The sequence below is a fragment of the Bos indicus genome, chromosome 9 (genome assembly GCF_029378745.1).
Source record: "Bos indicus isolate NIAB-ARS_2022 breed Sahiwal x Tharparkar chromosome 9, NIAB-ARS_B.indTharparkar_mat_pri_1.0, whole genome shotgun sequence".
Classification (NCBI taxonomy): domain Eukaryota; kingdom Metazoa; phylum Chordata; class Mammalia; order Artiodactyla; family Bovidae; genus Bos; species Bos indicus.
Genome location: NC_091768.1, coordinates 43536939 through 44092562, shown reverse-complemented (window position 1 = coordinate 44092562; position 555624 = coordinate 43536939). Strand labels below are relative to the sequence as shown.

The 555624-nt window shown below is 40.2% G+C and overlaps 4 protein-coding genes, 1 non-coding gene and 2 pseudogenes across 17 annotated transcripts; 3 read left to right on the top strand and 4 right to left on the bottom strand.

Moving 5' to 3' along the window:
• Positions 1-35878: 35878 nt before the first annotated feature.
• ATG5 (autophagy related 5) lies at positions 35879-188985 on the bottom strand. Of its 8 annotated transcripts, none has more exons than XM_070795544.1 (9): positions 188445-188984; positions 182079-182242; positions 168321-168448; positions 158596-158674; positions 150088-150250; positions 120464-120558; positions 91632-91749; positions 39233-39315; positions 35879-36088 (listed from the first exon to the last, which is right to left on the bottom strand). In XM_070795544.1, the coding sequence occupies exons 2-9, from the start codon at positions 182184-182186 to the stop codon at positions 35894-35896; spliced, it is 969 nt and encodes a 322-aa protein (XP_070651645.1). In that variant the 5' UTR covers positions 182187-182242; positions 188445-188984; the 3' UTR covers positions 35879-35893. The 8 variants fall into 8 exon arrangements, with proteins under 8 accessions (XP_070651645.1, XP_019822843.1, XP_019822845.1 ...); XM_019967284.2 differs by lacking the exons at positions 35879-36088; positions 39233-39315 and adding exons at positions 43664-55513; positions 56519-56683 and having other exon boundaries at positions 188445-188985; XM_019967286.2 differs by lacking the exons at positions 35879-36088; positions 39233-39315; positions 188445-188984 and adding exons at positions 43664-55513; positions 56519-56683; positions 188193-188335.
• Positions 39309-41965, bottom strand: LOC139184807 (small ribosomal subunit protein eS1 pseudogene; annotated as a pseudogene).
• LOC139184808 (small ribosomal subunit protein eS1-like) lies at positions 53480-64376 on the top strand (annotated as a pseudogene).
• Positions 188986-222270: 33285 nt separating the features above from the next.
• Positions 222271-454612, top strand: CRYBG1 (crystallin beta-gamma domain containing 1). Its single transcript, XM_019967281.2, has 22 exons — positions 222271-222501; positions 327560-327698; positions 401378-402972; positions 407590-409891; positions 413135-413182; positions 413270-413388; positions 415780-415948; positions 418249-418388; positions 426456-426582; positions 428247-428282; positions 428969-429126; positions 430019-430145; positions 430237-430382; positions 438694-438820; positions 439020-439052; positions 440229-440341; positions 441334-441463; positions 443984-444123; positions 445418-445541; positions 445962-446120; positions 449346-449508; positions 453163-454612. Exons 1-22 carry the CDS (start codon positions 222329-222331, stop codon positions 453249-453251), a joined length of 6357 nt encoding a protein of 2118 aa, XP_019822840.2. The 5' UTR covers positions 222271-222328; the 3' UTR covers positions 453252-454612.
• TRNAC-ACA (transfer RNA cysteine (anticodon ACA)) lies at positions 265410-265482 on the bottom strand. The gene has a single exon. It is a non-coding gene; the product is annotated as a tRNA-Cys (tRNA).
• Positions 454613-455937: 1325 nt separating the features above from the next.
• On the bottom strand, positions 455938-507645 carry RTN4IP1 (reticulon 4 interacting protein 1). Of its 3 annotated transcripts, XM_070795542.1 has the most exons (10): positions 507569-507643; positions 506934-507324; positions 502071-502222; positions 498150-498218; positions 496686-496810; positions 479044-479092; positions 469854-469990; positions 466602-466785; positions 463315-463407; positions 455938-456065 (listed from the first exon to the last, which is right to left on the bottom strand). In XM_070795542.1, the coding sequence occupies exons 2-10, from the start codon at positions 507205-507207 to the stop codon at positions 455958-455960; spliced, it is 1191 nt and encodes a 396-aa protein (XP_070651643.1). In that variant the 5' UTR covers positions 507208-507324; positions 507569-507643; the 3' UTR covers positions 455938-455957. The 3 variants fall into 3 exon arrangements, with proteins under 3 accessions (XP_070651643.1, XP_019822841.1, XP_070651644.1); XM_019967282.2 differs by having other exon boundaries at positions 506934-507644; XM_070795543.1 differs by lacking the exon at positions 455938-456065 and adding an exon at positions 456074-460740 and having other exon boundaries at positions 506934-507645.
• Positions 507646-507711: 66 nt separating this feature from the next.
• QRSL1 (glutaminyl-tRNA amidotransferase subunit QRSL1) lies at positions 507712-540633 on the top strand. 4 transcript variants are annotated; one of them, XM_070795541.1, is made up of 14 exons: positions 507714-507854; positions 509803-509975; positions 510301-510375; positions 518803-518962; positions 519426-519524; positions 520748-520844; positions 524684-524860; positions 526027-526071; positions 529534-529709; positions 529796-529908; positions 530786-530978; positions 531379-531496; positions 536182-536387; positions 538571-540633. In XM_070795541.1, the coding sequence occupies exons 5-14, from the start codon at positions 519515-519517 to the stop codon at positions 538786-538788; spliced, it is 1353 nt and encodes a 450-aa protein (XP_070651642.1). In that variant the 5' UTR covers positions 507714-507854; positions 509803-509975; positions 510301-510375; positions 518803-518962; positions 519426-519514; the 3' UTR covers positions 538789-540633. The 4 variants fall into 4 exon arrangements, with proteins under 4 accessions (XP_070651640.1, XP_019822466.2, XP_070651642.1 ...); XM_070795540.1 differs by lacking the exon at positions 509803-509975; XM_070795539.1 differs by lacking the exons at positions 509803-509975; positions 510301-510375 and having other exon boundaries at positions 507712-507854.
• The last annotated feature ends 14991 nt before the right edge of the window (positions 540634-555624 follow it).

The window sequence follows — 555624 nt, the reverse complement described above, 5'->3', positions numbered from 1 at the left end:
GGAGCCTGAGGAGCATTTTACCCATTGGTGGCATTATTTTTACTTCAGTAGCCAACACTCCACAGGGAACCATAGGGAATACTTCTGCATAGTTTTTCTGCCCTATGTGCTACAGTATTTTTTTCCCCTTCACATTTTAACTCAGGAAGTAGATTTGCCACTTGTGCAATTTAAAACAAATTTCAAGAAAGCTGTTTGACAGGCCTCTGGGCATTTTTAGTATGAAGCCCAGGAATCACAGTAGCCTGGCCATGTGGTCCCAAGGGTCATGTGTTGGGAATGGATCTACTTGTTTGTCCACTGACACTCCAGACACTAACCTTTCTCCAGTCACAAACAAAAAGCAAAATTTGAGTTTCACTTGGTAGACATGAATAGGAGAGATACTTATAGAAAAGTGTTAGTGCCCTCAATGAAAAAAAAAAACCTAAAAGCCCTTCACAAATGGTTTTCATGTTTGCCACTTCATCCATTAGCAAGTTCATGGTACCATGCATGTTAAGAAAATAATGTTGCTTATATTTAGACACTCAAAACTGCCCAGTGTTTTTTTTTTTTTTTTTAATGTTTCTTCTTTATAGTCACTTAAACATCTGTGCCAAGAATTTGAAATGCTGCCAGCATTTTACTGTGGAGTTAAGAAAACCAGACCCTATTGTCATAAACGTGCCAAATGGTGCTGGATGCACTACTAAATTCTACAGAACCATTGTGGTAATAATTTTTCAAAACAAAGCCCAATCAGATCCAGAGTATAACAGTTACTACCATTAATCATTGTTCTTTACTTGGCAAAACATACCTTTTTTTCTTGAGAGTTATATGTCTTGAGCACACTTGTGGACTTAGCTGTTTAATGAAACATTACATGAGAAGATATTCACTAGGAGCTCAAGTCTCCCCTGCCGTCATCTACCCTGCTGAACAGAGACTTCAGGCAGCTGTTTGTATGGCAAGGCAAAACCAAAGAAGCCACCTTTTTAAATCTTTCCTTAAAAGCCCTGTTCAGAAATGACACATTCAATTCTCTACTGTAAGAAAATACATAGAATATAGAGTTCCATGGGAGCTTATAAGGACATTTCTAAATTTTTTCCCTTGGGGGACAGAAAACCAATTTAGAACCTTTAAGTTTGTGTAAGTGAACTTATTCCTTTATGTGTGTGTGTGTGTGTGTGTGTGTGTGTGTGTGTGTGAAGCCTTCTTTAAAAGAAGATAATGGGAAAAGGCCAGAGCAGAGAAATGAAAGTAATTAGAGACACATGCTGGAGGATTTCTAATGTTTCTGGGATAATCTGGTCCACAAAGGAAGGCTGCACCACAGAGGGTGGCAGCTAAAAACGTTAATGAATAGAAGCGAAGTTACATAGAATGGGATCATTGAACCAACTGAAAAGACACTTCTATTTCCTTTATGAGACCATAGAGTTCTTTGTCCATAACATGTCTGTTTCATTATCAATGTCTGGCCAGAAGAAATCAGACCATTCTGAGCTCTTCTGGGTATCCAGCAGCTGCAAGAAATGTTTCAGTACACATAAGCCTCCCATCACATCCATTTCTAAGTTTCATGTCCTTAGGACTCCCAAGTCCTTTTGCTTAAAGTGCTGCTGACAGCTGCTCCTTCAATAAGTGAGAAGTGATTTTAATCTCAGTATAGCTTTAATCATGTAATTTAGGCCCAAAACATAGCAAAATTCCAAAAAGTTATTTTTAAGCTGATTTACACAAATACTCCTCATGCTCAGTTTCACAGAATACTATAACAAACCCTCTCCTGGTTTGTTCTTCCTTCCAGGTTTGATAAGTAATGAACCACAGTTAGTCATGTACACATTTCCTCCTCTGAATTTGAGACAGAAGCTTTTGTTCAGCATAAATGTGAGCACAACCACCTTGCAGTTTTCTACTACCCCCATCAAGAAAGAAAGAGGAAGTGACAGGTAAATGCCAGTGGGTGGTTTGGGTAAGAAATTCTCCAGTGTGTTAACAAAAGGAAAATTGTCCTCAGGGAAATGTGGCACAGCTTCCCATCTTTAGGTAATCTGAAGGATTTGTATGTGGGTTATGGCAACCAGTGTTCCTCCCTGGATGAGGGGCAGAGCAAAAGAAACAATTAAACCATTAACAGAAGGGACTTTGGTTTATATGATAAAGGTGAACAGCCACCTTTAAGGATGGTAACACAGTGGGTCCCTTTTGGGGGAGGGAGGAAGTAGTCTCCTTCCTGGGATGGCCTAGAGATGAAGAGCCAGCTTGTCTAAAAGCACAGGATAGGCAAGATGCCTGGCAAGCCCTTCCCATGCTTATAATTCAAAGACTTCCATAACCGTGTAAGTGACGGTGCACCCGGGGACAGGACAGAGCCAAGGCTCTGGTGGAGAACTTAAGTCTCCTTAATGTTCCGGAGGCCTCGGAGGAAACTGTGCATATCAATATGTAAAACTCTATAGAAGACAGATCTGGAGAGCTCGTCTCATCCAGAGGAAGAGTCCATGATACCAAGAAATGAACTGTGCTGTTACGTTTTGTGAAATATTTGAAAATGTATTTCCCATTTGAGTCCTTCCCAGGGATTCTGCGAGGGGGTGGAAAATAAGACAGTGCCACTGTGACCCGACACCCGGCGCTCTGCAGAGGAGCATCCAGGCTAGCAGCCTGCCAGCGCAGTCCTGTCTTGGGAAGAGAGGGACTATCTCCATCCTCCCTTCTTCCACAGCAAGGCGGCCCTGGAGTACTATTCCCGTCCATGCAGGCAAAGGAAGTAGGATGAAGCCTTATCCCTTTCCATGGAACACTTTCTTGCCGCCTCAGTTTTACGATTAACCTGACAGTGATCTGCAGTGAGACTCACCATCTAAAGATCACGAACTGGGTGACTTCAGTCCTTCTTCGGTGCTACCCAGGCCAGAGTCTAAATATACCCCCAAGGTGGGAACTGAGATTATGAGCTCCTAGTCTGCTGGAAAGAGTGAACCAGAGATTTTCCTAGTTCTAGTCCTGGTTCAGCTGCTACTACCTGAGTGCTCTCAAGAAAGTCCTAGAATTTCCCTGGGCCTCAGTTTCCTGATCCATAAAATGAAGGAGTCATTCCTGGGCTTTCTTTGTGCTCTTTCGGAAGTATTACATCTCTTAATATGCTAAGATTCCATCATTGTCTCTTTTTTCCTTTCGGTTTGTTTCCCTTGGAAGTCTGATTGTTGCTATAGGCAGTTATTTGTAATTTAGAGAGCAGATGTCAGAGGAAAATGGAAATGAGGGACAGGCTTGTACGGAAAAAACTATTGTGGCTTCTTTTGGCAAAAGAGATTCGGCTCACAAAGGTCCTGCTAATTTGTGAGAATCATGAACTTTCCCCAGGAATTAATATGCTCATCTGAAAGGAATCAAGATTCTTTTAATGGAAATAATGGCTTGTGCTTAAATCAAACCTCTGCTCAAGTGAAGTACCATGAATTCTAGGATGTTTAGTTTAGTGGCTTTTTGTTTTTTCTTCCACATCTTTTTTTTTTTTTTAATGCCAAGCCTTACTTGCATGAAGAGTAAGAAAGATTTAAGTTTGTTGCTGCAAAAAGGAAAGAAGATAAAAAATATGGGAGCTAAAGAAGACAAAGCCAACCAAGAGAATCCAAAAAGACGTTGAAAGGAAACATTCTGTTAGCAAAGCAATAGAGGCCTCGATACTGTTCTAACGGTTCAAGGTTTAAAAAAGGGAATAAAGACAAATGAAGCAGTCAGAGGGAGGAGAGGGAAAGGTTAAGCCAAGACAGAAACTGTGAGTAGATAGATGTGAAAGGGGCTGAAAATAAGTGAAAAGTGAAAAATTGCTTTATGAATAAACCGTTAAAAAATAGTGAGTGAAAAAGCAATCGTGCTTCCAGTTATTACTGAATCACCCGCTGGTGGCAGCCAGAGGCTGACCTGAGCTGCGACTCCACGCTTAACCTACATGCAGCAGTTGGTGCTGGGCTGCTCCTGTGGGCGGACACCGTTTTCTACTTGAGTGTCAGTTTCACTGTGATTACTTGCCGTCAAGACGCATGTGGCCCATTTTACCGCCTTGAACACCAAAAAACATGACTTGGTCATCTCTCCAACCTGCTGACATTACAAGGCAGGAGATACAGCCTCTTGGTACATTCAGGACACCAGCAAGGCAAGGAGCTAGAACCGAGGGATGTGAGGACAAGCAGATCTTCTACGGGAAGGTGATGGGGCGTGAAGGCTCAGCCTGCTTCTGTGTTTTTCTGAAAATGAGGCCATGAGTTTATACTCAATGATCCTTGTCATTCCTGATGGCGTGTCTGTCAGGGCAGGGACACAGCAACCATCCCACAATCTCTTCTGCGCTCGGAGTCCACATAATACTCTTCTCCCGAGCACATTCAGGCCAGCAAACAAAATGCCAATCATAGCAGACCCGCCTCCGCCCCTGCCTACTTGAGGAAGCACTGGAGCCCTAGGAAGTGAACCGGTTCCACCAGTTGACTCCGCCCTCCGAGCCGCCGGGAAGAGCAAAGACCGGAAGTGCTCGCACCCACCAGAAGATTGGTCAAGCATCACAAGGAAGGGCTAGTGCAGATGGTACAGGCAATTTCCAAAGCTGCAGGGTCGCCCTCCTCCTCATTCCAAGTGTAGAGCACACTTCTCTTTCCGAGCTGCCTGCATGCAGAGCTAACTTTTGATTCTCTGTTTCAACAGAAAAGAGGTGGGAGATGGGTGCTTACAAATTCCAAGAAAATTTTGCATGGCAGGGCTTCACTGGTTGTCTCTGGTGGACTGCAGGGAGGCAGGTGGCCCTCCGGTGTTCTAGGGCCCCGGGGAAGTCAGTTCTGGGGACCATTTGACCCAAGTGACCCATGGAGCAGTGAGTGAGCCCATGCACACAGATGGCATGGCTGTGAAATCAAAGAATGAGGCCCAGTTTTAATGAAACTGTTTCATTTTTAAGAACCAGGATAAGACTGTAGTTCTGTACATCTGGCCAGTTGGGGCTACGATTTCCTTCAAAGCTTCACACAGTTCTTGGTATCTGTTCTTGTTGTTGCTGCAAGAAGTACCTAGCCTTGTGCTGGTGGAAGGAAGGTTTAAGGTTTTCATCCTTGAGTGTTTTCATGGAGACAGGTAAGGATGGGCTTTGAGCATCTTCATTTTATAAATGGGTCTGTCAAAGCATGGAAGGTCAGGAGAGAGGCTCAGGCCACCTGACTAGTTCCTGCTGGGCCTGGAAACCGAATCCCAGCTTCCTGACTCTACTTCCACTTCTCACTTCCGAAGTCAGCACTTTAGAAGATGCTGCTATTGCCCAGCAGGCAGGGCCCACAGGAGTCACTGATGCTGTTTGTATTTAGGTCAGGCTTGCCAAAATGGCAGGGTTTCACAGCATTAATTGCTGTCTTTTGCCTGGTCAGGAACTTGACTGTTAACAAGTTCTGCAGACATTTCGGGAAAGCAAGGTGGGGATGGCTGGCCTTGGAGAACCGTGGCCTGCTGCAGCCCAGTATTATTCACCAGTTCGACACAATCATTCACATCTCTGAAACCAAGCTTCTTCCAGATGCCCCTTTACTGAAAGGCTTTCATCACTCTAGGGTGGCCAGTTCCCCTTCAAAGCGCCAGACTGAGCTGGCGTTTCCACGTGCATTCACAGAGGCAGGGGGTGTGTGTCAGGCTTCAGTGGTTCCGGGTCAGCCTCAGGTCAGCAGTGCTCCAAAGAGAAAACTGAGGAAGGGAGCTCCCAGGCCCCCATCAGGACATGCCTTGGGGGCCTGGCAACTGCAGCTGAAGAGCACATAGATGCTCAGACAGAAGGCACTGGGCATTTGCAAACATTCAGATGCTATTTTGGATAAAGTGGGTAAGTTCATTCCACTTGAAAAGCATGGGGGCGAGGGGGCATGTGTTTTCTACAAAGGAGAGGAACCGCATAAATGGACATCTTTTCTGCTTCAAGTGCACATAAAATTTTTTTGTTGCTTCTGAGTTTAAGGAGGTATGTTCTCTGTTTTAAATATTGCCCATACATAGTTAACCAGCATACCTGGACACAGAGTTGAAAGTTGAGAAAAAGCAGTCTGTTGTACCTTTTTGTTCCCAGGCAATGTAATCCCAAAAGGCACGATTCCTCTAAGAATTATCTGAAGACTTGCAGTTTACCCACCTGTTAGACAGCTTTTGCAACCAACAGAAACCTTACAGATTTATAGTCATGTTGCTTCAAATTGGTAGTTTTTGTCTTCTCTAGTTCTGACCTGCACGTGGATTCCAGACTGAAAATTACATTTATCTGAAGCAAACCATTCAGCCCATCTTAGATAGGTTACAGCTGTTTCATCCATCCTTCCAACTTTAGTGTAATAACCTCATATATTATGGTTCATCTATAGCCTGAAGAATTATATGCTCTTAAGAGGATTGGATGGGGAAAAAATAAGAAAGAAAAGGAAGGAAGAAAGGAATCTTTTAAGACTAGCTATATAACTCAGACATGAGAGAAGCATCTCTTAAATTCAGGTCCCAATCTTGCTCCCATCAGAGTAAGGAGTTAGAACGTGATCAGGTGGAGATGAACACCAGCTGGCAGGGATGCTGAACCCCAGCTCTCCGTGAGTTCTGCTGAGGGCCACAGGGCACCTGGTGGACTGCTCCAAAAGAGAGGCATATATTTCTTATAAACAAACAAAAAAAAGAGGCAGGGCAAAGTCTGTGCTGAAGGTGCACAGACTTCCTTCCTTCCGTACTTGGGTTTTTCTCCCTTCTAAGGGGTGTTTGAAAGTTTTTCCTGTGCTTCTAACTGAGCAGAAACCACATCACGTCTTTTGTCACTGTCTCTGCTCACCACTGGAGACCCTGGTGGTTAGAGAGGGAAAGTCCCTTTCGATGGGGGTAGAAGGTGTTGGGGGCCTGGGAAGGGGGATGGTGGGGAGAGGGGAGAGGAGAGGTCACTAGGGTTTCCTCCTGGCCTAGACAGTGTACCCACCCCGACTGGACCCTCCAGTCCTCCAAGCAGCAAAGCATGTCTTTTAATGCCCTAATCACCGTAAGTGATGGAGGAAGAGATCGTCCAGTGCAGGAAATATCATCCACTTCCAGAGCTCTGTGGTTATGGGAAGTCAGAAGAGTGGCCACAGGGACCTGTGTGTAGCCTGAGGATAGCTGCCACCTGACTCCTTAGCACTGGTCCTGACAGATGGGTGATGGACTGGGAGGACAAGGAGGGACGCTGGGAGGCTGGGGCAGAGCTGTATATTTGGTTTGAGTTGTTACAGGGCCGTCTTTGTAGTAACCATTCTTCTTTTTATAAATCTTGGTAAAAAAAATATATAACATGAAATTCACCACCTTCACCGTTTTTAAGTGTACAGTTCAGTGGTGTTCACTCCACTCGCATTGTTGTGCACAGATCTCTAAACATTTCATCTTGCAAAGCTGAAACTCTAAGCCCATGAAATAACAGCTCTCTTTTGGTCTCCCCTAAGTCCCCGCATAACGACATTTCCTGATCACGAGTGCTTTTCTTTGGTTACATCTATAAACTTGATTTCCGTACCAAAACCAGTGCCAAGTTCACGCACCAGCTACCCTGTCTGGGGAGCAGTTCAAATTCACTTGGCTATGAATATTCATCACTCGCTGGGGATCAGGTTCCCAAATGCCTGTCCTCAGCACTTTGACTGGGCTTTAGCAGCTTATAGAGTTGTTATTGGCACCACCAAACTGGTCAGGAATGAAAATAACAATCAACTCCTTAAATGTTTACAAGCCTGTTGGGCTATTGCTCATGTAATTTTCAGCTGCCATCTTGTCTCCTCTCGCTCAGTGGAATGGAATGTCTTCTCCAGCAGTTTGATGACTGCAGGACCATGGGGGAGGACAAGACCACTTGCCCGGTTTTCTAATGGAAACTGGGTTGCAGTCCTCTCTGGTGGCAAGTTGTTTGGGCTCTTGTTGCTGGGCACCACTTCCTCATACAAGTCACTTCTAAACAAATCCTCCCAGTAGGGTGTCCTCCAAGCCAGAGAAGGAGGCAGGGAAGTACTCTCACCCAATCAGCACAATCAATTTGTCATTCCCTGAAAATAGAGTCGTCTCTCCAGTCAGTCCAGTTTCCCACCCCCAGCGCTTGGTGGTGGAGATGGGGAGGAGGGGATAGGGAGGAGGAGATGGGGAGGAGGGCTGGCCTTGGAGCAAAGCCACATTCCAGGGGGAGGGTTCCTCCCAGCCACCACACTGGGCAGGCGTGTTGTGCCTCGTGCTTGCAGCCACCCTTGAAGTGTTGTTGTTACACAACAGTCATGAACTCTGGAATGTCTCTGGTCATTTACAGCATGACTGTGTCACTCCATAAATGACATGGTCAAGCTTCAAGGCCCAGAATGAGGTTGGCTTGTTTTTCAATAGGTCATTTTCTCCCGCCCAGAACAAAGCTTCCAGGCTTTTACAATGTCCTTCTTACCCTGAGACTCCTGAGAGTGGAAATTCAGGGGAAAGAAAATACAGGAATAGATTACAAGTCACACGCCAATAGTCCTACAGACGTTTTAAAAACATACTGAACAATTTGACCATCCTATCTGCAGATAAGAAGCTTTCTAGAAATTAGCTGGGCACTTCGTAGAGAAACTTTTCATCTTCTCTAACTCTTGCCTTGACTTTTTCCTTCTTTGGTTCATTTCCTTCATGAGATAAATGAAGATAGCAACAGATTAAGGTTCCAAAGAACATATGATTCATGAGTCATGTCTATTTTTCTCTACTGTATTCAGTTTAAATGGCATTGGTCCAGTAGAAGAAACAGAAAGTAAAATATGACTTTGGTGCTTCTGTAGTGCAATAATCATTATGAAAATAATGCCTCAATTTGATTTATACTGTATAAGTTACTGGGGTCTGTAGCCACCATTTTCTAATTTTATCTTTTGAGATGGGTTCTATTATACATACAAGGAAACAGAGGCCCAGAGAGATCAATTTGATATTGAAATATAAATTGGATAATGCAGGAAAAAAACACTCAACCCAGTGTGCATAGAAAAGTACTCTGAAACAGTAATTGTTCTTAAGTAACTTGCTTAATATCACCCAACTAATAACTATGATCAAAACCTTCCTAAACCATGGCCACTAACTTCTCTCTCTACCTCAGCATAGTAATCTTAGTCCATAGAATACAAGAGATTTAGTTTTAAACATTTTCTGGCATCTCCACTTTGTTATATAGAATTAGAGAGTTTGTTGAAGACTCACTAAATGTAATTCACACAGCCTTGTGGTTTTTAGACCCATTTCCCCCAAGAAAAAAAAAAATGCTTAGAAAATCCTCTCTACTGTTCCTCTTATTTTTAAATCATTTTATCAGAATGATTGAGCTTTGGGCGGTGGGGGGGAGAGGTTGTTTTAAACTGTGAGGCTTTCAACACAATAATGAAAGGTAAATCCAGCATTTTGACTATGCATTCAATCATTTGTTCATTCAACAATATTTATTGCCTGCCTATTATACTTTAAATATTGGGCCAGGCTAAAGTAGCACAGCTGGCCAAACCAGGAAGAAACCCAGGATCAGGTATGAATAAGACCAGACCCTGAGACCCCTCCAGAGATAGAGAGTGCATGCTACGTACAATTTGATTAATGCTATTGACCTCTTTCAAATAAATTAGTTCTATTAATAACTGTTAAGAGGGATCAGATTGAATTAGAAACATGAATTCCTAGGTTTCCTTTGAAGCATTTAGTTTTATAAGTATTTTGGGTATCTTCTGCATATAATTCATCTTTGGCTCAAAAACGATACTTTAAGTAAGAACAGTACATGTCCTGACTATATTTGAGTTTGGATGAATAACAGAGAATTTCCACGTTCCACTTGTTATATTTGTACTAGCCTCTATGGGGCAATACCAGAACTGAATTTCAACAAAACACATCGTTAAACCTGGCTATGCCCATAAGGAATTTTTTAATTTCAAAATTTTTGTTATAAATCAGTGATAATTTATTAGTAGGTGGTCAATAGGACTACAGTATCATTTCTACATTAGACCTTCAGAAACATGAGTTTCTGGATGAGACCATAAACAAAAAGAGCTCTAAGTTATTTGTTTTTAATATTATATAAAACACACTATGCTGAGATGTCCTAGGTTTAACTTTTAAATATCCAAGCATCTCATAAGGATTCAGACAATTCTGTCAGGTCATTATTTCCTTTCAGAAAGATGTATTCCCATTATAGCAATAATGATGGGAGGTCTTGAAACAAAATGAGCACTATGGGGTGGGAGAGGGAGTTGTGGGAGGTGGGGCAGGTCATCAAGAGACCTGGGTTCATTCCTGGTGTGGCCAGCTGGGCTACTTTCACAAGAGGGATAGCCTCTCCAAGTCTGTTTCTACATCTGTAAAAGGCAGTAGTAAAACCTCTAAGTCCATTTCTACAATTCAATGGATGTAAAGCTCCTTGCTCGTTTTAATAAAGCTGCGTTAAGGGAAACCTCAGCGGGTGGCCTCCATTCTAGCCACTCTGTGTTTAGCCAACACAGTGTTTTGGTCGGTCAGGTGGCAAAGGAAAACAGGGTGGCATTGCCCTGCAGCTCTTGGCTCAGAGCCTTGGGAAGTATTGATGATTCAGCACATGGCACTCTGCCCTGTGGTCAGGGCTGCAGGTGCCCAGGTGGGTCTTGTTAGGAGGAAGCTGCCAGCACCTTGGGGTGAGGCAGGCACTTGAAATGTGTACCATTTATAAGCATTCAGATTCCAGGACACTTTACTCAAGCTTAGGAGTGTCAGCCTGCATCCCTTCATCAAACTGCCACCTTGGATAATTATGCTCCTCAATTACTCTCGCATTGCAGCGCCATGTGGCATCCATACTCACTGTTCCCTGTTGTGCAGTTTTCTTGTTGTCACCGAATCCATAAACCTGAGGAGAAGGCTTTTATATTGCTCGAGGGTGGGAATAGGGTGAATTGGGATGTTCTTCCTAGACCCAGTGACTCTGCTCTTTCAGGTCACTATAGAGAAAAGAGAGGAAGAGCAAAGAAAATAACCCAACACTTCCCAATCTGAGGGCAAAGGAAACTTCCTCAAAAACGCTGGTGTCGATACTAGAGTCACCCTCGGCAGGCAGGGGTCTTGGAAATCCTAGAAATGCTCTGTAAAAATGAACACAACACTTATTTGTATGGAAAACTTTTTTTTTAAGGGGGTAATAAGTTGTGAAACTACAAGGCTGTATATATAATCTTTAAGCTATGAGATGTCGACATCATTGTTTTGAGATCAACCAATCAGACCACACATTTTGTGCTACGACGTTATAATGAGTGTTCATTAAATATCATGATAACAACACCCTCCTTGTTTGCTAACAAAGGGGCATTCTCTTCATGTATCACTAATGACAGGTGATGTGGCACAATTAAAGTCATCTACTCATTCCCTTTTTTCTGATATATTCCGGAGCAGTCAGGTGGTCAGAGAGCATTTCTTCTTCCTCTTGATTTTTCTCCTTCCTCTCCCCTTCCTTTTTTTTTTTTTTAACCTTCCTCTGGGCTGAACTAGAGCTCCTAATGTGAGGCAACATCTCCCTCCTGACCAGTCAGGCACTCTGGGAAATGCTTGACTTTTCCAGGTCACTGGGACACCATTGGGTGGACTGGAGCCAACATTTATGGAGTGAAATTCTAGCAGCTGGAGACACCTGCCTGCCTGCCTCCCAGGATGATCAGGGTTGCCAGAGGAGTTATTTACTCCCCTTGTAGAGCTGGCCAATGGAGCGAACTCTTCCATGTGTGCATGCAAATCTGGAAAACTAGTCTGCTTTTGGAACACATTTTAAATAGCTGCAAATATTTGCATCTATTTTAATTTATTCAACCCACTCCAGTACTCTTGCCTGGAAAATCCCATGGATGGAGGAGCGTTGTAGGCTACAGTCCATGGGGTCACAGAGAGTCGGACACGACTGAGCGACTTTACTTTACTTTTACTTTTAATTTATTCATGTGTCCTATGCCTGACTGGTTCTCTGATGTTAGGCAAGTCACTGAACCTTTGATTTACCATTTACTTATTTCTTAAGTATCGTTGATACAAACAAGGAACTTTAATTCATTCTTCCAAAATTTATGAAACCCAACTTTGTGCATGATGCTGCATTTTGAGTTTTCAGAGGCACAGGACAGCACAGTCTCTGCTGTTCTTCCCTAGGATTTACAATCTAATTAAAAAGATGGACATTTACACATAAAAATAGCACTAACCATATGTGATTATGTCCAGTAAGACAAATATATGTACAAGGATATTCACTGCAGCACTGTTTATTATAAGAACATTTTGGGGACTGTCTAAATGTCCATTAATATAGAAGACTGGTAGAATGAAGTATGATCATCTATACAACAGAATACTATGCAGCTAGTAAAAAAGAATGGGCTGGCTCTCCATGTACTAAAATGGAAGTGCTATAAAACACAGCTTTAAGAGAAAAAAGGAAGCGTAATAGTGTGTCTTGTGCTATGATTTGTGAAAAGAAAAAATAGGCATTTAATGCAAAGCATTATGTATTCATTGGATATCTTTGAATAGATATACAGGAATCTGAAAAAAGCAAATGGCTTTTGGGAAGAGATGGGAGGTCAAGGAATGGGGAAGGAGGACAATCTACTTCACCTTTAACATCCTCTTATCACTTGTGAATTTTCCAACCAGGTACATATAATATTAAATTTTACACAATTTGTACAATATTATCAAATTAAAAATAAATAATTAAAATGTGTACAATATTATCAATTTGTACAATATTATCAAATTCAGTTCAGTCACTCAGTCGTGTCCGACTCTTTGCGACTCCATGAACCACAGCACACCAGCAATCACCAACTCCTGGAGTTCACCCAAACCCATGTCCATCAAGTCGGTGATGCCATCCAACCATCTCATCCTCTGTCATCCCCCTCTCCTCCTGCCCTCAATCTTTCCCAGCATCAGGGGCTTTTCCAATGAGTCAGGTCTTCACATCAGGTGGCCAAAGTATTGGAGTTTCAGTTTCCACATCAGTCCTTCCAATGAACACCCAGGACTCATCTCCTTCAGAATGGACTGGTTGGATCTCTTTGTGGTCCAAGGGACTCTCAAGAGTCTTCTCCAACACCACAGTTCAAAAGCATCAACTCTTCAGCGCTCAGCTTTCTTTATAGTCCAGCTCTCACATCCATACATGACATTACCAAATTAAAAAATAATTAAAATGTGCCCTGGGACTTTCCTGGTGGTCCAGTGGTTGGGACTTTGCGTTACAATGCAGGAGCTGCAGGCTCCATCCCTAGTCAGGAGTTAAGATCCCACATGACTCGTGGCCAAAAAACCAAAACAGAAAACAGAAACAATATTGTAATAAATTCAATAAAGACTTTAAAAATGGTCAACATCAAATCTTTGGCTTCCCTGATGTCTGAGTGGTAAAAAAATCTGCCTGCAATGCAGGAGACACAGGAGATGTGGGTTCAATCCCTGGGTCAAGAAGAGCCCTTAGAGGAGGAAATGGCAACCCATTCCTGTATTCTTTCCTGAAAAAATCCCATGGACAGAGGAGCTTGGTGGGCTACATTCCAAAGGATTGTAAGGAGTCAAACACGACTGAGCACAGCACAGCAAATCTTAAAATCAGATAAAATTTGCCCTAATCCCTCCCTGGAAGATCTATTTCTCTGTCCTCCTCAAGTCAGTTCCCATCTGATGCTTCTAACATGGAGAGTGGGCTCGAAGGGATTTCTATAACCTAATACTCCATTAAACTTGGACTTATAGGGAACTGATTCAACGCGTGATGCAAAAGGATGTGGGACAACGTTGAGGGCAGAGATTTGGAGGATGCAGGAGAGCAAACTGGGTGTGCCCTGAGTGGAAGGATCTTTCTTCTCTGAGAACCTCTGCTGACCCTGCCACACTCTTGGGTGTCCTTTGTCACACTTGTGGGTGACACCTCTTGTCAAGGAGGGGACTGGCAGCCTGCCTTCTGTCATAATGGGGGTCACGTCTTCTTGCTTCTAAGTTCGCCCTGGCACATCCTGGAGGGTATGGCAGTTTATCAGACCTTTGTTCCCATCGGCAATAACATCTCCTAGCCCAGTAGAATCTCGGAGTCAGGAGAGACTCTAGAAACTCTCCCCATCTGTCTTGACTTTCCATCCATGGGGAAGACTGACCCGCCCGTGGACACCTCAGGCCTCAGGGGCAGAGCTGAGACTCTGCCCTAGCTCTTCTGAGTCCAGTGCTCTTTTTATGACACTATATACAGTCTCAGTCCCCTTGGATTTTCAGTTAAGGCAATGCTAAGCCCATGACAGATGTTCCTCCAAGTGTACTGAACACTATCAGGGCAAATTCAACAAGTCAGAGTCAGAGCTTCTCTTAGGCCAGGCTGCTCAGGCAAGTTTCAGGGTGGGAGTAAAGGGACCAGGGGATTCCCTCTTCCTGCTGGAGAGAAGGTGGAATGATCACACAGACTCCCAACCAATAGCCACAGGTACTCTTCAGAATGTATACCACCCCTCACCCCCCCCAAGATCAAGTCCAACCTAGAAACTGCAGCATCAAAAATCTTCACTCCAAAATGTAACATATCAATTTTCATCAGTGATTGGGTATATAACACCTCCTGTAGTCTCAGATCTAAAATGCATACTACAGGAGCAAAACAGTAAGAAAAATAGACATTTGTCCTTTTTTTTTTTTCTATAGGAAAACAAAAATAAAGTCTCAGTCCTTGGATAACTTAAAAAAAAATCTAATAAGGGCTGTTTGATACCACTTCTATTTTTGCTACTTGTGTGAGTCCCCTCTGTCTATGGGATCGAGCTGAGTTTCTGGGCATCAGAGCCCACAGGGTTAGGTTGGCAAATGCCTCATCAGCCCTGGACACTGACCTCTAACCCCACTCAGAGTCTCACCTGTGCTGCTCTGATGCCTTTTACTTTCTATTTACTAAAATAAATTTCCTCCTTTATGATGACTTCAGAAAATGGACTCCGGACTTGAGTTTATAAGGACAAGAACCAGCTTATCTCTGTCCTGGCCATGAATCACTGCCTCTTCCCACCCATTTCCACAGACACCTGAGTTAATTTAGTCTCATCTAATTCCGCCTGCTGTTCTCAGAGGGATTTCCGCCACCTCGGCAGCATGAGTCAAAACGGATCATCCAACTGCTTAACGAATGGAGCTATTTGTTTGGAGCTGAATGTTTACAACAAAAACCACCAACCATCTTGTTTTTTTCATGTTCTGACAGCCCGGAAGCTGAGCCCCGGGGAAAGGGCCTCTCCTTTCCTGCTTAGAAGACGGGGTCTTCTGATTTCTTGGCTTGTTTGGCTTTCACTGAAGCTTGGAAAGTTCTACCCAACATCCAGTGTCCCAGGTCTTGATGAATAAAAACGTGTCAGCACCTAAGCTAATCTTCGGTCTTCATTTCCAGCCACAGCTCAGGGGTTTTGGTGTCTGTCTTTGGATATGACTCAACTAACAGATTGGGGGGGGTGGGGATGGACTGCACCACTGATTAATTATGTTGCAACTTTAGGCTCTGTCCTTTCATTTACTGAATCGGTGTTTAACAACTCAAGACTGCACTTCCTCGAAGATGAGTTTGAGCTTCATGAGATCATAAAATTAAAGTCTACCGTGCTCACTGCTCACCAGTCCTTGGCCCTGGTCTGACCCCAGCAGCTTTCATTCCTGAGTCCGCCTTGGCACTCCCCTGTCTACAAAGTCTCCCAGAAGGGGCAGTGGGCCACTTCAGAGTGACCTTCGGAGCACCGTCCTTGTCACTTCTGTTCCCTTGACTCTTCACTCTCACTGTTCCTTTGTCTTCTCTGCATTTTTATTTGCCAGATACGGGCAGATGGTTGGGCTGCCTTCAGTGTTTACATTCAGTTCTGTTTTAGCTACTGGTCATTTTACAAAGACACAGTCATAGAGTACCTCCATGGCTTCTCTCCTTTGCTTCCTTTTTCGCCATCCCCTTTTCTCTCTTTTTTTTCCCTCTGCCTGAAACAAGAAGAATGTTGGCATTGGGGGCAGAATTTACTCTTGTTCTGATCTAGAACCAGTCTTCAGCCTGGGCTCATTTTTCTCCCTGCCTAAAAATAAAAGTTCACGTTTACTAAATGCTTTACAAATACCTACTCACGTAACATCCAGCAACTGTGGGCTTGTCTCCATTTTACCACAGAGGTAGTCTGGCTCTTCACACTGTGCTGCCCTGTCACCTCTTGACCAATTACAGTCCACACACATACATACACACCCTTAAATTTAAAAAGGGTGTAAAATCTGATGTAACATGGACCCAAATTTCACTACGTTGACATCTTTGAGTTTAGGCGTTGCCTACAGAGATGAAGTCTGGAGTGGAAAACACATTTAAAATGTTGATAAAGGGGAGAAAGAAAGCAACATAATGCTCAAAATATGACAGAAATATTATATTTACCAAAACCATATAAGTTATTTTGATGATAAGACCTCATACCTTCAAATTACTGGCCTCAGATCCACCAAAAAGGGTTTCAAAAAAGTTCATTGCTAAAATCCAGCCCTTGGCTTATTAGTTGAGCCCCCATTTAAAGTCTCTTCGATTCTTCTTACTCTGACTTTCTACATAATTCTAAAGGGGCCAGATTTCTTTCCAGTTCATAGTAACAGACTAGAGACCACAAATCAGAAGACAAAGCCAGAGAGAAAGATGCTGGGAACCTGCCTCCTAGAGTGGGTAGAAGAGGTAGGTGGCTGATACGAGAAGAGGAGGAAGAGGAGCTTTACAAAAGAGCAAACGTAAGACCATTTAGTGTAGGAGATGATAGCCCGTCCACAGCCACTCTGACACTGAGAAACAGAGTAACTGTGTTCGTCATCACATCCCTAAATCACCAAGACAAAGCAGACCATGACTGACTATAACGTGATGAAGTTCACAACTTTTTCAAGGAATTCTTATACATAATGACTAGAGTTTTACTGCCTGAAGGATATCAGTAACACCAAGAGAGCAAAAATGACTCACTCCCCAAGATTTCTGGTTGCCCAAGTTTTACTTGGTGTGTTTACATGCACGTTATCCCAGAGATAAGCCACACTGTCACTCTTAAACTAGTTTCTGACGACCATAATTTTATATCATCCAGTGACGAGTTCTCAGATTATGAAACAATCATTACCCTGAACACTGTGAGTCTCTAAAGCAAGCCTGACTATTTCAAGAGACCCTGCATTTCTGCTAGTACAGGTTTCATGAATGATTCTGGAGTCAGCCCGGCACTGTGGTTATTTTGCATACGTGAAAAGTCAGGTCATCGCTTTGAAGGGCCTGGACTGTGTCCAAAGATCCCTTCCTTTTTGCATAATGGGGCTTTACTTCCTGGATTACAAAAATATTATTTTACCAAAGAGAACGGAACTGAACTTGTGGCATACTTTTGTGCAATGATTTAACTTAATTCCCCATGTTCATAACACCTGTCAGTTACGAAGCGACTAAATGAAATCATGCATTTCAAAATCAACAGAATTTTTTTATTTACTCTTCCAACCTACATAGGGTCAAAAGCCCAATATCATGGCTACCCCAGTTTCTGGTTAAAGAGCATTCTAAGCCTTTCTATTATGGAAATTTTCAAGCATCTGTAGGAATAGAGACAAAAGTATAATGAATGTCCATGTATCCATCATCTAGTTTTAACTTTTGTCAGTCTTAAATAGTACACCTTAGTGGGCTGATGTGAAGCTCCCTCTATTTTAATTTTCTAGCAGGCTGGAAAGATTTGGGGTTGGCCTCCAGTGAAGCACAGCAGCCAGGCATCCAAGGACAAGGTGTGACTGGGAGCGTGTCAAAGGCTCTTTACCACCCCACCCATGACGGCTGTATCACTGGCACTAACCATTCCTGGTGCTAACCATTGTACACCCTCTCTCTCAAGTTCTGTTTTAAAATGCTCTCCTGCTAGGAAATTCCTAAAAATCTTAATAATTGATTTTTATCAAAGTAAGTTGGGTTTTATCAAATGATTTTTTTTTTTTTAAGAAGAGAAGACTTGGAAGAGATAGTCTATTATCCCTGTAGTCTGGAGATAGACAGGGCCCCAAAACAGAGAAAGGAAATAGAATGATGCAAGGTAAGAAAGACAAATTCACTGTGCTGTACGAGATTAGTCCTGGTAGTAGTTCCTTTAAGAGAATGCTCTGGAAAAATTCATCATCTAAACATTAGTATGACCAATAATCAGGGTTTGGGAGTGGTAGAAAGGATAGTCCTTTTATCACTTTAAAAATAGCTTGAATCCACACTATTTAAAAACACTTTTTAGTTAATGTGAAATGATATTCAAAAATTTCCAACCACCTCTATTGTGAGCAGCAGAGATAACTGGCCTGTTTCCTTAGTAAGAATCACTTCGGTGGTCCTTTTCGCTGATGTACAGTGAGAAACAGTTAGTAGGACACTGTGTGTGTGTGTGTGTGTGTGTGTGTGTGTGTGTGTGTGTGTGCGTGCGCATGCACGCGTGCATACGTGTGTCTTACAAAAGTGGTCCCTCTTTGGAAACTCCCTGGCAGTCCAGTGGTTAGGACTCAGCACTTTCACTACTGAGGGCCTGGTTCAATCCCTGATTAGGGAACTAAGATCCCACAAGCCATATGGGGTGGCCAAAGGGAAAAAAGTGGTCTCTCTTTGTACATATTTTAGGATATCTCTGCAGCAGGGAGTGGACACACTGTCAGAATTGCCAGAGGAGAGAGACTAAGTTCTTAGCTGTTGATCTTTGAGGTTCAATATTATAAGAACATTTCAGATGGACTGATGTAGCCCTGACTGAGGTCAGTTGGTGAAAAAGGAATGGAGCATCTGCCCTTGCCCACACTACCCCTGGCCTTGAAAACTCAGCAGGTGTGAGGGGTCTGAACTGGTGAGCCAGGCATGGGTCTGTCCTGTTCAGGACAAAGTGGGTCTGGCAGCAGACATATATCCCAACAACTCTGTATCCAGCAGCAACACCAGTAAGCCTCTTGGTTCTACAAATTATCACAGGAAGAGACAGACTCACAGGCAAGAAGGAAAGAGAGTCATAGGCAGGACAGGGACTCAAATCTATTAAAATTAAAAGAGCTGTGATTATTTTGTATTTAAACTGATAAAGCCTAGCATAGGTTTCTAGGAAAAAGATTCTAGGGAAGTTTATTCGTGGGTTAATTATTGTATCTATAGGGTGAGTTTGTGGTACATTTTTGTTTTTCCTTATTCTTTTTTGGCTATTTTTATTTTTAAACTTTACAATATTGTATTGGTTTTGCCAAATATCTAAATGAATCCACCACAGGTATACACGTGTTCCCCATCCTGAACCCTCCTCCCTCCTCCCTCCCCATACCATCCCTCTGGGTCGTCCCAGTGCACCAGCCCCAAGCATCCAGTATCGTGCATCGAAATCCACTTTTTTTCTGTAATAGAAAGGCATTGTTTTCTATTTAGGAAATGTAAGGACAATAAGAGTTTTAGTTTTTTAACCCAATTATCCTGCTAGAGTGTAATCTGCCTCTCCTACCAAGGCACCTGTCGGCTCCCTCCTCTCTCTCCAGGGTCTGCCACAGTAGAAGCAAGCCCCCCTCTCCTCCCAGCTCACCAGAGGTGGGCACTCACTACAGCAAACAACTCTAGAACGTTCCAGAGGACAGCAGGACGGCAGTTTTGGTGGCAGACAATAAGCGCTGAGGAATAGGGAAGCAGAGCACCATCTCGGGGCAGACCGGGGGCAGGACTGACAGCCTGGCAGGCCAGAGGCGGGGGGCGACTGGAGATTTCGTCCCCGGCTGCTCAGGCCAAGTGCAGATTTCTGGTTCTCACCCCTGACCTGGTTTGTAAAACTTGTGGCGAGGCCCAGGAATCCCCAGATGATTCTCTCTTTAAAAAGTGTGACAAGGCTGGATGAGTGCATGAAGAGGAAAACGCAAGTTGGGATTTCGTAACATGATGTTCACTGTAACTCAGGAACCTCCTCCAGCAGCAAGCAGAAAAAGTACTCCTCGTTCTGGTTCCACAGAAACTGCCTGTGGACTTGGATGACGTAATGCGGTGATGACGATGGTGTCATTCTGGTTCCTGCTCTACACGCTCCTGGCTCACAACCTGAGGGCCTGACATAGTGACTTTGACCGGCCTCACCCACCAAACTCCCCTGGTGAGACCTCACTTTCCTGACGCCTTCCGGGTGGGGCTTGAGCCACGCAAAGGGGAGGAGCCACCATGTCCCCTTCAGTGATCATCACCCTTCCCTTGGCAGGGGGGAAGGTATTGCTGGAAGATCTAAAGTATGTAGTTTTTAAGTGTAGCATCTCAATGTGCTCTAGTGAGTACAATCACCTCTGCAGGATTGGGTGAACTCACAGGAGGGGTCCTGCCATTGATGCTTTGCACAGAGCCTGGCAGGGGTCCCCAGACTCTCTCCTGCTGCTCTGCCAGGCATTTCTGAATCCTGAACCACTGAGGATAGATGCAGAGAACCACCGGGTCCCTGACTGGAAAGATAAGCTCTGCCTGGAATTCCCCGGGCACTCACACCTGCTGAGCCACGCGGTTGTGGGGAGGGGGAGGTGTCATTCTGGGGAGGTAACCAGCTGACTGTCCTCCAAGAGCAGTCCACTGGACCTGGCGAACACAGGCTTAAGGAGAGCTGAGATATATGCTTCTCTAGCCTTTGTACTTGACCTTCATAGTTTCCGGGAAAATCATGATTTGTGTAATTTCCTTGCTAGACAGTAGACTCCAGGGGGTACGAATGGAGTCTGTCTGTAACTTCAAAGCCTAGTAGAATGCAAGGTACATCCTTGCCTTCAATCCTGGGCTGAGAAATGAATGAAATGACCCAGCAGCTGGCTGAACCCTGTGCAGAGTGCTCGGCAGGGAAGTGAGAGGCACAACGAAGGGCCAGAGGTGGGGACTTAGACAGCAGAAGCTCAAGTTTCTGAGCAAGGGGTCACATGGAGCCTTCCACCTTTTGGGAGATGAACATGGGGTGAGGCTTGATGGACAGGAGGAGGGAGGATGTGCAGTGCAGGAGGCCACCCCAGGAGGAAAGCCTGGCCCCGGACCTTCTGCCTCCCCCTCCCCAGGAACTGTCACAGAGTCATGAGTCCCATAAGTGGGTTTCCAACCACTTCTGCATTAGAAGGGATAACACAACTGAAGCTGTTTCTGATACACCAAAGAAATCGGGTTGCATGACCACATCTGTGGTGATTTTGATATCCGTACCAGTGTGTTCATGCCTGTCCACCCCGGAGTTAACGAACCGTGGCTTGATGGTTCCTTCCTTCACATGAACTCTGTCAGAACTTCAAGACTTCAAGTATCCTTTAGTTCCTGCTGCTGCTGCTAAGTTGCTTCAGTCGTGTCTGACTCTTTGCGACCCCATGGATTGCAGCCTACCAGGCTCCTCCATTCATGGGATTTTCCAGGCAAGAGTACTGGAGTGGGGTGTCATTGCCTTCTCTGGTCCTTTAGTTCCTAGAAGAGCTCATTTTCCAAACACATGCTCTGGTGCCCTGAGTTAATGGGTGCACTTCTCACTCTCGTGGAATATTTTACTCACTCTGGTTGAACAGATGATTATTATGGTTATTATTAATATTGAGCCTAATAACAATCACAGTAATAAACATGTTTCTCAGGGGCCACTGCATGGATAGCAATTAAAGTCTAAAAGAACATAGTACCCAGGGACCCACAATACAAGCTAATCAGGCAGTTAAGGAGGATTTAATTTTTTTTTTACTTTCCCCCTTAATCCCATCTTCACTGTGTGGGTGGAAATCATCCCTTAAGGGATCAGCCTTAAGGCCACATTCTGGAGTTATTTCAAAGAGCCTAAGGAGGAAAGAAAAGGGAAAAAAACAAGGTTAAGGGGTGGCATTGTGGGCCCAGGAGCCCTGTGAAGTTAATGGCTGGTGCCTCACCCCAGATCAGTGCTGCCCAGTAGAAATGCAATGTGAGCCACAAGTGTAATTTTAAATTTTCTTATAGTCATCTCAGAAAAGGTAAAAAAGAAACAGGCTAAGGAAGTTTAGTATTTTCTTTAACCTAAAGTATCCAAAATATCATTTCAACATATAATCCATCCATTAATGATACTTGAGTTTCTCCGTCGTTGTTGTTGCTCTAAGTCTTAGAAGTCTGGTGTCTGTTTTAGCCATACAGCGTATTTCTCTTCAAACCAGCCACAGTGCCAGGGTAGCTACTGGCCACCACAGGGAAGGGCACAAATCAAGCCCCTCTGGGAAGATGCGGGTGTGTCACTCTGCTGGGGGCACTGCGGGTAGCTACATGAGGAGGCCCCTCTAGGGCACTCACCACAGGAATTCAGTACTGGGCACCCAAGCCAGGGAAAGCATCCAATGAGTGACCCGTCCAGCGCCAGCTGAGCAGGAAAAACACTCTTCTAGTAGAGAAGGGTCAGCGATGAAAGAAGGGTTGGGGCATAGAGAGGTGAAAGCCTCTGAGATTCTGAACTTTTGTGAATCCAAGTTGCGCTCTTAGGAGGCTGGGCGTTCAGAGACAGGCCCAGGCAGAACCAAGAGAAGAGGAAATGAGGGCGGCGGGAGGGGATTTGCTCCACCAGAATCTGGCCGGGAGGGATTACCGACTTTGGGGCTTCCTTAGAGATGATCCCGTCTACCTTGGACTGGAGAGCTTGCCAAGGGAGGAAGGAGCCACCAACTGCACCAGAGACTTATCCTGAGGGATGAAAGGAATGTCACCCAACAACCAAGAGGCAGAGCAGACTCTTGGGCCTCCTTTAGCACAAAGACACAGCTTGGCCAAATGGATGGTGCAGTTTCTAGCCATAAGGCCTTGGGGGACAGCGGGGGGTGAGGGGGAGGACATGTCCACTCTCCCCTCCAGCTTTCTCCCTAAATAGAATTTGAAGAAACATGTTGTAAAACGATCATCTGAATTATTATCAGATGATTCTAAGTCATTAAATGCGATGTGACAGAGAGGTGCGTAACAGGCAGTGGCTGCCAGGCTCCCCCACTGCCTGTATCACTGAAGTGAATCAACCTCGAGACTGAGTAATGCAGGGCAGGGCTGCCCCATTTGGGCTGCTGCTTCCTAAAGAGAACTGGGATCTTCCCCAAATTCCAAAGGTTCAGACCGGCGATCTTGTCACAGGTAGAAGGGCTACTTCATGGCCAGCAGCCATAGGATTTGCCTTCTGAGGCTTGGGATGAATTTTCCTCAAAGGCTACATGTGTGAAACGATGCTTTAGAGTCAGGCCTTTTCAAAGGAGAGTTCTGGGGTCACAGTAGACCATGGGGACAGAGACTTCGGGCCAAACGTCAGCTTACAAGCTGTGAAGACGGCACACTGGGTGGGCCTGGCAGGGCATGACCCACTGGGTTCTTCCAGAGCCAGGGCTCCATTAGCACATTTGGACAGCTGGAATGTTTAGGTGGCTGTTGGCTTTCCAGCCGATTTCTAAAGAAATAATACATTTTTAGGGTTTGGGATTAGAAAATGACCACATGACTGACTTCCTGTAGCCCCAACGGAGACTGCAGTCTTACAGCTTGGGGGGTCCCACCCAGAGGCCCACCCTGGCTGTGTGAGTGCTGCACCCATTCCAGGCCAGCTAGCTTGAAAACCACACATCTGGCAAACAAACAGGAGGGAAGTGTGTTTCTCCTGGGTCGGCCCCGCTCTCTTCTCTCTCACAGAGGAAGTGGCCTGCTCCCGGAGTTCAAAGCATCCGCCTGCTTGGAAACTAGGACAATGCGTACTGACGTCCTGGGTCCTTTCTGCCCCATTCTGAAAGTCTGGATGCCAGGGGACAGGTAGCTGCTCAGTGGTGGTGAAGAAGAAAATCTGAACTGACAACGAAGGAGCCAGGCAGAGGAAGGCTTGCTCCAGGGAGCCTGGCCGACCCGGCAATTATTTTTTATGACATGGCAGATATTATGTTGATGGTTTCATTTCTGGTTATTACCTTCTATTAAAAAGCATCTTGAGGAAGATGATTATGGGGGCATCTTCTTCCCGCCTCAGGAATCTACTCTCAAATTTTCAGTGAACTGTTGTTTTTCCTGGACATGTTATTATGATTGTTCTTGTTATGGTTGTCATTATGCAAACTGCTAGTTGTCAAAGGGCTCTTTTTATTAGCCATTGCTCACAACCCTATTGCTTTGAGGTAAACAGATGTAGAGTGATGTCCATACAGGGCACGGAGAGGTCAATCGCCCCCAGGAAGTCGTCTCCCGGTGAGGGCCTCCCTCCTAGAGTGCCAGCGTTTCGCCAGGGGCCAGGGATGCCCAAGGGAGCCCTCTCCTCCCTCCTCAACCTCCCTGCCAGCAGCACTCTTAGGACCTGTGAACAAATGAACAACACGCCCAGGGTGGTGTCAGCATTTCCCAGTTCTGGGTCCAGCCCTGATCCCATCCACTGGGCCATCCACGGGGCTGGAGATCTGCTGTGGGTCTCCGGAGCTTTTGACTGGCTGCATCCCAAATGAAGAGTCAGATCTTGGAACCACAGATGCCCTGAATCCCGAATTGGAACTAAAATGCCACTGTCACCTGGCTGTCCCACCAGTGACTCATCAGGTCTAAATCAGATGTATTATCTTACCCCCCAAGCCAAAACTTAGCGCCTACTGAATTCTTTCAGTGGCATCTCCCAGTTACCCAGGGGGAAAAAAAAAAAAACTTAGATTTTTTAATAATCTGATTTTTTAAATTACACACTTATTGCAAAAAAAAATGCAGAAGCTTATAAAACAACTGAAAATATGCCCCCCACACCCAACTCTCCATCCCCTCCTTCCAATATTGGTATGCATATTTCAAGACTTTGTTCTCTGCAACCAAGAACTGTTTTCTTTTGTTGTGGTTATTATCTTTGACCCTACCCTTGCCTGCCTTCTAACAGCCATTAGTCATCAACTCCCACTAATTTTTCCTTTATGTTTCTCACATCTGTCCAATCTTTCCATCTAAATTCCTACTGCCTTATGTTCAGAATATCACTGCTCCACAGTGAAACAAGAAAGGGCTTTGGAACTGAATGACGTAGCTCTTGGTTTCTTCACTTGAGCAAGTGATGTCCCTTTTTCGAGTCTCAGTTCATCTGCTGAAAGGGAATAATTATATCTGCCTTTTTAGGTTATCAAAATGAATAAAGCTGTTAAAATGCTAGGTGCTTAATAAACGTCCACTATTAATATTCTCTTTTAAGTGGCCTCAAGAACACACTCCAAGTTAGAATGCATACAGTGGTTAGATTAATCTTTCTTAAAACACTCCTTTTATTTTGAAAGTCACTTGCTCATAACCTTTAAAAGGCTTCCCACTGTTTATAGTGTGGGTGGCAAACAGTCTTTAACTCACACCTCAGTTCTAATTGATTGGTAGTGTCTGCTTACGAGGTTGCCCCGGGCTTGGTGGGAGAGTGCTGGGTTAGATTAGCAATGTCTGCTCTGAGAGCAGAGGTAGGGAGTAGCAGGCAGCCGCGACCTACAGAATAAAGTCCTACATTACTTCATTTCCTCTACCCCTTGGAGGGTTCCCCCCTTACAGGAGTCTTTCCTCCCTCTGGACTGGTCTCCTGATCTGCCATACATAATCATAGATCCTCGGCCAATGGAAATCTCCCCCCAGATCTTGATGCAGCTGGCTGACTTCCCATCACCTCAGATCACGTCTATTTCCCTAAAGAGGACAAGCACTCTTCTTAACACTGCCATTGGTTTTCTTCCGAGCACTTCTGTGTCTGAAGCAGCTCGGTTGGTTTCTTTTCATGTTTATTGTCTGTCTCCCCAACAAGAATCTGAACATCTGAAGGCAGGAACTTTCTCTTCTTCACTGTGTGTCCCAAAAGTCTAGACCTGGCCTGGCAGCATCAGGAGCTCAGCATTGGACAACCATGGAGCCCAGGGCTCCTTTGATGAGCAAATCCTGTCTTCCCAAGCAGACTGTGACTGGAGGCCAAGGACTGGGTCTGATTTTTCTTGGTGCCCTCCACATGTAGTCCAGCCAGGCATATTAACTTGCCCAATAAATCCTGGATTAGCTGATTGCTATGGCTTTCAGGAGGAATTTTACTAAGGCATATTTGCCCAGGAATTGCATCAGATTCTATGCTCAAAAGCTGTAGATCGCACCTGTATCCAACCTGCCTTATACAGGCCACTTTGCACATCTGCTGGTGATTTCTCTCTGGACTTTCTCCTTGGTAGTTTTCACAAAATCACTTGTTGCTGAGTTTCCTGTTTCCCAGAGACACCTGATAATGTGCGGGTTACTGTGCCATGTACATTTTGAATATTCTGGTTTTCTTCTTTCTGTCTTAACATCATGTGTCTACAGGAATGAAATGATCTAAAGGGCTTAGAATATTAAAATCCATCCTGCAAAGAATAGCATGGCCCTTAGGGAATACTGCAGAACAGGAATGATGGGTAACATGAAATGTGCAATCTTTTTTTTTTTTTTGCCAGTGTGAGCAAACTTCCAAAGAACAAATGATGAAAGATTATTAAGTCCCCTGTGTTTAAATATATTTTCATTGGTCATTTTTCTACTCCCAGACATCTTGTTTTAATTGAAGTTTTTTCTTCAGTTTATTTATGTCTGAGATCACATAACATCAACACTGAAGAGCACATTATGAAGGAAAAATGTTTTCACATTCTACCTCTAACAAATTGTTTTTGTTTCCTCCCAATCTTTCTACATATGCATATTTTTTACATAGTTATAATCAGACGAGGGCTTCTCAGGTTGCACTAGTGGTAAAGAACCCGCCTGACAATGCAGGAGACATAAGAGACATGGGTTCAATCTCTGGGTCAGGAAGATCCCCTGGAGAAGGAAATGGCAACCCATTCCAGTATTCTTGCCTGGGAAATCCCATGGACTGAGGAGCCTGGCAGGCTACAGTCCATAGGGTTGCAAAGAATTGGACACGACTGAAGTGACCGAGCATGCACGCAATCAGACATGTTTGAGAAAGATAAATGTTTTCTGCTAAAGCCAATAATAATAAATGTAAGAAAGCACCAAATAGTTTTACTTCCTGTAATAAAATGCTCATTCTTTCCCCAAAGTCTAGGTTTTTAATTGTTGACCTTGAGCAAAGTCCAGAGGTATAAAAGATCAAGGAAGAAAACGATGGAAATGTCTAGTAAAGGATGCCCATACCTATACAGAAAGACATTTACTTGTTCCTGTCCTAGACATATTCCTACAAGTTGCAAAAGATAAAATGCTTCACTCTGCCTCAGTTACCATAGAATTGGCTTCCTTGAGTTTTAAATGCCTGGAAATGATCTAAGTCAACCCTTATTATTTGCAGATTCTGTATTTGCGAATTCATCTACTTAATGTTTATTTGTAATCCCAGGATCAATGCTGGTGGTGTTGTAGACATTTTCGGACACACACATGTGCAGAGCAACAAAAATTTTGAGTCACCTGATATTCGTATGTCAGCTGAAGTTGAACAAGGCAATGGTGTCCTCTCATTTTGGCTCTGAGGCTGTAAACAAGTGACTTTTTTGCAGTCTATCTCATTCCACATTATGTGCCTCTTTGTGCTTTTTGTTAGTAATTTCCCTGTTTAAAATGGCCCCATACACAGTGCTGAAGAGCTGCCTTGTGTTTCTAAGAGCAAGAGGGGTGTGATGTTCCTTACAGAGGAAATACATGTTAGAGAAGTTTCATTCAGGCGTGAGTTATAGTGCTGTTGGCCATGAGTTCAGTTTTAATGAATCAATTTCTATTAAGTTAGGTGTCTTTAAAAAGAACCACACATAACCCAAAGTTGTGTATTGATCAGTTGATGAAAATGTTGTGACCAGAGGCTAGCAGGATCCTAACAGTCGTGTCCGACACTTTGTGACCCTATGGACTGTAGTCCAGGCTCTTTTGTCCATGGGGATTCTCCAGGGAAGAATATGGGAGTGGGTTGCCATGCCCTCCTCCAGGGGATTTTCCCAACCCAGGGATTGAACCCAGGTCTCCTGCATTACAGGCAGATTCTTTACCATCTGAGGGAAGCCTAGAAGAGAACTAATGCTGATCCTCTTGAAAAATCATGGGAATGTTTTCAAATGACTGCATGGGTCAGGTCTGGACGGTCCTGGCTGTCATTTTGGTCCATGTTAGTCCCAAGGGAAAGAAAACCCAGGGTGTTCTAGGCCAGGCAAAATCAGTCATGGTTCGTAGACTTGGAATGTGGAGGCACTCCGAACCAGCTAAGAACGGTATGTTTCAGTAACCCTATAGAAACAGTGCTCTCGTTCATTCCTGTCATGTACAGGAGGTGTCCTCTTAGTAAAGAAAAACCAGTATGTATAAACTAAGAACATAACAGCTGCTGTTCATTGAATGTGTATTAGGAACTAGTATTGTTGCAGATAACTCTTCAAACCATCCCAGGAGGGAGGGCATAACTAGTCCCAATTAACAGATGAGAAAACTGAGCCAGTTTTAAGAGATCAGACCATTTACCCAGGTGACCCAGCTCTAGCGGGAGGTGGGGATGGGACTGGAGCTCAGCTCAGCAGGACTAAAATGCCCACATTCCTAACCACTGCTCAGGAGGGTCATGACTTGCTTGCCCTGATCCTTCCCACCAAGTTCTGTAACCACGAGGAGCCCCAGTGTGCTGGAGGTGTGATCACTTTACTAACATCTGTTCTGATCACTTCTCAGAAGCCTATTAGCCACGGTGGAGAGAACTGTGACTCTGCACTCCAGAGCGATGAACTGTAACTCTGGTTCTTCTCATACTACATTGTGGTGGCAAATTCTAGGAGTTTCTAAAAATAGGTGGCAAATTCTAGGAGTTTCTAAAAATAGCATTGGGACTTCTGCTTTGCTACAGAAGGGATTATTGTGACCTTTCGCCTAACAAGGCCCACCTCCTGAGGGTGACAATTTCACTGCTTCGCATGACATTTGGTTTCCCTCACATGTGGCCTGTCGGATTATACTTACAGGAAGTCAGAGAGAACCTCTAACCTCCTGCTCTATTTTTTGCTTTTCATTCTCTTTCTCTTCTACTCCTCACCCTGCTTTTGGTTTCTTGAATCTTTGAGAATCTTCTTGAGACCCCCTCCCCCACCCCGCTCACAGCCACAGTAAGTGTGAGCTGGGGAACGTATGTCCTGGGGAGGGAAAGGTGGCCAAGTGACAAGGGCCTGGCTTCCACTCACTCTCTCTGTCTCTCACCCACTTCAGAGGTAGGACTGCCCCCAACCCAGCCCCAGCTTCACCAGGGAGGTGCCGCCTGAAGCAAGTCCTTTAACGAACGTTACCGCGCGCCTCCTGGCCCCAATCTGTAAAAACCGGGTGGTCACACCCGCCTTCCCAGTGCAGGTGCTGTGGGGATTAATTACTGTCTGTTGGTGCTTTGAGATGGTCGGATGAAAGTCTTTTCTGTAGGTGAGCCTTGTGCTTCTGAGATTCCCTGCTATCCACGCTCCACCAATGTGACTCTTCAGTGGGGCAGAATCATGTTGATGAGGTACAGGTGAAATAGGACCCATGTTCAGGGCAGAGCCCCAGATTCCTAACAGAGGTTATGCAGGGATGCCTTTTCTGGTGATAGAACATGCACATTAAATATTGCTGGGGGCGGTATGGGGGAGTCAGCCAGGTCCAGCTAAACATGACACAACAGCCTGCACATAACCTTTCAAACGTGTGGTGGCATTGCAGAAATCCCCTCTTTCTAGCATCTGTGCCTTAATGCTTGTCAAAACCACCTGATTAAAACAGAGGATTTTGATGGAAGTGGAAATGGTGTTCAAATCATGGGCAACTAACACCATTCTCCACGAGTCGTCCTCCATGCTGAGCCAGCCTGGCTCGCTGTGTCCTGGGGACAGGGGCTCCACACAGACACTCTGTTCTTCAGTAGTAAAGCTCCTCTGTGTACTTCCTCCTCTCACCAAGGGCACCATCCCTGGTAAGAAGCCCCCACCAGGCGACTCAACCAGCCCCCTGGCCTTTCTAACATCTCTTGGGCAATTCTTTTCGGCCAAGAGATCCGCAAATATTTTCTACTTCCACTGAAACTTCAGACTGAGAGGGCTGCCTTAATTACAGAGGAGTTGATGAGATTGTGGTCTGTAAACACCAAAAAGGTGAAAAGTCTGGGCTTCGGAGACAGGAGAACGCAGTTCAAATCCTGGTTCTACCACAAGCTATCTGTGCATCCTTGGGCAGGCCTCTTAACTTCTCTGTGCCTTAGCTTCCACATCTGTAAAAGTGTGCTCCTCACTCGACGTGAGGGTTAAACGGAAGACTATACATAATCGTACCCGACACACTATAAGTGTGCCAAAAAGGGAAGAGAGGGGGTGGTGCTGGGTGATGATTCTGGTTTTCAGAAGCTCATTTTTCTTTTGTATCACTTGGCCATGTGAATTATGCTATAGCTCATTGCAGAAAACTCCAAGGGGCGGGTTGACTTTTCTGGGATGTGCTTGCCTTACTTTAACCCTCAGCAGCGGGTCTGATGCCTCTTCCTGAGACAGACTCACCTCTGGCAGTTCTTCTCTGGATGCTGCCTCTCCTCTGCTTCTTCCAGATGCTCCCGAATTCTTTGGGATAAAGCATCTGCTCAGAAGTGCAAGAGGAGAATGGTATCTGCCAGCGGTGCCCACATCACCCACCCCTGGGCCCAGGGCTGTGGCCCCACTCACGGGGCTGCTGTGAACTGAGATGGGGCAGAGAGGGTGGAACCTGAGGCTTTGCCGGCTTCTCTGCTTTCTAGCTCACTCTAGGCCAGGCCTGCATTCTTCGTGCACGTTTGACCTTCGATGTATCTTGAAGCTGCAGTTTTTAAAAACGGAGCTACGTAATAAACTTACTTAAAAAAAGAAATCCCACAGCACCTCAGGCCACAGCGCTAGGCCACAGATCTTGGTTAAAAGCATGCATAGCGTGTGGTGGTAGTTGGATCTCAGTCATCGAAGGGCCCTTCAAAAGCTTTCTGAGGCTGTCATCACAGCAGCAATGGCCCTGTCTGGAGAGGCTGTGCCCCGGCTGTAGGTTCAGATCAACTGTCCCTCCCACCCCCAGGCCACATGGCCCCACCTTTGAGGGTGTAGACCTAGAAACAAGTACTAGGTCTGCTGGGACGCCTCCTTCGGCAAACTAAGCTGGGAGAAGACAACCAATGCCATGGTTTGAAGGTGTGTGTGCCCCCAAATTTGTATGTTGAAATCCTAATGCCCAGTGTGATGTTTCAGGATTGGGAGGTGCGTAGGTTGTGAAGGTGGAGCCCTCACGAATGGGATCAGTGCTGTTTAAAAAGAGGCCTCCAAAACCAGAACTGAGAGACACGTGTACCCCAATGTTCATTGCAGCACTGTTTACAATAGGTAGGGCATGGAAGCAACCTAGATGTCCATCAGCAGACAAATGAATAAGGAAGTAGTGGTACATATACACAATGGAATATTACTCAGCTATAAAAAAGAACACATTTGCGTCAGTTCTAATGAGGTGGATGAAACCGGAGCCTAATATCCAGAGTGAAGTAAGTCAGAAAGAGAAACACCAATACAGTATATTAATGCATATATGGAATTTAGAAAGACCGTAACGATGACACTATATGCAAGACAGCAAAAGAGACACAGATGTTAAGAACAGACTTTTGGACTCTGTGGGAGAAGGTGAGGGTGGGATGATTTGAGAGAATAGCAGTGAAACATGTATATTACCATCTGTGAAACAGATCACCAGTGCAAGTTCAATGCATGAAGTAGGGCACTCAAGTCAGTGCTCCGGGACAACCCAGAGGGATGGGTGGGGAGGGAGGTGGGAGGAGGGTTCAGGATGGGGGGGACACATGTGCACCTGTGGCTGATTGCATGTTGATGTATGGAAAAAACCACAATATTGTAAAGTAATTATCCTCCAATTAAAATAAATAAATAAAAAAAAATTTAAAGGGGGCCTCCACAGTGCCCCAGCCTCTTCTACCATGAGGCCACAAGTTTGCAGACTGGAGGACGGCCCTCATCTGACCATGGCGGCACCCTGACTGCAGACTTCCAACCTACAGAACTGGGAGCTGTACATTCCTGGTGTTTATAAGCCACCTAAGACTGTGGTGTTTTCTTATGGCAGTTCAAAGCACTAAGAAAACCAGCAATGTCTGCCCCCTCTGAGCCTCCACTGAAAGATCATCCATTCACCCAAGAAGAGTTCTGTGCTCAGGGGAGAGGAAGGCAGCGCTCCACACCCATGGTTATTCACTTAGAGCAATCATTTGCTTTCAGATTGTGTCTATTGTTTCAGAAGGAAAATATGGAAAACACAGAAAAGTACAAAGAATATGAAGCCACCTGAAGCCTCACCACTCTGAATTACAAATGACTACTGAAGAAGGAAGAAGCCTGGCCAAAGGCTGGCCTCAAGCCTCACTCCTTCACTGGCACTGTCATCTTAGACCAGTAATTTGACTTCTGGGGACCTCGGTTTTGTCATCTTTGAAGGGAAGCCATTACATGGATGAATTCTAAGGTCTTGTGTTGTGGAGGCTCTTCGCTGTCTCCTGGAACATCCTGCCAGATGTCTGGGGTCTGCTGCTGACGGAGGGCACTGCTGAGTGTGGGGTGCAAGAGAGCTGGGTGCACCTTGATCCCGTCACCAGGATCCAGAGGCCCCTGGCTCCTATGTCTATGAAATGGTGAAACCACCACCTGTCTTCTCCAGCACACAGAGCTGCTCTGTCAAATGAGCACATGTACTTAGGGGCATCTAGAGAAGAGTGCAGCCCTTAAAAATATGCAAACAAGAGAATGGTCAGGTCATGTGAACAAGTGAGTCCGGCCGCTAATGGAAAGTAGGGCTTGACTCTGGTATCCATCCTGTGTGCACAGAGATGTCCTAATCACCGTAATCAAGAACTCAAATGAACTTACCAAACAGGTGAATGGGAAACAAGAGAGGCAGTTTCAGAGCCTGGCTTTCGGTAAATGTTAGCATGACAGCCGCAAAGCAGGCAGTGCTTCGAGAGCAGGTGGGAGACGAGGAGAGGTTTCCTGGCCCCTGCCCTTCACCTTGGTCACTGACTCAGTGTGAAACAGCGCCTGCAGGGAGGAGGAGGGTTCTCATCCTAGTTCACAGATCAGCCTGCGGCCACAGTGGGGGCAGTGAGCTGAGTTCAAGGCCAAGGATGACTAAACAGCCTTCTCAGCATTAATAACAATAATACTTGGCATTTATCTGGTTCTTTATGCTTTCAAAGTGCTTTATAATCATTAATTAGTTAACTAGCACTCACCAGTACCCCTGCTGTCTGCCTGCTGTGCTGAGCAGACAAAAGAGCCGTGTGGGACCTGCTGGTTTGCAGGGGGGATTGCAGAGGCAGGGAAAGTGAGGGCTGGGGCTTGTGGGGTGAATGGGGGCTGGTGGTATCAGCATCAAGAACTAAATTTGGAAGAAGATGGTTATGAATCAGTGCAAACACATGTGGGCACATTCCTTGACAAGGATGTCAAGCACACAGGCAGGGATGTGACCTGCATTTGGACAATGGGATTCTGTCCTCGGTAGGTTAAGCATGGTGCTTTACTGGGGGCTTAGGATTTCCCTAAAATCAGACTGTTCCAGCCCCTGCTGAGTGAGATGACACCAGATATGGGATGCGTCTGTGCCCTTCTGTTCTTCTGGACATTCATGGACTGGGTCATTGCAATGCCCCAGTGGGTTCTAGGGTTCTGCACGTGGCCAAGATCCAAACCTGCTGGAACTGTTTATCCAACTTGCCCTGGATACGAGGAGATTAGCCTTCCTGCAAAGGGTTAAAAGCAGGGTGCCTCCTGGAGGCTCAACAGTGATCCTGATGCTGATCACTGTTGGCAGAAGGTGGGGTGAGGTGAGCTTTCTCTCCTTCACCCGCATCCTGAACTTTAAATAGTGGCGGGGAAAATCGCTATGAGGTGTCCAGGACTAGATAAAGCAGCAGAACCCGCAGGTGTAGTCAGGGGAGCTGTATGTACCAATTGTCAGCTCCCTGCTTACATGGAAATCTGATAACTGTTGTACTTAGAGAGTAGAAACCAAAGTCATAGGCCAAATAAGTGACCAGAAGAAAGCGATTAGTCATCTTTCTTCATGAGTGATCACAATACTTCTGAAGCTTCTCCACCTGTACCTTGCAATTTAGGGCCTTGTGTAATGACAGGGTAAGCATCTCTTATTGATCTCCAGACTCCTTAGTAAATTAAATGGCAGGTACACAAAGAGGTGAGGGACAGGAGTGTGGCAGCAGCCTCACAACACCTGCCCTGTTAGAACAATGTCCTGGTAAAGCCTGTGGGTCTCTGGGCTGCCCTGGAACCCCAGAACCGAAGCCTGTGGCTGGCAGAGCCTCCTGGGGCCAGTCCCTTGTGGTGAGATATGCATAAATCTGCTGACTAGCCTTCATTTATGGTCCTCCTCACTGCCTAGGGCTGTACCTTGTCAGATCTCAGGAACTAAAAGCGAGGCAAGGGCTTGGCTTCAACTTGGCTGGAAGACCCAGAAATGATAATAATAATTAACACAGCCCAACTTCCACTTGCACAATAAACAGTAATTAATGCACACAGCATCCCAGGGAGGTATCTAGATTTGGATTATGAGCCTTAGTTTTCAGACAGGGAAACTGAGGCCACGAGGTTAAATGGCTTTTTCAAGGCCACACGAGGACTGTGTATCATACTTGAAATAAAATTTGGGCTTCCCTGTCTCCTAGTCTGAGGCCTGGATCATACCTGTCAACAAAGGCTTAAGAAAATCAAACTTACACACACACACACACACACACACACACACACACACACACACACACTGCAAAAAAAGGCATTTTCCCAGAAGTTTAGGAAAAAATGATACGTGAAGTGTGGCACTGACAATATCTAAGCCAGATGATTACTGGAGGTGCTGTGTTCACTCTGTGAGGAAAGGCAATATTTCCTATATTTAACTGCATTTGAATGCATTTAACTGCATTTAATGTAAAGTACCCTGGAGGAGGCCATGGCTACCCACTCTAGTATTCTTGCCTGGAGAATCCCATGGACAGAGGAGCCTGGCGGGCTACAGTCCATAGGGATGCACAGAACCATAGACAGGACTGAAGCGACAGCACGCATGCGCACACACTATTAGTCTGATATACTTCCTTTCTTATTGGTAGTGTGAACGAAGGAGCTGATATACTCTCAGGTGATTCAAACACTCCCAGACACTGCCTCCTGAAGGCTCAAACCTCTGGATCTTCTCAACCAGTGTCTGTCCCCATTGTAGCGCCTGCACGCTCAGTCGTGTCCGGCTCTTTGAGACCCCATGGACTGTAAGCCACCAGGCTCCTCTGTCCACGGCATTTCCCAGGCAAGAATACTGGAGTGGGTTGTCATTTCCTCCTCCAGGGGTTCTGCCCCACCCCGGGGTTGAACCTGCGGCTCCTGCACTGGCAGACGGTTTCTTTATCACTCACGCTACCTGGGAGTTGACCGGGATAGTTAATATAATTGTCATAAACTAAAGAATTGAATGTTTTTCCAATAATTTGGACACTGCATGGGAATCACCTTTCCTCATGTTTACCTTGCCCTATTGTTGCCTGAGTATTATAAAATTTATATGAACTTAAAACCCCCAAATATCACTTGTATAATAATTCAAAATGGCCTCCTTTGATCTCTTCTACTCATTATATCTAATAATTGATAAATTCAGCATAGAATAAACAAAATACAACTACAAAGCCAGTTATTTTCTCAAGGAAGATATTTTCTAGTGCAGTTGTCAAAAGAATATCCTTATTCTAGCATCTTAGTTGTCAGTGACAGAAACTCCATTCGAATGGGTTTGGGTGGAGAATTCCAGGGACGGCTTCAGGTACGGTGGGATTCCTATAAGCAGTGTCACTGGCACCTGAGTTTCTCCATCGCAGCTTGGCCCAGGGCTCCTCTGCGGGGGTGACGGTGGCCACTTGGATTCAGGCTGACTTCTCCCGGTGGAGCAGTCCTGCACATAAAGTCCCTTCCTTACTGATAACACAGGCAAAAACCCTGGGGCTGACCACGGCTGGCCCACTGACCCGCCTGACCCTCTCTGGGATCTCTGTGATAGGAGGGCATGTCACTCTTGTCTAGGTCTAGGTGACATGCTCACTCAAAGAGCCAGGGCATGGGGGTGGCTTAACCCCATCACATACCACTGGGGTTAAGGATGTGGGAGAAGTGGTTCCCCAAAAGAGAACTGGGGCACTGTCTGCAAAAGAGGGAAGGATGTAAGGAAGCTGAAAGCAACAGGTCTCAGGAAGTCCCTGGCAGTCCAGTGGTTAGGACTCTGCTCTCACTGCCGAGGGCCCAAGTTCAGTACCTGGTGGGAGAACTAAGATCCCACAAGCCATGCAACGCAGCACCTCCCTCCCCACCCCCAACCCCCGCCCATCTCCAAAAAAGCAACAGATCTCTACTACCTCCTGTGTAGAAATTTAAAAGTCTACACTTTCCCACTCATAGCAACAGAATATTCTTCTAGATGCTATATCCATTCCCACTCATAAAACCCTGGCTGCGACCTCCAATACTATTGCTAAGGGACACCACCTGGAGGAACTTAAAAGCAAATGGGATTCGCCTACTAGTTCAAGTGTCTGCTTACATCCTATTTATTTAGGATGCTTAAGGTCATGGACTTCAGGACCACACTCTAGAATTGGGACAGGGAGCCAGTGCTGACAACAAGGCAGATACCCTGCCAAGCCAACAAGCGCCTCCTTGCCAAAGAGAGCTGACAAATAACATAGGCCTGGTGTGTCTTGATTTTAATATAACATTGGATAAAATGTTTTCCAGTTGGCTTCTGGATCATTTGGATTTTCATGAGGAATACAGATAACTTTTGTGATCAAAAAGAAACCCCGCAAATCTACAGAACATAAAGATGAAGGCAAGTGGGTAGGATGGGCAAGTGGGTAGGATGAGAAGAAGACAGCTAGAGTGGTGTGGGGCCAGCTGAATCCCCCAGGTATGAGTCTGCACCCAGAGCATGTTCCTTACGTGCTAATACTGAACGTTAAATTGGCAGTGTCTGAAAGATGTCCTCCTGTGGCTGAGCTCACGTAACCTGGACATCCCACATTCTCCGGCCCTTGCAGGCCACCCTCCCCGGAATAATCCATGTCAGAAAACCCAGCTGTGTCCCCAGTCCACCTCTTGTGTTCTGAGGACTCCCGAGGAGTATGTCCTGGTCCCCACATTCGTCTGGTCATTTCTTATGGTCTCTCACTCTCGGTCAGCACCAGCTGCCTCTGTTCCCTCCAAGGACCCTCAAGGTTCTCCAAAACACAGTGAAGACAACAACAGCTTAACAGCATCGACTGAGAACTCTGGGCTAACACGAAGGAATTACAGAGCAGAAGAAGAAACTTCAAGTGGATATCAGCTGCCCCACACATCACTGGCCTTCCTCATCATCACTACCTTTCCCAGCCTCCTCTCACTAAAGCACTGCCCCACCGCATGTGACCAGGATAGACCATCTCTCCTGGAAGGTTGTCCCATAACATCTAGCCCTATACCTGATACCTTTTTTAAAAAAAGAAAATCATCATCAAAGTGTTCCTTCCGGAACAAAGGACAAATTGACTCCAAGAGCTACTTTCCTTCTTTCCTAGAATGCAAAAGTCACCCACAAAATCAAAATGAAAATGTCTTTGTTTCAGCCATTTCAGGGTCCAGACTCAACCTTCAATAACAGGAAAACAATGGCAAATTTGAAAATAGAAGTTTTGGTCCCTGCCATGTTGGGTTTAAGACCAAGAAAGCACACTTGTCAAATCTGTGAAGAGCCAAACATGGAAAGGACTGCCTCTGTTCCAGAGGACAGAATAAAGATCTTGACAGATCATAATGAACCAAGTCAAAGACGACACACCATGTCTCCAAGCTGAAGAGATGAATGGCTTGAGTACAGACTGGGATAGACTGGGTTAATTTCAGCTTGAGTCGCTAAGTTGTGTCTGACTCTTAGCAATCCCATGGACTGTAGCCCTCCAGGCTCATCTGTCCATGGGGTTTCCTGGGCAAGAATACTGGATTGAGTTGCCATTTCCTTCTCCAGGGGATCTTCCTGACCCAGGGATCAAACCTGCATCTCCTGCATTGGTAGGCAAATTCTTTACCACTGAGTCACCGGTGAAGCCTGCCAGTGAAGCCCAACTTCAGTTTGGGATGGAACAAAGAACCATGGGGTGTAAGTGATCACAGGTTAGCATACGCCAACCATGTGGTCTATTACTAATAAATGACACTAGCAAAAGACTGCTGTTGTGGCAGAGGGAACAGGTGTGATCAGATCAGACCACATCTGAGGTGCCTCAGTATTTGTCCAAAGGAGGGTGCTCAGCAGATGAGGGTTTATAGATCCTGTCACGCAAGGTCTCAGGGTGCTTAACCTGGAGCAGAGAACTTGGGTTGAGGGGTAGGGGTGACACATGGGAGTCGTGTCAGATCTTTAAAGGACGTAAAACTTGCTCTGTGTTGACCCAGTTGAGTGCAGTTAGAAGCAGCTGCTGAAAGTTACAGGGATGAAGGCTTTCGCTCAAGGGCTCAATATTAAGAACTTGCTTATACTTAGAGGGGCTGCTTGGATCCCATGGCTGGAGGCAGAGACTGCATGATCCCCCTGGAGGTTGCCTTAGTGGGACTTCTGCCTGCACGGGAGGTGGCACAGATGACCTCAAAGTCTCTTCCGATGCCAGAAGAGTAACCCCCGAGGAAGAAAGTCAAGGCGGTGTGCTCCAGGCCCTCTCAGGTCACGCACAGGAAGCACAGTGCTAAGGCAGAGATGCTTCTGGGGAACTATGAAACTTTAACTATTTTTCTCACATTAAAAAAAAAAGAAATTTTTAGGGCCCACAGAAATCAATTAAATTTGGTCTGAAAGAGGAAAAAATGTTGAAAATTTTAGTTACATTTTAAATATTTTAATATTATTATGATGGGAGGGGCTGACAAAGGCCCCAGTGCCCAGGGCCCTCGGAGGTCACAATGTGGCCTGGGCCCCTGGTATAAGGCCCCAGCTCCCTCCAGGGGTCCCCTTTTGGCACAGGCCTCTCCAGCTATATGTTGTTACTTACAGCCGAACTCCTGACCTACCTACCATTCTGTGGATCTGGGGATGATCTCTGCTGTTTAAACAAAGGACATTCTCCGTGTCAGAGGCAACCACTTGGTCCCAGAAAACTAAAAGAAAACAGAAGATGGGTCTTAACCACACACATCTTTCCTTCTCTTCCTCCAAAACACTGAACAACAACCAGCTGCCAAATGTAGTGTTGACAAATTGGGAACACAGGGCTGTGTCAAGGCCTCTCCCTGGCCCACCTCTACTGTCCAGGCAGCAGGAAGTTGGGGGCTTTGCACTGGTCCTATGGACTTGCTTCCCCACCAGAGGGGACTCCATGATATCACATGCCCTGAGGCACACATATGTTCTCATTTTGCTGCACTGAGAATATTGGAAATGATGGTCCCAGGCTGCAGGACTGGACTGGAGTAAAGTGATGTCTCAATACTCTGTGTGGAACTAGCACAGAAAAAAAATGCTGTGCACTTATCTACCTTCCCCTGCCCTGTAGCATTTTCCTCTATCCAAATGTATGTCTTTCTCAGTGCTCTGTAATTGTCGTTTTTTAAAACTGTGGTAAAATACACATAATATTTAACAACAAAAGTCCATATGGTCAAAGCTAGGGTTTTTCCAGTAGTCATGTATAGATATGAGAGTTGGACCATAAAGAAGGCTGAGTGCCAAAGAATGGATGCTTTGCAACTGTGGTGTTGGAGAAGACTCTTGAGAGTCCCATGGACTGCAAGGTGATCAAACCAGTCAATCCTAAAGGAAATCAACTCTGAATATTCATTGGAAGGACTGATGCTGAAGCTGAAGCTCCAATACTTGGGCCACCTGATGTGAAGAGCTGACTCACTGGAAAATACCCTGATGCTGGGAAAGACGGAGGGCAGGAGGAGATGGCTGGATGGCATCACCAACTCAATGGACATGAGTTTGAGCAAACTCCGGCAGACGGTGAAGGACAGGGAAGCCTGGCATGCTGCAGTCCATGGGGTGATGAAGAGTTGGACACGACTGAGCCACTGAACAACAACAATTTATCATCTGAACATTTGTTAAGTGTACAATTCAGTGGTACTAAAAGTATTTATAATGTGGTGTAACCACCATGCTATCTACACCCAAACCTTTTCATCATCCCCAACAAACATTCTGGATATTACTCTGTTTCCATCAAATAATAACTTCCTCTTCCCCATTTTCCCAGCCCTTGGTAACCACCATTCTATTTTCTGTCTATGAATTTGCCCATGCCAGTTATCTTGTATAAATGGCATCATACAATATTTATCCTTCTGTGTCTGACTCACTTCACTAAGCATAATGTTTTCAGGGTTCATCCACATGCAGCATGTGTCAGAATGTCATTCCTTTTCATGGCTGAATAATATTCCATTCTCCGGATGTACCATATCTCTTTATCCATTCATCTGTTCATGGACACTGGGGTTGTTTGCACTTTTTGGCTATTGTGGGTAATGATGCTGTGTGTACGGGCGTGCAAGTATCTGTTCCAGTCCCTGCTCTCAATTCTGTGGGAAATATGCCAGGAATAGAATTGCTGGGCCATATGGTAGTTCCATGTCTAACCTTGTAAGAAACTGTCAGTTTGTCATCGTGGTTTTGTTTTTCACAAGATCTTTTATCTGTCATCATTAAAGGACTGCATTTTAAACCTTCCTGGACTTGTTCAACTTTGGCACTGGTCTCATGCCCAGTCACTTTTCCAGAGCTACTACCTTCCCCATGTAACTCCATGAGTTTTCCCCAAGTCACACTTGGGATTCTTCAGCATTTTTACTTTTCTAAAGAAGACATTGTGGAGTAAATAGACTGGCAAGTCTTTTCTATGTCTTTTCCAATGCTGTTTGGAATCAATTTACTGACCACCTCTTTGAAGTCATTTGCACCTCTCAGGTCGTGACTTCCATCACCTTTGTGTGCATCTGACGCACCTACTGGTGCTGGGCATAAGTGGTCTTCCAAATCTGACTGTTGCACTTTTTAGGAAAACCTACACAGAACAGATGAAGCAAGTAACCATCGGTAGGTAGCCTTGACATCAGTGTGAGCTTCAGTCATGGTCTGACATTTTTTGACCACGGAGCACATTTTGTCATGGGTAAGATCCATGTCATGGAAATTAATCAGGCAGTTTTTTTTTCCCTGAACCTCCTCAGTAATTGGCTTGAATTTCCTAATGCAACTTCATCATTCTGCAGATCAGCAAGACTCACTTCAAAAATATAACCCTTGAGGCCATCAGATGTGATTTTAATTGAGTTCCAGTGGCCAGTGTTTTCCCAGTATTTCTTATATTGAACATAGCTGGTGCTTTCACATCATACCAATCTTTCTTAGAAAATGGGTCAACCATTTTCTTCTTGGCTCCCTTTTTGCCTCCTTTAGTATGGTGCTTGTTCTTGACAGCTGCCATGGTACCCCGAAGAGAGCCAAAAGGGTGGAAGTACAACTCAAGTGGGAAGTTAGGCCCTGTAATCATGTTTTGATGGGAATGCTCACAGGTAGGTAGCTTTCTTGGGTAGAGATGATTGGGACATTTGACCTGGGAATAGAGGTGAATAATTGCTTTGGCATCCAGGACAAAGGACGCAAGAAAAGCCTGGCTATTCCTTAGGCACTCACTGGGCCACAGTGCTGACAGGCCACCCCAGATACTTTCCTTGTCAGGGTGGTTGTCACATGGATAGAAACTGGTAAACCATTTGACAAATGGAATTACTCACCATTGTCCCACAATCAGGCAAGCACAATACCACTGGCCATTACCCAGAACAGAGAAATGGCCTCCTTAGAATTCGGCATAAGGACATTCATTTATATTCATTTAATTATAAAATATATGAACATAAAAAGATAAGCACATATTAAATCATAACAAAATTATTGCCATCACATCTACCACTCAGCTTAACAAATAACATTACTGACACATTTGAAGTTCAGCGTTTACCTGTTCCCAAGCACATTTTCCTTCTCCACCTCACAGGTGACCTGAATTTAGTCTATAGCTTTCTTTTCTTTCTTTCTTTATAGTTTACCATACACACATAGAAGACTACATTATAATACATTGTCCAATTTTGCATGTTTCTGAACCTCACATAAGTAAAAACATCTGGATTTATTTTTCTGTGACTTGCTTTTTTCATGCATCATTATACTTTCAAGACTCTTCCATATTGAAATGTGTAGCTGTAGCTCATTAATTTTCACCGCTGTGTTGTGGGCTCCATTTTATGCCCATCCTTAATGTATTTATCTATTCAACTGGAGAGGGGCTGTTTTGGTTATTTCCTAAGAGCTCATTCTAATCAGGGTTTTTATGCTCACAGTAATTAGCACTAAAAGATTTTAATTGTCTTCCTACATGTGTAGGTTTTCCTCTAGATTGTTTAAGTATGAGGGAAACAGGTACAATGGCCCTTTTTTATTGTTGCTGGATTAATAAATGTTGAGTGGTCCTACCCCGTCACCCCACACTTTTTCTGAGCACTGGCTCTCTCTGAACCAGCAGCCATATTTATAACCACGACCCCATCTTCCCATCAGAGCTGATTGGACCAAAGTAGATACTTCTCTCAAGCTGGGCCAATCAGATGCTCTTTCTTCTGTTACCAGAAGAGAGTGGTCTTTGTTTCTTTGCTGGTTAGCCCTGTGAAAGTGGAAATCTGGGAGCCTGGATCAGCTCTGCTTTCCCCTGCATATGGAGGGGAAGGGGAAGGACAAGGGGAAAGGTTAAGGTATGGATGAGAGGACTGAAGAGGATGGACAGTTTTTTTAAGGAGAGACTATGAGGTGAATGGAGAGACCTAAAGCCTCCCAGGCCTCAGCCTCAGCACTTTGCAGAGACGTGGCCCTTGGGTCCCTTGAGGTCCCCTGCTGCATCTTTACAATAAGTTGATCTTTTTGACTTAAATTAGTTTCAGTTGTTTTCTATTACTTGTAATCAAAGACCTCTACTTTTCTATTCAATTTGCTTCTTCCTAGCCATTCAAAGGAACGGCAGGGCTGTCACAGACCTCTATTAACCTGAGTGAGTTAAATTCTTTCCCCGCCTAACAAGAGATAGGAAATTCTCCACTTTCAGAGTCAGTCAGCTTCAGGGAGCTAAACAATGGAGTGGACAGTTAGCTGCTTGCTAGTTTTATGTCAACAAGGTATAAAGTAGCTATGATAGTTTTATCTCGAGTTATTTTGACCAGCTCTTAGAAATGACTGAAGAATCTTGCTCTTAACTTCCTAAAAACAGGTGCTTGATAAACATACCCCACCCTTCCCCCATTATCCTCAGGTGCTCAAGAGGGTAACCTCGAATAAATGAAATTCTACAGATAATCCCCAAACCTTATCTAAACTCTTATCTTGGCCAAAAGCTTCCTCTTCTGCCTTTTAGCAGAGCTGTTGACAAGAAGCAAATGGACTGTGACAAGCTGGGTTTTTTATCTTTTTATTTCCCTCGAACGCCTCCAGTGGAGCTGTTGAAGAACAATGACAAGGAAGAAGAGACTGGTGGCAGGTGGGCAAAGAGAAGAAACAAAGCCTGGATGGTTTGAGCACTGGCAAGCCCAGGAGTTGTCTTAAATGGGCTGGGGGGAACACAGATCACTGAGGGGGAGGAAGAGAAGTGGCGGGAAGGGGAGCAGGCTCATGTGGAGGGGAGGGGGACTCCACTCTGTGTTTCACAAAACACCTTTCCCAAGTTGGCACAGTTGCACTTACAAGACAACACACTCCCAGCAGAGTCTTCAGTGAGATTTTTGAAGATGTGGGCCTCACTGAATGGAAGGGAAGCTCACTTGCCTCCCAAGCTTGGTTTTGCTTAAAATCTTCTATCTTCTTCTGTAAATCTTCTTTTAGGTACAGCCCCTAAAAAGGCACCATAGTTTTCACTCTAGCCTCTGCCACGTGGTGAAGCCAAGGGTGCACACCCCCCTGTCTCACTCTAGAGGTAGCCATTAGGCTTTGATGTGTAATTTGAGGCAAGCGATCTTCTGCCGCCCCTTTCTTTTTTCACTGAAAACCACTGTACGGCCACAAAGCTCAAGTTCAGAGGGGGGAGGATGACTCCTCAGCAGCGCCATCTTAGAACCGAGGGGAAGAGACTGTCGCTTAAACCTCAGCCCATTGAAACAGATCAGCCTTTGCTGTGATGTTTCAACTGTAACATTTCAAACTTGCTCTCGGCAGCTGTTAGGTACTCCTTGCTGAGACCTTGAATTTGGAGGACACTACCAGAACAGAAGCTCACCAGCAGAGGAGGACAATGGTGTTTCATTATTCATGGAAACATGCTGCTTGTGTGCTTCGGTCTGAGCTTTTGATGAACAGAAAATGCTCTGAACTTATTTTCCTTTTTGTGAAATCCTGACACAGCATTTCTGGTTTCAAAGGAAGCTGTATAAAAAAGACCAATAGAAAACCCCACAAAATGGGACCACCTTAAAATCAAGTTTACTGGCTAAATGGGATTAAACTAGAGTTGTGTTTTAAAAAAGAATAAACCAGAAAAAAAAAAAAAGTCTTTGCTGCATGGTGCCCACTTCTATCTAAACAGCTCTGAAGTCCAGATGCACGCTGTCACTGGAGCATCTCTGGAGAGAGCGTGGGAAGTTAAAAGTCAGTGTTTTTGATTAATTAATAATCATCCTCAGCTGTGTTGGCAAATGATAAAAACAAATTGTCTGCCTTTAAAGTAAGGGTGGAAGATGTGTGCTTACCCAGAACCGAGGGGGAAGGAGGAAGAGCCCTGTTGGCCTAGTCGGCCCTTGGCTGGTCTGGTGGTGGCTGAACAAAAGCGATGCTGTGTGTCTCTTAGCCGGTGTGCTCGTGAAAACAATCACAGCTCGGGTGGTCAGTCAGGGAGGTGAGTGAAGGAAGCCAGGGTCTCAGCTACCCAGTTGTCTTCTAGAACAACCCAACTGAGCATTTGCAGGAATAACTGTTTCTCCATGTTTGTCATTGTGGGGTTCAAGTCAGCCGGCTCCAGCTGAAGTGTGTATGTGTGTGCCTGTGTGTGGTGTGTGTGGTGGGTGGATGTGTGGGTGAGGGTGGGGGTGTGTATGTACTGGGATGAGATGAAGTTTCACTGGTAGTTAGAGGACAGATGAAAAGATCCTTCTCCTTTTAAATTTGCCACCTACAAGTTAAACAGTGACCCCACGTCATTGTCTCTCGAAGGCTCTGTGGCTGCAGCTGGGTACCATCTTCCTCCCTCCTGAGCCTGTAGTTCTTCAGCCACGCTTCTCTTACAGGACTTAACATTTGCCTCTTGGTAACACAGTCATATTTCCTCAAATGTCATGATGTTTGCCTTTGGGGCAGAATCTGGGACAGATTATTGGCTACAGGAGACATACAACACATCTTAAATACTGGAATGAGTAGAGGAAGGTGGACTGATGGATGGACCCACGGGATGCTATGTTTGTTTTGTGGCTCCACTGGTGGAATTTCTATCTTCTCCCATGACTAGGACATTCTCTCCTTTCTCTGTCCCAACTGCCAGAGTCACGATGCAGGCTCTGATTAACTTTTACCTCTTCTCCCACGGTCTGCAAACAATCCTCATTTCCTACCCACCTCTACTTTAATCCATCCTACATACTCAGCCTTGATTTTACCCACCCCAGCCTCTAAACTTTCTATGGCCCCCAATTTCTCACCAAGTCTCCCAAACACACTACTGCCAATGATTCAAGAGCCTTCACACATGGACCCAGAATACTGTTTCATTTCTAAATCACCTGATTTGTCAAATGTCCGACATACTATTTCTTTAAAAATTCACTCAATTTCCTACTTTCATCCCTAAAGTGAAAACCCCACTCAGCTTTCAGGGTTCAGCTCCGATGTCACTTCCTCTAAGAAGTTTTTGATTTCACATACTGGATATAACTTCCCTTGTCTTGATCTACTTTGTATTATACTCTTTATGTGATTGTTCAGTTACTAGATTAGAAGCCCCCGAGGGCAGAAAGGCCAAGTTCATCTTTGTCTTGCAACTGGCAGCAGAGTGCTAGAAACCAAGAGTCCCTCTTGTTGCTGAATTATATTCAGAGAGAACCAGGCAGCTAGGCTCTTGTGCTGGGAGTCTGCAATCTAAGTCTGACAGTCAACAAAGTGTGGCTTCAGCTGCTGACCTGAGATGCAGGTGCCAGGATAAATGTGGAGAATCCACAGCTCCAACACAATTCAGTATTCACTTATATTGGTTTTCTACAGCATCACAAAAATAACTACCAATTTACCTGCTTGGAACAATACCCATTTATGAGTTCACAGTTAAGTTCTATAAATCAGAAGGCTGGCACAGCATGCCTGGGCTCTAGGCACAGGGTGACGCCATGTTGAAATCAAGGTGCTGACCCTGCTGAGCTCTTGCCTGGAGGTTCTGGGGAAACAGGGCACTTTTAGTGCTTTCTTGTTGGTGCTAGAATTTGGTCACAGGACTGAGGTTCCTGTTATGATTAAGTCAGGGCCACTGGGATATAATCTCCCTTAAGGTCAGTGAAAGTGAAAGCTGCTCAGTCGTGTCCAACTCTTTGCGACCCCATGGACTATACAGTCCATGGAATTCTGCAGGCCAGAATACTGGATTGGGTAGGCTTTCCCTTTTCCAGGGAATCTTCCCAACCCAGGGATTGAACCCAGGTCTCCTGCATTGCAGGCAGATTCGTTACCAGCTGAGCCACAACAGAAGCTGCCCTTAAGGTCAACTGTGCTATAAAACATAATCTAATCACGTGAGTAAAATCCAATATATTCAAATGGTGTGCACACAAGAGGGGAGACAGGAAATCCTTGGGTAATTTTAGAATCTGGCCTATCACATTACCTTAAATGTAAATTTGAGCTATTAGTGAGAGTTGGGGCCAAACAAAGTTTGGAGGCAAATGGCAGCTGGAGAGACCACAGTGTATCTTCTGGGGGTACAAGAGGACATCGCAGAGAAGGGAACACAGGAGCTCTCGAAGAGCTGGGAGGGGCCTCAAACTCCTGAAAGAGCCTTGAAGATGCAGGAAGAGGAGGGCTTTCCAGGCAGAGAAGGAGACAAGGAAGAGCGCTCAGGGAGTGGCCCAAGGAACCAGAGAGACCAGTGTGGGCGGCCAAAGCTGTCAAGGAAGGAAACAAGGCTGGGAACCCCAGGTCAGGGCTGCATTTATGAGCCACTCTGTGTGGATAAGTTGCTGGCACAGCCAAGGCCAAGGGCACAGGGACCACCTGGTGGATGTGCTGGAGTGAGGAGGCCAACTGGGACGAGTATGTAAGACGCCAGCTGGAGCTAGACACTCCACAAGACAGCCAAGGGGAGGTGGGAAGGGAGGCTAGGGAAGGCAGGGCCTCTGGCTGTTGAGCAAACCTCAGGAGAACTGACGGCCTTAGGGCAGGAATCACAGAATGAGGGTCGCAAAGAACTCTTGCTATGGATGAAGCAGGAAACGTCTTGAGAGCACAGAAGCAGAGCCAAATGCTGGCCCAGGAGGCCAGGAGTCTGTGTCCTGGGCCCAGTCTTCTGCTGACTCACCCCGTGGCAGTGGGTGTCTTACTTGCTCTTTCAATACCTTTGTTTCCTGATCTATAAAGTGGAGACTAACAACAGCCCTGTGCTGTTCACTCTCATTAGTGCATAGAGATCACTTTCTTGGCACTGGCCACCAGGAATGTGCCTTTCCCACTCCAGCGCTCTGTGTTCAGCCTCTGCTCATGAATTGAGTGCACAATTCTGTGCTGGGAGAGCACAGCACAGGTGTAGCTTGGCGGGGTACAGCCACCCCTGGGTCAGACCACCTCCAGACTGGGTCCTGAGCTCAAGGAGTTATTGTTGTGTAGTCTCTAAATCATGTCTGACTCTTTTTCGACCCCATGGACTGTATCCCGCTAGACTCCTCTGTCCACGGGATTTCACAGGCAAGAATACTGGAGTGGGTTGCCATTTCCTTCTCAGGGGTATATTCCTGACCTGGGGATTGAAGCTGCGTCGCCTGCACTGGCAGGTGGATTCTCTGCCACAGAGCCATCAGGGAAGCCAGAGGAGATTCACTTCCAAATCCGGTTTAAATCAGATGACCAGTCTTCCTTAGGAGACTTGCTTTAAGCTGTGTAATCATCTCTTGTTAGATTCCTTTTTAGAGGACACCTCCCCTTCTAGGGATTCCAGGGCAGAGAAGTCTGCATGAGTCTCAATTAAATCACCACTCTAAACTCTGTCATTCTCTTTGTCAGGTGAAGCCCAAATGTCACTGCTGAAAATTCTGTCCAACTGTGAGGCTACCCAGAAGTCTCTGAAACAAGAGTCCAGCACCCTGTATGCCCCATAGACGTCCTCCAGGTGGCAGGAGAGATGGCAGGGGGCATCCACGGGCAAAGTCCGTTCCTACAATGGGTGCAGATCAAGCCTTAAAACACTCAAGACAACAGCAGGCAGTCATTGACATGTTTTAGAATTTTCTGGCCCCCCAAAAAAGTGCTTTGAAAGAGCTAGGCTGCCTTTTCAAGGACTTTGAAAGCAGGCAGAAGTTTGCACTGAGGAGAAACCCAAAGTGAAAGGGTTCGTCCACAGCTGCCACTTCCCAGGAGAAACCAGGACAAACCCCAGCAGAGGAGCGAGGCTGCTGAGGCTGCCTGACTACGCACCCATCGCCGGGAGCACGCAAACCCACGGTGCGGGGGAGGGGGCGCTTCTGCCTGCTGGGTACATCAGGGGCTCCTTCAGTCCAGGGCAGGGAGATCCTCCTGTGATACACATATCATGCGGTCTGAAGGTCTCCAATGCTGACAAGTGTCCCCTCAGGACTGGGTCTTCTTCATGTGGGGTTCCGGTCAAGCCAGGCAGTTGGGCAGTCGGGTCCCAACATGAGACTGCTCGCTGTGTCGCACCCCCCACCGCCACTCCTAGGACAGACCGAGGCCTGAGGGTTATCCTCAGAAATAGGGGTTGGTCTGGATCAGGTCCAGAATTATTTGGAGTTTTCAGGTAGATAGATCTGTTTCGATCCAGTCTCCTGTAGAGTCTTGAGGAATCTTTGGTGACAACCACAGCTTAGCAGGGATCTTCCTCTAGTCTCTCCGTCCAACCTGGAAGTTTTGGCATTTTTCTAAAATTGCACAATGTCTGGCCATATCTTCAATTTTAAGTGGCTTTGTCTGCAATAATTCTTGGCGCCTAATTTAGTTTCCAAACGCATACACACTGAACTCCATCTTGTCCCTGTTCTGTGAATAGCAGCAATTAGCCCTTTAAGAAAGGTCCTTCTACAGCTTGGGGCTCTGGTTTATTGTCTTGCTTGACTCAAGGACTGGTTTATAGGAAAGAATATTCCCAGTAACTCCACCAGTAGGTGCTGAGGGACTTTGGAGAAGTCACCGTGTGGTTTTGGACCTCACTTTCCTCATCTAGATAGTGAGGAAACTGGACTATATCAGATCTAAGGTGCACTGGGGCCCTAACACCTCATCATCTGTGATCTAACCATCCTGGGCTTCCCTGGGGGGCTTCAGTTATTCATTCAATTCATTTGCATTCATGAATATCATGTGATAACTTCTGTGCTAGACCTGTTTCTTTGTGGTGGCTGTTTCAGATTGAAGGGTAAATTTGGTCTTTATCATACCATATTGGTCAAAAGCAGAAGTCTCAGCAAATTTTTTTTTTTTTTGGCCACACCATTCGGCATGATGGATCCTAGTTCCTTAACCAGGGATCAAACCCTTTCCTCCCTACAGTGGAAGCACAGAGTCTTAACTTCTTAACTGCTGGACTGCCAAGGAAGTCCTTCAGCAAACATTTTTTAATCATATAATCCAATCTCCCTAGCCAAAAGTAGAACCTGAATCCCCATCAGATTTATATTTGTAAATGTTACACACATGTACTTGGGAATATTTATAGCAAATATTAGTCATATTATTGCTAGTAGTAAGAACAAAGCTTAATTCCTTTCCTCATTTCTACATTAAAACATAGATTAAACAGAAGTTAAAATATTTCCTTATTGCCATTCAGTCAGTGCATTATCTGTGTATACTACAGGTCCAGAGTAGAAGGTCTCAGAAGTTGAGCTCTGTAGACTTTCAAGACTGATTGAAACAGATATTCAAGATACTTCGTATGGGTAACATTATACATTTAGTTCTAAAATAAGAGTCAGAAATAGGAGATTGACAATCTGTGGCTGATATTGACTAAGGTTCTATAAAAAGAGTTATTTAAAAATAGAGTTATATTATCCAGCAAAGCCACTCCTGTACATATATATCTGGAGAAAACTATAATTAAAAAAGATATATGCACCCCAATATTCATAGCAGCAGTATTCACAATAGCCAAGATACAGAAACAACCCTACTGCCTATTAATAGATGATGGGTTTAACAAGATGCAGTGTGTGTGTGGTGTGTGTGTGTGTGTGTATATATAAATACATATGATGGAATACTACTGCTGCTGCTGATAAGCAGCTTCAGTTGTGTCCGACTCTGTGCGACCCCATAGACGGCAGCCCACCAGGCTCCCCCGTCCCTGGGATTCTCCAGGCAAGAACACTGGAGTGGGTCGCCATTTCCTTCTCCAATGCATGAAAGTGAGAAGTGAAAGTGAAGTCGCTCAGTCGTGTCCGTCTCTTAGCAACCCCACAGACTGCAGCCTTTCAGGCTCCTCCATCCATGGGATTTTCCAGGCAAAAGTACTGGAGTGGGGTGCCAAACTACTCAGCCATAAAAACAAATGAAATTTTGCCACTTGCAGCAACATGGACGGACCTAGAGTTTATCACACTGAGTGAAGTAAGTCAGAAAAAGAAAGACAAATGCCATATGATGTCACTTATATGTGGAATCTAAAATGTGACACAAATGAACGTATGTGCAGAAACAGCCTTACAGACATAAGACAACAAACTCACAGTTACCAAAGGGGAACGGAGGAAGAGGGAAAATTAGGAGTTTGGGCTTAACAGATACAAACGACTATATATAAAATAGATAAACCACAAGGACCTACTGTACAGCACAGGGAACTATATTCAGTATCCTATAATAAACCATAATGGAAGAAAAAAAATTTAAGAGTTCAAAAAATTGCATTCCTTGGTCCTATTTGGCAAAACTGCTATGATCTTTTCCCTTTCCCTTGGCCAGGCCTTATTTAAATGTCAAAAGGGCCCATAAATATTAAATGCATTCTCAGCACCATACCAGGCAATGTGGGTGAACATAAACGATCTCTGAATACAAATGTCCCACTTGAGTTTAGCCGTATCGCTTTCCTGCCTGTGTTATGGGTGAGATGCATGGGCGGGCTTTAACCCCTGGCACCGGGATTCAGCCCACATTGCCTTTCTGAGACTTGAGACCTGACTCACTCCTTTCTTCAACCAGCCTGTTCAGCCCGGCTTTCGTGTTTGGCTCCCACAGCAGCAGCAGAAAGGCAGCATGGGGAGGTCAGGCTGGAGAAAGGTGCTGCAGAGGCCGAGGTAGCTGTGGAGGCTGGGGTGTTAGTCACTTTCACTCGGGCCCTGCTGCGCCGGCTGCTGCAGGCTCCCCCTATGCTGCCGGCAGAGGGTCCATGCAGAAAACCCGCAGGAAATAGAATGGTCAGCAGAGAGTGTAAGAAAGAAACCTATCCTTTCTCAGACAGGAGCTTTTATTTCCCCCCTGGTCCACAGCTTCAAAGGGCAGCTGCCTCACAGGGAGAGTGTTTGCATGTTTGAAGTAAGAAGACCGTTTCTTGGTCTCTGAAACTGAGTTCGAGAAGGCCCGGTTCCCAGCAGCCGTGGCGCCCCTCTCCCCGCTTTGCGCCATGGTCCAGCGCGCTTCAGCTATGCTGGTCGATCCTCTGGGAAGGTAGATATGGCCAAGAAACAGCAGACTTGGCCTCCACTTGGATAATTCTGCAAACCTTTGTATGAGGACTAATTGCACAAGGCTGCATGGGTGAGGTGGAAGGAAGAAAAAGGGAAGAGCGTTTTCTGCTTATGACTGGGACCCTGTTATTCATTGGCTTGGGTGTTTCAGCTGAGTTCTGTGGATTAGGAGCCGAGTCATGTCAGCACTAGAAACCTCCCGGGTCTCAGTCATATGTGCTACCCCACCTCTTCCCCGCAGCCCAGACCATTCCTTTCAGAGAACCCTCCCTGTTTCGCGCTTTCACAGAGCGAAGCTGTTCTGAGTCTTGGGGTCACACCCAGCTCACATGTCCCAACAGAAGCTGAGGAAAGGTCTGGGGTCCTTCTCTGTGGCCTCCATCTTCAGCTCTGCCCTGCTTCCGGAGGTGGGCAGGAAGGAGGCCTCCCGGTGGGAGCTGCCCTGTGTCCGGCCATCGTGGAGCATCTGTCCTGCTGGTTTGGCTCGGCAGAGGGCATCCAAAAAGCCAGCGAGGCTGTGTAATGTGGGAGACAGCGAGGGCCATGTTCCCACACTATAAGTCATGATGACACTGGTAAAACAGTCTGGTGGGCGGGGGAAAGTGAAAGAAAAAGCATAGGGGGAACAGAAACCAAAGTGAGGCACACAGAAGGACCGAGCAAGAGCAAAGGCCAAGGCACAAACAGAGGCTGGGAAACGGGACAGGCCTGGAAGAGAATCGGGAGAGGCAGGGTGAGAGTGTGGGTGGGAGGAGAGAGACTGGACCAAGGAAAACACAACGAGACATGAAGGGAAGATGTGCTCATTTGTTTGAGGAAATGGCAGGTGATCTGCTAACACGTATGCCAACAGAGGGGTTGGAGGCCTGGTCCAAGGATGCCCCTGGGTATATCACCTTCAAAGCCCCAAATACAGGACAGATCAGCCCTGGCAATGCAGTCTACATTTACTGTAGTAATGCAGTAAATGCAGCAACATTTACTGCTTGCTCAAGGCCTACCTCCCACCAGGCAGAAAGGGCCTGTGAGATACTCAGGAGAAAGGAAAGAGGATGTAAGCTGAGGGAAAGGATGGGGGAGATCCACAGAGATGCAGTCACAGCCCTTCTGTGAGTTCATCCCCAGGCAGACCTGCCCCCAGGCTTGTGCAAAGAGAGGCACTGCAAAGAGAGGCAATGGTTTTCAGCTTCAAGAAATTCACAGTCTGAGAGAAGGGACAAGATGTACATATGCAAAGCAATGAACAGCAGCATTATTATTGGGACTGCTCAGACGAACACAGTAAAGAAGGGAACAAAGAATAAGATAATCAAAGAAATGAACTACAGAAAGGCTTTCTTGACAATGTTCCCAACGTGGAAATATTTTTACATGCAGGAATTAAGTGAAATGACGTTGGCTGAACTGGATGGAACATTTTAAACTGGGCCAAGAAGGTGGACCTGGGCTTGACTACAGCATAGCACAGGCTCCGAGTCAAAGCAAAGAGCAGGAGGCCTAACTGCCCAATCCAGTCTTCCAGGTGAGTTGGATCTACCTGACCTGATAGTCAATTCAACAGTCAACATTGCAAAACAGTGGTGCCCTAGGAGTCATGCTGTTGTTGTTCAGTCACTAAGTCATGTCAGATTCTTTGCGACCCCATGGACTGGAGCCCGCCCAGCTCCTCTGTCCATGGGGTTCTGCCGGCAAGAATACTGGAGTGGGCGGCCACTTCCTTCTCCAGGGATCTTCCTGGATCAGGGACCAAACCTGTGTCTCTCATGTCTCCTGCATTGGCAGGCAGATTCTTTACCACTGAGCTGCCAGGGAAGCCCATCCTAGGAGTCATATTTAGCATTAAAAGACATTAAGAAAAGATTGTTGAGATGACCCCAGAGGAAGTCATCTTTCTAGCATGGAAGCAAGATTTGCCCTGGTCTGAGACAGCTGTTGGAAGACAACTTGAGACCACGTGTATAATTGAGACTGGGGGGAGAACCAGTAGGTGGGTTGTACATGTGTGAGTTAAAGACGCAAGGGCACTTAATTTGTGACTGAAAAAAAGGATAGTGAAGGTAGTGATAATTATAACGAACATTTACTGAGTGCAAACTACGTGCCAGATGCTGGTCTACACACTGTACATGCGTGAGTTTACACAATCCTCACTGCCACCAATGAGGGGTTTTTAACCATTAGTGTTATTTACATTTTATATGTGAGGAAACTCATCTACAGAGAGATCAAGCAATTACACCACAGAGGTTAGCCCAGGACTCTAAATTCCACAACCTTCTTTCTCTGAAGCCATGGAAAATTCAGTGTCTCTGTTTCCTCATCTGTAAGCATTTGCTATCTAACCTGCTTGTAGAGACATTGTAGATGATGAAGCCTCTATCAGGACACTGGCTGTGGGGTCACTCTCAGAGTACTAGCATTACTAGGAAGGCCATGCTTTTTCCAAGAATGCTAAATGTATGCTCACTTTCTCATGTTAATACCACAAAGCCTTGAAGAAGTTTACAGAGACTCATCACATAAAAAAAACCTCCTCTGTGCTCACAATGGACAATAATGCCAAGTGAGTCCTGTCTAAAGAGGTGAAAGGTCTCTTTCTGATACCCCTTTACCATTATTATGCTTGGGGGCTGTGACTCTTTTTTTTTTAAATTAATTTTTATTGGAGTGTGGTTGCTTTACAATGTGATGTGTTTTTACTGTACAGCAAAAGTGAATCAGCAATATGTACACATACATCCCCTCTTTTTTGGATTTCGTTCCCATTTAGGTCACCACAGAGCCCTGAGTAGGGTTTCCTGAGTTAGGTCTCATTAGTTATCTATTTTATACATAGGATCAATAGGGGATGGGACTCCTGTTTCTTACGAAAATTTTCACACTGAGGAGAACAGCCAGGCTTTTGTCCTGGGCAAGAGCCTCTCCCATGAGGCCCAACCAGAGGACCACGCCATCTTAGAAATCAGGTTTTGAGTCTGAGAGGCAGCAGATAGAGAAGCAGATAGCAAATACATCTGTTTTTACAAGAGCCTGTTGTTCTCTGTACTAACTGCTATAAAAACGACTTGAAACTAGCCACATATTAGTTTTGGTTCTCGTGACTAAATCAAGGAATGGCATGATGGTGCTGTGTCATTAGAAATGAAACCAGTTCTTAAACAAGAGAATAGGGCCGACATTTTAATAACCTGAACGATTTCATAGAAAAATCAAAGCTGAAACTTCTACACCCCAGCTCTGAACACCTGCTGCTTAAGTTTGGTTCTGAACCAGTGAAACTTCTTTCTTGCGATGAAGACACGAGATGGGCCCTGACTTGCCCAACACTTGACGGCCAGGGAAGCCTTCCTTCCACCTGCTATTCTGCTAGGCTCAAACGTGGGCTTGATCTTGGCTTCTACAGGAAGGACTGTATTTGGCACTGTGAGAAAATACAGAAAGTACCTCATAGTTTATTTTTTCAAATATGTGACCTTATATATTTTGATATATATATATCAAAATATATGTGTGTGTGTGTATATATATTTAGATATGTGAATTTTACCTTCCCTGAGGTATTGTCATCCACATCTTCTCAGATAAAAAACTGAGACTTGAAGAAGTCACTCACCAAGAAGCAGGCAGAACTGGGGTTCTGAACAAAAGTTTTCTTGTCTATATCTGCATCACCTCCAATTGGGCCTTTATCACAATAATGATGCTGATGTAGTAATCATATATAGGTTGCCTCCCTAGTGTCTTTTCTTCCTTTTCCTGCCACAGTACCCACATTTTGCCTCGAGGGAACCACTCTCCTCACTGTCTCTCCATCTCTAACAGCTGGATTCATCCAGCTCCCAGGAGTAGCCAGAGTACCCATCACCTGGCCATGGTGACTGGCTCAGAGGTGGGCATACAGCCTGATTCAGGCCAATGGAACTTGAGGAAATGTTTCCTAGGGCTTCTGGGAAAAAGCTTCCTCAGCCCTCTGTGGGTTTACCAGAGGGGACAATCCCCCTTCTCCTGGACAGTATGTTAGAGAATACCAAGTTCAGAACTCCCTCAGCCATTTGTGTCACCAAGAGAAGGGCCAACCTAAGGATGAAGCCAACACACAGAAGAAGCAGGGCTATACACAAGACCGGCATGGGGTTGGTATCGTGAGGAGGATGTAAATTCTGGACTGCATGCTCAAGTTTTCGGGCTATAAGCTAATGCAATCCCTTTGTTTGCTTAAGGCAGTTTGAGTTTGTTATTCTGTCATATGAAATTCTTAACCAATGCAAACACCACTGGCATCATTCCCAGTAACATTTGATGGTTGCTTTGGTTTCTCAGTCAAGAGCATGAAACCCGTTTGACCAAAAGGACCAATCCTTCAAAATTCATCAGCATCTCTGGAGCACGCCCATCTCTGGTGCCCAACTTGCCAGAGAGGACTCACGTGTTTCTGTTCCTGGGGACTGGTTCCTTCTGTTTTCTGCTCCCTGTTGGCTCAGTCTAGGCCCGTCCTCTTCCCAGTCCCTCCACAGTGATGGGAGGTGGCTGCCCTCTGCCGAGGATGCCAGCAGCCAAGTGGGCAGCCAGCTGCAGACCTCAGGCATTGGCACTGTCAAGAAAAGGAGTGTCAAGAAAGGATTCTGCCACAAAGTACTTTTAATATAACATAAAATCAGGTGGGAGAAGGGTCTTTGGCACATAGCTAAATACAAAATTACCACCACCCCCCAGCCCTGACCCAAGTTCCCCGTCAGAGTGTTAAAACCCAAGCAATTCTGGCACCCCTCTGAGGATCTTTATTTGTTAGTGATTGATGTTCACAGAGCTTCAGAGCATCCAAGATTATAAAGTCTCGTGGGACTGACAATCTGCGATAAGAACTGGTTTTTGTGATTCTACAACAATCTGTTTCTCTTGAAAAATTCTGTTATTTCCACTTCTGGCCACTATGACTAAGCACACGGGTAGAAACACAGTCTGAACAGTTAAAGAACCTTGTAACTGCCCGACGCAGTCCAACAGCAGAGGAAGTAAGCATACGTGAGCACTGGCAGGTGCGGTGTGGGAGGGAGGGCGCCTACTCTCCCCAGTCCATGTCCCCCAGACCCAATCTGTCAGCAGAACCTTCCATTTCCCAAACATGTCTCGACTCAACCATTTCTCTCCACCTCTACTACAATCGTGTGATTTACCCATTCAACACATATACACCAAAGGGCCACTGTGTTCCAGGCATTGTTTAGTGGCTGGGAGAGCAAGACTGACTCTTCTTGCTCTGTCTTCTCTCTGGACGACCCTTCTTACTGACTGGCCCCGCTTTCCTCATTTGCTCTCTCCTTCCACTCTCCACACAGGAGCCTACAAGTTTTTCTTAAATATCAACACTTCCGTGTTTGAACCCCTCCAGTGACTTCCCACTGCTTCCTCATTAAAACACCAAGGCCTCCTCAGCCCTGCCGGTGGGCTGCGTGCCTCCTTGTGTCGTCGGCCTCTTCTCTAGATTCACTCCCTACTGGCACACCTACCTCCTTTCCGATCCTCAAGTATGTTATGGCTTTTTCTCTTTTCAGAGCTTTCATCTGCCTTTATTTCCTCCTAAAACAGTGGCTTCCAAACTTTCTTCTGACAATCATCCCTAGTAAGAAATATTTTATTTCATTAACTAGTAAACACATCAACCTACACATAAAGGGAACATGAGTTCCACATGATAATACTTCTAGCATGTTCTGTTCCTTTTTAAAAAAATCTAGCCGTACCCCACTAACCTGCAGTCTGAAAAGACTCCTCCCTCTACTCGTTGAAAGGCTGAATAGTTCTTATCCTTCAACTTTCCACCTGGATGTTAGCTGCTCACAGGGGCCTTCTCCAGCCATCTGATACAACCCAGGCCCCTGACATAGATTATTTTTCATCTGAGTCCAGCATGTATCAAAGCTATATATTTCTCAGCTGACATTTGCTCATTGTCTGTCTTGCAGGCCACATCACTAGCAGTTGAAGGCGTGGACCTGTCTGCGCTGTTCCCCGCTGTATAGTCCACATCTGGGTCAATGATGAGCACAACACAATATACGTCCATATTCCTTGAATGGCTGACTGAGTGGGTGAGTAAGCGATACTGAGGTCTGGATTGAAAAACAGGCCTCCCCAGTGGAAGGAACCAGGGCTCCTTGGAGAAATGATGGATTCTAGGGCTGGGGCAGGAAATCCACAGGAGTGCCAGAAAGTAAAGAAACACTCAAAAAACAAAAAGACGGGGTATGTTCAAGGGATATAGGAGTCAACCTAAAAAGAACACCCAACGGCCAAAATTGAAACAATCTGAGCCTAATTATCAGATGATAGCCCAAATCTTTAAATAAATATACATGAAAGTCCATACCGATATAAGAAGTTGACTAAATAAGTTCTTTCTTACAGAAGAACTTAAATGGTTAATATAAACACTACCCTGCAGGAGGCGGAGTCTAATTCTCCCCACTCCCTTCCTCCTTGAGGGCTGGAGGTACTGTACTTAGTGACTTGCTTCCAAACAACTGAGTAGGTAAGAGGAGAACAGGCTCACTTTCAGTGTGGAAACCTGGCAAACAGTACTTTGGCCAGGTGTTCAAGGTGATTTCACAGTCCTGTCATGTGGGTGGCACATACCCCCTGATACAATGTGAGGAGGGCACTTCCGCTCTGCTGGCTTCCTCCAATAGCCCACAACCCTGGTGTAACTGTGAAAGATGCATCAGACAAACCCAGTTAGCGGGGCATTCTACACAGTACCTAACTAAAATGCTTCAAATCTGTCAAAACTTCATGAGAAACATGACAAGAGACCATCAGACCAGAGGAGTTAAAGAGACATGACAACCACTTGTGATGTGGCATCCTAGGTGAGACCCTGCAACAGAAAAAGGAAATCAGTGCAAAAGCTAAGGAAATCTGAATATGGACTTAAGTTAATAATACGGTATCAACATTGGTTCCTTAACTGTGACAAATATACCACTGTGATGTCAGACGCTGACAACAGGCGGAGCAGGCTGAAGGGCATGTGGGAACTCTCTACATCCTCTTTACAACTTTGCTGTGAATAAAAAACTGTTTTAAAATGAAAAAGCTTAATTTTAAAAAAAAGTCAGCCTTAATGCCAAGAGCCAGGCCTTCATTCAGTTGATTTTTATGGAGTGCCCACAAAGTACGTCTAATCATGCTGGGCACAAAGAAGACATGTAGACATACAGGAGATGAAGAGATGCATATACATAAGGCAAGGCATCCAGGGTGACAAACCACAAGCAGAGCATGCAGTTTTGCAGGCTGACTGGAGAGGGGAGGCGTGTGTGTGGCAGGGGGGCAGGGCAGGCAGAGTAGGGCTGGTAATGAAAGCAATGATGAGAATGAGGAAGGAAGGCAAGGACCGGTTGGCTTTGGTGAGGTGAAGTTGGCTCTTCCCCACTGGAATGTCAACTCCCTGAAGGCAAGAACCTTGTCTGTCTACCCATCACTATACTCCTATGGCCAGAACTGTGCCTGGAACACAGTATATGCTCAAAAATGTGTATTGAGTAGATGAGAGACTGGACAAATAGATGAAGTCCTACTGAAACGTCACTTGAACTCAGAACCACTATTGTCATGGAAGGTCTGCCAGGTGCCCACTGGATGTGCATTTTTGTACATGGTGATGATTGCGCATCCTCAGAGGTCTTCCATGAAGCATGCAGATGTTAGCATTGGTTTGGAATGGCTCTAATGTTCACTCACAGGCATGGAAGTGCCTTGTAACATTTCTTGATGGTATTAATAGATAGGTCTGCTGATATTCAATGCTTCCTAGGTGGCTCAGTGATAATAGAATCTGCCTGCCAAATAGGAGACGTGGGTTGGGAAGATCCCCTGGAGAAGGAAATGTCAACACATTCCAGTACCCTTGCCTGGAAAATCCCATGCACAGAGGAGCCTGGTGGGCTTCAGTCCATGGGGTTGAAAAAGAGTTGGACATGACTGAACAACAGCTGCTGACCCCAAGGAGTGAATGGCATCTCCTCTTTGCTCTAGCATCTTGTTAAACCTAGCAGAGGCTCTTAGCATTGTAAGAATGGAGAGAGTTAGCGACGGCTTCAAACTTCAATACAGCCTCTACAAATACAAGGAAACAGTTTAGAGAGATGTTGAATTTCCCTGTAGGCATCTATTGACATTCCTCCTTAAAGGTTCCAAATACTCAATGTATTGTACTCACTTGCATATAACATTTTTTAAATGAAGAAAAATTTAAATTGTGGGAAAATGATGGGAAAGTCATACCCAACTATGAAGCTATTAAGAATAGGGCAGACTATATGTATTAATATGAAATAGTCTCCAAAACACACAAAGTAAAGCCACTCTTTGAAACAGACATAAGACCTCAGTTAACAGAGGGGAGTTCTGGGAAGACAGCACGGGAGGGATGAGAGAGACTTTCACTGAGTGTTCTCTCTTGGAACATTCTGAATTTTGCACATGTACAAAGTACCATGAATGAAAAAAACTTTAAAAAGTGATCCAAGAGGAAGAAACGTTTGAATTTTGTCTGCAGGTTATAATAATCCCCTTTTTTTTGATAAAAAATAGCCTCCTTTTTTGTTCTATCCTGATTATCTTGGAACCTCTGCTTTCTAGAGAATTTGATCCATGTCAGGTGATAGTCTTGGCTTCTGACATCATCGCAAATCAGCTTTTACATGAAGTGACAAAGGTACATAGATGAGACTGAAAGAGGAAGGCACTCATCATTTTTTATACATTCAAAATTAGGAATTAATTTAAAAACTAAGTTCTATAGTTATTTTGTAAACAGCATATTGAAAACTATAAGTAGTTTGGGCTTTTGGCTCTCTGAGCAGCACCATGATGATCAGCAAAAACAAGCATCTTACAAAAACGGCAGAAAGGGAGCCAAGAAGAAAGTGTTTGACTCACTTTCTAAGAAAGATTTGTATGCTGTGAAAGCACTGGCTATACGTCAATGTAAGAAATACTGGGAAAACACTAGTCACAAGAACTCAAGGAACCAAAATCACATCTGATGACTTTACAGATTATGTTTTTGAAGTGAGCCTTGCTGATCTGCAGAATGATGAAAATTGAATTTAGAAAATTCAAGCTAATTACTGAAGATGATGAGGGCAAAAACCGCCTGACTAATTTCCGTGGCATGGGTCTCACCCATGACCAAACATACTTCATCGTAAAAAAAATGGTGGATCATGGCTGAAGGTCATGTGGGCGCCACGACTACCAATGGGTATTTCCTTCATCTATTCTACTGTTACAAAATGTAACAGTCAGATTCAGAAGACCTCTATGCCCAGCATTAACAAGTCTGCCAAATCTGGAGGAGGACAATGGAAACCATGACGCAAGGGGTGAAGACAAATGACTTGAAAGAAGTGGTCAATAAACTGATTCCAGAAAGACATTTAAAAGGCTCTCTAATCTACTTATCTGCTCTATGATGCCTCTGTTAGAAAAGTAAATATACTGCAGAAACCCAAGTCTGAACTGGGAAACCTCATGGAGCATCACGGTGAAGGTAGTAGTTTTGGAACCTGCTGGGGATGAGACAAGTTGTAAAGCTGAATGAGTGACGGTTATGAGCCAGCAGTCCAAGAATCTATTTGGAATTCAGACTTTGAATGATGACAAGTAACAGATCTTATTTGTGGGGAAAAAAAGCACGTTACTTTGTTAAATGTTAACATTTTAAAAGTATCTCGAGACCATTAATAATGAATCACACTAATACCCTAAAAACATTTGAAGAAAAGACTTGAGAAGTCCCTTTGAATCAATAAACAATAGATCCCTCAAAAATAAATGATCAATAATTCATCTCAGATAAGTATTTCATCAAGATCACATTCTGCTTTTAGGCAATTTTCTTTTTTCTCACATTCCAAAACAATACAGTTTCAAATTCTGAAGTCAACTCGTTTCTGAGTACTGAGGACACTGATGTTTGAGATACACATGAGCATTCAGAGTTCTTTAGAACACATTTGTGAGAAGATGTATTTCAATCTTATTTCAGCTAATTTCAGAAGAGAGTTCAGTATTTCTCAAACATAAATTTCATTACCAAGGTAAGCCAATGTAAACTCTTTACATTCAGCTGCCATTACAAGAAGGGCTTCCCTGGTGGCTCAGATGTTAAAGAATCCACCTGCAATGTGGGAGACCTGGGTTGGGAAGATCCCCTGGAGGAGGGCATGGCAACCCACCCCAGTACTCTTGCCTGGAGGATTCTATGGACAGAGGAGCCTGGGAGGCTATAGTTCTTGGGGTCACAAAGAGTAGAATACCACTGAGTGACTAAGCACAGCACACAGCACGGCCATTCCATTAAAAAAAAAAAGAAAAAAAGCCTCCTGGAAGCAAGGATGGAAGGTCTAAGACAGCAACAAGCACATCCCCAGTGTGTTTGTTGGAAATGCAGACTCTCAGGCTCTGTCCCATCTCCTCTTCACAAGACACATTTAAATAGGCAGTGATTCCCATACTTCTTACAGTTTGACAAGCTGCCAGGCTAAGAAACCTTAATTATGTTCAATTCAGGTTATACTCTTTAGTGAATACTGATATAATCCTTAGTAATAGGACAATGTGACTCGTTTTTTGAGACCAGAGAGTAACATTTATCAGAAATTACTGTAATTAATAATTACTATTTCTACCCTCCTCCTCCTACCTGTGAAACATTCTTTCTCTTTTCTGAGTCCATCCCCTCCACCTGCTCCAAGACCATCTACCACTCCTTCCCCAGGATGACCACACTTTCTCAGCTGATTTCTCCCCTTTCACCAATGAACACACTGAAGTCTCCCTTAGACGTAACACACACACACACATTTTCTCTCCATCATGCTAACAGCTCAGCTACAATCTATTTTTTTCTTTCCATCACGGAAGTTTGCAAGAGTAGTCTGCAAGCAACCCGACAGCTATCAGACCCAAATTAGCTCTCTTGGAGGAGTCAAGTATTTAACTGCCAAATCGGAAGGCCTGGTCCCTGTTACTCCTCTAGATCTCTCTGCTATTTATGAATTCTTTCTCCAGCACTACCACCTCTGGCATCTGCCCTTCTTCCTCTTTTTGTCGCCCACGCCCCTGAGGCATTCCCCTCAGCTCAGCCCAGAGGCTTCTCTTCTCCTTCTACTCTATGTACCTTTGCTGTCCTCTTCCTTCCCTCTACCCACTCCTGCTTCAGAGATCACCTCCATGCAGAAAACTTCCCAGACGCCATCCTCAGCTCTGGTCTCTTCTCAGAACTCCAACAGCCTTGCATGGTTTTCATTCAGTTACTATTTATGTATATGTACAGAGCCTCTGATACACTGCTGCTCTGGTATGCTGCACTATGCTAGGCATCGGTGAACCCAGAAGACTCATCCCTACCCTCACGGCACCTATGGCCTGGCAGGTAACACAGATGTGGAGCCATGAATGCAAGTGCGATAAACACTGAGGAAATGTGAAGACTGATTATTCAGGGGAAGGGATAACCAAATCTAGTTGGGAAGCAGAATTTCCATTTAACATGTAAGATGTCCAGTTAAAGTTGAATTTCAGTGAAACAAATAAAATTTTTAACTATGCCCCATCAATAACATGGGATATGCTTATACTAAATACTAATATTTATATGGGACATACTTACACTAATACTAAAAATTATTTCTTATTTACCTGAAACTCAGCTTTAATTGGACATCTTATATTCTAATCCACTACATCTAGCAACCCTACCAGGAAGGGACTGGACAGTTGGGAGAGGAAAGTCCTGAGAACTGAGAGAAAGGATGAGTAGGAATTAGCAAAGAGGGTGTGGGAGAGGACATCCCAGGGAGAAGGGATAGTTGCAGTAAGTGTTTATACTGACAGAGAGCTTCATGCTTTTGAGAGCCTGAAAGAGGTGCATTACAGTTGGATCATGAAGAAAAGGAAGAGCATTAGGGAAAAAATCTTGAAAAGCCTGTATATGGTTAGGATTTTGGAGTCCCCTAAAGATAACAGGAAGTCATTTCAAGATCTCAAGCAGAGGAGAAAATGGACCTAAAATGCTTCTGTACCAATGTCAATGTCAGGGGAAGGGGGTGTCCCCACAACACCAATAAGCACTTTTCTGGATACCAGCAGAGTGTCCTACAATTCAACTCAATTCTGACAGCATCTGCCCAGAGGCGGCATCATCTTCCACAGCTTCGGGGGTTAGTTCCCCAAGACTGCTTTCCTCCCCCCTGCCACACTTCAGGCACCAACTCCAAGCCCAGGTTGCTGCCTGGTTTCTGGACAACCAGCAGTACATCAGGGGGTCTCATGACTCCCTCTTCTTTTAATTCACTGCAACAGCTTACAAAATTCAAAAGAATAATATTTTGTTTTCTACATTACCAGTTTATTATAAAACAATATAACTAAGGAACAGTCAAATAAAAGAGATACATGGGGCAAGCTATGTGGGAAGGGATGCCATTCTCCCCAAATGTCCATGAATTCACCCACCAGGAAGCTCTCAGAAGCTTTTGGTTTTTTATGAAGTCTTCATTAACTACACATAATTGATTAAGTCACTGACCAATGGTGACTGATTCAATCTCCAGCCTCTCTTCCCCTCCCTGGAGGTCAAGGCCAGGTAAGATTAAGAGTTTCAAACCTCTAATCACATGACTAGTTCTCCCGGCAACCAACCCCAATCCTTGGAAGTGGTTCAAACATCAACCATAACATGAGGAAAGATATCTTGATTGTGCTCCTCACTAGGAAATTCTCAGTTTTAGGAGCTCTGGGCTGGAAAGGGGACAAAGACCAAGTATATAGTTCTTATTATAAACCACAGTATCACAGGACCTGAGCTGACGCTTTAAATGATCTTTCTGGCTGCCAGATGGAGAGAGGAATTGCAGAGGCTACAGTGGATGCGGGAACTTTATTTCTGAGGTTACCATGATAGTCAAAGAGCTGTTAGTAACTCAGTCATTGCAGTCTTTCTCTCACTGGTCTCCTAGACTCAGTTCAGTTCAGTCGCTCAGTCGAGTCCGACTCTTTGCGACCCCATGAATTGCAGCACGCCAGGCTTCCCTGTCCATCACCAACTCCTGGAGTTCACTCCAGGAGACTCACGTCCATCGAGTCAGTGATGCCATCCAGCCATCTCATCCTCGGTCGTCCCCTTCTCTTCCTGCCCCCAATCCCTCCCAGCATCAGAGTCTTTTCCAATGAGTCAACTCTTCGCATGAGGTGGCCAAAGTACTGGAGTTTCAGCTTTAGCATCATTCCTTCCAAAGAAATCCCAGGGCTGATATCCTAGACTAAGACTGTACTAAACATCTACAAGATGGTTGATCTGAGTCGTCATCTCAAAAGGCTGCTTTACACATACGATCTAACTGCTAATGATATTTAGTGGTTCTTAGTGCACACCAAACAAAATCTCATTTCCTCAGCCAGGTGCTGAGGGCTCTCTATCATCTTTCCAGAATAGATCTTTTCTGTTTTATCTTTCCCTCTCCCCTGCAAGTGATTAAGCCCTGGGCTTTTATTCATATGGCTCTATCTGGCTGTGACTCACTTTCTTCCCTTCCTTCATTCCCCAATTGCTTGAAGACAGAATTTCCCTTTCTTCAAGCTCCAGCTCAAAAGCCTTCAATGAGACTTTTCCTAACTTACTCAGAAGCTGTAGAAACTTATACATTCAATAAATATTTAATAAGGCCCTGCCATGTGTCAAAGGTATGACTCTGACATAAAGTTGGTTCCAGTTGATACTTTCACGTGTTGTCAGTATCACTGGTAACTTTCTCTGTTACACTCAAATGTTAGTATCATTATGGTACATCAGAGACACCAGGATAAGCTAACATTTCGTATTATACGATACTTAATTTCAAAACCATGACAAAAAGAGCGATAGAAATATGGGCACTAAGATGACCAAACTCTTCAGGGAGGCGTGGTTGAGACTGCCTAGCCAGAGAAAGGCCAGTAGTCAGGGCATGGCATTTCTCCCTAGGCCTGCACGCAACAGCTCAAATACAGGTTATAGAGGTATGACCTGTTAGAGGTATGAGGATGAACAGAAGAATGTCCCTGCCCTCACGGAACTTACATTCTGTTGTGCAACCAAAAGTAAGCCAAGGCACCTGCAGTAAATGGGTGAGAGTGTGGACTAGGCCCATTCTGCCTGGTTTTAAATACTGGCTCGACCACCCACCTCAGGATGCTAGTAGAGAAACTTAATTGTCCTGTGCCTCAGTTTCCCTGTGGGGATAGTATCAGTAACTACCTCATATAGCTCTAAAATGAAATGAGTTAACACTTGAAAGCACTTAGAATAGGGCCTGGCAGCCTTCAGAATGGGAGAAAATAATAGCAAATGAAGCAACTGACAAACAACTAATCTCAAAAATATACAAGCAACTCCTACAGCTCAACTCCAGAAAAATAAATGACCCAATCAAAAAATGGGCCAAAGAACTAAATAGACATTTATCCAAAGATGACATACAGATGGCTAACAAACACATGAAAAGATGCTCAACATCACTCATTATCAGAGAAATGCAAATCAAAACCACTATGAGGTACCATTTCACACCAGTCAGAATGGCTGCGATCCAAAAGTCTACAAGCAATAAATGCTGGAGAGGGTGTGGAGAAAAGGGAACCCTCTTACACTGTTGGTGGGAATGCAAACTAGTACAGCCACTATGGAGAACAGTATGGAGATTCCTTAAAAAACTGGAAATAGAACTGCCTTATGATCCAGCAATCCCACTGCTGGGCATACACACTGAGGAAACCAGAAGGGAAAGAGACACGTGTACCCCAATGTTCATCGCAGCACTGTTTATAATAGCCAGGACATGGAAGCAACCTAGATGCCCATCAGCAGATGAATGGATAAGAAAGCAGTGGTACATATACACAATGGAGTATTACTCAGCCATTAAAAAGAATACATTTGAATCAGTTCTAATGAGGTGGATGAAACTGGAACCTATTATACAGAGTGAAGTAAGGCAGAAGGAAAAACACCAATACAGTATACTAACGCATATATATGGAATTTAGAAAGATGATAACAATAACCCTGTGTACGAGACAGCAAAAGAGACACTGATGTATAGATCAGTCTTATGGACTCTGTGGGAGAGGGAGAGGGTGGGGAGATTTGGGAGAGTGACATTGAAACATGTATAATATCATGTATGAAACGAGTCACCAGTCCAGGTTTGATGCATGATACTGGATGCTTGGGGCTGGTGCACTTGGACGACCCAGAGGGAGGGTATGGGGAGGGAGGAGGGAGGAGGGTTCATGATGGGGAACACAGGTATATCTGTGGCGGATTCATTTCGATATTTGGCAAAACTAATACAATATTGTAAAGTTTAAAAAGAAAAAAAAAAAAGAATAGTGCCTGGGACACTGTAATAAATACTCAAAAACTGTTAGCTAGATAGCCATGTACAGCAGGGAGTCCCCAGAGGGAGAATGATCTTGGCATATTTAAAGGAAATGGTGGGGAAGAAGATCAGTGCAGAAATAATAAAGTAGTGGAGGCAGAGAGTGATAAGGCCAGAAGCAGGGACCAGATTAAGCAGAGCTTGGTAAATTCAGACCTATTTTGATGGGCTAGAAAGACAGTGGAATGTTTTGATCAAAGGACTGCCATGATGTCACATGCTTTAATGAGAGACCAGAGGAGAGGCTACAGTTAAGTAGTCCAGTGAGACAATGGTTGCTTAGACCTAGGTAGAAACAGTGGAAGTGGTAAAATATACATATATATATTCTGGGCGTATTTTAAGGTAGAATCATTATGACTTGTTGATAGACTTAGGGATGTGAAGAAAGGAATTAAAGATTACTAGGTTAGGAGTAAAAGATACTAGGCTTTGGGGCTGAGTAGCACTTACTAAGATGGGAAAGAGTGAGAGAGGTACAGGTATGAACAGAAAATCAAGAGTTCTATTTTGAATAAACTTTGAACTAGTAGACATCTAAGACAGATGACAAGTAGGTAGCTGGGTGTAAGTCTGGTACTCAGGAAAAGTTAAGACTGGAGAAAAACACACCATGTTAAAAGCCATAAGATGAGCTCACACACTGAGTGTAGCTAGAGGAGAGGACATCAAAGCTTGAGGCCTGGAGCAACTGCAACATTTAGGAGTGAAGAAAAGAATCAAGAAAGAAAACCAAGAAAGGGGCTGAGGGAGAAGGGAAACCAGGAGGGTGTGGTGTCCAGTGAAGAAAGTGTTTCAAGAATTAAGGTGTGATCAACTGTCAAATGCTTCTGAGAGGTCAAGCAAGATACCATCTAGTTCACTCAAAGTAAATCATTTTCTCGGCTCCATTTCCCCATAGTGGTTTGTTTGTACTTTTCTCATTGCAATATCCAACTGTCTTGTTATAGTTACTCGTCTTCTCTCCTCTTACAGAGCCTCCTTAAGGTCAGAGACCACGTCTTCTTCCCCTCAAAACACCCACTATCCTACTCAATAAATTTTTGAATAAACAAATCATGTAGGATTCTATAAAATCTGGGAGCATATGCCTAGCACACAGTTAGCAATCAGAGTTGGCTTTACTAAGATATCCGAAATGCTCTAAGACTAATGTATGGGCTTTGTTCTGCCTAGAAAATGAAGAGGTCTGCAATGCATCTGAGTTGATCTATGGCCAACTATAGAAGGAAAAGAGGGCATCAGAGGATGAGATGGCTGGATGGCATCACCGATGCAATGGACATGAACTTGGGTGAACTTTAGGAGATAGTGAGGGACAGAGAGGCCTAGCGTGCTGCAGTCCATGGGGATCACAAGAGAGCTGGACACAACTGGGCGACTGAACACAAAGATCACAACCTATCTGGCATTTCTACTTTTTTACTTGAATGCATGGTACTATCCAAAAGGGACTTAACGTTTACCTGATTTGCTTAAATATATTCCTCCCCAAGCCCCAAGCTGGCTAGACCTCATCTGAAGTTGGCTCCAGTTGATGCCTTCACAGTATCAGCATCGTCGGTAACTTTCTTTGTCACACTTGAATGTCCGCATCACTACGGTATATTAGAATCATCAGGAAAAGCTGACACTTTGTGTGTGTGCTTAGTTGCTCAGTCATATCCAACTCTTTGCGACCCCATGAAGTCTAGCCTGCCAGGCTCCTCTGTCCCATGGGCGTTCTCCAGGCAAGAACACTAGAGAGGGTTGCCATGCCCTCTTCTAGGGGATCTTCCCAACCCAGGGATCGAACCCAGGTCTCCCGCACTGCAGGCAGATTCTTTACTATCTGAGCCACCAGGGATTACATGATAACTTCAAAACCATGACAGAAGGAGCTAGGAATTAATGAATTTTTAAGGAAGGCATGGTTGAGATGGCCTACCCAGAAAAAGTAGTCAGGGCATGATATTTTTCTTTAGGCCTGCACACAACAGATCAGATACAAGTCACAAGTTACTGAGTTACTGTCTCTGTAAAAGAAAGCTAAAATCCAACAGTTGTGAGTAACAAGAATATCAATACCCAAATTACGGATTTAAGCTTTCAGCAACATAACTTACCTGGAAAATGTGCACTAGACAATGCACGAAACCACTCGGCACTTCCCAACAGGTAAGGTAAGCCCTAGAGATGAGGAATGCTTGCCACAGGTGCCAGTGCCACAGAGCACCACCGCCCACAAGGCTGGCCTCTCCACTTCTAGCTCTAGTGATTATCTTCCTATGTTAAGTTGCTTCAGTCGTGTCTGACTCTGTGCAACCCCATAGACGGCAGCCCACCAGGCTCCGCCATCTCTGGGATCCTCCAGGCAAGAACACTGGAGTGGGTTGCCATTTCCTCCTCCAATGCATGAAAGTGAAAAGTGAAAGTGAAGTCGCTCAGTTGTGTCCAACTCCTAGCAACCCCTGGACTGCAGCCTACCAGGCTCCTCTGTCCATGGGATTTGCCAGGCAAGAGTACTGGAGTGGGGTGCCATTGCCTTCTCCAGATTATCTTCCTAGAATGCTGCATTTCAGCTCCACAGCTCTTCTGGCTACCTTCAAGGGGCCTCCCAGAGAGCAATTATTCACCCTTGATTCCTGCTTACTCTCATACCTAAACGTTTACCATTTGCCTAGTTTTTATATTTGGATGGAAATCTTGTAAAGAGAGCTTCTGGTTCCCAGCCCTTTCACTAAATCTTACTCTGAATGTGCTGTCAAATTATGGCACTGCTGAGCACCCAGACTGTCCGCCCGGTATTACCATGACAAATTCTAACCTATTGCATTTCTTGCACATAGCTTGGCATGTATAACTCATTACACACTCGGTGAATAAATTTCAAGGAGGAAGCTGACAAAAATGGAACACAGCTAAAGGATGGAATGAACAGGCTCAAGATATTTTGTTTGGAGTCAAAAGCTAAGAGCTACTTTCAAACAGAGTGTCAGAAGAGCAGGGATAAGCCTTATGCTCTAAACTCTAGGTTATCAGTATCTAACAATTTAATGTAGCATTTCCCAAACTAGAGTTCAATGTAATACGGTAGTAGGGGGAAGGGCTTCCCTGGTGGCTCAGCGGCAAAGAATCTACTTGCTAATACAGGAGATGTGGGTTCAATCCCTGGGTTGGGAGCATTCCCTGGAGTAGGAAATGACAACCCACTCCACTCTTCTGGCCTGGAAAATCCCATGGACAGAGAAGCCTAGCAGGTTACAGTCCATGGGGTTGCAAAGAGTCGAACATGACTTAGCTACTAAGCAACAACAAAACTAGGGGAAAAATCCCTATAATTAAGAAAATTTCAGAAATGCTCGATCAGATAGGTCTCTTAACTTTAGAACTTCTCAAAGCTTAATGTATCAATATGCTTTGGGATCTAAAGGGGAGGTATACTACACAGCCTTTTCCAAACTTTTATTCAACAAGTATGGAGTACAGTCCACTAAGTTCCAGGCACAGTAGTAGGTCCTAGAAAACAATCCTGAGCCAAACAGATCCACTCTCTGCTCTTATGGAGTCTGCTCAGTGTGAGGAACAAACACTACACAAATACTGACTGTAAACCACAGTAAACGTTACAAAGTATTCATCAGTATTTTCTAATACATGAAGAAGACACCTCTTCTACTTGAACACCAAATATTTCTCTTAAAGCTTTTCCATAAACATGGTTCCAAGAGTCTAGCTCAGTGTGAAGAACCCTGCTCACAGATCTAACACATTTCCCTTGCTAAAAATGTATTACATTTTCAGAAGTAAGGTCTATCGGCAAAAGCAAGACACAAACCACTCATTTATGAAAAGGCCAGAATTAATAAATACCTCCAGATGCTTGATGAGAATAGCTCCAACTTTAGGGGCTGCTTAAATTAGAGTGATGTTGAAACAGAAGATCTGTGCTGTGGTCTACACTAAGACTAAAATGAATGTGGACTGACGCAAGGATCTGATCCACAGTGGTTCCTACTGAAAGTCGCCAATTTGAGTAAGCAAGTCTTCACCAGTACTGCAAACCTGCACCCACTGCACTTTGTATACTGATTTCTAAACAACAAGGTCCTTTCTATTTTTACAGCTGGTATTTTTAACAGGAAAATATAACACCAATTTTAAAGTATCATTAAATAATCCTGTTAGTTTTTTTTATTTTTTATACATAGCTGCAAAGCACTAAGTATGTGCAAGACACTCCACTAACAATCATGGAAAACAAAGAGGAAAAAGCCTGGTTGTGCTTTATTTACTCTCCTGACGTGGGGGTGGAGAAGCTATAGAGGGAAAGCCAAATTCATCACTTTCAGAAGAATCAACTGGTATGTCAAAAACATGCTGACATTTTTAAATCTTCAAATTTATCTTTATCTCATTGGTGATCATTCCAAGATCACCATCATTGATGGTAAACAAGAATAGTTAAGTGTTTAAAATGTTTAATACTTAATGAAACACCTCAAGGACCTAAAAACAGAGTCCCTTTTCACTCTATGCTTCCTATGCTGAGACTACCAGATTCCAAGTAGTGTTACATTTGCCACAATGAGTGTGGAGAATCAAATCTGTAATTCACACAAGAGAATGTAAAGGATTCTTTCGTCAAATAAATCTATCTGGTAAATGAATTTTTATTACAAAAGTATCATTTCATCCCAAATTACTTGAAAAGCAGCATAACCCCCTTCTCTCCAACAGCCATGCAGGTTAATTTTTAATACTTCCAGACCAAGAGACAATTATATTTAAGAAAATACTTGAGTGGATGATGGAACTCAAGAGATAGGTAAGTATTTTGACTGATTCCACTCCAGTGACTGACCATGCACTGAATGGACTATAAATGCTGTTATACTTGGTTTTTTCCCTAACAAACCCCAAGGTGCTATACTTCTATTCAACTGCGTTGGCACATCTAAAAGGAAGGTCAACTTACCTCAGACCTAAATATCAACAGTACGGTAAGTAAAACATGAGAACATCACTCTTTGGCATGACCCATGTAAACCACATTTCTGAAAATTGAAAGAAAATAAAATATCATACCTTATATAGCCTATAATATATAAAGATATCCTAGAAAGATAATCATTAAACGTTAATGTCACTCAATATCAAATCTTGTACACTGTTTTCTTAGCAAACCATCAGTTTCCACCTGTTTTCCAGTGAATGGGGAGATGAACGTGTAACAGGAATAGTTCACTCCTGGGTTCACGTCAGACTGACTGGAATTATGTTCTAAACATCACCATTCTATAAAGACTGATAGATCAGTTTTAACTATACGCAGGCTATTTTGGGTCTCCAGATACATAAAAGTCCTTATCAATCCACTCTATCCATGAACCTGGATCATCCAACTTAAAAGCAACACTATGAAGGATGAAATCATTTTTTTAGGCTGAATTTAGTCCTTCCTAGTTAAACAATGACAGTGACTTAAGAACATATTTTCATTTTCTTAGGATGCTCAGTACCAAGGATGAGTTAAACAAGTATATTGAGATTTGTGCCCCTCTTCAGTTTTCGATCATATGTTCTCCTTTATGCCTATCTTTTATTTAAGAAACTTTTATAACAGGAACAAGGAAAAGGAAACTATGATGATTCCCTCAACAGGTAATTTGATTTATATAAATTCCATTTCCAACTTCTAGAAATAAAGACAGACACAAAATTAATTGAATTTTTTAATAAACCATAAAATTTAAATATTCAAATAAAAAGAAACAAAAATAGATATTTAAGCCCAGCACTAATTTCTGTTTTTATTCTTTCTCTGGGTATCATGGAGGCTTGACTTACCTGGGACTACAGTAGAGTAATACAGTTATGATGCTGGTGTAATGATGAACAAGTAAGTAAAAAAAAATGAGAAAAGAATGGTAAAATTTACTTTCAGATCTGGAAGTAAAGATCAGTAGCTCACTTGAACCCCCTGCAGAGACCTTACATGGGTCTTGTCTGTGGAAAACTACTATGGCTTACTGCTTGCTCTTACCACACTTATCTTCATCACAGCTTAGCACTCCTGGCATTTTGATCCTTTTGCTCACTGAAGCCCACATCAGTCTGTCAAAACATCAAGGGGGAAAATCCCCAAACTGAATAGATGAATAAACACTTTTAATGTGAACAATCATATTCAGACCAACTTCTTTTGAAAAAAATACAAGTCAGTGGGTTTTTTTTTAATCCTTAAGTAACTCAAATATTACTATTTTTTCTGCCTTACTAAAATGGCACTTTTCATTTTATTGACATTAGCCAATTATTTGCTACTCGCTTATATTTTTCTCTGATCACCTATGCTACCCTATGTTTTTCTTTTTGATTGAGATCTATACTTTCCATTCCAGAATATTTGATCTTTGACTAACTTTGTCTCATTCTGTGAATGTCTGCTACTGATTAGTGAAAAAATATCACAAAAGGAAAAAGGAAGCAGTGAGCACTAGCAGGATCTCACGTCAACATTTGTATTATTTTTTTTAATGAGAAAATATTTATTTTTATTTTGGAATCTAAAACCATTATTGTATGATACTGCCTTTTAGAATACTTAGGTTGACATTCAATATGAACGGCAAGTTAGCTCACAAGAAACAAAGTGTAATGCACAAGTTATGTTCAGCTGGTAGAAACCCAGCAGCATGGTAATAAAGTGCAGCAAAAATTTCCTTATTTGAGTAACAACTCCAGTAACCTCTGAATATTTTTGGTAACATTAAGGAAAAGCTACTGCAGTCTGGAGACTAGGTAATCTTCATACTTCAAAGACAGGCTACCAGGGACCACAGTGAAATATTAGACCTGAGGTCAATGAAAAACACTAATTTGAAAAGGAATAGGTTTTCCCCCCAAAATGCAAAATTATACAGATGCTTAAGATACTATGATTTGACAGATTTACAATGATAAAACAGCAATGATAAATGGTAACATTATTTCAGTACTTTTAGTGTAAAGAACACAGATTTAAAAATTGGCAGCAAGAAATTCTGACAGCTCCTGAGACAAGTTATCCTATGCCCAATACCCATTTCATGCCAATGATGACCAGTCTGAAGGGTAACACACAGAATAAAAACAGTGATCTACTGTAGGTGAGTGAGAAAGTACTGGAAAAGTGACAAAATTGTATGTTATTAAATGACAAAACATATTTTGAGGCTTTATTTAAAAATCTCTCACTGTTCATTATCAAAGTTACAAGATTGCATACCAGTAGACAGACTGTAAACATAGGAAATTTTCATTAAGGAAAGATGGGTTTACTGTAATTTGATCTTTTACAAAAAATTACTGAAAGTTATTGATAACAGAATTTCTCTTTTACTTTCTTAAGTCTAATTCTCTTGAAAATTAAACCAATGTTTCCACTCCCTCGAGCTAAAGTTCAACCATGGTCACCTTAGGAAATACCCTTGTTTATTTGTTAATCAGAAATACAAATTGAGTGGCACATATTTCCATTTTCTTCTTAGGCCGAAGGTTTCGGCTTCATTATATTTTACAAGAAAACAGAAGACTTGCAGTGGTCCTGTAAAGTCTTTCATGTCGCAGCTGAGGTTTAATGACGGCAGTGGAGTAAAGCAGTGGTGATGCAAAGTAAGACCAGCCCTAGTGCCCTTATCTGACATGGAATCTTTTTCCTGTTTGGCTTGCAGCAGTGTTTCTGGTCAGGGTGCCTCCACCAAACCTGATTGAAGCAGAAGGGTGACATGCTCTGGTAAATCCTATTTAAGGGCGATTCCATTCAGGAAAATGGTTGATCCTTCAATCTGTTGGTTGCGGGATGATGCTAATATGAAGAAAATTATCCGGGTAGCTCAGATGTTCACTCAGCCACTGCAAAGGTGTTTCCAACATTGGTTCAATTCCATGAATCATTACTTGGTTCTTTTTTTCCCCATCTATTCCAAGAAAGAAATCCAACAATAATCGATGAGTCAAAACAGTTGGAAGAAAAGAATAATCTGCTGCCTTTGAGAATCCTCAGTGAATCAAATGGATTTTACTGCTTTAACAGGTTAAACCTGGTCTGTTTCCTGAGCAGGAAATGTGGACATGGAGAAAGTTCAAATGTTGCAATATGTATCACCCAAAACAGAAACCTGAGGGTTACAATGAATTCTGATAAAAATTCTGTTGCTATATGTGAAAGTATTCATTCTTTCTTAATTACTGTGCTTACCTAAGATTGACGTTAATGAAACCATAGTGGAGAAAACAGCCCATTGTACCCACTGATCAAAATTTATTTTAGTTATACATAAAAAACTGTACTAATTAAAAATGACAGGTATATGAAGTAGGTCAACACATATTTAAAACATACAAAACAGAAATGTGTCTAGAAGTCATCAAAAATAAGATCAGGTTTTTTTTTAATATCAGTGTTGAAGATGTTTAATGAAACAGTTGGGAGTTGTAAGTTAATTTTCAGTAAAGCTGTTCAAATATGCATGAGAAAATTTTAGAGACACTATTAGAAGGGTTAAAATTTTAATGAAAAGGAACTAGGAGTCTGACTCAGGGATTTCTGTTTCAGAATCATGAACTCTGATTGATTTTTGTTGATGTCCATTCATTAATTAAAAGGTTGCTGCAATTCACACTTTTTTCCTAAGTTCAAATTTTGTTAAAAATTGAAGATTAGCTTTGTGTCTTTTATGATTTTGGTATAAATCACTGACAGTCTTTAAAGAAAACGAAGCATGCTTGGTTGCTACAGAAAAACACAGAAAGTAAAAAAAAAAACAAAAAACTTTTTTTTTGGAAAAAACAAAATAAAACAAAACACAGAACCTTTAAGAAACTGTATCACTCCTTTAGCACAATTCTTGGTTTGTCTCTTAAGTCTCTTCAATCTGCAACATCTAAATCTCTCAGCTTCCTGGACACAGAAGACAACAAGGGAAACAGGGAATTGATGGAACTGTATGAGAGGGAAATACCCCATTTTTCCCCTTTCTTCTCTGTTCAAAATGACGTTTGCATCCCTAGCGCTCTAATGTCTAGGCAAAATGGGCTGGTGATGTATGGTGATAATGGTGTGGCTGGCACCTGAAACAAGAGACCCTTTTAAAGAAATATTTAAACTTCCTGCTAGAGGCAGCACAGTCCTGGGAGGTGACAGTCAACAGACTGACAATGAGAAGACAAAACCACCAGAGAATTGCTAAAAGAATGCTAAAAATAAAGTCCTAACAAACATACTATCAGCCCCAAAGATTTCCAAATAAATGTCTCCAGAAAATGTCATAGCTTAGAACAATTCTGGAAAAGGCTCAAAATACTACTAACCTAAAAAAAATGCTTTCATTGTTTTGATTTGTCCACCGAGCTCTGCTGCATCTATACATACTTCTTACACAGTTGTGATCACAGTATTAATACAATGATTGGTTTTCATAATGATGTGAATCATTTATAACCAAAAGATTAAGCTATACGCAGAATACTAAAGAAAGCACAGTATTAGTACTTTGAGAAGATTTTAAAATGTTGATACTCAAATCGGATAAACCCTCAGCTATCTGGAATGATTCATTCTTTGTAAGTTCTAGATTGCCAAGGTTTTACTGTATTAAATCTTTCTTAGAATATTTAAAAACATTTCCGGTGCAGTTCTCTTTATAGTCTTATTATATATTTCTTTGAAATATCTTAATATTCTCAGAATCTTCCTCCTACTTAGCAGTGAGTCAAAAAAATGAAAGAGCAGTGGTGTTAAGAGTAAAAGTTCTTTATCTATAAAGTTCTTCCTTAAGCAGTGTCACCTTCGGATAGTATGGAATAGAGCTGAATATCCAGAATACTGTGCCTGTACCAGTACGTAAATGTGCCAGCAAATACAATATGACGCACAGCATGTCTGAAAGGGAGAAGACTAACACACGGAAGAGGACACAGGGAGTCTAAGAACGGTACAGCAGGAGCTAGAGAACATAAGCACAATTCACTCTATAAAACAAACCCAACAAATCACATTATCAGAAGCCTGAAGAGGCAGCACTGATTCTCTGGTTTAAACTGAGACCACTTTTGATCTGGAACATAAAAGTATCACTAAACATGGACAACTAAGGAAGTGGTCCAGGACTGTCATATCCTTCAACACAACAGCTTAAGATTTTACATATGTAATTTGGACATCGCCTACTTTTGTCCAAATATTTCACCTGTGTATATTTATCTTTCTGGTTTTCTGACTTCCTCTGATAACATAACTGTCACGAGAAACATTAGAATGGGACAGTAGTGCGCTTGGAACTATGAAGTAAAGTTTCTCTCTTATGTATCACTGCAGGCTCGTGCCTAGCATGGTGCCTGACAATAAATGTCTTCAGGGCTTAGATCATTTTGCTGCTGGTTAAATACACTATCAGAAATAATGTTTTGAAAATAGTGTCTAGTGGTTACCACTGCTATGGAGAATAAGAGCTTGACTGAAAAAGACTGCTTTGGTTATTAAAACAACAAAAAAGTCAGAATGCTTCTGAATGAGCCAAGATGTACATATGCCATCACCAAAATTCATGTTACCATAAATAACAACAAGCACAACAGCATATTTTGGCAATATCAGAACTAGCAAAATGAAGCAGTAAAAAATTAGCAGATTCTTTTTCCCCTAACAGAAAGGAAACGCTTGATGATACTGCTACTAAAGTAAATCATGTTTTTGGTAAATATATCTTTGTGTTTCAAAATGGGAATCTAGAATTTAATACTTGGGAATAAAAAATATATCACTACAAAGTAAATGACTCAGGAGAAAAATGTTACTCCACATCTCACCCACTCAGATTTTTAAAAACGTTAGTCTGATGCTTTAAAGTAGGCAAACGTTTGACACAGTAATCAAGTGAACTCGTTCCATATGAAATTCTCTCATACAGGGCACTTTTGAGGGGTAACTTTTTATTTGGATGTAATTTCAAACTTAGAGAAAATTTGCAAGAACAGCACAAGGACTTTCTCTTCACCCAGAGTCATCAATTGCTTACATTTTGCCCCCTTTGCTTTATCATTTTATGTATATATAATTAATTTCTGAATCATTTGAGAGTAAATTAGAAACACTGAGTCCTTCACCTTTAATTATTTCAGTGTATACTTTCTAATAAAAATATCCTTTTATATAATCATAGCACAGTTATCAAAATTAAAATATTAACACTGACACTATACTATTAAGTAATCACTTCAGAAGTTATTAACGATCCTAATTATTTTTTCTCCAGTCTAGGATCCAGTACAGGAATCATTCATTGCATTTAATTTTCAGGTCTCCGTACTCTCCTTTAACTTGGACGGCTCTTGGCCTTTCTTTGCGCTTTCTAACCTTGACAATTTTGAAGACTACATGTCGTTATTCTATAGAATCTCCACACAGCAATTAAAAAAACTGTTAATTCATGTTGTAAATATAAGAACAGTCATTCATAAATACTTGGAGTTTGTGAATTAAGGAAAAGGACAAATAAATGTCAGAGACAAGCATTTTCTTTGGAGAGAATAGTAATTAAATTCACGTTAAGAGTTAGATGTTAAATCTAAAGAGATCATATATCTATAAAGAGACTATCACAATAAAATTTCATTTCTTATACTCATCTTACTTATAAGCCCAAGTATTCTAAGACTCAACTCCATAGGTCAGTCTGTAGACCACTGTTCTAAAACAGAGGACTGGTAACATGTCTTCCAGTTCTAGTACATGAGTCTTTTATGGCTAAAAAGCAAAATATTTCTTTTTGAGTTTAAATCAGCATAATACACTAGTTCTGAATTCTCAGGCAAATCACTCAACCTTCCGAGTCCCAGTTTCCTCCTCCTACAGTGTAGATAAAGAATTCTCATCTCTGGGGTTGCATAGAGGATCAAAGGGGATAGCCAAATAAAGCACTCAGCACAGGGCCTGGACACAGTAGGTATTCAATAAAGTGAGGGATATACCAAAAGGTATATACAAACTGTGGATTCAATTAAGTCACCGGCATGCAAAGGGCTGTGAGAATGTGGCCTTGTGTTAATATCCACTCTGCATTACTCAGCCTCATTATTATGCAGTGTGGCACAGATTTTATGAATGTGTTAAGGAAAAAAAGAAAGAGATGGCAACAACAAAAACCCAAAGACTCAATCATTATGCAAACAACAAAATGAAATTTTAAAAATTCCTTAAGCACTCTAAGCCCTCTGGATTAATCTAGTAGTGCTCTCTATGTGTTTATTCAGCAAAGCACAGCCTGGATAAATCAAATGAGCCCTACTGCACTATGGTAAAGTTACTTAATAAACTTCAGATATGGTTCTCAGTTTATTTTGAAGATGAAAAATTCAAGGAGGGAAAACAAAGAACCTTCGAAAATCTTTGCTACACAAGTTAAAGTACACCATTATTAGAGAACTTAAGAGTAGGTGATGAATCTGCCTTTTAAAGATTTCTGTTAGCAATGGCTCGGGCTTCCCAGGTGGCTCAGTGGTAAAGAATCTGCCTGCTAATGCAGGAGATTCAAGAGCCACGGGTTCAATCCCTGAGTCAGGAAGATCCCCTGGAGAAGGAAATGGCCACCCACTCCAGTATTCTTGCCTGGAAAACTCCGTGGACAAAGAAGCCTGGTGGGCTACAGTCCACGGGGTCACAGTCAGACACAACTGAGCATGCATGCAAAGCAAATCAGCAATGGCTCACAGCCTTCCCCACCCAATCTGGTTTTTAGCCATTACTTTTAAGCCAATTATCAACAAGGAATATGACCTAAATGTCTTTAAAAACAGGTTATGTGAGATTCTAGAAAGATGCATGAGTTTCACTCTTACTGTTAATATGTGTAACTAAATATGTGAAACTTCTGAATTTAAAGGAAGCTAGAGAAATGGATGATGTATCTTTTAAGGGAAAGTGCTTTTAATCAGAAAATTTCAGATTAGTAACTTGTTTTTTAGTTCACACTTATGAATATGGAGTAACAGAAATTTAAGACCAGAGATTGTAAACACTGTGTTTAGATCTGTGGCTTCACATATATATTTTATAGTTCAGCAGAAAATGCCTCAGTTTGCTAGCTTGGAAATGTGTGTGATGCTGAAAGGTAAAACTTCTGAAAAATACTTGATCATTCTGAAAAACAGAGATGAGCTTTTTAGCTGCCACTGTTCTGAACAATTTTGTTCTGTCTGACAAATTCTTTAACCTCTGATATGTTCATTAGTAAAACACCAACTAATTGAATCCATTGACATGAAAAACCACAGGCTGAAATCTGAAATGCATACATCATACTGAAGGATTCTGACTCAGCCTCAGCGGTAATAGTCAGTGAGGTCAGGTCAAAGAGGGTTAAACCAAGCCAGGATATAGCCAAAGGAATACATCAAACGCTGATTTTAAAAGGGCAATTAATCTTAGACAGAAATGCTTCCTGGGGAATGAGATCTCAATCTTAAGAGCACACTACATGATGTAGCAGTAAAAATGAACATATACAAGCTTACAGAGCTTTTATCCTATGATCACAAACAGAAGGAAAGTGCTGTTTATCAGAGAAATACAAACCCATTTAAAAATACTTACATTAACTTCTTCCGGATCTATACTCACTTAGTAGTACAGGTTTTAATGAACATATCACAGTTAATATAGATCACATATCTTTTTCCATGCATAAATTTATATATATGTTAATTATGTCTGTCCAAAATATTGCCAGAGCTTTGATTCTTAACATATTGTATAAGATTTTCAAAACATGTCTATGATAATTCTTTCATTGCCCTGCTTATAACCTTTATATTTTTGAGGAAGTAATAAAGCAAATTTAAACTTAACCCCCCCAAATCAGCTATTATTTAAAAAGAACACTGTATTAAGTGACTTTAAGATCATTTAAATAAACTGATTAAATGTCTCTTAATAAGATAAAAGTATGGTATAAGTTACAAACTTAAACTTGCTCATTTCAAACCCCCCCACCCCAAAACCAAAATACAACTTTGAAAATATAGCTCAAATGTTTTTGACTTGCTTTCATAAAAGGATCCAGTAATTCTAGTTGGGTGTAATAGGGCCTATTAATATATGTCAGGTATGAATTACAGAACAGTTCAGAACTAATTGTTTTATTTAAAATATAGGCAATAATCATGCTGTTTATGTATGGTCAGATTAAGGTCTCACAGGACTTGCTTTAACAAAGAGATGACTTGCTTTTAATCTCCTGTATGTGCTATTATTTTGTTAAAGAAATTCTGTTTTCTAGTGCTAAAGATGAAATTTTTTTTTTTTAATGGCAAATAGATATCATTTTATTTTTTTATTTTTTTAATTTTATTTTATTTTTAAACTTTACATAATTGTATTAGTTTTGCCAAATATCAAAATGAATCCATCACAGGTATACATGTGCTCCCCATCCTGAACCCTCCTCCCTCCTCCCTCCCCAAACTGTGCAAGTATCTGTTCCCACTTTTGAAAAAGTCAGGTTAATTCATTTAATGTCTCAGGATCTAGATAAAGGAAATCAGAAGCCTCTCCTGACAGGCCCAGTAATCCTATCTTTGCTAATTGAGAATAATGAAAATAAGCAATTAATTATTTCTTTGATTTTAGAAAAGACATATGTCAACGGACTGAGTCATTAACAGATTTTGTACTACCAAAATCAGTTCATGGTACATATTGGGACAAACCACAGACATGGAGGGAGAATGACACAACGAAGAACAGAGTCTGATTCAGTTTAGAATTTGCTGGCATGATGACGAATTCAAGAAAATTACCGAGGTTAAAATAAGTCTCATAAGTTTCTTCTGTCTAAAATTAAATACAGTACATCTTTGTTAATGAGGGCTATGTTTGTAGAACTTCTTGTATTACCACTGTGTGTGACACTGTATCATTTCTTTTATATCCCGAGAGAGAAAACAGTGAAGAGCAGGCAGTGTTAGGCGGAGACTGCAGTTCAGTGACCATTCCCACACGGCAGGCTCACGGTGCCTTAGTAAGGTTACAAATGGGCCTTCCACAGTTTACTTGTAATTCTTTCTTCACTCATTTAAAATCTGTTTTCATCCCAGTATCCTTTTGTACCTTCACACTGTCTGATTTAGAAAATCATTTAGCAGTAGGTTTTTCTTTTTAATGGTTCGTACTCTATAAAATAGAAAGAATTACTGAAACTCAAAAATGATTATTATTCTTACTTCTAAACCCTCATCCTGATGAAGTCTGAAGGTTTTCTGTTTGTGTGGCATGAACTGGCAAGTCTGAAATGCCACCTCTTTGGGCAGTCAATGTCACCATGCTGACAAAAGTGCCAATTTGAAGTTCAAACTTCAAACTGAAGGGTCTGCCTCAGATGAATACTGTGAGGCTTGGATGTTTCTTTTTTCTAATGGCTTTAGGTATGAAAAAAGTGATTACAAACAAAGAGTTAATTCACTTTATAAACAATCTAATCATATGCTACAGAGCTAAGGAGAAAGAACATGAATACACCATCTTTTCTTAATTTTATAGAAACTATTCTGTGGTTTCTCATAAAGCATGTCAAAAACAAAACACTGTAATTTTCAAGTTAGATGACCTAGATGGGGTATTGTGACACCCTAGCCTCAGTTGTTAAAATTATCTTCTAATGTCCTAAGCAAGCAAATAAAAGATCAATCTTAGTCACTTAGTTCATCAACGCTTTCTCCCACATCTCTGACCTCACTAAAAAATCTTCTGTACTTTTATAGGAGACAAGTACAAAAACAAAGCGAGTCTTTCAGCAAAATAAAGTAGGGACATTTTAAATCAGCATTTCAGAGTAGACATTACCCCTCAGCAGCCTGCCCCTGGGTGAAGGATTCTACTTCAGTGGTCATGTGGTATGTGTGGCCTGGTCCCTCCTTTGCAACAATTTCTGCTCATCTTTTAAGACCTGGCTCAGTCTTTATTATCCACTACAGAATGGATAAGATAATATTCCTAATATCCTTTGCATATCTCCATTCCTATACATATCACTTTCAGTCCACTCCAACTGGACTAGTTTCTTAAAAGCAGGGATGCTATCTTACACATCTGAGTAACGCCAGTGTCAGAAGACAATATGATGTGAAGAAATTGACTGATGAATACTGAAAGCTACAACATCAAAGTGAACCCAAAAGTTCAATGGAAGTTGGGAAGGGGCTCAAAGAGTAAATAAAATCCTGGGAAGCAGGGCAGAAATGGAAAAAGGCAAGCAGCAAGAAGACTGCACTTGCTGGTAAGAGCGATGCTGGGAACCTTAACTCATCTCCTATCAAATGTAAGCCTTTCTCTTAACATACACTCCAGTTGTACAATGTCAAATATAAATTCAGGCTCACAACAGTCCAACTGCTACAGAAGACTAAAATAGACAGCCAATAAGAATTTGCTGTATGACTCAAGAAGCTCAAACCAGGGCTCCATAACAACCTAGAGAGGTGGGAAGGGGAGGGAGGTGAGGGATGTTCAAGCGGGAGGGGACGTGGGTAAACCTATGACTGATTCATGTTGATGTCTGGTAGAAACCAATAGAACACTGTAAAACAATTATCCTTCAATCAAAAATAAATAAATAAAAATTTACAACAACAACAAAGCAAGAATGGACACTGTTTTATTTTCATAATCCTAACTTACTAGGTTTTTATGCATTACATTAGACAACTGGGAAATAAAATATATTTGGGCAAAGCCTGTAAGTTTTTTGTATTCTTAAAAGAATACAAGTTAGGATTTTTAGATTTAAAAAATATTTGGTTATATTGTTTCTAATGGACAAAGAAATACTTCACTTCAAGTCTGCTATAGAAGCTTAGGTTTCTAAGTCATTTTAACTATTGCTGACATCACAGAAAAAATTTACCTGAGTTCACCTTTGGTTATTTCCTGTTACCCTGGCTAACTTCTCAAGCCACTTGAGAAACAACAAAAAAAGAATCACATAAAGCAGCTCATCATTAATTATAAGAAAAAAGACCTAAAGTATGTCTTCATGAGTATTAGTACATTCTACCTTCATATGATGAAACAAGGCAAAATTCCTTCATGCATGAATCACCTGTCATAAGGAGCAATAGACAATGCTGCCACATAACTTTTATAAGCACTTTCTCTTTTAATCATGTGATGACAGCGAGTTCTTATCCACACACACCCAATCTTTCAGTCTTTCGCTTTCAACTTAAGTTGGGTGCAGGTGTTTCAAAATGCTTCTTGGCTGACAATATTACAGGTGCTAAACCAGACAGTAAACAGTTCTTTACTGAAAGAATGACTTGATGTTTTGAATACTTCCCATAGATCCTGAAACGACAGCTATTTTCCAAAGAGGTGACAAATGGAAGAGGCAAATAAGAGTTTTTTCAAAGATAAGATATTGGTGTGAGAAACACAGCCTCCTCCTGAAATGAAAGGTACCATCAAGAGGACCTCAAAAGTAGAGGTACTATTTATAGCATTTCAGTGAAGTGTGTGTATGGTCCCTGATTGACACAGCATGCAAGAGTTTGGGAAGAAGTCTGTCACACAAAGATATTCACCTAAGAGGCAAGTTTGTGGATTAAAGTTGTGAGTGTCTACCTTACTGCCCTCTCTTAAAAAAAAGGTGGGGGGGGGTCATCTTGTGTATTCCTTAAGAATGGATGGGTAGGTAGGGCAGGTTAGAAATTTAGGAGAGAATAGTGTTTAAATGAATAAAAAAGCCTCACAAATGTATGTGCCATTCTGGTGTGGGATGACAATAACTTGTCTGTGCTGTGATCTGGGTGTGGGAATGAAGAAAAAACACGAAGGTGTGTTCTGACAGAACATGTCGGCTCAAAGCATATGACTGCTTTTCATCTACATGCTGAATGTCACAGACATCATCTTCATATCCAACAAAAAGAATAGCCAGAATTATACACAGGAACACTACAATAACAACAGAAGCTCAAGTCCCTAAGATCATACCAGGGGTAAGAGAGAGTACGGGCCATGCATGCAGGCCAGATTAGGTACTAAACACAAACCAAAAAGAGTTAAGAGAGAGTAAAGATTTCAGAATGTTATTTTAAAGTATACAAAAAAGTGAAAAGGTGAAAATGAAAATAAATGGCAGCACAGTAAAGTGGAAAAACCAATGGACCAGGAGATGGAGACTTGACTTCCAAACCTAGTTCTACAATGAACCAGCTAAGAAACCTTGGACCAATCATCTAAAAAACTAGGAGAATGAACTAAAATAACTTTAAGTTCCAACATTTACACAATTCTTTAAAGATGTCAAATACAAAATTAACATCCAATCAATTTCTCCTGCTCTCCCTCCATTAAGTTTCTTCCGTCTTTCTATGGATTTGCTGATAACTGTGCTGTCCATTGTGCACCTTACAGTACAACAGTTTTCAGATCTTGAGTCTCATTGTGATGTTCTCACTCAATAGTCAAAGATCTTATAAAGAAATATATTTACATGACACAATGTTTTGGAAAGTAGACTGTCAAAAAAATTTAAGGGAAGTACAATAAGATAGCCATTTCAATACTAAGCTTTAGCTTAAATTTCATTTTTTCAACAATTTTAAATTTATTTATTTTTTTAATTGCAGAGAAGGCAATGGCACCCCACTCCAGTACTCTTGCCTGGAAAATCCCATGGACGGAGGAGTCTGGTAGGCTGCAGTCCATGGGGTCGCTAGAGTCGGACACGACTGAGCGACTTCACTTTCACTTTTCACTTTCACGCATTGGAGAAGGAAATGGCAACCCACTCCAGTGTTCTTTCCTGGAGAATCCCAGGGATGGGGGAGCCTGGTGAGCTGCTGTCTATGGGGTCGCACAGAGTCCGACACGACTGAAGTGACTTAGCATAGCATTTTTTAATTGAAGGATAATTGCTTTACAGAATTGTGTTGTTTCTGCCAAACATCAATTATGAGTCAGCCAGAGGTATACATATGTCCCCTCCCTCTTGAATCTCCTTCCCATCTCGCTCCCCATCCCATCCCTCTAGGTTGTTACAGAGTCCCGGTCTGAGTTCCCTGAGTCATACAGCAAACTCCCATTGGCTATCTAATTTACATATGGTAATGTAAGTCATCTGATCCCATCACTTCATGGCAAACAGATGGGGAAACAGTGGAAACAGTGTCAGATTTTATTTTGGGGGGCTCCAAAATCACTGTAGATAGTGACTGCAGCCATGAAATTAAAAGATGCTTACTCCTTGGAAGGAAAGTTATGACCAACCTAGACAGCATATTAAAAAGCAGAGACATTACTTTGGCAACAAAGGTCCATCTAGTCAAGGCTATGGTTTTTCCAGTGGTCATGTACAGATGTGAGAGTTGGACTACAAAGAAAGCTGAGCGCAGAATTGATGCTTTTGAACTGTGTTGGAGAAGACTCCTAAGAGTCCCTTGGACTGCAAGGAGATCCAACCAGTCCATCCTAAAGGAGATCAGTCCTGGGTGTTCATTGGAAAGACTGATGTTGAAGCCGAAACTCCAATACTTTGGCCACCTGATGTGAAAAGCTGACTCACTGGAAAAGACCCTGATGCTGGAAAGATTGAGGGCAGAGGACAGAGGATGAGATGGTTGGATGGCATCACCGACTCAATGGACATGGGTTTGAGTGAACTCTGGTAGTTGGTGATGGACAGGGAGGCCTGGCGTGCTGTGGTTCACGGGGTCGCAAAGAGTTGGACACGACTGAGCGACTGAACTGAACTGAACTGAATGTAAGTCTGCATGTTACTTTCTCCATACATCCCACCCTCTTCTTCCTCCCCCACCCCTGTGGCTATAAGTCTGTTCTCTATGTCTGTGTTTCCACTGCTGTCCTGCAAATAATTTCATCAGTACTATCTTTCTAGAATCCATATATATGACTAGTACATGATATGTGCTTTTCTCTTTCTGACTTCCTTCATTCTGTATAATAGGCTCTAGGTTCACCTACCACATCAGAACTGACTCAAATGCATTCCTTTTTATGGTTGAGTAATATTCCATTGTATCTATGTACCACAGCTTCTCTATCCACTCATCTGTCAATGGCCATCCAGGTTGCTTCCATGTTCTAGCTATCATAAATAGAGCTGCAATGAACACTGGGGTACATGTGTCTTTTTCAATCTTGATTTCCTCAGGGTATATGCCTAGTAGTGGGATTGCTAGGTCATCTGGTGGTTTTATTCCTAGTTTTTGAAAGAATTTCCATACTGTCTTCCATAGTGGCTATATGAATTTACATTCCCCCCAACAGTGCAAAACACTCCACACCCTCTCCAGCATTTATTGTTTGTAGACTTTTGGGGGATGGCCATTCTGACTGGTGTGATTTCAATTTACTCTTAATTGATGAAATCATTTTTTAATTAAAATACTATAAAGTACTCAAAAAGAGAGAAAAATAGAGTGCAGAGAAGTGAGTAACTGAAGGCAAATGCTTGCAGTGGGGGCAGCCTATGGGTCCCATCTCTGTCAGCAATAAAAATGATTAATCTCGTAACTTCAAATGGGAAAACTAGTCTATATGCCCAAATCTTTAAGAATTTGGCAAAACAGACATTAAATAGATTAAAACACACACACAAACACACTCTTACAGTATGGAGAAAACGAACTGCAATGGTAAGATTATTCCTAAAGTTACTAGGACTATCCCAGTCCAAATTTCTACAACTTGAGTTCAAAAAATAAAAACTTTAACTATCCCTGTGAGGATTTACAGGAAGATGGCAACACTGGTTGTGTCTCTGGAGAGGGGAACCGAGTCAGGGTTTTATGTATAGGAGTTGAGATAGAGACTTTTCACTAAATTCTTTTATATACTTTTGGATTTTGGAACTATATAAATGTATCACCTACTAGAAAAAAATTTTGATTATTTAACTGAACACAATATGTAAAAAACCTTACTAGGATTTCATAAAAATAAAACATTTTTTACTCTTCAAAAGAAAATGAAAAGATAAGTCCCAGACTAGGAGAAAATAATCACAAATCATGTCTGGTAAAGGACTTAACAGGCAAAATATATAAATAACTCTCAGAACTCACTAATAAGATACAATGAAAATTAAGAAAAGGATTTACATGAGACATTTCATCAAATATATCCATGAATAACAATAAGCACATGAAAATACTCAACACAATAGTCTTTAGGGAAATTTTAAAAAGTGAGCTACCACTATACAACAAACACTAGGATGGCTATAATAAGACAAGAAAATATATACAACGGTGAGACTGTGAAGAAACTGGAATCCCCATTCATTGTGGGTATTAGCCATAAACATACCATACAACCCAGCCATTCCACTCCTAAGGATTTACTCAAGAAAAATGAAAATATATGCGTATATGGATGTTTACAGCAGCATTAGTCATAAAAGTGAAAAGGTGGAAACTCAAACGTCTATCAATTGATGAATAAACAAAATGTGTCACCCAACTGGAATACTATTCAGTAATAAAAAGGAACAAACTACTAATTTATACAATATGAATGAAACCCAAAAACATCAAATAAAAGAAAAAAATAATTGCAATTTTGTGTAACTCCCTTTATGTGAAATATCCAAAGGAAGTAAATTCTAGACAGAAAGCTGACCAATAGTTGTCTATAATTGGCAGCAGGAGCAGAAATTAGCTACAAATACACACGGGAACTTTTGAGGTGCTAGAAGTATTCTAAAACTAGATTGTAGTCATGGCTTATAAATTAAATAAAAATCACTGAATGGCAGAACATTACTTAAGGCAAACTCTTACTGAAAATGAAGACTAGGTAGCAATAAAAATAGATTAAGATTCTAAGATAGTATTACAATCAACTTACTGTTAATTATGTCATGATTCAAAGATTATAAATGATGTTTCAAGTAATGACACAAAGAACTCAGGAATTGAAATACTGAGTAAACACTCACCTAGCATTAGAGATATGAGGATGTGTATGACAGTAACAGAAGCTTTGCCTAGTACAGTATTCTTGTGTGCCTAGTCTCTCAGTCGTGTCTGACTCTTTGTGACCCCATCGACTGCAGCCTGCCAGGCTTCTCTGTCCATGGGGATTCTCCAGGCAAGAATACTGGAGTGGGGTGCCATGCCCACCTCCAGGGGACCTTCCCAACCCAGGGATCAAACCCAGGTCACCCACATTGCAGGTGGATTCTTTACTGACTGAGCCACGAGGGAAGCCCAGGAATACTGGAGTGGTAACCTATCCCTTCTCCAGAGGATCTTCCTGACCCAGGAATTGAACCGGGGTCTCCTGCATTACAGGCGGATTCTTTACCAGCTGAGCTACCAGGGAAGCTGACAAATGACATAGTAAGGCCTTTCTCTTTCTCTCTCCATATATATAGATATATATTTATAAATATATATTATATATATATATATATATATATATATATTTCATACATATATATACATATATATGAAACATGTTGCTTTTTCGTTGCACCACATGGCTTCTAAGACCTTAGTTCCTTGACCAGGGACTGAACCCATGCCCTCTGCAGTGGAAGTGCAGTCTTAACCACTAGATCGCCAGAGAACCTTACTCAATTTTCACAGCTTTAGGTAGTAGTCAATAATCTTTTTTATCAGTCCCTTCTGGAACTGGTTCTGGTGGTATTTAGATGTCCCTCTTCTTCCCTCCTATTGAGCCTTTGTGTATTTTCAAAGTGCTAGATACACATAGAAATGCCAGGAAAAGGAAGCATATTTGATTAACAGGCCAAACGGCACATATTCTGAGCTCTATATTCTTTGTTTAGTCTTTTAGGCTGAAATGTCAATATTCCTCCCAATCCTATTACTTCTAATTCTACTGAGTAGGCAAACCATTTCCATAGATACTAAACGCCTCTTGAACTATGTGATATAGTTACAAGTCATGTAAATAATACTGCCATCATCCCAGCGTAGGATATGTTAATAAGAAACACAGCATGATCTACTGAAGTATTTACCTTTGCATTTATTAATGCCTTACCTCTTACCATAAAAGATTTAAAGTGGTAAGTTTTTAATGTTTTTCTATATAACATATACAAGTCTAGGCAACATATTAACAAACACAGCACTATGCCACTGAAATTTCTCCTACAGCACAGTAACCAACAATAAGACAAGGCATTCAGTGATAGGGTGATGGTCAAATTATGGTACATAGATACCAAGGGCCATGGCATTTTAAAAAATAGCTCTAAAGAATTTTTAAGAACTATCATATTATATCATATTATATCAGGTGAAAAAAGGAGGACATATAAATTTATGCACATATACCCTCTCAAATATTCAAGTATATATCTGCATGTGTGTGTCAAGAGTAGTCTCTATGAGTTAGGGGTTTATAGCGTTTTCCCCCTAGTTTTCTGCATTTTCCTTGTGTTTCTTATGCTGCAATTAAGCGATTTTCCTATTTTTTCCTCTCCTGACAGGAAAACAATTTTAACCTAAGTTACAAAATAAGGACTATAAAACAGGACTTTTTGACCAGCCTTGTGAAATGTTAAATCCTAAGAGAATAATGTTCAGTAAAACATTAAAGAGCGGCAAAAACTTCAAATAAAATATGTATCCATTACTCAATAGTTTGAACTTTAAAATATCAACCAAATGTAAGACTTTTTTTAAAAAAAAAAAAACTATCTCATTTCTTTAGAATGACGAAACACAATGCAAGATTAAAGTTACAACGTTTACCAGAACTGAATTCACAAATGAAAAACACAGGGCCCCAAAATATAAGAGGGTGACTTTAAAATCATATTTCAGTTTGCTAAAGAGAATGTTTCTTATTCTGTTAGTGTCAATAACTTATGAAATAGTTAAGTATTAAGTGCTTCTGTTTCAAAAGATTTTTCCTCACAAGATAATGAAAATACCTTACTGAAGTAACTAATAAATATTATTTATAAATACAGAATTCTTATGTTACTTCAGTAACAAAGAGGAATGAAAGAAATGTTTTAATGTTGTCAATTATATTACCTTCAGGAGCAACTGCAGAAGGACAGACTTCTTTGAGGAGATCTCCTAGTGTATGCAATTGTCCATCTGTAGACACAGGTCGAAAAAGCTTCTGAATGAAAGGCCGTTCAGTTGTTGTCTATTTGAGAAATCAAAAAAGGGTCCAAACAATTAAGTCTCTATTGCTACAAGCTATGAATTAATACATTAGAAATTTAAAGTTGGCATGAGATGCCTTCTGATACAGATACAGTGTAATCAGAAGCATACAACATCACACATGTGGTATTATGGCTAAAAATGCTTAACACAAATCCAAGAAATCTAACCACAGGAGGCAATAAGGCAAATTCAGAACATGCAGCACTTTAAACACAGCTGACCTGGACACTTAAAAAAAGTCAGAGGCAGCAAAAAAAAAAAAAGATTAAAAGAGACTGACAAGATATCACAACTAAATACAAAACATAAACTCTGACTGAATACTGGATTGAAGAAAGGAATTTAAAAAGATCAGTTATAAAAGACATTTTTGAAATAACTGGGGAAATATCAGATGAACATTAGATAATATTAGATTAATGCTACATTTCTTAGGTGTGATAATGTTTATAAGGACAATATCCTTACTGTTAAGAAATTCATGATCAGATGTTCAGGAATTAGGTACCATGATGTCTGAAACCTACAATCAAATGGTTAGGGGAGGGGAGAGAGAGCGTGTGTATAGAAAAAGAGACAACAAATGTGAAAAACGGTTAATAACTGGTGAATCCAGGTGAAGGGTCTTACATGGTCTTGGTTGTTTTACTATTTTAAAACTTTTCTATAGGTTCAAAAATCAAAATAATAGGTACATTTCTTCTGATAACTGTTATTATTAGCACTGTCATAATTGACTGCTAACAGCTTCAACATCTTGCTCCTTCAAAAAATTAGGTTTAATTTTCTCAAACTCCCTCTCTAGAAGCAGAGCAACGATGATGGAAGCCTTCCCGTGACACAGCGCAGAGGCTCTGGAATCAGCCAGTCTATGAGTAACAGCACTGTCGTTATGAGTTCTATGATCTTACACCCAGTTTATTTGGAAATTTGGGACATTCCCCATCTCTGAAGTTTGTTCTAGGAATAATGGGAGACTTGTGCCAAGTATAAATAAATGATAAAGAGAATAACACCCATCACAACTCTTAACTGTTTTTTCATTTTAAGATGTTAAGTTTTTAAGTTTCTTGGAATGAAAAATCATGAAAATCTACAGGAACAGAGTAATACCTTATATTTTATAAGAAAATAATTTCAAATACCTACCCATTAAAAGTAACTTTTTTTTTTTTTTGGCTTGTTTATTTTTAAATCACAGAGGCACATCTCAACTTCTTCAAGATAACTTTAACCAGATTTGGTTAAAAAAAAAAAAAAAAGAGGAAAACCGATTTTAAGTATAGACATGAACTAAAATGTAAGAAAAGCTAAATGTGGTGCAAGTATGTGACTACGTCTCCTGGCTTTATACTGTGTGTTCAGTGAATACATAATAAATATCAAAATAATATTAAAATAATACAGTTGAATGTATAAGGAAAGCATGAGAAAAACTAAAATTTAATAAATATGCATTAAATATAATGCAATTCACTTCACTAATTGAACCCTTCATTTTTTAGAAGTATAACTGAACAGGGAACTCCACTCAATACATGATAATGGCCTATATAGGAAAAGAATAAAAAAACCCAGTGGATTTATGTATATGTATAACTGATTCACTTTACTGTATGACACTAACAGAAAACTGTAGATCAATTATACCCTACTAAAAAAAAATTTTTTTTTTTAAGTGTGATCGAAACCCTTCAATTTAGGAAGCTCATACTTTCCCCACAGGTGAAACTAAGAATATTATGAACAATCAAGGATTCACTATGTGAAGATGATACAGGTTTGAGGAGTTCAGAGAAGAAAGAAATGAATAGGGGACAGCAGTAATCATTTAAAATAGCCACCACCCACTTAGGGCTTTCTATCTTCCAGGCAATGAAGAGGCTTTTAAGACTTTTTAGCAAAGGAAGTGACGTGATGAAAGAGGCTTTTTTCTGAAGGCTAATGGAAAGCAGCACCGTGTACAATGACTTGGGGAAGAGGTAACATCAGGATGACAGGTGAGAGGCTGTCTGAATGATGCAAGCCTATGTGATGACAACTGGGACTTGGTCAGGAGAAAAGGAGGGGTAGGACTGTACCCCCAATCCAAAAACTGTTCAAATGTATCATCCACACTCTAGTCTGATAATACTAAGGCTTTCAGCAAAGTCAAATCTTTTCAAGATTCACTTGCCCCTTATTGAGTGACAGAATTATGAGGTGGCTTAGCTGTACTAATATACATTATAGTAATTTGAAAACAATATGTTAAACAGGAAAGGCCAAGTAATCTTAGCTATGTATTAAAAAAACAGCAATTCTCCTCTACTCACATTCCTAGAAAAAATGGCCTGCAATTTCTCTGTACTTCTCTTTTTTTCAACTCTTTCCCAAAATGGAGCAGTTATAATAAAGGTATAACTTCAACAGTCTTTATAATATTATTTGCTTAGGGGGAAGGATGAAGTTCCAGAACTATTAACATATATTCCAAGTAAATCCTACAGACTGTAACCAAGAAAACTTTCATCAAAGTAAATTTCTGTTTCTCATATAACAAAAAAACCTTATTAAAAGACAAAGACCTAAAATACTTCAAACAAAAAAATCTAACAAATATTTTTTGTTTAAATTTTGTTCAAGTGCCTTTAAAAGCTTATATTCTCATTCTTAGAAAACATTCAACTTTGAGAGCTATTTATTTTGAAAACAGAAGCTGGCCACAGACAGATTATGAATTCAAGTACTGTACAGAGATTCTGAAGGGCAATGGGAATGGAGGGTAAATTCATGCAAATTTCTTAAAGATCTCATTAAACCTAAATTTGAGTTCAGCAAAGACTAAATTATGCTAGGATATATTTAAAAGCTATCTTCATTTTGAATACAGCAAACATTTTTAAAATACGAAAATTCCATGAACATGAATTCTTTAAACTTCGATTTAGTATACACGAAACCAGACAATGCTAACAATATCCACGGTAATTTGAATCCTTGTCTGATAGATAAGAAAGCCACTATAATAGAACTACACCACAACACTTAATCTAGCCATATATCTGTAAATCTGCAAACTATTTTAGGGACTTCCAAGAAACAGAATTACTTTCTCATGAGAAATGACTTGGTAAAGTCATGTTTGAAACGGCTCCTGTTCGTTTTCAACTGTTATGTTAGTCCTTTCTTAAAACATCAAATGGAATATAAACCTGGGGTGCTATTGGCTGGCTGTGCCTCAGCCCTTCTCTACTCAGGCACTTTCACTACTGTAATAAGAATTTTCCCTTACATGCAAAAGTTATGCTGTGATTTACCTTGGAGATAAACTGAACAGAAGCAGCAAGAATCAAATTTGTAAAATATTTTAAGTTAAATTTATAAAATTTTAGTCAATCAAGTTTGAAAACATATGCTGAGTATAAATGGAGGTAATATCTGCACTGCACAGTTTTCAAGTTAATAAAATATGTACACAGTACAATCATGCTGAGCCACAAGGGAAGCCCAAGAATAGTGGAGTGGGTAGCCTATCCCTTCTTCAGGGGATCTTCTCGACCCAAGAATCAAACCAGGATCTCCTGCACTGCCGGCAGATTCTTTACCAGCTGAGCCATCAGGGAGGCCCTCATGGTACACGACTGAGTGACATGGTATACACACCCATCTAAATATACACTAAAACACACGCTACTACCACCACACCACCACCACCATGATCAACAGTTTTAGAGCACTATAATGAATATTTTAACTTAATACTATCCCAATTTAGCAAACTCATTTCCTTCTTTTTAATCTATTTTCTCTAAGTTCACTTGTCTAGTTATTAAAAGGTCCAGAATCATGACATTCAGGTTTTATACAGCAAAGTAAAAAAGGCAAAGTCACCTGAGGACTAAATTCGGAACTAATGTAGAACTTAATACCAAAAGCAAGATCCATAAAAGGAAATATTGATAAATTGGATCTTTATCAACAAAACATAACTTTTGCTCTGAAGGTGAAGACAAGACTGAAAGAGAATATCTGCAAGACTACATATCCCACAAAGTTCTTATATGCAGAATAAGAACTCTAAAAGTCCAACAGTAAAAAAACACAAAGAATTCAATCAGAAAATAAGCAAAAGATAACAATAGACATTTCACCAAAGAGGATACACAGATGACAAATAAACACATAAAAAGATGTTTGACATGTCATTAGTCATTAGGGAAATGCAAATTAAAACCACAATACAACATGAATACATATCTACCAGAATGTATAAAATAAAATATAGTAATAATACCAAACGCTGGTCAGCACATGGAGAAACTATCTCTCTCATACCATTGCTGGTAGAAATGTAAAGTGGTTCAGCTCTTATCGAAAAGAGTAAGGCAGTTTCTTACAAGACTAGACACACATTTACCATATGACTCAGCAATTGTACTCTTGAGTACTCCCAGAGAAATGCAGACTCATGTTCTCAAAAAAACTGTACACAAATGTACAGTTCGTACAATTCCAGTGTCATTCAACAGGTGAATGGATAAACTGTTTGTGGTATGCCCATACCACAGAATACTAGTCAGTAATAATAATGCAAAAACCTATTAATAACACATGCAACAAACTGTAGGGAGCTCAAGCGAATTACACTGCACATAAAAAGTCAATCTCAGATTACATACTATATAATTCCAGTTATATAATATGGAGTTTCTTACAACTCCATGTGAAGATTATACATGTTAATTCATGTAAAGCATTTACAAGAATGCCTCAGTTCAGTTCAGTCGCTCAGTTGTGTCCGACTCTTTGCAACCCCATGAATTGCAGCACGCCAGGCCTCCCTGTCTAACACCAACTCCCGGAGTTCACTCAAACTCATGTCCATCGAGTCGGTGATGCCATCCATCCATCTCATCCTCTGTCGTCCCCTTTGCCTCCTGCCCCCAATCCCTCCCAGCATCAGTCTTTTCCAATGAGTCAACTCTTCGCATGAGGTGGCCAAAGTATTGGAGTTTCAGCTTTAGCATCAGTCCTTCCAATGGACACCCAGGACTGATTTCCTTTAGAATGGACTGGCTGGATCTCCTTGCAGTCCAAGGGACTCAAGAGTCTTCTCCAACACCACAGTTCAAAAGCATCAGTTCTTTGGCGCTCAGCTTTCTTCACAGTCCAACTCTCACATCCATACATGACCATACATTACTTTGCTGGCAAAGTAATGTCTCTGCTTTTTAATATGCTATCTAGGTTGGTCATAACTTTCCTTCCAAGGAGTAAGCGTCTTTTAATTTCATGGCTGCAATCACCATCTGAAGTGATTTTGGAGCCCCCAAAAATAAAGTCTGACACTGTTTCCACTGTTTCCCTATCTATTTCCCACGAAGAATGCCTAGTACACAGTAATTGCTCAATAAGTGCTATTACTGTTATTAAATGTGATTTGACATGCAACAGAAATTTATTAAATACTAACATGTATTTTATATTCAGTTGTAATATAAAATAGGGATTATGATAAGAAGACATACTACTCTTGTTGTCTCCCTGTTACTACATAACATTAGGGTTTATTTTGCTGTTTGGGTCATATATAGTATATCATATGAATCAGAAATGTTGGTTTGTTAAAAATGGCAAGTTACAGCTGGAAGGATACACATCTGATTCAATGACCATGGAGTCAGTGACTGTAAAGAAGAGGAAGAATCATATCCATAGTAAAAGGAGATTCTATTCACTGAAAGGAAGCAATTAAAAGCTATGAAAGAGAAAAACACAAAAATTCAGAAAGCATACAACTTAAAAAGATGCACAATAGATGCACGATGATTCACTTGTTTGTGAAACTTATAAATGCCCTTAACTAAAAGGCCGGGGTGGGGTGGGGGGTGGTCTCTTACTGATACATCAGGTAGTACTTGATGATTAAACGGAACCCATTGGTTAGAATAGCTGGGACAGAATCATCCCAGTAGTAGTATCCAGGTTCAGGATTTTGATCTGAAATACTGAGGATATGAATTTGCACAAAGAAGATGGACAGAGTGGATATAAGGGATGTGGATATAAGGGATGTGGATAAACTATGTGATCTGCAGATAGATTTTTTCATTAATTCATTCATTTATTCTTACTTTAACTCATCTCTTTTACTGTATCAGGCACTTATAAAAGGTATTGAGCAGAAAATGAGCAGAGCTTCTGCAATCACAAAAATCTCTGACCAGCCCTGAGTAGCAACTTTAATACGCAACTCAAAAATTAGTCCCACCCCCAGTGAGTGCTCACAGCCTCCATCCAGAACCATTTACCCTACATCCTTTCAAATTCTGCTTTCTAGCCGGTTGACAAATCTCCCAATTTCTGATCACATCTTCTCTTCCTGACTGTGATTCCACTTCAGCCCCTTGTCAGTTCTCATCTCTGACTTTAGTTCTTAGATTCACTTTCTACTTCCTATTTTGAGAGAGTAAGGCTGACTTCATATGCTTTGGGTAAATTCTTGCCTATTCCAGTCAAGCCCAGTCGTCTTGGCAACTAGGCACAATCCTCATGGTTGCCTTCCTCCCCCCACATAACCCAGACTCAGACAGTAAAGAATCCAGCCATAACAAAAGAAAACAAACATCAGAGAACTATCCCTACAGTAGTACACAGGTCCAGGATTTCTAACAACCAGAGGGCAGGGGCAAATCTATCAGAAGTCATCACTCATTAAACATCTACTGAACTTTAATTCTAACACAGTGTTACAGATACATGTATAAGTGAGAACAGAAATATGTACAAAGTACTATGAGAAAATGTAACCCAGCATAAACTTGGCGGCTAGAGCAAAAACAAAAGTTTTTGCTACAACTGGTGACATAATTTCATTTTATAAGAGTGGAAGACATCAGTAACTACAAAGTACAATATGCTAAGTGCAGTAGAATGTAATGTACTAAAGTAAAATTGTAGGGAGTTTCCAAAGAAGATGAAAACAAAGTAGAAAACATAGGTCTTCAAGCTTTCATCTTGAAATACAGAGTATTTTTTCTTAAAACAGAAAAAGATAAGGTCATTTCAGGCATAGTACAGAAACACAATCCTTCCCTTTCATATGCCCTCTTCCCACTAACGCACACAGAGGCAGATGAAATGCAATGGTACCTGTCAGATATTAGTGGATAAGGGGAGAAAAGTGGGCTACAAATTTAGCATGTAAAGTGTAGAACGTCAAATGCAGTGGAATTAGCAAGGGCTTGGCTGGAATTCTAACTCACAACACAACTGACTGGGAACCTATGGCAAATTATATCAGTCTTGGAAGTATGTTTCTAAATCTGAAAAACAGGAATAATATACATATTTGAATGACTGCTGTAACAATTACATGAGATATACAAAACACCTAGTGCAACAGCTGTTTAACAGTGATTAATTCCTTTCATTCCTCTCTTTAAAACCACGGTTAAACGTGGAGCCAAAGAAAAGTAACACTATTTAGTCCTTACAGAACCCAAAACATAGAGAATAAAAAATAATTGGTATTCAACCATCAGTTGTTCCCTTTGAAGTCTTGTTAATCAGAATAAATATGGGGCACAAAGAAAAAGAAAATAGGGGTTTACACAGGATATGCTGCCAGACTTTACCAACAATGACACATGATGCGTGCTTCAAACTGTCACATGCGTATCTGGCCTGAGATATACTCATGCATGTCAAATTTTGCATCACATGCTTTTCAAAAGAAGCCTCATGTTAAAATTAGCTTAAGAATATACACATTACAATACCTCATTAAGTACAAAGAACAAACCATTTTCAAATGAATGCTTTTAGACCTTTACAGTAAACAGTCCTTTCGATGGTGGGAAGGAGGGGGACAGGGAGACAGCGAGAGGGGAGTCAGGGCCACTTAATCAGACCACTTTTATCCTTCATGTAGGGAAATAGGAGACTTGAAAATAAGCACTTTCTGTAGTTACGCTACCAGAGTCTGAAGTCCACTTTTAATATTCCCGACAACTCTAAAAAATAATAATTAACATTTGAAAAGCTGTCATTATTATAGTCAGGGACACTTAATCCTCAAAGCAGCAGTGTCTTAATTGAGACTATGATTAAATGAAAGCACCCATCAGAATTATATCCACAAATCAGGTTTATAGTTTATGTCTTGTCTTCTTTAAACTGTTATATTTATTATAATTCTGTCTAGACAATACCAAATATATTTTGCCACATAAATAATTAAGGCAAATTGTCTTCAAACATAGGCAACAGTGTGTGTTTTCCTCATATCCTTTCATTGAATAAAATGTGTTATAGGGAAGCACCATTTCCCTCCTGCTAAGGCCGAGAACAATTTGGTGCTGTTTATGAGCTGATTTATAAAATAAGTTATATTGCTTTAAAATGTTTTATTTGAAATTATTAGTAGAGTGGCCAAATTAGAGGCTTCCTATAAAAGTGCTAGGATTGATGTGTTTAGTAATAATTATCTTACTTCTAAGGTTTCTCCTGAAAAATCTCAAAACCATACCTGGGGAATCATAGTTTAAATTTCAGTATCTATAAAAACGTCTTTGCTAATTTTATCCAAAGCCATACTAAAAAGGTAAGCTACTATAAGAGTAATGGAATAAACTGTTTTTGACTGATGATTCAAAGGACATGTTTATATACAGATTATTTCTACCTTTATGGTATACTTACACAAAATAACTATGCAGCACTTTTAATTTGTACAAATATAGAAATCAGAGTAGCAAGAAGCAGCATCTGGGTAAAAGAGGTTGTGTCGACCTCAGAATTGAAACTCTGTTCTCCTGATGATCAATCGAGTGTCTTATCCACTAGAAAAGTGTTTCTACACTTGGGCCAGGAGTGACTAAAGCACCAAAGATCCTCAGCCCTTGTGTAAGGTCTGTAGGCTTTACAGTGAAAATGAAATAAAGTTTATAATATGAGGATGTTGATATTTTTGTTTCGATACTAATCATTTAAAACATTTATTCACTGAAGTATCATTTGAAGTAGATTTCATAAATTCCTGTGAGTTTTTTAGAAGTAGCAAATAAAAAAAAATGATAAATATTTTACAGATCTCACTGTTGGAAGTCATATGTTGATTAAGAAATTTAAAAAAAAATAGCACTTGACTACCCTAAAAAATATATGAAGAAAAACAATGTAGTAAAACTATACAACTCTTAGAAGAAAACATAGAAGGAAATCTTTACGGCCTTGGATTTGGTGAGACAACCTGAAAACACAAGCAACCAAAGAGAAAATAAGCTGAACTTAACTAAAATGGGAACACATGTATACCTGTGGTGGATTCATTTTGATATTTGGAAAAACTAATACAATTATGTAAAGTTTAAAAATAAAATAAAAAAAAAATCTTTGTATTTCAAAGGGCACTATGAAAATGAAAATAAAACCAAATATAGGAGAAAATAAATGCAGATCATGTATCCAATAAAGAATTAGTGACCAGAAGATATACAGGGCTCTTACAACTCAATAATAAAAAGAAAACCCAGTTTAAAAAGAGCAAAGGATTTGAAGATATCCTGCCTAAGATGATATCCAAATGGTCATTAAACATATGAAAAAATGTTTAACATCATTAGTAATTTGTAATATACCCCTTTATACCTCCTCAGATGGCTATAATTAAAATGATAGAAAATAACAAATGTTGGCAATGATGTGGACAAATTGGAACCCTTATACTTGGTGAGTGAAATGTAAAATGGTATACATACTTTGGAAAATAATCTGGCAGTTCCTCAAAAGATTAAACATAGAATTACCACATAACCCAGCAATTCCATTCCTAAATATCTACCCAAGAGAACTGAAAGCATATGTCCATCAAAACCTTGTACATTAATGCTCATAGCAGCATTTATTCGTAATAGGCAAAAGGTAGAAACAATCCAAACCACCACCAATCAGTGAATAGATAAACAACGTTGTATTTCCAAGCAGTGGAGTATTACTTGGCCATAAACAGGAAAGGAACAGAAACGTGCCATAACATTGATGAACCATGGAAATATAATCCAAGTGAAAGAAGCCAGACACAAAAGGCCATAAACTTTAAAATTCCATTTGCACAAAACGTTCAGAATATACCAATCTGGGGGGTTGGGGAGGCAGGGGAAGACCAGTAGTAGCCATGAACTGGAGGGGAGGGGGAATTTGTCATGGGCTGGAAGGAAGGAAGAATGAGGTGTGACTGCTAATTAGGGATGGGGTCTTTTTGGGGTGATAAAAATGTTCTGAAATTACATAATAGTGATGGTTCCACCAACTCTGTGAATATTCTAAAAAATCAATAGTACACCTAAAAGGGTGAACTTTAGGACTTCCATGATGGTCCAGTGGTTAAAACTCTGTACTTCCACCACAAGGAGCATGGGTTCAATCCCTGGTTGGGGAACTAAGATCCCGCTTGCCTTGCAGCAGAACCAAAAAGACAAAAGGATGAATTCTGATATCAAAGTTATATACTTCAATGAAGCTGTTAGTACAAAGTCCTCAAATGGGTGGAAGTAGAAGAGGCCTTCTAGAGTGACAACTCAGATTCATCACAGTCTGATTTATAACTATTCATCATTCTATGTTTATTTCATGCATTCTTAAGAAACAATAATTATATTCCACCAATTTAAAATTTCCAAATGAGGTCAAGAGCCTCCAAATAACGTTAGAGAAATATCCCTGCCCTCATCAATTTACAAAAATTATAGATTTTTCTTTAAAAGTTATATAGCATTATGGCAATCTGAAAGCTGTTTGTGGGAATTTAAGTAAGTTTCCCTTAATTTGTTTAACTCATTTAAAACTCATGTTCTGATACTTAAAATGAAGTTTCAAGTTTTGAAATTATAAAACCTAAAGTGGATTCAGAATTTAACAATAAGGTGTTATATAAAATAGAACTAATGTATCATACCACATACAGTGTCTGGATTATAAAAAAAATGTCCTTATTGATCAAGGACAACTGCCCAGCTTGTAGACTCTTTATGTCTACTATTTCTGAGCTTTCCCAGAACCCTCCCCACCAGTCAGGGCAGCAGAGAAACAGCCTCTCCTTCCTCGGAGAGGAACGTCTGATTCCAACCCACATTACCATGACCTGAACAGAAAAGAGGGACTCTTCCTCTCATAGTTTCTTGACTTAAGACTTTATTAGAATGATAAGGAATGCTTTCTAAAATGCAGGTCAGGGTTTACAGTATCAATATCATAGTTCAATTTCATTACTAATTACATGGCCTATCCTAAATTTTTTTTTTTTTTTACTTATAATAACAAGGCCTATCGCCTTTACAAATTCAAATTTTTAGAACACAATATGTGAAGAGAGTACTGTCTATAGAAATCCAAAACAGGCTAATATATTCCAACAGAATTTTAGTTTAAGATAATTTTTCAATACCACCAATATAGCAAGTAAAAATTACAGGTTTCTTTCCACTATGGAGGTTTTAAAATCACATAAACATTTTCTTATTTAGTAGTACAGTGAAGCGGTGATTTTTAAAGTAAGGTTCTAAGAGGGCCATAGACAGTGAAGATTAATTCTTGGGTAACTTAGTGACAGCTTATCCATCTGAGAAATGGAAGACTGTGATGAGGCAAAAGAAGATACACTGTAGCTAAAAGATATCGTCACTACAGTTATGAAGAGTTATCAGCCAAACTATAGCATGAGTGTATTTCAACTTAAAATACAGCTCTTTTATGTAAGGAATTTTATCTATCATTCCAAAAGCAGATCATTATTCTCCAGGATTAATTACAATTAAAGGAAACCTTCTTTGCACCAAGCATGAAATAGAATGACATTTAATGTGGATATTGTTAAAACATTCCGAAATAATAAAACTATCCACTTGTATGTGCTATGGCTTCAGAGGACATAGAAGAAAAAAGGTTTTAAAGCTTTAAAACGATAATGTGTCAGTGGGAAGAACAAATTTGTTAGTTCTACTCCATTAAGGATTCCTTAAGCAACGTAAAAACCAGAGTTCAAGTTACACTTTGATGTGTAGATCCTTTTGAAAGCTACTCTACCCTGTTTTATATGAAGCATCTGTAGCTAAAATGAACACCTAGTGAAGAGCACGAATGCTGCGTTACATAAGCAGACGTCAGAACTGTCCCCAGCTGATTCTAAGTCACTTTAAACGTGGATGCAGAGTCAGAAATTAGCTATGGCTTACTTCTTAGAAGTAACAGATAATTACCCTCATCATGATGAAAAGGATTTTAAATGTAAGCTAATAGAGGTATTTTTCCTTTAGTAAAGCTCTGCTTTTAAAAGTAAACTTCAAAACTTTAATTGAAATAGGAAATGCTTTATTACATAGTAAAAACTTTTCAGATTAGAGATGTAGAGAAAAGGGAGGGCTCTGTATAAGAATAAGGTGGGACAGAAAGATGAAGAAAAAGAAAAATAGAGGAGGAAAAGAAAAGAAAGGAAGGAAAGACTAAAAGGACAGAAGTGCCTACTGAAATACATTATTTCTTTCAAATTTTAAATGAGCAGGACAAACTCTTCTCATCCATGTGAAATGTCTCTCTTATCCACATTTTGAAAAATCTAGACAAAATGTTAAGAATACTACATTGGATTTCTGAGTCTTTAGTTCTAAAGACATGTTATTTCTTAGTATGTTAATTTTCTACATTTCAAATGTAATAATCATTTACAATGTTTGAAGACAGATTTAATATGGTGTAACACAAGGAGATCCAACCAGTCCATTCTGAAGGAGATCAGCCCTGGGATTTCTTTGGAAGGAATGATGCTAAGGCTGAAACTCCAGTACTCTGGCCACCTCATGCGAATAGTTGACTCATTGGAAAAGACTCTGATGCTGCGAGGGATTGGGGGCCGGAGGAGAAGGGGACGACAGAGGATGAGATGGCTGGATGGCATCACTGACGATGGATGTGAGTCTGAGTGAACTCCGGGAGTTGGTGATGGACAGGGAGGCCTGGCGTGCTGCGATTCATGGGGTCGCAAAGAGTCGGACATAACTGAGCGACTGAACTGAACTGAACACATGGTTAATGAAGTTCAATAATAAGTAACATTAGTTTGACTTCTCAGAGTTTCGTGCACGTGAACTCAGCCACACATCTAATATACAAATCATTCCTCAGTGAATTCAACAATCATTTGAAATCCTCACCTTGCTAATTCGTACAACTTCGCAACTAGTATATTTTAATTAATTTATGTCATGTACATAACTGTGTAACAACATAGCAGACAGGTGACTTTCATGAAAAGATCACACCCAACGTAGATACATGGTCTACTCGTACAGTTTCCAAATGTAGATCCAATTCTGTGGAACCTAACTGTGATCAAGACTCGTCATTCCACTGATAGAGAGCTCTCACTACCCATTACCTGCTTCAAGCAACACACTCAAACAGTAACTCTTTGAACTAGCACTGACATTCCTTTACCTTTACAGGATATTTTTGGAAATAGACCTTTGAGAGATATACCTTGTTTGAGACAAGATATATTCTGTAAAATACTCCCAAGGCATCAAAAGACAATGCAATTGACTGTTTATATCAGACTACATTTCTTAACTGAGAATTAACATTTTAATATAGCACAATCCTCTGCAAAAGCAACTTGCTTAGCTAACGATTCAAGAAATTTCAAATATGTACATATCAAGTTCTGCATCTATATGTAATATCAATACAACTGATGTACACACATCAATATATCTATACAAATCTCTGTATTTATATCATCTGCTTAGTACTTGTCTTATAAAAACAACCTGCAAGACTCATGAACCAAATATATAAACTCCTGCAAAACCTTGAAAATTAAAAACAAAATTAAAAAGAAAATGGGTATGATCCAACAACTAAGACACAAACTTCACCAAAGAGTAAGACACCAGGATATAAAATGCCAAAATAAAAACTTCCAGGCTCAGGCCACAAATAATAGGAATATTAGCCTTTGTGTTTTTAAATTGGTTTTTCCTTCTAATATTCCTAAACAATCACACATACATTACCTATTTGAAATTATTAGTAAGTAGTTATTTTAGAAGTATGAGTAATTAGACCAAAAGCAATTCTCATATTTACCCAAAAGAAGGAACCACTACTAAGAATCAAGGCCTAGTAATTCTGTTCTTAACAGACAGGTGGTGTGTCTTCTGGTCTGTTACATGAAAATCATTTATGAGAAGAACAGAAAAAAAAAATCAGAAGGTAGTTTTCACTATTGGAATAGATAAGTGATTAAGCAAATTTTCTTACACCATGAAATTGTCAACAGATTAAATGATGACCCTACAGAGCATCATTTCTGGATGGTGGCATTCTCTGAGATGGAAACAGACTGAGAGAAAACTGTGATAATGACACACACAGAGATGATCTGGGTCTTGGAAATCTTTTTGAAAAGTAAGGCTGAAGAAATAAACATTCTTTAGACAGGGATTGAGCTTAGCACCTACCAAGACTTCACTAGGCCAGAAGTAAATCAGGAAACTAAAACCCATGTCAGTTAGAAAAAGATGGGAAGGCTATAATAAATCTACTCATTAAAGCAGCTGATGACCATCCTAAGGTGTAGCTTAACCATGGAATAGGGTGACAATTCCTGCAAGAAACTCAAATATTAACTGTAATATGAGGTGCCTTAATAAACCAAGGAGTAAACAATTTGATAATATTTTCTTTAAAAAATTACACACTAAGATCTTATTTTGTGATATAAATACCATTGAACACTTAGGTATGAAACAGCTTTATTTTCATTTTAGCCAAATTATCATTTTTTATGCCTCTCAGTTAACCTAAGCTTTTTTCAAATTGACTAGTTGAAGTCTAATTTATTTTTACCATATCTACTCATATTCTCAGAGTGTTTAAGGAAACTTGAAATTACGGAAAGGAAAGAATGAGAAAGAAAATACACACCAATAACTGGAAGTAAGGTTAATTTTTACATATATTAGAATACCATAATAAAATATAAGGATCTTATCACAACTAATAATTTTTTTGCAAAGGGATCTAAAAAGTCATTTTTAGTGAAATAATTAAGCCTATCTTACCACAATCTATCTTTTAAAAATAAGATATTTAATATTTCAGTTCTTAAAATTATCCCATGGTACTACATGCTTAAGCAGGAAGAAAAAAGTTCATTCCATCCCTAAATTTGAGAATTCATGTTTTAATGTGCTCACTAAAAACTACTTAATTGGTAATTCGAAAAAGAACATTCTGTAAATAAAAGAGAAAGAAAACCACACAACTTTAACTATCTGTTTCAATCTCTTCGCACTAAAGGGAGGATGTCATGTTTTTACTTTCTGTCTATGCATTTTCTCTACTAGAAGAAGACGACGAAGAAAAGCAGGAAACAACAGAAAGCGTGGAGTAATAAGAAGCCTGATGTGTGTAAAAACTGGAAAACAGTCTCAAATGGAAAGTTGTGATAGAAAGGAGTAAGAAAATAAAAGTAATGAGCTTAACAAAGTATCCAAGGGACAGTGATGAAGGGTGAGAGCTCTGAGGCCAGACTGCCTGAGTTCAGAGTCCAGCTCTTCCACTTACTGAGTAATCCTGGGCAGTTTTCAATAATTAATCAATTACTTCATCCACACAACGGGGACAGTACCAGCATATGTCCCAGAGGACAGTAATGAGGAATAAATGAATGAATGCATGTAAAATAGTATTTCAAATAGTACCTGCACACAAATACTCAATAAATGTTAGGTATTGTTGTTATTTGTCTATAGCTTACTTTAATTACCAGCAATGTTTTTTATTCTTGAAAATAGTAAATGAAACAATGACCTAGCTAAGTGTAACAAATTAATAAGAAAATACGGACTTCATTTAATAATAACTAGTAGTCTGCAATAATACTATTAATTTGCATGCTTTAACTTCTCTAACAATAAATTAGGGACAACATTTGCCATTATATTATCTGTGCTATTGTGGCATTAAAGGACTTCCCTGGTGGCTCAGATGGTAAAGAATCTGCCTGGAATGTAGGATTTGACCCAGTCGGGAAGATCCTCTGAAGAAAGAAATGGCAATCCACTCCAATATTCTTGCCTGAGAAATCCCATGGACAAAGGAGCCTGGCAGGCGACAGCCCATGGGGTCGCAAAAGAGATGGATACAACTCAGTGACTAAACAAAACAAAAACACAAATGCTTTAAAAACAAAACAGCATATCATCTGCATCAAAAACTTTCCATTCCTATACAAGACAATTAAAAAAAAAACCCATCAAATAAGTTTGTCATTAATCGTTACTTTCGTTTTTCAAAAATCCACATAAGAAGCAATTTAAGTTGAAAACGATCTCAGAGAATAGTAGGTAGCTTACTAAGGGCAATCAAAACTTGCTGTGTTGGGCTGCCCCCTACAGGCCTCAACGTATCAATTTCTTTCAAAAGGTATCTAAGGGGGTATCATTGTAATCTTATATTAAAAATATTAATTTTCTAAACCAAAGCATTATTCATTTATTTATTTTAGCAGGAAAAAGTCTCTGAGAAATGTTTCTAAAGATACAGAGAGAAATGAAACAACTCCTTGACCTCCAGGAATTCACAGGTTACATCTTACAGAGAAACTGTACACAGACTTTAACAGGTCCATGGTGAAATACTGCAAAAGAGCTTAAGAAAGGTCTATATTACAAATTCTGTGTGTAGAAAAATAATTAGGCTGGAAATGCAAGACTCAAGTTCTACTTCTGTCTCTGCCATTAAATACCCAATCGAACATTTGGGTAAGAGCTCTGTGCAAGCTATCTGTCGTATTTCTAAAATTAGGGGGTTAAACAAGATGATTCTTAAGGTTTCTTCCTAATGTACACACTTGCCATAATAAAAAGTAGAAGGGAACGCTTTAAAACAAAATTCAGAGAAAGAGAAAATAATTTATACATGGTATGAAGGATTGGGGCACATATGGAGAAATCAAGGAAGACTTCTTGGTGGAAATGGCATTTGAGCTGAGTCATGAAGCATTTTGGAAGTAGAGGCTATTCTTAAGAGGAATGAACAGAGCAAGAAAAATTTAAAAACATGCAAGTTTTGGAGATCAAAGACCTAAATGAAAGAAACAAAACTACAAAACTTTATAAGGAAATGTACTTTGTATTAGGCAAAGTTTTATTAGATATGACAATATGAAAGCATAAGCAACAACAACAACAAAAAGACCTGGACCTTCATCAGAATGAAAAACGTCTGTGTTCAAAGGACATGGCCAAGAAAGTAAAAAGACAGTCCAAAGAATGGGAGTAACTATTTATAAAGCAAATATCTAGTGAAGGTCTTGTATTCAGAATATATAAAATATATTCACAACTCAGTATATATATGTGTATACATTCACAACTCAATAGTGAAAAGACAGCCCAATTTAAAAATAAGCAAAGAAAAGATATTTCTCCTAAGGAAATACACAAATGGTCAGTAAGTACATGAAAAGATACTCAGGATCATAAGCAGTAGTAGTTTAGTCACTAAGTTGTGTCCGATTCTTGTGACCCCCACAGACTTAGCCTGCCAGGCTTCTCTGTCCATGGAATTCTGCAGGGAAGAATACTGGAGTGGGTTGCCTTTTCCTTCTCCAGCTCAGTATCATTCAGTTCAGTTCAGTCGCTCAGTCGTGTCCGACTCTTTGTGACCCCATGAATCGCAGCACGCCAGGCCTCCCTGTCCATCACCAACTCCCGGAGTTCACTCAGACTCATGTCCATCAAGTCAGTGATGCCATCCAGCCATCTCAACCTCTGTCGTCCCCTTCTCCTCCTGCCCCAATCCCTCCCAGCATCAGAGTCTTTTCCAATGAGTCAACTCTTTGCACAAGGTGGCCAAAGTACTGGAGTTTCAGCTTTAGCATCATTCCTTCCAAAGAAATCCCAGGGCTGATCTCCTTCAGAATGGACTGATTGGATCTCCTTGCAGTTTCAAAATCATAATGAAATATCCCTTCATATCCACTCAGGATGACTAATCAAAAAGGCATATAATAACAAATGTTGGCAGGGACATAGAGGAACTGAAATTCTCATTCACTGCTGAGAGGAACATGAAATGGTGCAACTGATTTGGAAAACAGTACAACAGTTCTCCAAGAGGCTCAGCATGGAGTTAGATGATCCACCATTTCCATTCCTAGGTATACACTCAGGAAATCTGAAAACATATGCCCACTGTCACAATTTGTACATGAATGTTCACAGAAAGTAACAGCCCTAAAGTGGAAACCAGCCAAATATGCATCAACCAATGAATGGATAAACAAAATGTGGTATATCCATACAAAGGAACGTTGGTCATAAAAAGGAATGAGGTACTATATGCTACAAGACAGATGAAACTTACACCACATGAAAGAAGGCAAACACAAAAAGACACATGTAATATGATTTCATTTGTATGTCCACATAGCACATTCACAGAGACAGAAAGTAAACTGGTGGTTGCAAGGGGCCGGGGGAGGAGGAAAGAGAAGTGATTGCTAACGGGTATGGAGTTTCTTTTAGAGGTGATGAAAATGTTTTGAAACTAGACAGCAGTGATGACTGCACAACTCTGTAAAATGCTAAAACTGTCACTTTAAAAGGGCAATTCTTATGGTCTGTGAATTATATCTCAAAAAAACAACCCATTAGACTATTTGATCATAAAATTTTGTGGTGTGGAACCACAAAAGACCCTGAATAGCCAAAGCAATCTTAAGCTGAACACAACTGGAGGTATCACACTCCCTGACTTCAAACTGTATTACAGGTCTACAGTAATCAAAACAGTATGGTACTGGCATAAAGAGAGACACACAGAACAATGGAACAGAACAGAGAACCCAGAAATAAACCGACAGACATGTATATGGTCAATTAATTTATAACAAAAGATCAAAGAATATAGGGAAAAGGACAGTCTTTTCAATAAATGGTGCTGGGAAAACTGAACAGTTACATGCAAAAGAATGAAACTGGATGACTATTTTATACCATTCACAAAATTTACTCAAAATAGATTAAAGACTTGGATGGATTAAGACCTGAAACCATAAAAGTGGTGAGCTGCTCGACAGGGTCATGCAAATAATTTCTTTGGATCTGACACCAAAAGCAAAGGCAGCAAAAGGAAAGATTGTTGAACTCTTATTTTTTTAATCCCTTAAAACTCAAATCAACGCCCCCAATTCCTCATTAATTGAACTAATCTATGTCTGCAAAAGATTCATCTCATATTCAACTGCTAAAGTTTCAATACATATTTATGTTCTTGCAAAAAAGAGATTCTTTTAGAATATGTGTGCATGTATATACCAAACAGAGCTAGATCTGCACTCTAGTCCTTGCTCAACTGCTTACTAGTTTTGTGTCCTTTATCTGGTCATTAACTTCCAGCTTAGAAAAGACAGTAATATTTGCTCTGTCCACACAAAGGTGTTGTGAAGATCAAAGTATTTCACAAAATATAAAGTGCTGCACAAAAATAATTTATTACTATATTTTCATACAGCTCTGTTCTACTTTAGAGCAACAGTAGAGAATGATAGTTTCTCTGTGTGCATGCTATATCACTTCAGCCATGTTCAACTCCTTGCAACCCTATAGACTACAGCCTGTCAGGCTCCTCTGTGCATGGGATTCTCCAGGCAAGAATACTGGAGTGGGTTGCCATTTCCTTCTCCAGGGAATCTTCCTGACCCAGGGACCACACCCATGTCTCTTAGGTCTCCTGCATTGGCAGGCAGGTTCTTTACACCAGTGCCTCGTGGGAAGCTCAATGATAGTTTACTCAACAGAAAATCCAGCCCAGAATTCTACAGTAAAATGTATGGTATGAATGTTACAGTCTATTTTACTGAGAGACCAGAATGGCCACCACCTTCATAGATAATGAGAACTTCCTTAGCTTGTTATATATAGTTTGTGTGTTTTGTGAGCACCTATTATGTGTACGGCATTGTGAGGGGAACAAAGATACAAGCACAAGAGGCTCGGCTGCTTCTTTGCATTTACTAAAGAAGAAATTCTCTTTAGCTGTTTAATAAATGTTTAAAATACTTTGTAAAGAAATTAAATTAACTTCATAAGCTGTATCTCTACAGAAAGGTGAAAATCAATGACATGCCTTCAACTTGCAAGTTATTTATAATTTTTTAACTGTTGTCTTCACTTGGATCAGAAGTGAAGTTACTTTGAGAACTGACCATCCACTCTATACTTTCATGTCTTTACATGTGAAATACAAATCCTGTTTTTAAGCATAGGTGTTTCATTGTAGTATGCTACCACCACAGCTAGGGCATGAATTTAGCATTATACCTTGCCCCGAGAATTACTGCTATAAATTCTTTACATGAAAAAACAGCATAATAACAATTGTATGTGGAGAGGATTCTGGGAGCTGGAAGCTTAATGCTTCCCCCTCTTCCTTCGATTCCCAAATCTGTCTCCTACCAACAAAGTGGCTCTCTGAGCTAAAGTAACTACTGGAGAGAGCAAGGCGGCCAAGATCTACATGGGGAACTACAAACCTCTACAGTATTGCCCCTCTGGGTGGACGTGAGCCTAAGGACCAATGAGTTTACAGATCCCAAAGGCTAAGGGAAAAGCTGGGGGAAAAGGCTGATTACTGCTAGTAACATTATTATTTAACATGGTCTTGGCGACACAATACTAACAATGCAATGAAGCAAGAACAAGAAATGGCTGACAAAAATTGTGGGAAGAGGGGTTTGTTTTGTTTTTTTTTTGGTTGATGCCATAAATAAATATCTAGAAATGGAAATGAAATAAAGAAAAACAAAATCTAAGAAACACCTAGAAATAAATTTAAAAGAAAGACAAAGGGCCTACTGGAAAACATAAAACCAAATCTGAATAAGAAAAATGTACTGTGTTCTTATGTGGGAAGATTTAATGACATAAAAAGGTGAATTTTACTAAAATTAAAACAGAAATGTATTCCCACTTACTAACCAAGACTGGAAAAAAGGTCAGCAGTGAATTGCCCCAGCAAATATCAGAACATTAAAATCAAATAAAAATAATACTGCCATAAAAATAAACAAATAAACCAATGGAATGGAAGAGGAATTCAAAACCAGATCCCTCTAAGTCAAGCTATTTTAATGTAAAGCAGAAGTGGCACTTTTATCTAATAGGAAAAGAATAGTTTATATCAGGAATCAATACACTACAGCCTGCAATCCAGACTGTGCCTTTGTCCTGATTCTGGAGATAGAGATTTAATTGGAACACAGCCATGCCCATCAACTGCAAGTTGTCTATGGTTGCTTCCAAGCTACAGAACTGTACAATTGCAACAGAGACCATTTGCTCTACAAAGCTGAGAACCTTTATTTTCTGATTCTCTAAAGAAAAAAGTTTGCCCACCCTTAGTTTATATAATAAATAAACCCACTACAGCTAGCTATCGCCTGGAAGAAAATAAAGCTGTATGCCTGTATCTCACACAGCACACAAAAATAAGTTCCAGATGAGCTAAAGAGTTACATATTAAAAACCAATCTTACAAGAAAAGATAGGTAAGAAAACTATGTAAAACCTGCAGGTGTATGGGGGGGGGGGCCTTCTTAACAAAGAAAGAAATCCATATATGACTAAGAAAAAGATATATAATAATTGGGCATATAAAGCATTAAAAACATTTTTTTATAGAAAGATACTATAAAAATCAAGATGAATTTTAAAGTTGTGATTATATTTTACAGTGTTTGATAGAAAATGGTTAATATCTATAAAAATAATCTTTTGTAAAATAACAAGATAAATAACCCAAAAGAAAAATAAGCAACATATTTATTTTGCCCCCAACTCTGTGCTCAAGAGCAACAGGCTGTCCTCATACTTACATCCCCTCTGCGGACAAAAGTCCTCTCATTACTCTTTGCCTACCTAATTCCATCCGTTTGTCAGACCTCAAAAGACAGGACATTTCATCAAAGAAGTCTTCTCTGCCCTACTAAAACAGATCAAATTCCCCTCAGCGGAACTAGCTTTTATTGCACTATATCTCTCCTTCACAGCACCAATCACAGTTGTGATTTAAAATTTGATTGTACACTTATTTCTTTTATTATTGTATTATAAATTCTTAAAGGGTGATGTACCATATTAATCACCATTTGCATCCCCTGTGCACAGTGCAAGCACAGCATGCAAATACTTGTGAACAAATGAACTCGGTGAATGATTAGAATGAGACAACTTTTTCTTACATGCAGAATACTGGCAGATAACACTTACAAATCCACTGGTTCTTGAAAAACAGAAATTATGTGCCTAATTTTCACACTATAACCTAAATATCAATGCCTGAGGATGTCACAGTCAGTTTACAAATCTTTTTCACAGATACCCTCATTAATGACATCTGTAGGCTAAATAACATTTTAGTTACATTTCTGAGGCACTTCCTGCCATTAACCTCATCTCTAGAATACTAGTTAATATGAAGCACCTGGATTTCGGGAACACAGACCTGAAATACACACACCAAACCAAACTGTTATGTAAATGACAGAAATGACACATTCTGGTCAATAATGGATCTCCAAACTACTTTTGGTCCTATTTTACTTTTACCACTAAAATTCTGTCATTGGATTACAGTCATTCTGAGCCCACTGATAATCAAATTACAGATGAAAAAAACTAAAGTTTTCCAACAATCTGCACAAAAGTCAACCTTTAAAGAATATTGATAGTTAGGGATTTTCTAGGTTTGGTCAAAGTGGACTTCATGGACTTCACTTTATGTGATAATTATGTCTTGAAAATTCTGTAAACTTAATTTTTAGGAAGAAAATAATATTTTGTTTGTAAGTCTCACTTAGGTCTGAAATCTAGTCTTCACACTTTTTGTATGTGTGCCCCTCGGCAAGTCATTTAGAATTCCTCAGCTTCAGCTTCCTCATGTGGGAAATGAGATAAAGATCCCTACCTCCTAAGACAGTTGTGAGGCCTCCAAAGATGACATGAACCTCACTCGAGCATACTATACTCACTGTCCTTCCCTTTTTATCCCCTGCTATACAGGAATTCTGTTAGAATTCTACAAAGAAAAAAAGTTTAGCGAAATTATGTCCTTCATTTGTCTTATTAATAAACCTGGATTTCGAGGTTTTATTTAAATTTACTAATTTAAGGTCTCAAATAGTACAGAGATCTATTAATATATTAAACAAATAAAAGGTGCAGATTAATCAAAATGCCACATAAGTAAAAGCTACACTTAATCAATGGACTATCCCAACAATACAAATTAAAGAGCTATGTATAAGGGAGTCAGTAGCAGAAATCTGGTATTATCTTTAGATCATATAATCTAGGAAAACAGCAGATGCCATCTTCCTTTGGTCAAGGCGTTTATGAAGACTCAAAAATACAAAACAGGGAAATGGAAAGAGCCAGCCAACAGACAGTGGGCAAAAACGGAGACTCCTAATTTTTTATATTCACTTATGCATCTCATGTCTAAAGTTTTAATCAAGTTCAAAACCAAACCAGCTAGGGGTAAAGCCAAAAGCAAAGTTACGTAGGTCAATAAAGAGTTCCGATAAAACCCTGAGGCTCTGTCTCCACCTGCTTGAAGAAACAGTGCCACTGCCTTGACTAAGTAAAGAACAGGCAGCAAGCTCTGCCCTAACGGAGTCCCCACCTGGCAACCAGGTTTTGGCAATCAAATTTTGAGAATTCTCTAACTTCCCACTTTCTATCTAATTATAGAAGTTTATGAAAACCATTCTCTCTCACATGTACACATTCTCTTTCTCTTTCCCTCTCTCTCACATACATTCTAAGTATCACTGCATTTATGATACAGCGGTAAGAGGTAAGGACACATCTGGTAATTTTCCCCAGAAAAGAATGGTAAATGTGAAAGAGAAGATCTACATTCTGTACATCTGCACTATTATTCTAGCAACAGTAACCCTACAATTCCTATGTTAGTAATAGTAATACCCACTTTCCCTAAAGGAGCTTCAAGCATTTGCAATCTATAGTTAAATACACATGCTGGAACTGAACCACCCAGTAAGTGTTGGGAGGTATATATCTCAAATTAGTTTTGGAGCTTCTGTTTTTTGGAAATGTCTTTAGAATCTCTATTTTATTCAACTAAATTCCACAAATAAGGTACTTTGCTAGGCTTTAGGTATGCCTATGGAGCTCACGGTATAATAGTCCCAAACAACTATTAATGACTGCTGAATGATTTAATGAATTTTCAAGATGAATCATTTCAGAAATTATTTTAAAGTCATACAAACAGTGACATAAAGGAAAGAACTATGTTTACTATAAAACTGATAAATTTGCTCTGAAACCAGGAGTATAAAACATTTTAAAAAGAACATCACTGATACAATTAGATAAACCTGTAATATGGCTTCTTTAAAGAACAATTCCAAACAGATGTATAAGTTCACTCAGTTATGCCCTTTTCATTTTATTGATGAGGAAACGAAGGCCCAGCAAGACTGAGTAAGCACCTGTGGACACACAGCTAGTCAGTGTCACATCTCCCACAGAGCCTTAGGGGGCCTCCCTTCCAGTTCAGTGCTGGAATTCAGGGGTGCATACAATGCACTGTTTTTGCCATGCAACCCTTCCAACAGCTCTTTTCCACTTGCTCCTACTAGTCTCCAACCATTTTAATTAATTCTAAAAGTGTTTTTTTTTTTTTTTTTTCTTCTGCTATTACAACAGCACTATCCTTATTAAAGGCAGCTAGCTTTTTCAGTTTTGGATTATTTGAACTATAAATTTTTTTTCAGCTTTAGAATTATGAAATCTTTGGCGCTTTAATACTCTAAGATTCAATTAAGTACCTGTGAAGCACTTACAGTGTACATAATAACACTGTACTAATCCTACTACACAGAATCAAAAAGGAAAAAAGAAACCTTAACGTTGCCTTCAAAGATACCACTAGCATGTTGAAGGTATTAGTGTATCCAGAGTGCTAGCTAGATCAAGAACTTCCTAACCTGGGCAAATCACTGAACCTGTCTTGGCCTAGATAAAGAGTAGTTCTTCAAATTGTGCTTTAGAATTCCCCTAAATATGTGACACTACAACTACTGACCCTAGGAAGACAGAGTCAAGCCCCCTGAGTCAATCTCATTTGTCCCCATCCACACCATCCAAGTTCAACCGCAAAGTAGGTTCCTGCATTTAAAAAAAAAAAAAGAAGAAATCCATTCAGAAAACATAAGGACCACTCTTAAAATTCTGTAATAGCCCGTTACTGCTTTTAATCTGCATTTTTATCACCAATATCTATGTCTGTGATGGTGAAGACGTAGCCTTTTCCTATGAGATTTATAGACCACATAAAACATCCCACCCACTTGAAGTACTACGGTTGCTGTGTTGTGCTTAGTTGCTCAGCTGTGTCCAACTCTTTGCGACTCCATGAACTGTAGCCCGCTAGGCTCCTCTGTCCATGGGGAGTCTCCAGGCAAGAATACTGGAGTGGGTTGCCATGCCCTCCTCCAGGGTATATTCCCAACCCAGGGATGGAACCCAGGTCTCCCACATATACTTAGTCCATAATATCTTACTCAATTCTGGCTTTTCTCTGTGGGATAACCAAAGCATATCATTACTGATTCTCGTTCTATAAAACCACTCTGGAAGTTTCTCTTATGGAATGTCTAAGCAATCGTGTAGTAAGAGACAGTTTTCTCTTAATACAAACACGCAGACTTCCTGCCGCCTTTTCCCACGTTATTTTACACAAACACAGGAACTGTCCTGTTTGCCCACTGTTGAACGTAACACGTGCAAAACTGTTCTGCCTCTCCTGCGCCATACAGAGGACACTGAGATTCTCCCATGCCAGTGGCAACACTGCTTCCTGTCCTTTTCCTTAACAGGTCTCTGAAAACCTCTTCCTCTGTTGGATTAACCTTTACGGATTTATCCCAACCCTCAATTGCCTTGCTCCATCAGTAACTTTCCTTCTTATTTGATAAATAGCATTCTTCCATAAAATAACCTAAAATTTTCTTTTGTCTTTGCCTTCCAATTACTTCCCCAGTTCATTATTGCACTGTGGATGATCCATGGCTTATGATACACTGTCTTTAGTTTTCACTAAGTGACACATTAGGAAGCAGTTTTATTGAAACTATTATTGTGCTTCTAACTATAGGTGAGATATAAAGGATATTGCCCCATTCCCTCTAAATGTGGTCACGTGAGAAATTTCTTTCCTATGCGGTACCCAAGAAAAGTTAGCTTCTCTGATACCCTAGTAAATTTTCATCATATATAAAATGAAAAAAAATTATATCTCATCACATTTCTTTCTCCCTTGCTCTGGCTGCAAAGAAGCTTTGAGTCAAATTTAAAGTCAATTTCACTAAATTTAAAAATTTTAATAAATTTGAAGATCTCACTTATTCATAGTGTAGGTAATTTCATGCTGAGCTTCCATTTTATATCTTCAGTGGCTCTGATTTTAAATTTTTTTCTATTTTGCTTCTGTACAAAATATATTCCTGTAAATTGCCTCAGATTCTTCATGATATAAGATACAGTATAAATAAATAAGGTATGGCATTTCCAAATCCACTATGTAATATCTGTGCTTAACAAAGACTTATGGAATTAAAATTTTATTTTTCTGAAAAAAGGAATCAGCAATTATAATCCAGCAATCCCACTGCTGGGCATACACACCGAGGAAACCAGAATTAAAAGAGACACGTGTACCCCAATGTTCATTGCAGCACTGTTTATAATAGCCAGGACATGGAAGCAACCTAGATGTCCATCAGCAGATGAATGGATAAGAAAGCTGTGGTACATATACACAATGGAGTATTACTCAGCCATTAAAAAGAATACATTTGAATCAGTTCTAATGAGGTGGATGAAACTGGAGCCTATTATACAGAGTGAAGTAAGCCAGAAAGAAAAACACCAATACAGTATACTAACGCATATATATGGAATTTAGAAAGCTGATAACAATAACCCTGTGTACGAGACAGCAAAAGAGACACTGATGTATAGAACAGTCTTTTGGACTCTGTGGGAGAGGGAGAGGGTGGGATGATTTGGGAGAACGGCATTGAAATACGTATAATATCATATATGGAACGAGTCGCCAGTCCAGGTTCGATGCACTATACTGGATGCTTGGGGCTGGTGCACTGGGACAACCCAGAGGGATGGTATGGGGAGGGAGGAGGGAGGAGGGTTCAGGATAGGGAACACATGTATACCTGTGGTGGATTCATTTCGATATTTGGCAGAACCAATACAATATTGTAAAGTTTAAAAATAAAATAAAATTAAAAAAAAATAAAAATTTAATTTTTCTGAAAAAAGGAAGCAGAAGAAGGTGGCTAATTAGATTATCTGATTTCATTCCATCAGTCATTTTTCTCATTTTATTTATGTTGTATGTATTATTAATCTATGATCTAAACAGTCTATTTGCCATTATCTTTATTAATAATTGAGAAGCAACCTTATTAAAGTCATAAAAACTTTTCATGAAGTATATTGGGATTTTTGGTTTTTACTTGTTTTCAGTTGGATGGTTTACTTCCTTTTTGAACACACATTTATATGATGGCTCTATAAAAGATTAAAAGATAACCATAGAAGTAACTGTAAGTAAAGACTATGATATAGTAAAAATGTCTACAAAGGGAAGTTATGATACAATCTCTTTAATTTGAATGGAGGTCCTGCTAGATGAGGGTCTACGTCTATGATACTATATCTATTAATAGTTTCTATTCTTAACTGCTTTTTCCATGATAGTAGGCAACTTGCTTTCTGGATACCATCCATAAAAATTCACTCAGTATTGCTATATAGGAAACATATGGTAGTTTTAAAGTACTCTACAGAAACATGGAGTTTTTTAACCCCATGAAATGGTATGGTAGTGAGAAGCTACCATTTATTTTGTTGTACAGCACTGAAGATCCATCATCTAAAACAAATACAGTCGATTCTCATCTGCAGTACTCATGTTCTATAAAGTCACTGCAAACGCTGAATTAGCAAACACTGAACCAATGGAATACAAGGGTTACTGCAAGTCTCTGCTCATGTATTCTTCAACTCACCAATACATAATTGTGTTTTATGTACATTTCTGAATAAAGACAACACTTCAGCACTATGCCTGGGAATCGTTTCTAACATGAAAATTACCAATAAAAAGCATAAAAATGTGTAGAATGTGGCACTAGGTATGAGAGCACATTTTATGGTTTAAGAAGGCATAGCATCACTGAAAATGTGCATATAGGGCAAATCAAATTCTTCATCACTCTGCCCATGTCTAGGGTAGTACTGTTGAATGGTGACTCTGAGGTTGCAAATAAGTATCAGCAAGCAGGCTAATCTGCCAGTACAGAATCTGCAAATAAAGAGGACTGATTATATGAGTGAGGACCCACTATATGAGTCACATACTTCATAGTGCAGTCTCGGATCTGACTGCCACCAAAGAAAGAGATCTGGAAAGTCCTAATAAGTATTATTCAGCTACTATGTAAACTTAAAAGACATTGGACAAAAGTGTTTTAAGAAGTAAGATGTTCAAGGCTTTCATAAGTTGGTATTGTTAAAAATGTTACTTCCTACCTGGTATATTCTAAAAGGGATATAACGAAATCCATTTTCTTCTGCAGGATATTCCATGAGTTTCCGATTGATGGCCCAAAACTGGTCAAATCTGTCTGTAACGATAAATTATTTATTAAAGGTGTATATTATAATTTAATATCTCATACGAAGAGATGAAAACTGTTATACATCATTTCTCATAGAAATTTCTGAAAGGGCATTATTTATATATTATTTCTTCTTAAACTTACCTTTCCATAACTAAACATGAAGCAAGATATAAAATTAATTTTTTCTACATTATTGTTCCTTCTTCTTCCTAGATACTTCCATTAGACATTTTTTTCTCCTAAGAGACACCCTAAACAGATTATGATTACTGAGGGTATCATGGCAAAAAACATCTGGTATTGATGAATGTCTTGCTTCCCTTGATTTTATTCCTACTGTCTATAAAGGCACAGCTTCCAGTGACCTAAAGTTGAACCAGAACTTATTTAAGGAAATAAAGTAAAAACACCAAACACTGTACATGTTAAACAGCAAAACCATAAAATTATAGGACAGGCTTTAAAAGAATTGAGAAATAACTGTCAGTTGAACTTTTAATCTCAGACTGATTAAACAATTCCTTTTTTAAAGTGTCAGGCTTGATTTTTAAAAAACAAACTTTACTGATATATAATTCATACACTCTAAAATTCACTGTTTTGAAATATATAACTGAGTGTTTTTTAATACACTGAGTTGCTAACATGTAATTTCAGAACATTTTCATCATTCCCAAAAGAAACCCATATCCATTAATAATTATCCCCTCCCCTCATCTGCTGGAAATCACTAATCTCTATTCTACTCCAGACATTTCATATAAATGGAATCATATGTGGTCTTTTGCATCTGTTTTTTGCTTTTTCTCTTACTATGTTTTCAAGGTTTATTCAAGTTGTAGCATGTATCAGAACTTCACTCATTTTTATGACCAAATTATATTTCATTGTATGGAGATACCACATTTTGTTTACCCATTATCAGTTTGTGGACATTTGGGTTGTTTCCACTTTCTGGCTATTATGATAATGCTACCATGAATATCATAAAAGTTTTTATGTGGATGCATTATTTTTAATTTTCTTGCATACATTACCAAAGAATGGAATTGCTGAGTTATATAGTAACTGTTCGGAGAAGGCAAGGGCACCCCACTCCAGTACTGTTGCCTGGCAAATCCCATGGACGGAGGAGCCTGATGGGCTGCAGTCCATGGGGTCGCTAGGAATGGGACACGACTGAGCAACTTCACTTTCACTTTTCACTTTCATGCACTGGAGAAGGAAATGGCAACCCACTTCCGTGTTCTTGCCTGGAGAATCCCAGGGACGGGGGAGCCTTGTGGGCTGTCGTCTCTAGGGTCGCACAGAGTCGGACACGACTGAAATGACGCAACAGCAGCATAGTAACTGTTTAAGTGCCACATGGTAATTATGTTTAGAGGAATTACCAAACTGTTTTTCAAAGAGGCCACACCATTTTGCATTTCTACCAACAATGTATGAAGGTTCTGATTTGTCCACAAACTTGCCAACACGTTATTGTCCATCTTCTTTATTACAGTCATTCTGTGGGTGTGAAGTGGTATCCCCTTATGGTTTTTATTTCTATTTCCCTAATTATGGGCTTTCCAGGTAGCTCAGTGGTTAAAAATCCACCTGCCAATGCAGGAGATACAGGTTTGATCCCTGGGCCTGAAAGGTCCCCTAGAGAAGGAAACAGCAAGCCCCTCAAGTATTCTTGCCTGGGAAATCCCATGGACAGGAGTCTGGCGGGCTACAATCCATGGGGCCCACAAAAAAGTCAGACACAACTAGGTGACTAAACAACAGTAAAGACTAATTATGCTAAGTATACTTTCATTTGTTTACCAGACATTTACATATTGTCTTTAGAGAAATATCTATCAAATCCTTCGTCCTCTTTTTAATTGGTTATCTTTTTGTTGTAGAATATTGTGAGTTCTCTATGAATTCTGGATATAAGCCCCTTATCTGATAAATAATATACAACTATTTTCCCCATTGTCTGTGTTGTTTTTTTAACACCTTGAACTCACCCAGAATTCTACATTAAGATATTTTTTATATATAGAAATTCATCTCAGAATTAAGTCTCTGTAAAGTACATGAATACTCCAGAATTTCAGATGAGCCTGTATTAAAGCTCATCTATATTAAAGCATCTATATTAAAGCTCATCTGTATTAAAGCTCTATTAATTGACTCATCTCAACCCAATTTACTGGATATCTATTCATACTGCTTGAGCCATAACAGTTATATGTAAAAAACAAAATTTAGTTGTTTCTTCTTATAGCCCTGTCCTAGATGACTGTGACAACCTCTAGGCCTTCTCTATTCTCATTTTTAATCCCAATCTGAGGGAAGGCTCATATTACAATAGAACTGGTAGCACAGGGAATTTAGAATCCAGTCAGTCCAGGGCAATTTCACAGACGACAACTAAGGTCCGGCCTGTTATGAGTTTAGTTAAGAACTAAAACCAGACTCTTGGTCTTCTGATTCAAAGCCCACAACCATTTCAATAGTTGGAACCACAAAACTACATCTTAATGCTACGAGTTGCTCCTTTAACCACAGTCGTTTCATATATGAATCAATCATTCATTCAATATCTTTTAAAAATTATCTTTCTACTATCAGATATCAAACAAGAATGTGATAACTAAAGTGATTCTTAATGCATTGCTGAAATTTTACTACTGCCTCATCATTCAATCTCTAGCACCTACTACAGTGCATGCATAACATATGCTCTTGAATGAATAACAGAATACTAAATACATAACTATTCATTAAAAAATTTTGGATTCTAATCCTAGACCTCCAACGAAATAGCTAGATGACTCAGTTCAGTTCAGTCACTCAGTTGTGTCCGACTCTTTGCAACCCCATGGACTGCAACACTCCAGGCCTCCCTGTCCATTACCAACTCCCGGAGTTTACTCAAACTCATGTCCACTGAGTCGGTGATGCCATCCATCTCATCCTCTGTCGTCCCCTTCTCCTCCTGCCTTCAATCTTTCCCAGCACCAGGGTCTTTTCCAATGAGTCAATTCTTCGCATTAAGTAGCCAAAGTATTGGAGTTTCAGCTTCAACATCAGTCCTTCCAATGAATATTCAGGACTGATCTCCTTTAGGATGGACTGGCTGGATCTCCTTGCAGTCCAAGGGACTCTCAAGAGTCTTCTCCAACACCACAGTTAAAAAGCATCAATTCTTCGGTGCTCAGCTTTCTTTATTGTCCAACTCTCACATCCATACATGACTACTGGAAAAACCATAGCCTTGACTACACAAACCTTTGTTGGCAAATTAATGTCTCTGCTTTTTAATATACTGACTAGGTTGGTCATAACTTTTCTTCCAAGGAGTAAGCATCTTTTAATTTCCTGGCTGCAATCACCATCTTCAGTGATTTGGGAGCCCAAAAAAATAAAGTCTGACACTGTTTCCACTGTTTCCCCATCTATTTCCCAGGAAGTGATGGGACCAGATGCCATGATCTTCGTTTTCTGCATGTTGAGCTTTAAGCCAACTTTTTCACTCTCCTCTTTCACTTTCATCAAGAGGCTCTTCAGTTCTTCGCTTTCTGCCATTCAGGTGGTGTCATCTCCATATCTGAGGTTATTTCTCCCAGCAATCTTGATTCCAGCTTGTGTTTCCTCCAGCCCAGCATTTCCCATGATGTACTCTGCATATAAGTTAAATAAGCAGGGTGACAATATACAGCCTTAATGTACTCCTTTTCCTATTTGGAACTAGTCTATTGTTCTATGTCCAGTTCTAACTGTTGCTTCCCGACCTACATACAGATTTCTCAGGAGGCAGGTCAGGTGGTCTGGTATTCCCATCTCTTTCAGAATTTTCCACAGTTTGTTGTGATCCACACAGTCAAAGGCTTTGGCGTAGTCAATAAAGCAGAAATAGATGTTTTTCTGGAACTCTCTTGCTTTTTCAATGATCCAATGGATGTTGGCAATTTGATCTCTGGTTCCTCTGCCTTTTCTAAATCCAGCTTGAACATCTGGAGTCCATGGTTCATGTACCGTTGAAGCCTGGCTTGGAGAATTCTGAGTACTACTTTACTAGCATGTGAGATGAGTGCAATTGTGCAGTAGTTTGAGCATTGTTTGGCATTGCCTTTCTTTGGGATTGGGATGAAAACTGACCTTTCTAGCTAGGTGACTAGAAATATATCAACTGAAAACTCTGCCCTAATTCACTAACAGATGAAATAAAGAGAGTCAGACTAAATAGTTCTAATAACTTTTCTAAAAATAAAATTTTGTAATTATTTAAGACAACCTCCTTATTAAAATAAAATATTTAAGAACCACAGGCAAATCTTTATTAATGAAAGATATATACTGTTTCTAATTGAGAGGGGGAAATGAGCTAAAGGAGTGGTCCTTAAGCAGGGAAGGTTTTGCTCCCCTTGGGTTTGGGGATATTTTTGGATGTCACCAATATATGTGCGTGTTACTAACATCTAGTGGGTATTGCTAAACATACTATAATGCATAGGACAGCTTCCACAACCAAGAATTATCTGACTCAAAATGTCAATAGGGCTAAAGAAAGGAAAGCAAACACAAATAAGAAGTACAGAAAAATAGTAAAAAGCTTTCACATACCTATATCGCAAAAAAGTAAACTGGAAAAAGAAACATTACTACACACATTATCAATTTACTGACTCTCAGCTCCAAATCTGGCTTTCAATATATACACTGGCATAATGGACACAATTTCTCTAAGCATCTCTAGGTTCGAACCATGGGTCAGGAAGATCCCCTGGAGAAGGGCATGGCAACCCACTCCAGTATTCTTACCTGGAGAATTCCATGAACAGAGAAGCCTGGTGGGCTACAGTCCATGGGGTCGCAAAGAGTCAGACATGACCAAGTGACCAACACCCACACTACCGTGACAATCACATTAAGCTTTCTCAGTAGAGTATTGGAAGGACACTGCAGGAAAAAGGGGCTCCTTCTTGCATCTGCACTCTGCAGTCCCCGACCCCGTATCACTGCCCTGCTTTCCTCTGCAGGCCTATGTGTGTGGCTGATCTACAGTTTCCCAGAGCTGCCACTCCCTCTGCTTGCCCGTGCCACTGGCTGCAGGTGGCCCACACTCCAGGTTTTCCTGATTTCCCAGCAACTGCAGACCTGCTCCAGCCTGGCAAAACAGAGACTTTCTCTACTAATCCAATGTGCTGGAATATACCTTCTCCAATGATTTTGAAACCCAGCCCTAGGAAGGGGCTCCTGGTAAGTGTGACCTTCCTCTAGCCCTAGGGTACAGGTCTGATTTTCTTATATATCTAGTTACTCTTTTATCAGGGTTTAATAATTCTGTATATAAAACAATCTATTCAACCCTTTGTGTGGTTTCTATCTCCTGACTGAACCTAGTCTGATACAACTATGTTTAAAAGGAATAAAGATAAATAAATAAAGGATCTGTATTAATTTATATTAGCTTAATTGTCTTATAAAAATAATATGTTCTTAAATAAGATTAGCATTTCCTCAATAACATCAAAAACATTCTAACCAAAAATAATCTAACTTTTCTAAGTCAAAGTTATTAACAGGAAAGATACAAATAGAAGAAATTAAAAGAAAATCAGTGCTGAGTTTAAGTATATAACCAAATGTCTTTCACACTGGGTTTTGTAATAGTAGGATCTCTTCTAACCCCTAGCCAATAATTAAATAAAATTGGAGTAAGGATGTAGTGTTAATTTCCTACATGTTAATGAATCAAGTACATATTAATTTGTTACCAAGCAGTAGTCTGAATACTGGAACTGAGTTATTACTGGCCGTGAAAACAGAACCTACAAGTAAAAGAAGCTCAGTGGTCTTTAGCTACTCATTTTTTAAACTGTAAATTTAGGTAAATGTACATCTATTTCAACAGTTTTCAAACTAGTTCTAATTCTAAAACAAAACAAACAATTAAGTATTGACAGAAGAAAATTAAAACTAGCAGTCACTTAGCTTATCCAAAGAAAAAGAGAAAAGAAGGTAACTTACACACTTCTCGCCACAGTTATTATGAATATGACTGCTAAGTTGGTTTCTGTATTTTAAGTTTAACAATCTTTTATGATGGCTACCCAATCAAAAATCACAAAATTGAAGGCCTGTGCTATAGAATGTCAATATAATTTTTTAAAGATATTAAAAACAGAATTTCTCAGAACCCTCGTGGCAACCAAATTTTTTTTTTCACTCGCTGATGAATTAAGCTTTTATTTTGGTCTTGGAAATTTTTAAAAATCCAGAAAAAAATTTTTAAACCAAGATCTTCCTAAGAAGCACAGAAATAAATTGATTAATTTGTGTTCTTCATTCCTCACAAGGAAAAAGCTGCAGAAAAAAGTGGCAATTTTAAAGGACGTATCTGTTTTTCAAGCTTTATTAAGAACTCAAGGCAAATAATATTTTAATATTCAAATGCCACGAATAACCTGTTTATTTACAATATCCCATGGGAGACATGGAGGTCCTCTGAAGGGCGGCACCCCAGCCTCAGTTCAGCACTGTGGTATTGCTCGCTGGGACAGAACCATAGGGAAGGCTGAAATGGCCCCCACATGCATACCATTCCACTTCCTGCTCTTCAAGTCTGTGATGTCAAAATGAACAGATTTACAGCACCCTAAATAAGTGTCAGATCTTGACGGCTCATAAAACACAGGCTTTGAGCTTTTCTTGGAAGAGAAAAGCAAACGGTTGAAAATTACTGCTTAAAGGAACCTATTCCTCAGAAAATTATGGATTTATCAATAGTATTATTCAAATCAATACTACAAGCGGCCATATGATAGATGTAGTGTTTTGACCAGAGGCTTTCAAGCTTTGCAACAGAAAGCATATCCAAGTATAGATCTATTTGAATTAATTTCTTCACGTGTGTGTGTGTGTGTGTGTGTGTATGTGTGTGTGTTAGTTGCTCAGTTGTATCTGACTCTTTGTGACCCCCATGGACTATAGCCCACCAGGCTCCTCTGTCCACGGGGATTTTACAGGCAAGAATATTGCCCATTCCATTCTCCAGGGGACTTGCCTGACCCAGGGATCAATTACCGTCTGAGCCACCAGGGAAGCCCAGTTTCTTCACATTGTAATATAGTAAACATCTTTGTGAAAAAAAATCAGAGGGCAAAAAACCCATTTGTGTTAAATGAGTGACCTGTATCCTCAAACTCATTTGTCCCGAGTCACAGGACAGTCAGGCTGACCAACTGATGGCATCACTGACTCGATGGACACCGAGTCTGAGCAAGCTCTGGGAGTTGGTGATGGACAGGGAAGCTTGGGGTGCTGCAGACCACAGGGTTGCAAAGACTCAGACAAGACTGAGCGACTGAACTGAGCTGACAGGCTGACCCAGGGAGGGAGCATCTATACACCACAGCACGTCCAATGGTGCTCAGATGCCGTTCAGCAGAGCCACACCCACACATTTCCATGAGCCCTTCTGTTTGAGGCTTTAAGTTACTGAGATATATCTGGCGGGGAGGCCCTAATCAAAACAAAGAAGCCCTGAAAACTCTTCGAGGACCCCTGAAAATTCATCCTGAAGACAGAAGCAGGCTGGCCTTTGTAATAAGGCTGAGAGGAGAACCAATCCTTAAGGCCAGTCCTTAATTCTGTTCATAAACACTCATCTTGGCAGCAGGATTGTACTCTGGGCTATCCGCTGTTGGAGTTAATCAAAAGAGCAATAAAATCTGAATCTGAGGAAATTTTTGACCTGGCCTATCACTGTCTCAGAATAAACTGAGAGAAAACATTTATAGTAGTCTTCCTTTCTCCACTGGGGCTATGTCCCAAGGCCTTCAGTGGACACCTGAAACAGTGGACAGCACTACGTATCCATGAGTCCCATATGTACTATGTTTTTTTCCTATACCTACACACTCATAATGAAGATTAATTTATAAATAAGGCACAGTAAGAGACCATCTAGTTGCCAGCATCCCTAACAATTTGGGACCATCATTAAGTGAAATAAGGGATACCTGAACACAAGCACCACAATCCCAATACCGCTGATGTGATAACTGTGACAGATACTACGAGACTCATGGGAGGGTAGAACGCATAATGTGGATACGCTGGAACCATCCCTTACACTTCACATGCTGAAGTCAGAGCGAGACTTCACCATGCTGCTCAGGGCAGCACACAACTTAAAACTGATGAATAGTTTATTTCTGGAATTTTTCATTTAATATTTTCAGATCACGTATGTCCACAGGAAATGGAAACTGTGAAAACAAAACCATGAATAAGGAGGGACTACCATACCCCTTTGCCCTAAAAAAGAAGTGCTATTAAAAAAAAAAAAGCCAATTACTGGGATTGGCTCTTGGAATAAAGATGCTGTAACTCGCAGTCTAGAAAACTGGTATCAAGAAGAGGAATCAATATATATTTTTACAGTGTAATCCTCTCTATATTCACTGCAACAACTTTCACCTAAACCACTACTGTCTCTCATCTGAACTTTTGTGACAGCCTCCTAACTGGTCTCCGCTCTTCTACTCGCATCCCCAAAACAGATCCAGAATGCACTTCTCATACAAATCAAATCATGTCACGAATGAATAAATTTCCAAACATTTTTCTAAGGGACTATAAGGAATAATGCTTTGTAATATACTTCAACAATATGATTATTTGAAGCTAAGTACCAGCATCGTCATTAAAAAGAAAAAATCCATTGCATCTCCTTGTTGGCTATGAATGGGGCAGACCGCATCCCACTCAGAACTGCATGCAGGCAACCAACACGTCGCTGCAGATAAAATACTTCCTGCCAGGAAGCGGGTTCCTTTCGGCCCCCTCCCACCCCCTTGTAATGCAACAGTGTCTGCATCTCTCTGAGATCTCACTGTCTACCAATCTGCTTACTGACTAAGACCCGAAATCATGCTACTTTGCTGTCTCCAGAAAGCACCAAGCTTCTTCCCATGTCACAGTTAGAGGCTAGGAATCCTCCCTTTTCTAATCTTCACACAGCTGCTTCTTTCTCACCATTCAAGTCTCAGTGGAAGTGTCGCCTCCTTAGAGAAGACTTTCCTTATAATTCTAGCTAAAGTATTTTTTAATTTTCTTCTAAACATGTCTCTGTCCCCCAACTAAAATATAAGTTCTATGAGGGCAAGGCCTTTGTCTTCAGCCCTAGAAAATTCTTGGCACAACGGACATGCTCAATGAATGTTTGCTAAATGATTAAACAACCAAATACATGACTGACTTCGATAATGTGGAGCAACAAAAAGAAGGCATCGCAAATGCAGCAGAGCACAATGGGAAAGCAGACACTGTGGAGCCACACCGCCTGGGTCTGCTTTCTGGCTCTGCCACTTAATAGCTAGGCGAGTTGAGCAACACTTTAAAACTTGTGTATCAATTTCTTCATCTGTAAAATCAAGATATTATTAATAGTATTTGTAGAGTCACTGGAAGGAATAATGAGTTCATATGTACCAAATAATGAGAACGGTACTTGGCACAAGGTCATTTTGTCTCTTAGGCTTCTCAACAAAAGACGCCAAGCCTTTACACATAGATTCAGTAACAAGGTAAGTGAAGGGTCAAAACCAGTATGAAAAAGTGGTTCCGCCAAAACCCCATCATCACAAGATTGTTGGAGCGTTCAGCCTGGCTCACAACCAGGGAGTCTGCAACATTCACATGAAATTCTACGTGAATGTTGCCTCCGTAAGTTATGCAACTGAGGGCCTTTGCTAGCCACGGTGGGGAGAGTAAGAGCTGTAATGCAATCCAGCTGTAACCCTCTACAACACGGGATTCCTTTTACAGCCCCTTCACTCCTTCCAACCCTTTCAACTACCCTGTAAGGCCCTATCTTCTCACTCTGTGGGAACAACTTAATTGCCATTTACCTGCCATCAATTTCCAATGCATCAATCTTCAGCCATATCATGAAACAGTGGTGGGAGCAGGAAAGGTGGTCCAAGAACATCCGAGTGGTCCTCCAGTCTTGGCAGGCTGGCATGAATTCCACCTCTCCTAACTTTACCATCTAATAACCATTAATTTTCAATCCCTGTCTCTCCTAACAACTCTTAAAATATTAGGGGAGAGGAGATAAGCATGACGAAAAAAAAAAAAGGTTTCTTGTTAACCTAGGTAGACGAGAGGCTCATAGTTAGATACTTTATAGCACAGGTCTACAAATGGAGCCAGTCCAAACTAGTTACTTTATAAATGGTTTAAAAAATAAATATTGCTGGAAACTTAAAAAAAAAAAAACTAATCTTACTAAGTATTGAAAGTCAGAGTTGTAAATTTTAATTTCAATATCATCAATCAGTAAACCATAACTGCAAGTCATCATCTTTAATGTGTTCCAAGAAACAATCCCCAAAACTATTTTTAACAGACATAATTCAATTATTGCATTCTAACCAATTAAGAAACATTTACTTCAAATTTATTTTCAAACATGGCCAGTAACAACATAAAAAGGATTCAAAATTCAAAAACTTCATAATGCAAAAAAACCCCAACTTATTCTATGTGCTCAAGTTAGAAATAAAAAAAAGGAAGAATGACCTTCAATCATATTCAAGTCTTCACTGACTCTAAAAGACAATTTATAAAGTAGCTTGTTTTCCAAAAAGAGATTTACAGAGCACAGTGGTAGGCCAAGACTGATTAATGAAATGTACACCTCCATAAATCATCTATAGATTGTTAAACAGATTACCTTTCAAAACGACTATAAAATAAGAAAGTACTTTTTCCCTCAGGTTGAATCACAGTTTTTCACTTTCCCAAATTGAGACAGCCAGAAACAACTTTAACTTGTTACCAAGCCCATTTTCACTTCATCAGAGCACTCACTCCAAAATCGTAAGACAAAAATAAAAATCTATTTTGATTTTTGAAAGACCAACAGAGTAAAGATACTCCATTATACTCGTTATATCTTTGTAATGTTTATTATGCAGGATATTCTCTTTATTCTAACACAAATTCCTCATGCTTCTGATAAGAAACTGTAAATGAGAAAATTTTATTAATAATTACTCATAGACAAATAAGGAAAGATTAAAAAGGTGGGGGGCACCAGTGGTCATTGGGGATGCAATATACAATGCAACACCTCTCATTTTTAGTGGCCCACTTGAATCACTCGAGGAGCTTTTGAAAAAATACTAATCCCAAGGTCTCACTCCAGATTCCCTGGAACTGTACTTATTGTAAACTCCCAGATGATTCTAATACGCAGCCAGAGTTAACAGCCTCCAGATGTAATACGAAAACTTCTGGAATGAAAGATCTAGGATCAAATCCTGGTCCCACTTCTTACTAGCTGTGTAAGCTCATTTTCTCATTTTAAAAGCTGATCGTGTTTATCTAATTCTTGTGAAGAATCACTAAGACTGCCTGGGACATCACAGGAATTCAGTAAATGTAATATAATTCCAGGTAAATTCTGTTCTATTTCAAATCCATTACATCTGTCCAAGGCAGCGACATGAAAAATATCTTTTCAAAAGAAGTCCCGGGACTTCCCTGGTGGTACAGTGGAGAAGAATCCGCCCCTCAATGCAGGAGACACAGGAAGATTCCACATGCGGGGAGGTAACTAACCCACGGGCCACAACTATTGAGCCCGCGCGCTCTAGGGCCCCCAGCTACTGAGCCTGTGTGCGGCAATTACTGAAGCCCACACGCCTAGAGCCCACACTCTGCAACAGGAGAAGCCACCACAGTAAGAAACCCTCAAAGAACACCAGAACTAAAGAAAGCCGGAACAGCAAGGAAGATCCACTGCAAAAAATATTCGTTAAAAAAGAAAAAAAAAAAAAGCCCCCAGTTTGCAAGGAATTCATATTATGAATCTCTAGTTTAACTCTAGGCAAGAAAGAGAAAAGGAAAACAACTGACAGAAGTCACAGTGTACTCAAACAAGTTTTTACTTTGTAGGATGTGTGTTGAGTTAAATCTATCAAACTGTTTATTTCCTCCTATTATGTACCTAATTGAGTACTGGGAGATGTAGAGAATAAAAACAAAAAATAAAACAAGTACACAGAATCTTCCCTTTACTTATATGTAGGGGGGAAGTCACTGACATACATAAAGTTATCACAATTTCTAATAGGTCTGACTGTCTGACTGGTCCTTTATCATGTATTAGTAGTGCTTGATGGTTCAAGTCCCCCCCACCCTCTTCTTTTCTAATTTAGATGACTAAGTGAGAGATGTTAAGTAAAAAGCATGTCAGAAGTTAGGCTGGTAAAGAAGTGGAAAATAACTCAAGTGATGCTAGAGTGAAAAGTCAGGGGTTCTTATTATAGCAGAACCTCAGACAGCATATTTATTAATAACACACCTGAACAGAATTTAACTGTTCTTTTAAAACCCTAAATGAATTTTATGCTTTCAAAGCAACTTACTGAGGGAAACTGGGGCTCAAAGCAGGTAAATGAATGGCTTGAGGTCACTGGGCCAGCAGACTCAGAGATGCTACCATATCACAAAGCTTTCAGTTATATTTCTATAAACAAAAACACTGGTTGTTTGTTAAAACTCCAGGTTTAGTCAATTCAATGATGCATGATTAACAGGAATCTGAGAAACTATTAATGAATAGAAAGTTCATATTATCAAAAACTCCTGAGTCCTATACTTCAAAATTCATGGGTAGTGCCAGGTGTAATAGTTAGCCAGATTTCATCTTTGACAGTTACAGATTACAAACTGAACTTAGCAGCAGCTGCTGCTGCAGAAATAAATACTTAATATTTACTTCAACATGTATGAGGGGCTTCCCTCATAGCTCAGTTGGTAAAGAATCTGCCTGCAATGCAGGAGACCCTGGATCGATTCCTGGGTCAGGAAGATCTGCTGGAGAAGGGATAGACTACCCACTCCAGTATTCTTGGGTTTCCCTTGTAGCTCGGTTGGTAAAGAATCTGCCTGCAATGTGGGAGACCTGGGTTCAATCCCTGAGTTGGGGAGATTCCCTGGGAGAAGGGAAAGGCTACCCACTGCAGTATTCCTGGCCTGGAGAATTCCATGGTCTGCACAGTCCACGGGGTCTCAGAGAGTCAGATGCAACTTTCACTTTCACTCAACATATACATTAAGGCATTATTTTTCAATGAGAACGAGGAAAAAAATGCAACAGGATAAAATTGAAAGTGTCACTCAATTAGGAACTACCTCTTAAAAGCAGACAAGGACAATAATGAGTAAAACTGGAAAATTCAAGCATGGTTTAAGTTTCAGCTACTAGGATTATTCAGGTGGCATTTACCACAAAGTTTGTTTATTATAACAACTCATTCATTGTCAAAACAAAGTTGATTTGTAAAATTATACACATACCTCAAAAAATAGGGCCCACTAAATATTTTATAAACTATTACTTTCTATAGTGAATTTATTTTAGACTAAATACTATTATTTTAAATGTATTAAATAGCTTTTAGTAATAAGTGATATATACAATGTATTCTAAAAGCTCAAGATGTTTAAGAATTCCAGTAGAAACAAGAATAAAGTTATTAACGTTCGAAATGATTCTATGAGTGTTTCTCAACTCATTCATTTACAATTCAAATATCTGAATCCCACAGAGTATTATTCTCAGAGTAATATAACATCTTGAAACAAATGATTAAAATTTTAGGGGAAAGCTTCTGTATGTAAAGTCTTTCTCCTTTAGTCAAGGAGCCTATGCAAATTGCTCCTGTCTCTCCCTCCTTTCCAGATATTAGATCTCCACTAAAGGTCTTTTCTCCCTTGCTCTTCCTACCCTATAGTCTGAGTGAATAAATAGCAATAAGTTTTCTTCTTGCAAAAATGTTTTCATAGGGTTTGAAAAAACCCACATAAAAATAATTTCACCTTAAGGTAAGTGAAAAGTGCAGGTTAATATACTTGTAGGAAAAAAATCTGAATTTATTAACAAAAACAAGAAGCTAGTTTAAGAAAAAAAGGCATATATCATGTAGTTTAGTTCTGAGTGTGGCTTATAGTAATTTGAAATAAAGTGAAATCTTTCTAGTTAAATCCTTTATGGAAATTAACTCCAATTAAAAATAGCATTTGGGATATTTTACTGATACTCCTCTACTGAGAAAGATAGAAATAAGCTAGATGTAGAAAAGCCAGGGAATCAAAGATAGTATGGATCATAAAGGAACCCTGTGGGAAGAGAATTCCACAGACTGTATAGTCCACGGGGTTGCAAAGAGCTGGACACGACTGAGTGACTTTCACTTTAACTTTTTGAAGATAATGATCAGAACTTGACTGAATACTCTGAGTCTTAGATATACAAGTTCATTTATTTAGCTCTCATTTTTTATGGGCTGCTTCTTTTTTAGTTTTCTAGCATTTGGGTTAAAATCTTGCAACTCTCTGAATGCTAATTAAAACACTGGAACAGTTTAATATTTAAATGTGTACAAGATTCAGAAATCCTTTTACACCAAAATTTGGCATAAAATTTGGCATAAAAGGATTTCTGAATCTTTTACCATTTCTAAAGCAATAGAAGAGACATGCAATGAATAATAAGAAATTAGCACTGTTAGAGAACTGCAGTTACTGCTTTGATTCAGAAAAAACACAGAGAACTGTGACATCTAGAGCTCATTATCACAGCCATTACTCAGAACAGGTCTGCACAGGCAGATGGCGTAAACAGAATGACACAGGGATAGGACTAGGAGAGTGGAAAGGGAGAGGCTTGAAATTCTAAAATTCTCAATAAAGTCATTTCTAGATCTTTGTTTAAAAGTGCATGAAATCGGTACCTAGGAATAGATAACACACTGGGCAGCATTAATTACAGACTATTGAGCTGAAATGTTTATCTTGCCATTCAGGCCCTAGAAAGATAATAAAGAACTGGTCAGAGAGTAGGTAAAAGTTTAAATGAGTGGGAAGAGAAGGAAAGAAGTGTTTATCAACATATACAGTACTAGGTCAAGCACCATAGAGAAAACAGGAGAGGAAGACGCAAGGCAACAGCAGAAGAAAAAGGGAAAATACAGAAGACACATGTTACCTCCAAAAATGTTAACAGTCTTACTGAAATGACAGCATACTGTTGATTCATTTGTCATTTAACAGTCATGTCAGCAAAAATAACCCTCAGCATCCAGAAACAACTAAGTTTACAATAAGAAGTTCACATGGTTATGTTTACATACGAGAAGAGTTAACAGATTAAAATAACTTTTTAATTTGTTTATATGTCAAAGTCCTTTTGTTTAAAGAATACAGTTCCAAATACAGCCTAAATGAGTCACTGTAACAACTGAACACACTAGTTCTCAAAACTGAGTTGGTGGAACAGATGAGAAACTTCATACATAAACTGGCCCCGGCTTTAAACTTTCAAACATATCTTACAAGGCTGCTGTAAAGCACCCGGGACAGAACTTGGGGATTCAGTAAATAGTCACTGCTACTCTAATAGAGAAGCCGTTTTACCCATTAATTCTACATCCTCTCAGCAGTCGTACTCAAATGGAGTGATTTTGCTGCTGAGGGGGTATCTGGCAGTGTCTGGAGACATTGTTTAATGTCATGACTGAGAATAGGGAGCAGTGTGTTACCGGCGTCTCATGAGTGGGCAGAGACCAGGAAAGCTACCAAACATCCTGTAATGCACAGGCCAGCCCCTTCCCCACCACCACCCGAGCATCAAAGAATTATCTAGTCCCACATGCCTAACAGTGACAAGGCTGAGAAATCTTGCTCAGGAGCAGTGGCTCCCACACTGCAGAGCACTGCAATGACCTGGAGGGGTCCTGGGCCAAACACTGCTGGGACTGACCCTAGAATTTCTAATTCAGTTGGTTGGCTGCTGCTGCTAAGTCACGTCAGTCGTGTCCGACTCTGTGCGACCCCATAGACAGCAGCCTACCAGGGTCTGCTGTCCCTGGGATTCTCCAGGCAAGAACACTGGAGTGGGTTGCCATTTCCTTCTCCAATGCAGGAAAGTGAAAAGTGAAAGTGAAGTCACTCAGTCATGTCCGACTCAGCGACCCCATGGACAGAAGCCTACCGGCTCCTCCATCCATGGGATTTTCCAGGCAAGAGTACTGGAGTGGGGTGCCATTGCCTTCTCCATCAGTTGGTTTAGGATGCATTTCTAATCAGTTCCTGTGAAACACTGATGCTTCCCACTGTCTACATTTTGAGAACACTGCTCTAGAGAAAAGCAACCAGGAGACAACTGATGAAGCAACTGGGGTTTTCTGTTCTCTGAAGGAGAATTACGATATTAAGTTTCAAAACAAAAGATTCACTCAAAAGCAAGTTAAACTATATATGCACATACACCCTGAGGGCTTGGCAATCTTTTTCAATCTGACAACAAAAGCAACAAAGGTAAACAAGTGGAACTACATCAAACCAAAAATCTTCTGCACAGCAAAAGAAATCCTCAACAAAATGAAAAGACAACCTACTGAACGGGAGGAAATATTTGCAAATCATGTATCTGACAAGAGGTTAATATCCAAAAAATAAATAAAGAACTCATGCAACTCAACAGCAACACCCCTCCCCAAACAATGGCAGAATAGATATTTTCAACAGGTTGATAAAAAGTTCTCAACATTGCTAATAATGCTGCTGCTGCTGCTGCTAAGTCACTTCAGTTGTGTCCAACTCTGTGTGACCCCATAGACGGCAGCCCACCAGGCTCCCCCGTCCCTGGGATTCTCCAGGCAAGAACACTGGAGTGGGTTGCCATTTCCTTCTCCAATGCATGCAAGTGAAAAGTGAAAGGGAAGTCGCTCAGTCCTGTCCGACTCTTCGCGACCCCATGGTCTGCAGCCTACCAGGTTCCTCCGTCCATGGGATTTTGCAGGCAAGAGTATTGGAGTGGGGTGCCATCGCCTTCTCCGTGCTAATAATGAGGGAAATGCAAATCAAAACCACAATAAGGTATCACCTCACACCTGTCAGAATGGCTATTGTCAAGCGATAACAAGTGTTGGCAAACTGTTAGTCACTCAGTGGTGTCCAACTCTTTGTAACCCCATGGACTGTAGCCCACCAGGCTTCTCTGTCCATGGGATTCTCCAAGCAAGAATACTGGAGTGTTTGACCAAAAACAACAAAATTCTGTAAAGCAATTATCCTTCAATTAAAAAATAAGTAAATTAAAAAAGAAAAGAATACTGGAGTGAGTTGTCATTCCCTTCTCCAGGGGATCTTCCCGACCCAGGGATTGAACCTGAGTTTCCTGCATTGGCAGGCAGATTCTTTAACATCTGAGCTACCAGGAAAAAGGGAACCCAAGTGTGTTGTTGGTGGGAATGTAAACTGACTCAGCCAGTATTGTAAATATTCTTAGTTCTTTTACAACTGGTAACATACAGAATGGTGACTATGGTTCACAATACTTTACTGCATATTTGAAAGTTGCTAACAAAGTGGATCTTGAACATCCTCATCACAAGAAAAAACTTTTATAACTGTAAAATGACAGATGTTAACTAGACTTACTGTGGTGGTGCTCACTTTGCTATGTATACAAATATTAAATCATTATGTTGAAAACCTGAATAATATTTCACACCAATTATACCTAAGCCTAAGAAATTGAAAACTAAAATAAAAAGTTAAAAACAAAATAAGTTAAACTTTATAAGCATATATGTCTATATGTGTGCATGTGTATATATGGGGGTGGGCGTGTGTGTGTCTGTATGTATGTGTGTGTGTATATATATATATATTTGTTTTTTTAAGAAGAGGAATCATGTTGTAAATTCAAATAATAATTACAGGTTATGACTCCAACAGTGAAAAGCACTGATGTGACATATGTTTCTCTGCATTTTCTTACATAGGGTACCAACATTCATAAGAAAAAAGCTTTTTGAACTTTGCCAAACTTAGCTTACAAAAAAGTAACAGTAGATTAGAAAGCATACATTATTTTTAAAGTTTTTTAACTAGACCAGAGAAAAATAAAACATATGATAAGGTAGTCTTTTCACTGGAGATGATTTGAAATTTTATTTAAAATGACATTACAAACTAAACCTTTGTATTCCTGCAACACTAAGAATTCACTAAAAATATTTTCAAGTACTGATCAGAGTTTGTGTGTGTGTGCTCAGTTTTGTCCAATTCTTTTGTGACCCCATGGACTGTAGCCCACCAGGTATATATCTAGTCTTATAGACGTGTACATTTATTGATTGCATCTCATACACAAAAATGTATTCTCTCTACCACTGATTAACTCTGCAACACATGACCATTCACTGATGCTCACATTAATGAGCATTCACTGCTAACAATACACTTATGCTAGTATAATTTGTAGTGTATTATGAAATAACTATCTCAACATTTTCACCAAGTTTTATTATTGATTATGTTTACTGCCAAGTATACTCAAAGAACTGTAAGCTATGATCCAAATCATTACCAAATTTATTTATTCATTCAAATCATGTAATTCCCAAGAGCAACCTTTCTCCAGAAGCCAAGTGAAGTATCTTTATGGTTTTACATTGAAACACAAATGCATAAACTTTTACATTTCCATCACTATTTCTAATTACAGAAAGCAAAATACCAAAAGATTGATGTAAAACACGTAATATAGTAAAATGCTTGTTTGTTCCACAGTAAAACTTAATTGAATGCTCAAGCAAGTTATAAATTTTCTCTAAGCAAATTCTTGAAGCCACACACACAGTTTCAGACTGAACCTATTAACCTTACTGTATTGCAGACAGAACCATAATGGAAATGACTAACTCAGCCATATGCAGGAAAAAAAGCAAGCCACAGTTAGTGGCTGGAAAGAATTGTCAAACACCGGGAACACATGGGATTGCTCTGTATTCACTGCCTTGTATCACTGGGACATTAACTGTCCTATCCTTCCAGATGAAATAGTAAAGAGGGTACTCTTTATTATTATTACATGGTAAAAGTAAATAAGAATGAAATTACACGCTGCTGCACTTGATCCAAAAATGGCACCCCACTCCAGTATTCTTGCCTAGAAAATCCCATGGACGGTGGAACCTGGTAGGCTACAGGCGTCACAAAGAGTCAGACATGACTGAGCGACTTCGAATCTGCTGACACACACTCACAACACTATCAACAATTCTATCAACATCTAACTCAACGCATCTCGAAACGAGTGTCTCAGAGACATTTCAAACTTTCGTCTTCAAAGCTGACCTTCTCAATTTGGCTTTGCTCCTCATCCCAAATCTATTCTTTAACTAGTTATTTCATATCACGGTATAAAGTGCCCCTACCCATCCAGCTGCCCAGGTCGGAACTCAGGAATGATTCCTTTCTTTCAACCTAACCTTGAAACCGTATACAAGCCCTTGTGTCCCCATCCTTTGAAGTAAAAGGCTTTTGTTTTAGTTTTCCAGGCCTCACTTGAGTCTCTAAAGCCTGACTCAAGAGTTAATGATTAGGAAATGTGAAGATGTGGAAACAAAGAATGATAGTTGTTGTTTACCATAAATCCACCACAGTAGAATCACCCAACTCACAGTTCCCTGAAAGATGGAAACACTCCTAAGTTGTTTTTATAGGAAGAAAACCCCCACCAGATTAAAACTGCTGACTGCAAGAATATAGATCCTAGACTGGTTAGAAACAGAAGACTGACAATGCTTGCAGCTTCACCTCGATGCCAACCACAAGCTAATCACGCTCCTTGTAGCCCCCTCCCTCACACTGCCTTAAAAACCTCTTCCCTGAAAGTCAGCAGGGACAAGGGGTCTCTGGAGCGTGAGCTGCCCATTCTCCTTGCTCTGGTGCCCTGCAGTAAATGCTGTATTTTCCTGCACCACAACCTGGTTGTCTGTCGACTGGCCTTACTGAGTGCAGGGGAGCAGACCCAAGATTGGTTTGGTAACAACCTTACTATCCAGTCTAACAACAGATTCTGTCAAGCCTTGCTCCAAAATAAACCCCAGATTTATTGACGCTTCTCCATCTGGATCATCACGACCCTAAAGACCACCATCACCTTATACCTGGACCTACTACTACAGACTCTCTCCCCTTCCACTCCTGGCTCCCTCTATTTCACTCACCATTCAGTAGCTAGAATGTTCTTCCATCATATTCTGTATCTCATCACTCTCCTGCTTAAAAATCCTCCTACAGCTTCCCACTGCACTTAGTATAGAAATTCTTTCCCCTGACTTAAAAGGACCTATATCATCTAGCTCTTTCCCATCTCTCTAGCCTCATCTCATGTCACTGGCCAAGACACAGTGGTCTTCTTTCTATTCCTTAAAATGTACCAAATTCAATATGCCATTCCCCAATTTGACTAGTTTCCTCTAATCTTTAAGACTTGAGCTTAAACATCATCTCCTCAAACAGGTCTTCTATAACTATCTTAATAAAAACAGGCCCAATTCCTAATTATCTCTATTCTGAGCACTTCATTGCTTTCAAAACAGAGTAAGATCACTTCCAAAAGGAAGCTGTCACATAAGACTCATGGAAAGAACTAGATAATAGAAAAGTGACATTTTTGCTACACAGAATTTTTTTTAATGATGAGACTACAGGATAGACTGGTCTCACAAGTAAGAAGAGAAATCTGACACGCACACTAGAGGAGAAGGGTATCCCAGGGGAAAACATTTAAGTTATCTCTCACTTTCGGTGAAAGCTAAAAATAGGATTGTTCTTCAACATTACCTAGTACTTTCCCCCACCTGAGGGCCCTGCTGTTCCTTCTGCCTGCTGCTGCTGCTGCTGCTAAGTCGCTTCAGTCGTGTCCGACTCTGTGCGACCCCATAGACGGCAGCCCACCAGGCTCCCCCATCCCTGGGATTCTCCAGGCAAGAACATTGGAGTGGGTTGCCATTTCCTTCTCCACTGCATGAAAGTGAAAAGTGAAAGGGAAGTCGCTCAGTTGTGTCCGACTCTTGGCGACCCCATGGTCTGCAGCCCACCAGGCTCCTCCATCCATGGGATTTTCCAGGCAAGAGTACTGGAGTGGGGTGCCACTGCCTTCTCCTCCTTCTGCCTAGGAAGGTATTATTCACCCCAGATAAAAGCATGGTCCTGCTTCAGATCTTCATTTAATGTCATCCAACCAGTGATAACTTCTGTGACCCCCTGATTAAAAATAGCAATGCCCTCTCCCAACACAGAACGTTCTCTTTTTGCATGCTTTTTCTCCCATGACGCCGCTCATCACAAGGCGTATAATGCATTTTACTTCTATGTATACTTATTGTCTACCTCCCCCACTATAATGTAAGTTGCATAAGGGCAGGAAATTCAGTCTATTTTGTTCACTACTTTATCTTCAGTATGGATTGAATAATTACCTGTTCAATGAATTAATATTAAAATGACACCCGTAAAAGATGAACCAAGTTATAGCATGAATGTGATGGAATTTTTTTGTGTGTCAATTTGACCAGCCATGGCTGCCCAGACTAAACATTTCTGAGTGTGCCTGTGAGAGTGTTTTGTGCTGAGATTAGCATATATGAGTATGTGGCATTTCAGTAGATGGCCCACGGCAATGTGGACATGATCCCATCAGCCGAGAATGTGAACAGAACAAAAAGTAAGGCAGAGGAAACAGGAATATGCACCCCCCACCTTTTTTCTGCCCCATTTCTTGAACTGAGACATCTCATCTTTTCCTACCATTAGACTAGGATTTATACCAGTAGGATCCTTGGATCTCAGGACTTCGGACTTGGACTGAATTACACCATTGACTTTTTTGAGTCTTCAGCTTGCAGAAGGCAGATTGTGGGACTTCTAAGCCTCGAAAATCACATAAGTCAATTCCTCATAATAAACCCCATATGTGTGTGTTCATTCTATTTCTCGGCAGAATCCTAATAAAAGGGGTATGTAAAAAGAGTGGGAGGGGGCTTCCCTGGTGGCTCAGTGGTAAAGAATCTGTCTGCCAAGGCAGGAGACACGAGTTTGGTCCCTAATCCAGGAAGATCTCACATGTTGTGGAACAGCTAAGCCCCTGCACCATAACTACTGAGCCTGTGCTCTAGAGCCCAGGAGCCGCAACTACCGAAGCCCATGTGCTGCAACTACCGAAGCCCACATGTCCTAGAGCCTGTGCTCCACAACGAGAGAAGCCACCACAATGAGAAGCCTGAGCGTTGCAACTAGAGAGAGGCACCCCCATCCCCCAAACCAGAGAAAAGTCACGCGGCACCAAGACCCAGCAAAGCCCAAAATAAATAAATGAACTGGAGGCCAAATACTAACAACAGATGAGATTTTGTATGAGAAATTATGTCTGTGACACCTAAGGCACATTGAAAAAAGAAGACGAAGAGTGTAGGAAGGTTAACAACAAGGATGAGATGCTGCTGCTGCTGCTAAGTCGCTTCAGTCGTGTCTGACTCTGTGAGACCCCCTAGACAGCGGCCCACCAGGCTCTGCCGTCCCTGGGATTCTCCAGGCAAGAACACTGGAGTGGGTTGCCATTTCCTTCTCCAATGCATGAAAGTAAAAAGTGAAAGGGAAGTCGCTCAGTCGTGTCCGACTCTTCGCGACCCCATGGACTGCAGCCTACCAGACTCCTGTCTGTGGGATATTCCAGGCAAGAGTACTGGAGTGGGGTTTATTTAAAAAAAAAAAAAAAAAAGAGGAAAAACAAAACAAGCTTCATAAACCATGCATGGCAAAGGAATGCAAGGAGAACATTATTGGGAAAGACAGTATCGTATTAAGAGACAACAGAGAGCTCAACTATCCAGCTTCTCTTTAGTTTCCATTTTCTTCAACAACAGAGTGATTTTCAAAGAAGAAATGTGTGAAAACATAGCTAAAATTAAAATGATGCTTCAAAAAACTCAGACCTAACAGCAGGTACTCGGCTTTAAAAATTAATGCAAGCCTTCAGATAAAGGAAAATTACTTCAGGGGACACGAAAAGAACTTAAAGATAGGATTACAAAACCAATGCCAATAATCTTATGAAACAATGGAAAATGAGAGAGATGCTTGAGGTCAGCAGACAGACAAATGCTTCAACCTAAAAATATGAATGGATTTTATCAACTGGTAAGCCTGACATCAATCTTTAGCGAAGTTTTATGTTTTTGAGCATTCAGAAAACAGTAATTAGCAGAAACCAGCATAAATTTTAAAATATGAGTAGCATCAAAGTGACTTATGCTTCTTTTTATGATGGTATTTAAGGGACTGGGTATCAAAAAAATGACTTATCTTGATCACCATGCCCTCGTCAGAATAGCCTTCTTAAGTGCTTCCAGAATTTATTAAGCTCTTTTCTGCTCCTCAGACTAACCCGTATCATTCCCTATGCTGGGAACACTTTCATCACAACCACTCTGCTCCCTATCCTTTCCTCTACAGCCCAAACCATAAATGTAATAATTATTCAAAGACTGTCTGTTTAATGTCTGCCTCCCCCACCAGGCTGCAAACTCTGAGGGGAGGAATCATGGCTGTTGTATTCAGCCCAGTGGCCCCTATGCCCAGCACAGTGCCTGGCACATGGTGGATTCTTATAATGGGCTAATCCATACTACCAGGATCTGGGCATAACTCTCCTGTACAGAGAGCTGGTTCCAAGACTTGATTAAATATCAGAGGATAAAGTCTGTGAAGAATATAAATCTGTGAGCAATCTTGGTGGCATTAATCTAATTTCTATAAACTCAAAAGTGGAGGAGGGGTGAGAATAGATGAAACAAGACTGACCATATACTAATAACTGCTGAGGCTGGGTGATGGATATGTGGACACTCGTCACGCTATTTTCTCTGCTCTTATTTATACAAAATGATCCCAGTGTTCTCATGACTGATAAAAAAAAAAAAAAAAAAACACTGAGTTTTTCTAAAGAAAGGAAGTTTACCAAATAGTGACCTTTCATTAAGACAAAAGCTTCAAGAAGAGTACTTATGCTTCCTATTGACAGTTCAACTTAGGAATCTCCTTCCACACCACTTACACATTGGAACAGCACTGACACTAAGATAACAGCACAGAAAGGAAGCTTCAAGATAGAGATTTAAGTCCAAAAATCTCTTGTCTTTCTGTTTTAGTAGTCTTTCTATGATACCCCATTTATTTCTAGAAAACTTATCTGCTACCTTGTACCTAAGTCCTGCTTAAAAAGGCCAAGGAGGAAAGGAGAGGTAAAGTGAGAAAGAGGGAGAGAGAAATGATAAACCATAACTATTCTTCCAGGAAATCCTCTGGAAATATCTAATCATCAGAATTCAAGTGTAAGTGATTACCACTGGACAGTCATGAGTTTGAGTCTTGTGAGGTATAACCACCTCAACATTTATAAGGAAACTCCAGTTTAGAGAGAAGAGTGATCTACTATGGGCACACAACTAGTAGTAGAGAAGCAAAGAAAGACCAGGCCCAGTGCCTTCTTGGACCAACAGATTCTCAGTCCAATACTCAGTCTCAGTCCAGCCGACAAAAACCAAGCAATGCAAACACAGACCAACTATCTCTATTGTATAAGCCTGCTAGAATCATTGTTTTACATCACCTAACAAGCAAAAGTATTTTCAAAATGCTACAACTTATCATAAAATTCACCTTTGGTTAATCACTGCTGCTGCTGCTGCTAAGTCTCTTCAGTGCGACTCCACAGACGGCAGTCCACCAGGCTCCCCCATCCCTGGGATTCTCCAGGCAAGAACACTGGAGTGGGTTGCCACTTCCTTCTCCAATGCATGAAAGTGAAATCACTATTTTCTCTTAAAAATCAGTTTTAATTTAAAATGGTACATTACCAAATAATGCCTCTAAAACATAACTTAGCTCAAAGGATTAATAATACTTTATAAACAATGTAAATTTTCAATAATTAGCAGTCAAAACTTGCATTTATTTGAAGGTCTATGGAACTTATTTGATATCATCTTTTCTTCTTTGGTATACCCAGAAAGTCAAAGCTAAAAACTGTCATATATTATCTTAAAAATATTTTTTAGAGATTTCTTCAAATCTCTAGCTTAGAAGAAGAACCTTCTGACATTTAATAGAAAATAGCCTGCAAACATAGTGACAAGTTCCTCATAAATAATAAAAATGCTACTTTCTTTTCTTTTTTTGTGGTCATTACCTTTGTTTCAAGGAGAGCTTAGATACTCTTGTAACTAAAATGAAAACCGGTAAAAAACACTGAAAGGCACAGTATGTCTTAAATGAGTTTTCTTGGTTTCAAAAGCTTTTCTTATTTCTCTTTCACAGAGACCTGAAAAATTAAAATTAGCATTTGAAAGTATTCAAAAATTGTTTAAATTGTTTAGTTGCTATGTTCTACAGGTGCAGTTCTGAATGAAATAAATTTACCATCTGCTTTGTCTCAGTTCTGCCAATTTACAATTACACTAAACAACAGGTGAAACATCTTTGCCCTAACAAATTTATAAGACTTTCTTTTGGATGGAAAAATTCTTAAATATAAAAAACGACTTCCATATTATAATTGTTACAGGTACTTCCTCTTTTTTACACTAATATTAATCTATTTATGAAAAGCTGTTAACATTTCCTGGCTGTACTAGATAGGATTAAAATAAAGGAGTCAGTCAGTCAATATTTATTTTGTCCATTCTATGCCTAAAGGTATACTTGGTACTGGGGATACAAAAAATGCATGATATACTATAAGCAAGAGAAAGTTATATTCTACCAGAATACATAAACCATAACTATACCAGAGTGTGAAACATGAGAGCAAAAATGCAGATGAATGGACAAGGAGCTGTAACAGCATGAAAATATAAATGGTTCTGCCTCCACCTGGCTGTAAGTTTCATCAAAACAGGATCCATGTTTGTTCTATCACTGCTGGGTGATCACTAGCTCCTAGTATGGTGTCAGGTACCTGATAGATGTTCAAAAGATACTTCGTTGGCTAAAAAAACAATGAAAGAGGCAAGATTTCATGTAGAGGGTGATAACAGAGAGGAACATTAAAACATTAAGTAAAAAAATTAATAGACTAAAAGAAAGGAAAAGGTTATTCCAGGAAGAAGGAACAGAATGAACTACTACACCCACCTTTCACCAATTTACCTTAATGCAGGCAACAGTCAACATTTTACCCAGCTTAAGATTTCCTAAATGTATATTTCACCTTTAAAAAGTTGAGTTTCCACAGGACTCCACATGTAGGATTGAGTGTGTAAACTCAATCATTACCAGTACCAATAAAACCAAACATAATAGCTACAAAAATAATTTATAGCTAAAAAAGGAATAAAGTATAATTTAACCACATACCATTTTAAGTTGGAGTTTATGAAACTCAATTTGAAAAGTACTTTAATAAAAGTGAAGTGAATAAAAATAACTTTAAAACAGTCACACAACCAAGAAAGACTATATAAGCTAAGACAAAAACAGGAAAAAAGGAATTTTAGGCCAAAAAAATTGCAACGAAGGCAGTTATTAGACTAAATCTGATACGTTTATACCAAGTTCTGAAAGTGTGACATGATGAGTCATGCTCTGCATGCGTGCGTGCTAAGTCACTTCAGTCGTGTCCAACTCTTTGCGACCCTGTGGACTGTAGCACACCAGGCTCCTCTGTCCACGGGATTCTCCAGGCAAAAGAACTGGAATACTGGAGGGGTTGCCATGCCCTCCTCCAGTGGATCTTCCTGACTCAGGGATCAAACCCACATCTCTAATGCCTTCTGCATTGGCAGGTGAGTCCTTTACCACCAGCGCCACCTGGGAAGTCATGCTTTAGATCAATGGTAAATAAAAGCTATTGGTTTAATAACCTGTAGGCTCACAAATGTTTTGTAAAAGGGTTAGAGAGTAAATATTATAAGTTGTGGGCCACATGGTCTCTTCCAAAACTATTAACTCAGCAGCTGTAGCATGAAAATAGCTATAAACAATACTTAAATGAACTGGGGTGGCAGGGGTCTAATAAAGCTTTATTTATAAAAACAGGTAGCTGGCTCATGACCACGGTTTGCCAGCCCCTGTTCCAGAGTTTCCAAAGTGACTTCTCAGTATTTTATCAAGACAGCTTTACTTCCTTTCAAACTCTTTCACATAAACTATATTAGCGTTTCATAAAATCTTCTAAAGACACATAAGAAAACAAAGCAGATATTCTTTTGTTTTACAGATAAAGAAACTGAAGCTAAAGGGATTGAGTGACTTGCCCAAAGGAGCTGCCAGAAGAACTGAGACTAAAAACCACACCTTTGTTGTTTTCACAACTCTTACCTATCACCTTCTGTACCCAATTGTGCAATGCCCCAGCTGAAAGAGTTCAATCATTTTTAGAATCCTCTGCAGAATCCCTGGGCTCTCTATAGCTGACTCATCATCCTCATGATAGATTTCAAGAACATCTATTTAAAAGTCTATCTACATTATTTACTTATATTCCGAAGCCAAATTACTCTCAGATCCCTTCTCTCTTTAGGATATTTCTGTCTTATTGCATTTAAATAATCTTATTCATAAGCCTCCTGAAACGCCACTTCATCTACAAACAGCCAGTCAGGACAAAGAAAAAGTACTCCTTCTTAAGGGGTTGTAAACTCTTTTGATCACTTAGTAAGAATATATGTACTCAGTAATACAAATGAGGTGAAAGGCCTGGTGCCTTCCTTTTGCAAAGCTTACAACCTAACTGATACATACGAGAGGCACAAATACAAAACTAAGGAGCAACTCCATGTAACTTGGATCAAATATAAGAAACTTGAAATAAACGAGAAAATTTATAGGACACGTCATAAAACATATACCTTTTGTACTACAGAAGTCAAAGACAATGCCCTGCAGTTTTCATAATGAAAGTTTAATAAATACTAAATAACTACAGACATCTCTTTGACATGGTAATTATGCAGTACAAAAGACAAAACTGTATCATATTTTTTCAATTATTTTGTTTTAAGGGAGTAAGAGGGGTTTCTCTTATTCTAGTTGTTGCCATGAAAGAGCAGCTTTCTTATTGTGCCAAGTTGGTACAATAACTATCAAAGATGGGAAAAATATAGACAGTCCTTGCTCTGCACAGTAGTACACAACTGGAAAAGTGATCATGCAAGATGAAACCATGCAAAGTGATCCTAATAATGAGAAAATGTACAACTGTCTATGACCTTTTAGAAAACTGTCAAAACATTAAAAACTCTGATGGTTATAAAGGCACAGGAAAATGAAAAAAGTAAAGAAAACTAATATTTATTTAGTACGCTGTGTTATTTATAGTGCACCAATTAAAACATTAGGAACACGGAGAATTGAAGGACTTTATTTGTAAAACTCAAGCACAATTTAAACAGTGCTTGCTTTCTTGACATATAACTTACAAGCAAGCATCTTTCCTGAACCTTGGCAAACTGTCATACTCCTTTCTAAGTTTGGATCAACTTCAAACATGTTACTTGCACTTTCAAGGTCAGAAATATCCCTGTTCCTTTAATGAGATATTTTTGCCAGCATCAATCCCTCTGGGATAATTTCATCCTTTTCAACACAACCAGTTCACTCATGTGTGTGGAAGAGTTTGCCTAAACTAAGTTCCTATGGCTGCATTTCTGAAGTCCCTCAATCTGGTAGTGTCAAGAGTCTCACAGTTATATATTCTAAAATTCCACTGCATTTCATTCAAATTTCACTTTCAGCACTATCACTTTTTGTTTCTTTGCTACACTTTCATCTTTCTTGGCTAATTCCCCCTTTCAGTAATCCAGTTTTACAAATGTTACAGGAGTTTATCAGTGGATACATGGAAGCAACAATGCTTCCTGCTCTGTGAGTGAACAACGTAACAGCTGTATAAGGACCATTCACTGACAAGATGCTGAAAGGAGTGGCATGATTGGTCACTGATTATGACGTGTATCTGCTGTCACATAATCACTGAAGAACTTGCATTATTTAACTAAAGCATGTTAACTGAAATTCATGCAGATTTGACCCATGCAAAGTGAGAAGTGCCTGTACACAGAACTGTGTGAAGACACTGGAGGGCAATCAATTGTAGGCAAGGTTAAGGAACTATGATCTCTAAGAGACAGAGAACACAGCAGTAAGGTGCAGACTGCCCTCAGCTTTTCCCTGGAATGTATTTTCTAAATCCCAGCCAGGAAAGGGAGAATCTGAGCACAAAGCAAGGCTTACTGTTCTGAGAAAGCAGAGACTAGAGTCTGTGCCCCTACACAAGTGGAGGTATTTTGGTACATTCAGAGGGTATTCAGTTACAGTTCCAGAAAGATCATGACTATAAGTAAGGCCACTTTTTCCAGAAGCTAAAAACAGGAAGTTTATCCTGTCTTATGTCATGGGCAAAGCAATCTAATGCTAGGAAATTCAGGAAGAGAGGATGCTAGAACAGTACAAGCTAAGTAAGGGGTGACCAAAGGTAGCTTCTTTGTGAAATTTTGTGCACAGAGGCTGCAATTTAAACTTGTACCACCAACCCTAAGATGTACCAACTACTCACAGGATACAGTTACTTCATACTTCATAAAGTGGTATTGTGAAACTAAACACTGCTATATTTACCATTTTGTAAACCCATCCAGAGTTGCTTGTGATCTTTTTTCTGCATTTCATTGATTACTTGACTTTTGTGCTTTAAAGCATCAGCTTCTTTCACACAAGACATAAAATGAGCTTCAATTACATCCTTAGATGGACAGTGTAGAAGGTCCTTTTCTGGAAAACTCTATCAAAAGAAAAAAATACACATATTAAACAGGTATGCACATTACAAAATTAGTGCCTCAAGAACTGTTATCTTCCACAATTTTTCAATATTTTAACCAAACCACCTCATACCTTCACAATAGAGATTTTGACATAACTCCAAATATTTTAAAAGTTAACTTAAAAATCTTTAGCTATCTGGCATAGTCTGACTTTCTCTAATGCCTGTGTGATATGGTATGAATTTATACAACTTGAAAAAAGATATGAAAGAGCAATTCTAAAAATATTCGGATGGCCAAAAAGTTGTCTCAGTTTCCCTGCCCTGAACGAACTTTTGGGCCAACCCAACAACTTTTTGACCAACTGTACCAAGTACTAGCAAGAATGAGGATGGAAAAGCAAAATGGTACAACCACTTTGGAAAACAGGCTGGTAGTTTCTTTAAAAAAGCAAACAAACATTTATCATCTGATATTCTGTAACTAGTATTTACTTAAGACCAATAAAAGCATGTGTCCACACAAAGAATTGTATATTAATGTTCATAGCAGCTTTTTTTGCAGCAGTAAGAACACAGGAAACAACCCAAATGTCAACAGGTAAACAAATATATAAACTGTGGTATAAACTTATCCAAGTGTGCACTTTTAACATGTATAATTTGCTTTACGTCAATTAGAGCTTAACAAAGCTGTTAAAATGTAAGGTCAAATAGCTAAATTTACATTCTTTACCTTCACTGAATCTTTTAGGCAGTTGAGGCAAGGATCACTGGACAAATAGCATTTATGTAAATGAGATGACTAATGCACTTTTCACCAAAAAAAAAAAAAGATATTAACAATAACAGCTAACTCTAATATAGAACACTTAGTATGTGACACTGTACCAAGACTTTTAATACGGATTATATAATTTTCATAACAACTCTTGAGGTAAACATTAGTTATTGCTATTTTACAGATTAAAAATATATATAAATATAAAGCTCTGGGAGTAAATACAATCGCACAGCTTGCAAGTGGTGGAGCTAGGATTAGTCTGACTCAACAGTCCCAGCTTTTAAACCACTATGCAATACCACTTCCTCCCTAAGACCTAAATATGTATTTAATGATTATATTCAAACATTATCTTACCAAAACAAGATATTGTTCTATAAGTCCTTTAATAAAAATTGAGTCAAATAATAATGGCAGAAAATAGCACTTAGTTACAGCCTACTCAAGCTATTGTATTAACAGAAAACACTCAAATTACCCAAGTCACAGATAGCTCCTAAATGACAAGGAAATTTACCACAGATGCCTTCCTACCAAAAGAAAAGGCACTTGATTACCTATGGCTATCTCCTAAATCACATTTTTAAAATACAAATAATCAGTCACATCTCCCTCTATTCTCACAGAGTTCAGGCTCACAGCTTCTGCTGAGTAAAACATGAGCCACTATATAACTACCCATTACAGCAGAAGGAAACAGCTGAGACAACCAAATTGTCTCTCTTAGGTACAAAAGGATTCCAGATTCACAGTGCTCTTGAACTAGAAGCCCATGAAAAATTAAGATGGATGCTTTCAGACACAGGCACACAAAGGCAAAGAAGAGGAGAAAATATAAAATTTCGTAACAACGAGAAGGCAAAAGAGTATGCGTGACAGACAAAACTAAAAGATGAGAGAGATATGGGCAACAGAGAGTGTCCATGCCTCAAGCAACTTTACAGTCAGCTATATTTGCTTTCTATTAGCTAGACTGAAGGGATTTACCCTGGCTTCTGGACCAGGACAAAGAATTGAGTGCATATCATATCAATTCTATTACAGTCAAGTGGACAAGCATTATGATAATTATTGCTATTTAAAAAAATGTTTAGTTTTGTTATACTTGATCTATAAAATTAGATGGGCTTTATTCAGATATTATACAGTTCACTGTGCTGCTAATTATCCATTCTGGTTATGAATGTGTGGCAGAAAATATAAAAGTTCATACTCCAAAAAAAGACTGTTTTCATGTAGTCTGAATTATGACCTGAAAAGTTGAAGTGTTAGTCGCTCAGTTGTGTCCAACTCTCTGTGACCCCATGGGCTATAGTTCACCAGGCTCCTCTGTCCATGAAATTCTCCAAGCAAGAATACTGGAGTGGGTTGTCATTTCTTCCTCCAGGGGAACTTCCCGACCCAGGGACTGAACCCAGGTCTCATGCATTACAGGCAGATTCTTTACCATTTGAGCCACCAGGGGAAGACCTAGTTGAGCTTAAAAACTGTTAGAATTTCTTAAAATTGTATGCAACCTGATTATGAAAAAAAAAAGGAGTTAGATCTCTCAAACCACCAGTTTGAGAAATCAGGAGGAAAAAAAAAAAATCCCACCATTTTTTATTGCTGCATCAGCACAGGCTGCTAATTCCTTCAATGGCTCTTACAACCAGAATGGTACTGAGGTTTTGCTTTTCCCAGACTTCCATTGCTTTGCAGGTTTCTAAACTTCTAATGCTGACACCTATAACCAATAGCTGACAATTCCAAATAATCAGTCTTTATAGTAAAAGAGAGGGGTCTGTCAAGAGAGTGCGTATTTGTACACCTACCCTTCCACAGAGAATGCCCTACATCTCTATGTAGGAGAGAGGTGGACTCTAGTGAACTCAGGGGAAGCACGAGAGCAGAAACAGCCTGCTATGCTTAGGCAGCCATAGCAGCTGAATTAACAGTTGCCACGAATACAGCGTCAAAGGTCTCGGCCAAACCCCTCAGATCCTTTTTATGAAATGCTCTTCTTCCCATGATGACCTTGCGCTGGGGCGGGAAATCTTCTTTTTGAAAGCTTCACAATAAAATTACAAGCAGAATCTCTATTTGTTACATTACATTTCTAAATCTCTTCTTACATAATCTTGTCAGTCCAAACAAATTCTTGCAAATAAAGGCAGCAACTTCAACACCATGTTTTACTTGCTTTCATTTATCTTCCAAGTCAGAATCCTGATAAACTATATCTAATTTCACTTTTACCCTGAAAGGTTCCATTTACTTATGTAATATTACCTGTGTCCTTTAGATAAAATATTAATCCAGGCAGCCTGGAATATGTCCAGACATATTAGAAATAACCAAATAATACTAAATGAAACACTAAATTGAAACTACTTACAAAGTGAGTGGGGGGGAGGGAGAGTCCATTCAATCTATTAATAATAGTATCATAAGCTGTATTATGACAATAGAGCAAAACAAAAAATCATCTTCCATGTAACGCTGAGTCCTCCTCCTCCCTGTTTCCCACCGGCCATCAAGTTCTGTTCAATCTCCACCCTAAATAAATCTGAGAGTTTTGATGAAAATGGGTACTGAATTTTGTCAAAAGCTTTTTTTGCATATGTTCATCACATCATGATTTCTCTACTTTTTCTGCTAATGTGTTGAATTTACATCAATTCATTGACAATGAAAGTTGAGTCACTCTTGTATTTGTGGGAAATTATAACATGGTCACGGTGTATTATCCTTTTTCACGTTGCTGGATTTGATTTGCTTGTATTTTTCTGAGTGTCTGCATCTAAGCTCATCAGAAATGTTGGCCTGCAATTTTCTTTTAATATCTTTACTACGGCCTGTAAAACAAGTTAGGAATTATTCTCTCCCCTTCTATTTCTGGAAAAAGTCTAAGGACTGATATTGTTTAATTCCTTAAATATTTGCTAGAATTTACCACGCATGAAACTAGGCAAGGAATTTTACTTTGTGAGAACGTTTCTTTTAAATTACAAATTCAACCTTTATATATATATATATATTTAGGGGCTATTCGTATCTGCTACTTCTTTTTACTGAATTTATCCATTTATCAAATTTACTGGCATAAAGTTGTTCATAATATTTCTTACTATCCTATTAATACTTAACAGGATGTAGTATTTTTCATTCCTGATATCAGAAATTGTGTTTTTGTACTATACAAAGTTTTTCAATTCCCTCTAAGCACTGCTTTAGGTGACTCTCACCAACTTTAATATGTTGTGTTTCCACTATCATTCAGCTTGAAATACTTTAAAACCTCCCTTGTGATTTCTTCTTTGCTGTTGTTCAGTTGTTTTGTCAGACACTCTGCAACACTATGGATTGTTAGCACACCAGGCTTCCCTGTCCTTCACTCTCTCTCAGAGTTTGCTCAAATTCATGTCCATTGAGCAAGTGATGCCATCTAACTATCTCATCCTCTGCTGCCCTTTTCTCCTTTGCCTTCGATCTTTCCCAGCATCAGGGTCTTTTGCAATGAGTCGGCTCTTCATATCAGGTGGCCAAAATATTGGAACTTCAGCTTCCACGTGAGTTCTTCCAATGAATATTCAGGAAAGATTTCCTTTAGGATTGACTGGTTTGATCTCCTTGCTTCCAAGAGACTCTCAAGAGTCTTCTCTAGCACCACAGTTCAAAATCATCCATTATTTGGTGCTCAGCCTTCTTTATGGTCCAGCACTCACATCCATACCTGACTACTGGAAAACCCATAGCTTTGACTATATGGACCTTTGTTGGCAAAGTAATGTCTCTGCTTTTGAATATGCTGTATAGCTTTGTCATAGCTTTCCTTCCAAGGAGCAAGTGTCCTTTAATTTCATGGTTGCAGTCACCATCATCAGTGATTTTGGAGCCCAAGAAAATAAAATTTGTCACTGCTTCTACTTTTTCTCCTTCTATTTGCCATGAAGTGATGGCACAGGATGTCATGATCTTAAGTCAACTGTTCCATGTGAAGTTCTAACTGTTGCTTCTTAACTTGCATACAGGTTTCTCAGGAGACAGGTATGGTGGTCTGGTATTCCCATCTCTTTAAGAATTTTCCATTTTGTTGTGATCCACACAGTCAAAGGTTTTAGCATAGTCAATGAAGCAGATGTTTTTCTGGAATCCCCTTGCTTTCTCTATGATCCAATGAACGTTGGCAATTTGATCTCTGGTTCCTCTGCCTTTTCTAAACCCAGCTTGTACATGTGGAAGTTCTTGGTTCACATACTGTTGAAGTTTAATTTAAAGGATTTTGAGCATAATCTTACTAGCATGAGAAATGAGCACAACTGTATGGTAGCCTGAACATTCTTTGACATTGCTCTTCTTCGGGATTGAAATAAAACTGAATTTTTCCAGTCCCATGGCCACTGCTGAGTTTTCCAAATTTGCTGACATATTGAATGTAGCACTTCAATAGCATCATCTTTTAGGATTTTAAATAGCTCAGCTGAAATTCCATTATTTCCACTAACTTCGTTGGTACTTAATGCTTCCTAAGGCTCACTTGACTTTACACTCCAGGATGTCTGGCTCTAGGTGAGTGACCACACCATCATGGTTATCTGGGTCATTAAGACCTTTTTTGTATAGTTCATATGAGTATTCTTGCTACTACTTCCTAGTATCTTCTGTTTCTATTAGGTCCTGACTGTTTCTGTCCTTTATCATGCCCATCCTTGCATGAAATGTTCCCTTGATCTCTCCAACTTTCTTGAAGAGATCTCTAGTCTTTCCCATTCTATTGCTTTTCTCCACTTCTTTGCATTGTTCATTTAAGAAAGCCTTCTCATCTCTCCCTGCAATTCTCTGGAACTCTGCATTCAGTTCAGTATATCCTTCCCTTTCTCCCTTGCTTTTCACTTCTCTGCTTTCCTCAGCTATTTGTAAAGACTTCCTAGATGATCATTTTGCCTCTTGCATTTCTTTTTATTTGGGACCCACAAGTAAGTAAGTGAGGATTTTGCAGACTCATCCTTTAGACAAATGTGGTCACCTATTTTACTTACACATATTAACCCTTCCTTAAAATTATATTGGCGGTGGTGATTTAGTCACCAAGTCCTGTCTGGCTCTTTGCGACCCCATGGACTATAGCCCGCCAGGCTCCTCTGTCCATGGGATTTCCCAGGCAAGAATACTAGAGTGAGTTGCCATTTCCTTCCCCAGGGGGTCTTCCTGACCCAGGGACTGAACCCACGTCTCCTGCACTGCAGGCAGGTTCTTTACTGCTGAACCACCAGTGAAGCCCAAAATATACTATTATCACCTTAAACTGTCATTTCTGTTTTAAAGAAAAGGTCATCTTTTCTATTTATCATTTATTTACCATTTCCAATGCTCTTCATTCTTGCCCATAGCTTCTTTCAGTGCTTTAACATATCATTCCATTTTCCTTCGTTCTCCACTATTTGATGAAAAGTCAGCCATCGTTTACCTACTGTTCTCTTTTATGTGTCATTTTTTGGTGGCTGTTTTCAAGATTTTCTGTTTATAATTGGCTTTCAAAGATTATAATGTGCCTAGGTGTATTTTTCTATATAGTTATTTGCTTTAGATTGTGTTTTCTTGTGTTTTCTCCTCCAAATTTGGAAAATTACTAACCATTGTGTCTTTTTACAAAAAAAAAAAAAAAAACTGAGATATAATTCATATACAACTCATTTTAAATTGACCATTTTGAAGACTAGAACCCAGTAGTTTTTAGTATGCAATTTACTATAACATTAATGTGGTATCTGAAACCACATCAATAAACATTCGACCTCTGTTACATTAAAATTACTGATGCTAATCATGTACTTTGAATGAATCTTTTACACATGCATAATTTTACAACATCATGCACTGGTTATTTGGAATATATTTGTTTACTAAGTTAAGGGTAAATGTTCTCCAAATGTTTTCACATTACCCTATATAAAATCTCTTAAAATCTGACATGATGGTAAACCAATCATAAAGATTCTAAGCCTTTCCTATCATTATTACAATCCATCAACTAATTCAATCAGTAATTACAGACAGCCTAGAATCCAATGCCAGCTAGGTACCATAAAATGTGTGTGAGTGTCTTTTGTGTTTTTCACTCATATATCTCAGGCTCCTAGAACACTGCTTGGCTGGTCCACAGTAGACTGAGTATTAGTTGAATGAATAAATAAACAGGTAGGTATGATGTATCTTAACCTAGATTTCAAAGTTTTTTAGTGTATGACACACACACACACACACATAATCTAACTACCAGAATTACTTTGCAACATAATGGGAAAGACCTGCTAGGCAACATGGAACCTCTACACTTATGCTTGAAGTAGTTTTACATTCATACTATCCTGAACATGAATTATTATACATACAGGCAGACTTGGCTTTTCATAGTAACTGAAACTCATGTATACCAGAACCATGTCCTCCCTCTGTATGGTTTCATAGTAACTAATGTCTGTGGGAACATGGTGCTATCTAAAGCATTTTAGTCCAAATATTAGGGAAATAAATGTCAACGAACCACAAATTCAATTTTAGAAAAATGGGAAGGAAAGCAACTTAGAAAGATATGGAAAGCCTCTGGGCACTCACTTTTTTTTTTTTTTTTTTTTTGGGCACTCACTTTGAGTAAGTGTCCCAGCTAAGTCACTTCAGTCGTGTCCGACTCTGTGTGACCCCATAGATGGCAGCCCACCAGGCTCCCCCGTCCCTGGGATTCTCCAGGCAAGAACACTGGAGTGGGTTGCCATTTCCTTTTCCAATGCATGAAAGTGAAAAAATAAAGTGAAGTCGCTCAATCATGTCCAACTCCTGGCGACCCCATGTACTGCAGCCCACCAGGCCCCTCCGTCCATGGGATTTGCCAGGCAAGTGTCCCTAATGCAAAGCAAATCAGACTTCTAAATGACTTTTCAAACTCTTAACATGTTTCGCTCCCACTATATCTCACATTTGAGAATCACTGCCTAGTGATCAACTAATAGAAGGGGTCCTGTCCTTCAGCAGTACTTGTGAACTGCTTATGCGGTAGGGTATGGAAAATCAGGGTGGTTAGACAGAGAGAGAGATGAGATTTTTATAAAAGACCGAGACAAAATTAGGTTACAATAAAACTAGCCTGGAATCTTGAAAAACCACAGGAATTAATATTTCTCAAAACAGACTTACATCAAGTCTTTGGCTTTCTGTCTCCTAACACTTCTCTTCATTCCATCAAAACAGCCTTAGAGTTACTCATTGTTAGGTTGCCTCCTTCCCCATTCTCATGCCTACATGCACTCTGGATTTTGCTGTCCCTATTTGAGATTTTTTTAATGAAAATAATTCCAAAATATTTAATTTCAAACATGGAGTGTCTAGCTCCAATAAAGAACAGGCACTCATACATTAAATGTTTAAATGGTTGTGCCAAAAGTTAAAAAGAAATCGAAGGACATCTTACACATAAACACAAATGGTAGTTTAGCAAATAAAAGTATCATGGGAAAGCATAACAACTTAAAATTCTACTCTAAGGCTATTTACTAAGTAGTACCACAAATGAGACAAATGGAATATGCTATATAGACTATACCTTAAAATGTACTGTGATGTTCCAAGGAAGAGCTGAACTTGATGCAAGAAGATCAAATAGCAAACCAATTGGATAATGCCTAAAAATTAAAGAGTACATTATAAGAAAAAATTAATATTTAAAGTTAAACTACAAATGCAAAATAAATTTCAAGTACATTTTAACATCAAGTATTAGGGGACTTTAACCACAAATCACAGGAAGGTGATATTTTACAGTTACTCGCTTGGGCTAGTATGGCAAGTTTTCAGGCATCAGGGTTTTATTCCCCCCTAGCCATTTCATTCCCCAGGGAATTTTCAATATACATAATGAAACTGTACTAAGAAACGTTTTATCAGGCATGAGCACTGTTATGTCACAGTATTGCAACACTTAATTATCATATCAGTATTCATTTTGGATGATGAGCTTTTTTTTAAAACAACTTAAATTTTACAATTTTAAGAACTGAGAAGAGTACCTAAAGGGGCATGAAATCACTTATTTTGTACTTATTACTATTAACATTACAGCATATAAATTTCTAATCTTCTCTTTATGCAAATAATTCTAAATATAGATTAGGCTTATCCTTTACAAACTATTGTAACCTGGTTTTTTTTTATGTAACAATATGTCAATATTTTCTAAAGTCACTGAATATTCTTCTATAACCTAAATCTAAAGTTAAAAAAAAATAAATAAATTAGCGACTTCTAAATAAGAGAACATTTCCTAATATAATCATTACTCACAGGGAAGCAAATTATTTAGTATCAAACAAGTTAACAATACAGATCTTGCAGACTTCAAAGAACAAACCTTATTTTTTACACCCTTTTAAAGAATCTAAAGTAACTTAATTATCAAAATTAAATAATCCCCCCAGCAAAGGCCAATAGAGGACTGCTTGGTTTTATGCACAGCCTTGTTCTTTCCTCCATAATATATTAGTGAATTACTCCTAGGTTTAAGAGCGGAAAACTTTGAAAATACATCAGTTTATTTCAAAATGAGTGACCCAAATGTATTACCTGACCAAAATTCAAATATTAACTAACAGTATTTATGTTTGCCTACTATACAAACAAAATTATAATCTACATAATATAACTGTGGAAAAATCATCAGTCATTAGAGATCATATTTTTATTTAAAATGCATTCAGGATGAATGCCTTGCTAGTAAAATAAAACAGTGAGTAGTTTTAGTCATGTATGTGTTATATCTCTTTATAAAACCCTCAAACTTTTAACTGAATGTCAGTAACTAACACAAATCTTTCAAAACTAGAAATGAATATTATTTTGGATCAACTAAATTACAGCATGCTTTCTTTAGTAAATTCTGAAATCAGGAAAAAAATCCAGCCTCAGTTAAAAACTGAAATAAAAACAGTAATTTAAAAAATACTGCACTATAAACAAGTTATAGATCCTATACACTTCTTGTCCTTCTCTCTGACCTCTTAAAATTGTACAAGCTCTATGTAACGCCATACATTTTCACAAAATAGACCTTTTTTAAGTCTTCACGTCCCTCTGAGGTATCTGTAATCAGATTAAAAATGAATGTGGGTACTTAAACTAAAAGAGCATACTGTCTTCCCAACTCTATGGGCCTTCCCAGTGGCTCAACTGTAAAGAATCCACCTGCAACACAGTAGACACAGGGGATGAAGGTTTGATCCCTAGGTCGGTAAGATCCCCTGGAGGAGAGCATGGCAACCCACTCTAGTATTCTTGCCAGGAAAATGTGATGGACAGAGGAGCCTGGCGGGCTACGGTCCATGAGGTCACAAAGAGTTGGACGTGACTGAAGCGGGTGAGCATGCACGCATCCACATAGTTAACCTACTGGATAGATTCACCAATAAGCCCATAAAATGACTAGCAATTCAGTGTCGTACACATTTTCTACTGTTCAAAAATGGAACTATACACAAATTCTTAAGTTAAATCAAATATTATTTTAAAACAACCTATAATACCATTTAAAAATCAAGTATAATTAAAAAAAAAAGTATTTGAGGTGCGCTGGGACGACCCAGAGGGAGGGTATGGGGAGGGAGGATGGAGGAGGGTTCAGGATGGGGAACACAGGTATACCTGTGGTGGATTCATTTCGATATTTGGCAAAACTAATACAATATTGTAAAGTTTAAAAAAAAAAAAAAAGTATTTGAGTCAGAATACAAGTTATATGTAGTAAGATTCAATGATCAATTATTTTTTACCCTCAATATTAAAAAAAAAAAAAACCTGTAAGTGCACAGAATCTCAAACAGGGTAGATAAGAGCTGCTGAATGCATAAACCAAGATCCATAGAATAGTTAACCCTTGTTATACCAATAAAAATTCAATGGGCCCAATATTAGATTGTGAACTTCTTTTCTGTGCAGTTATAACTATTTTAAGATTAATATTTTATAACTTTCTTTCTTAAAAGTCTTCCAAAACTCACAATGAAAACTCACTTAAAAAAAAGGGAATAAGATTAGCAATTGCCATATGAATTCACTGGACCTTTTTATAAATCTAAGGTATACTGTGATATCTTGGTGATCTTATTTTTTTCCTCCATCTTGAAAAATTTTGCTACTTCATTCCAGGAATTATTTCATCATTATCAATTATTCCTAACTGGAAAAAAAAGATTGATAAGATTAGTAAGAATGGAAGAATAATGTTATACCTAGAAGAAAGATATAATAATTATCCTTCTTCCATTTTCTTACTTTGTCACCTGAAACATTATATCGTATTTCAACAAAGTATAAAATAAGGATGCAGACCTCATCTTTGGAGTCTGCTTTCAGCTCTCATTAACACAGGTGAAAATTCAAAATGTCTTATTTTCCACCTATATTGACAGAGAAAGACTACACAATTAGATAAATCAGAAGAGTTTTGCAAAGAGACACAAACCAGTACTTTAGATTTTAATGACATTGGTAAAATGATCATTTAACTAAAATCTCAGACTATGAGTCTTTAGATAATATCCTTTCAATGAATTTTATAAAACTTAAGAACTAATGAATGAACAGTGTATTTCTAAGGACATATGGCATTCTTATCCACATAATCAAAGAAAGTATTTCTTCATATAGTATTTATGAGTAGAACCTAAACTATTTCATTTTTGAAAAAGCAAGAGTGTCAGTATTCTTATCTTTAATGCTATATGTACTCTGCAATTTTCTTGACAGTTCAGTTCAGTTCAGTCACTCAGTCCAAGTCTTTGTGACCCCATGAACTGCAGCACGCCAGGCCTCCCTGTCCATCACCAACTCCCAGAGTCCACCCAAACCCATGTCCATTGAGTCAGTGATGCCATCCAACCATCTCATCCTCTTGTCATCCCCTTCTCCTCCTGCTCTGACAGAAAGTGGGCAAATGTTAAAAGCAGATTTGTAAACAAAGATGACTGGAAGGAATTAGATGATGTAGAAATTAAAAAGAACTGGACTGAATGTTTACTCATATAAAAAAGAAATTATTTTACAATATAATCATGATATAAGGCTTTAATAATTTTGCAAAGCACTGCTGTTAAGCGCACAAAGAGCCAGAAGTAATGATAAGTTAGAACCTCATAGAGGTCTATTTGAATGTTTGATAACTAATGAGCAGTTATTTGCATTGAGGACACTGCCCATTTTTGATATATATACATTCAAAACCAGCGAAAACATGGAGCAAAAATTTGAATTTCTGTATTTAAATGCTTAGTAAAATTTCTAATAAAGTTATTATACACCATTCCTTTATTCTTCTCTAAATTATTTATAAAGTGACTTAAATATACATATATACACACACATATAAAGTTTACTGGTCTGAGTAAATGATGATGATTTTTCTTGATATACTAAGGATTAGGATGGAAATTTAAGTATGATAATTTCTAAAATATATTAAAATTTAAAACTTGTAAAATATTACCAAAAAGCATTCTAAATAAAACAATATCTAATAGTTAACCTGTAACAAACATTAAAAATAAAACTAAGCCAGAAAAATATAAGAATAAAATAACTATTTACTTATATATACTGTCAAAGTATACAGATCATATGTGGATCATCAATGCAGTTGTTTATGTCAGAATGATTCTGATGCAAGTATACTAACTCCAAACAAATACACCACCTGAATTAACTGGTCCCAAGACTCCTTATTTCTGGTGAATCTATTAATATGCAAGAAAATCTAAAAAACAGAACTGGATAACAGTTAAAGTACTGACTTATTCTTACACTATAATCTGATTTATGTCAAAAATTTCAAAAGTAGTAATTTGCACAATTCTTCTAAATGGACAGTCTATATAGTTTTGTTGCTGCTGCTAAGTCGCTTCAGTTGTGTCCGACTCTGTGGGACCCCATAGACGGCAGCCCACCAGGCTCCCCCATCCCTGGGATTCTCCAGGCAAGAACACTGGAGTGGGTTGCCATTTCCTTCTCCAACGCATGCAAGTGAAAAGTGAAAGTGAAGTTGCTCAGTCGTGTCCGACTCCTAGCGACCCCATGGACTGCAGCCTACCAGGCTCCTCCGTCCATGGGATTTTCCAGGCTCCTAACCTATAATACAGAAACCACATAAGCCGTAACTATGAGTAAATTGTAATGTAGCCTTTTGGCTGTTACATCGCTACTCCTGCCAGTTTAACCTAAATTTAATAGAAAAGGAAGTAGTGAGGACTTGAACCTGAATATACCCAGAAGACACAACCAGGAGAGGTTCAATCTACTGTGCAGTAAAAACTGACTGCACCAGAATAGTGTTACACCTACTTTCACATTTTATTCTTTTTTTTCTTCCTTAAATTGCTCTAGCCTTTTCTAAATTCAATCCTCAAAATGAATTAACAATTTTTCTGCATAAGTTGTTGCTTCTTTACCCTTTTATTACTGGTAAAACACATGGACGTATTGTACATGGTATAGCAGTAACAGGTATGCTCTGAGGTCAGCCAAGGGTGCTCATTCTAGTCTAAACATCTGAATTAGATAGCAAACCAGTATTTTAAGACTAGCTTTGAAAGGAATGTTTCCTACATTCTAGAGCACTATTGTCCCACTCCATTTCATTTAAATAAATGCATTCTATTCATAAGTTTGCTACATTAGTGATTCACTGAAAACAGGATTACATTTTAATAAATAAAAAAAGGTTTAACTCAAATGCAAACCAAAGTAATTTAATGAATACAATCTATTTTGCCTTTCTCTGTGGTACAAACACAATTACAGGCTAGCACTGTGTGTCTCAGCTTTCTCAGTCTATTCTTTTGCATGAAAAAGTACAGAAATAACCAACTAAAGGAATATTACAAGTGTAAAATGCTAATAAGTAAGCCACATTTCAAAAATCTAGTTTACAGAATAATTTATAAAATTCTAAAAATTCACCTTAGAAAAATGACTAGATTTAAGAGAAGAGCCTTTTTACAAAAGTTATTTTGTTAAAGTTCACTTTTGAAATCACATAGGTACAGTATTAAATTCTGAGTCAATGGATATAGTATGTCTACAACCTCAGATCTACATCAGTATTTGTTGCTTTTCTTTAAATACAAAAGGTAGTTTCAACAACTTATTTCTAACAGTCAGTCTTGAAAATAAGTCAATTTATACAAAACATTAATATCCCAGTAGAGACATGTTTTACAGCTGACAGAGAACTTTTTCTAAATTTTGTACCTAGAGGCCTAAGATCTAACTTTAGGATATACTAACAAAGTATTCTTTAAAGAACCAAGATCTTTTCTCTTAAAATAAGCCTAATATAAAAGTAACAAATTTGAACACGAGTTACGGTAACAAGAAGTGAAGTGAAAGTCACTCAGTTGTGTCTGACTCTTCTAAAAAACTATCTCTTACAGTGTAATGTTAGAGCACCCTCTGCTGACTAATAAACTCAAATACTCTTAAGAAAGAGATCCTTAACTTAAGATCAGCTTTTTTCATTTCCCATATAATTTTTAAACATTAAAGACATAAAGAATATAGAGGATAAAGCACTAAACAGATAAAGCCTCCTCGGCACCTCTTTACAAATGGACAATGTATTAAGTATTCAGTATATGCATACCACTGTTCTTAAATATTTTTCTATTCTAATATGCAGAATTTAAAATGTAATTAGAACATACAGAATCAGAGAAAACAATAACAACTAACAGAATTATCACCACATATAGCAAAAAGATCCCTGAACTGAGAGCCTCAATATATGGTCCTACTTGCTCATTTGAGTAAGTTATTTTATTTATTTGAGTCTAAGTTTTATCAATAAAAAACTTATTTAGATTCATTTATTCATTCAACAAACATTTACTTAGCACCTCTTCTGAGCCACTGCTTAAGCTACAAAGCACCTGCTCAAGCACCTCACACAGATGATTAAATATCTGCAAAATAATTAATATAAATAGGAGACAGGGTTATTATAGAGAGAAAGAATATCAATTTATACTTTCTTCCTTCTTTTAGGAATTGTCTAAACTGGTATTTGGTTTTCTTTCTCACTTGAATTTACTTAAAACTCCAAAGAATTAAGCATAAGGCAGATATCATCATCCTCCTCAAATAAATGTTCCTCTACTCTTTTTTTGATAATTTTTAATAATTTTATTTATTTATTTTTGGCTGTCCTGGGTCTTCATTGCTGCGTGGGCTTTTCTCTAGTTGTGACAAGAGAGGGCTACTCTTCATTGCAGTACTCGGGATTTTCATTGTGGTGGCTTCTCTCATTGCAGAGCATAGGGTCTAGGATGTGCAGGCTCACATGTGCAGGCTGGGAGCAGTTGAGGCTCCCAGGTGCTAAATCATAGGATCAATAGTTGTGGAGCACAGGCTTAGCTGCTCTGCACCATGTGGTATCTTCCCAGATCAGGGATTGAACCTGTGTCTCCTGCACTGGCAGGCCAACTCTCCACCACTGAGCCACCAGGGAAGTCCCCCTCTACTCTTTAGTCATCATTATGGTCTCAAAAGTCCAAGTCTTAAAAAGCTTCAGTGGTAGCAGCTTCTCTACAATGATTATCCTATCCTATGAAGCCCACTGCTTAAATGCTAGGTAGATATTGACAGCCTATTTCCAGGAAAATAACTCTTATCACATAGGAGAAAACTGCTATGGTTCGGAGCAAAAAGAGAAAAGGTCAGAACTTAGTCCAGAGGCTTTGGATTACATTCATGCCTCAGTAAATTATTCATTCCTCAAATATACAGAGTACCTAACAATACTAAAGGAAACGTTGTATCAAAAGCAGTTAAAGGGCTTCCCTGGTGGTTCAGTGGTAAAGAATCCAGCTGCCAATGTAGGAGACATGGGTGTGATCCCTGATCTGGGAAGATCCTACATGCTGCGGGGCAACTAAGCCCATAGGGCACAACTATTGAGCCTGTGCTCTTGAACCCAGAAGCTGCAACTACTGAGCCCACGTGTTGCAATTACTGAAGCCCACGTGCCCTACAGACAGTGCTCAGCAACAAGAACAGGCCACAGCAGTAAGAAGACTGTACACAGCAATGAGAGAGTAGCCCCAGCTCTTACAATGACAGAAAAGCCCACATAGCAATGAAGATGCAGCACAGCCAAAATAAATAAATAAAACTAAAAAAATTTTTTTAAATAGCCATTAAATGAGTGCACAAGACATAGTTATGAAACTGACATCATACATAAAAAGTTAACACCCCCAAAACTAAAATGAAGACAATGTGAACACAACTGCATTCACATAAGCTCTCTAAAGGGAAAAATAACTTTGCTCTTTAATAAAAGATTTACAGAAAGGATAAATAATGACAAAGTAGGAACACATATCTTGAAGACAACGTAACAGGGAGAAATGGGACCAAATGTCATTTACTGATATCATATATAGAATACAAACCTACAGAAGACAAATCACATCAAATACAAAAATAACCACCACACAAGATGAATTAAAATAGCAGCTGAAAGATGAAGACGTAATAACCATTTACTATAAAAGCTGAGTTGAAGTTTCTCATCTCTTCCAAAGTTTCTCAATTGGAGGTGGTTTTGCATCCCATGCCCTGCAACATTTTTATTATCACAACTGGCAATAGAGGGTAGGGGCCAGGGCTGCTGCTAAAAATACTGCAACATACACAGTAGCCCTTCCACAACAAAGAATTACCTGGCTTCAAACGTCAATACAGCCCTTGTTGAGAAACCATGCTTTACAATGATAAAACTAAAAAGCCCACGGTCAGTCACATCAGTTCTTCTTATGGTAATTGGTAACTGTAGCCCGCCAGGCTCCTCTGGCCATGGGATTTCCCAGGCAAGAATCCTGGAGTGGGTTGACATTTCCTTTTCCAAATCGACAACTAATGCACATTAAGCAATACAATTTCAATATCCAACTATAATATAGATAGAACTGTCAAGAACATAGATATATCCTATTGCTACTCACCCACAATCTTTCCCCCTCCTTCCTTTCCCTCTACTCTCCTGATCCTTGCTGCTCTTATACTTCTTTTAAGCCACCTTCCCATTCCAAAACCTTCAATTCTTCTGAGAAATAAAAAGAAAACAGAAAACATTGACTTATCTATGCTGCCTGAGGTCTAGAATTATTCAAGAGTCATGAGTCTGATAATGTGATTATGAAGATCCGTATTCTGTTTTGATTAAAAAATGGACATTATACCAAAAAAAAAAAAAAGGTTAGTGACGTGACCCATGACTGAATACAAGATATTACCTTTTATGTTTCTGAATCATTAAGAGAAATCTAACTACTCTTGGAAATTAATCAGCACAAGGTGAGTTCCAAAAGTTCACTCCTTATTTCTAAATGATCCTTGGATTCAAGACAGTTGTACTTATTACATACCTACTAGCTTTCTTTTATTTGCTTTAAGCCTCTTTTAAAACTCTTCATTTTTTACTATTCCCAAATTCAGAGAGCAAGTCCATTATTAAACTATTATTCTTCGTATTTCACTTAAAGCTTGACTCAGTCTGTACCTTTTTCATTTAACTGCACCTACATCTCAGCGTATCTTGGGTCATTTTATTCTTCTTCCTGTAACTTCTTCAATTTCCTTAAATATTTTTGGAAGCACAATGACCAAAGCTCCCGGTAACAGAGGAAGCACAAAATTACATCATCTGTAGATAGATAAGCCCAGATTTGGGATTTATTTTCAGTATATTTCTGAAAAAGGATATTTATTTTAGATGTTTCTGAAAAAAATAGTACTCTGATATATCATCAAAATTATTTTTCACATAAAAAGGAAATCAATATACTTTAACTACTAGACCAAAGCTAAGCAACATAGCACAGTGGTCAACTGTATGTGGCAATCAGTTTGAAAGATGTCCCTCCAGGTAATCATGTGTATATAAAGATCTGTTTATAAAGATTTTAGAGACAGAAACAAAACTGAATAGTATCACAGAGTGACTTATTCATATTTTAAATATATGTTAAAAAAATAACCAAATATACTATTACCATGTCATATAAAAAATCTATTGATGAAAATATATAAATCTGTCCTATGCATCCAAATAGAAGGCAGAAATATTTCCAATAAAATAGTTTAGCATTGATTTAAAATCCACTGTATTATAGAGCTAGACTAGTGATTTCTTGCACAGAACTTTTAAAAAACTGCTTCAAGGCACTATATCTTCTTAAAGCTATCATATACTCAATGCTTAATAATGCAGAAAAATTCACTCACCATTTCAGTGGTGTGCCTTCATATTCAAACCATATCTCACTAATGTCCTCTTGTCTCATAACCTTCTGAAAGTGCTTTTTCACTTTGTCAGTTACCAACGTCAAATAACTTACTCTTGGCAAAAGCAACTGAAATGAAAATTTATAAAACCATATTTATTTACTATTTTTTTCAAAAAGAAATACACTAAATAGGATTTTAAACTACATTTTGAATATTCTGAAAAACAGGCATGTTTTTTGCATTATTTTGAATATTATAACAAAGCAAACTTTTTTATAGAAAATCAAAGGCTAAAGGTTAAGATGACTTAAAATTTCTTATGAGGTCATTACTTGATGTATAGCTTATAGGGTAAATGCCTAGAATAAACAAGTCTATGTGTAATCCTTCTGTAAAAGTTTTTTTCCAAATAAAAATACAATGCAATCAGAAGCCATACTATTTAGCATATTTATTAGTTCTATCAAATTTAACTTGAAAATTAATATGATTCACCCGAGTTAATTCAACTCTGGGAAGATAATCACCTCAGTGTAATGTACACTTTGACTTATCAATCAAGAGTTCTCAGTTGATCCATCATATTTTGATAATCTACTGTGTACTGACTCAGTTGTGAGAAGAACACCAAGGCAAGGACATAATCTACCCTCAACTACAAGGCTAAAATAAAGTGGAGGTTAAAAAAAAAACTCTTAAAAAGTACTTACAAAACTACTTCAGCAGCAACAGAAAGGCCTTTAAAGGTCAGCTAGAAGATTTCATTTGATAAACAATGAAGCCCACTATGATACCACAAATAAAATGATACGATGAGAAATAGTGAAATAAGTGAAAGTGTCAGCTGCTTAGTCATGTCTGACTCTGCAACCCCATGGACTGTAGCCCACCAGGCTTCTCCGTCCATGGAATTCTTCAGGCAAGAATACTGGAGTGGGTAGCCATTCCCTTCTCCAGGGGATTTTCCTGACCCAGGGATCAAATCCACGTTGCCCACATGCAGGCAGATTCTTAACCATTTGAGCCAACAGGGAAACCCCAAAGAGAAACAGTACTTGAGGATTATTCTAACCATTGTATATAAAAGACTGCAATAAGATTCTAGACAGGAAATCTGTTAAGGAAATATTACATGAGATGAGAAAGAAGGAATGGAAAAGTAGGGGAGGCCTGGAAATTAGAACAAATTTTGGTGATAACTAATGAAGAAATCTGAAATGCAATAAAGCACAAGCTTAGAATATAATACTGATGAACTGGGGTCCTGCTAGTGTCAGTCAACACTAATCTGTCCTTATGGAGGCTGGACCTACTTGGGCTTTGCAGAGAGAAAAGTCTGGAAAGGAACACTGAGGATGGTATAGTAAGAACTGGAAGCATGAAGGCCATCAGAATTATTCCCCCCAGGAAAGGAGCCCAGAAAGAAAACATAAGAGAGCAATGATTTATTTAAAGAACCTACAGGTAGATAAAAGGAGGAACTTGGCAAAAATTCATGTATTCTCCTCCTTTGCAGGAGAAGCTCTAGCCATTTCTTGCTTTCCTAAGGTTCTGTTCTCTTTTGGTGGTAAAATGGTTTGTTACTCTCTTTCAGCTGCTTCTGTGAATGGAACTCTGTATCACTTTTCATGTTGCTTATTCAAAGTTATGTTTTTTTGATCAGTGAATCAAATAGAATTATGTACTGGGCTGGGGACTATATACAGAGAGAAATATTCTAGTTCAGGGATCGATACTTAATCAATGAAGATAGAGGTGACAGGCTCCAGTTAGGTAAGAGAACATTACAGTGGTCCTAGGGGCTACAAGGTAAAGGATGTGAGTGGTAGCTGGAATGTTCCAGTATGGAAAAAAGGTGCTCATATTAGGAATAAGCTGTAGGATAGGAATGTGAATTGAACAGAACATAATTCCTCTTTTTAAAAGATTTTTAAATTTTTTGGTCATGCCACACAGCAAGTGCAATCTTAGCTACCTGACCAGGGAGGGATCAAACCTACGCCCTGGTTTGGAAGCATGGAGTCTTAACCCCTGGACCGCCAGGGAAGTCCCAGAAGCTCTTCTTTTATTATATAATGAAACAACTAAAATGTGATTAGAGAAGAAAAGAAAAAGGAAACTAAAAGTTACTAAGTATAAGGAAAAGCACTAGTTGTTTTACAGGAAGTATTATTATCACTTCTATTTTACATACAGCTTTAATATTAGTAACTTGTCAAAACCATATTCTATTAAAGAAATCACAAAGAAAAATTCATTAGTGTCACAAATGACAGAATCAAGTACAGATGTAACATGGACAGTCTCTAAGAAATTAAAATATCATGGTAAATTAGCCATTTTAAAAAAATAAATAAATATAATCTATTCGTCCAACAGTTCTGTATTATTAAGTCCAGGACTTTAACCAGTGTGTTGGGTATTACATAGTTATCTACTCTGTAGAGAACGATATTCACCTACGGAGATCCTAAGAAGGAAGATAAATCAGGAAAAAATGAGTGTGGGTATCAGCTCTTGATTTTGGAAAGACCTATACTACATGTACAAGGTTTAGCTGCTGCTGCTAAGTCACTTCAGTCGTGTCTGACTCTGTGTGATCCTGTAGATGGCAGCCCACCAGGCTCTGGCGTCCCTGGGATTCTCCAGGCAAGAACATTGGAGTGCGTTGCCATTTCCTTCTCCAATGCATGAAAGTGAAAAGTGAAAGTGAAGTTGCTCAGTCGTGTCCGACTCTTAGCAACCCCATGGACTGCAGCCTACCAGGCTCCTCCGTCCATGGGATTTTCCAGGCAAGAGTACTAGAGTGGGGTGCCATTGCCTTCTCCGCAAGGTTCAACTAGAGTTGCTGAAAAATTCACAAATGATTTTCATGATACAAAAATTTCTTTCCAATAAGGAATTAGTAACATTAGAATTTAAGCTCCATTAAGACAAGGGTTTTCATCTGTTTTGTTCACGGCTAACATTCCCAATGGCCAAAATAGTGCCTGCTTTATAAGAGGCGTATAATAAATATTTGATAAAGAATCAGAGATGACAAAGGTTAAAAGAGTGACAAAAGGTCAAAAGTGATAAATTTTAAAAGAATGCTCATTCATAAGACAGAATCCACACTCACACTAAAATGTAGCTGGAATCTTCTGTTCTACATTGGCCCGTGGGAGTAATCTGTAACTAATATAAATATAGTAGCACTAAGAAAAAACTAGAATAGGTACAGATACAGTTTATCCAGTAAATATTCAAATAGGTAAAATGGAAAGAAAATAACAACAAAAGCATAACCCTGCCTTCTACATTAGGATTGTATCACACAAGAATTTTCTTTGGTATATCTCATTGGTTTACTTCAAGCTCATTTTTTCAAACTGTGTTAAAATATACCTAGCATAAAATTTACCATGTTAACCATTTTAAGCAAACAGTTCAGTGACATTAAATACATTGACACTGCTGTGTCACCCATGTGACACCCATGACTATCCATCTCCAGAACTTTCCATCAAATTCTGTACCTATTAAACAATAATTACCTCATTCTCTTCTTCCTCCCTAGTGGCTCAGATGGTAAAGAATCTGCCTGCAGTGCAGGAGACCCAGGTTTGATCTCTGGATTGGGAAGATCCCTGGAAAAGGGCATAGCAACCCACTCCAGTATTTTTGCCTGGAGAACTTCATGGACAGAGGAGCCATGAGACACTTCTGAGTGACTATCACTTTCCCTTCTTCCTCCCAGCCTTCCATAATCACTTTTTAACTTTCCGGCTCTGAATTAGACCCTTCTAGAAGGCAATGGCCCCCCACTCCAGTACTCTTGCCTGGAAAATCCCTTGGACGGAGGAGCCTGGTAGGCTGCAGTCCATGGGGTCGCTAGGAGTAGGACATGACTGGGCAACTTCACTTTCACTTTCATGCACTGGAGAACGAAATGGCAACCCACTCCAGTGTTCTTGCCTGGAGAATCCCAGGGATGGGGGAGCCTGGTGGGCTGCTGTCTATGGGATCACAAAGAGTCGAACACAACTGAAGTGACTTAGCAGCAGCAGCAGCAGCAATTACATCTAAATGGAATCATAAAATAATTGTCCTTTTGTGTCTGGCTCATTTCACTTCAATTAACGTTTTCAAGGTTCAAGTTCTTTTAATACAAAAAGGTTTAACCCCTCCAGGGATACTCTCCACTATATGGACTCTTATTCTCTTATTCTTCATTCAGCACTCAGTATGACACACGTGATACATTTTTTTCCCTCTGTATAGCCAATAAGGAATACATGTTTTACATAGTTGTATAGATTACTTGACTTCCGTGGTTGCTCAGCAATAAAGAATCCACCTGCAACGCAGGAGATGCTGGCTTGATCCCTGTATTGGGAAGATTTCCTGGAGAAGGGAATGGCAATCTACTCCAGTATTCTTGCCTGGGAAATCCCATGGACAGAGGAGCCCAGTGGGCTACAGGCCACAGGGTCGCAAGAGTTGGACATAACTTAGCAACTAAACAATAACAACAGATGGCTTATGTTTCAGCAAAAAAGTGCCTGTAATATTGTTTACACCAAATCCTATTTTGTCCAAGAATTTTCAGCTATAAAATTAGAGATTCACTTAACAAACAAACATAGAATTAAAATACACTGGAATCCTCTAGTAAACAGAATCCAACAACATATTAAAAAGATCACACATCATGACCAAGTGGGCTTTATCCCAGGGATGCAAGGATTCTTCAATATTCGCAAATCAATCAATGTGATACACCACATTAACAAGTTGAAAGATAAAAACCTTATGTTTTTATCTCAATAGATGCAGAGAAAGCCTTTGACAAAATTCAACATCCATTTATGATAAAAACCTTCCAGAAAGAAGGCTTAGAAGGATCATACCTCGGTATAATAAAAGCCATATATGATAAACCCACAGCAAACGTTATCCTCAATCGTGAAAAACTAAAAGCATTTCCCCTAAAGTCAGGAACAAGACAAGGGTGCCCACTCTCATCAATACTATTCAACATAGTTTTGGAACTTTTAGCCACAGCAATTAGAGAAGAAAAAGAAAGAAAAGGAATCCAGATTAGAAAAGAAGATGTAAAACTCTCACTGTTTGCAGATGACATGATCCTCTACATAGGTGCCCTAAAGACACCACCACAGAATTACTAGAGCTAATCAATGAATATAGTAAAGTTGCAGGATATAAAATTAATACACAGAAATCCCTTGCATTCCTATATACTAACAATGAGAAAACAAAGAGAAATTAATGAAACAATTTCATTCACCATTGTGATGAAAAGAATAAAATACTTAGGAATAAATCTACCTAAAGAAACAAAAGACTTATATATAGAAAACTATAGAACACTCATGAAAGAAACCAAAGATGACACAAATAGATGGAGAAATATACCATGTTCATGGATGGGAAGAATCAATATAGTGAAAATGAGCATACTACCCAAAGGAATCTATAAATTCAATACAATCCCTACCAAGCTACCAATGGTATTTTTCACAGAACTAGAACAAATAATTTTAAAATTTGTACGGAAATACAAAAAAACCTCAAATAGCCAAAGCAATCTTGAGAAAAAAGAAGAATGGAACTGGAGGAATCCACCTGCCTGACTTCAGATTTACTACAAAGCTACAGTCATCAAGACAACATGGTACTGGCACAAAGAGAGAAATATAGACCAATGGAACAAAATAGAAAGCCCAGAGATAAATCCACACACCTATGGACACCTTACCTTTGACAAAGGAGGCAAGAATATACAATGGAGAAAAGACAATCTCCGTAACAAGTGATGCTGGGAAAACTGGTCAACCACCTGTAAAAGAATGAAACTAGAACATTTTCTAACACCACACATAAAAATAAACTCTAAATGGATTAGAGATCTAAATGTAAGACCAGAAACTATAAAACTCCTAGAGGAAAACATAGGTAAAACACTCTCTGATATAAATTACAACAGGATCCTCTACGACCCACCTCCCAGAGTAATGGAAATAAAAGCAAAAATAAACAAATGGGACCTAATTAAACTTAAAAGCTTTTGCACAATGAAGGAAATTAAAAGCAAGGTGAAAAGAGAGCCTTCAGAATGAGAGAAAATAATAGCAAATAAAGCAACTGACAAAGAATTAATCTCAAAAATATACAAGCAGCTCATGCAGCTCAATACCAGGAAAATAAATGACCCAATCAAAAAATGGGCCAAAGAACTAAACAGACGTTTCTCCAAAGAAGACATACAAATGGCTAACAAACACACGAAAAGATGCTCAACATCACTCATTATCAGAGAAATGCAAATCAAAACCACAATGAGGTACCATCTCATGCTGGTCAGAATGGCTGCTCTCGAAAAGCCTACAAATAATAAATGCTGAAGAGGGTGTGGAGAAAAGGGAACCCTCTTTCTTTAGGAATAAATTCCACTGTTGGTGGGAATGCAAACTAATACAGCCACTATGGAGAACAGTATGGAGATTCCTTAAAAAACCTGGAAATAGAACTGTCATATGACCCAGCAATCCCACTGTGGGGCATATACACTGAGGAAACCAGAATTGAAAGAGACACAGGTACCCCAGTGTTCATTACAGCACTGTTTACAATAGCTAGGACATGGAAGCAACCTAGATGTCCATCGGCAGATGAATGGATAAGAAAGCTGTGGTACATATACACAATGGAATAGTACTCAGCTATTAAAAAGAATGCATTTGAATCAGTTCTAATGAGGTGGATGAAACTGGAGCCTATTATACAGAGTGAAGTAACTCAGAAAGAAAAACACCAATACAGTATACTGACACATATATATGGAATTTAGAAAGATGGTAATGATGACCCTATATGCAAGACAGCAAAAGAGACACAGATATAAAGAACAGACTTTTGGACTCTGTAGGAGAAGGCAAGGGTGGCATGATTTAAGAGAATAGCATTAAAACATGTATATTATCATATGTGAAACAGATAACCAGTCCAAGCTCGATGCATGAAACAGGGCACTCAAAGCCGGTGCACTGGGACAACCCTGAGGGATGGGATGGGGAGGGAGGTGGGAGGAGGGTTCAGGATGGGGGACACACGTACACCCATGGCTGATTTATGTCAATGTATGGCAAAAACCACTACAATAAAGTAATAGCCTCCAATTAAAATAAATTTAAAAATATACCAGAATTCTGTTCCATTTCAATGTGTGAGGCATCACACTAGGTGATGAGGACAGAGCAGTGAATGAGACAAAAAGAGTTCTTCCTCTCATGAAGCTTATAGGCTTAAGAGGAACACAGTAAAAACAAAATTACAAATATGATGAATGTAAAGAAGTAAAGGATGTTATAGGAGCAAACAGCAAAGAAATTTACAGGAAAGCTCAAGGAAGGCCTTTACAGGAAGTAAATTTTAAGGCAAGAGTCAAAAGGGAAAGAGGAACGAACCAAACATGGGTGGATTTGGATGTCTGGGTGTGAGTAGGGGTGGGAGATACTTCTGTTCATTCTAGCAGAGGGAACTGCAAGGAAGGCATGGCGTGAATACAGAAAGACAAAGACTGGCACATGAGGAATTTTAAGAATTTGAATATGAAAGGACTGTAGAGGTTTAGGACAGAATAGTACAGAAGAAGCAAGGGACCAGGTCACGAAGAACCTTGTAAACTACATTAAGGATCCTAAAGGCAATGAAAAGCCACTACAGGTTTCAAGCTGGCAGGTGAAAAGATTAGGTATATGTTTTTAAAGATTACTCTAACTGTGCAGACGGGAAAACGGAAAGAGGGCAGGACAGAAACCAGGGAAATCAGTTAATATTATAAAACCCTTTGGTTTTCAAATGGTGGTCTGAACTAGGCTGTATCATGGCATATGAAAGGTATAAGAAAAGTACGAAATATCTGAGATGTAAAATCAGACAGATCCAATTATGACTGAATGTCAGCGATATAGAATAAGGCAGTATCAAAGGATGAGTTCCATGTTAATTGCTGTAGGAGTAATTAATTAGCTGGATGATAAGACAAGAATAGAAGATGGCAGATGACCAGGTTTTCTGGAGTAAAGATGATGAGTCCAGCTTCAAACACACTCAGTTTGAGTTCCTTCGAGACATCTAAGTGAGGTTATCAGCAGAAAGACATACAGATCTGGAGCTCAGGAGAAAAAGCCTGGGGAGCTGTTAAGATAAAAATGCTCAACAAAGACATAAAAATGGAGTGAGAGCTCTAGTAGGGGAAAAAATTGAGAAAGTGAAAGTTGCTCAGTCATGTCTGACTCTTTGCAACCCCATGGACTATACAGTCCATGGAATTCTCTAGGCCAGAACACTGGAGTGGGTAGCCTTTCCTTTCTCCAGGGGTTCTTCCCAACCCAGGGATTGAACCTAGATCTCTGGCATTCCAGGCAGGTTCTTTACCAGCTGAGCCACAAAGGAAACCCAAGAATACTGGAACGGGTAGCCTATCCCTTCTCTAGCAATTCTTTCTGACCTAGTAATTGAACTGAGGTCTCCTGCATTGCAATTGAATTCTTTACCAACTGAGCTATCAGGGAAGCACCACCCCCTGCTCCGCAAAAAAAAGAGAAGTGGACCCCCCCCCAAAAAAAAGGCAAAGCAAAGGGGAGCACAGGAGCAAAACCAGGGATGAGGCACTGCAGAGTGAGAGGACAGTGTAATAAAACCGAGGAAACAGCCAAAAATATCAAATAAGGCTGAGAGATCAAGCAAATTAAAGTTCAAAAGCAGACTCTAGGTCTGGTTAAAGAATAAAAAAATAAAAATTTTTAAAAAGATGTCACTAGGGACTTTGACAAGAACAGTTTTGTTGAAGCAATGCGAAAATATGATTATAGCAAAGTAAGTAGTGGGAGGTGGGGAGGAAACAATGAGTACAGACAATCCTTTTGATAAGTCTGGCTGTGAAAGAAAATCAAGTGGTTGAAAGAAAGATGGGGTCAAAGAGGTTTGTTACAGGATAGGAAGGATCTGAGACAATATAAATGCTGCAAAGTTGTTGTTAATAGACAGAAAAAGTTGAAAGTAAAATAAATAGAGAAGGCAGAAGATGGGATCCAGAACACAGATGGAAAGCTGGGCCTTGCCCGAGAAGAAAGGGCACCTCTTCCATTAAAACAGGAGAGAAAAAAGTGAATCTGTGCAGATACACTCTCACCTCTCTGTGCAGATACGCTTTACAGAGTTGGCGGCAGAAAGGTAAGGAAGGTCCTGTCACGTGGTTTCTATTTTCTTTGTGAAGTAGGAAGTGAGGTGAGGGCTCAGAGGAGTCCTAGCAGAGGACAGACACAGTTGACTATGGGAATATAAACAGACTGCTGGGTTTAGGGTCTACTCAGATCAACTACCACACATCTGTGTGATCACCTCTGGTAAAAAGTCACAAAATATGAATGCAATTTAGTGTGTATGTTTCATACTGGATAATCTAAAGGAAAAGTAACAGTTCAAATGAATATAACAGAAACAACAAAAACTGAAACGTTGCTTTGTTTCTAGGAAAGTTCCTTGCTAATATTCTCTGTAATATAAGATATAATTCTCAATGATTATGACACATAGAATTGGCTGAAAGATTTATACAGAGCCAACAAATCAAAATGCAGAAATAAAGAGAAATATATCTAACATTAATAAGCTTTTCCAATTAAAACAGAAAATCCCAGAAGACTCTGAATAAAAATTATTTAATTTACAAATTTGGTACAGAGTGGATATTTTAAAATCCAGTTTCTAAGAAAGAAGCTATAAACATTAAAAAAAGGAAACTACATTCCCATTCACCCATCCTTCCTGCACCTCCCCCTGAACACGAATGGACGCTTCAGGCCACAATGACAACCCTGTTATATCACCTCACCTGAACTCTAAGAATGTCTGGGAAAGAGGTCTACTAGCTCTCAGGGCAAATTTTCATCCCATTTCATCTACCTCTTTAAAACAGTATCATTATTACAACCCAAAGCAATTAAAAATACATTCAAGCTTAATTTACAACAAAGAGATACGTGAACTAAAATCATATTGGCACTAAAGTGTTTACCGATAATAATTCTAATAGTAAAACCACTGCTAGTGGTTTTGTATACAGCATTTTCTTTCTTCAGTTCAGTTCAGTTCAGTCGCTCAGTCGTGTCCGACTCTGCGACCCCATGGACTGCAGCATGCCAGGCCTCCCTATCTATCACCAACTCCCGGAGTTTATTCAAACTCATGTCCATTGAGTCAGTGATGCCATCCAAACATCTCATCCTCTGTCATTCCCTTCTCCTCTCGCCTTCAATCTTTCCCAGCATTAGGGTCTTTTCAAATGAGTCAGCTCTTCGCATCAGGTGGCCAAAGTACTGGAGTTTCAGCTTCAACACTACAGTTGAAAAGCATCAATTCTTCAGCACTCAGCTTTCTTTATAGTCCAACTCTCACATCCATACATGACTACTGGAAACCATAGCCTTGACTAGACGGACCTGTGTTGGCAAAGTAATGTCTCTGCTTTTGAAATGCTGTCTAGGTTGGTCATAACTTTTCTTTCAAGGTGTAAGTATCTTTTTATTTCATGGCTGCAGTCACCATCTGCAGTGGTTTGGGAGCCCCAAAAAATAGTCTGGCACCGTTTCCACTGTTTCTCCATCTATTTGCCATGAAGTGATGGGACTGGATGCCATGATCTTAGTTTTCTGAATGTTGAGCTTTAAGCCAACTTTTTCACTCTCCTCTTTCACTTTCATCAAGAGGCTCTTTAGTACTTCTTCACTTTCTGCCATAAGGATGGTGTCATCTGCATATCTGAAGTTATTGATATTTTTCCCGGCAATCTTGATTCCAGCTCGTGCTTCATCCAGCCCAGCGTTTCTCATGATGTACTCTGCATAGAAGTTAAATAAGCAGGGTGACAATATACAGCTTAGATGTACTCCTTTTTGTATTTGGAACCAGTCTGTTGTTCCATGTTCAGTTCTAATTGTTGCTTCCTAACCTGCATACAGATTTCTCAAGAGGCAGGTCAGGTGGTCTGGCATTCCCATCTCTTTTAGAATTTTCCAGTTTATTGTGACCCACCCAGTCAAAGGCTTTGGCATAGTCAATAAAGCAGAAATAGATGTTTTTCTGGAACTCTCTTGCTTTTTCAATGATCCAATGGATGTTGGCAATTTGATCTCTGCTTCCTCTGCCTTTTCTAAAACCAGCTTGAACAACTGGAAGTTCATGGTTCATGTACTGTTGAAGCCTGGCTTGCAGAATTTTGAGCATTACTTTACTAGTATGTGAGATGAGTGCAATTGTGCAGTAGTTTGAGCATTCTTTGGCACTGCCTTTCTTAGGGATTAGAATGAAAACTGACCTTTTCCAGTCCTGTGGCCACTGCTGAGGTTTCCAAATGTGCTGGCATATTGAGTGCAGCACTTTCACAGCATCATCTTTTAGGATTTGAAATAGCTCAACTGGAATTCCCTCACCTCCAATAACTTTGTTTGTAGTGATGCTTCCTAAGGTCCACTTGACTTCACATTCCAGGATGTCTGGCTCTAGGTGAGTGTTCACACAATCACTTTTTCTTTCTTACACTTCAGTCTTTATCTGACTCTTTGTGACCCCATGAATGGTAGCCTGCCAGGCTCCTCTGCCCATGGGATTTCCCAGGCAAGAACACTGGAGTGAGTTGCCATTTCTTTCTCCACACTTAAGTATGCATGCATTTAAACAGCAAAATCTGAATTATGCTGCATAGTTTTAAAGTTCAGTTCTTTAATATTTATTATATGCCTGTCACCCAATAATCTGAAAAAACATCACCACAATGAAGTTTCTTTTGGGTGAAGAATTAGGAAGAATTCAAGGAAAAAAAAAAAAATCAATTCGTATTAAAAACAATCTTCTTCCAACAGTTAATCTCATTACTTACCATTTTTAATTCGATTAGAAACAAAAAACAACTTATCCTCTAGTTCTCACAATGGTCTTTTCATATTTAAAACAGATTTATAAATAAGGAAGGAAAAATATTATATTCTTTACTTGCTTTTTTTAAGTGCAGAAAATGTGTCAAACATCATATTCTGATTTAAAAGTAAACAGTCTTAAATCATGTATCTCTTAGCTTTCACTACTTTGACCAACTGGACACACATACACTCCTCCGTGTAAGTACTATTAGAAAGCTGCCCAAGGTTAAAAGTTTTCATTAAAATAGCAAAAGCTAGTTTGGAAACAAACTTAAATGATATCCTCACCCAAACTACTGAGGGAGAAGAGTAAAAATACATCTAACAAATGAAATGTCTCTAAAAATAAACTATGATCACTTTTCATTTTAACCATGGAAGTTTTTCTAAAGATGGAAAATTGCTGAGTTTCCAAAGTAGAAATGATTCAAATTTATATAATCAGTTATGATTATCTGAAAAAGTACAAAAGACTACCCAATTTCTCTGAAATTATCATTCAGTAAGAAAACCCAGAGAATTTAAACAAACCCCCAACATGGGGGTGGAGAGACTTTCATGCACTGAGTATCTACCATTTGTGTGACATATTCCAGATTCAAGGACGCACAGAGAAAAACGAAACAGTTCCTGTATCCAACAAGTCAGAGGACGGGCCCCTACAGGAGCTTCCTCCAACCATCTGACTATCCCCAGCTGGGGCAGGTAGGGGACGAGTGCTGCCTCACCAGCACACAGGGGAGAAAGCCAAGGGCAAGCTCAACTGAAGTGAAACAAGAGACAGTCCAGCAGCACAGACGTGTTTCACTTCTCCAGATCTTCCTGAGTAAATAATACTACGTGTGCATGCATACTAAGTCGTTTCAGTCATGGCCGACTCTTCGCAAGCCCATGGACTGTGCAGCCCACCAGGCTCCTCTGTCCACGGGCTTCTCCAGGCAAGAGTACTGGAGTGGGTTGCCATGTACTTCTCCAGGGGATCTTCCCAACCCAGGAATCAAACCCATGTCTCATGTCTCCTGCACTGGCAGGCGGGTTCTTTACCACTGGCACCACCTGGGAAGCCTGTGTACCTGAGACACAAAGGAAAAACTAAAATGACAGTAACTGAGAACGTCTTTGCCTACTAGGGACTGTTTAGTAAAAAGGCAAGATGCTATTATCTCTGACTGACAGATGCTTACGTTTGGATCATATCGGCAATTAAAAAGAAAAAAGAAAAGCAGACTAAAATCAAAAGATAACTGATACTCTCTTTTTAGAACAGATAATACACTAACTCCAATCCACAAGCCTACATGCAACAAATTATGTTATTAAACAATATGTTTCTTTTTATCTATATTAAATCATGAACATATGAAGATACACCCACATTCATATGTTCATTTCAGCTATCAAAAAAATTTAAATAGTTGCTTTGAATACAAAAGAACCAAATCTGAACCTATCATTTTCAAAATAGCTTCCTGTTAAAAAACCACACATAACTTATGATTCATTATCATACACTATAGATGTGTAAGAAAAAGAAAGTCAAGATGGTCCCGTATCAACATGTCAGCAGTGCTTTTATCCTCTGAGCACTAGGATTAGAGACGATTCTTACTTCCTTCTTTTCACAGGTCTGTGTCTCCTAATTTTTTTTCCATAATAAGCACATATTAATTGTATACAAAGAGTTGAAAACCAGCCTCCTGGTTCTTAAGAGCTTTCTCTACAGAAATGGACAAAGTCCCGACATCCCACTTGCCACCACCAGCATACTTACATAGTATGGCTCTGCCTCGCGTTCAGTTATCTCATCCTGATACAGGGTGAAGCAAGTTGGAATTCGTCCAAACCACACATCTCGAAGCACATCTTTGTCATCTGTCATTCTTCCAGTGATGAAAGCAGTACATATAGGCTAAATTATTTTCAGCCAAAGCCAAACTGAAAATAAAATGAAGAGCGTTGGTCTGATCCTTGTAAGAATAAACGAACCTGCTCCAAAACAAAGATTATAGGAAATCAAGAATGCCGTTAACGATTATTCACTTCAAAAAACTACATGATGGCATTCTTTAGAATGAATGCAAAAATCAGTACAACAAATTCCAAATGTGAAGCCATTATTTATTTAAAGAGATCACAGAAGTAACCATTTCAAAATTACATATACAAATAACAAACCACAGCCAAAGTGAAACTATACTTGCAACATTCTCTCAAGCCCCAAAAAAGTATACTGCTTATCTAAAGTGAACTCTTCACCTGTAACTTTTGTCTCAGTTTTCTCATCTATAAAATGGGAATAATAGCACTGACCATGTAAGAGAGATATGAAAATTAAATTCATACATGTAGAATACTTACAATAATGCCTGTAGCACAGTACTAGTAGTATAAGATGTATCTGTCATCATAATTTATAGAACCAACAAGAGCTTGTCTCAAAAAATGTTTAAAAGTCAAAAACTTCAAGAACTTAGAATAATCAAAAGCATTATCTAGTGTAAACTGGAATTAGTAAAGGAAAATACAACCAAAAATTATGCACTGAGCATTGCTAGTAACACTCACGATAAGAGTCACAATTTGACCATTTGATACACCCAGCTCTGTGGCAGATGATGAGGGCTTCACGATGATGATGACAATGACGATGGTGGTGTTCATTTTTTAAAAACCTCAGGCATATTTGACTCTGCAACCCAATGGATTGTAGCCCGCCAGGCTCCTCTGTCCATGGGGATTCTCCAGGCAAGAATACTGGACTGGGGAGCCATTCCATTCTCCAAAGGATCTTCCAGATCCAGGGACAGGACCCAAGTCTCCTGCATTGCACGCAGATTCTTTACTGTCTGAGCCACCAGGGAAGCCCCTACAGGCATTGCCCAGAAGGTACTATTTACAAATCTGCTAAACATACCATGCACTTTCGTGTACGTTCCATAGCTGTGCTCATGCTGGTGGTTCCTAACCCTAAAGTACCCTTCCTCACCTTGTCTTCGACTTGGACAGCCTTCAGGAATCTGCTCAAAACAGCCTTTCTTCTATGCATGAATCAGGCAGAACCTCACTGCACCTTTACTTTTCCACTGCAGCAGGATTTTCAATCTGGTACTCTTTCCACCATACCATATTAATTGCCAAACATCCCTTTCAACTCCAATATGTCCATGGTTATAATTAAATGTTACTTTGTGAGTGCTTTCATAGGGAGGAGGGGAAGCAGTTAAATATTAACAGAACTTACCATGTTCAGGGAAGAATTTTAAAAGATACTGAACTTGAAGACTGGGTAAAATATGGACAGAAGAAAAGAAGACAAATAATCCAAGCAGGGCAATATAGCATTAGCAAAGACAGGAAGTGGCAGGAGCAATATATGAGCCAACGTTTTAGGAAACATATTGGGAACAGTAATAGACAATGAAAGAGTTGACACTGTGACACGGTCTACTACCATACATGATTTTAAGCAAGTCACTTTACTTCACTAAGTCTCAATTTCCTTAACTGTAAAAGTTACCAGGGTTGTTCTAGAGAAAAAAATCTATAAAGTATGTGACATGGTACTGGACACAGTAAGTGCTGAGACATAAAAGCAATTATTATTCCTTTAATGTCAAATTTATAAATACATAATGTAACCAGATCATGAAGTATACCAAATAGATAACTGTAGGTTTTCAATTTTATCCAACAAGCTGTGAGGTTCTATAATGGTGAAATAAAAACAATTATCTGGTATAGTCAGAACTATGGCTTTTCCATTAGTCATGTACGGATGTGACAGTTGTGCCATAAAAAGTGTTGAGAGCTGAAGAACTGATGCTTTTGAACTGCAGTGCTAGAGAAGACTCACGAGAGTCCCTTGGACTGCAAGGAGAGCAAACCAGTCAATCCTAAAGGAAATCAACCCTGAATATTCATTGGAAAAACTGATGCTGAAGCTGAAGTTCCAATACTTTGACCACCTGATGGAAAGAAAAGACCCTGATGCTGGGAAAGATTGAGGGCGAGAGGAAAAGGAAGCAACAGAGGATGAGATGGTTGGATGACATCACTGACTCAATGGATGAGAGTTTGAACAAACTCAGGGAAATAGTGAAGGACAGGGAAGCCTGGCATGCTGCAGTTCGTGGGGCTGCAAAGAGTAGGACATGACTTAGCAAATGAACAACAACAACAACAAATCTGATGGCAGTGCACAAAAGGAGATCTGAGTCAGAGAAAGCATAGCCAGGAAGCAATGTCCACAACCAAGGCATATAATAATGAGTGCCTGACCTAGACTGGTAGCAGTGGTTTGAAAACAGATAGGAGGCTTTTCCAGTGAAGAATAGAAGTTGGTAAAAAAAAAAAAAAACTGGCCGAGGGATAAAGACAAGGACTGAAAAGATTTAAATGCTTACAGTAGGTAATAGAGTAAGGTAATTAAGAGGTTTTGAAACTGGACTGACATGGGTTTCAACCCTGACTTCCTCATATAAGCTGTGAGTCCTTGGACAACAAACCTGACATCTCCAAACCTCCTATCTGTAAACTGAAGATAATTCTAATGTCACAGGTTGCTCTGTGTTTAGCACCTAGTAACCAACAACAGGAAGAATGGAATACGTATTTAATTCCATGGCCGCTCTGCTTGCATATCCTTTGCCCCTTCTCTTGGCCAATTCTTAATCCTCTTTTAAGAGTGAACCTAACATCAGTTTCTTGGGACGCCTTCCACTAAGCAAACTACAATCTAATTACTTATTATTTATCTTTATTGTTATATGGTATAACAGTGCACTGCAGGTATGTTTATCTTATCTGACTCTTGCCCCTCCCAAAACTGAACAGTGAGTTCCTTGACAGCAGAAATTGAGTCATATATACCTTTGTATCAGGGAGGGTAGCACAATTAGCACATAGTTGGTTCTGGAATTTTTGTTAAACACCGGAAAATATATAAATAAAGAAAATACATAAACCCCAAGGTTACACTAGCTACTGAAGAAACTTCTCCACCTAAACTCTTGCTAAATTGGTACAATCACACTTTAAATTCAGTGAATTTTATTATTTTAGAAAAATATTTTTCCCTCTCATACATACACAATGATATCAAACCACGCATCCAACTTGAAGGCAACATTTTCGAAGAAAATGAAATCTCAAACCATGATACAATCTACTAGAAATAAGCTTCTTTAGGGCAATGACTACTACCCGACTGCTGCTGTATTTTCTGCATCTAATTCTCAGCCTGGAAAAATGGTAGGTGTGTCCAACGAAAAACACTTAGCAAACAGTATAGTGAGTATGATAAGAATGTAATGCACAATTAACAGTCCCTTTTAGGCTACAAACCAAGAGCTGCTAACCTACTACCTAAAGCTGTTTTTTTGCTGACAAAATCGCCAACTATCCACAAATTACTTAAAATATCAAATACCTACTACTAGTAAATTTGTAAACATCTAAAAATATGTTGGCTGGTCTCCCTTTAAATTCAAAAGTGGGCTCTGAGTACTGCCCAGTGTTCTCATGTTTCCCTAGTCCATTTATTCTTCTGCTGTCCCAGATCAGCTCTCTCTTCTCAAATTTTCACATCTCCTTCCTTACTCTCTCTCAGCTAATGACTTGGCTTTTTAACTATTTCCTTCTATCTGGTTACTAAGGATCACCATTTTTGAACAGGGGTTTTAAGGAACAGGCGCACCCCCACCCTGGGGGATATAGTCTGTAACTCGCCCCAACCTCCAAATGTTGAAATGTCCTGAAGTCCTTGAACCCTGCCTTTGGAGATCTCTTAGGGTTTTAAATATCATTTACACATTAACAATTCCCACATTCACATCTTCAACCTAGACTTCTCTTCTGAACTCTAGTTCCACATATACTACTGTATATTGGCATTTCATTTGGAAATTTAGCAAGTGCAAAACAGAAAATGATTTCAGATCGCCCTCTCTCCTCTTCCTAGTACTCTGTGGTCTTCCCCAAACTACTAAGTGGTAACTCCATTCTTTAGTCGCTCAGGCCTTAAATCTGGGAGCCAACCATGACCCCTCTTCACAGCTGACCAGCTCTAGCTTAGACATCAGTCTAGAACCTAGTTATTTCTCACCTCCACTACTACCACACTGATCCAAGTCACTGTGACCTTTAACTCAGATAAATGCCACAGTCTACCAACAGAGGTCTCAATATTTCTGCAACTTGCTGCAGAGAAATAACAACATAATCAGAAAAAAAAATTTAAAACACAAGTCAGATGAGTTCACTCCTTTATTCAAAACTCTTGTTGTTTAGTCCCTCAGTCGTATCTGACTCATTCACAACCCCATGGACTGTAGCCCTCCAGGCTCCTCTATCCTTGGAATTCTCCAGGCAACAATACTGGAATGGGTAGACATTCCCTTGTCCAGGGGATCTTCCTGACCCAGAGATCCTCATTGCAGGTGGATTTTTTACCACTGAGTCACCTGGGAAGCCACTCAAAACTAGACCAATTCATTCAAAGTAAAAACTGTAAGTGTTCAAAAAAAAAAAAAAACTCTTACCAGGCCCTTATACGACCTGAGGCTTCCCTGGTAGCTCAGTAGGTAAAGAATCTGCCTGCAGTTCAGGAGACCTGGGTTCGATTTCTGGATCAGGAAGATCCCCTGGAGAAGGGAATGGCAACCCACTCCAGTATTCTTGCCTGGAGAATCCCATGGACAGAGGAGCCTGGTGGGCTACAGTTCATGGGGTCGCAAAGAATCGGACACAAGACTGAGCAACTAACATTAACTACCTACTCTGACCTGCTAATCTACTTCTCTCTCCAACTTGCTCCCCCGGTGGAGCCAAACTAGCTGATATGCTCCTGCCTCAGGGATTCTGGCTGTTCTCACCGTCTTTTCCACTACATCCACATGGCACCCTTCCTTAATATTACTAGGTTTCTGCTCAAATGTCATCTTCTCTTAGGCCACCACTATAACTTCCTACACATGACACCAGCATGTCCCATTCCCCTTCATTATTTTTTCTCCACAGCACTTTTCACCACTCCACTTCACATATACTTTAATTAACTTTTAAATTAATGTTTCCTCACCCCAAACCTCAAAGTGAACTTCATCATGGCAGCGATTTTTATTGTCTTCTTCACTGTTTATTGCTTCGTTTATTTTTTGTTCAGTGCCTGGCACATAACTGGCACTTCGTATCTGTTAAATTAATAAAGTGAATCTACACTTGAAGCTTGTACATTATTCTAAAATCTCTTATCCATATAGTATCATTCTATTTGTTTTTCCCCAATTTTAATCAGCATACCATGATGGACCAAAGAACATGCTCAAATCCAATATAAAATCCTAAAATTTCCCTCAACTACTACCCTCAGCCCAACATATTTACTTTCAAATTCAAAATTCAATCAACAACTCCCTTTATGGAAACCACAAAATAATTCGGTTCAGACCCAAGTTGTACACACAGTCCCCAAAACTCCGAAATTTATCAAGTAAATTCTAGAAGACTTTAGAAGTCCAGTGCCGTTTGACAGCCTCTGGGTTCTGATTCTTGCTAAAAACATGTTGTGTCTCCACACCCTTCAGAAAAATCTAGAACCAATCCAGTTTCCTTAAGCTCCTCAACTTCAGATGTGACTTGAAAATAATCCAAAGTATAATTAAAGTATATGAAAGTGCTTTGCCAACGGGAAATTTATTTTTGGGCACTAAATATTATTAAAATGAGACTTAATGAATGCTTTGAGAAGATAAACTGGGGAAAACTCCACCGATTTCGGATAGAATCGAACTGCCTATGAAATATCTATGATCTAAATAACTACTGCACGAAAAATGCAAGTCCTGGACTAAACTCCAGAGCCTCTGATGAGACCCCGGCTTCCTACCTTAGAAAGGAACGGACGTATTCCCTCCAGAGATCACACAGGCTACACCCTCCCAGCCGGCGCTAGGGCTCCGGGGGCGGCGCCTGGGCAACGCCACCTTCCTCGGAGGAACCACCTTCACCCGCCACCACCGCCCGGGGGAGCGCTCCTCTCAACGCACACGCCCCTCCTTTTTACCACACCTACTTGGCACTTCCCCAACCCTCTTCCTGCGGGCATTTCCTCACACTGGGGTGACAGACACACACATACCCTACTAGAAGCGCCGGCTTCTCCTCCGGCTTCCTGCACAGGTGAAGACGCTGGGCGGAGGAGAGCGGCCAACACACTATCTCGCCGAGATGCACCAGCCGGGAGTCCCGATAGCCCGCGCAGCCGCAGAAGACACCTGCGCGGAGGTCGGAGTAGAGCCCAGCTCCACTTCCGCCCTCCGGTATCCAGCAAAGACGGCCCGCAGCGCCGCGGAGCCCTGGAAGCCCACCGCAAGTCCAGTCACCCTCGGCGCCCGGAGATGACGTCACTAGACCCCACGTGGCCCGCACTCCGCCCTCCGAGTTCGGCCCAACCCTGCACCTAGGCTGGAGCCAGACTTGAGCATGCGCGGACCGAGCGGTCAAACCCCCTGGCAAGTTCACAGGTGATCTCTTGGCTTGTCTGTGCTTTTGACAGTCATTGATATTTAAGAAGGTTATAACAGTTCTGTGAGAGCAGAGACTTTTACAAATACGGAGACACTGCCTCACTGGAGCTTGATCGCGGCGTCTCTCTCCTGGCTTCCCACAGTAAAATTAATAAAACGTTGATCTTCAAAGTGTTTTCCTATTTTCTCATCTTCACTTTGTCAGAGCCACAGCATGAATTAACAGGCATTTGAAGCCCTCCCATCCATCCAATTGTATATGCCTTTGTCTTCCTGTTGGTTAAAATAACAAGCAATTAGTAAACTTACTCTTAAAAGCTGTTGGCACTGGATCTATCTAGAAGCCTTACCAGACATTTAACGTTAGTCTTTTAATTACACATTCCATCAAATTATTACACTATGCATACCGAGTAAATACTACTTTATCGTTCCTGATAATTGAAAAGATTAGGAAAATCCTAGTATTAGCCACAGGATACTTTTAAAAAGAAGAATCTTCTTAGGGGTTGTTGTTTAGTCTAATGATTTATTAGTGGTAAATCACACCTTATTCAAAATTCAATCAACTTATTGGTGGGTCATCAAATCAGTTTTGTGGGTCCTGACTAGCATTTTTCAGGGAAAAAAATTAGAAAATATTGGCATGCTTCACACATGTATGCAGGTCAAAAAGTGACAGTTACAACTAGATATGGAACAACTGACTGGTTCAAAATTGGGAAAGGAGTGTGACAAGCTTGTATATTGTCACCCAGCTTATTAAACTTCTATACAGAGTACATCATGTGAAGTGCTGGGTTGGATGAATCACTAACTGGAATCAGGTTTGCCTGGAGAATATCAACAACCTCAGATATGCAGATAATCCCTCTCTAATGGCAGAAAGTGAAGAGGAACTAAAGGGCCTCTTGATGAAGGTGGAAAAGGAGAGTGAAAAAGCTGGCTTAAAACTCAACATTGAAAAAACTAAGATCATGGCATCTGGTCCAATCACTTTATGGCAAATAGAAGGGGGGAAAGTGGCAGCAGTGATAGATTTTGTTTTCTTGGGCTCCCAAATCACTGCGGATGGTGACTGCAACCATGAAATTAAAAGACACTTGCTCCTTGGAAGGAAAACTGACAAACCTAGACAGCATATTTAAAAGCTAAGACATTGCTTTGCCAACAAAAGTCCAAAATAGTCAAAGCTATGGTTTTTTCAGTAGTCATGTATGGATGTGAGACTTGGACCATAAAGAAGGTTGAGCACCAAAGAATAGATGCTTTCAAATTGTGGTGCTGGGGAAGATTCTTGAGAGTCCCTTGGACATCAAGGAGATCAAACCAGTCAATCCTAAAGGAAATCAACCCTGAATATTCATTGGAAGGACTGATGCTGAAGCTACAATGCTGTGGCCACCTGAAGTGAAGAACCAACTCACTGCAAAAGACCCTGACCCTGGGAAAGACTGAAGGCAAAAGGAGAAGGGGACGGCAGAGGATAAGATGGTTAGATAGTATCACCAACTTGATGGGCATGAGTCCATTTGGTGGACTCATGAATTTGAGCAAACTCAGGGAGATAGAGAAGGACAAGGGAGCCTGGAGTGCTGCAGTTCATGGAGTCGCAGAGTCAGACAGAACATCGACTAAACAACAACATATATTAAGGTAAATATTGTTTCCTGAAATTTTTATTTTAATATGTATGTGGTATACACTGGATAGGAATGTGAAATACATTTCTTGATATTGGTAGCAGTCAAAAATATTTGAAAGTCACAGTCCAGTCCACTCCACATAATCAATGCAGAAATCCTCTCTATGCATCCTGAACAGACAACCATTAACCTCTGTAAAAAAGTTCTTAGGATAAAGTTGCCCTTCCTTCCCAATGGTAGCCAAAACTAAATGGAGTTTACTCTGAAATGTATTAAAAAAATTAGGTGGATTAATGAATGGATAGAGGGATGAATAGATGGATACATATTTGATAATGCAAGTATAGTAAAATGTTAATGGTAGAATCTATGTAGTAGAATGGTAGAATCTAGTATTTGGGTGTTCACTGTAAAATCCTGTCAACTTCGCTGTTATGCTTGAAATTTTTCCTGGTAAAATGTTGAGGGGGAGGGGAGAAACTGTGTTTGGAGAACCCTAATAGGTGGAGAGCTATTAAATTGAACTAAGATCCAGCTTCTTGTACGTTTAAGACTTGACCCTGTTTACTTCCTTCCTCCCCTTGTGCCTCCTCTACTCCACTTACAGCCTGCAACATACATAGCTAACCTTTGTCCTAACAGCATTTCACTTATGTAAAGGTAGCTCTCATACCTCATAACCCACTCAGTATAATACTGTCAGTTCTTTCAGCCACTCTTCACATGACATATCTCCCTTCTAGATAACTCCAGTTGTTGGACTTTTTCCCATCTCACGATTATGCTCCCTGAGCAAAAATTTAGACGTAAGAAGAATTCTATATTTGTTCTTTGTCATTTCCATTTGTTAACATTGTGTCTTCCCTCTTGGTCATTGGCCCTGCATGTTTTTATTTTTTTTCAACGAACATAACTTTTAAGGAGCCCTTTCTGGTTAGCCTTACCATTTCTCCCAAGCTTCAGTGCATTCTGAGTGACTCTCAGGCAAACTTGTGTGAATTACTTGTCAACCTTCATTCACCAAAGGGGAATACACAGTCCTCTTAAAATTCTGGGTTCAAAGGAGAGACTCACAGAAGTCTGTCAACAATATGATTTATTTTCTTCTCACTATAATAGTTTGCAGTTGTAAAGTCTTTTATTTTTGCATGCATTACAACTTGTAGGATTCAAAGTTGTGGGATCACAACTTTCTTTGATCTAAATTTACTTAAATCTGCCTTCCTGAACTCTAAGGTGTCTCTACTAACCCCATGAACTCTAACGTGCTATTACATCGTGACCTCAAGTTCCCATCTACTCTCTTTCTTCTCCAGCCTACTAGTTTAATAAGTTGTTGTTGTTCAGTCACTAAATCGTGTCCAGCTCTTTGTGACCCCAGGGACTGCCACACACCAGGCTTCCCAGTCCTTCACTATCTCCCAGAGTTAGCTCAAACTTATGTCCATTGAGTTGATGATGACATCTAACCATCTCATCCTCTGTCGAGTTAGTTAACCCAAATTTGATTCTTCTAGTTCAGTTCTAATACCTCTAATTGCATGCCAACCAATTAACCTGTCTTCCAGTTTCCCCCACTACTGGTTTCTTCCTTCTGCCTATAAATATGCTTCAACCAGTCTCCCATGCTACCGAAATCCTTCCTTCAACCATCATCACTTCTTACCTACACTATTGGGCTAGCCTGCTAACTGGTCTCCATGCTGCCAGTCTTGCTCCTTTTGCCCCAGGAGCCAACTATCTTTGATTTAGATTTCAACCAGAGTAGATTCTCTGAAATGAATTCTTGCCATATAATTCAGATGCCTCACTCGTTCCTTCTGAACAGATTTCTAGTTTCTCAACATGATCAACAAGGCCCTCTGTGACTGGCTTTTCCCTTTTTTCTAGCCTCATTTCCTAATGTTCCCTGCCAAGCACTTTAAATTACAATGGTATCAAAGTCTTGCAGTTCTTTGCACTCAGGCTAACATGTTTGTGTTCCCACTGTGCCTGCTGCCTAAAATGCTGTCCCCGCCAGACCCATTGTTGTATCCCTTTTCCCCACTTCAAATATACCACGCATTGCATAAGACAGTTCAGGTGATAGAAAGTTTTCTCTGATCCACTCAATCTAGGTTAGGTGCGCTTCAACATTTCCTCAATTTTTTTTTTTTTTTAATCCCTAATGTCAGCACAATGCCTGGCATTCAGTAAATGTGGAAGTAAAATAAGCTGAACATGAGCTTTCTTCTATGATTCCCATCACTTTCCCCTTAGGAACTAAATTCTTTCTCATAGCCTAGAGTTTAGGTAGAAAGTGATTTCCTTTATTACTTTGTCAATCTCCAAATGATCAACAAAGAAAGCTGAAAGAGATTGAGATACCCTGTTGTTAGTGGAGTGGGAGTCCCACAGTGGCCTGTGAATCAGGGTCTCCATCACTGCTCCCTCCTGTCTTGGTGCCAGCTGTGTAGTCTGCTTGCAGAAGGCACTGTTGCTTCTTCCGTACGGTCTCTAGCTCTGCTGTGTATTCCCAGAACACAATCACATGTCTGTTCTTCCAACCTTTAATCTTTACTCAAGCAATACCCCTCAGCTGGTGCTACAATGGAAACTCCTAGAAAGCAGGGATGAATATGAATCTGCATCTATGAACAGCTGCAAATGAGTCCCACAGGTGGGAACTGGACCACTAATTTGACATCATGATGTACTCTAACCTGCTTTGGGATACACACTGTGATGCTATGCATATGCTAGTTTAAGCTTCGTTTATTGTTGGCCAAACTGAGAATGCCATACTCCAGAGGTGTCAAGGTCAGAAAGACCACACTCCAGAAGCAGCTGTTGCCAAGAACATCTGTCATCCCTCCACTCTCCTGATCCATACCACATGGCTTGCTAATTAGCATAGTGATGTCAGAAATAGGTTTTTATTTTTGGCTTCTCAAAAGTAGGATAAATGTTAGAAATTATACCTCATTTATGAAATTAGCAATATTTAAGATATGTGGATTGACTAAAACATTTTAGAGATTCTTGCCACCCTTGAAGGAACAAAGTGTGGGAATCCATGAAGCCTGCAGCTTGATCCCTGCAGCTTGATTTTGTCTTCTATAGAGATTATAGAATTCAGCCACAGGAAAGATGTTAAAGCTGCCTCAAGATAAGGTTTTTTGGAACAAAATACTGAGAGCACTGTAAAGGGCAGAGAGTTGGGATCTTACATAGCTTATACAGCAGGTTGTATTAATAAGTGTCTGTGGGTGCACTGGAATCTGATCTAAAATTGACTTTCATTATAATCCCATATCCAGATTATGGGAAATGATTAATCCTCACCAGCCTCAATTTCTTTAGTAGCTATGTTTATCTATGGAAAAAAACCCTAACAGTTACACATGATCAAATTAATCTTGGTCAGTAAGGAAGAGTGGCAGATAGCCACTCTGCCCCTGACAATATTTCTTTATATATATATAAAAAAGTTATTTATTTATATAGTCTTAGTTTTAGCATGTGGGATCTAGTTCCCTGACCAGGGATCCAAACCAGGCCCCCTTCACTGGGAATGTAGTGTCTTAGCCACCAGACCACCATGGAGGCCCCTAAAATGTTTCTTAAATTAAAAAAAAAATGGTTAGGGTTTCAAAAATTTGGATTTCTGGCTTCTGAAATCTGACGACTCTGGGCCCACATTCTCACATGGCACCCGAGTGCTAGAGTGGAGCTATAGTTGCCCCCTTTCAGGCCGGGAGTGACCTGTCCAGTGTCCCACTGTCCCCATGCTATCACTTATTTAGACTTTGGATTACCTACCTAGATGCTGAAGGTGGTGGAGCTTAATACTCCTCTGTAACTCGTCATGTTTCTAAGGCACTGCCTGCCTCAGTTGAACATAAATATTCATGTTGAACAAAAGACCAAAACAACCAGGCCAGAATGCATTAGATTGAATAATTTAACACACATTGTGATCATATTTCGGAGAAGGCAATGGCAACCCACTTTAGTACTCTCGCCTGGAAAATCCCTTGAACAGAGGAGCCTGGAGGGCTGCAGTCCATGGGGTCGCTAAGAGTTGGACACGACTGAGCGACTTCACTTTCACTTTTCACTTTCATGCATTGGAGAAGGAAATGGCAACCCACTCCAGTGTTCTTGCCTGGAGAATCCCAGGGACAGGGGAGCCTGGTGGGCTGCCGTCTATGGGGTCGCACAGAGTCGGACACGACTGAAGCGACTTAGCAGCAGCAGTAGCTGATCATATTTATGGTTCTAAGTTTTTGTTGTTGTTCACTTGCTAAGCTGTGTCCAACTCTTTGTGACCCCATGGACTGCAACACACCAGGCTTCCCTGTCTTTCACTATTTCCCAGAGTTTGCTTGAATTCATGTCCATTGAGTTAGTGATGCTATCTAACCATCTCATCCTCTGCTTCCCGCTTCTCCTTGCTTCAGGGTCTTTTTCAGTGAGTTGGCTCTACACATCAGGTGGCCAATGTGTTGGAGCTTCAGCTTCAGCATCTAAGTTTTTACCTTTAGAAAATTCTAAAGACACATGCTTGGAAGTTGGGAAAGTATCACTGTATAATATTTGCTCCTATGAGGTGAGAGAAGTTTGGAGGATTCAAATATTACTGTGCGACTTTCAGAGCTCAGCAATCATAGGCAGTCCATTTGTGTCCATTCAGCTGGCATTCTAAAATGAATCCAGGAACTGGGCAGATAGACTCCTTTAACCTTAGTGATAGCTTTCCCTTCACTGTGACAAGTTTTCATTCAGTCATTTAAGCATTTCTTGAGTTCACGTAATTAGGTGCTTGGTAAAGTGAAAATAACTCTTAAGCAACAGCAAAGGAACCCCTCAAATTTCAATACATGAATATATTTTTATACTTTAAAATTGCAAGTTGGATCAGTTTTCCTATGACTACCATGTCAACTATTTGGTACCAGATGTAATTCTAACACTGCTGCAGGTAAAATGTGGGTTTCTCTTGAAAATATTATAAGACTATGATTCTAGTTAGTATTCTCTATCTACTCGCCTACACAGATTATGTAGGAGTGAATAAAAACCACATGCCAAACACTATTTGGAAACATATATGCATTCATAACTAGAATGCATTTGTGTTTTAATTTTTGGTCCCCCCAATTAACATTATTCTTAAAAAATCTTCAAATTAGATTATGTGATGGTTCCTATATGAATATTTTTCTATGAACAGCTCTTATTAAAAACTGGGGAAAGTCAGGCAGGAAGTTTTTCAATTTGTTTTTCCAAAAACAGAAAAATAGTCTGGGAAGTGTAAAATTTAAGGGGAAGTCTTAAAAAAAAAAAAAAAAAAACAGACTAAACTGCCTGATTCCTGAAACAGAAAAAGAAATCCTTGCAATAACATGTTGCTGTCACCAGGTGTCACAGTCAACCTGATACAAAGCTCAGAGCTCCCCTACCAGCAAGGCCAGTTAACAGCACCCTCAGTGATGCAATAGACTGTTTCCCAATAGGGAACTTCTGGTTATCTCAAGAGGTTTTGTGAAATCCTTAAAAAGTTTTCACAACAAAATTATTTTAATTAAAAAAAAACCACTCTCTAAACTTTGTCAGTATTGACAAAATTCCTTCAAATCCATTCCCTTTGTTCTTGGATCATAAGCTAGTGCAGTATAGCATAGCTGAGGACTTGCGTGCATGCCCAGTCGTGTCCGGTTCTTTTTGACCCCACGGACTGTAGCCCTTTAGGCTCCTCTGCCCATGGAATTTTCCAGGCAAGAATACTGGAGTGGGTTGTCATTTCCCACTCCAAGGGATCAAAACTGCATCTCTTGCATCTCCTGCATTGGCAGATGGATTCTTTACCACTGTGCCACCTGGGAACCTCTATAGCTGAGGACTTGCACTCTTAAATCCCATGTCTGACATCTATTACCTGTATAGCCCTAGACAAAATTATTTAATAATGGCTACAAAATTCCACAGGGCTAGTGCAAAATGAAAATGAGGGCGCTTCTTTAAGAAAAGTAATTTCAAGATAGTGACAGCAGGCCTTTGTGGTACAACACGTCACACACCCAAGAATTTGACTCTTTTGTAACTTCTCCAAGCCTTCACTTCTCCGTTTTCCTCATGGTTGAATGAGAATAATGGTAGCACCTGCTTCATAGATTTGTTATGAAGATTAGGTAGGATAATGCACATAAAACATTCATCACAGTGCTTGGTACATAGTAAGCTCCAAATAAACAGGAGCCTGTGCCTTTATGTCCATCAGACGCTGTGCCTCCCCTCCTCTGCACCAACCCTTTTTACAATCTGCTGCCAGAATAATCTTCTTTAGCACAGTTCTAATGTGTCACTGCCCTGTTTTTTATGAAAACCAAGTCCTCACTGCCTACAGAATAAAATCCAAATCTCTTGGACTAACCTTATCCAGTTTTCAGCTTCATCACCCATCACCTGTCTGGCTCCCTGGTCTCTCTCTGACCTCTGCCTCACATTCTGTGTCTTTCCTGACCCTGTTCTTTCTGCTGGAAATGACCTCTCCCCCCGCCCCCCACCCCCGACTATAAGGAAAGCACAGGAATTTCAGTCACAATTCTTCTTCTGTCTTAGAACTGCTTACTATGTAGTCTGGGAAACAGAATATTACACCAAGATTCAGCAAGAATGCAAGACAAGGTGAAAAGAATAGTTAAGGGGGAAAAATGTCTTAAAAGTTTAGAATTAGAAGTCATAACTGCAGTGGCACTTTTTAAAGCATTTTGTTTCATAGTTTATTAATGGTTACTATATTATGTGAAAAAGTTGGCTTAAAGCTCAACATTCAGAAAACGAAGATCATGGCATCTGGTACCATACTTTATGGGAAATAGATGGGGCAACAGTGGAAACAGTGCCAGACTTTATTTTTCTGGGCTCCAAAATCACTGCAGATGGTGACTGCAGCCATGAAATTAAAAGATGCTTACTCCTTGGAAGGAAAGTTATGTCCAGCCTAGATAGCATATTCAAAAGCAGAGACATTACTTTGCCAACAAAGGTCCGTCTAGTCAAGGCTATGGTTTTTCCTGTGGTCATGTATGGATGTGAGAGTTGGACTGTGAAGAAGGCTGAGCGCCGAAGAATTGATGCTTTTGAACTGTGGTGTTGGAGAAGACTCTTGAGAGTCCCTTGGACTGCAAGGAGATTCAACCAGTCCATTCTAAAGGAGATCAGCCCTGGGATTTCTTTGGAAGGAATGATGCTAAAGCTGAAACTCCAGTACTTTGGCCACTTCATGCGAAGAGTTGACTCATTGGAAAAGACTGATGCTGGGAGGGATTGGGGGCAGGAGGAGAAGGGGACGACAGAGGATGAGATGGCTGGATGGCATCACTGACTCGATGGATGTGAGTCTGAGTGCACTCCAGGAGTTGGTGATGGACAGGGAGGCCTGGTGTGCTGCGATTCATGGGGTCGCAAAGAGTCGGACAAGACTGGGCAACTGAACTAACTGAACTGATATTATGCATAGACTCTATGTTATGTGTATCAAAATGATGGATTCTTTTTCAAAAATATAATTCATATCCTTAGGTTATTAAATGCTAAACTTAAAATCAGGGAAAACATATACTTTTAATTCATATGTTTTAGAAAAGTTTTAGGTTTACCCCAGATTGAACAGGAAGTTCCCATATACCCTGTCTCCACACACACACAACTTCTTCCACTATGATATCCTGCACCAGTGCATTTGTTACCATTGATGAACCTACCTTTGCACATCTTTTTCAACCAAAGTCCAAGTTTACATTATGGCTCACTCTTGATATAGTCAGAGGGGCTAAAAATGAGTTTATTCAAATGTATAATGACAGGTATTTGCCATTATATTTTCATACAGAGTTGTTTCACTGTCCTGAAAATCCTCTTCACTCTGTCTGTTCATCCCTCCCTCCTCCAAACCCCTGGAGCCACTGATCATTTTATGTCTCCATAGTTTTAAGTTTTTGAAAATGTTGTATGGTTGAAATAATAAAGTATGAGGCCTTTTAGATTGGCTTCTTTCAGTTAGTAACATCTATTTAAATTTTCTTCATGTCTTTGCAGGTTGCAGTGTTTTTTAAATAAAATTTCAAATGAAAGTCACATTTAATACACTGAGTAAAATATTTAGAGGAGTTCTCTTTTTTACTTTAAAAGGTACTTTTTTTTTTTTTTTTTTTAAGATGTACATTTATCGACAACTCTTGGGACTTTCCGAATAGTCCAGTGGTTAAGACTCCACCTTCCAGTGTAGAGTGTGCAGGTTCCCTGGTCAGAGAGCTGAGATCCCAACATGCCTCTCAGCCAAAAAACCAAAACATAAAACAAGCAATACTATAACAAATTCAGTAAAGACTTTTTTTTAAATTGTTGATGGTCCACATCAACAACTCTTGTGTTGGGGCCTTTCTGTGGGATTATTTGTACACATGCATTAAATATTGGAATTGTCATCCCAGAGATGCTGTATTCCTAAAGGCTCTCTCAATTTTAAGGACAAGTGGGATGGTTTAAAACACCGATTTCTGATTTTTTTTTTAACCTTAGGTATTCAGTTTGCCTAGAAATAAAGTGTATTTTATTCTGCAAATGTAAGAGACCCTATGACAGGAAGTTAGACAATTCATCATATACATTAGTTAGTTAGCTGGTTAATGTTTACAGAGCATACTATATGCTGGGCACAATTCTATAACATTTTTCTAATACTGTAACTAAAATCTTAGTGCATATACAATTTGGGAAGTCCTCTTTGGAAAATACACATATTCACAAAGAAAATTACAAATAACAAAATTAAGTGACCCTAGAAAGGGCCCATGTAAATGAAGAGACCTAAAAATTTAGCCTCACAGTAAACTCACCTTCGTTTCTAATGACTGAGAAACTGAAGTGAAGAAGCAAGCTTCAGGCAGCCCAGTTCTTCACCTCTCACAGGTCTCCAGGACTGCTTCTTGTTCCATGATTCCAATTTCTCCCTAGAAAAACAGTTCATCTCGGCTATGTTGCCATTAGAGCAGAGGGCAAAATTAAACAAGAAGCTTTCATGTTCTGATTGCCACACACACATTTCCACCCACCATTTATGCACCCTGATTTTATTCACTGCCTTGTTCTAGGTAGGTTTTCTAACATTCTTTTCATTGAACCATAACAACCGTAATATGAAATTTCTGTATCCCTGAAAGACACAAATAAAGCATCGTCTTCTCCCCCACCTCCACACTTTCCCTGCAGTCTATGAAGTGATTAGTGTTCTCACAGAACAGTGTGCTCATTCACTTAATAGGCTTTTATGTATGTGGCTGTACCAGGTACTCTTGATGCTACGATGCATCAGAAGTAATTTCTTCCCTCAAGGGACTCACATTCCAGTTTGGTAGAGAACTGATAAGTAAACACATGATAACAACAGTTCCTCACAGGCTGTAATAGAACTATGTACAACTGTTATGGGAACCTAGCTTTGCGAACATGTAATAATGTATAAAATAAATCTTAGAGGATAGATACAACTAATGGACAAGGTAAGAAAGGGCTTTAAGCAAGGGGCTTTACCAAGGGATCTGTGGTGCAAATTAAGGGCCTTGAAGAATTGGGAAAAGAAAATGAGTATGTCTTTATTTTCACTAACCTCCAGTTTGAAATTTAACATTTTTTCTTCCATTATAAATATAGGTCACAAACCGGTAGTGCTAGCAATACTTGTAACTTTTTACCAATAGAAACATAGATATATTCATACTGCAGTTGACTCAGATTCTTCAAATATTAATTTGCACACATTTTTACTTTGAAATTACTATAGGAATTAGACTCACTGTAAGAATTTGTGTTTTATTGCATACTATATAACACAAATTTGTTTTCCTAATATTCTGATAATTGCATAGGATTATACAATTATCTCTTTATAGTAACATGTATGTCTATGTAATAATATGTACACTTATGCATTTAAATATATTATTCTGAGAAAAGTTCATGGGCTTCACCAGATTGTCCAAGCAATTCACTGTGAAGGAATAAATAAGTAAGCTTAAGAAATCCTGTTCCAAGCAAAGGGAACAGAAGACACAGTGAGTTTAAAGATGAGGACTTGTTCAAGAATTCAATCCCCTGTGCTGTCTCTTCCTTCTCTTGAGTCTGCATTGCTCCCACTCTTCTTTCTGCCACACCCCTAGTTTGGAACACCTGTCCATTTGGCCCTTCTCAGATCTGTTTTCCACACTATCCAGTATTGGGAATTTGTATTCCCAGTGCCGATATTGTGTCACTGCTATGCTGGTTGAAAGGGATCAGGAGAGCCCAGCCTGCTTGGCCTTGACCTTGCCTCTCCCTGCAGTGCCTAGGACCTCTGTGGAGTCCTCAGCATACCTGGGATAGATCTGGAAACCCTGGCCTAAAAGAGCCAGTGTGGCTTTTAACACACTCCATGGGGCATTCCACACTCCTCCATCCTTATCTTTTATCATGCGTCCCTGAGCTTTGTCCAGCCCCACAGAAACACTTTACTCTTCAAAAAGGTCCTGCCACTATCACCTCAGTGGTATACAAATTGTTCTTCTGCTTGGGACTCTACCTCTCCCCACTTCTTTTTCCTGGTTGATGTCTATTTTTATGTTAGGTGTCAGTTTAGAGGTGTGTTCCTCTGGGAAGTCTTTCTACTCGCCCCCCACCCCAGCAATGCCCTAAATGTCTCCACTATGTGCTGCCTTAACAGTCTGTGTTTGCAGCTTTTTCTTCTTTACGTGGCACAAATATTTTGTTACATAGGCTACAAAAATAATTTCACTTTTGGTTGGTTTTGAAATTTGAAAAGAAGGATGAGCCGTGGCAGGGATGGGGTGTGTGGGTGGAGAGAGAGGTAAGCAAATAGGGCAGAGAAAGGATTTTCTTAATTGGCTGTTGGCCCCTCTGAGGAGGAGGAAGCAGAGGACCTTGATTATTGAAATGACCAAGAAAATGTTCTCCCTTGGCTGGGTGGTCCTTTCTGTTCAGCCAGGAAGTGAGTGGGGTGCTGAGGGGTGCTGGCTGAAGGGCGCTGGATGGAACTAGCTGCAGGACTTGGTCCCCACTGAGGTAGGCTGGGTGCAGGGGAAGGATGTAGGGAGAAGGGCAGGGAATGATGAACCCTTAGTGGTCAGGACATGTTGCTATGGTGATACAATGTGAAAACAAACGGTGCACTCACATCCACAAGTTTAAGTGTCTTAATTCATGCTGGAAAACATGTAGGGTTAAACGCTTGGTATCTTCGAGGTGGAGCTGTGGAAGCAACTTTGGACTGGGGGTCAGGACTCTGAGTTGGGTCTGGGTGTCTTTCCAGGTAAGCCCTAAAGAATATGCCTGCCAGTGCAGGAGACTTAAGAGACACGGGTTCAATCCCTGGGTCAGGAAGATCCCCTGGAGGAGGGCATGGCAGTATTCTTGCCTGGAAAATCCCATGGACAGAAGAGCTTAGTAGGTTATGGTCCACAGGATTGGAAAGAATCAGACACGATTGAAGCGACTTGGCATGGCAGGGTGCTGTAGGATCCTGGTGAGAAGACCATGAATCCTACCATGAGGCTTTGGAGAGGGACTTGGGGGGCAGGGCAAGGCTGAGGAAGAGGAGAGAAAGGAAGAAGGAAACAGTCCACTGAATCAGGCTTAAAATTCAATCTTCAGAAGAAAGCTGCAGGGCCGGCGCCTGGGGGCAGTGGAAGCTCAGGGCACCTTCCTCCCAGTGGGGCCGGCGGGCCCGGGCTTCACGCTGCGGTCACAAGACTAAAGAACTAACAGAACTGACCAGATTTCCATCCTCGCAGGTGATGTCAGAGAAAGTGTACCAGCACCACCCTAGGCATCAGTTTCTTCATCCTGAAAATGGGAGAGCGCCACCTGACCTGCCTTCTCTGAGCAGTGACAGCTGGGCAGGTGAGCGCAGCAGGCGAGACGGTGGAGGTCAGCTCCGTGGTGGGCAGAAGGTACGGTGCCCTACCCGTCCGAGGATGCGGGCATTGGGGGATCAGGTCTTAGGGGTCCCATAAGCTGAAGGGCGCTCTAGGGCGGGCTGGGCGTTGGTGGGATTTGGTGCGGCCATCAGCTTGTTCTTGGCCGTCTTGGTAGTGGCTTTGGCATACTTTAGCCTCAGGGTCTGCGGGTCCCCAGGATCAAAGTGAATACGGTTCAATGCGTTCTGACGGCTTCTGCTCCAGCCCTGCTGTCACGGATCACAACACCCGCAGGCTGCTCTATGAGAGCTTGGTCAGGGACCCTTCATACCCCTTGAACGCCCTGAAGGGCGGGTAGAGTTCTCTGGGTTTAAAGTCCACAGGGAGGCCCCTGGCAAGCTGCGTCCGGACCTCCTCCTCCAGGGTGCGGGGCTTCAGGGTGCTGGGGTGGGAGGGAGCGGGTGGCGAGGGGAAGGGAACGCGGCGCGAGTGCGGCGCGGGGCTGCGGGGAGGTGGGAAGGGGCGCTGAGAGTGGTGCGCTCCAGGGGTCCGGAGCCGGGTGGTGGCGGGGGGCAGCTCTGGTTGGAGTCACAGCGTGGGAGGCGGGGAGAGGGTGCGGCGAGGGAGGCCCTGGGAGCCCGAGCCGAGCCGGAGCGCCTGCTGGCGAGTCTTCTTCTTTTTTTGAATTTAAAACCAAAATGTTTATTGGAGTTGTACAGAAAACTTTGCAATCCTAAAACTCATATTACAAATCACTAGAGGAAACAAAAGTTCATAACGTTGGCGTGCCTCTTAAATATCACCGACAGATCTCTGAAATGTGTTTATAGACAGCCGGGTGCTTGAAGCTGAGTCCCCTAGCCTGTTTGTGCTGATGATCCCTTTGTGGTCGGAATTAATTGCTCTGTCTGAGTCTTACCTTTCTTTCATAACTAAATGGTAATAGCCTTTGTGCTGGTCTGTGTTCCACAAAATACTGAACTCCTCTGGTCAGCACTGAGCCTTTACTCACTAGGGCCTAGGGCCGGACAGGTACTGAGCGAGTAAGCTTTGGTCAGCTATTTATTGGTGAGATAATGAATGAATGAACCCAGAATTGTCGTCCAGATCTATATCAGAAGAAGGCTTGGAAACAGAGGTAAATAGTGTAAACTTTATCCTCTAGACCAGCATTTTTCAAACTGTACCTTATGATCTATTAGTGGTTTGCAAGATCAATTTGTTGTTGTTTAATCACTAAGTCGTGTCCAACTCTTTCTGACCCCAGGAACTGCAGCACACCAGGCTTTCCTGTCCTTCACTATCTCCCTGAGTTTGCTTAAACTCATGTCCAGTGAGTTGGTGATACCATCCAACCATCTCATCCTCTGTTGTCCCCTTCTCCTGCCTTCAATCTTTCCCAGCATCAGGGTCTTTTCCAATGAGTCAGCTCTTCGCATCAGGTAGCCAAAGGATTGGAGCTTCAGCATCAGTCCTTCCAATGAATAATCAGGGTTGATTTCCTTCAGGATTGACTGGTTTGATCTCCTTGCTGTTCAAGGGACTATCAAGAGTCTTCTTCAGCACTACAGTTTGAAATCAATAATTTTTGTGTGTGAAATTGAATTTTATAGAACAGAAGAATCGAATAGAATAGGAAATATCAGAGTGCATCACAAGAATTAAGGGTAAGTTTGCTCCATAAAACTTTTACTTCAGTCATGCATATATATGCACATTGTGAATTAGTATGTGTACCTTGTGCTGTGAGTATTGCTTCCAGTTGGTTACGTAAAGAAGGTTCTAAAGCTCCCGCTGTAACAACAGGGGAGGCATTTTGAAGGGTTTCAATTAAGGATGTTATATGATCAGATCTGTGGTTTGGGAAACTTCCTCAGACCATGGCACTAAGGGGTTTTTGACCAGTATTGGCAATGACGGGAGCATCTGAAAAGCTACTGCGGCAACTGAGAAATGACAAGAAAGATAATGGTATGGGATGGAAAGGAGAGGGTGAGAAGGAGAAATAGTGACTGATTGGAGGGAAGACGTTGGTCAGTGGGGGTTGAGGTTTAAGGTCTGTTACTATGGGCTTGATCTGGAATGCCATAATTTAGACAATGGGTACATCACAGAGACAATGTCAATTCAGTAGGAGGGAAATCAAAATACTAACTTTGGAGTTGAATTGATGGATCCATTTAGTCAGAATAATTAGCCCACATTGATATGAATTGCTCTGGATGCTAAATATAGTAACTGATGGGCTAGATTGTCCCATGTATACATTACCATGTATAAACTAGCAAGCTCAGTGGGGCTTCCCTGGTGGCTCAGAGGAAAGAATCTGTCTGCAATGCAGGAGACATGGGTTTAGTCCCTGGGTTAGGAGGATCCCCTGGAGAAGGAAATGGCAACCCACTCCAGTATTCTTGCCTGGAGAATCCCATGGACAGAGGAGCCTGGCAAACTACAGTTCATGGGATCACAAAAGGGTCAGACACAACTTAGCAACTAAACAACAGCAAGCCAGGTCAGTAGTGTTTGAATCTGGTTGCTTAAATATCTAAGGTACTTTTATTATGCTTTCACAGTGTATGAAATTATATTTTTGAGTGGGAAAATCAACCTACACAGCCTATTGCTTATGAGTAATATAGTTTACTCACCTACCTTAAATACTTTTCTGGAATAATATAAATACGAAGAAAAAAATCCAGTACTGTATAATGCATACAATTTAATAAGCACTGCATATGAGAAGAAATATTTTTTCTGTTTTCTCATATAATAATTATGTCTTCTCTTGCAAAGTCTTTATTCAGCTGGATAAATTATATAATATTCTCAATTTACTACAATGGGCAGTGCTTAACTTGGGTGGTATGTGGATCACCATATTTTAGCTGCAGGACAGGACTGTCTCCAAGCAGTTTGAATGTAAATCAGGTATTCATGTTGTCCTGATTAGTTATTTAGGCCAAGATTCAGGATTAAGAAACAGAGGAATAATGCTGGACTAAGGCACAGCCAAGAAAGGAGACAAAAATACAATGTATTCATTCTTAAGCATTAGATTAGTAAGCTAATATAATAATTATTAAAGGCTCACATTAAAGCAGCAGCTTTTAAATTTTGACCCTAATCATTTAATATTTATTAGTTTCATGTGTTGCACTCCTCAAGCATGTTTCAGGTCCTATGTAGCCCTGAGACCTGCTTATTAACTGAATACAGGATGTACTTATTAATAATAACAGTGTTGCCCATCAATAGACAATTGGCCTAAGAAGATGTGATAGATATGTGTGTGTGTGTGTAATGGGATATTACTCAGCCATAAGAAGAATTAAATATTGCCATTTGGAACAACATGGGTAGACTTAGAGAATATTGTGGTTAGTGAAATGTCAGAGAAAGATACTCTGTGATGTCACTTATAAGTGGAATCTAAAAAATAATAATAATAAAGAATCTGTAAACAAAACAGATTCACAGACATAGGAAACAAATTTATTGTATCAAAAGTGGGGAGGAGGGACAAATTAGGAGCATGGGATTAACATATAAAATGTACTAAACATATAGCAGAGGGAATTATTCTCAATATTTTATAATAATCTATAATGGAATATAATATGCAAAAAATATGAATCACTGTACTATATACCTGAAACTTACATGATATTGTAAATCAACTACACTTCAATAAAGATAAATAAAATATATTTCTGAGCTGTTAAAAAAATTCCATTGTTAACTTCCAGTTACCACTAAATGCTTTTTATAGCTAAAATGAATTACTTGAATTAAAGCCATTAGCTAAAAGGTACAATTGTAAAGTTAGGTGAGTTCTAAAAAAAAACATAATGAAATGTAAATTATGTTGTTCCTCAAAGTTGAAACTCCAGAAGGCTACACATTTGTTGAACAATAATGTAATTACTGGAAGCATCAATAAAACTCTTTAACATTTGTCTTTAAAACCAGTTAAAGAAACATAGAAGAAAAACAATTCACATTACTTTATAATTATAGCTAATTTCTATCACCCCTTCTACTGGAAAAAATACATATTTGGATCATTTACTTTATTTTGTTATATTTGCCTTTGGATAACTCGTGGTTGTATGTTTTAAAAAAGTCCTTGAAGAATAAATGTGTAGCCATTAAAAGTACTGAAATAAACATGACATAGGATGATTGTAATAAACTAAATCTCCATATTGAGAAATCTTTTCAAAAAATGTTATTGAAGTATAGTTGATTTACAATGTTGTGTTAATTTCTGATGTACAGCAAAATGACTCAGTTATACATATATATATTCTTTTCAATTGTTATTTATCACAGAATTAATATAGTTATCTGTGCTATATAGTAGGACTTTCTTATTTATCCATCATATATATAATAGCTTGCATCTGCTAATCCCAAACTCCTAATCTATCCTTCCCTTACCCTACTTTTCCCTTGACGAACACAAATCTGTTCTCTATGCCTTTGAGTCTGTTTCTGCTTCATAGATAGGTTCATTTGTATTGTATTTTAGATATCACTTATGAGTGATGTCATATGGTATTTGTCTTTCTCTTTCTGACTGACTTTTCTTATATCATAACCCCTAGGTCCATCCATGTTGCTGCAAATGGCTTTATTTCATTCTTTTAAATGGCTGAGTAATAGTCTATTGGATATGTATATCATATCTTCTTTTCCATTCATTTGTTGATGGGCGTTCGGGTTATTTCCACGTCTTGGCCATTATAAATAGTGCTGCTGTGAACATAGGCATGCATGTATATTTTCTGACCTAAGAAAACACTTGAATGATTTATGTCAGAGAATGTTTTCTTATGTTCTGTTTCAGGAGTTTTATTCTGTCTTGTCTTATATTTAAGTGTTTGAGTCATTTTGAGTTTATTTTTGTGTATGATGGGAGGGTGTGTTCTAACTTCATGTGGCTGTTCAACTTTCCCATCACCACTTGCTGAAGAGATTGTTTTTTCTCCATTGTATATTGTTGCCTCCTTTCTTGAACTGATTAACTGTCCATAGGTGTGTGGGTTTATCTCTGGACTCTGTTCTGTTCCATTGATCTGTATGTCTGTTTTTGTGCCACGTATCGAGAAATCTTAAAACTGTATACACAGGCTTAAACTATGTAGTGAGGATTGTCTATAATTAACCTATGAACCACTCTCTTGAGGCATTCTTAACTTTGCTCAAGCGTTACTGCTAATAATATACCAATAAAGGGGAAATTTTTTACTGTATATCTCCTAGGACTCAAAACTGGTTAATGGCAATCATGTTTGTAATACTAGCATCACCAGCCATGACAGAGGTTTAATTGAACATGGACAAGAGGACAACTAAATTTTGTGACTATAAGAAAACATCTAGATACAAAGATATCTGTTAATATAGATATATATTTAACTCAAAGCAACATTGGTTTCAGATTGTGCATGGAAATGTCTGCTCACTCTTAGTGTTAAAAATTTTCTTGATAAAATACGTGTTTTAAGTAAGGATTGTTAGCTTATATATTTCAAAAACTAGCTAGGTTTTCATTGATAACTAATTATTTACTTCCCACAGATTGAGGCTGACTTTATGCAGTGGTATCTCTGTAAGGCTGACTCTCTGGCTTCCGTTGCTTCTTCAGTTCTACAACAATTGGTAGAGAAGTTTTTGGAAATCAGGGAGACTGGAGCAGAGCCAGGGTCTAGCTACAGCTACTGTTATGTCAGAATTCTAAATAAAACCATTGTTCTTTAGTCACTCAGTCGTGTCTGACTCTTTGCGACCTCATGGACTGCAGAACGCCAGGGTTCCCTGTCCATCACCATCTCCCAGAGCTTGCTCAAACTCACATCCATTCAGTCAGTGATGCCATCCAACCATCTCATCCTCTGTTGTCCCCTTCTCTTCCTGCCTTCAATCTTTCTCAGTATCAGGGTCTTTTCCAATGAGTCAGTTCTTCACATCAGGTGGCCAAAGGATTGGAGCTTTAACTTCAGCATCCGTCCTTCCAAGAATATTCAGGATTGATTTCCTTTAGGATTGACTGCTTTGATCTCCTTGCAGTCCAAGGCACTCTCAAGAATCTTCTCCAGTGCCACAGTTCAAAAGCATCAATTCTTCGGCACTCAGCCTTCTTTATGGTCCAACTCTCACATCCATACGTGACTACTGGAAAAACCATAACTTTGACTATACAGACCTTTGTTAGCAAAGTAATGTCTTTGCTTTTTAATACACTGTCTAGGTTTGTCATTGCTTTTTGTCCAAAGAGCAAGCATCTTTTAATTTCATGGCTGCAGTCACAATCTGCAGTGATCTGCACAACAGAGGATGAGATGGTTGAATGGTTGGAGCCCAAGAAAACATTCTTTCACTGTTTCCATTTTTTCCCCATCTATTTGCCATGAAGTGATGGGACTGGATGCCATGATCTTTGTTTTTTGAAGTTGAGTTTTAATCCGGCTTTTTCACTCTTTTCTTTCACTTTCATCAGGAGGCTCTTTAGTTCCTCTTAACTTTCTGCCATAAGGGTGGTGTCATCTGCATATTTGAGATTATTGCTATTTCTCCCAGCAATCTTGATTCCAGCTTGTGCTTCCTCCAACCTGAGATTTCACATGATGTACTCTGCATATAAGTTAAATAACTAGGGTGACAGTATTCAGTCTTGTTATTCTCCTTTCCCAATTTGGAACCAGTCTGTTGTTTCATGTCCAGTTCTAACTGTTGCTTCTTGACCTTCACACAGATTTCTCAGGAGGCAGGTAATGTGGTCTGGTATTCCCATCTCTTCGAAGGCTTTAGCATAGTCAATGAAGCAGAAGTAGATGTTCTTCTGGAATTCTCTTGCTTTCTCTACGATCCAAAAGATGTTGGCAATTTGATCTCTGGTTCCTTTGCCTTTTCTAAATCCAGCTTGAACATCTGGAAGTTCTTAGTCCATGTACTGTTGAAGCCTAGCTTGGAGAATTTTGAGCATTACTTCGCTAGCATGTGAAATGAGGGCAATTGTGCAGTAGTTTGAACATTCTTTGGCATTGCCTTTCTTAGCAATTGGAATGAAAACTGACCTTTTCCAGTCCTGTGGCCATTGTTGAGTTTTCCAAATTTGCTGTCATATTGAGTGCAGCACTTTCACAGCATCATCTTTTAGAATTTTAAATAGCTCAGCTGGAATTGCATCACCTCCACTAGCTTTGTTCATAGTGATGCTACCTAAGGCCCTCTTGACTTTGCACTCTAAAATGTCTGGCTCTAGGACAGTGATCACACCATCATGGTTATCTGGGTCATTAAGATCTTTTTTGTATACTTATGTGTATTCTTGTCACCTCTTCTTAATATTTTCTGCTTCTGTTAGGCCCATACTGTTTCTGTCCTTTATTGTGCCCATCTTTGCTTGAAATATTCCCTTGGTATCTCTAATTTTCTTGAAGAGATCTCTAGTCTTTCCCATTCTATTGTTTTCCTCTATTTCTTTACATTGTTCATTAATGAAGACTTTCTTATTTCTCCTTGCTGTTCTTTGGAACTCTGCATTCAATGGGTATATCTTTCCTTTTCTCCTTTGCCTTTTGCTTCTCTTCTTTTCTCAGCTATTTGTAAGGCCTCCTCAGACAACCATTTTACCTTTTGCATTTCTTTTTTGGGGGGATGGTTTTGATCACCTCCTTCTGTACAATGTTATGAACCTCTGTCCATAGTCCTTCAGGCACTCTGTCTATCAGCTCTAATCCATTGAATCTATTTGTCATTTCCATTGTATAATCATAACGGATTTGATTTAGGTCATATCTGAATGGCCTATGGTTTTCCCTACTTTCTTCAATTTAAGTCTGAATTTGGCAATAAGGAATTCGAATTCATGATCTGAGCCACAGTCAGCTCCTGATCTTGTTTTGGCTGACTCTATAGATTCTCCATCTTCGATTGAAAAGAATATAATCAATATGATTTCAGTATTGACCCACTGGTGATGTCTCTTGTGCTGTTGGAAGAGGGTGTTTGCTATGACCAGTGTGTTCTCTTGGCAAAACTCTGTTGGCTTTTGACCCGCTTCATTTTGTACTTCAAGGCCAAACTTGCCCGTTACTCTAGGTATCTCTTGACTTCCTACTTTGCATTCCAGTCCCCTGTGATGAAAAGGACATCTTTTTTTTTTTGGTGTTAGTCCTATAAGATCTTGAAGGTCTTCATAGAACTGTTCAACTTCAGCTTCTACGGCATTAGTGCTTGGATCATAGACTTGGATTACTGTGATATTGAATGGTTTGCCTTGGAAACGAGTAGAGATCATTCTGTTATTTTTGAGATTGGACCAAAGTACTGCATTTTGGACTCTTTTGTTGACTGTGAGGGCTACTCCATTTCTTTTAAGGGATTCTTGTCCACAGTAGTAGATATAATGGTCATGTGAATTAAATTTGCCCATTCCTGTCCATTTTAGTTCACTGATTCCTAAAATGTCAATGTTCACTCTTGCCATCTCCTGTTTGACCACTTCCAATTTACCTTGATTCTTGATCCTAATATTCCAAGTTCCTATGCAATATTGTTATTTATAGCATCGGACTTTTCTCTCACTACTAGACACTTCCACAACTGGGCGTTGTTTCCTCTTTGGCTCAGCCTCTTCATTCTTTCTGGAGCTATTTCTCCACTCTTCTCCAGTAGTATATTGGGCACCTACCAAACTGGGGACTTTATCTTTCAGTGTCATATCTTTTTGCCTTTTCGTACTGTTCATGAGGTCAAGGCAAGAATGCTGAAGTGGTTTCCCATTGCCTTCCCCAGTGGACCACATTTTGTCAGAACTCTCCACCACAACCCCTTCGTCTTGGGTGGCCATACATGGCATGGCTCATAGTTTCATTGGATTAAACAAGGTTGTGGTCCATGTGATCAGTTTGGTTAGTTTTCTGTGATTGTGGTTTTAAACTAACCAAATAAAATCATAATTCAGGTAATTGTTTCATCTGTAAAATTTGATGGTAAGCTACCTAAGGACAGGAACTGTCTGAGTCTGACATGTAAGGCAGTGATGAACTCCTAAATCTTACCCTAGAATAAAAAATTTTTAAAGATAATTGATTATTTAAAGAAAAATAATAGAAATGGACTGAGAGGTTTATGACATATTTTAAAGTAAAATATATGACAATAGCATAAAGGAAGAGAGATGGGAAATGGAAGGAGAGAGAGGATAGTACAATAAACAACCATATATTCTTCACTCTGATTCATCAAATTGTAAAAATTTGCCACTTTTATATCTGTTTACCTATCATCTTTATTCAACATTATTTTTGTTGAATTATTTGAAAATATTGTGCTGTCAAGACACTTTTACCTTTAAATACTTCAACATGTCTCCTAAGCAAAAGAATAATCTCCTACATAACCACAGTATAATTACAACACTCAAAAACTCAACATTGATATGATGTCATTATCTAACATAAATCCATATTCAAACATCCCCAATTGTCCATAGATCACATGTTTTTTAAAAAAAAATATTTATTTTTAATTGAAGGATAATTGTTTTACAATATTGTGCTGGCTTCTGCCATACATGAACATGAATCAGCCACAGGTATACATACGTCTCCTCCCTTCTGAAGTCCCCTCCTATCTCCCTCCCCATCCCACCCCTCTAGTTTGTCACAGAACTCGAGTTTGAGTTCCCTGAGTCATACAGCAAATTCCCACTGGCTGGCTGTTTTACATATGGTAGCATATATGTTTCCATGCTGCTCTCTCCATTCATCCCACCCTCTCCTTCCCCCATCCCCCGTGTCTGTAAGTCTGTCCCCTATGTGTGCATAGACCACATGTTTTAAATCCAAAATTGAGAATCCCTTCTAGAAAGAATTTCTCTACTACTAGGATTCTATCCTTTACCTTCTTATCTGCCATATTACTGCACCACACACACACAGAAAACAAACTCTTGGTTTGTTCTCATCTCTGCTGAATTTCAGGTCAGCTGTCTTTTCTGTGAGATTTCCAAGCCAGCTGAACATTTGTATCTATTCTGAAACTTCTAATATGTATTGGGGTAATTCTTGGGTGAAAGTCCACTTCTCCCACGAGACTGATTCATAAGGATAGTAATTATCTCCCCCAGTTCCAAATATATTTCCAAGTGCAAATGTTTGGCCCATAATCGACATTCAAAAGACAATTTTGGAATGAATGAATATATATTAAGTGTTTAAGATGGAGGAACACATGTATCATCTTTATATCCCTCTGCATCCCATAGAGTCCGCCCTCAATGGGAGTTTAATAGATCTTTGTAAAGTGAGAATTTTCAGCACTGTAGCTGGAAGTATTCTTTGACTGTTCCTTTGCTGTTGTTTAGTTGCTAAGTCATGTCCACCTCTCTTGCAACCCCATGGACAAAGGAGCCTTTTCCAGGGGATCTTCCTTACCCAGGGAGTGAGCCCGAGTCTCCTGCTTGACAGGCAGATTCTTTACCACTGAACCACCTGGGCAGCAACTGTTCTTTGGTACATTCCTTTGATATTTAATAACATTTAAAGAGCAGAAGAGGTACACAAGGAATACTGAATTTGATCTTCAATTCAGTACACCAAGATGTAGGATTTTAGTAACTATGGGGAGAATCATTGCTGTGACAATAGAAGAATAAATGTTTCATAATTCTGATATAGCCCCATAAAACTATAATTTATTATGCACTTACTAAGTGTCAAACACTGTGCTAATTACTTTATATGCATTTAAAATTTTTATTATATATTTTAAAAGTAAGGCTTACTGAGGTATACTTGACATTCAGAAATTCATACCTTTTGGTGTACAGTTCCATGAGTTTTGACAAATGCCATAGTCATGTCACTAATTACCATTACAATCATGATACAGAATAGGAATATTTCCATCACCCCCAAAATCCTCTTATGTCCCCTATTACACACATTATTTAATCCTCCTAATTACTTTAGTGGAAAAGGCAGAGGAAGCAGAGATCAAATTGCTAACATCCGCTGGATCATCCGAAAAAGCAAGAGAGTTCCAGAAAAACGTCTATTTCTGCTTTATTGACTATGCCAAAGCTTTTGACTGTGTGGATTACAATACACTGTGGAAAATTCTGAAAGAGATGGGAATACCAGACCACCTGACCTGCCTCTTGAGAAACCTATATGCAGGTCAGGAAGCAACAGTTAGAACTGGACATGGAACAACAGACTGGTTCCAAATAGGAAAAGGAGTACGTCAAGGCTGTATATCGTCACCCTGCTTATTTAACTTATATGCAGAGTACATCATGAGAAATGCTGGGCTGGAAGAAGCACAAGCTGGTATCAGGATTGCCAGGAGAAATATCAATAATCTCAGATATGCAGATGACACCACCCTTATGGCAGAAAGTGAAGAGGAACTAAAAAGCCTCTTGATGAAAGTGAAAGAGGAGAGTGAAAAAGTTGGCTTAAAGCTCAGCATTCAGAAAACTAAGATCATGGCATCCGGTCCCATCACTTCATGACAAACAGATAGGGAAACAGTGGAAATAGTGAGAGACTTTATTTTTGGGGGCTTCAAAATCACTGCAGATGGTGATTGCAGCCATGAAATTAAAAGATGCTTACTCCTTGGAAGGAAAGTTATGTCCAACCTAGATAGCATATTCAAAAGCAGAGACATTACTTTGCCAACAAAGGTCCGTCTAGTCAAGGCTATGGTTTTTCCTGTGGTCATGTATGGATGTGAGAGTTGGACTGTGAAGAAGGCTGAGCACCAAAGAATTGATGCTTTTGAACTGTGGTGTTGGAGAAGACTCTTGAGAGTCCCTTGGACTGCAAGGAGGTCCAACCAGTCCATTCTGAAGGAGATCAGCCCTAGGATTTCTTTGGAAGGAATGATGCTAAAGCTGAAACTCCAGTACTTTGGCCACCTCATGCGAAGAGTTGACTCATTGGAAAAGACTCTGATGCTGGGAGGGATCAGGGGCAGGAGGAGAAGGGGACGACAGAGGATGAGGTGGCTGGATGGCATCACCGACTCGATGGACATGAGTTAGAATGAACTCCGGGAGTTGGTGATGGACAGGGAGGCCTGGTGTGCTGCGATTCATGGGGTCGCAAAGAGTCGGACACAACTGAGTGACTGAACTGAACTGATTCCCCCCCGACACCTTTTTTTAAGAGAAGAAAAACTGAGGCTAAGAGTAGCTGAGTAATTTATTCAGAGTTGCATAATTAGTAGTAAGTGGCAGAGCTTGGACTCCAACCAAGGTCTGTCTGACTCTAAATCTCACAATTTAAATACACCACCTGCCATTACTACTTTGTTATATTCAGTTTGTCCACCAGTGTGTTTCCCATTTTGTTACACAATGGCCATAGAGCTGTAACAAGAGGAAAATAAACTGGCCCTTTCAGAAATACTAAGAAGAGGCTAAATGAATTACAAGATAAATTTTATGTCAAATTAGAGGCATACACTTTATTGCACGAGATTAAAAGTAAGTAAATGTTCGGTTCATTGATATGGAACTAGATATTTCAGTAGTTGTGTGTTTTAACTTTACTTCATAACTAAGGACTCCTTTAGCCACTTGAATCTAGAAATATCCTAGGATAAACTTTGGGAGTTCATTGCTGCCTGACACGTCAGACCCAGATGGTTCCTATCGTCAGGTAGCTTGCCATTGAATTTCACAGATAAAATAATTACCTGCATTATAGTTTTATTTAGAGTTCTGACATGATGCATCTTTAGCCTAAGTCGGCTGCAAAGTGTTTTACTGTATTAGAAGGAACAGGAAATCCTTAAAGTGGCCTTAATATAATAAACATTTTGTGTTCTACTATATTAAAAATAATTGAAATTAGTGTTCAATTTAACTACTAAATTTGGGGATGGTTTTTTATGCAACAAGAGTCAACAGAAAACTGATCCAGATACGAGAGTTCTGAGGTTTGGTCTGTTCAAGTATGAAGATCAAGTCATATTTTTGAAATCTACAAACTACAAAATTAGTTGCATTTTTTAAAGCCAGTTGTTTAAAATTCAGAATATATTGCCTCATAACAATAGATGCATTTTCTTATTAAGTAGTTTGGACATAACGGAATCTTTATGTGGTCCTTCAGGATTTTTCCATTGCCTACATTCATTGTGTGTCTCTGAGGTTAAGAAACAAAAGGTGTTCACAGCTGAGTTGGCTGTTTATTGACCTTGTGCCAGGTCACTATTTTTTTTTTTTTAACAAATATTTTAAGACAATAACCTAGCGGCTTAAAACTATACTGTTTATTTGGCTCATGAATCTGCTGGGCAGTTGTGGTCTGGGACGGCCTTAGCTGATCTCCAATGGGCTCTTTCGTATGTCAGGGATCAGGTCGTGGCTTGACTAGGGGTGGCTGGTCCCAAACAATCTAATTCATTTTTCTGATGGTTGGGGGTGATGGGTTTGACTTAGCCATACATCTCTCATCATCCTGCAGGCTAGTTTAGGTAAGTTCATAAGCAGCAAGATTCCAAGAGAAGCAAGGAACTAAGCCTTGAAGTGCATGCATGCATGCTAATGCTTCGGTCATGTCCAACTCTTTTTGACCCTATGGACCGTAGCCATCCAGGCTCCTTTGTCCATGGGAATCTCCAGACAATAACACTGGAGTGGGTTACCGTGCTCTGCTGCAGGGGATCTTGGGACCCAGGAAACTGTAAGCTCATGTCAAATATTGCTTGCATCACATGTGCTAATGTTTCATTTGCCAAAATAAGTCGATGACTAACCTAGATAGAAGGAGTGAGTAATGGATTCTACTACTTTATGGGAAGAGAGGAGAATTATGGGCATTTTTTTTTTTTTTACAATTAACTACAATGTTAACTTAAATTGAGATAGAAAATATCATAGAAGGCTAAAGAAAGAAAGAAAAAGTCAGTGTAAGTTAGAGGGAGTTGGCCTTTTGGCCTCATTCTCTATGGGAAAATGAGGGGAGATGTTAAATGGACCTGAGATTGCTGGATAGACGAGGAGTACAAAGGGCATTATAATATATATATAGAGGACCCAACCACTATCTATCTGTTAATTCTTGAAGATAGACATCACATGAGCTTGCCAGAGGGATAGATACACTCTGCCCTTAGACAACCTCCTACCTCTTTTTTCTATTTAATTGAAGGATGTTGTGTTGGTTTCTGCCATACAACAGCATGAATCAGCCATAAGTATACATATGTCCCTTCCCTCTTGAACTTCCCTCCCAGACCGCCCCCCCCGCCCCCATCCCACACCTCTAGGGTATCACAGAGCACTGAGCTGAGCTCCCTGTGATATACAGCAGCTTCCCACTGGCTATCTAGTTTACATATGGTAATGTATATGTTTCAATGCTACTCTCTCAATTTATCCCCTCCTCCTTCTCCCACTGTGTCCATGAGCCTCTTCTCTGTCTGCATCTCTGTTCCTGCCCCTCCTATCTCTTTAACTGCTCTCTCTGGCCTCAGTTGTGTGTGGGCTTCTCCTTACCTGAAAAGCACATAAATGTCAGCGTTACTCAGGGGTTTGTCTTTGATCCTCATTTATCCTCATTTTACACAGTTGCCCAAGGCAATGTCATCTGATTTCATGATATCAGCTCTCAGCTATTCAAGCTCCCACCTGTTCGCTGATGATGTCCAAATCTATGTATCCAGTCCTGACCTGTGGCCTCCAGAACCATATTTTTCTTTTTTCCTTTTTTTTAATATTTTTTAAATTTTATTTTATTTAACTTTACAATATTGTATTGGTTTTGCCATATATCAAAATGAATCTGCCACAGGTATACATGTGTTCCCCATCCTGAACCCTCCTCCCTCCTCCCTCCCCATACCATCCCTCTGGGTCATCCCAGTGCACCAGCCCCAAGCATCCAATATCATGCATCGAACCTGGACTGGCGACTCGTTTCATATATGATATTATACATATTTCAATGCCATTCTCCCAAATCATCCCACCCTCTCCCTCTCCCACAGAGTCCAAAAGACTATATTTTTCAATAAATTTTTATTTAGACATCTGTGTCTCTACAGCCTCAAATCACTTTAGCCTCAATATGTTCAAAACCAAACTTATTTTCATGCCCTGATCTTTCTCCTGTTTCCTGTTTTTAGTTAATGGTTTCACCTTCATCCATTTACTTAAGCTGGAAATCTAACCTCATTGTCATACTTGATTACCTCTTTTTCACTCACTACCATTCCTGGTGATTCCATCTCCTACATGATTTTGTATTCATCCCCTCCTGTCTGTGTCCACCCCATTGCCTTGGTGGGAGCTCCCATCACCTCTCCTCTGACCTCTTGCTGTGTCCTCTTAACTGGTCTTCCTTAAATAGATGCCCCTCTCTAGCTTCTCCCTACTCTATTCCATTCAGGGAACACTTCATGAGGCCCAAGTTTGCTCATGTCACTCCTCTACTTAAAAATGTAAGCTGGCTCCCTATCACCTACAAAGCCAAGTCCCCATTCCTTAAAAGCATGGCTTACCAAGTGCTTAGCAATCTGGCCCCACCTGATGTTAATAACATCATCGCCTGCCATCCTGCCCCACCCCATCCCCTTTTATCCAACCTTACTGAACTTCTGACTGTTTCCCACCAACACATGCCCTTTCACAACACTGGGCCTTGGCCCATGTTGTTTACTCTTTCTGGATTGCCAGCCTTCTTTTCTCCTTCTGGTAAATTCTTATTCATCAGCACAGCTCATCAACCTGTCACCTCCCTGCTGATGACTCCCCTGAGCCGTCTAGAATTAGTCACTTTTTTCTGTGTTCCCATAGCCTTTTGCCCTTTCCTTTGGCAGTGACCATCTTTCATGCTTTTGGCTGCCTAGATTCTTCTGAGTACCTGTGTTATCTTTGGCAATTTTTTAGCCACATGAATTTCATGTCTCTGAAGTTGTTGTTGTTCAGTCGCGCAGTTATGTCTGACTCTGTGACCGCATGGACTGCAGCTAGGCTTCCCTGTCCTTCACTATCTCCCAGAGTTTGCACAAACTCATGTCAATTGAGTTGATGATGCCATCCAACCATCTCATCCTCTGTTACCCTGTTCTCCTGCCCTCAATCTTTCCCAGCCAGAAAACTCAAATTCCCCTTGCAGCTAGGCAGGCATTAAATGATCTGAGCTCTCTGATCAGATGTACCTGCATGGGACTTTTTTTTTTTTTTTTAAAGAAGTTAGCATTAGTGTGTAAGAGGGTGAATCGAGGGCTGGGCTTCAGTCAAGAGTGATCAGAACAAGCCTTTGATTCTTGGCATGGCAGTAGCAGAGCTGCCTGTGTGTAGCCCCTACTGCTGAGAGGTGATAAAGAGTGGTGTTTGTGAGACCAGCTATCAGGTGTGGCTGAGCATGTTCGGACTTCTGAGTCTGGCTCTCTGGCTTGTGGGATATTCTATGAGCTGTCTAACATGCCATGATAAGTTTAATTTATTGCTTAAACAAGCCTAGGAGAAGGCATGGCACCCCACTCCAGTACTCTTGCCTGGAAAATCCCATGGATGGAAGAGCCTGGAAGGCTGCAGTCCATGGGGTTGCTGAGGGTCGGACACGACTGAGTGACTTCACTTTTACTTCTCACTTTCATGCATTGGAGAAGGAAATGGCAACCCACTCCAGTATTCTTGCCTGGAGAATCCCAGGGACAGGGGAGCCTGGTGGGCTGCTGTCTACGGGGTCGCACAGAGTCGGACACGACTGAAGTGACTTAGCAGCAGCAGCAGCAAACAAGCCTAAGTGGATCTGTTTTTGCAATGACTAGAAAACAGTGAAACACTTTGGTTAGAACACATGAAGTTTTACTGTACAAGTTGTATTTTATCAAGTTGTATTTAAGTGTCCATTTCTCTGACTAGATGAATTGTGAGTACTATATCTTAGACTTCCATGTGTGGTTCTAATTTCAATAATAAATATATGTTGGGTTCCAACTCCGTGCCATGCACTGTGCTAGTCATTGGGGATATCATAGTAAACAAGACCCACATGACCTTTGCTCTTGCAAAGTATACAGTCTACAAGATCTGTGCCTGAAACATTCTAGGTGTCTAATTAGGTTGATATACCAATTCATGTCATTAATTGTTTCAATAAATAGATATTTATATTTTGAAAATGTAAAAGTAAATGAGCAATGTTCCTAAGTTGCTCTCGGGCTAATAGGAGACACATATGTAAACAAATAATGCCCGTGTACTATGAACAGAAGCTTCCCTAGTGGCTCAGATAGTAAAGAGTCTGCCTGTAAGGTGGGAGACATGGGTTCGATACCTAGGTTGGGAAGATCCCCTGGAGAAGGGAATGGCTACCCACTTCAGTATTCTTGTCTGGAAAATCCAATGGACACAGGAGCTTGGTGGGCCCCGATCCATGGGGTTGCAAAGAGTGGGACACGACTGAGCAACTAACACACACACATGCTATGAACAGAACTGAAATATGTTCCAGATTCCCTGGTGATACAAAGAACAGGTAGCAAGAGGAATTCTGCTTGGAAGAGTCACAAATGAAAGAATGAATTACTGAGCTTGTAAATATATGAGCAAATTGCACAAGATGTCCTCTTTTTTCCTCTCCCCTTTTCCCTTTTGGCTCGCTGTGCCCTCTTTCCCTCTTTCCTTTTACTGACTGATCCCTTTGCCTTTTAAGATTCAACTCAAGGGCTACTTTTATAATAAACCTTTACTGACTGCTTCTCTTCCTCCCTCCCAAACTTGCAAGCTGGGTTAGTAATGTTTCCAAACTCCTTTAATGCCTGGCACATACCTCTACTAATTCTCTTACCCTTTGATGTATACCATCTATGTGTCTGTCAACCACCCTTCCTCTCCCTGAATGCAAGCCAAGGCCCAGCACATAATTGGTACTCAGTGAATCCAGTAAATGTTTCTTGAGGAAATATAAATTAAAACTGCAATGAGATAACACTACCCCTCCATCCAAATGGCTATAATGAAAAAAACTTAATAATATCAAGTGTTGATGACAATATAGAAAAACTGGAAGCTTTAAACATTGCTGAAAGGAGAATAAATTGATACAACCATTTTGGAAAATATTCTGGCAAAGCAGTTGAAGCTGAACAGCTGTCCACTGTATAACCCAGTGGGTGAACTCTTGGGTACATACCCAAAAGAAATGAATGCTTATATAGAAATAGGTTCATACCAGCTTTATTCATAATAGCCCCAAACTGGAAACACCTAAATATCCATCCACAGTAGAATAGACAAATGAACTGTGGTATATTTATATCATAAGTGTAAACACTTTATACCCCAACTACATAAATATGTAAAAAATTTAGTTATATATACTTAATGGTTTGTGCTTTTTTTTTTAACTATATGTAGAATTTTTGTTGTTGTTTTTTAGTTGCTAAGTTATGTCCGACTTTTTGTGACCCCATGGACTGTAGACTGCCAGGCTCCTCTGTCATGGCATTTCCCAAGCAAGAATACTGGAATGGTTTGCCACTTCCTTCTCCAGGGGATCTTACCAGCCCAGAAATCAAACCTGTGTCTTCTGCATTGCAGGCAGATTCTCTACCTCTGAGCCACCGCAGGAGCCCTTATGTGTAGGATTACATCAATAAAAATGTAAACTTAAAAATAATTCAATAAAAATTAATGTTCCTTGAATGATTGAGTAAATGAATGAATGAATTAGCTGGATCTTCAACTTGTGGCTCAGTTGGTAAAGAATCTGCCTGCAATGTGGGAGACCTGGGTTCAATCCCTGGGTTGGGAAGATCCCCTGGAGAAGGGAAAGGCTACCTACTCCAGTATTCTGGCCTGGAGAATCCCATGGACTCTATAGTCCATGGGGTCGCAAAGAGTCGGACATGACTGAGTGACTTTCGCTTACTCAAAGAGAAAAGAAAGAAGAAAGTATTACTGTGTAAGAGGAACTTATACTGTACTGAGTTTTAAAATAGTATTTGGTTCTTGAAATCTTTATAGTCTAACAATGATGCCTCAAATGAAATGTTCGTGGACATATTTTGCTTAAATATTAGTTCCCTTTGCTATTTAACCACAATTGTGAGGTTAAAAATGGAAGTCATTAACAGTAAAACAGGTGTCGGAGAGGCCTGTGGGACTGGCTTTTAGTTCAAAATGAGGGATCTTTGAAGCCCCAGGAAACTGGGGAATATGGCTCATTACCTTCTGTGTTCTATCCTTTTGTGTTTTATGAGATGCAAGTACAGATTAATTATGCAAACACTTGAAGGGAGAGGACAGCCATTGACACTTGTGATTACAAACAGGAACAGAAGCTGCCCAGCACATGACATTGCCCAAGACACCTGAAGGTCAGAGTAGAATAGTCCTAATTGCCTGGCAGCTCGGCCATGGGATGCTCCTCTCCCATCCTTCTTCAGGCGGGGTTCGTGGCTAAGCCATTCTTCGTGCTAGCCTTGGCCAGGCCAAGAGTGACCAACAACTCCGCAGACGACCTATGGCACATGCACCGGAGGAGATGTCAAAACCCGACCCAGCTCTGGCTCCCACAACAGAACAGAGGATGCCGACAGGAGACGCGGGCGGTTCCCAAGATTTCCAGTAGGTGTCGCCATCCCGCGGCCGCCGCACTCCCCGAGGTCCGGGACGAGGGGGCGTGTCCTCCATACCTGCAGCTCCGGGCGAGCGCCTCACCTGGGCTCCCGCCGCGGGCCTCCTGCGCCATGGGGGAGGCGCTCTGCTGCAGACCCGCGACGAGGGGGCGGGGTCGGCCGGCGCGCGGGGATAGGCGGGCCAGCGGGCGCCCAGGTGAGTTCTTTTATTAATACAAGAACCGGGCGACCGAGAGGGCAGCGTCCGAGCAGCCGGAGGAGGAGGAGGCAGACGAGAAGATGCCACTGTCGCTGCCACCTCAGGGTGACCACGGGGAGTCCAGTCCGTCCAGGCCCCCCAAAAAGCACACCTCTTTCCATATCTGGCGCTCCAAGAAGAAGCAGCAGCCTCCGCGGTCTGACTGTGGGGTGTTCATTCCACACCCGCCCCTGGAGCCCCTCAGAGAGGCCAGGTAAGCCCCTCGGCGAGCGAGCCTATCCCCGCTCACTTCCCCCGACCTTTTCCATTCCGGCTACCCTGACCCTCGAGTCCTCTCTACCCTCGGCCTCGATCGACCCCTCTCCGAGGAGGGGCAAGGCCCAGGGTCGGCTTCGCGCGGCAGGAACGTAACGGGGTCCAAGGAGGGGACTGTGGTGGTCGCCGTGAATGAACGGGTTCCTCGCTGCTTCTGGTTCAGACCAAGCACCAGTGAGAAGAACTTGTGCCCACCCATGTAGACTTTACTTTGACTACAAAGTAAGTGTAGCAAAGACAACACCAGAAGCTATACTATCAACTTGCTGACGAGAGCTATACTATACTGAGCTATACTATCAACTTGTAGGTGGGTTGCGAAGGGTTATTACCATAACGAGATCGGAACTCCACCTGGGGATTCCTTCAGACTTCTGACCATGGTGCCCTAATTGTGAAGATGTCCACTCTTGGTGTTCTTATAGCTCCACTGTCCTCACAGGATCCGAGTGGAGGAGGAAGTGGCAGGGATGGTTATCCCAATTTAATGGGTGGAGAACTTGAGACCAAAGGGTGCATGACTTGTCCCCATTGGAATCAGTGGTAGAAAAAAGCAGCACCTAGTTATTCCAAGTGTAACTGCCATAGCTTTTAAATGTTTTGCCGTGGTTTTGTGACGACTGGAGAAGGAAATGGCAACCCACTCCAGTGTTCTTGCCTGGAGAATCCCAGGGACGGGGGAGCCTGGTGGGCTGCCGTCTGTGGGGTCGCACAGAGTTGGACACGACTGAAGCGACTTAGCAGCAGCAGTGTGACGATTTTATCTTTCATGTGTAAGTATTCAGTTATACTATCTGAATTGGTGCGTTCGTTGAGCAATAATCAATTTGACATAATGGTATATTGAAGAGGTTCAGGTGTGTGAAAATCTTTATTGAAGAACAGTTGGCAATTTCCAGTATATCCTTCTATATGTGTTTTTTTTTTTTTTTTAAACAAAACATTTATTTAGTTCTTTGGCTGTGCTGGGTCTTCACTGCAGCATGCAGTATCTTTTATTTAGGGCATGTGGACTCTAAATGTGGGATCTAGTTCCCTGACCAGGGATCGAATCTCAGCCCTATGCATTAGGAGCATGGAGTCTTAGCCACTGAACCACCAGGGAAGTCCCCTTCTGTATTTGCTTTTAAATACACACCTTTATGTGTGTTTAACACACACTTTTGTGAACAGTGAGAATAATATTGTACCAGAGTCTTTGCAATGTAATTTCAATCATTTGGCAAATATTAACTAAGTGCTGGGGTATCAAAAACAATGAGAGTGGCCTCTGTCATCAAAGAATTCTTTGTGTCTTGAGAACACCAAAAAGTAAACAGTGGGATAAGTGCTGCAATAGATGTTAGAATAGAGGAAGGGATCTGTGGAGGAAGGGATCTTCCTGGAGGAGGATGACTGAGGCAGTTTAGTCAGAAAAGGGAAGGAGCAATGCGTTCCAGGCAGAGGTTGCATTATGAGCATCCTCAATACTTGGAAGAACGTGGTACTTCCTGAGAAGAACTTCCTGAACAAGTGGTTCAGGGAAGTCTGAGTATGTGTGAGAACATAGGGAGTGGAGTGCTCACAGAAAGCATTTTATTTTTTCTCATATTTATCATTCACAGTAGTAATTGCTTGTAATAGGACATATTTTTTATCCACCTAAAGACTTAATGTGCTTAACTATGAACTAATTTCTAACAAAATGTTACTTAATAATGATGTATCCAACGTAAAAGTATTTTTCCTATTACATCAGCAAATAATTTAAACACTTCCATAGCAATGGTCTTCTGACCTGGTCCCATCACATTCTACCTATCAAATGACATGATACACAGCTATAAACAATTTTGTTGTTCAGTTGCTAAGTCGTGTCTGACTCTTTGCAACCCCATGGAGTGCAGGACACCGGGTTTCCCTATTCTTCACTATCTCCCTGAGTTTGCTCACACTCATGTCCATTGAGTTGGTGATGCCATCCAACCATCTCATCTTCTGTTGTTCCCCCTCTCCTCCTGCCTTCTATTTTTTCTGGCATCTTTCCCTTTGCATCAGCTGGCCAAAGTATTGGAGCTTCAGCTTCAGCATCAGTCCTTCCAATGAATATTCAGGGTTGATTTCCTTTAGGATTGATTGGTTTGCTCTCCTTGCTGTCCAAGGGACTCTCAAGAGTGTTCTCCAACACCACAATTCAAAAGCATAAATTCTTTGGTGCTCAGCCTTCTTTATGGTCCAACTCTCACATCCGTACATGACTACTGGAAAAACCATAGCTTTGACTATATGGATCTTTGTCGGCAAAGTGTTGTTAAATAAACAACTTATTCAAATCCAAATGCATTTTAGACTAAAACTTAGGAGTTTTTATTTCTCTCCTTGAGCTTCTTGTATTTTAGTTCGGTCTTAAAGCACTCTATTCTTTCCTTTAGAATTATGATGAACTTTGTACTAACAAATGTCCTGAGAACTAAACTTACTGGTCTGTCTCTGGGATGTTTTTCTAGTTATATCATCTTTATACATATTTTGTTTACTCCTGAGAGGGTGTACCGGTTACTAGTAAAGAGAGCAGCTAAAGCACACTTAGATTTCTGGCCCATCTTTGGTCAGTCTCACTCTCTTGAGCAATCTTCCCTGTTTGTTCATTTCTGTCCAGGATTTGGAGGTGTGGGCCTCAGCTGGAATGTGCAGCACTCACTGGGACCTTTGTTTCTATATAAGGATGGGACAGTCAGGTGGCCACACTTATCTGCTGGGCATTCACCATTAATTTTGTGGGCTTTTAGAGCAAATGAAAATGAATTTATGTCCTGTATATATGACCTTGGACAAGTTACTTCACCTTTCTGAGTCTCCATTTCTTCAGATGGAAAATGGAGAACATAGTAATACTAATTCTGTAGGACTGTAGTGAATATCGTATGCTAGTTTATGTCATTAAATGTAAAACTTTTATCATACCTCTGGATGCAAAGTAGAAACTCAGTAAATGTAAAACCATCACCACCACCATCACAATTATCATTATAAATGTTAAGCTCTAATGGAAGGAACGGGAAAAAATAGGGTTGGAGGGGAAAAAATGCTTCCCCTCTTAAGAACTTAGCAGTCCACATGTTCCCACTGGGTCATCCCAGTGCACCAGCCCCAAGCTTCCTGTATCCTGCCGTGGTAGATTCATATTGATGTATGGCAAAACCAATACAATATTGTAAAGTAATTAGCCTCTAATTAAAATAAATAAATTTAATTTAAAAAAGAACTTAACAGTCCAATGATGGTTTAAAGTTTACTGATGTCTGTATTCTGCAAATATTTGCAACCTTTAGTGCAGATGTTCTAAAACTCAGTGACCATTGCTTGCTTCCTTTACATAAAATAATTTGAACATGGCTGTCTCTTTCCCTAAAATGCACCCAAAGAGTTTTTTTTTTTTTCAAGCTTGGTTTTGGTAAGCATATTAGTATGTTATTTTCCATAGAAACAGAGCCGTCGCCGTCCTGAGTCAGCTTCATCTGCTGTCTTGTCCATTCTCTTGCCATCTGAGGGACCACACTGGTGTGTGTGGAGAGGGCATGGTGAGTTTTGGCTAGAGTTTCCTTAGCAGCCTTCAGTGGCACCATCATTTATCAGGTTTTGAATTATACTTCATTTGTAAGCATTTTATTCAGAGTGTGAATTCTCTGTGTTGTGCTTAGCCGCTCAGTCATGTCTGACTCTTTGCAGACCCATGTAGACCCTTTGTAGCCCCCTACAGCCACTTTGTAGACAGCCAGTCTCCTCTATCCATGGAATTCTCCAGGCCAGAATACTGGAGTGGGTAGTCTTTCCCTTCTCCAGGGAATCTTCCCAACCCAGGAATCGAACCCACATCTCCCACATTGCAGGCAGATTCTTTACTGTCCAAGCCACCAGGGAAGCCCATGAATACTGGAATGAATAGCTTATCCCTTCTCCAGGAGATCTTCCTGACACAGGAATCAAATCGGGGGAATTCTATATCTGGGTTTAAATTCCTGTTCTACTTACTGTGACACTTAGCTGTGTCATCCTGGGCAAGTTATTATCCTTTTTGTGCTTCAGTCTTCTCATCCATAAAAGGGGCATAATAAGAGTTGTTATAAAAATAAGTTAGTGGCTGTCAAGCACTCAGAACAGTGACTGGCACATTGTGAGTGCTCAGTAAATGGGAGCTATTTCTCCTTTTTCTTATTAATATCTTGCCTATAGTTTTGAGTAGTTATTTTATGATTTATTTTCTGCTATATGATGAAAATAGTGCTTCGTTTTTATTTTCCCTAATCAGTTATTTTAATTAGAAATGGGTTCTGAGCTAAAGGTCAATTGAGTGAATTAAAAATGATCACTCTCCATCTGAACTCCAAACCTAGAAGCAAGCATTAATGCTCTCTGCAGGAAGCCAGACTCAGGTGATGGCCGTAATCCTCTGAAAATCAGCAGACTTGATTTCATTTGGAGGAAAAATGCAGCCAACATCAGAGAGCAGAGCATCCTCGTTTCAGGATGCATAGGTTCAAGTTTTGAGATTGCCAAACGTCGCCTAGTTTTTCTGTCTTTGCATGGACATTTTCCTTCTATAACAGGAAAACAACTCACTCCTTAGACTCTATAAATAACTAGAGGGTTTTGAGGATAAACTGTTATTTTATTTCATGAGAAAAAGAACCGTCATTGGAAACATTCTGAAATTGTAGAGTGTTCATCTTCATGACTTGATTGATTCCATTTTTCCATCTTTTGTGACTGGTTTAGTGTTTAGAACTCTAAACAGGTTTAATTATTTTCTAACAAAAAGGACATAGCTAGATAAGTCTGCTGCTGCTGCTAAGTCGCTTCAGTTGTGTCCAACTCTGTGCGACCCCATAGACGGCAGCCCACCAGGCTTCCCCATCCCTGGGATTCTCCAGGCAAGAACACTGGAGTGGGTTGCCATTTCCTTCTCCAATGCATGAAAGTGAAAAGTGAAAGTGAAGTCGCTCAGTCCTGTCTGACTCTTCGCGACCCCATGGACTACAGCCTACCAGGCTCCTCTGTCCATGGGATTTTCCAGGTAAGAGAACTGGAGTGGGGTGCCCTCACCTTCTCCGAGATAAGCCTAGATTTGTTTTATCTAATAGTGCATCTAAACTGGTTAATAGATACCGGTTACTTCCCTTATTTAGTTTATGCCAAAGGCAAGTCTTTGAAATTTTCGGTTTATATTCTTTCACCATTGATAAAGCAGGTATTTAATTTTTAGCCCTGTCACTTACTAGCTGTGAGCTCCTGGAGGAGTTTCTTTCCTGCTCTAGCTTCAATTCCATGAGCTGCTACCTACCTCTTAGCATTGTTTTGGAGACTTCTAAATATATATTTAAAATTAGTAGCACGGTGCCTGGAAGATAACAGAGGCTTAGAAATACCTCTGAGAGCAAGTTGCAGTGACAAAGCCCTAGGTTGTGGTATTGGAAAGACTCAGCTTCAAATTTGCCTCTGCTGTTAGGATAAGTTTTGTACGCCTCAGTCTTTAAGCCTCAGCTTTCTCACCTGTAAAATGGAGACAACAACATCCCTTCTGGGGCTTTCTGAGGGTTAAATGCTATCTATATAAAACACCTGGGCCAGGGCCCAGGGCAAAGCAGGTGCTGGACAGATGAAAGGTAGAGCGGGAGCGATCATGGCAGTGGTGTTGTAATTGTTGTCTGCGTAGTGATGGTGGTAGCGTTCATAAGTCCACTTGACCTTGTAAGTGGAGTTAAACAACTTCAGAAGTCCAGGAGGAGTTTATAACCAGGTATATCAAGACCTGAAGTACCTTTGGGTGTCTGGAAATACCTTTGTAGTTGTAAAAGGGTGGCCTTTGTGCATTCAAGACTTAACAGTCTTAATATATCTGAATTACGAAGTCAAAGGTAAAGTTTATATTTGAGGTTGGTGGTATTTCTCCTGAAGCAGTTTTGGAGTCAGTTTAGTATAGGATAATTCTTTGCCACTTTATTGCTTTAGCCACTCTTTTTCTACACTTTTAGCCTTAATCTTCTTAGTCCACATCCAAGTGACATGAACACTTTTGGAGACCGTTAGTACTTCTGTGCTTGGGTTTATTTCCTTTTTCTTTCAGTTCAGTTCAGTTGTGTCCGACTCTTTGCGACCCCATGAATTGCAGCACGCCAGGCCTCCCTGTCCATCACCCTGTCTGGTGAGATTATTTGAATCTTGAACTGTATGCATTTCTGTTTACCTTGAAAAAATTTATCAAATAATTGTTTAATCTCCTTTTCATGTTTTACCTATTGTAAGAAGATTTAGAGAACCTGTTCATGAAAAGCAATGCAATCTGACTACAGAATCATTTTTCTAGGATTAATGCTAACTACTCTTTGGTAAAACATTCCTTTCTGTATCTTATTGAAATGATTATCAATCAGAATTTAAAGAGAAGTTTAAGTCCAACAAACACTTACTGAGCTCTTACTCTGTATCAGGCATTGGGAAAAAGAGCAATGAATTAGAGATGATATCGGCCCCTAAGAAACTTGTAGTCTAGTGGAGGAGGGGTGTATGAATGAATAAAGTAGCATATCATGCATTAAGTGTAGAAACAGAAGATTTAGTCCAATGTATTGAGGTCAGGAGAAGGATTATCTTCAAGCAGCAGAAATTTTTTTCTCTCATTAAGTTTTACTCATACTGAATAATTAATGAGAATTTTTATTCTCTCGTATAGAGATCATCAAAGGCTCTAAATCTTCTTAAATTTTGATCATCTTAAACTATATCCAATACTGGACCAAAAGGACAATCACAGAAACTTATTTTCATAGTGACATTTAAAACAAAAGAGAATTGTGTACTCAGGATTATGCATAAATAATTTTCTATTTAAATGTTAAATATTTAAAATATCTAGAATTTGAGATTATCTCAGCTCTTCTGTCATATTCTGGCACCTAGGAATAAAGATTGGGCTTCATAAAAAATTTTAAAAAAGACTGGCTTCAATTATGACATTGATTTGAAAACCTTCACTGAAATTATAGGTAAACATGATATTGATACTCTAAAATTACAGACTGAAAATGAATGGTTCTTGACATTTTTAGACAGATTTACAGATCCCATGAGAATTGTTATTTAGGGTGCATAGCTAACTTGGTGTCTACACAATCTCTGTCAGGATGATTCTGGAGCCTCTTTTAAGAAGAATCTAGCGTTGCATGTGTTCTATAAGCAAAGTGTTCTTCCTTAAAACAACCTATCTTTATTTTCATCCCAAATTGCCTTGCATATCCAACTGATGTCTTTTCATATATTCACTATACAAAATGAATTCTGGACTTTTACCCAAGAGAGGGTTGAAATGTGAATTCAGTATCTTGTCCCAAAGTGAGTTTTAAAGATAAAGTATATATCAATAGCTGACACCTGTGTGGATGTTGGCAAGAAAGGCCAGTCAATTGTTTACAAGTCTCATTAGTTCATTTATTGCTTCCTTAAAGCACAGGTGCATTGGGCCAACCCAAATGCCTCATCAGAATACCTCTACAGGTTCAGCTTCATAAGATGCCTTCATTCTGGAGAATGAGCACTTACTTAGTGCTGTCTTTACAGAACCGTGTGCTTTCTGGATTGGCCTATGCAGTGGGAGTGAAGCAATGACAGACACCCTTAACAACAAGGGATCATTTTGACAAAGTACCAGGAGACCCTGAGACACACAAGTGGGGCAGATAATCCTAAATCCATTTGTGGTATCCCCAGTTTCTCTCATCTACAAGTTATAGACAAGACAAAGACAGGTTGAACCTGTCACTGACACAGAAAAATGAAACACAGAATTAACAAGTGCCTTTTGTTTTTTAACCTTCCCATGTATGGAAGTGAAATGAGTAAAAATAAGTTACTGGTAAGCTTGGCAAAATATTCTGTGGTGAAGAAGTTGGCTGCTGACTGTATTTCTTAATGTTCTACACCATTTCAAGTCAGCCCCCCTGACTGAGTGTCATCTTTTAGAAGCCAGGGTTATGACAATCTGAAGATAATAGTTCAAATAAGAGATTTAGCCAACAGTTGCATAAAGATACCATGCTTAATACATATTTTAATTTTTCCAAATCAGTTAATAAGCAATAGCATAAATTCCTGATAGTCCTTTGGATTTTCTAGTTGGATAGTTCTTTATCTTAAAATTGGGTTCAAGAGGCAAAATAATATGTGCTATGAATAAAGCAAGAAAATACAGGGAGCATTCGATTTATAATAACTTTAGATCATGTCTATGAAAACACTGTTTTCCATCAAGATTTTATTGAAAGATGCAGCTTATTTAACATACATTGTGTCAGACACTGTTCCAAGCACTTTACAAATATTAACTCACCACAGTTAATTCATAACATCCTGGAGAGGCAGGTACTATTATTCCTATTTTGAGAAAGAATGAGGCACAGAAAGTGAAAGTGAGTAAAAGTTAAGTCGCTCAGTCGTGTACGACTCTTAGCGACCCCATGGACTACAGCCCACCAGGCCCTCCATCCGTGGGATTTTCCAGGCAAGAGTACTGGAGCTCATGAGGATTGGGGCTGTGGTTCTCCAGCTGATGGTCTTGAGTCCTGCAGTTAATCACTACAAATTAAAAGCACTGGCTAGTGCTACCTTCTTTGTATTCCCACAGTAAGTATAGTTAAGCTGTAAATTTGGCAAGCAGAAATTATAATGTACATAGGAAAACAAGTTAACTTTTGATACTAAACAATTTCTATATTAAGTAGTGAAGAGAAAAATATACATAAATACATTAAAATATAAGTGCATTAAAATCTTGGAATTAAAATCTGCAATTTTAAAGCAGAAATTCTAAAGTGTATATTATATACAAAAGGAAAATGTCTAAAGATCTTGAGTCTGGAGCTTCTGCCCAGGCTTTCTCAAGAAACAGCATGACCTGGAGGGAGGCTTGGTTGGTACACCCTCTTCCCTGCCAGTACAGTCTAGGCCAGGACAGTAGTTTGCATGCACAAAGATAAGCAGCTAGCCAGGTGGCCTGGAAAATTTGCAGTTGCTGCTTAGGCTAAGTGGGGTGTCAGAATTTCTCAAGGAAAACTGCTAGGGGTAACCTTAATTAGGTCTATAGAGATCCTGCTGCTTGAATCTTTCGTTTTAGTTTCTGATTTATCACTGAGTATTCCCTGCTAACAAATACAAGTTTCACCTTATGTTGATCTTACACATCAAGGATTATAAACTATGGCTGGTATTTTATTCTACTTGAGGCTTGTAATAGTTCTGTGCAATAGCCCAGACCCTCATTTATAGACGAGGAAATTGAGGTTCAAAGAATGCAATGCAGGTGGAGGAAGCAGGAATAAAATCAGGTTTTCTGGCTTCTGTTCAGCTGCTGTTCTGGGTCCTCTTGGGTTATAGACTATACTTCTCTATTCCTGGCCTCTACCCACCTTTGATAGGAGTCCAGCTGACTCATTTGACTTCCTAATGACTATTCTCCTGGAAATCTTTCCCTGGATTCATAAACCAACAACTATGAGACTGTCTGATCCCCAGATTGAGTTGTGACTATAGTCTAGTTACTGGCATATTGAATTCTTACAGAGTTACAGAATTCAGACATAATTAGTATGTCACCTACCATCTAAAAAAAATACCCCAGAACCCGAACGCACACACACAATAACTTGGTTCATGTTTTCAAAAAAAATGTATAAAGTTTGCACAAAGCATATTTTATAATAGTAAAATATTCTTTATAGAGTCTATCCATATTGTACCCATTCAAGAAAGCCCTTTTGGGGCTTGACAAACCGATGGTGCTCTGACAGGTAATATATTTTATTAGTGATCTTATTTAAATGTGTTGATAATACTGATGAATTTAATAAATATCCTATAAAATCTCAATTTGATTGTTTTTCCATCTACTATTTGAAACAGTTAAGATATTTGAATCAAACTGATGAAATTCAGGTTGAAATACAACATCTGCTTTATCACACCTGCCATGTGCAGACCTAGAGCCGGCCCTTTTCAAGCCTGTGCAGCAGAGGCACCCCCAGGCCTTGCAGACATTCTTGGCTCTGGTCCCTTGTGGCTCCCATCCCTACTGTTTTCCTTCTGAGAACTAAGTGATTGTCATTTATCTGCAAGAAATATTACCTTGCTGTTATTATGTGCAAAACAAGAAAATGTAGTTGCTCCAGGGTGGGGTTACAAGACTATTCTCTTTTAGTGTTGACTCCCCAAAACAAATTTGACTGGAATAGACTCAATTATTGATCAAGAATCCTTCCCTGGAGCCTACTTTTGACAGAAACAAGAACATTTGTATTCCCATGTGTGTCAGTAAACATGCTTAAACAAGTTAGTCTAAACCTAGAATTTGGATTTTGTTTTTCAGGATAAAAGCAAAGTATGACTAAATATCTGGCATTGGTTCAAGTTTTGACTTTTACCAGTTTTCATGTTGTGATTGTTCTAATCTCACCCCATGAGAGGTTTCAAGTACTTTGACCTAGAAGTCATAGTAGCTGGTGCATTGTTGGTGCTTGATTGTACCCTTCCTTGTTATTTCACTTTTATTAAAGCTCTTTTTTATGCCTATAAGGGAACAACTGGTCCTAGATCTAGGTGATAACTGTTGATGCATTGAGGCTGTGTTTGCTTCATCTTGTAGTTTCCCCACAGAGGTACTTCTCAGGAATTTAAGCATCAACTTCCTTATTCTCTACAGAACTCATGGTTGCTTTTCTGTGTGTATAATCATACTGTGGTTAGAAGTCCACAAATTTAAAAAGCCAGCAGATGTTAAACAAAGGAGAGCAGCAGTGTCTATCTTCATGCCACCCAAGAACTGATCAACAAAAAGCAAAAGACAGCCAATTGTGTTTGGGTATGCTTTCAGAGAAAAATGGGCTTGGTGGGGGGTATGAAGGAAGACTGTTCTCCTCAGATTAATCATTCCCAGCCTCTCCTATAAATTAAGTAAATATAAGAAACTTCTGCCAAGAATACATAGGGTGAAAGGGCTTGAATTATTGATTACCTGTCAGGTGGCAGTTGCTTTTATATTTGGTGTGTCTCATTTATCTTCATAATAGCTCATCTAAGTAGGTGATTTTACCCCCATCTTTCCAGTTGAGAAACAGAACCTGAAAGAGGGGGAAGTAGCTTGCCCAAACTGATTTATCTGGTAAACGACAAAGTAGTATTTGAACCCAGGTCTTTCAAATTCTAAAGTTCATAATATTTTCACTACGCCACGAGAAGACTAAAGCTAATTGAACAAGTGATTGGTGGGGGGAGAGAGAGAATAGGGGAGGTGGTTAGCTAGAGAACAGCAGCATCCAACAGAAATGTAATTATCGATTTATACTCAGAACTGTCACTTTTTCAAAGACCAGAAGAGAAGAATTTCTCCTTATTAATTATCTGCACTCTACCATGTCCCATTTAGAGAAGGGGACTATCCAAGAATTCATGCCAGGAAGTCTACAAGGCATCATGGTTTTCCTGGGAACTTTTGAGATAATTCTGCTGAGAATCAGTGACTCAGTCCTTGAAGTGTTGACTAAACTTGTTGCACCTGATTTCCAGTCTACTCTCAAAACCGCCAAGTCTTACTGCCTGTTGCTGGGATGATTCACAGAGTATGCAAAGGAGTCTAAAGTGGCAAATGTTGAGGATTTTTCACTTTGCATAAAGATTAACCATAGCCCTAAAAGAGGAAAGAGATGCTGATGACCAAAACTCCAGATTTATAGGAAACACTGTTGCTGAAAATTGTAAAGCTAGAGAGTTTGATGTTAAAGGATTATGAAAACCCTTTAAATAATCTTTGTTTTTATGGAAGCTACTGAGTTTGTCTTTAGTGCTCATTTCTCTGAAAACTGAATTTTGACACATTTGTATTGGAGGTACTTTCAAAATTATATTTAAGAATGTTCATTAATTTCTATGAGTATTATTACATGCAAAAAACTAACTTAGAGTGAATTTCTTTTTCCAGTTGTTGTTGTTTAGTCACTAAGTCGTGTCCAACTCTTTTACAACACCGGACTGTAGCCCACCAGACTCCTCTGTCCATGGGATTTCCCAGGCAAGAATACTGGAGTATGTTGCTACTTCGTGTTAGTCGGTGTTAGTTGGTTGTATCTGACTCTTTGCGACCCCATGGACTGTAGCCCACAAGGCTCCTCTGTCCATGGAATTCTCCAGGGAAGAATAATGGAGTACGTAGCCATTCCTTTCTCCAGAGGATCTTCCCAACCCCGGGATTGAACCCAGGCCTCCTGCATTGCAGGCATGTTCTTTGCCATCTGAACCACTGGAGACTCCCATGTATTGTATATACACACAAATATGTGCTCATATCTATACTCAGTGCTAGATTACTTACTTGGTAAACTGCGCATGTGCTTATAACGTCAACAAAGCAGGGAGGGATGAGAGAGAGAGAAAAACCCAGAATATGCCTACAAATTTTATTTTATTACAAGATACCAAAATTTCATTTTAGGTTTAGAAATGTTTTCATTTTGAATGACTTGATGAGGGAGGCATGCTGTCTTTAGTGGTTAAAGTGGTCATTATACAGACCTCTCTTTATACCTTGTTTAAAGAGCTGCTAGGGGTAGGGGGAGGAGGAAAGTGTGATACAAACTATGGAAAGTAAGAGAAAGGTACCTAGGTCATTCTCTTGTTCTTCACATGAATTGGATTCCAGGTCCCCAAAGTATCATTTTACCTTCCTTGAAAAGGCTTGATTGGTTATGCCACTTTTAAAATGTTCTGTCCAGTTCTATGGAAGCAGTGAGACTAGTGAACCTTCAAAGGGACTGTTCTTTTGTGATTGAGACACTAATTTGATTTGTTGATGTAGACCACATCTGCCTTAGCTGTTTTGGTGGCTTTAATAACCATATGAATAACACTTTCTTTTCGTTTTCCGTACTGTATTTTCATATAATGTAGAACTAAAAATGAAATTACAAAGGCAGCAATTTAGATGTTTTTTATATCCTGTTTTATTTTTTACTTATATAAAAGCACATTTTCACGTCATTGAAATATGTAAAACAATTTTCTTAGTCATTCCCCTGTTGCTGGGCATTTAGGTTCTTTCTGATTTTTCATCGTAATTAGCAATGCGGCAGTGGACATCTCTGTGAAACCTCAGTCTCTGGCTGGTCTGTGTGTGCCCTTCCAGCTCCACTCTCCACCCTCCTCTGTGCTCCTGAGGGCTTATTTATAGACTGTGTGGACCCAGCTCTCCTGCTGTCCGGTTTCTAGTTAAGTTCAGCCAGTAGGAGGCTTTGGAGGAGAGGGCAGGAGCAGGAGCTGGCACTGGAGCGTGGTGGTGGCTTTGCTATTCTGCTGAAGGCTACAGCCTTTTCTGCAGCGCAAATCTGCCTGATCCAGAACTCATTCCCTTCCCCTTGCCTATCTGTCTAGAAGTAGTAATGATTTCCTGCTGTTGGGAGCCCTGGGCTGCTCCACTGTTTCTTATTGATTTTCCTTCACTGGCCCAAGTCTTGTAAATAGTTCTTTAAATACTTTTCAATCATCTCTTCTGTGTATGCCATCTGTTCCCTGCTGGAATCCTGTCTGACATCATCTAAATCTGAGTGATATGTTCTTTTTATTATATTTTTTATTTTTTTAATTGGAGTATAATCACTTTAAAATATTAGTTTTTTTCTCTATAACACACGAATCAGCTGTAAGTATACATATATCCCCTCCCTCCCACCCCCCCATCCCACGCCTAGGTCATCATAGATCACCGAGCTGAGCTCCCTGGGTCACACACAGCAGCTTCCCATCAGCTATGTTTCCCACATGGTAGTGTGTGTATGTCAGTGCTACTCGCTCAGTTCATTCCACCTTCTTCTTTCACCTATCATGTCCACAAGTCTGTTCTCCACGTCTGCATCTTTATTCCTGTAAATATTAGTAGGTTCATTAGTACCATTTTCTAGATTTCATATGAATGTATTAATATATGATATTTGTTTTTCTCTGTGTACCCGGTGTTCATTGCAGCACTGTTTACAATAGTCAGGACATGAAAGCAACCTAAATGTTATAGTCAGAGGAATGGATAAAGAAGACGTGGTACATATATGCAATGATATATTATTACTCAGTCATAAAAAGGAATGAAACTGATTCATTTGTAGTGATGTGGATAAACCCAGAGTCTGTTTTTTTTTTTTTTATTATTATTATATTTAGAGTTTTGCACTGAAGAAGGGTAAAAGACCATTCAGAATTGGATAGGGGAGTTTAGTTAGGTCAGGACCAAGCTGGTGTTAGATTGAATTAAATTACTGTCATAAAGATATAAGCAAATTGCAGAGAGAGAGAGAAGGGGGCAATAAAGTCTTCCATGCGCTGTGTTAAACACCTGTACTTAAGAGATAAGGAGGATGCCTTAGCTGCCAAATGTTTCCAGTTCTTTTCTTGTATTTGAATATTTTTGGCTTGATAGTTTCATTTCTCTCTTCATTCTGGGATTTTGTGGTTCACCCCTTGTTCTTGGCAGTTTGAATATTCATATGTATGTGGCCATCTATATCCACTTATATATTCCTTCTCCATCTACATGTTTCTTATGATCTCTTCCTTATAGAAAGCATTCTCAGAAATTTTGTGAGCTGAGTAGATGCCATGCTTTTGGAATTTCTCCTATATGAGTGATAATTTTCTTAGTCTTTAAATAAAAAGCAAAACATGTAGCAAAGAGTTAACTTCATTTGCTTTTGCTTCATTTCAAAATCTCAGTGTGTTATTTTCCTGAACAAATGCCAAAATGTTCAGCAAACTTACCAGGGACTGTTATTACTTCACAAATCTTTTCAGTTGAATGACAGTGTCATTCATGGCTAATGGGTCATTACTGACCAGACCCCTAACTGACATGGTGTATTGAGGCTTATCCAAGGACTCACGTAGTTGCTCAAAAGTTTAGTCCCTTTCTAAAAAATAAATCTTATATATATTAGGAAATGTCTCTGTTGATTTGATATTCAATCTGTATTTCATGCTCTTAGAAATGTGAATTGCTGTGAATATATTCTACCACAGGTATAGAATAAGGATAATTCACATAAAATTAAATGTATAAAATTCTCACCATTTAGTAGTGACCAGTGATGGCAGAAAAGAAAAAAAACAAACAACCTAGCAGTAGAGAAATGAAAAGGCTTTGGTCTTAATCCTATATTTCTCAGTTACAAGTTAGAAAACTGTAGGCAAGCTATCTAAACTCTTTGAACTTCCAGCTACTAACTTCCAGCTACTAAACTAAACAAGCTATCTAAACTCTTTGAACTTCCAGCTACTAACTTCCAGCTACTAATCAACCAATGGGAATGATACCAACCTGCCTAGGTACCACAACCAGGCTGTTGAGAGACTCCTTGGAAACAGCGTGGGAAAGTGGTGAGAACTGTGAGACTTTCAGTAAACTCTATCCCTTGGTTCTCCCCACATCTTTTCTGGAAGCCTTGTAAATTATTTTTCCTTTTCCTCTGGTCTTTTCAAAAGCGAGTGGACACATGGCAGTCTTCACTTTATCCTCTCTTTTCTCCATCCCAATCTCTTCTGTGTTCATTCCTCCCCATCTCTGGGGTTCTGGTCTGAAGCTGGTACAGGGGGCACTCCCATCTATATCCATCCAGTTCCCTGCACAAAGTGACCAGGTGCAAGTGGGGGCCCTGTGGATCATGGTGCCGCTGTGCAGGGCCCCCTCCTTCTTGGCTTTCTTCCCTTTTCCCTTCAGACTGTACCACTTCAGTGCCTGTGGGAATTGTGGTAGCCAGATGGACACACCCATATTTCCTCCTCAGCCACTGCCAACCTTTATCTTACAGACACAGCGTATTTCACAGAGGAAGCTCATTTGGGATTCCCAGATAGTTCTGAGAAGTAGTTGGGTTTGGTTGTCTCCATTTAGCAGATTGAGCAATTGAGACATGAAGTTGTTTAGTGAAAGTCAGCACTGTATCCCAGGACTCCGGAACTGTCGTCAGTGCTCCTTCCACTGTAGCTCCACAAATATCCCAGCACATTAGATAGGGGGAAAAAATGTTTGTAACTTTATTGGTTTATTGTGATGTGCTTTCTTTTTCTTCCCTTTTTAAATTTAACATGCTTGAGCTAATGGAATAAAATGATATATTAGAAGAGGAAATTGAAAAATACTTACTTGATTAGTAGAATAAGATATTTATCATTACACTCTAGTTAAATATTACACTATTATAAATATTAAATTTCTAACATAACCTTTCGAAAAGAATTATGTATGTAGGAAATAATGGACTTTATGTTAGTACCAAATGGATGGCTGTTGAATTGTCGTTTGACTCTTACCTACTTTATGCTCTTCTGAAAGACAGTTGTCTCTAGGACATTTCAGTGTTTGGAGTTTGATAGCCAAATATGCTGTCCTGACTTGTACAACTTCAGTGAAGCAAAATCTCAGTTGTTACTCCACCAGACACTTTTCCCAGCAGAGCTACTTGTATTCAAGTTTCAACACACACTTTCAGTTACCTTTTTTTTCTCTAAGTGGAAATTTAAGTCTCATTGAACACAATATATTTAGGAAATTCAAATATTTAGCAATTAAAAATATCTCCATGGTAACTTCTTGGGAAGTTGTTATTTGAAAAAGTCTCTGATTGAATTCTCTAGAGGTTCTGGAGCCCCAGTGCTAAGGCTTGGGCATGGACAGGAACCCAGAGAAGCTACAGTCAACTTCCCTGAACATTAAAGCCTAGAGAAGGATCACAGGGCTGATGGACCAGCCACCTACATGAGTCTGATGGTTTATTAGTGCAGAGAGGAGAGTGTGGATAAGGCAGTGTAGCTATTTCTGTCACAACCTTTGTATTTTTGTAGCAATCGTGTAGGTGATTAAAAAAAAAAAAAAGATTAATAATGAGTTCGAAAAGAACCAAAGCAGAAATCTGAAGACTTGGGTCTCTACTTATTGGTCATGTTGGTTCAGTAAAATCATTTGTCTTTTCCTGGGGCCTAGATTCCTCATTTATATTAGGAGGGGTGAATTTGGTCTTTTATAAGGTTTGTTCTTGTCTAAGTCCTCAAATTATATATTTGAGTTTATCATTTTCCAGGAAAGTTGGTCAAGATTTAAGTATAATAAATAGCAGTGTCTAGTGCATACGGAAACAGAATTGGTTCTAATGATAAGTAGTTATTTCTACCTTTTTCAGTGAGCATGTCCCTTGATGACAAGTGGAGAGCCATCAAAGTCAAGAGGTAGGTTGTCAAGGTTATGTTTTCTGTACCTCTTCTGAGAAGGAACCTTGTACATCTTGAATGTTTGCAAAAAGGAAAAGAAGAAAACTTTAAGAAGAATTATGTATTTACCTTAGACATATAACATGAAGGGTAAATCATATGAATACTGTTTTGAGGAAGATCTTAAGATGTATACATCTGTGTATTTATGTTTGATCATCATTTCACTAATGCAGCACCAGATCATAAAATCCAAACTGAAGAATGTACAGACACTCTGATTTGCAGCCTAGAAGCTCTGTATGTGCTGAGTTGCTCACTCGTGTCCTACTCTTTGCAACCTCTTGGACTATAGCCCACAAGTTCCTCTGTCCAAGAGATTGTCCAGGCAAGAATACTGGAGAGGGTGCCATTTCCTTCGAGGGGATCTTCCTGACCCAGAGATCAAACCCAAGTCTCCTGCATTGTAGGTAGATTCTTTACCTGCAGAGCCATTGGGGAAGCCCCCAGAAGCCCTTGCTAACAACAAAAACTTGGGGGGAAATGTAGAAAATTTATGTCTGACTTCTACATAGTCATAATGTCTCTTTTGACTTCATAAAATAGCATACTACTTTATTTACAGGGATAAAGTATAGTGTTTTCAGCCCTGAGGTTGTGGCCAAAATGTTTAAATTCTGCTTCTGATTCAGCTATTTGCTGATTGTGTTACCTTATGCAAATCATTTCACCTCTGTGGAGCTCAGTTCCCTCAAATATGAAAAATAAACCAGTGGGACAGTTAAGGGATTTTAATTAACTCCTTCCCTATTCTATTTGTCTAGAGCTTCCAGCTTGCTATTGGGGAGGTTGAAGGACATAAACACATATGTTACCTCCAACATTTACACACCAGTCAATCCCAAATGTTAAAAAACCACATCCAGGGGACACTAGATTGACTGTGAGATGGTTCCTAGAAGATGGTTTTCTTAGAAGCAGACTCTATGACAAGGATTCAAGTACAGATAGGATTTGGGAGTGAAGAATGAGTAGGAAAGAGAAGCCACCCAGTAAAGGGGGAGTGATCACTCTCGTGGATGGAGGTTAGTCCCCTTGGGAAATCCTGAATTTCGCTGTAGAAGTCAGAGCTGCACCATCCCTGAGCCAGGGGGATTGGAGTATTAGAAGAGCAGGCTCTGCCAGTCACTGATTGAGAGCTGCTCCTACAGGGCACTTTCTGCCTCAGGCAGTGTGGGCTCCTGGGGCCAGAAAGCCCCCTGGTAGTGGAAGTTCAGGGTCCCGGCCACCACATCCTGAGGGGTTACAGTGGTACAGCCAGAGCAGTACAGCCAAACTACTGCCCTCTGGTGTCCCAACTGAAGGTAGATAGGCATTCACTTAAAAAATTTTTTTTTAATTTACTTTAATTGGAAGCTAATTACTTTACAAAATTGTGGTGATTTCTAGCATCCACTTTTAGAAGGATGCGCCACTCGGGGACCCTGAAGTAGTTCACCAGGAAGTGATCAGCAGCCCTCCTCAGCTGCAGAGACTTCCTGTCTACCTCTAAACACAATGGCATGTAGCAGCCAGGGAGGGGCAGGCTCCTGAGTGCCTATTAACCCTAACCGTGAATCTGGGAAGCAGGCCACAGACATTGCAAAAAGACATGTTGACAGTACACATGCCATCAGTGTAGTCAAAATTGTAGAGCCTAATTGCTGGCTGGCGACACCTGGGACACTTTAAAGGCAGTAGCATCCCTGAGAACTTTGTGATGCAAAGGGTGAAACTTCACAAGGAATATGTTTTTATTTTGTAGGAGCTGTCTTTTTGATAGAGAAAACACATTCTCTGAGGTGTTATTAAAGCATGTTAGGAGATAACAGAATTTTTTCCTATCAGATTCTATGGAGAGTCAAGCCACCTGTCAGCAGTATCCCTGCCTGATCTTGAAACTTCTGGAATTTAAAATAGAATGTTTGGCATAAGCATTAAATTATTGTTCTTTCAGCATCACCCAATTTTATGAAAACTCTATTGCTTTCTACCCACTCCAGTGTTCTTGCCTGGGGAATCCCAGGGACAGGGGAGCCTGGTGGGCTGCCGTCTATGGGGTAGCACAGAGTCGGACACGACTGAAGCGACTTAGCAGCAGCAGCAAGAGCTATTGCTTTCTAGGTGAAGTTGGCTTTTAAAAATCAATCTTTCTACATAAATGCTATTTGTTGTTGTTCAGTTGCTCAGTTCAGTGCAGTCGCTCTGCTGTGTGCGACCCCATGAACCGCAGCACGCCAGGCCTCCCTCTCCATCACCAACTCCCAGAGTTTACTCAAACTCATGTCATTGAGTTGGTGATGTCATCCAACCATCTCATCCTCTGTCATCCCTTCTCTTCCTGCCCTCAATCTTTCCCAGCATCAGGGTCTTTTCAAATGAGTCAGCTCTTCGCATCAGGTATCCAAAGTATTGGAGTTTCAGCTTCAACATCAGTCCTTCCAATGAACTCCCAGGACTGATCTCCTTTAGGATGGACTGGTTGAATCTCCTTGCAGTCCAAGGGACTCTGGAGAGTCTTCTCCAGCACCACAGTTCAAAAGCATCAATTCTTCAGCACTTAGCTTTCTTTATAGTCCCAACTCTCACATCCATACATGACTAATGGAAAAACCATAGTCTTGACTAGACAGACCTTTGTTGGGAAAGTAATGTCTCTGCTTTTTAATATGCTATCTAGGTTGGTCATAACTTTCCTTCTAAGGAGTAAGCATCTTTTAATTTCATGGCTGCAGTCACCATCTGCAGTGATTTTGGAGCCCCCCAAAATAAAGTCAGCCACTGTTTCCCCATCTATTTGCCATGAAGTGACGGGACCAGATGCCGTGATCTTAGTTTTCTGAATGTAGAGTTTTAAGCCAAGTTTTTCACCTCATCAAGAGGCTCTTTAGTTCCATCTTTGCTTTTTGCCATAAGGGTGGTGTCATCTGCATATCTGAGGTTATTGATATTTCTTCTGGCAATGTTGATTCCAACTTGAGCTTCATTGAGCTTGGCATTTCACATAATGTACTCTGCATGTAAGTTAAATAAGCAGAGTGACAATATACAGCCTTGACATACTCCTTTCCCAATTTTGAACCAGTCCTTTATTCCATGTCCAGTTCTAACTGTTGCTTCTTGACCTGCATACAGATTTCTCAGGAGGCAGGTAATGTGATCTGATATTCTCCTCTCTAAGAATTTTCCACAGTTTGTTGTTACCTACACAGTCAAAGGCTTTAGACAATGAAGCAGAAGTAGATGTTTTTCTGGTATTCTCTTGATTTTCCTATGATCCAACAGATGTTGGCAATTTGATCTCTGATTCCTTGCCTTTTCAATAAATCCAGGTTTTACATCTGGAAGTTCTCAGCTCACATATTCCAGAATCACCTGGAGAAAAAAGCCGGTTCCTGTCCCACCTTCAAGGAATAAAATGTGGTGGCTTTTGAGTAGGGCCTAGGAATCTGCTTCCCTAGTGGCTCAGTTGGTAAAGAATCTGCCTGCAATGTAGGAGACCCAGGTTCGATCTCTGTATTAGGAAGATCCCCTGGAGAAGGGAATGGCAACCCACTCCAGTATTCTTGCCTGGAGAATCCTACGGACAGAGGAGCGTGGCAGGCTACAGTCTTTGCAGTCGCAGAGAGTCGAACACGACTGAGTGACTAAACCTGTCTACCTACCTAGGAATCTGCATTTTAACCCACCTGTCAAATATTTGAGAACCACAATATTTGAGACCTAGCCCAAGGAGAACTAGGATATAAAAGTCTCAAAAAGGTCTTCCCAAGGGCACCCAGCTGCCTGGGGCCAAACCCAGGTCTCTTGAGTTTAAAGTTCATTACTTTATGCTTATAATTTTTATAAATATTTGAGTGCTTCCCAGGTGATGCAGTGGTAAAGAATTAGCCTGCCCATGCAAGAGACTCAGGAGACCCGGATTCAATCTCGAGGTCAGGAGCATCCCCTGGAGAAGGAAGTCACAACTCAGTCCAGTATTCTTGCCTGGAAAATCCTTGGACAGAGGAGTCTGGTAGGCTACAATTCATGGGGTCACAAGAGTTGGACATGACTTAACGACTAAACAACAACAAAAATCATTGACTACAGAGCCAAATATAGCAGATGTGTAAAGTCTCGATCCTTTTACATATATATAAATATGTAAATGAAATTTAGGCAAACAAGAATAGTAGGAACGGTTTTAGAAGGCTGGACTTTAGGTCCTAAAAAAATGCAAAGCACGATAGATGAAGAATTCTGGTATGAATGGATTTCTAACAAGGCTCTCTGATATGTATCATACGGTTTGTCACACATATTTTTCCTCTGATCAGTTCATTTCCACATCTATTGTTCATATCTGTCAGGTTTGCCACAAATAACTTCCTCCTGCAGTTTTTCATAATCAGTCTTCTACATGTTCCAGTGAATAAAGTGCTCTGAGCCAGGTGATAGATGATTGTCTGGACTGGCAAGCTTGCAAGATTAGTACTTGGAGTTAGGAAAGCTGTAATTGTGGTTCTTGTTCCTGTGTGTGACCAGTCAGCTTTGCTCTAAGAAAAAAATGCTTCCTTGCTCATAAATTGCATTTGTCACAAGGCAAGTATTCTTGTATGGGAAATCCCATGGACAGAGGAGCCTGGTGGGCTATATAGTCCATGGGGTCACAAAAGAGTCAGACACGACTTAGCAGCTAAACAACAGCAACAACAAAGTCTTTCTGAAGATGTTCAGTGTTGGCCATGCAGCACCAGGTGAGAGCAAGTGTGCAGCTCAGCTCAGCACATCACCTCTGGGAGGAGGCAACTTGCAGGGCACGGCCTGCTGATGGTCAGTGGTTAGTGTCCCCTTTATTTAGGATGGGAAATAACATGAGTTTAAACAAGGCTTCAGAGAATCTTTTGTGACCCTCTGGCCCTACAGGAGCTTCTCAGGCACCTGGGCCCTGTTTTTCAAAGGAGACAGAACTGAGACAGGTTGACTTGGAACCAGATTTGATTCTGACATTGATTAAAAGCAAAAATAGCATTTGGAGACAATTGCTCTGTCTCCTCTCTTCCCCTTCCTTCTTGTTCTTGTAACTGAATCTTAATCCAAGAAGGATTTCAAGGATTTAAAAAGGGATGAAATATTACAAAGTAGCATGATTTACAAATACAGTAAAACAACAAGGAAAAAACAAAGGTGGGACCCAGGTTAATACGAAATAAGACTAAATTTGCTGGTCATAATGACCCACCCACTAGTATGACTGGGCTTCAGATTTGGCACTGAGTTTTCTATTACTCTCAGTAAAACAAGAAATGGTCTAAGTTACACAGTTCAGTCCTTAATTTAGATGCGGACCCATAAGGAGAATTATAACACTTTTTTTACTCAGAGCAGATTCTCTCTGGGGCATTCTTAGAAAGAGAATTCTATAATCTAAGGAACAATGTTATTGACAATTTCTTAAAATAGTTTGTCTCTTAAAGCCCCTAATTTGATTTGGAATATAGTTTAGTTAAGGTAGTTTTGCAGGAGGCCAATACAAAGCACATCAATAAAATGGCAATATGAACTTGTAGGGATTTTAAAAATGTGTTTTTAAACATGTGTTTAAATTTAAACATGTGTTGAATTATCAGAATTTTCACACACAACGAGATTAATTATAACTGGAATTGCAATGTGCTTTGAATTCTGATTGGAAATAAGTATCTTGATATAAGAGGTAAGGAAAGAAAAAAAGGCCAAGGAAGATAAGCTGGTAAGCTGCCTTTCGTATGCAGGAGAGATGGAAGTCTCCAAGTTTCCACTTCCCTCACTGGGCATGGAGCATGATGCCAGTGTCCCTTCCTCTAAACTCATAGCCGACCCTCTGTCTCCCCCCCTGCCCAGTAGTCTTATTATCAGCACTCTCTTGTACTCTGAAAAGATCCTTGTTTGAATGATAAGTTATAAGGTCACCCCACCAAATCTGAGGCCCATCTATTGCCTAGACTGCTTTTTTCTAAGTTCAAACTTAAGCTTCGGGAGACTGGTGAATTACATGTACTTCTTTTCTATGTGTTGAAAAACTTCCCTGAAAGTCTGAAAATCACTTTATGGATAATTTTGCTACCTAGATATTTGTACTTCCAAATATTTTGGGGGTCCTGAACTATCTTGGGGCTAACGCAAGAGCTAATGCACTTAAATGCAAAGAAGGGAGGGGAAATTTGATTCCCTTTTCCACCCTGTCCCTTCCCTCTATCCCAGCTTGGACCTAAATATTCTTCATAAATTGTTGGCCATTGTTTCTTCATTCTAGCTCTATCATTAGTGATTTCAGAGCAAACTCTCTTTATGGTTTAAAAATATCTTGAGTATATAATTTTATCTGTATTAAGACATTTCATTTTCAGCAGGAGACTCATAAAAGCAGAATACATTTCGGTTCTAGAGTAGAGTAGTAGTTTCTGGTATCAGCCATCAGTGTGCAGAGAAAAATGCCATCTGAATTACGCTTTTCACTTTATAGATTCAGATTGGCAAGTTTATTTCTCAAGTTGTTTATTTCTATGTACTCTCCTAATAATCAGAGTAAGATGCCACCATATAAGAAACAGTATTTGGGTTATAGCCAGCTTATAAAAACCCTAGCTTTATACCATAGAAGTGGCTATCTAAGAGAAAAATCAGTGTCTTTTATACAGTTTTATCCATTTTAAAATAAAAATAGAATTCTTTACTGTGACAGCTAGGAATGTTTAGTACTTCTAAACTTAAAAAAAAAAAAGTGATACCTAGGCATAAAAACAAGCACTGGCATGCAGTTGGTACCAGTTTCACCAAGTTCTAACTTGCCCAGTGTGTGCTTTATATTTTTGCTCATCCGTTTACCCTTAGTTCAGTATGGAAGTTGCACCTCAAATTAAAATTCCTTTCCCCAAATCTTCCTTCATAGTTTTATCTGTCACTTTCATAATTTAAAAAATATCTTCGTACTATAGATTAAAAATTGCTTTTTGTTGATGTATGATTTGTATTTATTTGATTACGAGGGAAGTAGAAATCACTTTATGTGCTTTTTGGCTATTTCTTTGTATTTCTTCTTTTGTGGAATATCCTTTGCCAATTTTAATACTGGTGTGTCTGTATTTTCTAGTTTAGGAGTGAAATTAGAGTGGGCAGAGAGCTTTTATTGGCAATATACTTTTTCTTTACATGGTGAATGGAACCACTTTTCTTTTACAAAATTCAAATCTATATGTCCAATTAAAATTTTTTTATGAACGTTAGTAGTGTATCAAATTTTGCCAAAATTAATTTCCTCTAAAATATGCAATGAAATAAATGAACCAATTGCTTCAAAACTTAATGCATTCTGATAAGACAGAGATCACCTATTCTTTTTAGTTTGTCTTAAATTGTATTTTAGAAAAATAGTAATTATTTACCTCTTATATGCTTTAAGTGTGTTTTCTTTCTTGAGCAGGAATTTGAAGTAATTTATACGACATGTGTTAGCTGAAGTTTTTTTGTGTGAGAGATGGTTGAGTCCTTTTTGACATTTATTTTTATGAATTATATATCTATTATACACACGGACATATTTTATCACTTTATTTTTTGCCTAATGAGAGGTAGGTTTCTGTTGGATTGTGATTTGGGGTTTTTTTTTCAGCTGCCATCATTTGTCATTAACATGGAAATTGACTGTATTTCATAATTACTATTAAAATAATTTGGGGCTTGCTGGTGGCTCAGTGATAAAGCATCCGCTTCCAGTGCAGGAGACATGGGTTCAGTCTCTGGGTCGGGAAGACCCCTGGAGGAGGAAATGCAACTCACTCCAGTATTCTTGCCTGTATAATCCCATGGCCAGAGGAGCCTGGAGGGCTACAGTCCATGGGGTTGCAAGTAGCTGAACACGACTGAGTGTGCACCACTACCACACACCACCACATTAAAATAAGTTAAGTGCTCACTCTTGCCAAAATAAGTTATTTTTTATGTCTGTGATTTTAATTGAAAATAATCTCTATATCGAGGTAAGTAGTTTAATTTTATCCCTGAAGTCTGTTACTGCTCAAGAACAAATAACATTAACATGAATCGTTTGTAAGATAGACCTATAAAGAAAGCTGTATTCTGATCAGAACTACCAAAGAACAAATATTCTACCGTTCAGAGATGCTGGATTTTCACGGCTTGGTAACAAATCAGAGAATATTATTACAGAAATTACCACAGGTTCTATGGTGCTTCCTTGTTAAATCACAGTGTCTGAAGCAGTGGCATGTTGTAAGAGCTCTCATCTGCTTTCTTGCCCCCTCCTCTCCCTTTCTATCCTCTCCTTCTTCACTTTACTTTTCTCTTCTTTCATTTCTAATTGTGGTATAGCTTACAGAGAACAAAGTAGCAATGTATACAGCTATTACTTATTACTAGTACAGCTGGTTTATTTTTTATGTATTTATGCACCCATGTAATCACAACTCAGATAAAAATACAGAACAATGCAAACACCCAGAAGGCTTTCTTGTGCAATGCCCACTTCCTCCCCCAATCCCCAATGTGAAAATAACTCCTATTCTGTTCACCATGAATTAATTTTAATATTTTTATGTTCACATCATTGGAATCATATGGCATGTGTCTAGCTTTCACTCAATATTACATCTATAAGAATTGTCCATACTTTGCATAGCAATAGTTGTATAACATTCTATTATACAGCTGTGTCACAGTTTATTTTATATCTTCTATCATCATGGGACCTTCAGGTTGTTTCCAGTTTTTCACTTTTATGAATAAAGCTCTTATGGACATTCTTGTAGGTGTCTTTTGATGAACATAAATATGTACTTATTTCTGTCTGGTATATTCAAAATTCAAATTGCTGGGACATAAGGCAAATATATGCTTAGTTCAATAGCTGTTTCCAAACTATTTTCCAAAATGATTGTACAAACTTACTTTTGCAGTAGTAGTGAGTGAGAGTTCTGGTTGCTTGTTAGCCCTTTTGCCCTTTTCATTTTGATCATTCTGGTGTGCACTGGTGGTTGATAGTGTATCTCACTGTGGTTTTAGTTTATCTTTTTTCCTTGGTAACTAATGATGTTGAGCACCTTTTCATAAAATTAATGGCCATTTGATATCCTTATTTTATGATGTGACTATTTAAATCTTTTACCTACTTTAGAAAATGGACTATTTAAAAAATTATTTGTATGCATTCTTTTATTTCTTTTACATATGCCAAGAATATGTGTGTATATATATATATATACATATATACACACAAATATATTAATTTATCAATTTTTTTGTTTCATAGTTATTTTATGTTTGCTGTTTTGGAAATCTTTGCCTACCATATAATAGACATGTAGTGAATATTTAATAGATGAGTGAACTGTGGGGATAAGAAGTATTTTCTACATTTTATAAGTAGTATTTCACAGTGCCAGTTACTTCTATTTGAGGTGGTCTATCTATATTATTGATGTTTTATCTTCAGTCTTATTTCATAGAAATAAACTAAGTTTTATAATATACTGATTGCTGTTTCCCTCACTCTGTGCCACTGCTGTATGAGAATGTCTCCTGCCTTCATCACAAGGTTGGGAAACACCTGTTGAGGACGGCTGACAAGTCTGGGTGAGGTGCTGTATGTCTGTGCTGCAGAAGATAGGCAAATGTTTATTTGCTCCTGATGAATCACCCAAGATTGCATGGCTCTGGTTGAGCAGCCAGTGCCCTCCACATGTACACACTCCATACTTAGATGTCTTCTGCAGAAGTCCTATTTCTTATCTTTTTTGTCCACTCTTTCTAGAAGCATCTTACTAGGAACTTGTACACTTTATACACATCAGCTTCCCTGACAGCATATTTTTTGAGCATCTCTGAACCTTGCTAATAAGTGTCTCTAACATTGTTTATCTCTCTCTTTGTCCTCTTTACCCCATGTTTTCTGAAGGTTCTGTGTCTTCTATCTTCCAAGTGCCAAACAGCATCTTATACTCATGAGTGTTTGCTACTCCTTGTTCATTAAATAGTTATCGTTTCTGCATCATGTCATTTCAGTTTATCACAAATAATTCAGAATGTGTTGGTCAAGATTTTCATTTCCTTCAAACCTCCAAGCTTCTCTTATGCTCTGATAAGATTATCTTAAAGTTGTTATCAAAGGATTGTTTTAAGTGACCAGATTCTGCAAAAGCTGAGCATTAGAACACCACGATTTTCATTCCTGGCATTGGTAAGCACCCTATCTGGTAAAGAAGAAATAAAGTAATGTTCATTATTTCCCAACTACAAATTTGTTTTCTAAAGGATAGCAGTTTCTAAACAAGTAAGTTGGGTTTGTTTCATAATAGTGCATTCAAGTTAAATGAACCATGTAATTTCTGCTTATGAATGTTAAGTGAAAAAGCAAACATTATTTTGAAGAAACTTGACAAGCTTAATCTTTCAAAGAAGAAGAAAAAAAGTATTATTTGATAGTGCAATGCCTTAGGGAGGTTATAGCAATAGTGTGTTAAACACACACAACAGGAATTAATAGTAATCATATTTTAAAGTGCTCTTTCTAAACATACTAAGACTTCATAGGAAAAGTACAGAAGCACTGAGATCTTAGGTATAGCTCAGTATATACCTGATGATTTGTAAAGGACAATTCAAAGGAAAAGGAATCACCTATATCTACTTCTGAAAAGTGGAAATCTATAAACTATATTTCCCTGAGTTACTCTTTCTAAGATATTAAAATAAAACATGTGTTATTATTATATCATAATTTTTATATCATATTTTTAAGAGTGCTTTCAATATTGAATCTCCTTTGAAATTATGGATATACTGTGGAGTTCCAAAGAGTGCTAATAATGCCCATCTATTTGTAGTTCAGTTGCTTAATCATCTCTGACTCTTTGCAACCCCATGGAGTGCAGCATGCCAGGCTTCCCTGTCCTTTACTATCTCCTGGAATTTGCTCAAACTCATGTCCACTGAGTCAGTGATGCCATCCAACCATCTCATCCTCTGTTGCCCCCTTCTCCTCCTGCCTTCAATCTTTCCCAGCATCAGGGTCTTTTCCAATGTGTTGGCTCTTCCCATCAGGTGGCCACAGTATTAGAGCTTCAGCATCAGTCCTTCCAATGAATATTCAGGGTTGATTTCCTTTAGGATGGCCTAGTTTGATGTCCTTGCAGTCCAAGAGACTCTCAAGAGTCCTTTCCAGCACCACATTTCGAAAGCATCAATTCTTCAGCACTCGGCCTTTTTTATGGTCCAGCTCTCACATCTGTACATGACTATTAGAAAAGCCGTAGCTTTGTCTTCTTTAGAAATTGTTTTTGTTTGGGGGGACTCCTTGGTGGTCCATTGGTTGAGAGTCCACCTTCCAATACAGGGCATGCAAGTTCAATCCCTAGTCAGGGAACTGAGATCCCACATACTAGAGGGTGACTAGGCTTCATGCCTCAACTAAGACCCAATGCAGCCAAATAAATAACTACTAAAATTTTTTTTTCATTTTGAATTGTTCAATATGTTTTCATGCACAAAAATCTTTTTTTTTTTTTTTTACAAATTTTATAACAATTAGCAATTTGTTATATCTGTCTCCTTTTTTTAAGAAAAAAAATTGCCAATGTATTTTAAGGCTATTCCCCATTCATTCCATTTTCTTCCCTTTTAGTTGTTATTTTAAACTGAAATTGGTGTGTATGCTTCCCACACATGCTTGTGTATGTGCCCATAGGTGATAAATATTATTGTTTTTTTTTTTTATTTTAAATGTATATAAATAGTATAGTATTTCTTTTACCTATCCTTTTATGATCTGCTTTTTCAAATACTTCATCATTATGTTTTTTTGAGATTTATCTATGATGGTATAAGGAGATTTAGTACTTTTTAACTGCTATAGAAATGTACATTTTTTTGTGACACTATAAATTATTTATATAAAATCTCTTCTGATGGATATTTGGGTTTTTCTGATATTTCTAATTTTTTACCATGTGAAAACACCGCCCTGTTTGAGTGTAAACACTGAATAAGCTACCAATTCAGAGGGAAACAAAGAGCACATGACAGTTCTTCCATATTTAAACACCAAATAATTATAGTATTAGCATCTGTGTATGACTTCACCAACCTCTAGCAAAGAAGAGTTCTACCACTCTTGCCAGAATGTAAAATTTTGTTTCTGACATTTCAAGAAAGACCATTTTTCCTCATTGACAGCTTTGGCACCAGACACAGAAAAACCAGCACCTAAAATCTCTGGCATGCCATTCATAGCATGGGTCAGTGGAAAGGCCAAGTCTAATGATATTTTCTTTTGACTAAATATGCAAGCAATGTGGCAATGAGCATCTTTTCTTTATAGCACATGTATAAGAGTTTCTCCAGAGGAAAAACCTAGAAGTAGACTTGCTGGATAATAGTATATGTTAAACTTTACTAGAAAGTAAGAAATTATTTTCCAATATGGATTTATCAAAATGTGTGAGTTCCCATTTCCCACATCCTCACCAACACTTGATATTATCCATCTATTAAATTTTTGCTAATCTGACAGGTATAAAATGGTATCTGAGTGCAGTTGTTAAGTTTTAAGAAAATTTTAATTTGGAAGCATTTTCTAACTTAGTATAAACATTTTCAAAATAGTACAAAGAACTGTCATATACTCTTTATCCAGATTCACTAATTGTTAAAAGATTTTGCCTGATTTGCTCTGTCATTCTCTCTATATATGCATATTTTCTGAGTCATTTCAGATTAAACTGTTTGCATTGTGTCCTCTTATAACTAAATCTTTCAATGTATATTTCCTAAGAATAAGAACCTCTCCCAAAAAAAAAAAAAAAAAAGAACCTCTCATCTAATCCCAGTATAATAATCAGCTTCTAGGAGGGATTGGGGGCAGGAGGAGAAGGGGACGACAGAGGATGAGATGGCTGGATGGCATCACTGACTCGATGGACGTGAGTCTCAGTGAACTCCGGGAGTTGGTGATGGACAGGGAGGCCTGGCATGCTGCGATTCATGGGGTTGCAAAGAGTCGGACACGACTGAGCGACTGAACTGAACTGAACATATAATACTTTAATCTACTACTCACAATTTTGTCCATTGACTAATAATGCCCTTTATAGAAATTTTCTCCTTTGTTCAGAATCAGGTATATTACTTGATTGTCACAAGTCTTTGACCTTTAATCTGGATCAGATCCTCAGCCTTTCTTTACTATAAAGAATATAGAATATAAGAATACAGTCTTCCTGTGTTAGTAGAATGTTCTTTGAGTTTTAATGTAGTTTAATCTACATTTTCCTGTTGAAATTTTTAGTATGTGTGTTGGTTATTTAAATTTTCTGTGAATTAGTGCATGTATTTTTTGCCCATTTTTCTACTGAGTCGTGCTTGGGTTCTTTTCTATATTCTGGATACTAACCCTTTGCTTGTTATATGTATTGTGAACAACTCCTCTCAATTTTGTTGTTATTTTGTGCCATTTTTGTTGTTGTTTAACTTTAATGGTTCCTTGTGTAATATAGAAGTTAAAAAGATTAATGTAATAAAATTTATCAGTATCTCCCATAAGATTTCTTCTTAGTCTTCCCCAAAATTTCCTTGGCTATTTTTGGCCTTTTGCTCTTCCATTATAAAATTAGTATCAGTTTGGTAGGGCTGTTGAAAAGATCTAATGGCATTTCTCTTAGAAAAACAGTGGGTTTATAGGATAATTGGAAGGAAAATTTGACATATTTGTGAATTATTCTTATCCATAGTTATATCTCTTGAATTTTACCTTTATTCATGTCCTTTAGGAAAGATTGTAATTATAATTATAATCTTTCCTAAAGAATTATAATTATAATTCTTGAAGGCTTGACTGTTTTTTGGATGCCTAGATAATAGTAGTTTTTGTTGTTGTAGACAGAATTTAAACAATTTTTTTACATTTTCTAATTGTAGCTTTTGGTATATAGAAACTAACTGATTTTTATACAATGATCTTAAATGTAACAACCTTGATAAGCTCTCTTTTTTACTTTTAATAGTTTGTAGATTGCCTTGGATTTTCTTACAATCATGTAATCTATGAATAAAAACAATTTTGTTTATTTTTTTCTAATCTTTATACTGTATTTCTTTTTCTCATCTTTTGCACTGACTAGAAATTCCAGGTCAGTGATGAATAGATATGGTGATTGGAGCATCACTGTCTTAATCTTGGCTTTAAAGAGACTATTTCTAACATTTCCCTATTGTGTGATGCTTGTTGTTCAGTCGCTCACTCGTGTCTGACTCTCTGCGACCCCCTGGACTGCAGCATACCAGGCTTCTCTGTCCTTCACTATCTCCCAGAATTTGCTCAAACTCATGTTCATTGAATAGGTGATGTCATCCAACCATCTCATCCTCTGTCGTCCCCTTCTCTTCTTGCCTTCAGTCTAACCCAGCATCAGGGTCTTTTCCAGTGAGTCGGCTCTTTCCATCAGGTGGCCAAAGTATTGGAGCTTCAACTTCAGCATCAGTCCTTCCAATGAACACCCAGGACTGATTTCCTTTAGGATGGACTGGTTGGATCTCCTTGCAGTCCAAGGGACTCTCAAGAGTCTTCTCCAACACCACAGTTTGAAAGCATCAGTTCTTTGGCGCTCAGCCTTCTTTATGATTTAGCTCTCACATCCATACATGACTACTGGAAAAAACCATAGCTTTGACTATATGGACATTTGTTGGCAAAGTGATGTCTCTGCTTTTTAATGTGATGTCTATGTTTAAATTCTCCAAGCCAGGCTTCAGCAATATGTGAACCGTGAACTTCCTGATGTTCAAGCTGGTTTTATAAAAGGCAGAGGAACCAGAGATCAAATTGCCAACATCTGCTGGATCATGGAAAAAGCAAGAGAGTTCCAGAAAAACGTCTATTTCTGCTTTATTGACTATGCCAAAGCCTTTGACTGTGTGGATCACAATAAACGGTGGAAAATTCTGAAAGAGATGGGAATACCAGATCACCTGATCTGCCTCTTGAGAAATTTGTATGCAGGTCAGGAAGCAACAGTTAGAACTGGACATGGAACAACAGACTGGTTCCAAATAGGAAAAGGAGTACGTCAAGGCTGTATATTGTCACCCTGCTTGTTTAACTTATATGCAGAGTACATCATGAGAAACGCTGGACTGGAAGAAACACAAACTGGAATCAAGATTGCCAGGAGAAATATCAATAACCTCAGATATGCAGATGATACCACCCTTATGGCAGAAAGTGAAGAGGAACTCAAAAGCCTCTTGATGAAAGTTAAAGTGGAGAGAGAAAAAGTTGGCTTAAAGCTCAACATTCAGAAAATGAAGATCATGGCATCTGGTCCCATCACTTCATGGGAAATAGATGGGGAAAGAGTGTCAGACTTTATTTTTCTGGGCTCCAAAATCACTGCAGATGGTGACTGCGGCCAGAAAATTAAAAGACGCTTGCTCCTTGGAAGGAAAGTTATGACCAACCTAGATAGCATATTCAAAAGCAGAGACATTACTTTGCCAACAAAGGTTCGTCTAGTCAAGGCTATGTTTTTTCCTGTGGTCATGTATGGATGTGAGAGTTGGACTGTGAAGAAGGCTGAGCGCCGAAGAATTGATGCTTTTGAACTGTGGTGTTGGAGAAGACTCTTGAGAGTCCCTTGGACTGCAAGGAGATCCAACCAGTCCAGCCCTGGGTGTTCTTTGGAAGGAATGATGCTAAAGCTGAAACTCCAGTACTTTGGCCACCTCATGCGAAGAGTTGACTCATTGGAAAAGACTCTGATGCTGTGAGGGATTGGGGGCAGGAGGAGAAGGGGACGACAGAGGATGAGATGGCTGGATGGCATCACTGACTCGATGGACATGAGTCTGAGTGAACTCCGGGAGTTGGTGATGGACAGGGAGGCCTGGCGTGCTGTGATTCATGGGGTCGCAAAGAGTTGGACACGACTGAGCGACTGATCTGATCTGATGTTTGTCATAGCTTTTCTTCCAAGGATCAAAAGTCTTTTAATTTCATGGCTGCAGTCACTGTACACAGTAATTTTGGAACTCAAAATAGGATCTGTTACTGTTTCCATTTCTTCCCCATCTATTTGCCATGAAGTGATGGGGCTGGATGCCATGATCTTTGTTTTTTGAATGTTGAGTTTTAAGCCAGCTTTTTCACTCTCCTCTTTCATCTTCATCAAGAGGCTCTTTAGTTCCCCTTCACTTTCTGCCATTCAGGTGGTGTCATATGCATATCTGAGATTATTGATATTTCTCCCAGCAATCTTGATTCCAACTTGAGCATCATCTAGCCTGGCATGATGTTCTCTGCATATAAGTTAAATAAGCAGGGTGACTATATACAGCCTTGATGGACTCCTTTCTCACTTGAACCAGTGCATTGTTCCATGTCCAGTTCTAACTGTTGCTTCTTGACCTACATACAGGTTTCTCAAGAGGCAGGTATTGTGGTCTGGTATTCCCATCTGTTTAAGAATTTTCTATAGTTTATTGTGATCCACACAGTCAAAGGCTTTAGCATAGTCAGTGAAACAGAAGTAATGTTTTTCTGGAATTCTCTTGCTTTTTCTATGATCCAGTGGATGTTTGATCTCTTAGTTCCTCTGCCTTTTAAGGGATTCTTGCCCACAGTAGTAGATACAATGGTCATCTGAGTTAAATTCACCCATTCCCGTCCATTTTAGTTCACTGATTCCTAAAATACCAATGTTCTCTCTTGCCGTCTCCTGTTTGACCACTTCCAATTTACCCTGATTCATGAACCTAACATTCCAAGTTCCTATGCAATATCATTCTTTGCAGCATCAAACTTTACTTTCATCACCAGACACATACACAACTGGGCATCATTTCCACTTTGGTGATGCTTGCTTTATGCTTTTTGTAGAAATCATTTGTCAGGGAAGAATTCCAACCTCATTGAGAATTACAGAAAGTAACAAGACTCCAAAAGAGACAAAAGGCATCAGGTTGTCTTGCCATCACTCCATAGATGCCTAAAGTCAATAAGGAGACTCAGTGGATCAGAGCAAGACAGTTTGTTATTCACACAGAGCAAACAGCACGAGCATCAGCAGGGCAATGCCAGTTCTCCTGACCTCCAAGGACCTCAGCGTGAGGTGTTCCAAGCTGCAAAACCCAGGGCTGAGAACTCAGCACCTTTTATATCAAGCAGTAAATGAGCCAGTCGTCCCCCACAGAACAAGTTGTTGTCCTGAAGTCATGTCACAATTGCCTTGATCTATTTTAATTGGCTGTGTGACTAGCTGCAGAAATGGCTCAAGAATAGGCTGGCTAAGACCTTGAGATTTGGTCTATTCAGAAACATCCTATAAGGATGTTTGGAACCAATAGCTGATTGCCTTTCACAACAAGAATTTCTATAGTTTGCTAGAGGATTTTAACATGAATGGCTACTGAATTTTACCATGAGATTTTCTGTGTATATTAAAAAAAAAAAAAAAAACAAATTTTCTCCTTTAATCTGTTTTTCACATTTGTTATATTAATAGTAACATCAATTGTCTCATGTTAAATCAGGCTGGAATTTGTGGAGTAAATTCTTCTTGGTGAAGATACATTTTATTTTGTATACTTGGAGAAATTCATTTTGCTAATATTTTATTTAGCATTTTTATGACTATACCTATAATTGAGATTGGCCGATAGTTTTCTTTTCTTTATAACCCATGTCTGTTTGGATATCAAGGATATATGAGCCTTAAAAAATTAGTGAGCTTTTCTTCTTTCTCTATTCTTGGTAACACTTTACATAAGAGGAGTTACAAGATAAATGTTACCAGAAGCTTTAGTAAAGGTTACTGTAAAAATATTAGGGCCAGTGAGCTTTTGAGTAGTTTTTAGAATACTGTTTCAGTTTCCTCACTAGGACTTTAATCACTGTGTCTATCTTGAGTCAATTTTAGTAATTTATATACTTTTAGAGAAGTTTCTACTCTTCACATTTTCAAATATATTGGCATAATATTTTCATGATTTAGAAAACCATTTCTGTTCCTGCAGTTCAGTTTCTGTCATTATTCCTCATGGTTTTAATTTTCTTTTTCCTCTCAAGTATGTGTTTCCTATTTCATTAATTTTGAATCTTATCTTTCTATCCCTTTTCATTTAAGTTTATACTGTTCCTTTTTAATTTATTAGGTGAATGCTTAGTTCATTAATTTTTAGTCTTTCTTTATACACACACACACATACACACACACATATATTTAAAACTGAATTATCTTCCAAGTACTGATTTATCCAAATACCTTTAATTTGTTATACAGTATTTTTATTGTTGTTCGACTGTGTTTTACAGTTCTAATTATGATGTATCCTTGGGCCCATGAATAATTTAGATATGAGATTACAAATTTTCAAAGACACAGGATTTTATTTTCTCTGAGTAGTGGTTTTGCTTCTACTTTACCTGCCAGAGTCTCATCTAATCAACTCCTATTCAAGTCACTTATTTGCATTAATTCCTCAGCTTGTGATTACTGCATTACAAAGGTAAATGCAAGGTCTATAAATTCAGACTTTGGCATTGTGTTTTTCACGGGAGACTCTTTTCCCTATCCTGAGCCCTGGGCACATAGCAGGCTTTCTTGGTCTTTCCCTGGGTCAGTGGCGGTGGTGGTTGCGGTTGGGGGATGGGGCGTGTTTCTGCTTCCCTTTTCATGGAGGATGTATCCTACCCATGGATCCAGCTTTATGACCAGGTCTTATTTCCAGCTCTCTGCCTTGCATGATCCCAGGGCTATGTGACTTGTTTCCTCAGGATCATTAAAGCCCTAATCTCTAGATATTAGAGCTTATTTCTGGATTTGCTATCCCCATCAGGATGTCTGAGTGCCAGCTTGTGTGCTCGTTTATTTTGCTTTGAGTTCTTTATTTCTGATGCCAAGATATTTGTTTTTCTTTCTCTTTCTCTCTCTTTTTAGCTCAGCTATGAATTTTAATTTGGTAAAATTTATCTCACATTTCTGTGTTTATGGTGAAAGAGTGTCAACCTTTGATTAATCTCTCACAGATCTGTCCAAACAGAACTGCTGCTTCAGAGTGGACAGAAAATGAACTCATAAATTCAGTGGGGAGTAAAGAGCACATCACAGTTCTTCTATAGTTAATACATTAAGTAATTATAATATTAGCACCTGTGTGTGTGACTTTACCAACCTCTAGCAAGGGAGAATTCTACCACTCTTGCCAGAATATGTAATTTCATTTCTAGCATTTCAAGAAGGCCCGATTTTTCCTTGTTGACATCTTTAGCACCAGAGTCAGAAAAACCAATACCTGAAATCTCAGGTATGCCAGTTGTAGCATATGTCAATAGAAAGGTCAAGTTTAATAATATTGTCTTTTGACCAAATATGCAGACCATGTACTTGCTGATTCCCTGTTCTGCCAGAAAAACAAGACCTCGGGGCAACACCCACTGCTTGAATTTTGATTGATTATATCATGGTATGCAAAGACATCCAAACTGAAGTTGCTGTGGTATTACATGAAGTCATTGTATTTAAGTGCTATATTTTTCCAAATGGCTTTAATCCTGGTTCACTTTACTTTTAACATGTACATGACTATAGAATTAAAGAGGACTTGAAATCATTGTTGCCTCAAATAAGACAACACCAGATTATAGTTTAGGAACTGTAAGGGTTAGTTTTAACTAACCCTTACACTTTAAAAGGGTTTTAACGAGCTACATTCAGATCATGACCTGCAACATAATCTTTCTATAATCCTCGGCTTTAGGTCCCTCATTTCTGATAAAGAAGAGGGTGTGATCAAGGAACACAAAGTGCAGAAGTCGGCATTATGCCCAGAATGAGACGGTTTGGGGTCATTGGAAGGTTATTTTCATACCTGCCTCTATGAAATCAGTGGGGCGTATCACCATCCACTCTCTGACCACTGAGTGATAATCTCTACATTTGAAACATTTCTAACAAAGGATTGACTAGGGATAAATTGTAATACTCACCCACTCCCTATTTAATTCCAGGAAATCCTGTGATTTTTACCCTTTGCTTGTATAAATGCAGGAATTTGAGCTGCTGCATCTCTGCATCAGTGAAGCCTTTGGGTATCGACTGTCTCTAAATTAAATTTATAGGGCCCTACATTCTCTGGTAATTAGTGTTATCATGAGACATACCATAGTTTATCAGTAAGTGCCCCAAATACCAAGTCTCACCGATCTATCATACAAATTCTTTCTTTTTTTTTCTCCAGGAAGTTATGAAGTACAATATATAGACTGAATCCTTGCCCATCTTCCCTACTTTCAAGGATCTCAGACCCAGTAGACATGAGCATACTAAGCAGAGGGAAGAGAATAACAACAATAAAAATTCAACAATTTTTTCAGTGAATTCAGAAGCCATTTCAGCAATTGATGGCAAAATTCTGTCTCCTATAAAATATACAGGAAGTGTCTTTTTATTGAAGTATATAGTTTATTTACAATATTAGTTTCAGGTGTACAGCTTAGTGATTCAGCAATTTTTTCTGATTATATTCCATTATAGGTTATTATAAGATATTGAATATAATTCCTTGTGCTATACAGTACACCCTTTTTGCTTATGTATTTTATGTGTAGTAGTTTGTATCTGTTAATCTTATACTCCTAATTTGCCACATTCCTTTGGTAATCATAACTTTATTTCTTGTATCTGTGAGTCTCTTTTTATTTTGGTTATATATGCATTTGTATTATTTTTTAGTTTCCACATATAGATGATGTCATACAGTGTAAATCTTTCTCTCTGTCTGACTTCACTAAGTATAATATTCTCTAGGTCCATCCGTGTTGCTGCAAATAACATTACTTCATTCTTTTTTATGGCTGAGTAATATTCCTCTGTGTGTGTGTGTGTGTGTGTGTGTGTGTGTGTGTGTGTGTGTGTGTGTGTGTGACTTCTTAAATTCTTAAGCTAATCATCTGTTGATGGGCACTTGGGTTGTTTCATGTCTTGGCTACTGTAAATAATGCTGCTGTGAATATTGGGATGCATGTATATTTTTGAATTAGAGTTTTTATTTTTTCTGGACATTTACCCAGGAATGGGATTGCTTGAGCATATGGTAGCTGTTTTTAGTTTTTTAAGAAACTTCTGTACTGTCTTCCACAGTGGCTGCACTAATTTACATTCTCAATAGGGAGTTCTCTTTTCTTCTCACCCTCTTCAGTCTGTATTATTTGTAGACTTCTTAGTGACAGCCATTCTGACAGGTATGAGGTGGTACCTCATTGTAGTTTTTAATTTGCATTTCTCTAATAATTAGTGAGCATCTTTTCATGTGTTGTTGGCCATCTGTATGTCGTCTTTGGAAAATTTTCCATTTAGGTCATCGTCTCCCTTTTTGATTGAATTGTTTGTATATTTTGAATATTAGTCCCTTGTTGATTGTATCATTTGCAAATATTTTCTCCTAGTCCATAGCTTATCTTTTCTTTATGGTTCCTTTGCTGTGCAAAGGCTTTAAATTTGATTAGGTAGATTTGTTCATTTTTACTTTTTTTTATTTTGGATCAGGAGACTGATCTAAGAAAACATTGCTACAGTCTGTCTGAGAATGTTTTGCCTAGGTTCTTCTCTAGGAGTTTTATGGTATCATTTTATATTTAGGTCTTTAAACCATTTTGAGTTCATTTTTGCATATGATATAAGGAAGTGTTCTGATATCTTTGATTTATATATAGCTGTCCAGCTTTCCCAGCACCACTTGTTGAAGAGACTATCTTTCTTCATTTTATGTTCTTACTTCTTTTGTCATAGATTAATTGACTGTAGGTGAGCAAGTTTATTTCTTGGCTCTCTATTATCTTCCATTGATCTATATATTAATATCAGTGTTTTGATTACTGTAGCTTTGTAATGTAGCCTGAAGTCTGGAAGGGTTATGCCTTCAGCTTTATTCTTTTTCTTCAGGATTGCTTTGGCAATTCTGGGTCTTTTGTGATTCCATATAAATTTTAGGGTTATTTGTTCTAGTCTTGTGAAAGTGTCATGGGTATTTTGATAGAAATTATATTAACTTTGTAAATAGTTTTGAGTACTATGGCCATTTTTTTATTGGAATATAATTGCTTTACAATGTTGTGTTAGGTTGTACAGTGTTAGGTTTATACACATAAATTAGCCATGTGTATAAATATATCCCCTCCCTCTAGAGCCTTCTTCCCACATACCCCCATCCCACCCCTCTGGCTCATCACAGAGCACTGAGCTGAGCTCTCTGTGCTCTACAGCAGCTTCCCACTAGCCATATATGATATTAGATATCAATTATAGGGAAAAAAAACTGTAAAAACACAGACATGGAAGCTAAACAATACACTACTAAATAACCAAGCAATCATTGAAGAAACTAAAGAGGAAATAAAACATACCCAGAAACAAATGACAATGAAAACTCAATGACCAAAACCCTATGGGATGCAGCAAAAGCAGTTTTAAGATAGAAGTTTATAGCAATACAATTCTACCTGAAGAAACAACAGTCTTAGTGTTTTATTTTTACCTAGGTTTTGTTAAGAACTGTAGTTCACATTGCTATTAAACCTTTCCAATGAGAAAGTTTGCCCAGGGAGCCAATTTATTTTCCATAGTAGAAGCACTCAACAAATACATATGAGTACTTTAAAATATCAAATTTAATTTAAGTTGAAGTCTGTGCATTTACAAAATAACTGAAGAAGCCTGGTGAGTCACCTTGCTATCTCTTGTCAAAGCCTCTTTGCATCAGAAAAACCTTTGGGTCAGCACTTTGATAATTCAGTATGTAGAAAATACTAACATGAGTCAAACATTGTAGTCAGTTTTCACAATATGCTTAAAAGGAATTTGTTTTTCACCCTTTAATTATCTAGATTATAACTTAGTTTATACTTTATTCTTCTAACTTTCTAGACCAAAATAACTCACTACCACCTTACAACTTGGTGTCCTTGTTGCATCTCAATCATTTAATACCAGGAAGTTAAAAAGTTACATTCATGACTGACAAGGGATTAGTCTCCAAAATATACAAACAACTCATGACATCTAACAGCAACAAAACAAACAACCCAATCAAAAAATGCACAGAAGACCTAAGTAGACATTTCTCCAGAGAAGACATACAGATGGCCAAGAGGCACAGGAAAAGATGTTCAACATTGCTAATTATTTGAGAAATGCAAATCAAAGCTACAGTGAGGCATCACCACATACTAGTCAAAGTGGCTATAATCAAAAAATCTACAATCAACCGATGCGGGAGGGGGTGTGGAGAAAGCCTCCTACACTGTTGGTGGGAATGTAAATTGGTACAGTTACAATGGAAAACGGTATGGAGGTTCTGTAAACTAAAAATAAACCTACCATGCGACCCTGCAATCCCACTCCTGGGCATGTATCCAGAGAAAAACATGATCCAAAAGGATACATGCTTCCCAGTGTTCACTGCAACACTGTTTACAATAGCCAAGACATGGAAGCAACCTAAATGTCCATTGACAGAGAAATGGATAAGGAAGATGTGGTATATACATACAATGGAATATTACTTAGTCATTAAAAAGAATAAATAATGCCATTTGCAGTATCATGGATGGACCTAGAAATTATCAGATTGAGTGAAGTAAGTCAGTAGAGAAGGAGAAATAATGACATTCCTTCCCTGTGGAATCTAAAAAGAAATTACACAAATGAACTTATAAAATAGAAACAGACTCACAGACTTAGAGAATGAACTTATGGTTTCCAGGGGTAAGGGAGAGGGAAGGGATAGTTTGGGAGTTTGTGATCAACATGTACACATTGCTGTATTTAGAATGGATAATCAACAAGGACCTAACACAGGGAACTTTGATCAATGTTAATGTGGCAGCTTGGGTGGGAGTTTCGGGGAGAATGGATACATATATATGTATGGCTGAGTACCTTCGCTATTCACCTGAAACTATCACAACATTGTTAACCAGCTATATCACAACACAAAATAAAAAGTTATTTTAAAAAACAAGTTGTATTCATGTTTCTGTTAGACAGTTTTGAACTTGTTGAGAACATCCATTTGAACAACTTTTTGGATATGTAGTATAGAGATGGTAAAATCTCTAAAAACATGTGGACCCAGGGAAATAAGCTTTAAATATTCTCTTACAGTTTGGAAAGAAATTTTTCTGTGTGATAACTTTAGTTTGGATTTTCCAGATACGTCCTTTAAGATGGACTATTTATTAAAGATATTGCTTGCACATATAAAAACAAACATTGCCAAATCTTACTTGAGGAAGTGCCCTTTTTCTTTCATTTTTTTATATTAGTGTAATTGTGTTTCCAAATTTGCTACCATGTTGACTGCAGCACTTTGACAGCATCATCTCTTAGGATTTTAAATAGCTCAGCTGGAATTCCATCACCTCCACTAGTTTTGTTTATAGTAATGCTATTTAAGGCCCGCAGACTTCAGAATGTCTGGCTCTAGGTGAGTGACTGCACCATGATGGTTATCTGGGTCATTAAGACTGGTTTTTTTTTTTTTTGGTACAGCTCTTCTGTGTATTCTTGCCACCTTTTCTTAATATCTTCTGCTTCTGTTAGGTCCATACCATTTCTGTCCTTTATTGTGCCCATCTTTGCATGAAATGTTCCCTTGATATCTCTAATTTTCTTGAAGAGATCTCTAGTCTTTCCCATTCTATTGTTTTCCTCTATTTCTTTGCACTGTTCACTTAAGAAGGCTTTCTTATTACTCTTTGCTATACTTTGGAACTCTGCATTCAGTTGGGTATATCTTTCCCTTTCTCCTTTGCCTTTCACTTATCTCCTTAGCTATTTGCAGGGTCTCCTCAGATAACCATTTGCCTTGTTGCATTTCTTTTTCTTTGGGATGGTACTGTTAAAGGACTGCACTCAATCTGCCAGCAAATTTGGAAAGCTCAGCAGTGGCCGGAAAACTGGAAAAGTTGTTTCATCCCAATCTCAAAGAAGGGCAATGCCAAAGAATGTTCAAACTGCAGTACAATTGCACTCATTTCACATGCTAGCAAGGTCATGCTCAAAATCCTTCAAGCTAGGCTTCAACAGTACATGAATTGAGAACTTCCAGATGTATAAGCTGGATTTAGAAAAGGGAGAGGAGCCAGAGATAAAATTGCCAACATCTGCTGGATCATAGAAAAGCAAGAGAATTCCAGAAAAACATCTATTTCCGCTTCATTGACTGTGCCAAAGCCTTTGACTGCATGGATCACAACAAACTGAGGAAAATTCAAGTGATGAGAATACTAGACTACCTTACCTGCCTCCTGAGAAATCTGTATACAGGTCAAGAAACAACAGTTAGAATTGGACATGAAACAACGGACTAGTCCCAAATTGGGAAAGAAAGTGAAGTCGCTCAGTCATGTCCGACTCTTTGCGACCCCATGGATTGTAGCCCACCAGGCTTCTCCATCAATGGGATTTCCCAGGCAAGAATACTGGAGTGAGTTGCCATTTTCTTCTCCAGGGGATCTTCCCAACCCAGGGATCGAACCCGGGTCTCCTGCATTGTAGGCAGATGCTTTTACCGTCTGAGCCACCAGGGAAGTCTTAAATTGGGAAAGGAGTATGTATATTGTCACCCTGCTTATTCAGCTTATATGCAGCATACATCGTGCAAAATGCCGAGCTGGATGAAGCACAACCTGGAATCAAGATCACCAGGAGAGATATCAATAACCTCAGATATTCAGATGACACCACCCTTATGGCAGAAAGTGAAGGGGGGAACTAAAGAGCCTCTTGATGAAGATGAAAGAGGAGAGTGAAAAAATCTGGCTTAAAACTCAACATTCAAAAAATTAAGATCATGGTATCTGGTCCCATCACTTCAAGGCAAATAGATGGGGAAACAATGGAAACAGTGACAGACTCTATTTTCCTGGGCTCCAAAATCACTGCAGATGGTGACTGCAGCCATAAAATTAAAAGACGTTTGGTCCTTGGAAGAAAAGCCATGACAAACCTAGACATCGCATTAAAAAGCAGAGACATCACTTTGCTGACAAAAGTCTGTCTAGTCAAAGCTATGGTTTTTCCAGTAGTCTTGTATGGATGTGATAGTTGGGCCATAAAGAAGGCTGAGAGCCAAAGAATTGATGCTTTTGAACTGTAGTGTTGGAGAAGACTCTTGAGAGTCCCTTGGACAGCAAGGAGATCAAACCAGTCAATCCTAAAGGAAATCAATGCTGAATATTCATTGGAAGGACTGATGCTAAAGCTCCAATCCTTTGGCCACCTGATGTGAAGAGCATCAGGAAAAACCCTGATGCTGGGAAAGATTTAAGGCAGGAGCAGAAGGGTGTGACAGAGGATGAGATGGTTGGAAGGCATCATCGACTCAGTGGACATGAGTTTGAGCAAACTCCAGGAGACAGTGAAGGATAGGGAGGCCTGCCATGCTGGTAGTCCATGGGGTTGCAAATAGTCAGTCTTGATTGAGTGACTGAACAACAATTGTGTTTGTGTTTTCTCTCTCTCTCATTTTTTCTTGTTTGCTTTATTGGGCCCTAGAAATGGATGGAAAAAATATTCCAGAAGCATAGGAATAAAAACAGATGCAGGAGGAGCAGCTTGATCACATGTGAGGGCAGAATAGTTTCAAGTGGTCTTGAAAAGATTGGCCTTGGTGTTGGAAGAAATCAAATGATTTGTCAGAGCCCTTTAAGAGTAGACTCAGAATGAGTAAAGGGCTGATGGCAAAAACAGCCAGAACATTCTGAAAACAAAGGTAGCTTACTTTGTGATAGGGTCCCAAACAAAATATGCTTTATGGTCACGCTGTACTCCTGAGTTTGCTGTTTGTACCTGACCCTGCTTCTTGTCCTGATCACAGAAACAAGTTAGTACAGTTTCCCTGGCTGTTGACTCAACATTTGTCACCCGATTCCATATTCTTCTACTTATGACTAAAAACCTAAAGCAAACACACACAAAAAGAGTAGACTCTTAAGTATTTATTGAATACTTATAGAACACAGAATAAACTTTGATAAGTGCCAGGCACTGTGCAAAGAATGAGAATAGAAATAGATGAATGTCATACAGTTCCTGCCTACATGGACTGCATTATCTAGTGGTATAGACAGACAATGAGCAACTCTCTATAATATTATATGAAAATTATGACCCCCACAGTATTTATGAGGAGATAAATGAGGGTGGTCAGTTCTTTGAGGGGAAGTCAAAGGTTTCGCAAAGGAGATGTGAGCTAAATCTCAAAGTAGGAGCAGGAGTTTGTTAGGTAGAGGAAGGTGAGAAGAAGAGCATTTTAAGCCAAGAAAAGGTGAGGAGAGTTATGAGAGTTGCTGGTGCTTTGGGGAACTGTCTGTCTTGCTAGCTAGTGGAGGTGTTGATCAGTGATCCAGTGGTGTGCTCAAACTGAGGCAGTGCCTGCAGGCATGACCTCTCCTCCTAAATTATCTAATGACTTTCTGGTCATAACTGAGTTTTCAGGTAAAAAGTATGAATAATTTTTTTCTTGATATTAAATCTAAAATTGTGAAGACCCTCTTAACCTCTTTTCAACATGTAGAGTAAATAATAGAATTGAACTCATTTGTAGTAAGTAATATTTTTTTTCATAAATGTGTGGAGAGGTGGTTTGGGGAAAGTTGAAGTTGTACAAGCATAATGTGATACCTAGTAGAGGAACCTCTCCAATAATTTTACAGACATAATATTCTTTCTTTATCCCCTGCTGAGCCCAAAAGGAAGTTCATTACTTCCTGCTGGAATTTGCTACACATTTGCTATTCTGCAAGACTAAGACTCCAAGATCTGAGTTGCCAGGTCAGGGTTGTTTCCCAGGGATGATTCTGTTTAATAAAAGCAAAGAGGAGCCTCTGTTTACTCATCTGTAGCAAGCAACTCTTCAGAAAGAACTGGTGAATGCTTTGGACATCACTTGTATTTTGTGTGTGTTGTCTATCATAGAGTTTTCCCTTCGTTTTTCTTTTTTTAAATAGAAAACTCGATTCTGAGAATTTTTGAGTCACATTTTCTATCACTAGTATATCATTCTCTTATTTTGTGAATGAGTCTTTGACACTCCCTCAGAATCATTCGATAAATGATGGGGACTTGTCAGAGGAAGTGACCCAAAGAAATGACACTGAGACCTTTGTCTGTGGCCTGAAGAAGGGGTGATCATTATAGATCTTCAGTTCAACAGTATGCGGGATGGGAGTGCTGCAGTGGGGGTAAGGGGTGGGGGCCAGAATGCTAAGCAGGCCCACTGGTTGGAGGGAGCATGGAAGACCCTAATTGTAAGCTCTGTGGGGGCAGGGAGCTGGCCTCTGCTAGCTTATGCTCCTGGAGCTTTGTCTGACCTGTGACAGGTTCTTAACCAAACAATCTGTTGGAGGAGGAATTGAAAATGTCTCTTTGTGACTAGAACACAGAGAACAAGGGGCTGCATGGAATAAACTGACACTGAGAGAAAGCTATACAAGGCCTTGTGCCCCTTAAAGATAAGGGGCTTTGTCGTTGGCAGTGGAACACCAGTAAAGGATTTTAAACATAACTGGTTTGTTCTACAGTGTAATGCCAGCACTTCCCAACTCTGATTGTGATCAGCAGTGAGAAATGCATTTTACTTTGTTGTTGTTGTTCAGTCACTCAGTCATGTCCAACTCTTTGCAGCCCCTTGAACTGCAGCATGCCAGCCTTCCCTGTCCATCACCAACTCCCAGCACTTGCTCAAACTCATGTTCATTGAGTCTGTGATGCCATCCAACCATCTCATCCTCTGTGGTCCCATTCTTCTCCAGTCTTCAATCTTTCCCAGCATCAGGGTCTTTTCTGAGACAGTTCTTTGTATCAGGTGGCTGAAGTATTGAAGCTACAGTTTTAGCATCAGTTCTTCCGATGAATGTTCAGGGTTGATGTCTGTAGGATTGACTGGTTTGATCTTCTTGCAGTCCAAGGGACTCTCAGAATCTTCTCCAACACCACAGTTTGAAAGCATCACTTTGACACTCAACCTTCCCTGATAAAACACACATACAAACACATAACTAAAAAAATTATGAACAATGCTTATCCTTACTAAATGTGATGTGTTCCATTATTTTCTTTTTTTAATATAAATTTATTTATTTTAATTGGAGGTTAATTACTTTGCAATATTATATTGGTTTTGCCATACATCAACATGAATCCGCCAAAGGTATACACATGTTCCCCATCCTGAACCCCACTCCCTCCTCCCTCCCCGTACCATCCCTCTGGGTCATCCCAGTGCACCAGCCCCAGGCATCCAGTATCATGCATCGAACCTGGACTGGTGATTTGTTTCATATATGATATTATACATGTTTCAATGCCATTCTCCCAAATCATCCCACCCTCTCCCCTCCCACAGAGTCCAAAAGACTGTTCTATACATCTGTGTCTCTTTTGCTGTCTCGCTTACATGGTTATCGTTACCATTTTTCTAAATTCCATATATATGCGTTAGTATACTGTAGTGGTGTTTTTCTTTCTGGCTTACTTCACTCTGTATAATAGGCTCCAGTTTCATTCACCTCATTAGAACTGATTCAAATGTATTCTTTTTAATGGCTGGGTAATACTCCATTGTGTATATGTACCACAGCTTTCTTATCCATTCATCTGCTGATGGACATCTAGGTTGTTTCCATGTCCTGGCTATTATAAACAGTGCTGCGATGAACATTGGGGTACACGTGTCTCTTTCAATTCTGGTGTCCTCGGTGTGTACGCCCAGCAGTAGGGTTGCTGGGTTGTATGGCAGTTCTATTTCCAGTTTTTTAAGGAATCTCCACACTCTTCTCCATAGTGGCTGTACTAGTTTGCATTCCCACCAACAGTGTAAGAGAGTTCCCTTTTCTCCACACCCTCTCCAGCATTTATTGCTTGTAGACTTTTGGATCACAGCCATTCTGACTGGCATGAAATGGTACCTCATTGTGGTTTTGATTTGCATTTCTCTGATAATGAGTGATGTTGAGCATCTTTTCATGTGTTTGTTAGCCATCTGTATGTCTTCTTTGGAGAAATGTCTATTTAGTTCTTTGGCCCATTTTTTGATTGGGTCATTTATTTTTCTGGAATTGAGCTGCAGGAGTTGCTTGTATATTTTTGAGATTAGTTGTTTGTCAGTTGCTTCATTTGCTATTGTTTTCTCCCATTCTAAAGGCTGTCTTTTCACCTTGCTTATGGTTTCCTTTCTTGTGCAGAAGCTTTTAAGTTTAATTAGATCCCATTTGTTTATTTTTGCTTTTATTTCCAATATTCTGGGAGGTGGGTCATAGAGGATCCTGCTGTGATGTATGTCGGAGAGTATTTTGCCTATGTTCTCCTCTAGGAGTTTTATAGTTTCTGGTCTTACATTTAGATCTTTAATCCATTTTGAGTTTATTTTTGTGTAAGGTGTTAGAAAGTGTTCTAGTTTCATTCTTTTACAAGTGGTTGACCAGTTTTCCCAGCACCACTTGTTACGGAGATTGTCTTTTCTCCATTGTATATTCTTGCCTCCTTTGTCAAAGATAAGGTGTCCGTAGGTGCGTGGATTTATCTCTGGGCTTTCTATTTTGTTCCATTGATCTATATGTCTGTCTTTGTGCCAGTACCATACTGTCTTGATGACTGTGGCTTTGTAGTAGAGCCTGAAGTCAGGCAGGTTGATTCCTCCAGTTCCATTCTTCTTTCTCAAGATTGCTTTGGCTATTCGAGGTTTTTTGTATTTCCATACAAATTGTGAAATTATTTGTTCTAGCTCTGTGAAAAATACCGTTGGTAGCTTGATAGGGATTGCATTGAACCTATAGATTGCTTTGGGTAGTATACTCATTTTCATTATACTGATTCTTCCGATCCAGGAACATGGTATATTTCTCCATCTGTTAGTGTCCTCTTTGATTTCTTTCACCAGTGTTTTATAGTTTCTATATATAGGTCTTTAGTTTCTTTAGGTAGATATATTCCTAAGTATTTTATTCTTTTTGTTGCAATGGTGAATGGAATTGTTTCCTTAATTCCTCTTTCTATTTTCTCATTATTAGTGTATAGGAATGCAAGGGATTTCTGTGTGTTGATTTTATATCCTGCAACTTTACTATATTCATTGATTAGTTCTAGTAATTTTCTGGTGGAGTCTTTAGGGTTTCTATGTAGAGGATCATGTCATCTGCAAACAGTGAGAGTTTTACGTCTTCTTTTCCAATTTGGATTCCTTTTATTTCTTTTTCTGCTCTGATTGCTGTGGCCAAAACTTCCAAAACTATGTTGAATAGTAATGGTGAAAGTGGGCACCCTTGTCTTGTTCCTGACTTTAGGGGAAACGCTTTCAATTTTTCACCATTGAGGATAATGTTTGCTGTGGGTTTGCCACATATAGCTTTTATTATGTTGAGGTATGTTCCTTCTATTCCTGCTTTCTGGAGAGTTTTTATCATAAATGGATGTTGAATTTTGTCAAAGGCTTTCTCTGCATCTATTGAGATAATCATATGGTTTTTATTTTTCAATTTGTTAATGTGGTGTATTACATTGATTGATTTGCAGATATTGAAGAATCCTTGCATGCCTGGGATAAAGCCCACTTGGTCATGGTGTATGATCTTTTTAATGTGTTGTTGGATTCTGATTGCTAGAATTTTGTTAAGGATTTTTGCATCTATATTCATCAGTGATAATTGGCCTGTAGTTTTCTTTTTTTGTGGCATCTTTGTCAGGTTTTGGTATTAGGGTGATGGTGGCCTCATAGAATGAGTTTGGAAGTTTACCCTCCTCTGCAGTTTTCTGGAAGAGTTTGAGTAGGATAGGTGTTAGCTCTTCTCTAAATTTTTGGTAGAATTCAGCTGTGAAGCTGTCTGGACCTGGGCTTTTGTTTGCTGGAAGATTTCTGATTACAGTTTCAATTTCTGTGCTTGTGGTAGGTCTGTTAAGATTTTCTATTTCTTCCTGGTCCAGTTTTGGAAAGTTGTAATTTTCTAAGAATTTGTCCATTTCTTCCACGTTGTCCATTTTATTGGCATATAATTGCTGATAGTAGTCTCTTATGCTCCTTTGTATTTCTGTATTGTCTGTTGTGATCTCTCCATTTTCATTTCTAATTTTATTGATTTGATTTTTCTCCCTTTGTTTCTTGATGAGTCTGGCTAATGGTTTGTCCATTTTATTTATCCTTTCAAAGAACCAGCTTTTGGCTTTGTTGATTTTTGCTATGGTCTCTTTTGTTTCTCTTGCATTTATTTCTGCTCTAATTTTTAAGATTTCTTTCCTTCTACTAACCCTGAGGTTCTTCATTTCTTCCTTTTCTAATTGCTTTAGGTGTAGAGTTAGGTTATTTATTTGACTTTTTTCTTGTTTCTTGAGGTATGCCTGTATTGCTATGAATTTTCCCCTTAGCATTGCTTTTACAGTGTCCCACAGGTTTGGGGTTGTTGTGTTTTCATTTTCATTAGTTTCTATGCATATTTTGATATATTTTTTGATTTCTTCTGTGATTTGTTGGTTATTCAGCAGTGTGTTGTTCAGCCTCCATATGTTGGAATTTTTAATAGTTTTTCTCTTGTAATTGAGATCTAATCTTACTGCATTGTGGTCAGAAAAGATGCTTAGAATGATTTCAATTTTTTTGAATTTACCAAGGCTAGATTTATGGCCCAGGACGTGATCTATCCTGGAGAAGGTTCTGTGTGCGCTTCAGAAAAAGGTGAAATTCATTGTTTTGGGGTGAAATGTCCTATAGATATCAATTAGGTCTAACTGGTCTATTGTATCATTTAAAGTTTGTGTTTCCTTGTTAATTTTCTGTTTAGTTGATCTATCCATAGGTGTGAGTGGGGTATTAAAGTCTCCCACTATTATTGTGTTATTGTTAATTTCCCCTTTCATACTTGTTAGCATTTGTCTTACATATCATGGTGCTCCTATGTTGGGTGCATATATATTTATAATTGTTATATCTTCTTCTTGGATTGATCCTTTGATCATTATGTAGTGTCCTTGTCTCTTTTCACAGCCTTTGTTTTAAAGTCTATTTTATCTGATATGAGTATTGCTACTCCTGCTTTCTTTTGGTCTCTATTTGCATGGAATATCTTTTTCCAGCCCTTCACTTTCAGTCTGTATGTGTACCCTGTTTTGAGGTGGGTCTCTTGTAGACAACATATATAGGGGTCTTGTTTTTGTATCCATTCAGCCAGTCTTTGTCTTTTGGTTGGGGCATTCAACCCATTTCCATTTAAGGTAATTATTGATAAGTATGATCCTGTTGCCATTTACTTTATTGTTTTGGATTTGAGTTTATACACCCTTTTTGTGTTTCCTGTCTAGAGAATATCCTTTAGCATTTGTTGGAGAGCTGGTTTGGTGGTGCTGAATTCTCTCAGCTTCTGCTTGTCTGTAAAGCTTTTGATTTCTCCTTCATATTTTTTTTTATTTTATTTTATTTTTAAACTTTACATAATTGTATTAGTTTTGCCAAATATCAGAATGAATCCACCACAGGTATACATGTGTTCCCCATCCTGAACCCTCCTCCCTCCTCCCTCCCCATACCATCCCTCTGGGTTGTCCCAGTGCACTAGCCCCAAGCATCCAGTATCGTGCATCGAACCTGGACTGACAACTCGTTTCATACATGATATTTTACATGTTTCAATGCCACTCTCCCAAATCTTCCCACCCTCTCCCTCTCCCACAGAGTCCATAAGACTGTTCTATACATCAGTGTCTCTTTTGCTGTCTTGTACACAGGGTTATTGTTACCATCTTTCTAAATTCTATATATATGCATTAGTATACTGTAGTGGTGTTTTTCTTTCTGGCTTACTTCACTCTGTATAATAGGCTCCAGTTTCATTCACCTCATTAGAACTGATTCAAATGTATTCTTTTTAATGGCTGAGTAATACTCCATTGTGTATATGTACCACAGCTTTCTTATCCATTCATCTGCTGATGGACATCTAGGTTGCTTCCATGTCCTGGCTATTATAAACATTGCTGTGATGAACATTGGGGTACACGTGTCTCTTTCCCTTCTGGTTTCCTCAGTGTGTATGCCAGCAGTGGGATTGCTGGATCATAAGGCAGTTCTATTTCCATTTTTTTAAGGAATCTCCACACTCTTCTCCATAGTGGCTGTACTAGTTTGCATTCCCACCAACAGTGTAAGAGAGTTCCCTTTTCTCCACACCCTCTCCAGCATTTATTATTTGTAGACTTTTGGATCGCAGCCATTCTGACTGGTGTGAAATGGTACCTCACTGTGGTTTTGATTTGCATTTCTCTGATAATGAGTGATGTTGAGCATCTTTTCATGTGTTTGTTAGCCATCTGTATGTCTTCTTTGGAGAAATGTCTATTTAGTTCTTTGGCCCATTTTTTGATTGGGTCATTTATTTTTCTGGAGTTGAGCTGTAGGAGTTGCTTGTATGTTTTTGAGATTAGTTGTTTGTCAGTTGCTTCATTTGCTGCTATTTTCTCCCATTCTGAAGGCTGTCTTTTCACCTTGCTAATAGTTTCCTTTGTTGTGCAGAAGCTTTTAAGGTTAATTAGGTCCCATTTGTTTATTTTTGCTTTTATTTCCAATATTCTGGGAGGTGGATCATAGAGGATCCTGCTGTAATGTATGTCAGAGAGTGTTTTGCCTATGTTCTCCTCTAGGAGTTTTATAGTTTCTGGTCTTACATTTAGATCTTTAATCCATTTTGAGTTTATTTTTGTGTAAGGTGTTAGAAAGTGTTCTAGTTTCATTCTTTTATAAGTGGTTGACCAGATTTCCCAGCACCACTTGTTAAAGAGATTGTCTTTAATCCATTGTATATTCTTGCCTCCTTTGTCAAAGATAAGGTGTCCATATGTGCGTGGATTTATCTCTGGGCTTTCTATTTTGTTCCATTGATCTATATTTCTGTCTTTGTGCCAGTACCATACTGTCTTGATGACTGTGGCTTTGTAGTAGAGCCTGAAGTCAGGTAGGTTGATTCCTCCAGTTCCATTCTTCTTTCTCAAGATCACTTTGGCTATTCGAGGTTTTTTGTATTTCCATACAAATTGTGAAATTATTTGTTCTAGCTCTGTGAAGAATACTGTTGGTAGCTTGATAGGGATTGCATTGAATCTATAAATTGCTTTGGGTAGTATACTCATTTTCACTATATTGATTCTTCCAATCCATGAACATGGTATATTTCTCCATCTATTAGTGTCCTCTTTGATTTCTTTCACTAGTGTTTTATAGTTTTCTATGTATAGGTCTTTAGTTTCTTTAGGTAGATATATTCCTAAGTATTTTATTCTTTCTATTTCAATGGTGAATGGAATTGTTTCCTTAATTCCTCTTTCTATTTTCTCATTATTAGTGTATAGGAATGCAAGGGATTTCTGTGTGTTGATTTTATATCCTGCAACTTTACTATATTCATTGATTAGTTCTAGTAATTTTCTGGTGGAGTCTTTAGGGTTTTCTATGTAGAGGGTCATGTCATCTGCAAACAGTGAGAGTTTTACTTCTTCTTTTCCAATTTGGATTCCTTTTATTTCTTTTTCTGCTCTGATTGCTGTGGCCAAAACTTCCAAAACTATGTTAAATAGTAATGGTGAAAGTGGGCACCCTTGTCTTGTCCCTGTCTTTAGAGGAAATGCTTTCAATTTTTCACCATTGAGGATAATGTTTGCTCTGGGTTTGTCATATATAGCTTTTATTATGTTGAGGTATGTTCCTTCTATTCCTGCTTTCTGGAGAGTTTTTATCATAAATGGATGTTGAATTTTGTCAAAGGCTTTCTCTGCATCTATTGAGATAATCATATGGTTTTTATTTTTCAATTTGTTATTGTGGTGTATTACATTGATTGATTTGCAGATATTGAAGAATCCTTGCATTCCTGGGATAAAGCCCACTTGGTCCTTCATATTTGAATGAGATCCTTGCTGGGTACAGTAATCTGGGCTGTAGGTTATTTTCTTTCATCATTTTAAGTATGTCTTGCCATTCCCTCCTGGCCTGAAGAGTTTCTATTGAAAGATCAGCTGTTATCCTTATGGGAATCCCCTTGTGAGTTATTTGTTGTTTTTCCCTTGCTGCTTTTAATATTTGTTCTTTGTGTTTGATCTTTGTTAATTTGATTAATATGTGTCTTGGGTTGTTTCACCTTGGGTTTATCCTGTTTGGGACTCTCTGGGTTTCTTGGACTTGGGTGATTATTTCCTTCCCCATTTTAGGGGAGTTTTCAACTATTATCTCCTCAAGTATTTTCTCATGGTCTTTCTTTTTGTCTTCTTCTTCTGGGACTCCTATGATTCGAATGTTGGGGCATTTAACACTGTCCTGGAGGTCTCTGAGATTGTCCTCATTTCTTTTAATTCGTTTTTCTTTTTTCCTCTCTGATTCATTTATTTATTCTATCTTCTACTTCAGTAATCCTATCTTCTGCCTCTGTTATTCTACAATTTGTTGCCTCCAGAATGGTTTTGATCTCATTTATTGCATTATTCACTATATATTGACTCGTTTTTATTTCTTCCAGGTCCTTGTTAAACCTTTCTTGCATCTTCTCAATCCTTGTCTCCAGGCTATTTATCTGTGAGTCCATTTTGATTTCAAGATTTTAGATCATTTTCACTATCATTATTTGGAATTCTTTATCAGGTAGATTCCCTATCTCTTCCTCTTTTGTTTGGTGGGCATTTATCCTGTTCCTTTACCTGCTTGGTATTCCTCTGTCTCTTCATCTTGTTTATATTGCTGAGTTTGAGGTGGCCTTTCTGTATTCTGGTAGTTTGTGGAGTTCTCTTTATTGTGGAGTTTCCTCCCTGTGGGTGGAGTTGTACCGGTGGCTTGTCAAGGTTTCTTGGTTAGGGAAGCTTGTTCTGGTGGGTGGAGCTGGATTTCTTCTCTCTGGAGTGCAATAAAGTGTCCAGTTATGAGATGTCAATGGGTTTGGAGTAACTTTGGGCAACCTGCATATTGAAACTCAGGGCTGTGTTCCTGTGTTGCTGGAGCATTTGCATGGTATGTCTTGCTCTGGAACTTGTTGGCCCTTGGTTGGTGCTTGGTTTCAGTGTAGGTATGGAGGCGTTTGATGAGCTCCTGTCGATTAATGTTCCCTGGAGTCAGGAGTTCTCTGGTGTTCTCAGGATTTGGACTTAAGCCTCCTGCTTCTGGTTTTCAGTCTTATTTTTACAGTAGTCTCAAGACTTTTCCTTCTGTACAGCACCGTTGATAAAACATCTCCTTTCGAAGACAATGGGCTGCTTTTCTGGGTTCCTGATGTCCTCTCCTGGCATTCAGAAGTTGTTTTGTGGAATTTACTTAGCGTTTAAATGTTCTTTTGATGAATTTGTGGGGGAGAAAATAGTCTCCCTGTCCTATTCCTTCGCCATCTTAGGACTGCCTCCATTATTTTCTGTTTTATTTGGTGTTTTTAAAAAATAGTGGTCAAAGACTGCATATATATATTTTTTACTTTATTTTTTAATTGAAGGATAATTGCTTTACAGTATTATGTTGGTTTCTATCAAACATCAACATGAATCAGCCATAGGTTTACTATGTTTCCCACCACCTGAATATCCTTCCCACCTTCCTCCCCATCCTACTCTGCCACTGCTGCTGCTGCTAAGTCGCTTCAGTCGTGCCCAATTCTGTGCGACCCCATAGACAGCAGCCCACCAGTCTCCCCTGTCCCTGGGATTCTCCAGGAAAGAACACTGGAGTGGGTTGCCATTTCCTTCTCCAATGCATGAAAGTGAAAAGTGAAAGTGAAGTCGCTCAGTCATGTCCAACTCTTAGCGACCTCATGGACTGCAGCCCACCAGGCTCCTCCATCTCCTACTCTGCTAGGTTGTTACAAAGCCCCAGTTTGAATTCCCTGAGTCAGACAGCAAATTCCCATTGGCTGTTTATTTTACATACAGTAATGTATGTTTCCATGTTACTCTCCCCATACATACCACCCTTTCCTTCGACCCACCACCACAAGCTATGTCCATAAAGTCTGTTCTCTCTGTCTGTGGCTCCATTACTGCCCTGCATCATCTAGAATCATCATGGATGATTCATCATGAATCATCATCTAGAATCATCATTCTATTCCATACATATGCATCAATATACAATTTGTTTTTCTCTTTCTGAATTATTTTGTGTAATAGGCTCTAGGTTCATCCACTTCATTAGGACTGACCCAAATGTGTTCCTTTTCTATGGCAGAGTAATATTCCATAGTATATATGTACCATAGCGTCTTTATTCACTCATCTCTCGATGGACATCTAGGTTGTTTCCATGTCCTAGCTACTGTAAATAGAGCTGCAATGAACATTGCGGTGCATGTGTCTTTTTCAATTTTGGTTTCCTCAGGGTATATGCCTAGTAGTGGAATTGTTGGGTCATATGGTAGTTTTATTCCTAGTTTTTTAAGGAATCTCCATATTTGTTCTCCATAGTAGCTGTTTCAGTTTACCCTCCCACCAGCATTGCAAGAGGGTTCTCTTTTCTCCACACCCTCTCCATCATTTGTTTGTGGATTTTTTTTTTTTTGATGATGGCCTTTCTGACCATCAAGCACTGCTATATTTAAAATGGATAACCAAAAAGACCTATTGTACAGCACATGGAACTCTGCTCAGTGGTATGTGGCAGCCTGGATGGGAGGGGGTTTTGGGGGAGAATGGATACACATATATGTATGGCTGAGTCCCTTTGCTGTTCACTTGAGATGATTGGGTTGGTACAAGAGTAATTGCGGTTTTGGACTGTGAATTTTAAATCATTATAACTAGGCTCAAACACATCTTTATTAATCAAAACAGGAACCATTATAATCAACACATTTTTGCCAAAGAGAAATAAGTTTGTTTATTCTTGTAGTGTAAAAATCTGTGGTTCAGGATTTGATGAACTCTTAGGAAGCATTTTCTGCCTCCTGCTGGTTGTGGAAGCGTTTTCTCTGCAAAAAGTTGTTGAAATGCTTGAAGAAGTGGTAGGTGGTTGGTGAGAGGTCAGGTGAATATCGCAGATAAGGCAAAATTTCGTAGCCCAATTTGTTCAGTTTCTTTGGTTGTGTGATGTGCTATCAGGCACTGTCATGGAGAAGAATTAGGCCCTTTCTGTTAACCAATGCCAGCTGCAGGCATTGCAGTTTTTGGCGCATCTCATCGATGCTGAGCATACTTCTCAGATGTAATGGTTTTGCTGGGATTCAGAAAGCTGTAGTGGATCAGACAGGCAGCATATCACCAAACAGTGGTCACGATCTTTTTTTGCTGCAAATTTGGCATTGGGAAGTGCTTTGGAGCTACTTCTTGGTCCAACCCTGCTAAGCTGGTTATTGCCAGTTGTTGTAAAAATCCACGTTTTGTTGCCCATCAAGAACTGGTTTGTTGTTGCTGCATAGAATAAGAGAAGATGACACTTCAAAATGATAATTTTTTTATTTTCAGTCAGCTCATGAGGCACACACTTATGAATCTTTTTCACCTTTCTAATTTGCTTCAAATGCTGAATGACCACAGAATGGTCGACGTTGAGCTCTTTGGCAACTTCTCATGTAGTTTTAAGAGGATCAATTTTGATGATCCTCTCAGTTGGTTGTTGTCAACTTCCAATGGCCAGCCACTATGCTCCTTGTCTTCAAGGCTCCTCATCTGCTTTGCAAAACTTCTTGAGTCACCACTGCACTGTACCTTCTTTAGCAGCTACTGGGCCAAAGGAGTTGTTGATGTTGCAAGTGATCTCCACTGTTTTACAACCCATTTTTGAACTTGAATTTAAAAATTGCTTGAATTTACTTTTTATCTAATATCATTTCTATAGTCTAAAATAAATATAAAATAAACAGCAAGAAATAAGTCATTAGCAAAAAAACCCATAAAGCAAGAAATGCACATTAATAGAATGTATAACATAACCACATTTATTTAAGAATGTATTCCAAATGGCGATGTGCAGCAATGAAAAACCACGATTACTTTTGCACCAACCTAATATTGTTCATCAGCTATGTCCCACCCAATACAAAAAAAAAAAAAGTAGTGGTCAAAACCAGTATGACTGATGGGTTGTAAGTACAGTTTGAAATGGATTCAATTCCGTGGAAATAGAATCTCTACCAATGGAGGCTTTTTGCATAAAATTATAGAAACCAGCAACTTTAGGTGACCTAGAAAGGTCAGAAGATGCTAGCTTCAAAACAATATGCAAAGTAGAACTCTGGAGAGATGCTAGTTGCAGGGAAATGCATAACAGCATGTCAAGTGTGGGAAGGATTTTAGGAGTTACCGAATCCAGATGGAAAGTACCGCCCTAGAGTAAACCTGCTTCAGGGCACGGGGGAGTACCTTCAGAGGGGCCCAGTGCCCAGGTTTCTCCATATCTGCTGTCTTTCCCTTCAGCCTCCCCTGCCAGTGCTTCTCACAACAAGCTGAGGCATGGAGGCATGCTGATCTTATCACCATTTTGTACATCTGGATACTGAAGCCTAGGGAGGTCATGTGACTTGCTTTGCAAGGCTACTTGGCTGAGAAAACAGAGCAGAGCTGCGTTCCAAGTCTCCTTTCACTGGTCTGGCCGTCTTTCCATCACACTGCACTGTTTTATACACATGTATGAAAATAAACTAGGCTTAAAAGTGACAGTGCAGCATTTTGACAGGTATGCATTTCTGTGCTAGAACTATGAATCTTCTAATACTATTTAATCAGTTTGTTATTAAAATTATGTTATTAGAAACATAGTTAATCTGTTTCATAAAAAGAATGATAATATCCAGACCTTCAAACCTCAGTCACGTAGTATCTTCATTGATATTTTGGCTGAAAGAATGGGAGAGTAAATCAGGAAGTGTATTAATCATAAAAATACTAATTGTTGAAAACCCCTGGGAGACTGATTTTTAAAACTGAGTAAAAAGATGAAAGATAAAATATGGTTCATAAGTAATGTATGTAAATTAGAAAGCATTTGTGTATGTTGACTTGAGGTAATAAAACCAGCTTGAAATATATTTTCTGCTGAGTTTCTAGAGGAAACTGGCTTTTGAACTATCACAGGGCACTTTAGGGTATAATACAATGTCCCCAGAATTTTTTTTTCATAAATATGATGACTTCCCTGGTGGCCCAGGTGGTAAAGAGTCTCCCTGCAATGCAGGAGCTTCAGTTTCAGTCCCTGGGTTGGGAAGATCCCCTGGAGGAGGGAATGACAACCCTCTCCAGTGTTCTTGCCTGGAGAATTCCATGGACAGAGTTGTCTGGCAGAGTAGTCCATGGAGTCTCAAAGAGTAGAACACAACTGAGTGACTAATACTTTCACTAACTTTTCATGGTGACAGGATGTTAACGAAACTTCTTGTGGTGCTCATTTAGCAATATACACAAATATCAAATCATGTATACCTGAAACTAATAGAATGTTGTACATCAATATACCTAAATTTAAAGAAAAGAGAAATCATGTACACAGCAAAAAAAGTTCAACTAATATTGACCTTCTTTTGATTCAGGAATGTTTCTGAGATGAGCTCATCTGTAACAGGGGTTGATTTCTGTGGGAGCCCAGTGTGTGCCCTGGCCTGTTTGGGTATACCCAGGAGGCAAGCTAGCATCTGCTGGTTGGTTTCATCAGGGCTCAACAGTTGTAATGTTAGTTTTTTTTTTTTTTAATTTATTTTTTATTGGAGGAAAATTGCTTTACAATGTTGTGTTGGCTTCTGCCAAACAACAATGCAAATCAGCCTTAATTTTGCATATATCACTTCCTTCTTGAGTCTCCCTCCCTTTCTGTATCCCATCTCTCTAGGTCATCACAGAGTGCCAGGCTGGGCTGCTTGTGTTAGATAGCAACTTCTCAGCATCTGCTTTACACATGGTAGTGTATGTGTATCGATGCCACTTTCTCCATTTGTCCCACTCTCTTCTTCTCCCACTGGGTCCACAAGTCCATTCTTTGTATCTGAATCTTCATTTCTTTCCTGCAAAGAGGTTCATCAATACCATTTTTCTAGATTCCATATATATATACACTAATATACAATATTTGTTTTTCTCTTTCTGACTTACTTCACTCTGTATAACAGGCTCTAGCTTCATCCACCTCACCAGAACTGACTCAGATCCATTCTTTTTATGGCTGAATAATATTCCATTATATATATATATATGTAATGTATATGTATATATGTGTACCACATCTCCTTTAGCCATTCATTTGTTGATGGACATCTAGGTTGCTTCCATGTCCTGGCTATTGTAAATAGTGCTGCTATGAATATTGGGGCACACACGTACTTTTCAGTTATGGTTTTCTCAGGGTGTATGTCCAATAGTGGGATTGCTGGGTCATATGGCATTTTTTTTATTATTATTTGTTTTTAATTGGAGGATAATTGCTTTATAATGTATTGGTTTCTTTACAACAGTTGTGTTGGTTTCTGCCATATAGCAGTATGAATCAGCCTTAGGCACACATATGTCCCCTCCCTCATGCATCTCCCGCCCACCTTCCATCCCACTCCACCCCTCTGAGTTATCACAGAGCACTGGCTTTGAGCTCCCCCCATCGTACAGCAAATTCCCACTGGCAGTCTAGTTTTGCATATGGTGATGTGTATGTTTCAGCGCTGCTCCCTCAGTCCATCCCACCCTCTTCTCCCGCTGCTGTGTCCACAAGCCTGTCCCCTATGTCTGGGTCTTCTTCACTGCCCTGCAGGAGGTTAATCAGTACCATCTTTCTAGCTCCCATATATATATGTATTAATATACAATATTTGTTTTTTTGTCTTTCTGACCTACTTCACTCTGTCTAATAGTCATTAGGTTCAACTATCTTATTAGAACTGAATCAGATGTGTCCCTTTCCATGGCTGGGTAATATGTACCATATTGTGTATATGTACCACATACATATGTACCATAACTTCTTTATGCATGGATCTGTCAGTGGGCATCTAGGTTGCTTCCATGTTCTAGCTATTATAAACGGTCTGTGATGAACATTGTGGTATATGTGTCTTTTTGAATTATGGTTTCCCCAAAGTATGTGCCCAGTAGTGGGATTACTGGGTCATATGGTAGTTTTATTCCTATTTTTTTAAGGAATTTTCATACACTCTGTATTAGTTTACACCAACAGTGCAAGAGGGTTCCCTTTTCTCCACATCCTCTCCAGCATTTATTGTTTGTAGATTTTTAAAATGATGGCCATTCTGCCTGGTGGGAGGTGATACCTCGTAATTTTGATTTGCACTTCTCTAATAATTAGTGATGTTGAGCACCTTTTCATGTGTTTACTAGCCATCTGTATGTCTTCTTTGGAGAAATGTCTATTTAGGTCTGCCCATTTTTTGATTGGGCTGTTTTTCCAATATTGAGCTATATAAATTGCTTATATATTTTGGAGATTATTCCTTTGTCAGTTGTTTTGTTTGCAATTATTTTCTCCCATTCTCCCATAAAAGGATTGTTTTTTAATCTTGTTTATTGTTTCCTTTGCTGCACAAAAGCTTTTAAGTTTAATTAGGTCCCATTTGTTTATTTTTATTTCCATTACTCTGGGAGGTGGGTCAAAGAGGATCTTGCTGTGATTTTTGTCAAAGGGTATACTGCCTATGTTTTCCTCTAAAAGCTTATACTTTCTGGCCTTACATTTAAATCTTTATTCCATTTGAGTGTATTTTGGTGTATGGTGTTAGGGAGCATTCTAGTTTTATTGTTTTGCACGTAACTATCCAGTTTTCCCAGCACCACTTATTGAAGAGGCTGTCTTTTCTCCATTGTATTTTTGTGTCTACATAGGCTTAGGGTTTGGGGATATAAATTGTTTTTGAGTGATTTTCCCCCCACAGTTTCTATGCATCTTATTGCCAGGCTGCAGGTAAAATTCTTCTAGTCCTCGTTCACAGAGAGGGCAGCTCTTCCAGCACTCATACCCGTGTATGAGGCCATTTCCCCTTCCTCACCACGAGGCATGAGGCCTCCATGTCTGTCCTGGTACCTGTGTTAAAAACCCAGCTCTAGGAGGTGTATTTTTGGCCCCAGTACTTCCCTCCCCCCATGCCAGGTAGCTTCACACCGCATTGGTGACGGTTTGAGTCTCCTCTTCTTTTTGGCACTGTGAAATTCTTTTCTTTCTTTCAAGTGTAATTACATATTTTAAGCATTTTATTATGACCTATCCCAATTTTCTATGTGTTTGAAAATAGGAGAATGGGTTCTCAAATTTCCTCATTGCATCACCTAAAGTCCTTCTGAATTACTTTAAAGTTTGTTAGAAAAAAAGAAGTATGTTATTATAATACTGCCGTACCTCACATGTGTGCAGGGTGGCGTGGACTGTTGTGGATTGTAACGGATTGTGTGGTCATTGCTGCTAGAGGAGCTTAATGCTGACAGAAACACATGCCCCACTCCCATGATTAGGAACATCTGTCTCTAGTCTGTCATCTGTCATCTGTTTGCATTGGCCTAACAGAAGTTAGGGAATGTTAAAACAAAGAACATAGGACAGTTTATTCATTCTCTCGTCTTTTCACCTTCAACTGAACCTGATGTGGCTCCGATTTCAGTGCTTTCTTATTCTGACCAGTGAATTAAGCCAAGATTTTGAAGAAATTTGCAATTTTCTCATTCCTTTTAGCATCCACCTGGGTGAAATTACTGACACCTCTTGGTACAATCAGCTCCTGGTTTTCCTCCATCCTGTGTATGCTCTTTCATCTGAGAAGAATTTCTTGTTTGTGAGCCTCTTTTAGATACTGTAATGCAGGAGATCCCGTTCAATCCCTGGGTTGGGAAGTTCCCCTGGAGAAGGGAATGGCAACCCACTCCAATGTTCTCACCTAGGGAATTCCATGGACAGAGGAGCCTAGGAGGCAACAATCCATGGGGTCACAAAGAGATGGAAACGACTGAGCTACTAACACTTTCACTTTTTGGGTACTACAAAGACTTTCATTATCTTTGAAATATCCAAGAAGTTTCAAAAGCTACTTTTTTAAACAACCACTTCACATGGAAGTGAATCTTGGCTTTCTGTTCTCCAGTGGAATCCCTTGAACGTGTAGCAACATACTTGGTTTGCTCCTTTGGTGGGGAAAAACAAACTCCACAAACCACACTGGCTTGCTGATTTCTGCCTTGGTATGGATTGTCAGCATGGGCCTGCCAAAGAAAGGCTGGTCCACTGCTGATTTCTCCTCCAGAGCCAGCGCCTAGAATTTCTTCCCTTTTGAGAAGTTTTTGCCAGAACTGGAGCAGGATATCAAGTTTTTCTCTACCCCAAAGAGGGCCATTAGTTGTGGAAGACAAGTTGAAAGTGCTAAATTGACCTTCTTTGAAAGTTTCACTTTTCTTTTGACAGAGAGATAAGGAAAGCCCACTTTCAGAGCAAGTTGACTGGGAGCAGTAAACGTTTGTCTTGGCGTAACTTGTACTTGGCTTTATCAGTCATGTGAACCTTGATATTGACAACCCTGCAGGCAATGTTAAGGATGCTGCTACTGGAGCAGAAGGAAACATGGGGAGATTAACTGTGAGTTCTAAGCTATCCCTCAGAGACAAGAATTTGGAGCAGCACAATTATGTGGGCTTTTCAGGACTGAAGGCAGAGTTAAGGCAGACTAGCATCACTTTCTGTAGGCAAAGATCACACTCGAGTATTTTGTAGGGTACTTTTCACCCCATGTGACTTGAAAATTGAAAGTGGATTTATGATCTCGTCCTTGGATAGAACCAACATTAGTCCTGGCTGAAGGTGACCTCATTGACTTGAAAACAGGAGAAAAAAATACAGATAAATTCAACTGACAAAATTTTGAAGAAATCCTGATCTTTTTCCACATAAATTTGACTTTAACCTAGCAAAGTAGGAGACAAGTTTTTCTTTCCCGTTTTATTGAGATGTGATCAACATAGAATGGAAGCTCTGAATCCACCTAGTTCCATAGCATTTATTCGTCCAGGTTTTGGCTATGATTGCCCTTAATATGCAAAGTTAAAATTGATGGAATGTCAGAGACCATCTCATGATTTCAGCTTCTGACTCAGGTTAAATAACATTAGGATATTTCTTTATATATTTTAGATATAGTTAATTGTTCTTAGAAAGTAGCCATTACTTTTTTGCATGAAAATAGTAGATGACACAATTCTGCATTTAAAAAAATGCTTTTTAAAAATATGTTTATGCAAAAGTAACCCCTAGTGCTCTTGCTCCAGCTCTCCTCTTAAGATTGGGCAGGAAAAGGAGTGTCTGGAGGAAGAGGTTTTACCACTTAGCTGGTAAAATCTGACCGTCTTCTTTTGGACTCTGTATATGACAGGCATTCAAATGTAGGCTTTTTCCCTCTGTTTTTCTCATGGTTCACTCTTGGAGTACTTCTGTGGGTTTGTTAGAGGCTTCAACAAGTGTTTAGACCCTGTTGCATTCCCTGATATGGACAATGATGTGGCTTTCCACTTAGCTTCCTTTCCACGTACTCTGCCTAGAGTCCACCCCACAGCCTCTCATTGTCAAGTTCCCTTTGTCAGCGCAGCGGTCCTCTTGTGAAGCCCAATTAAGACAGTGCAAGTCTAGCAACTTTGCAGTGCAGATCTCTTCCTAGGAAAACTGCAAACTTACCAGAGACGAGTCTCTGTGCTGCCCCCTTTCTTGGTCTCACAGATGAGAATGATTCTAGTCCCTCAGCTTTCAAACTGCTCTGGTAAGAATCCAGCACTGCCCTCTCCCCATGTATGTCCCCAAACTCCAGGGTCTACTGGCAGACTTTCCCAAGAATGCTTCTACTGTGGACCCGTGGAAACTCCATGGCCCAAATGCCATAGTGCAATAAACAATTTTGGGGAGAAGCAATGTCTTTCTTCAGAGAAGGCAATGGCAACCCACTCCAGTACTCTTGCCTGGAAAATCCCATGGACAGAGGGGCCTGGTAGGCTGCAGTCCATGGGGTCGCTAGGAGTCAGACATGACTGAGCGACTTCACTTTCACTTTTCACTTTCTTGCATTGGAGAAGGAAATGGCAACCCACTCCAGTGTTCTTGCCTGGAGAATCCCAGGGACGGGGAGCCTTGGTGGGCTGGCGTCTATGGGGTCGCACAGAGCCGGATACGACTGAAGCAACTTAGCAGCAGCAGCAGCAATGTCTTTCTTTCTTGCAGGCACTGCTAATTTCTGTTGATTTCTTGGGGCTTCCCTCACTTGGATTGCTGCAGTAGAGGGAGAAGCACTCTCTCTTCTTGCCATGAGGGAGGGAAGGACACCCAGGTGTAAGCTTTACTTTGATGGTACTCTTAGGTCTCCCCTCAGATTTCTAGTCTTGTTTTATTTAAGCCTAAGGTAAAAGGCGGGGATTGATAGTTGCCAGACTGGTTCTTCTGTTTAGTCAGTCTGGCACAGGATTTCCTGATACCTTTCTTCAGAATGTGTTGGCCATTGTTCTCAAATGTGGGGCTTTGGCTGAAATTTTGAGAATAAAAAGAAAAATTACAAATATTTGAATAAATGAATGTTTATCTCAGAGTGATTTAGAAAAGCAAAAAAACTGGAACCATCCTCAAAGTCCTTCAATCAAAAATTTTGTAAAAAAATAATAATAATTATGGTATTTTAAAAATACATTTTGTGTTTGTTTATGGACATAGAATTTACTCATGATACACTGTTCAGCTAATAAGAACAATGTGTATAGTCTAATCTCATTTTTTTTCAAGAAAGGTGTGTGTGCATGTGAATAATCTTTATAATGGTTATCTCTAGGTGTGGCAGTATGGAGATTATAATTTCCAACTATTTCTATGGTTTTCTTTCTCCCAAGTTTATTGAGATATAATGGACATAGAGCACTATATAAGGTTAAGGTGTATAGCATAATTACGAGCCTTACATACATTGCAGAGTGATTACCACAATAAGTTTTGCTAACATCCATAATTTCATATAGAAAGGAAAAAAAGAAAAATAAAAAACTTTATTTTTCTTTGTGATGAGAACTTTTAGGATTTACTCTCTTAGTAACTTTCTGACATGCCTTACAGCATGCATGACTGCAGTCGTCATATTATACGTGACACCCCTAATACCTATTTAGCTTGTAACTGGAAGTTTGTACCTTTTGACCATGCTTATTCAATTCCCCCATCTGCTACCCTCTACCTCTGGAAACCACAAACCTGATCTCTTCTTCTATGAGTCTATTTATTTTTAAGATTCCACTTATACTGTGTGTCTTGAATTGTTTTTTACTTTAAGGATGTTTTCTTTAACAAACAGAAGAAAGCAGCAGTGAAATTTACATTGCTTTAAACTTGATTTTTAAAAATTTAATGAAAAATTATTTTAAAGGGAGGGCTACAGATTTGCAGCTGAGATGTTGAAGAGGGAGAAAGAGAATGTGGCAGCAGAGCTGAGACTAGGGTGAGTCAGAAGAGGTAGCTAGGGTATAAAACTTAGAAATGCTACCTCTTAGGGTCATGCAAGTAGCCTGAGGGTGGGTACTTCTTTACAGTTGGCACCATCGTTTCCCCTCTTGCTCACTCTAGTCCTAGCCCTGTGTGTCAGAAAGAAGCCCCAAAATCAAAATATGGAAGGCATTACTCTGTTTGACCCTCAGACCACCATCGTAGACACAGGGCATATATGTCTTCCAAAATCGAGTTCCTATAAAGATGACCAATGGCTCTTAACTTTTCTCTGCTGCTTTATCTTCCATCATTGGTATAGGGATGAAGCAGATACCTTATCAGTTCTTTACTGTTAATGACTAAAATTGAATTCAAAGTTCCTTTTCCAAACTCCCACTTTTGTTTGAACATGAATAGCCTCATGATCAGCTTACAGCTATTTTACAAGTGCCATCATAACAAGAGTTTGGCTCTAACTCGGGTTCATAATTATGGAGTCAGTAGACATTTATTACACAAAAACAGTAAGCATAGTACCACGAGAAAGATTAATAATAATTAAGGTTAGTCCTCCCAAGTTTTAAAGTGATAAGATAGTCATACTGGAAAAGTTGAGCACAGAAATATTACTTCACTAATTCAAAAGACCTCTAGTAAGCTCATCTCTGACTTATAATTAAAAATCTAAGTACAGATGAAAACACCCTCGATTATCAACTATAGCTGTGTTGAAGTCTGTTTCTTTCTGTACAGGAAACTGAAGCTATTCCTAAGGCCAGACCACATTGATTTAGAATTGCGTGTATAAAGGTGCTATCTAGTAAGCTTTGCTCTCTGATTTATGCAGTATCTCCTAAGACTAGCAGATCAGAAAACATCAGCTTACAACAGGAGATGAGACCATACAGAAGTCCTCCCACCTTTTTCAGACAATACACAGTAGTAATTTTTACATTTCAATGTGATTCCAAACATTGAAGGAAAGGTAAATTACATTCAGCATACTCTGAGGGTGAAGAAGCACATATTTCATTTGGTAAAAATTGCTGTCAGAAATGGTTATGCTTTCAGTAAAGTTACATTTTGGGTAAGCTACCATTTTCTAGGACCTTCACTTACGGGGAAAACCTCCTTTGCTGATAATGCTAGATTTTGGAGAGGTTAGAATAAGAATAGGATGTGCCAACAGAGCAGTGAGGAGAGTGAGAATGTGGAAATGAGTAAAAAGGAGAGATCTCCAAAGAGGCTTCCTGGCTTCGTGGGGAGGCTACAAGAGGGGCTGAGTCTGTGCTAGAATGGAGGTAGAAACCCCACCAGGGAAAACTGAGGGAGTCGACACACCCAGGAAAGAAGCAGTGACGGGGCCTGGGAGCCGGGAAGGTGAGCAGTAGAGGTGGTTGTCACTATTCAGGCCTCGGGGTATAAGATCCTGGATTTGGTAGGCTACCGTGGCAATGGAAAATGAGAGTCATACATCAGCATAATAATGGAAGCAGGTTCATTGTGCATTTGCTGTTGACCAGATGTGGGTGATGAGAGTGTAGCAGAGTAGAGGACAATTTCAAAATGTCAAGTTTGAGCAATGAAGTTACCCTTACCATATCCTTAATAGAACTTGATGTAAAATCATTTTTGGCCTTGGAGATGGGGTGGTAGAAACCATCCTTTTTTTAATCGAAGTATAACTGACTTACAATTATATGTAAGTTTTAGGTGTAAAAACATAGTGGTTTGATATTTTTATACATTATGAAATGATCACCTTGATAAATCTAGTTACCATCTGTCACCATACAAAGTTACTACAGTATTTGCTGTGTTGTACATTACATCCCCAGGACTTAATTACTTTATAACTGAAGTTTGTACTCTTCATTCCCTTCACCTATTCACCCATCCCCCTCACTTCCCTGACAACCGCTAGTTTGGTCTCTGTGTCTGCCATGCCTTTTTGTATGTAGTGAGTTTCAGATGGCAGATAGTCTTACATGTGGATGTGTTTCTTGGGAGTTTGTGTCCCAGTTGCCTTTAGGACCACTGGAGCTAAGCCCAAGAGAGCAGGGGTTCTAGCCTCCATGAGAGACTACGCACAGGGCATCATTCAGACCCGACCTCACGTGTGCTTGATGTTTTGTCCTGTTAGTCTATGGACTAGGATCTCAGCCTTCTCTTGGTTTTAGCTTTCTCTCTCACCTTGTCCACCCTAGATGCAGTTTTCTTTGTGTTTTGGGGCTTGCTGTCAGGTCACGGTTTTGTCTGACCTCTTCTCATTAGAATTGGTTACCCCCTCTTTACCCCGTTGCAGTCTATACATATGTACATCCTTTGTGGCCCCACAACCCTTTTTGCACACAGTTTTTACACGTTTTTCTCCTGCTACTGCTGCTGCTAAGTCGCTTCAGTCGTGTCCGACTCTGTGTGACCCCACAGACGGCAGCCCACCAAGCTCCCCCGTCCCTGGGATCCTCCAGGCAAGAACACCGGAGTGGGTTGCCATTTCCTTCTCCAATGCATGAAAGTGAAAAGTGAAAGCGAAGTCGCTCAGTCGTGTCCGACTCTTAGGGACCCCATGGACTGCAGCCCACCAGGCTCCTCCATCCGTGGGATCCTCCAGGCAAGAGTACTGGAGTGGGGTGCCATCTAAACAGTGGAAACCATGGCTGTTGTTTTTTCTTGGCTTCACTGGGTCTTCGTTGCTTTGTGTGGGCTTTCTCTAGTTGCGCTGAGCAGGGGCTCCTCTTCTGCTGTGGTGCATGGGCTTCTCACTGTGGTGCTTCTGTTGTGGAGCCCAAGCTGTAGGCGCACAGGCTTCAGTAGCTGCAGCACATGGGCTCAGAAGTTGTGGCTCTCGGGCTCTAGAGCACGGGCCCAGTGGTTGTGGTGCATGGGCTTAGTTGCTCCGCAGCATGTGGAATCTTCTCAGATCAGGGATCAAACCTGTGTCCCTAGGTTGGCAGGCGGATTCTTATCCACTGCACCATCAGGGAAGTCCAGAAACCTTGGCTTTGAAGCTCTAGTGCCTGGTTATTTCCTGGTATCAGAGGATCTCAGTAAATGTGTGTGTTTATCCTTCATTTATCACTCAATATATATTTTGATTCCTTGAGAATAAATTTGCCAGAGTCTGGGATAGCCCTTTGTATTTCCCCATGATGTTTTTAATTTGGGACAGGAAGAATCACTTTAGGATAGGAGTTATTCTTTGTTTACCTGGTACTAAGCAATCTGCTTTCTTCTATCTGTTATTCTAACAAATGGACTAAATATATATGGTATTCAAATTACAATAATATCCTACATTCATACATCACTTTATGAAGCAATTTCATGAAACTTATTAGACTAATCCAATAACAAATCAGCCAAATAAATGCTTTAAGTTAACAAATGAGCAATTAAAAAAATAAACTTCTGGTTAGTTAAAATACATATCAGTTCAGTTCATTCACTCAGTAGTGTCCGACTCTTTGTGACCCCATGGACTGCAGCGTGCCAGGCTTCCCTGTCCATCACCAACTCCTGGAGCTTGCTTAAATTCATGTCCATCGAGTCAGTGATGCCATCCAACCATCTCATCCTCTGTCTTCCCCTTCTCCTCCTATTATTGTGTGTAAAAATAAAATACATATATATTATGATAATTTTCCATGTGATTAGTTCTCTCTCAAAAAAGGTTAATGTGTTATTAAAAGATTATTTCATGGTGTGCAGAGCTGATATATGGCAGATGCCCATCAGTAAAATATCTTTGTCTCCTTCCATTTGGATTGATTGGATATATATTTTAATTAGTTGGCATCTAACTGGTTCTTAAATATTTTGAATATCATCCCTAATAGTATTTGTACATTATGTCTACTTCTAGACAATGAAATATAACAACTCAGGTAAATCCAAATTTTAAAACTATTTAAGACTTCTTATTTCAGTTTAATACCCATTTATTCTATTTCCAGGTGTGGTTTCACTGTTTTTATGACTTGAGAAAGTTGATATCCCATATTTAATATTTTTGATAAGTTAGGTAGATTTTTATATTAATATCTTTATGGTTTGGCTATCCTGTCAACATTATTTTTATTAATGTTTCAAGTTGTATTTTTATGAATTCAAAATTGTAGGGCCTCTTTAAATTTTTTTCTTTTTTCTGAATAATGCTTCTCTTGTCTTGGACTCTGTTCCATTTCTCCTTCATCCCACTCTCCTTTTTACTTTTTTAAATAATATGGAAACTTGGAATTCCCTTAGAGGCACCAACTCCTTGCTGAAAGAGCATGTTAAGTATTACTTGGGATAGCAAGATATTTGAGAAGCATTGGCAAATAACACTCTTTAGGTGGCAGCATTGTCAAGAATCTGGTAGACAGAATTTTTTTTTTTTTTCAGGAATATAAAGCAATATTTTAGTCCTTCTGCACTCTAACTTGGGACAGTACATGTTTCCATTTGCTATTTATCCCATAGTGATTATTATATTAACTACTGGGGATGGTGAAAAATGGTCCCTGCCCTCAAGGAGTTCTTTACAAGTAACTGGACACAATCAACAGCTAGATAAGAATGTGGTAATTCTATCAACAAGTGGTGATGTTAGGTGCCTAAAACTAATGTGACTGACATTATCACCTTTTCAGGAGCTTCATTTTAGAATAGTGTTATTGCAATGGCACCCCACTCTAGTACTCTTGCCTGGAAAATCCCATGGACGGAGGAGCCTGGTAGGCTGCAGTCCATGGGGTCGCTAGGAGTCAGACACAACTGAGCGACTTCACTTTCACTTTTCACTTTCATGCATTGGAGAAGGAAATGGCAACCCACTCCAGTGTTCTTGCCTGGAGAATACCAGGGATGGGGGAGCCTGGTGGGCTGCCGTCTCTGAGGTCGCACAGAGTTGGACACGACTGAAGCAACTTAGCAGCAGCAGCAGCTGTGGTAAAGCAGGTGAAGCGCAGGTACTTTTTAAAGCCCTCAGAGGTGGATGGTGACTAGCATACTCTAAAGTGAATTGACCTGTAGACAAGTTCAACAGATTCTTAAAAGGACACCATTTGGTCATCTTCTGCCCTGATGTAGTTCTTGGTGTGTTTCAAGAATTCATTTACTTTTTAATGAACCCTTGATCTTTGAAAAATAATGAATTGACCTTAAAGAATCATAGTGTGGGTTAAAATAATCAAGGGTCTGGTATCCTCTTCAGACTAAAAGAAGCTTTACTCATCAAAGTAATGCTGGAGTTGATTGTTTTTATGAGTAAGACTTTTTCATCACAATTACATTATGCTAAGTTACCTCCCAGCCATTCAGTTTCTTCATCTATTTTTTTTAAGTTTATTTATTTATGGCTGTCCTGCGTCTCGGTTGCTTTGACAGGCTTTAGCTGTGGCGAGTGGGGGCTGCTCTCTAGGTGCGGCGCTTGGACTTCTCATTGCAGTGGTTTCTCCGGTTGCCGAGCCCGGCTCTCAGTGCTCAGGCTTCAGTAGCTGCAGCTCCTGGGCTTGAGAGCACAGGCTCAGTAGTTGTGGCACATGGGCTTAGTTGCTCCATGGCACACGGGAGCTTCCCGGACCAGGGATCAAGACCGCGTCTTCTGCACTGGCAGGCAAATTCTTTACCACTGAGCCTCCAGGCAAGCCCAATCGCTTTTGAATTAATTTGGTAGGGGAAAAAACTGATCTTTTGAGCAGTTTCAGCAGCAGAAACATTTCTACTTGTTATAAATATAGACACAGCATAACATTCAGGCCTATATATGTCAATACAAGAGGTGTACTGAAGCATGTTCCAGCTGAACTACTGGGGTACTACTTTAAAAATACTGGAAGATTTAATTTGCTTTAACTTTCTCTTCTCCCTTTTCCTCCTCCCTCCTCCTTCCTCTTCCTCTTTCACCTCTCTCCTTTATATGTTGTGATTTAAGATAATCTAATATACCAAAAGTAAAATTACATAAACAAAACAAGCCAGAGCAGTTTGCCCTGCACAGAATTCTCAACTTTTCAAAATAACTTCCTTTACCTCACAGGCAATAGATAATATTTGGTCTATAAGATTCCATATCCAAACAACTTTTCTGAGAACACATAGTATAAAGCATAATAAGAGGTGTTTTATTTTTCCTGTTTGGTGCTCTCTTTGAAGGATAATTAACCAGCCAACTGTCTTTTCCTCAGCTTCCAAATTAAAATACAAAAGTGATTAACAGTGTACATTTTAATAACAATCTAATGATGACATGGGACTCACAAGACTCACAGTAGTGAAAAGCCAGAATTGTTTCTATCGATTCACTCTTTCACTCATTCATTCACATACATGATGAGCCTGTGGAGCTTAAAGAGCTCCTTGAGCACCACCTTCTCCTCCCCCAGCCCCAGGGGACCAGCCCCAGAAGGAAGCTCTAGTGAGAACCCAATTATCCACCTGCCTTTAAGGGGCCATCAGCACTAATCTGCCTGGTGCCTGCATGTTGTTGGCCTCAGTCATTGTCACTTTGTCATTGGGCTTTTCCCTCCGGACTCTCTGAACTTCTCCCTAAGCACTTCCACCGTGCTCTCTGCTAGTGTAGTTGCAGCATCAGGAAAATTCCTACAGTCTCTCTCTGAGGTGTCCTTCAGAACAAGTACCCTACCCGCCCTCCCAGACATTATGTTTCCTGCATCACTGTCCTGTATGGATGTCTGCTTTCCTACAGTTCTACCTCGCACCCTGTGGGGGACCAGCTTTGCTTCCTTCGTTGCTCTTTCCAGACCATTGTTCTACCTGCCTTCTCAGTCCCGTGGAGACATATGAGTTCCTTGCCAGTCTTCCTGCTCATCCCTCCTCTCCCCCCTGCTCATTCATTGAAGATTTTAGCACCAGAATCACCTGTTCTCTGGTTGGCACTATTCCTGGCCTGGCTCTTGATGATTTTAATATCCATGTGGATGACCCAGCCTCAGTTTGCTGTCCTAACCTCCACTGTGCCCTCTGTCATGCCCTAGGCCTTGTCATTGCCAACATTTTCACCATCTCTACCAGCATTTTATCCAACGCCTTGACCTTCCTCTTTCATGCCTTCTATCATTCCACCTAACTCCCTCCAGTGTAGATTTTTGGCCCCTTAGCACCACTCCTCGGAGAAGGCAATGGCAAGCCACTCCAGTACTCTTGCCTAGAAAATCCCATGGATAGAGGAGCCTGGCGGGCTGTAGTCCATGGAGTCGCTACAAGTCGGACGCGACTGAGCAACTTCACTTTCACTTTTCACTTTCACACAATGGAGAAGGCAATGGCAACCCACTCCAGCGTTCTTGCCTGGAGAATCCCAGGGACGGGGGAGCCTGGTGGGCTGCCGTCTATGGGGTCGCGCAGAGCAGGACACGACTGAGTGACTTAGCAGCAGCAGCAGCACCACTCCTCTGCATACAACCTCAGCTCCCTTGCCTCTGGCTCATCACACTCACCTGGGAAAACCTCAGTATTGACAAAATACAGTCGTCTAACTAAATACATTTTCTAACTGAAGGTGATTGGAGGAAAACTCACAACTGTGCCAACTGGTTTCACTTTACAATCATGACTGTATAGGCTGAGTGGGTGCTAGGTGCTGACCAGCAAGCCTGTGGTATTTCCGTAAGTCCTACCTTCTCCCACATCATCGCCTCTCCTCAGATCTTCAGCCCCCACACCCCCATCTCAGCTGGTGACGTTGCTTCTCATTTGGAGAAAATTCAGTCACCACTAATTGACCCTCATTTGTACCTGAACTCTGACTTTTCTCATCCATTGCCATGGAGGCCCATGCTCCTATCTAAAGCCAAGCCTTCCACCTGTGCTCCCGATCCCATGCCTTTTCACCTGCTCAAGGATTTTTGTTCCATGAATAACCTGTCTCCAACCCACTTCATTACTCCCCCTACTCTCAACTAGGTCATTCTCATCAGCATACAAATACTATAATACCATCTATCTTAAAACACAGACACTTTCTTTGGTCCCACATGCCCCCTTCATTTCTCTGCCCTTTAACAGAAAAAACCCACGTAAGTTGTTCATTCTTGCTATCTCCCAGTTTTCTCCCATTTTTTTCCCTTCTGAAGCTTACTCCAACCAGGCTCCTCTGACACTGTGAGGCTCTGGAGGTCTCCCAGGGCCGCCTCATTAATAGCACTCATTTTCTTGCCTGGGCTCTGTACAGATTATATCTTGGGCCTCCTCACCTAGAGAAGCAGAGATCCTGGCCCTGGAGAAGCAACCTGCTCCTGGCAAGCTGCCAGCTCCTGAGAAAAGAGATGAGCCAGGCATGTCCAGTTAATTCTGCCTAGATTTACCACCTGGAGAAGTCACTGTCACTACAGAGGCAGAGTCAGGAAAGGGGTAGATGGGGGCCAAGGGTCCCTCTAAATGAATTCCTTCCACATGGAAAGAAACATCAAATTTAGGTGCTACCAGGATGACAAACTCAACAGTTTGTAGACCTTAGTTGACTCAAATTATCAGCATCGTTTTTCACACCTCCAGCCTCCTCCTTTCACTGGGCTCATATGACACTACTACCTTGTCCTTTTTCTCCTGTCTCCATAGAATCTCTTTTTTTTTCTTTGGCTGTTCATTCTTCCTGTTCCCAATCTTGGAGGTTACTCTTTATCTTTTAAATATTGGAAGCCCTCAGGGCTCAATCCTTGAGCCCTTTTCTTTCTCTGCATCCACATTCTAGGTAAGCTGTCTAGTCCTACACATTTAATCCTGAGTGTGCTGAGGACTCGCATATTTTTATCTCCAGTGTCAACCTCTGTCCCACATCCCAGACTTGCATATCCAATAGCCTTCTAACGTCACTACATAATGTCTAATGTGCCCTCCTGACAGAAGAGGTCCAAAACCCACCTCTTTCCCAGTGCTTCCCATCAAAGCAAACCTATAACCCAGTAATTTAGGGCAAAGAAAAAATCCTGTAATTGTCTTGAAAATCTTTGTCTTTCTCATACGGCACATTCATTTTATCAGTCAATTCTGTTGGTCATAGTTTTAAGGTATGTGTAGAATCTGACCACTTCTTAGCACATACCCTCATCCTGGTCCATATTTCTACCATATCTAGCTTGGATTATTCCAATGGCTACCTGACTGGTCTTCCTCTTTTTATTCTTACTCTCTCTACAGTCTGTACCCTACATATAAGTCAAGCGATTCTTGAAAAACTTGGTCATATGGTATTAATATTTCTCTGCTCCAATGCTCCCAGTTGCAATCAGAATAAAATCCCAAGCAACATGGTCCATGACTTAGTCCCTAACTGCATCACCACCTACCACTGTCTGCTTTGTTTACCCCTTCCATATACCCTGGCCTTTTTTACCTTCTTAGACTACATCAAGCTCAAGTCTTTGTATTTGTATTCTTTCTGCATACTAACATTTAATGTAAATGCAGAGTACATCATGTGAAATGCCAGGCTGGATGAAGCACAAGCTGGAATTAAGATTGCTGGGAGAAATATAAATAACCTCAGATATGCAGATTACACCACCCTTATGGCAGAAAGGGAAGAAGAACTAAAGAGCCTTTTGATGAAAGTGAAAGAAGAGAGTGAAAAAAATCTAGTTTAAAGCTCAACATTCAAAAAACTAAGATCATGGCATCCAATCCCATCACTTCATGGCAAATAGATGGGGAAACAATGGAAACAGTAACAGACTTCATTTTCTTGGGATCCAAAATCACTGCAGATGGTGACTGCAGCCATGAAATTAAAAGACACTTGCTGCTTGGAAGAAAAGCTTTGACAAACTTAGGCAGTATATTAAAAAGCTGAGCCATTACTTCACCAACTAAGGTCCGTATAGTCAAAGCCATGGTTTTTCCAGTAGTCATGTATGGATGTGAGAGTTGCACCATAAAGAAGGCTGAGCACCAAAGAATTGATGCTTTTGAACTGTGGTGTTGGAGAAGACTCTTGAGAGTCCTTTGGACTGCAAGGAGATCAAGCCAGTCAATTCTAAAGGAGATCAGTCCTGAATATTCATTGAAAGGGCTGATGCTGAAGCTCCAATCCTTTGGCCATCTGATGCAAAGAGCTGGCTCATTAGAAAAGACCTTGATGCTGGGAAAGATTGAAGGCAGGAGGAGAAGGGGATGACAGAGAATGAGATGGTTGGATGGCATCACCAAGTCAATGGACATGAGTTTGAGCAAATTCAGGGAGATGGTGAAGGACAGGGAAGACTGTTGTGCTGCAGTCCATTGGGTCTCAAAGAGTTGGACATGACTGAGTGACTGAACAGCAACTGCATAGTAATGCTCTTTGCCATTCGTCTGTGGATGGGCATTTATGTGGTTTTCATGTCTTGGCTATTGTTAATAATGCTACAATGAGTATAGGGGTGCAGACATCTCTTTGAGATAGTGATTACATTTCTATCTGATATATACCCAGAAGTGGAATTGCTATACACAATTCTGTATAATTCTTATGGGGGTACTGGGTTTTCTCACACCACCAAGCAATTCTCCAACACCCCCTGGGTGTCCTGCAATCTAATTCAGTTCTGACAATATCTACCTAGAGATCGAGTCAGATTCCACAGGTAAAAGGCTCAGTCCTACAAGACTGTCTCTCCCCCACATCACCCCTTCTCACTGCTTCATATGCCAATTGAAAGCCCGAGTTGTTACCCATGCTTTTGGCCAACCAGCTGTAGATTAGAGGTCCCAATGATCACCTCCTTGAGTTTGATTAATTTGCTAGGCTAGCTCGCTGAGCTCAGACAAACATTTATTTTTCCAATAGTTCATTGTTAGTGTATAGAAATGCAACTAATTTTTATATGTTGATGTATCCTATAACTTTATTGAATTTATTAGTTTCAACAGTTTTTTGATTGTTTTCTATCTATAAGATATTATCTGCAAACAGACAATTTTACTTCTTTCTTTCCAATTTGGATACTTTGTTTTTTTTTCTTGCCTAATTGCTTTAGGTAGGACTACCAGTACTATGTTGAATAGGAATAGTGAGTGTGGACACCCTTGTTTTGTTCCTGATCTTAGCAGGAAAGCTTTAAACCTTTCACTGTTGAGTGTGATGTTAACTGAAGACTTGTCATATATGGCTATTATTATGTTGAGTTTCATTCCATCTATACCCAATCTGCTAGTTTTTATACTAAAAGGATGTTGAATTTTGGCAAATGTTTTTTCTGCATCTATTGAGATGATCATATGATTTTTGTCTTTCATTCTATTAATGTGGTATACCATAGTTATAGTGATTTGTGTATGTTGAATAATCCTTGCATCCCAGGGATAAATCCCATTTGATCATAGTTATTATTTTTGATCATTACTTTTAATTTGCTGTTGAATTGAGTTTGCTAGTATTTTGTTGAAAGTTTTTGTATCATCTTGGCCTATGGTTTGTCTTTCTGTTAGTGTCCTTATATGGCTCTGGTATTAGGGTAATTCTGGCCTTATAAAGTGAGTTTGAAAGTATTTCTTTCTCTTCTGTTTTTTGGAAGAGTTTGAGAAGGATTGATTTTAATTCTCCTTTAAATGTTTGGTAGACTTCACCAGTGAAACTATTTGGTCATGAGCTTTTCTTTGTTGGGAGGTTATATATTTTTTCTTTTGATTTATTTATTTGTTCATTATCTTTGTTTGCATTGGGTCTTCTCCACTGTGCACAGACTTCCTCTGGTTGCAGCGAGCTAGGGCTACTCTTCAGCAATGTGTGAGCTTCTCATTGTGGTGGCTTCTCTTGTTGCAGAGCATGGACTCAGTAGTTATGGTACATGGGCATAGTTGCTCTGCACCATGTGGGATCTTCTGAGACCAGGAATTGAACCCATGTCCTCTACCTTGGCAGGCAGATTATTATCCACAGTGCCACTGGGAAGTCCTGTTGGGAGATTTTTTATTACTGTTTTAATCTCCTGACTTATATTGGTCTGTTTAATTTGTCAGTGTTTTCATTATTCAGTCTTAGTAGGTTGTATGTTTCTAATCATTTTTCCATTTCTTCTAGAGTAGCCAATTTTTGACATATAATTGTTCATAGTAACCTCTTATGATTATTTATATTTCTATAGCATCAGTTGTAATGTCTCTTCTTTCATTTCTAAGTTTCTTTGAGATTTCCCTTTATTCTAGCTAAATATTAATCTTTCCAGAAAAACAGTTCTCAATTTCATTGTTCTTTTTGGCTTTATTCTGATCTCTATTTCATTTATTTTCTCTCTAATCTTTATTTCTTTTCTTCTGCTAACTTTGGGTTTAATTTGTCCTCTAATTTTTGAGGTATAAAGTTGTGTTATTTATTTCTGATCTTTCTTTTCTCTAAGCATTTATTGCTATAACTTGCCTCTTAGAACTGATTTTATTGCATCCTGTAAGTTTTGGTATGTTATGTTTACATTCTTATTCAATCCATGATATTATTTGATTTCCCTTTTTAATTTTTGTTTGACCCATTAATTATTTAGGACTGTTTTATTTAATTTTCAAACATTTTTGAATTTTTGAGTTTTCTTCCTATTATTGATTCCTGGTTTCAAACTATTGAAGTTGGAAAAGATATTTATCATGATTTCAATCTTCTTGTGTTTGCTGATGCTTATTTTGTGACCTAACGTGTTCTATCCTGGAGACTGTCCTGTATATACTAGAGAAGAATGTGTATTCTACTGTTGGGTGGAATATTCTGTAAATGTCTGTTACATTTGTCTCTATTTATCTATTAGGTCCACCTGTATATGTCTGTAGCATGCATGCTCAGTCCTTTAAGTCATGCCCCACTCTCTGCGACCCTATGGACTGTGGCCCGCCAGGCTCCTGTCCATGGGACTCTCCAAGCAAGAACACTGGAGTGGGTTGCCATGCCCTCTTCCAGGGGATCTTCCTGACCCAGGGAGCAAACCTGCATCTTCTGTATCTCATGCATTGCAGGTGGATTCTTTACCACTAAACCACTGGGGATGCCTGTCGAGTGCATTCAATCTAAGATACAGTTCTAGTCCAGTGTTTCAGTATTGATTTTCTGTCTGCATGATCTACTCATTGTTGAAAGTGGGATATTGAAGTTCCCTACTATTATTGTATATTGTTATCTATTTCTCTCTTCATATCTGTTAATATTTGCTTAATATATTTAGGTGCTCTGATGTCATCACTTTATGTCTTATTCCATTTTATTTTTCTCTGTGGAACTTATAAGTACCTGGGATAATAATTTATAACAACTTATTTTGTCTTGATTCTGTCTCTCTCATTCAAATATAAGCTTCCTGAGGCTATTTTATTCACTGTAGTAAGTCACTCAGAATTTTTTTGTCAAATGAATTAATGAGCATATTTATTGAATGGAACACAGTATGTTATAAATTGACCAGATATGAAAATTAAATATCTCAACTCTTCTGGTTTTGATGTGTCTGATTTAAACAATATGATGTATAATAGTATTATAGTACTTTTTCTTTGGTAAGTTGAAAGTAGTACACTCATAAAATATATTGTAAAATGTTCCTGTAAGATAGGAGACCTTATGATAATTAAAATTTGTAATGAATTTTATAATTTGTGAAGTCCCTTATGGTTCAGACAGTAAAGAATCTGCCTCCTGGAGACCTGAGTTCAGTCCCTGGAGAAGATCCCTTGGAGAAGGTAATGGCTACCCACTCCAGTGTTCTTACCTGGAGAATTCCATGAACAGAGGAGCCTGACGGGCTATATTCCATAGGGTCGCAGAGTCGGACTCGACTGAGGGACTAAAACAGTCATAAGTATTATCTCATTTAAATCTTATAACAACTCTGGGGCATATTGTATCATTATCCTTATTTTACAGGTAAAGAATCTAAGAATCAGATTGTGTCATGCCCTAGGTGATATAGTAAGTTGTGGCAGAGGTGATATTTTAAGTAAGGTCCTCTGATATCAAATCAGATTCTCCTTTTGCTCTAAGGATGCAAATACACACAAATGTTTGTCCTAAAACAAGCATATCAGTCCTTCGGGTCATTGTCCTTTCTACACATCAAAACGTCATCTTAAATTCTAGTGCAATTTGGTAAAACTGAGAGGCTGTGTAGGTTCTTTGTGAAAGTAACATATCAGGTATTCTGAGGTATGATAGACTCTCCTCCAATTTTTGCTCAGATAAACAAGAGTGTCCTTTCCCTTGGTCTTTTGTGAAAGCAAGCTGCTCATTAAGGTTCTAAAGCAAATAAAACTAGCCATTCACTTGATTTTAGAGCAACTCTTTTTGGGGGGATTTTTACTTCATTTTAAAGTCTTTGAAGTAGAAAAATATTTTGCAGGGCTTGATAATTTACCCTTTGAGAAAACTATGTTTCTTTCATTTTCTTCTGTTCTCTGGCTTTGTGTGGAATATATTGCCATCTGCAGCCTTGCAAATCAGGGTCATTCAGTATGGGGCCTTTCAGAATAATGAAAGGATAGCATGGGCTTGTGAGGGGGTAGGGAGTGGGGAGGAGTATGTTTTTGAAAGAAAAGAAAAATAGGTGAGATGGGCAGGGCCAGCAAAGTAGAGAGCAAATCAAACGCTACAGTTCACAGGGCTAATCAGGATAAATCCTCAGTATCAGATGGTGATGTCTCAGTTCTCCCTTTTATATAACAAATAATCTTTTAAGAAATATAAACTAGGAAAAGGACAGATGTCCATGCTGTATATGAGAAAATTTCCCGTATCTTCCAAGAATTATATAGCATGAATCTAACCAAATACCAGAGTAAAGCAAAAGAATGCCAAATTGAATGTAAAAATACTTATTTAAGGTCAAAATATTGGCTTTTATTTTTTGCTATTATTACTGTGGGCTTCTGCTGTAGCTCAGGAGATAAAGAATCCACCTGTGATGTGGGAGACCTGGGTTCAATCCCTGGGTCTGGAAAATTCCCTGGAGGAAGAAGTAGCACCCCACTCCAGAATTCTTGCCTGGGAAATCTCATGGACAGAAGAGCCTGGCAGGCTATAGTGCATGGGGTCGCAAAGAGTCGGCACGACTGAGTGACTAACACTTAGACTTTGGCGTTATTACTGTCAGGCACATTCCTCTCTGACCATAAAAGTACCTGGATAATGAAACTATTTTACTATTAAAGCTGCAGACTGTATTGTACATTATAGTTAAATGGCTTTCATGTCAGGCTGGCCAAGTTCAGATCTCAGCTCCAAACCTTCCTAGCTGGGTGACTTTTAGGCAAATTGCTTAATCTCTTTGAGCCTCAGTTTCCTCATCTATATAAAGTACAGATAATAACACCTATCTCACAGGTTCATTGTAAGGATTAAATGAGATAATAGCTGTAAAACATAGCATAGTGCTTGGGATATAGCAACCATCCCATAAAAGTAGTTATTACTACTACACTATATCTTAAATGCTTCATACAGCTGAGTTGATTTTCTATTTTTCCTCCCCAGTGCTCTATTCATTTAAAATAAGATAAAAATGATTATATATATTAGTTTTTAGAAATTATTTATTCATTTATATTTGACTCTGCTGGGTCTTCGTTGCAGCGCAGGCTTTTCTCTAGTTGTGGCAAGTGGGGGCTACTCTGTAGTTGTGGTGTGAGAGCTTCTCATTGACATGGCTTCTCTTGTTGCTGGGCACAGGCTCTAGGGCATGCAGGCTTCATGTGGTTGCCAGGCTCTAGAGCAGAGGCTCAATAGCTGTGGCTCAGGGGCCTAGTTGCTCCATGGCGTGTTGGATCTTCCTGGACCAGGAATCAAACCTGTGTCTCCTGCATTGTATTATTTTAAAATGAAAACTTTTCCTGAATCATTCCATCCTTTCTAGAGTGTATCTATTCAGAGTCCATGTTCTATCTAATAAGTTTTTAGTACAGTTGGATTTACTGTGGGTGATTTCTGCAAGAAATAACCAAGTGTGGCATTAAAAAAAAAAAAAAAGATTTTAGCAGAAGGCTATTTGACATTAGCCTGTTTCAGTTATCTATTGCCATGTAACATCTATTGAAAATTTTGCTTTATTGTTTCTAATGATTGGAATTTGAGCAGGGCACATGGAATAGGCTTGTATCTGCTCTATGTGGTATCTGCTAAGGCTGGAACGTCTCAGATGGCTCCCTCAGTCACATGTCTGACAACTCAGCTGAAACAGCTGGGAGCTGGTGGGGACTGGTTTGCTGGGGCCGTGTGTCCAGGGCCTCAGTTCTTATTGTTGGTCAAGTTTCTAGGTTCTCCCCTACACCGTCCCTCCATGTGGCCTCTCCCCCAGGGTAGCAGCTCGAAAGAGAGTGGAAAATGACTTCACCCTCTAGTGTGAGGTAGGGGTAGGACAGAGAGGGAGTTGTTGGGGCTGTTCCCAAGACTAGTCCCCACAGCCTGCTAAACACATGTCCATCCGGCCCTCTGCCATTTAGTCTCCTAATCTCTACCTTGGAATAAACCTCTCTAAATGGTCTCTAACTTTCCTAAGTGATATATAAGTACCTTCTTAGGTGGACACTTAAATATTTCATTCAGTCCAGATACTTTCTTCACACAGTCTTTTGAAAAACATTCAGATTCCAAAGCACCTTGGGAATTATGTCTGAAATGGAATTGAAGACAAGGGGACTGTAGACCCAGATGAGCAAACAAATTACCTATTTTTATTAAGCAAACACATCTAACTGCAAAGCAGGTATTAGGTTCTATTTTATTGACTGAATCTTTCTACCTGTGAACATGAATGTGTTAGTCGCTCAGTTGAGTTCTGACCCCATGGACTGTAGCCCACCAGGTTCCTCAGTCCATGGAATTCTCCAGGCAAGAATACTGGAGTGGGTTGCCATTCCCTTCTCCAGGGGATCTTCCCAAACTAGGGATTGAACCCAAGTCTCCCGCATTGCAGGCAGATTCTTTACTATCTGAGCCAAATTCTAAGAACACTTCTACCAGTAGGTGGGATGAGATCCCCCCCTCATACCAGGATGAGGGGAAGATATATGCAGAAATGGCCACATTGCTTTGTGGTTTGTTGAATTTTTTGTTTTAGCACTTTACGCATTTTGTCAGCTTGTTCTGTGAAGGCACCCAGGTGTCCTTGTCATATTGCTATAGCCTGTAGCACCCTCTGTACGAAGGCTTGGCTGGCTCCCTGGGAGTCTGTCAGGACAAAGAGCTGATGTGGGTCCACTCTGGATTCATAAAACCAGATGTTATCAGTGAGTACAAATGACATGAATGTGCCAACCACAAGCGTGTCTTGATGTGGAGGGGCTTCTTTTCTTTGTTTGCTGAGTCATCAATTAGTTTACAGGTGCTTGTGGTCAGGGCCCTGTTTTATGGGTAACATTGCTATAAATAATGATTATGTTCTCAAGGCACCAGAATATTCACTTCAGTATGACAAAAATCATTACTGTCTTCTGCATGTCTATTGAAGCTCTTTGAGAGTGAAATACTCCAATAAACACAATCTCTTAATTGTGCCTCGTAACCTAGATTTCTTAGGAGATGAGTCACTGTTAATTCAAAGAGAAGCTTTTCTCCCCTCCTTTGTACTTCCATGAATGTGTTCTGCCTGATTTTTGTCCACTTCAGAAATTTTAAATAGAAATAAGTCCATTGAGAGAAATTATTCAGCCCTGGTTAAAATACTTTAGAATACTATAGGTTTTATAGGTTGAAGAAAACAAGAAAATTATACTTAACATCCCCTTTTTATTTCCTCTTTTCCTCCCTCCTTGCCTTTCTCAGACATTTTCTGAGGACTTTCCATGTGAATTCACTGCACTACTGAATACATACTGATGGGGGTACAAAGATGAGTAGCTGCTCCCCGAGAGTTAGTATGTTCTCAGGGTAACCAATAGGTTCTTGGAGGGCTTGAGCAATTGAAGGTCAAGAGTGTGATTCTCTAATCCAAACATAGAAGTAAGTCTAGAGAGTATACCCTAAGTACTGAACCAGTGAAAAAAATGGGGTGCCACACCAGGTATACCTCAGTCTGTCCCGATTTGACCTCTGATTTGACCTCTGAGGCCCCTCATTAAACTTCTTAGCTTTACACATTCTCTGTGAAGCATCCTAATGCTTCACAGAAATAATTAGATATTATTTTCTATTCTGATACTAATATTCTGTCTTAAATGTTAATTTCTCTTTAATGTTTTCTCTCATCTAATCTTAAAGTAAGGTGACTCTTTTTTTATTGAAGTATAGTTGCTTTACAATATTATTTTCAGGTGTACAACATAGTGATTCAGTTTTTAAATAGATTATACTGTATTTAAAGTTATTACAAAATAATGTCTGTATGTCCCTGTGCTGTACAATATTCAAGTAAGATAACCCTTATTTTAAAACTACAAGTCAGCATTGCTGTGAGGATTAAAGATAGATTATGATATAAAGGTGCTACTTTTCAAAGTGCTACATGAATACGAATACTGCTTATATCATTCCCCTCATCCACTGAAAGTAGAAAGGAGGCTGAAAGCTGTTTGGAAGCCTAAACTGATCTGAGAAGTTTGAGCTCAGGTTCCCATGACACTTTGGGGGTTGTTTGGTTATGTTTTGGTGAGTTTTTGACCTCCTGGCGTGAACATGGTGTTATTTCCAGGGCCCTCACATGACCTCAGTCATTTCAGTCTTTAGCTAGTGTCTTTGTAGCAGTAGACAGGAAAAATGAAGAGCTGTTTTAATAGCTGATATAAACCTGGAATTTTTATAGTATAGAGAAAAATTTCCACGCGACATTTATATTGTGACCTGATCTAGAGCCAATTCATGATCCATTTCAAGGACCATGTCTTACGTCTGACAGTCTTGTACAGAAAGGTTTCTAAAGCTAAACACTGGGACGTGTAAGTGGAGACAGAGGAGAGTATATCCATTATCTGTTGCTGTGTACTCAAATTATCCCCAAATTTAAGGGCTTAAAAAAACAAACATTTCTATCTCACAGTTGGAGCAAATCAGGAATTTGGGAGCAGCTTTGCTGGCTGGTTGCAGCACAGGTTCTCTTAGGTGGAAATCGAGAAGTTGGCTAGGCCACAGTCGTATGAATGATTGGGGCTAGAAGACCAATTTCCGAGGTTACTTGTATGGCTCTTGTGAGGAGGTCCCAGTTCCTCACTGGCTATTGGTTGGAGGTCCCAGCTCTTGTCATGTGGGTCTCTCCATGATATGATAGGAGTAAGTGATGAGAGAGAGACAGAGGGAGAGAAAAGCCACAATGTCATGAGTCTGAGAAGCAAGATACTGTTACATGTGTGTGTGAGCAGGAACTACCCAAAGGCTTAACTACCAGGAGGAGCAGATTACGGGGGCTATCATGGAGGATGGCTATAAAAGTAGTCAGGAAAGTTAAGGAAGTCAAAGACTTATGCCACTTTGGACCTACATCGTGAATTGTGGGTGAATTTTTCCTGTCTTTGAATTTATCCAGATTTTGAGTAAGCTTGAGCTTATCTTGTATTGTAATTATCTAATAATGTTTACTAGAATTCTAGTTCTATTCCTCTTCAATGAAAGTGCAAAAAGAAGACTCTGGCAAGCAAGGCTGTAGGAGTTTGTGATCTAAAACAGGGGTCAGCAAATAAAGGGCCAAAGAGACTGAATATTTTAGACACTGTTAATCATCCAGTCTTGTTGCAACTACCCAATTCTGCCATTGTAGCACTGAAGTAGCCATAGATACTTCTGGGTTGCAACTACTATGTCATTGTTCCAATAAAACTTTATTTACAAAAATAGGCAGTGGACCCAGTGTGGCCTGCAGACCATAGTTTGCCAACCCCTGATCTAAAAGAAAACTATAGAATACTAAATCAGAAGACTTTATCCAGGATCAGTGTGAAGGCAAACCTTCGCCAGTTTCATTTTGTGGGTTTGCTGACTTGTTCTATAAAATGTGTGTAAATAACAAAAAAGAGCAGGAGGAACAAAAAGATACAGAGCCCTGGAAAATGAAATCAGAATACTCTTTGGTTATTGGCACAATGTTCCCTTTGAAGAAGAAGAAATGATTTTGGAATTATGTACAGAAGGAAATAAAACAAAATCATTCTCTTGTCAAGTTCTGTGCTCTCCTGGCCCTCACCTCAGTCTAGCTGCCACCACTGCAAACTCACCTTTCTTTCGAAGATTACTTTCTAATTCTCTGATAAACTCAAAACAGATACTAATTGCCTTAAACAGAGTGAGGTTTTAAAAACAAATGGTGTCTTGGAAACTATCCAAGAAAAAAATGTGACTCTCGTGAGATAATTGACAGTCACTTGGGATATTCCAAAATTTAGGTTAGGAATTACTGGCCAAGGAAACTGGGAAAAAGAAATTGAGACTGGCAGGTAAAATCTGCACATTAATATTTTATTAGATTATGTAAAAAGGTCTGTCTCATCATTTGGGTTTTACCTTCTGTTACTGCCACTCAAAATTGTTATTTAAACTTCCCTGATGAGGCTATTAGGAGTTTTAAAACTTTTTAAATTAAATATTTTCTCATGATAAAAGAGTGCATGACAACGTGGAAAATATAGTAAGAACATAAATTATTATCCAGGTAGCCAGAGCACTAAAGATTTAGTGTATGCTGTTTCCATGTGTTCTTGGATATTTAACATAGTTTTATTCTACTTTTCAACTACCATAAAGTTATAAGCTTCACTCCATGCCTTAAAGAATAAATGGCTTTCTATAATGATGTTCCATAACCTAATCATTACCCAAATTGGTTGAGTTGTTTGCAAATTTTATTATAAATAACACTGCCATAACATCTTGGTTAAAAAAAAAATTGAGTACTTCTTTGATTATTTCCTTATAAATCTTTTCTAGAAGTAGAATCACAGGGTACAGGTATACTATCATTTTAAAGTCTCTTGATAAATACTAATAAATTCCTTATTAAATAGCTGTGGCAATTAATATGCCCCCTAGTAGTATGTGGGTCTCCTGGTGGCTCAGATGGTAAAGAGTCTGCCTGCAATGCAGGAGACCCAGATTCGATCCCTGGGTTAGGAAGATCCCCTGGAGAAGAGAGTAGCTATCCACTCCAGTATTCTTGTCTGGAAAATTCCATGGATGGAGGAGCCTGGTGGACTACAGTTCATGGGGTCGCAAAGAGTCGGACATGACTGAGCAACTAACACTTTCACTTTTAATTTAAAAATTGTATCTATTTTATTACTAGTGAATTTGGGGAAATACCTTAACAGTTTTTTTCTTGGAAAATTATTTATTTCCCTTGCCCATTTTACCAGGTTTGTTAATATAATACAGTTTTATATAATTTTGTATGATTTCTTTGTCTAGTATGACTCTTAACCAATTGTTGGATGTTTGTGTTGCAAATATTTTCTTAGCTTATTATTATCTTTCACTTTTAAAAAATATGGGAAAATTTAAAATGTTGGCACAGTAAAATTCCAATATTTTTCTATTTTATTTCTTCCATTTCATTTAATCTTAGGAAATTGTTTTCCATCCTGTGTAATCTTCTAACATGGCATATAATGGCCTTCTAATCTTTGTGATTTGATGTTTTTACATTTAATTCTTTCACCTGGCACTAACTTTGCTAAATGTTGTAACTTTGCTAGGATTTAAAGGAACTGGTAGTATAGAGATATATAGTGGTATTTACTAGAGATTCTCTCTTGCTATACCTGTTATTCTTGATTTTATTTCGGGCTTCCTGGTTACTCAAGGCAACCTGTTTCATCTCTGGACTTTTGGTGTCTTTCGAATGCCCTGGAAGGCAAAGTGCATGTGTCCTTTTCATTTCTCTTTCCTCTCTTCCTAAGGCTTAGTAAAAGTGCTCCGCTCAGACTAGCCCAGGCTCACATCTCCACAGAGGAGGCTGCATGCCAAGCTTATTTAAAAGGAACTCCAATGGCCCAGTTCCCTATAAATGTCTTCTCCTCTCAATTATTATCTTGCCAGAAGCACCTTTTATTTCATCACTTTGCATTAAGCATTGCCTTCATCCAGAAATCATCTTAAAAATAACACATTCACTACAGTGGAGTGGCACAGTGTTTTAGCAGCCATCGCATATTACCACAACCTTGCTGGCTTTAGAACAACAGAAATTTATTCTGTCACAGTTCTGGAGGCTAGAAGTCTGAAAACAAGGTGTCCGTAGGGCCATCCTCCCTTGAATGCTCCAAAGAAGATCCTTCCTTACCTCCTGGCTTCTGGTCATTGCCAGAATCCCTAGTGTCCTTGGCTAGCAGCTGCATCTCTCCATTTCTGCCTCCAGCATCACATGGCCTTCTTCCCTCTGGATCTGTGTGTTTCCATTTGTGTATCCAGATTTCCCTCTTTTTATAAGGGTCCACCTGAATATAGTATGATTTCATCTTGATTTAACTAATTGCATCTGGAAAGACCCTATGTCAAATAAGGTCATGTTCTGAGGGTATAGGTGAACATGAATTTGGAGGGACACTATTCATCCCAGTACACATGGTGAGCAAATAGTTCTTTCATATTAGTTTTACTAGATCACTTTTCTGTTTAACAGTTGATGTGGAAACATAGCAAAACCCTAGGATCTGTAGTAAGGAGGCAAAGGGAAAAAATGCAGGGAGAGCTGAGAGGGAGGGAAAAGGACAGTATTAGATTGTACTCCTTTGTCCTCGGCAGGTCCTGTAGCCAGATGAATGGTAAACCCATATGTGTTTTGCTTTCTCAGTAACTTGCTTACATTTCAATTGGGGAATCCAAGCACTTAGTTAGGTTGATCAGTATCTTCCTTTTCTATTGGTGACATATATAAACTGTTTGATGGAGAAGTGAAAGAAAAATGAGTAATCCTTTAGAATGATTAAGATTCATGTCAAATCTTTTCTGTTTTCAAAAATTTGAAAATGGTCAATGATTTTCTCATACTTGAGGTCTAGTGATTTGAGTTATAACTACTAAATTTGGTAAGAGGAGAAAAATACTTTGACTGTTTCCTAAATTGGGGAATCTAACCTCAGATATGCAGATGACACCACCCTTATGGCAGAAAGTGAAGAGGAACTAAAAAGTCTCTTGATGAAAGTAAAAGTAGAGAGTGAAAAAGTTGGCTTAAAGCTCAACATTCAGAAAATGAAGATCATGGCATCTGGTCCCATCACTTCATGGGAAATAGATGGGGAAACAGTGTCAGACTTTATTTTTGGGGTCTCCAGAATCACTGCAGATGGTGACTGCAGCCATGAAATTAAAAGACGCTTACTCCTTGGAAGAAAAGTTATGACCAACCTAGATAGCATATTCAAAAGCAGAGACATTACTTTGCCAACAAAGGTCCATCTAGTCAAGGCTATGGTTTTTCCTGTGGTCATGTATGGATGTGAGGGTTGGACTGTGAAGAAGGCTGAGTGCTGAAGAATTGATGCTTTTGAACTGTGGTGTTGGAGAAGACTCTTGAGAGTCCCTTGGACTGCAAGGAGGTCCAACCAGTCCATTCTAAAGGAGATCAGCCCTGGGTGTTCTTTGGAAGGAATGATGCTAAAGCTGAAACTCCAGTACTTTGGCCACCTCATGCGAAGAGTTGACTCATTGGAAAAGAGTCTGATGCTGGGAGGGATTGGGGACAGTAGGAGAAGGGGACGACAGAGGATGAGATGGCTGGATGGCATCACTGACTTGATGGACACGGGTCTGAGTGAACTCCGGGAGTTGGTGATGGACAGGGAGGCCTGGCGTGCTGCGATTCATGGGGTCGCAAAGAGTCGGACACAACTGAGGGACTGAACTGAAAATTCTGTTAATTTAAAGGGAAAAAAGACTGATGGATTGGAAATTAATTTTGCTAAGAAAGTTAGTTTGATTATTTTAGTGAAAAGCAATTGCTAAAGCTGATGAAATGCCAATAGCCCGTTTCATCCATTTAAAACAATATGCCAAATGAAAATTTTTAATAAAATTTAATATCTACTGTTTGTTTTATAACTTGCTCATTTTTTGGAAGCATTTTAAGAACCACTATTACCTGATTTATGAAAAACAAGTTTTATTTCCTTTTGAAGCACTGGCAATATTTTTAAAAACATTTTTATTACAGAAGCAGTAGGAAGATGTTTTTAAGTGAAGAAAATGAAGGTAGTTCTTCCTTTCTGTTATTCTGTCCCTGATTTCACAGCCAAAGAGTGAGACAGTTTCTCACTTCGTCTTGAGTGCAGAAGTAAAGCTCTCCTGTATACACAGAGCTTGTTGACTCACAAGTCCTTATTATACTTGATGAGATAACACTCCCTAATTTAAAACCCTATTAGACAAAATAAATATTTTCTTGGGACAGAAAGCTTTGTGGTTTAATGACTCAACTTTCTCTCAGTGCTGGAAACCTGGGTTCTTAGTCAGTGCCACAAGAAAAAACTTGTTTTATATCATCCCTGAGTTTTTAAAAAAGGCATTTATTTTATACCCATTGAGTTCAGGTTATAGGGTAGAAGAAAGTACTTTTTAACTCTCCAAAAGCTTACAGTGGAATTGAGAAATGACATGTGTTCCCAGAAAACCTAATTGAACACTTAACAAATGATACTGGGTTGAACCATATGAAGTTGGCCTATCTGGCTTGTTTTGACTCACACAAATGATACTTCACAGTGTTAGTCCCTCAGTTGTGTCCAACTCTTTGCCACCCCAGCGGCCTGGCAGGCTCATATTCTATGGGATTTCCCAGGCAAGAATACTGGCGTAGGTAGCCATTCCCTTCTCCAGGGAATCTTCCCAATCCAGGGATGAAACCTGGGTCTCCTGCATTCTTTACCATCTGAGCCACCAGGGAAGACTTGATACTTCATAATGTCCAACCTGAAAGTTCAAAACCAGTTACTGTCACTCACCTGGATTTTCCACGTCCTTTAGTCCTTTGTGTGTGAAAGCTGTTGTGCACAGAAGCCTGTCTGGAGCCTCATACCTCGGCGCTTAACCCCAGGGGATGTGGGGCCCATGTGTCTTCCCTCAGAGATCTGTGCACGGACTGTGTCCCTCTTTTCTTCTGCCCTCTGCTGTCTCTTCTCAGCCCTCTTATTTCCACACATGAGGATTTTCTTTCCTCCTAAGCATCGCCTCACCGTATTTTGAATACTTTCCTCTCTTCCTCTTTCTTGCTAGTTTTGGCCAAGGAAGGTCTCTCCCTGTTCTCCACTCCTCTTTTTTTTCTTTCCATTCTTTGTGTCCCCTTTGTTTCCACTACAAGTCATGATCACGCAGTTGGTGGTTATAAAACCCAGGAATAAAGCTAGTGATAGATTTGTGTGAAGGAAAGGGAAAGAAAAAAACCATGATTTTTGATGTGAAATAATAATAATCTAGATCTGATGATAACAAAAGCTTTGTAAAGTCACTTTATAATCTCTGAAAAAATCTAACCATTATCTTTTTTCAATTGAATCTGCTTTTTTCTCAGTGATCCTTATCCCAAAAAGAGAATAATCTGCACTCAAAGAAAAGAAAGACTATTCCTCAGATTGTCTTATTGCTTTCTTATTCCTTTTTTTTTCTTTTTAACCAATACTGAAACAATTGTGATTCATAATGGCATTCTTTTTCCTTTCTTTTTTGCTATGGCATAGTTGCTTCCCTGATGGCTCAGATGGTGATGAATCTTTCTGCAATGCAGTAGACTCGGGTTTGATCCTGGGTTGGGAAGATCTCCTGGAGAAGGGAATGGCAACCCACTCCAGTATTCTTGTCTGGAGAACTCCACAGATGGAGAAGCCTGACTGGCTACAGTCCATGGGGTCACAAAGAGTTGGACACGACTGAGCAACTAACACACGATTTCAGCTACATGAAATTGACTTTTAGGGTTTATTTGGTAATCAAACCACCACTTACAATGTTGTATTTACAGAATTTTTATTGTTAAAAATAAAACTTTGTAACACAACCCTTTGGTAAATTAGGATTTACTTTAGTATAAACTGAATAGCTAAGAGATGAGAAAACACAAGTTTCATTACAATCATTCTGGACATTCTGGAGTAAATGACTTCTGTAATTAGGTTTAATAGAAATTAATCACCAAAAATTACAAAAAGGGAAGGGAAAAGAATTAATAAGCAGCCCAAGCAAAGACATACAAACAGTGAAGCAAGGTATACCTAAGGGAAATGCAGATTTCCCTGACCATGACTGAAAGGCTGAGTTTGGGGAAAGGAAAGGGGCTTAGGGTCGTATTGGAGAACTCCTCAGGGGGGAAATATGGAGATTGTTACTGGGACCTCTGTAAGAACAATTTATTAAGCTAAATGCAGAGTAGGAACCCAGTGACAGTCTGTTCTTGCCTCTTGTATGTGAGAGATTTTCATTCATGAGAGCTGAGATGACCAATATTAGTCTATTCTGAGATCCAGCCTCCCATCCTCTTTAGTCAGCACATCTGTATTCCTGATGTGTTGGTTATGTGTTTTGCATTATTACTTCTTGTTAGAGATGGCGATGACACCCCACTCCAGTACTCTTGCCTGGAAAATCACATGGATGGAGGAGCCTGGTGGGCTGCAGTCCATGGGGTCGGGAAGAGTCAGACACGACTGAGTGACTTCACTTTCACTTTTCACTTTCATGCATTGGAGAAGGAAAGGGCAACCCACTCCAGTGTTCTTGCCTGGAGAATCCCAGGGACGGGGGAGCCTTGTGGGCTGATGTCTATGGGGTCGCACAGAGTCGGACACGACTGAAGCAACTTAGCAGCAGCAGCAGAGATGATTTCTAATTAGAGTTTTCTTTTGTAACATTATCACAAGTTGAAGACAGTAATTGAACTCATTCATTAAGTAAATGATGACATTTCTAGTCACTGCCAAAGGCTGTGTCTAGGAGGCCCTTGTGGCATTTACCCACCTGATGCAGGTGATGAACATGGAGGAAGCCGAAGATGTAATTCAGAAAATTATGAAAAAATTATTATGCATGTTACATTCATCATCAAACAACTGCCAGGTATTTTACTTACTTTTACTGGAAGTCCAGTAAGTCGAACATGATGAAATTGACAGTTATGAAAATTAAATGTAGACACTAACCTCCATAAGAATTACCTTGAAAAAGTAAAAAAGATATATAGAGACTCATCCTCATATTTAAAAAATTTTTTTTCGTTTCACATTATCATCAAAGGCCATTTACTACAAGCACCGGATTGTGTGTTGGAATGTTTTATTGTCTTACGAGTAACATTTAAAGACTAAATTCTCACTTCTAGTTTTATGAGGCTTATGGATCATCAATCATATAGCAAGAACATATTGATTAGAGCCATTAAATCTCTGAATTACAGCTGTGAGAATTTTGAGAGTATCTGATTTGTAAGAAAAATTAGTATTTGTGAGTTCAGGAAGTACAGTAATGCTAAACATTTTTGGTGCAAGGAACAAATTACACAGCTTCTCTTGAAACTTTATTGCTTCTAAAAATGCTACAAAGTAATAATGTTTCGGTTCAGTTCAGTCGCTCAAGTCATGTCTGACTCTTTGCGACCCCATGAATTGCAGCACGCCAGGCCTCCCTGTCCATCACCAACTCCCGGGGCTCACTCAAACTCACATCCATCGAGTCGGTGATGCCATCCAACCATCTCATCCTCTGTCGTCCCCTTCTCCTCCTGCCCCCAATCCCTTTCAGCATCAGAGTCTTTTCCAATGAGTCAACTCTTCACATGAGGTGGCCAAAGTTCTGGAGTTTCAGCTTTAGCATCATTCCTTCCAAAGAACACCCAGGGCTGATCTCCTTTAGAATGGACTGGTTGGATCTCCTTGCAGTCCAAGGGACTCTCAAGAGTCTTCTCCAATACCACAGTTCAAAAGCATCAATTCTTCGGTGCTCAGCCTTCTTCACAGTCCAACTCTCACATCCATACGTAACTACTGGAAAAACCATAGCCTTGACTAGACGGACCTTTGTTGGCAAAGTAATGTCTCTGCTTTTCAATATGCTATCTAGGTTGGTCATAACTTTCCTTCCAAAGAGTAAGCGTCTTTTAATTTCATGGCTGCAGTCACCATCTGCAGTGATTTTGGAGCCCCCCAAAATAAAGTCTGACACCGTTTCCACTGTTTCCCCATCTATTTCCCATAAGAGGCTTTTTAGTTCCTCTTCACTTTCTGCCATAAGGGTGGTGTCATCTGCATATCTGAGGTTATTGATATTTCTCCCAGCAATCTTGATTCCAGCTTGTGCTTCTTCCAGCCCAGCATTTCTCATGATGTACTCTGCATAGAAGTTAAATAAACAGGGTGACAATATACAGCCTTGACGTACTCCTTTTCCTATTTGGGACCAGTCTGTTGTTCCATGTCCAGTTCTAACTGTTGCTTCCTGACCTGCATATAGGTTTCTCAAGAGGCAGGTCAGGTGGTCTGGTATTCCCATCTCTTTCAGAATTTTCCACCGTTTATTGTGATCCACACAGTCAAAGGCTTTGGCATAGTCAATAAAGCAGAAGTAGATGTTTTTCTGGCACTCTCTTGCTTTTTTGATGATCCAGCAGATGTTGGCAATTTGGTCTCTGGTTCCTCTGCCTTTTCTAAATCCAGCTTATACATCAGGAAGTTCACGGTTCACATACTGCTGAAGCCTGGCTTGGAGAATTTTGAGCATTACTTTACTAGCGTGTGAAATGAGTGCAATTGTGTGGTAGTTTGAGAATTCTTTAGCATTGCCTTTCTTTGAGATTGGAATGAAAACTGACCTTTTCCAGTCCTGTGGCCACTGCTGAGTTTTCCAAATTTGCTGGCATATTGAGTGCAGCACTTTCACAGCATCATCTTTCAGGATTTGAAATAACTCAACTGGAATTCCATCACCTCCACTAGCTTTGTTCGTAGTGATGCTTTCTAAGGCCCACTTGACTTCACATTCCAGGATGTCTGGCTCTAGGTCAGTGATCACACCATTGTGATTATCTTGGTCATGAAGATCTTTTTTGTACAGTTCTTCTGTGTATTCTTGCCACCTCTTCTTAATATCTTCTGCTTCTGTTAGGTCCATACCATTTCTGTCCTTTATCGAGCCTATCTTTGCATGAAATGTTCCCTTGGTATCTCTAATTTTCTTGAAGAGATCTCTAGTCTTTCCCACTCTGTTGTCTTAGCAATGTAAATAAAGGAGGATAAAAAAAAAACTAAAGGAGTAGTAGTGTCATAAGCCAGAGAGATAATTACTTTACAGATTGTATATTCATAAAGTTCTATATAATTCTATATAATTACTAATATTTATGCATGATCAGGTCTACAGTCCACATTGTCTGAAAGACAACTGGTGAGGAAAAGAAAAAGTTTTTTTTTTTTTACATTTAAGAAAGAGAGAAACTTTCCCTTTCAGTCACTATAGTCAGAGTATTAAATAAGATGGTAGCTTACACCCTTCTCAGTTTTCCTGCAATTTGTCTAACAAAGAGGTCCATGTGGCTGCATCTTTAGTGTCTCTCAAAGCAAGCTCAGGTGTGATCACAAAGGTCCCCTCACCAGTGATTGGAGGTTGAATGATGGGAGCAGAAGAGCTCAGGGTTGACTCCCAAGAGCTGTCCCTGGTGACTTGGGGCTTGGTTTTCTGCTCTTGTACACAGAACCATATTCTGCCAAGTTGCCTGCTCCTTGCCTGCTCAATGGTTATATAATCACCATTAGCTTTGTTTTGTGTTGCAAAAGATAGCAATTTAAAATTCTCTTGCATTATGTATTTGTTATTTATGAGCTTAGCAAAGTCATGAGTCTTTCTTTGGGGATTATATGTGCCATCAAAATAAGACCTACATTTTCTCTGCCATTAGATTATAGGAATTTGACACCCTTAGAAGAAAAATGCCAGCAACCAAGAAACTTTTTTCTATTTTGACAACTAAAATCCAACCTTGTTCAACTTGAATATTATAAAGAGATGTGGGGAAAAAGGCCAGGATTTTTAGCAACTCTGAGTGAAAGTGAAAGTTGCTCAGTCATGTCCGAGTCTTTGTGACACCATGGACTATATAGTCCATGGAATTCTCCAGGCCAGAATACTGGAATAGGTAGCTGTTCCCTTCCCCAGGGGATCTTCCCAACCCAGGGATTGAACCCAGGTCTCCCGCGTTGCAGGCGGGTTCTATACCAGCTGAGCTACCAGGGAAGCCCTCAGTGACTCTAAGAGAGATTGATCATGTGCAGTCATTAATCAAACACAAGACTTGTGATAAACCTAAGCCCTTCCTTGAGACCCAGACCAAGGTCCTCAGGGCTTAGGGCAGTGATTCCTGGGTGGTTTTGGTCCCTGGTCCTCTGTTCTTGCTCAGATTGAGACTCTTCTTTCCTCTGGAACCAATACTAATAAAGCCAAACTTGACTGAGCTCAGCCTGGTTCCAGGGGTGGGAGTGAGGGGGGGTTCCAGTGGGGTGCTTCACAGTTTGTTAGTCTTGGGAGGTGATCACAAATGACAAAAGTTGACATTTATTGGTCCTGAGACAGCTTGATTAAATGTCACAAACTCTGCAGCACCGAAAGCCTAGATTTCACAACATGGAATTATAAGGGCAAAAGTCTCCAGGCTCTGTTGGAGAGAAAGTGATCTGCATTCCCAGTGGTCAGATATGAGGGGAACTTGGACAAATATGAGGGGGACTCTCCCACACAGCACATTGGGAGATGGGCCCCAGCTTTCTAGGCGCCATTTAAAACATCTAGTTTAGTGACACACACTGCTCTGGGGTTTCATGGCCACTGGTTTTTTTTTTTTTCTTTTCTTGGTTATTTATAGTTGGGTTTATATTCTGTTTCAGAAATGATATTTGAAAAATGGTTTGTTTTATGGAAATAATGAGCTATAGAAAAATGTTCTATTATTTGTTAGTGGCATCTGCGAGTTTACTTGGCAGTGCATTACAATAAATATCTTTCTTGCTTTAAAAATAAAAAATCAAGGGGCCCAGAAAGTTAGAAATCATAGAGACCAGCCAGACCAGGGAGCTTTGTTGTTGTTGTTTCGTCGCTATGTTACATTCAACTCTTTGTGACGTGGACTGTCGCCCACTAGGCTCCTCTGCCCATAGGATTTCCCAGGCAAGAATACTAGAGTGGGTTGCCATTTTCTTCTCCAGGGGTTCTTCCCGACCAGGGATTGAACCTGCACCTCCTGGGTCTCCAGCATTGGCAGGCAGATTCTTTACCACTGAGTCACCAGGGACACCCCCATAGAGTTTTTACAAAAACACTATTAAAAAAGATGATAAACTCTTTTTAAAAGATAAAAAGATTTATTTATTTTTAAAAAATAAAAAAGATAAAATTGAAACTCTTGTGTAACCACTAGATGGCAGCACTTCTGTGTTAAAAGCTATTACCATTTGCTGACACAAAATACTTGGATTAATGATGTAGTATTTTTTATATGTCTTAAACTATCAGGGTGTTTTGGATTTTCAAAACGTGGATGAGCATGCTGCTAAGTCGCTTCAGTCGTGTCCAACTCTGTGCGACCCCATAGACGGCAGCCCACCAGGCTCCCCCGTCCCTGGGATGCTCCAGGCAAGAACACTGGAGTGGGTTGCCATTTCCTTCTCCAATGCATGAAAGTGAAAAGTGAAAGTGAAGTCGCTCAGTCGTGTCCGACTCTTAGCGACCCCATGGACTGCAGCCTACCAGGCTCCTCCGTCCATGGGATTTTCCAGGCAAGAGTACTGGAGTGGGGTGCCATTGCCTTCTCCATGGATGAGCATAGAGAGTTTATTAATTTATCCATCCAACTTGAGGATTTGTGACCATGAAACTCATCTGCAGAGAATTTGAAATCAGTCTCTAAACTGGAAGTTAGATAGGTTCTCTACCCTAAACTCTGCCAATAATTAGTCCTAAGACTGTGAACAGTTAATGTCTCTGGTCATCAATGAGCGCTACTGCAAAATGAGGTTGTTGGATCACTAGATTATCTCTGAGGTAACTTTCAATTCAGATATTCTCATCTCTGTATCATTTTGTAGTTGAGCCTGATAAATACACTAGCTTAAAATACCATGTACATGAGACCTAGAAAGTTATAATGCAGCAAATGTTAACTGACATTCATAGGCATAATTAAAATAGCTGATGCTTATTGAGTACCTCTTATGTAGCAGTACTAGACTAAGTGTTTAGTGAGTGTTACCTAAGTTAATTCTCATGACAATCTGATTATAATCCCCATTTTGCAAATGAGGAAACTGAGGCTGCAAGAAGTTGAGCAACTAGCCAAGATCACGTGGGTAATGGCTAGGCTGGTATGACTGAAATCTGTGTATACATTGCTATATTTTATCTCTCATTCATGTGAGAAAAATACAAATTTGAATACAACATTGCTTTTGGAAAAAAAAAAAAACCCATTCTGTAAATCCAAAATCCTTTGTTTTCCAAGGGAAATATATTAGTTTTTTGTTTGTTTTCCGGCAGTGGGATAGATTGGTGTGGTTCTATTGTCACACTGCCATTAGCTGACTCTTGGAGAGCCTCGGCAGAGAAGCCTAACATCAGTTCCATGCACATGGGTAAGCAGCGGGCCCAGAGCCCTGCCAGCCTCGGGGTTTCTCAGAGCCAGTGTCTCCTCAAATGTGCCATGAGGGACTGCACCAGGTAATCACTAGGGGCCTTTCCAGGCCTAGAATTATCTGATGGTGTGTCCATAATCTGATACAGGGCCTCATATTACCAGGATTGCTCCATATATGTTAGCTCCCTACCATTCAGCAATTGCAGCAATGAAATATTAATACTACTACAAATTCTACTTAGTCCTGTTTGTTAATAAATTAAAAGTTTCCTCCCTTCCTTTCTGGCCAGCAAATTTATGTAGCCTTATAACCACAGTCTTAATTCAGAGGAGTGGCTCTAATACCTGGTGTTTTCAGCTCTCTTGGCCGCACCTTTTTTTGTTCAAGTTACAGCTCTGAGGCTTATTAGAACACACCAAGAATTCTTTAAGTAGCCACTGGATGGCAGTAGAGCATCAATTTATACACTAGTCACTAAGGCGTTTCCAACTCTGCGACCCCATGAACTGCAGCAAGCCAGGCCTTCCTGTCCTTCACCATCTCCCAAAGTTTGCTCGAAACTCATGTCCATTGAATCGGTGATGCCATCTAACCATCTCATCCTCTGTCACTCCTTCTTCCTCCTGCCCTCAGTCTTTCCCAGCAGCAGGGTCTTTTCCAAAGAATTGGAGCTTCAGCTTTAGCATCAGTCCTTCCAGAGTCTGGTCTTCAGAGTTCTTTTAAGATTGACTGGTTTGATTTCCTTTCTGTCCAGGGGACTCTCAAAAGTCTTCTCCAGGACCATAGTTCTAAAGTAATCAATTCTTCATTGCCCAGCCGTCTTTATGGTCCAGTTCTCACATTCATACCCTAGAAAACTTTAGTTTTGTGCCTCATTTGTTTTACATGTACATTATCTCTGAACCATTAGAGATAATGAATTATTAGATAGAGAAACTCATAATGTGCTTTATGTTGGGCTACATATATTAAAATGCTCAAGGAGCAGCTTGATGGAGCCGACCCGATCAGGAAAACCTGAGGTGGATTCATAGGAAACAAAAGCTAAAGTTTCATGGACAACTGGAGCACATGGGGCCCTAGTGCTATATATTTTGAAAAAGTAAGATACTTTGTTTTCTTTTTCAAGAGGGCCCCAAAATTATATTCTCCTCAAGCCTCACAAAGCTTGTATTTGCCTGGAAATAACCATAAATAACTTTTAACTTGGGAAAGGGCAAATAATCGTATTATTATTAATTTTCTACCAACTTAATCTCCAAGGAGAAGCATAGTAGAAAAGTTTTTGTATTCATATATATAAATAATATGTATAATATATATTATACATATATATTTTAGAAAACTTATGAATTTTTTCCTAACTAAAAAATTTATGACATTTGATTTCACTTGTTTGACTTGATATGAATAGAATGCTAGATTTCTAATTTAAAAACTAGATATGCAACAAGCAACAAAGGTTTACTGTATAGCACAGGGAACTATATTCAGTATCTTGTAATAACCTGTAATGGAAATAATTTTAAAAATAGTATATGTGATGTGTAACTGAATCACCTTGCTGTGCACCTGAAACATTATAAGTCAACTTTACTCCAATAAAATATATATATTAAGGAAAAAAAGCTCCAAAGGCAATATGGCATTTAAAAGCAAACCAAATAAAAAAGGAACAGAAAATAATGGAATAAGTGGGCCAGTATTCCACTTGTTTATGAGTCTGAGTAAAATAAAGTACTTAACACCAAAACTCCCTTCACTCTGGCAGGATAATACCTGTACTAAAAAAAAGAAAGTGCAGATTGCAAATTAGCCAGTTAGTAGATTTTCCTCTGATAAAACTCCAGACCAGTATGGCAATTTGGGGTGGGGAGGGGGATTTTATTTTGTTTTGTTTTTTAACCCCAGAAATAATGTGCTTAATAAGAGACCAGTGGTGATTATTCAGAAAGGAAGCTCTACTTCCATTTATAAGTCTTAGATTTCTCACCAGGAGGCCATACTTAGCCTTTCTTACAACCACCTGCAGCCTACTCATCAGGAGTTAAACTGAAAATATATCCTTTGGAAAGGAAAAATGAACTTTTCAATTGGTCTTTCTGGTTGCAAACACTTGTTAAGATTTCCTTTTAAGCTAGGGGAACTTGAGTCAACTCATTGGAAAAGACCCTGATGCTGGGAAAGTTTGAGGGCAAGAGGAGAAAGGGGCAACAGAGGATGAGATGATTGAAGGGCATCACTGACTCAATGGACATGAGTTTGAGCAAACTCCCTGAGATAGTGAAGGACAAGGAAGCCTGGCGTGCTGCAGTTCATGGGGTGACAAAGAGTCGGACATGACTTAATGACTGGACAACAACAACAAGGGGGTCTTATCTATGTTTGGCTTTGTCTGTAACTGTTATTAATGATTAAAATATTTTGTCCACATGATGAGCCCCTATGTCTACTAGATCTTAATGTCCTGAGGGTTTGGAGTGGGTTTCCTTACCTTTACTTTGTATGATACATGAAAGGAGATATAAAAATGCTAGCTGAAAGCATGAGAGCTAGATATTATTTAAATTACTTAGGGCCCAGGGCCCCCTTCAGCATGATTCTAGGTATTTTTTGTCTGTGTAATGTTTCATGAAGGTTGCGTTTCAGGAGACAAACTTGTGTAATACGTTTGCTGGGAGTAGAAATTCTGTGCCTGACACTAGAGAGGAACTAGAAAATGCGTCTGGGGTGAGAAGCTCCTAAAGCGGAACTCAGCTTGCAAAACCCTCTGAGCCCACGCACCCTGTGGCCTTTCTTTACCTCCCAACTGAGTCCTGGAGCCAACTTCGAATTAATGATGCCTGTGACCACGTGGTCAGCATCCATGCTTGGATCTTGGTTTAGAAGAAACGAAATTCAGCCAACGCCTCAAACTCCTCCCCTCCAAGGGAGGTCAGAAGTCACTTGCTGTAGCACAACTCTCTGCAGTTAATGGCTTGGGAATTATGAGTGAAGCAAGGACCTTGCCTGGACTACATATGAGGGTCATCCCTTTCCTCAGGCCACGGAGAAGCTAAATCTGCCTCCTGAGATCATGACCCCAAGCATATAGATTGACTCTTGGAGAGCAGGCTAAGTCTTGTTAGTTTATCTCCAAGCCAGGAAAGCAAGCAAACTGCCTGGGTTCAACATGCAGTGAGGCCAGAATCATGAATATTTCTGCTTTGGTAACTCGAATTTAACCATGAATATGTCTCAACTCTACATCTACCGACAGTGTAACAAGCGTGGGGGACATGTTGTTAGACAGGGAGGTGAAGTGACACACACTGACATCCGTGTCCACTTCCTCCCCTGCCCCCTTCCTGATAGAGCCCAGCTTGTTCCGGTGCCCACCCTGTGCGCAGTGATGTCCCTCTGGCCCCAGCCTCTGGGGGTAGGTCCTGCAATGGTTTTGCTGTAGACATGAGATATGCAGAGAAGTCTGCTAGGTGGTTTCTAGAGAAGACTTCCTTACTTCTGGGAGAGATATGCAGGAAGAGATCATCTTTCATCACCTGGAATTATCATGTATCTATACATGATGACCAGAACTGTAGCAGCCACTCAATTCAACAGCAATGGAATAAACTGATTAAACGAACTCAGTCCACCTCTCCTGCTTTATAGTCAGTGATTTATATTTGTGTTTGATTAGGCTTCTGTGAGTTGAAATTTCTATTACTTGCAGGCAAAAGAATCCTATACTACAGGCAGGGGTTGGATCACAAGAAAAATACATAAAAAGAGCACCCTTGCTAGCTTTTAATCACACAATACAGAAGTATCTAGCAGGAAGAGAGAGCTCCATTTTGGATCTCTGCCCACCTCCAACAATACACAGCTTAGGAAGCACATGTAGTTCTAGTCTATCACTTCATCTCTAGATTCATTCAATGGGCACGTATTTTTCGCTTCAAAAAGAAAAAGCCTTAAAAGTGGTAGACTTTCTATACTTTTCTTTTTACTTTTACAATTCATAAAACTTCAGTGGTTGGAATCCATTTTCAAGTCTTGTTACCAAGTCTGAGCTCGTACTACTTGCACAACAAACAGGCCAATAAATTGAGAGACCAGTGGTTGGGGCAGAAATAGCGACTTTATTTGGAAAGCCAGTAGGCAGAGAAGATATCTGTGTCCCAGAGAGCCATCTTGCCTGGGTTTGGATGCTAGTTTCTTTTATAAAACAAAGAGTAGGGGGTGAGGAGGTAAAGTTTAAAAAGGTAGTAGTTGTTGCAAATATTTCTTGGTTCCAACCAGGAAATATTTCCAGACTCTGGAAGAGGTGTGTTAATTGCTTCATTCTGGCAGTCGTTTATAGGTGGGCCTTGGTGAGGATGTTTCCTGTGAGCTAAATGAGGGTACAGCTCAGGTTTAGGGGGCACGATTCCAAGATATGGACCATCACATATACTTGAAGCTATAGGCAATCTCCTTTTAGTGATTAACTGTAGCAAAAACAGTAGAGAAGGAAATGGCAACCCATTCTAGTATTCTTGCCTGGAAAATCCCATGGACAGAGGAGCCTGGCAGGCTACAGTCCACAGTGTCACGAAGAGTCGGACACAACTGAGAACAAAGACAACAGAAGACAAAAGTTAAAGTAAAAGAAACAGATCCAGTTTGGGGTTAGATTTGATTTTCTTTGTTACAGTCCTAGTGGTCTTCACTTGCTTGCTGCTCTTCTTGGCTTATTTGTGAGCAGAAGCAGCACAAGGGCTGTGATTTAGGGTCAGTGTCCAGTTAATAAAAATAAATCGTGATACAAACATACATCTGTGGTAAGTCTTTAACATCTTCTCAATCATAAGATACTTTTCAAATGTTATGTAATTCTTTGAAGCTAGGTGTATTTTTCTATCCCTTTATAAATGCCATCTGTAATTCCTAAGGAGAGATTTTCCTCTAAGGTGAACTTCAGCACCTACTTTCAGAGGGTAGAAATTTTTTTTTTTAAGTCCTTATATATGGCGTGAACATTGCAGGAAGGAAACTGTTCAGAATGGTTACTTATGCAGAGAGAAATATCAATGAGCTAAAGAAATTACTTTTTATTTCAGTTCCCTTCAATATTGATTGAATTGTATTTACTCTGTACAAAAATTACTTTTAAACAAAATTGAGAGGAAAGACAAAAAAATTGTTGCTGTTGAAATACCTTCACATTTTCTGTAACACAAAGAATAATGTTTTCTAAAATAAAGAGGAACAAGATGGATTTCTTAAAATCACTCCCATACATTTCTTCCTTGTTGACATTACCCCATTGATTTGTGCCTCCTCATCTCTTAGAGTTTTAGTGCTTTGCCCTACTTTTTATCCTTGGTTCATTGTATTGATAGAAATTCCGCAAAGGCTTTTATTTCTTCTGTGAAATATTAAAGACTTTAATTTTTAGTTCTCTTCATGAGCCTCCTTCTCCTGGTCCAGGATCTTCTTCTCAGTCTCAGTATATGCTTAAGAAATACATCAACCCTTGTATCAGTTATGATGCTCAACTGCAGGTAACAGAGAACATTCGACTCAAAAAGGCTTAAAGAATGGGACTTTTATATGCAACGTAATAAGAACTTTGGAGCTAGGGCAGGTCTAGGATTGGTTAATTCAGCTACTCAACAAAGTACTTGAAGATGCAAATTGCTCTCACATTTCTGCCCTGCTTTCTTCTCCATCTCTTCTCCAAAGGCTAATGCCACTCCTGATCCCAGGATGGCTGTCACATTCATCACATACAGGCATGATACTGGCCTGCAGGGAACAACTATTACTTTCTGTAAACTGTCTTTTAAGAGAAAGACCTTCTCATGATTCCTTCAACAGATGTCCCTCACATCTAGTGGCCAGAATTGCATCAGATATAAGGTGAAGTACAAACACTGGGAAATCGCGTGAACGGAGGAGCCTGGTAGGCTACAGTCCATGGGGTTGCATAGAGTCGGACATGACTGAGCGACTACTTAAGTAAACACAAAGACTTTAAGGATCAGGGAGACCTAAATCAATGTGATGGTATCAGCTAGAGAGATAGGTGTGGGCTTATGTCTTAGTCAGTTACTGGTGAGGGGACTTTAAGATTAGACCAATCATGACTGACTACCAGGGCAGGAAGCAACTTCCTCTGAAGCACATGGAAAATAGCTATCTGAACAAATCAGGGTTGTTAGCAAAGAAAATGTATGTTGGTGGTGTGACAGTTAGGCTTTGGGTTTGGTTAAGGAAATGAATGGTTTGAGGTTAGGCAACCACCAGTGTCTGCTAAAACACTGCCTTTATTGGTTTCCATTCCTTTTAAATCTAATAAATATTATAATCCTGGGAACAGATTCCTTTGCCTGGAATAGCCTAGATTCTTCCCCTAACTGAGAGGAATTGGTTTTCACTTTATTTCCAGTGTTCAAAAAATATACAAATGCTTTTTTTTTTTTTCCTTAAGAGCAATGACAGCAGAGCAACCAAGCAAGTATAAAATGAATTTGTATTGCTTTCATATCAAAATCGTCTAGCCATCTCACAATTTACTTACTTACTGTGTCTCCAATTTGTTTTCTGCACAGGATTTAAAAGAATTCTATTAGCCGCATAGGGAAGTTATCAAAGTTTATTTATAAATGTACTATGAGAATACCAAGTTGTCTACAATTCTGTGTAGATTTTGAAGAATGATTCATTATTTTGACTGATTGGAAATATACAGAGGGAAGTGCGTTTAGCTTCTTGTGTTTTTAGCATTCTTGAGAGGTTGTTGTTTCCACTCTTTGCAGAGCTTTGGAGGTAGTGGATGGAGCACATGTGGCTGGAGAGTATGAAGAATTTACACTGCACTGCGGGGAGTCCCAGTTCTTTCACACCACCTGTGAGATGCCTGGTGCTTTACCTACAGAGTCTGGAATCTTTAAAAAGGTAATGCTTCATTTCCAGTATTTGACTCCTAGGACTAAACACTTTACTGAATTAAAGTAAAATATCACCTGTCTGGTTGAAAAACATAGTTAAAAAGATCGTAGATGCATTGGAGAAGGAAATGGCAACCCACTCCAGTATTCTTGCCTGGAGAATCTCAGGGATGGGGGAGCCTAGTGGGCTGCCATCTATGGGATCGCACAGAGTCTGAAACGACTGAAGCGACTTAGCAGCAGCAGATGGTTAAAAGGTCATTACATATCAAAGCACCGTGATAATAAATCAGGATCAAAAGATGAGTTTGAATCTTTGCTCTTTGCTGCCTTCAGAAGTTCTGCCTGGTTGTCATGGGTGCCTTTTGCTGCCTTTTCCCCTTTATATACCTTTAACTCAAAGATATACAAAGTAAAATTACATCAATATTTGGAAACAGTGATTCTTTCCCATAAAAAGCATTTTATTTACTTACATTTCCTTCCTACTGTAAGGCATTTAGAGTTGTTACCATTCTATCAGGAGTTACATCTTAATATCTAGATGTTTGCATAGGAAGTTCTAAACTATATTGCTTTAAGAGAAGCTTTTAATTGTGTTTCTTTAAAAGAAACTTTATTTTGCTTTAAAAGTTAAGTTCTAACTTAACTATATTGCTTTAAAAGTAGGAGATAAAAGTATATTCTTATTAAACTGCATCCTTTTACCCATGAAAGGACATGGCTTGTGCACTTGCCTGCAAGCAGCAAGATAAAATAAAGTCTTGACTCACAGTGTGAGAGCTGGTTTAGCTGCCAGACTTTGAAGGCTGTATAATACAGTTCTTGTTACAACTTCTTAGAAGATCACTGAGGGTTAGCAATGAAAGATGGTTCGTCATGAAAGAAATCCCCTCCCCAAAGGAGTTTGTTTTAGTAATGCAGTATATTAAAAGTGAAACAATTACTTAGTGCAAGATGAAAAATTTGGAGATTGGATATACAACACTGTGAATGTATTTAGGACTACTGATGTATTTAGGATTAAATGTATTTAGGACTGCTGAGCTGTATATTTAAAACGGTTAAGATAGTAAATTGTATGTATGTGTATTTTACCATAATGAAAAAAATTTAAAAATACCCTTGGTGATGGAAAGCAGTAAGAAAAAAAAGACATGATGATATCATAAGTTCATATTTTACAGTTTATTAGAAAATAAAAGTGGGTAGGGAAATTCAACAGAAAATTCTTTCTAACTCAAAATAGCATAATTTATCAATGAGTACCAGAAGTATAAAATTAAGTTTAAAAAATGGTGAAATGAAAAAATCAAATTTAACTTAAAAAATTAAATAACCAGGCTTACTATAATTTATATGTACTTTCAAATTGGTTTTACATTTTGTTCTTCTTTATAAGAAACAGTTTGTAACTGGAAACAAAACCTGATAAATCCAGTCACTGGCCATGAGTTTTGAGTTCTTTTCTATATTTGTCCCTTAATAATTATAATTCTGCAAGTGTCATGTCATTAAGTATCTCATGATATTTACTGAAGTCCAGGAAACAGTTGGTAGCAGCATGTAAAATTGGGCCAAAAGTAACTTCCCTGAGAGCGATGACTGTGAAGGGTCTGTGGTACTCCCTCCCTTGGTCTACAGTTCAACAGTAGCCGTGTCTTCTTCACGATACTCTCACCCTGTCTAGATATGCTCTCTCTACCCTTGCTTGCTCTCCCAGGATGAAGTCAAGGAGGGCTGGCAGGGAGAAGGAGGCCAGGCAGAACACTGGGAAAGGCAGACGCCTGGGACCAGAAATGGATGAACTGGGCACCCAGTGTGGGAAGGGAGCCAGGGCAGATAGAAGACAGGCAGGAACTCGAAGAAGGGAGAGCATAGGCAAAGCGTCGTTCTGGCTACAGTGTCTCCACGTGCCGCCTGAAATGGGGTCAGCCAGGCACTGCCTGCATGCTCTACCTGCACCACACCATCCTGCTCAGCGATGGTCAAATGCCCACAACAGGAAGAACAGGCTTCCAGGTCCACTTCTGGATCTGCCGGTTGTCTCTCCCTCTCCCTCTCTCTCCCCCTCCATCATCCCTCATGGGTCTGACTCTGGATCTTTCTCATCTGCATATTCTATAAGGACTGGAAGAAAAGACGAGGCATAGTGCTCTCTTGCCTACTGATGGTGTTTTCAATTTTATGTCTCTTGAGATCATAGCTGAGATGTGTAACTAGACCATTTTCAGAAGTGTAGGACAGCTCCATACCACCAGTCTGACCAGTATTACTGAGAAACAGAAATTAGCTCCACGTAGATTCTGGGTAATTCATACCTACTATTAGTGCCAGGGTGCCTCCCATACCTTTCAAAGGATTCTTCTTAGTCTACACTCTGAAACGAGCCTGGGCATTTCCTACAGGATTCAGCAGATTTACTAGGCAATTGTATCAGCATCACCCTTGGTATCTTTCCCAGGCAGAAGGCCATCAGTTCTTCTTAAGATCCCTGAGTTGATCTAGCTCTCTAAGTTATATCTGTTTATTCAGACAAATGTTTCAGCTTTTTATTTGCACTGAAGTTAAGCCATGTGTCTTCCCCCAAACAATTAAGGTTTATTCATTCTCTTTATGTGTTCCGCACACTCTATGTTATTGTGTTTGTTTACTTATTTAACATGTTTAAATTCCTTAGACATTCTTTAGAGCTGACAATATTGTATTGAATCCTCCAATTGAAAGAAGACATTTGTTCTACATGCTTGTATAAATGGAAACGGATTTTTAAATACTAAGATAATATTGCCTCTCAAACAAGTATATACATCAACTAGGAAAAAGGGCTTGTGGGTCCTCAGTCATGTCCAACTCTTTGCAACCCCATGGACTGTAGCCTACCAGGTTCCTCTGTCCATGGAATTTTCCAGGCAAGAATACTGGACTGGGTTGCCATTTCCTAGGTAAAAGAGCACAACCACAAATCAAAGCAGAATATTACTAGAATTTAAATCTTATATGAGAAAAATCACCAAGGATCTTATTTATTTACACAAAACAATTTTTTCCTTTAAACAGCTACATAAAACCTTTAGTCAGCTTTAGAGTAGAAGATGTTTATGTAAAATATTTATATTTTTAACAGACTTTTCATATGAGAGAAAAAAGCATAAAAAAGTGGTATCATTAAGTGAAAACATATACCATTTATGATAATCATATTGAATAATTCTTTCTTTGCATGTAAGAAAGGCTTAACCGTGTATATTAATATATCTTTTTGCTGTATTTTTATACTTTTTATATTTACTACTTAGTTCATTTGTAAATGAAAATGTCTTAATTCTACTACATTCTACTACTTTAATTCTGTAGTAGAATTGTCACATTTTCAATCATTCTGGAGCCAAACTTAAGCAAGTTAAAGGGAATAAACAGGTACAGCAATTGTTTGATTAAGGGGAAAAAGCTGTTTTTTTTTAACCATTTGGGTATTTTTATTCTGAACTTGGATAAAGTTTCTATTTCCCCTATCCTGTGTGTATGCATGTGTATAGTGTGTGCGTACGTACTTTTTAAAAGAAAAAGTAAGCCCTGCACCCTCAAGCCAAAGTAACTATAATCTATAGAACAGAAGGAATTTTGCCAAATCAGGGCTGCTCCTCTAGTAGTCATATGTACAGATTTTGATTCTTGTCTATGCTTCTCTGAGCCATCATTCAGGAGACTTCTGTGAATCTTTCATCTCACTCTTGCGATTGGGATGCTCCCAAATCATCCAAAACAGACAGATATCTGCTTTAGTCTCAAGTATCTCAGAGGTGTTTCTACCACCATCACTTTTGACAGCTTTTTCATCACCCAGTTAATCTTATAATTGTCAAGGTGGAGTGTTTTCCAGCTTCCAGCCTGATTATTCTAGTTTAGTCAATACGGATAACAATTCAGTTCAACAAGCATTTGTTCAGGTAGTAAAGAGGACAGAACATTTCCTAATATGTTCATTTACCATGTTCCTCAGGTAGCTGACCACACGGAGAGGCAAGGTCCCATTTCTCTTTCCAACCCCATCATTTCTCCTTTTTCTCTCTCTCCCTAGCTGTTCTACATGGCCAACCAATTTTCCTCTCGATGGCCAATCCCCAGATTTAACTCATTTCTTAGGCTGGACCAAGTTCAAAATATGAATTACTTAAGAGGCCTCCCACAATGTAGGAGACCCTGGTTCGATTCCTGGGTCAGGAAGATCCGCTGGAGAAGGGATAAGCTACCCACTCCAGTGTTCTTGGGCTTCCCTTGAGGCTCAGCTGGTAAAGAATCCACCTGCAATGAAGGAGACCTGGGTTCAATCCCTGGGTTGGGAATATCCCCTGGAGAAGGGAAAGGCTACCCACTCCAGTCTTCTGGCCTGGAGAATTCCATGGACTGTATAGTCCATGGGGTTGCAAAGAGTCTGACACCACTGAGCGACTTTCACTTTCCCACTTTAAGAGGGCTCAGACTTGTCCACCCAGCCCAATCCCCTGGCACCCAGTGTTGGGTCTTCTCCACTATTGGGCTGGCCTGGGACACAGTGCACTTACATTGGTCACTTGGCTCCTACACTTTGGCTTTGATCACCCAGGTTACTAATCCCACCCAGAGCCCTTCTGAAGTTATCTTGCAAGATGTAAGACCTTTGAAATCCTGAGTTCCAACTCCCTAATGCTAGTCCTGAGAATGAGGTATTTACTTACTAAGTCCTTCCCAATAATGACTTCCTTGAAGGACTTATGAGTATCATCTATCCCTTCCAAAACTGCATTTGACACTCCTGGTGGCACTTCATCTTACCTGCATGTGTGATTAGAGATTGCTGGGTCTTAGAATTACCTTGTCCCAGATCTCTGCTTATATCGTCTGTCAGATCTTGATGTCATTTTACCCACCCCACCCCGGGACCCTGTCCGTACTGGCTGCATGCAGAATTCTTCCTGTGCTCTGTAAGTACTATCCTAAAAGGCTAAATATAGTGTTAGGAAGGACTTCCCTGGAGGCCCAATGGTTAAGACTCAACACATCCAGTGCAGGGGTACAGGTTTGATCCCTGGTTGGGGAACTAAAATACTGCATGCCATGTGGCCAAAAATACATATATATATATATATATACTGGTAGCAAAAAAAAAAATTCAACATAGAGAGCGATGTGTACAGTATGTTACATTTTGTGTAAAAGGGGAATTGGAATATACATATATATCATTGTAGATGCATTAAGAAATTATAAAAGGATATATGAAAAACTAGTGATAATTACTTAATAGAGGCAGGGGGAAAGAACAGATGGGATGCAGGTGGGAGACAGACGTCCTACTGTGTTGTTTCTCATATTTTGAATTTTGAACCATTTGAAAGTATTGCCTATTCAAAATTTTTTGATGATGGAGGAATGAATAGATATGATTTAAGTTAAATTGTGATTAAAGGTCATACCTATTCATCCCTTCATCTGCAAAAAATTTTGAATAGGCAATACTTTCAAATGGTTCAAAATTCAAAATATGTGATTAAAGGTACACTGAAACGGTTTAGGAATGCATGTGTGATTTTTTATGATTCTCTGATTTGCTGTAAACAGTACCAATCCTGACTGCATTGCCCAAGGGGATGTCAGGTTGTTCCTAAGTTTCTTATTGCACCGTTCTACTGCCTTCGCCTATAATCTTTCCCATGCCTAGAAAGTCTTTGTACTTGTCTACTTGCAAAATTCTACTCATCCTTTAAGATCCTGCTCAAACACCTCTTTCTTTGTGATCACTGCCCTGGAAAACACGTTCATTTACCATGGATGTATCACGAACTCAGCACTTACCATATTGATTTTCAAATCTCTTTCCTTACCGGACTAGGAGGGCCTCAGGGTCAGACTGCATCTGTATGGCTGGAACATTATCTATAAATTTTGCATGAATGAAATACCATTGGTTCATAATAAAAGGTAGTAGAAAACAATGCTGTTGCAAATGTGCAGCATTTCAGCTCTAGTTTGGTTGAATTTTTATTTATGCTTTCAAGGTAGAGAAGAAAGCCCACCAAATGTGTATATATATGTAGGCAAGCCACGTGTGGGCAGCAGAAAGGCAATGTGACTGTTTCCAGAGCATGACTCCACCTTCCTTCTCCAGCACTTAGGCTGGGGGGTTGCAGAGATCAAAGTGGATCATGGTGGCATAGGGAACATTGTTTCCCTGAAAAAGCTTGGTATTATTGGATATAGCAAGAGCTGCCTTTTCTGCATAAGAAATTTCACATGTGGGGTCTTCTGTAAGCTGGAGAATGTTGCTTTAGTATCCTAGGAACGGTGATACAAAAGCAGGACATGGTCAGTCAGTCAGTCAGTTCAGTCGCTCAGTCGTGTCTGACTCTTTGTGACCCCATGAATCGCAGCACGCCAGGCCTCCCTGTCCATCACCAACTCCCGGAGTTCACTCAGACTCAAGTCCATCGAGTCAATGATGCCATGCAGCCATCTCATCCTCTGGCATCCCCTTCTCCTCCTGCCCCCAATCCCTCCCAGCATCAGAGTCTTTTCCAATGAGTCAGCTCTTCGCATGAGGTGGCCAAAGTACTGGAGTTTCAGCTTCAGCATCATTCCCTCCAAAGAAATCCCAGGGCTGATCTCCTTCAGAATGGACTGGTTGGATCTCCTTGCAGTCCAAGGGACTCTCAAGAGTCTTCTCCAACACCACAGTTCAAAAGCATCAATTCTTCGGCGCTCAGCCTTCTTCACAGTCCAACTCTCACATCCATACATGACCACAGGAAAAACCATAGCCTTGACTAGACGGACCTTTGTTGGCAAAGTAGGACATGGTATACCAGTTCTTTTTCTCTTAAAACCTAAATATCTGATCTTACAAGAAAAAGACTGATTGCCTGTGTATAGCTAGCTCTGGGAAAATCCAGCCTGTATATAGCTATCTGTGATACTGTGCATTTAAATGTATCATAGTCACGAGGAGGTAACAGGAAATCAATGAGTGATTTTTTGTTATTGTTTTTATACACCAAGTACATGTGTTGTCTTCCTTTGAGGTAATAACTATGGGTGCTGTTTATTTACATATGTATAAATAAACATATTAGTATATATTAGCCAGTCCATTTCCCTGTAACCTATAAAGCTTTGTCTCTAGTCAGGTTTTTTTTGTTTTGTTTTGTTTTAAAGCTTGGTAATATATTCATTATTTTTCTTCTAAATATTTGTTTATTGCAAAAAAGTTCAAACAGTATGAAACATACAAAATAAAGACAAATTCTCCCATTACACTTGGAAGTAGCTAGTTTGGTGTATATCCTCTCAGAGCTTTTTGTTATGCATTTATAGATATAGAGTTAGTTTATTTGTGCTTTTTCCACCAGAAGGGATCATATACTGCATTGTTGTTGTTCATTCATTCAGTCGTGTCCAACTCTGCAACCCCAAGGACTGCAGCACGCCAGGCTTCCCTGTCCTTCACCATCTCCCAGAGCTTGCTCAAACCCATGTCCATTGAGTCGGTGATGCCATCCAACCATCTCATCCTCTGTCCTTCCCGTCTCCTCCTGCCTTCAATCTTTCCCATCATCAGAGTCTTTTCCAGTGAGTCAGTTCTACACATCAGGTGGCCAAAGTATTGGAGCTTCAGTTTTAGCATCAGTGCTTCCAGTGAATATTCAGGGTTGATTTCCTTTAGGTTTGACTGGTTGGATCTCCTTACAGTCCAAGGGACTCTCAAGAGTCTTCTCCAGCACCACAGTTCAAAGCATCAGTTCTTCGGTGCTCAGCTTTCTTTATAGTCCAACTCTCACATTCATACATGACTACCGGAAAAACCATAGCTTTGACTAGACGGACCTTTGTTGCCAAACTAATGTCTCTGCTTTTTAATATGCTCTCTAGGTTTGTCATAGCTATACTGCATGCAGTTCTCTAATTAGTTTCTTTTTACTAAGCAGTCTTTGTGATGACCTTTTCAAGTCAGTATCTGTGCATTTGCCTCTTTTGAATGGTTAGTGTTCCATATGTAGTATGGAATATGGTAGTATTCCATATGTCTATTACAATGACTCTATTATTCTCTAGTTAACCAATATTTATGAACACTAAAGTTATCTGCACTTTTTAGAAAATTTTTTACATATTTCCATCTCTATGGGGTTTTTTGATCAATATTTCTATGGGATAAATTCTCTAGAAGTGAAACTACTAAATCAAAAGCACACTTATTTTTAGATGTTAAAGATATTGTCAAATGACCCATAAAAAGGTTTTATCAGCCTAAGCTCCCAGCCAAAGTGAATGAATGTGCCTGTTTTTCTACCACTTTATAAATGTAATTGATGTAATGTAATTGATCTTTTTCATTTTGCCATTCTGTTGATATCTCATTGTTTATACTTGTAGTTCTTCAATTAAGAAAGAGGTTAAACTTTTTTTTTTACATTTATTGGCCATTTGCATTTCTTCATTGAATTATCTTTTTGTGTTTTCTGCTCATTTCACGTTCTTCTGCTCATTTATGTGTTGGGTTTATCTTGCTTATGATACTGTGACAAAGTGATAATCATTGATATTCAAAATGGATAAAAATTGTTTTTACAGGGAACATTTTAACCTTTTGTGTTCTTTTTTAAAAATAATTTTGTGTTTGGTTATCCAATTAGGGTTTAAATTTGCTGTTTGTTTTTAGGGTTGGGAGTTCTGTGTAGGAGAAACTGTTAAGTTGTGAGAAACCAAAATGCTTCCCTGCTCTTCCTAGAGAATGAGTATCGGAGGAGATGGGAACAGGAGTGGGGCTCCTGAAATTATCCTTTCTGGTCATTCATGCAGTGGAACTAAATGACAGCCTCAGAAGAGTCACTGAGACGTTTTCCCCTCTCATTCACTCTAATTCTACTCCTGCGTGTCTTTCAGTCCCTTTGTTCAAATGAATTTCTTGAACTTACAATTTAAAATATTTACAACAGTCTTAGATTCAAACTACCAAGGACTGAACATTTAAAGTCCTTCTGGATTCCGTTTCTAGTTCTGTCAGGAATCCCTGGCTGATAATCATCCTGACCAGCATGCCTGTCTTGTAAGGAAATCGTTAATGATTATAAAGCCCAGGGCATATACAGAGCTCTCTGTAAGTAGTAATTATGGTTATTGTTCTCTGACATCCTTAAATTTCAAACAGAATTCCTACCAGCTAATGTAGTGCAAGCAAAACTTAAAGCTCTTGTGACATCATTCCCATAATAAGGAGGAGTGGCTAGCCAGTGATGCTCATTTGTTTTCCTGAAGACATCAGGAGAGGATCATACATCATTTTGGCTGTAGAGATGAAAATGTGGTGCTTTGTCTTCTTTTGAATATTCTAATCATAGAGCATTTGTTTTGATCAGAAATCCCTCATTGGGGATCCATTCTTTAGTCAAGAACAAAGCCCTCTGGCTACGCTCAATGACATTTGGGCCAATTGGAACCATATCTGGTTGCTTATGTAACTCCAGACACCCCACTTCTTCTGCAATTACTACTTCTGTCCTGAGGAGACACTGAAGACTGGTCCGATCCAGAACCTCGATGGGGGGTCGAACCTGCTGTGGGTGTGGCTGTGGCAGGTGCGATGGGTGTGCCAACAATCGCAGCAGGAGTGTGGACCCTCGGAATAGACACCCTGACTCCCGGAATAGATGTGAAAATTCTAGAAACAGGTACTATGCCAGGGATCTTGAGGTAAGTCCTTGCTGAGGGAATCCTTCTGAATCATTGATTTGTCCAATGTCTCTTTAACAACAATTGAGCATGGGTTACATGATAGTGAATGAGAATGTGTTACTGTTTCACAAGGTTAATGCCATTTTCATCTTAAATATTTGAAAGTATCTTGAGCACTATTTATTCATATACTCAGATACTTTTTTCTTAGTGTTAAACAATTTTTTTTGGTTTGTTTTGCAGTCGGTTAAAGCTTTACTCAGAAGGGCAATGCCAGTGAGGGTAGCTCCTGCTGCACACTGTTCTCTGAGACAGTCCTCCCTGCCTTAAACTTTTTAGAACTCCTTACACTGTAAGAGAACCATGCTGCTTCACATTCTCTCAAAAACCACTTTCGTTTGTGCTGAGCTTGTTTGCAGTTTACCAAGTTCATAATTGAATCAGATATTAAATCATATAAAGGTGTTTTGAGCAGTGGAATATTTTAAGAGTCTGGATCAACAGCTCAGAACTGCTTTTTGTGTACCTAATTTGACAAGAGATGCTCTTAAAATTGAGAGGTGACTCGAGGTCTTAAACCCAGTGGTCACTATTTCCAGTCCCTGTTTGTAAAAGCCAGTGTGTTGTTCCAGTAGATTTTCTGTGCTACTTTGTAACATGTAGGGTAGCCAGCACCCACAAGCTTGAGCTTGCCTTTGATGCTTATTCATCCCCCCCTTCTCCACCTGTAACATTATACATCTGCTTTGTTTTGCCCAGGAAAACTTTGAAGCTACTGGAATGGAATGTATAGGATGTGTACGTCAGACTAGTTTTGTAATGTGCTTTAGGAAAAGCAAGCTGTGTGTACTTCTGACCTGCTGTTTTCCTCAGGATGCTGATTAGAGTGTAACCCATAATCTATTGAAATGGTAACAGATTTAAATGTATAAATATGTGTTTGTGTGTATATACATATACATACATATATTTATGCTTGTGTGTTGCACACACACATGCACTCAGACTTTTGAAAAATATCTGAATGCTAAATCAGCAAATGAAGGCGGAATAAAATTTTTGAAGTTAGTGCTTTGCGGACCACATTGGTCAGATGGATCTCTTCGCCATTTCTTATATTCAAGTCTGAATAGAAGGGACTTAATATTTTCATTATTCTGTGCTTAGTCCCATGATTATTGATTTTACTGTCTTTTCTTCTTGGTAGAGCTTTGATATCTCTCTGCCATTGTACATAATGACTTTGCTTTTTGGAAGCTTTAGTCAAACATCATCTATAGAGAGGTCAAAATTTTACAATGTATCAATTTGTGTCCTTTGCTAATTAGTGGTTCACTATCAGCTACCAGGGGGTATTTTTAATGACTTTCAACCAGCAACATGGAAAAAGTGTTCAGAAGAACATGGGGGAAAACAAAAACTTGTGACTTGAGGACAACAAGGTAACACTAACTTAAATGCTTAGAGCCTTTGGGTAACATGTGACTGTGAGAGATCTCTGTGATTATGACAATTGTAACCTGAGAGAATCGCTCCAAGGCAACCTCGGTCATCTCAGTGAACAGTGGGCCATCTCACCTAATCTCCTGCTGACTTTGAATGTAGATCTTAGAAACTTGAATGTGCTGTTAACACATCAAGATAATCTGAACAAGAACCCCAAATAATGTGGAAATTTTTTACTAGTTGATTTTGTTTTAATAGTATCTTAAAATGAAGATTGACCAGTTTAGAAAATGAGGGAAGTAGAGACTGATCTGTCATTAATTGTAAAACTCCCAACTTAAAGCATCTCCCTGTTGGTGATAATAGAAAGAAAGTGAAGTTGCTCAGTCGTGTATGACTCTTTGCAACCCCATGGACTGTAGCCCACCAGGCTTCTCTGTCCATGGGATTTTCCAGGCAAAAATACTGGAGTGGGTTGCCATTTCCTTCTCCAGGGGATCTTCTGACTCAGGGACTGAACCCGGTCACCTGCATTGTAGGCAGACGATTTACTGTCTGAGCGTAAATGGACCAGGGATGTCTGTTGGTGATAATACTCAAACCAGTGCAGAGGACTTTGCCCTTGGGTTCTCTCATAAGCTTTTTCCAAAAATAGCTAAAGAGACTATCAAAATACTTCCAATAATTAACTTCTGTGAGTTTACCAATTAAGTGAAGTTTCATCATAATGTATATGTTAATTCAAAATATTGAATTTTTTCAGGTATTTTACAAAATGACAAAACAATGATCAATACCTTTTAAAAAGAAACCTCTTTGATTTCCTGTCTTATTTTAAAACTGCAATAGTCCAAACTGGCTAAAGTAATCTAGTAAGTAACTACCTGTGAATACAAAAAATTATGCCTGATCAATATCTATTCATCTTTAAAATTCAAGTTAAATATTATCTCATTTGTGAAATTTCCCTGAATTCTCAGTTGGTATTGTCTGATGTCTCTGATGTTCTCATGGAGTTTTATAATATCCCAAGTGATTTCTTCATATTATTATTCAGAAATTATATCTCTTCTCCACTACTCTACAGCAGTGTATTCCCATTCACATTTTATTTACACCTCATGCTGCTTCTGTGGTATACGAGACACTCAAAACCCATAATTGCAATAACTGGAAAAGTGAATTATAAATACAGAATTATTAGCCCAGAAACCAGAACTCTGATTTCAGCTCTGCTTTAGACCAACTGTGTTATCTTGGGTGAGTTATTTATCCTTGCTGGGCATCAGCTTTTAATTTGTAAATTAGGAGATGAGAATTGGATGAGACAGTACTCTGTAGAGCTCTTGGGATCCTCTGAGGTGCCCTGGAGGCTACAACAGCAAGAAAGGGATGGATGGAAAGCTGGATGGAAGAGGAACTCAGGCTTGCAAGCTTCATGCCTTGTCTTCACTCAGAGATACTGACTTATTGATATGTTTGTTTTCTATATGACTAAATTCCTCTATAACTTCTTTAGAATAAAATGCTTTACTGTTGATAAAATCATGAAAACAGCTGGACTAGATTACTGATAATGTTCATCTAATTCTAATGTCTGTAATCTTATGTAACATTTGTATTAATTTATTATCATATTGCCTTTTAAGAGAAATTTAATCTCATTGCTCTCACTGACTTGTTTAAATGTTCACTGCCCTTCCCATATATATCTTTTCTGTTCTGTTTGTGCTTAGCCAACTTGTCTATTACACCTTGTATTTACTTTTGAAATCTGAGTAAGCTGCTTGCCCCTACCAAATGTTCTTTCATTCGTAAAAAATCATTCTTAAATTTAATGAATTGTTTTGAAATTCATTCCTATCTATCTGAGCATAGAAACCTTGAATATCTAGTTTTATCTACAAATCTGGTGAAGATATTCTTAATTACTTCCTTCTGGTCATTTATGAAGTCACTGAGTAGAATGATATTCAGGTTGGAGTTATTGTGTGTGGGGGGTGGTGATAGTTGAGTAAATTGATATTCTGACTTTCTGTGGTGTTAGCTGATATTGCAATGAGTTGTCTTCTCTACCCTCATGTTTTTTAAAAATAATATTTGAAAGAGCAAATATTATGAAGTTTGTGAGTAAATATTGATTGACAGCTATCTAAAGTACTAAATAGAACAACACATATTTTCACAGCATAAATAATAATGACGGAATTAGCAGGTAGCTTACAGAAGGAAAGGAAAGAAGCGGGAAAAGGTCAAAATATGCAAAATAAGGAAAGAGATTCAAATACTGATGCACTCAGCATTCATTCAAAGCTCATTAAACGTCCCTAGTGCTCCCACAGTTTTAATGCTAGCATTCTGCCAGTGGCTTATCCTTTGTTCCTTATGTTTGGTACAAGTGCTATTTATTTATTCATTTCATGCTTGTTAATGAGGTACCTTGGGAGTTTCTCCTTTCAATGAAAATGGAAGGGAATGAAAAGGGAATTGTTGGAAATACACTGACTAATTCAGTCCCACAAATTACCAACAACTTACCCTAAAACCAGCCTAAAAGAAATGACAAACTGATTTTATTTAAGATTAAAAAATAAGATCCAATATATCAATTACATTTGACGCAGTGTTGTCCTGTCTTACAATTAGGAAAGGCCTTAGAATCAAGGTGATAGTTGAACATATGAGATGATAAATTAAGCAAAGTAGAATGTATTTGGTTAGAGAATGGTACAGAAAGAAAACTTAGGAAGTAGAATTTTTTTTCAGGAATAAGTATGTGGTGGTATCCAATTTTTAAATACAGAGAAATTGTTGTAAAGTCTTGAGCAAAGAAGCATTCATGATGAATGTAATATTTCAGAAGTAGAGGCATTGATATTCCTGGTGTGATAGAATGGCAGGGTTGAGGGAAGTAAAAAACTGAACACAAATGGGGACTGAAATCTCAGAAACCGCCCAGGAGGCTTTAAAACCAGTATGGGCTTGTATTAACTTAGAGGCTGTTGAATGGGTGAAGTCAAGAGATCTGATGATGGGTTGCATGTAGGAGAAAAAGTGGGTGGAATGAAAGTTTTTAAGGTTTTTAGTTTTGGAGGTTAGAAAAATGGTATTCCTTGGTGACAAATGAAATTCTTTAGAAAGGAAGATGGCTTGCAAGGAAAAATGATTTGTTTTTTAGAAAATGTTATCTTTGAAGTAGTAACTTGAAAACCAGGTAGAAAGTTTCAGAATCATAAAACAGTATGGAGAAATAGGTTTGGACTACCATCAGAGAATGGAAAATTTTCAGTTGTTTTACTTTGCTTTCTCACTTCTCTCTCTCTCTCTCTCTTTTTTTTTTTTTTTTTTTAGTGAATTGACATCAAAATTCACTTGGCAGAAAAATCAAAGCTAAACTCTTATGAGGCAGTTTATTATTTTTAATTATCCCATTTACAGCTTCTCTAGTAGCTCAGTGGTAAAGAATCTGCCTGCCAAGCAGGAGACTTGGGTTCAATCCCTGGGTCAGGAAGATTCCCTGAGGAAGGAAATGGCAACCCACTCCAGTATTCTTGCCTGGAGAATTCCATGGACAGAGGAGACTGGTGGACTACAGTCCGTGGGGTCGCAAAGAGTCAGACATAACTTAGCAAGTTAACAGCAGCATCCCATTTAAAGTGAATTATCATACATATTTGCTGCAGAAGTATTAATCCATTATGGTACACACACATATTACCTTTCCAAAATCTGAAGATTCTTACTTTTTAAATACTTCTGGCCCCAGTGGGCTTTGCATAAGGGATTGTGGACCAGTAGTAAAAGTTTGAAGAAAGAATGCCAGTGATGGGATAAGACAGAATCATCCATAACTAGGAGTCATCTATAAAGTCAAATAAATGATGAGAGAATGAATCATTAAACTTAATAAGGAGAAATATTATCATTCACAGAATAGAAAGTAAAATTGAGATAGGGAATTCAATAAATAAGTTGAAGGGGATAGTGGATTTGTCAAAAAGAAGGATAGGGCTGAATTCATAGAGTTCTTGAAGATTATGGGAGTAGAGGGGAATGGGCACTGGCAGCTAGGAAAGGACCTTGAGGTTTATTTACAGGTTGAAGACAGCAATGAATGGATGGGGAAGATTAAAGAGAGACTGTCAGTGGGGTAGCGGCCCAGAGGGAAAGTTTGCTTGCTAAGATAGGCCAAGGCAGTTGTAGAAGCTGAAAAGAGAAAGGAGAGGGGACTAGAGTAGAAGTGCTCCAGAACGAGGGACTCTCTGGGGAGGTGAAAACTTATCGTGAGGCAGATCTTGAGCACTAGTGGACCGTAGTTTCGGAGATGAAGGGAGACACAGACTAGGCACAGGCTATCAGAATGTGAAACTAACACAAGAAGGAATTCCTGCTGAGGAGTTTCACTTTTCTTTGTGGAGAAAGAAAGTCACTACCCACCCACCCACCACCCCCTCCCCCCAAAAAATGGGTCTAGGGGAGAATTGAGATGATTGAGAACTATGTGGTTTTGGCATAATCACTGATGAAAGCATGGTAGGAAGTCAACAGAAAACCGAGGGTGTCAAAAGGGCCAGAATGAGTAAAACATCATAAATCTATAGTCCAGATGTGCACAGAGTACTGTTTGGCTGTGGCTCCGTTGTTTTTCAGTGTGATCTATGATTTTCCAGAAAGTAGGATCTCTTATACGTTCCGGCAGACATGTAGATGTGATATGTGAAGTGACGCACACAAAATGATCAGTTGTCAGTGGTCTTCCCAACAGTGAGCAAGTGGTTATCCCAGGGCTATCTAAGGGCATAAGTGCCACACTGCAGTTGTCTCCTTACTGGTCTCTTTGCCCCCTTCTTTTGTACTCTTACCCCCACCATTCTTTCTGCACAGAGCAGCAGTGTCATATTGTCAAGGCATAAATCACATCCTACTATTGTACTTCTCTGCTTGTAACTCTCTAATGGCTTCCTATCACACAGACAAAACTCAGGTCTTTTTATAATAAATTTTATTGGAGTATGGTTGTTCAGTTTTATATATACACACACACACACACACACACACATATATGTATTCTTTTCCAGATAATTTTCTCATATGGGTTATCACAGAATGCTGAGTAAGTTTCCCTGTGCTATACAGTAGGTCCTTAATAGTTATTTATCTTATATATAGTAGTGTGCATGTGTTCATCCCAAGTTCCTGATTTATCCCTCCCCATGTTTCCCCTTTGGTAACCATAAATTTTCAATATCTGTAAGTCTGTTTCTGTTTCGTAACTAAGTTCACTTATATCATTTTTAAAAATTAGAGTCCACGTACGAGTGTTATTATACGATGTTTGTCTGACTACTTTACTTACTGTGATAATCTGTAGGTCCATCTGTTTTGATGCAAATGGCATTGTATCTTTTTTATGGCTTTTTAAATTAGTATTCCATTGTATATATGCATCACATCTTTATCCATTCCTCTATTGATGGACATTTAGGTTGTTCCCATGTCTTGGCTATTCCAAATAGTGCTGCAATGAACATTGGACTGCATGTATCATTTTGGATTATGGTTTTCTCTGGATATATGCCCAGCCGTGGGGATTGCTGGATCATATGGTAGTTCTGATTTTAGGTTTTTAAGGAACCTCCATTCTGTTCTCTCTAGTGGTTGGGTCAATTTACACTCCCAGCCAACAGTGTAGAGGGTTTCCCCTTTCTCCACATTCTCAACAGCATTTGTTGTTTGTGGACTGCTTAATGATGGTCATTCTGATTGGCGTGAGGTGACAACACACTGTAATTTTGATTTGTTTCCCTGATAATTAGTGGTGTTGAGCATTTTCATGTGCTTTTAGACCATCTGAATGCCTTCTTTGAATGAATGTCTACTTAGGTCTTCTATCCATTTTTTTGATTGGGTTGTTTATTTTTTTGGCATAGAGCTACATGAGCTGTTGGTGTATTTTGGAGATTGATCCCTTGTCGGTTGCTTTGTTTGCAAATATTTTTCTTCCAAGAAAATTCAGTTCTTTATACAGGTTTACAGGTCTTTCATGAACTGGTCCCTACCCCTGCTCAGCTCAGACTCCCCGCCCTCCCCCACAACCCTGCTTGCTCTACCTCAGCCACACTGAGGAGGTACTTGTGCTGAGGTCTTTTCTGTGTTGAGAACTGGACCCTACCTGTTTGCCTGGCCTGAAACTCACTGCCCCCAGGCTCCACAGGACTGATGCCTTCTTGTCCTTCACAGCTCAAGTGTCACCTCTGCAGAAGGGCCAGTCATCGGCACCTCAACTTTGATGATTTATCTGCATAATACATACTGCTATATATTTTTTGCCTATTTGTTTACTTGTTATTTTCTATCTTTCTCCCCTACAGTATAAACTCTGTGAGGCAGAGGCCTTTGCCTATTGTTTGCTCTTCTGACCACCTTCCTGAGACAATGTCTGGCACACACTAGGTACTCAATAAATGTCTGTTGAATGAATGACTAAATGTTTCACTGTACCTTTTATTTTCAAGTTAACTTCCTTAGCCATTTAGTTTTTTAATGGCTCCCTAACAGTAGATATTGAGCACTTTGTTCAGTCTTCTTTATTTGATTTATTAATTTCTTTAAAAAAATTTTAATATAGTTGCTTTACAGTGTTGTATTAGTTTCTACCATTCAGCAAAGTGAAACAGCAATACGTATACATATATCCGCTCTTTCTTGCATTTCCTTCTCATTAGGTCAGCATAGAGCATTGAGTAGAGTTCCCTGTGCTATACAGTAGGGTCTTGTTATGACTTACTAATTTCAATTTGACACTGTAAGTACAGGACACTGCTTCTCTTTTCTACTGTTCTGTAACTGTTGAGATTGTCCCTACAGTGTTTCCTCCTAGGCAGTCAGATCTGAAACCTCTTTTGTTCCTTTGTGTCACAACCTTCCCATCCTCTGCCCCAATTAATGGCATTAAAAGGGGGGGAAAAAATCTTTCCTTGCAGCTATCTTACATAACAGAAAGTCAATATTTTTGATCAGGATCCAGTTTTGTAACAAACAGCTTTGGCAACTCTGCCCCATGGAGGCCCATGGAGTCTACCCATATAGAGATAGTAAGCTGTCACATGTGCTGCTGGGGATGGGAGGGCCGTGGGGGGTGTGTGTGTGTGTGAGTGTGTGCGTGTGCAGCACTCCAGCTTCCAGGCCATGTCTGAAGTCTCCTCAGGGACAGGGAGCTTCCCTTTGTCCCCAAGGTGTTAGTATAGTCATTCTTATCCAGTCTGTTCAACTGAAGCCTGGTGAACACAAAGCTCCCAAGTGACTGAAAGCTGGCCATAGGTAAGAAGTTAAACAAGAAATATTAATAAAATAATTCTACACCATGAAAAGGATGAATCTCAAATAGAAAACCAAGAAACAAGTATGTAGCCATAAAGAAACAGGGTGGGACTACTAAGATCGCCTTCCTCAGTGATTGACGTGGTTCTGCGGGGCTCTCACAGGGTATAATTACCATGTGTCACTCATAAAGGGACATACTACCTGCCTGTACCAGGAAGCCTCTTTATAGTTAACCCAGTGTAATCATTAATTAGCTCATACACGAGCACCTGAGTTGGTATCATTATCTCTGCTTGGCACATAAGGAAAAGCAAGGGTTATTTGTGCCCAGACTCCAAGTAATGTGGGCTTGGAGTCTGGGCTTAATAAAGAGTCCTGGAATTCTTGAACTTGAGTTTCCTGCACTATAGTTTCAATATACTTTGTTGAACACAGTCAGATGGAAATGACCCAAATACGTGTTGTTCTTGCAGTATTTTGGCCCTACCCTTGTGGTTTTCTTCATGATGGGAGGCTACTCTCTGCTTGGCATGGTTGGGGGCTGGAGGAGGGGACATGGGCATGAGGAAGTGGAAGGAAAATGCATCCTGTGATTTCTAGTCTTTAGGCAGAAGTTACTTGATCTAAGCTTTTTGAGGATATCTCTTAGGTCCAAAGGTTATGTTGGCTTTCAGTGAGCAGGGTTGAACAGGAAACTTGCTCTCTCCTTCCAGAATGTTTCTGGTAAATCCTGTGAGCAAAAAGCAGACAAATCTTGACCTTATAGGCAGTATCCTAGTATCAGGAATGGCAGAACTATGAATGAGCTATGAAAACAGAGGGAACACATGTATACCAATGAGTGGATCTTCCCTGAAAGCATTTCAGAGTACCTGCCTGGCCTGCTGATAGGTAATGTGGACCTGGATTCACTGTTCATATTTCCACAGGATCATCTGTATTTTTAATCTTCTCTGTATATTATTCAAATGAGCACAGAAACCTTTCTTTACTAGATAGGTGAAAAGTACTTGGGGATTAATTTCTAGGACATCCTACCCCAGGAAGAGTCCTCTTAAACGAGTGCTTGACACAATCTCTTGAAGCAAATTACTCTCCCAAGGAGACGACAGCACTAATAAGCAGGTGACAAGTGAGGTGTGAGTCAGGAGTAAACAGGAGCCTCTTCCCTTCCTAAAGCGTGTTTTAGCTCTATTAGGTGCTCTTTATGCCAGACACTCAGAAAAGAATCCTCTATTTGCATACCATAGACAAAAAGGATAGAATAAACAAAGATAGATAATAACTAGACCAAAAAAGAAAGAGAGAGTCTTTCACGCTCTATCTCTTATTTTTGGTCTGGTTTATTTATTTATTTATTTTTTGGTCTGGTTTAATAGTAACTGTCAAAACATTTCTTTCAAAAAGATGGACTGACCAATAAAGTGTTCACTTACTCAGGCTATTTTTAAGCAAAAGATACTTACTCTGAACACAAGGCATATCAGTATGAATTTAGCTTCTATTTTGCGGGGAGAGAAAAAGGTCACAGTATTCATTGAAAAACTTTGCAAACATAAGATATCTGCTTTATATCTTTAATCAGAAGTGGAATTTGAAAAAGTGTTTTTCCTTCATAGAGTTATCAGAGTAGGAATTGATTTTGTTGAATTATGTTTTTAATTTTTAAGGTAAACTTGAGACTGTCATGAATACTAAATGTGGAAATATGTTACTTAGATATTTTGGAAACTGGATGTCTATGCCTAAATTGTGGTACTTGGCTGTCTGGACCTTTGGGAAGTGAGTTGCTGTAGACAGCTGAGTTTTATACACCACTTAGTGTTTATCCTTGTCAGTTAGAAATTCTTTTTTTTTTTTTAATTGTTTTGAGTAAAAACCATCTAAAGATATGTTCATTCATTTTTTCTTTTTTAAGCAGAACATGCTGAAGTTATTTAGCTTTTTTTTCTTGATAAAGCATGGTTATTATGGATAACAGCTTTTTTATGGAAATATAATAATGTTCTGATAGCCTATTGAAGTGTATCATTCTGTCTGCTATTGCAGCAAATTATCATTCCTATATTATTCTTAATGGCTTTTTCTAGATGTTTTCTTCTTATTACCTGTCATTTCTTTTGTCACTGTGTACTTTAAAAAAAAATCTTTTAAAGTACTTACAGGGTTGCAATTAGTTACATGTTTGGAAATTAGCTAACCATGCTCTTTAGAATCTTGTATAAAAGAAGAGTAAATGGGCTTGGAGAGAGGCCAAGACTACATTCTCTAATGGTTTTTTTTTTTTTTAATTTTTATCATTAATATTTAAAAACATATACAAAAGTAGGGAGAAAAGCATAATGGACCACCACACCATTCACCAATTACCAACTTCTGGGCAGTCTTGTTCCCTCTATACCTTCCCTACTTTCCCACCTTACATCTGGATTAAAAGCTGATTTCAACATTAATATGAACTCATATTTAGGTACAGATGGTTACATATGGAAATAATTAGACATGTTTGTATATACACCAGGTAGTACACACACAGATTTCCTCAGTCAGCTGAGCGGGCCTAGAAGCAATGACATCTCCATAGCAACAAGTACACCTAGAACCCAGATCTTGTTTCTGATACTTTCTCCAGTAAAACAAACCAGGACTTCTTGAAAAAGTGGCTGATTTTAGGACCGACGCACAAAGTATGCAAGATGGACCTGGAATGTCTTACAGTGCCAGAAAGTAAAAATGTGCCACACACACACACTAAAAGAGGTATGTTAAAAGATCCTAAATGCTAACTGAAATAGTTCCCAACAGCCAAAATGGGAAAAATTTGAGCAAAAAAATAAAGAAAGCAGCATTGTATTATAACTCAAAGTATAAAACAAATATTATTGCATCTGTATTGAAACAAATAAGTGAGTGAATGAATAAATAAATGGAGGAGACGAGACAAAGCTCCTATGCAAAAAAAAAAATTACAAAAATTTATGAAGATATTGCATCTTTAAGGAGGGGAAGCATACCACCCCCACTCCACACAGTGACTTCCTTACAAAGAGTATACCATGGGAAGGGGATGAAAGAGTAATTTCACAGTGGAGAAATTTGACAAACTTTACCAAAGTCAACATCAATAACCAAGTCATATTGATAGTATGTACACTTGATATAATATGATGAAAATAGCACTGACCCCTGTATTCTTCTTCACCAAAACCTATAATCCCTGTCTAATCATAAGAAAAACACCAAATTTCAAGAAAGGCTCATTCTACAAAAGATCTGAGCCTTACTCCTCAAAACTGTCAATCATCAAAACCAGTTAAAGTAACTCATGGTCAAGAGGAGTCTAAGGAGACATGACAGCTAACTATCAGCATATCATATTTGTTGTCTGTGCTTTATCTCTAAAAAGTAAGGGAATATAAAAAATGAAAACCATCGATTTATTAGGCTTATATGACACTGGCAAAATTTTAATCTTTAAAAGTGTATATTCATAATATTAAGAAAGTCAATTATAGAAGAGAGAGCGAGCAGGAAGGGGAATACATTTCTAATAAGGGTGACTTATCACAAGAGAAGAAAGGGAGACACAGGTGATGGATACAGCAGAACTGAATAAAACAGAACAGAAAAACAGGAAAGAGAGGAATGAGGGAGGGGGGAGAGAGAGAAAATGAAGAGAATGTTGGTAGTATTCTGTGTTCCAGTAATGATAATAGCTGATCTAGACAATCTGTTTTGCCATCCCTCTTTTGGATTCTTGATTTACTATGAATACTAAACATTGTCAGAATAAGACTGAGGCTTCTTTCTTGACTGTATTTTTCTTCTGTGGTACATAACATAATTTCTGGACATGTAATTTCAAAACATGTTTTGGTCAGTTATCATCTTCTGCACTAACCATGAAAGGTTTGTCCCACATAAACTGAGACAAGCATGTATTTACTTATTCACTGAAGGTCTAATTCTTGGGAAGTTTGCTTATGATTTTATCTTTATAAAAAGAACACCACTTACTTAGAAAAGATGGAGACTATGGTTACATTTGCCAAACTACACTATGACTCAGAAGATAAGTTGTAGTTGGAGAAGGATTGGGAAAAAAACAAACATCAATGAAACAAAGGAAGCTGTGTCTTGTTGCTCATTGAGTAATGTATCTGTGGTCATTTTTTAAGCTGTATGTTCAGATATTGTCAGTTGTGACTGGGACACTTTTGCCAGTGTGTTTTTAATGTTAATCTTCCTGCTGTTCACATACTGATATGTTCCTAGCAATAGTTACGTGCGTAGTGACTTGTGAATTTTTATAATTGTACTATATGTATCTCTTTTTTAAGTGCTTTTACTTTTAAGAAGATGAAACTTAATTTAACTTATTTTTAAAGGTTTTACTTTTTGTTTGGCATTTTGAAGGCAGCTAAAAATCCTGAATGAATTTATGTTAAGAAGTGAAAAAGAATAGATTCTCCCCTAGACCCCTAGAGTGGGGAGGACAAGCCCTGCTAGCAGGGTGTGCAACCCCAGGCCTGAGAGGTGGCAGGAAGTGTGTTCAGAGGATGGAGAAACAAGCTGAAATACCCACTTGCAGACCTGGGAGGCCACTCGCAATGCAGAATGGAGACAGGAGGAAGAGGAGGAGGCAAACCTGGGTTTGACAGCATTTTGAAGGTGTATTTTTAAAGACAAATAAGAACATGCTTTAATAGTTAGCTTCTTTTAAACTTTGAAATATTTAAACATGTAAAGAAAGCTGAGTGCCAAAGAACTGATGCTTTTGAACTGTGGTGTTGGAGAAGACTCTTGAGAGTCCCTTGCACTGCAAGGAGGTCCAACCAGTCCATCCTAAAGGAGATCAGTCCTGGGTGTTCATTAGAAGGACTGATGCTGAAGCTGAAACTCCAATACTTTGGCCACCTGATTCGAAGAGCTGACTCATTGGAAAAGACTCTGATTCTGGGAGGGATTGGGGGCAGGAAGAGAAGGGGACAACAGAGGATGAGATGGCTGGATGGCATCACCGACTCGATGGACATGAGTTTGAGTAGACTCTGGGAGTTGGTGATGGACAGGGAGGCCTGGCGTGCTGCGATTCATGTGATCGTAAAGAGTCGGACACAACTGAGCTACTGAACTGAACTGAAAGGTATGTGAAGTGAAAGTCACTCAGTCATGTCTGACTCTTTGTGACCCCATGGACTGTATAGTCCATGGAATTCTCCAGGCCAGCATACTAGAGTGATAGCCTTTCCCTCCTCCAGGGGATCTTCCCAAACCAAGGATTGAACCCAGGTCTCCCGCATTGCAGGCGGATTCTTTACCAGCTGAGCCACAAGGGAAGCTCATACTGGAGTGGGTAGCCTATCCCTTCTCCAGCAGATCTTCCCGACCCAGGAATCACAGGGGTCTCCTGCTTTGCAGGCAGTTTCTTTACCAACTGAGCTATGAGGGAAGCCCACAGTTTGTGAACTTCCATTTATACTCTTGTTCCCCTTTAGCCACCAATGTTGGGACAAATTTGGTTAGATTTTTAAAATAAAATAAGATTAAGCTTATCTATTCCTATTTTCTTGATCCTGGTATCTCCCCTGCCAGGTAAATATGTTCCAATTTTCTTAATTCACTTAACCTATTATTAATAAATACTCTAACAGGTGATCTCTGAATTTAATCACAAATTACAGGTCAAAGGCTCTACCCAAAGATATATTCTATAAGCTTTTCAGTTCTAAAAATAAGTGTGTAAAATCATCCCAATGTTCTACCTTCCAGGACTTCAAGGAGAATATTGGGGGAGGAAGGAGAAAATGGAAAAACAAATAATCAGCTAAAGTTCTATATGTAGAACTTTATATAGAACTTTTTGATGTGTCTTCTTTCTTTAATGCAGAGGAAATTTTTTTTAGTCTTAAAGGTATCCATCCGGCTCTACAGGAACTTATAAACTGGATGGGAAGGCAAGAGAAACACACATGGAAAAATGAAAGTAAGACAGGAAACAGGAAATCAGTGCTATAAGGAATAAATGCTTTCAGAAAAGGAATTCAGGAAGCTTGGGTTGTCAGGGAGGTCTCCAGGCTGGGCCTCGTGGTATGAATTGGAATTGGCACAGATAGATGAGGTTGTATCCTGGCAAGGCTAAGGTACAGAGATAGGTAAGCACTAGGTGTGTTTGGGGGAACTGGAGACTTACTAATTTGGTTAGAGAGGACATTTTATATCGTACACAAAGGCAGATGGACTTGAAAGATACCTAGTACTTTATCTTCTTAAAGTTTGGGTTTTACCCTGAAGACAGTGGATATTTGTTGAAGGTTTCTGAAATACAGATGACAAGATGAAATCTGTGATTTGGAAAGAACGAACAAACGAATATGTTCAGATGGACTGGCAGAGAGAGATGAGAGAAAGGAGGGCCATGGAGGTCCTGAGGTTGTGAACCAGAGAGCAAATAAGGGATGCAACATTTTGGAAAGAGACATTTTCTCTTTCACATAACTTAAAACATTTCTTGGTTTTCAGAGATACAAGCAATGATTTCCACCAGGTACAAAAGATTGATGATTAAATATAATGGAGTAATAGAAAATAAAAAGTAATATACATTTTCTACTTAGCACATTTCCTAGCATTTTGTATTTACTTGTTGGCTTCTCTAAATGAAGAAGGTAAGCACCACCTAGCTCATATTTTAAGCAGATCAAGTATTTACAAAATTCAACTGGTGGAATATAATTGTGTTAACCTTGTCTGTACAGAGCGTAGGAAAGTGTCTTTAGCCCCACGTAATGAGAACATGCCATTTTTATATAAAAATGTCCCATGGGGTGAGGCAAGCAGTGTGGTAAAGTGGAAAAAGACACTGGACCCAAAATGAGCTTGTACTGTTGACAGTCCTTCCACTAAATGGCTGTAGGACTTGGAGCAACTCGTTTATCTTTCTGGGACAGCCCCCCTTAAGGAGATTAAATTCTATAAACTCCAAGGCCCTTTTAAACTCTGTCATTCTATAATTATGTAAGTTAGATTTCAAATCAGCAGAGCATTTCATAAAATGGATTTCTAATATACTTTGAGTCAGACTCTCTAGTTGAATTTCCTGGTGTCTGTGAATGATACAAGTATGGATTTATCTATGATTAATTTGAGGGAAACTGGAGGTGAAGTTTTTTTTTTTTTTTTTAATTCTGGATACATATCAAGGTTATTAGGTCAGTCAGTATGTGAAATGGTTTCTCCCCTTCCCCTGAATCACCATTAAAAACGACTTAGCTTGTAGATGTAACTTAATGGATGATATTCCTTCTGTGAAATGTTTACAGACTGCCCATGAGGGACAGGAAGTATGACCAGTTCCCTTTAGATAGTGTGGTAATTTGGTTAAAAGCATACATTCTGGAGTCACATCAACTCAGGTTCAAATCCAAGTTCTGCTGCTTGTTAGCTGTGTGGCCTTGGGGTAGCTACTAAACCTTTCTGTGCTTCTGTTTACTCATCTGCCCCGTTGGGTTGCCAAGGGGATTAAGTGCATTTATTATGCATAAATCACTTAGAACGCCACCTACCACAAGCATTTGATAATATGTTATTATTATTATTAGACAAGGCAAGGAAAAAGATATTATCTAGAAAGACACCCTGGCGTCTAGAGCTGGAGGCATAATTATGTGGAACAACCTATCTCCTTCAAAATCAGTTCAGCTTCTTTTGTAATGTTTTTTGCTACTGGTCAGATTGTAACTCCAAAGTCACAAAAAATGACTCATTCTTATTGTTTTCATCCTATATGTGGTTTTCTAAAGATGAATGTATTTTTTCTGAATGGTTACATGCCTGCTTTCAGGAAGGAATGTTCTGTAGTAAACTGAGGTACAGGAAGAAGAGGTTTAGAGGCAGAATGAAGGCAGCTGAGCTTATGTTTGCCTTGTGCTTCCAACCATTGTTGTTCAGTCACTCAGTCATGTCCGACTCTCTGTGACCTCATGGACTGCAGCATGCCAGGCTTCCCTGTCCTTCACCATCTGCCGGAGTTTGCTCACTCATGTCTATTGAATCGGTGATGCCATCCAACCATCTCATCCTCTGTCATCCCCTTCTCCTCTTGGCTTCAATCTTTCCCAACATCAGGTTCTTTTCTAATGAGTTGGCTCTTCACATTTGGTGGCCAAAGTATTGGAGCTTCAGCATCAGTCCTTCCAATGAATATTCAGGACTGATTTCCTTTAGGATTGACTTGTTGGATCTCCTTGCAATCCAAGGGACTCTCAAGAGTCTTCTCCAACACCACAGTTCAAAAGCATCAATTCTTTGGTGCTCAGCTTTCTTTGTAGTCCAACTCTCACATCCATACATGACCACTGGAAAAACCACAGCTCTGACTAGATGGACCTTTGTCAGTAAAGTAATGGCTCTGCTTTTTAATACACTGTACTTTCAGTGGAGAGTGAATATTCTTTTTTATTTTTCTTTTTTAAAATATTGTGCTTTATTGAATACGTTTTTTAAAAAGATTTATTTATGGTTGTGCTGGGTCTTTCTTGCTGCTCTTGGGCCTCCTTCAGTTGTGGCGAGCGAGGGCTACACTTTAGTTGTGATGCATAGGGTTCTCATTGGAGTGGTTTCTCTTCTTGTGGAGCACAGGCTCTGGGCAAGCGGGCTTCGGTACTTGCGATGTGTGGCCTTAGTAGTTGTGACTCACAGGCTTAGTTGCTCCATGGCATGTGGGATCTTCCCAGATCAGGGATTGAACCTGCATTGGCAGGTGGATTCTTTACCACTGAGCCACCAGAGAAGCCTTTGAATTTGCTTGATTCACAGAAAAATAAACTAATCTATGATGACTGCCAGATTATACAGTAAAAAGCAATTTTCCTAAGTTTCCATACTAATGGAAAGCTTTCTACTGAATGAAAACAGCCATAAAATTATATTCACAAATATAGTTCTCTATCTTACACATTTCACATGATTATTCACAATACTAATACAGTGACATAAGAATCAGTCATAATGTCAGGTTAGATGAAATATAAAAGTAATGAAAAATGCAAAATCTTCTAATAAAAATTACATTTAAGCTTTTGTTACATCAAATTTAAAAATGCAAATCTGGTGCTGAGTATAGAAAGGATGATAAAATACACTTATATAGTAATTTTAAATGGTGAATATTCTTTTTAAAAATATTTACTTATCCATTTTTATCCATTTGGCCACTCCAGGTCTCAGTTGTGGCACACAGGGTCTTTAGTTGTGGCATGTGGGATCTAGTTCCTCAACCAGGGATCAAACCCAGGGGGGTGCCCCCCTCCAACTTCCACTTCCCACATTGGGAGCCCGGAGTCCCAGCCACTGGACCACCAGGGAAGTCCCATGAATAATCTTTAAAAGGTGTTTTCTGGATGAAAGCGCTGCTATCATTGAGGAAATAAGATTTTGAGTTCAGCTGAAGTAGTGAATCAGAGTTTCTAAGACCAGCCCTATTCAGGCAGCTTCATCTTAGATAACAAACTGGGGTTGATTTTCAACCCATAGTTAATAATACCTCAGATTATCTCAAATTAAAAGGGTTTTCCTGGTGGCTCAGATGGTGAAGAATCCACCTGCAATGCAGGAGACTTGGGTTCGATCCCTGGGTCAGGAAGATCCCCTGGAGAAGGAAATGGCAATCCACTCCAGTATTCTTACCTGGAGAATTCCATGGACAGAGGAGCCTGGTGGGCTACAGTCCACAGGGTCGCAAAGAGTCGGACACGACTGAGTGACAAACACAGCACATCTCGAATTAAGCCTCATTTATTTGGGTTTTAGAAAACTAGTAAAACATCTCTCTTTCAGTCATCCGTGATGATCTGAGCTGCAACCAAATAGCCAGAAAAGGAAAAAAAAAAAAGGGGGGAGGGTGGTGCACAATGGGCTTTCTTGGGGCCCCTCCCTTCCTTCAGACCCTTGGCCTATTGGAGAGCAACTTTCTGCCAAGGTTTTCCTGAAGTCTCTCTCTGTTCCTCAGCTGAGAGGGAACCACGCTTATGGAGGTCATCAGAAGCGGGTGTGAAGGCTCTCTTCCTGTCTAAAGGATCTCAAGCCGTGAAAAGGTCTTTTCATTCTCCGTTTATTTGAGCCAGAGCAGGGCACTGAGCCTTTTGGGAGGGGTGTGCCAAGGCACTAGTTCCTTCCTTCAGGGCAGAGGAAGCTCCGCAGGAGTCCCTGTCCCTCCACAAAGGAGGAGGACACACTGCACTCCCTGGCTGGGGGACAAGAGCAGCTCAAGTGCCAGGACCGTGCCCCCACCATCTACTGTCTCCCAGCCCTGGGGTGGCCAGCATGGTGTGAGACGAAATGGTTTCCACCACTGCCCCCTAGGTTTAGAAGATTTCAGGAAAACCCTTCATACACTGCTTTCTGAGGTTAGATCTGAATACCATGGAAGAGCCACTCTATAATGAGGGTGCAAAAGAAAATGAACAGGAAAATGAGCATGTGTACATGTGTGTGTTTTCTTTTATGTATATAGAGAAGATTAGCTCTATCTTATCTCTCCTTCTAAACCTTTAATTCTAATTATGCTTGTAATAAGACAAAGCCAGTTAACCTGTGGTTTGGGCTGAGGCCGATAACAGCTACAATCTAGAAACTGATGCACAGGCTGGATTGTAAAATCTTGTGCTGAAAGTAATTGCCATGTGAGACAACACCTGAAGGTTTGAGTCATGCTTCTCAAGTTTACTAAGGACACATTGACATTTGGCAGAGCAAAGATCAATAGAAGGGGCTTCCCTGCTGGCTCAGACAATAAAGGATCTGCCTGCAGTGCAAGAGACTGGGGTTTGATTCCTAGATCAGGAAGATTCCCTGGAGAAGGGAATGGCTACCCACTCTAGTATTCTTATCTGGAGAATTCCATGGACAGAGGAGCTAGGTGGACTACACTCCATGGGGTCACAGAGTCGGACATATCTGAACAACTAAGACTTTCACTTTTTTCAAATCAGTAGATTGGGTGCCCACATCAAGTGTATTTTCTGCTCCAAACATACCATTTTTATAGAACACGTGTAAACCCCACATGCATACTTTGAATACGGAGCCCAGCTTTACCTTTGGACCCTTTGTGGCTGAGGAGCCCATGCCTTTCCCATCTTGCTGTGAGGAGGCTTTTTCTAATCAGTGCACACTTCTAAGTAGACATAAACACAGGGCAAGAGAAACCTTGCCCGAGGAACAGTTGATGCCCAATGAAAGTGTGAATGAATGAATAAACCCAGTTCCCCTGGGCTTTAACACTAAAAGCATATACTTTAATCGCAAATCATTTCCACCAGTGAGACATTCACATCCTCCCCGGTGTTCCACGTGTATTCTATGATGGCACGTTCACTCTCCTCTTCCCACTTTCAAAAAGCAAGGCGGCAGCAGAGCAGTAGCTATAACATGTTATACAGATTTCACCTTGTTCTATTTGAATCTCATACCCACCCCCCTCCTTATAATCTAGAAGATACTTCAACTATCATTTGTGCATTTCTCATGTTTAGGTCATCCCCTCCACCTGGACCCCACCTCAACTCAGCTTTCTGAATTGTAAGCAGGGCTATTCATATGAGTGGCATTACTTGGATTAGGTGGGACTCAGTATATAAAAACAGAGAAGACAATGGCACCCCACTCCAGTACTCTTGCCTGGAAAATCCCATGGATGAAGGAGCCTGGTAGGCTGCGGTCCATGGGGTCGCTGAGAGTCAGACACGACTGAGTGACCTCACTTTCACTTTTCACTTTCATGCCTTGGAGAAGGAAATGGCAACCCACTCCAGTACTCTTGCTGGGATAATCCCAGGGTTGGCGGAGACTGGTGGGCTGCCATCTATGGGATCGCACGGAGTCAGACACGACTGAAGCGACTTAGCAGCAGCAGCAGCAGTAGTATATAAAAAAGCAAAAACAATCAAGATTATTCTTTGTCATCATTATCTTTTTTAAAACATTGTATGAACTATTTCGTTTCCATCCCCTGGGTTTATCACTCACTCTTAGAAAGTAAAACCTTTAATTTCACTGATTTAAATGTCTGGCCCAATGTAGTAGTTAAATTCTAAGTGTCATGCAACTGATCATTCCTGCCCTTGCCCAGCTCAGGTGGGTTTCTGATGGCTGCCTGCAGGGAGGGAGCAGAGTAGTGGGCTTCTGCTTTTTTCCTCCCACTCCCTGATTTTACTCTTTTACTCTTCGGTTCCAGTTCATATTCCTCATTCTTTATGGGTTAGGTCCAGAAGGAGTGGGGATTTCAAGGGGAAAGGGTTACTGTCTTAGGTTGAAGGTGTTGTCTGGCTTAAGTGGATATTTATAGCTGCTTCTTTCTCTCCAGGGACTTTTATGGTTTTCTCTAGGGCTCCAGCTGGACATACTGTTGCTGTTCAATTGCTAGGTCATGTCCTACTCTTTGCAACCCCATGGACTGCAGCAAGCCAGGCTTCCCTGTCCTTCACTATCTCCTGTCTCTTCACTCAAACTCATGTCTGTTGAGTCAGTGATGCTGTCTAATCATCTCATCCTCTGCTGCCCTTTTTCCTTTTACCTTCAGTGTTGCCCAGCATCAGGGTCTTTTCCAATGAGTTGGCTCAACACATCAGATGGCCAAAGTGTCGGGGCTTTAGCTTCAGCATCAGTCCTTCCAATGAATATTCAGGGGTGATTTTCTTTAGGATTGATTGATTTCAGCTCCTTGCAGTCCAAGCAACTCTCAAAAGTCTTCTCCAGCAGCACAACTCAAAAGCATCAATTCTTCAGTGTTCAGCCTTCTTCATGGTTCTACTCTCACATCCATACATGACTACTGGAGAAAATCATAGCTTTGACTATATGGACCTTTGTTGGCAAAGTGATGTCTCTGGTTTTTAATACACTGTCTAGGTTCGTCATACCTTTCCTTCCAAGGACCAAGCACCTTTAAATTTCATGGTTACAATTACCATCTGCAGTGATTTTGGAGCCCAAGAAAATAAAGTCTGTCACTGTTTCCACTTTTTCTCCTTCTATTTGCCATGAAGTGATGGGACTGGATGCCATGATCTTAGTTTTTTGAATGTTGAGTTTTAAGCCAGCTATTTCACTCCCTTCTTTCACCCTCATCAAGAGGCCTTTAGTTCCTCTTCACTTTCTGCTATTAGAGTGACATCATCTGCATATCTGAGGTTGTTGATATTTGTCCCAGCAATCTTGATTCCAGCTTGTGAGTCATCCAGTCCAGCATTTTGCATAATATACTCTGCATATAAGTTAAATAAGCAGAGTGACAATATACTACCTTGTATTCCTTTCCCAATTTTGAACCAGTCAATTGTTCCATGTCCAGTTCTAACTGTTGTATCTTGTCCTGCATACAGGTTTCTCAGGAGACAGGTAAGGTGGCCTGGTATTCCCATGTCTTTAAGAATTTTCTACATTTTGTGATCCGCACAGTCAAAGGCTTTAGCATAGTCAATGAAGCAGAAGTAGATGTTTTTCTGGAATTCTCTTGCTTTCTCTATAATCCAACAGATGTTGGCAATTTGATCTCTTGTTCCCCTGCTTTTTCTAAACCCAACTTGTACACCTGGAATTTCTTGGTTCACGTAGTGCTGAAGCCTAGCTTGAAGGATTTTGAGCACAACCTTGCTAGCATGTGAAATGAGCACTATCGTGTGATAGTTTGAACATTCTTTGACATTGCTCTTCTTTGGGATTGGAATGAAAACTGACCTTTTCCAGTCCTGTGGCCACTGCTGACATACTGAGTACAGCACTTTAATGGCATTGTCTTACAGGATTTGAAATAGCTCAGTTGGAATTCCATCACCTCCATTAACTTTGTTCATAGTAATGCTTCCAAAGGCCTACTTGACTTCATACTCCAGGATGTCAGGCTCTAGGTAAATGACCACACCATAGTGGTTATCCAGGTCACTAAGACGTTTTTTTGTTTAGTTCTATGTATTCTTGCCACCTCTTCTTAATCTCTTCTGCTTCTGTTAGGTCTTTACCATTTCTGTCCTTTATCATGCCTATCCTTGCATGAAATGTTCCCTGGATATCTTCAATTTTCTTGAAGAGATTTCTAGTCTTTCCACTATATTGTTTTCCTCTGTTTCTTTGCATTGTTCACTTAAGAAAGCCAGAAGGCTTTCTTATCTCTCCTTGCTATTCTCTGGAACTCTGTATTCACTTGAGTATATCTTTCCCTTTCTCCCTTGCCTTTTGCATCTCATACGTCTTCAGCTATTTGTAAAGCCTCCTCAGACAACCACTTTACCTTCTTGCATTTCTTTTTCTTTGGGATGATTTTGATCACCACCTCCTGTACAATGTTATGAACCTTCTGTCCATAGTTTTTCAGGCACTCTGTCCACCAGATCTCAATATAGCTCATTGTAATTCCCAGGATTGATGCTTTTGAACTGTGGTGTTGGAGAAGACTCTTGAGAGTCCCTTGAACTGCAAGGAGATCCAACCAGTCCATTCTGAAGGAGATCAGCCCTAGGATTTCTTTGGAAGGAATGTTGCTAAAGCTGAAACTCCAGTACTTTGGCCACCTCATGCGAAGAGTTGACCCATTGGAAAAGAGTCTGATGCTGGGAGGGATTGAGGGCAGGAGGAGAAGGGGACGACAGAGGATGAGATGGCTGGATGGCATCACTGACTCGATGGACGTGAGTCTCAGTGAACTCCTGGGGTTGGTGATGGACAGGGAGGCCTGGCATGCTGCGATTCATGGGGTCTCAAAGAGTCAGACACGACTGAGCAACTGAACTGAATTCCCAGGAGGGCCAGAATTCACCCCATAGCTCTCAGGCATTGAGTCCACCCCACACTGACCCTATCAGAATCGTACCCTTCCCCTACAACCTCCCTCTCTGTGGTGGCAGAGTCTTGCTTAAGACTGCTCCAGGCTCACTTTTTCCCACAGGGTGCACATCTGTTCCATGGAAAACTCTCACATTCTTTGGCTGTCTCCATTAGTCAAAGTACCAATGCCTCCTGCTTACTCTCCATAATCTCAGCCCAATAATCTCAGTACCTTGCCTCTAGATTTCTCAAGTGTGAGTCAGACATTTATCTTCTGTGACCCCACCCTCACCTGTGAAGCTGTCCTGGCTGCCTGCCCTCCTCTCACCAGGCTTGAAGGGAGGGGAGGAAGCACCTGTGTTCTTTCTTCCATGGGGATGTGTTTGGGTGGAGAAACATTCCACCCTGCAGCAGGCTTCTCCAAAAACAATCTCTTCCATAGCTTCTTTGACTCAAAATTTCTTATATTGGCTCTGAGACATCACCTCTGGAAATGCCGGTATAGGTAGTCAAGCATCCCACTTTGGAATGTGCAGGTACCTGGCACTATGGGTTTCATCTCAGAATTGATGTTTATCTGAAACTGAGCAGAAAACACTCCATTTCAGCATCCTGTTATGTATGTATTAATATATATAGGATGGGTATTTTACAACCCCTGCTCGTTGTGCTGTGTTGATATAGAGAAATTATATAAAACAATAATAGCAGATTTGTACATAGCACAGCATTTATTGTATGCCAGGTACTATTCTAAGCCAGGCATTGTTTAGGTTTTTTTAAAATCAATATTCATGTATTTATTAAGAGGTACAAAATATATGTGGTTAATGTTATTATTTTCATTTGCAAACAGAAGGTTATCTGCCATCGGACTGCTCACCTCAAGGCTTCTGCAGGTATGGAATTCTCTACCCACTGGACAGGAGTATGGAGTAGGAACCCCAGTTGATAGCTTGTTTATTACAAAAGAAAAGGAAATAATCAGCACAGTCAAGTTTCTTAGTCTTAAGGATTGTTGGATTTTGTCCTTGAAAGAGTCAGGATCTTCTGGACTCCTGGGTCCTCGAATGTTCTTCCAGTCATCAAAAGTGGAGTCCTTTATTTTCTCATTCTCTGATTCTAATGACCATTCATTCATTTTTAGTTTTTTTATTTTTCCAGTTCAAAGTCAGTTTGTTGTGAAAGGATATATCTCAGGAACATCCAGATGGAAGAGATGCAGAGGGCAAGGGAGCGAGGCAGACCTGGCATGAATTTCAGCCAGCTCTGCTTGCAGTGTGACTTGGAGAAGTTATTCTTACCTCTAGTTTCTTCTAGAAAATGAGGATAATGAATCTGGCTTTTTGCATTCACACATCCAGTGGGGTTGTGTCCTCCCCATTTCTTCTCTACTCTCCTTCTACCATGCTAGCTGAAGACAGAGTCTCTTCACATTAGGTGCTCCAGTTGGTTTAAGATCCTCCCAGCTGCAGTCCATGGGGTCGCTAAGAGTCGGGCACGACTGAGCGACTTCACTTTCACTTTTCACTTTCATGCATTGGAGAAGGAAATGGCAACCCACTCCAGTGTTCTTGCCTGGAGAATTCCAGGGATGGGGGAGCCTGGTGAGCTGCTGTCTATGGGGTAATACAGAGTCGGACATGACTGAGGCAACTTAGCAGCAGTAGCAGCAGCAGCAGCAGCAGCATGAAGATATTAAGCCCTGCTCTAGCTTAGCAAGCAATGGGAGATAGCATTTCTGCACTATTTAACATGTGGTCCTTTCTTTAAAGGGCTTCTCTGATGGCTCAGGGGTAAAAATCTGCCAGCAATGAAGGAGACTAGGATTGGATCCCTAGGTAGGGAGGATTTCCTGAAGAAGGAAATGGCAACCCACTCCAGTATTCTTGCCTGAAAAATCCCCTGGACAGAGGAGCCTGGTGGGCTACAGTTCATGGGATTGCAAAGGGTCAGACACGACTGAACACCCACATGATCATCTTTCTTTAAGGAAGCAGGGAAGGTCCTACAAAGATATTTCTCTATTTCTGGTCAAATGCAGGCCTTGATTTAAGTTTCTCAGTTGTCTGTCCTTCTTTAAAGGCCACATTTTCATGAGCAGCAGAGCTTTATGCGAGGATTCTAGCAGGATGTTAAAAGTTCTTCCAGCAGCCTGTCTGTTCAGCAAGACTGTACACAAGGGTCCATGTGGTCCTGGGGACCTTTGGAAGAGGGGTTGTCTGGTTCTAATTTACCCATATCCTTGCCAAAATGATTGTCATTGTTTTGATTGTATCTATCCTAGTGGGTGTGAAATAGTATCTTATTATGGATTTGATTTATGTTTGTCTAATGACTAATGATGTTGAGAATCTTTTCATGTGCTTACTGTCCATTTCTATATCTTCTCTAGAGAAATGTCTATTCAAGTCCTTTGCCCATTTAAAAATTGGATTATTTGTATTTTTTGCTGGGTACTAAACCCCCATATGTGGTTTATAAGATAAGTGATTTGCAAACATTTCCTTTCATTCTGTCAGCTATCTTTTCCCTTTCTTGCTAGTATTCTTAGAAGAACAAAAGTTATTATTTTTGTTTAAGTCCAATTATCTCTATATATTTTTGGTACTTTACATGTTATTAGAAACCACTGCCAAATTTAAAGTCATGAAGATTTACACCTATGTTTTTGACGAAGAGTTTTATTAGTTTTCGCTCTTACATTTAGGTCTTTGATCAATTTTGAGCCATTTTTTTATATCCAGGGTAAGATGGAGTCATCATCCCTTTTTTTTGCTAGAAATATAATTTATTTTCTCAGTGGGTGGATATCAGGAAAGACAATTGCAGAACTGATTGCCAGGACTTAAAGGAAAGTATAAAACTTGAAAAGCCTGGGCTGCAGTGCTTCCAATTAGGGCCAGGCAAAAATAGTGTGGGCCACAGGAGGGCCTGGCTGACCGTGTGACCAAGCTAGGATTGCTCACTGCAACCTGGCATTTATCAGGAGGATCATGGCATGAAAAGAAACTTGGCTGCTACAATGGAAGTGAAAGTTCAGCTTAGACGAGTTCTGTCACTTGGACAGAGTAAAGTTGTGAAGAGAATAATGACAAGTCACCAGCTAGTGACTCTTTATCAGCCAGTGGAATTAGAGCTTGACTCGTACGTCTGCAGTACTCCATGCTGGTCTTTACAGTGATGAGGCCTCCAGCTCTTCCTTTTCTGAATCTGCTCTACACCTCCTTCAGAAACAGCAGGAGGCAGAAGCCAGGCTTACTCTTGCCCCACAGATTCCTTTTCTTTCTTGGCTGGGGATGCCATATTGGGCCCTCCGGTTTCCTCCCCAGCATTCTGCACCCTGATCAGGGTGTGACTTTGGCCTCTTGGCTTCCTAATTGTTGTTGTTCAGTCACTCAATCCTGTCTCTTAGTGAACCATGGACTGCAGCACACCAGGCTTCCCTGTCCTTCACCATCTCCTGAAGTTTGCTGAAATTCATGTCCACTGAGTCGGTGATGGCACCCAACCATCTATTCTCTGTCATCCCCTTCTCCTCTTTCCTTTGGTCTTTCCCAGCATCAGGGTCTTTTCCAGTGAGTCAGCTTTTCGCATCAGGTGGCCGAAGTATTGGAGCTTCAGCTTTAGCATCAGTCCTTCTAATGAACATTCAAGACTGATGTCCTTTAGGATTGACTGGTTTGATCTCCTTGCTGTCTAAAGGACTCTCAAGAGCCTTCTCCAAAAACACAGTTCAAAGGCATCAGTTCTTCAGCACTCAGCTTTTTTTATTGTCCAACTCTCACATCCATACATGACTACTGGAAAAACCATAGCTTTTAACTATATAGACCTTTGTCAGCAAAATGATATCTCTGCTTTTTAATATGCTGTCTAGGTTTGTCATAGCTTTTCTTCCAAGGAGCAAGCATCTTTTATTTTCATGGCTGCAGTCACCATCCACAGTGATTTTGGAGCCCAAGAAAATAAAGTCTCTCACTATTTCCATTGTTTCCCCATCTATTTGCCACAAAGTGATGGGACCAGATACCATGATCTTAGTTTTTTGAAGGTTGAGTTTTAAGCCAGCTTTTTCACTCTCCTCTTTCACTTTCATCAAGGGGTTCTTTAGTTCCTCTTTGCTTTCTGCCATAAGGGTGGTGTCATCTGCCTATCTGAGGTTTTTGATATTTCTCCTGGCAATCTTGATTCAAGCTTGTGAGTCATCCAGCCTGGCATTTTACATGATGTACTCTGCATATAAGTTAAAAAAGCAGGGTGACAATATACAGCCTTGATGTACTCCTTTCCCTATTTGGAACCAGTCTGTTGTTCCATGTCTGGTTCTAACTGCTGCTTATTGGCCTGCATACAGGTTTCACAGGAGGCAGGTAAAGTGGTCTGGTATTCCCATCTCTTTAAGAATTTTTCACAGTTTGTTGTTATCTACCCTTATGGCAGAAAATGAAGAGAAACTAAAAAGCCTCTTGATGAAAATGAAAGAGGAGATTGAAAAAGTTGACTTAAAGCTCAACATTCAGAAAATGAAGATCATGGCATCTGGTCCCATCACTTCATGGGAAATAGATGGTGAAACAGTGGAAACAGTGTCAGACTTTCTTTTTGGGGGCTCCAAAATCACTGCAGATGGTGATTGTGGCCATGAAATTAAAAGATGCTTACTCTTTGGAAGGAAAGTTATGACAAACCTAGATAGTATATTGAAAAGCAGAGACATTACTTTGCTAACAAAGGTCTGTCTAGTCAAGGCTATGGTTTTTCCAGTGGTCATGTACGGATGTGAAAGTTGGAATGTGAAGAAAGCTGAGTGCCGAAGAATTGATGCTTTTGAACTGTGGTGTTGGAGAAGACTCTTGAGAGTCCCTTGAACTTCAAGGAGATCCAACTAGTGCATTCTAAAGGAGATCAGTCCTGGGTGTTCTTTGGAAGGACTGATGCTAAAGCTGAAACTCCAATACTTTGGCCACCTCATGTGAAGAGTTGACTCATTGGAAAAGACTCTGATGCTGGGAGGGATTGGGGGCAGGAGGAGAAGGGGATGACAGAGGATGAGATGGCTGGATGGCATCACTGACTCGATGGATGTGAGTTTGAGTGAACTCTGGGAGTTGGAGATGGACAGGGAGGCCTGGCGTGCTGCAGTTCATGGGGTTGCAAAGAGTCAGACACGACTGAGTGACTGAACTGAACTGAACGCAGTCAAAGGCTTTAGTGTAGTCAATGAAGCAGAGGTAGATGTTTTTCTGGAATTCTCTAGCTTCTTCTGTGAACCAATGGATATTGGCAATTTGATCTCTGATTCCTCTGCCTTTTCTAAATCCAGCTTATACATCTGGAATTTCTCAGTTCACATACTGCTGAAGCCTAGCTTGAAGGATTTTGAGCATTACTTTGCTAGCATGTGAAATGAGTGCAATTGTGTGGTTGTTTGAACATTCTTTGGCATTGTCCTTTTTTGGGATTGGAATGAAAACCAATCTTTTCCAGTTCTGTGGCCACTGCTGAGTTTTCCAAATTTGCTGACATATTGAGTGCAGCACTTTGACAGCAACATCTTTTAGTGTAGTTCTTCTGTGTGTTCTTGCCACCTCTTCTTCATCTCTTCTGCTTCTGCTAGGTCCATAGCATTTCTGTACTTTACTGTGCCCATCTTTGCATGCAATGTTCCCTTGGTATCTCTAATTTTCTTGAAGATATCTCTAGTCTTTCCCATTATATTGTTTTCCTCTATTTCTTTGCATTGTTCACTTAAAAAGGCTTTCTTGTCTCTCCTTGCTATTCTCTGAGACTCTACATTCAGGTGGATATATCTTTCCTTTTCTTCTTTGCAGTTCACTCCTCTTCCTTTCAGGCTTCCCTGATAGTTCACCCCTGGTTAGGAAGATCCCCTGGAGAAGGGATAGGCTACCCACTCCAGTGTTCTTGGGCTTCCCTTGTGATTCAGCTGGTAAAGAATCCACCTGCAATGTGGGAGACCTGGATTCGATCCCTGGGTTGGAAAGATCCCCTGGAGAAGGGAAAAGCTACCCGCTCCAGTATTCTGGCCTGGAGAATTTCATGGACTGTTTGGTCCATGAGGTCGCAAAGAGTCTGACATGACTAAACCACTTTCACTTTTCTCTTCTTTTCTCAGCTATTTGGACGGCCTCCTCCAACACCCATTTTGACTTTTTTGCATTTCTTCTTCTTGGGGATGGTTTTGATCACTGCCTCATGTACAGTGTTGCAAACCTCTGTCCATAGTTCTTCAGGCACACTGTCTACCACATCTAATCCCTTGAATATATTTGTCACTTCCACTGTATTGGGCTTTCCTGGTGACTCAGTCAGTAAAGAATATGCCTGTAATGCTGGATACCTGGAATGGATCCCTGGGTTGGGATGATCCCCTGGAGGAGGGCATGGCAACCCACTCCAGTGTTCTGCCTAGAGAATCCCTATGGACAGAGAAGCCTGGTGGACTATAGTCCATGGGGTCGCAAAGAGTCAGACACAACTGAATGACTAAGCACAGTTGTGTAACTGTAAGGGATTTGATTTAGGTCATACCTGAATGGCCTAGTGGTTTTCCTTATGTTCTTCAATTTAAGTCTGAATTTTTCAATAAGGAGTTCATGATCTGAGCCACAGTCAGCTCCCAGTCTTGGTTTTGCTGCTTGTGTAGAGCTTCTCAATCTTCTGCTACAAATAATATAATCAATCTGATTTTGGTATTGACCAGCTAGTGATGTCCATGTGTAGAGTTGTCTCTTGTGTTGTTGGAAGAGGGTGTTTGCTATGACCAGCTCATTTTCTTGGCAAAATTCTGTTATCCCCTGCCCTGTTTCATTAGCTACTCCAAGGCCAAACTTACCTGTTACTCTAGGTATCTCTTGACTTCCTACTTTTGCATTCCAGTCCTCTATGATGAAAGGGACATCTTTTTTTGGTGTTAGTTCTAGAAAGTCTTATAGGTCTTCATAGAACCATGCAACTTCTTTGGCATTAGTGGTTGGGGCATAGACTTGGATTACTGTGATACTGAATGGTTTGCCTTGGAAATTAATTGAGATCATTCTGTTGTTTTTGAGATTGCACCCAAGTATTGCATTTCAGGCTTTTGTCAACTATGAGGGCTACTCCATTTCTTTTAAGGGATTCTTGCCCACAATATAGATATAATGGTCACCTGAATTAGATTTGCCATTCCTATCCATTTTAGTTTACTGATTCCTAAAATGTCAATGTTCACTCTTGCCATCTCCTGTTTGACCACTTCCAATTTACCTTGGTCCCATCACTTCATGGCAAATAGATGAGGAAACAATGGAAACAGTGAGAGACTTTGTTTTCTTGGGCTCCAAAATCACTGCAGATGGTGACTGCAGCCATGAAATTAAATGTTTGCTTCTTGGAATAAAAGTTATGACAAACCTAGACAGCATATTAAAAAGCAGAGATATTAGTTTGCCAACAAAGATCCATATAGTCAAGACTGTGGTTTTTCCAGTAGTCATGTATGAATGTGAGAGTTAGACCATTAAAAAAGCTGAGCACTGAAGAATTGATGCTTTTGAACTGTGGTGTTGGAGAAGACTCTTGAGAGTCCCTTTGGCTGCAAGGAGATCAAACCAGTCAATCCTAAAGGAAATCAGTCCTAAATAGTCATTGAAAGGACTGAAGCTGAAGCTCCAGTACTTTGACCACCTGATTCAAAGAGCTGACTCATTTGAAAAGACCCTGATGCTGGGAAAGATTGAAGGCAGGAGGAGAAGGGGATGACAGAGGATAAGCTGGTTGGATGGTATCACCAACTTGATGGACATGAGTTTGAGCAAACTCCAGGAGTTGGTGGACACAGAACCCTGGCCTGCTGCTGTCCACAGAGTCACAAAGACTCGGACATGACTGAGCAACTGAACTGAATTTACCTTGATTCATGGACCTAACATTCCAATTTCCTATGCAATATGGTTCTTTACAGCATCAGACTTTACTTTCACCACCATATACAGCCACAACCTGGCATTTTTTCCGCTTTGGCTCAGCTTCTTCATTCCTTCTTGAGCTATTTCTCCACTCTTCTCCAGTAGCATTTTGGATGCCTACTGACCTGGGGGGTTCATCTTTCAGTGTCATATCTTTTTGCCCTTTCATATAGTTCATGGGGTTCTCAAAGCAAGAATGCTGAAGTGTTTTGCTATTCTCTTTTCCAGTGGACCACACTCATTCAGAACTCTCCACCATGACCCATCCATCTTGGGTGAACCTACCTGGCATGGCTCATATTTTATTGAGTTAGGTAAAGTTGTGGTCCTTGTGATCAGATTGGTTAGTTTTCTGTGACTGTGTTTTTCATTCTCTCTACCCTCTGATGGATGAGCATAAGAGGCTTGTGCAAGCTTCCTGATGGGAGGGACTGGGTGTGGGGAAAACTTGGTCTTCCAAGTTTTCAGTTCAGTTCAGCTCAGTTCAGTTTCTCAGTCATGTCTGACTCTTTGTGACTCAGTGGACTGCACGCTAGGCTTCCCTGTCCATCACCAACTCCCAGAGCTTACTCAAACTCATGTCCATCAAGTCGGTGATGCCATCCAACCATCTCATCCTCTGTCATCCCCTTCTCCTCCTGCCTTCAATCTTTCCCAGCATCAGTGTCTTTTCTAATCAGTCAGTTCTTTGCATCAGGTGGCCAAAGTATTGGAGTTTCAGCTTTAGCATCAGTCCTTCCAATGAATATTCAGAACTGATTTCCTTTAGGATTGACTGGTTGGATCTCCTTGCAGTCCAAGGGTCTCTCAAGAGTATTCTCCAGTACCACAGTTCAAAAGCATCAATTCTTCGGTGCTCAGCTTTCTTTATAGTCCAACTCTCACCTTGGCCATGTTCAGTAAATCTTTAATCCAATTTTCTGCTCATGGGTGGGGCTGTGTTCCCTCCCTGTAGTTTGGCCTGAGGCCAAACTATGATAGGGGCAATGGTGGTAATGGCAACCTCCTTCAAAAGGACTTATGCCAGCACGCTGGCCTGCCAGGACTGTTGTAGTCAGTGCTCCTGACCCTGAGGCAGGCCAGTGTCAATCCATGCCTCCACCAGAAACTCCCTATCACACACAGGCAAGTCTGGCTCAGTCTCTTACGGGGTCATTGCTCCTTTCTCCTGGGTCCTGGTACCTACAAGATTTTGTTTGTGTCCTTGAAGAGTCTCTGTTTCCCCAGTCCTGTGGAAGTTCTGTAATCAAATCCTGCTGACCTTGAAAGTCAGGTTCCCTGGGGATACTCGGTCCCTTGCCTGACCCCAGGTTGGGAAGTTTGTTGTGAGGCCTAGAACTTTCACAGCAGTGTGAGAACGTCTTTGGTATCATTGTTCTCCAGTTTGTGAGCTGCCCTCCTGATGGCTCTACAGTGGAGCTAATGGCAACCTTCTTCAAGAGGACTTATGCCACACAGCGCCTCCCAGGACTGCGGGAGCCAGAGCTCCTATCCTTGCAGTAGGCCACTGCTGACTCATGCCTCCACAGGAGACCCTCAAACACTCAAAGGCAGATCTGGCTCCATCTTCTTGTGGAAGGGTCACTGCTCCTTTCCCTGGTCCTGGTGCACACAGGGTTTTGTTGGTGCCCTATGAGCGTCTCTGGCGGGTATGAGGTTTGATTTTAAATGCAGTTGCACCCCTCTCACTGTCTTGTTGTGGCTTCTCCTTTGCCCTTGTTGTGGGTATCTTTTTCTGATGGGTTCCAACATTCTCCTATTGATGGTTGTTCAGCAGCTAGTTGCAATTTTGGTGTTCTCGAAGGAAAAGATAAGTGCATGTCCTTCTACTCCACCACCAGGAAGTGGCTTCTTGATGGGCTCAGTCCAGGGGGAAACCAGGAGATCAGAGGGAGGGAGGGATCATTTACATTGCAGGCTCTTCTCAATGCCCTACTGAGCACAGTCCTCCACTCTGCCTATCCTGCGATTTGCTTTATGTGCCCTTCAGACCAGTTAGCAGCTCCGGAGCATGACCCCTGGGGCCTCTCCATGCCCTGTGCACACCCTTATCCAGTTGTTAGACTCTCTTCGAATCCTCCCACTCTTCCTGTATTTGCTTACACCTGGCTGATACACCTTCTCTCCCAGTCAGCCATGTACGCACTGACAGGCCTGAGTCAAGCCTTTCACTCTCTGTAAGTACATTTATTCATTAAGCAGACATCTTTCAAATACCTATTTTGTGTGTGTGTAGCGAGCATGCATGCTCAGTCATGTCCAACTCTTTGTGACTCCATGGACTGAAGTTCGCCAGACTCTTCTATCCATGGGATTTTTTTCAGGCAAGAATACCAAAGTGGGTTGCCATTTCTTTCCCCAGGGGATCTTCCCAACCCAGGGATCAAACCCATGTCTCCTGCACTGGCAGGCAGATTCTTTACCACTGAGCCACCTCGGAAGCCTCATGTGTATGAGGTGCCTCTTATGAGCCACTTTTTTAAACACTGAGGATTTGGAGTGAATGAAATGGAGAAAGTCTCTGCCTTCAAGGAAGCTGTGTTCTGACAGAAAGTGTTAGCCACTCAGTTGTGTCCAACTCCTTGCGATGGACTCTAGCCCACCAGGCTCCTCTGTCCATGGCATTCTTTAGGCAAGAATACTGAAGTGGGTAGCCATTCTCCTTCTCCAGGGGATCTTCCTGACCCAGGGGTCGAACCTGGGCCTCCCATGTTGCAGGCAGATTCTTTACCATCTGAGCCACCAGAGAAGCTCACAATCAAATAGATATATTGCATGGTTAGCTAGATAGGTGCACAGGCAAAGGGAACACAAACAATGGCAGGGATGCTATTTTAGACAGCATGAGCCCTCACAGGAGGCCTCCCTGAGGGCACTTGAATTAAGTGAAGAATGCCCGGGAGGCTTTCTGGGTGGAGAGCATTCCAGAAGAAAGAGTAGCAGGCATGGAGGCTCTTGACACAGTTGAGGGGTGATAAGGAGAGCAGGGGCCCTGCAGGGGAGCAAATGAGGCCAAGACTAGGCAGACAGGAAAGACAGAGGCCAGGTCATGCAGGGCCTTGGCGGCCATGGTCAGAGCTTTGAATTTCAGAACATCATGGAACACACTGGAGGACTTTAAGCAGGGGAGTGATGTGATCTGACTTGTGGTTTTAAAAGGATCATTATTCAGCATGACCACAGGAAAAAGGCTCCTAGATAGCAGGGTCAAATGAAAAAATAACACAATTTAGTAACAAGTTTGTCCTTTATTCAAAGGAAAACAGCTGGGGGAGTGCAGTGCCTCACAGGCAGTAGAGCTCTCTTCCTGAGGGATTTTGAGCAAGAGGGAGATTTATGCAGTGTTAGAACAAAGATCACTATGAACACAGGTAGTGGAGGTGATGGAATTCCAGTTCAGCTATTTCAAATCTTGAAAGATGATGCTGTGAAAGTGCTGCACTCAATATGCCAGCAAATTTCGAAAACTCAGCAGTGGCCACAGGACTGGAAAAGGTCAGTTTTCATTCCAGTCCCAAAGAAAGGCAATGCCAAAGAATGCTCAAACTACCGCACAATTGCACTCATCTCACACGCTAGTAAAGTAATGCTCAAAATTCTGCAAGCCAGGCTTCAGCAATCCGTGAACCCTGAACTTCCAGATGTTCAAGCTGGTTTTAGAAAAGGAAGAGGAACCAGAGACCAAATTGCCAACATCTGCTGGATCATCAAAAAAGCAAGAGAGTGCCAGAAAAACATCTACTTCTGCTTTATTGACTATGCCAAAGCATTTGACTGTGGATCACAATAAACTGTGGAAAATTCTGAAAGAGATGGGAATACCAGACTACCTGACCTGCCTCTTGAGAAACCTATATGCAGGTCAGGAAGCAACAGTTAGAACTGGACATGGAACAGCAGACTGGTTCCAAATAAGAAAAGGAGTATGTCAAGGCTGTATATTGTCACCCTGCTCATTTAACTTCTATGCAGAGTACATCATGAGAAACGCTGGGCTGGAAGAAGCACAAGCTGGAATCGAGATTGCTGGGAGAAATATCAATAACCTCAGATATGCAGATGACACCACCCTCATGGCAGAAAGTGAATAGGAACTAAAAAGCCTCTTGATGAAAGTGAAAGTGGAGAGTGGAAAAGTTGGCTTTAAGCTCAACATTCAGAAAACAAAGATCATGGCATCTGGTCCCATCACTTCATGGGAAATAGATGGGGAAACAGTGTCAGACTTTATTTTTGGGGGCTCCAAAATCACTGCAGATGGTGACTGCAGCCATGAAATTAAAAGACGCTTACTCCTTGGAAGGAAAGTTATGACCAACCTAGATAGCATATTGAAAAGCAGAGACATTACTTTGCTAACAAAGGTCCGTCTAGTCAAGGCTATGGTTTTTCCAGTGGTCATGTACGGATGTGAAAGTTGGAATGTGAAGAAAGCTGAGTGCCGAAGAATTGATGCTTTTGAACTGTGGTGTTGGAGAAGACTCTTGAGAGTCCCTTGGACTGCAAGGAGACCCAACCAGTCCATTCTGAAGGAGATCAGCCCTGGGATTTCTTTGGAAGGAATGATGCTAAAGCTGAAACTCCAGTACTTTGGCCACCTCATGCAGAGAGTTGACTCATTGGAAAAGAGTCTGATGCTGGGAGGGATTGAGGGCAAGAGGAGAAGGGGACGCCAGAGGATGAGATGGCTGGATGGCATCACTGACTTGATGGACGTGAGTCTGAGTGAACTCTGGGAGTTGGTGATGGACAGGGAGGCCTAGCATGCTGCGATTCATGGGGTCGCAAAGAGTCGGACATGACTGAGTGACTGAACTGAACTGAGAACCGGCAACATGGATACAGGGCGTGATTGCCCTAGAAGGCTAGCAGGTCCTAGTTTCTAGCGTAAGATGGTCTAAAGCTGAGTTGGAGAATGGTGATTGGCATGTGTTAGGTTTCCTTGACAAGTGTTTCCTGTAAAAGCAGGCTGACTTAGGTTTAGGTTTGTGATGAGGGCTGGGTTACTGGGGCAGCCTCTATTTTATGGGCCCCAATATATGAATTACCTTTATCAGCAACTAGCCTTGCCTCTTCCTGTGTGGCCTCAGCCACATCTCCTGACATGTCCTAGGAAGCTGAGTATCTATCTATCCAATGAGGGTGACGTGGTTATCTATGGTGTGGGAACATACCAAGAGAGATATCCCCAGAAGATGGCTGGATGCTTGCAAGAGACAGCAGAAGTTACATTTGAAGTGGAGGAGGGATTTAAAGGAAATTGGTAAAAGGGAGACAAGCAAGAAGGTTGAGAGGTGAGACAAGCGGGGACTGGGAAGTAGAGTGGTTCATGATAGAGCAGTGTGGTGAAAGCTGGTGTAGAGAGCGGAGGGTAAGAACATGGGATCCGAAATCCAACAGCACTGGGTTTGAATCTGGACGCTGTTGACTAGTTTGATGCCCTTCGGCAAGTTACTCACCTTCTCTGAACTTGCTTGCTCGTTTGAAAATGGAAACAGTAATAAGTACCTCTCCAGAGTCAGTGAGATGTCGTACATGAAGCACTTAACAACATGTTTTAAGACGTAGTTAATCTTCATGGTTGCTATTTGTAAAAATACAATACAAATATCTGCTATCTGGTGTCCCCCAAGACTTCCAGTCATAGGAGGCCACCTGTTCTTCAATACCCAAATAAAAAGAGGAAAGTCATCTTCCACATGCTTGACAAAGCCAGATGCCTCTCTGTACTCCTCTGTCTCAGCTCTGACACTTCTCAGAGCGACCACTCCCTCTCTCACCTCTCCTCCTGTGCTTCCTTGGCCATTGGTTAGCATTGGACCTCAGTCCCCTTTTTGGTTCCCTTGAAGCATCACTACTCACACAGTCACACATAGCAAACTCTTACTGAGGATGTGGCACAGTAAGGCCAACAATTGGCCTTTATATGACCAATTAAAATCATATATTGGTCACTAATGTTGATGAAATTTCCTTAGCCATTCTCCACACTGGGAATGTCTCACTGGCCATTTTTTCTTTTAAGTCTCAACCTTTTTTCTATTTCTAGAAGCCAGTCCTCAATCCCCCAAATTCCATTTTTTCCCCCATGAAAACTACGCTTCCTACTCTGATTGTTTCTATTTTTCAATATGTAAATATTTAAAAAATTTCTCTGCTAAACCCAGGGTCACTTTATTTGAAATGTCTATCTACTAAAATGCACAGATTTTGAAATTATTATCTTCTTTTTCTCATAAATCAATTATTGTAGAGACCCATTAAATATGAATCTCCTAAATGGAGGAGGGACTTCCCTGGTGGCTCAGCAGTAAAGAATCTGCAGCCAATGCAGGAGACATGGGATGGATCCCTGGGTTGGGAAGACCCCCTGTAGAAGAAAATGGCAACCCACTCCCCAACATTCTTGCCTGGGAAATCCCATGAACAGAGGAGCCTGGTGGGCTATAGTCCATGGAGTCACCGAGTTGAACACGACTTAGTAACTGAACGATAAAAACAAAATGGAGAAGAACATATCGATAGATGAGTCTTGCTGCTGTGTGCCCCCTCCTCCTAGGAAATTTCCTTCTGTTAGTAAACAAGGTATTTGATATTGGAAAGCATAAGGGGGTGGTGGGGGTGGGGACGGGGAAATGGCCTAGTGTTTATTTACCACACAGTGAGGAGCAGGGAAGATAACAGCATCCGAAAAGCCAGGAGAGAAAAAGGGATCTCCCTTATCTTCTTCTGAACCAAGAAAGTGGTCAACCTTCCCCTTAGAAGGAGAACTAAACATTCGCTACCTTTGTTAACTGCCAAATGTGCTATTCTCCATCCCTTCAATGGCTGCCTTTTGATCACCAATAAAGTCCTAAGAAATCCTGACGGAAACCCTGTGTCCCAGCCAGTGTTTCATTTTGCTAAGTCACTCAGTCAGGTCCGACTCTGTGCAACCCTATGGACTGTAGCCCACCAGGCTCCTCAGTCCATGGGATTTCCCAGACAAGAATACTGGAGAGGGTAGCCATTTCCTTCTCCAGGGGATCTTCCCAACCCAGGGATTGAACCCACGTCTCTTAAGTCTCCTGCATTGGCAAATGGGCTCTTCACCACTAGCACCACCTGGGAAGCCCATTGGCTCCTCCCTAGATGGATGTCTCGCTTTTCCATCTCTGCTTTGCTCACACTCTTCCTTTGTCCTGGGATGCTGATCCGCCCCATTTCTACCTAACAGAACTGTTCAAACCACAGCTTGTGCCATCACTTTCACAAAGCCTTCGGTGATTGCTCTCCTCCTTCACATTCCTAGTTTAAGAATTTCTGTGACTTATTAGATACATGATGCTTTATTTTTGTCCCCATAGAGGTGCATATGTTATGGTCCCCAGTAGGTTAAAATATCTCAAACACATGAATTACTCCTTACACCTTTAAAAAATCCATTGGAAAATGTGCCCCAGTGAAAAGTGGCCAATAAATATTGATTTGAATTAGTTTTCTATTGCTGCATAGTATCACAAGTTTATCAGCTAAAAACAACATACATTTGTATATCTCATTCTGTGGGTCAGGAGTCTGAACAAGGCTTAACTGGATTCTCCACTCAGAGCTTCACAACCTGCAGTGGTGGTGTCAGCTGGGACTGCAGTTTCATCTGAGGCTGGGAGTCCTCTGCCAAGCTCCTGTGGTTGTTGGCAGAGTCCACTTCCTTGCAGCTATGGGACTCATAGCAGCTTGCCTTTTAAAAGCCACCCAGGGAGAGTCTTTGAGGCTTCAAGTTTCTGACCTCTGGAAGCTCTTTTAAAGGGCTCACTTGATTGGGTCAAGTCTACCTAGATAATCTCCCTTTCGAGTAACTCAAAGTCAACTCATTAGGGAACTTAATTACATCATCAAAATCCCTACACCTTTGCAGCATAATGTACCTAATCATGGGAGTGACATCCATTGTATTGACAGGACCTGCCCACACTCAAAGGGAGGGGATCACACAGGGTACATAACAGCAGGGAGTAGGAATTTGGGGGACCATCTTAGAATTCTTCCTACCACAAATATTCCTTGAGCAACAGTCTTAATAGAGTATTTTTTGAGTTACAGAATCCCCAGTTACTTCAAAATAGTAGAAAAATTTTTAATTACTACTTTAAATATAAAAGTCTGTAGTATCTATGAGTGAAGACACTTCCCTGATCTCTCCCCTTTTTTGATAGATTGAAAAGGGAAGACAATATTTTGAATCATTTTAGTTTGCTTGTAGCTTGTTGTTTAGAGTTGATTTCAGTTCATTTTATCCAAATTGTACACAAGAACACAGAATTAAAGTGAAAGAATTGGATTTGTTAATTAATAGTGAGGAAACAAACTGTCTAAAAGAGCACAGGGCAAGGAACAGGTAAAGAATGATGGGAAAATTTTGTCTGCTACGGAGAGATAAATGCCTCCACCAGGACATGGAAAGTCAACCACAGGGGACTTTTCTTAGTCTAATGAGCTCACATTAAGGTGTTGTTTACCTCTCAGAACACTATCCAGCTTTTTATTCAAATATATCCACAGAGTTGGGGTTAACCCTGCTGGTTTCTTAATACAGCTGGGGGAATCCCTAGTTCACACTGGTGTGAGTGGAGACTCTTCCCCTGGAAGAGTCTGAGCTTTAAGGGAGCCATAGCATGACCCCCTTTAAATCAGATTTGTGCCTGGTCTAATGGTTCCTGAAGGAATAAGGACAGAAAGAAAACTGCAGTTCAGTTGGGCTTCCCTGGTGGCTCAGATGGTTAAGAATCTGCCTTAAATGCAAGAGACCTGGGTTAGGAAGATCCCCTGGAGAAAGGAATGACTACCCACTGCAGTATTCTTGCCTGGAGAATCCCGTAGACAGAGGAACCTACAGTCCATGGGGTCGAAAAGAGTCAGACATGACTGAGCGACTATTACACACACAGTTCAGTTAGTGAGGGGAAGATCTCACCAGGAGGACTATGAAAGAGGAATTAGAACCTAAGACAATAGATTGAGCAGATTTTGAAAAACAGTGGAAGGCAATTTAAAAATGAATTTCTTTTGCAGAATTGTAAAGTTTATATATTGAATTTTTGCAATAAGAAGAGCTGTCAGGCCCTGTGAACACATGCTCTGTATTTATTCATGTGCATACTCTGTGACTAGTAACTGAAGTATGTTGATGTGAATTTTTTCCAGTGTGATACAGAAGGGCAGGGCCAGTGAATGTGGGAGGAAAGTCGAGCATTGGCAATTTTGCTTTCTTTTGCATCTGGTCCCTGCTCTGTGCTCTGCACAGACCCAACCATACTGTCAGGGCCAGGAATTTTTCACCATATTCCTGCCTCCCTGCTCCTGAATTCATATTCCCAAGGTAGAGAGAGAATGAGTGGGCGAGGAAAGGCCCTGAAGAAAAGGAGAGGCCCTGGGGAACTGGGGAACTTGATCCAGGGCAGGAAGGAGACATGCCAGATTCTCAGGCCTTTCCCCATGCCCTGTAATGAGTCCTGTTGCTGGCTCTGAGCATCTGGCCTTTTTTTTCAATTCACACTTTTAAAAAATGTGTAGTAATAAAACAGTACAGTGCCTGCAGAGTTGCTGGAAAGTAAATGAAACTGGCAACTCTTCCTCTCATCTCTGGGTGAAGTTAATTTAATGAAGTTTTCTCTTGCAAGAGGATTTCATTGATTTAAATACAAAACTACGTGCTTGCTATTTTTACTTCATTCATTATGATAATCACAAAGCATGACCTTTTTTCAAACACTTGATTGAAACAAAATGATGTCATGTCAGAGTGGTTATTACTTATGCTGATTAATGAACTTCTCATTACAAAGATGGCTTTGCCGGGGCCACATGTGGATGAAGCACTGGTGGAGAGACGGACTCCCCACCCAGAACGGGAAAATGCCAGATGGCAGCTGAGGACAGACACTGGTGCCTTCTGTCTCTTTTACAAGGAATATGAGCACATCTGGCCCTTCATAGAGCCAGAGATGCCAGTTACAAACTGTCACTTACATCTTTCCCACCAGATTGTGATCTGATAGGTGACTGGTTCAGGCTTCAGGTAAAGTGTAGAGGTAGAGCTTTGAGAATGGAAAGGGGTTCCAGTTCTGTTCTAGGTTCGACGACATGGTTCGAAGACATTTCCACGTGGACATATTTACTGTCCCCTGAATTCAGGATGACCCACACCAGACTCCTGAGCCTCTGATGAAGCTCCCAGGGTTCTCCAAGGCATCACAAGTTCTTTGGAGTCATCTCTCCCTCTCAGTGTCTGCTTTCCCTCAGCCCTTACTTTTTTTCCCACTATTCCTATATTTGGTGGTCACTTCAGGCTCCTCAGTCCTTCATGTCTCAACTGCTGGGTCCAGGTCCCCATCCTGTTTGGCCCACTGAAGCCTGCCGTGCTCATCTTCCTCCAGCATTGCTTCGAATCATGTCAAACATAACACATCAAACGTTGCGTGCTCAGACACCAGCCAAGAGTTCTTATTTCTCACAACATCACACCTAGTCTTCTTGACTGGCTTCTCAAGGTCCTCCCCAAACTAAATCAATCTTATTTTTCCAGCCTCCTACTTGCTTACCCCAGTAACCTTCGAGTCTGGTCCCTCCGGTGAGCCGCCCGTGCCCATTGTCGCCTCATTGCCTTTCTTCTGCTGTTCCCCGTACCTGGAACACCATTCCGCGACCCTTGCCTCGTTGCATCTATCCTTCAAGGCAGTCCCAGGTCTTTCCTGCAGTCTTCTGGATGTCCTCACTGATCTCTTGCTCTTTGAACTCTTTGAAGCATTACAAATGTCTCTTCTACACATATTAGTGCTTAATTATATGTCTGCCTGTCCACTGGTGGTTGTTTTATAGACAAGTCTATAAACATCTAGAAGTCAAAATAAGCCTTATATTCTCTACCCCTCACCAAGTGAGTCCATGGTAGGTACTTTATAGAAGATAGTAATTGTTTCATGGTTTTTCTGTCCAGGTTGAATCAGTAGAAGGAGTCTTATTTTCAGATTAGGGTTGTCAAATTATATATGTGTATGTGTGTATATATGTATATATTTCCCCAAATGTTTTAATATAAATTATTTATATTAAATTACAGAATGAATTAATGTTAGATTATAAAGACTTTATCTGTTACCAACCATAGTACCATAATTAGGATACATGTATTTTAAGTATCAGTTCATATGGCTCCCCTTCTATAAAGTACTACCTTTTCTACACAGGCTACCCATTAATGGTAGCTGTGATCATATGCCCACTGCATCCTATATATACATTTAAACAATAACATTGCTTTGCTCTGTCTTTTCACACATCTGCCTTCTTTCCTTCTCATTGAGCCCAAACTGTGAGTTCCTTGATGGCAGAGACTGTCTTTTAATTCTTGAATCTATAGAAACTGACAAAGTTGGTAACTGATAAATTGTTGAATGAATAAATGAACTACAAGAGCCCTCAAGGAATCATGAGTGTGACATTCTATAAATACAGTTACAGTTGGCACATGATCATTGAGTCTTTCATAATAAACTTTTAATATTTTTAAATGGTTATTTAAGATCATTTTTTTAGGAGAGTTTAACTCTCAATCTATTCAAAATTTATCTTTTTACATAGCTGATTACAGAGGAAACTACAGCTGAGTTTGCCAAGCCTAGAGAAATTTATATTTTAAAAATAAGTGTAGCTATCTACTTCCTATAACTTTTCTTTAGAATGTTATTGTTCAGTTGCTCAGTCATATCTGACTCTTTGCAACCCACAGACTGCAACATGCCAGGCTTCCCTGTCCTTCACCATATCCCTGAGTTTGCTCAAACTCATGTCCATTGAGTCAGTGATGCCATCCAACCATCTCATCCTCTGTCATCCCCTTCTCCTCATGCCTTCAGTCTTTCCCAGCATCAGGGTCTTTTTCTAATAAGTTACCTCTCTATTTCTTTAAAATAACACTCTTAATCAAAAACAAACAAACAAAAAATCTGATTTTTAAAATGGGCAAAGGACTTGAAGAAGTGTTTCTTCAAAGAAGAAATACATTCTTTGTTTTTATCTTTTCATGTGAAAGGATCACTAGTCCTTAGAGAAATACTCATCAAAACCACAATGATGTATGGCAAAACCAATACAATATTGTAAAGTAATTAGCCTCTAAAAGTCTCCTGTAAATGTATTATCATACTTTCATACTTTTAAAAAGAATAAAGAAAAAAGCATAAAAAAAAATAAAATAAAATGTACCACACATAAAAAAAAAAAAAGAAAAAAAGAAAAAAAACCACAATGAGATGCCACTGCACACTCATGAGGATGACCACTACAAAAACCCCAAGTGACAAGTGTTGGTGAAGATGTGGAGAAATTGGAACACTTGTGCCCTGTTGGTAGGAAAGCAGTATGATGGTTACTCAAAAAAATTGAATTGCAATATGATCCACATCCGGATATATATCCAAAATAATTGAATGCAAGGATCTTGAAGAGAGATTTGCACACTCATGTTCTTTGCAGCATTATTTACAAAAGCCAAGCGGTGAAAGCAGTCCAAATGTCCATTAGCAGACGAATGGATAAAGAAAATGTGACCTATATATACAATGGAATATTATTCAGCCATAAAAATGTGGAAATGCTATCTTATGCTACAACATGGATGAAACTTGAGGATGTTATGCCAAATGAAATAAGCTAGTCACAAAAAGACAAATACTGTTTCACTTTATGAGGTACCTGAATAGTCCAACTCATAGAGACAAGGAGGAGAGCACAAAAATCCCTTGTGGTTTCCAGGGGCTACAGAGAGGGCAAAATAGGGTGGTTTTTTTTTTTTTTTTCCAGTAGGTATAAAGCTTCAGTTGTTCCAAGTTCTAGAGATCTGTGCATAACAAATGATGTGAATATAGTGAACACTTTACTAACCTGTACACTTGAAGATGGTTAAGAGGGTGAATTTTATTGTGTGTTTTTTAACCATTTAAAATAATATTTAAAATATACAAAAGAAGCATAGTACCTCACATGTACTTGCCATCATCAATAAGCTTGCACATTGAAATGAGCCAGTAGATGCTCAATAAATGTTTCTAATACTAATGCTCATGATGAAAAAATTAGGAGAGCACTTTTTTATGATTGATGTCAACTAATAATACTTAGGACTTGCCAGGTAGCTCAGTGGTAAAGAATTTGCCTACCAAGCAGGAGATACGGGTTCAATACCTGGGTCGGGAAGATTCCTCGGAGAAGGAAATGGCAACCCACTCCAGTATTCTTGCCTGGGAAATTCCATGGACAGAAAAGCCTGTAGGCTACAGTCCATGGGGTCGCAAAAGAGTCAGTCATAACTTAGCGACTAAGCAACAACAATAATACTTAAGTAATTAATTGGTCTAATAGTAGTGTGTCTAGTTCATTGAAGAATAAATTGCCACCAACTTCTGGTAAGACTTTTACAAACTAGAATCCTTTGCTGCAAATGTTATGATAAGTCATAATTATTGAATTCTACTTATTGATGAAGATAGGTGTCAAAAGGTGTCAATTAATTGGTGTTTTAATGAGGTGGGCATAGTTTTTACCTTTTCTGTTATTCTTCATGCTTACATTTTTGGTATATGTGGCTTATGGGATATAATTTATATCTTTTTTTTAAAGCATAAATAAAATACAAGCTGGGGTAAAAACAAGACATAACCAAAACTCAGCATGAAAGAAAGTTGACTTCATTCACCAGAGAAAGAAAATCAGAACTAAGAGATCCTTCTTGCTCTACTTCCTATCAGGTTTTCCAATTTAATGGGTGCAGGGCAACTTTCCCCAAGGGCAACTTTGCCTACTACTTCCTCTGTTGTCTTTTCAGCAATTTTGGTTCAGTGTCACACCCAAAAAAGGGCGCACCTCTTTAACCCTTTCAACTTTTGAATCAAACACACCCTTGTTACATGTGCTTTTCACATAAACAGTCAGTATCTGTCATTCGGCTCTGGCTTTGAGAGTGCACAGCCCTGCCAGGAAGGTGAGCTGTTGAGAGTTAAATAGAGTCATCTGGAAGGAGGAGGATAGACAAGGCTTTTCTGAGAAGTAGGAAGCTTGATCTTCATAATGCCCGGGCAGCTACACTGCACTTCTCATATTCTCTTGGTGTGTCTATAGAAAGGAAAAAAGAAGCCACATCATGGTAAGAAACTAAGTGAAGTTTTGTTATCTCTTCATTGACTGACGCTTTGTTGCTTTTTTTTTTTTTTTTTTACTGAGACTTTGTTTTGAATGTATATAGTATTATTATTCATGACATCAGTTAACTGCACAATGTGTTTATTGTCTAGAGCTGGTAAATTCTCTGAGGTTAAAAATCATGAGCAATTGTGAGTAGAAGGAATACCATAGAAGGCTGAGGAGGAGAGTAGGGGCTGAGTACTCTTGAAGAAACTTTGAACTAGAAATGAAAATACTAGTATATTATCTCCTGTGTCTCCCCTTTTCTAGGTTCTTTAAATTATTGCAGGTAATCATTGACAAGCTTCCCTTGCTAAATATGTTTGAGTTACCCTTTTTCCTCCTGAGGTGAAAAAAATCTGTTTCTCCGCCCCTTTTCCAAATATCAAAGGCAACTAGTTGGAAGCAATTAGTTGGAAAACATCATGTCTGGTGTTAAGGATTGATTTTTATTTTCATCATGGCAGAGGGAGGTAAATCTCTATTATACTTTCTTTTAAAATGTAGGTTATCTTTCAGATCCGTTCTTCACTGGGTGTTGGCTGTTGCTGCTCACACTGGCCTGTCCCCATAACATGTTACTATGTGTTACACATACTTTCCCCAAATAAGATTTTATTAGGACACGGAAATTTATAGGAGCAACTCGGCTTCTTACAACCCTACCATTCTAGACGTGCTATGGCTTAAAATAAGCCTTCCTTCTGGTAAGGAAAAAAAGCAATCTTATAAACTTTTAAGAAAAGAAAGTTTATATAAGGGTCTGTTAAACTTTGCTTCTCTACTTTGCTCAGAGAGGCAAATATAAATTTAATAAATGTAAATACAAAGCCCGGGAAAAGTGTTGGGTATTGTTGCCATCATTCTTTCTGTTAATTCCTATCACTTTCCCCCATTCTTTGACTTTTTAGACACAATGGCTTAATAAGTACATGGACAAATAGTCCTTACCCTAAGATAAGAACATCTAATCATCCCCTAGAAATCTTAACAGAATTAATGCCTTGTATTTTATGAGAAATGCCTTTTTCAAGGTAAATTTGCCGAATTAAAAAAAAGTAAACACTTAGGTTTAAGGGCATTATGACTGTAAGCCTTCAGAAAGCATTTTAAGTTTAATAAAATTTCTGATATTTTGGTCGACCATCTTATTAAGGCCAAAATGCACTAAGCTGATTAACTATAGCCTTTGTACGCACCTTGGTTAGTAAGCTTGGGGTGGGGTGGGTGTGGGAGGAGGTATTGTGGCCAGGCTGGGAATTTGGAAGGTTGCTTCTCCCATGAGTTTCTCTGTGATATGAGATAAAGGTACGTGGAAGCCACTGTGGGTCCTGAGAGCCTGGTGGCTAGTGAGCCGACATTCTCATTTGAATTCTGATGTTGAAATGGGCAGGAACCTGCTGCTTGTGTCTCCAGGCATAATCAGGACTAGGGCAGTGCTCAACCTGGGTGCGCAGGCTTGTCTGCCTCAAGTCTGTACAGGAGCAATGTTTGCAAAATGCGATCCAGACGTGCAAGCTGAGGCAGAGAGCAGCATCTGAGGCTCCTGCCGCCTGCCAGGAACGGAGTGGTGTGAGGTGATGAAATGCTTGAAGGAGCAGCAACTTTCTCACAGTCTTCCCACTCCAACACACATGCACACACTCACTCAGTCCCAATCCAACAGTCTACTGGAGGCAGTGAAAAGTAAGGCTAAATTCCTTGGGACAGTAAAAACGAAGTGAGAAAGTCAGAGACCCAGAGGGTGGGAAAGGTGTTTGAAGCTGGATGAAAACCCAGAATAGTATAGGCCATGGAGAGTTAAAGTGTGAATTACCTGCAACACTCCCCCCTGCCTACTCCGGTTTGTTAGTTCCCTTGGAACTGCCCCTACCAGTCATTTCCTGTCCTTATACTGCTCCTCCTCCCCACCTTCCTTAGAAGCACATGTTCCTTCTCTGTGTCTCAGGTGACTTCCCTCATGTCTGTTCATATGTAAGTGTGTGTGTGTGTGTGACAGTCCAACATAACCAAAAGGAACAGAGCGGGAAAGGGCAGGAGAGAAATAGCACAGACATCACAGTGCATCTTCTGGTCCTGCCAGCTGTGCGTGGTGGGCACACTACTGTTCACGTTACAGTTTTCTCAAAATGAGGATGCTAGCTGCCACTTCACAGGGCTGTTAAGGGATACCTGGCACATGGTAAGTTCTTAAGAAATGTTAGTTGAAATAAATCATAGAGGAGGAAAAATAAAAGGCCAATAAGAATATAAAACATGTTCAGTGCCATTGAAAAGCAAAGAAATGCATATTTACCTAGTCCCTGTAAAATATAGCATGCAACAGAAGCGTATAAAATATAAATGTGAGGTATAATGAATCATTATAAAGCAAGCATCTCTAATAACTAGGTGTAGGTCGAGAAATAGCTTATTGCTGCCACCTTTTAAGTCTTCTGGGGGTCTCTTTCTGATCACATCCTCTCTCTTCCCTCACCACCGGGCCAGTAGTAGGGTAAAGGGAGTGGGGCTTTTGTCTCAGGAGCAAAGTTTAAGGGGATGTCAAAAAATTCAGTAATCAAGATAAATAATATTTCAATTCAATGTTATTATAATATTTTATACATAATTGTATGTATTTATTTTTGGCTGTGCTAGGTCCTTATTGCTGTTCCCAGGCTTTTCTCCAGTTGGGATGAATGAGGACTACTCTTTGGTTGCGGTGCACAGGCTTCTTATTGTGGAGGCATCTCTTGTTGCTGAGCACAGGCTCTAGGGCGCTTGGGCTTCAGCAGTTGTAGCCAGTGGGCTCTAGGGTGTGACCTCAGTAGTGGTGGTTCCCAGGCTCTAGAGCACAGGCTCAATAGTTGTGGCACACCAACTTAGTTGCCCTGCGGTATGTGGTATCTTCCCAAACCAGATATTGAACTTGTGTCCCCTGTATTGGCAGGCAGATTTTTTTTTACCACTGGACTACCAGGGATGTAAGTCCTTATTGCAATATTTCTAAAAGCAAAGGTTCATGAAAAAAATCCATGATGAACAAAATGTCAGTTTTTAAAATGAATACAGAATCTGCACCACAAGTGTTTAACTGCACTCTTAACTGTTATAATCACTGTGTGTGCATGCTAAGTCACTTCAGTTCAGTTCAGTCACTCACTTGTGTCTGACTCTTTGCAACCCCATGAATCACCGCACGCCAGTCACTTCAGTTGTGTCCAACTCTTTGTGACCCTGTGGGCTATAGCCCACCAGGCTTTTTCTGTCCTTGGGGTTCTTTAGGCACGAATACTGGAGTGGGTTGCCATGCTCTCCTCCAGGGGATCTTCCCCACTCAGGAATCGAACCTCTGTCTCTTAGTCTCCTACATTGACAGGCAGGTTCTTTACCACTAGTGGCACCTGGGGAGCCTGTTAAAATCAACATATCTCTCTCTGCTTTTCTTTATAATTTTACCACCTATGAATATATCCCAAGACAGTGTGAATTAATTTACGTGTTCTTAAATTTCATAGGAATGGAATGATATCCCATACTCTCATGGGGGTCTGGATTCTTTCAGTCAACTTTATGTTTATGAAATTCGTCCATGGCTTGTGCCACTGACGTATTCATTCTTTTCTGTTGCTGTATTCTGTTTTTTGAATGAACCACAGTGAATTTATTCATCCTGCTGTGGATGGGATCTGGGTCCATTTCTTGTTGAGGGATTTGTACAGGTAGCCTGCTGGGAATGTCCTAGTGCACGTGTCTTGGAACAATGTGCATGAGCCTCTCGAGGGACAGCAGTTTTCAAAGTGAGGTCTGGGGGCACTCCAGGGTTCCCAAGATCTCCCAGGGGAGTCCTTAATGTCAAAACTATTTTCGTAAAAGTGCTAAGATGCTATTTGCTTTTTACTTTCATCCTCTCGTGAGTGTACACTGGAGATCCAGAGGTAACATGACATGCAATGCTGTCTTGCCCTGATGGCTAGTGGAATGTGTGTCGTGAGTATTGTTGAACTTTAAAAACGGCTCAGTTTTCATTTCTAACCCTGAGAAATGTTGATGGATATAACCCATATAAACAATGGCTCTTGGGGGCCTTAATTTTTAAGAGTGTCAAGGAATCCTGAAAGCAGAATTTTGAGAACTGCTTGCTGCTCTAGAGAATATACTGATAATGCTCATAGGATATACATACCTTCTGTTCTATTAGATAAATGCCAAGGTGTTTTCCAAAGCAGTAGTACCAATTTACACTCACAGCAGCAGCATGTGAGCATTCCTATTGCTCCACAGCCTCTCTCATATTGGAATTATCACTCTTTTTAATTATTTTCCAATCTGATGGGTTTGTAAAGATATCTCTTTGTGGTTTTGCTTTTCATTCCCTTGATTACTAATTAGGAACATATCCTGTGCGAATAATTAAGAATGTGTATAGAGATAAGGTACAAATATTTTTTCTGCAGCCTGCAATGCATTGAAAATAACATAAATAAACTGTAGCCATTGTGGTACATTGACATGATGGAATTTAGTACAAGCATTAAAATATTATTATAGAAATGTATTTATTGAGGCACTAGTGGTAAAGAACCCACCTGCCAATTCAGGAGAGTTAAGAGACGCTGGTTCGATCCCTAGGTGGGGAAGGTCCCCTGGAGAAGGAAATGGCAACCCATTCCAGTATTCTTGCTTGGAGAATCCCATGGACAGAGGAGCCTAGCAGGCTACAGTCTATAGGGTCACAAAGAGTCAGGCACGACTAAAGTGACTTAGCACACACACATTTTATTGGCATGAATTCAGTGAAAGAATAATATACCAAATAGGAAGTACAAAATGCTATTATACAATGCCCTGACAAACAGCCAGACAGAGAAGAAAAAAGAGCCAGACAGAAAGAACAGTAATAGTGGTATTTTAGGATAGAAAAGATAAAGGATAATTTATATTTTCCTTGTTGTACTTGTTTATATATTCTGAGTTTTAAATACAAGTTATATATATATATTTATATATATTTAAATACAAGTATATATATATATTTATATATACTTTAATATGTATATTTATATATATTTAAATACAAGTGTGTATATATATATTGCCCAAAGAAAGGCAACGCCAAAGAATGCTCAAACTACCGCACAATTGCACTCATCTCACACGCTAGTAAAGTAATGCTCAAAATTCTCCAAGCCAGGCTTCAGCAATATGTGAACCATGAACTTCCTGATGTTCAAGCTGGTTTTAGAAAAGGAAGAGGAACCAGAGATCAAATTGCCAACATCCGCTGGATCATGGAAAAAGCAAGAGAGTTCCAGAAAAACATCTATTTCTGCTTTATTGACTATGCCAAAGCCTTTGACTGTGTGGATCACAATAAACTGTGGAAAATTCTGAAAGAGATGGGAATCCCAGACCACCTGACCTGCCTCTTGAGAAATCTGTATGCAGGTCAGGAAGCAACAGTTAGAACTATACATGGAACAACAGACTGGTTCCAAATAGGAAAAGGAGTACATCAAGGCTGTATATTATCACCCTGTTTATTTAACTTATATGCAGAGTACATCATGAGAAACAGTGGACTGGAAGAAACACAAGCTGGAATCAAGATTGCCAGGAGAAATATCAATAACCTCAGATATGCAGATGACACCACCCTTATGGCAGAAAGTGAAGAGGAACTCAAAAGCCTCTTGATGAAAGTTAAAGTGGAGAGTGAAAAAGTTGCTTAAAGCTCAACATTCAGAAAACGAAGATCATGGCATCCGGTCCCATCACTTCATGGGAAACAGATGGGGAAATAGTGGAAACAGTGTCAGACTTTATTTTTCGGGGCTCCAAAATCACTGCAGATGGTGACTGCAGCCAGAAAATTAAAAGACGCTTACTCCTTGGAAGGAAAGTTATGACCAACCTAGATAGCATATTGAAAAGCAGAGACATTACTTTGCCAACAAAGGTTTATCTAGTCAAGGCTATGGTTTTTCCTGTGGTCGTGTATGGATGTGAGAGTTGGACTGTGAAGAAGGCTGAGCGCCGAAGAATTGATGCTTTTGAACTGTGGTGTTGGAGAAGACTCTTGAGAGTCCCTTGGACTGCAAGGAGATCCAACCAGTCCATTCTGAAGGAGATCAGCCCTGGGATTTCTTTGGAAGGAATGATGCTAAAGCTGAAACTCCAGTACTTTGGCCACCTCATGCAAAGAGTTGACTCATTGGAAAAGACTCTGATGCTGGGAGGGATTGTGGGCAAGAGGAGAAGGGGACGACAGAGGATGAGATGGCTGGATGACATCATTGCCTTGATGGACGTGAGTCTGAGTGAACTCCGGGAGTTGGTGATGGACAGGGAGGCCTGGCGTGCTGCAATTCACGGGGTTGCAAAGAGTTGGACACAACTGAGTGACTGATCTGACCTGATCTGATATATATATATACACACACACATACACTGTATATATTAGTGTATACACTTTATATATGTATGTGTGTGAGTGTGTGTATGTACTTTAAGGTTTCCTTTCCTATTCCCTGTCTCTTCCCCAGAGACAGACATTTCATTTGATCCTCAAACAATCCAGAAGATGAGCATTTTAAAAACTGGATTTTGGGGGAGTCATTTGAGAAGAGGGCCAAGACTAGAGACAGGCCTTTTTCCTGTCTGAGAATTAACTGAGGGCCCCCCAAACTACTGGCTATTCCATTGTACAATGTTGTCTGGCAGTGTTGCTTGTAGGAGACTGAACAATTTCTGGAAAATATGGTTGATGTATGTGTTCCTTTGTAAGTATTTTTTGAGTACCTATTGGTACCCTACGTTGAGGAAGGAATAGGGACATAGTGGTGAACAAAGCTACATTCTTATTTTCATGAAACTTATACATTCTGTGAGGAAAGACAGACAATGAAGTAAACAAATAAATACTAAGTATGTTCAGTTCAGGTAATAATAAATGCTGTGAAGAAAAATAAAGGAGCATAAGGTTATAGGAAGTGAAGTGCTTATTTACATAGGGTGATCACGAGGTGTTCACTCTGCCTAGTTGCGTATCTTCTGTACATTATGATCTGGAAAGGATAATGTTGATAGGAGGGGGTAAACTTCAGTTTTCCTCCATTCTGGTCATGACGCATTGAAGACAAGTGCTTATAATCAATGATATGCCCAGTCCTGCGTGTCTATCGTATTCTATTTTCATCTCTATCTCACTGAGAATCATAAATTAATCCTGTTAGTTATCTACTCAGCTACTATAATTTAAACTTAGATTATGAAACATCAGCAAAACATCAGACTATTAATGATGGCAGCCATCACTTTCTTAGGCACTTGTTGCTTTTCAAAACATGTTCACATATATCACTTCATGTGAATTTCTCAATATCCTCAATGACACAAGAAGAATTTTTGAGAAGATAAATTATTTGATCCCCATTTAGTAGTATTCCTGAGTTCTTTTCATGAAAGCATGCATTTTGCTTCTTAATTTGAAATGAATTACCAGGAAGTCAATTAATTCTCACTAGAAATTGCAGAAAACTGAGATATTTCTGGGAAGTACATATGAACTGGAAAGAAATTTATTTTCTAGAAATAAATCTATTTTCTGCCATACTTTCAAATGTGGTTAAAATAACCTCAGGTTATAAAGTTTCAAGGTCACTAGAAGTCTCAGAGGCAACCTGGAGTCAACAGTGGGAGAGGGAGAGTGGGAGTCTGAGTGGGAGAGGCTTCTTCATTCTTTATGGAGCTATAACCTCTGAGTTCCTTCCCTCCTCCTGGTCCCAGCCACCATGGTGGGCTTGGCTGCCAGTGTTCCTGGTGGAGGCAGGCATGCTGCGTCAATCTCTCCTTGGCTGCCTCACCCTCGTCTCCCCAAATCTCTATCCCCCTCATCACATCATCTATGTATGAATGACCTAACTGGAAGTGAGCCCTTGGGAGTTGAGTGCTTGCATTCTGCAGTACACTGATGGTTTTGTAGTGTTTTGAAGTGCTTATTCTTGATCTCTGATCTGATTGTACAAGTCATTCTTTTTTTAAAATACATAAAGAACGTGAGAATATGCTTTCTTGGTTCCGAGTCAATAAGAAAGGAACTAATTTGACAATATACATTTCCATTTTTCAGTTTGGCTAAGCTTCTTTACTCCAGTTTAGAACTAGTCAGCCAGTGATTTGATTATACGCTAATCAAGATATGGGGCTTCCCTCATAGCTCAGTTGGTAAAGAATCTGCCTGCAATTCGGGAGATCTGGGTTTGATCCCTGGGTTGGGAAGATCCCCTGGAGAAGGGAAAGGCTACCCACTCCAGTATTCTGGCCTGGAGAATTCCATGGACTATACAGTCTATGGGGTGGCAAAAAGTCAGACACAACTGAGCGACTTTCACTTTCAATCAAGATATGTGCACAATCCAGGAGGTAGCAAGAAACAATTGCTATCCATTTCAAATTCCCATATCTTCTGTAAATTATACATTATATGCATTTGGGAAAAATATTCACCAAATGAGGATTATACATCTCTACTGTAAAGCAAATTAATTCAGCATGATAGAGAAAAAAAAAGTATTTAGGAGACTGTTCTCTTTACACGGAGAGAAGCATTGTGAGTTATCTGTTACTCATGGTTGAACATGTAGTAATTATTAGTCAGGGGTCCCGCATAGGGAAAGGCAGGGCACATTCAACCTGGTTGATTGAGTAAAGCAAGAGGGGCTACATATACAGCATGGCAGAGTTTTAAGGAAACCACAATTTCTTCCCTTGCAAGCCCTCTTCCAAGTCTCTGTCCCTAAATCTGTAATCCAATATTATGTCATCTTCTTAAAGAAAGCTCTCAAAATCATATGCTTCATGCCCTCCCCCACCCCGGTTCTATACCAAGCAAAGGATGGTGAAGCACTGCTGGGCCAGCACCACCGAGACCCTTTCCATCACAGGGCTAGAGGGGTGAGAGGAGGAAGCAATTCCTGGGATCTGAAAACAGAGTGTATCTGCAGAGGTGGTTCCTGACAGAGACCTTGGTCAGGCTGGACCACACCCAGCCCAAAGCCTAACTAGGAGAGGGAAAGGTGGGAAGAAAACAGCTTGACTTCACTCTAGTCCCTCCCGTTGATCTCCTGTCAGTGCCTTTTAAAGGCTGAACCTACCAAAATCAAAGGGTAAGGGAATCTGTTTCTATATTCCTCACAGAGAAGGGTGAAGAAAGGGACATAAACAGAAGTGCCCACTGTTTACAAAGGCACCTGATTCCACAGCCAGTGCTCCATCATAAGTGAGAGTTCGAGCCCCATCATTATTATATTGCACGGTCCAGGCAGAAGCATGTCACCCAGGTGTAACATACTCTATGTGGTCAGTATGAACATAAAAGTGGTATGTTAGTCATCTTCTGGGCTTCCTGTGTGGCTCAGCTGGTAAAGAATCTGCCTGCAAAGCAGGAGACCTGGGTTCGATCCCTGGGTTGGGAAGATCCCCCGGAGAAGGGAAAGGCTACCCACTCCAATATTCTGGCCTGGAGAATTCCATGGACTATATAATCCATGGGGTACAGTCCATGGGGTTGCAAGGAGTTGGACATGACTGAGTGACTTTCACTTCACAAGTCATATTCTAGGAAACAGAATCTTGTTTTCCTGAAAGTGAAACTCTTAGCTGCTCAGTTGTATCCAACTCTTTTAACCCGATGGACCATAGTCTGCCAGAGTCCTCTGTCCATGGAATTTTCCAGGCAAGAATACTGGAGTGGGTTGCATTTCCTTCTCCAGGGGAACTTCCCGACCCAGGGATCAAACTCAGGTCTCCTGCACTGCAGGCAGATTCTTTACTGTCTGAGCTAATATACTATCAGTTCAAATGGGAAAAGTTACTGAGCTAACTTTAAAAAGCCTGACTCATGTCTTAGGAATATTATCTAGATGTTTTGGACCGTGGTTTGCATCTTTAAGATTAAGAAGAAAATCTGGCAAAAGGCAGATTCTCAATGATTACTAGTGGAATGAATGAGTACAATACACACACACTTTAAGGTCTTGCCTTCCTTTCTCATTAATCATGTGTCAGTGGCTTCACAACCAGGTTTCACTTTGTTTCTGACAAATAGTAAATGACCTAAAGACAATTCTTAGCTGGAATTAGTAGTAACTTTTTAAAAGAAACTCTTTACTTCTTTAAACCCTCTGAAAGGGTGGAAAATACTTTTGGAATAATAAACTTGCAACTTTTTCCTAAAAAAAACTTTTTCCTTTCATATTCAGTAACGCCTCTTTTTCAGGACTCTGTTAAACCTGGGAGTTAAAAAAGAAAGTCTGCTCCTATTCTTTTACACAATAGTATACCTATAATTCTATTAATATACAACAGGATATGATTGCCATTTGTTTTGAAGTGACATCATTAGAAAAAACAAATATATTGAGGTTGTAAGTGGAGAAGTATGTGTCACATGAAGTTGAAAGGACAGAGACATTAAAGAAAAATCAAGGAGAACAGTGGTGAGCAGCAAGGATGGGGTAGGCACTGGGATGCTGACAAACATTGGAAACAGCACAGGGGCAGGCAAGCACTGCACCCCAAGAGACTGGGGAGCAGCGAGAGGCTCTGAAGTTCTGAGGCAATGTATTATTGGTTGCATCACATGAAATTGTACATAGATCAAAACTGAATGCAGTAATTTTCTATGCCTTTTTGAAAGAGCCCTGCTTATGTCTAAACCATGGGTCATTTAGTGCAAACCTTAGTCTACACTCGTATCAGCCACAGAAGAAATCACTATTATAGTGCAAATGTAGTAACAGAGGTCCATAGTTTGGTCTCCAGAACTGTTAGGCTATAGCTTAATTATATTTAGTATACTATAAGAGAAGGACGGGGAAGGCAATGGCACCCCACTCCAGTACTCTTGCCTGGAAAATCCCTTGGGCAGAGGAACCTGGTGGGCTGAAGTCCATGGGGTTGCACAGAGTCGGACACGACTGAAGTGACTTAGCACAGCATAGCATAGCATAAGAGAAGGAACTTGATAGCATGTGGAAAAAATATTTTAAAAGATACAATGAAAAGTGTCAGTGTTTAATAGGTCAAGGTGCACCATGTGAACACGTCTTCCTTTGCATTTTGTGTGTGTGTTCTATTATTTAGAATGGGCCATATATATTAGCACAAGCATTATCAAAAAGGTAGAGTGATGAGGAGGAGAGCAGATCATTTTTTTTCCCCCAGGAGAATGATTGCTTTACAGTGTTGTACAGTGATTTCCATTGTGCAATGAAATGAATCAGCTATATGTATACACGTATCTCCTCCCTCTTGGACCTCCCTCCCACTCATCCCACCCATCTAGGTCATCTCAGATCAGAGAGTGGAGCTTCATGTTTATTTGTCTTGTAACCTAATTCAACGTCAGATTTTCTATTCAGCTTTGACTATTTCTTTTTTCTCCCTCTTCCTCACTCCTCATTTTTGTCCTTTACTGGCCACAAGGTTCAAAAGTATATCTTACTTTTATTGAACAGAATTTTCTAACCCTTGTTTTTACATTTAAAAGTTGGTGGGTGAAGTGGTTTAAATTCCCATATTTTTTAAGCCACACGACTAAGGCTGTTTTTACAAAAGCCGTGCAGAAAAAAAGTTCCTTGCCAATGCAAACACATACACACATGTGCTGTGAACCTAAAATATTATCAAAGTGACAAGGCCAATTTTATCTTTCATAATAATGGCCATTGGTTTCACTCCTCATCATGGCTGAACTGGAGTTAAAGAGCTAAAATATCTTTCAGAATCAACAAAGTGAGCTTATAGGGAACCACAGTGTTTTTCCCCCAGAAAAGTTACTTGTGTACATCACTGACCACATTTTAGCAGGAGGCACATGTGAATACATGTAAAAAGATCTTGATCTGCTTTCTTAGGTCATACGCAGGCTGGGAGCCAGCAGTAAACCTGAAGAAATTCAAGTTTGTGTGCCAGCAGTCATTCTGCATCACTGGGCAGAATCCTCACATGGACAGAACAGAGCTGCACATTCTTGACCACACTGAGTCTTGTGCAGAAAAAGGTTTCCATTCTGTTCTTGTTTTGTTTAGACCCAACCATGTTTATAGTTGTCGAAAGGGTGTTGGTGACTCCCTTTTGGAAGGGAGGGGGTGGTTACTAATTCTTTAGTAGCATGAAATAGTTTTCCACCTCTACTGTAAGTCCCTGTGCTAGGTGTTGGGAATACAGATAGATCTTTTTCTTGCTCAAAAGGAGCTTATTCCACCAGGCAAGGAGAAGGTGGGAAATATGATTTATTTTCAAACAGTATAATGTATTAGCTACATTTTCAAATAATATGCTCAACATATTTTCCTTCAACCTCCAAACATGATTTCAGGTGCATGCATGCATGCTCAGTCCTGTGACCCTATGTACTGTAGTCCGGCAGGCTCCTCTGTCCATGGGATTGGGGACTGGCAGATGAGATACTGCATGCTCTGCACCAGTAACTAGGATCAAAGAAAATTACTGTCTCTGTCTGTGTCGGCTTTTATACCCTGCTGCTGCTGCTGCTGAGTCACTTCAGTTGTGTTCAACTCTGTGCGACCCCATAGATGGCAGCCCACCAGGCTCCCCCATCCCTGGGATTATCCAGACAAGAACACTGGAATGGGTTGCCATTTCCTTCTCCAATGCATGAAAGTGAAAAGTGAAAGTGAAGTCGCTCAGTCATATCCGACTCTCAGCGACCCCATGGACTGCAGCCCACCAGGCTCCTCCATCCATAGGATTTCCCAGGCAAGAGTACTGGAGTGGGGTGCCATTGCCTTCTCCGTTTATCCCCTAGAAAATTTAAAAATTAGGTAATATTTCTAGGGATTGTAACTTTCCATAAACCGAATGCTTCTGAGTTTCAGACTCAAACTGCTAATTGCCCACAGCATTCTGTATAATATTTAAAAATACACTAATGATATAAGTTTGATTTCAGGTGAAACACTTCTGAATTTAAAGCAATGCCTTCAAGGTAATCTGAAAAAAACAAGAAAGCAACAAACTATTTTGCCTGTATGTCCTGTATTTGCACATTTTGGCATATTAACACTGTATCCTGTATTTCCTGACTTTTGGTTCCCCATCAGTGAGGAGATAGAGATCTCTGAAATTATGTATAATAATACAATGTAGCTTTTATTTAGTGGCAGCTGCTGATGATAGGTGCTGCCATACCAAGAAGGTTGAAAATCAGAGAACAGCACTGTGGTCTCCTTACTGATACACACCCCTCCTGATGAGCCACATGTAATGTTTGCCATGGCTGGATGGCATCACTGACTCGATGGACGTGAGTTTGAGTAAACTCCGGGAGTTGGTGATGGACAGGGAGGCCTGGTGTGCTGCGATTCATGGGGTCGCAAAGAGTCGGACACGACTGAGTGACTGAGCTGAACTGAACTGAATGTTTGCCATCAAGCACAGTAAAACAGATCACAGCACACAATCCATGGACCATTTCTAACACTGTCCTTTTGTGGACTGAGCTCATCCCAGTAGGGCAAGGGTGGTAGGAGGAGTCCAAGTGCATGTTCTACACAGTCAGGTGGGCAGAAAGGACAGAGTATAAAGCTCTCCAAAGGAGACTGCAGGATTTCAAGGCTCTGCTACAGTCTGAGAATGCTCAGGACCCTGACTAAGTGAGAAAGAGAGCCCTGTGGAAGCAGGAAGGAGTCTGATGGACTCCCATGGCCTCTTTGCAAAGCATTTCCCTTCGTAACAGGTGACCATCAAAGTCAAGGCCGAATACGCTGGGTCCCTGGCCTCCCATTCTATAGGTTTAGGACTCTAGGTGCAAAGGCTCCTACTTAAGGAGGAACTACCCTCTAGATAATTCCCAGGACGTCTCATTTTGTCTTCTATCTACCATACTTATTCTTCCTCCAGGAACACTGGGGTGAAATCACCTCTGGCTGAAAAGAAACGTTGTGTCCTGTTTTAAGAAGAGGTGTTTGTTCCTCAAAGATATAACTGTGAGCTTAGGAGGAATGATTCACTCTGCAGTCTTCTCAGAAGATCCTGCATAGAGATCTGATGCTGGAGATGCAGGGCCCCTCGGGGGAAGACAGCATTCCCCTGCAAATAAAGAAGTAGCTTTTGAAACAACTTGAGGCCCCCATTGATTAAGAACTGTGTATGAAATGTGCACCCGAGCCAGATGGACCGTGTTTCTGCTCTTTACTTCCCAGGGAAAAAGCTTCATTTTTAAGTCAACTTCATTAAGATAATTTACATATGAAAATTGTACCGTGTAAAGTGTACAGTTTGAGTTTTGAAAGCTATGTGCACATGTGTAACCATCACCACAATCAAGATTTAGAACACTGCCCTTATCCCCGGGAGTCCCTTTGTGCCTATTTCCAGTCACACCTCCTTGCCCACCCCACCCTCAGACAACCTTTGATTTATTGGTACTTTCTATGATTATAGATTGGATTTGCCTAGACATTGCCTAGAATGATATGTAAGTGGAACCCTTCTATACCTTTTGAGTCTGGCCTCTTCCAGTTAGCACAATGCTAATGAGATTCATCCATGTCATTACATGTTTTTAAAGTTCGGTCCCTTGTATTGCTGAGTAGCATTCTGTGTCCAGGTGTGCCACAATTAGTTTATCCTTTCACTGGCTGATGGACATTTAAGTTATTTTTCAGTTTATCATTATGAATGAAGCTATTGTGAACATTCACGTCAAAAGTTTGGAATTCAAGTAAGTTCAATAAACAGAGCAGCTTGACAGTTGACAAACTGGCTGCTCCTCTGGGGGAAGGAGGAGTCGAGTAGTTGATGAGACCAAATTACAAAGAACAATTGATTTTGTAAAAAGCAGCTATAGCCAAAAATGAAAAAAAAAAAAAAAAAATGTACTGAACAGAGAAGACTGCTGATCAGACACCTTTCAGCTATATGGGAAAAATGGATTGATTGCAACATCATTGGTAGGACAGAATAATTTGTACACTAGTTTTTCTTTGGACACGGGCTAGAATTAAGCCAATAAGACTCAAACTTTTTCCTGGCTACTTCTATGTGCTATGCTTAGTTGCTCAATCCTATCCGACTCTTTTCGACCCCATGGACTGTAGCCCACCAGGCTCCTCTGTCCATGAGGATTCTCCAGGCAAGAATACTAGAGTGGGTTGCCATGCCCTCCTCCAAGGGATCTTCCCAACCCAGGGATCGAACCCTGGTCTCCTGCATTGCAGACGGATTCTTTACTGTCTGAGCCACCAGGGAAGTCCATGAAAAGTGAAAGTGAAAGTCTCTCAGTCGGCTCCGACTCCTTGCGATGCCATGTTCTATACAGAACATGGAATTCTCCAGGCCAGAATACTGGGGTGGGTAGTCTATCCCTTCTCCAGCAGATCTTCCCAACCCAGGAATCGAACTGGGGTCTCTTGCATTGTGGGCGGAGTCTTTACCAACTGAGCTATCAGGGAAGTCCATAGGATATGTTTAAAGGCCTGTCCAGGCACCAGAGACAAAGAGCTCCATTTCTAGAGTTAAAAAGACTACTGACTGTGGGACCTTAAGCAGGGATAAGAAACATTGGCAAATGAGCATAAAAACACTACCTATCTTAAGGACAGTCTCTGATAAGAATCTGTATAAATCACTTAGCAAGTCTAGCACATAAGGAAGGATTTACTATGTTTAAAAATCATGTAATACCTTTGACACATAGTGAAAGAGTCCAAACATATTCCTTAAGAAATGAGTATTTTAACTTTTTTCCCTTAAATTACACTGTGAATTCTTCTATGTTGTTTATATAACCACTGAATAATTGAATTATTAATCAATTTGGCTAGATTTTAAAAGCATATCAACTCAGTCACAAAATCTCTCTGTGGCCACAACATTCCATTGTCCATCTCCTCACACTGTAGCTGTTTAGTTCCAAAGTTCCCAACAGCTGCTTCTTCCACCTGAAGAATCACCTCTGGAGTTTGTCAGTAAATCTGATTCAGGAGCACTTCCTCATGAGCTCCTGTGGGAAGTGTGGTCTGCAGTCTACTCCCCTGGGCTAACTCTGGCTCGGGGTGCCCATTGCACCATCATGTCCTGTAGGGTGGGGTTGAGGGAGCTGGGGTTGGAAGATGAGGACCTGGGCTTGAATCCTGATATTGCCCCCACACATAACATAACCTGAAGTCTCTCAGCTGGGATCTTTCCTTTCGTCCTTTCGGCTGTAGGGTGACAAGCATCTCACGTTGCTGTTACAGAATTACATGATGTGACAGTAAGAGGGGGCTTCCCTGGTGTCTCAGTAAAGAATCTGTCTGCAATGCAGGAGACCTGAGTTTGATCCCTGGGTGGGGAAGATCCCCTGGAGAAGGGAATGGCAACCCACTCCAGTATTCTGGAGGAGCCTGGCAGGCCATAGTCTACGGGGTCGCAAAGAGTCGGACACGAATGAGTGACTAAGCACAGCACAGCATATAGTAACAGGGCTGTCTCAGTAAGTGCTTGTGGACCCTGTTAATTCCATGCTTTATCTTAGTCTTTCCTGTTTACCACCATCTCCAAAGTCCACTGGCTGCATATACTTCAAATGAAATGGAGCAGGCTTTAAAGAGTGATTCAGGAACTTCTCTTGTAAACAGTCAATATTGTAAAAACTGCCCTGAGTGTTCACCTTTCGGAAAAGGTGGGGCTCAAGCTAGCTCCTGGCTTTCAGGTGGAAGAGGTAATCTTAATATTAAATCTATTGTAGCCAGATGTGTGTGGGGTTGTGTTTCAATGGGCTTGTCACCAGGAATAGACTTCCCTCCGCTGGGAGCCAGGCTGGGTTCCCGCTTGAGCTCCGTCCCTCCGTCTCGCAGGCGGGCCTCCTGGTCTTCCTGCCCGCCCCGCCCCTCGGCTATCAGCTCTGTGCGCGCCGGGCGCCCATTGGCGGATTTGCTTTTATTGATTTGTTCTGAGCGCGCTCCTGGCTTTCCGCGCCAGTGCCAGGTGCCGGCCGTTTTGCCCCAGGCTATGGAACAGGAACGGGTTTTCCCCTTTATGGGCACGGGAACAGGGCGGCTCTCGCAGGTGGCCGGGGGTGGGGTGGGGTGGGGTGGGGGGGGGGGGGGCGGTGGTGCCCTTCCCATGGATAGGTCGGACCCTGAGCCCATTGGGTTGCCGAGGAACCGATCCCTGGCCGAGGCCGGCCTGGGAGAGTCCTTCGCTCTTCTGTCCTCCGTGACCTATGGCGGGGGACCTACAAAAGTGGTCACCCTGCACCTTTGCCCTCCCTCCAGCACCTGCCCCTATATTGACACCCAGGAACACCCCGCGGGAAAGAGCCTCTTGGGTGAGCTGGGCAGTGGCCAGCTGTGTTCCCTGGGGACCAGCCGGTGTTTGAATGTCCACGTGCTTCTCCCATTGGACCGGCGCAGCCTGGCCCTCTGAGAACCTCTGACTTGGCTGGGGGCACACCCACGTACTTGAACTCGATTTCTTAAGGTTTTTCAGTTGAACCCAAAGTGGCTTCTTTCTGTTCTGGAAGAGAAGACTGTTTTTCCTCGTTCTTCTTCCTGACTACAGAAAGAAGTGGCGGTATTTCAGGGGGAAAAAAATTTCACTTTTAACATACTTTAGCATGTTTACTGCTGCCCTGTAGGCAGACATGGCTGTTTGAAAATACATCTTTATGGGATTCCCTGGTGGCTCAGACAGTAAAGAATCTGCCTGCAATGCAGGAGACCCAGATTCAACCTCTGGGTCAGGAAGATCCCCTGGAGAAGGGAATGGCTACCCACTCCAGTATTCTTGCCTGGAGAATCCCATGGTCAGAGGAGCCTGGTGTGCTACAGTGCAAGGGATTACAAAGAGTGGGACACTACTGAGCGACTGAGGTATAAAGCAAAACATAGAACTGGGAGTTATTTATTTTGCATGGGTGATTATTTGGATGTTCTGAATTTTCTCTCATGATTTTCTTTCTATAGATAAAGGAAATGTTACTCTTCGGTAGCACCAAGCATAAATAGTGTTTGAGAAAAATTCAAAAAGTGAAAAAAATTATTTTGTTGGAATGAATGCGAAAATGTAACTCTCACATTCAATTAGAAACTCTAGCCTATTATCATTTTGGCTTGTAGTTCCATAATGTACTTACTATTAATACTTACTATTAATACTAATAGGAAAAGCAGGATTCTCACATCTGTCTCTCCCATCCCCTTTTATTTTTCAGTCCAGAGCACAACCACCAGAAGAGAACAAAAGGAAGCCAGTTTTGGGAAAACTTGGCACTCTGTTCACGGCCGGAAGGAGAAGGAACAGCAGAAATGGGTTAGAGAGTCCCACCAGCTCAAATACCAAACCAGGCTCTCCCAAAGAAGTAACCTCTTCCAGACTCCCGGAAAGAGAGACTGAGAAGAGTCAACCTCTGAGCGGCCAACCAACGCCAACAGACGCATGCGAGGAGGGTTCCCCACTGGAGAAGTGCCAGGAGCCGGAGGGTGAACACCCCGAGGGCTGCGTGCAGGCAGCCCCCCCGGACGCCAAGCGATCACCTGGCCGGGGCAGCCATGCAGCAGCGGCTGTGCAGCAGGGCCGTGAAAGTGATTCACCCCAATTAGAACCTCTGGAGGCAGAGGGAGAGACCTTCCCAGATGCCACCGCCACTGCCAAGCAGCTGCATTCCTCATTAGAGAACTCCTCCAAGCGGGAGAACGCAGAGGCGCTCATCCGCAGTCCCGGGGAGGACGCTTCGCCCGGTGCTGGCCGCGAGCAGGAGCCCACCCAGGGATCGAGGGGCGTGCCGGGCTCGCCCGCCGGGGAGCATCCCGCCGACGGGGCCCCTCGCTTGTGTGCCCACCGAGGCTCTCCGGAGCCCCAGGGTGGGCTGAGCCAAGCCCCGGAGGACTCTTCAGCTCCGCCGGGCGACCCGCTCGCGGAGGGTGCGGAGAACCGGGCGGGCTCAGCACCAGTCAACGTCAAAGCCGAGCCCCCGGGGCAAGACTGCCGACCCCGCGAGCGCGCCCACCCAGCCAAAGTGCTGACTCTGGACATCTACTTAAGTAAGACCGAGGCGGCACAGGTGGACGAGCCGGTCGTGATCAGCCCGGGGGCGGGAGATTGCGGCGATTGCGACGACATGGAAAAGAGGTCGAGCGGCCGCAGGTCTGGGAGAAGGAGGCGGTCGCAGAGATCCACCGACTCCCCCGGCGCTGACCCGCCGTTGCCCGACTGTGAGCCCCGGGACGACACGGTGTTCGAGGACGAGGTGGCGCCAGACGCGGCCGCCGAGAATGGCTGTGCAGAAAAGAAAGTGAAATCTCCTCCGCAGGCGGCCCCCAATGGGGGCGTTGCCTCCGCTGCCGGCCTGGAGTCCAAGTCCAGCCCCAGCCCCAAAGGGCAGCTCCGAGGGGAGCCGGAGCGGAGCAAACAGCCGCCGCCCGCCTCCTCCCCCACCAAGAGGAGGGGCCGGAGCCGCGTCCCCGAGGCTGTGCCCACCTCGCCCGCAGGCGGCCCGCGGCCTACGGCCAAGGACTCCCCTCTCAAGAGGGCGCCAGACCCCGTCCCCAGCCCGGCCGCCAAGGAAAGCGGGGAGGAGGCGGCCCGAGTCATCCCCCGGGAGCTCACGGTTAAGAGCAGCTCGCTACTGCCTGAGATCAAGCCCGAGCACAAGAGGGGGCCGCTCCCCCACCTCTTGGATGGCCGGGGAGACGGAGGTCGAAGCAGAGACTTGGGCAGATCGGCTGGAGGTTCTGACGCCTTTGAGGGCTTGAAGCCCAGGAACCACTTCGGTGTGGGCAGATCGACGGTGACCACGAAAGTGACCCTGTAAGTAACTGCGGGGTCACTTGCAACATTATCATTCATAAACTGAATAGACTCATTCTATTTGAATTCTTGGATAAGTAAGCTTAAGAGTTGGGTTGGGCCAGCCCAGTGGCTCTTGAGGGGCTCGGAGTCTTTGCATTCGTGGAGGAACTGCCTGTGCATTGAATTTTCTCCTGGGTGGTGAAACTGAGATGGTGAAGGAGTAGTTGACACAGTTAAGGTTTAAGAAGATGGCCCGTTCAGGACCCTAGTCGGTTGTTATTAATAATTCCTATTAATATAAGGCTTTTAAGTTCAATGAATGTAAAAGTAAGATATCTCTTGAGGTTCAGTATTTACATAATAGACGACCACGTGGCTGGATTGGCGCTCATTCTATTCTTTATTCAAAATATACACCAGCATTCCTGGGTGGAACATTCTTAAAATGTAAATGCAGTGAATTTGAAAACAGGGAGCAAACTCTAGTGTGTACAGTACACCCAGTAACTTTGACATGTGTGCGTTTACAAGAATTCACAGAACCTTTTATGGAACTTAGTGCATTATTGGCCTAAAGCTTAAAAAAAAATCTCTAATACAAGCATCTCCGTTGTTTCTTCCCCTTTATGATGTTAGGAAGTTTGGTGACATTCTTGCTCCCAGATCAAAAAGTATTTTTCAGTTATTGAAATGAAGAAAAATTAGTGTTTTTACTGGGAAGCTGTTTGACAAATGAAAGGACACATTAGAAGGATCAAGTTCAACAGCTGACTGTGACCACTGTGCTGTTAAGTGTATTGATTTTTCAAATATTTATTGAGTACCTTCTGTGCATGGTAGTGTGCTGGGAACTATGTGGGGAAAGCCACAACTGTGATTCACTGTATATTGCCTTTGAACAGTTTATGGCACAGTTCAGCACCCAAGATGCCGACAAATCAAATAATTATATGAGGTGATAATCTGATTAAACTGCCACATGAATGTTACCATCCCTAAGGCTGGGGGTGTGGAAAGGAGGAGGAAATCACTGTTGATTTTTTTTTTTTTTTTTGGAGGAAGTGGGATTGTGCCTTGATGGTGAGTGAAGTCTGTATAGGCAGACAGGACAGGGAGGGCACCCTATAAAACTCAAGACTCCCCCTTTCCCTACCAACTCTCCCCTATCTCTCAGTCAGCAAATGTGAAAATGAGTATCTAAACTGCTCAAGGTGTTTTCCTATATTCACACATTTTTTAAAGCTGAGACTTTCCCAACATTATGATTCATGAACTGAACAGATTCATTCTGCTTGAATTCTTGGATAAGTAAGCTTAAGAGTAGGAGGTCTGCTTGGTAAACACTCACGAGGAAAACCTGCTTAATGAATAACTTGAGCTACCTCACCCAGCTGCCAACCTGGAGCACTTTGATGGAGTCAGCAATTTATTCTGTAAGAGCAGCCTTGGAGAAATAACCTGAGTGAATGATGCCCATTATTTGTAGAAGGCCAGTGTGACTGAACATTCAGACCTCCTAAGTGTGAGCCTTAGAGACATGTTGTTGTGTACTGATTAAGGACGCTTCTTGTCTTCCAATCAGAATACACCAGTGGAAAAACCAGAAATGTTACACTGTTAAGGGATAGGGTAAACAAACAAAGCCTCTTACATGAAAATCTTCATGTGCTGTTTCCTGTAATAGAACTAAACCAAATGTCCTTTTCTAAGGAATAATTATTTTCTACCTAGAATTTTCCTTTCCCAGAGGCTCAGTTTAATTCTGTTTTGTACATGGCCTTGCACTTGGTGAACTGGCCAACGATTGGAATGGAGACTTAATAATTCTTTCCAGTCCTTTGACCCATTTCCATTTGACTGATGGATTTTTTTTTTTTCAGATCCTTTAGTTTTTCCTCTGATTGTATTTCAAGTAGAAGTGTTGCTCAGATTATAAAAACAACTTGAATCTGAAATTTTAGAGTTAAAACTATTTTATATTCCCTGAAAAATAATCACTATGAAGAAGCATGTTTATTGATGCTGTTAGAGAAATTATGTTTTCAGTTCTCTACCAAGTATTGAATGTTGAGATTCTTAAAACGGTATGTTTAGAATAAGGAGAATTTTCTTTTCATATTATATTCACAGGTTCTTAGACTTCAGGGTATTTTCCCTTCTCACATCTTAATGAAGGCATTACAACATGAATTATAGGAGCCTTCCTTTTAATCAGTTTGAACCAGGTTAATTGTAGTGACTCTTGGTAGCAGAAGTTAATAGCACAGAAAGTTTGGTTGTAAAATGTATTTTGATCTTCATGTAAATCTTTAATGTGCAGATATGTGTGTCCTGTCCTTAATGTAGCTTACTGGCTAACTTAGAGTGTTTTCCATTTACATCATAAGGTCTGCTTTGATGTTTGACTAAGTTCCTTGAGGTGATCAGTGAGAATTTTTAAAATATATATTCCCTGATATGTGAACATCCCTTATTAACTGATAACATTTGTAAGTTCTCTTACTTATCTCACTGGCTTTAGAATTTAAGGAAGTGCTTATAAGTTAATTTTTCTTCTAAATTTCAGATATGGGTCCACCATGGGGGAGCCTAGATATCTCAAGATACAGGAGAAAGCAATGCCTGGGAGAAATTCATGAGAATATAGCAAATTTAGTATTTAACTAAAAAATTAAAAAAGAAAATCTAATTCTAAATGCTGTATTTAGGAAGGACTTCTCAAGTCTTCTCATTCTTCTCATTTTATCTAGAAGGATAAGGTGTCATCATCCAAAGTCATCCTGCCTGTTCCTTCAAAGGGCTCATCAGGGCCACCTTCTTGAAGGCCAGTGAGTCCATGCAGGAGACAGTGTGAGATCTTAATATTTCTCTACTTTGTATTTTCTTTATCAAGATGGCCTCTAAAGTATGATTATCTTATAGATCTCATGATAATTTACTGGCTCCTTGGCTCATAAGACTGGAGAGAACTAGAGAAGGTTACTGTTTTCCTGGGAAAACAGGATAGAAGCGTTGTTAGGAACATGGCATCTGAAACAAGAACACCTGGCTTCTGTCACTTAATAGCTGTGTGACTTCAGGCAAATTACTTACCTTTTCTAGACCTCAATTTCCTCATCTTAAGAGAGAATGTGTAAAATTGCACATGAGGCAGGCCATAGCAAGTGCTTGGCCATTAGTGAATGTTAGTGGCTGTTATCTCTTACCTTTTATAAACCACTAGACCAATGATTTAGACATATTTTTGTTTTTGTTTTAGAGTCTGTTCTTCTTGGAAAGCTTATGTAAAAGTGACATATGTAATAGATAAGTCAGAGTGATTCTAGTTGAAAGGAGGGTTGCTGGCCAGCAGTTCCATCCCCCAGTCTCTACTGTCCCTAACGGCAACCCTTGAAGAGAACTACAAGGATGTCTTCAACCATAATATGTGTGTGTGTGTGAACCAATTCTGTTCTAAACTATCTAGTTTTTCGTTTGTTAGTTTTTATAGAGAAGGTAGAGTCCAGAGAGCTAAAGTAACTTGACCAAGTTCACCCAGATAATTAGCGTAAGAGCCAGAGCACATTTTTTTTCCTCAGAAAGAAAACTGTATACATTCAAAGACTTTTAATTTCATGGGCTTCCCAGGTGGCCCTAGTGATAAGAACCCACCTGCCAATGCAGGAGATGTAAGGGACATGGGTTGATCCCTGGGTCGGGAAGACCCACTCCAGCATTCTTGCCTGGAGAATCCTGTGGACGGGGGAGCTTAGCGGGCCATGGTCCAAGAGGTCACAGAGTCAGACATGACTGAGGAGACTTAGCGCTGCACAACACAATTACACCCAAGAAATGTGAGAAAGGGAGGAGAACAAATGGTGGCAGAACCAACAGTTGAGTAATGATGAGTAAGTTATGGCACATCTATACGCTGGACTTTTACGTGCAGACGTTATAAAGACTTTTCAAATAAGTTTTTAGTAACTTGAAAAATGTTAAATTCAAGGGGAGGTGCCAAACTCTATAAACAGACTAATCTCAATTTTGTTGAAAATATTTCCCTATGCATACAAAAAAGACAGGAAGTGTACTAGAATGTTGACAGGGATATTGTTTGAGTGGTTAGGATTATGAGTGATTTTTTGTCTTTATATTTTCCAAATGGTCTCTAGTGAACACACTTTATGTAATCAGAAAAATTTTATGGAGGAAGGATGAAGGGAATAAACTGTTTGAAGAGGTAAATAATAAATATTTTTTATAATCCAGCTCTTTGAGATAATGAAAATTAAAAAGTTATGATAAGTAGTACAGTTGGTTCTGGGGAAAATCATACATATTTAAAGTATGGGAGTGCATGAAGTATTCAAATTTGTTCTAATGTTCTTTGGGCCAACTCTAGTGCCAAGCACTGTGCTTATGATAAACTTGTTAACCTCTCACCTCTAGAGTTTCTTAGCTGTATAATTTTCTCATCCCTCATAAGAAAGCGAAACATCCATTAAAGATAATTGACAGTATATATAGGATGGTTTAAAAATAATTTCATAAAATGTTACCTATCAGATGTTGGCTTTTCAGTTTTGTAGTAAATTGCTGTGTTTGCTTTAAAACCTAGGTCAATAAATTTATCTTGATACTGTTTTATTCTTGCAGCCCTGCCAGGCCCAAACACGTGGAACTAAATCTTAAAAACTCTAAGAATCTTGACAGTTTGGGAAGTGAGCATAATCCATTTAGCCAGCCAGTTCACAAAGGAAACACTGCCACCAAAATCTCCTTATTTGAAAACAAGCGGGCAAACAGCAGCCCAAGACACACTGACATTCGAGGTTTGAAGAACACTCCTGCGTCTAATAAAACATTTGTCGAGAGGGCAAAGCTGAATTTAGCCAAAAAAGCCAAGGAAATGGAGCTGCCTGAAAAGAAGGTGATGCCAAATAGTCACCAGAACGGTGTGCCGGGGAAGCTGTCATCTGCAGAAGCCAAAGTGATGCTTCCTGAAGAGGAGACTCCTGTTTCTCAGCTTTCCCAAGGTGATAAGGTAGTTGTGCAAACAGATGCTGGCTGCCCTTCCGAACCAGTGGTTGCTGCTCTGACTCCCGTTAAGGACCAGGAGATCTTAGGAGAGAATGACTCCAAGGCTGCTAACAGCAAAAGACTTGAACTTGAAAATATGACTAATATGGCAGAAAACACCCCTGCCATTCTTGATACCAAAGATCCGCCTCCAACAGCCATACCAAACCCGCAGCCTGGATTTTCTGACTCACAGCCCCCAGCTGAGTCATCTAATGGGCCTTCTCTGTCACTGGCTGCCCCCATTCCTGCAGATGATACCAAAGACACATGTGCTCAAGCTCCTGTAAGCAGTTCTCTGTGCACTGATCTCAGAGAGTCAGAAAGCCATAATGGATGTACTCTGCCTGTATCTCATCATAATAATGAGACAATGCCCCCCTCCAAACTTGCAGGAGGAAGAGAAGGAGGAGGGGAGACAAGCCCTCCTTTGTCCCCAGAGCACAGCCCGCAAGCTGTGGGAGATGAGTGTCCATCCAAGGTCCTAGTCCAGGTCAGGTCCTTCGTGCTCCCTGTGGAGAGCATGGAGGGGGTCTGCTCCCAGATCATCACAGAAAGCTCTGAAGTTAGAGAAGCACAGTTGCCAAGCTGTCACAATAATGAACTCCAAGTGGTTTCCGTTGCAAGTGGTGCTCCCCAGAAAGAGGAAGTACAGGGCAATACGGGCACATCACCCAAACACATTCACTGCAAAGAGGAACATATAGTAAAATCTGGCGCACAAGTCATGCCGCCTGAATCAGAAGCAACTCTGCCTGTCCAGGCTCAAAGTGAGGACAACGAAAAACCCCTGAAGGCTGAATCCACCGCCACCAGCCTCCCTGACAACAGAAGTCATTTAGAAACCCCCCAAAGACCCAGTCAGAGTGCTGTGAATGGCCAGGGCAGTCCTGCCAGTCTTTTGAACATCTCTGCTGGTAGTGATGATAGTGTATTCGATTCTTCTTCTGACATGGAAAAATTCACTGAGATTATAAAAAAGATGGACAGCACTGTGTGTATGCCCCAGAAGAAGAAGAAGACCAGGCTACCAAACTCCCCTGCCCCTCACTTTGCCATGCCACCTATTCACGAGGACAATTTAGAAAAGGTGTTTGATCCCAACGTGTTTACCTTTGGTTTGGGGAAGAAAAAGGAAGGCCAGTTGGAAATGTCACCAGCTTTACATTTGATGCAGAATCTTGACACCAAATCCAAACTGAGGCCCAAACGATCATCCACTGAACAGAGTGTCCTCTTCAAGTCCTTGCAGACTCATACTAATGGGAAAGATGAGCCCCTGGCAGCTCCAGAAGTCAATGACAAAGAGAACAAGGATGTCCAAAATGGTGGAGTCAAGAGATCGAGGCTAGAAAAAAGTGCACTTTTCTCAAGCTTGTTATCTTCTCTACCACAAGACAAAATCTTTTCTCCCTCTGTAACATCAGTCAATACCATGACCACATCTTTCGGTACTGCTCATAGCAGTTCTCTTTCTCGACCTTCCGTGTTGCAGCTTGTGGCTGAGAGTGCCCCACCCTGTAGTACAGAGAAAGAACAACCAAGTCTGCCAGCCAGTAACTTAAAGGTCTTCAATTTCAACTCGTCAGATACGTCTCATTCGGCATTGAAAAGTCTGAGCCCCATGGAAAAGTGCCCGCAAAAAGAGGAAACCAAAAAGGATCTGGATCTGCAAAGCAACCTTCCCATGTCAGAAACTAAATTTTCTGAATTTTCAAAACTGAAGACCAACGGTGATACGTCTAATCATACTGAAAGTGTTCTTAAATCAAACTTGCCGAGCTATGGAAGCAGTGACACAGACTTCACTGGTCTCTTCAAAGCCAGCCGGTTTGACCCAAGCATTTCTTTTTCTGGAATGGCATTATCAGATACAACAGTAAGTAGCAACTTATCAGATACAACAGTAAGTAGCAACATAGTCTCATTTATTTGAGGTAGTTAAAAAATCAGAGGAAAAGCGGGGTGATGAGCAATTCATGTTATTTGTTTAAAAACGGTTATGCTCCTGTACAATAATTTCTTAACTCATTCATCACATTTGAAAATCTACTATATGTACAATGGAGGTTAAAGTTCAAGAGAAAAGGTACTTGGATACTGTTCTCAAGGCATTCATACTCTAGCAGGGAAAAATAAGCTACAAATATTTTAGGGCACTTGCGAATTTATATGTTGTATTGTGAAAGGTATAGATAAGGTACCTTGAGAATTCAGAGACAGGGTGTTTTTTCTTCGGTAGTTCTGTGTAAAGATGCTCAACACTATACTTGGAATTTAGTGAAGATTTGTGAAGGCTTCCTTTATCTTGAACCCCCACCCCCTGCCCCCACCAAAGAATCTTATTCCTAATCCTTTCTTTTGCACTTTGAGATTCGCTCTTTCTTCCCCTACATAGGAGTCCATGTTTATCCCACATGGCTGAGAAAATGTTTTCTCTTTATTTGGAATTAGTTTTCATTAGGGAAATATTTTTTCTTGCAAAGCTGTTGGGGAATAAAGAATTCGGTTTACATTGGTGCTTTCCTGTAATATAGTAGAGAGGATGGCAAAATATGATTTTGATTTCTCCATCTTTTTTCTGACTGCTATAAGTTGTTTTCTTTACTCAATTTTTGACATCCATTTGTGGTTTTCATTTACGATGCTTGATACTCAAGTTGAAAGAGGGAAGAAGATGATAAAGTTTAGAACTCAGCTCTGCTAAGCCCAGAAACAGAAGTGGGAACTGTATTCCTGTTGCCCACCCTGTGAACCAGGCTACCTGGCAAGTGAAGATGAGAACCAGGCAGAAAATATCCTGCCCCCTTCCTCATTTGTACAGGGCACTGCCCCATTTAAATTTGTTGTATTGTTTTTTGCTACAAGCCTATCATGGAATATAATTCTGGAACCTCTTTCAAAAGGGTAGTTGAACTTTCAGCAGAGGCTCAGATCTCTTTTTTCAAAAGATTTCAAATTTTTTACTCCTAGGATGCCATACACACATACCCACCCACCCACACACACACATCTAGATGTAGATATACAATAAGACTTATTAAGGACCCCAAAGAGCTTTTGTTCCCATGGGTTATGCCTACTGGAATCTATTATAGTAGAAATTAATACTGAGGACTTCCCTGGTGGTCCAGTGGTCAAGATTTCAGCTTCTACAGGGCTTGGGGCATGGGTTTGATACTTGGTTAGAAAGTAACATCCCATATGCCACATGAAGGAAAGTTACATGGCTCAAAATTGCCTGGAGTTAAAACTCCCCACCAGGTCCTCCCCACCATTCTATGAAAAACAACTCTCACCTGAAGGGAAAAAAAAAAAAAAAAACAAACAGACATTAAGGTTGATTACGCCCAGCTCCCAGCCAGTCTGGCCTCTGGCCGATCTCCAGAATTCCTTGCCCCAGCTGTTTAGGAGATAACTACTCCGAACAACCTTGGAGAAGAACAGGCCCCCTTAAGAGAGTAGATTTCCACATATATGCCTATATATACTTATTCTTTTCTTGGGTTAGTGCAGGAGCTCACTAATCTGACTGCTGCCCGTTCTCGCCTCATTAAAGGTGATCTGTTCCTGTAAAGTGCTGGTCTCGTTCTTTTTCAGAACCTCACCTTCTCTAACTCCCTTACCCGTACACCATGCGGTCCAGCCAGTAAAAAAAATAAGTAATTAATACTGAGAAAAATTTAAAACAGAACACACAAATGCACATTCCAGTATCCACCAGAACAATGATGTCATCACGTCATGGACCCTCTGGAAAATTCTGCTCTATACCTGTGAGAGAAAGTGAAAAAGACAACCTCTTCTAATTATGAAAATCATTTTGACCTCATGGACTCTCTGCAAGGGCACTGGGGACCCTCCAGCGACCCCTGGATTGCACTTTGAGGACCACTGCTGTAAACAAATAAAACTGAATCAGCCTATAGCACTTAGAAATCATGCAATTTTTAAGTATTTGTCTCAAGCACAAAATTGCCACTGGTCCAGCCTTATTCTCTCTCCTTAATCATTCTTAGATCACTTCTCTTATTTAACAACAATCCGGTGAGTCTGACAACAGAGTACACAGTTTCACTATGGAATCTCTTGAAAAACCCAGTCAAGTGGAGTGAAAAAGAGAAACAGAGTACTTTATACTTTCTCTAGGCCTTTTTATGATTAAAAAAATTTTTTTGTTTGTTTTTCTTTAGGTCTTGGGCTTTGTTGACTGTAAAAGTATTCTCTTTTTAATGTCTGAAATTTTGTTGTAATATCAGGCTTTTTCTTTAGCTTATCTTCTTGAAATGTGCACATATAAATAAGCATATGCCATTTTAATCTGTAATAATGCTCTACTGAGGCCCTTCCTGTGGCCTTTCAGTCATAGTCCACCCTGGTGTGATGCAAGAGCCATCAGATCACAGGCAGTCCTTAGAATGGGCATCTTGGTCAGCAATGAAAGTAGTCCATGTTCTATCATATTTTTACAAGTGTAATTACATTTTTATTATCTTGAACATTTCTAGTTTTACTGGTCTTGTCAGATGGGCTTGAAAATGATTAGTTTTGTAGTTGTATAAAAATATATTTTGTTCCTCTCAAAGGGATTAAATAACCATGTGCAGTGAGCATTGTGAGATATACCATAAACACTTTATTTAGTTGTTATGTGATGAAACAGAATTTATAGATTCAGATAAGATATGTATAGGAACGCACAGAATTGATTCAGCTCATTCTGGATAAGTGATTGATCCATTATAATTTCTCTGTTTATTTGAAATTGTACTGGGATGGTTTGAATTATGATCTCTTAGCTGAATTCTGGTTCTGTGAACTGGTATAAAACATAGGTCTGACTCTTGGACCCTCAACTTCCCAGGTTGGTGAAAATCTCCTAAGCATATAAATGAGGAGAAACTGAAATGGCAAAATCAATTAGAGGGGGAAAAAAACCCTTACCTTTAATAGATTCAAGTTTTAATATGACTTTGGTATAGATCAAAGTAGATATGTAGATATGTTTCCAAATTGACAAGTGTGAGGCAAATATGACCTTACTTAAAGGATCATGGGAGGGGAAAAGGAGACTTTCCATGAAGTTTAATTATTTGTTGTGTTTTTGTTCATCTGATTACAGACAATTAGAGGAAGCGTCCAGAATAAAATCAATCCCCGACCTGGAAAAGTAAGAGTATTTTCTGTTCCTTGTCTAGAATCATTTTGACTTGACAAAGTGCAACAACAGCACTTGATACCACTCTCACTTTCTTAGGTGGTGATATACAGCGAGCCCGACATCTCAGAGGCATGTATTGAAGTGTTCAGTGACGTGGAGGATTGTAGCACCTGGAGCCTCTCTCCTGTGATACTAGTAAAAGTCGTTAGAGGATGGTAAGAGCGGCACTTTGTGTTCCTGACTCGGAGAGTGTGTTTCACATTTTTAATCGTCTGTTTGGTCCTCAGTACTTATTTTAAATTATGCCCTTAACAATATACTGAACTGAACAATATGAAGGGCAGACAATACTAGTCTTCAGTTCAGTTCAGTTCAGTCGCTCAGTCGTGTCCGACTCTTTGCCACCCCATGAATTGCAGCACGCCAGGCCTCCCTGTCCATCACCAACTCCTGGAGTTCACCCAAACTCATGTCCCTTGAGTTGGTGATGCCATCCAGCCATCTCATCCTCTGTCGTCCCCTTCTCCTCCTGCCCCCAATCCCTTCCAGCATCAGACTCTTTTCCAATGAGTCAACTCTTTGCATGAGGTGGCCAAAGTATTGGAGTTTCAGCTTTAGCATCAGTCCTTCCAAAGAACACCCAGGACTGATCTCCTTTAGAATGGACTAGTTGGATCTCCTTGCAGTCCAAGGGACTCTCAAGAGTCTTCTCCAACACCACAGTTCAAAAGCTTCAGTTCTTTGGCGTTCAGCTTTCTTCACAGTCCAACTTTCACATCCATATATGACCACTGGAAAAACCATAGTCTTAGTGAATACTAAAAGCATATCTAAGAAAAACATTTTTTAACATTTCTGATTCTAGGAATGATGCATGTTGATGCTAGAGGAATCAGAAAAATGCAGCAGTATAAATTTCTTTTTCCCATTTTTCCCACATAATGTTGGTTTGGACTAATGATCACCAGAGTCCGTAATATACTTTTGGTTTTTTAATTTTCCATAAGGTTGGTAAGAATTGCACTACTCATGTTGATAGGCCATGCACTAAGCATACTGATAGGAATTTTAAAAATTCTATAAGGGAAATATCTTGGCTAACTTTTTAAGTGACAGTTCAGTGAAGGACTAATCTAAAATTTATTTTCTAACTTTTTGACAGCAGGTAGTTTTTGTTAAGTAAAGAAACTGGTGAAAAAAAATTGTATTGCCAGCTTAACTGCTTCAAGGAAATACACAGGAAATTGAATAAAGAAAAGCGGTTTAAAAAAAAAAATCACTTACTTGGCATAAATATGAATCTTGGTACCTATTTATAAATTTGTTTAAAAAAAAGGTGTAGGGCTGTAGGCATTTATGGTTTTAAAAATTAGTAAGCTTTTCTTTGGGTCTCTCCATTTGATTAAATATGCAGCATCTTTCCTTTTAGACTTTAGATATTTTAATATATTTTTCTGTATATTCAACATATTCACTGGGAAAATACAATTAGCTTTTGTTCTTAAATTTGAAAACTGAAAATTATAATTTTGTTTTTAATGAAATACTGATTCTTCAACTTTTCTTAGTGTCTCTCTTTTCTTAGAAATATGAGCACTTAAGACTAGCACTGTTATATATTGTCACGAGGTCTTTATTTAGTGTTTGTATGTTGCTGAGAAGAATAAATGTGCTTTCTGGGTCATTAAAAAAGTATTACATAGTATATTTGAAAATTGCTTAAAGAATAGATCATAAAAATTCTCATCACAGGAAAAAAGATTGTTTAACTGTGAGGTGGTGGATTTATTAAATAAACTTACTATGGTGATCATTTTGTAATATACACACATATCAAATGGTCATGTTGTACAGCCAAAACTAATACAATGCTATATGTCAATTAGATCTCAATAAAACTGGAAAAATGCTTTCCATTAGCCTGCATGTAGTAGTCCTTTGTATCAGTATATCCGTTGATATGGCTCTAATATGTAAGTTAAAACCCTCAAAAGTGTTTTTTACATATATAAGAAGAAAAAACATTACAATAAAAGTCCATTTATCTGACATTACTATGTTTCCACCAACTGGCAAACTTACTATACTATAGAGCTACTATAAAAATTAGTAGCTCTATAATGTTCATACTGATAGTCAAAAATTCTCTAAAATCCTGATTGTTGTTTTGTTTTAGTTGCTAAGTCATGACTTACTCTTTTGCAACTCCATTAACTGTAGCCTGCCAGACTCCTCTGTCCACTGGGATTCTCCAGGCAAAAATAATGGAGTGGGTTGCCATTGCCTTCTCCAGGGGATCTGTCTGACCCAGGGATCAAACTTGCGTCTCCTGTTGAATCTCCTGCACTGGCAGGCAGATTCGTTACCACTGAGCTACTGGGGAGAGAATTGGCCACTAATATATTATTTATAAGGGGCTCCCTGGTGACTCAGATGATAAAGAATCCACCTGCAATATAGGAGACCCAGGTTTGATCCTTGGGTCAGGATGATCCACACACACACGTTCACACTCACACTCACACACTCTATTGGCCAGAATATTTCACTAATCAAAATCTCTCTCACCAAGACTGGCTAATAGTTTTGCTGTGTTTTATTCTTAGTTGGATTTTGTATGAGAAACCAAATTTTGAAGGGCACTCCATCCCCTTAGAAGAAGGAGAATTGGAACTCTCTGGTCTCTGGGGTATAGAAGATATTTTGGAGAGAAATGAGGATGAGGCAGTGTCGACTAAGCCCATGGTGATTGGTTCTATCAGACTTGTGGTCCAGGTGGGTAAAATTAGTAAGCTTTTAATAGAGGCAAACTGGATTTCATCTGTTCATTCAGCAAATACTTACTGAATGCTGAATGTGATTCTTTTGAGAGTTTCATTTTGTGATAAAAGTGATTGGGAAAAATATTTTGTGTTTTATGGATAGGTTTTCTATATTTTAAATATTTGTACATGTTAATTAGAAAAGAAACATTCTAATCAGTCTTTTTCTTCAGAATAAATCCTGAAACATGAATCCTCTTTCCTGGCCCCCATTCCCATCTGCAAATGTATTTTATTTAATAACCTAGTTTTGATGAACTCTGTAAGAACAGATTTTTCTTTTACTTATTTTTTTGGTTGCTCTGTGAGTTCTTATTGAGTGGCTTACAGGACTATTTTGAAAACTAAATAATCCAAAGATAATTCAGCTATTAACTCTGGGATTTCATGTGAGTTTTAAGAAAATGAGTACTTAAGGCCACTTTATGGATTGGGTAAACATTTCTTGGTTATTTATTCATTAATGAGGAACTTGAATCAGTTCTTTGTGGTTCTTGGAATTTGATGATTCTTTACCTTTTAAAAATGTAAAAGGTATCTTCCAAGTGAAAAAGCTCCATTTGTGTATTAGACTTGGGTATCAGAGTGCAACAGGGGAAAAAGACATGTTCCAAAATGAGAATGAGTAAGAATGACTAACAGTTTTTGGCAGAATAAAATGTTATTTCCTGGGTCAACATTTCTGAGTGACTTAGATGATAATTGGTATTCTAAATGATTTATCTCTTAATAATTTTAAGTACATAATGTGATAGACTTTATGCAAGATGTAACAGACACCGTTTTGAAATGTCATAGTGGAATAATTTATCTGCAGTTTTTATTTATTACTCATAATAAAGCAATGTTTTAAAATATCATTCAAATCCTATCTCTCATGTAGTGTCTCTCCTTCATTTTTCTGAATTCTCTGCTCTTTCTTGGCCATATTATAATCTGCTTTTTCTGTAATTGTAATCATTATACAAGTACATGTTGTTTTCCTTTAACACTGACTCTCAATCTCTTTTTTACTCTCTCTGTACCGCTTGCTGATGGTTATACTCCCACGTGGAACATCTCTCGATGATTTGCAACTGCGAGAGAGATGAGAATCTGGTGGGGTCGGGATTTAGGGTCCAGGAAGGTGGGCTGAGGGAAGTGAAGCATGCTGGTCCAGAGACCTCCTGTTTTGGCTGATGGTAGCAGGCCTCGTGCAGTTAGTGCTTTTCATGGTATTACATGGTGTGGAGTTTTATTGAGCATCATATCCCACTGATATGATGTGCTTTCAGTTGTTTTACCTTTCTTCTTACTATGGGATTTAAGCTTTTTCCTATCTTAAATGCTTCATGAGTATTTTTGTGCATTTAACAATGTATACATTTTATGATTCATGTCCTTGAGATAAGTTTTTCAGAATGGTGTCATGTTAAAGAGAAGGAACACTTTTATGGTTCCTAATACATGATGAATTTTTTTGTTAACAGATTGTGTTTATGGTTCCTTGACACATAAAAGTCACAACATATATTCAAGGGAATCACCTTTTCAGCTCATTAACTGTTCCTTTTGTTAATATTTGAAACAGTTGCCCCTGAACTGACCCAAGTGTTACCATTTTTTCTGTACCTCAGTTCACCTTGCTCTGCAACATAGAAGAGATTCAATAAATATTCGATCAGGGCCCAGGCACTCAGCCAGGAGAGGCCTTTTGTAGTGTGTTTGATGGACATGCAGGGCATGGAACAGTGACCAAAGTGCAGAGATTTGTAAATCACCGTAAACATGCACCTTTGCCTTTATGACTTAGACCAAACCCACATCATACTCAAGGAGTGTTACCGCAGGGGCCCGTGGGCACAAGACGACAGCTGAGGAGGCAGCCACTCTATAGACTAGTGTCTCTGGATATGGATGGTCACAGGAGAGCAAGGAACTAAAACCCAGGTTACCAAGGAAAGCCAGGCAGGGTTTTCAGTGAAGACAAGGGAAATAAATAATGTTCCAAAACTCTTGAGATGCAGTTCTGGTGGTCTTTGCTTGAATGTAATGCTGAGATACATGACTAATGCAATGTGTATTCCCCAAAAGATCACATATTAGGTCCTGAGTGAGAACAGGAAAGGGATAAAGTGGCAGATGATCTGTGCAATGTTTAAAGCTTATTTTAATTATTAAAAAAAGAGAATAATGAGCTTAATGTAGAGTTTAATACATGGTGTTACTATTATACATATATACTGTATTCATGTAATTTTTTTTATTTTTTAGGATTACAGAGTTAGTCAGATTGACTTATTTACTGAACCAGAAGGGTTAGGACTTCTAAATTCCTACTTTGATGATACTGAAGAAATGCAAGGGTTTGGCATAATACAGAAGACTTGTTCCATTAAAGTACATTGGGGCACGTGAGTATTTGCAATACAGTTTTAATGAAGCTCTTTTTTGAGTGTGAAAAGAGGACTTCAGATAATCTATCTCTAATTTGTTATCCTGTTAAGTAATTATTGACTAAAAGCTTTTATTATTTTTTTATAAGGCACATAAAAATCTTATTTTTGGTTACTATGTTACTATAACTCAGCTTTCTTGTAAATGATAATGGTTTCTTGGAGGAAGTGCAGGGAGAAAACTGCATTTTTAATGTGGAGATTGCCTTATCGCAAAGGAACCTGATTCATTCAGAGCTGAGTTGCAGATTATACCTTCACGGTAATTCAGAGGAGGTGATTCAAAGCGTGTGTGCCCTTGATATTTCATGTGGGATGGAGGCCAACACGCATACGACTTCCTTTGACAGTTTCACACAATGCTTTCCAAAGCCCCTAGGATGTTGATTTCAAAAATTACAGGAAACTGCAAGAGTATTTTGAAGGAAGCGGGAATATTTCAGATAGGGGAGAAATTAGGCTAGAAAGTGCAGGCTGCAGAACTGAAGCTGGTGGCCCCCGCAGTGGAGTGCACAGCCCAGGGCATGTGACAGCCGTGCACCGAAATGCAGGGAAAAGCACTAAAGCTTCTGCATATTTCGTTTAAAATCGCCTTTTCAGATGTTATCTTTGTGTATGTTTTCCAATAAGTTTATAGTATATTCAGCAGTTATATATATGTAATTTATAAGTATTCATATATTCAGAGACTGCTCAAGAGTTTATATTAATGGAATATGAGTAAGATAATACATATGTAATGAATCCAAAGGTAAATACTACAGGAAACATAAATTATGGAGAGGGACCGTGGAAGTGCTACTTTAGAGAGTAGTCAGGAAAGTCCCTGGTGACTTTTAAGCAGAGATCTGAGGACGTGAGGGAGTCAGCTGTGGGACATCCCGGGGAGGCAGGGTAGAGAAGTGTCCTAGGCTGGAAGCCCAGTGTTTGCAAAGCCCTCCAGGGGATGTTTGAGCAATTGAGGAGCGGTCTGGCTGCAGTCGAGTGAGCCAGGAGGATTGGTGGTGGAGAGGGCTCATATCATGTCAGCCCTTGTAGGACTCCAGAGGGATTTTAGGTGACTCCAAGGAACATAAGAGATCATTGGAGGACTTTAATCTAACTTGTGTTTTAGGAGCATCACTCTAGCTTCTGTGAAAAAGTAAATTGTAAAGAGCTAAGAGTGGAAGCAAAGATTTGCAGTTACATAGGCGAGAAGTGTTTCGGTGACTTGGTGTGATGGTAGTGGTAGAAGAACAGTCAGATTCTGGATACATTTTGAAGACAGAACCAACAACACTGGTTGACAGGTTTTATGTGGGGTATGAGGGGCAGAGAAATGTCCAGGGTTTGGGACCACAGCATTTATTGGAATAGAAAAAAATGGGGAGGAGGAGTGAAATCCAGGTGTTTTGTTTTGGAGGTTAGATGGGAGATGCCAACTACCCATTCAAGCATTCAGGTAAGAGGTCAGGAAGGTGACTGGATACATGACACTGGAATCTTAGGTGGGGTAGGCAGGCTGGAGATATAACCTGGAGTCATGGGCATGGAGAAGGTATCTAAACCCCATACTGGATGAGATCTTCATGCTTAACCTCACTCATTATTAGAGAAATGCAACTCAAAACCACAATGAGTTATCTTCTCACACCGGTCAGAGTGGCCATCATCAAAAAGTCTACAAACAATAAATGCTGGAGAGGATGTTGGGAAAAGAGAACCCTCTTACCCTGTTGGTAGGAATGCAAATTGGTATAGCCATGATGGAGAACAGTGTGGAGATTCCTTAAAAAAACTGGGAATAAAACTGCCATTTCACCCAGCAATCCCACTGCTGGGCATACACCCCGAGGAAACCAGAACTGAAAGAGGCGCATGTACCCCAGTGTTCATTGCAGCACTGTTTACAATAGCTAGGACACGGACGTACCCTAGATGTCCATCGGCAGATAAATGGATAAAGAAGTTGTGGCACATATACGCAATGGAATGTTACTCAGTATAAAAAGGAACATATTTGAATCAGTTCTAATGAAGTGAATGAACCTAGAGCCTATTATACAGAGTGAAGTAAGTCAGAGAGAGAAAGACAAATACTGTATATAATGTATATATATGGAATTTATAAAGACAGTGCCAACAATTCTACATTCATGGCAGCAAAGGAGACAGAGATGTAAAGAACAGACTTTTGGACTCAGTGGGAGAAGGCAAGGGTGGGATGATTTGAGAGAACACCACTGAAACATGTATACTGCCATATGTAAAAAGACAACCAGTGCAGGTTCGATGCATGAAGCAGGGCACCCAAAGCCGGTGCTCTGGAACAACTCAGAGGGATAGGGTGGGGAGGGTTCAGGATGGAGGGACACAGGTATACCCATGGCTGATTCATGTTGATGTATGGCAAAAACCATCACAATATTGTAAGGTAATTATTCTCCAATTAAATAAATTAAAAAGAGTAGGAAAGTCATCTGAGCTTTAGGCACTTTTATATTTAGAGATTAGGAAGAAAAGGAGGAATCTAAACAAAAGTTTCTTCATCTCTTGCTGCTTTTGAGTTTTTCAACATCAAAGAGACCTATAAGTCTTTTGTCTCAAAGTATTTAAGGCTGAGAAATATCACTAACTCACTCCAATATTCATCCCTGGAAAATTCCATGGACAGAGGAGCCTGGAGGGCTGCAGTCCATGGGATTGGAAGGAGTTGGACACGACTAAGTGACTGAGCTCGCACACACGCATCATATTTTTATCTCCATGTCTGGATGATTTCACGACTCAGGCTTGGGCTATGTGGAAGCATAACGAGCTACAGTTAAACGACGTTTCTTACCTTGACAGTGAGTTTAACCTGGTCTTACAGGTGGTAGTTACAAACCAGTCATATTTTACACATTTTGATGGGCTTGCATGGTGGCAGACACTTTTTTTCTGGTTCTTCATTGCCATCAGGGTAATAGAAAGCTGCCTTAGATGTCAGTTCAGAGTTTGGGCTTATTGAACTCAGTCAGCTTGGTACCAGGTCAGTAGTACTTTTACAGATCTCCAAGGGGAGCCTTGATGGGTTGGGGAAATTCAGCTGATAGCAAGTATTCAAGCTGACACTGCCTCTGTTGGTGCAGCAGTCCTATGAACTGATGGAAGAGAAGCCTTAGCTGTGCGGGGGTGCTTCTTCAGATTCCATGAGGAGATTTACTCCAGGGCCTGTTCAATCTGCATTAGGCTTTTCCAGACATACACACATTCAGAGTGAAGTGAAGTGAAAGTGGAAGTGTTGTGTTCGACTCTTTGCGACCCCAAGGACTATACAGTCCATGGAACTCTCTGGGCTAGAATACTGGAGTGGGTAGCCTTTCCTTTCTTCAGGGATCTTCCCAACCCAGGGATCAAACCCAGTGTGTTACTTGCTAATTTCTTATTTGGGAAAATGAGAACTTTCTAACAAAATTTTCCTCTCACATTGTGTTGAGTGAGATTTGTCTTTAAGCAGCTGGCAATGCCAGCACCCATCCTTGCAGAAGTGACAGTGTATCTTGAGTCTATTTCTAATAAATAAAATTAAGGAATTTTAAGGCTTCAAAGGCAGCATAAAGAACATCTGTTCCAACACCATCATTTAATCAAGGAAGACAGGTTTTGGCCACTTTATCAGGTTGGATTAGTTGTTAGGATTAGTTGTCAGAAGAACAGGTACTAGAATGCAGGTGTTCTGAAATCGAGGGACATTTTTTTAATAGCCACATATTCTTTGGTCAATGCTAACATGAAATACTTGATATATAAAAATATATGTAGGTATGTGAACTATGAGGCCTAGTAATCAAACAAGCCCCTCATCGCGCAGCTGAGAACCTCACCATTACTAACACTGCTGCAGCACCCAGCATAGCCCGCCTGTTCCCATCCCCCTGACTTCTCCACGTGTGAGATCCCTCTCTGGAATTTTGTGTGTTTCTCAGCCCCTTGTTTTGTGGTGTCACCATATAGTATCTGTCCTTTCAGTATTTTTAGCTGTGCTTGCTTTTGAAATTTATAAAACTTTTAAAATAAGGAGCTGTGGCTTGTTCCTTTTTCTCCACATTGTTTCTGAGAGTCCCCATATTGATGAGTATATGTGTACTTATTCTTTTTCATTGCTATTTAATATTCACTGCATATATTTCCTTAAGGAGTATACTGAAGCCCAGCTTTTTATTATGAAAGTTTTCAGACATAAGCACAAAAGTAGAAAGGATATCAAACACCCATATACCCTCCACTTTGATTCAGTAATTCTTAACATCTTGCCATATTTGCTTTATCTTCTTTTCTGAGCACTTGAAAGTAAGTTGCAGGTATTGTGACCCTTCATTCCTATAAACTTCATCCCAAATCTCTCTAAAATGACATTTTCCTACAAAACTACCATTATCACACCATAATTTTCAATATGGCCATGATAATATCTACCCAATAGTCCATAAACAAAATTTCCCCATTGTTTCAGGAATGTCTTTTATAGATGTTTTTAATTAGTTTCCAAGCAAGGCTCATATATTTGGTTGTCCTATCTCTTTGAAAAGTCTCTTTTAATCTCTTAAATACCCCCATCTTTGTTTCCCATGCCATTGATTTTTTGGAAGAATTTAGGTCAGCTGCTTAGCGTATGTGCCATAGTCTGGATTTTCTGAGTGCTTCTTCATGGTATCATTTAACTTGGTCTTCTGTCACCTGAAATTTCTATATACAGGCAGTTAGGTCTTCATGTATAATCAGATGCAGATTGAAGGGGTTTGTCAAGGATGTTACTTCTATAGGTAGTGACACATACTCATGCTGCGTTAATCAAGCCAAATTTGAGTGTCGGTTACACTGATGCTTCCCACTCCTCGCCACTGTAAAGGTACCAGTCCCCCCTTGAGATTCAGAGCCTGCTCTTGTTTGAATAACCTCAAAGTTGGCACACTCATATTTAAATCTTCTGACTATCCCCTTGGTTTCTGTATGTAGCCAACATTCATGTGCAGCCATATCTAGAGAATAAGACTTAGGATCCAGCTGGAAAAACTGTTTTTGGTTTAAGAACAAGTGAACAAGATAAGGTTTTTCTTGTCTGATTCAGAGGGTGTTTCTGAAAGAGTAATAACATGAATGATTTTCATGAATGTATGGATGACCATTGTTATTAGTTCAACATTAGTTCAACAGTATTCCTTTGTATGTATGCATTTGTTTTTTTTATAAAATATTTGTATTCATTTATTTATGGCTGTGCTGGATCTTTGTTGCTTGCAGGCTTTTCTCTAGTTGTGGTATGAGGGCTTCTCATTGCACTGGCTTCTCTTGTTGCAGAGCACAGGCTCTAGGGCCCGTGGCTCGGCAGTTGTGATTCCTGGGCTCTGGAGCACAGGCTCAGGAGTTGTGGCACACAGGCTTAGTTGCTGTGCGGCCATATGGGATCTTCTCAGATCAGGGATCGAACCCGTGTCCCCTGCGTTGGCAGGCAGATTCTTTACTACTGACACCAGGGAAGCCACATTTGTTATTGTGTTTTTAAACTCATACTTTATAGACATACAGTTTATTCATAATATAGGCAAAGGCTGAATACATGAGAAAATAAAAGAAAATGAAATCACACTGCGCGAAGGTAGTTTATCTCCTGATGGCCTTGTGAATAATGTATCTTGTTGGAATAGAATTAAGGGGAAAAAGGATCACACTCTGTATATGAGTTTTCAGATTCCAAAGTCCACCCCCATTCACAAATGTGTGTTTGAGCTACCCAGCAGGCCCTCAGCATTTACTGAGGAAGTTACCCAGCAGGCCCTCAGAATTCACTATTTGCAGAACAGCAGTCTTCAGGTGTGCCAGTTTATGTGTTCAGGCTTTTGGACAAAACCCTCTTTATCCCAGATTACCTTCCTTCTATAAGTGTTAACATGACTAAGCTGTATGCTTCAAGGAAAATGAGATGTTTAGTAGCAGATGAATACGTACCCTTAGAACTCAAACTGTAGAAGAAAACACTTAATGAAAGAGTACTTCAGTAAGCACCATGTCAGAATCTCAGAATCACTTGTTGATGAGCCATCGTCTGTGTTTATAAAAAATTCAGACTGTTCATTTGTGAAGAGTCAGACCTCAAGGCCCTTGGCTTGTTATTGGCCGAAAAGCACACTTTATAATAAACTGCTGTTATTTAGCTAGGGCATGAAATCAGTGTGTGATGTGCCTTTGAGAGCTTTGGGCTCCAAAAAAAGACGTAGTGCATTCTCTTTTTTTAATTTATTTTTAATTGGAGAATAATTCTTTACAATGACGTGTTGGTTTCTGCCCTAAAACAGCGTGAATCAGCCGGAAGAATACATGTGTCCCCTCCCTCTTGAACCTCCCTCTCAGCCCCGCACCCCATCCCACCCCTCTAGGTTGTTGTACTGGGTTGAGCTCCCTGTGTTGTACAGCAATTTCCCACCTACCTACTTTACATGCGGTAAAGAATGTGTCCACGCTACGCTCTTAATTTGTCCTGCCCCCTCCTTCCCCCACTGTGCCCACAAGTCTGTTCTCTGCATCTCTGTTCCTGCCTTCCCACCACCTCCCAGTTGTCCCTGTAAGTATTGCCCTGACTTCTAACACTGTGGATTAGTTTTGATTCCCCCACCCACACCACACACGGCCTCTCAACATTGTGTGTGTGTGTGTGTATGTGTATGTTGGCAGGTCTCCAGTAGGATTTTGACTATAAATCCCTGTATAATTAGTAAGTCTAAAGAAGTTACTGATTTATCCAGGACAGTCTGTAACAGAAACTCACCAAAAACGTGCCCTTGGGCCAAAACTGTGAACAAGAGAAAAGCAAAGAGGGGAGAATCAGATTCATTTTGTAGGTAAAAGATTACCTTTACAGCCAGCTTCCTCTTGTGGCCTGTGCTCTGGGGAACTTGGCACAGTTAGCCCAGCTAGGATGCTTTAGCAAGACTAATAAAGAATTGGTGGGTATAAGTGATCACCAAGATGTCACATTTGCTTGTCAAGAGGGTATATTACCATCTCTCTTATAAAGAAGTCACTTCTCCAGCAACAGCGACTTCACCAGAATCCTCCAAGGAACCAAGAAATTGATAAGACTGCAGTCTTTAGGGACAGTTCATGTGAGGCATGGTTTTCTGGTTTCCTGGTTTCTAGCACATTAGAGGAGGGTGATGCTTCTGGTTGCCTGACCACAGCAGAAGTGACAGCTGACAAGTATGATAGAAGGGTGTGGTATTGAAAAACCATAAAAATCAAGTCCAAGGACTCAAAAAGCATTGGGCCTGGGAACAAGCAGTCTTTAGACTTTGAGAGCCCCCACAGACATCACTGTGCATTAAGTCATGCTCCCAGTGCTGATCCTGAGTGACTGTGAAAGCAGAAATTATGTTCAGTGCACGCTGGAATGAGAAAGACTGCTGTTCAAGAATGACTAGGACCTTGGTTTTGGGGTCAGCTTGGATCAGCCCTGCATTTAGTACTTGTAGCTGTGCGGCCCTGGGCAATTTAACTTCACCTGTAAAATGGGGACTGTATCTTTTCCTTGTAGCATTGTTGTAAGGATCAGATGGAATTCCTTGTAAGCTCTAGATATTTGTTAGCTGTTCCTAATTTTTGACACTATGACAGATGATTAGGTGGAACATCCTATTTTTGGTTACAAATGAGATATAACCTTTTAAAGTGTGAAATCTCCTGGCTGGAGCCTCTGTAAATACATACACAGGGCAAAAGATAACTACTTTTATTACTTGGAAGTAACAGACATTTAAACTTTGAAACAGTTCATAATAGAAAGTAAAATCAGTGGACAAAGCTAGCCAAGCCAAGGAAACAAACAGAAGCTCAAGAGGTGCATATAATGGCTTATTCCTCCTGGAGTCCAACATTGCTCCACTAAGTGCACCCACACTTGTGTGTCCAGACCCACATCCTCCCCTGTTCTGGTCCTCTCTCATCTGTGGGGTGCAGTGTTCCACTGACAGAAATGATGAACTGTCTGCTTCTTCCTTGGTACTTATTTAGATGGCTGATTTATGAAGAGCCTGGATTTCAGGGTGTCCCTTTTATCCTGGAACCTGGTGAATACCCTGACTTATCCTTCTGGGATACAGAGGAGGCATACATTGGATCCATGCGGCCACTGAAAATGGTAAAGATGGAATCCGATCATGTGTTCTTAGAGTCAGTAATTCTTTGCTTGACTTTGATAATTCATGGGATGTGACTTTAAAGCAATAAAGTAGAGTTTTAAAAGATAAATATGTAGAGGATGGGACTTATTGCTAGATAGAAATAATAGAAAGGATAACTTGATAGTTGCTACAGATGGAAAAAAAAATGTGGATAAGCCCATAGGTGTTCTTGGCCATGCAGAGTCACTGATGTGTGACTCTGCATGGCCCTTGGCAGATGTGAGAAGTGAGAAAGTGAAGAATTAAATCAGGAGGACAGACAAAGTCCAGCTTGTAGGTGTTAGAGAAGGGGATAATTAGGAGAGCATCACGATAAGTCAGGGCTTCCCTGGTGACCCGTTTTGACCTCATGTTGAGGTGCGTCATAGGAAGGTTCACTAAACACGTACAGCATGAGTGAGGCTCCTGTTACAAACATGTTCTTCAAATTCCACTTTGTGGTTGTCTTCTGAGTCAGTTTGAAACAAATTAGAAAGTCAGGAAGATAATTTTTTATCTTAATTTTATCCCTCCTGCCACAGGTTGTGGCTTAATTATCTGTCTGCTTGTCTTCATGCAAATAATTCTGGGCTTTTTTTCTAAAATTAAATCCTCTTTCGAAGAGTAAAGTTTTGTAACTTTTCTGAATATGTAAAAGAATTGCCTCAAGTTTTGAAGGCAGTTTTTAATGATGACCTACAGAATTGTAAAGTTCACAGAATTCGAAAAGGATTCCTTTTGAAAAGCATACTTAGTTGATTGTATGAACCCTGGTTTGTTGATTAAAATCAGCCACATTCCTTTTTAATTATAGTTCATTTGCTTTATTCGAGATCTTTGGCTATACTTTATTTTTTTCACTTATATATGTAACAACTTAAAAAGCCTTTTGACTTTCCCACTGCTGGTTTAAACTCTTACCTTATTTAATTCTTTTGTGTGACACCTCTTCTATGATTTTAGTGAGATTTTTGGATTAAAATTTCTTTATTCTAAACATATAGCAACCCCCATAGACCCATCCTCTATGGGATGTTTTAAATTTATCTAAGAGTTAACCTAATTATTTCAGGAGCCCTTCAGATCATATTGTGAACTTGAGTGAACTTCAACAGCTTTGTAAGCCAGAGGTTGCAAAATCAAATGCCTCCAGGGCCAGGCAGCAAATAGGCGTGAACAGGATGACAGGGAGCTGAATCCCGGCAGAGGTGGAGACGGGCAAAGTGGAGCCCGTATCCCTGCTGGAGGGTGAGCCTAGTGCAGGGTTAATAAGCACAGAAGGTGAGGGTTGCTGCCTGTGAGAATTTGAGTCTAGAGATGTAAAATCTTAGACTGCTTTTTAAGAGAGGTGAGAAATAGGCCTTTTTAGGAGTTTAATGAGTTTAAAAAAAACAACCACCAAACATCTATTTGGTTAAAAAGCACAGATACCATGCAGCTTGTAGACTGCCTCTGTGAGACTCTTCCTCATATCTTCCCTGCATTTTGGGGAATTTTAGAACTGTCTCCACATCAGTTAAACAAACCAGAATGTAGTTGCTCTGTGTGGTTCCATGGCTTATCACAGACTGCTGTGGGTAATAGCAAATGGTAACTTATCAGTGACAAGCCACTTTTCTTAGAATATTATTTTTCTTTTCAGGGTGGCCGTAAAGTTGAATTCCCTACAGATCCTAAGGTAATGTACATTTTTAAAGAATTTTACTCCCATTCCATCTTCATGAAGATAATACTTGCGTGATTTTCTGTTTCACTTCCATAAGACATAACTGCAGTCAGCGGGAGTTGTCCAGCTTATACATGCCATCACCTTCAGGTGGAAGGTGATGCTGAGAGCACGAGTTAGCACCAAGTGTGTGCAGCCATGGCTCAGAAGGTTCACTGTTGTATTAAGCTGTAATTTGCAGTTGTATTTACCAACTGCAGGGCCTGTTGCTACTTGCCTGAAAGGAAAAACCTTACTTTTCAAGACAAGTTCTCCCTACTCTAAAATTCTCCTTCTGCTAGTTCTGCTTTGCACATCTGTGACACACAGTTTGATCTATAGTGTGTTTCATTTTTAAAACATTTTAACAATACTTTGGTTCCTTAGTTTGGCCTGAGAAAAATTCTAAATATCAATTCTAGACATTGAACAAAAACCAATTATGCATCTGTCTTTTGAACTTTGACTTCAGGCTATACCACAGCAGGAGAAAAATTCTGATTTTTAAAATTACAAGATACTTTTATTTAGTTAATTTAAAAATGTGATTATAAAATTTGTGTTCCAGGACTTAGTGATATTAAGTGACTGATTTAGTGTTTAGCTATTGAGATATTTGACTTCTTACAACTTACTGGCATATCTCATTTCTGTTAAAGGTAGTTATTTATGAAAAGCCTTTCTTTGAAGGAAAATGTATGGAGCTGGAAACAGAGATGGGTAGGTTTATCATGGAAGGAGGTGAAACAGAAGAAACCACTGGAGATGAACATTTGTCATTTGTATCAGTGGGATCTATGAAAGTTCTACGAGGCATGTAAGTAGACAGGAGTGACCTATAAGGATTCCTTTTTATTCCCTTTAATAACATTAAAAACATGGTCTCTCTCCCCCAAAGATAGCATTCCAAATTGCAGGGTGGAGTGAATAAACATGTTTTCTTCAGCTAGTGGTGACCTGGATTTGATGGGCTAGTTTGGGATCAGTCAGCTGGGCAAGGCTGATAAATTGGGCCATCCAGATTGATCAAATCTACAGTCTTGTTTATTGATATTATGCTCCAAATGATTGAACTGTTAGTTTGCTTTCTATTTTTTAGGATCATATTCTGTACTTTATAGAGCTTACCTATTTTCTTTAAATTCTACACTTGAAAATGGCTTATAAGTAGCCCAAAATATACAATATATTAATTGTTATTGGAAGAAAGTTCATCCAGTTTTATTTGTTAAACTTCTTTTGAGTCAGTTCTTAAACACACTTAGACAAACATGTACACATACATGCTGACCTCCCTATAATCCTTTAAGGAACATTGGTATATACTCTTAGGTTAATTTCTTGGTGAAGTGAAGTGAAAGTTGCTCAGTCATGTCTGACTCTTTGTGACTCCATGGACTGTGGCCCACCTGGCTCCCCTGTCCATGGAATTCTTCAGGCAAGAATACTGGAGTGGGTTGCCATTCCCTTCTCCAGGGGAATTTCCTGACCCAGGGATTGAACCCAGGTCTCCTACATCGCAGGCAGATTCTTTATCATCTGAGCCACCAGGGAGGCCATTCTACTAATCTCTTAAATGCTAGGGAAGAATTCCAGTAGTCATAATGCATGGGTCCATGTCTAGCTTTATAGCTATTTACATTTGTCAGTGACACTGATATTTTAACAGTACTGAAAATTTCTACTCTTTCATGTTCTTTCTGTTGTAGTTGGGTTGCTTATGAGAAGCCTGACTTTACAGGTCATCAGTATTTGCTTGAAGAAGGAGAATACAAGGACTGGAATGACTGGGGAGGCTACAGTGGAGAACTGCAGTCTTTACGACCTATATTAGGTGTAAGTTACAGAAAAGCTAATGAGTAATACTCGGGCATTTTTGAGTAATAATTGGCTAGTCTTTGAATTTTGAATTTTTTTTTCTCAATAGGATTTTTCAAATGCTCACATGATAATGTACAGTGAAAAAAACTTTGGATCCAAAGGTTCCAGTATTGATGTATTAGGAATTGTTGCTAATTTAAAGGAGACTGGATACGGAGTGAAGACACAGTCTATTAATGTACTGAGTGGAGTGTAAGTGAAATAACCCAATGGGGATTTTAATAGTGAGCTTCACTTTGGTTTGTGTTAAAGTAATGGAGTCTTTGACCCAGAGTAGACACTCAATAAGTACATATCTCAAAAATGAAACATTAAATTAGCCATTTAATACTGCTACAGTATTTTTATAACTGCTTTTTAAAATCTTTCTCATATAGTATCTTTTATATGTAATATAACATTGGAGCAGAATTTGAGTTGCATTATGAAATCTGCAGATTCACTTCCCTTGTCATTCTTCATGAAAAAACGCACGAATTTCTTAGGACTGGACACAAATAATAGTGATTTAACATTAGAAACCTGAAGTTGGGACAAAGTCCCATTTGATTTTCTTATGGTCCTACACCTGCTCTATTATATTTCCTATTATTTTTTCTTCCAGTTATATTAAGATATAGTTGATATACAGTACTGACATATTCATTGTGAAATGATACCAAAATAAGTTCAGTGAACATCATCTCATAGATACAAAATAGTAGAAGAAAAAATGTTTTCCTTGTGAGGAGAACTCTTAGGATTTACTCTCTTAACAATTTTCATATATAGCATACAGCAGAATTAATTATATTAATCATACTCTACATTATATCCCCAGTATTTATTTATAACTGGAAGTTTATACTTTTTGACCATCTTCATCCAACTCCCCCCAATCCCCACCTCTGTAACCACAAATCTGATCTCTTGTTCTATGAGTTTGTTTGTTGTTTTGAAGTATAATTGACTTACAACAGCATGTTAGTTCATGGTACACAACATAGTGCTTTAATATTTCTGTGCATTTCAGAATGATCACCATGATAAGTCCAAATCTGATCTCTTGTTCTATGAGTTTGTTTGCTGTTTTTGAAGTACAGTTGACTTACAACAGTATGTTAGTTCATGGTACACAACATAATGCTTTCATATTTCTGTGCATTTCAAAATGATCACCATGAAAAGTCTAGTTACCTTCTGTTGCCATACCAAGATACTGCACAATTATTGATAATATTCCTGATGTTGTACATTTCATTCCCATGACTCATTTATTTTGTAAATGCAAGTTTGTACCTCTTAATTTCCCTCACCTATTTCACTCATCCTCCCACCTCCCTCCACTCTGGCAACCATCTGTTCTCTGTATCTATGACTGTTTTCTGTTTTGTTATATTTGTTCCTTTTGTTCTTGGATTCCACATATAAATACGTGGTATTTGTCTATTTCACCTAGCATAATACCCTCTCAGTTCTCCCATAATGTGCAAATAGCAAAATTTCACTCCTTTTCATGGTGGATTAATATTCCGTTGTGTGTGTGTGTATGTGTATACACACTACATGTATCTCTGTTAGATATATAGGTTGCTTCTATGTCTTGGATATGGAATGCTGCAGTGAATATAGGGGTCCTTGTATCTTTTTGACTTAGTGTTTTTGTTTTCTTTGGAAGAATACCCAGAAATGGAATTGCTGCATTGTGTAGTTCATTTTTTAACTTTTTGAGGAACCCATGCTGTTCTCCATAGTTACTGCACCAATTTATATTCCTACCAACAGTGCACAAGGGTTCCCTTTTCTCTACATCCTCGCCAACACTTGTTATATGTTGCCTTTTTGACGGTAGCCATTCTGACAGGTGTGAGACAATATCTCATTGTGAATTTGATTTGCATTTTCCTGATGATTAGTTGCGTTGAACATATTTTCAAGCGCCCACTGGTTGTCTGTAGGTCCTTTTGGAAAAATGTCTGTTTAGGTCCTCTGCCTATATTTTAATCAGATGGTTTGCTTTTTGGTGTTGAGTTGTAGGAGTCCTTTGTTATTTTGGATATTAACCCTTTATCAGATATGTTGTTTGCAAATATCTTCTCCTATTTATTCAGCTGGTGCCTTTTCGATTGGTTGGTGGTTCCCTTTGATGTACAAAAAGCTTTTTTGATGTAGTTCGTAGTTTGATGGAGTCCCTTTTGTTTATTTTTGTTCTTGTTTCCCTTGCCTGAGGAGACATATCCAAAAAAATATTGCTAAGACATGTCAAAGAGCATACTGCCTATGTTTCCCCTAGGAGCTTTATGGTTTCAGATCTTAAATGTAAATCCACTTTGGGTTTATTTTTTATATGGTGTGAGAAAGTAGTCCAATTTGATTCTTTTCCGTGTAGCTGTTGAATTTCCCCAGCACGATTTATTGAAGAGTCTTTTCCCCTTTGTATTAATATAGTATTGCCTCCTCTGTTATAAATTAACCATATAGGTGGGTTCATTTCTGGGCTATTATTTTAACATAAAAATAATTGTTTCAGTGTACCTGGAATTTGCTACTGTGCTTTACTAATGCTGATGTAAGTTTTTATTGAAAGTTGACTAGTCAAGACTCCTTGGGATGCAAGTGGCTATAGGTCAAACTAAAATGGCATAAGTGATAAAAATGTAATATATTGGCATGCATAACTGAAAGGTCCTGACGGTACGGAAGTTTAGACACTGTATGAGAACTTGATCTCCATCTCTTGACTGGGCTTTTGCTATGCTGGCTTCACTTTAGGCAGGTCCTTTTGTTACCAAGTCCAAGGTCATACTGCTCGCCATACTATAGGCCAGTAAATCTAGAGATGAGGTATTAGGGCAAGAAATAGTGACTTTTTCGGAAAGCCAGAGGACTGAGACTAGTCTTTTGGACTTGTGTCCAAAAGAGCCATCTTGCTGGGGTTTGGATGCTAGTTTCTTTTATAGAACATAGAAGGGGAAGTGAAGCAGTAAAGTAAAAAGGACAATAAATTGTTGCAATTATTCCCTGGGATGTGGAATACAGACTCCCCAAGGGATGTGTTCATTTTTACTTTCCTGCAGCCAGGTGGGCCTGGTCAGGATATTTCCTTTGAGCTAAACAAAAAGTATTCTAGGTTAACACTTGGGTGTGGGAGGCAGGGTTCCCAGAAGTTGGCCATTATGTTTAAGCTATGGCAGGATCCCTTTAGTGATTAACTTGTAGCAAAAGCAATAGAGAACACAAAGGCTAAGGTAGAAGAAATGGATTAAATATGGAGTCAGATTTGTTCTACCCTGGTGGCTTAGCAGTATAAAGAATCCGCCTGCCAGTGCAGGAGACACAAGAGATATGGGTTTGATCTTTGGTTTGGGAAGATCCCCTGGAGTAGGAAATGGCAACCCATTCCAGTATTCTTGCCTGGAAAATCCTATGGACAGAGGAGCCTGGTGGGCTCCAGTCCATGGGGTCATAATTGGACACAACTTAGTGACTAAACAGCAAGAACAAATCATACTTTCTATCTGGAGCCTGTGGCAGCAGCATCTGGTTTCTGTTCTTGACTGCTTCCATTGGAAAGCTTCTCTCTCCCACAGAGGTTCCAGGTTTGGCTTTGATTCTGTACACTTAGGTCATATGGCTGTATCTGAACCAATTACTGTAGCCAAGGAGAAGGCCATGCCTATGATACATGCACAGCTCTGGAGCTGAGATGTAGGGTCAGTCCACTGGGGGCAAGTTATACATGATTGGGCTGAGGGGTTCCCCAGGAACATCAGATAGAGTAGAGGCAGATATTGGATTGGCAGGAACAGATGTCTGTTAAAGTGAGCTCTATGATTATTTTTATGGTCCAGGCTGATGTAAGTTATAATTTGTTATGAGAGTATTCTTAAATGGTCATATGAAATTGACATTGGTTCTGTTGAAAGTGTTTGGTGTTAGGTTCTTATGGCATGAGTAACATAGGCTGTATGACTCGCTCTAACCTCAACTCTACTGTGACTTTCCACAGACGCCCTGGATGTTTTAGATGCATCTACAATGCAATATGCTTTTAACGTTAGTCATGTCATTAAATTCTTGTGTTGGTTGTTGCTTGTGGCACCATCTTGGCAGAATGACACAGTGACTTCTGGGGCTTCCATTCTTAGCAGGAAATGCCTTCTCCTAGGTCCTGTTCTGGAACCCTAACGTATTAGAATCTCCCATAGATGAAGGTCTGGCATTCAGAAGTCATCTGAAATATTGCTGTGGCTTGATAGTATTTTTGACTGCCTTTAAAGTAAACTATTTAGAGGGAGAATATACAGTGACCAACTCAGTATGGGGAAACAGTTGAACATTTTGATACTTACCAGGTGTGTTGGGTCCATTAGTCAAAGCCCAGTCATACACCCTTGCAGAGGAAGCAAAAGGATGCTGGGTGGATTCCCATCGGGCATGTGTGTAGATTATGCTGTTAGCACAGGTAAAACTACTGTGCCTGGAGTCAGTCTCTTTTTTACCCAGCCCTTGTTTACTTAAAATCTGTTTCCTTTATAAAAGGTTGCTTTTATGTTCCTATTTTTAGTCATTTCTAGTTACACTTCCTGGCTTGGGCTTTTTCTTTTTGGTTGGTTGGTAGCAGTTGGGTTTTGTTATTGGGGGAAGTTGAAAGGAGGCGTGCATGTGCATGCACAGACGCACACAGCCACTTCCTTTTACATTCTGGGTTGTAGAAGTGCTTCAATTTGCCAAGACCAGCTGCTTCCTCATATTTCACTCAGAGGATCATTAGACAAATATTTATTGAGGTCTAGTATGTGCAAAGCACTGTATCCTCAAAGAAGTTACAGTGTTTATATAAAACATAATTATTGCTGCAAAAAATGCAAAGATTAAGTGCTGTGGGGACCTACAGCGGAGAGGAATGAATTTCCAGCTTGGACAGAGGGAAGACTTTGGAGGAGGTAGCACTGGAGTTGAGCCCTGCGGATAGGAAGGTTGAGATGTGCCAGTGTCACATGAGTAATAAATTCCCTGGGTGGTAAACTCATTAATAATAACTCTGAAACTGAGAACGGCCTTCAGGAAGGGTACCCGTGAATCCAGCAGAAGAGGTTTTAGGAACTACATTTCATTTCTTGTTGAAACATCAGAAGAGTTGCCTTTACACATCCTCGCTCATCACTTCCTAGTTCTATGCTGTCCTCTTGATTAGTGAAAACTGGGCTAATTTTTTAAAAACGAAGAGCAAAATGAGATATTTCTGGAGTCCAGATTTTTTTCAAAAAGTGTTGTTGTTTTGACTCAACAGAAGGACAGGTTTGCACTGCTGCCCTTAAATTCTGAGCAGTGATCCCAGCAGGCTGAGATCTGTTCGTACTTATACTTGCCCGCCCTCCACCCCTTCCAATCTTGTAGACAGAGAAGTGTTGATTCACATGTGCAGAATATGCTTAAACAAGGACAGGAAGCAGTTTCCTTCCTAAGAGTTTCAGGTACAAGTTATAAGTAGACTCTAGATGATAGATATACCAGAGAATCTCAGAGATGAATTTTGGATTTTTTACCCCCATATTCTTGGGTGATTCATCTGGGGCCGCATCTTGGAAGGAAAACAATACCACTGTCAATTCAGGTGATATTTTAATAAATGGGCTTCCTGTTTCAACTTCAGTGAGTTAGATAGGCTTACTTCAGTGTTGGGTGTTTTCTTTTTTTTTAGAAATGTATTTATTTTAATTGGAGGCTAATTACAATATTGTAGTGGTTTTGCCATACATTGACATGAATCCGCCACAGGTGTACATGTGTTCCCCATCCTGAACCCCTCTCCCCACTCCCTTCCCATCCCATCCCTCTGGGTCATCCCAGTGCACCAGCCCCGAGCACCCTGTCTCATGCATTGAACCTGGACTGGGTGTTTTCCTACAAGTACTGTATTTTAGTTTTATAGGGAAGTACAGTACCCACACTTGTTAAACAAATACCAACAAAAGCACTGGCTGAAGTGTCTTTCAAAGCTTGCTCGTCTTGTTTCCTGAGGTTTCTGTCTTTCCCTCCTCACTGGCTGTTTTCCTTTCAAACCTTAAAGTAAAAAAACAGTCAAGCAAAAAGGACTTTAAGCCTCCTGACCCTGTAACCTTCTGTGCCTCTCTAACTTGCTATGGATCCAGAGCCTTGTCAGGAGAACTTTTTTGTGATATGTCTTAACTTCTTTGATTATTTTTAGGTCCTGGCTTTTGTAAAGTAGATTTTCTTGCTCTGTGGAAATCCCTCCCCTGTTGCAGTGTTCTGCGATCCCTCTGTTTTTTTCTCTTCATGACTAAGCCAAAGGCTGTGTGAACAGAGGCCACATACTCAGGCACCCATGAGCTGTACAGCCTTACCCTGTCAGCACTGGGATCTTGGTCAGTGCCCTTACTTAAAAATGAAAATACAGACTTGTACAAAGCTTAAGGGATCTCTTTAAAGTTATCTGAAAGTTAATGTAATGACCATATTTAGAACCAGCCTCCTAATTCTTCATCTCACAGTGTTGGAGAATAGAATTTTAAAATTGCTTAATGAGCTTCTGAAGTGGGAGAGCAGTATTTTCTAAAATTGACTGTGATTGGTGCTTATGGCAGTTTCTCCATTCAGATGGCCAGAAGTGAGTCCGGATGTTAGCTGTCATAACTAATTATCACTTGAGGTTTTTGCAGTGTTCTCTTTGATGGCTGTTTATTTCCAAGTAATAACTGTACTTGAGTTTTTAAGTCCAGCCCTTTAGATAAGTTATAATCTGTTCTAATTGTGAAGCATGTGGGCTGTATTAAGTAGAGTAGTAAGTGAAAAGATACTTTACAGGGTAGGTGGCAGTTCAGGTCAAGAATGAGACCTGGTGAGCCTCAGGAGCCTCGGACAAGGGTTCATTCATCCTTGGCCACTGACTGACTGTGTCAGCGTGGACAGGTCACATCCCATTCAGAACAAACAGCAACAAATAATTCCATGTGATACCTCTTACCCATCTCTGAACTTTTGAGGGCAAGAATCTTGTCTTTTTCACCTTGCATTCCTAGTACCCCAGCACACATGGTAAATGACCAGTCTGTTAAATGAATAATTTTTTTCTGTGTCTTTAGGTTTTCCTTTCTGTAACATGTGAAAAACAGTTCCTCCCTGTTACTGACTCCAAGCTCAGACTGCGCGCCACACCACAGGCCAGTTAACTGACAGACAAGGTGTTAGGGCAAGGAATAGCTACTTTATTTAGAAAGCCGGCAGACCCAGAAGATGGTGGGCCATCTTTGTCCCAAAGAACCATCACTCAGGTCAGAATTCAGGCTTCTTTCACTCCAAAAGGGAAGGAGGTGTGGCAGATTGTTACAAATGTCTTGGTACTGCAATCCTTTGTTCTTGGCAGCTATCCATGTAGGTCCAGTCACAGTGTTCCTATAAGCCTCCAGGAGACAATTATAATTTTCTGTTGTAGAGCTATTTCTCTCTATATGAATGGGAAAGTGTTACACCTTTAAAGGTCAGAGTCTTGAGAATCAACATCATTTCAGTGTATAAGCAACACCCCTTTACGGAGGTGCCGCACCAGCATGACTAAGCACGGGCTACAGAGCACAAAGGTTAGAGCCAAAGGAACAGATTCAACATGGAGTCAAGTTTGTTCTCTTTTGTAGAAGAATAAATGTGATAACAGATGTAAAAAGTCTTTTGGAAAGTACTTTTGGAAAGTACCATAGGCATAAAGGTATTACTCCTTTAAGCTGTGAGAGGACCAGTGCAGGGCAGTGAATTAACTGAGGGGGAAACCTTGAGTATCTCTTGAATGTAACAGAATTGAAAAACTTTTTCCCTTCAAAGACTTTATCTTTGGATAGGAAACAGCATCAATAAGGTGGTTTTGTTGACTTTCCTCTCTGAGTGTAGATCATTTAAAAGATAAAAAATGTGAAAACATTCCAGGAGATCTGTTCTTAGTATTCCCGAGAGTTTGCTCAGTTTTGCTTTTTATATAGTTGTGTTACGTTGGAAATCCTGGTTGAAACAAAATTTTCATTATTTAGCTATTTTATGATTATTTAAAGCATTTTTTTTTTCTGTCAGCTTCCCCCACCCACTCCCAGTGTGATTTGTTGTGTAATAGAGACATAACTTCTGTAATATCTTTCTGGAAAGATAACTTTTTGTTATCAACATTAAAGAATCCTTAGTTGTTTATTAGAAGAGTTTTTACAGGTATTTCTTGGAAGTCCAACCTGTCTCCTTAGAATCAGAAATAGAAATATTCTCATTGGAGCTTTCTCAGGGAATAGGATTTGGTAAGCGAGAACATCAAAAGATTCATGCAAAGATATTCTTTTTCTTGCCACTTTGATTTGTCCTACAAATTATCTGCTCCTAAAAGATTAATGGAGAGCAAGAAAAATTAAATTACTAATTAGTAAAATAAATGAAAGTTGCTCTATGATACGTATTTACCCAAATGTGTGATTTGTTACAAATGTAGACTATGAACTATAATGAGTCAGTGCTTTTGTTTCTTTAGATGGGTAGCCTATGAAAATCCTGACTTCACAGGAGAACAGTACATACTGGATAAAGGTTTCTATACCAGCTTTGAGGACTGGGGAGGCAAAAACTGTAAGATCTCCTCTGTTCAACCCATATGTTTGGTAAGGAGTTATATTTTTCTATGAGAACATTTGCCTGAATTTTGGATTTCCTTAATGTGTGCTTCTGGTTCATGAAACATTTTATTATAGAAACTATCCTGAGATTATTTTTAATGGTAATAGTTAATGATATAGAGAAAAAACTTTCAAGATGTCTACCCTACTCATTTCCTTTTCTCTTCCCTTTAAAAATTCTTAGGATTCTTTCACTGGCCCAAGGAGACGAAATCAGGTAACTTAACAAATTCTCTATTTTTCATAATTAGAAACCTTCCATTGAAAAGCTGAATTTATGTGTAAAACATAATACATTTAGGGACATACTGTTTTACCCATTTTCATGCCTGAAAGCAAAACCGTATTTTAAAATTAGATTTCAGTTTACAGTAAGGCTTAATTAGGGGGCTTCCCAGGTGGCTCAGTGGTAGGGAATCCGCCTGCCAGTGTGGTAAAGAATCTGCCTGCCAATGCAGGAGATGCAGGGAGATCCTGGATTGGGATCTCTGGGTTGGGAAGATCTCTTGAAGGAGGAAATGGCACCCCACTCCTAATATTCTTGCCTGTAAAATCCCATGGACAGAGAAGCCTGATGGGCTACAGTCCATAGGGTCAGAGAGAGTCAGACATGACTGACCAACTGATCATGCAAGGCTTAATTGATAACACTGACCCATATCTAAATACTTCTTATACAATGTTTTTATATGTTAAGTTAAATTTTATATCATTACAGTGGATTATTTATGTTAATATACTGGGATTAGTATTTCAAACAATGGCATATAGTTATTGTGGTAAACAATAAAATATATTTTCATATTTGCTGTGTCTGCATTAGACATTTTATATGGCTTCTTTTACATGGTCTCTCACTTAAGCCTTTGGAGTGCTGACTCGCTACATCAACTGAAGTGTTAAATTCATTATTTAAGACTTTTTAATGTAAGTGTTCAGACAGCCATAATTAGAGAGGCACAAACGCCACTGTAGCCTCCTTTATTGGCATACACAGAGTCTAACAAGTCAGCAGGTGACTTCCACTGAGGGAGGAAAACTGCACTACATGTTTCCAAAATAGTTTCTTATAAATGATAGGCCTATAAACAATTACTTTTGGCCACAATAAAGCTTTAAAATGCCGCACAGCTTGTTAGGACAGGATAGGATGTTCTGTAGAAAGCTGCCTCTATTGTTGGACTGTCCTTTGATGACTCTGAATTAAACAGTCGTGAGTGGTGCAGCCAAAATACTTCTAATTAATATAGATACAGAAAATTAAAGGATTTATAAAATTCACACCAGTTTACTGTAACAAAAGTTAACAGGTCGTGTTTGGTCATCATTTCAAAGGCTGAATGAATATACTTAGGAATATAATTTTACTTGTTTCTGTTTACTGTTTTCAAAGATTCACTTGTTTTCGGAACCACACTTTCAAGGTTGCAGTCAATGTTTTGGAGAAACAACAAGTCAAATTGATGATTCCTTCTCTACCAAGTCTTGTAGAGTTTTAGGAGGCAGGTAAGCAAAACAGTGGACTGGAAGAGCCCAATCAGTGTGGGAAACAGGATTCACACCAGCATGTAAATATACCTGTAGGTGCTTGGCACTATAAAACCACCAAATAGTGAGTACTGAAGTATACTTCAGAGCACTGGGTGCTGGACGTCAGAGGACACAGGCATCAATCTGTGTGGGCAGGAGTTCAACGTCATCCCCTCATTGTGCAGTGGGATTGAGGCCAGGTTCTTTGCACTGTAGTTCTCTCCTGTCATCTGTCAAGGGATTCTAGGTCATCTCCAAGGCTCATCCCAAGGTAGATTTGTTTACAGGTCGGGAGGAGGAGGGTAGGCATTCTGAATGTTAGGCAAGTGCATGGCTGGACTGGAGTGCTGATGAGGGGCACGCTGCCCTCACTAGCTGGGTGGTCTCTGTATTTGGGGAAGGGGAAGTGACTTTGGACAGGGAGGGTGGACTCAGATGACGACTTCCCTCAGCATGTGAGCTTAGACGGACACCACGGGATACACAAGACAGGCCAGGCAAGGAGTCCAAGCCAGGAGAAGGGATCAGGAAGCCTTTAGAACAATCTATGCAAAAGGTGATGAAGAATTAAGCCAAATAATAATAATAATAGCAGTGTTAGTAATGCCTTTAATCATACACTGAGGATTAGTGTATGAGAAGCTTCAAGGGCTTGACAAAACCACTTTGGCCTGGAGTAGAATGGTGGCACCATGAGCAAGGAATGCTGGAAGGTGGAAAGGTGAAAGAATGAATCATTACATGGAGAAAAACAAATTTATTTCCCAAATGCAATGCAAAGTTACTATGATTATTAATTTCCTACAAGATGAAATGCAGTAAATATATCCAGACATTTTTGAAGAGAGAACACCGTTAGCCATAAGCAGCATTGTATTTATTGAATGGCAGGTTACCTCTAAAAATCAGACTTTTAGACCAGGAAGACTCAGATTACACTGTACATGTGTGTGGTTTTTCCTTTGTAGCTGGGTTGCATATGATGGAGAAAATTTCTCTGGTAATCAGTACGTGTTGGAGGAAGGCCACTATCCTTCGCTGTCTGCAATGGGATGCCACCCTGGAGCAACTTTCAAGTCTCTTCGTTTTATAGATGTTGTAAGTACATCAGGGTGAATACAGTGCTAACAGAGATACAGAGCCGAGTCAGAGCAAGGGCACCGGCAGGTAGACTTCCTCATGGACAATTTGGAGGCAGAAAAAAATAATTACATGGTCTCTTTGAAGATCTTTAAAATGTAAATTGGTTTCATTTGCTGTTTTCTCAGACTTGAGGGGCAGGCAGTGTTGGGTCAGCCTGGTGCACTCTCATGGGCTAGTTCAAGGCCCTCTGGCTCGTTTTTCCATTTCATACCCGACCCCTATATCTATACCTTTCCCTTTACAGGCACCCATTCTAATGTGTTTGGGGTACAGCTTGGATATTCTTATAAAATGTATGTTTTATAAAAATATGCATAAAGGCTTTTATTTTATATACAGTATTATGCTATAGTTCTCGTGTTATAAACATAACTATTTACATTAAGAATTTTTGAGTCATCCATTATGCTGTATGTATGTCTAGAGTCTAATGTGTGTACATGATGTAATATGTACATACAATATGTAGTCAATAACCAGATGTACATACAGCATAATGGATCACCCTGAGAGGGAGTCTTTGGGGAACACAGATTAAAGGGGAATATACTGGACTTCATGTGCATGAGTATGCAGTTTCACCAGGTACCACCCAATTCCACCACTTTACATTGCGGCCGGCAGTGCATGGGGGTTCCTATTTCCGGTATCATTGTGATTCCTGAGTATTCTGACATTCTAACTTTTGTCACTTTGAAAGAATGGGGTAGAGAGTATTCTCTTTGTTAGTTACTAGTCACTTGGATTTCTGCTCAGTGAATTGCCTACATATATCCTTTGCCCAGCTCTTTAGTTTTCTGTCATTACTGACTTGCAGAAATTCCTTATAGGTTTAAAATCTATTTATTCTGTTGTTTCAGAGATTTGTAATCAAATTACTTCCCCCAGTTTATCATGTATGTGCTAATCCAGATTATAGTGCTCCTTTTTGACCAGAAATCGTTAATTTTGACACAAAGCAATATTCAATAGAACAAAACTATAAGAATAAGGTTCAGATGTTAAAAGTCTGGGGTCTGACAGTTTGGGAAACATGTTAGTATTTGGTAGCTGGTAAAAAGCTTGCAATGTATAGTTAGTGATTGTAGTGTTAAAGGTAGAAAGAACATATGTGTGAGTTGGCTTTTTCTCATCCCCTCCTGCCCTTTCATATAACAAAAATGTTGACCTTGCTTGAGATGTGAAAATAGTAGCAGTGGAATATGGGATGATGTGTAAGATTCATTAACTTACAAATAACAAAAAGCCTAAAAATTGGATATTTAACCTGCCTGGAGTTCTAAGAGCTACCTACAGATATTGTTAAGAATAAAAAAACAAACACACTTCAGAGGTAAAGCTTTCAAATGTTTTCCTTCAGCCAGAACTTAGTACATGTATGCTCACATAATTTTTGGCACTGATATTCTTTTAAGTTTTGATTATGAGGAAATGTACATTTTACACCTATTAAGAACATATGTTTTTACTGTGACATAATCAAAATCGTTAGGTGGTTGTCACTAAATTAGAGTGCTTGGTATGTTTTGGCATACCATCTCAGACAAACGTGCAGTGAAAGTACAAAGTAGTAATACTACTACAGTTTTCCTTCTATGTTTAACATAATTCCAAGACCATATAGACTGCCTCTGCACAGATCTGTTGTGTTTATGTGCTATGCCTTGATGTGTAGAAAGACCAATAAACGAAGCAGTAAGATACCACACCCTTGCCACAAAACTTTTAAGCTGGAGAATTTTTGATTTATCATTTTATGATTTTAGGATTATCATCACTGGAGCTTAGTCTAGGGTCATAAAGGTCTGTGATTTGAAAAACAAGCATCAACAGCCAACTTTTCTGAAAATCAGTGGGCTTCTATGCTGTCGTCCTCTTTAAGTGATCATCTGAACATGGGGCTCCCATCCTGTTTTTTCCCTCTTCCTAACAATTATTCCTACAGGAAAGTTTGGCAGTATACAGAATCACTGTCTCATTGACAGTTAAAAAAAACACCACCTCCAAAAGACATTTAAAAATGCATTTAAGTGGAAGGCTCCTTCATCGGGCCGAGTTGCCACTCGACCCCAGAGATCACTATAGCCCCCAACCCCTCACCATTTATATCTCCTTGGCTTTCTAGCTCCTCCTAATCTCAATAGAGAACAGCCAAGTTGAAAATAAATTCCATTAGAATTGACAGTCCAGGTGTACACAGCTATTTCTTTATGCTTGGGCTGTTTTCCCCATTTTTTGGGGAAAAAAAATTTTATATTCACCTACCTTTCTCTGCAAGGGGAAACTTTCTGGCCTCCATTTTTCCTCTCTCTAGCTCCGGAGCACATAAACACCCAGACTTTCTGAGAAAGGGAACTTACGAGCCGTCAAAGCTGGCCAGATCTTGTGCTTTGTCTTTTAAACAAGATGATTTTCACATGAGCTCAAGTTACCATCAAGGAGGAGTAATAAAACATTATTTTTGTTCCTAAATAGGAATTTTCTGAGCCAACAATTATTCTTTTTGAAAGAGAAGACTTCAAAGGAAAAAAGATTGAATTTAATACAGAAATAGTTAATCTCCGATCCCTAGGATTCAACACACACATACGCTCTGTCCAGGTGATTGGTGGCATGTAAGTGAGTTACCTATTTGTTTATTCAGTAGACTTTAAAAATTAAGTTTGATCATATTTCTTTTCTATGTCACCTTAACCAAATTGATGTATAATCCCTTATTTTCTGTAAGGGTTAGTATTTATGATCCCTCATAGTATACTTTTCCCATTTGGAAAAGCCATGTGTGTGGCATCATCTCTTCATCTAGATTTTCAGTTGACTTAAGCTAAGAACTTTAACATTTCTCAAAGTTTCTAGGTGAACACTGTAATAAATCTATTAAGTATTTTTTTTAGCAAGTAGGAAAAAAGAACTGATTTTGCTTATCCCTTTGAAAGACCAAGTCATTTAATTTTAGAGTAAGGGCTGCGATTTTCCTTCAGCCAGGAGTGACCAACAGATGCTATATGCTAAATGATTAAAGGTCAACATGAGAAGATTTTTCTCAGCTTTGAATAATTCTGAAATCAAGACATAAAAAATGAATACAGACTATCAGTGTAATATGTTTTTAAGGAGGTGTTTTCATTCACTCACCAAAACAATAGGTATAGTCTGAAGGCATCAAACATTGGAGTGAACTATGGCTATTTAAAAAACAAATTCAGGTTATTAGGGTGGTAGAGTTATACGTGACATTCTTCCCCAACAGGTTTAAATTAGTGTTTTGTTTTTATGATAAAATAGCTAAGATGGTAACATTTTAGAGTTCCGGGATTAAAAACAGAGAACATTCTTCCTTGATATATAATACGTCAACCCAAGAGGAAGGCTGCTTGCCTGCTGGTCTGTGCTGGAACCCATACTTCATGTGTGGGTATCACAGCACTTCTGGGTGGAACAGACCTGAGCAGTTTAGGTCTTTAGCAGTTTTCTGGACTGAGGAAGATTATTCTCATTTTAAACAAAATTTTATTATTTATTTTTATCTAATCCTTATGGAACGCTTACTATGTATATGAACTTTATGAGTATTAACCATTTAAAGCTCACAGGAAGTACTGGGCTGTCCTGCTAAAAGACTAGCTTTAGCTCATTGCCTTACTGGAAAAAAAACCTACCGACTTCTCTTCAAGAGTGGAACTTTGGGGCATAAATACTCACGTACCATGAATTTGTTATTTGTCAAGAAATGGGTGCTGTAACTGTTTTTGAAAATAAAGTAGTTTCCTTTTTTTTTTATATCCAATGTATATTTCAAGTATTATATAAAAGCTTAGCCTAAAAATCGAAACATTCTGAAAATATAATTGGAGCTCATTGTCAAATGGCCATTGCCACTTACTGAAGTCCTCTCCTTTTGTTTTCCAGATGGGTTACTTACGAATATGGCAATTACAGGGGCCGACAGTTCCTACTGTCACCAGCGGAAGTGCCTAAGTGGTATGAATTCAGTGGCTGTCACCAAATAGGTTCTCTACGACCTTTTGTTCAGGTATTTTCTTCTTCTGGGTGTTTCGAATAGACTTTTCTCTGAAATTTTTTTGGTAAATAACTTTTTAGTTTCAATTAGTTTGAAATTGGCTTCTCTCCCACCCCATCCCGTGAGAATTTCTGAATTTGGGCTATGTTTCTGGTGCTAAAAGCAGTTATGACTGCTTCAGAAATGTTATGACATCCAACATCAAAACGTGGTATGTCCCAAGCCCTGGCTTGTCCATAGGCAGCTCCCAGCCCCAGGCTCTCTGAAATTCTGTCACTCTCTCTTCATTGAGAAAATCCTAAAGCCTCTGAAACTCTGACACAGCAGTTATTCCTGACCCAGCCTCATTCTGGATTCTGCCCCTGCTGCTGATGCTGTTCAGTGCTTGTAAAATGCGTGTCAGTGACTATCGCGTGGGTTCTTATCTTCTAGAAACGAATTTATTTTAGACTTCGAAACAAAGCAACAGGGTTATTCATGTCAACCAATGGAAACCTAGAGGATCTGAAGCTTCTCAGAATACAGGTCATGGAGGATGTCGGAGCTGATGACCAGATCTGGATTTATCAAGAAGGATGCATCAAATGCAGGGTGAGCTTTGGGGTTAGACCAGGGTCTGTAAGGGCATCTCTCTTCAAGTAGATGCTACTTGACAATTTCCAGAGCTCTTTTGGAAATAAGTTGGAACATTTTTCATGAAAATACATCTTAGCTCTGATAGAAATAGTCAAGGAACCTAAAAAAGAAGTAAATCTAGCACTGATCCAAGAAACAACTTTATACTTGATTTTATACAGAAATGGAATGGAAAAAGGAAGTGTCTGTGTTACTCTCCTATTTTCCTTTCACCTTCTTGTTATAGAAATAAACCTCTAAGCCTCATCACTATCAACACAGATCTCTCTTGGTCTGCATCTTGAAGGACCCCATAGACTCGGTGAAGAGTGAAGAGATACCACCCGTGTATAACACTCTGTTCCTAATTGTCATGCCTTGTAATTTCCCTCCTATTGCTCCCACCATAATGCACATTTAAACGCTGAGCACAGTAAGATTTATGAGAGAACTCATGCTTCTATTGTAGATAATCTTGTCAACTCTTTTATGGGCTTGACTGTTTGCTCCTGATTTTTTTTTTTTTTAATACTGGTGCCCATGAGTCAGCAGGCGGCATACATCCTTGTGAAAGGAAGACAGCTTGTTAACTAGGTCTGCTGTGCTTGAGGGAGAATCATCCTTTACCCTTTAGACATTTAGAGAAGAGCATAAGAAACAGAAGCAACTAATACAGAGGCACCGAAAAAGGCAGGGAGCATTTCATGCAAAGATGGGCTTGATAAAGGACAGAAATGGCATGGACCTAACAGAAGCTGAAGAGATGAAGAAGTGGCAAGAATACACAGAAGAACTGTACAAAAAAGATCTTCACAACCAAGATAATCACGATGGTGTGATCACTCACCTAGAGCCAGACATCCTGGAATGTGGAGTCAGGTGGGCTTTAGAAAGCATCACTATGAACAAAGCTAGTGGAGGTGATGGAATTCCAGTTGAGCTATTTCAAATCCTAAAAGATGATACTGTGAAAGTGCTGCACTCAATATGACAGCAAATTTGGAAAACTCAGCAGTGGCCACAGGACTGGAAAAGATCAGTTTTCATTCCAATCCCAAAGAAAGGCAATGCCAAAGAATGCTTAAACTACTGTATAATTGCACTCATCTCACACGTTAGTAAAGTAATGCTCAAAATTCTCCAAGCCAGGCTTCAGCCAATACGTGAACCATGAACTTCCTGATGTTCGAGCTGGTTTTAGAAAAGGCAGAGGAACCAGAGATCAAATTGCCAACATCCACTGGATCATGGAAAAAGCAAGAGAGTTCCAGAAAAACATCTATTTCTGCTTTATTGACTATGCCAAAGCCGTTGACTGTGTGGATCACCACAAACTGGAAAATTCTTAAAAAGATGGGAATACCAGACCACCTGACCTGCTTCCTGAGAAATCTGTATGCAGGTCAGGAAGCAACAGTTAGAACTGGACATGGAACAACAGAATGGTTCCAAATAGGGAAAGGAGTACGTCAAGGCTGTACACTGTCACCCTGCTTATTTAACTTATACACAGAGTACAACATGAGAAACGCTGGGCTGGAAGAAGCACAAGCTGGAATCAAGATTGCCAGGAGAAATATCAGCAACCTCAGATATGCAGATGACACCACCCTGATGGCAGAAAGAGAAGAACAACTAAAGAGCTTCGATGAAAGTGAAAAAGGAGAGTGAAAAAGTTGGCTTAAAGCTCAACATTCAGAAAACTAAGATCATGGCATCTGGTCCCATCACTTCATGGCAAATAGATGGGGAAACAGTAGCATCTCCAAAATTACTGCAGATGGTGACTACAGCCATGAAATTAAAAGACACTCCTTGGAAGAAAAGTTATGACCAACCTAGACAGCATATTAAAAAGAAGAGACATTACTTTGCCAACAAAGGTCCATCTAGTCAAAGCTATGGTTTTTCCAGTAGTCATGTATGGATGTGAGAGTTGGACTATAAAGAAAGCTGAGCACCAAAGAATTGATGCTTTTGAACTGTGGTGCTGAAGACTCTTGAGAGTCCCTTGGACTGCAAGGAGATCCAACCAGTCCAGCCTAAAGGAAATCAGTCCTAAATATTCATTGGAAGGACTGATGTTGAAGCTGAAACTCCAATACTTTGGCCATCTAATGTGAAGAAATGACTCATTTGAAAAGATCGTGATTCTTGGAAAGACTGAAGGCGGGAAAAGGGGATGACAGAGGATGAGATGGCTGGATGGCATCACTTACTCGATGGACATGAGTTTGAGTGAACTCTAGGAGTTGGTGATGGATAGGGAGGCCTGGCGTGCTGCAGTCCATGGGGTCATAGAGTCAGACATTACTGAGCGACTGAACTGAAAATGCCAACTTCTGTCTGCGAATTATCTTAATTCAAGGAAATGGCATCTTCCAGCAGTTATTTCTAATGAACATTTCAGTGATATTATTTAACAACTTTGAATCCAGTAGTTCAGTCAGTGAGAAAAAGTAAAGTGTACTAGATTATCAGAATCCTTTTATCTCAACATGGAATGGTACACTTTTCAAAAGCATGTTCTACATCAATTTGTGTGAATGCCATATGAAAATGACTACCATACCTTGTTTATATGTTAAAGGTAGATTCACTTCATAGAAGAAGCCGTAAGATTTTTGCATTAGAACACACTCTTTATAGTTGGATAGCGTGCCTTTGAAGAAAATTTTAGACATTTCTCATGAAGGAACACAAGAGAATAAATGGAATTCCAAGTTTTAAAATGATAAAATGCCCTTTTAGCAACTTCAGTGCTACAACAGCCTTCAAAATTAGAGATACAGTCATATGCTGGAAGCCTCAGGCTGAGCGGGGTAGATACATCAGAGAGGATTTAGCTACAGACCCAGATGCAGCTCATAGTCCTTTCTAGGAGCGAGAAGTAAATGATGGGCACTTATAGTGTTCTGAGGCTTCCCTTACTAATAAACCAGAGGACGTCACAAAGGGCTTAAGTCTCCTCATACAAAGGACAAAAACTGAGAACTTTCCATTACTGATGTCATCCGAAACGAAGGGCATAAATATTTGTTTGATCCCAGTTACCATGGCTAAACGCTGAAATACTCATGTGTAAATGAAGCTGGGAACGAAGGTAACTTTAAAAATCAGCTTACCCAGGGGACTGCTTACAAGGGTACTTGAATGTGTGTCCCTCCATATGTAAGATACCTTGTCCTTTCTGCTGAGCAGATAGCAGAGGACTGCTGCCTGACCATCTCGGGGAGCCTCGTAACCTCTGGCTCAAAGCTGGGCCTGGCACTCGAACAGAATGCTGACAGTCAGTTCTGGAGCATGAAGCCTGACGGCAGGATCTACAGCAAGCTTAAGCCAAATTTAGTTTTAGATATCAAAGGTAAGGATTATTTCCCCTATCTGCCTTGTTGTGTCTTTCTTTAGTTAACTAAAAAGCTCTACTTTTGACATCGGGCGCACTATTAATAGTAAGTGATCCCTTATGCTGTGCCAGCCTCAGTGCTAAATAAACACTGTACACACGTCATCTCACGTGATCTCCACAGCAGCCCTAAGAGGCCTGTGTTATCCCTCCTCTCCCCATTTTACAGCCCCTCAGAACTGAAGTTCAGAGGGGTGAGTCAGTTTGGCCACACCCACAGTGCTGAGGTGGAATCTGGACATGGGCCGACTTTAAAGCATTTATTACAACAGACTAAAAATCACAAGTTAAAAGGCTCAGTCTATATAGCTGATGGTACTCATGTACATGCAAGTAACCTAAAATCTAAGACTGAAAAGTAATTAAAACAAACAACAAACACAGCCAAAGAGATTTCAACTGAACATTTGCTCAGTGAAGTTACTCTGGAGTGAACTGATTGATGGTGCCTGGAGAAGACCAAATACGTTTATTTAGGCAAGTGGTTTCCCAACTTTATCTGCATCAGAATCTCCTGGAGGGGCTGTTAAAACACAGATTGCTGGTCCCCTGCCCTCAGAGGTCCTGATTCAGGAGGTCTGGGGTACAACCCTGCATGTCTGACAGGGTTGCGGGTAATGCCCATACTGCCAGTCTGAGAGGACTACTGATGATAATTTTAAAATAAAACAAAGTTACCAAATGTAGACATGGGAATTTAGTAAACTCTTGTTGCTGCTGACAAGCAAATGAAGACAGTGCATTTTGTGTCATATGGGGTAATTTTGCTTTAAATTATTAATGGAGACTTTCTATTCCATATCAGAAAACCAGTGTGGTGATGTTTGTAAATTTAGTGAAACTATATAATATAACACACACACAGTTTTAAATTATGGCTAGAAAGTTGGCTCTGTTTTACTTGAGTCAGGGATCTAGACCAAAGCTGTCATTAAAAATTAAGATATAGGATTAAAGAAATAGCTTGTAACTGAGTTTTAAACTAACTTGTAGAAAATGGAGAATAAGCCTGAACATTTCCATCAGGGGCTTTGGTGGCCACTGATTCAGATCTGCGGGTGGGGAGAGTGGTCAAGCCACCTCACAATGGGGTCTGAGGTCACAGAGACTCAGAGGAGCAAAAGGTGCTCAGAGGCAAACCAAGTTCACTGAGACGGAGGCAGGGCACTACACTTACGGAGCAAAACTAAGCAACGTCTGGCTCCAGGCTGGATGGGGCCCAGCATCATACCTTGTATAAAATGCAACAGGAGACGAATGCATTGTAGGCTGGCACAACAGACTTGTCAATATGTACACAAGATACCCATTTTATAGATGATCAGCCTGAGGTTCATCGGTTGAGTCACTATCTTAATTCTTATTTGGATCAACTTGTTAAACTGGAGCTCCTCAGTCTGTACAAGATAGTTTTAACACCTCCAGAGAAGCCAAAGAAATGTGACTAATTGGAAACACAGATGTGGAGGGAAATATGGACTAGTGTCTCTTACAGTATGATCCACTTCCTGTGTCCAGGGTTAAGGTCACTGTGATCTTTCTGAGCAAGTGTCTTAGAGCATTTCTTTTATTCTTTCAACATGTACTTGTTGGGTACCCACTTACCCACAGTGTGACCAGCTCTGGGCCAGAGACTGGGGATACCAAAGTGGTGGGGTGGGAAAAGACAGTACCTTAGCTTCAGAGACCTTACACTCTGGAAGCTCCAAGCATATGGGATTTTCCCCACTTGCTATGCTGGCAGCTGACCAGGAGTAAGGATACCTGGCTTCTAGTCTTGACTCTGAAAAGGACTGTGGGGCTTCAGGAACTTTCTCCTTAGGGGCTTCACTTTAAAGCTCCAAGGTCACTTCCTAAAATGCAACACAAATTAGTCCAATGCCTTTGGAATAAGGATACTGTTCTGGTCTATTTGTGACCTCTCTGCGTTCGAGCAAGGTAGCTGCAGTAGTCCCTTGCTATCTTGGTCAACTGGGTTTAAATGTCTCCGAATGTGGGAGAATGATGCCATCTTGTGGACAAGACAGAGCAGGGCCACAAACTCACATCCTGTGCAGACGAGACAGAAATACAGCTCTCTTCAGGGCACTTCATAGGAGACTGAGTTTCCTTGGCTACAGTTGTTGACCATGTGTTAGCTACTAATATTACAAGATTTATTCCTTTTAACCCATCTCCTGATATTTTGATAGACATCTATATGTTATTTCAGACCAAAGACATGACAATAGTGTAAGCTGATTCATGCTAACTTTAAAAAGATCAAAGTTTGGGATTTTATTTCTCCCCAAAGGCAGCAGAATGAATCAAATTATTTTTCAAGAACTTTCTAGTTGTCATAACTCTAGAATTATGATATACACAAAAAGTATGTTTAAGATATTATAATCTTGAAGAATGAAAAAGTGCATTGTGACCTTAAGATAATACTTCTGACATCTCAATGCAGTACAGTGTGCGTGCCTCAGTGGAGACGGCAGGATTTGTGGTGGTGGTAACTTTTGATCTCACTGCAAACTTCAGCATAAAAAGCCCAGGGCGCTTGCTTTGTATTCCGTCCTGTATCTAGCTGTGCAGAGGCGCTCAGTTATGATGATGATGAATCAGTTTCTTCCAAGAGGGGCACAAGAGATTATTTTCTTCCATCAAAACTATGTAACTTCTCAGACCTTTTGGAGGTTTTAAAAGACAATAAGAATATTTGATTCCCCTTGGCTTAAGGCTGCACTATGATTTCAATACCAGTCACACTTACCCTGCATTAAGATGCGCAGATTTTAATTCTGACAGAGTCCTAGGTGCTATAACAATTGGTACAGAGGCTTGTGCTGAAAAGTACCTGAAAGGATGTTTACGCCACACTAGGGAAAAAAAACAACACATGACCCTTTCTTTTGTCCATGATACTTCGCCATTGAAAGTAGAGGCCATGAGGCTATTTTTAACACTAAAGAATCTGAAATATCTGGTAGGTGAAAGGGAGCGTATGGAAACTGTATTGGATTTACAGTTCAGTGGAACTCAGCATATTAAATGCTGTGAGTTTTTATGCACCACAGCCTGTCGGTTCCCAGAAGTGGGAATGCTGCTCTGCCCACTATACTTCGGGCTGTCACTCCAACCTCCCCTTTGACCTAATACCACCACTGTTCGTTGTTGATGCAAAGTTTGTCCCGATGACCATTCCACTGCTGAGCCTGCCTGCTTTCCTCCACTGCCATCTCAAATCCACGATCCCGCCACTGAATATTTGTCACCATCTTTGCTCCTTTCCCATCTCTAGCTTCTTTCCTGTTCCCCCCAGTTTCACAGATCTTAAGAGTGACCACGAACTAGCTTTTAAGACTTGAGTAGGAAAAGGAGCCTGGGGAGGTAGGACATCAGTATGGAGCTGCTGACGTCCTCTGATGGGGCTTTGACACATCACCCCCAGTGGGTGGAGCCTTAGTCCTCGGAGGCAGTTCTGGGCTTTCCCTCCTGTGTGCCTTCCTCGAGGCACGTGGTTTCACACCTTGCTTACTCTTGCTGCCCTGGTGGTGTAATAAACTGTCTTGCTACAGCTCCTTCACATGGGCATATTTCCCTTTATCATTTTCCTTTTCTTTCTTTCAGGGGGTACACAGTATGATCAAAATCACCTTATCCTTAACACTGTCAGCAAAGAGAAGTTAACACAAGTGTGGGAAGCCATGGTCCTGTAGACCTGAGTAAAGAACACAGGAAGAATATTTCTGGAGGCCTTCCAGAGCTACCTTACTTAAACAAAAAAAGAAAAAAAGGCCTGCTGCTGGAAGCGCCAAGAAGAGAGTAGACCTGCTCCTTCAACAACTCTAAAGTCTCTCTTGAATCACGTTCCTGTGACCAGGACAACCTCTCATCAAAAGATTGTGATCATTTTAAAACAATCATCTGTCCTCTTGTTTGTTCCCTTTCCTTTCAGGAGCTGCCTAAACAGGTTGCCTCCTTAGCAGCTTTAGGGTGCTTTTTGGAAAAAGTTATACTAAGACCTTAAGAGATGATGTATGTTTTAAATTATTTCCAAAGATAGAGAACAGGACCAAACTTACCGACCTTGCAGGCCTACAAGTCCTGTACACTTTAAAGGGAAGGACAGAAGCTCAAGTTTGTAAGGTAGGAGTCGCTTCAGCATCTGAGAAGAAGTCATTTTATTAGGCCTGCAATTTTGGTCCCTGATCCTCTGTTTTCTGGACTCATAATTATGCTGTAAAGTGGGAAAGCCTTAGCTGTTCAGACATATTTTAAGGAACTAAGTATAAACCAAGTATGTTTCTGTTAATATTAAAAATTAGCAAATTTACAGAGCTATCATGTGCACGTCCACTAACATTAGCAGGATCTGCATTCCCACTCACCTGCGGCCGCTCTAGACCGCCACATGTGAGTGTTGGTCCTCTGCCTGCGCCCCTACTGAAACAGTACGATCACGACCTCATCTATTAGCCCATCCTCACTCGCCTACAGCTAGTTCTGCAGTGTTAAGCAGGCCTTTGCCCAACTCAGATCTTTTAGCCCAGTTTCCCCCTCCTAAGCAGCTGCGCTGACCACTGGGGGCGGCCTCGCGTCACTTACTTCAGGAAGCAGACACTTGAGGTGTGGAAGGTGTAGAGGATGACCAGCGATTCTCTCCAGAAAGAAGGGAAGGGAAGGAGGCTGTAAGCAATCCCTGTTGCCTGAATCCTGGGACTGAGAACCCTAAAATACAGCAAGCATTTCAGTGAAGAAGACTGAAAATGCTGAGCCGCTCCCTGGCCAAGCTGTCCTCGTCACTGAATAGTGGTGTTCTGTCACATATCTCGTTTCCAGTTGTAAAATGTTGATCCTCTGGAGTCTGCAGTGGGCAATGACGGTCATCAGCAGTGTACCCTGCAGGCTTTGAGTCTGCACGCACGTGTCCCACAGCGGCCACCACGTCGGTCCTGTTCCCAGGTATAGCGCTGGCCTTAGGCCTTTACTCATCTCACTAACCACAGTACGGTGGGCTAAGACCGTCTAGTGTGTGTTGAATTTCTCTCTCAAATAAATTTGTTTTTGGTTAACTGTATTGATAAAATCTGAGAGGATCCATTCAGGAGCCCTCCAAACACTTCCAAGAGGGTCGGGGCACATCAGAAATAAATGTCTGATCACGACATGGAAGGCTTCACAGCTGCTGGATTAAGGGCAGAGAGAGATTTCTGACTGCCCTCACTTCAGAGTCAGTGGGAAAAGGGCACCCGTCACTCTTCTGAGTGGAGATGCCCCCTCACTACCAGCTGGGAGCCCTCAAGGCAACAGGGCTGATGTTTGTTCGGAGAAGTCAATAGTAGCTTATTTACAGCTGGAAGAACCTCTTTCTTCTGAGGTAAATTTGTACTGGTGGGAACAGTAATTCTAGAGAAAAGCCCTCATCCAACACACTACAATTGAGTGTCTAGCAGGAAGAAACCGAGGAGAAAGCCGCTCACCCAAGTCTCTGTCAGAAGCTGAATGCTAGTGCTGGAGGCCCAGTGATGAGGAGGCACAGCAAAGCAGCAGTCACTTTACACCAGTGAAGGCGGGGCACAGACTAGAGGCTCAACAGCCGCAATGGGCTTACTGGGGAGGTCAAAGTGCAGAACTCTGGGCCCCAGTGGAAGGGTTTGCATTTCCACCGAAGAGTTCCCAGAGAAGCATGTTTCCATTGCTGAGAGAAGACTAGCTCGCTTATGTACAAAAGTAAGGGTTTTAAGAAGTTAGAAACTCAAACATCTCCTTTCATTCTCTGAGAGGAATGAACCAAATCACCGGCTAGATTCTTCTATAGGCCCCTAAGAGATGCAGAACTCTGAGGGCTGTGAGGACAGCTCTAGAGCAGAGGAATAAAAAACGAAGGAAACCCTGGCCACTCTGAAACGTGCTCACTGATAAGTCTAGAAGCTTAGTCAGCTCTTCAGGCTGCCACTCCTCCACACGCTGGAAGTTTTAACTCTCTCACAAACATTAAGATGGTGAAACAGTTTGAGCTACTAGAACAGAAAGTGCTGCAACAATTTGCAAATGTGCTGTGAAAAAAAACAATAGACAATTTTCACTGACTTTACAGACAAGCCCAAGTGCGGATATTTTCATATCGTGTCCTTACTTACGCGCGTGTCCCTTGCGCTTGGCACAGAGAGAGCTTGGCAGATGGGCAGGCGCGGCAGGTGATGGGAGAAAGCCCTGGGCAGAGCAAGGTGATGGCTGAGGGTGGGAGTGTGGTTATAAAATCTCTGTGCCTGGCTCAGAAGATGGAAAATTACTGGCAAGGAGTGTGTTTTTTATATCATGGAACTTGCAGTCTCATCTGGAAAGGGATGGCTAGAAAAAAGCTGGGGCCTGCAGGCACTCACCGAGTAAGAGAGCCAACAATCACCAAACTGAATATTTATTTAAACAACGTTAATGACGGTCTTTCCTCGTGCATGTCCCCTTTCTACCTTCAGGAAGGCTTCTGGAACTTTAGAAAATGGAAAGGTTTTTTCAATAACTGGCTGAATCTGTAAAACACAAGAAAGGTTGACCGGTGGGTAAGAAAACCTACATCGCTCACCATAGATAACCTAGTTTACGTAGGTACTTCGTTTCTTGGCGTCGTCAGCCAGGCTGCTCTCTCTCGGGTCTGTGTGGCACCCCCAGTCAGGAGCTCACAGTGGGCCGGGCCACAGCTGCACTGCTGCACCTCCCACCTCTCAATCTCCTATAATGCAGCCCACCCGACCATCCGCCTTGCTCCTGCTCCACACTGTGGCAGAGCCCCTCCAGAGCATCCAAACCCGGCACCCGGTAGCCACCAGCATCCTGACCTCAGCCCTCTGCAGACCCCGACTCTACCAAAACGGGTTACTTGTCTGAGTGTGGGCTGCGTGTGCGTCTCCTCTGTGACATCTACCGCGTGTCCAGCCTAGGTCTCACCCAAGCCTGCCTGACCCATGGTCTGCAGTGTGTCCAGAGGACCGGTGTGGCCTCTTCAGACTGCTTGCTACAGCTGAATGCACATCTCAGCCACGCTGTCCTGTGTGGCAGACATCAAAGAGGGCATCCGAAGATTCCTGCTGTGCAGGTAGTGCACAGGATAGGGACAGATTTCATAAAGTTTGTTAACTGTTCGGCATATCTACTTGAGCAAAGCTGAGTGCATCGTGGAACAGGCCACCTCTTCTGTATCCCCTACAATACCCAGCACAAGGTTAGGCACACAACAGGAGCTTAATAAGTGTCACTTAGGTGAAAACTAGTAGGATAACTGGGAAGCGAGTGTCTTTGGGGGCCCACCTGTGGCTGAAGCTTCCCTGGGGGCTCTGCTGAGCTGCAGGGCTGGTTAGAATTTACGGGAACACCAGCTCATAAAGGCTCGAATGCTGCTGGCTCTGTGTGGTGCATCGTTAGCGCTGCCAGCAATTGCCTTTGAAACTGGGACCAGTTAGCGCTCGCTCTCCCCACACACACATCTGACTGAACTCATCCTTTTTAAAACTTCAAGCAAAAATCAGTAACCATCCACTTGGCATCTCAGTGAACTATCTCCCACTGCTCCATGGACAGGCATCAGTTGTCAGAAGGCATGAGCTTACATCTTGTGACTCTTTTACAAGAGAAAGAAGTATATGCTCTTGTGGTATTCAGATGGGCTTTCCTCTTGTGTGAATTTCACAGCCCCACCACCAGAGAGCATCTCAGACCCCCAAAGTTCCCTTCTCCAAAACGTTGACAATTTTTTGTACTTATGAACCACGATAAGCTCATAATAACAGCACCAGCATGGGCTGTCCTCACCATGTGCCAGGCACTCTAAGTGCTCTATGTTCTTTACCTCATTTAATCCCGACAGCCACCTTATGAGGTAGGTACTGTTATTATTCCCTTTTTACAGATGGATACGTTAAGGCACAGTTATATCACCAACATCACATGACTGTTGAGTGGTAAGACAGGCTTTGAGCTGGTACCAGAGTGTCTGCTCTCCCCACTCTACACTAAACTTTCTGTACATCATCAGCTGCTTTCTATATCTACTCCTAAAATCTTAAGGGGAGAGAAAGGTAACCAAGGATTATATGGATTCATCACAGCCTACATCTTGACTGGCCTGCCAGCCATGTTAATGTTAATGGACCATGTTAATTGGCCATGTCAGCTCAGGATCCAGGCTGTGTCCAGGTCACTGACATAGCCCAAGCGTGGTCCCTAGGCCACCATTCCCACTGCACCTATGGAGGACACCACTGGCTTATAACTGCGGCCCTCCCCAGCAAGCTGAGCATGATCTCAACACAGCTGCTGCTATGAACAGAACAGATTTGAGCCAGCCTGTTGGAGGAAACCTACTTGCTTGTCTGGTAGAAGAGTGGAAAGCATCCAAGCTGTTCCAGCATGTCCCACCCAGAACCTTCTGAACCCAGCCGCTAGGACACTGCTTTCTGGATGCTGATTACCTGAAAAGGAATCACCTGAATGCATGCTTAAAATGCAGAGTTCTTGGTCTCCTGTTAGACCAACTCCATCAGAATCTCTAGGGGAGAAGAGTTTTCTGCACATCAGAGCGGGAATCACTACAACCTTTTGCCTTATGCTTAGGGTTCCTGACTTGTGTCAATCAGGGGCACATCCACCCACTCCACAGAGGCTGAGCATCTTCTAAGTGCCAGGCGCTGACATAGAGCAGCACACAAAGCAGGCACCTGAGAGAGAAATCAAGAAAGGAGGCAACAGGGACTGACTAATCACGGAGCAACCACAGCAGCGTTATGGGAAGCCACTCCAGAATGAGGGGCTGCCTGGCAGGCTCCACCCACTTTAGAACCTGGCCAGAGACGCAGAGTCTGAACTGATGACCCACGCAGCTGGCGGCGACGGCACACTTTAATCTGGCTGGTCAGGCCCATTGTGGCGGATAATCCCATGGGGCTGACTGGGGCATAACGGGCATTCAGCTCTTCCCGAAAGTGACAATGAAGAGGCTTTCAATGAACAGGCAGGCAAATGCCACTGCTGGCTGAATGTGTGACATCAAACAGAGATTAACAGCATAAAGAGGCAGTGTCTATGCGCAGCCTCACACCAGACCCAGAATGCTTGTTTGTGATGGACAAAGGGATCAGAGCAAAAACCCAGAGAGGGGAAACAAAGGTTACCCACGGCACGGTGGGGACGCTGCTGCAATGACTGCTGCAGCCCGGCCCACGCACGGAGCCCTGGTATAAAGTGGCGGGCTGCACACTGCACTTGGGGGCGATGCAGGCACGCAGGGATCGAAGCTGACTGGGAGCCCACGGCTGCGGCATTCCAGCATCCCTGTCTCGGACCCAAATCCAAGCTCTCCTGATGGCCCTTCCCTTCCTTAAACAAAGGGTACACAAAGCCAGGCCCTGACATCCTTCCCTGAGAACAGGACCATGGGAGGAACCTCGGGCTCCCTGGAGCAGCCCGGGAACACTGCTGTCAGCAGCAGTTGGGAAGCCTCCCACCTCCGAGGCAGAAACCCTCTGGCTGAGAGCTGGTGGGGAGGGCCAGGGGAGGCTCTCCCTCAGTCCCCACTTCCCCGCAGGAATCACTGAACAGTAGAGTCCAAAAGAGGTGGGAGGAGTTGGGGGGATCTCCGAGCCAGCCTGCTGGACAGATTAGAATCTAAAGCACATGTGGTTACGGACTAAGTTCAAGGTCAGAGCTCTTAGCAGAGGAGCAGAGTGAGGATCCCAGACCCCCGATGTCATCACTGCACAGCTTGGGGACACTTTGGGGAGGGAACTCGGAGTCTGTCACCTCTTCCCCAGACCTTCAGCTACAGTCTCTACCAGGCACAGAAACTGACCTCAGAGTGTGGGGAGTAGAGGGGACAGAGGCCCAGGGTGACCTAAAGCCCTTGGCATGATCCCAGTCCACCACCGGGGGACAGGCCCAGGGCCCACAGCAGGGGCGGCAGGGCCGCAGCTGACCACCACCTCACAGAAAAGGGTAGCTCTGAGTTCCTCCACAGGGCCAGGACTTCCAGAGTCAGGATGAAGGGGGAAAAGGAGGCTTAACCTAAGGAGATATGAGGAAGGAAAGGGTGGGCTTTGCTCAGACTTGCTATTTCTGAACTCCTTGGCCCCAGATGGAAAACTCAAGGCTGGAAGATAGGAGGTGCGATTAGGAGGTGAGATGGGAGGGGGAGGGTGCAGGAAGAGGCTGCTCCCCAAGGGAGTAAACATACCCATTCTGGAAGCATCCCAGGACTGTCCCTAGGCCCCCTTGAAAAAAGGCACTCAGAGCCAGAAGGTAAGAGGAGAAACTCGGCCTGCATCTCCCCACAGAAACAACTTCAGACGCATCTGAAGAACTTCAGCAGCATCAAGGCTATGATGTCCATGAGGTACCTGCCACATCTGGCAAGACAGCGCTCTCCTGGTGGTCCCGGAGACTCAGTCCCTAACCACTACATTCTTTCTATGGGGGAGAGCGGGAATCCGGTTGCAAGTAAAGGAGTTTAAAGCTTTGGAATACAGTTCATTGCAAAATTAGGGCCCAGCCATTCCAAGAGGGGTCTGGAAAATCATCTGCCTCAGAACCTACGGCACGCTCCACAGCTGTCCTGGCCAAAACCGTGCCAGAGCCACGTGTGGCGATCTGCATTTAAGCAAAAGTAGGGAAAATTAATAATCTGCTCCTTCAGTAGCACCAGCCACATTTCAAGTGTTCAATAGCCACATGTGGCTAGTGGTTACCACACTAGGAAATGCAGAGAGACCATTACCATTCACTGCAGAAAGTTCTAGTGAACAGTGCTCAGGATGCAACTCAGCGTGGCCAACACATCTCTCCACACCCTACTGAGCAAAGCAAAATGGCTACCAGCCCTCAACAGTTTTGAATTAAATTCAAATAAGTTCCATAGGGACTATGCTGATGCTGGCTAAAATAAATAAACCAAGATATGAACAACATCACTCAACCAAGACATCTGGTTGGTCACCTAGGCTCTTGAATGGACCTGTGGACTCAAATGGCCTTAATAACACACAAAGAACACAGGTGGGCATACACATACTCAGGAAGATGAAAGTGTCCAAAGGATCCCATACTTGAGCCCCAGGCATCGAGTTCCCCTCCTCAGGAGCAGAGACCAATAGTTCAAGTTTCTTTCAAGTCTTTTGATGTTTCACGCATTGTGGTAGGCACCCCAACACCAACAGTTAGCTAAGAAGTATTAAGAACGGGAAATGTTTATTTTGTTTAGAAAATGCCAATAAACTTCAGGCATAAGGCACAATTTCAGTTTCAGCCCATTAAACTCAACGTGCTAATTACCTGTTACATGTACAAAAAAAATCATGCTTTTGTTTCACCCTATGAATCACAGAACATCTTTGGAATACCCGAGAAACTGGTAATGGTGGTAGTCTGACAAGGAGAAGCTCCATGACTGAGGGACAGGAGTCAAAGGAGATCCTGTGAGATAACTTTTCCTACCTTTTGGATTTAGAATCTTACAAATGTATTACTCATTCAAAAACTTAAAGCATTTTGAAAGAGTAGGCTCTTCTAGTTCATGGCCGCACACTGTCAAATAACAACTCCAGGTCGTCTATTGGACACCTGCTAATTAGATTCATCAAGCACTGAGCCAAAGCCTGGAAGGATCTTCCATGTCCTCATCCAATTTAAGCTTTACTAACCACATAATATGTAAGTAGACCGGTTCTGTTATCCTTTCCAATTTTCCAGTGTAGATAGGCAACGACATCTCATACCCACAACAAAGCAGGATGCACGGGACAGCTGACCTCTTCGTGGATCCAGGGTCACATATCAACCACCACAGTCCCAGAGCCCTTCATGGTCAGAAATGAGCCCAAACGGCCCTGGTGAGAAGAGGATCAAAGGCCAAAGGACCACCTCCTCAGTCACCCTGGAGGAGGACATGACACCCAGAGGGCATCTTTATTTATTTCTGCTATGTCCTCTTTTAGCCATGCCGCCTCATATCTACCAGATTTAGTGGGGACACACACACAAGTCACCTCTCTTCTCTGTTGCATAACTAGTAATTTCTAGATAGAGTCACAATATTTCGAACACAAAAGAGTGATGCTAAGCATGTGGTCAGTCTGGAGCAGATGTCAGGACAAATGTGGTGACTTCCAGAGGACTGGGACCCTCTACGGATGGGGCTCCATTCAGCACTATGTAGAACTATGGGCCATATTATCTGAAGACAGCTCACCTCCTTCTTCCTAGAAGTAAAATAAGCCCCTCTGGGGGATGTGCGGAGAACCCTACAGAGAGGCACTCGATTCCAGTCATGACAAGGCTGTCCCTGTTCACCCAGTACACGTCAACACTTAGAAATCTGAGAAAAGGCATGCAAACTCGGGACCAAAATATTCTGGAAAGAGTAATGAGCCACTTTCTTTCGTAGCTTCCATGCCTGTGATAGTACAACAACAACAACAAACTAAATGCACAAAAAGCAGCCAGTAATTTCCTAAAAACATTCTTTTCCAAAACCAAAGTGCAAAGATGAAATGGGCCAGCGAGGGGCAGTTGCCAACACAGGAAAACCCATCTCAAGAGGCTCTTTCCGCATGGCTTAGCAAGGATCACGGGCTGTGCCTTGCTCCAACTCTCTCCCTGCCCAGCATAAAATGACAAGGACAGGTCAGTTTTAAGCTCAAGTCCCAAATCAGCTTCAAGCACTAAGCACGCAGCTTCATGATGGGGAGGGAAAAACGCAGGACTGGGTCAGGAAGTATGAGCTCTGGTCCCCCTTCTGCAAACTTGAACGTGTCCCTTTATCCTTTGAGCCAGTTTTCTCATCTATAAAATGATAATCATTGTATCTATGACCTCATGCAACCCTCAGGGTATATAATTTTCCCCATTCTGTAATTCCATATTAATTTCTCAATAAAAATCATAAATATCAGCACCAGAATATGAGTTTGCCTTCTGGGTTATTCTTCCAGAGATGGCATGTCTGGGCCATGAAACCGCGTGAGAACTTAACCAAGCAGGTAGTAGCCGAGGAGTCTTTCTCAACTTCCGTCAACCCTGAGAGGCCTTCTGACACCCAAAAACTGGGCTTCAGAGGGCAGTCCCTCACCATCAAGTCAGGACAGATTCAAAGAGAAACACCAACCAGCTGTCTCCACCAAAATCGCCATCAATTCTGAACCATTTCCTGTGCACTGACCCTCTCAGACGTACCATTCATTTGCCATTGATTTCATTACACTGGCCTGGGAACAGGAGACCTGGCGACCCAACCTACAGTCCAGTTCTACTGAGGCTTAGAGTCACAGTGTTTGTTCCCCTTGCTCATCTGGAAATCTGCTGGCCTCCAAAGCAGCCACACCCTCAGGAGCTCAAGCAGCAATTCAGCTGTAAACTCACGAGGCTATCCCCACCTTTGTGCAATGACTGTCTTCACAGTACCTTTTTTTCAGGACCATTATCAAAATGTTAGCAGCCTAGCTGTAGATCCCGGCTCTACTGCCATCTAACCAAGTGTCTCTGAGAAAAGCATATAAGCTCTCTGGGCCTGCCTCTCATCTTAAACCTGGGGGCTGCCCTACATGGCATATGCTCTTTCTCACATGCAGCCATCTGTGGCTATGGTTCCTATGGAGACAGAGCCCCAAACGCAGCACTTGAATTTGGCATATCAGGCAGTGTGGACACGGGCTGAGCCTACCTCTGTAGAGCTCCCACTGACTGGGCTTGCTAGGAAGGTCACCCAGGTGAGCAGGGACACCCTGGCAACACACTTACCTTTCCCGCCTCCACCAGTTCCGCAATGTCATCTAGACATGGACCGCTGGCCATGAAAAAGGCCCAGCGATAATGGACTCCTTGCCAGAAATGCTAAAAAGAAAACAAAACGTCAAATTTCAGAAAGGAAGAAATCTGACTAAATGCAAATTTAGGGAAACGTATTTCCTGGATGACTAAGACAGACAAACTGCTTTCCCATCTCATGCTGCCACAGTGAGCTGTACACCAGCATGGCGACGGACAGACAATGGATGCTCATGAATGTTTCATAACTGAGTGAGTGAACAGAGATATACCCATGTGAACTTGGGCTTCTTCCCCACGTTGTGACTATCAGGCAAGCAAGCACAGGAAAGCTCTTTTTCAAGGGCAGTCTCACTAGTCTCACACACTCGGTTTCTCCCCTAGGAGATATGAGGGGCTGAGACCTCTAGACTTTCCCTACCAAGGTGTGAATAAAGCCCCAAGGCACCAGAAAAGAGGTTTTACCTAATTCAGGAACGCTTCAAGGGCATAAGGCACCAAAATATGATCTTAGACAAGAAATCCAATCACAATTATTTTTTTTTTTCTGGCTCCGAGGAATAAGACAGTTTTAAAAGCAAAACGAAGTGTAAAGTTCCTCATGCATCATGGCTGGACCTTCCCCTAAAATTACACCGAGTCCCAAGTCACTGAATGCTATGATGGGACAAAATGCCCCCAGATGAAGATTAGCAAAAGTCTTATACCAAGAAGGTTCATGACCACTCTACTGCCATACCCACTTTTATTACTCTTCACGTCGGAGGTAGGATAAGCCATTATCAAAACAGCAAGTGAGCTGAGGTTCTCTGTGATACCTCAATGACCCTCCCAACTAAACGTCATCAGATGAGAGCGATCTAGAGGTAGGACAGGGCCAGCCAGTGTCCACCTGCCGCCTCCCTCCCCACACCTGCCCACCACCATCGGGCGAGCACAGGCTTTCTGCACTGAGCTCACGACTGCCTCACATCTCAGCATGACGATCAGCTACCATCTTGGCATGAAGCTGGCAGGGGCGGCAGAACTCTCCTGCTCTGCCTCAGGGCTCGATGGTTGTGTCACGTAGGTCAAGTTACCTCTTTCAGCCTGTATCCTGGCCTGTAGGGTGGAGGCACCACCACCTAGCTGATGGGGATGTTGGAGGGACTAAATGCGAATGTATGCAAAGTATCTGACACAGGAAGGATTCGACAAGTATTTATCTAGTGCTGAAAGTAAAGCTTGCTGAGGAAAGACTGGGGCAATGCAAACCAGTCTTTAAGACCGCAGAGAAACAGACAAACCCAAGCTGCTGTCAAGGCAACGGATGTGCCCAGAATGGCTTACTGGTTTGGCTGAGTGACCCCCTAGCTCATCGTCCAACCCGGAACACTGTTAAGAGTTAAAGGGGTCACTGGTAATCATTATCCCAGGACCACAGATGCAAACAGAGCCAAGCTCACCCTAGAGTAGGTATGACAAGCCCTTGGAGTAGCAGGGCAGAGCCCAGGCTGACAGAAGTCTCCAGATGGTACGCTCTTGGCTCAGGGCACTCTCAGTATGCCATTTAAATACTATCATCTCCTGTGTGTGTCATAGCATGAAAGAGGTCAGGAAGCACTGGTCTAGGGAACTAACTAAAACAAACAAAACCAAATTTGAAGGCTCAGGCAGCTAGACAGGAGGCATTGTCTGTCCCAAGCTTACAGCAGGTCCAGTTAATTATATTCACAGGAGACCTGTTCATGTACTTCTCCATAAGGACTGGCCTTATCAACTACAATTAAAACATTCTGGTAACTATTCAGGGTTTTAAAGAAGGAACAGCGATGGTCACAACTGCTGGATCTATGGATCTTCATGGCAGGTTGCTTTGTACAGTGAAACTTTTGGTCTGCAACAGCAGAATTTTATATTCTGCTCTAAGGGATCTGTGGTTTCTTTTTTTTCCAGGCCATTACAGGAGAGAGTAAACCAAAGCAGGCAGGCAGTACAATGAGGCTTTAACTGTGCACATTCTCAGGAAGACATCAGAAACTACTTAAAAGGTTTTCGCATGAGATTACCACTATCATCTTTCAAGAAAGGGAAAGGGAAAATGAAGAGAACTAGGCCTATTTTACTCTCAGAGGACAACTCTGAAGCTCAACTTGTTGGCGGTCTCCCTGGAACACCAACTGTGAAATCTTACGGAAAACTTAAACTTATATGCTAAAGCACTTGGGAAGCCTGGGTTTGATGAAAAGGGAAAGAAGAGACAAAGGACAGCTGAGACTCCGCTCTCCACAACAAAGCGCCCTGTGGACACTGCTCCCGGGTGCTGTCTGAACCAAGTGAAAGGAAGAACCTGGAGCACGCTGCCGGCTGGTTCACTCCTGTCACCCAGACCCAGTTCCTAAGGGCTGAGCAGCGTCTCCTCCACCACGGCCCTTCTTCCCCACCGCTAAGGACTCAGTACAGAGCATTCGAGAGACTTAAAGTCCTAAACTCCACCCCCAAAAGCTTCCAAATTAATTTCTAGAATCAGGAAGAAGCTGAAGATACTTATTGAGCCAGTCACCTTGCAAATATGGGGCAACACTTTCCTGCATTGGAGAAGGAAGTGGTAACCCACTCCAGTGTTCTTGCCTGGAGAATCCCAGGGATGGGGGAGCCTGGTGGGCTGCTGTCTATGGGATCGCAGAGTCGGACACGACTGAAGCGACTTAGCAGTAGTAGCAGCAGTAGCTCAACATACAATCTTCTTACCCTCGAGGGAACTTCTATTGCCTTTCTCCTGAGCCTGAAGTATTTTGCCAAATTAAAAAAAAAAAAAAGCAAGCATGTATCTTTATTTTTTTATATCACTTATTCCATTTGAGGTACTGGCATATCCCATTGTTACTACCATGAAAACAGCCGGCTCTATGCTGTCTTAATAAAACTTCCACCCTCATACACAAGAGACTTATGTACTATGACAGAGAAACAGAGAGCGAGCCATCAGGCAGGTACTAGGCGTGCCAAGTTCTTCACATGGAAGATTTCATTTAATTCCTACAATACACAGTAAGGGAGACACCATGAGCTGGATTTCACAGGTGAAGATGCTGAGGCCTAGTGACACTAAGTCATTTTCACAGGCTACACAGCTACCAAAGGGGAGGCAAGAGTTTGTACCCAGTCAGTATGGGACTCCAGAGTTGCTTTTCTCTTGGAGGAGAAAAGGCTTAGAGGAAACCCAATCCCAGAAGCCTGAGGTGCCTGCTGGCTCGCGCCAACCAAGACTCTACTCCTACCTTCAACGTCTTAGAACCCACGGTGACGCCTGTCTGTAGCATGCCGTCCGCGATGCCCAACCGGTCCATGTTCAGGAGGAAAGGAGTCACCAGAGTCACATACGTGGCTCCTGACCACTTCTTGAGGAACTTTAGAGCCCACGTTTCAGTAGATCCGCCAACGTTGTCGAGGATAAAGTCAAACCTGGAGAGGAAGAACCATATCAAAACATCCTGGTCAGCCTTTACCCAGGGCTCCAAGCCGCCTTCACTCCCTCCGCCAGGGAGCTCCATGGTTTGTTTCCGCGACAGCTCACAAGCAACAGAGGGGTGGCTGCTCGGACAAATGAGAAAAGGCACATCTACTTACTGGGTTTTCTCCAAGGTAAGTCAAATGTGATTTCTTTTTTAAATCACAAAATCGTCTTATTTTCTAATACTTTAAGAATGACTTAAACAAGTGGTTTTCAACTGAGAGTGATTTTGGTCCCCAGGAGACATATTAGGCAATGTTTTGAGAGATTTTTAGTTGTGACAATTGGGCGAGGTGGTGGTAAGAGGGTACCAGCATCTGTAGGCCAGGGATGATGATAAAACATCCTAAAACACACAGGAAAGCCTCTCACCACAAAAAAAGTATCCAGCCCCAAATGTCAACAGTTGAGAAACTAAGGTTGCCAAGGCTGAGACACCTTGACTGAAGCTTTGTAGAGAACTGCAAAGCTATCCATCCAATATAAGCCACAGTACTCTTCAGTGCATGTGAATACTTAAGACAGGAGTGCATTAGATTTTGACCCACACAAGTGATTTGCTTTTATTCCCTTCACAATCAGATCTGCGTGCAGAAGCATCCTCTTCACCTTCTGGAATTTTCCTTTGGTTTCATGTACAACATCAGCACAATGCCTACAGAGAAATCAACAGCCTGCTCTCAACCTTCAGTTCTGCTCTAACATGCCAAAAATACCCATCATACTGCAATCCACAGAAACTAACAGATATTCAACTCCTTACATCTAACCTAAAATTGCTGTAATCACTACATTTTACTTAAAGGGGATAAAACCCAAAGAAGCTTTAAAATACTTTTGAAAACAAAGATCTATTTAGAGAATACATGCTTATACATCAAGCAAGTTAATAGAGGAATTCCTTTTCCGTAAACCCTTTTTCCCTTCTAAATTCATCTGCATGAAGTCAAACATCAAACCTTCTAAAACCGACTTTGGCCAACTTTGTGGCCCTTGAGTTTTTCATGGGACTAAACTAAACAAGGGCAAATAAAAACGGAAGCATATGAAGTTCAGAAGAGTGACCTTACTAGATGATCCTTCTTATTAGGAAAAAAAGACTAACAAAATTCTTTTCATGAGTATAAGTTTCTACTTTTAAGTTCCTATTTCATTCCCAAATTTTAGATAAACAAATACGATGATACTTAATTTAGATAAAACTTAAGGGCAGCCTGAAACTGAAAGGCACTCAGTCATGTCCGACTCTTTGTGATCCCATGGAATATACAGTCCATGGAATTCTCCAGGTCAGAATACTGGAGTGGTAGCCTTTCCCTTCTCCAACCCAGGTCTCCCACACTGGAGGCGGATTCTTTACAAGCTGAGTCACAAGGAAAGCCTGAGAATACTGGAGTTGGTAGCCTATCCCTTCTCCAGCAGATATTCCTGACCCAGGAATCGAACCGGGGTCTCCTGCATTGCTTGTAGGTGAATTCTTTACCAACTGAGCTATCAGGGAAGCCATGGCATTACAGAGGGCAGCCTGGCATTATAGAATTGGCACTGCCTGAAAAAAGAAGTCCAGAGACCAGGCTGCAGACCTGGCTCTCCCACTAATGATGAAGTGGCATCATCCTAAGCATGAAAAATACTCCTAAATTCTCTGCCCTTTATGTTCTTGACTGTAGCATGACAGAGTAGGGCTGAAGTACTTCAAAGCCCTTTCCTGCTGTAAAATCCTAGGATTCAAATCTAAACGGCTATTTGGAAAGAGGAACAAATTTATTCTAGGTGGATTAAGAGACTAACCTCCAGGCAGAAGCTGCAAAGATCAATTTTAACTAAGCAGTCATTCAAAAAATAACAGCCTGCGTTTGTGAGCTACTGAGGTTCTCTGACTGGAAAAGAGCAAACAGGAGGAGCAAAGCCGCTGGACAGAGCCACAGAGGAGCACAGTGAGGTGCAGAGGGGAGGCCGGCCTGTGTGCGTGCCCGCCTCCACCTGCCAGGGCTTCTCTTCTCTGGAGACAGACTTCAGACATGCATAACCTAAAGGGGGATAGCAGGCAGATGGTCGCCTTGGCCTGTCTCCTGCTGCTGTTCCTAGAAGCAGCAGAAGAGAGATGGCTGGCTGACACTACTACTATGAGGAAGCCTAGGTTTTTCTCTCTCTTTTTAAACCTATGAAAATATACTTCTACTTAAAGTGAGCAGCAATAATTAGCTTCTGAAAACTAATTTAAGGGACTTTCCTAATGGTCCAGTGGCTAAGACTCCATGTTCCCAACGCAGGGGGCCTGGGTTTGATCCCTGGTGGAGAACTAGATCTCACATGCCACAATTAAGACCTGGCGCAGCCATATGAATAAATAATGTTTTTAAAAAACTAATTTAAAAAAGGAAAAATCTTTGCATCAGAAGTAGTGAAATAGCTCCTGAGACACTCTGCTGAAGCTTTGCCTGGGCTGAGTGAAGACGAGGTTCTGAAACACCTCCCTGTTTCTGCCTGAGCCACAGTCAGGAAGGATGGGGGCCTGAGAGAATTCCAGAGTCCGCTCCCACTTGGTATGTTCAGTCAAATAACAGCCTGGCGTTCAGGCACGATGACAACATCCATTACTGGTATCTACACAGCCTCTGCTTCTCTGAAACCCCCATTATAAAGGCAAGATACTAATCACATACGTCATGTACTGCTCTAGGTTCTACTCATGGTGACAAATGCCACTGGAGGGAATATACCTTCCAATACGACCTTCTTACACACCAGCAGTAAAAGTAAGTTAACTTCAAAAATAGCAAAAGGCCAGGTAAGCAACATATTGTCCTCAGTACAAATCACAGTACATGATCGTGCTGTATTAACATCTGGAGGAAAAACAGAAACCGACCTAAATCACCTCCAGTGACACCAAGTGTTTTCACAGACTCTTCTCTAAGACGCCAACGTGGCGGTAAGGCCACCGAACCATCTCAGGCGCGCATCGCCCATCGTCCTTGTTCCACCTTCCCCATGGGCACCCTGTTTGGATACATACGGCTTTGAAGATTTCAACTGCGCTTCCACATTTCCAGATTTGTAATCGATCACATCATCTGCCCCAAGCTTCCTCACAAGCTCACTGGCGTCCTGGGAGCAGACTGCTGTCACATGCGCATCCCATGCTTTCATTACCTGCCCAAGAAGGAAAGAAAAGGGGAGGGGGGCAGGAAACTGCATTGAACAAAAACGAGTTGGCACCACATGGTACACATACATCAGCCTCTAGACAATTCTAAGTGCTTTGTCTTAACAAGAACTACAGGAAGCCATCTGCCAGAGGCTAGTAAAAATGATTAAATTTTTGTTCACAAAGAAAGATCCAAGAAACAGATCTCATTTTCCCTGGACGAGACAGTGAGTCACCTTAATTTCGTGAAGTTATAACCAATTCATTTAAAGAGGGGCTCAGAATCTCACCAGCATCAGAAAAGACAAAAGTTGATGACCTTAAGCTTAGCATTTTCAATGATGACAAAGGTAACAGGGGAAAAAACACCACGTCCTCAGAAAATAACCATTTCAAATGTATCCAGAGCATAAAAACACAACATCACTTCATTTGCGTCTCCAGTAAGCATAACCTTGAGTCAGACAACAGCATCAAAGCAATTAGGTACCGGGTAATAAGCGAAAGGTGCTCTTAAAAATAGGGGAAGAAAATGTGGCCATTTTGCTTCCAAAACATGGATCAGGTCCTCTCCTTTGGAGTAAAAAGACCTAAATAAATGGTTTATGGGATTTAAAATGCAGATAGTTTATATTTTAAAATAACTAGACAAATAAAAAGAAGGATTCAGGATTAAGTATCCAGAAAGCCTCATGCTCCAAAATTGCTGTCATTCTTTCCTACAATGGCAATTTCATACAATTAAAAGGGAGCCATTATCAGCAAAAATCTGAGAACAGCTACTTGATGTTCACTGAGAAATTTCCAAATGGACAGTTAGAGGTCATAACAAATTTGTTGTTTTCTCGTTCCTGTCCTCAGTATCAATTTCCCAAGCTTCCTTGATGTAAGTTATAGAGGTTCATTAGAATAAGCGAGATCCGTGTTCTGATCACTACTGAAACCCCACTCAGTGATACACACACAAAGGCTGGAGATCTGTTAACTACAAAGAAATAAAGGATTTAAAAACTATTCTAATCTTATCTAATTTCTCACTTTTAAAAAGTAATATTAACCAAGGAATATACCCTGGAAATCTGAGGAGGAATTAAAACATTTAAGCTGACATCAAATATGATATTTTATGTTTATGGGCCACAAACAGAGACAACTGAGTATAATGACATGTTGCTTTCAACATCGAGTCCTAAACTCAACTTATATATGTGAAGAATACAATCCAAGGTGAATATCTAGTATCTATAGAAAAAAGAAACTGACAAGAAAAAAGGAAATTGTGTTCTAAGCACCAATATTTAATTTGTGCTTCTCTTAAACAGTATTAAATACTCAGAATCTGTCACATCTTGAGAAGTTCAATAAATTTTTTTTCCAAATTTCTAGATTTTCCTCTCCTACTTAGAACTATCTACTATCACTGCTGTTGCTGACGTTCAGTCGCTTCGTCATGCCTGACTCTTCTGCAGCCCCATGGACTGTAGCCTACCAGGCTCCTCTGTCCATGGGATTCTCCAGGCAAGAATACTGGAGTGGGTTGCCATTTCCTTCTCCAGGGAATCTTCCCACCTACTATCACTGCACACTACTGAAAGGTTTTAAAGCAGCTTTAGATTTAAAAACAATTTTATGTAAACTGTTAAAAATAAGAAGAAGAAATAACACAACCCAAGTACAGGAGACGTCTATAAGGCAAACAGTGCTCCGACAGGGACTGCAAGCTGGCAGTCACTCCAAGAGCCCTACACTGTGCCCTCTCCCTCCCAACAGGCATCATCAAGCTGATACTTGGAGTAAATCACCTCCTTGCATTAAAAAAAAAAAAAAAAAAAGGTTTTATCATCCAAACATGTATTTCCTAGATACTACAGTTTAGTCTTGTGCAATTTAAAAATATGATTTCCTATTTTTTTTTTTTAAACTATAGTCTCCTCTTCTACCCCACTTCACTTAAAATTTATCTGCGAAAGAATCTAGGCCATGTACCTGCAGAGCTTTTCCCTGGAAACTCTGGAATTTCTGCCTGCACACCTGGGACGGTTCCACATACTGCTCTGTCCTGTGTTTCCCATTTATGTCCTTTCACAATACTAAGAACAGCATCTGCGATTACAGAAGGCTGAGCATGTCTGCCTGTTCCTCTTTTTATTAAATCTCAGTGGTTGTCTGCTGGAGGTTGCAAAATGGTGCTACTCTCTATCTCCTGTCTTCACTTAGTAGTTGGAATACTTTTATAGAGAAACACCTCTCCTCATATACTACTTTGTTTATTCAGGTGTACAATTCATATAGAAAGGGCAAATAATTGTTTCCTTTTATTAGTTTATAAAATAATAAATTGGTTTTCTGTCATCTTCCAAGTGACCACTTTAAAAAAAATATCATCATGAACTCATTTAAGTCATGGATTTAAAACTATTTGGAAGCTTTCATTCTTTTGTAACTATCATGACGATTTCTGAAGCTCAAATCGTCCTCTTTGATAACCTTTAGGAATTTCTTCAAGTTGGCTGCTGAGTCTTTTTGACATGACTCAACTAGTTCTTACTAACTTCTCATTCTTATACGTTTCATGCCATAGATCTGGAATCTGCCATTACTCCAAGGCCCTGAATTTTTGTGTGCATGTGAGCAATGGTATTTCAAGAGACAGTTTTGCGTACATACATATAAGAAATAGCTCTTGAGTTCATTTTGATACTTTCAATTCAAACTCCAGACTATCAAGTTTTTACTTAATCTGTATTACATCTGTATCTTCTTTCTTGCACTACTAAAATCTTGATGGTCAAAGACAAAGGGGATTATAGAGTTAAAACATGCCATAAATACCCAACTGTTCTAGTGTATATATATATACTAGACATATACCAGTCTCTGAATAATAGTACTAAAATCATCCCCAATATGATCAATGAAATCATTCAAATAATTTTAAATTGCTTTCCCACTATTTCTTTTTAAAAATAGTTGTACTGTTTACTTTGTCAGAGTTACACACTGTACTCTCTAAGCCCTCATGAAGTTTTAGTTCTACAGATAACTGTATATTTAACATGTACCACCAGTCCTTAGGGTTATGTCTCTCTAGCTATTTTAGTTTTCAGAAGCTCATATTCTAGTATATTTCTCAGAAAGAGATCAGAAGAACATACTCCTCACGTTCTTGCATGTTATTAACAGTTAGTATATGTCCTTTATTATACAGAGGCCAGTTGCACTGGATATAAAATTTTAGCATATTCTTTCTCAAGTGTCTTAAGTGTTACTCCAACTCCAGTCCCAGCATTAAAGCACTGTTATCAAAAAGTGCTAATAACCTAATTTTACTCATATGTCACCTTCTTTTTTTTTGAAAGATGCCCCAAAGTTTTCATTTTTCTCCTTTTCCTTAAAGGCCAGTAATTTTGCTAGTTTCCCTTGATACTGCTCATTCTGGGTCCATGTTCTTCGATAAGCACTCCAGTCATTTAACATGTAATTTCAAATCATTTAACTTCAGGGAAGTAGGGAAGTTTCTTGAATTACGGGTTTTAGCATTTGTCTTATTCCCTCGTTTTGGTTTTCCTCATCAGAGACTCTTATTGATACAGCAATTTTCTTTCCTATCTTCAATACATGACACTTTTCTCTTGATTCTGTCTTTATCTCTTCCTTTCTTTGCAATTTACAATTTTTCCTCTTTACACATAGTTTCTACTGCTGTGCTGCTGCAGTTTAGTCTAAAGTCATGTCCGACTTTTTGTGACCCCATGGACTTTAGCCCACCAGGCTCCTCTGTCCATGGAATTCTCCAGGCAAGAATACTGGAGGGGTTAGCCATTCCCTTTTCCAGGGAATCTTCCTGACCCAGGGATCGAACTCAGGTCTCCAACATTGTAGGCAGATTCTTTACTGTCTGAACCACCAGGGAAGCCCTCCTTCTAGTTTAGTCTTCTGTTATTTCTTTTTACTTTATTTCTGAGTTTTTCCAATTCTGATTTATTTTATTCATGTCTTTGTATTTTTAATGTTCTTTTTAGCTTGTTTTGAAATTCCAGGTTTCATTTTGATATTTTCTCATGCGTTTTCCTTGTCTGTAGATACGTTATTCTACTCTTCATTCTTTCTTTTTCTCACAGTAACTTTGTATGGGATTTAACCTTGATATTTTCCTATTAATCAATTGTTTAAATGTTTTTATTGTGAAACATAACACACAGAGAAAAGTGTGTGGAATATAAATGTACAGCTTAACACATTATTACAAAGCAAACACTATCTTAAGGACTGCTCAAGATTAAGAACTAGGACACCTCACTTCCCCCTCCCAATCAAAACCGTCCTCGTTCCCTGAGAAGTAACAACAACTATCAGGTCTTTCACATAAGCCTCCCCTCACCTATTAAAAAACAGTTTTTCTATCTAGATAAACATCCTTAGACACTACTGTTTAGTTTTACTTGTCCTTGAGTATCATTAAATGCAATCGTATAAGTTATACTCTTGTTTCTGACTTCTTTCTACTTGTTCAATTCATCTACTACATTGTGTACAACTAAGGTTTGCTTTTTTAAGGTTTTTTTGATGTGGAAGACTTTTAAAGTCTTTATTGAATTTGTTACAATATTGTTTCTGGTTTATGGTTTTTGGGACATGGGGCATGTAGAATCTTAGTTCCCTGACCAGGGATCAAACCTGCATCCCCCGCATTGGAAGGCAGACCACTGGACCACCAGGGAAGTCCCCAGTAGTTTGTTTTTACGGCTGTGTAATACTCTAAACATAAGAATATATTGCAGTTCACTTTCCCATTTTGCCTGGAGAAGCCAATGGCAACCCACTCCAGTATTCTTGCCTGGAAAATCCCATGGATGGAGGAACCTGGTAGGCTATGGTCCATGGGGTTGCAAAGAGTCGGACACGACTGAGTGACTTCACTTTTCATTTCCCATTTTGGGCTACCATTCTTTCAACTGGTAAAGAATCTGCCTGCATTGTGAGGGACCTGGGTTTGATCCCTGGGTTGGGAAGATCCCTTGGAGAAAGGAAAGGCTACCCACTCCAGTATTCTGGCCTGGAGAATTCCATAGACTCTCCATTGGGTCACAGAGAGTCAGACACGACTGAGCGACTTTCACTCACTTTCCCATTTTACTGTTGATGGCCAGTTAGGGGATAATGCCTGGGACATATCTGGGGATATTCTGGGACATATCTTTTGGTGAACATGCATGTACAGTTGACTCCCTGTATCTAAGAACTCCACATCACTGAATTCAATCAACCAGGGATTGAAAATATTCAGGAAAAAAAAATGTCAAAAAGCAAAACCTGAATCAACAGCACACTATTTACATAGCATTTACATTGTTTACATAGCATTTACATTGACTACATTGATAAGAAATCTGAAGAAGATTTAAATTATACAACAGGATGTATGTAGGTTATATACAAATACTATGCCATTTTATCTGGTCTTCCCAGGGGAAGTGGTAGTTTGCTAGTGGTAAAGAAGTGAAGTCAGTGAAGTCACTCAGCCATGTCCGACTCTTTGCGATCCCATGGACTGTAGTCTACCAGGCTTCTCTGTCCATGGGATTTTCCAGGCAAGAGTACTGGAGTGGGTTGCCATTTCCTTCTCCAGGGGATCTTCCTGACCCAGGGATCGAACCCAGGTCTCCTGCATTGCAGGCAGACGCTTTACCCTCTGAGCCAAATACAGCAGACATAAGAGGCTCAGGTTTGATCCCTGGGTCAGGAAGATCCCCTGGAGGAGGGCATGGCAACGCACTCCAGTATTCTTGCCTGAAATATCTCATGGACAGACGAGCATAGCAGGCTACAGTCCATGGGGTTGCGAAGAGTTGTACACTTCATGCTATTTTATGAAAGGGACTTGAGCACCCATGGATTTGGGCATCCAAGGAAGTCCTGTAACAAATACAAGGCTGGTATACTGAGGGATGATTATATTTCTGCCTACAAAGTACATTCATATTTTGTTAGGCTGTCACAGGGCAATTTATATTCATAATTAGTAGATACAGCCAAATTATTTTCCAAACTAGTTATGCTAATTACACTTTAACCAGCAGGATATGATACTTCTCTTTTTCTCCCATCCTCCCTCCCTCTTTTCCTTTCTTCCATTTACATATTAATTCACATTTACTGACAATCCATGGATTAGGCACTGGGTATCTGCCTTAAGTCTATTTGAGCTGCTATAACAACACAGACTGGGTACCTTATAAACAACAAACACGTACTCCTCACAGTTCTGGAGGCTGAAGGTCCAAGACGAGGGTGTCAGCACGTGGGTGTGCTCCGAGCCCCCTTCCTGGTTTGCAGCCTGTGCCTCCCCTCTGTGCCCTTGTGTGGGGAAGGGCTTGGGAGCTCTGCTGGCCTCTTTCATAAGGACTTTAATACCATCCGAGAGTGCTCCACCCTCATGGCCTAACCACTTCCCAAAGGCCTCAACACTATCACTATGGGCATCAGGACTTCAAAACATGAATTTCAGAGGAGCACAAACATTCAGGCCACAGCAGCAGATAAAGGTGAATTAAGATGAATCCAGGTGTGCATTTCCTGGGCATCCTCTCCATCTCCCGTTTCTTCCCCCAGCCACTAGCAGCCGCTTATCTGTTTTCTGTCTCCAAGGATTTGCCTCTTCTGGACACAATATAAATGGAATCATACCAAATGTGACCTTTTCTGTCTGGGTTTGTCACTTTTTAGCGTTATGTTTTGAAAGTTTATCTATGCTGTATCATGAATCAGAACTTCATTCCTTTTGATGGCTGAGTAACATTCCCTTGTGTATATATACACCACATTTTGTTTCTCCATTCATTAGGTGATAGACACTAAGGCTGTTTCCATTTCTTTGACTATTATGAATACTGATGTTGCAAATGAACATTTGTATATAAGTTTTTGCTTGAACACAGATTTTCATTTCTCTCAAGTATACACCTAGGAATGGAACTGCTGGCTCACAGGTAATTCTAAGTTTAATACAGAATTAAGAATTTTAATTCTGCCAAATTGTTTTCCACTGCAGCTGCATCAATTTACATTCCCACTAGCACTGTATAAGGGTTTCAGTTTCTTTACATCCTTGCCAACATTGTTATTTTCCATTTTTTTAATAGCCATCCTAGTAGGCGGGAAGTGCTACCTCACTGTGTTTTTTTTTTTAAACTGAAATATAGTTGATTTACAATGTTGTGTTAATTTCAGGTATTCAGGGTTTTGTGGATTTTTTTGCATACTATATCCCATTATAAGTTATTAAAAGATATTAGGTATAATTCCCTGTGCTATACAGTAAATCCTTACTGCTTATGTATTTTATGCATAGCAGTCGGTATCTCTTAATTCCACAGTCTTAATTTGCCCCTCCCCGCCTCTTCCCTTTGGTAACCATGTTTCTTTTCTACGTCTTTGACTCTGTTTCTGTTTTGTATGTAGATTCATTTCTATTATATATTTTTAGATTTCATATATAAATGATATCATATAGTATTTATCTTTCTGACTTATTTCCCTAAGCATAATTTCTTTAGGTCCATCCATGTCGCTACAAATAGTGATATTTCATTATTTTTTACGGCTAGTAATATGCATTTTGTGTGTGGGGGGGCGTGTATATACAAATACATAAACACACACACATAAATGCCACATCTCCTTAAGTCAATTACTCACTGTGGTTTTGATTTGCATTTCCCTAATGACGAATGATGTTAAACACTTTCATGGCCTTACTGCCCATTTTTAGATTTTCTTTCAAGCAGTGTCTACTCAAGTCCTTTGCTAATTTTTTAACTGGGCTGCCTTTTTGTTGTTGAGCTGTTAAGAGTTCTTTACGTATTCTGTATACTATATCCTTATTAGATAAATGATTTATAAATATTCGCTCTCATTCTGTGTGTTGGCTTTTTACTTTCTTGATAGCATCCTTTGATGCACAGAAGTTTTAGATTTAATGAAGTCCAATTTACCTAATTTTTTTCTTTTACTTGAGCTCTTGGTGTCATATCTAAGAATCTATTGCCAAATCCAATATATGAAGATTTACTCCCATATTTTCTTATGAGTTTTATGGTTTTAGCTCTTATATTTAGGTCTTTGGCCCAGCTTGAATTAGTTTTTCACATATGATGTGAGATAGGGGTCCAAGTTCATCCTTTTATATGTGGATATCTAGTTGACTCAGTACCACTCACTGCAAAGACTATTCTTTCCCCTGTTTAACTGTCTTGTCACCCTCGTCAAAAATCAACTGGTCACAGATACACTGGTTTACTTCTGGATGTTCAATTCTATTTCATTGATCTATATATCTAACTTTATGAAAATACTTTTTTTTGATACATATATATATATTTGTAATACATATATATTTTTTATTGTAGTTCTTTTTTTTTCCCCTATTTCTTTTTTTTTTTAACACCAAAAACATTTTTGGGGTAAAGCCAATCCAGTACCACTGTTGTGACTTCTATAGTTTTGTAACTAAGTTTTAAAATTGAGAAGTGTGAGTCCTCCAATTTTGTTCTTTTTTGCCAAGATTGTTTGGCAACTTGGGGTCCCTTGAAATTCTGCATGATTTTAGGTTCCACTTGCCCGCTTATGCAAAAAAAAAAAAAAAAAAAAAAAGAGGCAGCTGCTATTCTGATAAGATTGCACTGATTCTGTAGATATGAGTTCTACCATCTTTACACAGCATTTTGGCTATTGCATGTCTTATATATATTTTTTAGAACTAGCTTATCAATTTCTACCAAACTGCAAACCTCAATCCATTTTCACTTGCCCATGGTCTTCCTCCCTGAAAGCTTTCCTTCATTTGTTACACAGGATGTCCATAAAACTAATTCACATTTTAAACCACTGGAAAGGTTAATGCTTCCTTCTATCTTAGAAAATTTCCTTCTTAGAAGAGCAAGCTGAAATTGCAATGAATGTAATTTCTCTCAGCTTTCAAGAAAAAGTAATCCACATATATAAATTTTTTAATTCATGAAAATAATAATCTTCCTAGTCACAAGATAAATTGTCTTACCTGTATAGCAAAAGTACCAACTCCACCTGAAGCGCCCAGGATTAAAACACTGCAACGCAAAAGAAACTATCATGAGATATTAAGCCAACATAACTGAATAAACAAACAAGATGTTTTCAACATGTAACTGGCTCAAAGATAATCCCCAAAGCAAACATTTAGCTTCCCAAGATTCTATTACACAAGGTTTTTATTTATCAGGTTCACCAAGAATCCATAAATGCTTAAAGTTAGACATACTATGAATTCTTTACCAAAAATACAAAATATCAAATACACCAATGATTTGTATTTTTAAAAGTAGCTCAGACGGTTGCTCGTAACATTTGCCTTATCATTTTTCTAGGCTTAAATTAGTAGAGCCTTCTCTCTAGGAGCAAGCTCTGGGATCCTTTTCAGTGTGCTACACAATATTCAGCTGCTCTCTAAGAAAAATCACATTCCTGACCACATTCTTGCCAAAGCGGAATAAACGTCTTTTGTTCAGACACGTCCCATCACGCTCACCAGCTTTCATAAAGGGAAACCAATCTTATCTTCAGTGTGGTTTCTTGTTAAAGCAGATGAATCTGATTTATCAGTGCAAACATGCTTGCGCTCCAGGTTTTCACCGTGTTTGCTCACCGTGTGTAGTCTTCCTGCCTCTCCAGATCAAGGGTGTGCAGCCTGGGGTTTGTGGGTGAGTGCCGCTGAGGGCTGTGAGGGTGTACCCCCTGAAACTGTGAACTGACTCAAATAACATGCAAAGTTTGGTGAGACCACGCCTAAGTGCACTGCGGAGAAGAGGGATCCGTCAGATTTATCACCAAGTTCCCAAAGAAGGTATGATTCAAAAGAGACTCACTAGTCAAGAATCACTGCTTTACACATTCTTACATTTCATTCCTGAATTAAGCTAGCGCTCCGGTGAACTGCCTTCCTCTCACTGCAGAGATGCAAATCCTCAGAAAACTGTACTGAATTGCACTTTGGTGTTCTGTTACCAGTCTAGGCTGAGAGACATTACAAAAGTTACTATTTGATACCTGATACTGCATTAGCTAAGGAGATACTGTTGCGAGAATTCATGAGAATTGTGGAGTGCCATATGGAATAACCACGGGAAAAAAAACATTTTTCTGAAGACTAAGTTGTGGCAGTAGCTATGCTTGTATTATCTGTCACTGAAAACGCTGTAACCGCAGGCTGTGGGTCCCTCTTTGACTCAGCTGCTGGAAAGCGCAGGGAACTCTGTCACCTAGCTTAAGCAGGGACACCCGATCTTGGAACAGACATTGTGTTTATAATCTTAACTCTACTTTCATTTTATTTTTTTCTTTCTTACCCAAATCACAGAAGGCTGACTGTCACCCTTTGGATCTTAGAAGTTACTGGTAATATTTTTCAGTCAGCTATTCCTTTTGAAATTAACACCATCAAATGTAATTAAGACAAGTCTCTTTGGAAAAGATACTCCTTTTAGAAGAGTTACTTTTAATTCCACAGAATTATAAATTGTAAAGAATAAAGAAACTTTAAAGATACACTCTTCCAAGAATCCTTCAATTCACACATTTAATAGCCTTAATGCTTCCTAAATGGTTGGGGAGGGGGAGGGGGAACACTAAGACTGCTTCACAGATACATCCAACAATTAGTTCACCCATGGAATATTTTACCCTCTTATTTTGGAAATATAAGTTTGGTCAAACTCTCATTTAAGTTCTTCACAATCTTATCTTTTTGCAACTCTGATTTCCTCTCAACTACTTCTACAACAGACTCTCTACCTGAGCCTCCCTGGTCCCCTCGCGTGTACCCCAAGTCCCGTGCATGTTGGCCCAGGTCTCAAGTGCTCAGATGCCTTCACTGTCTGCTGAGATCTCCTTATCCGCAAAGGCTCACAGTTTGTGAACTATACCTGTTTGTCTGAACAATACCCCTGAGCCTGATATCCACGCTGCGCGTGTGGCATGCTGTTAACTTTCATTCGTATGCTTGCTGCCCAAGCCGTTCTGCAAACCTCAAGGACAGAGACCTTATATATGCCTAGCACTAGTCGTACTACCCTTGGTGTAGCAGATGCCTGATCCACGTTGCTTGACTTTAAAATCATCGGACTTCCCTGGTGGTCCAGAGGTTAAGAATCTGCCTGCCAATGCAAGGGACACAGGTCGATCCCTGGTCCAGGAAGATTCCACATATCATGGGGCAATTAAGCCTGTGTGCCACAGATACTGAGCCTGCGCTCCATGGTGAGAAGCTTGTGAACTGCAACTAGAGAGTAGCCTCCACTCTGCACAACTAGAGAAAGCCCACACTCAGCCATGAAAACCCAGCACAGCCAAAAATAAAAATATAAATTATTTTTAAAAAATCATTTAAATCAGCATTATATCTGACAATTAACAACAACTGCTACTACCCTAAATGTGGGAGTCACCTGGCTATTTGAAAAATTGCATTAAAGTTTCTTCCAATAAAGAAAAGCTTGAAATGAATTTCTAGTTCTAAGAATGCTGGATTAAGAGATACCAAATACAATGGCTTCCCTTGTGGCTCAGCTGGTAAAGAATCTGCCTGCAATGCTGGACACCTGGGTTCGATCCCTGGGTTGGGAAGATCCCCTGGAGAAGGAAAAGGCTACCCACTCCAGTATTCTGGCCTGGAGATTTCCAAAGACTGTAGAGACCACGGGGTCACAAACAGTTGGGACACGACTAAGCAACTTTCACACACACATACACACACACAAATAGAATGGCTGCTCAGGTATCCAATGGCCCGACACATCTCCAGCCTCATTGCTGTTAGGTCATAGCTTCCCCCCATCTCTCTTAATCCAAAACAGTCTCACTCCTCCATATAAAAAAGCAACACTGTGTTTCTCAGCAGTGCTTGGTGGAAGAGGGTGTGGTTCTGCGTTGGCAGCTTCAGTTCCTGATGCTGCCACTTGATGGCGCCCGTGAGTGCAGAACAGGCAAAGAACAAGCCCAATGAGTGCTACAGACCAATGGTCTGTGTGTGAAGCAGCCTGGGGACACGCCATTCTCTGGTCCTGCAAGCTCCATGTTTTGTGCAGGCTTGACCAGGGCCTGTACTTTTCTTTAAAGAAGGAAAAGTCCCCAGATTGGACAGCAGGCAAATATATTTTCAAGCCAACAGTAAGTCAGCTAGTACTCCATGGTTTGAAGCCCTATGACTGAACAAACTCTTGTACTCTTCAAAGCACTTTCAATAAAAAGAGAAAATCCTGCTGTCCCTTACCCCCAGCGGCCCTTCATTTCAGTGCTATAGAGTGGGAGTACTTTCTACCCAGCTGCAGTAATAGTCACAAGATACACTGAGACTCCAGCTGCAGTAATAGTCACAAGATACATTCAGACTTCACTGAAGCAGAAGCCTATTTGTCACAGTGAAGAAAAGTGTGCTGTATTGCTTGGTTTATAAACAGCAAGTACCCAGGAAATACTCTTTGCAAAAAGCACTATAATTCAAAATCGCCAATAATTTTAATCACATTCTTCTCTTACTAAGTCCATATGCCCAGCTTCTTTTGAAGTCAGTGGGAACTGAACTGTGGCAGATAAAAAATATGGGGGAAGAAAATATGAATAATTATTAAGCTGCTAATGCATTTTAAACCCTAGATTCTCATTTTCCTTTGTCATTTCTGCCCGTGTTTGCACTCTCCCTAAACATACGTTAAGGCACTAAGGCAATGCTTACTTCTTTACTGTGACCGAGTCACTCTGTATTCAGCATCTGGGCACCTAAGGGCTATACAGTCACATTTTCAGTATCACAATCTCACGAGACATGGCATCAACACACTAATCGCCTTACAAATAAAAAAATATATGAAACACACTACAAAACAGCAGGCGATCCAGAAGTAGGGAACTGCCTTTCAAATTTCTATATTCTGGCTAAGCCCCAGAAGTCTTCAAATGCCAGGGCGGGGTATCTGGAGACGCGGGGTCAAGTCCCAATGCTCTCATTAACTGAATCTCTAGGCCTCAGATGCACTGCAATGAAACGATAATCACAGAGGTGTACTCCAGGAGTTAATGAACAAGACCTGGCATTTCCAATCTAATTTAAGCTTATATTTAGTTTCTTCGCCTTTCTAACGTAGAACTATATGACCGTCACGACTGCTCTCCCCAGACCACATACTTGTAATGGAAATAAAAATAAAAGTCACATAACAAGAGCAGAGTGCCCTTCATTAAGCCCTAATGGCTCAGAAACAGAACTGATTTAAATATGGCTAAATCTTCCATCCATAGAAATAAGTGGTCTTTAAAAAAATAAGGATGAGGCTGAAAACACATAAACTCATTTTAGTTTCACCCAGAACTCTTAAATCTGGGGGGTGGGGGGAAATGGGTGAAAGAAAGCATATCATAATATGCTAAATGTATTCCCTTAAGTAAGTGAGAAACAACCTGAATAAGGGAAAAGAGCTACAAAACAAATCAACCAGCGCGACCAAGACAGTCTGGGTTTGTGTGTCCCCTCCTTCCAAGCCTCCCTAATTCATGCAGACATTCCCCAACTCACAGAAGAGTTCATGTGTAAATTAGCTGTTTGGAACTTTAAACACATTTTCCCATGAAAACAAAGCTACTTATACATCTTGGCAAGATGCCCAGGGTAGCCCTTTAAAAAGGTTTAGTTAACCCATAATGGACCAAAAACCTCATACACAGGGTCACAATGGTTCTATGAGACGTGTATTCAGAATTTCAACCTGGGGTACTGGGAACACAGCTCCCCAAACAGGACTGGCATTGGGAACCATCCCAAGACACTGATTCCTTCCATCTGGTACAAAACAGAGGCAGTAAGATGGAGGGAAGGATCGTTTGGGATGGCGACACGAGACTGGATGAGAGAAGTAGCAGGCCAGAGGAGGCTCTTCCCTGGAACTAACAGGGTTCAGGACATGCCACCCCCAAACACAGCACCTTGGCAGACTGAATATTTTAAGCGGAAGGAATGTGAGAAACAGCAAATGCGGGAAGGACTCTCTGACCTTCTTCCATGAAGCTGGCCAGGAGACCCTCGGTAAAGGTGTGTGCCCTGTGCCGGGGGGAAAAGAGCATCCGATCTCCAAGACCAGATGAAGCGGGGAGCCAGAAAAAACCGGCCTTGCGCAGTTTTCTCAGTTTACTGCATGCAGCACATGTACTTGTCCTAGAACATTTTCTCACGACTCTCTACTCTGCAAAGGTAGCACAAAAATGTTCAGGTGTAAAAATCGCAACAGACATACAGAGAGCAAACAGGTCTCAGTAATTACCAGGTTCAATCCCTGGGTCAGGAAGATCCCCTGGAGAAGGAAATGGCAACCCACTCCAATATTCTTGCCTGCAGAATTCCATGGACAGGAGTCTGGTGGGCTACAATCCATGGGGTTGCAAAGAATTGGACACCACTGAGTGACTAACACTTTCACTTTCAAGGGAACAAAAGAATGCAGAAATAACTCTTATCAGGCAAGAGAGGTAACAATAGCAAGAAAGTGAAAGTGAAGTCTCCTAGTCCTATCCAACTCTTTGCAATCCCATGGACTGTAGCCCACCAGGCTCCTCCGTCCATGCAATTTTCTAGGCAAGAATACTGGAGTGGGTTGCCATTTCCTTCTCCAGGGGATCTTCCCAATACAGGGATTGAACCTGGGTCTCCCCCATTCTGGGCAGACGCTTTACCACCTGAGCCACCAGGGAATCCCATGGAATAATAGCAAAGATAATGTCAATTGCTATTGTTGTTTACAATGTCAAAGGTAAAGACTCCCAGTTGTTTCAGTGATAAAGATTAGCCTGAAGAGCTTAACGACTACATCAACTGGAACCTCGACACAGGATGAGATGGCTGGATGGCATCATTGACGAAATGGACATGAGTTTGAGCAAGCTGCAGGAGTTGGTGATGGACAGGGAAGCCTGGCATGCTGCAGTTCGTGGGGTCACAAAGAGTTGGACACGACTGAGCGACTGAACTGAAGGAATGATGACATCAACTTTTTCTGGCTCTTGTGATTGTAATCAATCAAAGCTTCCAAGGCCAAGTCCCTACATGAATACACGTATTCTCTTAGCTTAAAACTTTTCCAATTTTGCTTGTGATCAGTTCAGATCAGTTCAGTTCAGTCCCTCAGTGCTGTCTGACTCTTTGTGACCCCACGGACTGCAGCATGCCAGGCGTCCCTGTCCATCACCAACTCCTGGAGTTTACTCAAACTCATGTCCATTGACTCGGTGAGGCCATCTAACCATCTCATCCTCTGTTGTCCCCTTCTTCTCCTGCCTTCAATCTTTGCCAGAATCAGGGTCTTTTCAAATGAGTCAGCTCTTTGCATCAGGTGGCCAAAGTACTGGAGTTTCAGCTTCAACATCAGTCCTTCCAACAGACACTCAAGACCGATCTCCTTTAGAATGGACTGATCGGATCTCCTTGCAGTCCAAGGGACTCTCAAGAGTCTTCTTCAACACCACAGTTCAAAAGCATCAACTCTTCGGTGCTCAGCTTTCTTTATAGCCCAACTCTCACATTCCTACATGATTACTGGAAAAACCATAGCCTTGACTAGACAGACCTTTGTGGCAAAGTAATGTCTATGCTTTTTAATATGCTGTCTAGCTTGGTCATAATTTCCTTCCAAGGAGTAAGCGTCTTTTAATTTCATGGCTGCAGTCACCATCTACAGTGATTTTGGAGCCCCTCAAAATAAAGTCTATCACTGTTTCCACTGTTTCCCCATCAATTTGCCATGAAGTGATGGGACCAGATGCCATGATCTTAGTTTTCTGAATGTTGAGCTTTAAACCAACTGTTACCACTCTCCTCTTTCACTTTCATCAAGAGGTTCTTCTTCACTTTCTGCCATCAGGGTAGTGTCATCTGCATATCTGAGGTTATTGATATCTCTTCCGGCAATCTTGATTCCAGCTTGTGGAATCAACCCAGCATTTCTCATGATGTACTCTGCATATAAGTTAAATAAGCAGGGTGACAATATATAGCCTTGACATTTTCCTTTCCCTATGTGAAACCAGTCTGTTGTTCCATGTCCAGTTCTAACTGTTGCTTCCTGACCTGCATACAGATTTCTCAAGAGGCAGGTCAGGTGTCCTGGTATTCCCATCTCTTTCAGAATTTTCCACAGTTTGTTGTGATCCACACAGTCAAAGGCTTTGGCATAGTCAATAAAGCAGAAATAGATGTTTTTCTGGAACTCTCTTGCTTTTTCAATGATCCAGAAGATGTTGGCAATTTGATCTCTGGTTCCTCTGCCTTTTCTAAAACCAGCTTGAACATTTGCAAGTTTACAGTCCACATATTGTTGAATCCTGGCTTGGAGCATTTTGAGCATTACTTTAGTAGCGTGTGAGATGAGTGCAACTGTGTGGTGGTTTGAGCATTCTTTGGCATTTTCTTTCTTTGGGACTGGAATGAAAACTGACCTTTTCCAGTTCTGTGGCCACTGCAGAGTTTTCCAAATTTGCTGGCATATTGAGCGCAGCACTTTCACAGCATCCTCTTTTAGGATTTGAAATAGCTCAACTGGAATTCCATCACCTCCATCAGCTTTGTTTGCAGTGGCTTCCTAAGGCCCCCTTGACTTCACATTCCAGGATGTCTGGCTCTAGGTGAGTGATCACACAATCGTGATTATCTGGGACGTGAAGATCTTTTTTGTATAGTTCTGTGTATTCTTGCCACGTCTTAATATCTGCTTCTGTTCGGTCCATACCAATTCTGTCCTTTATTGAGCCCAAATCTGCATGAAATGTTCCCTTGGTATCAATTTTCTTGAAGAGATCTCTAGTCATTCCCATTCAATTGTTTTCCTCTATTTCTTTGCACTGATCACTGAGGAAGGCTTTCTTATCTTTCCTTGCTATTCTTTGTTATAGCATTCAAATATACCCTGCATTCAAATGGGTATATTTTTCCTTTTCTCCTTTGCTTTTCACTTCCCTTCTTTTCACAGCTATTTGTAAGGCCTCCTCAGACAGCCATTTTGCTTTTTTGCATTTCTTTTTCTTGGGGATGGTCTTGATTCCTGTCTCCTGTAGTGTCACAAACCTCCATCCATAGTTCATCAGGCACTCTCTCTATCAGATCTAGTCCCTTGAATCTATTTGTCACTTCCACTGTATAATTATAAGGGATTAAATTTACGTAATACCTGAATGGTCTAGTGGTTTTCCCTACTTTCTTCAATTTAAGTCTAAATTTGGCAATAAGGAGTTCATGATTTGATCCACAGTCAGCTCCCTGTCTTTTTTTTGCTGACTGTATAGAGCTTCTCCACCTTTGGCTGCAAAGAATATAATCAATCTGATTTTGGTGTTGACCATCTGGTGATAGTGATATGTAGAGTCTTCTCTTGTGTTGTTGGAAGAGGGTGTTTGCTATGACCAGTGTGTTCTCTTGGCAGAACTCTATTAGCCTTTGCCCTGCTTCATTCCGTATTCCAAGGCCAAATTTACCTGTTACTCCAGATGTTTCTTGACTTCCTACTTTTGCATTCCAGTCCCCTATAATGAAAAGGACATTTTTTGGGGGTGTTAGTTCCAAAAGGTCTTATAGGTCTTCATAGAACCATTCAACTTCAGCTTCTTCAGCATTACTGGTCAGGGGATAGACTTGGATTACTGTGATATTGAATGGTTTGCCTTGGAACTGTCTGTTGTTTTTGAGATTGCATCCAAGTACTGCATTTTGGACTCTTTTGTTGACCATGATGGCTACTCCATTTCTTCTAAGGGATTCCTGCCCACAGTAGTAGATATAATGGTCATCTGAGTTAAATTCACCCATTCCAGTCCATTTTAGTTCGCTGATTCCTAGAATTTCAATGTTCACTCTTGTCATCTCCTGTTTGACCACTTCCAATTTGCCTTGATTCATGGACCTAACATTCCAGGTTCCTATGCGATATTGCTCTTTACAGCATCGGACCTTGCTTCTATTGTGAGGCGCTGGAGCGGCAAGTGGCCAAGAGGAAATACCCCATGTCCAAGGTCAGGGGCAGCAGCTGAGAGGAGCTACCCGACCTCCAAGGTAAGGAGCAGCGGCTGCACTTTGCTGGATGAGCCATGAAGAGATACCCCAAGTCCAAGGTAAGAGAAACCCAAGTAAGATGGTAGGTGTTGCAAGAGGGCATCAGACGGCAGACACACTGAAACCATAATCACAGAAAACTAGCCAATATGATCACATGGATCACAGCCTTGTCTAACTCAATGAAACTAAGCCATGCCCTGTAGGGCCACCCAAGACAGGCAGGTCATGGTGGAGAGGTCTGACAGAATGTGGTCCACTGGAGAAGGGAATGGCAAACCACTTCAGGATTCTTGCCTTGAGAACCCCATGAACAGTATGAAAAGGCAAAAAGATAGGACACTGAAAGAGGAACTTCCTAGGTTGGTAGGTGCCCAATATGCTACTGGAGATCAGTGGAGAAAAAACTCCAGAAATAATGAAGGGATGGAGCCAAAGCAAAAACAAAACCCAACTGTGGATGTGACTGGTGATAGAAGCAAGGTCCTATGCTGTAAAGAGCAACACTGTTTGTGACAGACCTCAGTATCCTCCTTACTTGCTGCAAGTAATAATAAATCCTTCCTTCTCCTGAACTTTGGCTTGGTTGTGTCTTTTGACTTGACACCCACCAAGAGGTGAACTGAGTTTTCAAGTAACACATACGTGCTTTTGTAAAACTTACAAAAGTAAGATATGCTGATAAACATGGCACCCCAAAACATGCCACTTAGGCATAAGGATTATTCTGAGCTGAAGGCAACTGAGAAGCAGATGTAAGAAATCTCTCAACTCCTACCTGCGTAAAAGCAGGACAGAAGTTTACAAAAGTGCTGCCTCTGCTCTTTACCAGGAAGGACAAAGGTTAATCCCTGGAGATAACTTCAGACCCTTATCAAGGGAGAAGTCACCAACTTAAAGTTGCATAACGAATTTTATTCTTGCTTTTCCTGGTAAACTTTCCACAACTGGCCTTCCCTATACTTTTCTTTTATCTTGAGCTTTAAGACAGCATTTTAGCCTGAATTCTAAGCTAACTCCTTGAGTAACTCATTCTTCCCAGGGGCATCTCTCATGTATACAGGAGGCATACACGTTAATAAATTGGTTCGTTTTTCTCTTGTTAATCTTTTATTACAGAAGCCTCAGTAGAGAACTCAGAAGGGTAGAGGGAAAAATATTTTTCTTCCCCTACTAACCACAATCAGTTAAAACTGCTGTCCCTTTCCACTCCTACCTTCCCCTCCATTATAGCAATACTTCCTCTCTTGCCAGGTGATGCTACATTTGATTTGAAAAAATACAATTGCTTTGGGTTCAGTGGGAAACACTGACATGGTGCACAGTAATTTCTGAGTTATTACAGGCTGCTCTGGTTTAAGAATGCCTTCCAAGAATATTCCTACTTCCCACTATGGCAACAAAACAAGGTATCACGGCACTTTACTATGGTAAGACTGGATGTCACGGTACCTAGCAATGGGTTATATGAGCAGTGAAGGAGAAACGTACTGTTCATGGGGCTCTCAAGGCAAGAATACTGAAGGGGTTTGCCATTCCCTTCTCCAGTGGACCACATTCTATCAGTAAAGGACAGAAATGGTAAGGACCTGACAGAAGCAGAAGACATTAAGAAAACATGGCAAAAATACACAGAAGAACTGCACAAAAAAGATTTTCATGACCCAGGTAATCACGATGGTGTGATCACTGACCTAGAGCCAGACATCCTGGAATGTGAAGTCAAGTGGGCCTTAGGAAGCACCACTACGAACAAAGCTAGTGGAGGTGATGGAATTCCAGTTGAGCTATTTCAAATCCTGAAAGATGATGCTGTGAAAGTACTGCGCTCAATATGCCAGCAAATTTGGAAACTCAGCAGTGGCCACAGGACTGGAAAAGGTCAGTTTTCATTCCAGTCCCAAAGAAAGGAAATGCCAAAGAATGCTCAAACTACTGCATAGTTGCACTCATCTCACACGCTAGTAAAGTAATGCTCAAAATTCTCCAAGCCAGGCTTCAGCAATGCGTGAACCATGAACTTGCAGATGTTCAAGCTGGTTTTAGAAAAGGCAGAGGAACCAGAGACCAAATTGCCAACATCTTCTGGATCATTGAAAAAGCAAAAGAGTTCCAGAAAAACATCTATTTCTGCTTTATTGACTATGCCAAAGCCTTTGACTGTGTGGATCACAATAAACTGTGGAAAATTCTGAAAGAGATGGGAATCCCAGACCACCTGACCTGCCTCTTGAGAAACCTATATGCAGGTCAGGAAGCAACAGTTAGAACTGGACATGAACAACAGACTGGTTCCAAATAGGAAAAGGAGTATGTCAAGGTTGTATATTGTCACCCTGCTTATTTAACTTATATGCAGAGTACATCATGAGGAACACTGGAATGGAAGAAGCACAAACTGGAATCAAGATTGCCAGGAGAAATATCAATAACCTCAGATATGCAGATGACACCACCCTTATGGCAGAAAGTGAAGAAGAACTAAAGAGCCTCTTGATGAAAGTGAAAGAGGAGAGTGAAAAAGTTGGCTTAAAGCTCAATGTTCAGAAAACTAAGATCATGGCATCCGGTCCCATCACTTCATGGCAAATAGATGGAGAAACAGTGGAAACAGTGACAGACTTTATTTTGGGGGGGGCTCCAAAATCACTGTAGATGGTGACTGCAGCCATGAAATTAAAAGACGCTTACTCCTTGGAAGAAAAGTTATGACCAACCTAGTTGCTGTTACTGCTAAGTCGCTTCAGTTCTATCCGACTCTGTGCGACCCCAGAGACGGCAGCCCACCAGGCTCCCCCATCCCTGGGATTCTCCAGGCAACAACACTGGAGTGGGTTGCCATTGCCTTCTCTGGACTAACCTAGACAGCATATTAAAAAGCAGAGACGTTACTTTGCCAATAAAGGTCTGTCTAGTCAAGGCTATGGTTTTTCCAGTAGTCATGTATGGATGTAAGAGTTGGACTATAAAGTAAGCTGAGTGCAGAAGAATTGATGCTTTTGAATTGTGGTGTTGAAGAAGACTCTTGAGAGTCCCTTGGACTGCAAGGAGAGCCAACCAGTCCATCCTAAGGAGATCAGTCCTGGGTGTTCATTGGAAGGACTGATGCTAAAGCTGAAGCTCCAATACTTTGCCCACCTGATGCAAAGAGCTGACTCATTAGAAAAGACCCTGATGCTGGGAAAAATTGAGGGCAGGAGGAGGAGGAGGTAACAGAGGATGAGATCGTTGGACAGTATCACCGACTCAAAGGACAGAAGTTTGAGCAAACTCCAAGAGATGGTGAAGGACAGGGAAGACTGGTGTGCTTCAGTCCATGGGATAGCAAAGAGTCGGACACAACTGAGTGACTGAACAACAACTCACATTCTGAGATGGCCCACACTGTCTGTGGAGTGTGTTTCTCTTTAAATAAATCCACTTCTTATCTATCACTTTGTCTCTCACTGAATTCTTTCTGCAATGAGACGTCAAGAACCTGAGCTTCACTGAGTGCTGAAACCAGGTATGTGATCTCAGTTGGAAGACTGTGAGGTCAAGTCCCAATCTGAGGTGCGTGGTGTTAAGAGGAACGGCTAGTCTTATAGAGAAATCACCCCCCATACCCAGTTTCCGTGTTGCCACTTCTAAGGCTGCATAAGTGTCACTTGTGCCCAAATTCCCTCGGGAAGAGAGCTTGTGAGGCACTGCACTTCCCAATCCATGGACTGTTTTCCCTTGAATAAAGGACATCACACTTGCTACTAAATTGTATTATTTCTGTCATTTAACACCACTCTTGGGCTTCCCTGGTAGCTCAGCTGGTAAAGAATCTGTAACGCAGGAGACCCTGGTTTGATTCCTGGGTCGGGAAGATCTGCTGGAGAAGGAATAGGCTACCCACTCCAGTATTCTTGGGCTGCCCTGGAGACTCAGCTGGTAAAGAATCCGCCTGCAATGTGGGAGACCTGGGTTCGACCCCTGGGTTGGGAAGATCCCCTGGAGAAGGGAACAGCTACCCACTCCAGTGTTCTGGCCCAGAGAATCCCATGGTCCATGAGGGCACAAAGAGTGGGACACAACTGAGCAGCTTTCACTTTCACAGGGAATAGGTTAGGCTGCAGAGGACGAGATGGTTAGATGGCATCACCACCTCAATGCACATGAATTTGAGCAAACTCCAGGATACTGAAGGACAGAGGAGCCTCGTGTGCTACAGTCCATGGGATCAGAGAAAGTCGGACGTGACTTAGCAACTGAACAACAGTTGATGAAGGTTGTCAATCAAAATGTATTTTGGGCTTATGCAGTGCACAAGAAAACGTGAGAGGACCTGAAATTTTACAGCTCGTAAAGAAAGCTGGAAGACATTTTTCCAATTCTGACAACCATCCTAAATTTTACATGACATGGACAATAAGGGAGAGCACAGCAGTGGGAAAGGAGCTGGGTGGCGAACAATACCAAGTTTGGCTTATGGAAAATCAGTTAACTGACAGTAGGCATACAGAAGAAGAGTCAGGGTGGCAGTCAGTAAGTCTTGTTTTGCACAAGTTGAGTTTCAGCTACAATGGGAACATCTAACTGAATGGGACTAAGTAGAGAGGCTGGAATTAGAAACAGGGATCTGCAAATCACCAAAACAGAAAAAGAAGCTGGGAGCAGATGAGAGTACCTTAGGAGACAGAGGAGGGGACGACTAGAAAACAGTGATGGTTAAAGGGCTGGGGGAGAAATAAAGGGAGCCTTTAAAAAATACAAGAACTGGTTGAAAAGGCAAGAAGAAAACTAAAGGTGTCTAATGTCCCTGAAACCATGGAAAAAGTGAGCATAATGAAAGCGGTTTACAGTGCTGGAGACTTCAGAGGTCAAACTGGAAGAACTGAAAAGCATTGTTGGGCTGACAGCTCGGTCAGCTGTGACCCATGAGAACGCCTGCTGCTGCTTGGCCAGGCTGGAATTGAGGTTCCAGTGCATCACAAGAGAGTTTTCCAGGTGGCAGGGGGTGGGGAGAGCGGGTGGTAACTATCTGTAAACCACCAATGGTTAGGTAAGAGTTTTCTACTGACTCCTTTAGCTGAGCCCTCAGAGCTCCCTGGAAAACAGGTCAAGGGTAGACACCTGACCCATGGCCGCACACCGGCCAGGCCAGGGCTGCACCCTTCCTTCTGCACTTCCTCCCAACCCCAGGAATCCTTCCAGCAGGTGCACTTTCTCCTGCCCCTGTCCGCTCTCCCCAGTACAACCCAGTCAGGTGCAAATGCAAACCCAGAAGTGCCCAGGGGTGGTGGGGGTGGACAGCAGAGAGAAGCAGGTGGGTAGGAGGGTGAAGGACAGGCAGGTAAAGGCAGCAGAAAGAAGGAAACTGGTGTGATTACTGGTACAGGCATATGGTGGGGAAATCCAATGTTTCATGTTTCAGCCTAACTCTATAAACAGAATTAATCAGACACCTCATTTACACTTCCATGACACAATTTTACTGTCTTAAAGTCTAATCTCAAACAAGAAACAGGGAAGAGCATTCCTAAAGCCACTGCCTTGAGTTTCAGGTATACACAATTTAGAAGTGAATTTATTTTGCAGAGGAATAGTTCAATTTCTAACACTTTCTAATACTTCTGTCAAAGAGTGAAGTGTAACTTTCTAGCAAGAGATGTATTTCAGGCAGAGCATGACACTACTGATAAATATAACCATCAGATAGAACCCTTTCTCAAAAATACCTGGTGTAACCACTTTTTTTTAAAGTTCTATTCATCTTGAGAACTCTAAGTTATCTATGGGTTCCTACTGAATAAGTCATGAAGAAACTACAGATGGGCTGATAACAAGGAAATCATTTCATGTGACTTCCCTAGTGATACCAAAGCGTGGGCAAAAATGACATAACATCAATATTAAGTTATTCCCTTGGTTTACTGATGCTCAGTTGTGGCAAAAATATAATGACAGAACAAAAAAGGAAAAGCGAAACACCATCGAGGCCTTAGAAAGCTTTGTCTTAGTTTCAAAAAGCTGTACGTTACAAAGAAATCCTGTAAAAATCTTCCAAGGTGGGTGTTTTGTCATTGTTAGGTTTAGAGTTTTTTTTTTAATCAGTTAGTTAGAAAAACAGTGTTCGTGCTGGATGACAAACACTGACTTACTTTGGTGCAAACTAAAGACTGCCTTAATGCCAATAGCTAATAGTAAAGGAGTAATTATTGCTTCAGGGCAGTTCAATTCACTCGCTCAGTCGTGTCCGACTCTTTGCGACCCCATGAAGCACAGCACGCCAGGCCTCCCTGTCCATCACCAACTCCCGGAGTTCACTCAGACTCAGGTCCATCGAGTCAGTGATGCCATCCATCCATCTCATCCTCTGTCGTCCCCTTCTCCTGCTGCCCCCAATCCCTCCCAGCATCAGAGTCTTTTCCAATGAGTCAACTCTTCACATGAGGTGGCCAAAGTATTGGAGTTTCAGCTTTAGCATCATTTCCTTCCAAAGAAATCCCAGGGCTGATCTCCTTCAAAATGGACTGAGAAGCCATAATATGCTCCACCAATCACAAAGGATAGTCAAACTGAAAAAAGTCACTTTGGACACTGGAACCTCTGGGTTTACGTTAGTAAAACCCCACTACAACAGTAACCTCCTCATGTAGAAGTATTTTTACAGTACTTTAAGGCTCACATCTCCCATGTGATTCTCACAAGCAAGCAGTTGGAGAGGGAGGCATTATTACCATCGTGTGCCGTAATCTCAGTAAACTGAAATCTCCCAGAGCACCAAGGACCAGGTTCCCACTGCCACTCACACAGCAAAGGCATTCTGAGCCCCTGCACAGGTGGGAATGAGACAGAAGTCCATGACGGAAGCCGGCGAGCCTCTTTACAGTGGGTTTTGCTCCAGGGTGGTTAACACATGGCTAAATCAGTGTGCACAGATTCAACGTAACGTTTAAATCACTTTTATAAGGTATAAAACTTTCCAGTTCTCAAAGCCCACCCAAAAGCCTACACTGTCCTACTCTCAGTACCTTGGTGGAAACAGCAGAGGCCACAACATGCATGCCTGTGGGCAGCTGATTAGTTAGTAGCAGAGAGAGGAACCCAGGCCTCTACTTGCCCAGTTACAAGCCATTATTGCTTAAACAGAAGACAATATAATACCCACAAAGCACACGATCAACTGGCACAAGAAGAGACAGCTAGCTCTGTTTCTAACTCATTTTCTACAGAATACTAAAAAAAAAAAAAAAAAAAAAAGGTATGCCCAAAGAGCCCGAACCAGCAAAGCAATGAGTGCTCTCTACCCAGAGTGGTCACGTGGGCATAGAAATCTAAATGCTTTTTAAGGAAAAAGAAAGCAAAGAATCAATGTCACTGCAGAGCCTACAATAATAATAAATGTCTAAAAATCCTGCCTATGATTTTTCCAAGGTTATTAACTGAGACAAACCATTAGAAAGATCTACATGGTCAAACTAATTTAAACAAAGTGTTGGGCCAAAATGGCAACTTCAAGAACGATAAGCCCCAAAAGCTTAAAAATTAAACAGGGTTGACCTTTTGAATAAATATTTGCGTTCAATTCTACAATGAAGGATAGCACCTCATTAGATGAACAGCCTTTATGCGGCTTTCAGAAAAAGCAGCTATTAAGCTTTCACTAAACTTAAAGGTAAAGTGCAATGTTTCATAACAACAGGAGTAGAGAATGACACAGAACTTCAATTGTTTTTCCAGCACAACCTTTAGTAATAAGGAAACGAAAAATTCCACCTGCAACCCCCTGCTTCACCACAATCACTGAATGGTTCTAGTTTTCTTACCAAATAATAAAAGCATCAGTTTTCTCTACGCTGCCAACTCTGTGAAACACAAAGAATACAGTAGCCACTGTTAATAACAGCACCACCAGATACTGTGTGCCTTTCGACTACAACCTGTGCCGCTGACTTTGTATGTGTTACCTCACTGAACTCCTAAAAACTCACAAAGATGAAGTGCCCAAGTGGGCTACAAAGTTCTTGAATATGAACTCAAGAGCATCTAAAGCATTGTTGCTGTATTTCTGCAAACCCAACAAACCTACCTGCAAGTTCTGGAAGCACCAAAACTGCCTAAAGGAGCCTGAGAGAGCGCAGAGCCTAAGAGGGCACAACAGTGTTCAAGGGCTGTGTATCTATTTTTCATAGAAATCTGCCAGTGGGAGAGCCAGGCCTAGCAAAGGCAGGAAAAAAACACTGGTGCCTCGAAATCATTCTTCAAAAACCATAAGTTAAGTCATTCTTCATGTTTTTTTAGGAATCTGATGAAAGCCATAGATCTTCTTCCCAGAGACTCACATACAAAAATTTTGCATCATTTTAGAAGGCTTAGACTCCTAACATCCATCTACGTATTTTTTTTTAATTTTCAACTGATTGAGCTAAGAATCAACAGAATGAGATTGAAAAAAAAAAAAAATGGGCACAAGAGTTCCTTAGAAATTGTTTGAAATGTTAGCACAATTCTGCTCATGTAAGTGAGCCTAGTTTTGATGCTTCTGACACATCTTCTGCAAAGACGTCACCAAAGTAAAGAAGGGAGTTTTAGGTGCTACCACTGACGCTCACCGTTTTCCTGTGCAATTCCTGTCGTTCAGGCCACCAACCTTGTTTATGGCAGACCACGCTGTGAGAGCCACGTATGGCAGGGAGGCGGCTTGAGTATGAGTGAGTGACCTGGGCTTGTGAGAGACCTAGATTTGAGGACAACAGTCAAAAATAAGCAATGACTTGTGAACCTATGAACACAATTAAGTATACATAACAGTCTGCCAGGTTCGGTGATTATCATAAACCCTGCTGCTGCTGCTAAGTCGCTTCAGTCGCTTCAGTCATGTCCAACTCTATGCGACCCCATAGATGGCAGCCCACTAGGCTCCTCTGTCTCTAGGATTCTCCAGGCAAGAATACTGGAGTGGGTTGCCATTTCCTTCTCCAATGCATGAAAGTGAAAAGTGAAGTCACTCAGTCATGTCCGACTCTTAGCGACCCCATGGACTGCAGCCTACCAGGCTCCTCTGTCCATGGGATTTTCCAGGCAAGAGTACTGGAGTGGGGTGCCATTGCCTTCTCCGATCATAAACCCTACTCTAAGATTATTCCTAAGGAATTTCTCCAAATGACTCAATCTGCCAAGCAGAGGGTCAGTAAGGTTTTATAGGTTACATTATTGGATACAGCTGTTTAATTCTTCACAACAAGACCACATTCAACAATCCCATTAGTCCTAACTATGGCCAGAAACAAATCCAAATACACCTTGAGCCCTCATAAATACATTCTAATTTGTTTTTGTGATTAGCTGTTTCCTTTACTCCCACTCAGTGGGTAAATAATCCACCTGCAATGCAGGAGACACAGGAGATGCAGGTTAGATCCCTGGGTGGGAAGATCCCCTGGAGGAGGAAAACGGCAACTCACTCCAGTGTTCTTGCCTGGAAAATCCCATGGCAGGGGAGTCTGGCGGGTTATAGTACATGGGGTCACAAAGAGTAGGGCACAACTGAACATACAGCACAATCTTTCCAGACTTTTCTAATCTCAGTAATACCCCTCTCCCCCTCCTACTCTCCCTTCTGCAGCCAATTTCCTTAATATTAACCCCTTTCTTTCTAATTAAACTGTCAGGCCTCCTGACTGCATTTGATTAGACTCCTGTTTTGAAAGTTATTTGAAACAGCTTGATACTTCCAATGCTTCCATTTATGATGAATCAGTATGCTCCATTTGGTATATTTGCTTTCAACAATTTACACTGAGGATAAAACCAAAGAACACAGCAGGGCTTCTAGATCTCACAAATCCCTGCTCCACAAGATACAGATTACCGCTCTGGCAGGCAGCACTATTTAAATGACATCCAATACATCTTAAAATATTTTTAAAAATTCCTATTCTCTCAGTTCTTTTGAAACCACCCATAAAACTTGAACCTGATCTCAAAAAACAAAAAAAAAACAATTATGTCAGAGATTGTTGTCAGTCTTTGTTTCTACTTTCCAATAGCATTTCAGCACAGAACCAGCGAGTTACCTCATTCCCACTGACAACAACAAATTCTGAGAGAGTGCCTTGTTTCCAGGGAGGAACTGCAGCCCAGACCTGAAACACACACACTGTTCATTAGAAACAGATCTTTTTAAAACAAAGCTAAGCATGACAGTGTTCCCCAATACATACCCCACACCCTGTGAGAAAAAGCACAAGTCCACAACCCACCAAACAACAGTTATTTTCACATGATATCAATGTATTATTTAGAATGATTCTGGATTTACCAAGTCAAACCACATTGGAGGTCAGTTTAGTTTAGTTCAGTTCAGTTACTCAGTCACTCAGTCACGTCCAACTCTTTGCAACCCCATGGACCGCAGCACACCAGGCCTCCCTGTCCATCACCAACTCCTGGAGTTTACTCTAACTCATGTCCATTGAGTCAGTGATGCCATCCAATCATCTCATCCTCTGTTGTCCCCTTCTCCTCCTGCCTTCAATCTTTCCCAGAATCAGGGTCTTTTCAAATGAGTCAATTCTTCCCATCAGGTGGCCAAAGTATTGGAGTTTCAGCTTCAGCGTCAGTCCTTCCAATGAATATTCAGGACTGATTTCTTTTAGGATGGACTGGTTTGATCTCCTTACAGTCCAAGGGACTCTCAAGAGTTTTCTCCAACACCACAGTTCAAAAGCATCAATTCTTTGGCACTTAGCTTCCTTTATAGTCCAACTCTCACATCCATACATGACTTATGGAAAAACCATAGCCTTGACTAGATGGACCTTTGTTGGCAAAGTAATGTCTCTGCTTTTGAATATGCTATCTAGGTTGGTCATAACTTTTCTTCCAAGGAGTAAGCGTCTTTTAATTTCATGGCTGCAGTCACCATCTGCAGTGATTTTGGAGCCCCCCAAAATAAAGTCTGTCACTTTTTCCATTGTTTCCCCATCTATTTGCCATGAAGTGATGGGACCAGATGCCATGATCTTAGTTTTCTGAATGTTGAGCTTTAAACCAACTGTTTCCACTCTCCTTTCTTTCACTTTCATCAAGAGGCTCTTTAGTTCTTCACTTTCTGCCATCAGAGTAGTGTCATCTGCATATCTGAGGTTGCTGATATTTCTCCCAGCAATCTTGGTTTCAGCTTGTGCTTCATCGAGCCCAGCATTTCTCATGATGTACTCTGCATATAACTTAAATAAGCAGGGTGACAATATACAGCCTTGACATATTCCTCTCCATATCTGGAACCAGTCTGTTCCATGTCCAGTTCTAACTGTTGCTTCCTGACCTGCATACAGATTTCTCAAGAGGCAGGTCAGGTGGTCTGGTATTCCCATCTCTTTCACAATTTTCCACAGTTTGTTGTGATCCACACAGTCAAAGGCTCTGGCATAGTCAATAAAGCAGAAGTACATGTTTTTCTGGAACTCTCTTGTTTTTCAGTGATCCAACGGATACTGGCAGTTTTATCTCTGGTTCCTCTGCCTTTTCTAAATCCAGCTTGAACATCTGGAAGTTCACGGTTCACATACTGTTGAAGCCTGGCTTGGAGAATTTTGAGTTATTACTTTACTAGTGTGTAAGATGAGTGCATTGTGTAGTAGTTTGACCATTCTTTGGCATTGCCTTTCTTTGGGATTGGAATGAAAACTGACCTTTTCCAGTCCTGTGGCCACTGCTGAGTTTTCCCAATTTTCTGGCTTATTGAGTGCAGCACTTTCACAGCATCCTCTTTTAGGATTTGAAATAGCTCAACTGCAATTCCATCACCTCCACTAGCTTTGTTCGCAGTGGCTTCCTAAGGCCCAGTTGACTTTGCATTCCAGGATGTCTGGCTCTAGGTGAGTGATCACATCACCATGATTATCTGGGACGTGAAGATCTTTTTTTACAGTTTTTCTATGTATTCTTGCCACCTCTTCTTAATATCTTCTGCTTCTATTAGGTCCATACCAATTCTGTCCTTTATTGAGTCCATCTTTGCATGAAATGTTCCCTTTGTATCTCTAATTTTCTTGATGAGATCTCTAGTCATTCCAATTGTTTTCCTCTTATTTCTTTGCATTGATCACTGAGGAAGGCTTTCTTATCTCTCCTTGCTATTCTTTGGAACTCTGCATTCAAATGGGTGTATTTTTCCTTGTCTCCTTTGCTCTTTGCCTCTCTTCTTTTCACAGCTATTTGTAAGGCCTCCTCAGACAGCCATTTTGCTTTTTTGCATTTTTCTTGGGGATGGTCTTGATCCCTGTCTCCTGTACAATGTCACAAACCTCCATCCTCAGTTCATCAGGCGCTCTATCAGATCTAATCCCTTGAATCTATTTGTCACTTCCACTGTATAATTGTAAGGGATTAAATTTAGGTCATACCTGAATGGTCTACTGGTTTTCCCTACTTTCTTCAATTTAAGTCTGAATTTGGCAATACAGAGCTCATGAACTGAGCCACAGTCAGCTCCCAGTCTTGTTTTTGCTGACTGTATAGAGCTTCTCCACCTTTGGCTGCAAAAAACATAATCAATCTGATCTTAGTATTGACTAGCTGGTGATGGCCATGTGTAGAGTCTTCTCTTGTGTTGTTGGAAGAGGGTGTTTGCTATGACCAGAGCATTCGCTTGGCAAAACTCTATTAGCCTTTGCCCTGCTACATTCTGTACTCCCAAGGCCAAATTTGCCTGTTACTCCAGGTGTTTCTTGACTTCCTACTTTTGCATTCCAGTCCCCTATATTGAAAAGGACATCTTTTTTGGGTGTTAGCTCTTGAAGCTCTTGTAGGTCTTCACAGAACTGTTCAACTTCAGCTTCTTCAGCATTACTGGTCAGGGCATAGACTTGGATTACCGTGATACTGAATGGTTTGCCTTGGAAACAAACAGAGATCATTCTGTCATTTTTGAGATTGCTTCCAAGTACTGCATTTTGGACTCTTTTGTTGACTATGAGGGCTACTCCATTTCTTCTAAGGGATTCTTGCCATCAGTAGTAGATATAATGATCATCTGAGTTAAATTCACCCATTCCAGTCCATTTTAGTTGACATTGGAGGTAGGCAGCAGTAAATCCTGCTGTATTTACTCACTACTTAGAGCACCAGCTGGAGAAGGCATTGGCAACCCACTCCAATATCTTGCCTGGAGAATCCCAGGGACAGAGGAGCCTAGTGGGCTGGCATCTATGGGGTTGCACAGAGTTGGACACGACTGAAGCGACTTAGCAGCAGCAGCAGCAGCAGTATAACACCAGCAAGAACATGTTCTCCGGAGCTTTAATCCTGGCTTCTATCACTTATTTGCTGTGGGACCTCTTTACAGCTTAAGTCTCATCTGTAGACTGGCCTAACTGTACTCACTTCACAGAGATTAAATTAGTTTTTTTTTTTTTTTTTTAATGAAAAACAACTGGAACAGTGCTATTATTATGAGCTGACTTTAATTTCTTTGTATAAAAGTTCAAAGTGACAAGGGACAGGTGATTATATCACCCTTTAGCTATTTCAAAACCATTTAACTCATAAGATAAAATTGTCATTTAAAGACTTAAAAAGTCCCAATCATATCTTGTTTTCACTTGTATATTTTTTCTTAAAAAAAATTTTTTTAATTGGAGGGTAATTGCTTTATAAGCTTTACAACGCTGTGCTGCTTTCCACTGCACAACACCACGAGTCAGTTCTAAGTATGCATATATCCCCTCCCTCTTGAGCCTCCTTTCCCACATATATCCTAAAGACTTGCAATTCTCAGGCACTAGCTTTAGAATGTTCAAGCACAGCAAGCTATTGTGACAGAACCAGGAAACAGAATCATGAACTGAACCAAGAAAAGGAGGGTTCCAGCCAAAGCTCAGTGTATTTGTTGAAAAGAAGAAGAAAAGGTCAATGATATGGAATATACTTCCAAAAGCAGGAGAATGAAACCAGCCAATTTTGAAAAGGAATAGTGGAATGTGATAACTCACCTCATCTCCAGGTTTGAAGTACCTTACATCAAGTCCACACTCCATCACCACACCAGACACATCCCGACCCAGAGTCAGAGGAAATTCTTCTCCTTTGATTTTAACATGTAAAGGATCACGTTTCATATTTAAAGCTGTGGCTCCATAACCACCTAGAAGATACAATTTACTTTTTTCTTTCAAAAGAATGAGATGCTTTCAAAACTGCTGCAGTTATGGGCCAGGTACAATTCTAGATCCTCAAGAAGTAGATTATAATCAATCTTACAAATTTTTTTACCATCACACAGGAAAGCATAAAAACAATGAGTGTTGTTCCTTTCAAAGGAAATTACTAGGAAAGTTATAATCACTTTTAAAGAAATTTTATATTGGACTATAGTTAATTAACAATCACTTTTTGAAATTCTAATTCTGAAACGGTCTTGAGAACTGGTCTTTGAAGTTGGTTTCCTTATTAATTTACTCATTCATGAACTTTTTCAACACGAAATCATTTGAAGCCAAGTCTGGTAAAGTAGATAAATGTCAAAGTTGTCTGACAAAATAAATAAGGCATAGGTATAGTATCTGATACTAACACACTGGTCTACGAGTAATTGTCCCTGTCTCCCCAAAAATGTTTCTAAAACACCTTTGGGTTAAGTGTAAGATTCCCAGATGGAAAAGAACCACTTGGTTGCATCAACTCCGATATGCTAAATCAGGCTGATTGCATTATTATATATCTTTTTTATTTAAGAATATTTACATAAATATCAACAAAACTGAAAATGTTCCTCTGATCACTTTTTTTTTGTTTTTCAAAATAAATTGGCTACATATAATAATCCAAAGTAGTTTATTACACATCATCCACACATAAAATGGTTTTCCTAAGGCACAAAAGTGTCTGCGGTCATCTTTTCTGCTTGACATCCTCCTGAGAACATTTCTGCTACGTGAGGCTCTCCTAGATAAGCAATTTGCTCATCTTTTTAGGGTCATGCACCGCAATTCATGCTCCAGAATCACTAAACCATCCTGAAAGTCTCCCCTGTTCTCCCACTCATCCTCATCAGATCTTAACGATGAGGAGAAACCAGCAAAGGAGCCCAAGAAGGCTTGGCTAATGAAAAGGTATCCAGAAAGTCAAGTGAAGAGGGCCATTTAAAGAAGTCAGATGCTGCTGCCAGGGAAGAAAGTTTTCAAACAAGGTCAGGAGCTGCCAATAGACCTTTAAGAAACAAAAAAAAATTCCCCCCCAAAACAAAATATAGGATCCAACAGCACAGCTTGGTGACATTTTTAGGAGCAGTTGCTATGGCATGTGGTGACAGAGTATGGGAATGAGGAACTGAACACCATGAGAACATTCAATTCTTCCAAATATTGAGAGTATTTCTATAGAGAGTGGGAAAATGGTGCAGTGGAGAAGGGAAAGTGAGATGGAAGATGTTTGGTGGTGGGTGGTGGTGGTTTAGTTGCTACATTGTGTCCGACTCTTGTGATCCCACAGACTGTACTCCACCAGACTCCTTTGTCCATGGGATTCTCCAGGCAAGAATACTGGAGTGAGTTGCCATTTCTTTCTCCAGGGGATCTTCCCAACCTAGGGATCAAGCCCTGGTCTCCTGCATTGCAGGCGAATTCTTCACACCTGAGCCACCAGGGAAGCCCACTGAAGGACTTTTAAGTCTTTTTTTTTTTTTTTGGTCCTCTTTAGGAGTGGAGAAATAACAGCCAATGTGAGTGATCCAGTGGAAAGGGAAACACTAAAGATACAGGAGACAATTGCTGAAACAATGCTCCTGAGTGGGTGAGCAGGCATGGGGTCTAGAACCTTGGTGGAGGGCTGGCCTTATATGGGAACAATGACATTTAATCCATACAGCAAGAGGTAGAGAATACAGGGAGAGAAGCTGACAGGGGAGTGCAGAAGTTGTTTTTCTAATAAAAAATCAAGACACATGGAAGAAAGCATTTTAAAATTGGGCAAGTCCCAAAAAATCTAAGCTGATGGCCACCATGCCGATATTAGATACATGCCAGCTGGCTAGTTAGGAGTGCATTCTACCAGGGGGGAAATAACTTCCCATGTAATACTCACAAAAATCACATTTTAGTCTTCCTGTCTTATTCCTTTTCCACCTCTCAAACACAATAAAACAATTATTCACTGAAATTCCTATGTGATTTGATCAACAAAAGTGGGAATTTAGTCAAGTAAAATTTTCAAGCTGCCAAAAAAAAAAACCACTCCAGTCCCTTTCTGAGCTTCACAGCCTGCAAAAGAAGGCTGTTTTCTCGGTTACTTGGATATCGACTGAGTAGTCCTGGCTCACTGGTACCAGCTAAACTAGTCCCAAATCCAGAAATAGCTGGTAGTTAGGAACTGAGAATCTGCTTGGAGACAGTGAATGGGGAACCTTAGCAGTTCTGTGTCATTGTTAGAGGTGATCAGTTTGGTTCAGAGATGGAACGACCTGGACAATCCTAAATCTGCCATCAGTTTCAAAAGCTTTGATCTTATCTAAAGAAACGAAACTTTGTTGGTATGATGCTGTTGGCTGAATTTTTTTTTTCTATTTTAAGATAATTCACTTCATTACCCATTTATATGATTTATGATTTTATATCCAACAACAGTAGCCATCTCCAGAAAAATAGGTGGCTCTCATCTTTCAAAATAGACATGTCCTTGCTTTCTTGTCAAGGGAAATAATGCTCCCTATAGTTTACAATTTCATTTCTCCAAGCTACCATTTCAGGTATCTTCTGCAACAGTAATCATACATTCTCAAATAAGAATCCATGGGCAGGAAATACAGAGGATAACTACAAATAATATTACCCATTCAAGTCATTAAAAAACTATGATGTCTCAAGAATACTATATAAAAGTAAAATGTGTTATTAAATAGCAGCCAAGAAAGTGCAGATTCAGCCATTCTACTGAAATTAAAATGTACAATGTAACACAAATACATAAACTGTGCGTGTGCATTCAAAGAAATGAAAAGTTAACAACTTATTGACTGGAGATGTATTAATATGTCTTTTGTCACTCGAACATTATTGACCAGAGATTTTTAATAAAATTGCTGGGCACAGGCACTGATTTCTACAAAAATCCCCTGGTCAATAATGTGTTAAAAGATCTAAACAAAGACAAAATGCTTTTAAAAATTGCTCAAGGATTAAAAAAAAATATTTTACTTTGTAATCAAATTAGAATGAAAATATAAAGTGACATTAATGACTGAATGACAACTACATATGTGAAACACCAAAAAAGGCTATAGTTGACAGGGCATGGGCTCTACCTTCAAAGAGCTTCTAATCAAGGAGATGGCAAATGCATGCTGCTCACTAGGTATAAATCTACCACTTAGAGATAATTCCAATAGGAGTCTCTCTGTTGGCTCAATGGTAAAAAGTTTACCTGCCAATGAAGGAGACATGGGTTCAATCCCTTATGTGAGAAGATCCCACATACCACAGAGTAAGCCCATGTGCCACAACTACTGAGCCTGTGCTCTAGAGCCTGGGCCCTGCAACAACTGAGCCCACGTGCCAAAACTACCGAAGCCCAAGTGCCCTGGAGTCCATCCGCTGCAGCAAGAAGCCGCTGCAGTAAGAAGCCCAAGCACTGCTGCTACAGAGCAGTCCATGCAGCAGGGAAGACCAAGCACAACCCAAAATAGACAACAAAGTTTTTTTAAAAAAGGTAATTCTGATAAACACTAAATTATCTTCATGCCCAATGGAAACAGAGTAAGCTGAAACACCTAGCAGTAGCAACTATTCTAAGCAAACAAAAGGAAACAAGTGTATCTTTCATGGGGCAATCGCCATAAAATCATTTAAACATATCTCTTTCCCCACAAAGAAATGTGTAATAGCTGTTCCTCATATGTCTAGATCAGCACTGTCCAACAGGGATGTAATGCAAGCCACATATCTAACTTAAAATTTTCAAGCAGACACTAAAAAGTGAAAAGAAAGTGAAATTAATGCTAATAATATTTTACTTAATATATCCAAAATATTATCAGATCAATATATAATGAACATAAAATTAATAAGACATTTTACACTCATTTTTTACTAAGTCTTGAAATCTAGTGTATATTTTATACTAACTGTACATCCCAATTCAGACTAGCCACATTTCAATTGCTCACTTTTTGTCGTTATTTTCCAAAGTGAAAGTAATTCACAGTAATCAATCTTTTCAGCACTGTAATAACTGCATAAGGAATATAGTGCACTCCAAGCTTTGTCAATAACCCCTAGCAGAAATTAAGATAACATTATTTCCATTGAAGATGGAGCACAACAGAAAAGCATATTTTAACTTCCAAGGGCAGAACGCAACAACAAAATGAGGAAGAGTACTGTGTCCATATTTTGGCATCCTGTTCTGCTGCTTTGTCCACTGAACCGTTAGAAAAAGCTGGGAGTAGTGGAAGGGCAAACTCAAATTATTATGAAAATGCAAATTCTGAACTGATGTGAAAACATAACCATACCTTTAAAACCTGTGATGGACCTCAGAACATCATAAAGTTCCTAGCAAAATGTACCAGAAAGTTAGCTGTGGATACAATCCTCAAGTCCCAATTTACATTTTTAAGGTAGCACTGGAAGCAATTCAAACTTATATTTTGTAAAAGATTTAAGCATACCATGGACATTGCCAGTTCAAAAATTTTTGAAATACCTACTGGGATACTGTCAAAACCCTAAACCATTTCTTTGTGTTAATCCCCCCAGAAGTAGTCAATAACAACTAATCTTTTAAAACTGATCCTTGATGAGGCTGTCTCAAGTTAAAAAAAAAAAAAAAAAAGGTAATGAGCAATGTCTTTTGACACTTACTTCTCATATTAACATCTATAGGATTTATACTTGCAGCGTGAACTTTGATAATGACTTCATTTGGATAGTGTATCATTGGTATCATCATGTTCTGGGTAAATCGAAGCACTTCATTACTCCCATATTTATCTATCACCCAAGCAGGCATGACAGTGCTTCTTGGAGAGGTAGTACTAATTTTTCGAACTGAAGGCTTTTGTACAACTTGGCTTCTCCAGAAGCAAACCGCAGTGCATGCATTTCTTCTAAACACACAGGTCTTCAGAAATCCCATTGTAAACAGTGGTTGAATTACGTGCCCTAATTAAAAGGCACTTAAACGGGATCAAACCCTCACACCTGAATTCCGTCAAATTCCGTCTGAATTCCGCCACTCTGGCTGGTTTCAAAGCTGAGAATTTTAAAATGCAGACAGATTAATGGAGCAATCAAAGAAAGAAGAGTATGGATTTACTTTACTCTTCACATCTGAAATACTCCAATTCCCATTCCAATCAGTATGCCATTCATTCTCCTCCTCCCTTACACCAGCTCCCCTTAAAAGCAAAACCCCTAAAATCCTGCCCTGTCCCAGAAGCCCTCTGAGGGAGAAGCCGACTCCTCTCGCGATCCAGACGCCACAGAAATTCACACACTTCCAGGCTTCCGCCGCGACCCTAGCCCGGAGTCTCCTTGTCACGCTTTCTCTTTCCCTTCGGGACTTGCTTAGCGGCACCAGCCAATCGTGTGCAAAGATCATTTGCCTTGGGCTGCAATTCGACCAATCCGAGAACTCGGTGCTGACAGGTTCTGTGATGATCAAAGATGGCTGCGCACATGTAATACCAGCAGCGGCAACTGACCTTTCTGTTCTTCTCGTCACCTGGTCCCTGGGGTGGCAGACGGGGCACGAGGACCATGTTGGGCCGGACCCTGCGAGAAGTGAGTCGAATTGTCTGCTGAGGGTCCAAGAGGTCGGGAAGATTCGGGGAGTCCTTCTTCTTGTGGACGAGGGGCTCCCCCTTCCTAACCGCGTCTTGGTCAGCCTCGCTGCCTTCTGCCTTAGAACTTGGGGGGATTCGGACCTCCGAGTCCTTAGGCTGTGCTCCTTGTATCCTTTCGGAGTTATATTCTCAGCGGGGAAGGCTTCTGCCCCGCGGCGTTGTGGGGTGGAAGGCAGAGTGGCTTCTCTCGATTATTCGTTTGCTCAGGCTGCCTCCAGCTCTTGATGGCCTCGAGGTAGGCTCGGCCATATAACGGGGATTTAGCTAGTCCTTGTCCACTACACTCATCTGATGCAGTCCTCACTAAGGACCCCGCAAATCTGTCCCTTGCAAAAGCCAAACTAGTGATTCTTAGCTCCCCACCCCAACCCCGCATATATTCATTCTCCAAGCTTCCACAACCACCAAGATACCTACGATTTTCTTACCTGTGTCTCCATTTCCTCCACCTTATTTTTGAACTCTAGGCTATATTTGTGAATGTCTTCTGGACAGCTCTTCCAAATGTCCCACAAGCACCCCAGACTCAATTTAACCGAAGTTGACTTAATCATTGTAACAGAACCACCTCTTGCATCTCAACCTACATCATAAAAAACAAAAACATGATTTCTGATATTCTCTTGTTCAGGATACAAGTGTTATTCCAGTTACCCTTAGATTTTTCTTCATATGTCATGTCCAATAGGTCACTAAATTCTGTTCATTCTTTTTTGAAATTATGTCTGGAGTCTGTTCTCTCATTTTGTCCCTGCTCTTAGGGCTTTAATTCAGATCTCCTTGCTTTCTGGCACAGATCTCCCGACCTGCCCAGCTGTCTGATAGCAGACCCACTGCTATCAGAATCACCTTGGGCCCTCCTTAAAAACTACAGCTGTGTCCCCCTCATGCAGGTCATTATGGTAAGACCCAGAGGATATGGTTTAACCTTAGCTCCCAGGTGATTCTGCTGATAGATTTAGCAATTGAGGACCTACCCCACCTTCCATCTTCCATTTGCCTTCCATCTTCCATTTGTATCTTCACTTGGAAAGTCTTTTTCTTTTTCCAACTGGCAGCCTTTTAGAAAACTATAAATTATGAGAACTTTAAATCCATTGGCTTTAAATGATGAACAGCTATTCCCTCAATACATTTTTGTTTTACCATACTAAATTGCATCTGCTTATACTGTCAGTGAACAATCTAATTTGTTCTTGAAATTTTTAAAAAATATTTTAACTACCAACTTAATGTAAAGTGAAATACAACCTAAAAAAATGGGGTATTTTTTTTTCTGCCCTTTCCCCCAGCACTGCCTTTTTTGTACCAGCCTTCCTCACTAATGTTGTCCAGTGAGCCATTGTGAGAGCAATTTTTACCTCAAGGGGGAAAATATATTTAGGGAATCTGACCCAAGGGTAGCCAGAAAGTTGCCTTGACATGATTACTTTCACTTAGTCTCTCCTTTAACAAATATTTATTGATACCTATTGTGCAAAACATTATTTGGTTATTTTCCCAGACCCTAATATATCTTCTGTCCACTCTGTTATTTCCACATCATTGTACCAGTGCCCCAAATTCTATGAATTAGAGATTAATTTAGTACATATTCCATTTTAAAGATGGATCTTTACACATTCCATATGTAAAGATGCCTGGGACAGTTGAATGATTTATCCATTGTAATTATAATCAATCAGATTTCTCTCCATCACACTCTAGCTGAGATTATCAATTGAAGGAAGAGAACATTTGTAGGGGAGGGTATTTGGGGAAGGACTGGAAACTGGTGTTTTGAGATAACTTGAGGGACCTGAGTGGAGGCTTAGGGCAGTAGAGGAGCCCTGGGAAGAAGCACTGGTGTGTGTGTGAGTCACTCAGTCACGGCCGACTCTTTGCAGCCCCGTGGACTGTAGCCCACCAGGCTTCTCTGTCCATGCGATTCTCCAGGCAAGAATACTGGATTGCCATTCCCTTCTCCAGAGGATTTTCCCAACCCAGGGAACGAATCCTGGTCTCCTGCATTGCTGGCAGATTCTTTACCATTTGGACTATAGAGAAGCACTAAAAAGAGGTAAAATGCCAAATGGGAGATAAAACTGCTACTTGTAAATTTTACCCAGGTATGTTCAGGAAAGGGAAGAATCTTACTTTCACTCTTTGTATTTTAGTGGCCTGATCCCAGTGTTACTAGGAACCAAACACCACACTAGTATTACTGGCCCTATAATTATATTAAACGGTTATTGTTATATTAAAGAAAATTAATTTTATATCCAACAGGTTTCTTGGGGGTCTAGCCTAAGAACATCTAATTGCTGTTCTATGGGAAAATAGATTCCAAATTTTAAACATCTCAGTTCATTCATTAACATTTATTGAGCACCTCTGTGTTCTAGACATTGAGGATCAACATGAAGAAAGAAATTCCTGCCCTTATGAAACCTACGTTTGTGTGGGGAAGGAGGCATTAAGTAAGTTTAATAATATAATTTCAAGTAGTATACGTGCTATGAAGAAAGGTTAAGCGGGCTATTTTGTTGTTCAGTGACTCAGTCCTGCCCGACTCTACAACCTCATGGACTGCAGCACGCCAGGCTTCGCTGTCCTTCACTATCTCCCAGAGTGTGCTCAGACTCATGTCCATTGTGTCAGTGATGCCATCCAACCATCTCATTCTCTGTCACCCCTTTTCCCTCAGTCTTTCCAGCATCAGAGTATAGTGAGAATTAGTTGGGGGATATGGATGTTTTAAAGTGATCAGGAAAGTTTCTCTGACTGAGTGGGTGGTATATAATAGAGACCTGAAAGATAAAAAGGGTGAACCCTGGGAAGAACTGGGAGAAGGGTCTTTGAGGCAGGAAGAAGAGTAAGTGGAAAATCCCTGAAGCAGGGGCAAACTTGACATGTTCAAGGAAGCTCTCTTCTCACCCAAGAGAAGCAGGAACCAGATGACCTTTCAGGCCATGAGAAGGAATGTGGGTTTTATTCTAAATGTAATGCAAATCCTCTAGAAGGTTGTGAGTCTTTGGACATGATCTGATTTAAAATTTAAAAAGCTCCAGGCTACTCAGGATTGTGGTCTGGAGGAAGGCAAATGGAGAAGCAGGGAGGCCAGTTAGAAGGCCGTTGCCTTGCCAAGAGCTGATGCAGCATGAATAGGGTGGTGGGAGCAGAAGTAATACAGAATAGGGGTTTTGTTTCTTAAGTTTGGGCTTTCTGACAGATTGGATATAGGTTTGATGGAAAGAGACGAGTCAAGGAGGATGCTTGGATTTGGGGCCTGGGCAAGTGGCACAGTGGTAAAGAATCCACCTGCCAGTGCAGGAGACACAAGAGATGCAGGTTCAATCCCTGGGTCAGGAAAATCCCCTGGAGAAGGAAATGGCAACCCACTCTACTATTCTTGCCTGGAGAATTCATGGACAGAGGCCCCATAGTTCATGGGGTCACAAACAGTCAGACACAGCTGAGCACAGCACACAGAATCAAGATGGGAAAGATTCTACAGGGAGCGTGTTGTGAGGAGAAAGTTATCAAGACAGGATAATTTTGAGATGCCTCCAAAGATATCCAAGCGAAGAGGTTGGTTAAGCAGATGGATATAGGAATGTGGAGATCAAGAGAGAAGCTAGGTATGAAAATATGAGTTGGCCAGAGTGGAGGAGATAATTGAAGTCATGCAGTCAGATGAGATCATCTGGGAAGCTGAGTGAAAATATAGAAGAAGGGATAATACTTTCCAACATTTCGAGGTCAGCAGCAGGAAGCACAGCTAGCAAAAGAGACTTGAAGGAATGGCCTTAAGTAAGGCAGGAGGAAACCAGAAGGGCTTGGTCTCCTGAAATACAAGTGGAAAAGAAGTGCTTCCAGGAGCGGGTGATGTTGAATGCCGATCCAGACTGAGTGTGACTGCTGGATTTAGGAACGTGAAGCTGACTGGTGATCTTGAAGTGCTGTTTCTTGGAACAATGGAGACAAAAGCAAGAATGTTAAATGGGTGTGTTAAAGAGAGTACCAGTCAACCAGACACTCAGCTTCCAAGGGCTCTTCTATACCTTCAGCATTTATCAAGACAGTTTTTCTTCTGAAAGTCCTTTTCCTCAGTGAATCTCTGATGTTATTAATACCTGTGAAGTTAACAAAATGTTCTCTATCAGTTACAGAGGAGTAAATGCTATTACACTTTGCACAGAGAAGTAGTGTAGTGGTCCGAAGCATGGGCTTCATAAACAAGATCAGACCTTGGTTGAATCCCAGCTCTGTTGCTTTCTAGCTATGTGATTTTAAGCAGGAACTTTGGTAATTTATCTGTAGATTAGAAATAATAATATCAGCCTGTTAATGTGGATATAAAGGTTAAATGAAATGTATAGGATAACACCTGGAACTAAGAGCTATTATTAGCACTGATTTTGTTACAGTGACAAAATTACTAGATTATATGTGTTTATAGTTTTCTTTGGAAGGACTGAAGCTGAAACTCCAGTACTTTGGCCACTTCATGCAAAGAGTTGACTCATTGGAAAAGACTCTGATGCTGGGAGGGATTGGGGGCAGGAGGAGAAGGGGACGACAGAGGATGAGATGGTTGGATGGCATCACTGACTCGATGGACGTGAGTCTCAGTGAACTCTGGGAGTTGGTGATGGACAGGGAAGCCTGGCGTGCTGCAATTCATGGGGTCGCAAAGAGTCGGACACGACTGAGCAACTGAACTGAACTGATAGTTTTCTTTTCCCTGGTCCTCTAAGAAGAGTAGTTCCTGCGGAAGATTTCCTCATTTTTACAAGAAGGCATATTACTTTTCTATTGTTGCATAACAAACTTGGCTTAAAATAACACAGTCTTAAAACACCCACAGTCTGATCATCTCACAGTTTTGTGGGTCAGGGCTGGCGTGGCTGGGTTCTCTACTCAGTTTAACAAGGCTGGTCGTAAGGTGTCAACCAGAGCTGCAGATTCTTTGCATGCCTTGGGATCCTCTTTCCACCTCACTGGTGGGCAGAATCCATTGCTTTGAGGTTGGAGGACTGAGATCCCAGTTTTCCTGCTGGATGGTAGAGTAAATGAGCTCAGGAGACAGGATATGTGGGATGATGATTAGAACTGAGGTTTGGGAGAATATACAGATGCTGGTAATGACATAGTCTGGGCTGTGACCATGTGAGTGGGTAACTGGAGTGAAGTGAAGAGTTTGTGTCAAGGGAGTTCAAGAACTGAGAGGCCCGGTGACAGTGTACCTGACTTGAAGTTTAAAGTCAACAAAAATAGCTACAGTGAACCAGCTGCTAAAATCTTTCATAAATGAAAAGGAGTACCAGGGAGACTGTTAGAGTAATATAATCTCCTCCAAGACCTGTGCTTCAGATGAGCTGGGGGTTTTGAGAAAAGAGGCAAGAAAAAGGCATTGAGGACAAGGGCAACACCTGCCCACACAATCTCCCCTCCCCACTGGACTCTGGTACATGGTAAGTAAGAACTAAAACGGCCATCCTGTGGGAAAACTGCAGGAGAAGCAGTGGCCTTAAGGAAAATCTAGTTTCCATTTGAGAAGAGAAATGCTAGGGAGAGAGAATTTGTTTTCTTAATGAAAACTTTTCCACTTGATTTCATCTTCTATTCAGATATGACACTTTTAGTTTTGCTCCAGGGGATCTTACTATTTGTCATAATCCTTGTGCCTAGTCCATTCTAGCTAATTAGCATCTTTGTTTTCATTTCCCTTCTTGATTTTCTCAAATCTAGATTTCCTAAATACGGTCCTAACAAAGATCACCATTTAAAATGAGTACTCCCAGAATAGTATGCAGCTTCCTTAAAAAAACAAAAATAGACCTACTATATGACCCTGCAGTCCCACTCCTGGGCATATATCCAGAGAAAACCATAATTTGAAAAGATGTATGCACCTCACTGTTCATTTCAAGACTATTTACAATAGCCAGAACATGGAAACAACCTGAATGTCCAACAGATGAAAGGATAAAGAAGATGTGCTATATTTACACAATGGAACATTCAGATCAGATCAGATCAGTCGCTCAGTCGTGTCCGACTCTTTGCGACCCCATGAATCACAGCACGCCAGGCCTCCCTGTCCATCACCAACTCCTGGAGTTCACTCCGACTCACATCCATCGAGTCAGTGATTCCATCCAGCCATCTCATCCTCTGTCGTCCCCTTCTCCTCCTGCCCCCAATCCCTCCCAGCATCAGAGTCTTTTCCAATGAGTCAACTCTTTGCATGAAGTGGCCAAAGTACTGGAGTTTCAGCTTCAGCATCATTCCTTCTAAAGAAATCCCAGGGCTGATCTCCTTCAGAATGGACTGGTTGGATCTCCTTGCAGTCCAAGGGACTCCCAAGAGTCTTCTCCAACACCACAGTTCAAAAGCATCAATTCTTCGGCGCTCAGTCGTCTTCACAGTCCAACTCTCACATCCATACATGACCACAGGAAAAACCATAGTCTTGACTAGACGAACCTTTGTTGGCAAAGTAATGTCTCTGCTTTTGAATTCCTTCTAAGGAGTAAGTGTCTTTTAATTTCACGGCTGCAGTCACCATCTGCAGTGATTTTGGAGCCCAGAAAAATAAAGTCTGACACTGTTTCCACTGTTTCCCCATCTATTTCCCATGAAGTGGTGGGACCCGATGCCACGATCTTCGTTTTCTGAATGTTGAGCTTTAAGCCAACTTTTTCACTCTCCTCTTTCACTTTCATCAAGAGGCTTTTTAGTTCCTCTTCACTTTCTGCCATAAGGGTGGTGTCATCTGCATATCTGAGGTTATTGATATTTCTCCCAGCAATCTTGATGCCAGCTTGTGTTTCTTCCAGTCCAGCGTTTCTCATGATGTAGTCTGCATAGAAGTTAAATAAACAGGGTGACAATATACAGCCTTGACGAACTCCTTTTCCTATTTGGAACCAGTCTGTTGTTCCATGTCCAGTTCTAACTGTTGCTTCCTGACCTGCATATAGGTTTCTCAAGAGGCAGGTCAGGTGGTCTGGGATTCCCATCTCTTTCAGAATTTTCCACAGTTTATTGTGATCCACACAGTCAAAGGCTTTGGCATAGTCAATAAAGCAGAAATAGATGTTTTTCTGGAACTTTCTTGCTTTTTCCATGATCCATCGGATGTTGGCAATTTGATCTCTGGTTCCTCTGCCTTTTCTAAAACCAGCTTGAACATCAGGAAGTTCACGGTTCACGTATTGCTGAAGCCTGGCTTGGAGAATTTTGAGCATTACTTTACTAGCATGTGAGATGAGTGCAATTGTGCGGTAGTTTGAGCATTCTTTGGCATTGCCTTTCTTTGGGATTGGAATGAAAACTGACCTTTTCCAGTCCTGTGGCCACTGCTGAGTTTTCCAAATTTGCTGGCATAATGGGACATTACTCAGCCATAAAAAAATAAAAATGAAATAATGCCGTTTGCAGCAATATGGATGGACCTGGAGATTATCATACTAAGTGAAGTAAGACAAAGACATGATACTGCTTATACACGGAATTTCAAAAAATAATGATACAACTGAACTTACATACAGAATAGAAACAGACCCACAGACATAGATGTCAAACTTATGGTTACCAAAAGGAAAGAGGAGGGGATAAATTAGGAGTTTGAGATTAACATATACACACTACTACACATAAAACAGATAACACACAAGGACCTACTTTATAGCACAGGGAAATCTACTCAATATTATGTAGTAACCTATAACGGAAAAGAAAATCTGGGGGGAAAAAAAGACGTATTTGTAACTGAATCACTTTGCTTTACACCTGAAACCAACACAACACTGTAGATCAGATATACTTCAATAAATGAGTGAGTACTCCAGACAGTCTGATTTCTTGCCTTTGTAACCACAGCTGCAACTCCTTACCTCTTCCTGTCATAGCAGCTGGTGAGTCAGAAGGCAACGTGAGGATAATGGGCATCAGGGGACTTGAGGGGAGGCAAAAAGAGGAGACAATAGCAGACATAATCTTCCTCGTGTTTACGGTTCTGCTCTGGGGTAGGCCTGTTTATATACCTCTGTGTCTGTCCAGCTTTGTGCTTCTGCAAGTTCTGAAACTTGCAGCCTATTTACATAAGCCCACTCCATATTTACAGTATCAGAACACACTGCTGTCTTTTTTTTCTCTTCTGCTCCACTCTTCTCAAGCGTCATACAAACCATTCAGCAGTAATACCTTTTTTGTTACATTCAGTTATCTCCTTTGAGTCGAGCCCAGCTGCCCCTCACCAACCCCCGACCCTCCCAGTATCCCCATGGTAGCCCTTTCCTCCTTCTGTGCATCAGCATTAGCGGCCTTCTCAGTGGCTTATTGGCACTGCTTTTCTAGCTCAACACCCTCAGGCCTAAGAATACCACCTCTCTGATGATTTATTCAACAGTTTAGAGCAGAACACTTGCAGATTTTCCCCTAAACGCAAACTCCTATTGCTTGATATATATTCAGTCAATTCAGTTCAGTCGCTCAGTCATGTCTGACTCTTCACGACCCCATGAATTGCAGCACGCCAGGCCTCCCTGTCCATCACCAACTCCCAGAGTGCACCCAGACCCACGTCCATCGAGTCAGTGATTCCACCCAGCCATCTCATCCTCTGTCGTCCCCTTCTCCTCCTGCCCCCAATCCCTCCCAGCATCAGAGTCTTTGCCAATAAGTCAACTCTTTGCATGAGGTGGCCAAAGTATTGGAGTTTCAGCTTCAGCATCATTCCTTCCAAAGAAATCCCAGGGCTGATCTCCTTCAGAATGGACTGGTTGGATTTCCTTGCAGTCCAAGGGACTCTCAAGAGTCTTCTCCAACACCACAGTTCAAAAGCATCAATTCTTCGGTGCTCAGCCTTCTTCACAGACCAACTCTCAACATCCATACATGACCACTGAAAAAACCATAGCCTTGACTAGACCGACCTTTGTTGGCAAAGTAATGTCTCTGCTTTTGAATATGCTATCTAGGTTCTTTCCTTCCAAGGAGTAGCGTCTTTTAATTTCATGGCTGCAGTCACCATCTGCAGTGATTTTGGAGCCCAGAAAAATAAAGTCTGACACTGTTTCCACTGTTTCCCCATCTATTTCCCATGAAGTGATGGGACCGGATGCCATCATCTTTGTTTTCTGAATGTTGAGCTTTAAGCCAACTTTTTCGTTCTCCACTTTCACTTTCATCAAGAGGCTTTTGAGTTCCTCTTCACTTTCTGCCATAAGGGTGGTGTCATCTGCATATCTGAGGTTATTGATATTTTTCCGGGCAATCTTGATTCCAGCTTGTGTTTCTTCCAGTCCAGCATTTCTCATGATGTACTCTGCATATAAGTTAAATAAACAGGGTGGCAATATACAGCCTTGACGTACTCCTTTTCCTATTTGGAACCAGTCTGTTGTTCCATGTCCACTTCTAACTGTTGCTTCCTGACCTGCATACAGATTTCTCAAGAGGCAGGTCAGGTGGTCTGGGATTCCCGTCTCTTTCAGAATTTTCCACAGTTTATTGTGATCCACACAGTCAAAGGCTTTGGCATAGTCAATAAAGCAGAAATAGATGTTTTTCTGGAACTCTTTTGCTTTTTCAATGATCCAGAAGATGTTGGCAATTTGATCTCTGGTTCCTCTGCCTTTTCTAAAACCAGCTTGAACATCAGGAAGTTCACGGTTCACGTATTGCTGAAGCCTGGCCTGGAGAATTTTGAGCATTACTTTACTAGCATGTGAGATGAGTGCAATTGTGCAGTAGTTTAAGCATTCTTTGGCATTGCCTTTCTTTGGGTTTGGTTTCTTTGACCTTTTCCAGTCCTGTGGCCACTGCTGAGTTTTCCAAATTTGCTGGCATATTGAGTGCAGCACTTTCACAGCATCATCTTTCAGGATTTGAAATAGCTCAACTGGAATTCCATCACCTTCACTAGCTTTGTTCGTAGTGATGCTTTCTAAGGCCCACTTGACTTCACATTCCAGGATGTCTGGCTCTAGGTCAGTGATCACACCATCGTGATTATCTGGGTCATGAAGATCTTTTTTGTACAGTTCTGTGTATCCTTGCCACCTCTTCTTAATATCTTCTGCTTCTGTTAGGTCCGTACCATTTCTGTCCTTTATCGAGCCCATCTTTGCATGAAATGTCCCCTTGGTATCTCTGATTTTCTTGAAGAGATCTCTAGTCTTTCCCATTCTGTTGTTTTCCTGTATTTCTTTGCATTGATCACTGAGGAAGGCTTTCTTATCTCTTCTTTGGAACTCTGCATTCAGATGCTTATATCTTTCCTTTTCTCCTTTGCTTTTCGCTTCTCTTTGTTTCACAGCTATTTGTAAGGCCTCCCCAGACAGCCATTTTGCTTTTTTGCATTTCTTTTTCTTGGGGATGGTCTTGATCCCTGTCTCCTGTACTGTCACGAACCTCATTCCATAGTTCACCAGGCACTCTATCTATCAGATCTAGGCCCTTAAATCTATTTCTCACTTCCACTGTATAATCATAAGGGATTTGATTTAGGTCATACCTGAATGGTCTAGTGGTTTTCCCTACTTTCTTCAGTCAACATACAGGACAGGCTAAGCTTCCACTGGGGCAGTGAGAAATCGTGAAGGAGCAGATGTTAAGAAGTTACCCTTTACTATTTGTGTGACTTTGAGCAAATCATTTAACCTCTCTGAGCTTCAGTTAATTTATCTATAAAGTGAGGTTAATAATTTGTTGGTTGTTTTAAGGGCTGAATAAAGTGATAATGCATGTAAAGCAACAGTAGTGCCTGGTCTTGGTTTTGAATCTAAACCTCACTTCAAATTTTTATATTTAACCACTCTATCTGCCTGTCTCAGTATAACATTTGAAACTTGTGCAGACTCAGCAGAAGTTTTTTGGAATTGTGTATATTCTAGGTTTCTGTGGCACTGAAACAAGGCCAGATCACGCCAACTGAGCTCTGTCAAAGATGTCTCTCCCTTATCAAGAAGACTAAGTTTCTAAATGCATACATTACTGTATCAGAAGAAGTGGCCTTAAAGCAAGCTGAAGAATCAGAGAAAAGATATAAGAAAGGTAAATTACTTTGACTTGTACTTAATTGTTACATCCCGAGAGAAAGAGTTTAATTGGATATAGCAGTCTCCATTTGGCAGGTAGAGCTTTAAACATTAAAAAAAAAAACTTCCCTTATTTAAAGACCTGGGGAATTCCCTGGAGATTCAGTGGTTAGGACTCCGCACTTCCACTGTTGGGGGCTCATGTTCAGTCATTGGTTGGGGAACTTAGACCCCACAAATCTTGTAGTATGGCCAAATAAATAAAATTATTTTTTAAAAGAACAACTGGTTTGAGGTATAATAAAAATGAGACTAATAGATACGTGATGCTTTATAATGTCCAACTTGTAATAATTTCTAACAAATTTGATTTCTGAAGAAGTATCTTTAGCAAGCTAGTAGCTGTCTTAATAACTAGGATTAATGTCTCTGTATGTCGAACTAGATATCTTTTCTATTCTTTTGGTTTCTTAATGCAGGTCACTCACTGGGAGATTTAGATGGAATTCCTATTGCAGTAAAAGATAACTTTAGTACATCCGGCATTGAGACAACCTGTGCATCAAACATGCTGAAAGGTAAAGTGTAACTAGCCAGAGCATTAATTTATAAAAATAAGTGTTTTTCAGTTTAAATTAAAGATACTAATGCACCAAGATATCTTAGACTAGTTATATTTGCACAGGAAATAACTTATGGTGAAATATTACCTTCTTACTATTTGCTCTTTCAGAATGCAAAGTTATTCTTCAGGGGTAGGCCTGCTTAACAGAGGAATCCTATTTAGGAAGATAACATCACTGCAAACACACTAAGTGAACTCTTAACTCCTCCAACTTCCACTCGATAGTATAGAAATAAGTATAAAGTAGCTGTCATTACCCCCTCTTTTGCAGATGGTATAAGGATTTATTATTAATAACATCTACTGTCTGATTATTTTTTATCACTATACTTAGTATAATGATGCTTAGTTTTAATTTTTTAAGTTTAGTAGGTCAAAAAGGAATCATATTTATCAATATATGGTTGGATCCTAGGAGAAAAAAAAATGGAAAAAGGATAGAGAACTTCACACTAAAACTAATATTCTGAAGTGTATGCCCCAAGTTCCTTTGATAAAGTAAACTGTTGTTAATTGTTTGCAAATATACACTAGATAGAGGAAATTTTAATTAACAATAAAGATCTATCCCTGCTGGAAATAGATAAAAATTGCTGTGTGATATAGCACATCTGAGAAGAAAAAGTCAATGCAATGAGCAGAATGATTTGTGATTAATTTCAAATGACTTGGGTACCTCTCTATCATTCAATATTTTGTACTGTTGAAGTCAATATTTTTAGATTATAAAGATGATGAATATAGAGACTTTCTTTAGAAAATATAGCAAGCAGTCAGCTGCAGAAAAACATTAACTTTCAGAAGAAAGTACAACTTAAATTAGGAATAAGTAGCATTTGTCAATATGAATTGCTTAATTGGAGTTTAAAATTGTTTCTTACATAGGATTTACATGTTCACTGTTTTCTTTCCTATGATAAAAATTACTGAATTTTTAGGAGGACAGGGGCAAGAAAGGGGAGGGGATTAAAAGGTATAAGTGACTGTATAAAATAAATAAGCTATAAGAGTATATTGTACAGAACAGGGAATATAGACAACATTTTATAATAACTTTAAATATAACCTGTAAAATATTTGAATCACTATGTTTTACACCTGTAATATAACATTTAAATCAGCTATACCTCAGTTTTGTTTTTGTTTTTTTTTTAAAGAAAACTGAATTTTTTTCAGGTTATGTACCCCCTTATAATGCCACAGTAGTTCAGAAGTTGTTGGATCAGGGAGCTCTGCTAATGGGAAAAACAAACTTAGATGAGTTTGCTATGGGGTAAGTAAAATTAAAATTTTCTTTTCCTGTATTTCTTTCATCTGTGTCTTCAACTTCATTGTATGTAGGTACCTAAAAGTAGTGTGACTTCGTGAGAACTCTCTTGCCAATTCCTTGCTAGTTCCTCAGTTCCTCCATGAGAGATGACGTTAGTGAGGTGATTTCGTGAGGACTCTTTGCCAATTTCTCAGTCCCTCCATGAGAGCTTGTGTTCTGCTGATAGATATCTCACTTTGGTTTTGATTTGCATTTCCCCGATGACTAACAATGTTGATCATCATGTGTTTATTTTGGTATCCATGTATCTTTGGTGAAGTATCTATTCAAATCTTCTCAATGAGTTGTAAGAGTTTTTCCCCATATAGTCTGGATTCAAGTCCATTATCAAATAGGTGATTTGCAAATAGGTTCTCTGAGTCTCTGGCTTGTCTTTGCATCCTCTGAATATGCCTTTCAAATAGCAAAAGGTTTTAGTTTTGACGAAGTCCAGTTTGTTGTTTTCTTCCTTTAATGACTCATGGTTTTGTGTCTTTTCTAAGAAAGCTTTACCTTTTCGAAGGTCATCAAGACTTTTTTTTCCAGTGTTTTCTCCTAGAAGTTTTATAGTTTTAGTTCTTATATTTAAAATTGTAATCCAGTTAATTTTTTGTAGATTATGTGAAGAAAGCAAAAGTTCATTTTTTTGCATATGTCTATCGTATATATCTGGGACCATAGGAATTCAAATTAAATTACTTTGATTCCTTTGCCAAAAATCAGTCCAACATATGTATAGGTCTATTTCTGGATTCTATTCTGTTGATTTGTGTATTCCTAATCCATTATCATGCTATCTTGATGATTGTAGCTTCATAGTAAGCCTTGCGGAGAAGGCAATGGCACCCCACTCCAGTACTCTTGCCTGGAAAATCCCATGGATGGAGGAGCCTGGTGGGCTGCAGTCCATGGGGTCGCTAAGAGTCGGACACTACTAAGCGACTTCACTTTCACTTTTCACTTTCATGCATTGGTAAAGGAAATGGCAACCCACTCCAGTGTTCTTGCCTGGAGAATCCCAGGGACTTGGGAGCCTGGTGGGCTGCCGTCTATGGAGTCGCAGAGTCAGACACGACTGAAGCAACTTAGCAGCAGCAGCAGCAGGTCCTTTGCATTTCCATATAAGTTTTAGAATCGAATTAATAATTTCACAGAGAAGCTTGATAGGATTTTGATTGTGGTGGTATTGACTTATAGATTAGGTTTTAGAAAATTGACATCTTAATATGTGCCTTCTGATGTATGACTCTATATCTTTCCATTTATTTAGACTTTAATTTTTCTCAGCAATATATATGATTTTCTATATATGAATCTCGCACATAATTTGCCATATCTATCTCCAAGTATTTCATGTTTCTTTACTATTACAGAAAATGTAATTTTCTTTTCAATTTCTGATTGTTTAACATTGTTAGAATACATAGAAATTAATTTACTTTTCTATGTTAACCTATTATTTTTATCCTGTGACCTTGCTAAGCTCCCTTATTAATTCTAGCTGATCTTATAGATTATTTGGTATATTTTATGTAAATGATCTTGTAGCCTACAATAGAGACACTTTTATTTATTTATCTTGCCTTATTGCACCAGTTAGGACCTTAAGTACAATATTGAATAAAGATGATAAGAGCAGATATCCTTGCCTTTTTCCTGATCATGAGGAAAACATTTAGTTTTTCATCAGAAGCACTTTTTATTTCCCCATTTGTAATGTTTGTAATATTTGCTTGGTCTGTGTTTCCTGTTTCATAGAAGCAGATTCCTTGATTCTCCAAAACTGGTATCTATTAGAACCTAGTAAATATGTGTTGAATAAATAAATCTGTGGGAATAAACTTGAACCTAGGTTTTTAGGACATTGCCTTGAATGGCTGGTCAGCATGAACATCACCAATGAGGGTGAAGTCATACTGTGTACCTCCTTCCCTGAGAAGGAACATCATCACCTATGCAGTGTTCTAGCTGAAAATGTGTAACCCCAAGCTAATAACAAGGAGACAAAAGACAAATCTGAAATGAGATATCTTCTATTAAAATGTCAGTATCATAAAAAAAAACAAAGGCTGTGAAAATGTTCCAGATTAAAAGAGGCTAAAGAAGTTAAAATCTTAAACTCATAGAAGTGTAGGAGAAAATCTTTGTGACCTTGAATTATACAAAGATTTCCTAGAGGGAACACATAAAGTACAGTCTGTAAAGTTAAAAACTGGTAAATTGAATTTCATTAAAATAAAGAACTTTTGTATTTAATGCACTGTTAAAAATGAAAAAACAAGCCACACACTTAGCAAAAATATTTGCAAGACATATGTCTGACCAAGAACTAGTATCCAGTATATATTGAATCTTTTCCAACTCAATAATAAGAAAACCAATTTTTTTAAAAAATGAGATATAAAGAGATGTAAAATCATATATCAAAGAAGATACACAATTGACAAACACATCAAACATGGTTAGTCGTTTAGGAAATGCAAATTAAAACCACACTGAAGTACATACACCTAATAATTAGAATGGCTTAACAAATGACAGTATCAAGTGCTGACAGGGATGGACAACTGGATTCTCATACAGTGCTGGTAGGGAATGCAAAATGGTATAGCCACTTTGGAAAATAGTTTAGCAGTTTCCTATAAAGTTAAACATACACTTACCATAAGAGCCAGCAATCTCAATCCTAGGTATTTACCCAAGAGATGAAGGCTTATGTTTATACAGAAGCACTGGCTGGGGCCTTTCACTACAATATTCATTGTAGCTTTATTCAAATTGCTAAAAACAGGAAACAACTCAGTGTTCTTGGCTGGTGAAAAAAGTTAAAGAGGTTAAAGAGAAAAGTTTAATATAATTCTTAATTCTAGACTTGATCCTGTACTGGAAAAAGGGAAAATGCTATAAAGGACATTATTGGATCAAATGACAAAATTGGATTACGTGTGGTAGATTTGATAAAAGTATTGTATTGCTGTTAAATTTACTGAGATAACTATACTGTGACTGTGTAAGAGACTATTCTCTGTCTTAGGAAAAGCTAAAGTATTTGGGGTAACGGGCCATAATATGTATAATTTACCCTTAAGTAGCTCAGGAAAAATATGTACAGCCACACACACAGAGCACACAAATGATAAAACAAATGGGGTAAAAGGTGAACAACAGGTGAGCCTGGGTAAAGGGTATATGTTTTTTCATACTGTTTTTATTTCTGTAAGTTGTCTATTAGGTTGAAGTTTTTTCAAAAGTAAAAAAAGGTTATTAGCATTCACTAAGAATATCTCCCAGAAAAGTTTTTTTTTTTTTTTTTTTTTTTTTGGTTGAGCCACACAGCTTGTGTGATCTTAGTTCCCCAAAAAGAGGTGGGAACTGTGCCCCTTGAGGTGGAAGTGTGGAGTCCTAACCGCTGGACTGCCAGGGAATTGCCCTCTTAAAACTTCTGATTAAAAGAGGAATTCCTTCAAAAGACTACTTATTAACTGTTTGGATGTTTGTGACACTTTTCAATTGGAAGACCTTAATTTAGGAAGAAAATCATCTTACGCTGAATTGGATTATCATTTGGGATAAAAATTTCCTTTTCTTAACAGATTGGTTTTTTCCAACTTTCTACCACAAATGCTTTTACTTCTCATCCTTCAACTCTGCAACCATCTAAAGAAAGCTACAACTCAGCAGCCTTCCTACCTTTTCTGATTCAAGTTACAGTGGATTATACAGTGTTAGAAGCAAATAATGTAATCAGGAGATCACATAAAAAGAGTTTTATTAAGATATCTTGCTTTACTTCTTCATCTCAGATCTGGAAGCACAGATGGCATATTTGGACCAGTTAAAAACCCGTGGAGTTATTCAAAACAATATAGAGAAAAGAGGAAGCAAAACTCTCACAGTGAGAATGAGGATTCAAATTGGCTTATAACCGGAGGAAGCTCAGGAGGAAGTGCGGCGGCCGTGTCGGCGTTCACGTGCTTTGCGTAAGATATTTTTTTCTATCTGTACTTTAGAACCCAACCCAATACAGATAGTCATAAACCATACACAAAATCCAACAATTGACTCATTCATACCTTGGTGTTTTTATTTCTCCTTAGTGAGCTATTTGTGCTCACTAGTGCATCAAAATTGTATCTTAGAAATACCCTCAACTATACAGTACACATATGTATATTTTATACATTAACTTTAAGACATTTAAACCCTTCCTGTGTAGTATCTGGTCTCCTTTAAAACATGATTTTACAGATCTTCTAGAATAAGAATAAATCATTTAGCTTAACCAGACTTAATTGAATTTCATTTTAAAAATTATTTATTTGGGTATCTGCTCACTGATTATACATATATTTACAGATTAACATACCTTGGCTTTAGTTGAGTGCTACTGAGCTAAATTATTAGCTGTGATTTATCCTTCAGCTAAACCCAGCTTTGCCAAAAAATAAGGAAGGAAGGAAGGAAAGAAAAGGCTAATATTTATCTATAAAATAGAATATTTTAAGAAGTGTTTTTATAAATCTGCAACTAAAAATATATATCAGTAAGTAAAGTTTTTTCAAATTTGTAGGGAGATGATTTGTTCAGCTGTCATACTTTGTATTCTGAATTCATCAATCATGCTTTATGTCTTAAGTCTCATTTGTAATGCATTTCTTAACCATCTAAAAAAGAGTAAATAAATATTGCTGTTACTATATTTATTTTATTGGTTTCAGTTTAACCAAATAGAATGTTTTCTTTAGTAGTACTATATGTATTTTATCTCTCCTTAATTATCCACTGAAACTAAGCTGTTTCACAGGCATTGCAATCAATAAATTATTTATATATTTTTAGAGCTATGGAGATTTAGATTCTACATGTTTTTTGTTTTTTAGTTTCCCTGAAATCTTGTTAACAAGTAAAACCATTTCATTTTATCTCTGTGGAATTTTACAGCACCACATTAATATTAATGAGAGTTCTGACAAGGGAGGATTGCAAGATTAGGTGCTTTTTTTCTATCCTCATCACCCCACTTAGTGTTCATCTTACTGAATGTGCTTTGAGAAGGTGGCACTTTGACACATAATTCCTATGGAAATGTAAGTTTTACTTTTACACAGCTGTCAGGGAATCCTAATAAGAAAATGTGTCCTTTTAGAAACTGTGAAAGCAGCAATCTGATTCTGTGGCTCAAGAGGACTTGGTAAGAAAGGCAATTAATTTGCATTTTCTGTAGAGCACAAGGACCATGTGACAGTCCCTGAGCCTTGTTCAGCCCAAAGCTTCAGTCTGAGTGTACTCAGGGGGGCTCAGACCCAAAGTGACTGAGAGGGAATGGGCCCCGACTGTCAGCTGTTCTGATTTGTTTCTTTTATAATAGTTTTTAAAACAGGACTAGGAGTACTATGCAGCCACTAAAAAGAATGAGTTAGAGCACTATGTCATGACATGGGAAGAAATCCAAAATACACTGTGAAGTGGAAGACAAGTTGCAGAACAATGTGTATTGTATGACCTAATTTCTGTTAAACGTAACAATTACATATGTGAATATGTTAGTTGCATGGAAGTATCTGGATAAATATACATAAAAAATGGTAATTCTGGGGACTGATTATAAGAAATTTCACTTTATAGATCATATAGAGTATTTTAATTTTTATAGTGGACATTGCAGTTTTCCAATCAGAAAAACCTTTTTTCCTGATAGTTAAAAAATTTTAATTGTGGAAAATATACACAGTGGAAATATACATACAATTAAAATTTGCTATCTTAATCCTTTTAAAGTATATGATTCAGTTAAGTACATTCACATTATCACTCAGCCAGTCTCTAGAACTTGTTTCATTTGCAAAACTTAAACTGTGTACTCCTTAAAAACCTCCCGTTTGCCCTGCTCCCCGTGTCCCCAGCCCTTGGCAAGCACTCTTTTACTTTATGTCTCTGTGAATTTGACCACTCTAGGTACCTCATATAGGTAAAATTGTGCAGTATGTGTGCTTTCGTGACTCGTTTCACTTAGCATAATATCAAGTGTGTCTTTTTTTTTTAATAAGAAAAACACAGACTATATAGGTAACTGAGCAAAGAAATGAACAGACACTTCATAGTTGAATAATGCAAATACAAATAAGGGTGAAAAATTACTCAAAATGCACATTAACAAATCTTTTATCAAAATAATGAGATTTTAAGAACTGCTAGTATTCAGTGATAGTGAAAGTGAAGTTGCTCAGTCGTGTCCAGCTCTTTGTAACTCCATGGACTGTGGCCCACCAGGCTCCTCTGTCCATGGGATTTCCAGGCAAGAATACAGGAATGAGTTGCTGTTTCCTTCTTCAGGGGATCTTCCCGACCCAGGGATCAAACTGGGGTCTCCCACAGTGTGGTAGATGCTTTACTGTCTGTGCCACCAGGGAATGAAAGATAAAACAATGTGATTCACTGCAATTGGGAACATAAATTGGCATAACCTTTCTGACAAGTAATTTAACAAAATATATTTAGAACTTATAATGAGAGGTAGACCCTTTGACCCATAAACTGTTAGAAGCTAGAGATACATGAGCAAAGATTTATGTTTAAAGGTGTTTATTACAAAGTGCTTTATTTATTTATTTATTTTTGGCTGCACTGCACAGCTTGTGGGATCTTAATTCCCTGACCGGGGATTGAACTCAGACCTTCGCCAGTGAAAGCACAGAGTTCTAACTGCTGGACTGCCAGGGAACTCCCTACAAAGTACTCTACTATGCAGTTATTCTACTTCACAACAATATAACAGTTTAAATAAATCAGAATACATTTCTAGTCATGATTCTAAATGGGGTAGCAGAATGGCTGTATCTGAATTCCTGGGAGGGGTGTGTTTAGTTGGTATAAGCATACTATAAAATTGCTATTAAAAGAAGATATAAGATTTGTATGTATACCAGTGTTTTCTTAGGTGTTCTGAGGCAACAGAAACAAAAACAAAAATAAATGGAACCTAATCAAACTTAAAAGCTTTTGCACAGCAAAGGAAACCGTAAAACGAAAAGACAGCCTACAGAATGGAAGACAGTATTTGCAAACAATGTGACTGACAGGGGCTTAATCTCCAAATGTACAAACAACTTATAAAACTCAACAGCAAAAAACAACCCAATCACAAAGTGGACAGAAGACCTAAATGGATATTTCTCCAAAAAAAGACAGGACCAGTAGGCACATGAAAAGATACTCAACATCACTAATTACTGAGAAATGCAAATCAGAACTACAATGAGGTACCACACCACCTCACACTAGTCAAAATGGCCATCATTAAAAAGTCTACAGAAAACAAGTGCTGGAGAGGCTGTGGAGAATAGAGAACCCTCCTACACTGTTGATAGAAATGTAAGTTGGTGCAGCCACTGTGGAACATGATGGAGGTTCCTCAGAAATCTAAACACAGAATTACCGTATGACCCAGTGATCCCACCCTTAGGTATGCCTTAGTTGCTAAGTTGTGTCTGACTCTTAAAACCCCATGGACTGTAACCCGCCACACTCCTCCATCTATGGGATTTTCCAAGCAAGAATACTGGAGCGGGTTGCCATTTGCTGCTCCAGGGGATCTTCTCAATCTAGGGATTGAACCTGGGTCTCCTGCATTGCAGATGATTCTTTACCAACTGAGCCACCAGGGAAGCCCTACTCCTAGACATATATCCAAACAAAACTATAATTCACAACAATACATGCACCCCTGTGTTCATTCATAGCAGCACTATTCACAGTACCCAAGATATAGAAACAATCTAAATGTCCATCGACAGATTAATGGATAAAGAGGTGTGGTACGTATATACAATGGAATACTGCTTAGCTATAAAACGGAATGAAGTAATGCCATTTGCAGCAACATGGATGCAACTAGAGATGATCATACTAAGTGAAGTAAGTCAGAGAAAGACAAATACCATAATATTTATATGTGAAATCTAAAATGTGGCACAATTTGAATCTATCTATGAAACAGACTTATAGACAGAGAATAGACCTGGGAGTTTGGGATTAGTAGATGCATATAGAATAAACAAGAAGGTTTATCTATAGCACAAGGAACTATATCCTGTAACCTGGGATACACCATAATGGAAAAGGATATTTTAAAAATTGTATATATGTATATAACTAAATCACTTTGGTGTGTAGCAGAAATTAACACATCGTAAATCAACTATACTTCAATTAAAAAATAAAGAACTGAAAGATTTGTATAAGATTGTATAATTCCTGTGATAGGAATTGGGAATCAGTTAGGAATTGCCAATTGATAGAATATTGTACATATTTAAAAATTTCAGTAATCTTTATAACATAGTAAAAGTCTCATAAGCAAAAATGAGATGGAAACTTATGATTACAGAATGACCTGAACTGTGAAAGAAAAATTCATTTAAAAAAAGACTTAAAGTTCATATGCCAAAATGTTAGCAGTGTGTTTGCCTCAAAGTGGTAGAATACTTTGTTACATTTTTACACTTTTCTATATTTTAAGAATTCTCTGCTATGAGCATGTTTTATTTTTGTATAATCAGAAAACAACTTTAAAAGTATACATTTTAAAAAGATAGATTTCAGATATAATTAGAAAGATGTTATCCTGCTAAAGAGAATTCCATTTAAATTTCAGGGCTTTAGGATCAGATACGGGAGGATCAACCAGAAATCCAGCTGCCCACTGCGGGGTTGTTGGTTTAAAACCAAGCTATGGCCTAGTTTCTCGTCATGGTCTCATTCCCCTGGTGAATTCAATGGATGTGCCAGGAATCTTAACCAGATGTGTGGATGATGCAGCCACTGTGTTGGGTATTTATACGATTCCATATAGTTTCAAAGCATTATCAGTTCACTGAAAAACAATGTCTGTCACTCATAAATACTTTTACTTACAGGTGTACTAGCTGGGCATGATCCCAAAGATTCTACCACAATTCAAGATCCTGTTAAACCATTTACGCTTCCCAGTTTGACAGATGTGAGCAAACTATGTATAGGAATTCCAAAGGTAACGCTTTACAAAAGTTCTATCAAGTCCAATACAGACAACAGACTTGGGAAACAGACTGGTTGAGTTTGAATCGCTGCTCTGCCACTTTTATTAGCTATGTGACCTGAGCATGTGAAAGGAGATACGTAAAATCACTCACCTTTTAAATGTTTAATTTTGAGCTTAGCAATAAGTTTTTGTCCTGGGCGACTGTCCTTTACATTGTAAGATGTTTAGCAACATCATTGGTCTCTACCCCTAGAGGTAGCAGCCCCACCCCTACCCTACCCCCTCTACCCCACAAGTCAAACTATCTGCAGACATTACTACATGTTCCCTGGTTGAGAGGAAGAGGATAAAATTGCCCCCAGTTGAGAGCACTGCTGTAGAGAGATACTGTAAAATCTTTTAAATTTTCAATTAAGATAATAGACGTGCCTATATTTAAGGATTTAGAGCGAAACAGACCTAGTTGGGAATCCTGGATCCTCTGCTTGCCTACTGGGTAACATTAGGAAAGTTACTTAACTTCTTAGTCTCAATACTTTTCATTAATAACATGAAGGATGATAATACCTACATCATAGGACTGTTAAAAGTGTTCAGTGAGAGAACCTTTGGAAAGCATCTAGCAGAATGCCCGATACATAATGAACATTTAATAAATATAGATTCTCCAACCAGATCTCCAGTCTTTAATATTATTGTATCCAGTTCACAATATCTAGTATTGTGCTTGTCATGCCATAAATGCTCTTAAATTAGTTCAGTCTTTTTAGCTACCTACTAACAATTTAATCATTTTCTAATATATTGCCAGAAGTTCTGGGGTACACATTTTTTTAAAACCATCTATTTGGATGTTCTGATCTCTGTTTTGACTTTTTCCAATTAGGAGTATCTTACGCCAGAATTGTCAAGTGAAGTACAATCTCTTTGGTCCAAAGCTGCTAATCTCTTTGAGTCTGAGGGGGCCAAAGTAACTGAAGTCTCCCTGCCCCATACCAGCTACTCAATTGTGTGCTACCACGTATTGTGCACGTCGGAAGTGGCATCGAATATGGCCAGATTTGATGGGCTAGAATATGGTAAAGTGCCTGTGTTTTGGACTTTGAGGAAGTTTTCTCAAACATTTTCACTTGTTAGTGACAAAAAATATTATTGCCTGGGATAATGTTAATGATTTAGAGAAGTAAATTAGTGGATCCTTTTACTGTTGTCAATTTAGCATTATACTCACACTGTTCTTCATCGTAACTCATAGTGAGTGAATGAATGGATGAGGGAGTGAACAAATGAAATTTCCCTCTTCATAATTTTCTTTCTTGATTCCTGACGGGTCAGTTAGTCCCAAGGCATGTAAAGAAGAGAATCCATTAAGATCTATCTCCTGAAATTTTAGTATTGGCCACAAATGTGACTCTAGACCTGCTTTTCAGCCAAAACTTTACTTCCTTTTCAAGTAATGTTCATCTCTTTTGTTTTCAGGTCACAGATGTGATAGTGATGTGTCTACTGAAGCCATGTATGCTGCAACCAGGCGAGAAGGGTTCAATGATGTGGTGAGAGGGAGAATCCTCTCAGGAAACTTTTTCCTATTAAAAGAGTAAGATAATCGGTTTAGGAATTTCCCCCATTCTTGAAAACTCCGGAGAGAAGTAGTAGCATGTCTGTCAGGTCTTATAAATTTTGCTAAGGAAGCAAAATCCTTATGATTTGAATTAGAAATCATAAGTAAAGGCCTGTTTTTGGTACTTTTGGCTCCTGGTTATTCAAAAAAAAAAAAAATCACTGATGCTGTAGCAAGCTAATTAGGAAGCCTGAAGGGTTTTAGCCTCATTAAATGTCCCCTGTTATTGCTACATTGTCCTCCTGCTGTGAGAGCCTTAAGCAGGAAATTACATTGGTTTCCCTTTAAAAGGTCAGTGAAATCAACCTAACTTTCCCTTGCATCGTGTATCTGTTTGCTCCAAGAAAGAATTCTAAATTACTATGACTTTGGTATAAGTTTTTCATCATCTTGTGAATAGGATTCATCTTCCATACCACCAAGTCTGTCTAAGAGGACATGGTAAGTGTGACAGAGCAAGAATGTACTGAACAGCTTCGTGGAGTTTTGCATATATATAATGGGCATATATGGGTATATATCTATATGGATAGAAAGTATTTTATTCATCTGTGCATCTCCTTAGGGCCAGTAGTTAGCATTCCTTTTTCCAAAAATACTATGAACAGCTACTCTGAAAAACAGTATGGAGATTCCTCGAAAAATTAAAAATAGAACTACCATATGAACCAGAAATCCCACTTCTGGGTATATATCTGAAGGAAAGAAATCACTACCTCACAGCATTATTCGCAATAGCCAAGACATGGAAACAAACTAGTGTCCACTGGCAGACAAATGGAAAAAGAAAATGTGCTGTGTGTATACCCACCCACACACACAATGGAACATTCATTATTATTCAAGAGTATTAATTATTATTCAAAAGAAAATCCTTCATTTGTGACAGCATGCATGGACCTTGAGGGCATTATCTTAAGCGAAATAAGTCAGAGAAAGACAAATACTGTATGATCTCACTTATATGTGGAATCTAGGGGGAAAAAACCCACCAAAGCCACAGACCCAGTGGAATGGTAGTTGCTGGGGAAAGAGAGGAGATGTCGGTCAAAGGGTACAGACTCCCGCGGATAAGGTGAGTTCTGGGGGTGTGATGTACAACCTAATTACTATAAGTAACAACACTGTACTACATACTTGAAAGCTGCTGAGAGTAGATCTTAAACGTTCTTACCACATACACAAAAAACTCGTACGTGAGGTGATGAATGTGTTGACTAATCTTACTGTGGTAATCATTTTGCAATAAAAATAAATTATGTTGCAAACCTTAAAACTACAGAATTTTATACTCAATTATATCTCAAAGCTGGAAAACAAGAACTATTATTTGATTAATGGGGAAATCACAGGGCTTTGCTGTTTGCTTTCCTTCTCTTCTGAATACCCACTGTCTCATGTCTGAAAATGATGGTTCCATTTTGTCTAGTTTTCTGATTGTTTAAAGTTGTGCTTTTGAAGCATATTAAAAGTAGGAAGAAATTTAATATAAGTATTTGTTCTTTTATAAAATTCAGTATGGGGAATGCTGTTAATATGTTATTTAAGCCGTCAGCTGCTGGGTAAATTATACGTGATGCCTGCATTCATCACCCTATAGACCCTGTGGTCAAATGATAATAAAGACATCTGGTATTTCTATAGCATTCTTTCAAGATAAAAAAGATCTCTCATTTTTATCTCATTGTATTTGGTCCATGCAAGGTTGGAACTGTTATATCCATTTTTACATGTGAGGAAACTGAAGTTATCAATAAAATAGTTAATCCTTTTGCCAGTCTTCATTAACAGCTTCAGGAGGATCTAAAGAGTATTTTTTCCCCCTTTCTTTCCATCAATGACTTATAGTCACTCCTGTGTCTGGCTAATTCCTTAATCTTTTCAGTAAAGTAAATGTCTTTTGGGGAGGAAGAGTGTGGGGAGTAACCATATCCTTTATTACTTGTTATTACCTAAATAAGTTTAGGGAACATCCATCATCTCATATAGATACAACATTAAAGCAATAAGAAGAAAACATTTTCTTACAATGAGAACTCTTAGGATTTACTCTTGACAGCATTCATGTATAACATATGGCAGTGCTAATTATATTTATCATGTTCTACATTACATCCCTGGTACTTACTCATAACCAGAAGTTTGTGCCTTTAGACCATCTTCATCCTATTCCCCCTTCCCCTACCTCCTACTTCTGATCAAACTACAAATCTGATCACCCTTATGTATGAATTTGTTTTTGAAGTATAATTGACCTACAACACTAGGTCAGTTCCTGGTGCACACCATCGTGATTTGACATTTCTGTGCATTTCAAAATGATCAGCATGATAAGTCTAGATGTCATCTGTCACCATATAAAGAAATTACATAATTACTGACTATATTCCCCACACTGTATCTTTCATACCTGAAAGTTTGTAACTCAGCCTCCTTTACCTATTTCTCTCCTTCCCTCTCACTACCCTCCCCCTCTGGCAACCACCTGTTTATCTATGACTTGGTTTCTGTTTAGTTATGTTTGTTCATTTGTTTTGTTTTTGGATTCCATAGATAAGTGAAATCATACAGTATTTTCTCTCACTTAACTTCACTTGGCATAATAGCCTCTAGATCTATCCATGTTGTCCCACAGAACAAAATCTCATTCTTCTTTATGGCAAATATTCTATTGTGTATATATACTCCATCTTTATCCATTCATCTGTCAGTGGACATTTAAGTGCTTTCCATATCTGGACTATTGTAAACAATGCTGCAGTGAACATCAGATCAGATCAGTCGCTCAGTCGCGTCCGACTCTTTGCGACCCCATGAATCGCAGCACGCCAGGCCTCCCTGTCCATCACCAACTCTCGGAGTTCACTGAGATGTCCATCGAGTCAGTGATGCCATCCAGCCATCTCATCCTCTGGCGTCCCCTTCTCTTGCCCCCAATCCCTCCCAGCATCAGAGTCTTTTCCAATGAGTCAACTCTTCTCATGAGATGGCCAAAGTACTGGAGTTTCAGCTTTAGCATCATTCCTTCCAAAGAACACCCAGGGCTGATCTTCAGAATGGACTGGTTGGATCTCCTTGCAGTCCAAGGGACTCTCAAGAGTCTTCTCCAACACCACAGTTCAAAAGCATCAACTCTTCGGCGCTCAGCCTTCTTCACAGTCCAGCTCTCACATCCATACATGACCACAGGAAAAACCATAGCCTTGACTAGACGAACCTTTGTTGTCAAAGTAATGTCTCTGCTTTTGAATATGCTATCTAGGTTGGTCATAACTTTCCTTCCAAGGCGTAAGTGTCTTTTAATTTCATGGCTGCAATCACCATCCTCAGTGATTTTGGAGCCCAGAAAAATAAAGTCAGACACTGTTTCCACTGTTTCCCATGAAGTGATGGGACCGGATGCCATGATCTTCGTTTTCTGAATGTTGAGCTTTAAGCCAACTTTTTCACTCTCCACTTTCACTTTCATCAAGAGGCTTTTTAGTTCCTCTTCACTTTCTGCCATAAGGGTGGTGTCATCTGCATATCTGAGGTTATTGATATTTCTCCCAGCAATCTTGATTCCAGCTTGTGTTTCTTCCAGTCCAGTGTTTCTCATGATGTACTCTGCAGTGAACATAGGGGTGCGTATATCTTTTCAAATGTGTTTGTTTTTTTTGAATAAATACCCAGGAGTGGAACTGCTGCATTGTGTGGTCGTTCTGTTTTTAATTCTTTGAAGAATCTCCATACTGTTTTCTATAGAGGCTGCACCACTTTATATTCCCACCAGCCGTGCATGAAGGTTCCCCTTTCTCTACATCCTTGACAATACTTGTTATTTGTCTTTGATAATAGCCATTCTGAAATGTGTGAGGTGATATTTCATGGTGGTTTTGAATTGCATTTCTCTGCTGATTAGTGATAGTGAGCATCTTTTCATGTGCTTGCTGGCCATCCATATATCTTCTTTGGAAAAATGTCTGTTCTGGTCTTCTGCCTGTTTTTTGATTGGTTGTTTGTTTTTCTGATGTTGAGTTGTGTGAGTTCTTTGTATATTTTTGTATATTAACACCTTATCAGGTATATCATTTGCAAATGTCTTCTCCTATTCAATAGGCAGCCTAAAGCATCTTTCCAGGAGTTTCACATTTCCATTCCTGGCCTGCTTCTGTCTGTAAAATACAAAATTGCAAACACTGCATTCTTTCCTCAGTTACTGTTTCCAGAGCCTGTTTTCTAGTGTTAGAATTCTCCAAAACTTCAGAACTCTTATAATAATTATAACTATAGATGAAATAGGACATTATGATAGAAAGGGGATTGGAATGCACCTCCAGAGATCTAAGTTCTGGTCCTTCCTCTGCCACCGCTAATCTCTGCAGCCTTTGGAAAGTCATTTAGTTGCTATGCCCTTGATTTTCCTCACCTGAAAATGAATGTTCTGGTTTAATAATGTCCCTGGAAATGTTAATAATTTGTGATTATATGTGCAGAATTGTATCTACTTTTAGAATAACAGCATGGCTGAACAAAATTGATTTTTATGTGTTGGGAATCTTAGTGGTACCCGCTCCTACAGGCCAAGAGTCCAGTGATTCTTTAACAAGTCTTATGCATGAGAATTCATTGAAAGAAATAATAAAAAGCCCTTAAAATGTCAACTTTTTTTTTTTCCACAGAAATTATGAGAATTATTTTGTCAAAGCACAGAAAGTGAGACGGCTCATTGCTAATGATTTTGTTAATGTTTTTAACTCTGGAGTGGACGTGCTGCTAACTCCCACGACCTTGAGTGAGGCAGTGCCGTACACAGAGTTCATCAAGGAAGACAACAGGACGCGCAGCGCCCAAGACGACATCTTTACACAGGCCGTGAATATGGCAGGTGAGGGTCCCTTAAGAACAGTCTGGTTTTCTCCAGATTTTCAGGTAGACAATCCTGGTCCTCAACTTAGGTTCTAGCTAGATTATTCCCTAAATACAATAGCTGTCCTTCTGGGATACTTAGGAGTGTGTGGGTGTGTTCATGTGGGTGTGTGTGCATGTGTGCATTTATAGGCATACACATGCTTGCATTCACCACACACACACAGTAATTTTCAGACCTACAGAAAGACTTTAAAAAGTCATAAAATGAATACCCTTTATGTCCTTTGCCTGGGTTCATCCTTGTTCACATTTTGCCTCATTTGCTTTTTCCTTCCTCTCTCCCTTTACCCCCAGACAGACACACATACAAAGCTTTTACTTAATTAATTTGAAAGTGTAAACATCATTTTACTTTACCCCTAAATACTTTTAGCATGAATCATCTGGAATAAAGACATCCATCATCATACCTAAGAAGGCTAACACAAATACAATAATATTCCAAATACAGTTCATATTTAAGTTTTCTCAATTGTACCAAAAATGCCTTTTATAGGGTGTTTTTCCTGCATAAATTTGTTTATGATATCTCTTACTAAAGTCTAGAACAATCGCCCAGGTCTCTATGTTCTTTTATTAAGAACCACATCAGATTGTTATGATTTTTGTTTCAATCATCAAACATAATGTAGAAAACTCAAGAGCAGAGGGAAAAGTCCGTTGTATTTATCTATATACTTTTGTTTACTGTGTTCATTTCTCCCTGATCGATCAAGATTCTTTGTTTTATCATATCCTTTCTGTTTGGAGAAGAGTTTGCCATTCTTTTAGGGTACATCTGCTAGCAACCAATTCTCTTAGCTTTCTTCTGAGAATGTCTCGATTTTCCTCTCATTTTTATAGTTTATTTTTCCTGGATATATGATTTTGGTTTAACAGTTCTTTTCTTTAGCATTTACAAAATGTTCTGCTGATTTCTTCTAGCCTTCATAGTTACTGATAAGAAATCTTCTACCTTTAAAATTTTTTAAGTGACATTGTCTTTTTTGAAGAATCCTGTCCACTTGACCTGTAGGATATCCTGTCCATAATCTGAATTTGTCAGATTGCTTCCTTATGATTGGGTTGACTTAAACATTTTTGGCATAAATACTGTATGCACTTCATGTCAAGAAACAGTTGATATCAGTTCGTACCACTGTGGAAACTAAGGAAGTAACTAGCAGATGTTTTCCTTGTGAAGGCACATCTTCCTTTTGTCAGTTGTAAGCAATTGGTGATATGATATGTTGGGACTGTGTTTCCCAATAAACTTGAACCCACTTTTAGCATCTATTGATGACCCTTGCCTGAATTAAGTATTACTTAGAGAATTACAGAGTGCTGACTTTTCTATCATTCCTTCTCCGTGTCTTAGCTAGCAGTCTTCTCTATAGAACAGCTTTCCTTTTTTAAAAAAATTCAATGTATTATAAGTAATTCTCATTATTTTTGATGCTCAAATTTAACTAACAGGAACCTCTCCAAGTTGTATGTAACCCTTGTAACCCTTAAACTAGCCCCCATTAATTTTTAAAAACTTTCTTGTTTTATGGCATAATACCCCAAAACTGAAATTAAAACTACCCTGAGCTACTATTTCTCACCTAATAAATTGACAAAAAAGTAAGCAACTCAGCAACACATTGTATAGGTGAGGCTGTAGGAAAACTCTCATTTTGCTGATAGAAGTTCAAAAGGTACAACTTTTTTGGATGGGAATTTGGCAATTTCTAATTAATATATACATTTATCTTTTGATGAAGCAATTCCTCTTCATCTGAGAAACATTCAAGAATACTGAAAAAATACACAAGGTAATTCACTGGGACATGGTGTGAAATTGCTAAATACTAAAAACAATCAAAACCCCCCCAACCATAGAATGGTTGAATAAATTATGGTAAAACCACACGGTGGAATACTATACAACTATAAAAAAGGAATGAACCTCGTCTCTGAACAGATACGCAGTGATTTCCTAGATATATTAAATGAACAAAGGAAGATACAAAAATATACATGTCATAATTTTTGTGATTTTTTTTTTTTTAACTCTTATCCTGTCTTGTACCTATTAGCACTGGAAAGTGGAAGAGGTCTCTGTGTCTTAGGGTGGAGAATTGGTCAACATTTAATGGGTCTCTTTCCTTTCCTCAGGACTGCCAGCAGTGAGTGTCCCTGTGGCCCTCTCAAGCCAAGGGTTGCCAATAGGACTGCAGTTTATTGGACGTGCATTTTGTGACCAGCAGCTTCTTATAGTTGCCAAATGGTTTGAAAAACAAGTCCAGTTTCCTGTTATTCAACTTCAAGAACTAATGGATGATTGTTCATCAGTCTTTGAAAATGAAAAGTTGGCTTCTGTTTCTCTAAAATAGTGATAACTATATTGTGCACATTATAATGACTTTTAAAGGTTTGTATATTTTAGAGAAGTCAGGTGTTCTTGAAATTTGGTTCATTGTCAACATTGTCATTCCTTGGAGTCATTTTTTTAAATTCTTGTGATGTAGTTAATTATAAATAATCTGTCAGCATTTATTCAGCATCCACTCAGTATAAACCAAAGTACAAGAGACCTGGGTTCAATCCCTAGGTCGAAAAGATCCCCTGGAGGAGGCCATGGCCACCCACTCCAGTATTCTTGCCTGGAGAACTCCATGGACAGAGGAGCCTGCGGGCTACAGCCCACAGGGTTGCAAAGAGGCAGACACACTCACTCAAGTAGAAACCAAGTACGGGATTTCTGTTATAATACGAGATACATGTTGCTAAAAAATGGTGCCTTCTAAATGTTCATTAAAAAGAGCATCACTTACAGTGCAAGTAAGCTTAAGGGTAAACCTGTCAAGACGTGTATGTCTTTGCAACCAAAGCACGAACATGAACAGTAAGTCGTACTTCCAGAGAGAGCCTAGACAGCCCAGCTGACAGGCATTTCAACACGTGGTAGAGGCCGCTGCAAAAGAGATTAAAAATGCACAAAAACAATAAAATGGGAACATCCACCTCTAGGTCTGAGCAGAGCAGGTGGAAGAGAAGCTCTAACACAGGAGGAAGTGCAGCTTGCTGGCCCAGACAGGGGTGTGCCTCTCCCTGGGGAGAGCCCAGGTGGGCACACTCCTCTAAGAGTAGACCTGCAATGAGAACTTTTCTTCTTTCCTGGTGAAAGTTAAAATGTTACTTCTACTATTCCAGAGCCCCATGCCAAGGAGCTCAGAATAACTCCTAGTTACACTGAGTTCATTCTCCTAGTTACCAGTCACAAACTAGCTCAGTGGTGTCAGACGTTTGCTGTGACCTAACAGACTGAACTGAACTCGGAAATTGGTAGCTACTGGAGCATGGCTTTAGTGAGAAAGTTTGAATACACAAGTAAGATCCAGTATGAAAAACTTGTAGATAACTTGGTGGGGCTGCATGGGCCCATGCAGAGAAGAGGCCCATGGGCCTCCTTCCTTACCCCAGATTCTCTACTCATGGTTTTCTTACCCACCCTTCTGACTTTCCTTACAAGTGCTCTCCCTTTAGGCACCTTTAGCGCAAAGAAATAAGAATGGGAATATGTATTCAGAATTTGGAGGGAAAAAAAAAAAGATCTAATGAAAAGCATTCCTTTACCCACTATAACGGGCTTCCTTGGTAGCTCAGATGGTAAAGAATCTGCCTGCAATGCAGGAGACCTAGGTTTGATCCCCTATAAGGTTTCATCGTTGGATTTGTCTCTGCCAGAACACAATTGTCATCTCATGTTTATCATGAGTTCTAATTTGACATTTATTGTTGATAAGTTTAAGTAGGGAGCTGAGTGATTATTTAATAGATTCACTTTGGTAAGGAAAAAATCTTTCCTAAATATAAAAGACATGAAGTAAAAACATAAGAGGCACAACCTTCTCAGAACTACTGGAAAACAGTGTGATGGGAGTTTAAACTGCCTGGTACTTTTCATTAATAGTTTTCTCTCTCCCTGGGATCCTTCCACTCACAAATGCTCAATCTGATAAACTACTTAAAAGTTTTCTGTGCCAAGTGCACTAGTATTCTGAAAGATTTTGACTGAATCCCTGAAAGGAAGAAATTCAAGACAAGAATTGCTTTATTTTATAACAAGAGAAAACCCTTAGTTGGGGGAGAGAGTATGATGCAAATGGCAAGCAAATAAATCTTTACCCCCAGTCTTTTTATGTGTGTATAATTTGGAATAAAAGATTTTCAAAGAATATGTAGTTTCTCTTATTCCTATGTCTCTACTTGAGTTGCACTAATGACTTGAAATAAGGAAGTAAAACATTTACATCGTTTTCACATAATAACACCCAACTAGCGTGAAATGATACCTAATCTGTTCTTTCTTTTCCATCTTTACCCTAAATCTGGTAGATCTCATTTTGCCAAATCACTGTCTGAGAATTTAAAATGGAAATGGTTTCTGTGTCTCAGCTAATTAAACCCTGAAACTATGAGCAACAGGGCTGTCAGAGCAGAGCACGTCAGAAAGGGGAAGATGACTTCAAGTGTGAGATGAGTGCCTTGATAAGACAGAGCAAAAGACAGACTCAACAGCAGAAGAGTTGCTAGAGTGAGAAAATGTGATGCATTCGCGGAACTTGGTACCTGACACCACACAGAGCTGAGTCCAAGCCAAATCCTGTTGGCCCCCACCTATTATCAAGAAAATCACTTGAAACTAGAGAGGCAGAATTTGATTGGCTGTATGACACCAGGCTGTCAGGAACACAGGACTGTGGACCACCTAGAGAAGATAGCAGGTACAAAAGAGGAGCTTGTGACGGGGAACGGGGATTCCTATGAGGAAAACCCTGGCACCTTCCACCGACTGCGACCCCAGAGACTGCAGCCTGCCAGGCACCTTCTATAGTGGACAAGAAACATCTTTAGAATTTTAGAACAGAATCTGAAGAACAGTGAAGAGATCTGGTTACAGGGCACCAGTAAGTAGACCTCAAGAATTCTGTAAACTGTCATACCCTGTTCCAGGCAAGGTAAGGGACCAAAGTAATGAAATATTCACAATATTAATGGTTTCTGTTACGAACTTTCATTTATTAACTACTTTTACTCACCCTCCCTTTACTCAAATATCTGATTATACCACAGCTAAATGTGTTGCCTGTGCAAGCCTCAGGTAAAATTTACTAATTGGACTCAGAAGCTCCAGAGGACAGCTTAAAGTAGAAGGCTTTCCTCAGTTATTTCATAACAAGCCGTGTGTACACTAGAACAAAAACTTGAAAATTTAATAAAAGCAAATAACACCAGAAAGCCCCAGTAAACATTAAGTAAAAGTAATTACAGGATTTCAGAGGGACTTTTTATTCCTTTTTCTTTATACCACAGTGGAATATAAATCCAAAAGGATTCTAGGCACTTTATTAAAAATATATTATTAAAATGCTATAAAAGTAAATAGTTGAAATCACTGAATTGATTAAAAAAAAGGGGGGGGAGTTAAAACCAGGAATAAAAATTACAATGTTGGTCAAGGTATTTATACAGATGCTTAAGGCTATACAGTGTGATACAGTGGGAAATTTTCCTGTCACTTTTCTAGTGGGAAAGTTCACCAGATTTAAAAATAGATAAACCTGGGTTTGACTCCTATTACCGCCATTTGTGAGTTATGTAACCTGTCTGAGCTTCAGTGTCTTGACCTGTGAAATGGAGATAATATTTATTCCAAGGGATGGTTGGGAGGATTAAATTTAAATGATGCCCTTAAAGCACCTAGCGTAGCATGACAAAATAAGTACTCAAAAGTTTGGAACTGTAAATAAATGCAACAATCATGAAATTACCATTTTCCCATATATGCTACAAATACACATTAAACTAATATGGCCAAACTGCAATTTACTAAAAACTTATGCTAGAGACTAGCTATAATGGCTCTGGTGATCTGGCTTCCACTGAGGATAAAGTTTAAAATATCTGGAAGAAATGATGAACTATGTGTTTCTAAAGCAATTTCCATGAGCCTTTGAGAAAGAATTGACTAATTCTTCAAAGACCTGAAGGTTTTTTAAAAGGCCCTCGTGCCTTGCCAACCAAGTGAGGGGGGAAACACTTGCGACAGAGCCAAGCCCTTGCTCATAAAACTCAGTTCCAGTCCCACATATACATACATAGATGGTTGAAACCCTGAAATACTATATCTTATCTACAATTATTTTAACATAGGAAAAGTTTAGGGTTACTATTCCCTACAGATAGCTAGTCTAGCCATGGGGGGGGTGGGGGGCGGATGGTGAGGACAGTTAATGAAGCACCCCCTGGGGCATCTGTTAGTAAGTAACTTGATTTCTTGGTGAAATTAGTCGCAAAATAGACCTGTGGAATAGTATAGAACTGGTGTCAGGTATCTGCCAAGATGAAAATGGACAACTTCAGCAGAGTTCATATAGCAGGACTAGTTGTCTTCAGAGGCCAATCATAGTGTAGAATTCTTTCTGTTTTCTGTAACAAGAGTGTTTGCGAGGCTGAAATTCAAAGCTTTAAGGCTTATAATAACCAGGTAAAATCCAATACAGTATACTGTTAGAACCATTCTATCACAAGCATGTCAAAAGACATGGATCATCTAATTCCATGTGAATTATTTTTTTCTTTATTGTACTCTAGTTCTCCATGGAAATAGCTACTAGGGTGCAGGTGTAACTGGTGCAGAATTAAGGTAGTGTTCGTGGGAAAGAAAAGAGATAAAGTGAAAACCAGAAGAATTTGGAACTTAATTGGATTTAAGGGTATGGGAGAAAGGAGGGAAAGAAATATGACGTTTATACTGAGAAGTGCTCTCAACTAGAAAAATAATGTTAACCTTAATAAAAACAAGAAAAGCAGGAATGATTTGTAGGGGCTGAAGATGTATTCCACAATCAAGGAGAAACACCAACAGGTAGTGGGCAAAAAGGCAGGTGAGAAAAATGGAGCTTGGGGAATCAGAAGGACAGAGAATGAAATCTGCCCCTTCTTCCCTGATGTTTTATTATGAAAATTTTCAAATATAAAGCACTGAACACTCAAATACCCACCACCTATATTCTACTACTGACATTTTGCTGTATTTTATCACATATCTATCCATCTAATATCTCTATTCATCCTTTAATCTGCCTTATTTTTAAAATATATATCTCAAAGTACACTTTACCCTAAATACCTAAGCATATCTGTCACTTGAGTTCAATATTTGTTTATGGGTTTTTTAAAGTAAAACTTAAGTACAATGAAATTCACAAATCTTAAGTGTATATTCCCTGAGTTTTGACAAATGCATTCACCTGTGTAACCCAAACCCCTATCAACACATAGACCGTTACTATAATTTCTGTCACCCCAGAAAATTTCATGTCCTCTCCTAGTTAATCCCTGCTCCCACCCTTCTAGAGGAAAATATTCCTCTGATTTTTTTTCCCCAAAGACAATTTAGTTTTGCTTATTCTACAATTTCATATGAATGTAATGTGCACTGGGTCACCTAAAAGGTTGTACCAGGAAATGCAAAATCTCAATTTTTAAATTTGATTTTTTAAGATGTTTTATTTTTTCGGGTTACAAAGGTAATGCTTGTGTTCTGGCAAGAGACAACAGAAAAACACACACACAAAATCACTATCTCACCATCTAGATGTATGTATACATATATATGTATATGTTTTTTATTAATAAAATTGATGTCATACTTCACATAGTTGTGTAACCATTACCATGAGATTCAAGGATGTTTTTATTATCCCACAAAGAAGCCCCACGGCCATTAGCAGTCACTCCCCATTCCACTCTACTCCCAGCCCCTGGCAACCACAAATTTACTGTCTTTGTGGATTTGCCTCTTCTGGACATGACATATAAATGCAATCATACACTACGTGACCTTTTGTGTCTAGCTTCTTTCACTTAGCATAGTGTTTTCAAGACTCATCCATGTTGAAGCATATGTCAATATCTCATTGTTTTTATGACTGAATAATATTCCAACATGTAAGTATATTGCATCTTGTTAATTTATTAATCAGCTGATGGACATTTGGATTGTTTCTACTTTGGGAATGAATAATACTGCTATGAACATGCATGCACAAGTGTACATACTCATGTACAATGTGCTTCTGTTTTGCCTGAATATATTTCTAGGTGTGAAATTGGTGTTTGACCTTTTTTTTTTTTTCTCTTTAGCATTTTATTTTTTTCATTTCATATATGATATTATACATGTTTCAATGCCATTCTCCCAAATCATCCCACCCTCTCCCTCTCCCACAGAGTCCAAAGACTGTTCTATACATCTGTGTCTCTTTTGCTGTCTCGCATACAGGGTTATCATTACCATCTTTCTAAATTCCATATATATGCGTTAGTATACTGTATTGGTGTTTTTCTTTCTGGCTTACTTCACTCTGTATAATAGGCTCCAGTTTCATCCACCTCATTAAAACTGATTCAAATGTATTCTTTTTAATGGCTGAGTAATACTCCATTGTGTATATGTACCACAGCTTTCTTATCCATTCGTCCACTGGTGGACATCTAAGTTGCTTCCATGTCCTGGCTACTATAAACTGTGCTGTGATGAACATTGGGGTACACGTGTCTCTTTCAATTCTGGTTTCCTCGATGTGTATGCCCAGCAGTGGGATTGCTGGGTCATATGGCAGTTCTATTTCCAGTTTTTTAAGGAATCTCCACACTGTTCTCCATAGTGGCTGTACTAGTTTGCATTCCCACCAACTGTGTAAGAGGGTTCCCTTTACTCCACACCCTCTCCAGCAGTTATTGCTTGTAGACTTTTGGATCGCAGCCATTCTGACTGGCGTGAAATCGTACCTCATTGTGGTTTTGATTTGCATTTCTCTGATAATGAGTGATGTTGAGCATCTTTTCATGTGTTTGTTAGCCATCTGTATGTCTTCTTTGGAGAAATGTCTATTTAGTTCTTTGGCCCATTTTTTGATTGGGTCGTTTATTTTTCTGGAATTGAGCTGTAGGAGTTGCTTGTATATTTTTGAGATGAGTTGTTTGTCAGTTGCTTTGTTTGCTATTATTTTCTCCCATTCTGAAGGCTGTCTTTTCACCTTGCTGATAGTTTCCTTTTCTGTGCAGAAGCTTTTAAGTTTAATTAGGTCCCATTTGTTTATTTTTGCTTTTATTTCCAATATTCTGGGATGTGGGTCATAGAGGATCCTGCTGTGATTTATGTCGGAGAGTGTTTTGACTATGTTCTCCTCTAGGAGTTTTATAGTTTTTGGTCTTACGTCTAGATCTTTAATCCATTTTGAGTTTATTTTTGTGTATGGTGTTAGAAAGTGTTCTGCTTTCGTTCTTTTACAAGTGGTTGACCAGTTTTCCCAGTACCACTTGTTAAAGAGATTGTCTTTAATCCATTGTATATTCTTGCTTCCTATGTCAAAGATAAGGTGTCCATAGGTGCCTGGATTTATCTCTGGGCTTTCTATTTTGTTCCATTGATCTATATTTCTGTCTTTGTGCCAGTACCATACTGTCTTGATAACTGTGGCTTTGTAGTAGAGCCTGAAGTCAGGCAGGTTGATTCCTCCAGTTCCATTCTTCTTTCTCAAAATTGCTTTGGCTATTCGAGGTTTTTTGTATTTCCATACAAATTGTGAAATTATTTGCTCTAGCTCTGTGAAGAATACCGTTGGTAGCTTGATAGGAATTGCATTGAATCTATAGATTGCTTTGGATAGTATACTCATTTTCACTATATTGATTCTTCCGATCCATTAACATGGCATATTTCTCCATGTATTAGTGTCCTCTTTGATTTCTTTCACCAGTGTTTTATAGTTTTCTATATATACGTCTTTAGTTTCTTTAGGTAGATATATTCCTAAGTATTTTATTCTTTTCGTTGCAATGGTGAATGGAATTGTTTCCCTAATTTCTCCTTCTATTTTCTCATTATTAGTGTATAGGAATGCAAGGGATTTCTGTGTGTTGATTTTATATCCTGCAACTTTACTATAATCATTGATTAGTTCTAGTAATTTTCTGGTGGAGTCTTTAGGGTTTTCTATGTAGAGGATCATGTCATCTGCAAATAGTGAGAGTTTTACTTCTTCTTTTCCAATTTGGATTCCTTTTATTTCTTTTTCTGCTCTGATTGCTGTGGCCCAAACTTCCAAAACTATGTTGAATAGTAGTGGTGAAAGTGGGCGCCCTTGTCTTGTTCCTGACTTTAGGGGAAATGTTCTCAATTTTTCACCATTGAGGATAATGTTTGCTGTGGGTTTGTCATATATAGCTTTTATTATGTTGAGGCATGTTCCTTCTATTCCTGCTTTCTGGAGAGTTTTTATCATAAATGGGTGTTGAATGTTGTCAAAGGCTTTCTCTGTATCTATTGAGATAATCATATGGCTTTTATTTTTCCATTTGTTAATGTGGTGTATTACATTGATTGATTTGTGGATATTGAAGAATCCTTGCATCCCTGGGATAAAGCTCATTTGGTAATGGTGTATGATCTTTTTAATGTGTTGTTGGATTCTGATTGCTAGAATTTTGTTAAGGATTTTTGCATCTATGTTCATCAGTGATATTGGCCTGTAGTTTTCTGTTTTTGTGACATCTTTGTCAGGTTTTGGTATCACCATCAGGGTGATGGTGGCCTCACAAAATGAGTTTGGAAGTTTACCTTCCTCTGCAATTTTCTGGAAGAGTTTGAGTAGGATAGGTGTTAGCTCTTCTCTAAATTTTTGGTAGGATTCAGCTGTGAAGCTGTCTGGACCTGGGCTTTTGTTTGCTGGAAGATTTCTGATTACAGTTTCAATTTCCATGCTTGTGATGGGTCTGTTAAGATTTTCTATGTCTTCCTGGTTCAGTTTTGGAAAGTTGTACTTTTCTAAGAATTTGTCTATTTCTTCCACGTTGTCCATTTTATTGGCATATAATTGCGGACAGTAGTCTCGTGATCCTTAGTATTTCTGTGTTGTCTGTTGTGATCTCTCCATTTTCATTTCTAATTTTATTGATTTTTCTCCCTTTGTTTCTTGATGAGTCTGGCTAATGGTTTGTCCATTTTATTTATCCTTTCAAAGAACCAGCTTTTGGCTTTGTTGATTTTTGCTATGGTCTCTTTTGTTTCTTTTGCATTTATTTCTGCCCTAATTTTTAAGATGTCTTTCCTTTTGAAAAATTGCTAAACATTTCCAAAGTGATGGCACTGTTTTACATTCCTACCAGCAATATATGAGGGTTTCAGTGTCTCCACATTCTTGCTAACCCTTGTTATTGTCTCCCCCCCCCCCCCCCCCATTATAGGGACTCAGGCTGATAGAGAGCCACCATTTTGCACACTGTTGTTCAGTCAGATGAAGTGGCATCCCACTGTAGTTTCAATTTGCATTTCTCTAACGACTAATGACTGTGGAATGTTCTGAAAGAGATGGGAATACCAGATCACCTGACCTGCCTCTTGAGAAATTTGTATGCTGGTCAGGAAGCAACAGTTAGAACTGGACATGGAACAACAGACTGGTTCCAAATAGGAAAAGGAGTACGTCAAGGCTGTATATTGTCACCCTGCTTATTTAACTTCTATGCAGAGTACATCATGAGAAACGCTGGGCTGGAAGAAGCACAAGATGGAATCAAGATTGCTGGGAGAAATATCAATAACCTCAGATATGCAGATGACACCACTCTTATGGCAAAAAGTGAAGAGGAACTAAAAAGCCTCTTGATGAAAGTGAAAGAGGAGAGTGACAAAGTTGGCTTAAAGCTCAGCATTCAGAACACGAAGATCATGGCATCTGGTCCCATCACTTCATGGGAAATAGATGGGGAAACAGTGGCAGACTTTATTTTGGGGGGCTCCAAAATCACTGCAGATCGTGATTGTAGCCATGAAATTAAAAGACACTCGCTCCTTGGAAGGAAAATTATGACCAACCTAGATGGCATATTCAAAAGCAGAGACATTACTTTGCCAACAAAGGTCTATCTAGTCAAGGCTATGGTTTTTCCAGTGATCATGTATGGATGTGAGTTGGACTGTGAAGAAAGCTGAGTGCCGAAGAGTTGATGCTTTTGAACTGTGGTGTTGGAGAAGACTCTTGAGAGTCCCTTGGACTGCAAGGAGATCCAACCAGTCCATTCTAAAGGAGATCAGTCCTGGGTGTTCATTGGAAGGACTGATGCTAAAGCTGAAACTCCAATACTTTAGCCACCTCATGCGAAGAGTTGACTCATTGGAAAAGACCCTGATGCTGGGAGGGATTGGGGGCAGGAGGAGAAGGGGACGACAGAGGATAAGATGGCTGGATGGCATCACCAACTCGATGGACATGAGTTTGGGTGAACTCCGGGAGTTGGTGATGGACAGGGAGGCCTGGCGTGCTGCGATTCATGGGGTTGCAAAGAGTCGGACACGACTGAGCGACTGAACTGAACTGAATGACTAATGATATAGAGTATCTTTTCATGTGTAGAGTGGACAATTATATATATACACATATATATAGGTGGGTGGAAAAATGTGTATTTAAATCCTTGAAGGTTCATTTTAAAATTGGGTTTTTTTTATTGTTGTGTTTAAGACGTTTTTTAAAAGATATATTTTGGATATAAGTCTATTTCCTCCTGCAAATTGTCTTTTCATACTTTTGACAGTTTTCTTAAAAGCTGTAAGGTTTTCTTTTTATTCTGATGAAGACTAATGTATCTATTTTTGCTTTCTGGCTTTTGCCTTTGGTGTCATATGTCTAATGTACCTGTAATAGTATACTTCATACTATTTAATCAATAGTATGAAGAAGAGATCAAGTTAGATCAAGTTAAAAAAAATTAACTCAGTACCTGTCTATACCACTCTTATAGTCTAAAAGCTTATATACAGTTGGATCTGATTTGGGCTCATTGTCAAAGCTTTGTTAGTTTTTCTTAAGGTGACTCCCAAAGTACCCTGAGTGTGGCATCCAAAAGAATAGCATTACCTACAGTTTTGCCTCAGCTCACCTTTGTATAAACACACTCTAAGCCTTTTATTAAATGTTTATTGAGTTGAATTTAATTGGAAAACAGTTTTAGGGAAGAGAAGTGTGAACAATTTTGGAGCAGCCGACACTGTGATCCAGCACTGTTCACATTGTTCCCATTTCTGCTGAGGTCATCTCTGCTCTTGTCAAAACTCCTCTTTCAACACATTTTTCAATACAATTGAGGTCTTCGTTAGTGTTGTTTGTCAAATATTTCCAGTTCTCTCCTCTCTCTGAAGCTAGGTGTGATCACGTGCCTGGTTCCAGCAATGCAGTGAGTGAAAGCCTCCTGTGTCTGGGCCTGAGTTTGCTGGGTCGGCTGGTACTCTCCAGAGTTCTCTTTTATCTCCAGCAATGTGCAAAATGTGGTTTGATTGGATGGCATCACCGACTCAACAGACATGAATTTGAGAAAACTCCAAGAGATAGTGAAGGACAAGGAAGCCTGGCATGCTGCAGTCCCTAGGGTCACAAAGACTCGGACACGTCTTAGTGACTGAACAACAACGAAGTGCAGAATGGTGGCTGCTCTATCAGCCTGAGTTCATGAGTGGCTAAGGTTAGCAGAGCTTTCTCTTAAAGTTAAAAGAAAAAAATTTTGTTGTTCGAAGCCATTAAATTTAGGGGAGAAAGTTAATGAAGAATCACAGCTTAACCCAACCAGTATACTGATTACTATCCTCCTACTCGTAAGTCTGGGTCTGCCTTCTCGTGTGGAGGGTAAAGTATGGCTTTCAGGCAGAGCATGAAGCAGCTGGACCTGGAGGGCTTTCACACATAGGTCCCCATTCGCTCTTGTCAAATGCATAACTGCAACTACATTTTAGGGTAAGCTCACCACCTGGATACAGGACTTGAGTGTTCCAGAAGTGCTCCAGGGTCCAAAAGTGAAATGCCTGGGAAATTAACATTTCCATAAAGAGTAAAAGACATATTTATGTAATTGATCGAATAGGTAAAATTTTACAGAGGAAAAACAAAAAAATCCCAGTTTTCAGAGTAGGGCAAAACTTTCATTACATCCCAGAAATATCACTATAAAGAAATACGATTTCTAAATCACTATAAAGGAATACATTCACCCAATTTGATACATATTTACCATTTTTGATCCGCTACAAGGCCTTTTATGCTTTATTAGTGAACATTTTATTATGCTCAATTTAATGGACGTTTACAAAACCCTTGATACTCCTACTGTGCCCATTCTCCCAAAACACTGAACACTGAGGCCTCAGCAAACTATAAATTGAGATAAGCTATGAACAATCGACATAAACAAAATAGGTGTATATATAATTTGATAAATTGATCATTTTGCATGTTGCTGCCTTGATCTAGAGCTTTTATGATCATAATGCAGATAACAGTTGAGAAAGAAAAGAGAGGAGCATTGTGCTATGGATTAAGGAGTTTTGATACACACTGGTTTGGGGGTTTTGTGTTGTTTCCTGGGTGATGATTAATTAGAATTTCAGTGTTTCTAGAAGAAAAAATCTAAGCTGAGAGTTTCAAAGGAAATTTAAGTTTATCCCCTTGGGTCTGTAAGAAACATAAAACTTCTTGGTATAAGAGCACTTCAATTAGGAAAGGATTCTACATTTTGAGGTTTAATGAACTGCCAGTATGAAATAATTATTAGCAAAGAAACTAGGACTACTATAAAACTAACTTTGGAATTAGACTTAACTATAGTATTCCACCAGCTAAAGTGTATTGCCATCATTATAGGCAGGCAACTTAAACATTAACTGAAATAATACATTTTTATCATGCATTATTTTTATAAAAACCCTCACACTTTGCAGACACAAGTGTAGTTTCAAAATATGCCTGAATCAATACGTTGTATAAACATTTGATCAAATGCCTATAACCATATCTGAAGAGTAAACACTTTTAACAAGCCAAAAGAAACAACATTTACTTTATAGATAAGTAACTGTCTTCGTAGTCTGAAATCCATTATCTCCTCTCCTAACTTCCATCTGGTTAATTTTAAATCATTCTTTAACACTTGGGCTAGGCTTCCCCTTTCCAAAAGTCTTCCCTTGCCCACACACACACACACACCACTTAAGGTACTTCTATGCTTACTCCTTGGAAGGAAAGTTATGACCAACCTAGATAGCATATCGGAAAAGGCAACGGCACCCCACTCCAGTACTCTTGCCTGGAAAATCCCATGGACGGAGGAGCCTAATGGGCTGCAGTCCACAGAGTTGCTAAGAGTCAGACACGACTGAGCGACTTCACTTTCACTTCTCACTTTCATGCATTGGAGAAGGAAATGGCAACCCACTCCAGTGTTCTTGCCTGGAGAATCCCAGGGACGGGGGAGCCTGGTGGGCTGCCATCTATGGGGTCGCACAGAGTTGGACACGACTGAAGCAACTTAGCAGCAAGCATATTGAAAAGCAGAGACATTACTTTGCTCACAAAGGTCCATCTAGTCAAGGCTATGGTTTTTCCAGTGGTCATGTATGGATGTGAGAGTTGGATTGTGAAGAAAGCTGAGTGCCGAAGAATTGATGCTTTTGAACTGTGGTGTTGGAGAAGACTCTTGAGAGTCCCTTGGACTGCAAGGAGGTCCAACCAGTCCATCCTAAAGAAGATCAGTCCTGGGTGTTCATTGGAAGGACTGATGCTAAAGCTGAAACTCCAATACTTTGGCCACTTCATGCGAAGAGTTGACTCATTGGAAAAGAGTCTGATGCTGGAAGGGATTGGGGGCAGGAGGAGAAGGGGATAACAGAGGATGAGATGGCTGGATGGCATCACCAACTCGATGGACGTGAGTTTGAGTGAACTCCGAGAGTTGGTGATGGACAGGGAGGCCTGGCGTGCTGCGATGCAAAGAGTCAGACACGACTGAGCGACTGAACTGAACTGAACTGATGCCATTGTCCACCTCAAAACTCTTGCACATCTCTATCATGAGTTTTACTCTACTGTTTGCTACTTCTCCATGAGATACTCCTATTCTATCCACCATACAATAAATTCTTAAAGAAATGAATTTACCTTAATTATTTTTTATCCTCTAAGATCTAATATCAAGATGATAAATGTCTGTTGAATAAATTAATACCATGAAGTTTTCAATATACAAATTTAGTTTGTCTATAAAATTCAAAGTCAAGATGCATAGAAGTTGTATTAATTGGAAGGAAAGCAATAAAAGTTTCACTGTTGGATTATACTAATTGCACACTTATAAAACTCAAGAGAATCATATGAAAAATTGTTTTAAATAATAGAGTTGAATAACATGGTTGGGCACAAAATTACTGTTCAGAAATAAATCCTCTTTCTATATACAGATTCTCTAGAAACACAGCAGCCACTAGCCACATGTAACTATTTCAATTTTAATAACAATTAAACATTTTTTAAATTTGGTTTCTTATTAATAACATTGTCCATATCCCAAGTTCTCAACAGTCATTTGAAATGTGGGGGGAAAGAGCCAATTTGGAATTATTTTCCATAGGCCTGAGGAAAAAATAAACATGCAATAAAGGCCAGGAAAATCCTGAAAAAGAACAATAAGAGGAACAGTCTTATAAGACATTAAAACACAAGCTTATAACAATTAAAATGTTTGAATAGACTGATATAAATCAAACAAGTTCTAGAAAACTTACTCCAACACCTATAAAAATTTTGCATGTGACAAACAAGTTATTTCAAATCAATGGGAAAGATGAATTATTCAATAAAGCATGTTAGGACTAGCCATCTAGAGAAAAAAAAATGTATCCCAATTTCACTTCTTACTTTAAAATTCCAAATGTAGCAAAGACGTAAAGATAAAAGAAAACCACATTACAGATTTGCAAAGAATTGGCAACAACCTGAATGCTCTTTAATGATTTAATAATCATGGTATATACATTCAGGGACTTCCCTGGTGGCTCAGACGGTAAAGCGTCTGTTTACAATGCAGGAGACCTGGGTTCGAGCCCTGAGTTGGGAAGATCCCCTGGAGAAGGAAATGGCAATCCACTCCAGTACTATTGCCTGGAAAATGCCATGGACAGAGGAGCCTGGTAGGCTACAGTCCATGGGGTCGCAAAGAGTCAGACACAACTGAGCGACTTCACTTTCTTTCTTTTCTTATATACATTCAATCTAATATGGCCTGCATGTCTGAAAGGAGCACACAAGAAATTGATTTCCTCTGGAGAGGGGGACTAGTTGCTCTGGTTCAGAGGGTGAGAAGAGATTTCTTTTCACTGATGAGTCTTCTGTACCACTGAATTTTGCACAATATGCGTTATCTATTTTTTAAATAAATCGAATAATTTATTATAAAAGCCAAAGCCTAAAATTTATAAAAATACTGCATTTTCCCTACCTTCCATCCCTGTCCATGGTTTAGGTTCTCATATCAGAGCTGCCAAAGGCCTATGGCAGCAGGAATTTCAGGCTTCAGTGCAGTAAACCCTCATCTAGAAAGTTAGAATTTGGCAACCTACCCAGGAAGTGGTCAGTAGGAATGAGGATTTGATATCAGTGCACTCAGTAGGTCCATGTTCAGGTGGAATTTTCTGTTAATTAAAGAAGACTTTTTTCAAGGGGGTACTTTGAATTATAGCAAAAGGGCTAATGTAGTCTAGAGTCATTCCACAGTGTACAAATATAAATGAACCAGATGATGAGAAACATTCTAAACAGAAGAACACTTCACAGAGTGGAACGAAGGTCTCCAGTGCTCACTGTCCCAGCATACAGGCCACATTCTTGCAATACCCCTGCAAAGAGCCTACTATGTTTTAGGAGCCTCCCCCACCCACCCAGACACTTCTGTCTGTCTTCACAGTTTCTGAACTTACACTTAACATTCTCCAACACAAATTATATCTCATTTGCCTCTAGGAATGGAATTTTCTGATTCTACTTCTGCTGTTTGACAGCTCAATTAGATCTTTTAAAAGGCAGAGTGAGTTTTTCTGGGTACTGACAATATGTGCTTGAAGCCTGAAGAAATTATTTCAGAACAGGCTTATCTGTCAAAGACTATCCTAGAAAATCCCTGGGTAGGGGAAAAAAATTATGTCATGTAACACAATGTAACACTTAACAATTTCTTTTTATCAGTAGCTGTTTTAAAATTCAAGACAACCAACCTGAAGCATAAAAAAATCTAGTTATAATTAATTTTACTGTCCAGTGTTTATATATAGCCCTTGCTGGTTCACAGCCTTGTTGCGGAAAAGGGGCTTGCGTAACTCAATGATGCTATGAGCCATGCCATGCAGGGCCACTCAAGATGGATGGGTCATAGTGAAGAGTTGTGACAAAATGTGGTCCACTGGAGGAGGGAATGGCAAACCACTCCAGTATTGTTGCCACAAGAAACCCATGAACAATATGAAAAGGAAAAAAGATATAACACCAGAAGATGAGTCCTCCAGATCAGAAGGTGTCTACTATGCTATTGAGGAAGAGCAGAGGGCAATTACTAATAGCTCCAGAAGGAATGAAGCAGCTGGGCCAAGGAGGAAACACTGCTCAGCTGTGGCTGTGTCTGGTGGTGAAAGTAAAGTCTGATGCTGTAATGAATAGTATTGCATAGGAATCAGGAATATTAGGTCCATGAATCATGGTAAATTGGAAGTGGTCAAGCAGGAGATGGCAAGAGTAAACATTAGTGTCTTAGGAATCAGGGAACTAAAATGGATGGGAGTGGGCAAATTTAGTTCAGATAATCATTATATCTACTACTGTGGGCAAGAATCCCTTAGAAGAAATGGAGTAGCCTCATAGTCAACAAAACAGCCCAAAGTGCAGTACTTAGGTTCAATCTCAAAAATGACAGAATAATATCAGTTCATTTCCAAGGCAAACCATTCAACATCACAGTAATCCAAGTCCATGCCCAACCACTAATGCCAAAGAAGCTGTAATTGACCAGTTCTATGAAGACCTACAAGACCTTCTAGAACTAACACCAAAAAAAGATGTTCTTCTCATCATAGGGGATTGGAATGCAAAAGTAGGAAGTGAAGAGATACCTGGAGTAATAGGTCAAGTTTGGCCTTGGAGTACAAAATGAAGCACGGCAAAGGCTAACAGAGTTTTGCCAACAGAACACACTGGTCATAGCAAACACCTTTCCCCAACAACACAAGAGGTGACTCTACACACAAACATCACCAAAGGTCAATATCAAAATTAAACTGATTACATTCT

What these genes read in the sequence shown, in the direction of transcription:
- ATG5 (XM_019967284.2), bottom strand. Translation starts at nt 182,186, where the DNA reads ATGACAGATGACAAAGATGTGCTTCGAGATGTGTGGTTTGGACGAATT. An exon ending in CTGGATGGGTTTACAAAATG is followed by an intron (nt 120,559 to 150,087) that starts GTAAATATAGCA and finishes TTATCGTTACAG; the next exon opens with ACAGATTTGACCAGTTTTGG. An exon ending in GTCCCCAGGAACAGAAACAC is followed by an intron (nt 55,514 to 56,518) that starts GTGAGTCCTCTC and finishes ATTTTCTCACAG; the next exon opens with TGCCAAATACAGTCCTTCCT.
- CRYBG1 (XM_019967281.2), top strand. Translation starts at nt 222,329, where the DNA reads ATGCCACTGTCGCTGCCACCTCAGGGTGACCACGGGGAGTCCAGTCCG. An exon ending in CTGTTCAACCCATATGTTTG is followed by an intron (nt 438,821 to 439,019) that starts GTAAGGAGTTAT and finishes AAAAATTCTTAG; the next exon opens with GATTCTTTCACTGGCCCAAG. An exon ending in GTCCAGGTGATTGGTGGCAT is followed by an intron (nt 444,124 to 445,417) that starts GTAAGTGAGTTA and finishes TTTGTTTTCCAG; the next exon opens with ATGGGTTACTTACGAATATG.
- RTN4IP1 (XM_019967282.2), bottom strand. Translation starts at nt 507,207, where the DNA reads ATGGGATTTCTGAAGACCTGTGTGTTTAGAAGAAATGCATGCACTGCG. An exon ending in TATAGATGTTAATATGAGAA is followed by an intron (nt 502,223 to 506,933) that starts GTAAGTGTCAAA and finishes TGTATCTTCTAG; the next exon opens with GTGGTTATGGAGCCACAGCT. An exon ending in TTGTTGTCAGTGGGAATGAG is followed by an intron (nt 496,811 to 498,149) that starts GTAACTCGCTGG and finishes CCTCAAATCTAG; the next exon opens with GTCTCTCACAAGCCCAGGTC.
- QRSL1 (XM_070795539.1), top strand. Translation starts at nt 507,831, where the DNA reads ATGTTGGGCCGGACCCTGCGAGAA. An exon ending in TGGGCCGGACCCTGCGAGAA is followed by an intron (nt 507,855 to 518,802) that starts GTGAGTCGAATT and finishes TGTATATTCTAG; the next exon opens with GTTTCTGTGGCACTGAAACA. An exon ending in TGCATCAAACATGCTGAAAG is followed by an intron (nt 519,525 to 520,747) that starts GTAAAGTGTAAC and finishes AATTTTTTTCAG; the next exon opens with GTTATGTACCCCCTTATAAT.